Source organism: Astatotilapia calliptera, chromosome 18, assembly GCF_964374335.1.
Source record: "Astatotilapia calliptera chromosome 18, fAstCal68.1, whole genome shotgun sequence".
Lineage (NCBI taxonomy): Eukaryota > Metazoa > Chordata > Actinopteri > Cichliformes > Cichlidae > Astatotilapia > Astatotilapia calliptera.
This window is the reverse complement of record NC_137439.1, coordinates 9,978,994-10,511,493: the sequence shown is the minus strand read 5'-3', so window position 1 is coordinate 10,511,493 and position 532,500 is coordinate 9,978,994. Positions and strand designations below refer to the sequence as shown.

Genomic DNA, 532,500 nt, shown 5'->3' with positions numbered 1-532,500 from the left:
ATTTCTTGACAGAAAAAAATTGAAAAGAAATTTGAATTGTTACTCGCTCACAATTAGTTTGCTGACAAGTGTGGCATTTGAGGCATAATGTACTTAGCTATAGTTGGGAAATATAATAACACAGAACATGCAAGTAGTACTAAAACAATTAGTTAAATATTGTGAGCCTTCTTGAATGACAAATGAGAGAAATACATCAGTCCTTGCTTTTCAGAGATTTAGTATATACAATTTATATATTACTGGACATTTAAAGACCTCACCTTGGGTTCTTGGTGTTCTCTCTAATAATTACAGACAGAGAAGTTGTAAAAAAAACAAACAAACAATAATTTCTTTCTACCATATTTTTAAAAAATAGTCACCATTCTGGGCTAAGGTTGTATTTACTGACATATGTTAAATCCAATATTCCAATCTTATTATTACCAGTGAGTAATGTCAGTCATGTTATATGACTGAAAATATTCAAACAATCATTGAGTGAAATTTTCTTAGTTCCGTATCTGTCACGATTTATATATAGTATGTAATATGCACAGCCACTTTACTGGGTACACCTAATCCAATCAGCCAATCACATGATAGGAATTCATTCTGTTGAGGCATTGACTGCTGAACTTCAAACTGAGAATGAGGAATAAAGGTGATTTAAGTGAACATGGCATGGTTGTTGATGCAAGAACAGGATTTTCCCACAACCATCTTACAGAGAATGGTCTAAAAAAAGAGAAACTATCCAAAAGTATCTAATTGATGCCAGAGGTCAGAGAATAGCCAGACTGCTTCAAGCTGATAGGAGGGCAACAGTAACTCATATAACCACTCATTATAACCAAGAGGAGGATCTGTAAATGCACAACATGTCAAGCCTGGAAGCAAATGGGCCACAGCAGCAGAAAACCGCACCGCGTTCCACTACTGCCAGCCAAGAACAGGAAACTGGGGCTACAATTCACACTAGCTCACCAAAGTTGTACAACAGAAGACTGAAGAAACATTGCAGATTGATGAAAAAACATCTCATAAGGCTTGATTTCTGCTGCAACATTCAGATGGTAGGGGCAGACAAAGCATGGATCCATCCACCTTTTCATGAAACTGTAATGATGTTAGGGAAATTTTCTTAGCATGCTTAATGCCCACAGTGGACCAATCTTCTTACGTCTGCTTCCAGCAGGATAACACACCATGTCACAAAGCTCAAATCATCTCAACCTGTCTTCTTCAACATGACAGTGAGTTCACTGTATTCAAATCTGATCAACAGTCACCAGATCTCGATGCAACAGGGGATATTCACATCTGATAAATCTGCAACTGTGTGACCAAAATCTCTAAAGAATGTTTCCAGTAAATTTTTGACAAAGGGGGTGAGAGGACAGTGCTGGCAAGGTGTAACTGAAAATACATGTAACAGTCTCCGGAGCAACGGTTACAAAATAATATAAAAACAAAATAAACAATAACTAACCAGCATCTTACAGATGGAAACATGACCAAAAAAAACAAAAAAACAAAAACAAACTCATTATATGCTGCTTTCCTTCTGGCAGTCAGTATTCAGTCAAAACTTAAGGAAGTCATGCTCGTCAAAGAGGTATAATGGATGTAATGATGAACATCCAGCTTTCATTTCAGAGATGCTCATTCCTGCTTGCAGACCAATTTGCAGGAAATGAAGTCGCAGCAGAAACGATCATTTCTCTTAAAAGATAAAAGGGATAAACACGTAATATGTGGTGCACCAATCTCCAACTCATTTTTTGTGTATTTTATCAACTAAGTACAGCTGTCCATACTGTGTTAATGAAACTTCACTCATTCCCGATAATGGGCACAGTGACCTTCCTCCTGTACAATAACAAAATGTCCTGATGACGCCCTTGGAGCATGTTACTTCCGTGGTATCACACTTATCGGCGGCGACATATGAAAAGCAAATCCTTAAATCCGGGTCAAATGAACACTAATCTGGTCTACTGGCATGAAACTGGATCGTTTTGGTACAGACCATCATGAACAATCTTAATCTGGACCCCAAAAAATAAATCAGGTTGTTTTTGTGTGGATGAGACTCTGCAGGTGGCAACAATAAGGACTCAACACCCTTTTTTTCTGTATATACTCAAATACCGCAAATCCCAGTCATCAGTAGATGACGTCAATCGCTGCGCACATGTGTTCACCAGCACACGTGTACTTGTATGTGTGCCTGCGACAGGAAAGCACCAAAAGCCCATTTGACTAATGCATATCTGATATCAAATGGAATATAATCCCCACAAGTATGAAGGATTAAACACTCTGCAATATTCACTTCCCCCCCTCTGGATCCAGCAAACTCTTGGGACAAGAGGAAAAGAGCGCCATATGTTCAGAAAAAACAGTCTGGTGATGCTCTATGCTCTGCTGCGTAGGCTGATGCTTGCTCACTTGAGAAAGTGAAGAATTTGTCAAAGTGAAAGGGGGGGCTGCTCTTTGTGGCACTTTGAAAAGCTGAAAACTGGAATATCTGTGCGCTGAGTGAATGAGTCTACCTGTCAGGACGAGAAAAAAAAGCATTCTGAGAATTCATTATTTTTGGCAGTAAGTTATTGTGCTCCATTAAGACTCTCTGCTATGTGACTTTCTTCCCCGCAGCACTTCTGTAAGCCCATTTGTCTCATTTGATGATGTTTTGTCTCAAGGTCACAACACACAACAATGTGAAGCAGAAAGCTTATATTTTCAATTTTATGCTTATTTATTTTTCTGCTTTACTGATTTTTTTTTTTTTAGGATTTACTTTGCAGATTCAGATAAGCAGCTGAGATCCTCAATCTGAAAACTGCCCTGTGTACTGAGGGCAACATCTCCCAGGATGCACAAAGAAGGTGTATCCAGTGTGAATGGGACATAGAACAGTCCTTACTAATGACTGTAATAATACTATCTAACCTAAGACCAACATAACTGTATCACAAAATAATTAAGAGGTACTTTAAATTTATTTTACTATTTATTATACTATAATGAATATGATATTATTTTTAATGATTTAAAGTACAAACCTAGTCAAAGTAATGTTGTTTGCCTTTGCCTGAAAGAGATGCATTCGTTTTACACAGCAAGCGCTACATATTTGATGTGGTTAATGTTATGTGCATCTTTAACTAAATAAACTGATCTTCAGTAACGCTCTCCTGTGTTCTCCTGCTGTGTTTTAAATGGTTCAGGCCCAGATTATACATCGTTTGAATGCACAAAGCCTCACAATTCAAGCTGCTTTAGATCCCAACGGAAGAGCAACAACAGTTCCTTACAGCGCAGAAAGAGTGCACACGTTGCAAAAAGTTAGTTTATGACACTTTCTATCATCTGTATGAGCATATACTTGTTGGATTTCGATCCACTGCTCATAAAACTTCAGCAAACAAAATGCTTCCAAGCTTTTTGCCTTTTTTTTTTCTTTAAGGAAAATAGGGGTGAAAGTCAAGGTGTTAATGTATGTTTGTTGAACCTGGTTCAAGCCAATTAACTGTAAATCAAAAAATCAATAAACCTTAATAGCTCTCAGTGCGAAGCCGAGCAAGCCTGGCTATGAAGATACAGTAACTCCATTTATCAGACCACCTGCTCACTTTTGCTTTATGATGGAAAAATGATGACTAAACGTTCCCTCGTCTATAACATCTATAACTCCTATTGTCAGGGGTTATTTTTGGAGAGAGCCAAAATGCCTCCTGCCATTCAGCCAGGAGCACAAAATGACTTCTGCCGCTCACTTATGACAAGAGTCATTTCAGCTTTATCCTTCTGTCATATCTGAGTTTTTAAGGGCTGGCTCTCATAGCCGCAGATGGCCATTGGGCAGAAGAGATCGCACTGCCGGCCAAGGACAAAGCTACTGTACAGTAATGCATCAGTTGCTCTCCATCCAGCACAAATGTCCCAAATTTGGGCCACAAGTCGTGACTGCAACCACTTTGCAAGACAAACTTTACTGAAACAAAAAGAAAAAGGAGAAAAAACAACATGCATGAGAACGCAGAGGCTGCAAACTTAGCTTTGAAATTCTATGGAGTTCTTTACAGCAGAATACCAATTATTGTCCCTGTCTTTGTGTTTGAAGGGCGAAGGCAGGGGGGGAATCTGGCTGTTGAGAAAAACATCGACCAGAGAAAATCCATTTTAATTTGCCAAATGCCAGAGCAGGATTACTGACATTTAGCAACTGATATTTCCCCTGAAACTCAATAGGATCCCTCCATAACTTCATAATAAAGCCTCATCTCATTGCAAGTGATTATGCACAGCATGACTGCTCACACACAGAAATCTGAGTATATGTATTTATCAAAAGTGCAAACACAGAGACATTTGAGAATGTGGAAAGATTAGAAAGACAGATGCAATGCATCATTTGCAGGACGCAGGAGCAAACAGCGCTGACAGTTTCTTTCAACACTTGACTAAACAGAAGTTCGGCCTCTGCAGAGATTTTTTAAAAAGGTGTTATTTGTTAAAGAAATGCATTTGACAAGAAAATGTCTCCTCGAGGATGCTGGAGATGGGGAAGCAGGAATGTATGTAGAGTTCTAAAGTGGTTCAGCATCAAAAGGGAATTTGTCCTGTTTGAAGTTCAGCCTTCAGAGGGATGACGACTACAATACCTAGAGGTGACAAATGCATTGTTGTAAGAGGCAAAGTGATTTGTTTTGCCTTTGACTTTGAGAGATCCTTTTACTACAATAACTGCACAGTTGGGGGTGCCCCTATAGATCAGTTTATTGAGCAGGAATCCCATATACCAACGGCTATAGTCCTTAATGCAGTGGCCTGGCTTGAGTCTTCCCCAGACAATTTCCTGCATGTCACTCACCCTCTTTCTCTCTCCACATTCGTATCTACTCTACTCTGTGCTGTGTAAGAAAGGTCTAAAATGCTCCAAAATATATAAACATGCAACATATAGAAATATATATTTAGGATATATATATAAAAATAAAGAAAGTGCACAGAAAGCTCAGCTGATACACTAGATACTCATAATGAACACCCTTAGTGTTGCTCAGCATCCTTGCATTTCGCTAACGATTAATGCAGATTCCCAGTACATTAGCCAGAAACATTTTCCACACGTCTGTCAAGATGAAGCTACAAGTTAATGAGCATAAGAAAAGACGGATGTGGAGGAATATCTTTCTGAGCAGTGGAACAAATAGGATATGTTGGATTAGACAGAGCATGTGTTGCATTTAGGACATATTTTTATATTTTTAAGTCATGTCTCACCCTGAGCATGTATAGCTTTTATTGTGGAGGAGAAAATCTGAGTCAGCTGCACCCTCGTTGTTTACAGCGGTAGAAATTTCTGTGAGCTTTCTAACAGCGAATGCACTCAAATGATTTGCAAGCACACCTCTTTGTTTTTCATTAATCCTCTTAGATTGTGAAGGTGCTTTAAGAGCTTCACTGACGGCATTATGAAACTTAAAGTGGAGCAGCTGTTGCACACAATAAACAGCCATGTGAATCGAAGGCCACCAAACGAGCCTGCTATGCGACACACGCAGGTGTTCACTCTGCAAAATAACAATAAAGTTTGCCAAGTCTGTCAAAGCCTCTGTGGATAGCTGCCACCCTGTGTTAGGAGAATGGTGGCATTCAATGTGTGTGAGTGTGTGGGAGAAGGTTTGGGAGGAGGTGGTAGAGGTGTCACAGTCAACAACAAAAAAACAGCACCCGACGCTGCAGTTGTGAGGGAGATCAATAATAAGCCAAAATACAAATCTGGACACAGAAAGCAATCACAGAACGGCCGCTGAACCTCAAACACGACATGGAACGAGAGCAGTGAGCCTCGCTGAGCAGATGCAACATCACCCAGAGTGCACAGTGGCATTTTGAAATGCTGCCCACTCCCTTTTTCCACACTGACCACAACAAAAGTTTGGAGGCACAAGCGAACATAAAAGTACCCGGCGGTTTTTATTTCATGGGGGACAAAAAAAAGACTGGCCTTTATTTAATGCCCTCACTTAAACGCCAGGCTTTATTTGTGTCTGTCAACCTCTTCCGTTTACGCCGGCAATCAGCTTCCCAGCGCTGGTGTCCAGAGCACTGCCGGACTTCCAGTGGGGATAATAACAGAGGCGCTGCAACCTTTTATTAGCCTGGTCAACAGCCCTCAGGAAAGAGCCTATACTATGACCAGACATGTTTCCCACTGAGCACATCACTGAGTTTATAGCTCTACCTGACACTTCAATGAGAGGGGAAACTGAATCAAAGCCAGGATATTCGTCAAGGATATCTGATGCTGTATATGTCATCCACAATTCAGCAGCGGGATGGAAATAAATCCTAACATGTCAGGGCAATAAATTAAGCTAAAAAGCTGGTCTGCCGGGAGCAGGCGTGGCACACAGCTCACAGTTAGACAACACTAATGCAATTACAGGGATTTTCTGCTTGCTCAGAGGCTCGGTTCAAGGGCGGAGCGCAGAGAGCTGAAGGCGAGCTGCACACAATCAGGCGTTTCTCAGGGTAGCAGCCAAGCCTGATCTTGCCACCTCACTCTGTGGAAAGGCCGTTGAGAAAATGCATATAGGATTACAGCAGTATGGTTATGAGATCCAGGGTATTCTGCATGTCTGATGAGCCTAACCTGTGCCAAACTCAGCTTTGCTGGTTTGGGTTATTGAAGGTTATGAAAACAAAATCATTTTTTGAACAGCCACAAGGATGCGAGCTGTGACCTAAAACAGGATTTTAGAAAATTACCCCACTAAATTGATACCCTGAAGAAGGACTTTGCTTGCCCCTTTGCTCCCACTAGCTGTATGGTCAGAGTCAGGTACAAACAAGCCACTGATACTAAAATACCAAGTTTCAGTATTTTGTATATTTCAGCAAAACAACACTTGAACCATTCCTTCATTCCTGCAACCTTCCTACTCAGTCTGACACCTCAAACTATCCCTTTGAGTCTTTTTTTATAATTTGGGCAGTGTTTCTAAGCCGCATCCAAGTCTATGGAGAGCATAACTCCTTACCAAACATGGCCTCTGCTGATCTGTCTCTTCTGGGGCTTTGGATCGCTGCTGTGCCAACAGGCAGTAAGGCCTTGCCAAGAGTACAACAAGCTCTTAGACCTTGCCAAGCGTACAATGTGCGGACGGGGACTTGCCAAATGTAATCCAGCAATAGTGCAACACGCTCAAATGAATCCAACTGGCTGTAGGTTGTAACTCTCTGTAACTCTGTCACTTTATGCTTGGAAATCAACTGAAACTGAAGGAATAAATGCTCCTAAAAGCTGATAATTGTGCAGAAATTTGTGGTTAAGAGTGCTGGAAAGCGTCCAAGGGAAGAAAAGGGTAGCAGAAAACTAAACTGTTTAAATCTAGAAAGGGTGGTTTCCAATACCTGTCTGCATTCCTGGGTGTCTGATCGATTCATGCTGCTCTCCTCCTTTTTGTCAATTCTGGTCTCAAACTCTCTCTAACACTCATTGTCATTTTCATCATCATTACTTTGATCCACTGATCTTCTTGCCTCATTGCTTATCTGTCATCCTGCCTTTCCGAACGTCCTTCCTGCAACACTTCACCTCATCCTGGATGTTCAGAGAGACTCATCTGAAGTCTCCATCAACCATCTGCTAACTCTTTTCCCTTGCCACCATCATCTGTGACTCTGGGGTTCTGTTCTATTTACCACCTAGGTGTAGGACACCGTTCTGCCATATTGCTTCAGAGTATAATCTAATTACTCAAATTACACTCCTTTTTGTTGTCTGACCAACAGTCCAAAACACAAAAAAGGTTCAGATCACATAATGGAAGACAAGACAGAGCACACGTTTTCACATTTTCGAAAACCGTAACACTAAAGTTTAAACATTAGTTCCTTGAAAAACGATAATTACAAAAAACTTTCGTTTTGCTGTAAAATCCAGTGTTTCAACCTTGATTTAAGCTTATTAGCACCTTATAAACACCAGTGTGTGAATGTGTGTGTGAATGGGTGGATGACTGGATGTGTAAAGCGCTTTGGGGTCCTTAGGGACTAGTAAAGCGCTATACGAATACAGGCCATTTACCATTTACCTGAACTCAAACATCTTGAACAGGAGTTTCCAGTGGTTATTCTGCTGTGACAATTCAGTGCAACTGTAAACAGAACCTACAGCAGGTCTAAAAATGAGCTACGCTGGAGTTCATTTCAAATTAAGAATTCATGTGATGTGATGATTAACCGTAAAAGTAATTTTAAAGTAGAAGCACTTTACCAAACATTTGCTGACTATAACATATGACAGGGTAATGTTCATATTGGGGCGACCGTGGCTCAGGGGTTTGGGAAGCGCATCTGTAACCGGAAGGTCACAGATGCGTCCTTGGGCAAGACACTTTACCCTACCGCCTACTGGTGTTGGCCAGAGGGGCCGATGGCGCGATATGGCAGCCTCGCTTCTGTCAGTCTGCCCCAGGGCAGCTGTGACTACAACCGTGGCTTACCTCCACCAGTGTGTGAATGCGAGAGTGAATGAATAGTGGCATTGTAAAGCGCTTTGGGTGCCTTGAAAAGCGCTATATAAATCCAATCCATTATTATGTTCTTTTCATCCTCCCTTCTTTTCTCATTTTTTTTACTTTAGAGGGTTGGTCAGACAAAATGATACATGCTAGAAAGATTACATTTGTGGAGAATGACAATGAGCATTCACATTTTTAATTAATCAGAAATCACAGTGAAAATAATAATGTTTTTTAAAACCTGGCTTGCTGATTCACTTCCCTAGCACTTTTAATTTCTGCTCTGTACTCTACCTGAATATTCACCAAATCACAGACAGGGCCTCTCTCAGCAGGTGTTCACAGCTCAGAGACAAATCTGCCGTCATACATACACAGAATGTCCATCCGGTATTTGCCATTCCCACGCTGCTGTTAGGTTGGCTGGTGGCCGCCTGGATGATTCTCTAACCCAAAAGTCCAAAGCTGGTCCAGGGAACCATCAGGGCCGGATGCTGCCATCTGACCACCAAGGATCTGCCACTTTGGCAGGTTTGTCTCTGACTCACTGACTCAGTGTTATCTACAAGTGGAAGTTAAAATCCCAGTGGACAGTGAATTGTTGAGATGCCAGTCTTAATCCTGAAGTGGCGTGTGACCCTTTAAGCCCCACAGACCTGCTGTCCGAGAGGTCCTGAACGTGTTTGTGTTCAGCATGTGCTGTTACTTATCTATGTAGCTATGTGACACACTGGTAAAATGCTTGCCACACAGCTAATTTGATATGCATTCAAAGAAAAACAGAGGAGGAGGTGCTAAATCCAGATGCAGCCAGCTGCCTCACATTTCCCCGCTACAACTGCTTCTGCTGACTCTTAAATGTGTGCAATGGTAAATGACTGGAGCAATAACTTTAAAAACAGAAGCACTTGATTACTGAAGAAAAACATTGCCAAGTTTGGTACCAACAGTTTTTATGTATTTTCCCCAAATCAAGGGACCATATGGACGTTTGGGTTTTTTTTTTTTTATTGAGATTTAAGCCAAACCCCTGAGAATAACTCCGGTGTTTCTGAAAGTTAGGATTTCTATTCAGTCAAAAACTGAAGCAACCTAAACTTTTCAGATGAAAATACAGCTATAAGAGTGCAGTCGACTGTAATGATTAAAGAAAAACAATGGCAGATTAATAACTGCACTCAAATATTTTCTGCATGAATTGTCACTCTGTCCCCTTGTTTCGGGGTAATTAAAGTTTAAAACTTCAACCTTGACATTACAGCTCCACCGTGAACGCATGTACAGTAATAATAGGGGTTATGGCCCAGAGGTTCTTTGTGAGCGACGTGTAATTTTATGCTGCTGACCGTGACTGCAATTATAGCGGGACTTAATTTGTAGGCTGCCATATCACCTCTTTCATTAAACTGTGTGTCGTTTCTTTGTGTTTAGTCCAGTAAAGGGACTAGAGAAAAAAAAAAAAGGATGGCCAGTGCTGGCAGCTCAACTCGTATCGGAAGAGCTCAAGCAGCCTGAACTGGCAGAGCAGCACATGATTAAACACAACAGGATTAGAGACTGGCTGAACAACACAACCAATGAGAAGGAGTAAGGCAAAATCAGAAGTCTTTCCCAGATGCTGATAAGATCCCTTGTGTAAGTGAGAGGTCACTACTATGACCGCTGCACTGTGGATTAACGCCAGATCTGGAGGGAGGTGATCGCCCTTGGTTACTACTGTGGATAAGCTAACCTTGTACTAGCTTCTGCAGCAGTGTGTGTATGTGCACAACAGATGTAGGTTACATTACCATAATAAAGCAGCCACACGCTTAAATGGTACTCTGTTGGCTCAAAAGGGTTCAGAGGATAGACTGCAACAGCAGAGCAAAAGACAAAGACTTTCTTTGAGGTCTTTGAGTCAGGAAAAGGACTCAGCTAAAGTTTGGGTGAAATCTGATTTCTCCTCACGTTTTATTTCTAAAATATTATGGAACATAGCTGCACCATTTTTTACTGAAACCTTCACGTTCCTGCAATGATGTTACAATATGAAATGTCTTCATGCGTGGCTGAATTTGCTCCTTTTGCAGTGGCTCTTGAAATAAGTTAGAATCAATATTTCTAACAGGGCTGCTGTGTCAACAAACAATGATGACAATGTGACAATATGAACAAGGTTACTGGCATGCTCTGTAAAAAAGACATATAGCTAGAGTAGCTTCACCCACTGGTTTTGATTTTTGATTTTTAAGCGTCAGTGTTGTACTAGCCACCGCCAGAAACGACCACATTTAGACGAGAATGTCGAGAAAAGTTATCAGCTGCCACTAGCAAGCTTGGTTAGCACGCTGCAATGCTCAATTAAAAGCATGGCATCCTGACCTGTTCATTCATTCATTTTGAGGCTGCAAGGTGTCCAACTTTTTAGCGGGGTATCACCCAACCCTAGCTCCTAGCTATTACTACCTATTATTTTAAAACTTTTCACAAATGCAAATTAAACAAATGAAAACACAAAAAGAGGTATAAACTCACAAGCCTCTTTGTTTGGGTAACACAAATATCTAATCAGTTGCATTGCAGTAATTCAGTACATTTCAGCACGTAGTCAGTATGTTGAAGTTCAAAACCAGCTTTAAAATGGGGAAGAAAGGTCATCTTTAGTGACTTTTCAAGTAGCATTGGTGCTGGTGCCACACAGGTTGAGTTTACTCTCCCACAAAATATCCAGTAAGTGACAGTTTTCTGATGTCTGAGATCAGAGGGGAATGGCCAGACTGCTTCGAGCTGACAGGAAGGCAACAGTAACTCAACCACTCATTACAACCCAGGTACGTGCAACATTTCGAATCCTGAAGCATATGGGGTACAGCAGCCGAAGACTACAGCGGCCAAGAACATAAAACTGAGGTTACAGTTTGCATCGGCTCACCAAAAATGTCCACTGCCCTCTGTCCAAGACATCATCATACCTTTATAGCTATGCCATCTGGACAAACCACCTGATAGTCTTCATTATCTTGATAGCTGCCCTCACCTCCTCCTTACTAATCCTCTGGCTACAACCTACCTGAGTATTATTGCTTTCTGACCACAGTGTTGTCATTGCTGCTTCCAGCAGGATAATGCACCACGTCACAAAGCTTAAATAATCTAAAACCGTTTTGTTTTGTTTTTTACAGGACAATGAGTTCACTGTACTCATTGTCCTGTACCCAGTCCCCAGATCTCAATCCAATAGAACTACACCTTTGGGATGTGTGGAACAGCAGATTAACATGATGGATGTGCAGCAGGGAAATTTGCAGCAACTGTATAATCCAAGATGTAACTAAGTAAATGTCCAGTGAGTTTAAATCCTAAAACCTCCCTGATTTTAAGCATTAATTGGATAGCTCGATTTTTACTTTTCAGACAAAAACTAAACAGTTATGGTTTTGGGTTCAGGGTGTATCCGAATTCGGATTCAGCAAACTTCAACTAAACTTCTGCTGAAGTAGTTAAGAACGTGTCACAGTTCCACACACCCTTAATGCGTAAGAACCTATTTAACTGTAAGTAATTGATCTATTCTACTTTAGGACTAAAAAGTTTTTGTCTCCCTGTGCGACCAGGCAACTATAAAACAGTGGATTCTGAGACTTCTCCTGTAAACTTCACACTCAAGAAGTAAAACAGATAAAGGGAAGAATGGTACAAGAGGGAATCTGAGCAGGGATTTGATAACAGTTTGAATACAAACTACAGTATCTGCTTCATTCAACATCCTGCCAGTACCCCGTGCTTTCTCTAAAACTGTGACGGGACACGTTTTATCAGCTCCCTTTCTATAGCAACATAATCACATGGGACAAGAGGGACTCAGAGAAGTGCCATTCATCCCTGAAACTCTTAAGAAATGGGACACTGGCTGCATTCCCCATAGTTGTAAAAGCACCGCTCTACACCCACTAACGACGGTCTGTCTGTGTGTGCACGCATTAATTAATCTAAAATTTCGGCTTGTGTGTTTTGGTTGGTGTGCACCCACATCACCCCATCGGGCGAATTTGCTGCTCTGGCCCTGTTCTGCCATATGTGGTTAGCAATGAAAGCAGAATAGTTGTCTTTTGATGTGATGTGATAGAGGGCTTATTCTGAACTGTTAGCAGAGGACAACAGCGACAGCCTTTCCCAGCTTAAGCACAGCTCTTCACAGATGAGCTCACTCCAATTAAAACAAAAGATGACAAAGGGGGAACTCTGCATGTCACATTTCTTTTTTCAGACCCTACTTGGTAGGAAACTGTGAATAAAACAATGTGTTTGTGTATATTTACATAATCACTATGATAAAACTGGGACAAACACATTAAAATGTCTATCTAAAAATACATTTATTCTTGTTTATGTCATTTTCAGTCTTTGTCCCTTGTTGAGCCAATACATCTGAAAGCATATTGGTCAAACACATAAAATAACCTTCACCTATGGTCACAAGCTTTAGGTTGTGACCAAAAGGATGAGATCGTGGGTACAAGGACTGCAAATGAGCTTCTTCCAAAGGGTGGCAATGCTCTCCTTTGGCGAATGGCTGGAGCTCAGTCATTCATGAGGAGTTCAGAGAAGAGCAGCTACTCCTCCACATCGAAGGGAACCAGTTGAGGTGGTTGAGGTGACTAGGATGCCTTCTGGGCATTCCCTAGGTTAGGTTTTTCACTTCTACCAGAAGGAGGCCCTGGAATAGACCTGAGACACGCTGGAGTGATAACATCTCTGCTGGGGAAATGAAGATATGTGTGTCTCTGTTTAGACTGTTGCTCTCTCGACCTGGACCCAGATAAATGGGAGAAAATTGATGGAACATTATGAAGAAAGTGATGAGTCCATGGAGGATGGATGCAGAAGCAAAGAAATTGTGAAAGACAACAACTGCTCTGAAAGAAAATCTCTGATTTTGGAGGAAAACTTGCTGCACTGACTGGGACCTGTTTGTTCCTGACATGGAAAAGCTTCATGCGTTCATGTGTGAGAGCAATCCAAGGTGTGGAGCTGTAAGAACAAATTAGTGTTTCAGCTCCTCTGAAATCACCTATCACAACAAGAAAACAGTCATTTTGTGTGCTGATATAATTGCTACTCTTACTCCAGCACAAACACACACTAAACAGTGACTATTTGGACAGTTAGGTCAGTCAGTCTACAAGCATTCCCAGAGGGAGATTTCTAACGCAGCTAGCAAAAAAAGCAATTCAATGCGTGTAATTTCTGAGTTTACTCAGATGCAGTTTAATGATACTCTTCATTTCCCAGATCTTTAAAATAGGGGTTGAGAGTGCTGAGCTAGTATGACCCAGAGACCCACAATAGTCACAATAATGGAAAATCCTCTAGGATGCAATAAACCAGAATTACCCAATAAGTTTACAAATGGTGACCAAGATAATGTACACTCTGATAAAAGCACTTCACAAATGAAAAACAATCTTGTCAGTGTTTCCCTGGGCCACGAAAATAACCTTAACAACTTCCTTTTAAAATTCAGCAGCATACATGATGCTGCAATAACCTGATATCTGCTAACATGTCAGACCTCCACATCTGGCTTTAATTCATGGAGTCATTTGTTTACCTAATATTAGTTAGTGGTTAAAATTTTAGTTGGCAGTAAACCTTGAAAATAAAATAATAAATAATAAAGAGATGATGGAAAAACTGGTGTATGGAGAAAAAAAATCATAATATTCCTGAAATATGTAACTTCAACATCCCCCCAGGTTTCCACTTAAGAGAAAACTGCCAGAAAGATTAAAATGTCAGGCATTATTCCTCAATAACAAAAACACAAACGTCACCGTGACTTTCATCACTCTGTGGTTTTATTGGTGCTCTTCTAATTGCACTGAATCAACGGAAAGTTATTTTCTAAAGACTGCTATTATCTATACATATTCAGCAGAAATGGAACACAATCATTTGCATATTTTGTTTGTTTTGGGGGTTGGTTTTTTTTCATTTTGCAGTTTCATTTTTGCAGCACTTAAATTACATCATCTATCCATCCTTTATTGCCTATTTAAGAATGTAAAAAGAAAACAATATGCACAGACATCCAAGAAATCCATGAAAACGCTATACAGCTACTGGACAAATCAACATTTAAACATATTACAAGAACATATGACAGTAAATTGTTGACATTTACCTTAAAACTCGTGCAGAGAGTATATAAATGATATGATAAAGTCAATGTGATGCTGGAGGTCCTCAACTAATAGCTCCTTTAATGGGAATCGTTTCTGTTTATTCCCAGCTCTATATTTATTCTTGGATTCTGCTAGAATAGTTCTGCATGTTTGACAGTTTCCCCTTTACTTACCTTAGCATGCCATACTGAGCCTTGGTCTACACACTTAGTGCATCCTGCCTCAAGCAAACTTTTACCGTCTCTATATTTACGCTAACTTCATTCTGATTGGATCGATTCACAATCAGAACGTTTCTGCACTCACAGCCAGAGTATGCGTCTCATTTGATAATGTTAAGGACATTTACTATTGTGTAGATACATTATTTACTTAGTACTTACAAGTGCATATACTTAGTACTTGTAGACAGACTAATCTCACTATTTAAACTTGCCATGTTTTGTATGATCACTATAGCAGCGTATGTATATCAGAAAAAAAGAAAATTTATTATATGATTGAAGTATTAAAGACACAAACATTTGTATTAGGTGGGTTTGGATTTATGTACCTCATAGCCACTATCTACATCAGAATAATACGGAGCTAATAAGAAACAAGGACACTGGTATCATTTAATTTAAAGTTACAGCTCATTTACTTGCGTCCACTTCTCGTTTACATTTCGTTCAGTCACTCTGAAACTTGTACCGTGTAATTATATTTTCTTTTTTCCCCGTTTTTGATATTACAGTGTCAAATCTAGTGTGAAATTAACTGCTGTCTCCCATAACAAAAACAGCCTAACAGAGCAGATGCGGGTGTGACAGTAAAGTTTTTGAAGTGACATATTGTTTCTTGATGAAGCTGAAGAGGAGGTCGTGGGTGTTTGGATACTGTCAGTCATCTTTCAACTATAGCAAAAAAATAAAAAAGGATAATATATTAAACGTGGCAAAAACACATTATGTTAATGGTGATGAACTGATTTTGTGTATGCTTTTTTTAAGAGAAAGGGAAATGAACATGTAAAATCCTCTTAGAAGGCACAACGCAATATGTTCAACTACTCTTACAGCATCAAAAACCTCACGATCGAGCACAACAGACTAAGAAGTTACCGTATTAAGCTTTAAGCACACAAGTTACAACACAAAACTCATTCACGCCTATTGTTGGGTACCCCATTCAACTGCTCAATAACACAAATGTCTAACCAGCCAATCACATGATCGCAACTCAATCCATTCAGGTAAGATTTCCTGCTGAAGTTCAAACCAGTATCAAAATGTGGAAGACAGATCATTTAAGTGATGGGTTGGGTGTTGGTGCTTAACAGGCTGCTGAGTATTTAATCAACTGTTGATCTGCTGGGATTTTACCACACAATCATGAGTTTACAGAGAATGGTCTGGAAAAAAAATTAAAAATATCCACTGAGTGACTGATCAAAATGCCTGTTTGATGTCAGAGTCAGAGTATGGCCAAACACTTTGAGCTGATAGGACACCACTAGCTACTCAAATAACCACTCATTGCAACTAAGTTATGCAGATGAGCATCTCAAACCTTAAAGGAGATGGGCTACAGCAGCAGAACACCACACCACATTCCACTACTATCAGCTAAGAACAGAAAACTAAGAGTACAATTCACATTGGCTAAGAAAAAACAAGACTTTAAAAATGTTCCCTGGTCTGATAAGCGTCAATTTCTTTTGCAATATTAGGTTGACTGGGTCAGAATTTAGTGTAAACATCAGCAAAGAGTGGATCCACCCTGCCTTGAATCAACAGCTCAGGCCTATGCTGTTGTAATGTTGGAGGGGATATGTTCTTGGTACACTTTGGGCCCTTTATTACCAACTGAGCATTTTTTAAAGTCTGACAATATACCTGAATATTGTTTTTCACCATGTCCATTAATTTATGATCACACTGTACCATCATCCTCCAAACTGGTTTCTTGAACATTAAAATTAGTTCACTGCACTCAAATGGCCTTCTTGGTCTCAGTTAGAGCTCAATCCAGCACCTTTGAGATGCGGTGAAATGGGAAATTTGCATCATAGATGTGTGATGCTAACACATCAAATATGGAACAAAATCTCAGAGGAATGTTACAAGCCCCTTGTTAAATCTGTGCCACAAAGAAATAAGGCAGTTCTGAAGATTAAAGGGGTCCAACCCAGTACTAGCAAGGTGCACCTAATAAAGTGGCCAGTGAATATGTAACGTCAAAATCAACTTCATTCTTGCTTCACAGTTTTAAAGATTTTTGCTTTTTTTTGGTCTTAAGTGATATAATGGTTGGATGGTTGGATGGATGGATGGATGGATGGATGGATGGATGGATGGATGGATGGACTTTCAGACTTCTTTCCTTGAGCAGTCCATTATCTTCTGATCGATTTAAATGAATCCGTCAAAGTAGCAGGATACAGATAGTACCAACCAGGCCTGTCAGTGTCCTTGTATCACCATGACGTGGCTACATTTCAGGTTACACCGTGGGTTACCATGTCGGTTTCAGAAGGGTCTGTGGTTACACGAAATCTATTATGACACATAGCTATAAATCCCTAGTTGAATCAACAGTGTAGGTATGTCATAATCACAAAGCTTTTTTAAATCCTACACTGTAACATGACACAAACTTCACTAAAAATTTAACTACACATCGCTTTGATGACGTCCATGCAGTTATTATGGCTGGGAGCGGCATTGGCCATTTGCAAAGGCTACATCATAAGCTCTCCATGGAATCAACAGAGGTCTAAATTAAGCCCAACAGTGGTCCAGAGACCTGTTCGGCTGTCATGGGGCAAAAGGTTGACCATCCTCACGGCCCTGAATCGGACAAGAAAATGAATGATAGACAGATACTTTGAAAATATCTTTAAGAGTTCAGCAATAACCATTTTAACTAAATATCTGTTGGCTTGACAGGAAAAAAAGCTGCCCATACTATCACTACCTTCACAATTCAAGCCTAAATTATAACTTGGGAAAACAAAACAGTCCAATTAGTTTAGTTTAGTTAGATTCATTAAGCAACATTTTAAAACACTCTTTGCTTCTGAAACTCATAATCCCTAAATTTTCACTGTCAGCTAAGCAAGCTTTAACCTGCTGAGCAGATTTCAGACACTATGTTGTGGTTCCCAACTTTCTCAGGTATACACCACTTCAGAAGTTGAAAAAATGTTATTTCTCCACACGTTACAGTTTTTTACTAATTCCTTTACATCATTAATCATTTATCTTAATTTCACTGTATATTTTCAGCAGACTGTCCATGCCCTGCAGTTTGAACCACTAGACTATGTGTAGAACTCTGGAAAGCGGTGGTCGATATTTTTCATGATATTCCTACATTTCACGAAGAAGTTATTTAAATCATAAAGACAATACCTGCTACTGTCATCCTTTATTAAGAGAAATCAGTGTGTAGTCCCATTAAAGAAGTTTCAAACGAAGTGAAATCTGCTTCCTGTGAAGGACGTCAGAGATTTGTTAACTTTCCCTCAGCTCACGTGATGTGAACACCTGGACATGTCAGGAAGGATGTTGTGTGCACAGCTGGCTGGCCTGCTGATGCTGCCATTTATTTATTTATTTGCTTGTTTGTTAAATAAACACAAACATGGGTTGAAAACTAAACTCAAACACAGGAATCTGCTTCCATCATATTTGCACAAGGCCCCCCCAAAACACACACAAAAAAGCCCAGCAGACAGGAAGCAGAGGAGGGTTAATTACCTCCGCCGAGCATCACCACTGCCAAATGCAGCTGCCCGGATCACGTTTCAGCGCACATCTGCTAAAATGCACACTGGCGGAAAGCCGGCCACGTCTCAGCCTCCTGATGTGCGTTTCTTCCTTTAATGACAGCAGCATATGAGTAAGAGAAACCCCCTCTTACCTTCCACATCCAGGCCATTCTTATTTCCACGCAGACAATGGTGGACCGCCTGTTTTCTTCAGCCCCTAAACGCGCTCACCACCTCCGTCTGCAAGCACGTTTCCTCACGTGCTCATCACAGGAGCAGATGCGGGTGCAGTGCGGTGGTATGCGGGGATCGGCTCCATAAATGTTGGAGTGTACCGTTATTCGTCTCCTCTCTGTTTTTTTTTCCTCCCATGGAGCTGCTGGGACCTGCAACGACGCTGCGTTGCTACTGGCCGGCTGAGACGCGTAGCCCCGCCCCGTGTGCGGCACGTGACCGCCGCTGACGCCCTGGCCCTGGCGTTTTACAACATCAGGAACATGAGGACGAGGGAAACAATAATAACAGAGGGTGCTGTGTGTTGAGTGTAGGCAGAGACGGACTTTAAGGTTATGCAGTACCGCCCCTCATTTCTTCATAATTTGCTTCCAAAGAGCCAGACTCGTTTTTCAAAGTGGTCTTGGATTTTTCCAGACATTCCGATGGTCTTCCAAAGTTTTTTTCTTTTTTTTGGAACATGGGCTGTTTTTTCACTCATTTTTAGTCCAGTCCATCTGATCCTTTTCAGAGGAATGTTTCTTGGTTTTTTTGCGGTTTTTGTTTTTTAATTAAGCCGCTTAGTGAAAGAATCAATTTCAAATTGCATTTCTGCCTCAGTATGGTGTACAGTGTGTACACGTGGGGGATAAAAGAAGAAGTGACAGGCTTAAAAAAATTATCTACTGCAGATAAACAGTATTTGATTGGCATGTCCTTGAGGAGAAAAGGTAAAGACCTGACACAGGACCAGAGAAATGTATCTGGCCCTCCTGTTGACATATAGTGTCCATTGAAGCCTCATCAGAAATGGTCTCAGTGGGAGAGTGGCAGTGGCATCGGGTCTCATGGAGTTTTTAGTTCACATTATTGTTAAAGTATACAGAGGATGTCAGGAGGTTCATCAGTGTATACAGCCATTTGTAAAACAAAGGGAAGGCTCTGTCATGGGTGTGGCTGCGTTTCAGCCAATAGTTTTGGAGATCTTGTCAAAATTGATGGAATTCTGAAAGTAGAAGAGCATCGTTAGATTTTCATCCAATCTGAAAGTCTTCTGATTGACAATGTTTTGGTTTTTCAACATGACAATGAAACACCGAGACACACTGCCAATAAAAGTAAAGCTGGATAGAAAAACACTAAATGAAACTTCATTAGTCATGGATTGGCTTCCCAGGAGCCCAGATCTCAAAATTGTTGAAGCAGTGTGAGATCATTTTGATGGAGAACATAACAGAAAGTAGCCAGCATCCAAAGAAGAGCTTTGAATGTCCTTCAAGAAGCCTGGAAAACTCAAGACTTTTAAACAGTGCTGTGTTTAAACAATGTTACTGCCATAGGTAAAGTGTGAATCTATCTATATGTCACTTACTGTTGCCTGAAATTTGTTCAAATAAGTGTACTGGATGGCGTACACTGTTTGAGTTAAGACATGAGTGCTTTTCCAACCAGAGAAGAGTTGTTTTTGTTTTTATTTAATATCCCTTTCTTGCAACATCTCATTTAACTGTTTGAAACATAATGCAGTGAGGCTCCCAGGTAGTCTGGCATTATTATTATGATTATTATTATCATATTAGAGTCAAATGGTAAATGGTAAATGGCCTGTATTTATATAGCGCTTTACTAGTCCCTAAGGACCCCAAAGCGCTTTACATATCCAGTCATCCACCCATCCACACACACATTCACACACTGGTGATGGCAAGCTACATTGTAGCCACAGCCACCCTGGGGTGCACTGACAGAGGCGAGGCTGCCGGACACTGGCGCCACCGGGCCCTCTGACCACCACCAGTAGGCAACGGGAGAAGTGTCTTGCCCAAGGACACAACGACTGAGACTGTCCAAGCCGGGGCTCAAACCGGCAACCTTCCGATTACAAGGCGAACTCCCAACTCTTGAGCCACGATCGCCCCCATGGTAATGGGGCCTTTATTTGTATAGCGCTTTACTCGTCCCTAAGGACCCCAAAGCGCTTTACACAACCAGTCATCCACCCATTCACACACTGGTGATGGCAAACTACATTGTAGTCACAGCCACCCTGGGGCACACTGACAGAGGCCAGACACTGGCGCCACCTCTGACCACCACCACCAGGTGAAGTGTCTTGCCCAAGGACACAACGACCGAGACTGTCCAAGCCGGGGCTCAAACCGGCAACCTTCCGATTACAAGGCGAACTCCCAACTCTTGAGCCACGATCGCCCTCAAGACAAATAAAGGCATTTTTTAGTCTTCTTTTGAAGACTGAGAGCCAAACGTAACAGCTTAAAATGTCTGGCTAATATCAAGCTTAACCTGATATAACTATGCAGTCAATGAAAAATCCATTTATTTAAATTTACTGCTGGACTTAATAGATCAGATATTTTTCAGCAAGATTTCTGCTCATGTTCAGAACTGTCTGCACAATTACACTTTCACACATGTTTGATCTGTGTTTTGGGATGCTTTTTACCTCAGCTACATCACTGAAGCTAACCAAAATGAGAAGGAAAGGGAACATTATGCAAAGCGTTTATAAGTAACTTTTCTATTAAATATTTATACTTTCATGAACTTGGTGGTATGATGTTGTCCTGAATTATATCTAATCTACAGAAAAAAGTGCTGTCAGTCATATTCACTGATTTTTCATTTTTCTCATCTCTTTCTCTGGTTTCCTCTTCTGAATTCATACAAGTCAAAGTATAGGTGTAGGAACCAAGAGAACAAGTAATCATTACTGTACAAAATCAGAGTAAAATACATATAGACAATTATTTATATTCTGTGTGTTATTAACAGAATGCCAATCTTCATCTTTATTTTTTAACAAAAGAGTTATCTGATACCAATACTGTGTGTTGTTTACCTTTGAGGCACACTGATCTGATCAGACACTATACTCCAGTAGTCCTTGAAATTCAAAAAGTTCTAAACTGGTAAATTGTAAAAATCAACATGTGATTTCACCAGTGCCGAGACGAACAAAGTTAAAATTGAATCATAAGTCAGGCAGAAAGAGGCAGAATGATAACACAGTGCACCGCTGAGAGAATTTGGAACTGGAAAAATCTAATCTGGGATTTTAATGTGAGGATTTATCTTCCTTTTTTTATTTAGCTTGCTCTGTGAACCCAAAGCACAGCTGTTACCTTTGAACTGGCAATACAGGTCAAATGTGCTCGTGGGCCTACAGCTGGACTGCAGCTGATGGGCCCTGGAGCTGAGGGTGGCCCAGTTTAAACTAAAATAATGACAAAGTCAATGTTAATTCAATTCCATTCATATCATTTTGGTTCAGTTTTACTAATATAAATTCACAGTCACAGCCACCTAAAGATACTTTATATTGTAAAGACCCTACAGTATTAGAAAGATGTTTAAAGTCCATTTGTTTCATTAACGGTGGATCTTAGAAGGTTAACCAAAGCGATGGGTAACTGGGCATGCTTTCAATAATTTAAGGATCTCATATGTGTTAATTCACTTGTGGTTTGCTTTCCATATCACAATGGTCTAAGAAGCGTGTGGATGTCAGTGCACAGTGAGGTACATTTTTCTTCTGCCACTCTTTTGTTACCTTGGTTTTGGGTCATTCTTATGCTTGAAGACCCATCTGTGAGTCATCTTCAGTGTTCTGGCTGAGAGAAGGAGGTTCTTGTTCAGGATTTTGAACCCTTAATAGAAAAACAGCTGCAAAGCATGTTTCCTCCTCCGTGCTTAAGTGTGGGGGTGGTGTGATTTTGGTTTCATCTGACCACAGCAGTCTCTGGCAAATTTAAGATCATCCTGTACATGTTCCTTCTTGAGCAGAGGGACCTTGTGGACCTTGCATTGTGTGTTACCTCCCAGTTTGGGGCTGATCCGCCACCTTTCTCATGATCATTCTAACCCCATGAGGCAAGAACTTGCATGGAGCTCCAGACTGAGGGCAATTGGTGGTCATTTTTATTTGTTTCATTTCCAAATAATCACACCAATATTTGTCATTTTCTCACCAAGCTTCTTGCTGGTGGTCTTGTAGTCCATTCCACCCTTGTGCAGGTCAACGGTCTGCTTCTTGATGTCCTTTCACAGCTCTTTGGTCTTTCCCATGATGGTGGATGGGGAAAAATCATTGTGAGGACGTGTGCTTTATACACAAAATAAGCTGCAATCAGTAAGAGTATCTGTAATTGACTAATTGTATGACACACAGCCAATCTGGGAATTCCGGTTGAGTTATTTCACTCAATGACATGCAAAGCGACTTATATCTTTTATGTAATGTATTTTTTTGTGGATTTTTGGTTAATATTCTTTCTCTCTCTCTGCTATAATGAAACTATTATAACAATTAGAGACTGTTCAATACAAATTCAACAGGGGATTCCCCCACTGTCCACACAGAGTCCTCGCTCTTTACATTCAAATAATTATTTCCCTCACTGTACGTACAACTGCTTAAAAATTGAGACAGACCCCATACACTCCCATTTAAAAAAAAAAAAAAGCTTTACCACCCCACCACCACCCCTTTCAACACAGCAGCACAGTGTTTATCTTTTTTCTATTTTTAAACCCATTTAGGAGTCACCACAGCAGATTATCTCCTTCCTTCCCTATCCCTAGCATCTTCTGTCACACAAATCCTCTGCATCCATAAACTTTCTCTGGGTCTTCCTCTTCCCCTCCTGTCTGGCAGCTCCAACTTCATTACACCCGCCATCCCTCCTCTGCACATGTCCAAAACATCTCCGCCTTTCCTCTCTAACTTCTCCAAACGCTCAGTCTGAGCTGTCCCCCTCATGTACTCATTTCCACTCCTATCCATCCTGTAAACTTTCTTTTATAGTTAATAAATTACACATTTAAATTGCATTAGAGGTTCATTCATGAGCACAATTACTCAGTGAGAGGGTTTGTACCGTTTGATCTTATTTAGTGTTCAGTTGTACCGAGACACACAGGTGCACCTTGCTAACCAAGCCAGCTAGCCAGTGCTGATACTTTCCTGGGTCTGCCTTGTCATCCAAATAAAGTCACATAAATTTTTAAAGCAAAGAAAAATGGCAAAAGTCATGCTGGCAATAAGTTTTCAAGCAGCAGAATACAAGCCGACGACACAGCAGCATAAAAATAGATATACTTCTGGGGTGTTCATGTGTGCCCACATGCACATTCATACTGCTCGAGTATAATCCTAACTTTTCCATATTAAGCCAATCAGTGACAAACTATATAAAAAAAAAAAACTATAACATTTTAACCCCTAATGAACTTGTTGACAGATGGCATTTATCAACAGATATTTTATATTGGTGGTTTTTCTTCTACTAATACATAATCAGATGTACTTAAATGTAGTAGAATTTTTTTGCATTTGTATATTTTCAGTACAAATTCCTGATTATACTTGTGTGCCTTTACTCAAATAACATTAAAACACAGTAAAAGTACTGCCACCATAGAGTTAAGGGTTCAATTTACATAGAGGGCAGGTTGGTAACAGTTGGGAAGGTAAAAAGTTAAGGCTATATTTATTTCTTTCACGACATGACATTTATAGATGCAATTTGTGTTGAAATATCCATCAGCCCTACTGTTATATTTTTGGGAGCTTATAATTTTTAAATTAACTGTGGGAAGAAGCTGAAACAAGGGCAATAAACTAGAAAATCTTTTTACGTTTGTTTGCAACATCAAAATACTTCAGAGGAAGCACACTATGGGGAGATGCATGAAAAAAAAAAGTTTCTCTGACTCAAATCAACAAGCTCTTTTCTGGAAGCAGGATACTGAGTCGTACAAAGAGAGTATCAAGTGCAGTATAATGTGGAGAAGAAGTCATGTTGGGAGAAAATCAGTGTGAAAATCAGTGATCTTGTCAGATCAAAATTAACCTCTGGGAACATGTTATCTTGTAAGACACAGCAAGTCCTGCTGGAACACGATCGCCGTTCCAAAGATAGCACATTTTAATCTTGTGAGGATAAGATATTTTTGTGGGAATGCGATCAGGTTGTTGTGAAGTTATTGCAGTGTGAGAAAACAAGAACAGAAGTTGCAGGAGCAGGTCGTTACATTACGGAAACAAGATCGATTTGTGGAAAGAATTATTGAAATGAAAATCATGCAAGTCTAGATAATCTTGCTGTGCTGTTGTGACAGCTCCTTCCATTTGCCACAGATTTGACATTTTCCAGTGTAGTCGTTCTCCCAGTGGGCTCTTTGGGTCAGCGCTGCCTTTTGTAAGGAGTGTCAGGAAAATGTAGAATAATTTAATTTTTCAAGTGTGTCCTCTGACTGTAATAAGTCTTTGGGGATGCAGCCACACTGCTGCCAAGTTTCATTTCACCTCGCTGCATGATGCAGATGTTATTTAGCTCTTTTTTGCTTTGAGAACAGACTAGAGCCAGAGTCAAGGATTGACTCATAAAATCAAATTCACAGCAACGATAAAAATGTAGCAAATAGTTAAAAACTTAAATCACCATTGTGGTTGTTTTCTCTCCCAGTATTTTTACTGGGTGTTGTTTATTAGGCAGTTTCTTGGAGTGGACTTAATTATGTAAGACAGACACACACTTATTGTACGGCTATATCAGTAATGCTGAGAGAAAATAGTTTGTTTTTAAGCTCGCAGCTCTGTTTGATTTGTTTTTCTTTTATAATTACAAAAACTTATGTGAGAACATTTTTGTTGTTTTCTCTGGTGGGTAGATAAAGTCAAACTTGCACTTTTTTTTTCAAGTGCTGATTTCACATGAATGCAAAACTGTGGCATTGAAGAAAATTGATCAATTACCTCCAAGAGCAGTAATCAGTGCTGAAGTTGTGAAAGTTTCTAAATTAAATCCTGAAATATTGAGAAGTGAGCCAAATTAGATTTTTGTCATTTTTCCATTTGTATCTTAGCTTTTTGTTGTTGTCGTGAAATTCCAGCAAACAGATGCCGTTTGAGGTAACACAAGGACTCAAGGCTACCTCAGGATACCTTTAGAGTCTGTTACACAGCAGGAAAATTACAGGTCCGCTGCTGTCAGCGAGAACATGCAAATACCACACAGCATGCACACAGGTGACTGATGAGCTCGAACGAGGTCATGAAGGGATGAGGATAACCACTGAGCCAGTGGACTATCACTGTGTGAGGTCATTAGTGTGTTTGATTACCTTATTTTTAATCATCAATATTCCCATAATATTCATAAAGTCTTACTGTTTTATTAAGCCTTCTTTTTTCTGAGTGTGTGAATGGGTGGATGACTGGATATGTAAAGCGCTTTGGGGTCCTTAGGGACTAGTAAAGCGCTATATAAATACAGGCCATTTACCATTTACCATTCTCTATTAGCCTTTTTACTGTAGTTCTGTGTTATTAGAATTTATTACAGGGCTGCACAAGTTACTCTTTATTTAAACAGTCTAGAGAAAGAAACAACAGAATCATATTATTACCAGTAAAACAGATAGCCAAAACAGAAAACACAATCAAAAACAACCTGTGGCTTTTCTAGGCAGAGTTTCCATGTTCTAGCTCGTCCATGTGTTTGTTATGGATACCCTGGCTTCCCCCGACAGCCCAGAGGCATGCGCTTCAGGTTAACTGGTGATTTTAAATTGGCCGTATAGGTGTGAGTGCGGCCATCTGTCTCTCTGTATTAGCCCAGTAATATATTGGCAGCCTGTCCAGGGCGTAACCCACCTCTCACCCAATGACAGCTGGGATAGGGTGCAGCCTAACTGTGACCCTGTACAGGATTGTGAAAGAGGATGGACGGATGGAATCAGAAAATAAAAAAATAAAAGGTTTTCAAGCTAACCATCAGTTACCAAAACTTTTCTCATTTAGAGTCAACAGCTGTATGTACTGTTGATCCCATTACAGTTTGTGCTTCTTATGGAACAGTTTTTGCTCCAACACAGGGAATTTAATAAAAGTGATTGTGGAGCACCAGTGTGCTACTCACCACTTTTGGATGAATGCAACTTTGTGTGCTTATCCAATTTGAAATGCAAGTTAAAGGGTGGCTCCTTTGACAGTGATATTGCTAACGTGCACCAGCAAGTGATCAGAATGGCACTTCCAGGGAGTCGTGCAAATGTGGCGAGAGCAGTGTATGGCTGCTGAAAGGGAGGACTTCAAAGAAAAAGGCTGAATTTAAATGAGGTTTTTGCTCTTTATAGGTGCAGTGGTGGAAATTTTTGATGGCACCTCATAAATTTATCATGTAACTCCAAAATAGTGGTATTCATGAACATCAATGGATGAAGAGCTTGCCATTTTTACATTTTCTTTCATTATTACACATTGCCAAGAGATCGGTGAATAAGGAATATTTTTGGAATGAGGTTGCTTCTTTGTTGCATTTGATTCATACAAAATCACAGAGATGGACATGGCTGAAGAGTTTAGGTATTTGAAATGCTTTGCTACAGGGAAGAAAGTCACTAAACAGAAATGGCTGCAGCCAAACCCTCTAACAGCGGACCAATCGATGGCAGCTGTCAGCAAAATAAAGTATGGAGAATCTGACCTTTCTCTTTAAGACTGCAATATGATAAATAAATAAAAAAAAATTTAAATGCTAAAAAAAAAGAAATAGCTATATAGAGCAAACATTTGTGGATTTTTTCTCTAGTCACCTTAACTTAAACCTACTTAAGTCTATGAAAGCTAAGCATTGCTGACATCCATAAACTGTATATTAAAGATGGACATTGTGACATCACACACTGGTTAGTGAAGTCCTGTTGTGCAAGCAGATGGTAGGTGTTAAAGGTTAAGATTAGTCTGTGAGTGTGTGTGAATGATAGATAAAATCACTTGTACAAAAAATGTTTGTGTGAATGTGATCATTGATGGGTGAGGAATGCTGTATAAAGTGCTCAAGTAGAGTAGAAAATGTAATTATTTAAGAATCAGTCCGTTTATCCTCTACCATGATTTTCCCACAGACTTCTAATCATCAGATTTTTGCAGTCAAAGAAGTCGCCCCCTGCTGGCCTTTGGGGGCAATACAGGTTTAAGGCAATTCTGCACTGGCTTCTTTCAGAATCTGGAGCTATGTTAATCTTTTTACATACAGACAACTCAAAAAGATCTTCTTTGATGCATTTTAACACCATTCAAAGACATTATGGATGATCAGGTTTGAATCATATGATGCTGCCATCAAAGCCGAAGAGGGTAAAATAAATACAAAGATATTCTGAAATAAAATGTTATAAGATTTTTTTTTTAACTTACCATTCATATTGTTAAGGTGTTATTTATTTTAATAAAAAAGTTTAATTTAACACAATGACCACACTGTGTACATACATGCTGATGAGATACAATAGATCAATCCATATGATGACAGCCTGGTCAGTGTTAACTACCTTCAGAAAATACCGATGTAAATAAAGTTGTCTCCTTTCAAAGAGTTTGCTTAAAGGCGATCTCAAACTGTTACTTGAATGAAATCCTGTCTTGCCAAGGTGTCACATTCCTTTATGAGAGAAGGATTAAATATATTGTAGAAATCTCATTTTAAAAAGCCAAGGACACACAAACACAAGTTGTGGCCACACAACCATCAAATTTCAATTTAACCTTCTTTGACAGCACATATTTGGAGAGCTGATTTGGTTTGAGACATTGATTTTATGTTCTTTCACAGAAACTCTTGGAAATATCAGAGAAAGTGATAGAAACTTGGCAAACATCCTGTCTGTCTTTCCCATCACGCTATTCTGATACTGCCTTTGTGTTCCTCCTGCCTGTATGGAAGGCTGTAATTGAGTTCAGCTGCAGCCTGCCTCCCTGCCAGATGACATGACACCTTGAGTAAACAGAAATTTTCCAAGATGTCAGTCTTGTTTGCAAATGAAAGAAACCAATCTCAGGTTCTCTTTTTTTTTAACAAAAAATATTTGATATACACCAGCTGCAATTACTGAAGCACAAACAAGCATGGATTCACGAGGTACAGACACTTGCTGCTTGAAAAGAAGCACATACCCACACCTATAAAACGCTCTGAGTGGGTAACCACAGCCTGCTGGTACACCTCACTTCTTTTGATTAGGTTCTACAGCATTGATTAAACTTCTCAGTTATTTTCGGCAGGTGTGAAGCAGGTCCTCTCAACAAATCAATAGCTCTATCGGGGATATCACCAAATCTCCTTCTTTCTCGCCGTCTCCATATCTTCTCTTTTAAAGCTTTTCAAACAGAGCATGAAAAAAGTAACCCTCAAACGCTGGAAGTGCAACATCACGGATTAAAATTCTCAGAGTAGCGTGTGCGTGCCACTGAAAGAGAAAGTCAAGGTCATCTGCATCTGAAATTACCTCTGGATGATTAACGGACTACGGATCATACTCTGTCACCTTCATGATGTGATAAGCACCTATCAGTCTCAAGGAAGCAGAGGAAGGTAGCGCTACACCTTCAAGTTAGAAACTGTCTCAGATGGGTGTCTCTGCTTTGTACAGTGGATCAAATGACCGACAGCTTCACCTTCAACTAGCAGCAAGTGAACTTCCAGTTGACTTTCCAATATAGAAACAAAGTGTTTTGTCCCACTTCCACAGGCCTGATGTGTACAAACCAAATGCATGCATGTACATATTTACTTAGTATACTGTGCCATGGCCAAAAGAAAATCCTCATCCTCATCAATCATATTTAAATATCCACCCACAGCAGCAATAAAACTCTAGGGTTTCTCGCTTGTGTACTGATGGGACGGTGTGTTATGTTGGTAGTGTTCCAGCGTGGGCACACAACATGTTAAAATCCTACATGGATTTAAACTGTGGTATGGATTTAGGACACAGCTTAAAGTCTTCCCCCTTGCTAGCAGCTCTAGAAAGCTATAACATGATGCTGACATTAACACTAACAAGTTAGTAAAACCAAAATATTCATCTCCTTAGCATGCCTGCATGTCAACATTTGCTGTTCAAAGATTTTTGCTTTACAGGTACTTGGTTACAGATGTGAACTGCTCCATTGCATTTTTGCCTGATGTAGAAGAAAGCTTTGTGATGACAGAGTTATTGCACTAAACAGGAATATGTGCAAGTTAAACTATCAAACAGCTGTAGAGATTTTCCACTCTGAATGTTTTGGGAAACAAAAATCAGGAGGATTCTTCCTCTGAGGACCATGCATATCAGTACAAAGGTTTGTTCCAGTAAATCTGTTATTTATATTTCTAAAACTCAAGAAAATTCAACCATCCAGATTGTATTTTTTCACTGAAGGCATTACAACAAGAAAACACTAAACATTACTTTTGTTTCAACAGCATGGCATTGTGATAAAAGTCCAGAAGTTGGCCTCCCTGCAGATAAGGGCCACCCTATTAAAAATGTTTGAACCACTGTGAAACAAATAATATGACAAAGGAGATCAACTGAAATCCTATCTCAAGCAAGAATATAGGGGGGAACAGCCAAACTGCATCAATAGATATCAGCTCCCAAACGCTCACAGAGTGCTGTTCAAAGAAGAAACCATGCAGCACAAGCCGCTTGTCTGACATTAGTTATCACTGCGTCCAAATGCTCTTTCAGTTTCCAAAAGCAAACAGCCACCGAGGCATGGTGTTAAAAATGGTTCAAATTTTTTACAACTCTAATAAAATATAAGTGAATTTAGGAGCTTAATGTTGTTAGATTATTAATATTAAGTTAGCTAAATAAATGCCACTACATACCATGTTTTCTCTGAAGACAGAGCAAATGCACAAGCACATGGAAGATGAAGGTTAAAGGTTAAATTGTTCTAAATAAAAGTGCATGTTGAGACTGCCTGATTAGCAGAGACAAATACAACCATATGGTAGGAAGAAGACCAGCCAACACGCTGTCAGTGACTGATATGTTGAAAAAGTTGTGATCCCAGGTTTCAGTTCACACTGGAATAAATCAGAGTCTGAAGTGTTATAATATTTTTCGTCCTAAACACCATAATACACCTGAATATGAATATTCAAAAAAATAAGGAACACAGCACTGGAATAAAATAGAATAGCCCTTTATTTTCATTGTACATGTACAACAAAAAGGGAACGAACCTCATCTAGTGCAGCAGACTCTTGGGCTCAGAAATGGGGTTAAGTCAACCTTTAACAAGCTGACAGTAAACACTCTCCTTTCCTAACTAGGGGGACCAGGTGGGACTGCACAGCACATTTATCCCTTGTCCTCCTGCCCCAAATATTGAAACAATGTCCTACATTTTGATTTGTTCCAGTTTTTGAAAGTCAACACTGAGAAACTTTTATTGAGTGGCTGTGGAAAAAAAACAGCCACTCAAAAGAATTTAATCACGGGTCTTCTGCAGATTAACACTTCACTGTCTTTTGCTCCCTATGCCACCGCTAAAGTGGAAAATTGCAGATTTTTCATAGAAAATAGAAAAACACAAATGAATGGGAATCATACCATAGCAAAGACTGAGAATTACTTCCCACTGGTTTCACCCAACTATTAGAAATGTCATAGAGTTTGTTATGCTTCTATCAGTTATGTGTGAGCTCAAAACAAGATGTACCAGTTGATGGATGAATCCCACTTTAACCCAAATGATTACTAAGCAACTGAAGCAACAGGTAACAACAGTGTGATGGCATTAGCCACGCATCAGTAAAATCAGTCCATACATTCACCTCAGTTTGTTTCGCAGTTAAGTCAAGCAATATAATCAATTAATGTCTTTGCTTAAACCTAACAGTGATATTTTGAAGTGCAGCTATAATAGCATTTAGTGGTTTTACCAAAAGAAAAGTTTTCTGTTACTAATTATGTTTCTCTTTCTTTGAGTTACCTGATTTGGGAAGGTGGCTGTTTCCTGTCTGGGCAAAAGGCGTGGCCAAGAGCTGAGGAGTTGGATGGTCGTGCTTGGCAGGACCAACCAAGTGCTTCTCAGAAACGGGGGATGTTTTAGGTTTACTTATGTAGTTTCGTGCTTAGTTAGTATTGGCGTTTGTTTTTGTTTCCCCTATCGTGTGTAAATGGTTTGGCCAAACCACTGTAAAGGTTACCCTCTTGTGTCTTTGTGTTCAGGTCAGTTTGTGAGTTAAGTTGTGTCCACGTTGTTTGGTTAATTTTCTGGAAGTTACAGTTTGAGTAGAATTATATTTAGTTGACCTCTTTCATGGGCCTGCCAATTATATTTTGAATTTTGTCTGTTTGAACTTTTTGGGGTTGGTTAAAATTAAAAAAGGCCATTTTGAAGACATTTTTCCTGTGTCCTCTATGCCAGGGGTCTCGAACTCCAGGCCTCGAGGGCCACTGTCCTGCAAGTTTTAGATGTGTCCTTGATCCAACACAGCAGATTTAAATGGCTAAGTTACCTCCTCAACATGTCTTGAAGTTCTCCAGAGGCCTGGTAATGAACTAATCATTTGATTCAGGTGTGTTGACCCAGGGTGAGATCTAAAACCTGCAGGACACCGGCCCTCGAGGCCTGGAGTTCGAGACCCCTGCTCTGACAGTTTTAAACATTACTGTTAGAAACATAATGAGGAGAAGCTTCTTCCCCCCAGGCTATTCGGGCCCTGAATCAGGTGTAGGACTGGACTCTCACACACATCACATCACCGCACGCACTCTGTTTATTTGCACACTAATTATAATTTATTATCTCTTTTTTTCTTTCAAAATTTCTTTCATAAATCGTTATTTGCACATTCTTACTACTGTAAATTTCTGAGTTAAAATCTGTAAATTTTGTAGTAATCTGTGAATCTTGCTGTCATTCTTACTGTCATTTAATGGGCGGGCATTGCACAGCAATAAGCATTTCACCACATGTCGTTCTGTGTATGGTTGTGTGTGTGTGTGACAAATAAAATTCGAATTTTAACTAATTTTTTTCCGCTTGTTCCACTTGGGCCTATTCCTGCTGCCGTAGGCTAAGTGACAGGGTGCACCCTGGACAAGTCACCAAGCGTTCAAACCTGTGGGCTATTTGGAATCAACAGTTAATGACCAGTTAGTTAACCCTAACCTAAACAATATCTTTGGACCGTGGGAGAGAAACCCTAATTCCCAATAAAATGCTATAAGAACTTGGACTATATCCACTATTCATCACTAATCTATTCAGTAATCTATTCAGTATTTCACTCAATCAATTAAAAAACAAAAAACAAAAAGTGATCCCCGTAAGTAAAGTCTGTAGTATTCATCCTCGATATGTCATGACAATTCATCTAAAAGCTTTTCACCAATGAGAAATTGTGTGCCTTCAGCACACAGTTAAAACAACCACCTTTTTTAAAAGTGAGAATGTGAGAAAAAATATTTTGAATTTTTTTAATGCTTCAGATTAATGTTTGCTCACATTTCAATAGAATGAGTTGAGACTTGCCATTTTAGACGAGCTTCTCTTGCGTCTGATAACAAAAACTGCCTGCAGAGAGAGAGAAAAGACATTGTGTCTGAAGTGTTCCCACAGAAGCTTGTGATGAAAAGGTGTGGGGAAAAAAGTACCCGAGGACAAAAAGTTAAAATCGTATAAATGTGTAAAAATAGAGGGTAACACAGAGAAAGGCGGACAGCCTAATAGTCATAACAGATTTAGACTGCTTGAAGGAAGCATTGCCCTGAGGTTCATTTAAGTACTTTTCTCTCATCAGCGAGGAAAAGATCTAAAACTGTGAAAAGAAAAGAGAAGCCAGTGCAGTTTTTTCTCCCAGAGCTATTGTCTAAAAATACTGGACACCATGCTGCGAAGTATGGCTCTGATTTCAGTTTCACAGAACCTGCATCCATTTGCTTGATGGGAACAGTTGGCGTTGGTCTGATTCCCAGGCTTCAGTTCGGTGCAGTGAACCCAGTAAGAAGATGCCTGAGTGATGATGCCCTCTCTGCCCCCTGAAACCCTCCTCCTGTGCTGACAGACACAGACACAAAGACTCTGATAGAGGCTCTCAGCTGATGGAGACAAGCCTGTAAGTACTATTGTAGCAATAATAATTGCAGATATAAGTGATGTCAAAGCATACCTCAGCATGTACAGTGGGGGATTCAATTTCTAATAAGGAGGAATTCCTCTGTTTTATATTACATACATACACATAGTCAAGCTGCATGTTCTCCACATTTGTTCAAACCTGAAAATCCATTTTATCCCAGCAGGATCTTGAAATGTTCTGAAAAAACCCCAGAGACGTAATTTCTCTTTCACAGTCTTCCCATGGCTCCAAAATTTTTCAACAGGTTTGTGGTCAGTTACAGGAAAATCTTTGGTCTTAAAGGCTTAAAATAAGTATATAAGAAATTAACATATAGAGAAACCTCAACCTTGCATTCTTTTTAATGGCCAGCGGGGGAAGGGGGGGGGGGGGAATGTCCCGTGGTTGCAAAAAGAAGTCCGGCTGCATAGAAGTCTGTAACAAAATGACTCCACTTCTCACTTGTTTCAACACCTCAGGAGACATTTTTGCAAAAAGAGTATGATTTCAATCTCCTTTTTTCAATCTTTTTTCATATGACATTAGCTCTGGTAAGTGGCTATCATGTAAGCAACCAATGTCCTTGGTTTATCCACCAGTGGGATGTGTCACAGTGACTACATCCATGTTTTATAGTCCATATAGCCTTCAAAGCTGTGTTTGAACTCACTTTTCTGCTGCAGTATGAATCATTCTTCACAAAGATGCAAACCAGAGAGTCGAAGATGCCTCTGAAGAGTAGACTGCTACTCTTTCTTGGTCTAGGAGGAGTGGATTCAAAGCTCAGAGCAGTGACTTCAGACTTCACTATGGGTTCACCCTATTGCCATTCACCTTTGTCTTGGATTCAGCAGTAAACAGGAGTTTTTCCCTCTTTCTCCATGAAATGCTGGCATGTCTTAGCCCAACACGGATGTTTTTTAAGACATCACTTGAGACACTACTTGTAGACAACAGATTTTTTTAACAAGGCTTTTGGTGAAAAGTCTTAGCAAATTCTGTCTGTGATGAAGCTGTTTTTCTGTCTCCCATTCTGTGAATGCAACCTACAAATCTAATTTCAGAGTGGAAAATAATAAACTTACACCAGGGTTCTTTATGTAAGGTTTATAGCATGAAGCCAGAGATCTGAGAGTACACCACAAGTCAAAACAGCCTTGCAATACTAATTGAAAACAACCTGTTAGACAGATGAATTAGTTTAATACAGTGGACACAGATATATTGTTAAAAATGATTCACTGATCATGAAATATTGAATAGCTAGCGTTGGGAAATGGATTTCTCCAGAAAAGCTACCTACTGTGGCTCTGTTCTGGCCATTACTTTGTCTTAAGTCTGGGCTTCTTATAAGAGTGTGGTGAGTTCTGTAGCTCAGCTGCAGGGGAAGGGTTGGCCAACTTGGCTGGTAACGATCGTCTAATCATGCCTCCTCTATTTCAGTAGCACATTGGGACCTGGAAGAGGAAGAGAGCTGAGTTGGAGCAGCAGTGCGAGGAAACTGGGCAAACAAGAGAGAAAGGGACAGCGGCTGCTGCAGCTTGGAAACAGCTCTGTAAATAAAAGTCACAAATATTATAACCACTGTGTGTGTCATGCTTTCTAAAACCCATTTATGCTGAAAGTCTCTTTGAGGAGTATGGGAAAAATGGCATCGGTGTTCAGTGGGTTTCAAATTAACAATATTAGTTAAGTGTGGATGTGAGGTTGGCTCAAACTGATCGAACACCATAAAGAATCAAATAGTTTTAAAAAAGATATGACGTATGGTTGATCTGAGTACAGGAACAGTACAGTACAGTACAGTCTCATTAAGCCATGACTGGGATTTTACTTTGGAGTGGTGTGACCTTAATGAGCCAACAATGTTCAGGATAGTGAAGCAAGTGTTGTTAAAATAATTTAAGATATGCTATGCACAGAGATGAACTGGGAGAGAGTAATGGATCATAAAATGATTAAAACAAATTGGTCGGTGGTAACAGATGTAATATAACATGAGCATCAAATAGAAGCACATCTTTGGACCATTATTTCTGGAAGGCTGACTTTCCTGATGGGGAAAGAAACTGCAATTTCAATTTCACTGGTATGCCCTGATAATCCAAAACATAAAAATAAATCAAACAGATAAAACTACATTGCTCAAATTTTTTTTATCATATTAGAAATTGTGCAGAATTTTTTTTAAATGGGCTTGTTTCTTTTTCTAATATTGACCTCAGCTTCTGTTCACTGCACTTGCCTTGAGCACACAAATCCCACTCGCCAGCTTTTCAAATCATTTTGTTTATGAACAGCATCCAACCAGAAGAAAGCTGGCTTAAAGGTAGAGTAGTATCAAGACCTACTGTAAGATAAATACGTTTTTTTAAAACAGTGGATCATTCAAAGCCATTGTAGCAGAACCAAATAAAAACAAGGACCCTGAAAATGATTGTAATCAGTTGGACCATAAAATGTAAATGTGATTAGGAGATCCTGACAAAATGATAACACTATCAGCAAAATTTAACAGCTGCTGTGGAATCTCACTGTGCTTCAGCAGGTGGATTTTTCCAGGTCGTCACATTTGAAATCTTCATATTTATCTTTTTCTTGGCTGCTTTCTGAGCTCCTTTTATCTAAATCTAATCAGCTGTATTACAAATTTGGTCACACATTACCACACAAGAAATCTCTGTTAGTTTTTTTTTCTCTATTATTGAATACACTGACAACTTTTTATAATTAAAAATGGGCTGAATTATAATTTTGGTGAAATATAATGGAAATTTTAGCTTTAATTCAACATTTAATTCAACATATTTTCACAAAGATTATTTAGAGTATTTTCTCTGGATTGATCTCAAACAACAAACCCTTCTTCAGAAAACTCTTAATTTTCACAGTTGTCTTATGATGAACATTTTAATATTTCATAGTGATCTGGTAGTTGTGGCTTTCCAGAACAGACCTGTGTAAACCACAATTTTCACACATCTGTTTCAGAGGCTATACTCACACTTCGTATCGCCTGCAGCCACAGAAACAGCGGATAATCCGCTGTCCTGTGTTCCTCCGCTTTCAAGACAGCTCACAAGAATGAATCATTTTGACTCACTATGACAAATTTCTCTCAAGCATAAATTGAAATGTAATTACCACAAGTTCTTTTGGACGCTGTGTCATTTTGTTAATGTATGAATGATTCATCTCAGAACACAAGGTTCATTTGTATTAATAAATGAATTGCAGACTAGGAGTCCGTGCCCAAGTAAAAATTTAGTTTCCATTTTCATTTTCCCTTCAGCAGCTTTAAGGACATTTTTATTCTTTCTGAACTCTGATCCATGTCATCATCACAGTCCAAAATTTGTGCTTTACTGCCTCCTAGTGAATACAACAGTAGGTGATAATGGGTTAGAAAGATTTGTCAGATTACCAGTTATCACTGTAGGGCAATAAATATGACATCTGCTGCTTTTCACACACATCATACCAAAGACAAATCTAGCACCCGGTGGTCCATTTACCAGCTGTTATGGAGCTTTTCATCATCTCATTTTTTCTTGTTATTGTGGAAATGTAGCTGCAACCTGTCATTTCAAAAGTTATGGAAGAAGCTGTTCAGGGAAAGATGAACGAGAGGTGTGAAGATCTGCATCATAAAAGCAGATGTCAAAAAGTGCATAACTCATTTAGGTTTTTATTCCAGATTTATTGTAAATTAAAAATAGGGAAGATTTGGATTATAATTTATAAGAAATATTTAATGCTCTGTTCTGGCTATTACTTGATTTCATCAGGCTTAACACTATGACCACCTGCCTAAGATTGCATTTGTCCCCCTTTTGCTGCAAAAAGAACACTGACCTGTCGAAGCATGGATTTCATGGACCCCTGAGGACGTGCAACCAAGATGTTAGCAACAGATCCTCAGCCACATCCATCAGGGAATATCATTTCAATGTAAGCATGTACATGGTCTGTAACAATGCTTAGGAAGGTGCTACAAAGTAACATTCACATGGATGGCAGGACCCAAAGTTTCAAAGCAGAAAATTGCCCAAAGCATCACACTGCCACCACTGACATCCCCAGGTAAGGTACGCATAAGCATCCGACCATCCACATGATGTAAAACAAGGGTAGGCAAGTCCAGGCCTCGAGTGCTGGTGTCCTGCAGGTTTTAGATGTGTCCTTGATCCAACACAGCTGATTTGATGGCTAAATGACCTCCTCAACATGTCCTGAAGTTCTCCTGCTAATGAATTAATCATCTAATTCAGATGTGTTGACCCAGGGTGATATCTAAAACCTGCAGGACACTGGCACTCGAGGCCTGGAGTTGCCTGGGGAACTCGACACTACCCCTGATGTAAAATAAAACATGATTCATCAGACCAGACCGACTTCTTCCAGGGCTTCATGCTCACATGTCCATTATTCGTCCTTTCGGCAGTGGACATTGGTCAGCATCCACACTCTGACTGGTCTGCAAAACCACATTAGCTCATCTGTCAGACCAGACCACACAACTTTTCCTCACCACATGCATCACTGAGCCTTAGCCATTGATGTTTTGGAGATGCTCTGACCCAGTCATCTAGCCATCAGAACTGGAACCTTATCAAATTTCCTCAAATCATCACCCTTCCCCAGTTCCTGCTCCCAACATAAACTTTGAAGATAAAATGATGAAGAGATAATGAGTGTTATTCACTTCACCCCTCAGTGGTCATAATGTTATGCCTGATTAGTGCATACCTCAAAGGTATGTTTTATAAGTTCTTCCTTTTAAAGAGCAGGGTAGTGCTAAATATACTGATAACAAGTGAATTACAATTAAAAATCAGATGTATCTCACAAGTTCTGAATTCCTAACAAAGAAGACTATTAGGTTCTTGCAACCTATGGTTAAGTAGCTTGTAGAACCACCTTTAGCAGCAAGTAATCCTTTTCTGTGTGACTTTATCAGTCTCTCAGTGGGAATTTTGGCCCATTCTTATTTACAGCGTTGCTTCAGTTTATCAAGAGGCAGGCATTAATTTTTGCACAGCTCTCTTAGGTTTCTGCCACAGCATTTTAATCTGGTTGAGGTCTGGGCTTTGACTGGACTGTTGCAGCACAATGATTCTTTACATTTTCAGTCATTCTGTTGTAGATTTGCTGCTGTGCTTGGGTTCACTTTCTAATTGCATGACACAATTTCGGTCAAGTTTTGATGACTGAGAATGCATCAAGACATGTAACTCTAGGGTTTCGTGCTTCATCTTGTCCGAGCACACTCTGACTTTGCGGTGAGTTTGCTGGTACAACCACTCCTGGGAAGACTGGCATTGAGCAAGACTTCATATTAACCATCAGCAGTGAGATTTCAAGCATTTCAATAATCATGCCTTCTACACTTCTCTATCTACTGATGTCTCGTTTCACTACTGTGGGGTTTTTCCTTAGTAACTTCAAGTTGTTAGTTGCTTAGAAAATCAATCCTCATGAGACACAATGAAATATTCTCTTGAAAGTTAAAAGTTCAGCCCAGCGTACATCTCAGAGGTGCCCTGTTGTCATGAAACTGCAGATGCTCCAGAACAGCTTCCAAACAGACCTTGAGTTCAGATTGTTTTGCCTGCTGCTGTTTCTGAGGTCAGGAGTAAACTTTTGTTCATGTTACTCAATAGCACTACCTGTAGGGATGTTCTGTTTTCTTAAGAGTCTGGCTTAGTTCAAACTCTCTTAAAAATATAATGTTTGATGTATGAATAAAATATAAGAAAAAAAAGAAATCTTATCCAGTCTAAGTGGCTGACAGTTCACCATAGAAGAAAATGAGTCATTAAAAAATCATGAAGGATGGTGTTGATGCCTGATCGGAACTTCAGGTCACAGCAAAAAACAAAAAAAGATAAAGTGGAAAGTAATTAAGATGAGAACGAAGTCATGATTTTCTCTCTTGATATTTTGCAAGTCAGTCTCACAGCAAATGTACACCAGCTACAGCTTTCTACAGTGGGAACGGCTCTAAAATTATGAGATACTTTCACTTATTCCTGTTTCTTTCTACTGACCTGCATACAAGTCATGTGAATGTCATATTTTTTTATTTTTTCCATTCCAGGTGGTGTATGACTCAAACACTGGACTTATCCTAGAGACTGGGGTTTAGATTCTGTGTAGGTTCGTTTTTAATATTTAATTTGTATTTTTTAAAATATATATTTTTTGCTGTTTAGGCATGTTATCTTTAGAGTTTGACCCAGGAGACTTGGAGTTTGCGTCCTATGTGGTATCATTAGTTTTTCTGTATTATTTTTTATATTGTTTTTAGTTGTTCTTCTGACAGTGTTTAGTTTTGTTTGGTTTTTGGGTGCAATTATTTTTTCATACTATTTTTAGACATTGTCTTTAGGGCCATCATAGCTGTTACACCTTTTGCTTTGAAACTGTGCAGTTTTTAATCATCTATACATCCACACATTTTCTTAATTGCTTTTCCATTTCAGGGTGATGAGAGAGCTGGAGCCTATTTCACGCTCGTGTTCGTACCAATTTAGAATTGCCAGTTAACTTTAGTGTGGGAGGATTGTAGAGTGCCCAGACAGAACACCCACACAAGCACCAGGAGAGCACAAAAACTCCACACAGAAACGCTCCAGCCAGCCAGCAGATTTGAACCAAGAACCCTCTTGATGTGAGGCAACAGAGCTGACCACTGTACTGCTTTGGTACCCCATGAGGAACTTAATTGTTGAATAAAAACTGGACTTGTCTAAAGAGCAATCCTGACCGCCTACCACCATCCATAAAGCTGAGTATTAGACTTCTTGTTTTCACCAGGAGTCATGGGCCAGTTTTTCTTGGCTGAGCACACAGACTTCTTGACCCTAGTCTTCACTGGATGCCTCAAAATTCACATTGTGAGCAAAAACTTTGTTGAATTTTGGTGTTTGTTAGCGTTGGACCTTTTCCTGCTAAATTATCCATCTCATGGTTTATCATACAGACATGACAGTGGTTTAAAAATTCTTATTAATAAGTAATCCAGGAAAAAGTCAGTTACGTTTGTGAGTTATTTTGTCTTCTTTAGACAGAAGCTTCAAGCAAAATCAGCAAACCTCAGAGATTTTTGAGGCAGTTTTGTTTTTCTTCACCTTCAGACTGAAAATAAGCTCACTGCATAGAGCTGCCTGAGAGATTTTAGACACCTGATATCCTTTCACTTCAGCCAAAGCACTGAAAAACCTATATTTTTGAATGACAACACAGTGAAGCTTTAAGCAAAGCCACAATACCAGCTGCAGCTGCTCTGTCAGTTGATGGGTAACAAACTCACCAGCAACATGAGGTAAATTATAAATTTGTTGGAAACAAACAAGACTGTCCAATTCATGCCAAAGCTGCAAAACCGACCTCTCGCGGAGCTGCTGAGAGGCAATAACAGAAGCAGAATAAAACCAAACTGGGTGAAAAGTTAAAAACAAAACTGCTCCAAACTCATGAGTAATCTCTACACACATAATATTGCTGTGGCTTAATTAAACATTTATTAAGTGATTGTCTGCTGTGCCTGTGGTTTAGCAGCGTTTGGCTGCAGCTGCCTGTCCTGGACTAATCCTCTGTATTTTGTGCTGAGAGATAACGAGAGGGTGACAGGACTGAGAAGAGGAGAGGGAGGAAAAATGGGTTGCGGCTTTCCTTGCAAACAAATACGACAGAGAGGTGAAAGCTGTGATCCATCCATCTGTCTCTCTGCTCCTTTTCTCTCTTTGGTTTCCTCACTCTTCGCCTCTGTCTCTCATTCACACTTTTTTCTTTTTTTTTTTTGCTTCTCTCCCACCTTCTGTCTTCCCTGTCTCTTTCTCACTAATGAGAGCCAGTGGGGTTTCTCAGCAGCCTAACAACCAGCATGTTTGTCTCTGCCCAGACACCAGGGGCCCACAGATTACTGCTCCCCCATGGACTAAATGAATACACAAATAAATACAAGGCTCCCAGTATATTTTCTGCAGCACCACATTGCACTAAGAATATAACACGATGAAAAATGCATGCGACAGGAATGGTGGCAGAGGTGAAGGCAGGGCCAGGGGCACCTTGGGTCTGATTGGCCCCTGCATACCTCACGCCAGAGTCAGAGAAGGATGGCTTGTTAGTATTATGGATGGAATATTGAACAGGTCAGCTGAAGATGTGGGGGACCTCATGATTCCAGGTTTTATTAAACGAGGTGGCACAAGGGCGGCCAAGGAAACTGCTGGGAGGCCAGGGGCAAAATCATAAAAAAATATTTTAAGATATCATCTACAAAAAGACACAAAACAAACTGATGCAAAATGACCACAGGTATATCCAAGAAGGCCAAAACACACTAGAAAAACCCAAATCAGGCTCAAAAGTTCATAAAAAGATTGAAAAGTATTAAAAAATAGACCCAATAAGACCACAAGCAGATTCACAAGGACCACCGACAGCCAAAAAACAGTGAGAAACGTGTCCCTCTGGACTCACAGAGCTTAAAAATGACCATGCAATCATGTTAAATATCTTAACACCTTCACAATGTTCTAATGGCACTTCTCAACAGGAATTAACAGCTCTATGAAATAAGGCTTAGACACAGACACAAAATGACCACTGAAAGACACAAAGCAACAACACATGAAAACAAAACTGAAAATAAATGTAAAAGGACTACAAACAGCTGTAAAATAACCCTGTCACTAACAAGAATCAAAACTTTAAACGCGTCTTATCTAAAGTTACTTCCCAGCATGATGAAGTTCATCAGAATATTAATGTAAAATGTGCTTCACCATCTTCACGATCCTGATGCTCTAATTACTGCCGGGAGATAATAACGTTCTCCATAGTTACTGCAATCATTTTATCATTAGACTGACATTTTATTAAAGCCTTTGTTAGAAAATTGTTTCAGTTAAAGTGTCATTTTCTTATCGCCGTTACATTGCAGGGGGAAATCTTATCTTCATTACATGGAGGAAAACAGGTAGGAGAGAATTACAGAGACGGACTGCATCCATCTTTTTACCCCGGTCCATTACTGCAGTCTGCCACCGCTGTGAAACACAATCTCTCACACAGCATCGGCAGAGTCTGTGGGCTGCCAGCTTCATTACTGCAGCATCAATCTTAATGCTGGAAGTAAAAGAGTTTTATCCTAATCAATGCAATTCATGAAAGTCTTTAACTACAATCTGTTTAAATGCTTAACATTAGATATTAAAGCTAAAATATCTCATGACAGACTGTGGATTTAGTTTATGGATTGCAAAAGGAAAGAATAAAACTCCAGTATGACACCGTCTATAACCTGACTTCAAAAACATGTAAATTTCAATAGCATAACCAAAAACTAAATGTAGAGTATACTGCATGTTATGGCTTGTGTACTGAACTGCATTAATTTAATGCCTAATACAATTTCTATCCAGTCTGTTGGTTTTATATAATTATGACGGACTTAAGAGAGACTTAAAGCAACATATATATATATATATATATATATATATATATATATATATATATACATATATATATATATATATATATATATATATATATATACATATATATATATATATATATATATATATATATATATATATATATATATATATAAAGGTAAGGCTGCCATCTAGTGGCAAAGCTAATTTAGTTCTGCAGAACGAGCTCATACATATGAAAACGACGTCTATACAATATTTAAGATTCTGGTACAAAGTACAAACATGTTAAAAAAATGTTTTCAAATAGTGACTGTTTATGCAGTTCAGAGGCGTTATGACAGGGAATCAACAGACTCTTTATGAATGCTTTCCAGATCAGTTTTAATCCATTAGTAATTAAAACCTCTGGGCTTCCAGACTCTCTAATCAGCCAATCACATGGCAGCAACTCAGTGCATTTGGTCAAGATGACCTGCTGAAGTTCAAGCTGACTATCAAAGTGCAAACGAAAGGTGATTTGAGTGATTTTAAATGTGTCAGAGTTTTTGCCAAACAGGAAGGTCTGAGTGTTTCAGAAACGGTTGGACTATTCTGATTTTCCCACACAATCACCTCACATTCTATCACATGTCAGAGGTCAGACTGCTTTGACTGATAGGAAAGTAACTCAAATAACCACTCGTTACAACCACAGTATGTAGAAGGGAATCTCTGAATACAGCACCGTGAACCTTGAAGCAGCTGAGCCACGGCAGCAGAAGAGTTTTGAAAGGTTTTCCTTTGGTCATGTTGCACTTTTTAGAGTGAAATAACTGCAAAAATGATTCACACAGCTTAAGTTACCGTGCTCACAAGATGAAATGTTTGCATATCACACATGCAAAGATGCTAAAGTAACAGCAGACACAGGTTACAGCTTCAAAAGCAAACCAACAGCAAAAAAAACCCCAATATTTAAAACTAAAATATTAATTGTTGTTTAATTGTCTTTCATTTAAAAATCTCCCACATTTCAGTGCTCCAGCTCACCCAGTGTGAAAAATGCATGTTCCTCTTTTCATTTTTTAAATAGTTTTCCATTTTTAAGTAACATCACAGTGTGAGGGGCTTACTTGGGGTTATGGGTAAACATTAAACCAAAACCTTTAATCAAGAAATCAGCACATTATTCCACAATGAAAAATAATCATCACTCAGTATCACCATAATTAGCCCCATGCGAGCCAAATGAAACAGCCTGTCCATTAGTGATAATCTAGCTGTAATATAGGAGAAAAACAAAGGAGGTATTTTCTCTGCATTATTTACCTCTTTTGATTTTTCTTATATTATATTCATATTTTTACAGCAGTAGGTCTGAATCCTCCTTACCGCTGATCATTACACCTTTTCTTCCACCATGGAGTAATCAGCTTCATCTAAAAACCTGTTAGTATTTTATTGGTAGTCGATTGAAGTTTACCTGAGCATGAGAGGCAGCAGATGGCCTTCCTCTTTTGTTAGCTGAATAAGTAAAATAAACCAAACTGTTACCCTGGTCTGCAAAATGGATTTGTTTACTCTGTGGCTGTTCAAGTTCTGTGTAACTTTTATGTAGTTTGAAGTAAATTGCCACCATGGCACCTTTCTCACTTTGTCTTCTACAGCAGGGTAACAATAGATTCTTCTAAATTGAAGCCCAAATACGTAAATAGACTTGATGTGCATGTTAGAGATGAATTGCTATGGGATTTGAAAATTCAAAGCCCAAGTTTAGTTTAAGTCTTTGTGGGGCATTATTCAAATTTATTCACCAAAACACTATGGAGACTCTAAACTTGTATCACTTACAATTAATGTAAAAGTAGACTTTAACTTACACGTTTACTATTCGGATTTGGGGAAAAGTCTCAATATAGTTGCCTTCTTTTCATTTTCATTAGAGTCAAGTTTCAACTTGTATTTTAAATAAGCTCCAGCTGCTCAGTTAATCACACGGGGTCCAACAGCGACAGAGGCGGCGCCGCGTGTTTGATTTGGCTGATTTTTACATCAGAAGCTCTTCCTGGCCCCAAGGGATTTGTGTTTCCTCCTGGAATCAAATTCATATTAATGACACAAAACGTATATTTTAAACAATCAAACAGAAATAAAGCAAAACAACATCATCATCAATCATATGGTCCTTTTAATGCTTGATCTGAAGATGCTTTTATGGGTTTGAGCGGCCTTTTCATCCCGACAATAAAATCTCGTTTTTGACATCATTTTTGTGTTTGAGCGGCCTTTTCATCCCGACAATAAAATCTCGTTTTTGACATCATTTTTGTCTGTTGCAAGTTTGAATCATATCCAGAATGTACAATTACGGGAAGATAAAACTCTGATGACTGGCATTATTTATCTGCATTATCTTTGTTTGCTGACGAAGTCAATTTGTTTTTTATTTTAATATGTTTAGTGAGCAGAATCCATTGAAAACTGAACTTTAAAACTTATAATAACACAGGGGTCACTCTATGTGACTATTCATTTTGTATAGCAATAACATTTACTCAGTATTAAAAGCCCTTAAAAGGGGAAAACTAATAAGAACGAATGCTTTACCAACTCACTGATAATGTCTCTCTTTATTGACACTTAACAGTTAACAAAGAACAGATAGAAATTTAATTCTGTAAGACGAGAAGAGTGCACAAAGTGAACTTGAAGCTGTCTGAAAAGCCATTTCATTTGACGGTAAGACTGGAAATATTTCATGTTGCACGCACTGTGGAGGCAAATCTAACACAGCTGCACTGAGCAACATACATTTAAATAAATAGTGTAACTAGGATCCTGGATAAGACATTAAACGTACCAATGATAGTGTTTAAGCTCTGGGTGGTTCCAGTCACAAAGAGAACATTTTCTCTTTCCATAAAGCCCGCCAAAATAAGAGTCTGTGTAGGTTTTATTTTAATGCATGGAGAAAGCTGTCCTATGACGCATCTCCACTTCTAAAGCCTACTGAGCAGTGTTGCTCTTCACATGCTCTTATCAAATACATAATAAGCTAAAGGCAGGAAATTGAAAAAGCTCTAGCTTTATGTGTGACAACATACTAAAACAGCAAATCTAACTTTTACCTTTTCTCCCTCAGCCGAATTCATCTGACTCATCGCTTCCATTCTTCACTCTCAAGTTCAAAGCTGATAAGCTATGAATATTCCCAGTCATTCCAGTAACAAACATGATAATAAAGCACGATAGGACAGAATAGAAGGAACTTCTGGCCAAAGAAACTCATAACACTAATAGCTTCTTGGCTAGAGGACAAGCTGGAAGGTGATAACATCAGGAAGATGAAACATTTTAACTGTGAGCAAACTTTCACATTTTCCCCCACAAACTGACATAGTGAGTAAGTTGAGAAGTTGTTGTTGCATGTTGTTGAATGTTTTTGCATGATTTCCAGCCTTCTGCAAAGATGACACGTCAAAGCATCTTTTTAAGCCCCTCCTTTCGTTGCAGTGACACAAGAACACCGACTCGATGAGTAGCAGGAGGATTAAAACAGAGAGGTTCAGAGGAAGTCATGTCCAAACTGTGAGACTCTGTGCACCCGAAATCCAGCCGTGCCATGAGCTTCTGTTTTGTGCGGGTGGAAAAAGTGTCTGTGTGATGCATCAGAGGGTTAGCTGAGGAGGTCAGGCTGCAGGCCAATACGCTGAAGGACATCCTCGGGCATGCACAGCACCGGATTCACCGGTTTGATCTGTTCGTCTCCAAGCAGGGAGAGACCTGCAACCCCGAACAGGGTGTGGAAAGGATCCACCTGCAAAGGAGGATTAATAGGAATCAATAAGACTGATTATAGAGAAAATACTACAAAAGTGGGCCACAGAAATGGACCAAAACACTTCGCACTCAGTGTCTTTGAAACCACCTGCTTTACCTCACATGCAAAGACTTTTTTTCAGTCCAAAACATAAATATTCAAATTTAGATTCTTAAAATTCTTCTCACCATATCTCCTGGTCTATCGGCAAAACCTCCCGTCTCCTCGTCTTGACAGGCCAAAATAAACTTTCGCAGCTTGTCTTTGTCAATCCAGCGGATCCTGCCGATGATTTTCAACGAGGCCAAAACCCACCACGAGTAGCACACATCTGGAAGCTGAATGATACCGAAAGTAAACCACAGCTGTTGCACGTATTTTCTGCCACATGCCGGTTCAGAATATGGAGGCAGCAGTCTGCAGAGACACTGAGAGCTCCCTCTACCCACTCCACCTCCTTTAGCTCCACTTTTCTTGGTAGGATATGTCTGAAACACCTCAACTAGGAGGCGTCAAGTCAGTCAGCCCAGTCAGTCTTAGTCAGATGCCTGACAACCTCAACTGCCTCCTTTTGATGTGGAGGAGTGGCTCTACTTTGAGGCCCAAAGAGGACAGAGAACCCAGCCACCCTTTGGAGGAAGCTGATCTCCTCCTTTCAGACACATTAATATTTTATTTAATCTTAAAAACTGTATTTATTACCAGGTAATCCAATAAATCATCAGCCTGTTCAATCTGCATTATTGCTTCTACAGCTAAAACTCTTCAACTGCGAAGGAGTCTGAACTTCAAACTATAAAACCAGATACTTTCATTAAGTAACTCAATACTTCACAGTGTTTGGCACAAACCTTCTCAGGTCGACCATTCAGGCCTCCAGACGGCAGCTGTCTCTCACACAGCCACCACCCCAGCAGGTCAGCGTTCAACTGGTGTAACTGGCCAGTGAGCGACAGGAAGCCAGTGCAGCAGTAAATCTGACAGACAGGAAGGAAAACACCGGAAATTGATTTAAATAACAACTGATCCTAAAGTGCCAAATTCACCACCATCCAGGTTGAACACGTCATCCTTACACTGCAACTGTCTTGGCCTCATTTATAAGTCAGCTTCATTCAACAAGACTGGTGTGCAGGAGCAAATCAGGCAGGAAGTGTCAACTTAACATATCATTCCTTTATTTTATTTTAGGTTGAAACTTAAAAGAGTTTTGCTGCTTTTGTTCAAAAAGATTGATTTACTGTCTGACAGCAATTCATTAAAAAATGAAATTGTTATGATTATTGAATCTATTGACAAATAATTGCAATTTTGCTCAATTCTATTTTCTATCAAATAGAAACAAAACACTTCTGAGAGTCTCCAAACTTCTCTGTGGGAGTAAATATCAGTATATCAGTGAACTCACCTGACCAGCATGAGACTCAGAACCAGGTCTGCATCCAAAGCCTCCATCAAAGTTCATACATGACAAAACAAACTCTACGGCTTTGTCAACATTGATCGTGTCCATCTTGCCCTGGGAAACAAAAAACATCTTAAAATGAAGTATAATGAGCTTAAATTAACAGTTTATTAAAACATGCTTGTTAAGACTTAAGAATGAAAGAGCTGTTGAGTCAACTGATGAACTTTGTGATATTGTGTAACTTTATTATTTATTTAGCCTCATTTTATCGACACAAAATAAAGTCCGATGCTCCCACATAACACTGCCGAGTAATGGACTTTCTAAAACAGGTTCAACTATAAAAAGTTTTAAGTTAAATAATAAATCATGTAAATAATAATTTACATGGAAAGACTAACATACATACCAGTAATGCGAGTGTAGCAACAGCGCAGAAGGAAAACCGTGTGTCTATTTCTCCTGCAAAGACAAAAAAAAAAAAATTAGAAATATCATTCTTAGCTTTATTTATTTCTTCCCTAACTTAGAAGCACGTGTATTGTGGGATGTGAGAGTAAAACTCACTCACCCCACTTGTCCCCCGCAAAAGAGCCATCTTCCTGCTGCAGCCCTTTGACATATTCCACAACTTTGTCCACATCAATCGCATCTACGCTGTCATACAAGCACAAGATCTGAGGAAGAGAGTTCACAAAATACTAATAAACAAGAGAACATAAAATACACCATGTGCAGACCATTCAAGTTCCTTTACAGACCAGACACTATGGGACACAATTTGAGATGTTTATTTGAGCTAAATATAAGCAGCACTATGAAGAAAAATAAATAAACATCTAGAGGAATAAACACTAGAACTGCTAAAAAATTTTGCTAAAGAGGGGCCAATTCAGAAATATTAAAGCACATATAAATATTTAAAAGTTCAGTGTATCATCTAGAATTAAAGCTGTAGAGAATACGGGAGTAATCTGCTACCTGGACGGCACTGAGGGTGTAGAGCAGGTGGGGGTCATGTCCGATGCTGGCGCTGATGCCTCCACACTCGTGCTGACAAGCTTTGATGAAGTCTACGATCTCCTGCTGGTTCATTCTGGGTAGCTCCCCCATCAGGTCCATCACAGTCAGCCCCCAATAGATGCCGCTCATCCTCAAGTACTCAGACAGCGTGTACTCCTGACAAAACACCAAAGGTCAGCAGCGTTAGTTCAAAAACATTGGCTGCTTTTTAGTGATTGCCCCTCTGAACTCCAAAGTCTACCACAGAAGCTCAACTGGATTGTTATCTGGAGGTTTTGAAGACCACCCATTCAGCGACCCCTTTGAGTCCCACACTTTCTCATCCCATTCAGTAACTCCTCATCTTCTTTGGGTAGGATCATTGTCGGCGGGATGACAACGACCACCCTTTTCTTGCAAGTGGCCAAGCCCTGAATAGAAACACAGATATCAAGGCTCTGATGAGGCCTGTACTCACATAGTCGTCCTTTTTGGAGCCGTAGGCAGCGATGTAGTCTGCGTGTTTCTCCAGCAGCAGCGTGCTGGGAGCGTCGGGCTTTATGATCACATCTTTCACCTGGGTCCCCTGAAATTCAACACACATCAACAACACGTCAGACAGCCTTAAAACTCAATAACCTGAAAAAAATCAAACTTGACTTCTTCCTCTTCGTAATCTAGCGCTGAGTTAACCCCTGTTTAGCAGATAAATGGCTGACTGTTAACATGATTCACGGCTTGTTGACAGGCTGCTACATGCTAACATCTTAGCCACTCTGCTAGCTGCTTTCACTGATTAGCGCGCTTGTGTGGGACTAAGTTTGGATAGACTAGAGGAAAGAGCACACTTACATAATATTTTATTGTAATGTTATCCTAAACTACACTCGTTATCACACTAGAAACAGGTCGCTAGTTACCATTCTGACATGATCCGGCGTTTTCCTTCTTCCTCTTCTACAACAATTCGGGCTGTTGGTTTGAAGCGCGTTATTGCCACCTATTGGTTTGGAAGGAGAACTGCAGCCTAAATCCTCATATTTGAAGTGATATTTGTTACTCGAATATATTTAAGCACAAATGTTCAGGTATCTTACTCAAGTCATTTATTTTTGCAGTGTTGGGGGAAAATTTCCCACTGCAATTATTTTTCCATAACCATCATGTGCAACTTCGAGCAAGGCACCACTGAAAACACTATGACCAGCTACATCACTGTGTGGTTTGGAAACTCCACCTGAATCACATAGTAAATGCAGCAGAAAAGATCACTGGTTGCTTCATTGCCCTCCCACCTCGACAACTGTAACACCTGCCCAGCAATCAGTATTGTGGTGACCTCCTCCATCAGACTGATACACAGCTTCAAAATATTGAACTCCTTCCTTCCTCAACTCACTCCCCACTCTGTCCCCCTAGAAGACTGGATTCTAACAAACCCACACATGAGCAATGTGTCTTACACCTAGCCTTTACATAAAGGACATTAGTGCTGCTGTTGTGTCTTGAAGACTATATGGCTGTTATCTACACAGATTACTTCAATTACAGAACTGAAAATGAAGCAGACTTTTTAAAGTTAAAGAAGTTGTTTTAATAAATATAGTGAATATTTGACAGATTCCTAACAAGTGAAGCTTGCAATAAAAAGAAATTAAAAAAACAACATGGTTGTGAATGCTCTGTCATTAGGTAATGAGCTTTCTCTCAGCACGTGGAGGACTCAGAAGAAATGAAATTTAGAAAAGACTCAAATTGCTTGTTTATTTAGCAAATGGGAGAAAGGAGAAGAAAAATAAATGTTTAGACTGAATGAAATAATTTATTCAGTGACAATTTATGGACACAATTCTCTATGATGTGACAACGGTCTATCGTCAGCTCATCCACATGTGCCTTGTCTGCACAGGTAAGCCGTAAAGCTGACGCTTTACACTGGATATTCATTTGAAATCTAGAAGAGACAGCAGCTAAATGTAAAATCAAACTGTTTTCAGACAGCATGCAATTTTACACTCATCAGTATGTTTATACATTCTGGTAAGAAATTCATTTCTACATTTAAAACCTTTTGTTTTTTTAAAAAAAAACAAAAAAAACAAAAAAAACAAAAAAAACAAGCAAAGATCAGTATGAGAGTCAGAACTGAGAGAAAAGGCTTAGAGTAAGGCATGAAGAAATTAATGACCATTTATCAAACTTCTGATACAAAGAAGAGTGAATGTGATCAAACACCAATCACACTGTTCAAGTACTGCAGCAACAGAGTAAGGCTGAAGGTTAGTGCAAGCCTAGCCCCTTTTTTTCTAACTTTAGTCCCAACAGTTCTGGTTCATCAGCAGAAGCTTCACAGCACAACAGGCAATTGGTAGATCACACTATTAATGCTACACAGTATGCCCCCACCATCATCATTAACAGAAACTGTTCTGTGATCAGGACATAGCTGTGTCATATTCTGCGACTTGATATATTGGTGTAACTTATGGCATCGTGAATTATGAGGCAAAAGGAGGCTGATGAGTCTTGTTGATCTGGATCACTCTTGAAAACCGCAGTAGGATGAAGTGACATTAATGCAAAATTTTGATCGTTATCCTGAGTTCAAGTGGCCAAATAGAACAGAAACAAATACATTATGTATACCAAACACGAAAAGTAAGTTTAAATGATGATGAGCAGACTTCATTTCTTGGCTCTTCCCAGGTGTTCTCGGGCAATAATGAGCCTTTGGATCTGAGCTGTGCCCTCGTAGATCTACAAAAGAAATCAGATTAATTAAAGAAGATGAAGCTGAGATGGTGTAGTAGTGCATAGTTGCACATTATTGTCACCCACCTGGTAGATCTTTGCATCCCTCATGAGCTTCTCTACAGGGTACTCGCTATTGAAGCCGTTGCCTCCAAATATCTGAACAGCATCAGAGGCCACCTGATTGGCGATGTCCCCTGCGAAGGCCTTGGCGATGGAAGCGTAGTAGGTGTTTCTGCGGCCCTGGTCCACCTCCCAGGCAGCACGCTGGTACGCCATCCTAGCCAGCTCTACCTTCATCGCCATCTCAGCCAGGAGGAAGGACACAGCTTGGTGCTGCAAATCAAGAAACAGAAGCACGTTGATCTTTTCTTCATCTGAGTTTAAAACAAAAAGCAGTCCAATTAAGGATACCCAGATTTTAAAGGACAAACAAAATGCATGAACACACCTCAGCAATAACTTTGCCGAAGGTCTTCCTCTCCAGAGCGTAACTGGTGGCTTCGTCGAGTGCCCTCTGTGCCAGGCCGGTAGCTCCTGCTGCCACCTGCATTGGAGCAAATACATGAACAACCGTGCTCAGACAAATCTTCAGCTACAAGTTTAAACTTTTGTCCTTAAATCTGGTGATGTTGCATCCACTGTTGTCCTTGTTTAGTTTCCTGCTGATGTTTTACTACATTTCAAAGTTCCTGTTGTAACAGAGGCAGCTCATAAACTGAAACAAAGCCAGGGTTTTCTTTGGCATTTTGCCTATATAGGATAGAGACAGTGGACTGACAGGAAAGCGGGGAGAGAGGGGGAAAACAGGCCGCAAAGGGCAGGAGGTCAGACTTTAACCTGGACCGCTGCTTTTCTGGCCATGCAATCACATGGTCAACCACTGAGCCAAACTGGCACCCAATTATCGCCATTTAAAATCATGGTTCATATTTGTTAGCACACGTTTGAAAATTTAAGAGCCCACACTAGTGCATCTTTGTACTGCTGAGTCACACTCAAACTACAAGCTCAGAGACAACTTTGATCAATATTAGACAGTGAAAATAATAAGATATTCTCCTTAGCTGCAAGTGTTAATTCTCCAGGAGCACAATATATATCCCTTAAACTGTAGCAAGTTAAATTAGATTCAAATGACAGGGGGGGGGGGACCCACTGCTTAACACCTTTAAAGACCAATAACTTCAGATTTTTGCACTCCAATTTCTAATCCTTTTATTTGCAGATATAATTTGATGCCAAAAGATGAATCATGTCTTTACTTCTTGTAAAGATGAAGCTATGCACAGTTGTTACAGATGTTAGGTTTTGTCACAGCTGGAAAACTTACTGGTGGCCTGGTCATGTCAAAGGCACCCATGGCAATTTTGAATCCAGATCCCTCTCCGATCAGGACATTCTCCTTCGGTATTCTCACATCCTCAAAGGTAATGCCCCTCGTGTCAGAACACCTCTGGCCCATGTTCATTTCCTACAGGCACAAAAACAAAATAAAATTTAAAATGGGATACATTTACAAACTGAACATTTTTCCTCCTTTTATTACATATAATTTTTAACAAACAACAATCATTTGCACTACTCAGTAAATTATCTGACATTACACGTCTAATGTTTATAGAACAGAGCATCAAACTTCTGCAACATTTAAAATATGATTTACTCACTGAAGAATGTGCTTAATGTTTTAAAAGACTCTTTTTCAGCTCACCTTCCTTCCTATTTGAATTCCCGGAGTGTCTGCATCCACAATGAAGCCAGTAAAAGCCTTGCTGGCTGAACACTTGGGATCTGAGTTAGTGCGAGCAAGCAGGAAGTACCTAAAAGTATTAGAGACTAAATTACCAGACAGAAGTTGCTGTAGTAGTCAGAGAGAAAAGTAGTGCAAATTTCAGCATTCAGAGTGGCCTTGAGGACAAATGCCCTTTAAAACTGATCACTACAACTTTGCAATACATCAGCAGCAACTGTGAGCACACACCAGTTAGCTTTCCCTCCGTTGGTGATCCACATCTTCTGCCCATTAACAACATACTCATCGCCCATTTTTACGGCTCGTGTTTTGATGCCAGCCACGTCAGATCCTGCCCCGGGCTCAGTGACACAGTACGCCTGCAGAAACCCACACAGGAGTTAAAATGAGAACAGCAGCACCGTCTTTCATTGCATGTTTGCTGCTGTCAGCACACAGTAGTAAGACAGAGTTTATGGTCCTTTTTACAAGATAAATAAGGCATGACGGTATAACAAGAAGCACTCTGAACTGCCTTGTTGTTCAAAGTCTCCTACACAAACAAACTTTCCTTCATTTGTTACCATTTATTCTATAAAGGGTATTAATAAACAAACTTGAAAGTTAAATGCTCTGTCATTGTGTTTGTTGTTGTTGGGTTGATTATTGACGTCACCTGCGCCCACCATATGTTAAGGTGGTGCTTAAAAAGAGTCACAGCCACAGGTCGTAGAAACTGAAGCCACAGGCTGAAGTGTGTTTGTTTCTACCATATATTAAAGACATTTGTGATGCAACTGCCTGCCAGTGTCCTTCAAAGTTTTAGGTGGGTCATAGCGACTTAAAGATTACAAAAGTTCCTATAAAGAAGAACTTTCTGTGATAAAGCTCAAGAAGCGTCTACAGGAGGTGCTGGATTATACGCATGGAACATCAAACTGGCGATCCCAGTGGATGGAAAGGATGCACAGAGAGCACAAAAGGGTAGGCAACCAGTCATCAGACGGGCTCTCCACTGAAGTAGTGATCCACTTTTTAGCATCACCGAGCAGAACGGTTTGCACCAAAAAAAGTCATCTACAACAAGGTTCACAGAGTGGCAGGAGGTACAGATGGACACGCAAAGAGGACTTCAGGACATCCAGCATAAATCAACTTATCCAAACAGACAGTTAAGTAATCAGGAATTATCTTCTTTTTAAACCATCTTAAAAAATAAAAAATGTCAATTTACAAGCAACACTTAATTGCAATAACACCAAATTATTTCAATGAATGTAAAGACTCTGGACACCACTCCCTCTGTACAAACCATTTACCAAAATGAGGAGCAAACAATTAGTGGATTACAATTAAGAAATTAAAATCTAGGAAATTCTTTATTTGCACCAGAATCTAATGCCTCTGTATCAACTTTGTTGTTTAGTTGAAGAAGAAGTTAAGTTCTTTTTGTTTTTCCTAGAGCAACAAAATGTTCTTTTTAAAATTCTCGCTGCATGAAAGGCTCTAAAAGATCTCTCAGTTATGATTTGTCATTTGCTAATGTTGATAAAGGTCATCCAGTAGTGCTGCTAGATAAGCTCGTGAGTCCACTGAATATTACAGATTTCCACTGAGGTCTACGGAAGTCCGTCCACAGAATTCCTCATTAAATTAGCAGAAACAGTTTAGTAAGAACTCTCCCTTACAGAAACAGGAAGTCTCACTGGGTAGCCCTTTCAGTCCCAATTATGGAAATTCATTCATGGAGAAGTTTGAGCCTGATCATCTCCTGCTTATCCAGGGCCAGGTCTCAGAGGCAGCAGCCCAAGCAGAAGAGCCCAGACCTCCCTCTCCCCAGCCACCTCCTCCAGCTCATGGCACACCGAGGTGTGCCCAGGCCAGCCAAAAGACATAATCTCTGCCTCCTCCTGGTAGGACATGCCCAGAACACCTTACCCAAGAGGCACCAAGAAGGAATCTCAATCAGATCCTCAAACCATATCAGCTTGCTCATTGTGCCATATGGCAACGGCACCTCTGCTCGGACTCCCTCCCAAATGACTGAAATTCTCACCCCATCACCAAGGAAGGGGCCAGCCAGTCCAGAGAAAACCACCACTTGCATCCACATCTTATTTTTTTGGTCACTACCCAGAGCTCATAGCCATAAGTGAGGTTAGTGATTTAGAGGGATAAATCAACAGTCTCCAGCTGACACTGCAGAGGCTCGCACCCAAGTGTGAAACAGCAAGAATGAGAATTAGCACCTAAAAATATGATGCCATCATTCTCCACAAGAAACACCTGAACTGAATGTTTGTAAGTACTTTAATTCTAGATGACAGTTTGGCACATTGACACTTAACTAAAATCAAGAGTAGTAACCATGACAGTTAAAGATCTAATATTTCCCTATCAAATATTACAGAGGAAAGAAATATTCCTTAAAATATATGAGGGCACTCTTATCTGTATGCATGTTCTGCAGTAGATGATTGAACTACTGCAGAACAAGCAATATCACTAGATGCTGCATTCTTCCAAATATCAAATCATGTCATCGTTTCCAATTAAATACTTACACACATGAGAGGCTCCTCAGTCAGCCGTCCCAGGTATTTCTTCTTCTGTGCATCACTGCCAGCAATAATGACAGGCATTTGCTGTGTGGGGGAAAACAGATACAGTTCATTCTAACACAGCTACTCTTCTCCTCTGTGCTCAATATGCATGAAATAAACTTTGGGAAAACATCATTAGCCTTATTTTCTTAACATGAAATACTTTTGTACGTGTGAATCTAAACAGCTGGCTGATGAACAGTCAAAAGCCGGCTCCAGAGAGCCCGTGATGGCTGATTACATAAACCCCCAAGTTTCCCCCCCCGGGTTCAAAATAACCTTTTAATCATCCCTGATATGAGTTCTGTCCTGCTGCCAAACTCTTGTTTATTGGCTTTCGTTTTAAATTGTCTTCTTGGTAAATGGACTGTATTTGTATAGCGCTTTACTTAGTCCGTAAGGACCCCAAAGCGCTTTACACTACATTCAGTCATCCACCCATTCACACACACTGGTGATGGCAAGCTACATTGTAGCCACAGCTGCCCTGGGGCGCACTGACAGAGGTACCTGCTCCGATTCCTGTCCATATGTACTGAAAAATTATGCCTCTCTGGCTAAGACTTCTCCTTTTCCCTTACTTTAGGAGACATTTTCTCCTCTGAATGTGGAATGAGAGTCAGATTCTGATAATATATGGCCCCTTGAAGCAAAATTGTATTTGTAATAATTTGCTAAATAAACAATATGCTTGGCAGCAGTCCATTTTTGGTGGATCAGTTGCAACAACAGGTTCTAAAACATATTTAAACAAGTTACAAAGCCAGTTTAAAGGCTCTAAATCTGGTTCTAGGTTTGTGTCTTGGTGGGCCTTAAATAAATAAATAAATAAATAAATAAATAAATAAATAAATAAATAAATAAATAAATAAGCAAGCTGTGAATAACTTACTCCGAGAGAGTTTGCCTCCATGGCAGTTTGCATCCCTGTGCATCCATAAGCCAGTTCCTCTGTGATGAGGCAGCTGTCAAAGCTCGACAAACCCATTCCACCTGAAAACAAAGAGGAACAAATAAGGTTTTCAAATGCAGTGTTCAGTGTGTCGAGTTTCCTGAAATTAACACATGTCCACTGCCATTTTCCCCCAGGAACAGCAAACATGGTCACACTAGGCAACAACATTACAGCTATCTGTATTATCTCTTTATGTAAAGGCAACATGTATGGTATGATGGAGACTGCACTAATATTTTACCTGTGAATGAATCTCATCCATGCAAAGCAAAGTTTAGAATGAGCCACTAAATTTCAAATAAGAATGCAACACACCATATTCCTGTGGAATGTGACCGTTAACCAGACCAAGCTCCCACGCCTTCTTGATGATGGGGAAAGGATACTGTAAAGGGAGACAACATGTCAGTGTTACCACTTTTAATTTCGTTGTACCTGTAACAATGACAAAGACATTATGTTTCTGATTGTGATTCTACTAAGCCTCTAACAATCATGCCAAAGGAAAAAAAATAGAAAGGTTAAAGACAAGTCTGTGTACACAAGCAAATATCCACACACACACACACACACACACACACACACACACACACACACACACACACACACACACACACACACACACACACACACACACACACACACACACACTTTTTGTCCGCTAGAGTGGGATTTTCACGGCATATTCTGCACCAAAATCTGTGCGTTCATCATTTGTTTGAAGCCAGCTCACCTCCTGCAACCACTTTTCTGAGAATATGCGATTCTTTTGTGGTTCGGACTCCTGACATTTCTTTGTAAGTGGAGGAACACCAAAGTAACTGCTTATAGGAGCTTGCTTCTTCGACATCTTTACGACTTCTAAACAAATGTCTGTCCTCCTCCAGAAAATCTTATGTACGCAAACACGCGTTGCAACTTCTTATCTGATGCGCGTCTTTTATTTTGACAGCGAATGCGCACCTGCGGACCACTTATGTGCACCCCTGACTATAGACCTACTAAGTGATAACCGTAATTGAAAATCTCTACAGACATCAACAGTACAAGCACATCTACATATATGAAGTAAAAAAAATATTTTTTTTTAAAAATTTGACAATCGCTACAGCAGCCCAATCCTCGCTTTACTCACTTCACCACTCTTGTCATAAGCAGGAGCAACAGGTATGATCTCTTCTCGTGCAAACCTCCTCGCCAACTGCTGGAACTCCTTCTGCTGATCGGTCAACTCTGTGGGCCAAAGAAGCAACAAAGCATTTTAGCTTTATTTTAATAGATCCCTATAAACTACATCACTGGAGCGGTTATTTGCTAAACAAGAATTTCATGCATCAGTTACATGAGACCCTACTTTAAAAACAAAATGATATTACCAAGGCCTACAGCCTATTTACCAAATGAGAAGCCAAGGGGTGGAGCAGGGCTGCTGGAAGATGCTGTGGCACTGGCTGTAGCTGTAGAAGAGCTCTGCAGACGGATCCCACACCGCACACCAGCTCTGAGGACCTGTATGTAAAAAATATCGGTATGCATCAGACAGTTTGTGACACCTCACACCTGTTAAATTAAAAACTTAAGAATCATTAATCACCACCCATGAAAATGACACAAAAAGCCTAATGTGAGGGCACTTTCTTAGCACTGCGAGTTTCCTGTTCGTGAATTCTTTACTCATATTCATAAGCCTGTGAGCCGTGGTAATGTTTGGCTGCAACCCAGGAATAGGAGCATTAATGGTTGAGTTATTTGTCTTTTACTGCCGTGTTTGACAGTTGTGTCTTCATATTCCTGTTTACTTCTGTAACAGTGCTTTTCAATCGCTTGTTTGTTTGCTGAGATATAACATTGAGATTTATAAAGGGGTAGAGTCTGTCTCTTAAATTTCTTTGAAAACTCCAATGTTGCCTAGTCCAATTTAAAAAGGTAAACCTTTTGGTGTAACTAATGCGTATTTTGACAATATAAAATTACGTGTAGATTTAGGAGAAACCTTTTTACATGTAGACTAAATGAACATTCCTCTGATAACGTCTCATAACGCTACAGCACTGAGCTAGCTAACGCTAGCGTGTGACGTAGTCGCTAAACGTGCAGAAAATCGGATGAAGATCGATAAACTGTCAATCGGGAGGTGCTCACAGAAAATCTTTAAGGAGTTAACCCACAACAGAGACAGGTAGATCATTGTTAAGATAGAGAATTTTACCTTGTTCAGCAGCATTGTTATTGCACCAGAGGACTCTCTACACTAACCGTGTTCTACCTTTGCCCTACTTCTACATAAGCGTCCTCTCACCCAATCAAAGCAGTGACATTAGTCACGTGTCATTGGTTGGCCGTGACTGTGACTTTTACCCCAGTTAGTTACTTAAAAGCTTCACCTTACAGCAGATATCACTTTAAAATGCGTTAAAGCACAGAAAGATTACTTTAGCCAAATAAAACGAAACTAAACCTAGATGTTTTTCCCCCAAAAAATAATCATTAACTAAAATAAAACACGACCAAGATTAGGCTTTAGTGCACATTTATGGAGAATTTGTACAGGTGGAAAGTAACGAAGTACAAATACTTAGTTACTGTACTTAAGTAGAATTTTCAGGCATCTGTACCTAACTTGAGTAGTTTTGTTTTCTGACAACTTTTTACATTTACTCCCTACATTTTTAAACAAATATCTGTACTATCTACTCCTTACATTTCAAAACAGACTTTACTTTTGACTTAACGCATTTGAGGGAACTTATTATTATTATTTCAAACATCAAACCAATTTCACCATAAACAGTGACGCATGAAAGGCAATCCTGTTCTCTGTGGTATTTAATAAACTGAAAATTTAAAGCTCACTTGTAAGTCCTGTGTTTTTTAATCAGATGTTAGAATCAGATTTTTTTTCATATTGTGAAACCTGCTGCAAAACAAACCATAGCAGACTAACTGTGTTTTTAAAAGGTTGCATTAAAATCCGCTGCTTTTTAGCACAGGGTAAACAGGTTAGCTGGTTGTACTGTGATGGATTTAAAGTTACGGTGTGTGAATGGTGAACAGTGGTTGTGGTGCTCATGGTCAGAGTCAGGTCACATCAAGTGTAGCTGAGATGAATTTGAATTTAAGCTGATGATGCTTAGATTCATTGACTGAATTCCACCTTCATACAAACTGTACTGTCTAATATAAAGGCAGCATAAACAGTGTGCTGTCAGTGCAGAGGATGGAAATCAGCCAGGCCAACATTAAACATCTGCTGACATCTTGTTGAATTTAGGTGTGCAAGAAAATCTACTCATAAGAAATTACTGCGAGTTGTGATTCTTTTCTCCACACTGAGCCACTACAACTAATTTTAGGTTTCCCCCTCCTGCTGAATCCCACTTTAACCTCGTTCCTACTCGTTTTCCTGTTAAGAGGCAAAGTCAGTGTGATCAACTATATTATTATTGTGTATTATTATTATTGAGACAACACAATCAAAGGTTCTGAATATTTTGAAATGATTTAATAATTTAGGTGAGCTTATTGATCCAAATATCAATAGTATCAGTACCACCACTGCTATTGGTACTGGATCAATACTAGCACAATAGTATCAATACTTCATGCTCATTAAAAAAATGTTCAAAAAGCTCTTCCCAGGAGGGTGACACGGTTGCCCCCCTGGTGGTCTTCCTCGGGTCCTCGTACTCTGGGACCTCTGGATGTCTAGGGCCTGGATCTCCTCCATACCTGCTTCATGCTCTGGGGGACGGGGCTATGGCTCCCCACACTCCGTGCTGATCCACACAGGTGTTCACAGACACAAACTACACCTTTGTTGGCTGCTACCTCAAATCACATTGTGCGCTGTCAATCATGCGTACTGCACAGTAACATGTAATATTTAGTATCTACTGTTAGCTACTGTTAGCTACTTTATTGTGATGGTGTTGTATTTATTATGTTGCTCTTTTTTGTTTGTTTTCTCTTCTGTTTTTTCTTATCTCCATACAGGTGATCCAGGTGTTTTGTTTGTTTTTCAATTCTTTCTTTCCCCTTTCTCACCATCTCTTCTCCCCTCTATTTTTCTTTCTCTCCCTCTCTTTCTTTCATTCTTTCTCCCTGTCCTATCCCCCAGTCATGTCTACCCCGTCTGTAACAACCGAAAATCAAGTAAAATAAATACTTAATTATAATAAAGGTCAATCAAATATGACAAGGCCATGATGATCCAATTGGTAAAGTAAATCCGCTTGGCATCTTTCTTGGCCTTCAGACAACAATTCTGATGGCTAAAGATCCAAACGGGACAGGCAAAAAAAAAAAAGAAAGAAGAAGTGGCAGGATGTACTGTGAAGTGTACAGGGCTCTACTCTGCACAGATTCAAAAAGATGCTGCAAAACTGATACTGCAAAAGCAACCTGAGAGTTTCTCAAACTAAAGAAATGAGATATTCTTTAATGGTCAAGTCAACCCAACAGAGCATGCTTTTCAGGCCTGGCAGAGCAGGACAGGACAGGTGATGTCCATGAGTTTTTCAGCTATTGACTACAAAAGGTGTCTATGATACAGTTACTAAATGATTTTGAAGTACTGCATCTGTTTTCTGGACAGGAAACACTCAAACTCTCTATTAAAAGTTGAGTAGTTTTGAATATTTGCAAAACATATTTTAGTCTATCGAACACATTTTAATATTACAGGGAGTGCAGAATTATTAGGCAAGTTGTATTTTTGAGGAATAATTTTATTATTGAACAACAACCATGTTCTCAATGAAACCAAAAAACTCATTAATATCAAAGCTGAATGTTCTTGGAAGTAGTTTTTAGTTTGTTTTTAGTTTTAGCTATTTTAGGGGGATATCTGTGTGTGCAGGTGACTATTACTGTGCATAATTATTAGGCAACTTAACAAAAAACAAATATATACCCATTTCAATTATTTATTTTTACCAGTGAAACCAATATAACATCTCCACATTCACAAATATACATTTCTGACATTCAAAAACAAAACAAAAACAAATCAGCGACCAATATAGCCACCTTTCTTTGCAAGGACACTCAAAAGCCTGCCATCCATGGATTCTGTCAGTGTTTTGATCTGTTCACCATCAACATTGCGTGCAGCAGCAACCACAGCCTCCCAGACACTGTTCAGAGAGGTGTACTGTTTTCCCTCCTTGTAAATCTCACATTTGATGATGGACCGCAGGTTCTCAATGGGGTTCAGATCAGGTGAACAAGGAGGCCATGTCATTAGTTTGTCTTCTTTTATACCCTTTCTTGCCAGCCACGCTGTGGAGTACTTGGACGCGTGTGATGGAGCATTGTCCTGCATGAAAATCCATGTTTTTCTTGAAGCATGCAGACTTCTTCCTGTACCACTGCTTGAAGAAGGTGTCTTCCAGAAACTGGCAGGAGGACTGGGAGTTGAGCTTGACTCCATCCTCAACCCAAAAAGGCCCCACAAGCTCATCTTTGATGATACCAGCCCAAACCAGTACTCCACCTCCACCTTACTGGCGTCTGAGTCGGACTGGAGCTCTCTGCCCTTTACCAATCCAGCCACGGGCCCATCCATCTGGCCCATCAAGACTCACTCTCATTTCATCAGTCCATCAGTGGTCGTCTTTCAGCCTTTCTTACCTTGGCCATGTCTCTGAGTATTGCACACCTTGTGCTTTTGGGCACTCCAGTGATGTTGCAGCTCTGAAATATGGCCGAACTGGTGGCAAGTGGCATCTTGGCAGCTGCACGCTTGACTTTTCTCAGTTCATGGGCAGTTATTTTGCGCCTTGGTTTTTCCACACGCTTCTTGCGACCCTGTTGACTATTTTGAATGAAACGCTTGATTGTTCGATGATCACGCTTCAGAAGCTTTGCAATTTTGAGACTGCTGCATCCCTCTGCAAGATATCTCACTATTTTTGACTTTTCTGAGCCTGTCAAGTCCTTCTTTTGACCCATTTTGCCAAAGGAAAGGACGTTGCCTAATAATTATGCACACCTGATATAGGGTGTTGATGTCATTAGACCACACCCCTTCTCATTACAGAGATGCACATCACCTAATATGCTTAATCGGTAGTAGGCTTTCGAGCCTATACAGCTTGGAGTAAGACAACATGCATGAAGAGGATGATGTGGACAAAATACTCATTTGCCTAATAATTCTGCACTCCCTGTAGACAAGAATAACACAAGTAAATAAAAAAAATTGCAGATTTTAAATGATGATTTCATAACCATGTCTTCTTGGGAAGCTGAGTTAAACTAACTACTGCCAGACTCAAGAAGTTATTTAAATAGAACCTGCCTGACAAAGTGACAAAGACTAAAACAAACACATTGTGTGTCCCATGATCTAAAGAAACAGGTGACAAACAAAGTCATTGACATCTATCAGCCTGGAAAGAGTTACAAAGCAATTTCTCAGGCTTTGGGACTCCAGTGATCCATTGTGAGAGTCATTATCTGCAAATAGAGAAATCCTGGAACAGCAGTGAACCTTCTCAGGAGTCAACGCTTCGACTTCAACTCACCCAAGAGGTCTCAAAAGAACCCAGAAAACCATCTAAAGAACTCAGAGTCTCAGTGAAGGTCGGAGTTCAGTGATAAGAATGAGATTGGGCAAAAATGGCATCCATGGGAGAATTCCAAAGGCTCATCTCACATTTTCTAAAAAAATATCTAATGATCCCCAAGAGAGAAAATGTTCTGTGGACCGAGAAATTCAATTCTCTGGAAGGTTTGATTCCTGTAACCTCTGGCATAAAACTAACACACCATGGAGGGTTACGTGGCCATGTCAAAATCCTGACTTAACCCTGCTTGAAATAATGAAAACCGTCTGCGCTTGCATTAACACAATTTTGCGAAGAAAAGTGGAAAAAAGCTCCTCCACAGTGATACGAAAGACTGACAGTTACTACCAGAGATGGGCAGTAACGCGTTACTGTAATCCAGTTACTTTTTTCAACTAAAGAGTAATGTACGGGATTACTATAGCAAAAAAAGTATTTAGATTACTGATTAGATCAACCATGGATAATAAGGAGTGCAGGAGAGAGTACGAGCATGCAGCATTCAAAGCGTTGACGTACTGACATTACTTTGAGTTTTATTCCGTAAAAAGTGAATGAAACATTAGTGTCCACTGTACACTCTGCGTGGGAATGTGAAATTCACAGAGAAACCCCTGGATCCCCCCACTAACATGACTGCTGTGGCACCAGACAAACCTCCACCCGCCCCACTCCTGCTAAACAGGTGACAATAGATTTAAGAGCAAAAGGACTTAGTGCCGCTGAATCTTTAATTGTAATTATTTTTTGCCGTGTTTTACTTGCATCTATTTGAAAGAGCGAGTGTAAACACAAAACATTATTTTATTTTATATGTTGAAATATGCAGAAAACAGTTTTTTTTATTTTAATTTAAAAAATTTTTGACATTTAGGAGTCACTGTACAGTATCATGTGCATCAGCTTCAATAATTTGTTACAGATATCCATCTAAATGTCTTCTTCTTTTTTTAACAACGAAAACATCCATGCAAAAGAAGAAAAAAGAAGAAGAAACTAAGAAGAAGAAAAACAAAACAAAATGACAAAAACAATTAGTGAGAGAGATTTAATTACCAGTAATATAAATAATAAATCTAAGGTTAACAAAATCTAAATCTGGCCTGCGTGTTATTATATAGTCCATCCATTTCTTACAACATGACACACACAGGTCCCTCTTGTAGTTCACATCCGCTCGTTTTCTCCATCCTGTAAATGTCCATTATGACGTCCATCCACATGTTCATTGTTGGGCTCTGACATGAAAGTCATTTTTTGTGAGGGCTTTTTTGCCTACCACCAACAAAATATTAAACAAATATTTATCGTTCTCTGTCCATCCTTCTGTCATGAGTCCAAAAAATAAAGATTTACTTTCTAGAGGCAAATAACTTCCAAATATCTCTTGTACTGCTACATGTATTCCCTTCCAATAAGTTTTAATAACACGACAGTCCCAGTAATTATATGATAATGATTTGCATTTGTGTTTCCACAATTCTTCCAGCAAATGGGAGGGTTACTTTGATTTTTGGTGAGATGTAATAAAATATGTTATCAGGCTTTTCCAACCAAATTCCCTCCAGCTCTGTGAGCTGCTACATTTCCATTGGTATGTCCTTATTGTTTTCCACTCCTCCTTCATAATATCTATACCTCCCTCCATTTCCCATTGTTTTAATATGTAGGGTTGAGTGTGATTTCATGTTTATTAACCCTTTATACAAGGCAGCGATAAAGCCTCTATCTTTATTTGAGCTGTATGCCCAGTCTAATAGCTGTTTGCTTAATTCAGCCTTAGATTTGATCTTTTTGCCTCATCTGTAGGTATCTACAAAAATCCTGTGTTTCTAACGAGTATTTTTCTTTAACCTTTTCAAAACTAGTAGTCTACCTTTCTCCATTACCATACATAAAGCTGTTAATCCTTTATTTGTCCAATCTTTGAATCTAGAATCCAATTTACTTGGAACAAAATGTGTATCGTATGCACACCACTTAAGAATTGCTACATCTTCTTTTAGTTTATACTATTTTATTACTATTTCCCAAATTTTAAAAGTCAGCTTGATCCATGGATTTAAAATAGTTTTTATTAAATCTTGCAGGCTACTCGCTAATTGTATTCAAGCAATTGTGTTTTACTCACATTAACTTTGTATCCTGATAACAGAAAATAGGTTTAAATGTTAAACAAGTCTCCAAGTCAAAGACAGTTGCATATAACTCAATTTTTGCTTAAAATTGCATAAAATTGAAAGATTAAAACTAATAAAACAACTTTTAGAAAGAGGCTTTTCATTTGATTCAATTTTATATGATGGATTATGCAGAAAAAACTGAATTGGGCTGAAAGTTCTTTTGCTTTATTCTGTAATCAGGTTGTGCATCATGTTTTCGAAAAGTAACTACTTAATGATAAGTAATCATTAAGTAATGGATTACTTTTTTCGAGAAGTAATTAGTAATTACTTTTTTTCAAGTAACTTGACCAACACTGGTTACCACAAATGCTTGATTACAGATTAGTTTTTGCTGCAAAGGGTTTCGTGACTCATTAGGTTTAAGAGGAATTGTTTTTTTCACAAAGGTCCAGACTGAGGTTAGGGTGGTGTTTTTACCCTTAATGAATGGAATTTTCTCAGGTTATCTTTTGGCTGATACTTTTTAACCTAAAACACACCTCATCAAATTGGTTTAAAGACTTAAAACATTTAACCACGTGAGTTTCAGTTAATGCAATCCTTATGTTCTTCTAAGGAACTGATTTTCTCATTTTCTATACACACACACACACACACACACAACACTTTACCTCTCAAATATGTTATCCAATATTTGCAGGCTACATTGGCAGAAATAAAACACCCTCAAGATTTTTTCTGGTTATTTGCATCAAATCCACTGCTAAGTGTTAAAAGTCATACCTCGACTCCAACACAAGCAGTGTTAATGTAACGAACAGACATTAACAAGTATTTGCCTTATATTTACACCAACACCTAAGCAGCAGAGGCCTTTCCTCATTAAAATAGGTGTGGGAATGTCATTCTAAATAGTTGCTTTTACTCAGATCTGAATACTCCTCCAACTCAACAATTCATCTAATGCACTCTTTAACGCATGCAGACCTGAAGGCAGTCAGAAATCTACATTTTTATATTTGTCACTAATTATAAGGTGTGATCTGTTTACCCCCAGTTAGCCTTTGAAAAGAAAATCCAGTTCTGATTGAATGCACAAATAACAGTCACATCCAGTGAAAGAGCAGACACAGTGGACAGTTGTGGGACGTTTGGATTTTATTGACGTATCAAACAGCTGTACATCTATTTGCCTTTCTTGGCCTTGATCTTCCTCAGGTAGAACTCCAGCTCCTTGCCCTCCAGGATGTAGCCGTCTGCTCTGCCGCACTGGCCGGGTCTGGAGGCGATGCAAGCTGCATGAAGGAAGATGGAAGCAGAGTCAGTCACATTATCAAGGTCAGTACATCAAGTTTCAGATGTGTGGGTTTGATGTTGCAGAAATATATTTAAGGCAATGAGAGCATGTTAACGTCAGTCTTTGCATTTCTCCTGTCATTTGACCTTTCAATAAAAATACAAATATTTTATTCCTAGCAAATTTTTAAACAGTCGCTCAAAATTATTTATAATTCTTGTGGAAAGTGAAAACCTTTTTGTTAAATACACCAAAAACACTGCCCTGGTATTTGTATTTTAACACATATGCACAAGATAAACTGCCACACATGATTACACTTTCATACTCCAAAATGAAAACTTTCAAACAGCACTCACCACTTATCCAAGTAAAAATAATTCTGCCACAAATGTTGGACTTACCGAGCAGTTTTCCCTGCTGGAACTGCTCTTCCAGGAGTGAGCTGATCTTGGCGTTCTTCTTGCGCTCATCGTACTTCTTCTGGGTCTTCTTTGACCTCTTCCTGTTCAGGATCTCTTCCTCCTCAGGGCTCTGCATCAGGATGGGAAAGCAAAGCTCTTTAGATGTTGCAAAAAATTACTGCACAAACACCACATGCTTTGAATGTTCTTTTAATGAGCAACTTCAGTTGACAGGTCTTTCTCAGAGTCTTTACTATCACCACTTCCATTCAGTAGCAGAACTGGACAAGTTATCGTCATGGAAAGACACATATCAAATCTGTTATCTTTGTTAATAAAGATAAAAGGCTTGTACTTTGGTTGTTTATGGACAAATAAAGAAGTCTTCCACTGAAGGGAGACGAAAGGCATTAAAAAAAAAAAAAAAACAACTTAAGAGTCTTTGGTATGACAAAGCTGCTGCATATGAAAGCGATGTGCCTCCATTAGCATTTAAAAAGCGTTCACAGTAACACAAGAGAATGCGAAACCTAGTTATAACATGCTTTAACTACAAGCATCAACACTGAGCTTATGACATACCAGCTTGGCGCCCTTCTTGCGTCCCAGTGGAGTGGCGTAGTGAGCCTCATACCACTGCCTGAAGGGAAGACTGTCAACAAGGACGATGCAGTTCTTCACCAGGGTCTTGGTTCTGACCAGCTCGTTGTTGGAGGCATTGTAGACCACATCAATGATCCTGGTCTTCCGTGTGCAGCCTGAATACACAAAACCCAGGCACGATCATTAAACTTCCCATTGAATCTGACTACATAGTTTCATAAATCATTTAACTATGAATAGAGAGAAGGTGTCTTTCTCAGGAGTCTTTGCTGTCACCACTTGCATTCAGTAGCAGAACTGGACAAAGTTATCATCATGGAAAGGTGTGTGGAATATCAAAAGGTATTCCAGGAGAAACTTACACTCAGAGCCCCATGAGAAGTTTCCATTGTCCAACCTCAGAGCTCGGTACTTCTTGTTCCCACCGCGGACCCTCACCGTGTGGATGCGGCGAGCTCCAATCTTTAAAAAAAAAAAAAAAACAACAAGAACACATTGTATTATAGTTTATAAAATGATTTGTGTGAAACCTCCTTTCCTGAGCAGCAGCATGCATATGCTTTGAAGCGTGTCAGTGTAACTATGACAAGTCCTAACATTGGTAAGCCCAAAGCTTTGAACCAAAACGGCTCAAAAAAAAGACCCACCTAAGGTCAAGTTTTCATCACCCACGCTACCACATTATTCAGTCTAATCAGGTAAGAGGTGCCCCCCGCAAAAAAAGTCACCTTTGTGTTTGCAGCAGGTCGCCCGAGCTCATACTTCCTCTTCTTGTGGTAGGGTTTGCGTTTACCGCCGGTCTTGCGGCGTTTATGCCAGTTGTCCCTTGAGATACCTGCAAAAGTAAAATACGGAAAACTAGGAGTCAGTTTACTGGGCCAACAACAAGATGCTAGCAAGAAGATTATTTTTTTGTGCTTGAGCAATCAGTTCTCCAAGGTAAGGGTTGTCCGCAATTTGATTTGGATTCCGCATAAGAGTTTCATCATGTCGCTCAAGCAATCAAATGGTACTTTAAAATGGCAAGATGTAGTTGCTTTTGCAAAAAGTTAAAAATTAACAAAGCCAACTTGTGTTGCATATTAACACAGATTTAAACTATTTTAACAGTAAACAAAAAACTGAGATGAGCCAGCTTCCAGACTCAAAACCACGCAGCAATATTTCAGGACTTGCCAATAATAACACAGCTAACAGCATCTTGACAAAGTGACCAACACCAGTTTGGTTACATGCAATACTCAGATACATGCATTCAGAAGCTCTTACAGACCCACTACATCACATTGGTACCTTAAAATCTCAGTCTTCTAGGCTACAAATACACCCTAGACTGTGCTATCATAGCATTCCTAAAGTCAGGACATAAACATATTTCCACAACTATTATATATATTCGTTTGGGTTTTCAGTAGTAATCCAGGGGCCCTACATCACCAACGTGGACCTAAAGCCACCAAAACATGTGGCTAGTGACATCTCCTGTGTTCCACCCTGCATGCAGGCCTGCTAACTGTCCCACTCAATGAGCATTAGTCTTTATTCTCCAAGTGGCTGGTGCTCCACTACTCCATGTTATGGTTTGAATGTGGACCAGATAATTCAGTCCATCTTCCAAAGCACAACAAGGAACATTTAGAGGTGAAGCCCAAGGTGTCCCACTGGAGAACATGAATGCATCATAGCGCATGCAGGAAGGGAGACACGAGACAGGCCGGGTCTACCTGCGACATAGCTTTCAAAATAAGATGCCTCTAAATAGGACAAAATAAAGCTGAATTAAGCTCGACAACAATAACTAGACAAAATACTTCTCTAAAAAAGCATAAGCATTTACATTATTACGTTAAGCGTCTCAGCCAAGCAGCGTGACAAGATCACGATAGGCATGCTAACTAAGCTAACTTCGACCAGCCTAAACAGTTGAATTTGCGAGCAAAGATGTCCAACACTTCTCGTATAAAGCCAAATTAACGCGAAAACACCGCTACTTCACAATAAAACGTCCCAAACCAGCCACAAGAGAAGTCTTTGGGGACGCTTCAGCCTCAACAGCTAACTACATAGCCATTGAGTGCAGCCATCTTGGATACTCGCTTCAGATAACGACTAGAAAATATTTCTTTAAAACAAATTCAACATACTATAGACAGCAAAGAGTCAACTATTTCTATTTAGATGACAACATTTATCGCTATAGCAAACCATTACTGGAATATTCCTTCGTTAAAACATCAGATGGGTAAGGATTCGGTCTCCGGCGCGAGCATGAAAACACGTACCCATTCTCAGGCGCCGGCTAGAAAGAGGAACCGCAAGGGCTCATGGGGAGGTTTGAACACCCTAGGTCTCGCGAGAACTAACTCTTCAGCGAACGAGATTTCCTTTATTGTCTCAGAAAAGTTTCGAGATATCACTACCAGAGACAGAACAACATTACAGAAAGTACAAAATTGCTTTCATATTCTCTAAGGTTTTCATTTTCTTCTTCTTCATCAGACTGTTTCATTTATGTGTGGACACAGCAGATCATCTGCCTCCATCTCACTCCATCCCTTGCATCCTCTTCAGTTACACCAGCTTTCTGCATGCTCTTCTTCTCCTCTGAGGTCTTCCTCCGTCCAGTATATCCAATTCCCTCCTTTGCACATGTCTAAACCATGGTAGCCTTGAAACTCTAACTTTGCCTCCAAATCGCTCAGCCTGACCGTGTCCCTCTGATGTACTCATTTATAATCTTGCCTATTCTGGTCACTCTCAATTAAGGTCTGAGCATCTCCAGTTCTTCAACCTCCAGCTTTCCCTCCTGTCTTCCTGCAGTGCCGCCATCTTCATACACCATAGCAGGCCCTACTATCATCTTGTAAACCTTCCCTTTCACTCTTGCTGTTATCATTTTTCCAGATATCGCTCAAGGTATCACATACAGGTGCATCTCAAAATCTGAAATATTCTGAAAAAGTTTATTTTTTTCATAATTTTATTCAAAAATGTGAACTTTTTTATATCCCAATAACACATCTCAAGCCTTTTTTGTTTTATTTTAGATGACTGTGGCTTATAAATCATGAAAATCAGAAATTCATTATCTAAAATGATTAGAACATATAGTATATATGTTACTATATGTTAGTTAAGTCATATTTTTTCCAGTTGTGGTCTGAAGTTTACACACTCGTCATGGGCATAAATATCATGGTAATTCTGGGACTTTCATGATTTATTTGCTTATGCAACATACATCTTTCATAACTTTAAAAAAACAAACAAACAAGAATTGGATGTACAAATTTGAACTTTATTTTCCTCTAATCCACACAGGGTCCAAAATATGCATGCACCTCCTCATATATTTGGCTAAAATCTGCTTTAGCAAGATACCAGATACTTGTGGTTCTGCCTTAATTCTGGCAGGATATTTGGCCACTCTTCTTGGCAGAATTGGTAGAATTCATTTAAATTGATTTCCCTGGCATGGACCCACAATCCACACATTTTTAATAAGGTTAAGGCTGAGGCTTCGAAAGCGCCAGTCCACACGCATTATGTTAGCCTGCTTCATCCATTTCAAAACCAGTTCTGTTAGGGTGTTTGGGCTCATTGTCCTCTTGAAACACCCAACTGCCTTCAAGTTTAGTTGTTGATCCAAAGTAAAGTATAAGAATTTGAAGGTACTCCCTCCTCATTATTCTATCCACTTTGTGGAATATACCAGTTCCACTGGCGGCAAAACAGCCCCAGAGCATGATGCAACCACCATCTGGTATAATGTTTTTAGGTCATCTTTACTCCTCCAAACAAACCTCTTGTCACTGCAGCCAAATAACTCAGTTGGTCTTGTCTGACCATAAAACTTTTGTCCAGAATGTATTTAGCTTGTCCATCTGGGCAGCGGCACATTTCAGTCACGCTTGAAGGTATCAACTTTGAAGCAAGGCAGTCTTTCTTGGTCAGCAACCTCTCAGTCCATGGTGATATAAAACTCCCTCCACTGTTCCTGCAGTCTCCAGCTCATGTTAGGTTTAAGTATTTCGCTGTTCCTGAACATCCTAACCAATTTGATCTTATCTATAAGTGACGGTTGAGTTTTTTAACAGACCTTGCCAAAGGGATGGCAGATCCAAACAAAGTATTATTTTTATTTACTTGTCCTTTTATAAATTCCATCTGTGCCTTGTAGCAACTGTCAGACAAATATAACCACAATAACAGAGTTGTTACCATTGCAGACATTAAAGACACTAACAACAAGAAAGTGGTGTAGGAACACAATCACACATCAAATATAAGTAAGGGACATCCATATCACACCACATCATATAATCACCTATATTTGTTGAACAGAGAAAGGTTGAAAAGACCTCTGGGCTCAAGATCTTTTATAGACTGGGCCATTACTGCCATATGAAGTGGCTGGTGAGTGGATAATGACATGTATTTAATTACTGCTGTGACAAAAGGACTTGATGACTGCAGGGAATGGTGCAAATGTTCTGTTTATGTATTTGCATGCACGCGTCTTTCAGCGTGCCTTTGTCTGCTTCTCACTGTGTATCACCATGTTGTTATTTTTGCTTTTGTACTCCAACTCTCCTCCCCGAGTCCAGTCACGCTGCTTAAATAGAGGAGCCACGATTAAACGATGGCTACCTGCTGTTGACCATCCTTCCCTGGCACTGCCCTCTCCCTCTTCAGTGGCTGAGTCACAAACCACACCCCGCAACAACTTCTATTTTGTTTTACAATTTTTAGAGTTAGTAGTGAAAACAGATGTCATTTCAAAATGTATAATAAAAGAATAGACATAATGTTAAAGAACGTGTAACACAGGTACTTTAAATAGGTTGTTTTCAGATACAAATATAATAAAATAAAGATTAAGAATGAGTAAATACATATAATGCGTAAATCTGATGTAAAATTTTATTAACAGTAATTAATTGGACCGTGTGTTATACAGATGACTTTATCTGTTTGATCATTTTTAACAGTTTGGGTTTAGAAACACTGTTTACTCATTTTTATTACCAGCAACATTTAAACATGACATGTCATGATAACTTCTTCCTGTTTTGTCTGGGTTAAATGAGTCTTGAAGAAAAATTTGATCTTTTACTGAGTTGAACACATAAAAAGTTAATAAAAACCATACTGAGTCACGTCCATGTTTCCATATAGTTATTTATTATATACAGCTATTGGTTATTTGGCAGTTGTGAGGGTATGGTGAAAAGTTGGCAAGATATCTTGATTCGACTGAGTTGTGGCGTGTGCAGCGGTCAGTGAAACAGTAGGGAGATCACTCTTCCCAGGGACTCATGTCGGTATCAATGGCCACACAGTTGTACGCAGCATAGCGCAGCTTCTCCTCACAAACTTTCGCACTGCAGGACAAAACAAGGAATAGAGGAAACACAAGACAATAATGTAACAGTGCTGTCAACTTCAAAAACTGCTTAATAATCTTTAAGAGATTTAACTTCTGTTAAATCATCAATGCATCATTAATAACAGTGCACATAAAGCACATGGGGTTGTTATACCTCGGATAGTTGGGTAGATAAAGGGTACTAGAACATGTGGAGGACTGTGGAAGTGCATCAGTCGTTTCAGAGCTGAATCAAGAAAACAAACAACAAAAAACAAATTACAATCAAATCTAAATCTAATTGTAGTCAAATAGTAATAACTACGTACACTTGAACTCACCCTTGTTTGTCAGGAAAGACGTAGATAGGTGCAGGAAGACGACTTCGACCGGTTACAAACCTCAGAAACCTGCTGCGATCCTCTGAAGACAGAAATCAAGAATATCAGTCTGGGTCAAAATCTGCACTTGAATAATGCAGACACAAATACAATTTAGCATCTTTATATAAACCTAGAACCTAGACCATAAATTCACCATGAAAGAGTGAACCGAGCTCATAGACAAAGCACGATAAGGTTTATTTTTCAATCTTATACAACCCGTCTTCTTCTTAACACCAGAGGATCTGCCCCCTGCTGGTCATTACAAAAAATAGCAATTTAAGGGATTTCTCCATTGGCGTCATTTTTCGGACCCAAAAGCTTTATCTGTCTTTTATATTTGGCCATTGGTGCAGAGTTTATGTTGTGAGAGCCATTTACTAATTTTTAAAATGGGGCAAAAATAAACAGTGAACTCACCATTGGTGAAGTTTGTCAGCGCCTCCCATAAGTACTGCACTCTAACATCACTTTGTTCCAGGTCCTCATAACGTGCTGGTGGGGAGAACAAAAGATTACAATGGTTTGGTTACTTGCAGCATTTTGTGACTTAATACAACTTGCATCTTATTACTTCACCTTAACTTGTACCTTAACAGAAACAACATCTCAGACCTCATTTGTGGTCGAGGATTTGAAAGGAACGTGGATAAAACGAAGATGGGAAAAGTCCCACAAGAGGTTAACCTGTTTTGTATTTTTAAAGCTACGCCAAGTCCACTTGTGAAAAAAGGTACCACATGCATACACGGGTGTACTGAAAATGAAATACAATTCATTCGAAAACATAACAGATACCACTGCTAAAATTAGATTTAGTTTAAACTAAGCTAGAATTTTATTTGAATTTATCCACTTCCAGTTGTGTCTTGGATAAATTACTTGCAAATGGTCCCATTTCACTTTCTTAATTACGACAGAAAAATGTCTGCTTATAGTCAAAGTAAGTTTAAATCCAGGCCGGACACTCACTGAGTCGCTTCAGAGCTTCCACAGTGATCTCTGGGTCTCCACATATTTTCTTTTCCACTTCCTGCCAGGTGAGCAGGTCCAGCACTGCCTGAGGAACCACCTTCAGCAGTCCCGTCTGTATGGCAGCAATCTGTAACACACGTGTACAAACCACTAAAACATCACTGGAGTATTTTACAAAGAGTTGGCTTAAAGAGTAAAAGAAATACGGGTAATTCCAATTTATGTGAAGCCCACCTGCTGTTTGCTCTCCTCCATCCGAGCTTTCTGCACCAGGCGGATAAACTCACTGCGGTCCTCATAACGAACTGACACATTACTGCCACCGGGGATCAGTTCCACCATTGAGCCATCCGTCAGCAGAGTGGTGTAGACCAGCTCCTCCCCAAATCGGAACTCAAATGTCTCCTGGTCCATGTTCTCCATGGCCTCCAGAAGGTTTACCTGAACACATGTTCACAGTGAGGCAACCAGGAAAACAACCCATCCAATCTGTTAATTCCTTCTAGATTTCAATTTTAATGCAAAAAGAAAAAAACAAACCCAAAACGCTACATGAAACAAATGTAATCGATCAACAAACTGTAGGAGCAAATTAATAATTATTATAAAATAGTGACAATAAATTCTTGTACTTTTATGAAACACAGTCAGCAGAGACTTTTCTTCTTTCAAAGCTTTGACATTTAAATGACACCACCATGTAAATGTAATGATTTGAATATCCTCACCAGTACAGAGTCTACTGCAGCAAAGTCTTTACTCCAGCTGACAGCTTCCCCAATCAGCTGCTTCCACACAAGCCCCGGAAGAGCCAAAACCTGCAGGAGTGAACACACAGCAAGTCTGAAAAGTCAAATATCTACAACTAATAAATATTTACAATGGTAATTATCTATGTTACAATAATTTAATAAAACCATTACATTTTTGTTAAAACCCAATAAATATTCTTACACTATTTCTAAAATTGCAAACAACCTACAAAAGACTCACCAAGAAATCTTTCCCTCTGAGAGCAGCACCCATCAGCTGACCGATCCACTCGTATTTGTGGAACTCTTTACAGGAAGGGGTGGGAACGTAATAATCTCTAGCCTCAAAGTCACCCTGACAGATGAGCAAAAGACACTTTTAGAACAACAGTGATATCCATTCTGATGATAGGCGGCAATGGGATAGTGACTACCTGATTGGATGTCCGGCTGAAGAACGGGAGAGGCATGGGACACTCGGACGAGCTGGGGCAAAGCTCCTCCGACATGTCTGCGAGGCTATCTCGAAATCCACCTCCTTGGTCGATAATTCCCTCTGCAATGAACTTGCATTCCCACCACTGGTCATAACGAGCGGGCCACCTGAAGGATCAAAAAGGCACACTGGAGATTCAGATTTTAATCCTCGAGTTATAAAAGTCCTAAATATTGGACACAAGAGGCTGATAAAATGCACACCTGTAATCTAAAGTTTTCTCAAACTTGTCTGACGGCTTGAGACCCTCATACACCTGCAAGAGGAAAAATAAAGCATCTGAATTATTGCACATCTTCTCTACACATTGAATTTTAGGCTTCCTTCTGGTCCCTACCTGGTTGAAGACGGCGTTCTTGCAGGTTGGGTCCAGAGATGAGTTGTCCCTGTGCTCCATGGCCAGACGTCGGTTAATGTAGAGTCGAGGCATGAAGTTTGGCTTACTGGTCTCCGAGTCTTTCAGGCACTGAGTGATGAGGGCTGAGCGGCGCTTGGACAGCAGCAAGAACTGCTTTATGCTCTAATGGGCACCAAAAGACACATGTTATAAAGAAACACATAAAAAATGCTTGCTGTTGTGCACAGATCATAAATGACATGTTAAAAGCTTTAGGACGGCTCACTTTGATCTGGTTGAAGGTACCCAGGCTGTAATCCCAGGCTGGCACTAGGTGCGGGAGCGCGCTGTCCAAAAGATTGATAAACCTGCAGACAGAAAGAGACACAAACTGGAAACACCTTCTGTTTACAGATAACATGGACAATCAGAACACTTTATCTTGAGGGTAAAGACCTGAGAAGTTGAAGAAGGATATTTTTTCCAAGCCCGAAGACAAATATTTAGTTCTGTAAAAAGTACATGGGGCACAATGTTCGCTGACCTACCTCTGGATAACTAACGCTCTGCGGTACAGGATATCTGGTGGGGTGCCCTGCAGACGTGGGTAGCGGACGAGGTTAGAGGACTGGAAAACATCAGCGTTCAGACCCAGATCCCTCTCACAGGACGACTTAATCTTCAAGCCTCGGATCCGCACATCTATTCCATCCTCTGTAAAAGCCAAAATGAGGAAAAAAGCGTTGCTTTATGTTCAGTGCAAAAGCTCCTGCAAAAGCATTCAAACAGAAATCAGCTAGTTTGACACAAAAACATAAAAATTCTGACCTCTACATTCCTCGATCCGAATTTCTATAACTGGTAAATGGGAAGTCATATCCTCAAGCACACACACTTCTCCTATCAGATTACTAGAAACATAAAAGTAAAAGTACATAAATGTAGAATATAAACTGTAATCAGTATGCATTCATTTTTGAACTTTTTTTTTTGTTAAATTGCAAACTGTAGCAATAATCTCGTTTGACAAAACTTACTCATCTATGGTGACGTCACTTAGCTTCTTTAGGTTGTCTCCTTCTCCTCCAAACACTGTGACTCTTTTGGGCATGTAGTTATCATCCGTTGAGTCCACAGTCAGTATCAGCTTACTAGTAAACAAAACAGGCAATAAATAAAATATTGAGACCTCAGCAGCTTATCAGTGAAACAAAAAGAGACATAAAGTGCTTCACATTTTTAAATGTCTAATATAGCAACTCTACGTGATGATTACACCATCATAGGGATAGTGCAAAATTTGGGTATAATACCCAGATCAGTTGTTGTCAAACTTCTTACTTTAGAACCCAAAAACATTATATTCATACCATTATATATACTAATATTAATATATACATTACACCACAAGGCAAAAAACTGCATGTGGCACAGTTTACATTACAGTTTATCTTAATGATCTTGTTGTCATAGTCACTGCACTGTCCAAGCCTTTGACTTTATTTTTACTATTCTTTACTATTACTCAATTTTTGTGTTTCCTTACTTGACCACAGTGCCTTTCTTCATGTGCAGGCGGATCCAGTGTTGGCCCTGCATGCCGTCGCTCTCCCAGTAAGTTTCAACATCGCCATCTGTCAGGCAACTCGCCCCCCCGCTGGGATCTTCCTGTAAGCAAATATCAAGGTTTGATGAATGGACTGAATTCATAAACAAACCCATTTTAAATTCATAAATACATACATATTTGTCATACCCACAAATAATTACATGCATGTTATACTAGACTGTCTATCATGATGGTCACTGGGTCAAATTAAAGTCATAAAAACTTCTCAGATCAATCTAGTTTCCTTTCACTGCATTTTTGATGTCATCAGGAAAGAGGTCCAATGTAACTCCACCGAGAACGCCAATCCATGTTTTGCCAACGTTAAAAAGAAAAGAAAACAAACCTTACGGACTAGTTACTAGTATTCTATTTACCTTAACATGACATCACAAACTACAATCCTCATTTTCTTTTTTTTATACTTAGAAAGATTTAGACTGTTTGAAATGAGATTTAAAGTCAGTCGATGCGAGTTTCATTTGTGACGAGGGCTTAATTTTGCTCACCGAGCATGAAGACACATCGATGCTGGTCACACACTGCTTCACACTCCCCAAGTTCTCGTCCTCTTTTCCTATGTGATCGTAGAAGTAATGCACGAGGTCCTCATCACATTCATATGTCCAAGTAGGAGGAACATACCTGAAACAGTTCAACTGAGCATTAATTGCATTCATTTTAAAATCTGCTGCACCAGAAAACTCAACTTTCCATTTTAACTTTGCACAGATGGACTCACCTCAGCTTCTGGATGGCAGCCTCATCACACTCTGCGATTTTGGGTTTCTCGCCAATGTAAAGTGCATTCTCCACATCCACCACTTGTTCCCACCTGTTGCAGGGCTTGTGGTCGTAGCCAAAGAGCTGCTGCTGCCTAGTGACAGTCTCTGGTGACTCCACGGGTACCAGCCTGTCGCCTCCCTCGGTGTGTTTACACACGAGGATCCAGCCTTCCTCCAAATCTTGGCCCGGACGGTGCTCCTCCAGCTGCTCCTGGGGACAGCCACGGATCAACTGGTCAACATTTGCTTTCTTACCAAATTTACAATAATTGAGAACACACAAATCAACCTATAATACCTTTTTCGAGTTCCATATTTTAAATTTTGTGTCACAGCTCATAAAAAATTCTTATTTATCTTGTATACAAAGTTCATCCACTTTCTGAAAAATCCATATTTCACTCCACCCTTGTTACCTTTAAGCCAACTGTTTTCCTGAATGGCTTGCCCTTTTGCAACCAGAGGGTTTAAACAGCAGGTATGAGGAGCTGCATGTCTGAGATGACATTAGGGATATCAGCTTTCTATGACCTCATACAGAGCCAAGAGCTGAAAAACTGTCTGAAATAGTTTTATTTGATGCCAAACACAGGAATATAATTCCTGTGTTTGGCTTACATGAATTATTTGTATGTAACAAAACCCATTATTTCTAACTTTAACCACAATAGACATGTGCACCATTATTGTGCAATATACACTGCAATAATTATAATCAAGATTAATCTATTTTTGCTGTAATAAAATGTGGCAAAAATATATAAACCTCTCTCTTTCTAACTCAGTTGCTCGAGCTTATATTCATGATTCATCATTTTACAGAGCTCTTATTGATAGTGACAAGATCACCTGTTTTTCTGAGATTACCAGTTAAACCTAATGCATATCTTTGGATGAAAATCACTGCAGACATGAGAAGATCCTAATATGATATCACAAACTGAAATCTTCAGTCTTGCCTTTCATTCAGAAAAAACATTTGATATAAGAACTGGAATCAGTTAATGTGAGTTTCATTTGTAAAGATGGTCAAATTTCACTACTATGTACCTAATATGTTACTTTGCAGCTCAATACTTTTATTCTTTGACCCTTTTAGAGCTGTGTTATACTGAGCCTTAGCAAAGCCACTCAGTTCATCCACTGTCTGAAACTGTCTGAGTGCTTTTAGGCTCACTGGATTATTGGACCTCATTATTTAATGTGAGCATCCACCACTGTAACAGTATGTAAAGTGTATGTAAACAAAGGGTTATTGTTGTTTCAAGCAGCACAAAGACTTTTACTGATGTCACTGCATCCAAGGGGAAGTAACAGCGTCTTACCTTATTCATTTTGACCCAAAGGCCCTGGCTATTACAGTACTCCTCCCCTGTTGTCCGGATGCATGTCCCTTTCTTTGGTTCAATGTTGTACTTGCATGCTTTCTTACTGTGGGCAGTCTGATGGGGGCTTTCGAAGACAGAGACTATGGTTTTTCCCACGGTGGAGCCTCCCGCAGAGGCACCGGAGGAGGAAGCGGATGAGCTGGAAGATGAATCCTTGCAGATTTTGTAGCACACTTCTTTGGGGACATAACACAGACACTCGGGCACCGGTTCGCTCCTCCTGAAAGTTTCGATGCACCTGTTCAGGAAGCGGATCCTGCCGAGCAGCAGGTGAGGGTTGTCGCCCATCGTGAAGGTGGCAGTCAGTAGCTCAGCAGTAGCAGGAGCTCATCGGCTGACATTACACCGCTTTTGTTTTCCTGCGTGGCTGCGCAGGGATGCTCCTGTCAAACCAAACAAAACCCAACTTTCTTTAGAAACTTTGGCTTCGTTTAAAATATCGATTAATTAAACTGGCTCCTAGCTCTCCTAATAAAATCTGAACACTGTTTGAAATGCTAGGAATTCGCTAATCAGCAGGCAAAGTTCCCTGACACAAATATCACCTCCTCCCATTAGGTAAAAGTGAGAGCGCTAACATTAGCATGCTACCAGGGTGTTCAGTAAACGAGTCCATCCCTCACCGCAGCTGTCATCAACAACCCTGGCGGCCAGCTAGGCTCATATTTAACAAAACTTCACGGGACATGAACATTTCACGGAGTAAGAAGTGTGGTCAATTCTTAAAAACAGTAGATACCAACGTACCTGCTGACAAGTGTCCCGCACCCTGTTACAGATTCTATGGTTTTCTGACAACACGGAAGAGCAAAGACTCTTCTGATCCTTCCGGCCTTCCGTCGCTGTTTCCTTTACAAAATAAAAGCTTCTCAGTCGAGTATTTAATTTTCTTAACTTTTGAAGGCTGAACTCCGAAAATAATTGCCAGAAAGTTCACATTTTTCGAACCCTGACTGTTTATCCAACCTTCCAACACAACTTTAAAAAAAAAGAAATTAAAAATAAATCTGCATGGATGAGTTTTAATTGGTATTTGCTACAGCCGGGATTTTTGCGAAATTCATTGATTAATATGTTTTTATAAAAACTCATAAAAACTCGTGTCAGATACGATTAAATACATTAGTGTGATCTAAGTGTAAAGAATAAACTGCAACTTTAATATCATTATTGTTAGTGTTGTTGTTGTTAAGGGAAATCACGTGGATTTATGTAAATACAGTTATAGCAAGGGAGGATTACTTACTGAACAAAGGCTTCAGACCTCCAAGGCTTTCACAATCAAAGGTTTACTATGGATTGAGTTAAATACACCTTTTTAATAGCATTAATCACATCTTACAGAGCCTGTGTGGAAGACAAACCTATTTCAGTATATTCAACAATCATAAACATTCATAATTTTCATTATACCGATAAAGTTTTCATTTATGAAAGACTTACAGTCATCAGGGTTTTACAGTGTTTTCAGTCACAGTGTTTTCTGCTTTGAAACACTTTAGCTCCCTCCAAAGAGTTTTTAGCCACTTAAAGTAAATTGCACAATAATGATAATAATAACATATTTTTCATCTGGAATTTTATTTACTCAAGAATATCAGACATTTTTTTCTCATAATACATAGATTTCTGACAGATAGGATAAAATGGGTCTCTGACACAGTACTAAGCAAACAGGAGATCTAATAGTTAATAATTAAATAAATAATTAGTTTTGTGCTTAATTTCCAAAAATGTCTACAAATAAAATCGGAAAAGGATGAAATCTTATTGTAGTTCACAGTTTAAAACAAGCGAGACCTTTCAATGTCACATTTCCACCTCCCCAAAAAATGTTTTCAAACATTTTTTTGTCATGTTTACAATAAACGTTTTCAAAAACATGACAGCAAGTATCAATTAGTTGTGTTCAATTAAAACTTTAATTAGTCCCCTTTCTTGTTCTTTGTGAGTGATCACATCTATTTCCCTTTCATCATCCCCGTCTGCCTCGTTTGGGTTTGACGAGACTTCCTTCAGAGAAGAGAGGCTCCCACTGCGCAGGATGCCTTTACCCCACTGCAGAAGGCTGTTGAGCCCATCACTCACAGAGCCCTGAAGGTGCAAATGCTGTTTGTTCATAGGAGTGCCTCCAGGCTGGTGAATCTCTAGATCTTCAGCACTCATCCTGAAAACATGGAAGATACTTTAAACCCAAAGATGGCAGTGGTTGTGATTTATTTAGGAATGTAAAATCAAGCTATTACAACAAACTGTCCAGAATGGAAGTGTTAAATAAATTTTAAGTATAAAAATATACTTACATTTTCAAAATTGTAACTGAAAATTATGATATATTCCCATTATCATTATGTAATATTATCATTATTATTATATTATATTATCATTATCATATGGATTAAAATTTTTATAAAAAATGAAAAAGATTTTTGACAAGCTACAAAAAAAAAAAGAAAAATCAAGATAATCATAGAAGGATTGATATATAATTCCAGTTCTACTTATAAATAGAGTTCACAAATATTTACATTTTGAATAAAATACACACACACATATATAAAATAACATAACAAGATGAAAGAGGTGGCTTGGGTGAGGGAAGTCTGGGCTTCTCTGCTCAGGCCGCTGCCCCCGCTACCCGAACCCCATAAGGTTCGGGTAGGGTGGATGGATGGATGAATGGATGGATATACTCATATATCTTAAATTCCATCCCTCTCACTTTACCTCATGTCATAAGTGGAGCCTTTGAATGCTGGTCTGAGGCTCTCCGCTGCTGTCGACAGAGTGTAAGGGATGGAGAAGTGTCTCTGCATCCAGTGTTTGTCCTTCACCATTGGAGCCAGATTCTGGTACATGTCGTCCACAGCCAGCATTGACACCTGCGGGAGAAAGAAAGAGATTTAACATCTCATTCTAGGTTTCTAGTAGTCATAATTAGGGGGAATGTCTGAAGGGGAAAACCTGAAAGTTTCTGTCAATCAACTGGTTCGTTTCAAAGTCATCATCATCTTCGCCAAATGGATTGATGATCAGCTCTCCCACCTACAAAACAGAAACAGAAACTGGACAAGCAAACAGTGGGGAAAAAAAACTGCATGCGTCAGTGCTTCAGCATGCCTTTCTCCATGCAGCTGTGATATTCAGTAAACATCTCAGTCTACTGTTCCCAACTGATGGGTCAGGGGCCTCCAATTGGTCACCAGATAACTTAGAGGGTTTATGAGTTGAACAAAGAAAGTTCGCATACATAAGCTTGGCGTAGTTGTATTAGTTATTCAAGTAAAACCAAAAGACAATCTTGATAGGAAATCTCTTTTTAGAACAGCAGCAACAAAGACCTCAGCATCACATCATTGTTATTTTTTTTACTTTTCAACTGCTGTGAACAACCAATTTATGCTCATAAGGTGTATTTTATGAGCTTATTGGATGTCTTTTTTTTTAAAAGTAAAATCATACAAAACCACAATGTTAAAACTGTCACAAAAAATAAAAAGTACATATTTCCCTCTGAAATATGATAAGACTATATTATAGAGCCTGGAATGGAAGTGTGCACTTATACATGATGGTGCTGTGTTACCTTGAGCCAGCCAGTGTAAAAGAAGAACTGCAGCAGGGTAAAAACAGGGACGTACAAGTCCAGTCTGTGGTCCTTGTAACCTTTCTCGGGATTCAGGAATTGTCGGCCAATCACACAGAAGCCAAAAAATGAGTAAACTGCAATAGTTACTACCTACACAGAAAAAAAAAACAATGAGATAGAAAATTAGGGGTTGCTAAGTACAGTTGTGTCTCAGGAGGTAGAATCATCTGGTGATTTATATGAAATTGATGAAATCTGACAAGCACATATGTTGTTGAAAAGAAACAGCAGAAAGGTTTTGTCATGTAAAAAAACACATTTTATGTAATGATCTAGGCAAAAAACCTGAACTGGTCATGAGTTAAAGAAGCATATCCATGTGCACCACTAATATGATTCAGGACAACAGCAACATTACATGCTGATGGTTGGTTTAATCTATAAAAAAATCTAAAAAGAATCCAAGTTTTATTTGATAATTCCTTAATATGTTCTAGATATAAAAATCTTTGAATGTATTTAGTTATGAATCAAGTCTATAGTGATGTACAGCACTTAAATGAATGGCTCATATTTCATTGGCTGATCGTACCTGAGTGTAGACCAGAGGGATGCTTATCCAGTCGTAGTGGAACAGCAGACTGCACTTTGCTCTGTAGTTATTGAGTTCCTGCAGATGTAGTACAGCAGTGGAGTTTACGCACACTTTAGAGCCATAGATTATTTGTAAGTCATAGAAAATGTGTAGGTCTGCTCTTGTTGCATTCTTTAGTAAACTCCTCACATCCATCAGCAGCCTCAGAGCTATGTCGTCCCTCACTCGGCCCTCCTCTCTCGCTCTGGACGCCAGGTTTGAAAACCACGTCAGAGGCATCCAGTACTTGTTGAAGTCAGAGTGCAGTGACTCAAACTTTTTCAGCTCCTCCAAGGTCATAAATCCTGCCCACGTATTAGACACACTTAGTTAACATGATATATGAAACCATTAAATTACTGACAGCAATTAAAGTGACTGCAATAAACTGAACTGCATAACACTGAAATGTTAGTATTAGGATTTTATTCACTTTAAAATACAATGAAGTAAATGTGTTTGAGTTTTGGTCTGTTAGTTAAACTAAACAAGACTGAGAATCATGATGGCTGTTCTTTTTTTTTTCCCATTTTTTCCCCCGTTGTAACTGACAAAATACTTGTATCCCAAAAGCCCCACTGCCCAACTCAATCTTAATCACACATTTTTACTAAATGGACAAACTCCTTATCCCTGTGAGGTGTACAGTGGTATATTGTGACCTATAAAAACAATTCTCTTGGCTGAATTCTTCCCTGTTTTAGTGCTAAAAATATATATTTCTGTGTGTTTATAAGTATTTGATGTGTAGAAAAAACTTATTTCAGCATTATTTTGTAACTTATAACTAAGATTTGGTGAAGTAAAAAGATGCCTGTGAGAAGTACAAAAGGAAGAAGTCTTGAGTAATGAGCCCTTTATTTTTTCCTCAGTATTGTCTATATTGGAAGCACTCTGTCTTTCTTACTGGTACATTCAGCAATTATTATATGGTTGAATATGGTGCAAAAGGTACATTTGAGATTTTTAAAATTAACTCGACTTTTGATTAAGAACTGTTGCTCTCACCAGCCTCCACAATGTGGTCCAAAGTTGGGAACCGCTTGTGAACTCTTGTGCTAATGGAGCGGAGAATAAGGACTGAAGATAAATTGGCATATCTCATGAGGGTTCGTCTCAGCAGACGGCCCTTCTCATCAGTCCCGTGGACGTTCCCAGACACCACCATCATCAGGTTGTCAGGCAGTGGGAAGCTGGTGTACTGACCCCACCACCTATTAAAGGCCAAGGTCACATAGAAACCTAGAATAAAACAAAAAAAAGAGAGAAAGTTCATGCATATGATTTTTTTTTTAGTTCTTTAACTGCTGTATGATTCATTCTTACCAAGCACAAACAAAACAGGGATGTAGTTGGTGTTGGTGAACTGATCACAGTAAAGGGCGATACGCTCAAACAGATCCTGCTGCCTCCGTGTGAGGAGAAACCTGTGGAGCAAATTAAAATTGTCACTGCGAGACAAACAAGCAAAGCTAGGTAAGAGTAAGAGCGGTATGAAAATGTGAATTTACCTGTAAAACAAACTGAAAAACAAATAAACACTACAAAACACCAGTAACTCCTTGTAGAGCAGCCTGTAGATGCTTCCCTTCCACCTGAACAGGAGCCTGGAAAAGCCAGCAAACCTGGCATTGGCCACCTCAAGACTGTAGGAAACTGTCATGTTTAAGCACCAAATCCCTGAAAAGCATTAAAAGGCATTTAAATGTATGTTTAATAATTACATATACATAAAAGACTTTTTAAGACCTGTCCTACCTCCACCTGTGCTGAATCCTGTTGTCCTGAGAAAAAAGTTTCTTCCTCTGGGCCTGAATTTAAAGCTCTCTGTGGCGCTGTCATAAATTAACACCTTAGTTTTATTACTTGGGAACCTGCAGCCTAAGTGAAACACACCTACGGTTACAGACTGCATGAAAACATCTCTTTTTAAGCTCACATAACTGGTTTGAGTGATCAGCAATCAAGTTATTATTCAGTAAAACCTTCCAGTAAAAGTTATAATCTATAAGGTTCTCAGTCAACACAAAAGTGTTAATAATTATTGTGTTAATTCCTCCTGTTAGTGCTGAGCTGACTTAAATATTTTTAAAAAGTTAAATTATTCTTACAGCTGTCATTTATTCTAAAAAAAAAAGATAAATAATAATTAATGATACACAAAAGCAAAAAACAAAACAAAAGACAAAAAAAATCTAGTGTTGTATCACATTAAGCAAACAGAAACACTAAATTATTACATGTCAGAGGCAGTTGGGCTTAAAAAATATATTTTATTTATATACAAATTATACATATACCTGTATAGGGCAGCAAGGTGTCATGGTGTTTAGCACTGTTAGCTCACAACAAGAAAGTCTGAATCCAGCATCTGTCCGAGGCCTTTCTATGTGGAGTTTGCAAGTCCAAAAACGTGAAGTTAGTGGGTTAGGTTAACTGGTGACTCTAAATGGCCCATAGGTGTGACTTTGAGTGTGAATGGTTGTCTGTCTCTCTGTGTTAGCCCTGTGACAGACGGATGACCTGTCCAGGGTGTACCCCGCCTCTCACCCCGTGCCAGCTCCAGTCCCCCCCTGACCCTGAAGTGGAGACGTGAAAGAGGATAGATGGATGGATAAGCTATATAAATTTAGATTTTTAATGAAACTTGTACGCAAACAATTGGACTGCAGCTTCTTCTAAACTATGTATGATTTATCACACTCAGGAATGCATTTTTTATAAGAGCAGACTTTATAATAATCGTGTATAATGTTACATAATGACGTCATTACAGCTCATATTGGATTGTAATCTCTGCAGGGGAATAGCTCTTTATATGACTTCTAAATATTTAGAATTGAGGATTTATTTTATGATCAAGACTGCCATCTGTTTTATAAATGTACCCATTTTATGTGCGTATTTTAGAGGATTATATCAGCTGTGTCAGTTTTACTGTTTGATGATGTATTTATTACTGCTATTGACTTGCTTCGTCTAGTTATCCGTAAGGCTGAATTACGTTTTAAAAAACTTGCATGTTAAATTTTAACATGCAAAAATTTAACATGCAAATGTTGTTGCACAATTGCACAAATCTGCTGTTGTTTTTTAATCACTTGTTCTCACATAATAAAAAATGTGGCGTTTTAAGCTATATGTAATACTATTCTGACTGCTGTATGTGCCTTTTCTTTTCAAATAAGGTTTACTTACATATGTAAAGTAGAAAGCAATATTTAAGTGAAAATGCACTGCACACTTTTTCTGTCGACATGCCTTTTTCTGATGTAACACAAATAAGTACTTTGGACCTGCTATCTCAGCATCCTGCCACAGAAAATCAAACAGAGCGCACACAGATTGATTGCTCAGCAGAGGCCGCTAGGTGCGTAGACTGTGTTATTTACTGGTGACTGTGATAGCAACAGTCTAAACATCAGAGCTGTCAGAGGTGTCCATCCCTCCAGTCTCCGTCCTTTGTAACTGGTTGCTGTGCTTAGCTCACTTGTTTGTTTTTCACATAGTTACAGCTCCTCACTGTAAATCAGACTCTTCTTTTCCAGCCCTGCTTTGGACACTGGTTCTGTTTGCTCACCTCTGAGTGGACATTTATGAGGCCATGTATCCTCCACTGGAGCCTGGATCAGCAATCACTGTGGACTTCCCCATTCCCAGCCTGAATCCGAGTCTCACAGTGTTTACATTTTTATTTGCACTGATTTTTGTTTTACTAGGAGATTTTAAAAATATATATATATATCCACGCTAAAAAAGAACTAATCTCAATTCCTGACACTAGGTGGCATTATTGTAATGTGCAGCATGGCTCTGAGCCTCAGCCCTTAGGCCTGTATTTACTTCATAAACAGAGACACCCAGAGGCTCCTTTATTGACAGAAAACAATCAAAGGAACATCTGACATATTTAACACTTTGTTTGCATTTTATGTCAAAACTCTCTCTTTATTACTGGTTCTAAAAATCTTAAAAGTCTTGCTTTTTACTTTGCTTCCCTCGTGAGTATCAAACTGACACACAATGGTTCGTCTGTGATCTTGATCTATAGATGAAACACACGCCCAGATTAGCATCCATGGATACTCAGACAACTGTTTCAGCCTAGTCATTTCCTGCCTTTGGCTACTGATTGTGGCTAAGATCTCTGAGAATGGCACTTCCATGCCGATCATTTTGGTAACCCAATGCTGTAATTACAACTTCCCACGGTGAGTGAAATTAGAGCTCAAAAGAGGGATTTCAGGTAGCTGGGGTCAGCCTGGGTCATTGCCAGGGCAGAAAGGGGAACAGAAAAAGATTAGGAGTCTGTTTTCAGAGATACTGAACACAAATACTTAAAGACAAGCTTTTATTTCTCTGTCAACAATATTAAAGTGTATACACAATCAACATAGTGCATCTTCCTGTATAAATGTGGTTAAAAAAATCAGTGCTTTTATTACATACAGTATTGCCATTTTACATCTGAATGATTACTAATGATTCAGCGATACTGAAGACGTTACGGAGTGTCAAATATGTAGCTAATGGCACAAAATCTGTCTGCAGCATTTGCAAAGTGTTAACATTACAGAGAATCAGGACACAATTTTGTCTCAGGCAGATATCTGACTCATTGTCAGTTTTACAGCATTTTTACTGAAAAAACAACAACATTACACTTAGCCTGTCACCACAAAAACAAGCCAACGTAGTTTGTTTTTCTTTCCTTTACAACAGTAGCCTTTCTTAATGAAAGTAGACTGACTAATTATAAAAAACAAACAAACAACAAAAAATCCCAAGCCTTGACTTATATTTGACACTTTTAAGACATCTCAGGCTGTTTATCAACTGTTTTATGAATTGATAGTTTATTAGTTTTCTTTTTTCTTTTTTTTTTTAAATCTTTGTTCAAAGACAATAAAACATATACAATGATTTTGCTGGTCCGGACTTAAGATTAAACTAGCCTACATAGCCTATTAACTAAGATGTCTAACAGGCTTTTTAGGCTAACAAACAGTTTGTCAAACAAAGCTCGTTTATGTTAAAATGAAGGAGGGTTATAAAGTTTGATTACTTTTTTAAATATTCGGATTCCATGTATCCTATTATTTAATTTTGGCAATTTTAATTTCCCAGCAGGACTAAATTTAATCAAATTCAAATATATTTAGTCTAAATGTTACGGCCCTAGCAGGGCCTCCTTCTGAAGGTGCCTGTGTGGGCGTGTCCCACCACCTCTTCTGCCTGAGGTGCCACACTTCCCTTTTGTGCAGCTGACTCTCGTCAGTAATCAAGGAGATTTAAGCCCAGGGAAAGGTGATTTCTGGGCCAGAGTGCCATTAGTGTGGTTACAGCTTGTGAGCTGAGTGTTTGTAGCTAGTGAGCTGTGTTTTTGGTGGTTTTCAGCTAGTGAGCTTCATGTCCGTATTTGCAGTTAGTGAGCTGCTCTTTCTTTTTGGCTTACGTTTTACTTTATTGACAAAAGCCTGAGTTTTGTTTTCTTAAATGGTGATAGCGGCTTGTCCGTCTCTTTTAGTTGAGCTACTTTAATAAAACTCTTTAATTTAACCCTCATGCCTTCTTGTCTCCTTTTTCTGACCCGGACACTTTTTGTTACTTCCCCCTCACCGCCTAGACCCCTCAGGGGAACGTAACACTAAAAAAAAAAAAAGTGTGCTTATTGAAATGTATTTGACACTAAGCAATAGCACAACACAAATGTCCAGTAATTTAGAATGTAATTTTAGAAACATGTAAACCTTTGGACTTGTAGGTATTTATACAGTCAAAAGTATAGTTAAGGTAGTGAAGTTTGAAAGTTGGCGCTTTTTTATGCCTCTTCTAAAATTTCAAAAGTTAGCATGTTTGCTAACTAGCAAGAAAATTAACCAAATATATGATTCATTTACAACTTTAGAATGTGGGTTTACAGGTTACAATAAAAAAAAAAAAGGTTAATAGTACATTCACCGTAGCTTTCTACTGTTTTTAAATGCTAATCCTGAATGTTATCAGTGTGGTTTAGCTAAAGTTATCTTATATATATCAAGCTTTGGCTAAACTTTAAACAAAACAAAACTGGAGAGACCACATCATAAGAGACTACTTCATTCATTCTAAATTAAAAACACACTGTTTCATATATGAGGTAATACGAGGTAAGGTTTACTTATTGCTAACTTTACATGTAGCCTTAGCCTCACTCTTTTTATGCATTTTTTGTATACACCAAATACATTTTTTTTAACATTAGTCATTTCAATTAATATTGAGAAACCATAGACAATATTTTATTTTTACCAGTTCATGAAGTAAGTTTATTATTAGCTAAAATTCATTTGAATCTCAGTGTTGCTTCAATGTAATTAGCAAAATAGTCAAAACAAATGTTGTTTTTTATATATATACAAGGACACATAAGAACGACAGTAAGTTAAAAAAAAACTAAAAAAAATGTTTATTAATTGAATCTAAATTATAGAATTTGATTTAAACTTTTAAAATGTGGTGAAATTCAGCAAAACTCTCTGTCACACGGGCTTAGGTGACTTAGGAACTGTACCAAAAACCTCCTTGTGATTGCTTTGGCTACTAGCAGGTTGCTAAAGTTTGCATTGAAGACAGACTTCACTGCAAACCCTTGCTATCCAACTACCAGTTGTTAGTGAAGATTGAAGAAGCGTAATGTAAAATAGGAACTGGAGAATGTTCATCTTCACGGAAAAAGTGTGTCAAACGACTGAAACTAACAGGCTTGAACACACAAAACTTCACTTTGAAAGCAAAATGTCTCAGTTTCCAGTTTGCGTTGCACTCTTCACAGTTCTACAACACTTAGTGAGGAGTTGGCGAATGTTTGCAGACAAGTTAGAATGCTCCATGCAAACTACGGGCAATCACAGCAATCTGTTGGCAATCAAAGTAATCACAGAGGTTTTTGGTGCAGCACTATATACCGCTGTCTGATTAATTTTATCCAACAACACCCAGGAAGCACTTGCCAACTATTCAGGAAGAAAATGTTTTTCCTTAGCAACCTCTTGCTAGGTCCCCAACCAGTCTCCAGGGCTGTGTGACTAGAACTTAGACTCCAGGAAATGTTTTGTCTTTAGTGGTGGGGATAAAGACAAGACATTCATGTAACAGAGTACAACCTGACTCTAACAATATGCTAACTTGTATATAATTTTTGCATGTTTGGCCAGATGAAGGTACCGAAACTACTTGGTTAGTTTTAGGAAAAGACTGTGGAGGAAAAGACTGTGGATTGGGTTAAAATACTACATTTATGACTACCACAGGATAAATGAGGCAAATTGTGTCCATATTTACAAACAAGCAAATCACATTTCATGGCTATTTCACAAATTGTGAAATTAAATTTTGTCAGCAGGTTATTCAGTCAGAAATAAAGTCCAGTACATAACTGCTGCCAATGTAAACCTATGACAAAAATATAAAGCTTGACAGGCACTGAAATAATAACCAGAGAATAACATCTAAAATGCACAGAACTGTACATCAGTGGCATGTAGCTGTATGTCCCTTTTACATTAACATAACAACAAGCTGTTTTGTGAATCAACTGTCTTTGCATTTGTCTTTTGACCGAAGAGCACTTGGCAACCTTACAATGTTGATATATAAAGCTTAAACGGAAAATATGTGAAAACTCATCTGGAAAATACAGATCAGTTTTTTTCAATTGCAGGAAGTTCCACACCCTTTGATGCACCCTCAGTATTTCACTGAACAAAAAAACCAATTAGCCTGCGAAACCAGCAAGTGTGAGAGCGAGACATCCGTCTGTTTTCCACATCTTTGATAAGGATCGAGTGTCCTACACTGTCACAATAACCCTGCTGAGCACTGTTTTCTTTCGTGCAGGTCTCAGCTCCACTTTACCGAACAAGCACTGCTTAGATTTGTATCTTAAACCAGCATTTAGGCCCAACCGCCATGGCCTTTTTCAAACTCTCTGCACATTTCAGTGTGTGACGCAAAGCAAGCGTCGTCATCTTGTCTGTCCTTTTATCCTCCCTTAACAATGAAAGACACATAAAATTAGATTTGTCAGCTTAGCTTTACATTCTACATTTAGCTCTAAATTAACTACGAACATAGCGGTGGGATTAGTCATTGTTAAGCACCTATAGTTCTGGTTGTGCAGCTTAATCAGGAATTCTCTTGTGTTCGGTACAACAAGTCGAACAGGAATGGCCGGAACAACGACAGTTGTGTGAGGTAAAGAAAAAGTAGACACAAAAGGCTGCTGTACTTAGCAGTTAAAAATATATCCTCGTTCCTTGTCTTTAAAATGACATTAAATGCACACTGCACTCGACTCAGTATTAAACAGAATAAATCTATTTCCGCGTTTTTCCATAAGCGAAAAAAAAAAGAAAAAAGGAAAATCAGGCCTCCCTTTTGAGCCGTCACTGCGTTCCTCGGGTCCCACAGGAAAAGCTCCAGATTAAATCACTTCCTCACACATTGTGATACTGTGGAGGCTGGACCACACTGTCCCTGTAACTAGTTAATGCATTGTTTTGATTTGGCTGTTGTTTTTTTACACACTAATAGGAAATTTGGGGAAATACATTTATTTTTTCTACCCAGTTATAGACTGATAAAGCTCCCTGATCTGTGTGTTACGTATGGAGACAGAGGTAAAGGAGCATTGTTCTTCCTAGAACTGAGGGCTTCTGGACTGAGATCTCAGATGTAGTATATCCACCTGATTATCACTAGATATAATTTAACTTAATGTTATTTTTTTATGCTAGAATATAAGAAGTTTTATGAAGGAGCATAAAAGTGATTTACTTGCATTCCTGATCAGAAAATTTAATTTTGCTGTTTGAATGTTATGTTTGATTCATTTCTGGCCTCTCACTGAAGTCCAGTATACTGTCTCAAATTCAAGTATGAAAAATTTAGTTCAGTGAATTCAGTTATTTCAGTTGTAAACAAGTCTTTGAAAGATTTCTGAAATATTTGTGTTTTCTTAGTTTTTTGACAGGTGGTCTAAGAAATTTGTAAGGTACTCTATGTTGGATGCTTGTAGTAAAAGCCAAAGGTCTAAATTGTGTGTATAAAGCCTGCGAGCCAAAAACCCAGGCTTCATTCTGCTTTTAGCATTTGTTTTTCTCTTTTGTTTCTCCTCTAGGTGCTGTATAAATGTCATATAGAGTGGGTAATCGTAATATGGTCTAAGCACACAGCTATAGCTGCGAGCACAAAAGCCTCACTCCTGCTGTTCAAATCTGCTCCTTCTACAGGGCAGCCAATCAGAAGAAACTTGGCTTAAAGGGAGATAAAAAAAAGTCTTGTTTCAGACATAGAAGAGCTGACCAACATAACAGGTCTTCTTTCGATGAAGGGCAAAGAGCTATCTGGCTTTGCCCAGGTTAGACATCAACATACTAGCACCTTAAAAAGGCCCAGTCAAACCAGAATACTGAAAACATTAAATTTGTATACATTTAGTTACCCAAATTTATGCCTCAAAGCAAGCCAACACAGCAGTGCTGGTTTTGAAAGAAACCAAATTAGTGTAAAGTAGATGTTTTTCTGTGGGTTAAGAACAGGCGCATCAGTGTCGGCTGCATTTGACTTACAGGAAGTCCTTCACTGCTAATTTAAACTGCACTGTTATCAATGCTGTGCTTTTCCACCTATGACAAGTCAACATGTCCACTGTAAAAAACAACAACATGTATTTCTGCCTCTGATCACTGACACTAATACATGTATGAATTTATTTCTAAATAAGCTTTGGACTAGCATTAGCATCTTCATGTTAGCGCTTCCCTGTTAGATGCAAAACTGTTATCAAACCTCCAAAACTAATTACAGAAATCTTGGTATTTCCAGGCTTTTAAACTTAAAAACGTAACTTTATTTATTCCAGACACAGAAGCAGAAATAAAAAACTTCTAAAATACCATGGCGTGAGCATGCATCGAAGCCATGACAGATTTGTCATTTATTGAGCTACAGTGTTGTTTCTGCTTAACTTTAGTTTCTGCATTTATCAGATAGGGCAGTACAGACAGAGCAGGCCCTGCTGTATCTTTATGCTATGGGAGGCTAACTTCTAGAAACTTTCTGTGTGTTATGACACAAGTATATGACTATTTTAAGGAAAACTCTTTTCAGATATTTGAGAGAATCAAGTGGATCAGTTGCCAAACCAACTGAGACTAGGTAGTTCTGCTCTGATGAAATAAAAAAGAAGACAGACAAAAACACAAAGAAGGACAGAAACCTGTAGTAACTTTGGCAGGAATATCTTAAGACCTCATCATGCAGGAAGTTGGTTTGAAGGCACCATGTGAATGCCACAAATATTCTAATAAAGATTTTTTAAAGTATTTCCTGTAATGCTGATCTATTCTTTGGTGGAAGATGATGTCGCCACATTCTCGTACTCGCCATGGTCCGAGTCCTCCAGTTCGATACCTGGCACCAGGTTGTAGTACTCGGTTGACTGAGTCATGTAAGCTTTCTCCCTGTCAGCTGAGTCTTTCATCACTTCTGTGACACTCACCGTGTCCAGCTCTGTATTATTGGCCCCATCAGGCTCCTGGGAGCCTTGCCTCTCCTCTGTGGAGCTGGAGCGGCACGAGGTGACTCGCGGAAGAGACTCTACTGAGCCCAGCTTGATCTCCACTTCTTCATAGATGTCCCTGGTGCTGCCCAGGAGGGCGGATGCTGGGCGAAGCAGCAGCTGGTTCTTCAGGATCCCCTCTCCAGCTTTACCCTGCTCAGCCGCTGAAGGCTGCTGTTTGCTGCGATGCTTCTGGCCGTTGGAGCTGGAACTGTGAGGCCTCTTTTTTGAGCTGCTGAAAGTAGGCACTTCTTTTTTCTTCCTCGTCCTCCCACAGCACCAGCAGAGCAGCAAGGTGGACAGGACGAGGAGGGGAAGGACAATGAAGAGCGCTGTGAGGCCGGCTGGCCGACACGCATCGGAAAACTTCACCGACAACACAGTCCTGCCGGCCAGGTGCCAGGGAGAGAAGCAGGTCATGTTCCAAAGCAGATCCTGCAGTTTGATGGTGCGATTAGCCTCCCTTCTTGCCTCCAGGCCTTCCACTAACAAGCAAGAGCAGTCCCAGCGGTTCCCATCCAGCTCCAACTTTTGAAGCCTCGGATTGTCCAATATAGAGCTAGGGAGGAAATTTAGCTGGTTTTCTTGTAGAAACAACTTCTGGAGGTTGTTGGAGTCCTTTAGAAAGTCCCCAGGAAGCTCCTGAAGTAAGTTCCCAGCCAGATCCAGCTCCTTCAGACTGGGCTGTCTCCCCAGAAACCCACTTGGTAACATTTTTAGTCTATTATGACTCAAAAAGACCTTCTGCAATGCAGAGGCCCCAGAAGCCTCTTCGCCACTGATATCGAGAGAGCTGATATTACAGTTGGAGAGATCCAGTGTCACTATGTTTGTTTCATTGGTAAACACAGACCAGTCCACACGGGTGAAAGCAGATCCAGAGTAGTTCAGGCAACACACATCAGCAGGAACCTTGGAGGGAAACTGGGACATAATGGTGGCTCCTGGACAAACACATCCAACAGCAAGTCCTGTCTTCACTAGCAATATGAAAATCAGCCGGAGACTCCACTGGAAAACCATCTCTGAAACAGAAAAGACTGTTAAACCCAGCACAGAAAACATGACTTCATCACTACATATTGGTGCTCTGTCTGTTACTCCACCCTACCTGTTTCCTTGTCTCTAGGAAGGGATCCACTTTATGTTGGCTAACAGAGCTGGAATTATAGTTGTAAACCTAGCAGCTCCTCCTCCAGGTTGCTGTGAGGATCGCAGGAGTTGGCATGGTGACGCGAATCACTGGGGATCAGTTGCTAGCTGTGAGAGAGGAAACAGATGCTTCTATGACTCTCACATGAAAGTAATCTCTTAACTGGCAGATGGGAGTTACACATGCATGAGTGGAGTGAAAAACCGGACTCTAATCTGAGAAGAAGGTTATCTACACAGACTTAGACCCCCTCAAATCTGGATCTATGTCTCACTTTAATGCCAGCATGTCAATAAACTTGCTCTTTGAAACAACCTCCAGCATTTTGGTGTTTATGGTTGAAGTTGATTTAACTGTGTGTTTGTGTAAACCTGCTTGTAAGAATTAACTTTGTAAGGTAAATACAGTAGTACTTAATAGTTCAGTTTAAGCCTGAATTTTTGTTTAAATAATTATAATTAATTATAATGCCAGTCAGAAACACCCAAGCTTACTAGCATGCCTTGTAAAAAGTGATATACAACTAAAGTATAAAACTGTAGTTAGAAAATTGCTTGAAAGAAAGTCTTAAAGACTTCACGTGTGATGCAATTTACCAAATGCACAGTGTACAGGATGTACACGCTTTATACATGGAGATAAAAATGATGCTGAGGTTCATTATGGTCACAAAAATGCAGCAGGGTTTCCCACAGATTCTGAGTCTATTTGTGGAAGTTGGGGCCGAGCATGTGTGTGTGTGCACTCGACGGGGGCACATGCACACTTCTTAAGTAAATAAACTGAAAAGACTACTTGGTGACAAATAAATAACAGATTAATAAAAGCAGCAGTTTGTGAGCATGAACTCTGTGGACATGAGCTGCACTTGCTCAAGGCAGCTTTGATTCACAGTAACTGTACCTGTAACTTGTACCATACAGAGTTTATATAAACCATGCAGATAAATATAAATAGCATCCATAGCAGATTTGAGCTATTCCCAGTTTGTGTTCTTTCTGTTAAATTTGGGGCTTGAAAAGCCCACATATTGTTGCTGTGATGGTTTTTCCAGAATCCTCAGTGACTCTTTGGACCACCGGGATAAAAATATGCCCTCCAATGAAGATAAATGAGATTTAGAACCTGTTTACAACATTTCTTGGAGCGAAAAATCTGTCTGTGCAATCAGCGAGCTGAATATTTTTACTTCCAGATGTAGAAGAGTCTGTGGGGATTCTTCAGAACAACAGTAAGTGCTTTTAAATGACCTTCTGGTGCATTTAAACTTTGCTGGTTAATTTAGTTTTGGAAAAACAAATGGTTACCTCAGTGAATATATGCTCTTAATGTCTGTGTAGGGCACAAACTGGACTTAACTTCAACAGCAAAATACAAATGTGCTATTTTTATCCATAAATATAAACTTTGTTTTGTAGCGTCTGGACAGGTTCATTTTGAAAATGTACGGGAATAAACAATTTCACAGCACGTATAGTAAAAAACGAAGATGACTCAGAGGATGGTACCCAAAATGTCTTATTTCACTGTAATTTCACTCCATCGTAATTACTTTAAACTCAGGTTTCATCCCTGCCGTGTGTCTGGCTGGGAGAACGTGACACGACAATATTTTGGAAAACCTGCACTTGGAGACACAAATAAACTAATTGCTGGTCACTTCCTAAAACTCACATGTGTACTGTGACGCCGCCTGAACATGAAAGCGCATGTGGTCGGCATAAACAAGGCCTTTCTTTTCCAAATGACTTACATGTGAAGCGGGCAGGATGACACCAGCCGGGACGGAGACTGTGTTTGTTTCGCCCGCCAAAAAAAGGAATGCGATAAATTATCAAACAAAAAAGCAAGACCCACCGCGGTCTGCCTGTAGACCTCATGTAACCATGGCAACCAACATTTGAAACCAACTTAAGGTAGGGACGGGCTTATCCCAAATAACCTTCACACAACTAAGTCACATGGTAACAACTGGCAACTAGTTACGGTTTCTTCCTGGGTTCAAACCTGAGCAGGGACCTTCTGGGTAGAGTGTGCATGTTCTCCCCGTGACTTTTATCTTAACTTATTGTTGCTCTTTGCTCACAAGCTCAAAATCTATTAGTTGTTCCTTGTACAAGACCAGGGGGTTAGGGCCTTGCAGTCTGTGACTCCAAGGCTCTGGAACAGATTACGACTCCAACTCTGTTTAGCTGACTGAAACTTTTCTGTTTAATCAGGCTTTTTAATTTGTTTTGTTTTCATTTAACATAGTTCTCGTCTTATATTAATTGTGTTTTAATTCTTGTACGTGCTTTGTGACTTTTATGCCTGTGAAATGTGCTACAGATATAAACTTTACTTACTTTGGATCCCTGGTTTCTCCTACCCCGCCTATCTCAGCTCAGGACACTCTCACCAAAGAGATTCCTAATCTCAGCCAAACTCCAGATGCCAGAATTAAACAAGTGATAGAGAATTTATCTGAAACCTTCTAAAACAGGGGTCCCCAATCCCAGTCCACAAGGGCCGGTGTCCCTGCAGGTTTTAGATCTCACCCTGGGTCAACACACCTGAATCACATGATTAGTTCATTACCAGGCCTCTGGAGAACTTCAAGACATGTTGAGAAAGTAATTTATCCATTTAAATCAGCTGTGATGGATCAAGGACACATCTAAAACCTGCAGGGACACCGGCCCGCGTGGACTGGGATTGGGGACCCCTGTTCTAAAAGAAGAACATTTGCTTTTCTTCTAAGCTGTTCTCTGGATTTTGGACCTTTGTTTGGGGAAAACAAGACACAAATCTTCAAGTCTCAGAAAGCTCAATGTATTTTCACTATTTTGATGTCTTATATCAAAACGGGTTATATATTGAACCCACTCTATATAGCGACAGCACTCCCTGATAGCAGTGCGCTCCCAAGCAGTGAAATGCAAATCATTAAAACTGCTCATGAACAGGTTGCTGTGTTTGCCCGTTTGTTCCTCTTTTCATTTTCTCTTTTCAAATATGGATAACCGTGTTCTGACTGGGAATATTCTGTGTGAATGTGTTCTAAATAATTTTGATTGTTTTGTTTACTGGTTCCATTTATCATACTTTTCTAAATGATTAAATACATTCTGGTAGAAATAAAAAGGGGGGCTAAGGCCTTGAACGGGCCTTTGATGTGTCAGTGGGATGTGTCCCAGCTAAAGAGGCTTGCCTTGAATCGTGCAGTCTCAGAGGCTCTACTGCCAACATCCTGGAGTTGGACAACACAATTCCCAGACCAGAACCAACCAGACATGTCTATAATTCCTGGTTTACTCAAGTGTAGCGTTTTTAATAATTTTCTCAGACTCTTCCAGATCGTGAGTGTGCTCCTCTGTAAAACCAAATGTTCTCCTGGACATAAAAGAGGCACAAATGGCTTTTTTTCAACCTTGACTTAAAATATCAGCACAGCAGCGAGGCTCCTGAACAAATGCAGGAAGTGAGCGTCAGTGGAGAGAAATAATCTGCCTTGAGCTGATATCTGCCGCTTGTAGAGATGATCTAACATTTCTAGTATGAGTATGAGGGAGGATGAGATATGGTCGGTATGAAGGAGGCTGTATATGTTAAAGGGAAAGTCTGTATTAAATGGGATCTTATTGCACTTCTGACAGTGAAAACAGCTTCATAGAGAGTATAACAGCTTTAATTGTGTATTTTAATCGTCACTTTAGACTAAAACTAAATTCTTTAATATTAGCATGAAGTGACTTTGAGTAAAACACATCCTTTACAGGGAATAGCTGATTTTTCCCAGCAGAGCCAAGCTGTTAATGTGAACTAGAAGTTTAGAAACGATACAGCACTGCAGGATCTTTTAATGATATCTGCTACATTAAAAAAAAAGTTTGACCAAGATCCAGACCGAATGACACATTTTACAGTTGAAAAACCGTAAATTAACCTTGTTAATGTTCTCTGTAACAATAAAGTACTATCCCTTAATAAACCTGATCCAGTGTGGCTGCACTGTTATATCTTCTTAATAATTTTCCAACAGATACATCTGCACTCGGCTACTGATATACTGGTCTAGCTTTAGCTGTCATATTGGACGTAATGGCTGGTATGGCAACAGAGCAACAGTCACTGGAGACGAGTTTCTGGACACCTGATAAATGTAAAGTCATTTACATCATTCTTGTTTTGGTTTGGTTTGTGCAAACTCCTGAGACAAATATCTGTCCTCTTTAGCAGCTACGTGCTCCAGTGTGTTCACCAGCTGGTTTCTAACTTTGTGTCTGCAGTTTGGTGCGAAGCCAGCAGTCCACCGACAGTTTACATAGCTTTTTAACACTCAGGAGAACAGTGAGAGTGAACCAACGCTGGCCAGAAAACAAAAGATGAGCTGAAAGACACTAAAAGTGAGGGGTGAAAACAGTTATATCAGTCATTTGCTCCTTCTGCCGCGAGCATTCCTGGGATGACAAACAGGCATGTTTCCACTTCAGAGGAATAAAATCTGAATAAAATATGATCACTTCCATCTCCATATTTTTATTTTCTCATATTTATTCAGGACGAATATGGGAACTTGAAGGTCTCCCTGCTGGAAACTAAACATCTAAATCTGTTGCAGAGTACTGAACATGTGACATTCACTTGTGCTGGGATGCTGATTAGTTGATATATGGAGTAAAGCGTCATTAAAGGGGACTTATCATTCTCTATAATTCTTTCTTTTTTTATTATACCGAGGCTCGATACAGCTCCTTGGTTCTGAAACAAATCATTGCCTTTAAGGCAAATTGCTTCTGATTGGCTGCTCTTCACAAACAGAAGGTTTCACAGCAGGCAGTTGGTGCTTCTGACCTCACAGCCAGATCATTGTTTGGGTGGATGACTATATTATTATTATACAGAGCCAAGAGCAGGAAAAACTGTCTTTAAAAACACTGAGCTTTTTGGCTCACGGGCATAATACTTACACTTACTCTGACATCAGTTTTTAACACTCCGCTCATGTTTAATATTAAAATCCAGTCTTCTAATCGTATATGTATGACAGAAACAGACAGAGAGCACGTTAGGTCCAGATTAAAAAGCAGACATTTATTGATAAATCCTCAAAAAATAAGGAAACAAGACAGCAATCACCAATTTAAGATCTACCAGTGGATGTTCATATGTCATCATTTGAACAGAGCCTGTATAGTGCTCTGTTTATTTATAATATGCACCATTTCATTTGCATGTTGCACAGCCCTGTGAGAAATCTTTGTTCTAACTGATGGCTATCAAGACCCAGGAACATCCCTCTGAACACGGAAAAGGAAAATGCGTGAAGGAAATAATTTGCCTGGAGTTGGACACTTTGGTTCAAATGTTCACACCCGAGCAGGAGCCAAGTCTGGACAGCTCTTGTATATGTTCATGCAGTCGCTCGTTAAGATAACTGCATGTCTGAAATGTCAAACTCCCATCTCGCCCTGATAACAGGGGCAGTGAAAAGGTTATAGGGTCCCTGCTGAGCAGCATCTGACTGACATGCCTTGTTTGAGGTGTCAGTCAGTCTATGTCCAGTATTCAGTGCAAACATTAGCTGATGAGCTGATCTTTGGATTCTGACACTACACACAAACATAAGTCACTTGCTGACCTTTGCAGATCTTCTGAGTTACGCCTTTAAGAAGATTTAAATCTGGAGAACAAGGATGATCTCACTGACCAGCAATGTGAGTTGCTACATCCTCTCTGGGAGCAGAGCTTCCTCTGAAATAACGGTCTCCATTCTCCTTCATTTGAGCAGAAAATATCTGAGCTAAATTAGAGCTGCAGCTGACCACACACTGGGGTGGGGGGGGGGGGGGGGGGGTGATTTGGGGGCTTATTGTGTAAAATTTTAATTCTCCAAACTCAGTACTGTTAAATATTCAAATGTAATTCAATAATTACCAAAATCAAATTAATTAAATATTCTAAACACTTATTTGGTGTATGGTCGACTTTCTGAATGTGATTGGATAGCACTGGGTCACATAGGTCCGTGACCACCTGCAGTGCTTAAATCTGGCCACTGTTCACCATAAAAACACATTAAAAGCATTATTCTACGACTCGGACCAAAACAAAGTGGCTATAATTGAAAAAACAAACAAACAAACAAACAAACACGGGAACACCTCCTAAAAGTTAAGTGAAGGTGCGTTTTGACGCACAAACACGCAGTCCATATTTAAAACACATCACCTTACCTGCGATGTCAGCTACAGGCGTGTTGCGCTGAAACCCTGATGGACGACTCGAACATCACGCACAGCCACGGCAGCAGCTCCTCTCTCCTCTCTGCATCCCATCAAGTGGTCCGTCTGAAGGGCTTCCCCTCTTCCAGCGAATCCGGGGGCGCGTCTTCCTCCGAGAGGAGTGTGGAAACACAGCCTCCTGGTTGTGTGAGGGAGTGTATCTTTGTGTGGGTGTTAAGAAAGTTAATCCTTACACAATGTGATCCTTTATTTGGTTGAAGACGACAGATTGAACCCTCGCTGAGCACCGGGCAAAGTTTAACTGAAGCCACTGAAGGTGTGTGATGTAGCAGGGCGCCACCTCTTGGTTGAAGTCGTTTTCAACATTTCACCGACTCAGGATCGGATGAATCCAGTGTTGGCGTATTTTAAATAATAAAAAGCAGATAAATATAAACTTGAATTCTAGCAAAATTTTGTAAAAATTGAGTGCATATGTTGTATTGGTTATTTCATGCACTAAAAACAGCTGAAAGTGGCTGAGAAAAATGTCTGACTCGTATAATCCACAACCCACAGGATGCTGCTGTTCCAACAGTAAATAATCAGAATCAGAACACTTTATTAATCCCAGAGGGAATTACATAAAGAACTATTAATATCAAAAATTAATTAATGGCACAAGTAAACACACTTGTCACTTTAGCAGGGGTACAGATACTTTGGCAAGAGTTGAATCAACGATTCAACTTTATTACTCAAGTAAAAGTGAAGGAGTATTGCCTCTGAAATATAGGCATTTATTAAAGTCAGACTTATATACTGGAAGATTCAAAAATTCATCTTAGAAACTTCCGATTGTTCCAAGTCCCAGTAATTGTGGCAGTTTGAAAAAGATTTAATAAAGGTTTCATAAAATAACAGTCAAATTTCAGATGAGAGAAGAAGAAAAAAACTAAATGAAAGTGGCTGCAGAGTGCAATTACTGCACTTGTGTTCATTATGGACTGATTTCTGACAGAAACGTTACACACTGCAAATTCATTCCCTCACTCACTTTAAAATAAATAAAATACTGATCATCTCGATGCCCCTTGTATTGTGGCTCTCCTGCTTTGAAAGGGAAACTGCAAATACATGATTGCAACTACAAAGATATGCACGGGCCAGCTTCACTGATGCTCTGCTCCACAGAGTTAGTTTTTTTTAGGACTTCTGCCTCGGCCTAAACCAACACACTCTCAAAATTTGACCAGCTGTTCCTGAGACGTAAAGTTGAAAACTTTCCAGATTTTGTTTTCTCTATTCTGAATATTGACACATTTAACCTGGTTTCCCTTTTAAGTGAAATTTTATAAGACTTGGTACATAAATATTTCAGGTATTGTCAAAATGTTGTGATCTTTGACCACCGAATAATTAACTTGAACACTCAGTTTCAGGCGATCTTCTATACTTTTGGATCTGTATGATGCCAGTGAGAGTGGATATCCCAAATATGATCATCTCAGCCACAAAGAAGCTCCATCCATCTGCTGTTCAAGCCTTATGCTTGTGATAGGCAACCAATCAGAAGAGGTTACATGGAGGCAGAGGAGACCTAAACTCATATGGAACTGTGAACCAAACAAAGCTCCTTTAATAAAGTGCAAAAAAATATGTTGAATTCCCTCTAAACAAGAAATTATAATATAAAGACCAAAATATAATCAATTCAGTGTGGAATACATATGTGTCAGCAAATTTTCTACTGTGTTTTTCTCCACATACTGTCAATGATCCACTGAACAGCCCCCACTGTTGTTCTGAGGCAGCTCAGTCATCCAAGTCTCACATGAATGCCTTTTGGGAAGTCAAAGAGGCCATAAGCTTTACTAACACCTTTGCTTTTACTATGAGATGCAGCTTTAATGTTATCTTTGTATGTGCACCAATAAGTTCTTTTTGTAGAGAACGACGGCGCAGTGAGGGCACTTCACTGACTTTAAATACATCACACGTGAAGAGAGCAGCTCTGTGGCTTCAGACTGTGCCGCCTCGGCAGGTGGTTTACAGGCGTCTGGAGGGGGAGCCGAGTTTGGCTGACAGGATGGCGGAGTGTCAACAGGTGACACAAGTGTGCAACAATGGTCTGACATTACAGAGTCCTCTCCAGCTGATGTGGGAAGGTTACGCTCCAAAGGAGGCTGCGCTGACCTCTGCTGGGGAGCACAGGGAGTGAAAAAGGATGATGACGATGATGCAGGTGCCCTGATTTCTGCCGAAGGTGGCACTGTATCACATGTGTTTCGACATCCAGTTACGTGTAATGTCATATCCTCTTTGCGCATGATTGTTTTCTCACAGTGCGGGCAGTGGTAATGACCCGTGTCTCGGCAAGGCAGGTTGCATCTGCAAATGTTTGTATCTGCAAGGGACAGCCATACATCACAGTTAGGAATTTAGCTGTCCAGCTGTGATTTTACTCAGTGATGCGATGGCATAAATATTTAAAAATCATGTTTCTTTCAAAGTAACTCTAGCTTTCTTCTAAAGCTGATCTACTGACTCCAAATCAGAGTTGGTAAGAGTAAGTAAAACTGTTGACCTTTAAATGTACGGTAAATGCAACGCTGTTAATCAAAAGAAGCCCACATTTATTTCCTCTTGTCATCAGCTTACCTTGGAAATAAACTGCATTTTTGATGTGGGACTCCAGATGTCTGCACATGGTCCTTGCACGTGTGGTGGTGAATTTGGGACACAGAGGGCAGCCCAGCTGTAAACAATTCCCAGTTTTACTCTTTAACTGGCATCCAGTCTTAATTATGGATGGATGCATCCTTCATCATATTTTTATTTACTTTTTCCTTTATACAAAAATAAAACATATGATGATGATGGATGGATGCATCTGGAAAACAGTTTTTTTATTATCATTATTACTTGTTCTATGTGGTTATTTTATAAATTATGAAAGAATAAACTACACAGCCCACATTAGGAGCCGGTTTCCAGGACAGTGACTATAGGTTAAATGCCAACCGTCTCCTTACACGTTGTTAGGCTTGTCAACTGCGAGGGTCACAGTAAGCTCCAAGAGTCACAATCTTAAAAATGAGCTATATGTAAGAATTTATTTTAAAGCTGATTCAAAAAGAAACAATTTTGCTACCAAATGCAGTTTATTATCCAAAATATGTTTTCTGCCTCTCTGACAAATAAAAATCATCATCAGCCACACAACAGACTGAACAATGAACAATAACACACACACACACACACACACACACACACACACACACACTGAACCTTCAAATTCACACTAATATAACAAAACCCCGTCAAACCAGTAAATATTTAAAGTGTCTATCAATTCAGATAAAGTATTGAAGAACCTTTTTCTACACCAATCAGCTGTGACCAATAAAGGACGTTCTGGTCTGCGCATGCGTGATTATCTCAAGCGCTGACAGCTAAAAACAAACACTCGCTTTGACAGGTTTAACACTTTAAGACTGTCACACACTAGATTCTTCGGTATATTCAAGTTTAATGTAACGTAACTTTAGAAAATATTCTTACCGCTGTGAGAAAACAAAAACAGATGCAGACGGACCTCCGCGACAGTTACCTCCACAGGTTGCAGGAAATTACGTGACAGACTGCTCATGGGCAACTTTACTTCCTCGTCTTTAGGTTTACTGTGATTAGACTAAAGGTGCAAGTCGCCCCCTACTGTAGTAGACGGTAACATCGTCATTACAGTATATTTTGAATATTAGACCTGGTTTCTATATATTTAATTGAAGCCTTTTGAGCTATCAGCTTCTCTTCCCGGACCTGCCTCACTCTGTTTCCCTGCATTTGTCTTTTTAATATGAACTTCTCGACTTCCTGACCTCTATGTAACATCGTCTTAACTCTGATGAAGAGCAGCTGAATTGATTACATGGCTAGTGCTGCTAAATCCTGCAGGAAGTGTATTAACAGAGGACTACAAAGGGAGAAGTGCTGAATAATCTGGCCCTGTCATACCTTAAAAGCCTCACAATATCATTTTAGCTAACCTGAGCACTTTGCTCTCAGACTGCAGGCTTGTTGTTGGTTCCTAGAGTTTCTAAAAGTACAATGTTAGAGAAAGGATTCAGGTGTTAGGCCTCTGTCCTATGCAACCAGCTCAGAGACATACACCCTCTCTACTTTTAAGATTAGACTCAAAGCTTTCATTTTTCATGAAGATTCTGGATGATCATTTATGAATCAATCACACTAGAGTAAAAAATGAATGGCTAATTCATTGCAACTAGGAACAATTCGTGGTTGCATTTGGCAACTGATTGCAAATAGTTGCAGCTGGTGGCCCAGAGATTGAATGTGCCACATGCTAAACCACCCTAAACCTTTGGGTGGCCAGTTGTAAAGGTAAGCTGGTGGGAGACAGACAAAGGTTAGCAAATAACTGCTGTCTGACTTATAAATTCAGACCGATTGGTTGCTTTGTTCTAATGTGACTGTGGCATTAGCTGTGCTGCTGTAGGCCCAACCTGCTGGGCGACTTCCCATGATGCACCAATTCTCCTCTTTTCACTCCTAGTGCGTTTATATGGCACTACTGTAACTTTTCTCTGCTCTTGCCTGTAGTTTTGTGTTTTGTCTTATTTGTTGATCCTCCTCCATTCGGTCATGGCATGATTGCCCCTCTTTAAGCTGGTTCAGGGAGTTCTCTTCAATGCACCATCACCAAGTAGTTGGTCATGCAGGAATGCTAATACAATATTAAGCACCTTGAGATGACTGAGATGAACTGGAGGGATGTAGAAATAAATAATTTGATTGAAAATAATCTGAAGTATGTGTACTTGTGTTTTTTGTTTCTAATGCAGCATAATCCAATCATTTCATGTTCTAAAACCATTTTCTTATAACTATTGCTCTAGGAAATGTAGCTAGTAACCTTTCAAAAGTCTTACAATTTAGAGTGGGAATGAACTTGATCCAGCTGGTCCAGTAGATGGCAGCATTACCCAACCAAGATCGTCCACTTCTAAACATGGAAAACCCAAAATAACAAAATTAAGAATTATAATCATTGTTTGTCACATTTCACACTAAAATGCAGTACTGATTCAGTACTTAAAAACAAAACAAAAACAAGCAAATACAAACAGATTCTTTTTATTTTGGTATAAAAGACAGATGCATTTTTATACAGTTCAGTAAGAAAACTCTACAAAATTACTACAAAATCAGTGTAAACATTTTCTGGTTGGTCATTTTCTCAAAGTCTCTAAGCCGAGACAGAAAAGAGTGCAGAGAAGATACTGTAAACACTGAAAATAACACTGATTGAAACTGTACAATAAAAACATAAAAGGCAGCGCGCTGAAGAAACGAGTCACACGATTATACTGCTGTCCTGTTTTTGAGAATAACTTTATTTTAGTGCAGTTTATTGCATAGTTTTGTTTGTTTCATCAACATCAACTCCCCTTTGTGACATTTCTGGAACATTTCTATACAGCAGCCCTCTTTTGGGTATCTGCTGCAGTTTCCCCTCTAGTCACAAGCAGAGTGAGTTTGCTCATTGACACTGCAGATACAAGATAATCTGGTTACTCACAAACACACACTATGACCTTAAAGGAGTAAATTATTATCTTCAGATGATGTCTTTCTTGTTGCGAGCTACTTATGATGACTGTTTAGTGTAAGGCTGCAGCTGGGTTAGGTTAGCTTCACACGAGGACTGGAAATAGCTTCATACAGCTTTAAAATGTTTTCCAAGCTTCCTACTTGAGACAGAATATTGTTGTGCACACCATAAAGCATGCTAAAATTCATCCTTTTGACTTCACACACATATGAACGGGATAAAATGAAACAACTTCCACTGCTCTATTAAAAAGCTACTTTCAGCTGCTCTTTTATTCATAAGGAGTCACCACAGCAGGTAGTTTGATTGTCTGAGATATCTTTAAACACTTGATGCCCTTCATGTTGTGCTTCCCAGTCTCAAACTGGGAGAAGACACTTTCTTTACTTATTAGGAAAATGTGTAAACCACTACACTCCTAGAGGATCTAATTATTGTCAGACCAAATTAACCCTCAGTCATTGCCAAGATACAGAAAAGAATTTACAGTTTTACTGCTGCTCTTTTCCAGTCATTGTGTTTCTGAAAGAAAAAACAAGCTTTTTCACATGATGAATACAGATGTTGTAGTAAAGCAGTTTGGACATTTTGGAAACAGATGTTACGTGTTGTGACACCCCCTTAAGATGTCTGCAGAAAAAGCATTTCTGTTGCACAGTGGCGGTAATGTGCACACTTTAAACACCATCATCAAAAGGTCTGGATTAAATACGTCCATAAAGTAGCTGATTTGAGTCATTTTATGTATGAACACCGATCATTAAAAAGACCATTTTAATGCCCACAGCCTAGAGAAAAGAAAATCTAAAGGTTTACAAATACCTTAATGTCAACATTTTTTTTTTTAAGTGTCCAGGATATTTAATACCAACATTTGTTGATAGGCCTCTGTGTAACTGACTGAGGTGCTACCTGTAGCTACAGGCAAGGACATCATAAACTGCAGCTGTACAGGATGTGGGCTATGTTTATAAAACTATAAATGTCAGAGGTTCCATACATGAATTTGCTTTGAATAAGTGAAAACCCTTCACAGCACATCTAAATGTTAAGACTCCAGTTTATAGATTTCTATTCAGACATTCAACTGAGCATTTTTGTGGTCGACTCATTTGTTTTACATACATACAAAAAAAAAAAAAAATTAAGACTGGGAGGAGACACAAACCCAGCCTCTAGTGACTCAAGCCAGTGTACTCCCTCAGTGCCAGAACCAAGCCTGGATGAATGTGGGAGGGACACTGCATCAGCAAAGCCGAGTGTATATCCTCCTGAGAACTACAGGAAAAAAGTATCTTTCAGTTTAACTTTATTGTGATTTCCTGTCTCTTTGGATCAGAGGCCACACAAATACATGAGATATCATTGGAAACATAAATGAATAGACTGATTATCAGGAGGAAATGGTTGGAACCATTTGCTACGCCTCCCCTTGGAAAGAAGGGAGCAGCTGAAAGCATCTTCTGTGGATGTTTTTTAGGTCCATTTTATTGCTTTTGTTAGACCCATGCTAGCTGTTTCCAGTCTTTATCCCGCACTCAGCTAACCAGCTGGTAGCTGTAACTTCATAGTTAATACAACAACAAGAAAGAGATATCGGTCTTCTTATGTAACCCGGATAAACACACAGCAAGAATCTCTCCCAAACGCTGGACTAAGCTTTGAAATGTTTAAACTGCTGAATGTGTTGAATTAAAAAGCTGAATCTGAGCGTTTTATTTACAACTTTATGTCTTTGAGTTATTCTTGAACCTCCACTGTTTTATCTAAATCACTGTGAGGACTGCAAACATTTAAAAAACATATTTACACACAAACAACAAGAAAATATGAAATTAGAACATTTTGTGAATGTGGATGTTTCGTTTTACTGATGTCTTTGTAATCATCTTCTACATTCCACTTTGTGTACCCACACGAGGTTGGGAAGCATTGCATTATGGATTACTTCTTTGATTATCTCCTACAAACCAAGCCACTGCAGAGGCAGAAGTGTCCTCACTAGCTAAGATCAACATTGGAGACAAAGACAAATAAAATGAAGTCTGCAGCTCCTTCTATCCAGAAAACACAAATGTTGTGGTCATTTTTGAATTTAGAAAAAAAAAAAAAGTCATTGCTACTTTGCTACTGAGAATACTGTGCAGAAATCTTGACCAACTCCTAATTTCATTATACTTTACTTCCAAGCAGCCAAACACTCTTGTAATCTTTAAAGTGCTCTTGAGCAATAGCCCTCCAGGCTTTCTGAAAGTCTTTCAACATTTTTCTTTGGACACTGGTTAGAGCTTGTACCTGAGCATTTTCACAGGAATGTTTTTGTTTATTAAGCCACTTTACACTGACCTCTGAGCAGCATCTTTAAAGAATTTTAGGGAACTGAACAAGCAAGGGACAAACGAAGAAGTGGCAGGCTTATAACGCTATTCTAGTAATAGTATTATCATCTGACAGACATGCCCTTGGGGATCCTGTCAGATCTGATACTGTCAGATTTCGGTCCACCATTCAGTACCGTCTGATAATCATCTTAGTGGCAACGCTCCCAAACACACTGAAGATGCAGTAAAAGCTTACCTGAATAGAAAAACACACAACGGAACAGTATCGGTCATGAACTGGGCTCCCTGTTTCAACATTACTGAAACAGTATGGGATCATGTAGACAGAGCACAGAGCTCAATGCAGCAAACATCCAAAGAAAAGCTTTAAATGTTCTTCAGGAAGTCTGGAGGACATTTCCTAAAGACTACTTAAAGAAATTAAATGAAAGCATCATACCAGATATTGACTTTCAAGCTTTTTAGAAATCTGCAAACACTGTTTCTGCCTTATATCTTTGAACATTTCAACAAATGGCATTGCCTATTTCCCATTTTGCTAGTGAAATATAAAGAAATGTTGGGTGGGTCAAGACTCTTGCACAGTACTGTCTCTCTGTGATTTTCCCTTTTGGCCATTTGTTTGTTTGTCCACAGATCCACAGCTTAACAAGAGTTTTTCAGCCTCTAGTTATTTTTGTACCATTTAAACTCCCACTGGCTTTTTTCTCTTGCCAAAAAAGGAACAATGCTGATAAAATGCTCCTTAGATATATATATACACAAGTGAGTGATTGTCAGCTGTCGCATTCATGCTGCATAGAATATTTCTGGGTGTCCATCACGAGTCCAGATAGACGGAGTAAATCTGACTGAGGCAGCGGTCGACACCACCTGCCTGGAAGAGGAAGCTGTCGTCTGGGCAGGGAGGCAAGGAGTAACCGCCCCCCGCCTGACCCTGCAGGTCCTGCAGCAAGTCAAACCCTGACAGAAGGAAAAAAAAAAAACAACACAGCAAATGAGTTATTTAAATGTGAAAGGTTTTATTATTACATATGGGAAAGAGTTTAGTTGGAGGTTTTAAAAAAAATGGAAACAGATAGTTGCCTTCATAATTGTTTGAGCAACTATAATCAATGTTTTATAATAAATGGCATCAAATAACAGCATGGAAACCATGAGGCAATATTAAAACCTACTACAGCTCACTGTTTATCTGTCTGCTCAGTAAATGTTTAGTCTCAGTTTGCTCCCACTGTTCTTATAGTGTCACTTTCAGTAGCTGCTTTTAGTAAAAAGGCTCTAAAAACCTTTAATTGACCAAATTAACAACAAGCGGATAAAAAGCTATTAGCCTCAGTAAAGTTTTACTCTTTAGTCAGATAATTATCAGCTATATAGATCTTTTTAAAATTGCATTAGAAAGCTTATTTCAGCTCTGAAATAAAACTACAGGTTACCACAGATATAGTTAGCAACAAGCTACATTTGTGTAGTTGACGTCTCACCTGTAGAGTGGGAGGCGGGCTGGTTGGTGAAGTAACTTGCAGGCTCAAAACCTCCATCGCTGGGTGCCTGAGCCATCTTTCCCTCTCCATACAGGCAGCCTAGGAGAATCACAGAGTAGACGAAGATGAAGCATGGCATTGAACACACGCCTCACTCACATTACTTGACTTGATGTTGTCTGTACCGTGTTGCTGCGAGAACACTTGCTGTTGGTGGTTGTAGGTTTTCTGGAAGCCCTGCAGCCGGACATCTACTCTGTCTGAGCAGGGACTCGCTGGGATCACGTCAGCGGACACAAACAAGGAAGCTGGTCTGTTCCTGGAAACGCACAACATAAACATTTATCTAGCATCAAATCACAAAAACAGTTGCCTCAAAGCGCTTTATACTGTAAGGTAAAAACTCTACAGTAATGTGGAGAAAACCCCAACAACCAGACAACCAACCACCAGGCCAATTTTGGATTAAGCCCTGCTGCCACAGATGACCACCTTTTCTGCTTGCTCACCTTCCTTATAAATGGCTTCTTCACAGACATCCAACCAGTGAAATCATTCCTGATTATTCTCAAGTAGACAGATAACAGTAGATGGATCAACTGATGGGCCAGATGCCTTTTTCAGGTCGTGCGTCAGGTCTTTGGTAGATTTTTTAAATATTTCTTAAGGACATGACTTTCAGAAACTGCCGTAGATCATTTTTAGGCCCATCACTTTTCCTTTTGTTTTTTAGGCAAAACTGGACCAGTTTGCTTAACCTTCTAGGACCTGGCGTCCACATATGTGGACATCACATTATGGGTTGTCTAGACCACAATACTAAATTTTACTCTGCAAGGGCCTGATATCCACTTACGAGGACATTATACTGCCACCGTTCTACTGAAATTTAAGACGAATGTCCTCATAAGTGGATCTAATTTTTCAAAGAAACAAAAATCAGGTAAAAAAATAAATAAATCTGGTAATTCTTTGTTTTTATATTCATCAGGTTCCAATCAGCCCAAATAGCAAAGAAAATTAAAAAAAAAAATGCCATGAAAGAGTTCGGGTCTTAGGAGGTTAAGGACACACTCCACACCACATTGAGATAAGTTTTCAGTTAATAGTTCTTTGAAAATTTTTTTTAAAGACCTCCAGAAACTGCAGAACTGTTGCTCAAGAGCACTTTAAATAATTACAAGAAAGTCCAGCTCCTTGGAAGTAAACCATAAAGAAATAAGAGATGACTTAAGATTTCTAAAGTTAGTAACATCAAACTATTCTCCACAAACACGGTTAACTTTAAACTCCAGTACTGATTACTGCGTGTGTTTCAGTGTTAAAATGAATAAACACTGACCACATTCATCATAGTGATGGAGTGCTACGTGTCAACAGGTCCTACTGAAGCCATTTAAAGACCAAATCTAAGTACAAGTTGAAAGTGACAGGTTTGATGGTTTAACTCAAAAATTATTATTTATTTTTTTTAAAGTGGAAATGAAGTTTCCAGAGAATTGATCCTGTATGTGACTGACTCAGCCCGGCCTGTTTCTACACTAATGCTGTTTTTGGCCTGACCTTCACTTCTGCTGAACTGCTGAAAGTTTCTGTCACACTGAGATGTATATCAGCGTTTGTTAAGCACCATAAAATTCAACACAAGTTTTCCAAGCCAATAAATATTATGGTAAAACGATAATGATGTTGTAACTCTCTGATTGATGGAACTTCAATCTTAGTTGTATTAAACTAAATTGTGAAAATTATTTCATAGGAAAGGTTTCAATCAATGTAAGCAACAACACTGACTCTGATACAATGAACCCAGGGCACGAGGTTTTCAGGTAATTAAATCAGATAAACATCAGCTGACCGCTGTATACATCAGAAACATGTAAACACTTCTCTTCTGCAAACAGTGCAGTTTGTATAAGAAAGCGTTTCCACCTCAGGAGGGTAATGTGCTGCAGAGAGCTGTATCCATCTCTTTGCTGCAAGAATGTGCTGACTGTGCACAAACACTCTGACTCAACATGGAAACGAATGAGTCAGTGGAGCCAAGTCGACGAGAAGAAAGAAAGGCAGCTGAATTTCTCTCTAAGGAGATACGCAGCTGAAAAAAAAAACAAAAAAACCCCGTACGGTATTCAAGTGCCCCCCTTCCACCTTCAAAGAGCCCACTCTCAGCATTTCATGTGGCCTGAAGGCTTTCCTGGATGATGTACTGCAGCATATTGGTCCCCAGAGAGCCAAACAGCACTGGTTTCTGCTGGAAGACTTTTAGTGGGCTTCATAAACAAGCCAGGCCTTGTCAGAGATACCGATGGCTGCTGGTCTGAACATCGTATATTTTCGCATCTGATCAGCTATAAAAAGAGGAAATGTTTGGAGATTTCTTTACATATCTCTCATTTATCATCCCCAAGTCTCTTTATTACCCATTTCCCATGTCAGATGCTATTACATTTAAGTTAACAGTCTCTGCTTTCATTGGAGAAATACAATAAAAGCCAAAATTAATCAGAAGGACTTTTTGAAACCCAAACTGATATAACTTACAGATGGCTGTGGCTTCCCGAGGTAATAAAATCCAGGTTTTGTATAGTATTATGTAAACAACGTGGCCTTTGATATAGCGTGGCTGTTGAAATGAATGTGCTGCAATGACTGCAAGGCAAAAGAATTCAACACATCTTTGAATTTCCCCTCACTGGCCCCTGAACCATCAGCGCTGACCTTAACTATAAACAACGCCGTCTGCGCCACGGCTTACATTCTTGTAATGTTGCAACAACATAGTTGAGATGTCTGAGCTGTGCTGGGTCGATCTGTCACTTTGTGGCCGGTGTGCCCAACTGCTCACATGCACGAGCTTACCGAGGGCCCAGGGCTGAGGACGCGGCTGTCAGTAAACCTCAGGAAACTTTTTGTCTGATCATATTTTACCAACTGACCCTCTGCAGGACTCACGTTTTTCTTACTAACTACAGCTGCCATCCTTACTGCTTATGCAGAATGAAAGGAATCCAGCTTGCAGAATTTAAGATCTTCTGCGCATTGTGCTGCATTTAATTGGTGCCAGCTTATGATCACAAACCTGATGTTTCGAATTTGAATTTTGAAAGTATTTCGGTGATATGGATTTAATGGATCACAGGGGATTACGTTAAATCTGTGCAATACAGATGGAGATTTAATGGGATCTAAGTGCTACCACTAAGTGCTTAGGGAAACTACAGCACAAGCATTTCATTTTAGAGCTACAGCAAGTAAAAAAAGTGAAGGATTTCACTTAAAGCGGCTATTTAGGTCCAATGTCACTTGGAGTTTCTGCAAAATAAACTTCATTACATCGCCTTCCTTCAACGTGTATAATAGTGTTTCTGTGTGAGCGCTATCCTGGTTAGTGTGCCTGTATCTGATGGACACGCTGCTGCAAAAAAATGCAAATCCAGCACCACGCTACCTCTCTCTTCCAACCGCACAATATATACAAACACTGTGCATCACAAATACTAAACTGATGGACAAGCCTCACTGCGGGCCTCTGTAAATTATTAAAAGACGTCAAAATGGCTCATTACAGCCAGAGTAAACATTGGCCTCCCTATGAGGTCAGAGCATGATGCTGCCTGCACCATGAAGAAAAGATAATTTACTTTCACGTGTTTAACGTCTCTCGTCTAAGTCATTTTGTGGAAAATCAAGTGCTTGTCTGGTATTAGCTTTGGCAGGTTGTCATATACTGTGGGCACCAGTGGGATTCAATGACATCCTCCGCTGCTATAAAGAGACGTCAATGGACGGATTGTGCATAGCTTCATGGAAGCTCTACTGTAGCTGCACATTTTAGGAAGGCGGAGAGATTCTGAGAGAGGTGAGCAAAGTTCCTAAAAATGCACAAAAGCATCCAAATGTTTGATTTATTAAAATCTGTATTTGTTTTGTAAACTTTAAAGTGGTTTTAGAAGTGAAATATGTGATGAAATCCAGATCAAATAGTACTTACAAATTCTGTGTTTTCTTGTATATATATTGGTTGACCGACACAATACAATCTCCTCAACCCAAGGCCTGTGGCTGGCACACATACATTTATGATGTAGTTTTATCACTACAAATACAATAACTTCTTGAGTAGTTTTCAAAGAGGAACAACTAACCGTAACGTGTAAGAACATCTGAAAAACAGAAGTGGACTTTTTTCATTTGTAATCATAAGAAAAAAAAATAAAGATCTTGCAATAAAAAAAGCTTCTGCGTTGAGACAAATTTCCATTGATACATATTTCTTACATTTTAAAAATCACTAAGCATTTCCATAAACAATCTCAGATATGTGTCTAATCAATACAATGCACTTTGCTTTAGCAGTCAGGGTCAAATCTGAATCCTTTCAAAAAAGATGACACTGACCAAAAAATAAAAAAATAAAAAACCTTCTTCAGCTTCAATTCTAATCAGTGGATTCGCCATCACTTAAACATGCAGACTACTTTTGCAGTTTGCACAATATCACTAAGGGATAGAAGTGAGGTTGGCTTAAATGTCAATATGTATCCCATAAACCAGGGGTGGAGAACTCCAGGCCTCAAGGGCCGGTGTCCTGCAGGTTTTAGATATATTACCCTGGGTCAACAAACCTGAATCAAATGATTAGTTCATTACCAGGCCTCTGGAAAACTTCAAGACACGCTAAGGAGGTAATTTAGCTATTTAAATCAGCTGTATTGTATCACACTCAGGTATTATCAGTGAAGGAGTTCTAGTTAATTGCACTTCTAAGTGGTCTAAGTAAAGTAAGACACACGAGGCTGTCGGCATAAATAAAAGAATAAAAGACAAGTGGCACAAAATCATGGAAGGATATGTTTTTGTCTAGTCCACTTTTCTCGCTGATGAATTGGGCAGCATCTCCTCTGCCTGCCTTTCTGGAAAAGTCACAACTATACATAGTAGACCTTTTGCTACTTTCATTTCAACCCTAAGGGTCAATGATGAACCCTAAAGCTTAAACCTGTTGAAATCAGTGCTCAGAGAAAACAACCAATCTTAACATTTAAGCCAAACACCGAAAGGCCACTTGAAAACAACCCTTGGAAATATTGGAAGAATTTCATATGAAACAATGTGCATTATATGGTAATATTTTATATCATTTATTAAACCACAAAAATGTTATTCTGGCCTTTATTGATGCTATTTTATTAGACAGACTGTTTTTGTTTTTACTATAGTGCCAATAAAAGTTACTTTATGGGCAAACCTTCAATGACCAATAATTTTAGGCCCTATTGTCCAGAAACTGCAGCCCTGGAGGCTTTCAGCTGTATCTTTTTAGTCTCACTTCTACTTTTATACTTGCCTAGAGAAAATTTGTCTCAGCTTACAGTGCACATAAGTTCTGTGGTCTCCAACTACCCAATCAGTGCGACCACAAAGCCATAACTCCATCTCTGGTGATAATGTCTCTGGTTTATTCAAGAATGCACAAGCTCGGATCTCTCTGGCTTTTTCTAGAAATCAGAGATGAGGGAAAGCAAAACAAAATGACTGTGAAATCTTTAGTATCACTTTGAAGCTTCAGTGTTTGATATGGAACAGAGCCGGACTGCTCAGAAGTGTTAAGCAGCTTAGAAACACTTTAATACATGCCAGATATGTTTAAACAATACGTTTAGGACATATAAAAGCAGAGGTTTTGGGGGCGAATCCTTGAAAAGGATACAGAAAGGAGCATAAAATTGAGGTCTGTTAGTTTTCACTATTTTTATCTATAGTAGAAAATAACTCTGAATAAAAACTGCCACATGAGATCTTATTCAGCTCCACTGTAGTGAGTTGGCAGCAGAAATCCCAGCAGCAGATAACTGAAAACCTTGCCAGACACCACGAGGGGTAAGTAGGAAAATATGTCTTTTCTTTATTTTTGTGATTTGGATGAACTGACTATTTTACGTTTGCCTCTTGTTTTATTGTTAAATGTCAGTAAAGTAATCTCCTTCCCAAGAAATAAAAGCAGCCCAATGTTGAAATACATGACAGTGTAGAAATTAAAAATGATAGATGTTTCTTTGCTTTTTATTATATGAAAGAAAATATTCACAATGGTGCAACAAGATGCAACCTTGGGGAAGATAAACTTCCATCAGATTTAACTACTGCCCACTGCTGCCCATAAGCAAGTCACTAAACATCTATTACTCTGCTATAAAAACTAAGTGGACTGTTTCCAGTCCAGCTTCGTTGTATGAATAAATAAATAAATGCTCAGGGGATGCACCGCATTTAACTTGAACTTGCTCTGATCTTACACTCACCCCTCTCTCATGCTCCCCGGGCTTGTTAATGAAGATATTGGGCTATTAGCATCAAAGTTTCCTTCCAGGCCTGGATACCTCGAGTCTGCTGATGGGGGCAGAAACTCTGAATTCCCCCGACTGTGGGCGGTGCTGCTGCTGTTTGAGTACACACCTGAAAGAGAGCCACAGATAACCTCAGTAAATCTGCTCCACCAAACATTTTGAGCATCCACCTCCACATCTGGTCCTACATCTAGTCTGAGGTCTCTGCAGCAAAGGTTGGATGATGTATATAACAGTTACAATAGAGTAGGAGTTAACATTAGAATCATTAGAAACTTCAACTGCAACGTATTTCACTTCAACGCCAAATTACATGTAGCCAAGTTTTCCAAACACCAAAAGTTTAGGAAGTGTTGCAATGCTTTTCATTCTCACATCTTTTGCTGTCAGAGATCGACCGCAAGTAGTTGTGGCAACTAACTGGTTGCCCGGAGGCTGAGTGTGCAATCTCCTCATACACTGGGTAAATGAAAAAATTCATGATGTGATATTATAGTATATAGTATATCAGAAATCTGTTCACTATTTTTATTACAAATTATATCAGTAAGGAAGCTGACTAAATATTCACTGATAATTTATGGGACAGGGGTGGGATTAAATAAGTGTATACTTCTTCCCACTCCCTTTCAACATGTAAATTAATCAGAATGTTTTTTTGTATGTAATTTGTATAGTATATTTTTTTTCTCTCATTTCTTTTCTAAATGTACTTGTATATTGTTCACATGTTGAAATAAATTACCAATCAATCAATCAATCAATCAATCAATCAATCAATCAAAATACTTTCAATTGCACAGCAATTGCACAAACAATCACAGTCAGACAGAACGACTTTGATTAGTTTTAGACAGACTGGTGAATGTTTTAAGATAACTGGCATTTAGAAATGCAGAAAGATTACCAGGGTGTTGCAATAAATCTGTGTCAGCCTGCAACACCTTTCCTGTCAGTCGAGGCTTAACTCAACTAGTTGCTAACTGGCTGTACTCTGGTTATTTTCATATATTTTCATACTCTTGACAGGCACTCGTAAACATGACCATATTTCCCCAGTCTTGGCTTGTTTACACTGGCTTCCAGGACGTTGTAGAATTGATTTTAAAATTTTATTGCTTGTTTTTAAATCTCTAAATGGATTAGCTCTGTCATACCTCTCTGATTTGTTAACTAAAAATACTCCAAATAGAACTCTCAGGTCAGCTGAGAAGCAGGCTGAAAAACTGAGGAGACTGGGCCTTTGCGATAGCTGCGCCCAAACTTTGGAACAGTCTGCCTCTTGAAATTAGGATCTTTCCAACATTTTTAAAACCCATCTGAAAACACATTTTTACTCTCTACCTTTTAATTGTGTTAAAATTGTGTTTTACTTTGTTCTTTGTGTGGGTTTCTTCTACTTTTTTACTATGTACAGCACTTTGGTCAACCTGTGTTGTTTTTAAATGACCTTATAAATAAATGGATTGATTGATTGATATATAAATAAAAGTTGCTGAGCATCTGTGCCGTTAAATCTTCCTACTACATCACTATCACATCACTACCTGTAATGATGATTTTCACTGGGTTCAAGCTGTATTGAATTGTATTATAACAAACACCAATAAAATATAAAGAAATGAAAGGCTGACTCTACTCAGTGTTGCACTTTATTTTTCAGCACAGCCTGAATTCTCTCAAGCTGTCTTGCAATTTCTTTAAGTAGTCTTCAGAAACGGCTCTCCAGGCTTCTGGAAGGACATTCAAAGATCTTTGGATGTTGGCTGCCTCTTGTTCCTTTCTCTGTCAAGATAATGCAACACTGCTTCAACAATGCTGATGTTTGGGCTCTGAGGAAGTCAGTCCATGACTGATAGTGCTCCACTGTTGGCTCTTCTATCCAGGTATGCTTCTACTGTCCGCAATAATTTTCATGGTGAAAAATTGAACTAATATCAGTCAGATGCTTTGCAGATGGTATAACATGGTGGATTAAAATCTGACTGTACTCTTCTGCAATCATTCAATTTTGACAAGCGCCCCAACACCGCTGGCTGAGAAGCAGCCCCAGACCATGACAGAGCCTCCTCCATGTTTTACAGATGGCTGTAGGGATGTTTGTACCGCTCTACTGACCTCCTCCATAAATACTGAAAGGCCAATAAAACTCTAATTCGTATTCATTTCCCAATAACAGCTGTTGCCAGTGATCTTCAGTCCAGTTACTGAGTAATTTGGCATACCTCAGCCTCTCTTCACATTTCTGATGAGGCTTCAGTGAACAGTAGATGGATCACCTGAGGGGTTAGATTTTCCTCTCAAGTCCTGTGTTAGGTATTTCCTAACATTTGGTGGGTGTGTTTGTTAAGTTTGGGAAGAAATTATGTTTTTGCAACAGATTGTTGGTACCAAGGTGCCTGCAGACATAATTTAAAATGGGTTCTTTGCAAAGTTGTCTGTGTAGACACAACACTGATTCAATTAGGTCCCTTTTACAAGGATTGGACTAAAAATGAGTAACAAAAAAAAGCAGCCAATGTTCAAAGAAAAGCTTTGAAAGACCTTTAGAAAGCCTAGAGAATTATTGCTCAAGACCACTTTAAAAAATGGCAAGAAAGTCTGGCTCCTTGTAGGCAAACAAAACTGTCGAAAATATTAAAATACTCAATTTATAGTTAAATGAAACTCTTCCAAATTATCGTGCAGTAGTGACATTTCCCCCCACTGATGAGCAACTCAATGTGCTATAGAAAAACAATTTCTGGTGTAAATACAAGTATATTACACACAGTGTGCACATATGGACAGATGGGGATTAGACTATGTTGCAAGCAGACTTTGAGGAGTTTCCATGGTCAGCGTAATCCATTTTTCTGTAAACCTTTCAGAGCCACATTTCAAGCCTACAGGGGCTGAATGCTCAATATCAAAAATATAGTTTCATGCTGTTCATTTAAATCTGTAACTTGTACCTGCATGCAATCAGTAAGCTGTCAGCACTAGGTTTTAAGCCAAGCTGACAATGATAGTGTGTGTCACCATAAATCCACCTAGTATACCACAACAGAAAGCAGTTTTCAGGCTATAACATTTGGCCATTTGAGATAAGAAAAAGTCCTCCTGGGACTTTTTCAAAATTAAACACTGACATGCTTGTTTCACCCTGACTAAACATAGCTCATAGCGTGCCGCTTGAGGCTTTTCCCTCAAAGTCTTCTGAGTAAAACGGCGAGTAGTCTGAAGTAATAGACATGGACAGCTTTCCTGGACGCTCTCCACTGTCTTTGGCCAACTGAGCCTCAGTGTACCTGACAGCTTCTTGATTCTGGTTCAGCCATTGAAATGGAAAGAAAAAGAGCTTGGCTGGAAAACCCGTTTGGAGAAGCTGAAGGACAAGTGGGGTGAAGGCCAACTTGCCCACAGTCATGGTGCCCAGTAATTGGACAAGGTAAACACTGGCATGATGAGCTATCATCGAAGGAATGAGAGAGGAGGGAAAGGAAAAGGAGCAAATGAGGCCATGGGAGAAAATGAAAGAGACAGCTTAACAGCCCAGGTGTTTTGGGCAATTACTCTTTTCTTTTGGGTTTTGCTCATTTCCAGAGAGGCGCTGGAGGCTAAGCACAGACTTCTGCTACCGTTTCATCTGCACATACCTGTGAAGTCATCTAAAGCCGGTAAAGGTGAGCTGTTTTTTTGGTGCGACGAGGCAGAGCTGTGGAGATGCTGGCGTGCCAGGCAGTCACTTAAGATGTCAGATTCCAGCATCGTGTGCACCTGAACCTGACAACAACACAAAACGCATTACAGCCATATAGATACATGTCATATAACAGCACTGTGTTATCATGCTGGTGACCAAGTGTGGGTGTTTGCCAGCATGCAGGGATGAGAATAATTACGTTAAAGTTGCAGCTTAGTAGTCTTCCAACTATATGCTGTTGGGCAACGCAGCTCCCATGCAAGTTTAAACTAAATGACTTCTCTTTTGATTTCATTCAGTAAAGCAACTGAAAACACAGTGAGCGAGCTGCAGGAGGTTTTCTACTGTTCATTTATCAAAGAAATGAGTTTGCACCAGATGCCTGGTTCTTGTTTCATCTTGCGATCCAGCTTCTTGAGGTACAAAATCCAGAAATCTTATTAGGCAATCGTATTCCAAAAACGTTCTAGCAAAGTTAAGGCTAAACAATTGGCTTTATTTTCCAGCGCTAAACAGAACATCCCCCCGGAACTTTCCAAAACAATTTATTGACAGCTTCGGGATTCAGAAGAAGCTCGCGGCAGACACCCAGGAACCACAAAAGCGGCGTGAATAATCAGCAAGAAATGCTCACCCAAAGTAGCGTTCACGAAGCCAGAAACTTCAATCGCTGTGACACATCAGCTCGAATAAATGTATGCCCGTGAGGAGCTTAAGAAGCTCATCTTTAATATTTCAAAGTTCCAATTAGCCCCACAGGGTTTACTGCAGCACAGGGCGTGTCGACTGTGTCACAACTTACCAACACACGTGGTTCTGTTTAAACCAAACAAGGCATGCGAATACACACACAAAGCCCCAGTGTCACTCACAGGCCATAGAAAACAAACAAGGCCCAGATAAAGCAGAACAATAGGCTCCCTATTCAGACTTCCAGGGAGTGTGTGTAATACTTTGTTTTGTTGTATTTCATCCTACTGAATCATAAACATACCCACTCTCTCCTGCTGCTGCTGTAGTTCTCCAGAAATAAGACCTGCAACCCCCGAGAAGCCCCCTTTCTCTTTGAAAGTTATATAAAGAAGCAGTTCTCTACTATCTATATTTAAGAAAAAAAATTCTGGAAGAACAACATTGTTTTGAACTTTAAGGTTAAACGGGAACAAACATGCATCTCATTTGCTTTTAAACATGAGGTAACAATCAGGAAATAAAATCAAGATGTAGCACCAGAAAAAACCCTGTTTTACTTTCTCTTCCTGAGCTTGTTCATTTTTAGCTACAGATTTTCTATTCAGGGTCTCATGAATGACGGTGTGTGTCTTTATGGAATTTAAAACATAACCTTTTTTGGGGGGCAATTTTTATGTTTTAATAATTATTGAAAAAAGCTGTCTATTTTTAACTGAAATGCCAGATTTGGGGAATGGCACACTCACTGATATTTTTAGGAAAGCAAAGCTTTTATTTGTGTGTCACTTTTACAGAAAGAAAATCCTTGTTCAGAAATTGCATGCTTTTACGGTCACTCATTTCTTCCAAATTGGATCAATTTTAAATGAATTCAAGGTCATTTAAATGATTTGGCACCTGCAGGCAGGACATCTGCCTCCAGATGTTAGGCTTGACCATAAATGCTTCAGTTTGGCTTTTGATTAATATGTCTTTCATTCTTTATTTTATGTAAATGTGTATGCTTATAATGGTGAGTATTGTTCCGTAACCACTGCTGATTAAGCAGCTGTCTATGTTGGCCAGGACTCTGTTGCGAAAGACATTTTAAACCTCAAGGGTCTTGTCACCAGGTTAAAATGAGGTTAAATACAAACATGCAGTCATGTGAATAATAAGGTTTCAAAATCTAAGTTCACCCTATGATCTAGCAGCAATAACCTGAAATAATTGTTTTCTGTATGACTTTATTAATATGTGGAGGAAATTTGGCCCACTCGTCTTTTCAACGTTGCTTCAGTCCATTGAGGTTTGCAGGAATTTGTTTATGTACAGCTCTCTTAAGGTCCCACCACAACATTTCAATCAGCCTGAGGTCCATTGCAACACCTTTTTAACCATTCTGTTGTAGAGTTTTTGCTGTTTTTGGACTCATTGTCCTGTTGCATGACCCAGTATAAGCAAGATATAAATGGCCTTATATTGAATCTAAATATCGGTATACAGAGGTGTTCATGTTTGACTCAGTGGCTGCAAGGTACCCGGGTCCTGTGGCTGCGAAAGAAACCCAAATGATCACCGCTTCATCAATGTGGTTGATAGCGGCTATGTTGTGTTTGTACTGATATGCTTGTTTTTTACCAAATGTGGGACAGTTGCCGACATTGTTTTTAGTTTGTAGAGCCTCTTTGTCATTTGTCATAATAACCTTCAAGTTTTGTGCTGAAATAAAATCAAAAACATGCATGGCTGCTCCTAATAACTTCATCAAATAATGAGTGGAGCCTTCATAGCAGTTTGTATTGTTTTCATTATTATGAGAAGAAACACAACTTAACATGTATTCCAAACAAGAGAAGACAAATATCCATCATAAATACAAACTCCAGATGTGCTGTGTATAATTGCAGACAGTCAAGTATAATAAATTGGGAAGGAAAAAAAAATCTATCAAGTAATATAACTTAAAACATTTCATGTTTTATGATGTTAAGCTGTTGAGAAATAATCAATTGATTCCAGTAAATTTCAGCCCTGTGAAGGTGGCTCAGGAATACAAGGCACTGATGTGATCCTGGTTTAAATTATGTACTTTTGATCCCATCCAATAAAAGCTTAAATATGACCCCACTATTGGACAACCTGATAGGTGAGTGGTTAGGGTGCACACTGCATGTTTTACTCCTGGCTAGACGGACCTTTATTGAATGTCTTTTCCACTATCCACCCAAACCATCCATTAAGGGCAAAAAAAATGCAGCTCAAATTTAAAAAAACGTCCCCAGGTTGCTTTTAAAAATGCTTTGGCCATAATTTTTTATTTCTAACCACACTTTCTGAATCCTCCCTTTGCTTCTGAACGACACACAGTCAAGTTTTAAAAACATAGAAAGGTTTTAATGTTCATTACCTTGACCTCCTTTTCCTGAAGGCCTTTGGCTGAATGAGCTTTGACGTGCTTTCGTAATGAGCTGGGGTCAGTGTAGCGCTTGGTGCATCCCGGTATCTGACAGGCGTATGGTTTCTGTGAATGAACCACAAGAAGGAGAGGTGAGAGAAGTTTGACTGAACATTTAGAAGCACCTTGGTTTAACTTTCTGTTATAAAAAGAAAACAGGTGTGCTGCTATTAAAAAGAGCACAAATTATTTTTTGGTGTTTTGGGGAACACTTTCTCCTGCAACTCTTCTTCTAGCGGATTGCAAAAATTTAGCAATGTTGATTTCAGTACTGAGCTAAGGAGAACAAACCTTTTTTTGTACAGAAAACACAACAAAAATAGCACAACACGCCAAATTAAACCCAGAGCTTGAGAGTTATTATTAGATTTACTGTAAGGTGCAGACTACACCATCTCTTATATATCCTACATTATGTATTGAGAAGGTTACGAATTTTCTACACCAGAACTGAATAATATTCACAACACGATGATGATTTTATAGTCTCATCAGATACAACGATGTCAAACATAAAATGTGTGTACAAATAATGGCACAAGTTCAGATGACTCACATCCACACTGAAGGCATAAACATTTAGGATAAAGATCGTAAATGTGGCTACTTCTTGTGACAACTGGACTAACAGAGGAAGAAAGAAGATGTAGTTCTGTCAACATTTTACATAAAGTGCTCCTCAGCTGAAAGGGAGGATATTTACCTTTCATCTGCAGGCTTAAAAGAGGGGAAGAGAGAAGAGAGTTTAGCCATAAATCATTTCATTCATAAAGTAAACTGTATGAGCTACCTGCAGTCTTTGTATTCATATAAAAGTATTTATTTCTGCACATTATTTCCTGAAGGAATAAACATTTCATAGCAGGCTAAAGCAGCTGGAAGACAAAGTATTTTCTGGTGTAATGATATAAAATACTACAGTTAACTGAGTCCTCCTGAAATAAGTAAAATGAGTAACATCGTGGAATGTGTGTTGAAATGTTTTTTACTGTACAAATAGCTCATTTCTTATATGCAGACAGGTTTTCATCATTTTACTTCGAAGTAGAAAGTTGAGTAAGATGACTGTATTTCACAATTTAGTGAATAAATGAGCTCATTGCCATGAATCTCAGATCTCTTTTTTATTCGCTCTTTTTCATTGCCAAGTATTTAACAGGTGGATTCAATTATACATTCATGAAAACACATGTACAGTGTTTATTTGAGCCTTTTGGGTTTATGTGCTGGGATGTGAGCACTACAAGTCAAAAAAATAATGAGCGTCAGGTTTGATGATCGTATTTTTCAGGACATTTTAGCAGAAAATGTGACGAGAGCTGTGATGTAGTTAACACTGCCCAGTTTCTCATCTTTGTACGTGGGATTACGAAAAAAGTTTGAGATTACAGCAGAGATCACAGCTGTGTGCTAGATGAAAGAGACTATGACGAAGAGTGATTTGTTAAATGAAATCAGATAAACTTGCTGCTGTTACATTAGTAGCGAAATCTGACTAAAACTGATCATTTTGTGTTGTATTATAAACCAGGAGGTGTTGCACAAGTCAGAGCTAAAACAACACATTGTTGATGTTGTAAATAAATAGTTAACTTCACCAGGGCAAGGGTTTTAGAGGTGCATGAAGCTGAACATTGTGAGGCTACCACACAGGTCAGCCTGGACTAAAAAGGGTTTAGGACCTGCTGCACATCCATGATGAGAATCTGGCATTCCAACATATCCAAGAAGTTCTCAGTTGGGGGCATTTGAATACAGTGAATCTGTAAAAAGCTCTGATCTGAGCTTTATGAAGAAGCCAACAGAAGATAGGTACACTGTGGTATTAAAGGGATAGACATAGTCAGCAACAATACTCAGGTAGTGTAGTGTGGTGTTTAAACTACACCAAGGGTGCCAAAAAAAAAGGAAAAAAAGATAAAGAAATTGCTAAGAAAATACCCCTGTACCACCACCACCCTGCTACTGTTGACACGTAGCAGGGTGGATCTATGCTTTCGTGTTGTTTTTATGTTTAAATTCTGATCTTAAAAGAACCAGACAAGGCAATATTGTTTCTCCAATCTCCTCTGGAGGAAATGCAGAGTAAAGCTGAGCTTAGTGAGGTAGGAAAAACAAATCACCATGGGCAACAGTGAGGTGTTTTGGGCATGACTTTTTATCTGCTTCTTAGCGTGGAGCATCCCAGACAACATTTGAAAACCCCTGCTTTTCAAAATGACTTCTTTCTCTGTAATTAGTCATTTGCCTGAAGATCTAATATGGAAACACTGCAAAGAAATATCATTTCTTTTTTCTTTCTAATATGGCAGCTTTCAGCATATTTGTCACACTTATCTTTGTAAAATATAAAAATTTAACTCAGCTTTTAAATGATAATCTCATTTATTAAGGGAGAGAACTATCCAAACTTAACTTGCCCTGTGAGAAAAAGTAATTTCCCCCTTAAATTGATGAATTAATAAAAATAAAAAAAATAGGACCCATCTAATAAAGGGAAGTAGGCTAAAAGATCTCAATAACAACAAATAATGCTACAATCTAAAGAAACAGATGAGAAACTCCTCTGTCATTGACATCTGTCTGTCTGGAAATGAAGACAGATGTATGAAGTCATTTCTAAGGCTTTGGGACTCCAGCGAACCGCAGTGAGAGTCATTATATACAAACGGAGAAAACTCGGAACAGTGGTGATCATTCCCAGGAATGACTGACCCACCAAAATTACTGCAAGAGCAAATTGACGACTCATCCAGGAGGTCACAGAAGAACCCAGAACATTCTAAAGAACTCACTTGCCTCAGTTAAGGTCAGTTTTTGTGATTCAACAATTAAAAAAAGAGACAAACGAAGAAACATCTTGATAATCCTCAAGACTTTTGTGTCTCGACACTGTTGGACTAATGAGTGAAAAGTAGATTGTTTGGAATGTCTGACTCCTGTTACATCTCATGTTAAACTAACACTTTTCATATAAAGAACATCATACCAGCAGTGGCAGTAGTGTGATGGTCTGGATCCAGACAACCATAGTTGAGGAAACCATGAATTTTGCTCTTTACCAGAAAATCCTGAAGCTAAATGTTTAGCTATCAATTCAAGCCCTGAAGCTCAGGCTCAGTTTGGTTATGCAGCAGGACAGTGATCCAAAAAACGTCAGCAAGTCCACCTCTGAATGGCTGAAATGCAAAAAAAAAAAAAAAAAGAGCCTTTGAAGCTTGGCCTTAGTCAAAGTGTGGATTTAAATGAAATTGAGTTGCTTTGGCATGACCATAAACGGTCTGTCCATGCTTGAAAACCCTCCAATGTGGCTGAATTAAAACAATTCTGCAAAGAAGCCAAAATTCCTCCACAGTGATGTTATTATCACAAAAACTTGAAAATTTGATTGCTGTTTGTGTTGCCAAGGCTGGCACAACTAGTTATTAGGTTTAGGAGTCAGCTGCTTTTTCACAAAGGTTCAGGTAGGATTGGATAAGCTTTTTTCCTTTATCATATAAAAAAGAAAAAACAGCATTTTTGCATTTTACCTGGGTTATCTTTGGCTAATGTTAAAAACTGTTTGATGATCTTGGGTTTGACAGTAATGCAAAAAACAAAGTAGTATTGAAAAATCACTTGTATTTTTTAATGATGCCACAAAACAATGAATGAAGCAAATAAGTAAAAATGTTACTGTAAAAAGAATTTTTAGTAGAAATATATCAGGACAGGCTTGACTATAATAATGCTTGTGTCAGTGGGATTGTTATTTTTCTAATGTCTGCTCGATTTTTCTTCTCCAGTATTCCCAATTTTTGTGTAATTCTTAAACAAATACATTTCAAATTATAGACATGCAATACCAACGTAGATCTGGCATCAGAGTAAGTGCTGCTCTACAGTGTCTGGGAAAAAAAAAAAAGGAAAAAAAGGGGGCAATTTCAAAACTATTTCAGGAAAAATATTCCCTGTGAGACCAGCTCAGTTCTCTCTTAGTCTAAACAGATCAGCACCAAATGAAGTGCTGTCTTTCTAATCTTAGCATAAATTCAGGGTAATGACATGCAAAGTGGTTATGGCAAATGACAGCTCTGAGACAGACTGTAAATTCATAAACTGCATATCAGTTTCCAATTATGTGTGCCAAAAAAATTTAGAAATCTTTTTTTCCTGTTGCCAGGGCTCAACCCAAAAAAACCCAAAACAAAACCCTGGCATTATTCAGCACCACATTTCATATCGGATTTGTCACAGTCCATCACCTTTTTGCACTTCACTGCCATCGTAAAATGAAAGCTCTCAATGCTTTTAATACATTTCCAAATTCTCAAAACAAACCACATTTTTATGTTATGTGAGCGTTAACTTAGAAAGGTAATTCCTGCTTGAGCCTGCACTTACTTTAGGACTAAATTCCCCAAAGTGTCATATTAGTAACACAATACAAGCTGTTTAATCAAACTTGAAAAACATTTCTTGGCCTGCCGTTGCACTACTCAGCAGTTATTTACATTCAGACAGGCTTCCACTGGGCCTCCAGGATGGCGCCAGATGTGTCTGATTGTTAATTTGTGACGCAACTTCGAAGCCCCCATTAGCCAGTGTGAAACCACTAAAGGGAGAAAATAACTTGCTGTAATAACAGTGGAGCGAATCGTGAAGCTCCATCTCATCCGTGTAATAAGAGATCTGATTCGCGGGATTACAGCTAAATTCTCATTCCCTTGTCAGCAGGAGTAGAAATAACTATGGTCTGTAGGGTAAATCCACAGCAGGTATGCAGTTTCACAATCCCAAAAATGTCAGACTGTAAAGCAGAGACCACCTCACACCTTATATTACTGAGCAAATATTATTTATCTTAATATTCAGAGCAATTATGTGTAGTCTTGTGTTTTTAAAGTGTATGGTCTCATGCATTGCAGCAATTTTTAAACATAATTTATTGTGTATTTTGTATAAATGTTTCAAGTAAATTCACCCAGACAGACATGAGCAGTGATACTATAGATTCACTCGCCACTTTTTTAGATACACCTGTTTATTTGCTCATTAATGCATTAATCTAATCAGCCAATCACATGGCAGCAACTAGGCTTACTGAGGCATGTAGACATGGCCAAGACAACCTGCTGAAGCTCAAACTGAGCATCAAAATGAGGGAGAAAGGTAATTTAAACATCTTTGAACACGGCATCGTTTTGGTTCCAGACAGGGTGGTCTGAGTTTTTTGGAAACTGCTGATCTACTGGGAATTTTTCCACACAGTCATCTGTAGGGTTTACAGAGAGACAAAATTAAAAATACCTGCTTGATGTCAGTGGTCAGAGGAGAATAGCCGGATTCTTTAACCTGACAACAACTCAAATAACCTGAATGAATAGCACGTTGAACCTTGAATCAGATGGGATACAGCAGCAGAAAACCACAATGAATGCCACAATAGAACAATAGAAGACTGGATTTCTGCTCTAACGTTCGGATGGTAGGGTCAGAATTTGGTATCAACAACATGAAAGCACGGATCTATCCTCCCTTGTTTCAGCGGTTCAGACTGCTGGTGGTGTAATGGTGTAGGGGATATTTTCCCTTAGTACCAGCTGAAGATCATTTAAACATCACGAGGTACCTGAGCACTGCTGTAGTATACCCATCTTCTGATGGCTGCTTCCAGCAGATTCGTAAAGCTCAAATGTTCTCCAACTGATTTCCGAACATAAAAATGAGTTTACTATGCTCAAATGACATTTACAGTCATCAGTTTCACTCCCATAGAGCACATTTCGGATGTGGTGGAATGGCAGTTTGGCATCATGGATGTGCAGCCAACAAATGTGCAGCAACTGTGCAGCATAGTGTTGAATCCAAGCAATGAAGAGATAAGTCAGTTCTGAAAACAAAAGTGGATTTAACCTCCTAAGACCCGAACTCTTCCACGGCATGCATTTTTAATTTCTCTTTGATATTTGGGCTGATTGGGGCCCGATGAATGTAAAAACAAAGAATTACTAGATTTTTTTTTACCTTCTTTTTGTTTTTAAGAAAAATAAGAGCCACATATGAGGATATTCGTTTAAAATTTTGATAGAACAGTAGCAGCAAAATTGAGTATTTTGGTCTAAATAACCCAAAATGTGATGTCCACATATGTGGACGCCAGGTCCTAAGAGGTTAACCCCATACTACGAAAGTGTATCTAACCCAGAGGCTCAAAAGGAAAAGTCAATTTCACTCAGTTATTTTTAGGTAAATACCATCTGCCAAGAAGGTGATGTAACTGACTGCTTTGTTTTGTTTTGTTATTTGTTACCAGGTTTGCTCAAAAAAGTTATACTGTGCATCAAAGGCTTGGAGGTGGACAGAGATTTCCAAATATTAAATTATTTTGAATAACCTTAGACACTAAAATGTTGTTTAAACATAAAAGTTATGACAGGTTCATCTACAAGATTCATCCAAACTGTAGCAAAGCACTCTTACTTTATATTTAAAGTTATTCTAAAACTTATTTTAAATTTTTTAGAATTCAGTACTTTTTTCTACAATATTTTAAATGAGATTAAAAAAAAATAAAGCGCTTTCTGAAAAGACCTCATCATATTATTAAATCCTATTTATTTAAAAAACAGTTCTTCAACAATCTAATAATACAAGTAAATGTCCTCCAATAACATTTTACCCAAGGGACGGAAGTTTTATCAGAAATATCTTGTGAAAGTCTTGATCCAGCTGATTTTTACATCATTATTATAAAATCACTTCATAACATTTTCCATGTTTTGCCAACAAACACTTTGGTCCAAAAAAATGTAACTAATCATTTCAGCCGATAAAAATAAGTGTAATGGTTTAATAACTAATGTTTTTTCCCTAAAATATAGTCAAGCAAAGTTATTATGTAATATTAAAAAAAATATATATATTAAAGTAGATAAATACCATACTAATGCAGCATTTAAATACATCCCCTGGGCATGAGAACACCTTCATGGAAAGAGTGACAATGCTGGCACGACACTTGACACCTGGTACACAAGAGTGGATTACGAGAAAAGGCCTGTTTCTGTTCTTTCTCAGGCTCCATCAGCTGTGGATTTCATAACTTATTTTGCAGTTGTAACCTTAATTTATGATCATCAAGAGCACGGGGGACACTCACTCCCACTAGTTTGAGTCCCCTGATGAATTTAATGTCGTTACTGTAGATGGTGTGTATGAAAATTCCTGGAAATTCACGCTGTCTTCACGGTTGAATGGATTCTATTTTTTCCCTGTTTTGTATAAACTGATCTGACACAAGCAGACTCTGCACAGCAAGTTAAAATTGGCTCACACGCACTAGCAGTTTATCTTCCCGAGTCATTCCCAGAAGGTCCCATAGAAAGCTGAGGGAGAGGCAGTCTGCTGCACTTTAACCCTCTGAGGTCTCAGCCACTGTTTTCAACTGTCTGCTGCCTCTGTTAACATAGCACTACATCTACAACAAAGCACATATAAAATCCTGAATAAATGCAGTACTGTAAAATAATTAATGCGTTTTAAGCACACCTGTGTTGGTATGAAAGTTTAAAAAGTCAATTTAATGTTTATTCATTTTTCAGCACATGTCTAAAAAAGACCAAATTGTGCTATATAAATAAACTTGCCTTGCCTAAAGTTCTCATGTGGCAAACAGAATTATAATATTGTGGTCGGCGATTAGGTGGAACCTTTTTCTCCTTAACCCTAACCTGTACACCGTACCTTTGTATTTAAAACAACCGCTGAAGTTTGGTGGGGGTACTGTCATCACAAAAGTCACAAAAACACAGTCTGTTTTTCAGGATTACTTTGAAACAAATGTACCTCTAAAGAAAGTTTATGTCACTTATGTTGTCCAGACAAATCAGGTACATGTCGCCGTGCCAACCCAAGTAACAGAGCTCTAACATAAGTGGCAACATTGTAGCCCAAACCATGATTTTGTATTATTTTTTTTATAAACTTAACCCAGAGGTTTTAAATATCTAAACCCAATCAGGTAATTTATTTTTAACTAACAACATAGTTAAAAATACTAAAAAAGGAAACATGTATGACTCAAACTTGCATCTCCGGCTGTAATGACTACCTCCACTACGACTCACTACAAAATAAAAATCATGTCCAGAAACACAGTGCACTAGATTAGAGCTGATTAGAGCTGAATTCATTTTCCTACGCCACATTAGCAAGAAGCTTGTTTACCTGAATTTCCCCAATGAGGGACAATAAAGGATATTTCTATTGTACTTCTAGAGATTGTGACCATTTCCCAAGCTGTGTTAAACTTATTAAACTGCATTAGTTTAGAAATACTATGTTGACAAAAAAAAAGTGTAGAAATCTACAGTTTTTCTGTGTGTGCTCTCATTAAAGAGTAATAAAGTTGTTGCTGTGGTATTGGGATCCTACATTGTTTGAATTATCAGCCTTAGTGCATTTACACAATATGCAATTAGGGCAAAGGCAAAATACAGCAACAGAATGGGCATTAATGCCAGTGAGTGTCTTTAATTACAAGAGTTAATATAGCATACAAACATGTCAAGAAAAGCTCGTTTTTTTGTCTCCATTTCAAAAATGGCGCTATTTCCAACATACAGCAGTTCAACCAGGCTGAAAGAGGTTACATGCATGTATGATGAGTTCACTGTCTCTGACCCAAGCCAGAATAATTCTTCATGTTATCTTTAGATTCTTTCTGTACTTGCATATAGCGTGTTTACATGACCTTGACCTCTTTGTGACCTACTGTTATGGTGACGTTTGCTTGGAGAAGCAAAAAGCAACCAGCTATTGAGTCCACTCTAATACTACAAACTGACAGAAAGCTCAAATTAGGAGAACGTGCACTATAATAGAGCACATCCTAAATGGAAGGAGCCCACTGACCGTGTCCAGATGTGTGCGCTGGTGTTTAGCACGATCACTGGAGTTGCTGAAAGCCTTGAGGCAGCCGGGGTGCTGGCAAATGTAAGGTTTCTCCCCCGTGTGGCTCCTCAGGTGGATCTTCAGGTTCTCCAGACGGGAGAACGCCTTGGAGCAGCCCTCAAACTAACAAATAGAAAAGCAGAAGATTTTATATAGAAAAATTATTTAAGAAAATGTGCCTAGATTATCTTAAAAAATTAGTAAAAGTGGCACTTTGCCCATCAGCGTACACTCAACAATGACAAAATGAAACCATGTGTTTAGACATTTTTGCAAATCAATTGCATTTAATACCATCAGTTAGTGGGGAACCATACACGGTGAATATGTGCCATCCTATGTTTTCCAAATATTAAAAAGAATGTTCGTAACAGGACAACGCATTAACCCATTCCACTCCTGAGGCGCCTGTATTAGAAGGAGACCGTGTGATATTTAAACAGAACCTGTTGCTTTTTATAAAGACTAGTAAGCAAGTCTACATTCACTCAACAAGTTGCTTAGTGAAACCATGACTAAGAAGATCCAGCAGGTAACAGGTAATGGAGTAAAAATATTTAAAATTGGTTCAGCAGTATCAGTGTTTACTAATATATTGTCATTAGTCTGCTTCTTTCATAATTAAAGATTAAAGAGGAGTTAAAGGATTTTTTTTTCCATTTATATATTTTAACTGTACTCAGATGCACTGAAAAAGCAGTAGATGAAATAACTTGATAGTGTTGTGCACACTGCTGATAATAGTTGTGTAACAATCTAAAAAGAGGGCTTGAAATTCAAATCCTAGATACTGTCACCTTAGAGAGTTGAATGTCATATCGCCTAAAAGCTACCGCCACCGCTTTAATCCAGTGACAAGCAGTCCCGACTCACTCCGCTGACCCGATACTCGTTTCTCCTGTTCACACTGGCCATGAACACGGGTATAATGTGCTTCATATAAAAGTAATGGGTTTCAAAAACCCCGGTGTGACCAACTTTTTTGTGAAAGTGCATGCAGTGAGCCAAAATAAAGCTTCAGCACTTTGAGAACGTAACAGTTTATTTAAAAATTTGGGAAAAAGAATGTTCATAACTGGACGATTTCTGTCACTTTATTTGAAAAGTTTGGGGGCTTTTAAGTGCAGTTTGCCATCAGTTTATTGCATTTACACAAGAAATCAGTGTCTAGTTCTTGAAAGATTTTAAGATCTACCGATTCAAATCTGTGACGGTAGACTAACAACTACATGAGAATTAAAAAAAAAAAATCATTCTGACATCTCTTTAGGGACTCAAAACAAAATAACAAAACTACAACATAAACTAAGAAATCATTAAATCCCCTTATGTTCCTTTAAAATGCTTAAGTTGTAACTACGTTTGACATAGAACTTAATGTCCTTACAGAAAAAACTAAACCAGAGGCAATGTACCAGTATTTATATCATAAACTTCAGGTAGTGGCTGTTCTCCACTCAGAGAAAAAAAACGTAGCCAAAACCACACAAACACACACGCACCGACTGCGGTAGGTACTGTTTCAATGAGCCTCAGCATGCTTACATACTGCCCGACATACTGCCTATGGTTTATATCTTTACAGAAATTCCAATTTCTACTGATCAGTGTTTCATATTGTATCTTTATGTCAGAACGCCAAATATATGGAAATATTTAAAAAGGAAGTAAGAGACAGCATAGACCAGGGGTGTCCAAGTCCAGGCCTCAAGGACCGGTGTCCTGCAGGTTTTAGATATCACCCTGGATCAACACACTTGAATCAAATGGTTAGTTCATTACCAGCCCTCTGGAGAACTTCAAGACATGTTGAGGAGGTAATTTAGCCATTTAAATCTGCTGTGTTGGATCAAGGTCACATTTAAAACCTGCAGGACACCAGACCTCGAGGCCTGGAGTTGGACACCGCTGGCATAGACACACGCAGAAGATTTACATATAGACCAGGGGTCCCCAATCCCAGTCCACGAGGGCCGGTGTCCCTGCAGGCTTCAGATGTGTCCTTGATCAATCACAGCTGATTTAAATGGATAGATTACCTTCTTAACATGTCTTGAAGTTTTCCAGAGGCCTGGTAATGAACTAATCATGTGATTCAGGTGTGTTGACCCAGCGTGAGATCTAAAACCTGCAGGGACACCGGCCCTTGTGGACTGGGATTGGGGACCCCTGATTTAGACCATTTTCATTTGTCAGTATTTTTTATATTTAGAAAAAGGTTTTGAATCAAAATAAAATAATTTTTTATTCCCATGACACAATTTACTCTATAGATTTAACTGTTCTCTCTTCAAAATGACAAAGAAAAAAAATCAAGACCGATCATCGTGTGTGTGACACTTAAATTTGCATTTAAAAGAAAATAATCCCCTTATAATCTATAGATATTTTATAGATTCTATACAAATATTATATTTATTTCTTAAAACTTTTGATAAAATCTTCAGAAAATTGGTCTCTAGACTCAGTTCTAGTTTAGCACTGAAGGCTTGAATAAAGTAATTCTTTTACATTTTTTTTTAATATCCAGAATTTATTCCACACATTTATTAGCCATCACTAATGAGTCTATAAATGTCACTCACCTCATTAGGTTTAATAAGCCTGTACATAAAAAACACACTACATCATCTTGATTAATTAATCCAAGCTTTGAAAACACCTCGCCACAAAAGCACCTACTTTTTCAAAACAATTTTTCTTCTTATTTTACTAATACACACAACCCTGCCAATGTTCGCACATACAGACACACACACTTATAATTTAAAACTACGTTATCAGGAATAGAGATGGCACGATACCACTTTTTTATGTCCGATACCGATACCGATATCATAAATTTGGATATCTGCCGATACCGATATGAATCCGATATAGTGTTTTTTAATCAACAAAACTGTTTTTTTAAATATCTTGCTGCATTTTGTATAAGTTCATACTAAAGTTTAAAACAACAACTACACTAAAGCTATTCTGTTATACCTGTATACAAAAAAAATATTTCATAGTTCAGCAATACTGATCAATCTAATAAACTTAAACCTACACCATCCTCCCTATTCTGGTATTTTAAAGAGTACTTAGCATAAATATTAAGCAACCTAACTAATAGGGTTCCAACTCCCAGCAACAACAAAAATAAAAAAATAAAAAAATAGGGAACCACCCCTCACGCTCCACCTCATGATGCTTAATCGACGTAATCAACCTTAATTTGATGCAGTGTGAAAAAAATGCACAGAAATCAATTATTTTTCAAGAAATATTAAATAGATTCAACATCTTTCTTCAACAAAATTGCAGACTGCACAGATGGTACCTTCCCAAAGGAAAAAGTACTATAGCTTACTAGGGTATATATTTATATTAGACTTAATAGTCACTATATACAGTAATGGACTTCTATTCATTTTACATCAAATTAAAACTTTGGGTGTCAGATAATTATTTATTAAAAGCTTGACATTTTAAATGAGAATAAGAAAGAAAAGTATGTCTTTGTGCCCCCTTTTCCCTGTTCATGCCCTATCGGCCCCCCTGGCTAAACTTTGCTAGATCCGCCCCTGCACAGTTACCAGCCGTCAGCTGCGTACAAAAAGATCCTCGAGTAGAAAGTAATATTAAATAAATTCTAACAACAGCTTATCAAGCTTAAACGTGCTGCTGTTGTTCAGCCGCTGGTTTCCTCTTTCTGGTGCAAAGTGGGCCAAAAGCAAACTAGAGAGACGGACTCGCGACAGAAAAGCCGATCAGCTGATCATTAAGCAGTTTCATGATTGAAGTAGCAGCAAGAAGAGGCAGTCGCCTGTTAAGCTTAACGCAGGAATGCTTTACAAACATTCAGAGATGGACTTACACACTTGCTTTACTTCTCTCGGGGATAACTTTGTCGGAGATGAAATGCCGGGTTGCTAGCGAAGCTCCAAATGCTCTCCAGAGCACCGACAGGTCCCGCATGCCACAGCCGCTCTATCACGTGATGCATACTGCTCCGACGTGCTAACGTTCTGAGGTGAGTTACGGCGTGTTGCAAGTTTTGTGAGGTGCTTTCGTGATATTTAATGGATCGGATTACTTTTTTTTTTCTCTCCGATATCCGATCCAGTAATTTAGGCCAGTATCGGACCGATACCGATACGTAATATCGGATCGGTCCATCTCTAATCAGGAATGAAAAAGACGATCACTCCACACTATATCAGGTACACCTTGTCAGTACTGGGTTGGACCCTCTTTTGCCTTCACAGGCATCTTACTGTAATTCTTGGTGGTGCAGATTAAACTAGGTGCTGTTTACACCAAATCCTAACCCTACAACCCAAATTTAACATCAGAAATCAATACTCGTCACACCAGGTGATGTTTTCTCTGATATTCTACGGTCCAATTTTGCTGAGGCCATGCAACTTGTATATTCAGGTTCCTGTTATTAGGTAACAGGATTGGCAGATGATGTTCTTCTGCTTCACTGATTGTAAAGAGTTGTTATTGAAGTTCCTGCCGTCTTCTATTAGACCAACAAGGCATTTACGCCCAGAGAACTGCTACCGATGGGATTATTTCATTTATAAACCATTCTCTGTAAACCTTACAGGTGGTTGTGCAGGAAAATCAGCGTAAATTAGAAGTATTGGAAATACTCAGACCCGACCATCTGGTACTAATAATCATGCCACCGTTTGATGCCCAGTTTAAACTTCAGCAGGTTGTCTCGAGAATGTCTTCATCCATGTCTTGGGTTGCCATGATTAGCTGATAGATATCTAATACCTAAAAACAAACAAACAAACAAACAAACAAACAAACAAAACTAGCTAATGGGTAAAGTTTCATAAAAGAAAAAAAAAACAAGCCCTGCAGTTTATACTACAGATGTGATATAATGACGAGTAAAAGAACCATTGACTAATACTTATTATTTATAATTACATATTTGGTACTCTCTTGAGTCTTATAATTCCTGCTAAAAATATTTTGATGGGAAGACATTTTATTCTGCCTTTACAGCTGATAATATTAATTTTTCAGACAATGCTCGTCATTCGAGGGTCACTGGTTTTGGTCTTTTCATGGTTATATGACAGACAGATCATAAATGTACATACATGTGTATTTTATTGAAGCATCATAAATTACACATGATGACTCTCACACAGTGGGTTTAGAGGTGCTTTGAGAACTCGTGTTTACAGCCTGAGGAACACCTGTCCAATCTGGGGCTTGACATTACGAGCTGGTAAATAAAGCTGAATTCATTAACAAACACTGACTGCATTCATGTGAGATATATTCATTTTCCACTGCAGCACCGGGAATGACTTAATTCACATCTTCTGGCATAAGAACTTTATGAAAATGAAATGACGTTATTCACGTAGTTCAAGTTTGACTAATGACTAATTTTTTGTGTTTATGTTGATTTAATATTTATTAGTTGGCAGCAGGCTGGATCACTATAATGAACTAATTCACTTATGAAGGAAGCGTATCCCAGAGTGAGAACTTCTGAATGAATTACTAATCCTTAGGCTGATGACAGCAGGGAATAACGGAGAGAGCTGCTCAGGGATGGGGACTTGGCACCAAACAGCAGGTCATAATGGGGCAGATGTATTCAGGTCATGAATTATTGAGCTTCATGAAGTGACTCATGACAGAAGTGATGCAGGATGACGCATCGCTGGGGCTCAAAGGCCACTGTTGTGATGGTAAATGTAGAAAGGACCGTGTTTTCACACCAGCGTGGTTGTAGATCTGTCTTTATCTTAGTGGCCTGGGTTAAATTTATGGCTCAAATATATGAGCCTCTTTTTTTAATTATTTATTGACATTTAAAGTTTTATCTGCTGAAACTAGCGAGCTATAGAAGCAAACCCATTGGGTGTTTTTTGTTTGTGCAATGAACAAAACAAAGGAAAGATTCTGCATCCATCCACTTCCTGCTGCTTATCTGGGTCTGGGCTGTGGGGCAAGCAGTCAAGGCAGTCAAGGCAGCCCCCCCCCCCCCTCCAGAACCTCCCTGTCTCAAGACCCCCACAGAGGGACACCAAGTCACTTTCCACTGTGAAATAATCAGGTAATCAACCTTTTAATTCTATAAATGAAAAAGGGAAAATCAGATTAAGTTACACATAATGTGACAGGAAAATATATATATATAACAATAGATGCATACACATTTTACTGTGGTTTTCTTCTACTCTTGTGCTGCATTTCTGAAACTGCATAGGTAATAATCCTGGGGACTTGTAGTATTCAAAAACTGCACACAATGGCCACAAATATGAAAAACCATCTTTTTGTCTTTAGGAACATACTTTCCATAAGAGACAATCATTTAGCTGCTGATCTAAGGACAATGCATAATGTCTATGCTAGGCAATAAATTAAATGCATCTGTCAGAAAAGGCTCAGGGTGATCAGCGGTTTTCGTATGCTTAGACACATCCTCCATTCATACATTCATTCATTCCTCCTCTGGCATTCATGAGTCAGGGAAACCTGTTGTGACGAGAGGAAAAGGTTTAAATCATTTCCCTGTCTAACAGATGGTTCATCAGTCTGGCAGAAATCAGTAGAAGACTGTGAGCTCATTAATGCCTTTCAAACCCAGTAAAAGCTCCAAGTGGCCCTGGCCCATGCGATGCTGGAAAGGATGAGATACTGTATGTTTTGACTGACTGTTCTAAGATTTGGCATGTGCTGGATAAATCTCTCCAAGTGAAGGGAATAAACAAACAAACAAAAAACGTTCATTCTCACAAAAAAACACATACACTGTAGCAGCCAGCTTAACTAGACATTAACCAACAGGGATGCACGTGCAGACTGGATCGGACACAAAACAGCCTTTAACCTCTCGGTTTTCTAGTACTGTATTTTTCGGACCATAAGGCGCACGGTCGATGAACGAGTCTTTTTTCATACATACGGCGCACTGGATTATAAGGCGCATTAAGCAAAAAAAAAAAAAAAAAAAGTCAGATAAGTCAAACTTTACTCAACTCGTTCCATTGATTCATTAATGTTGAATTCTCTCGCAGCTACTCTATTCCCATGTTGTCACAGTATATTAATGACTAACCTTATATTTTACAGCACCCTGCCATGCGATTGCATTTGTCCCTAACCATCAGGAACCCTCACGTTAACTTTTGAGTGGAAAAAAGTTAGCGTTCATCCTCCAGCTTCACTGTGTTTATGTTATGCTAACATAGCAGTGTCGCTAGCGATCACGTAGCACATCATTATATACCATGCTAGTCCAACTTCAGTAACCCTACAAAAGTCACTGCTGTTTAGTTTTCTTCTTCTTTATTTATGTTAGAAGTGATAGCAGAGCTGTATGTTTTAATTTATTTAGAAATCCCATACAGAACATGGTATATCATCCTTAGGTAGAAACTAGCAAGCTAACTTCCTGCTAACTTCTAACTCTGTTAAATTTCATAAATTCTGTTTTCATGGATGCCCGGATGTTAAACTTAATTGTTACACCTGGTAAAGCAGCAACACTGATCATTTTATTAAAGATAAAAGAATTTAGACCGTTTCTAACTCTCAGTGATGTCGCAGTGTTTATTGTGTACCACATAAAGTTGGTTCAAGGTCAGTAAGCAAACAGAATTCATACATAAAGTGCATAAGGCTCACTGTCAATTTTTGAGAAAATTAAAGGATTTTAAGTGCGCCTTATAGCCCGAAAAATACGCTGCCTGTACGTCCATTAGTTCTTAGGTGAGAATAAAGCAGCTATCATTTGGGTTTGTTCACAGTTGTGATCCTCTTGTGTCCTGCATCATGTTCCCTTCCTTGATCAACAGGTCCCAACATTCTCGTTATATACCAGGGGAATCAGGAGAAAACAGCCTTCTGGTACGATGGCTGTGCATGCCAGTACTTTATCACAGCCACACATTTAGGGGGACCCATTATGCTTTTCTTCATTTCCTTAGGTAATATATATATGTCTATGTTATAATAGCGGATGCTCATTAAGTTTCACATAATGACATTAGTGTATGTACAATCCTCATTAATTGCAGATGGCTACAAACGCTTGGCTTTAGTTTCCATCTGCACCTGATTCTGTATGAGCTAGAGCAGATATCCCTTATATGGCTGTCTCAGACACACAAGCCCCACCCAATTGCTGTTCAAAATATCTTTTTATTTGGGGCATCAAATCAGAAGAAAGTTAGCTTAAAGGAAGGGAAGGGGAAGAGAACTAAAAGACTTGTTTCAGATAAAGGATGACAAAGAATGGTTATTTTGACCTGGGAATCATGTCAAGTGGGTCTACTAGAAAACATGAAGTTAGAAATAAGTATAACAGGTCCCTTTCAAAGAATTAATGGACACAAAGTGCTGGTTTTATGTTTTGATGCTTAAAACCCCTTCCATTTGACAAGGTACTACTAAGAATATTACTGTTATTGCTAAATTAAATAGTTGCCGCATTGCTCTAATAAACTACTGTTGTATAAATTCCTTAACGGGGAAAACTCTTCCAAGAGATTTCTGTTTTGCAGTTTGAGAAGTAGTTTGTGTCTTCTCTCAGTAACTTCAGATTTATTTATTTATTTATTTATTTATTTATTTATTTATTTATTTATTTATTTTAAACGGTCCGTTCTGACTCGGTTATCCATTTATTCTGTCATTTAACTGTTGACTAAAGCAAACTCACCATGCACTTGTTGGGTTTTTCTCCAGAATGGACCCTCATGTGGATAAGCAGCTTGTAGCGAGCATTGAACGGTTTGTTGCGTCGCACGCAGCCAGTCCAGAAACATGCAAACTCCTCCCCCTTTCTCTGGTCGATGTGCACTTTCTCGATGTGCCTCACTAGCTCCTCCTGGGTGCTATAAGTGGCACTGCAGTCGATCCAATGACACGGTTGCTCCTGCTGGTCAAGCGTGGGGTCCTGTCCCACAGGTACGTTAATCATGGGGGACTGAAGAGAGGACTGTGTGCTGTCCTGATTGCTGTATCCTTGAAAAGCCTGATTTAAATGGTACAGCTCCCCCTGCTGGTTGCTAATTTGAAACTGTTCCCTCTTACATGGCAAGAAATCATCTGCAGGTTCTTGTTTTACGGAGCAATATTCCTCCTGTGGCTTTTGTTGTTGTTGAGACAATTTATTGTTGGCATCAGAAAGAGGCAAGCAAGATGCAAAAAGTAGAGATGAGGAGGCAGAAGACAGTGGGGAAGGTGGCGAGGCGAAAGATGAAGATGTGGCACAGCTGGTGAGCATGTAGGAAATTGGGAAGGAAGGCTGAGGGTAGCAGCTAAACCTCTGAGTGCTGTTTTGGGTGTCTGTGTGAGCTGTGGTTGCAAAGTCCTCCACAGTCTTTTCTACGTGGGATCCGGCTGTCTTACAGTTGAGCAGGGAGGTGAGGTCACGCCCAAGCGAGGAGAGCGACAGTGAGGTCCTGGGAAGACAGCACAGGCCTCCCGATTGGATCGATGGCTGGCAGAAGCCACCAGAAGACAGCGGCGCCTGAAGATCCTCAGCATCCTCAAACACACTCCCAAATCCAGGAAGAGTCACATCTGGAGGCCCGAGATCAGGGGGCCACATGCCAGCCCCCACTCACAGACTCCTACCAAGAGATCCTGTCAGTAAAATCGTTGAAGTCGATTATCTTGGAGCAATTTTAAGACCCCATTGTAGATAAAACCCTCTGCAGCATCTTTTCGCATTCAAAGGTAATCAAATTAGATTCATGTGCAACTTCTGGCACCTTCTGAATGTGTAGACTTCAGTCATTTGTTCCAAAGTGTTGCGTGGTCAGTCATCACTCCAGCACTGTGGGAGACAAAAACCAAACCCAAATGAGTCATCATAAAAAATACATAAATTTAAAAAAGTGCTTGAATCTTTTATGATCGAAAAAACAGTTTAAAACCTGAAGAATTGCATTCAAGTATATGTACCCTAGTTTTCTTGCCTAACTACGACACAAGTCTTGAAAATAAACAAGGTCAGTTAGCTGCAAAAGCTACTGCTGAAGCTAGAGTTAAAGCTGACCTACAGTATGATGCTCTTTGCAGCTCCATAATTTTAATATTGGAATCTAGCAGAACAGCTTTGCATAGGCCACATTTCAATAATAATCCTTATTTATCTTATCCTGGGCCTTGGTGCAGCCCCTTTGTTCATCTAGTGTCTGAAACAAGTTGTTCTAGCCTATCTGCCCTTAACTTTTCTGTCTTCTGACTGGCTGTCTTTTGCAGACAGAGCGCTAAAACAACAGGTGGGTGGGGATTTACTGCTCAAGGGCAGCGCTGACATAAAAAGGGCCTACTATACAGAAATCTATAGTCAAAAGGGCTGTGAACCAGACAGATAAATGTTGTAGAGCAAAAAATAAAATATAATAGCCTGAAATTTAAAAAGATTAGCGTACGATGCAGCATGAAATGGAAAAGCTGCAAAAAGTCACTGCGCTGGAACGAGACACGTGTGATGATCTGTGCATTTGAAAAGAGATATTCCATCTCTTACACTCAAGCCTCACCGCATCTACCATGGAATTCACCCATCAACCACTGGTTCATCACTCGGCCATTGCCTCAGCAGAGTTTCCTTCACAAACAAATTTCCAAAGATGCTTCTCTCATGAGAAGCATTACTCTAAACTTAAGGACTCACAAAACTAAGAAAATCTTGATCAAACTGGGGATTATTTTCACCAAAACGGTCTGTAACACTCTGGAGGTCCTTGGATTTTATGGTGTTTAGTGTCCTGGCTGTTGGGTTTAATGATTTGTTTTTTTACTTTCATTTTAAAAGAAAAACCTGTTTCATTTCTGACCACTACACAACATGCAGAAGACTGTTTAAAAAAAAAAAAAAATGAGGACTGGAACGCTCATATTGTCTAATGAATGTTTCTTATAAAAATTCAATACTTGTATCACCTTGAACTGACAATTCATTAAACATTCATGTGTTGTGTTGATAAAGGATGATGTACCACTCATGCTGCTAAAGAGGACTTGTGAGCTTGTTTCAGTCTGAAACACTAATCAACACAAGAAGTTTTTTTACTTATAGTAATTTATATTGAGCAGCACGGCTCTAGCCTAGGACCTCTCAATCTTTATGCAAACATGGGTGGAAAGGAAAAGGTGGTGAGAGCAGTGACAAGACCCAACAGGCATCAATAAGAGCAGATTTACTTTGATCAAGTCAGATACACCATGAAAAGGAGGAACTGGGGTGGAGGCTGTCTAAAAAGAGGCAGATCTGCACCTAGTATGGGACAGACTAAAGCACAATAAACAGTGTGCCCTTGAAAAGATTTACCAATTGGTTATGTAGAAGGGTATCAGCTGAGCCATCAGCTAATGTGGGCTGGTAATGAGATGAGCTGCTGAGCCCGGAGTGCAGCCGAGCTCGACTTTGAGACCTGCCTGAACTAACGCTGCGCTGTTTGGAGATCAAACAGAAGTTGACTCAAGTAGATTTACCCCAACTCCCTAAAAGGCCTTAAACACAATCTATAAACAGATTTTGATTTGTAAAAATGATGGACTTGCCCTTTTAAAGACAGCACTTAGCACATTTTACCATGTCGGCTGAACTGAGTCAGGATTGATTGTAACTCAGCTGGTGTGACAACTTGCCACGCTGTTCAACAGTATGAAGCATGAAACCCAGACTGTCTCATTCTCTCAATGTTATTCCCTCATTTCCATTTTGTGTCCAATCATTAACAACAAATAGACCACAGTGACCAGAAGGAAAGGTTTTGGATGGAGTAAAAACCAAAACAAACACAGTCCAGCGCTCCTTGTCAGCAGACTTCAGTCAAATATCTTAGAGTGTAATTCTGCAACGAGTGTGTGTTTGCTGCTGCGACACTCAGAGCTGATTCATTACTCCAGGCATTTAGGCCACCCTTGCAGCAAACAGCCAGTTGCTGTGTGGCAGCCGATTGCCTGGAACCTGGTCCAGATGCTTGTTAACAGAGGAAGAGTAATGGACCGCATCTCACCGCTTGCTACTGATGCAATACAGGGAGGCTGGAAAATGGTGGGCCAAACACAAGCACCCCCACCCCTGTCACATATACAGTAGCTCTACTGTGCAGAAGTCCTTGACTGTTTATTGGACTTGACTTGATTTCCACAGTTCTCTACCATCTGCCAGATATCGATGATCTAATTTTCAGTAGGATCGCTGCCACGTGTAATTAGTCATTGGAAAGATTCAAAAGGATTTTATGCTGATGGTTATTTTACGAGCCACAGGCCAACACAGCTAAGAGGATGAGTAAGTTCAGTTCTGTAGTTATATTAGCTGACGAAGGAGTCGCTAAGTGTAGGTTAATGCCCATAGTTTCCTGTTATAGTCTGGTTTACAGTTTTACGATTCTTCCTGTAAATCGCTGGAGTTCCCCCACCATAGTCATGTCATGGGAACTGTGGTTGACTTTTAATTAGAGAGGCTGCGATGTGTCTGTGTGTCGATGAGTTGCAAGGGATTAACGATAGCAGATGTGGTTTGGCATGTTTGAAATGGGATAATTCCAAATTAGATTCTTTTAGCTGTAAGAGCTTATGAATATGAAGATTTGATGTTCACATTTGTAATCTAACTGCTCCTCTTTAGCGTCAAACCAGGACTTGTGTAAAAATCCTCTATGCCATAAATACAGCTGTAAATATAGCACACAGAGGACATTTTTAGCATTGTCTGTTCGCAAACCACTTTGGTCTTGATCCAGAAAGAAGAGTTAGACGGCAATACTAAGAAAAGTGACCCACAAAGCCTCAACTGAACCAGCAAACTCTATGAAATAGCAGCCTCATCTCATGTGGCGTCTTTTAAGGACTCACTCGCTGTGGTTAGCTAAACACAGCTGTGGCATTTCAGGACAAGCAAATGTGTACTTGTCTCAACAATAAGCACTTTGGGTCTTGAATTACAAACTTTTTCAGTGCCTCTTGGTTCAACTCAAACGTGGGAAAGATATCCTTATTAAACTGAGAAATGCGAACACATACAACAGAATTAGGTTTCCCAAATCTTCATAAATAATCCAGAGCTGTGGCAATTAGAGTTCACTGACTTGTGCTAAGACTGAGCACACATTACTAAGTAAATAATATTTATTTCTTGTTTTCCACTCTTATCACCATCTTGCCCAAGGACACTTCAACGTGCAGACTGGAGGAGCCAGGAAATCGAGCCTCTGACCCTCTAATTAGCAGATGACCAACAAAAAAAAAAAAAAAAAAAAAAAAAAAAAACTAAAACAAAATATAAACAAACAAAAAAAACGTGTGCAGATTAAAGATATCATACCACACCAAAAGATGATATTTCCCAGTAAAAACCACATCTGTAAACAACAAAAACCTGACTGGTGGGTCTTAAACCCACAAACTTTGAATCACATCTCAAGTGTTTGACTAGGAATCTAACGTGCTATTGTTTGCACCAAAAAGCCTGTTACAGATCAACTTTATTTACACATAAGAGTAAAGTTTAGTACACACAAATACGCAGGATCTCATTGTTTTGCACTGTCAAAACATGCTGTCAAAACAGCACACAGTTTGAGTTATCACTTCATCAGGTGCATGTGAACTCAGCATTTTGTCAGATTCTTATGAGTAAGACTTAATATGTTTGTCTCTGGGAGCTTTTGACAGAGGAAAAAGGTTCTCCAAGCACATAACGGTCAGACTACCCTCTCCCACCCAGCCCTTAAAGCTGAAGTAATCAATATGTGTTATGCAAGCGTTTAAGAACAAAGATGAGCGTGTCAAAGTGTTTCGGTTTCTTTCAGCTCATTGTTTTGGATGAATGTAAACTTGATGCTCTCATCAATCATGTTTCCAGACACAGCAGGAAGCCGTTTTAGTCAAAGAGCTCTGATAAAACCTCTGTGCACAACTTACTGAGCACCAGACCAAGACAGACGGCATTAGTGACCAGCTGTTGAACATGGCAGAGGAATTAGTCACTCCCTATGGAATTTCTTTTGTGATTACTGTGGCTAAAAAATGCTTTGCAGCAGCTTTTCTCAAAAATTCCAGATTCATGTGGCAAAGATTTATGTCCTTTTACTGCATTAAAATTGTAATTATTGCAAACTGTAGTTATATACACATTGCAATTATAGCAACATTACAAGCATAATGTTCATAAGTGTAACTTTTTTAAAGAAAAACTGCATCAACTTAAAATGAAAAGAATGTATCTGTTTTTACAGTACACACATGTCATGTTAACAACACTTTGTTTGCAACATTTTCCCAAGCTCTTTAACGGCAATTGCCTTAACTATGCACAAAAGGTATGAAATTACAGGATAAATCATGGCCCAAATGTTGTTGTTTTAAAAGCTTTGTGGGTGACTTCACTAATACAAATGTTAAAAAAAATAAAATTGAAAGTTCTTGAGTAATTTTGGTTAATCTCAGAAATAACATAAATTCCAAGATGGACTAAATGGCAAATAAAGAATGGCCTATTTGGTGTTGGTGGAGACCAAAATCAGTGATTAAATGAGGCAACAAGGAAGTTTTTTCCTAACACAACATGTTAGTGATAAATTTAAAACATGGTTTGGTGCCTTCAGGCTAAAACAACAGCAGCAATCAGGAGGATTAGCTAAGACAAGCTTTTGATATGTTTTGGTGCAGCAGTCCCCAACCCCGGACCACCGACAGGTACTGGTCCGTGAGCCGCTTGATACCAGGCCGTGAGAGTTGAGGCTCGGGTTATGGTTTTCGGGGATTTTATCGTTAACTCTGTTTCCCTGGGTCTTTTCCCGTGTTGTAGTTGCGCGTCTTATTTTGAAAGAAATATTTATGCATTACCATAGCGACCAGAGAGCATTAAGAGGAAGATTTTACTCTCGGTGTTGTTGGCGCATTTCAGGAGAAGGCTGCTAATAAAGTTACACAATTACACAGTGAATTTGCGTTGATTGTTGCGTTTACACAACAATATAGTTTTTGTCTTGGTCGTATCATTTTATTTTATTGTATTTATCTGCGACACTGTAAAGGCCGTTCTGCGAAAATATTGTTGACATTAAACCGGTCTGTGGCACAAAAAAGGTTTGGGACCACTGTTTTAGTGAATAAAGTAGAAAGACATGGAGAACACAAACCTCTTTGTGTTTGTGTCCTTTTTAAATGATCAAATAGTAAAAACAACAAAACAAGAGTTTAAAAGGTAAATATTCATTATCTACTATTCTGAATAATATGTGCATATGTGAATGTGCAGTATTTACAATATTTTTCGTGTACATGTATTCATTAGTGATGATTTTCATATTGGCTTACAGAAAGAAGTTGCTATAATATCAAAACAAAGTAGCATTTCTAAGACATATTTGCATCATTCATTTCAAAGTACACCTAAGTTCTGATTTGTAACTCTCCCATTGAGTTATATTAGACTTCTCACATAAATCATGCAAGACTAAAACAAGTGTAAATCTTAGTTCCTGAATTAGAAAGAAAATACATGTAGAATTCCTCAAGGCAGCAGCATATTTCAGGTTAAGACAATATGTTTGCAGGAGAATAAAATCTCATAAATGTGGCTGGCAATGCATTAAAGAAAGCTTTTTAATTACATAACTAGTTTCACAACTGTCACTTGTGTTTTTATAATGAACATGAGAGACCAGTATCCCAGTAACCAAGAAAGTTGGCCGCAGTCTGAGAGTTTACACTTCTCTAAATAATTTGTCTCAGATCCTCCAATTTCAAAACACCTTAATCCTGTGAAAACAATTTTGTGGGATTGTGGTATGCTAATAAATCCTAGTTTACTGCATTTTCAGGTCATTAGCCTATATTTGTCCACAGGAAACTGGAAAGGCAAACTTTTTTCCTAACAGCTTCCTGCTTTATATTCAGTACACATTCACACCTTGCTATATTCATACAAGTGACTGCACTAAAGATTCAAATAAGCTTCCCTACTTTGCTCTTATGTTTTTATAAGTACTACTTGCTCGTGCTACAGTTGGTCAGTAATTTTAGTTCGATGTTAGGTGGTTGCTCGGAAACATGATGACATCACTATATATCATGCATAATGAAAGCTTTGTGGATATAAATTAGATATTACTGTTTTGAAACTGAAATTAAATCCTTAGTGGTTTTATGAGGTGTTAAAAGTGAGTAAATGCTACAAATGGTCAGTGATTTTAGCCTGTTTGTAGGTGCTTGCTAGGCAACATGATTGTATTAATCATAACATCCAATATAGATAAAAATCTTCAGGGGCCAGTGTTGGATGTTCAACTCCTGATGGGGTAAGAGGAATTCGCAAGCAAACAAACACACGGAGATTTCATGTATTAAAGTCAGATTTTCCAGAAAGACAAACCAGTAACCAGTAACCAGTAACTAAGTAAATATTCTCCCATTTATTCCCCTATAGATCTTTCTATATATTGACGCATCTGTTTCTTTCTACTACTGTTCAAAATCTATGAACACCCCCCCCCCCAAAAAAAAAAACAAAACAAAACAAAAAACTTTAATGAATCCCTTTTAATGAGCTAGTGAAAAAGTTCATTTCCTGAAATAAATACTTTTTTTTTGCCGGTCAACTCATAGCCAATTGCAGAAAAAATCTAGACATAAATTTTTATTCCAGGTTTATTCTTGACTGATCTTTTGAATTCTGTATAAGAAAGCATATTAAATGTAATGTTATTAAAAATGTATTGCTACTTTACAATATTGGACCACTTTAAATGGCAAATTACAACAGAAGGAAATTACTGCTGCTCTAACATAATTCAGTCTCAGTTTTACAGTTAAGCACAGAGTTAGCTCAGGCAGTTCAGCTAACCTCGATTGCCAGCTCACATCACCTGAAGGTTCAGCCAATACCCTTTTATTCATCCAGTTTCCTAGCTCCTATAGGGTTCACTGATTAAGCTGCAGACAGTCTTGCAAGCCACTTTGCAACCCACCTCTATCTTTTGTGCTCTGACTTAATCATTGCCAGTTTTGTTGTCAGTGATCTCTGTTCTGTTCCATGCTGGGTCATGGGTAACAGAGCCAAGCTGCTAAATATACATTCGTGCACATTAGTGGAATTTATTGGGTCCTCAAATAAGCACATTTACAGATACCTCACAAAATGTTTATGGTAAACAGTAGCAGAGAAATTGTGACGCTGCTTTTTTGATGCTCAAACGCATGAATCCAGATCCAACAGCAAACACAAGCTTCAATTTACTACTGTAAGCTCATGATTTCACAAACATGAAATGTACTTACTTTGAAATCTGAGTTCTGCAGCTCCACCGAACCTCAGTGTTTATTTGCCGATTTACCCCAGAAGACAGAAAAGAAAACTACCTGCTGTGCTGATATATCTACCGCTAAGAGACCAACTGGCACCTTTTGCATATATATTAACAGTGACAACTGTTCATCATCATCTTCAGCAAGACTCCCATCAGAAGACACATAGAGGGCAGTAATAAATTCCTATAAATGTGCTTTGGATCACAGTCCTGCATGCTGGGGGACAGAGTTTTTGTAAAAGTGAATAAAAATATGAGCACAATCTTCTGCTTCTGTTCTGCACTAAACTCTAAAAATGTCCCATCTGTACAAGCTGTCAAACTGATTCAGCTTCAACAGGAGAACGATTTATTTTCACTGAGGGAAGACGCCTGAGCTGAAGCTGCTGACCTGACACTGCGGGCTGAATACAGAGACACGTTGTTGTGATTAGAGGTGTACGTTACCCTTTTCCAAAACCAAGAACCAAGTACCCAATGCTGAGAAAAGTCTTAAATATTTTTAAACACAATTTGCTGTTGGCCATCACGAGCTATGAACTTAAACACTGACGTAACTAAAAATGTTCAAATGTGAGTTTGAACAAAAATTGTTTGGAGTGTCAAGATAAAGATTCACAGGAACTTGTGTCCTACATTAAAATCCCACTAAACTCTGATGGGATTTTATTCAGAAGTAACTAAATATCAGCACAGAAAAGAGGACAAAAAAAGCAAGATGCCAAAAGTCTAAAACTGTATCAGATTTTTCTAAAAAAAAATCGGAGCGCACACATAAAGATCAGAGTTTGTAAAGAGGGAAAAAAAGAAAAATCAAAAAAAGAGAAACCCTTTAAGAGCAAAGCACTCTTCGTGCTAAGAGTGCCACAACAATCCAGCAACAACTAACTAATCATCAAGTGTGAACACGTGTTTAACAGCTTGGCAGTTTGATGATCTGGAGCATTCAGGTGTGTTAACACAATGACAAAGTAGTCCCAGAAATGGATGTCCCAGCAAATTGACCCCAAAGTCAGACCGCTCAGTGAAATTGCACAGTGCACAGTGGTGGAGGGGCAATAATTGGGGTTTGTTTTATTGCGCGACACGGGAATGTCGCAGTCAGAGTCCACCGTGAACTCTTCTGTATACCAAATTATTCTAGAGTCAAATGTGAAGCCATAAACAAATGCCTGCAAACTTCAATAAAATGAAGCAACGTCGTTAGAAAGAATGGGCAAAAAATGCTCCAAAATGATGTGGAGGAAGTAAAGTCACACAGAAAAACATTCACGGGGCATTTGATCATAATTATGTAAGTGACATGACTGAGATGTGACAAAAGTTTATCTAAACTGCAAAATAAATGAGTATTACAAAAAAAAAAAAGAAATCAGGAAATTACAGAAACAATAAACACAGAATCTTGTGACAGTGTATCTACATGTACAAAAATACGAACAAAACTCTGGTTGTCATTATTTTTAGTGGTTCCACTGCGCTTTATGTTTTTATTGATGACAGACTGGATGCTGGTCACGAACCAATTATAGTTACCATCTTTCAAGACCTGCAATGTTCATTCTTCAGCCTGTTTTTCATTTTCCAATGTTGTGTGAGTAAGAGTGCTTTAAGCTTCAGTTAGTCAATGTGACAGACGTGCTGTGGGAAGTTTCAGTACAAGTGGAGAACAGAATAGAACCAGGCTGCACAAATGATTACTGAAATAGATACTAGTGTCTTTATCGTGACATTACAAGACACCAGAGGTACAACATCAGTTCTTGTAAGTCCATGTGTTTCTGGTAAGATTATTTTCATGCCAATACTGTGTAGTCTGAACCCTTCATTATGGAAATTTTATGTATTAAGCATTGCATCAGTTGCTGACTGAATTTGCCAGTGTTTTTTCAGGTGGAAATTTAAAAAAAGGAAAATAGCCCAGAGCTTGAGAGGTTAACCACAACCACAATTGTTCCCAAACCTAACCAAACCTTAGCCACTGTGTTGTCACACATGAAAACATGTTACAAGAACTGTGTTTTGGAGGTTTGGGAAAGCACAGACTGCTGAGGTTTTCTGCCAAATATGGGCATCATGTCAAGAAAATATCCTGCTGAAGGCCTATGCTGTACTTGGATTTTAACATGAAGACTGAACGACACGTGAACACTTCACAAAAAATTCTACTGCGAATTAAAGAGCTTTGTGTTGACCGAGAGCTCAAATGGAAAGTCAGACATAACTAGAAGATGAAGCAGGTGCAAAAACACCTGTGGATGGTATGGCCATGCCAAAGTTCCAGTCTGGGGACATCAATGCCACTGATGAGGACCACATGGCTGAGAGTTGGCACCTCGTTTCTGAACCTGTCCGCTCTGTGTGCCAGTCAGCTTCTCGCAGCCAGTTCTGTGTGAAAAAGGTGCTGAATACATTTATTCCACGCAAGTATAAATCCCTACGGCATCCGTGTCAGCTCAATAAAAGAGGACAATGTGAAGCTGCAACACTGCCATGACAAAAATCAGTGGTGACGCCAGTTAAGACGCTCAGCCATGTCTATATTTGCAAGCATTGCTGAAAGCAAGGCTAGTTCTGGTAACAAAAAACACCAATGCCTGCAGCACAGCTTGAAACTGAAGGAAAGAATGCAAAGCTGCAATACAAGACCCCAACAGAGGACCCGATTAGTCTTCCATCCCCACAAATATAGACTCTGCAGCTGGAAGGAAAAACAGAGACCATCCATCAAAAAAATAAAGATCCAGGTAAGTGTTATTTAAAACAGATATGCCCTCAAGGCTGGGATTGGTTACAGTGGTCGTGAAAGCTCAACAGCTTAGAACAGACATGCAAAAAGACAAAACAAGTGATGTTTAACAACAATGTAAATAAAATACAGAAATGAGCTGCAAATAACAGACTGAACAATGACAGATGGCATGTGCAACGGATAAGCACTCTGGTTGTTAACCAGGTGACTCGTCAAAGAAGCCTGTGCGTTGTGGTAGAAAATGAACTTTATGTGCATTTATTTTAATGTTCTTATTACATAATACATCTAGAAGATTATGCCTCTAAAAATTAAAAATCATAGTTTACTTATATTTGGTTGCTTTTTCATTCAAGGTTGAGCAATACAGTGCACATTTTTACCATGAAACTTAGTAGAGGAGATGCAGAGACGACCATCTGTTTTACAGTTGATGAGCCCAAAGGCTGTGAAGACAGCATTTTAGATCAGGAAAGCAAGCACGATCATAGTCATTGTTTTTTTTAAACAATCATCCTCATCTTGTTTTTTTTATTGGTTTTCTTGTTTTTTCACACTTGCAGTATCATGCTCTGTTAATTTGTGTCGGAGGTTCGCTTCTGTAACATCCTCAAGCGATCCCTGCAAAACTTTCTCATTACTCACCTTGTCACCACATTTGTCTCTGTCGCCTTTATCTTAACCAAAAATGAATTTTCAAATTGAAGCCTTGCCATATTGACACTCTGACACTGTGGATGATGCACATTTGGACTTCACTAAACACTGGAAGTGGTGTACTTTTGCACAAGAAGATGGCCTTGAAGTGGATTCAAGTCTAATTCAAATCAGACATGTTTATTTTCTCTTTATAGGCGCAGGAACAAAACTTTTTGACCACACCTGGCATGACTATAGATGTGTGCTATGAAATCATTTGGAATAGTTATAGGCCTGCAATTCAAATCAATGTTCCAAATAGAAAATACATATAACTAATCATAAAACTGGCTTTGTTTAGCCCCAAGCACACAAGGCTGGACACTAATCGCCGACATGCATGTGCGAACTACTTACTGAAATGTAGTGAAACTGTTAAAAGTGGGACACAAACCAAAAACAGAGACTGATTGCTTTCAAAGTAAATGTTCCACCTTCTGAAATGTGTTAAATACAACTGTAAGGCACAATTTTTACTCTGAAAGCAAATAATCTCCATATCTGGTTTAACTTGCACTTTTTCAAGTCATTACCACTCAACTAGTAATTGTCAGCTGTTTGCAGACAAGCTGGTGACATCCAACGTTTTTACAGATGTAGGACCTTTAGTTGTTTTGTTTGTTTGTTTGTTTTAAGAGAAATATATACAGAGCCTAAAAACTGATCTTACTTGTGTGGCTAAATCTATCACAAAGCCTCACTGGGTCACCAGTATAGCTTCAATTGTTTTAATAAACTGAGTTTTGATGATGTGAAACAGAGGGAGAGAATATCAACATTTGTTTTCCACTTATTTTGATGCAGTGCTTCTGCTCTAATAATTCTGTTTTTGTTAGTGATTCTTGCTGGTTGTAGACTTTGCAACGGTGCTCTTGTTGAACTTCACATAAAAGCTAAGTAACTAATATCCATCATCTGTGCTGGTAACTCAAACTTAACTATATAATCACCTGCAGCTGGTCTGAAGTTGAGATGCTTTAACGAAGTCTTGGCTGGTTTCCTGCGAGTGTTTCAGCTCAGTGTGCTGTGACCCCGTTTGCCTCGAGTCTCTGACGTGATGACTGTGGCTGGTGAAAATCTGACTCACTGGTAAAATCCCCTCCCTTATTTTGATATATTCAGTCACTTTTATCATTAGTATTTAACACTCCCAATTCCCTAACACCCCAGTCCAGTTAAGTTGTGTGAGCGAAACCAAAAAATTGTTTGATTTCGAGACGCAGTTCGGGTCAAAGTAAGCTCACTGGGAGCAGGTGAATGATTCACTCTGGTATTGCAGAACATGAGGATTTGCTCTTGGGTCACAATTCATGCATGCAATCTTAATAAAAGGTTTAAATTACTGTTGACTTTATTCACAGTAATCCTTCCTCTGCACTGAGACATTTAATAGCCCAGATAGGGATTTTAGAAATGTGCAATTTATTGAAACTCCAAACTAAAGTCTATTTTACTGGATGAGCAGGAGGGATTTTGTTCTTTTGTTTCATTTTGAATTACATATCTGCACATAGAAATGACCTATTTCAGTTTTCTATGAGAAACACACACACACACACACACACACACACACACACACACACACACACACAGGTTGTAATCAAAATCGCTCTGCAGTTCAACAAAAAATTTGCTTCACTAAGTGTTTTTATAATAACGTAGCAGTGAGTGACATTAGAAAAGCTAAAACATGAGAAGAGAACTGCATGTTTGAGGCGTGAAGACGTAAAATCAGCACACTTTCCACTGTTTCCTCTGTGCAGAAGTAGGGGATTCACCAGCAAAGGGGAAAACCAAAGGAGGAGAAAAATTCAAACAAGAAATGATTTTATTTACTTTGTTTATCTAATTTATTTGAAGTTGTTTGTTCTTTCATTGCAGAGCTGCTTTCTGTCATGTGCTGTCGCTGTAGTTTTGCTCCTCTGTTTTGATTTTGTTTTAAGTAGTAAAACCTTTCAAATAAACACTATTTACACATTAAAAAGATTGAGAATTTGTCTTTTGGTGTGTTTTCAAGAACAACAAGAGGGTACATTTTGGTGTTGTAAATGACTCCCAAGTGGCCCGTTACTGGTGGAGACAAGCTTTTCCATGATCTCATTGCATTATACAATTTACTGTAATATCTGTTGCAGATTTAGAAAACACCATGTAGCACTGTTGACTTTGTATGAAAGATGGAAAAAGCTCTAAATCTGCATTCCCACTAATGACCAGCAGTGTGAGACTGGCCTCGTTCACCATTTTCAAGTCTTAAAATTCAACATGAGGTGCAATTTGTACATTATAGTCCTCGACAGACTACAGGAGGAGATGCTGTCCATCGATCATCTAGTGTCAAAAAACCAAGATGATGCTGGCCAAATAGAAGATGGAATTGGCAACAGATGATGCTACATTGACTAAATCCATCTTTTATAAATAGGGTTTGCTTAACACTTGTAATTATTAGTACGTTCAGTTGGTTGTGATTTCACAGATTAACAAAAGCAGATATTACATTTTGTAGTGAGGTGAAGCTGAGTGTAATCAAAGGAACAAAAAAGAATTTGTATCATAGTTTTGAGTAGCTCATAAGAAACTTGCTCATATGTGAGAAATGACTACAATGATATAGGCTTTAGAGTCAAGCTATTACCTGACAATGTAAACTTTAAGTCCAAAAGTACCAAAGTCCAGAGTCCATATAAAATATGCGATGAGCTGAGCCAGGTTAGGTTTTGAAAACCAGACACCATAAGCATAGGATGGATTTGACAGTGAAACTGAGGTAAACTACATACTCCTAAGGCAACAACTTATCAAACACAAAGTAGGCCCAACCCAGCGTCATTCTTTTGTATCCTTCTGGAGATTACACACCAAACATGTTGAAAAAGCAAAACTGACATGAAATTCAGAATGTTTCCACTGCAAACTTGCAGCTTGTAATTAGTGTAACATTATATTCAGAAAAAAATCAGTCACCATCAAACATGAGCTTTATAAATAAAAAGGAAGAAACAAGGATTCTGTGTTCAATTCAATTAAATGCTTAATTGTCCAACAAGGGGAAATTAGTTTAGCAGCAAGAGCAACAATAAGAATAAACAAAACAATAATAAAAAGTTCTTGTTCTTCAAAGTCATGTTACCAAACCAAGCAGTGATACAGAAAGAAATAACAGATTCAATAAAAGGTCTGTAAAACAAAGACAACATTTCAGAAGAGACATTAAAAGATCCCATTTACCTGAAAAAGAATCTGTCTATAGGTTCATCCAGTTATCAAGACTCCAGGAGAGGAAGTTGCATCACGACTGCTGCATGTCAGTGGGGCAGATTGAGTGCTTGTTGGCAGATATGGGAACGCATTTGAGGAAGCAGGTAAATAATTTCAGAGAGTCTAGCAGCGTCTAGCTGCGTGTCTCAGGTAGAATAGCATTGTTTTACTATTTGATCTGAATGGTCAGATCTGTTAGTTCACATTTAAAAATAAAACATAACCCAGCAAAATTATGTGGTTGGTTTGAACAGCTGTGAATGATGAGTGAGAAAAATATTTTTAATGGTAAATGGCCTGTATTTGTATAGCGCTTTTACTAGTCCCCCCTAGGGACCCCAAAGCGCTTTACACACCCAGTCATCCACCCATTCACACACACATTCACACACTGGTGGAGGCAAGCTACAGTTGTAGCCACAGCTGCCCTGGGGCAGACTGACAGAAGCGAGGCTACCATATCGTGCCATCGGCACTTCTGGCCCACACCAGTAGGCGGTAGGTGAAGTCTTGCCCAAGGACACAACGACTGAGACTGTCTGAGCCGGGAACCTTCCGATTACAAGGCGAACTCCCAACTCTTGAGCCACGATCGCCCCATGCATGAAACATTTGCACAAAGTTTTGCACTTGTGTGTAAAGGCCTTAATGGGGTCCATAACTTACTAAAGGAACTTCAATTCAATAAGACTTGAAACAGCAACTGAAACCATAAACTCAATAGGAAAGTGAATACTTAGGTGATCAAAGCAGAGAGCCTAGGGGTCATTTTCCCATAGACTTTAATGCAAACATTTGGCTGCCAGAGGAGTCACCCGCTGCTTTCCATCAAAAATATTTTAAGTTATAAGCACTTTCATAATGACTTTTATGTGCAGGGTATGTTTTTTGGTTTTGAAAAGACTATAGCAATGCTTCTTGCGGCAAAATCCATTTTCCCCACTTGTGAATTGCACTCATGTCAACAAGCAAGACATAATTAAGTGATTTTCCTTAAAGCTGCGATATATCCGACTTGGCGCACAACATATGGAAGTATCGGCAGAAGTAAGCAAACACTAATACTTTATACTTGCAACTCTGCAATAAAAAAAACCCTCAAAGTTATTACACTGGGTTCAAGTTACACTCACACACAGTAGCTATTAATAGCAATTTATTATGGGTCTCCTCTGTGACCAAAACATATCCAAGTGCAACGCGAGAATGTGAAAAGACAGCAGAAATCTGCAGTGATGAGTGAGAATCAGCAGCACAAGTGGACTGGCAGCCAACAATCCAGAGTTTCCTAATGACATGAACACAGCATTATATTATCATGCAATTCCTGTTTGACGCAAGACCTTAAGCAATCTGTAAATTTTTTCTTAGGCAAGTGTTGAGATATGCCATTTCAGCTCTCAGCATCTGCGACACCAATTCACATTTCATTTTTCTTCCTTCGCTTTTAAACTCAAACCATAAAAAAATATGTGGGTCTCTGCCTTTCCCTCCATCACCGCTCACCTATGCTGCTCCGGCCTCCCCTCTTGGCAAACCTAAACCTTTACAAGCAGGTGTGGATCTGTGAGAAACTTTGTTTTAGTGCAGATGGCAGGAAATTCCAGTGAAATGACAGCGGCTCAGTCTAAACCACAAGTTGTTGTGAGCAGCACTCATGGACCAGATAGAGCAGGGCCAGCAGCAGCAGTGCCTATGGACCAAACTTGGACTCCTGGCCTGCCAGCGCCTTGAAATATGAGCAGCTTCACGAGGCGTCTGTTAAAACTCTTCTGCAATGGACTTATTCCTGGTATGGTGGGTACTGACTGACTCCAGTGTGTCTTTCCAAACAAATTTTGGGTGGTATTTGGTCTGAGCAACCCTGTGAAAACAGATTATGTTTTACATCTAGTGGTTTATTGTAGCCGATGTTTGGTGAACCATCAGTATTTCAGCCAGTAGATCAGTCAGGGCAGCATCAAGCAACACTTTCCAGCTTTTCATGCAGGGCTCCTCCACATGATGTCATGGGAGAATTAGCGAGTGAAGAAGCCGCACATCCAACACTACAAAGCCGGGAATTTAAAGTTTGTTTTTATATAAATCTTGTTACATTGACTATATTGTTAATAATGTAATCTATTACAGTTAGCTGAATAAACAGTTTGACAAAGTTATGCGGTCGTGTTTAGGACAGACTCAGTTTCACTGGCATCTTCTTGTCCTTGAACACTTTAGTTTCCCTTTCAGTGGCTTTAACGTTGGTAAAATCAGCCAATTCATCAGTGACTGACAGTGTCAACGTGTTCCAGCTGTTCATTGCACTGATATGATAATTACACAGAGGTTTTCTGGAGTGCCACATTTGCCTCATATGATTTATATTTTTGCATGAGATATCCCACTTGATCCACACCTAATTTTCTGTTTTTTGGGTTGTTTTTTGTTTTTTTAATCCTGTCATCAAGTGGAAATATTCAACATGTTTTCCACAAAGTTTTAGCCCGACAAATTTTGTATCTTTGGAAATGTTGGAATGTGAAGAACAATTTAAAATGTTGTATTTTTTCTGCCTTGGGACAAATTTCACCACAAGCTTCTTATATTGTTAACTCAATGCAATCAGTCATTCAGCACCTCATGTATCAACTGAAGGTGTTCCTGAGATTTATTTTTCTTTGCTGTAGGAATCTGACAAACTTTCCATTAACATGTAAAACGTTCCTTGTGCTGCCATGTAGTTGATATTTTTTTAAAAGCAGCAAAGTACGTGAACTTTAAAATGGGACTTATTATTCTCATTTCCAACTTCACAGTTCAAAATAATCCTTGATTTTTGTATTTTATTGGATGTTGGCACAGCCCCTCAGTTCATCCACTCTCTCAAATAAGTTGTTGTACTGATCAGAAGGTTGGTGGTTTGATCCCCCACCACTCTCCAATGCACCCATTGGACTATAAATGTGTGTGAATGTTAGATAGAAAGCACTTAAGCATTAAAAAAGTGCCTGTGTGTATGAGGTGTAGAGTAGAACAGCAGTATGTAAGATCGAGTCCATTTACCATATCAGTGACAGTAGCCAACAGCACAAATGTTGTTTCCTGCAAGATGTAACCTTTCATAGAAAATTGAGTTTTTTTCCCCCTATATCATCATACATATAATTCGCTCAAATTACCTTAAAATATTGTGATATAATTTTGAAGCTGTATCACCCACCTCTACACTGAATTACAGTTCAAGTTACATTTCACTGTAATTCTGCATGCTTTGTAGCTGTGCATGGCTATTTTATCTAACGTGTGCTATCAAAATTATATTTAAATATACTCTGACACTAGATACTTTTGCCCAGTACATGCTTCTGTGTGTGTGTGTGTGTGTGTGTGTGTGTGTGTGTGTGTGTGTGTGTGTGTGTGTGTGTGTGTGTGTGTGTGTGTGTGTGTGTGTCAAAAACAAATAAAGTGAATACAGAAGTTGTAGGAATAATGAGCAATAAATCGTAGTGTGAGCTAGGAAAACATACACAATCAATAAAAGGAAGGAAGTCAGAAGTGTTTACAGCTGTTTAAAATGGCAACACTAAGACAGAATGAAAAGCCAGCAATCATAAAATGAAGAAAGCCACAATGGAGACATCCAGAGATAATGGTGAATTTTCTGGAAGAGAATCATAGTGTTGCGCTTCATTGTTCGCATTGAAAATGACAGAAATAATTGCGTAACATCTGAAAGAGAGCTGAGAGAGAAGCCGGGTTTATTTCTTAGCTCCGCACAGCTTGCTAATCACAGCGTGATTATCAGCTTCAGAAAATTACAGAAATGGCAGGAAACGAGCAACTTTGATTAGATGTCGGTAAGGTCCATGTGTGCGAAACCATTTGAAACTATACACAGCCTCACTGTGGAGGTAAGGGTTTAATGACCTTCTACCTTTATCAGACCTAACACAGAGGTGATGGTCTTAAGCCTTAGAGTGGAAGCTTCACACAGTAATTACAATATGTGGAGAAAATAGAACTTTCTCAGTTGCATCAAAGAAAGAAATGCATGCATGCGTCTACTTCCACATATGGAAGTGAACGTATTACTGAGTACACTGTTAGAACAACAACAACTTTCCCCAAAGGAGTGAAAGTTTGAGTCATATCTCTCTACCTTATTCACTCTCTTGCACTTGGATGCTGAGGAGTGAATATGGCACAGTCACGCAAGAAAGGGGGGAGAAAAAAAAGCACATCAAAATACTCATTAAAGTAATGCTTTTAACAAGTTCCAGGACACAATCTTAACTGTACTCTGAGTCTTCATTTCAAAACAACTCTCACCAACCCTCTTCTTTGTAAGCATCAGTGAAAACTCATGTTTTACTTCAACATTTCTCCCTGCAGTTCCAGCAGACCCTACGCCACCTTTGAAACACTCCTTTTTTCTTTCTTTAAAAAAATAAAAATAAAAAATAAACACAGAAATGTAAATTGATTTCCTTCTGGGAGTAGATGAAAGCTACATATGTCGCTCTGCAGATTCTTCAAGCCATCATTAATTTTGACAGATCTCTTTAATTTAACTGCTATATTTGTTATGCTTGTATGTTAGTCTTAGGAGGTTCCCAGTAATAATATTTGAACTTTATTGCAACAACTCCCTCTGCATTGAGTCTGTTACTCTCTTTAGTGCACACGTCCCAACACAAACTAATGCAAAAAACAGCACATGATGTTGCTACTGGCAGTGGCTACATGCTCTGTAAGAAGTATACTTTTAATTTAACATAATAATTTTGTCATTTTTCTAGGACAGTTCCTCTTTGTTGCCGAGTTATTTACCAATCTGTTTGCTGGCACATTGTTTATTGCTGCTGCATTGATTTAATCACTTTCTGCTCTGCTCTCTTGCTGCTTCTGCTCCAACCTCCTGCTGAAGACCCCATGGGAAATAAACCAATTAGCTTTATTTTGTTATCCTTTATGAATGTGTGTTCATCTTCAAAACTGTACTGTAACAAAAGACAACAGAGCTTTAAAATATGGGACATGTTCTTAATATACCCTAAACTGCACTTGCTGATATTTTTTTCATATGTAAAAATGGAAGAGGTCTCCCACAGAGGATTACTGCCAGCTCTACCTTTACCCAACAGCTTTGATCAGTTAGATCAATCATTGTTTTGGTTTTACGGCCTACGGATGTATTATTTTGGTTTACTTTGACCACCACGCATGGCTTTTTATTCAGTATGAAGCCCTAAAAATACACTAAACACCACCTGCTAAGGACCAAAAGAGAGCCAGAAATAGATTAGATCTGAACACAGTGGACCATTAACCAGACCAAAGGCCAGACATTTCCCTCAAAGTTGGTGAAGACCAAAAGCGGAGCTAGAAGGAGTTAAAAAGGAACTAACCAGTCACTGTGCTAGGTATGCCAATTTAATTCCTCATTAATTCTATTCATAATTCATTCTAATCAGACAATTAAGCAGCTCAATGCATTTAGGCATGAACACATGCTCAAGACAAACTCCTGAAGTTCAAACTGAGCATCAAACCGAGGAAGAAGGGTGATTTCAGTGAGTTTGAACGTGACAGGATTGTTGGTGGCAGACAGGCTGGTCTGTGCGTTTCAGAAACTGCTGGTCTTTGGGGATTTTCCCCACATAGTCAGCTCTAGGTTTTACAAAGAAGGGTCCAAAAAAGAAAAAAATATCCAGTGAGCAGCAGTTCTGAGTGAGAATGCTTTGTTGATGTCAGAGGAGAATAGGCACAGTCTTTCAGGTTGTTAGAAACGCAACAGTAACTCAAATAAATTCTTTACAACCAAGGTATGCAAAAGATCACCTCTGAATGCACAACATGTCAAACCTGCATATAAGCTGCAGCAGCAGAAGACCACACCAGAGCAAAATTGGACAACAAAAGACTAAAAAACATTCCCTCATCTGATAAGTCTCAATTTCTGAGGCAAAATTCAGATGGTAGGGTCAGAATTAGGTCCCAACAACATGAACGCATGGGTCTATTCCACCTTGTAGCAATAGTGCAGGTTGGTGGTGAGGGTATAATGATGTGGGGGGTATTTTCTGGGGGGCCCTTAGTACCAGCTGAGCATCGTTTAAACACTGCAGCTTAAGGCTGGGTGATATATCGAGTTTTAAATATATCGCTATATTTTTATACGAGATATCAGATGTGACAATATCGTTTATATTGATATAGTCTATGTTACCTTATAATTATACTTGTGGAGCCGCAAGTTTGCCTCTTTTTCGTCCACTTTTGTCTCTACGCAACGTTACTCTGCCTCGCCTCTCCTTCACTGAACACAACTCCCCCTCCCCCATCGCTTCACCTGCAGGCAACGAAAAGATGGACATGGCAGCTATCAAAGAGGAGCTGGTTGGTAAAAAGAAAACATTTGGAGATTACCATTTTAGTGTGGCCAGCGTTATCTTACTGCGGTTAGCTCATTAACGCATTGACGCCGTGCAGCCCCACGCACGGGGCGTTCCGCAGTAACTCGTTAACGGAGATTTGCCGCGTTAATGCAGTTTTGGCGTTAACGTCGTTTTAACAAGATTAATGCTGACAGCACTAATTATTATTACTATTATTTGGAGTGTCAGATGAGCAGCAGAATAATGTATTCTGTTGAGAATGTCGCCTTATGTATAAATTCTGGTTGTGCTTACTGATCGCAAACCGATTTAATGTGCTACACTGCGCTCAGAAATCTGTCAAAAAATGTTTTAGTACGACTTTGGTAAACTACGGAGCTGCACCGCTTGATGGATTGTTGGAGCATTACGGCTACCGTAGTCAGGAGCCTCGCGGAGTGATACGTACTGTGCTTCAACGTAATATTACTGTATTTTGTGTGTATAATGACCAGAAATGGCTCCTGTTAAGAGACATGGTTACAAAGCGGATTTCAAACTCCCGGCTGTCAGTCACGCAGTAGAACTTGGGAACAGAGCAGCTGTGAAATCTGTGTCTTTGTTATTATGCTCAGCGTCTTTTACTTTACATTTTGACTGCACAATTGTGAGCTTTTTGTTATGCACAAAAACAACATTGTTTTATTTTATTTATAGAGCATTATTATTTAATAAATGCTGATAATTTATTTCTGAGTAATTTTTCATGTACATCTACGCTGTATGTTAGTAAAAGTGCCTGTGTGACATCTGGGACACAGCTTTGACTAAGAACTCTCTTTCTGTTCTTACTTTATGGCTTAAAAAAATATATATTGAGATATATATCGTATATCACCATCCAACTAAAGAATATCGAGATATGAATTTTGGACCATATCGCCCAGCCCTACCGCAGCCTACCTGATTATTGCTGCTGACAACGTCCAATCCTTTTAACGAACCCATCTTCTGTTGACTGTTTACATTAGGATAATGCATGACGTCACAAAGTCCAAATCATGTCACAAAGATCATTGTACTAAAAATGCCTCCACAATCCAATAGAGCACCTTAACTAAGTCTGCTCTCAGATTGGGACATGCTAGCTTTTCCTGGCAGGACTTTTTGATGACGTTTCTCCTCAACTTTTTACTGGTTCGACGCCGATGGAAGCTTATTTCCACCACTGAGAAGAGAAAAAAAAAAATAGGCTGCTGCCCCCATGATAATGGGTTTTGATAACGGGCGACCGTGGCTCAGGGGGTTTGGAATCGCATCTGTAACCGGAAGGTCGCCGGTTCGATCCCTGGGCTCTCTGTCCTGGTCGTTGTGTCCTTGGGCAAGACACTTTACTCTACTTGCCTACTGGTGTTGGCCAGAGGGGCCGATGGCGCGATATGGCAGCCTCGCTTCTGTCAGTCTGCCCCAGGGCAGCTGTGGCTACAACTGTAGCTTGCCTCCACCAGTGTGTGAATGTGAGAGTGAATGAATAGTGGTATTGTAAAGCGCTTTGGGTGCCTTGAAAAGCGCTTTATAAATCCAATCCATTATTATTATTATTATTATTTTCTCAGACGTTTGACTTTGTAAGACAAACTTTTCAGATAATTAACTGAAATTTTTACTTCTGGATGGCAAAAAGAAAAACATTTCAGTTTCCACGGAAATATAGCTAGTAATAATTTCTTACTCTACTTGTGTTTTTAAATGGTAGCTTAAAAAGCTACTGGGTGCATTATTGCCACCTTTTAACTTTAGTAATATGTGAAGCCTAGATTATACTCTGTTGTGGACATGGACAGCTGGAGACTCGATGGCACATCAGTCTTTGAAGTCCACTTGAAGTTTGCTGCCTGGGTGCAACCATAGTTGGTGCACTGTGATGTACATTCTGCGCGGACCACCAACCCACCAACTCCAACTATCTCCAAACTCCAAAATTTACATGACTGGGACCCCAGTGGACTATATAGACCACAGCAGACTCATAGATATGGAAAGCATAAACCCTGCTTTACAGCTTACCAGCTGCTGAAGGGGAAAGGGTTGTACCTGTATCAGTATCTCTTGTACGCCACTACATTTACACTATTTGCTTTATAATAAACCATATTTAAATACTGGGGACCAAATGAATAAAAAAAAAAGCTTTAATACACAATCCAGTATAGTGTCGAAAGTGATTAAGGCATCGTTTGAGATCATTCACTGTTGCTTTATCTCTTGTTCAAACATTGACATCTAATGCATTTAAATATTTAAGGTATCCAAGTTTCAATCAAGTCCAACACAAAATCAACAAAGCCCAAGGAAGAGCCTTTCCCTGCAACACAATCTGGATTCATTTCTAAACCAGAGACACTATAGATACATTCATACACTCCCGCTCACATTTAATACATCTGTTTTCATGTGCTGTGAAAATAACCTTGAGCATGAATCTGGGATTTATAATTGTCATTTACAGATAAAGTACCCTCCTTGTATTAACTGGAACTCCTATAATCCCACTAATTCACTGGACTGCGCAAAGAAGAAAAGTTCTGGGAGTTGAAATAATTTCCCAAGTAAACATGATTTAAAAAGACATTAGCCCGCAGTTAAACACCAGAAACAATGTTGAAACAGTTACCTCGGATACTTGAAGCGAGTTGTATTACCCAGCTGTGTCACCCTCGGGTGTTGCAAAAGAGAACGCACCTCTGGCCAGGAATAATATTTCTGAACGAAACCAAAATGACTCTGTGCTTTTAGGGCAATAACTGTTAATGTCCGTGAAAGGTATGCAGGGGTTGGGCAGCTGAGAAAAACAAGTGACGACCCATTTCATCAACATGCTCTGTCATAAAACAACAGCTCGAACTAGCATGAGATCGGATGTGACAAATTCAGACTCCAGGCTGTTTTTTCAAAGATGTGGAAACAAATATTTATGTATGAAAAAGCAAATTAAATTCTTGCCTAACACTAATTCATCCCATATGACCCAGGGTTCGCTGCAGCTTTGAACTCTTAATTAAATACATTAGGTCATCCTTCCCTACGTAATGTAAACACAAGTATTAAGAGGTCTTTCGAAACAAAGCGTATGACTTTGAAAGACCTCTAATGGCCACCAGAGGGAATAGCATTAGCCTTTTTTTTTCCCCAGCCAAAATCTGATCAGATTTTAGACAAATTTGAATCAGCAGGTTTTTCCCATCAGCTGGTTTTACACAAATTTAGAGAAGTGGGTGGAATATTAGATGATCAAAGGAGGAGCAGTAACTGACTGCATTACAACAAACTTATTTCAAGAATTTATTTGCGTTTACAGTTTTGAGGAGATTTTCAAGATCATTTGGGGAAAATGCCACATTAAAAGCAGCTTTGCACAATTTTGGCAACACTCTCCTAGATTGGTTTTCAATTATCTACGTTTTTTTAGCGATTGCCATTTTTCCAGTTGCTGCTTTTAGTTGTTGTGTTTATGTTTAATGTACTTTAGTACTGTTTGTATTAAAATGTTGCATCTTAAAAAGATAAACAAGGACGCATTCTGAATATTAGCTATACATCTTCTGACTTGGCTCAGAAATCAACAGCAGCACATCAGATAAACGAAACGTCAGATAAATAAGTAAACAAACATGCATGAATGCAACTTTTTCCAGTTCTGATACAACACTGACACCTTGACTGAGGGTTCAGTAAGACACACTATGTTACCATAAATGCAATAAAAGCTTCTCTAAAGCGTCAAACCAAACATAGCAATAGTGAAAGTTAGCAAGAGAGCGAAACTAACAAGGAAAGATTTGTCAGTGGAACTTTTCAGTTGTGTCAATTCACTTGACCTTACTTAGCTGACTTAACAGCTTGAGGTTAAATCCCAAAGTGCTGCAAACATACAAATAAAAGCTGTTGCTATAACAAGTGTGAAATAGCTCCAAACTAGCTGCTAGTTTCTACCATGTTGTAGCAGTGGTGTGGGAAGAGTGAAGGAGTAAAACACAGGACGTAATTAAACAGGTCCTGTTTTAAAGCAAGGGATCCGCTAAGTCTATTCTTGTGTTGGAGAACAGACACACAGGACACACAGGACTTAGTGTTTTGAGTTAAGATGGGACTAATGTGAGCTCACCTGGAAATCTACACACCTTTATATAAATAAAGGCTAAAGAACAAGAGTAGATCAACATCGGATCTTAATCCAAAGGCTAGATCGGTGAATCCCCTGTTGGAAAATCTGTCAGTGATGAACTGGCTGAGAACAATAAGGATGTCAAAGACGCAATCTAAAATCGTTAATGCATTTTTGCTTTGGGGAACCTTTTTCTTGCCTTTAACATTTTTTTTTTAAATATAAAAGGTCAGAAAATAGTAAAGATTGCATCAATATTTCCTGAATCCAAGAGCATCAGTTTCATTCTAAATCTAAGGGCAAAAAAAGAAAAGAAAATACAAAACTGATGGTGACAGCATTAATGACATGACATGACATGAAGAATTGCCCAAGACTTCTGAAAATAATGATGTGTTGTAATTAATAAGTTGTTTTTCCAGTGCATTCATCTCTGCTTTAGGTCTAACATTTAAAACAGCAGCATGAAGTCAGATATTATCACTAAAAAAGACAGCGAGCAAAGATAAGAACTCAAGTAATATATTTAAGAGAAAACTGTATTCTTTTTAAAAAAAACAAACCTTGCTGCATTATTAAACATCAAAAACCTGCAAATAAGTAATCTCCCTAACAAACGGAAAAATGAACCGAACCAATTCCATAACCCATTCAGCAGAGGTAATTAATGATGCCGCTAAACAATTCATTAACCAACATATTTTTCCAACTACAAAGCTTGTTGGTCTCTCAGTTCCTAAGGGAAATGATAACATTTCAATATATACTGGGGATCAGAGGGGGCTTCTCAGGAACTGGGTTACAGCCATGTTGTAACCCAACATAGCTGGACTGGCCATCGGGCATACCGGGCATTTGCCCGGCGGGCCGATGGTGATTTTTCGTTTTTTTTCCCGTAACGGTATAAACACTGAAAGGTGGCGGATTGGCCAGATGAAGGGAGATGTGTAAAAATAACTCAGTTGTTTGGTGGTGGCTATTGCGGAGCTTCTACAGATTCAGTAACATTAGCAAGTGGTGGAGGCCAGCAGATACAACACGCTGGCAGGTGGATGACGGAAAGGCAGGAGGAGCAGAGACCCAAGGCGGTGAACTGAACTTTAGGTAAGAAGTTATGACCTGCAGTCTATCTGGGTCAGATATAAACCAAGTTTAGGTGGAGTTTATTTTCGTTATGCTGACTTTTCACAGTCAGTTACAATAGCTCGTACGGCGTACTAGCTAGCATGACGGAGTTTCTATACAGCTGGGCGGGTGCTATGATGTTATTGATGTTGAACTTGTTTTATCTTATTTTATTTATAAGGTTAATTATTAGAGTTTCCAACCGTCCTGTAAAAAACGGAATCGTCTCGTATTCAGAGAAAATATTGCGCGTTTCGTATTGAGGTGAAAAGGAGCACAGTTTGTCCCGGACTTCAGCTACAATGAAAAAGACACAAAGCTGGAGTTATTCTGTCTTTGCTGCACAGCTGCCTCTTCTTCTCTCATTCTCCCCCCTCCCTCTCCTGTTTCTACTTCAATAATGAAACTGATCAATGATCAGCTGATTGGCTTTTCTCTCATTTGTTTATTGCCCACTTTGCGCCAGAAAGAAGAAACCAGCGGATGTCGCACTAAACAACAGCAGCACGTTTAAGCTTGATCAGCTGTTGTTAGAATGTATTTATTATTCATTTCTAGTATCAGCTGATGTTTGCTGGAGCCACAGCTGTAAAAGCTGCTGGTCATGATGTCGGTTTGGTTATCTGGTGAGAGGGAAACATGAAGATGAAACCAGGAGATGTCCTTACTGAATCATCAGAGCTGAACAGGTGATGGAGAAACAGGTTTACCTTTTAGGTGACATGAATGAGTTGAAGGGAAGTTATGAACTGTTTCTGAGAGACAAATAACACCAGGATCCTTTTTATATGTAGCTGACAGCTGGTAACTATGCAGGGGAAAGTTGTATTCTTTCTCACCTGTCTTTCTATCTCCTTTCACTTTTTAAAGGTTGCCATGTTAGAAAAAATATTTTGCCCTGCCATGCTGTTTATTGATGTGGCAAATGAATGGTTTATGAAAATATATCTAAATCTGTCATCAGTAATCAGTAATGTCATGGTCGGCTGTGTGGCAGGCAGGCAGGAGTGGTGGACCCAAAATGCAGGATTCTCAGGACACGAGGTTTAGACAGAAAATGCAGCTTTATTGCTGGAGCAGAACATCAAGATAAAATAAAACTCACAAAAGCAAACAAAACTCTAAACAGAGATGCAGGAGGACTGGAAATCCTAAACACGCAGCAAGTGAGGGTGAACAGACGTTAACGATGCGACACCGAGTAGGGGAAGACACAGACACTAAATACAAGAGGTGAACGGAGCAAAGAGGAAACAGCTGGGAGACACGGCTGACGTTGATTACACTGACGAGACAGGGAGAGCACAAAGCTGAACGCACTGACAAAGGACACAGACCTACAAAATAAGACAGGAAGCACACGCCAGACAGAGACAGACTCGTAAACAGGCATAATGACGTCATGGACAAACAGAGGGACATACGGGCAGAGAAGACTAAGCACAGGCAACCTAAACCAAACATAAGGGCAAGATAACAAAACCTAAACCAGACATAATCATCATCGTCATCAACATCATCATCAGATAACTAAAGAATCAGAATATAATTGTAATCAAAACAGTATCACCAGAGAATAACCAATCCATAATGCAAAAATAAACCAAAACATAAGAAACTCAAAATGCTGGGTCGACCCGACCCAGGACCGTGACAAGTAATGATCATGTCTCACCTCTAGTCTCCTCTGTCTTAATTTCAGGTTTTCACCATGTGTTCTAGATAGTTTAGGAGGTTAACTCGACCAAGCAGTCTACTTTCGGGTACAGTTTAGAATACCAGAATAGGGAGGATGGTGTAGGTTTAAGTTTATTAGACTGATACATATATACCAACAAGACAGTGTACATCACTGTGACAACAGCGTTTGTTTTCATTCAAAGGCTTTATGGTTTTTCCTATAATACCTGGTGGGCCAGTCTCTAGTCAAAATGCCCGGGCCGATTTTTTGTCCCAGTCCAGCCCTGTAACCCAATGACACATTTTGAATCTGCCGTTTACATTTTGAAAGCGGCAATAGTAAAACAATCCACTAAAACTGAAATGTTATTGTTATTTTCTCTCCCCGGTGAGAAGTTGAGGCGAACATACAGCCCAACTGTCAGGCCAAACAAATACTTTAGGTAGAAACAAACCTTGGCTTGCTGCTGATTTCCCGCTCGTAGCACCATGGTCCATGTGAGAACTTGAACAAACAATCTGAGCATCTGGTGAAATAATCTGTGAGTCATCGGTGTTGACCAACAACCTGATCAACCTCCCAAAAGCATATTAAAGTAACTTAGTGGTTTCTGAAAAAGCCAAAAATCTTGTTTATTGCTCCTTTAAGAGTCACATATATAACATTAAATTAAGTTAATAAATTATCAGTGATTCCCCACCTCAATGTACATCTCAAAACCATCAATTCCCAGCACAAGCTGCATGTCAGTGACACCATAAGACTAATGATTAAAACAAGCCTCCTCATCGGTTTGCCTCTCAGTAAGCCAGATTTCCACCCCCTGCGCAGCACTTTTCATTCCAGCTACATTACATAAATCAGCAGACTGCAGAGGAGTGGAAAGGAAAAGTCCCATAAGTAACAGGAGGGAAACTATCACAGGGAACCATTTGGGCATGAGCTCACTATAGCGTATAGCTCTTAATTGCCTTACTCAAATGCTTGTTGCACAATCAGAATAAGTTCTTGTGTAATCCAAGATACGGAGGTAAGATTAGACCTGATAATAACATTTCTTGAGGACAGCGTGGAACTATTTTCTTCCACCCAGCGATGATTTTCCTCACTTATCATAAAACTCCTGACAGGTCACTGTACATTTGCATCCATCATACATCAGCTGGAGTCCATTTACAGAAACTCTTAGTTTTCTGGGGTTTTTTTTTTTTTTTTTTGGGTGGTGGGGGCTTCGTTAGGAGAAAACACATCATATTGTTTCAAACGTGCTAACGCGTTAAACTCCATGACAGCGAAAAAAATCGTGAAAAAAACTTCATAAAAGTGCAGTAAAGTCACATCAGGCCAGCTGTTCTTACCGTGTGGTGTCCCCTCATCAGCTTGTTGTCAGTAGGTCTTTGCCTCGCGCTGACTGCACGCGGATTGTACTTCCCACTGTCACTGCAGAGCTGTCGGCTCAAGAGCTGCAGCTGCCTAGCTGCCCGCGCGCGCACGCACGAACTCTCTCCCCTCGACGTGAGCTAATATACGTTCATCTGTAAGCATCTGTTACTGCTTTTAAAGCTCTTTCATAATGCTGCATATGAAGCGCTCGTTGAGTCTGTAGTGTTTTAACAGTGAGCAACGAAGTAAAAAAAAAAAAAAAAGTTTAAAAAAAACGACTTAGACCAGGGGCGTGTCCAGAGGGGGGGTATGTGGTGAGTCTAAATATGATTGGCCCCCAATCTGAGTTAGAGGGAAAATATTAATAAAACAGAGAAACGTTGAAGTGCTTTCATTTTATGTTGTCCTTGCAGCCAGTATGTATGGAAGCTATGGAAGGACTGATTCTTATATAGCGCTTTTCTACTCTCCCAGAGTACTCAAAGCACTCTATATAACATGCCACATTCACCCAATCACACAAGCACTTTCTCTGTACTTAATGCTTTCTAACTACATTCACACACATTCATACTCCGATGGATGCATCGGAGAGCAACTTGGGCTTGACATGCAGACTAGAGGAGCCAAGGATCAAACCACCAACCTTCCAATCAGTAGGTGACCTGCACTACCTCCTGATGTACAGCCACCCCATGCCCTCTGTAAGTCAGAATTTCAAGTTAGGTATTTCTAAAGAACTTGGATTTTTGTGTTGTTGAGTTGAAACTTTGAGATGATCACTCAAAAATATCAACATCTAACATTCAAGCATTTATTTTTCATCAAAAGAAACAAAAAAGTTGTTTTTATTTAGAATTTTTTTTTCTATTGTTGTTGGTTTAGAAACTAAAATGAAAAAATAGAGATAAATCTTGAAGTACTATTTTGGGATAGTATTTTTGAAAGAAAAGTTGAAATAATATTTCAAGTTTAATCTCGAACAAGGGTGACAATTATTTTAACTTTTTTCTTGAAATGGCACTTTGATATTTATCTACAAAAATAGATTTTAATCTCAAAAAGAATAATATTAATAAAATTTATATTGTGTGTGGGACAAATTTGGGCTACATCATTGTACCATACTGATCTACTTTATCTGCTCCTGTTTTTAGATATATAAGATAAGAAACTTTACACTGATTGGTAAAATCGGTTTGGGAGTTTGTTGGTGTGGTAAGGATGGAGTTCTTGTAAATAAATTGTCCCTTTTGGCTGATCAAGAACAAAAGGACCACCGTTTTATATTACACTCTCAGACTGCTGTAGCCTGTTTACATTATCTTCAGGTAAATTCACCTATATTTGCTCGTGGACAGTGGCTTTACATTTTAAAAGGAAAATACGAGAGCATTTCTTTTTTTTAGGATAAAAAACTGCCCAGGAGTGAGCTGTCTTGGTGGAAGCTTGCACCTTCTACATGTAATATGTTGTATGTGTGAAGTATTGAGTCTTTAGTCATAATTTGGGCATGTATATCACTATAGTCTAGCTATAATATACATAGATTTAAGGCATTTTTTTATATATATAGTCATCGTTTAAATAGAAAGTTTTAACCTTAGTAAACCACACATATGCCGGCTAGTTTCACGTCTGTAGATTTCATGGTTACTATGATTAAAGAAGCTTTAGGTATAATTCATAGTAAACTTACTTCAATCAAATTGGAACATTTGGTAGTTTTAACCAACCTCACAGGGCAAAATCTCTAAACTGCTAATGAGTACTGGGAAAAATGTTTTCCATACATACAAACTGTTTTTATCACTGTATGATTCTGATAGAAGTCCACTTTCTCATTGAAGAATGGCTATTTGATATGTTATCCTCGTGCTAAAGTCAATAGAAGGCATGTTGACTGTAAATCAGTTTATTGATTATTAGCACCTGCAGCACACGGGTCAGAGCAGGACGTTAAATCTAAAGCAGCTCCAGATGTGCTCTAAATAGTTTAAGCCTCTTAAGACAAATGCATCTGTAAAACTATAAGTATGCATAACAGAAAGTTTTATTACGGTTTTTCCCTGTACGGTTTACCACTTTTCCTATATTATAACTGAAAGAGACTTAATATTAAGTTCACATGGCTTCTCTTCACTTTATGATATTTGTATTTCCAGTGGTTTCCCTATAAATTGTGTTGAGTGTGTTTGAGGTGCTTGGTGTTGACCTTACTTTCACCATATTCTGGTTTCTGCTCCGCACAGTTTCCTATATGGTGTCTCTGTCGCTGTCAGGTCTGCATGATTTATACCAGGGTGAAAATTGATGGCACACATTACCATCCCATCACTGCCAGCACTGACATGTAAACTCCCTGCTACTCCAACATTTGTACCAATCACGTCAATACTTGGACACACTGCATAACAGCGTGTCAAACATCTGTCTCGTCCTCACGCTCTTAAGACTTTCATAAATACACAAAAGAGGCAAACAAGCAGAAACCTTTCATCTGTGTACATGATCACACAGTAAAACTGCAAGTCAGAGTATGAGTTCTGATTTCTGAGAAGATGCACAGAGCTGTAAACAAGTCCTCGGGGATGGAGCTGCAAACAAAACCAGATGGGCAAAAACAATTCACAAAAGAACGTATTCTCCATGAAAATTTGGGACACAGGGGCTTCGCTGCTAACTAGATGCAGAAAGCAGCTGGTGTTAATCTCTCTTTTTACCATCCCTTCTCTTTAAAGTCATTCAGAAATCTTTTGAAAATGAGAATTAAAGCATTTATTCAGGGTAAAACACAAGTGTTTTATCTGCAGCTCATTTTCATCTCAGAGCAAACAACAAATCACTGGAGATGATGGACTGATGTTCCAACTTGGAGAATTAAGTAGGTTCTCAAATTCACATGCTTTCAAGGCTTTTTCATTGTGGGATATTTGGTATTTTGCGATGAATATAAAAAGATATGCAGGCATTTTGACACTCTGCAACCAGCAATGACTTTAAAAAAAAAATCAAATTAATGTAATAAGAGCTCATCATTTAACTCAAATTGGTAAGTGTCTGTCCCATAAATTAAATAATCCCAGCATTTTTGGTATTTCAGATATTTGGTTCACTTTTACTATAAAAATATGCCGATATGCTATCACCTCTCAAGCCCTCTGGAGACACATAATGCATAGATTTTATAGAGCGTGTCCTCAGCGATTTTCTTTCCTCTCTGTATTACTTGACTTTCTTTGTGTTGAGGACCTGTTTCTTCTACATCAGTGTTTTATGTTAAGTTTTATATATATATATATATATATATATATATATATATATATATATATATATATATATATATATATATATATATATATATATATATGAAACACTTACTGTTTGCAAGGTATAGCAAGAGGTGTTACTTCCTTTTCAAGACTTACAAGCCAAAAGGGTCTAGCAAAAACAGCATACAAGCTAAAAGATTTGGTTGATACACCTCCTCGGTTTGCCTCTACTTTTTTTCTTTGTTTAACCCTTGTGTGGTGTTCGTATTTTTGTTACTCAGCCAGTGTTCATGGGTCTGGTGGACCCGCTAGAGTTTTGGCTTTCCAAATTAACACTATCAAACAATTTTATGTTAAATTACTCAACAGATGTTTACTTCATCCCAATTACAAGACATATGAACAGCAAACATGGTTAATTTTTTCCCTTTACCTTTGTTAGATCACATTTATGAATTAATGTGCTTCTCGTTTTTCTTTTATATAAAATTTTATAAATAAATCAGTTATAATCAAGTGGAGTGAGTGGAAAGACACAACACATTTACACGTGAAAAAATAATTAATTGTTTAATTTTTCTTTTGAAAAAAACTGAACACGGGTCTCACAGACCCGAACACCATACAAGGGTTAAGACGTTGAAAAAAATTGTTGCACAGCACCTGTACACTAGGTGTCCTCAGTGAGCTTTCTATAACAACGGTGGGCAACTTCAGACCTCGAAGGCTGGTGTCCTGCAGGTTTTAGATGTGCCCTTGAACCAACCCAGCTGATTTAAACTGCTAAATGCCCCCCTCAACATGTCCTGACGTTCTCTAGAGGCTGGTAATGAACTGCTTATGTGATTCAGGTGGGTTGACCCAGGGTGAGATCTAAATCCTGCGGGACACCGGCACTCGGGGCCTGGAGTTGCCCACACCTGGTGTATAACCTGACTTTCTTTGTTTCAGGCCTCGTGTCTACACAGCTGTCGCTTTTCTCCACTCACTCTTGTATATGTAAATAAGAAGAGTGGTCAGGTCAATATAACTAATCTTCCACGTTTCCATTTGGGTGTGTTTTCTTTTAATTAAAAAAAATAAGTCCCTATTAGTCAGTTCAAAAGAGCCTTTTCACTAATCTCCTAAACCTTTTCTTTTCAACTAACATCACTTTATTAGTTGTGTACCTTCTATTAAGCTCTATTAATTAGCACATTTTGTTTTTAATGTCTACACTTTAATGTGCTGGGTTGAAAGGAGTAAAAAGAACATAGGAGCAGATGTACTACACTTTATAACTAAAGAGTTGCAACCTGCTTGTCCGGTTCTTGAAACATCCCAATAATTATAATCAGTTGTGGTGTTTTTCTAAGCTTATCTGTAATTATCTAAATGTACGCAGAGCTTCTTTGTGGTACATTCTTTCTTCTTGGTAGCAGAGCCTTCATCTGATTAAAAAAATGTTCACCCTCTAAACAGGTAAATCTCTTAATCTGTGCCAAATACTTGTTAAACTCACATTCATCTTTTTATAAATAACAACACTGTCATCTCCTGGCCGGCTGTGGTAATAAACCAGAAGCCTATTGCTATTAGATAAATGTAAGTAAACGGCCCGTTAGACAAATGCGAGAGGCTGTTGAATTAGAAAAGAACTTTATTAAGTCAGAGTTAATCACAGTTACAAAGATGATTCATACTGGTCTAATTGTTAGCCAATGTTTAAAAATAAAAACCACTGAATGTGTTTTCACAGCAAGATAAGCAAAAGTTACTAAACACTGTTCTAACATAAATATCTTGTTTAATATATATTTATCAAATATATATTAACCATAAGTTATCAAATATACATTTAATTTATCACATAATCTTTAAAAAGGTGAAAAGAGAAATTAACATAATAAAAATAAACGTTTTAAATAATTCATTTTTTAACTAGAGGAAAAAAACTAGAAAATTTCTTTGTTATTTTGAATTTAAAAAATTTACTCTTTTGGGTCAAAAAGGGTTTCGTTTGTTTTGTTAAAGGAAGAACTAAAGAAAAATAAACGTATTTAAAGAGTCCTAGTTTTTGGAGATTTTATTCTGAAAAGAGTGCGTAGTGATTTCTCCAAGAAAGAGGGTGAGTATGTTTTATATGTTTAGCTGGAGTGAGAGTGGCGGGGTGCTTCAAATGATGTACCAGTTACCGATTCCGGCCTCCTCGAATTGCACCGCAACAAAAAACAAGCGTCTCCGTCAATGACCGCGCCACCACCGCCTCTATGCGTTAGCTCGGCGGCTAGAAGAAAGCTAGCTAAGGGGGCTGAACCGGGTCTGCTCCAAAAGGACAACCTAAGTAACAAATTGACAGGTTTTACCGAAAGCAAGACATTTTGTTCGTAAAGGTCGTGGTGAGTATTTTGTTCCCAGACATTTTTCATTTTTCCTTCCTTTTTCTTTTCTTTTTGGATTTTTTTCTACGATGCTTTTTGGACAGGACGTAATGTGCTGGCTAGCGAGGTAGCTGGCTTAGCGGCCTCGGAGATGCTCATCCCCTCCAAAAAAAAGAGCACAAACGCTGGTTGTGGTTTTTAGAAAACACGACGCTTTGGATGCCTCTTAGCAACAGTCTCGTCCACATTTTTGCAAGTTTGTGTAGCTGTATTTTTTGTAGTGTTTATTGTGAAGACTTTTCTTTTACGGGACTTGCTGGTTTTTGGCACGCTTTTCAGCCAGCTGGCCAGCTAACATTAGCATGTTAATAACCGCGGCAGCAGCAGCATCCTGATGATTGATTACACGTTATCGACTTCAGATTTGTCAGAATTTTGCAGGTTTTGGTTTTTGCAAGACAAAGAGGAACTGGTCTGATGGCTGTATACTTTTTTTCATGCTTTTTAATTGTTGGTTGGCTAACGTTAGCCATGCTAGCCGGCTTTGATCCCGGAGGCCAGTCAGGGCCTGTGTTTCACTCTGAGGCCTGCTGAAGGCGCTGTCGGGGTCCAAGCGGGTGTGTTGTGGATGGTTTAGGTAATTTTTGATTATCCCTAGACTTTGCTTTTTTTGCTTCGGCTTTGGGTTTTTTTTCTGCCCCCTATGGAGTAGTTTTTTTTTTTCCTCGTGTTTTTCCCCCTCCCCCTCCCATGATGAAGAGTGATTTTTATTTTTCTTCTTGAGTTTGAACGGTTTGGAGTGCCATTGGCTTAAGTTTTTACATAACGTTACTAATACACATTTGATTAATTAAACATTTCATCTGAACCAGTATTATGGTTGTGTATATGTGTATCAAAAGCAATCCACGCCCTCACATTCACTCCATTTACCCTTTTTATGAGAAAACACAAAGCTTATGGAAAATAAATTTAAACATCACTATTATACAATACTGCGCACAAGTCTCAAACCGCCACTCATTTCTTTATTTCGTGCCAATAATTTATTGAAATGTGTAAATATATAAATTAAAATATGATGTGTATAAATAAAAAAACAAATACAAAAACGTTTTGTAAATTTCAGTTGTTTGGTATGACCACCCTTACCTTTTAACATGGCCTGAGTTCGCTCATGAAAGTTTTCTTGGAATTTCTTTTAAGGAGCTTTCAGGAATAGTTCTCCGGGCTTCTTTAAGACATTCCCAGAGCCTCTGCAGTGTTTTTATAAATGGCTGTATGCATGCACTGTTGTACCTCCTTTGTGGTTAGATTTAAACCAAAAATTTGAGATTTTGATTAATTACTTCAGAAGACCTGTTGCCCCTGGTTTTCAGTCCAGATTTTGTGTAATTTGGCAAACCTCAGACATTTCCCATCCTTAAACATAGCTTCTCTCTTCTTACACAGACCATTTTTGATAAGGTTTCAGTGAGCACTACATGGATAACCTCTGAGATCCAGTTTCAAGTTTTTGCTGGATTCTCTTTATATATATATCTAATTTAAGGATATGATTTTCAGATACTGTTCATTTGCTGTAGCACTACACACCATACGGAGATAGGTCAGGTTTTCACTTAATAGTTCTTTGGGAATCACCTGATTGGTGCAAAATGAACTACATTATGCTTTACATTTTCCATAGATTTGCTAAGTTTTCTGTTACTTGAGTTAGGTTCCTTTCCTATGCTTTTGATTTATAAGCCTGGGTTAAGTGGTTTCATAAAGACACAAACAAACATACAAAAAATCCTCTGGAAATGAGTGTAAAAGCTGCCAGTGTCCAGGGAACAACTCTGAAAGACCTTCAGAGATCCTGGGGAACTATTGGTCAAGACTTCTTGGAGGCAAAATATAAAGACATCAGGGGTGGCTCGAGACTTTTCCACAGTACTGTTTGTTATGGCAAAAGCACATTTACACTCTTGATTTCATAATCTCTGAATTTGGTGATTATTAGTAATAATAATGAAATCTCTGGTTACCCTTAAAGCTTCTCTAAATATAATTTTCCCTTTAATTTCCCCCTGCTGCTGATGTAATTCCCAGTTCCAGAGTTTTTATTATAACACTACTTGTGTTTAACAGATTATATACTATATATTTTTGGCTGACCTTTGTATTGTGTCCCTTCACATACGCACCCCCGTGAGTACTAATAAATGGATCTGCCCATATTTGGACTAATAACCTTAGCTTAGATAAATTCCAAATTTTAATATTTCACTGATATGTAAATACCCTGCTCTTCTAGTTTTTACAAGCGGTTCCATCTAAGTCATTGTGAACTTTATGTGTCAGTAATCAGCATTAATTTGTGGTTTGTCTAGGAAATGAAAATAAAAGCAAACGTAGCACAGTGTTTTGAAATTCATCCAGCTTTGCTAAACTTGTTGGCATCTCGGCTGCATCTAGAAATGCAAACAAATGTCTAAGCTACTACACCCATATTTCTTCACACACTAGCAAAGCATATGCGGGCTAAGCCAGTGCACTTTCTGTCGATTGATTGCAGTCCCAGGTATCAATTTGTGTCTGGTTCTGTTCTGTATTCTCACACTTCACCCAGCCTTAGACATTGCAGTAGGTATACATGCATTAGGCTCTACTTGTAGTCTCATACTGGCTAGCTGTCTAACTCATCACTGACTCTTGCACACACTCCAAACAGGTAAGGCTTCGTACAAGATAACCCTGCTCAGCTTGACCGAGGTGTGTTTTCTGTCACCTCAGTATAAGTCGCCAGGGGCGAAGGTGAAGGTCGAGACACCAGCCCAAACTGAACCCAGCCCACAGTCTCAAACATCAGGCAGACGACAGCCCTGCACACAGACGCAATGGAGTGAGTGATGATGAATGAAAACCCCCTCTTCTGTCAGCCAGGGGGTTAATGTTAATGCCACGTAACTGTTTTTATGTTTACTGCCCCTCTCCAGACTTTACACACACTGGGCAATGGGCTTCACACACTTGCTTATATAGTTTACTTAAAATGTTGATTACATATATTCAGTGAGGATTGGGCAGCATTACAGTGCTACAAGAAGCTGTATTTGTATCTACAGCTAAAGCTCTACACCTGTACTGCAGGTTATTAGTTCATTGAAATGAGTCTGGCATAGCTGGGGCTCCATTAACAGGTAAATGAATTATATTAATGGCGAGTGATAGTTATTTTTTTTTCTAGTTTCTTTTATTCAAAATCGTGCATTTTAGTTAAATATTTGTTTTACTTTTCTGAAGAAATGCACACCCCTTATTTAATGTATTATGAAAGCACTGACAGGCATACCATAAAATTCAGAAGGAAGAAGGAACAAAGTTGTCATTTTGTTGTTGTTGTCTTTGTGATTATTATGTTTTATTACTCAACCCAGAGCCCCAAGCACTTCAGGCATTAGAATTAGAGATTTCTGGTATGAAACAAATGTCACTACTTCCCACTGGTCTAGCTTTCTGTCATGGGTGTGTGGTTGGAGGTGTTGACTGTAAGCTTTGTGAAGAGGAAGTTTAGTTGCTAAATGTAAATGTTGTTGTGAAAATATTTTGCATTAAACCATACAAGATAAACGATAAGCAAAGTCCTTTTAAATTTGATTATGCAGATTTGCAGTTGTTGTTGTCAGATGTTTGTTTGCATGTTTTACAATTTGCTTTTAAACTTTTATATGAAAATTATACGACAGAACTACGTAAAAGTACTAAAACAAATGCTCCTTTGAAAATGATTTAAATGTCTGCTACAGTTAGATTTAGTCCATTGTGAACTTTTTACTTTATAATTTATTTTAGGTGATAAATAACAGGCTTCTCAGTTAGAATGAGCCTTTAGTCGGCACCTAAGCAGGAGGCATACTGCTTACTTTAAAGGCAAAGAGTGGATTTTGGCTTACTTGACAGAAAACAGGGTTTTCTAGCCATTAGATAACAATGTTGTTTGTTAATAAATTAAACCCAGATATTTTGATCAAGATTTGTCTTTGGCTATGCCTAAAAGCCCTTAAGAGGACAATTTGTTTTATATCCAGGAAATCACAGTTGAAGAATCACGTGGTTCGTGGTCTTAGTGCTTGACTTTGTTTCCATCAGTTTGGATTTCTTTTAGATGAAGAGGAAATGATGCAGCTTTTAAATATTAAGTACATGGAAGCTGGTCGGAATCTAATCAGTTTCAAATTTGTAGAATAAGAAAAATTTTTTAGAAAAATGCAGGTAACCAAACTAAATTTCTCAGGAAATCCTGATGAGTCCTTGACACTTTGCTTTGTGACTCGGCAAAAGCAGGATCCATTCAAAGGGTCAGATATTTCTCATCCTGCTACTAAATCGGCTGCATATGTGTCTGTGTGTCTTCCTGACAGTCGTTCGCCCACCTCCTCCAGCCTGATGAGCGCCAGCAACGTCACCAACAAGACCGACCCACGCTCCCTCAATTCGCGGGTCTTTATTGGCAACCTCAACACGCTGCTGGTCACCAAGGCAGATGTCGAGGCCATCTTCTCTAAATACGGCAAGATCGTAGGCTGCTCTGTCCACAAGGGCTATGCCTTTGTGCAATACGCCAATGAGAGGAATGCCCGAGCCGCTGTCGGCGGGGAGGATGGGAGAATGATTGTTGGACAAGTGCTTGGTGAGGGCTCAGTCTCTGAATTTTCATTTAAAAGGATTTTTCTCTTTATTATAGTCTTATTTAACTAAAATAAACTGAACTTCTGAGCTCATTGTTTGAACCTTCTTAGTTTGTTACCACTTTAAACAGTCACTGTTTGTTTGCTGGGGCTGATAAGTGATAAGTTTTTCCCCCACCCTTCTTGACGCAACCTCAAAGACATTTGTGTCTCCTGAGATCAAAGCAGGGATCTTTTGCTTGTTAGGCTTCCTGGTTAGACCCTGGGAGGAGCTAAGATTTAGTCTCATTTGTTTTTACTCAGAAAACTTATGTTGTTAGGCAGGAATCTTAATATGTCCATCTGCCGCCATAAAATATACACACATTTCCCAGTTTAAAAGTTTAACTGCTGGGTGTAAGAGGTTTCTCACTGAGAAGTGAAAAAGTCTACACGCAGTGCAGACTTTGGTGCGTGAGAGCTGGATCACAATTTGCTTTCAGACTAGTCGTCGGTATGCATCCAGTCATTCTGCTGCTCCACAACACTGCGTAATCAATTTGTTGTTTCGTGTGAACAAGTGTGAATGCTTAGGTATAATTTGCTTATTTTAAACAAATGATTTTCAAACATTTCTGCTTAAATGTGGATGTGAATTCATTTTCTCACTACCTGAGAAGATGAGCTGAAATACAGGTTAATGAGGGTCCCTTGGCTGTGAGAATGAAACTGAGATGACTCGTAAGACTCACTCAGTGACAGTAACAATGAAGTCTGATAGTGATAGATTACAATACTCAAGGGATGCAAGAGTGTAATTGCTTTACACGTTGTCTCACTGCTCTGAAAAGAAATGAAGGAACTAGACAAGTAAAGTACTTTGATGTTTCTAATTGTATTTCTTCATTTAATCTCCTTTTAAAATGTTTTCAGTGGTAACAGCCGTAGGCACGAGCAAGCCTGAAGTACATTTGAGGGAAAATGTAACATAAAATCCATTTTGTGTTAATTTTGACTCATTTTGACTTGTCAAAAGAAACACCAAACTTCTCACTCACAAATGTGTGCCATTATTATTTGTAAAAGAGAAAGCAGGGAAGTATGTAGTGCCAGCAGCACTATTGTTGACTACAGTACAAAAATATTTATAAATATATTTAATGTTTATATAATATTTGATAAAAGTGTATTCACAGCAAACCTCTAGTAAAAAAAAATTTAACCTTCATCAAACCTGCTATTTTCTGAAGAGAGACTCGTGGCATTGTTAAAAACTTCTAAAGCATTGGTTTCAAGTTATTTGTCCTCTCAATGGGTTTGTGCATTAATGTATAATGTAACTGTCTGGCAGACATCAACCTGGCTGGAGAACCCAAACCGCACAGATCAAAAAGCACCAAACGCTCCGCTGGAGACATGTACAGGTAAGTATCAGCTGCAAACCTGAACAGAAAGCCAGAAATGCCCCCATCACTGTTCTTGATGAGGGCATAAGTGACTTTTGATTTGGCACTAAAGGAAAAACTTGATGTAGTTGGAGAAAAGAAAGAATGCAGTGATACCAGCAAGTCTTCATATTTTTCAACACAAGCTTTCTGTTCTTTTGTTCTTCCACAGCAGCAGCAGCAGCTCCTTTGACCTCGATTATGATTTTCAGAGAGATTATTATGACAGGTGAGTAGATCCCTGACGATGGATGAGTGCTTTACACTCACGCACAGTGCCAATCTTTGTTGTTTGTTCATGCTTTGTTGTTTGTTCAGCAGTTCATGCTTGAAGATGTCACTCAAAAATGGGTATGAATGTTATTTGATTAGAAAAAGCAGTAATGCTTCACTTCTACCACTGCTCTGTTCTCACATTCAGCACAGAGTATGTTTATTCATTTTTAAAAAAAAATGTAAAACCTCTTGTTTGATAACAGAATGTACTCGTACCCGTCCCGTGTCCCTGCTCCTCCTCCCCCATTGTCACGGGCTGTGATCCCGTCGAAACGCCCGCGGGTCAGCCTTAGTGGAGGAAGCAGCCGGCGGACCAAAAGCAGCTTTTCCTCTTCATCCAAGAGCAGTCAAAGGACTTCCTCATCCAGAACAAGTGAGTCGGCTACCTGGTCCATGCAGCTGTCTGGAACTTCAGCACAACAGTATATTATCCTAAATTCGATCAGTTTCACTGAATACCAAACTGTTGTTGTTGGTGCTGTTATCATCATCAACATCCTGCATAAATCTGCTTTTGTAAAGATTTACAGAGGGTTATTCAGTCAGGCCTACAGACTGGGCAGTGACTGTATGGCCACACAATAACTAACACATGATGCACCAGCACAACCATAAGTACCGGCAGCAATATCGGCCACTTACAAAGGTCTAAATACATTTAATTAGCATCTGGCTTATCAGACTTATTGCTGGCAATACAAACCAAACCCACTGTGTTGTACATTTTCCTAATTACTTTAAACATTGGGCCAAATAATAATCTTTCAGTAACCTTATACACGTCCTTTGATACGGGGGGCAACTGTCAAAATGTACCCTCGTTGTAGAATAAGGCTTTCTAACTCCCCACCCCCATTCCACAGTGAAAGTGGATGAGCTACAGACAATCAAGAGAGAGTTGACGCAGATCAAAAGCAAAGTGGATGACCTCCTGGAGAGCCTGGAGCGTATGGAGAGGGACCATAGCAAGAAGTCAGGTAGGAGGGACACGGCATGTTTTAATGGGGAGTGCTGAGTGAGGTAAAACTCAGCAATAAATGCCTCCGTGTTTAACCAGATGGCCTGTAAATGAAAACCTACAGTACAGAATGATCTCACACATTCTTTTCTCACAGCTGTAATACAGCCTTAATGGCCTGCTTTTGTTGAAAATGAACTATAACAGCCTCTAAAGATTTCTAGCTTTTATTATATTTTTTCCCAGAGTAGCCTTTAAGTTCATTTAATAGAACAGATAACGGGTCATGAATGTACCTTTGTGTTTGGCAGAAGGTAAGAGTATGAAACCAGAGCCAGGAGAGGTGACTTCACCTCCACACCCAAGCAACAAGAAGGATGACAGTTTGAAGAGGGAGAGGGACAACCAGGATATGAATGACTCTGATGAAGAAGAGGACGACGAGGAAGAGGAGGGAGACCTGCTGGAGGAAGAGGAGGTGAGGTTTGCAAATGGTATTCAGAGGGAAAGGAATAAATGAATATGGGTTTTTTAGGGGGAATTTTTATTCAAATTCAAATTTCAAATCCAGCACTGGACAGACCTGCCTTGTGCATCGTGTGGTATCAAGCATCAGACACGTTTGGGATGGGTGAGGGTGGCTGAGTGCGTATCTGTGTCAGTGTACATGCGTGTGTGTATCCGGTGTCCTTTCAACCAGTTAAGCGAAAGTCAGCAGTCCGCAGCCTACGCAGGTGGCCTTGGAAGGATATGTGCGCAGAGACCCACAACAGTCTGATTATCAGGGAGAAGATTTTGTTGTTTTCAGCCAGCCGGCCTGATGGGCCTTTTAGCGACATGGGGAGCCAAATGAGAGAAATTTTGGTTTAGTGCGAACGAGCTGCCTCCAATGCTACAGCCAGTCTAAATGTCCTTCACTGGTCACCAGGTCTGTCAATTTCCCGCTAAGCTTCTCCAAGATCTTATCCATGTGGCGTTCAATAACAACAGTCTGAGTACTCACAGCCCGCCCCATCGCTTCGATCATAGCAGCCAGCCTTGTGGGGTTTTGAACGGCTCTAACCGCTTTCTTCAGTCTTCGATAAGCCAGCTCCGATCGGCAAGAACCCTGTTATTATGGTTCTGAATAGGTAGAAATCTTCTATGTCCTCGATTGACAGTCCCGGGAATCCCAGGCACACGACACGCCACTTCTAGCACCCATCCAGCATGTATCCAGCAGGTCCCTCCAGGACATATGGGCTCTCCTTAACCCAGGCTTGCGTTCAGGGGCCAGTGGATCAAATCCATATTCTTTAGGTTTTAGAGAACAAGACTGAGAGACTCTCTGGGATAAAGTTAGACAAGATTACACAAGGGCATAAGAAGCCAAGCAGGAAGAGATGCGTCTGCCTCCATCAGAGCCGACAGCAAATTTTATTTGTAAGAAGAAAGAACTTCATGTCTCAGATTTTCTCAAACTGCTGACATGTGAAGTCATTTTCTGAGAAATTTTATGGCATCGGGTTTTATTCATTCATTCCTCATTACCTTAAAACTGGAATTCATGTGATTTAAGTCCGCTAAGCTACAGTGAGTGCTCACTTGATCCAACTCAAGTCTGTCCCCTTCGCCCTCCGAGTTAATGGTTCCATGTGCCATCATGCCTAAGTATCTCTCAAATGGAAGCTTAGAAAAACCAAGTACCAAGTTTTAAATCTCTCTTAATATTCTAAGGAGCTTGGAAAGAAAAGTGACTGGACTTAAGTTGCTTAAAGACATTTTGCCTCTCATCCGAGAAGCGTCTTCAGTTCTAGGGTCAAATAGTGGAGTGTCCCAGATCCACCATTCAACCCTAGAACTGAAGACGCTTCTCAGATGAGAGGCAAAATGTCTTCAAGCAACTTAAGTCCAGTCACTTTTCTTTCCAAGCTCCTTAGACTACGATGACCTGGATGACTGAGCCTTCAGACTCTCTCAATATTAGCGACTGCTACAATATATACTGCTCTTAAAAAGAAATATTAAGAAAATGTCAATAATTTATTGTATTGTGCCTACTGTTTCCGTTTCAGCCAGAAGTTTTCAACATTTCTAAAATGATCCCGATCAATAAGATTTTTCTTCTTTTTCTCACTACAAGTTATAACAAAAATAGTAATTTATGAAGCAACTGTCACCTAGTGCCACATACAAAAGTTTATTTAAATGAGTTTTTTGAAATATCCGAATACGATTTCTTTTTTCATCACTTATTAAATTGTCTGCAGGTGAAAAGTCAAGAGAGGGATGAGGAGGAAGAAGAAGAGGAGGAAGGCGAGCACGTGGAAGCAGATGATGATGGTGACAGCGTGAATGGAGACGAAGACTCGTAGGCACAGATGACAGCCCCGCATGCGGTGTAGTCGCAGCTTCCAGAAGGACATCGGACTCCTATTTTAACTCTAATATTGTAGATATAGGAAAAAAAACAAAACGTACACACACGCACATAAACACACACATAAGCATGGTGCACACACTCTGTCATAATGTCCCTAAAGGAGATTTTTGTTTGCGTATCTTGCCCGTCATCCGGTACCCCCTATTTACAGGAACTAGTTGTAGGTTTGGGTTTGTTTTTTTTGTTTTTTTTACAGCGTCGTTACTTGTCTTCAAGAGAAGGCACGAGTGTGGACTGGTGATGTTCTCAGAGACGACAGCTCGACGGACATGTCTTAATGTGAGGGCGAGAATTTCTGTTTAAAAAACAAAAACAAAAACGTTTTTAGCTTCAGTGTGTTTTGTTTTTCTCATCAGTGAATTAGTTTGGCCTTGTCTGTCTGTATGTTACTGTCAGTTTTTATACTATTCAGTTAAACTGTAAAGGAATAAATTGCAATAAAATATTGAATTTGCTTTTGTGTTTTGTTTGGCTCGACATGGATCTTTTGTATTGACACTACAGAGATGTTCCTTATCTGGCTTCACTTAATTCAGATGTCATGAATTCCATTTACATGGTTATAATAATAATAATAATAATAATAATAATAATAATAATAAACTTTATTTATAAAGCACACTTAAAAACCAAGGGTATGCCAAGGTGCTTAACAAGTAAAATAGAGTATAGGAGGAGGATAATAGAAATAGGACCAAAGCAAGTACTAAATATGCAAACAGATAACTGTCACTAATACATAGGAAAGCAACAGGTACAGAGCAAACAAGAATTTAAATGAGCATAGAAGTGCATGATATAAAATCATAAAAGAAATATTAACTAGAGGGAAAGGCAAGATTGAATAAGTGGGTTTTTAATCGTGATTTGAACAGTGCAATGGAGTCAGATGCGCGGAGGTCGAGAGGAAGGGTATTCCACAGTACCGGGGCAGCCAGAGCAAACGCACGGTCACCCCGGGACTTCAGTCGAGATCTGGGTTGGGTCAGAAGTAGTTGAGTGGCAGATCTGAGTGTTCTAGCAGGAGTATGTGGTTTGAGAAGTTCACTAAGATAACTTGGCGCTAATTTATTAATAGTTTTGAAAGTAAGGAGTAATATTTTAAATTGAATACGGTACTTTATGGGCAGCCAATGCAGGCTAGCTAGGACAGGGGTAATATGGCAAAATTTCCTGGTACCAGTCAAAAGGCGGGCTGCTGCATTTTGGACTGTTTGCAGTTTAAGAAGAAGAGAAGAGGGAAGACCATAGTACAAGGAGTTACAATAATCCAACCTGGAGGTCACAAAAGCGTGAATAAGCTTCTCCAGGTCCTCATGCGGAATATAATGCCTAGCCTTAGAGATAAGGCGCAGTTGGTGGAAGCTAGATCTCACTACAGCAGACACTTGCTTATCGAGTTTGAGCGAGCTATCCAGCAGTACACCCAAGTTACTGACATAGTCACAAGAAAAACTAGCAAAGGAACCCAGGGCAGCACAGAGTTGGGCACGAGGGATTTTACTGTTGAACACCACAATCTCAGTCTTCTTATCATTTAAAACGAGGGAATTACTCAGGAACCATTCTTTGACCTCCCGCATGCATTCTTGAAAGTAGTGCAGGGACACAGCAAGGTCGTCAGTAAGTTCAAAATAGATCTGTATGTCATCGGCATAACAGTGGAAGGCGATATTGTATTTTTCAAAGATTGTGCCTAGAGGGAGCAAATACAATGAGAAGAGAATAGGGCCTAAAACTGATCCTTGAGGCACACCACAACAGACCGGAGCGGAGGAAGAGGAGAAGGTTTCTAAGTGAACTGATAAGGATCTATCAGCGAGGTATGATTTAAACCAGTCGAGGGCAGTGCCTCTAATACCCACAGTGTGCTCAAGTCTTAGTAATAAAATGTTATGGTCTACCATATCAAAGGCCGAAGAGAGGTCCAGTAAAACTAGGACCATAGAGCGTCCAGTATCAGTGATTACAAGAATATCATTAAGAACTCTAACCAACGCTGTTTCAGTGCTATGCAATGGCTTAAAGGCAGATTGAAATTTCTCAGCAATATTGTTCGTGTCCAAGTACGCCTGGAGTTGGGAGAGAACTAGTCTCTCCAGGATCTTGGACAAGAACGAAAGCTTAGAGATCGGTCTATAGTTTGAAAGGTCATAACAGTCAGAATTTCTTTTTTTAAGAATCGGGTGGACTACAGCATGCTTAAAGGACAAAGGAACACAGCCTGAGAGCAAGGAAAAGTTCATAAGAAATAGGATACTAGGTCCGATTACATCAAAACAGTCCTTAGCTAAACGAGATGGAAGAATGTCAAGCACAGTATTGGTGTTATTCATTTGAGCAACTAGCCGCTTAAGAGTCAAAAGTGACACAGGCTCAAACTGGTGGAAAGTTGAAATGCACTCAGGAATGGGGAGAGGATATAAAGCAGGGGGAAGGGAGGACTTAAGAGATGAGACCTTTTTTAAAAAGTGAGTTTGAAATCGCTCACAAAGACCCTGAGAATGAATTAAAGGCATGTCCTGTGTTATCACTTCAGTAAGTAACCCAGGGTTTCCTGGTGTAGTCAGAAGCATTTTCAGCATATTTTCAAAGGGAAGAGGGAACTAAAGTAGAAAAACATGAAGTTGAAAACCATAGTTAAAGCATCAGTGTGAGTGTGGGGGATTGGAAAAAGGTTATACAGTTTTTTAGCTCTCTGAATGCACAATAAGTTGAAGCAGGCATGCTGCAGAAGAACAAATCATGTGCAACTCCTGGAAACTGAGGCTATGATTAAAAACTGATCTGAGAAAACTGGACAACAAGAGATGGGGGGAAACATTGCCAGTTTTGGTTTGGGCTGCTACATTCTGACTATAGGGTCAGAATGTGATTATTCCGGCAGGATAATGTGTGTGTAACAAAGAATGAGATGAGATCAAGTGCTCAAGTTCACAGTATTCAAATGTTTCCAGTGTGATACTCAATTTGTGCCACAAAGACTCGGAGCAAGCCCACAAGCAAAAGTAGTTCCAATGAAATACAACACAAGGTGTGCCTATTAAATTGTGCAATGAGCATCTGTTACTGTGACACGTAGCACAACAGCTGCTTTGTTCTAGCCAACTAAGGTATTTTATGGTTTCTGTCAGATGACCATAAGCGCTTAAGTGTTCAAATCAAAATCAAATGAAGTTGCCATGATGTCATAAGCAGTGCGCCACTCTCGTCATGGTTACCGAAGTGACTTCAGCAAAGGATGCAATGGCAAACCTGCTGTCTCAAGATGCATTTTAGGGAATTTGGACATCCTTCACAACACAGAGTGCATTTGTATTTGATTGTTTATTTATATCTTATAGCTTATTTAAGGCACTGCAGATATAAATTAGCTAGCAGCTACAGGTTGCACAAATCATCTTTTCTCTTATGAGATCAGTGTGTTATGCAGTTATATCATCATGCTGTATATCATGAATGCACTGAGATTCCCACGAACAATCATAAACAGCTGTTAGTCAGCTTGTGCAGAAGGTTACTTGTATGCACTGAACATACAAGTAACAAAATGGGGATGTACCTGATGTTTCTCACAGCCAAAACAGGGCGGTGAGAGGGAAACGAGATGACATTGCAGTGATCAGTTTTGAGAGATTCAGTACCGTGTGTCTCTCGATTTAACCAGATGAGGTTCATTTAGACATCAGTCACACCCTCATCACCACCAGGAAAGATTGTCACACTGTATCTTAGGGGATAGGATTTGTTGATTTCACTGTACCGTGTCCAGAGATGCAGCTCATGAGATAAGACCATAGTTTAACTTTATTATAATTAGCTTCAGTTTCAGTAAGTTTATCTTTTAAAAGATAATCTACAATCAGTACATATATCTGTTAAACAAAACCATCTTGCCATTTGTCTAAGTATGCTTACTTGTAGGTGTGTGTATGTAAGTCACATGCATGAATATAAAAAATAATATATATATATATATTTGGTGACTAAATCCACACAATTACTTTGAAACTGAACAACATAACATCTTCAAATTCAATAGATACAAAAAGTGCAAAGGAAACATAAAACATTTCACTATTAGTTCAGTAAACACGTCATAAATAGCTTGACACTCAGATTTTCTGGCTTTGCAAACCAGTCATCTTCACCGGGTCACAGGTTCTTCCTCTCTGCACTCTTTCAGGCTGTCTTCAGGACGAACAGCATGAGGACAGTTAGCAGGAGTGTCAAAGCTGGCAGGGAGAAAAGACAAAAAAGCAATTATTCAGAAAACATCCGTCAGGGTTTCTGCTGGTTAAAGTTAAGATATCTTTAATACCACATGGTGCAAAGTGTAATTATGCATCATAGTCATTGCTAAAGAAAAATTCAGCCAGGACAATATGGGCTAAAATGACATATTATCCCTGCTCTTTCTGTTGTATAGCAAATTTATTGTCATGCATTTGCTCCATTAAAAGGGCCAGAAGTCCAATAATGGCTCCAGCAGTTTCTAAATGTAGCTGATTTATACATAGTTTTCATTGTCCCCTTAATCTATGGTAAATTATACATTACTTACTTGGAAAACTAATTTTTTTTCTTCACCACTATCTTTTACTTATAACTCTAAAATGTTTCATAGTAGAATGAACTAATTTATTAAACAATATTTAGTAACTAAAGCTTCAGAACTGGGTATTGTGAACTGTGAATCTTCATCACATTGAGCCCTAAATCTACAGTCTGAGAATAAAATGTGAGTGTGGTGTTTACCATGACTGTGAAGAGCGCCACTGGCTGAATTTTTTGTCGTAGAAGGTGATGCGGTGGTGGCGTTGGTGGCGGTGGTGGCGTTGGTGGCGGTGGTGGTTGTGGTGGCGTTTGCAACATTGGCGCTTGGGTTGGCGAGGTTCAGAGGATTGGTGGTTTTGCTAGCTGTGAAGGCCCCAAAATTGCCTGAAGTATAAAACATTGAAAATAGTGATGAGGATTCAATTTAAACTTCATTTACAGCTTCACAAATAATGTAGCATCTAACGTGTGTATTTATGTTGATAAGAGTAGACAACAAGTTACAGTTGAAGGCTGCTTTCACTGGACTTACTTCCAGTCAATGGTCCAGACCCAAGGATGACAACATAAGTGGTAGAATCAGCGCTCCTGGTGTTGGTGGCATTCGAATTGGGGACACTGAACTCACACTGGATCTTTCCATTGACTACCTGGCCTCGTATCTTTGTCACAGTCTGATAAAAACAATTTGACCATCAGGTAAAGTATTACATTTTAAAAAACCCACTTTTTGTTGTGTTTTTTTTAGGGCTTTGATGACTGAATTACAGAGTATGCATTAAATAATTTTTAGGTTAGCAGCTTTTAGGAATGTGTTCTGATCATCTGTCAACCGTTCAACTGTTTCAGCTTGTTTGGTAATGTTTATCTGGATACGTTTTAAAAGTAGTTACAGCCTCACCGAATCAAATGTAGAGAGTGTGTTGTCGATGTTGTTTCTCTGCCGAGCCGCAAAGACGAATGAAGCATTGTTAGAGCTGTTCTGAGCACAGATGTAAAGCGCAGTGGTACCCTGAAAAAGAGCAAGCAGTTTTAAGGGTTATATACTTCCTTAACTCACTGGTCTCACTTTTAACTCATTACTTTGGCCTGGACCAATAAAGACATAAACACATAAGCAGGTCTGTGTGACCTTATAGAAACACAGATGTAATTGATTAACCTTGGTATAGTATTTCCTAGGTGCCTTATCCTTAACTTGGCCTTATCACTTGTACCTTAACAGCAGTATTTACATTTAGTTTGGTGTGAAGGTTTCACATCCTGGTGTGAATATGCAAGGTGGTGGCTTTCATTAAATAAACCTCTCTCGGTTGTCTCTGAGATGACCGAACGTTTGTTGGATTATTAAATCTATATTTAGAACATGATATATTTTAAAGATATTTACTAATGGAAACCAATGCCCATTTCCAAACACAACCCTATTATTTAAGGTTTTTTTTTCATTATGTACCAATGTCAAATATTTCATTAATTCTCTGACAGTGAGTAAACATTTCCTGTCAGAGGATTAATGGCTAGGTAATGGAAAAGTAGTTGAATGAAATTAATTTAAAAAAGAAATTGATAACATAGGAAATCAGTTATAATTATTGAAAAGGTAACATGTAAATAAGTATAACTCTTCAGTAAATAATTGTTTTGGGTTAACATTTTGGTTTAGGTTAAACTTAATCATCGCTCTGGTTTTGTGTGCTGTGGTACCTGGGTTGCACTGGCGGTGAGCCCCAGTGCGATGTACCCAGTGGAGTTCCCACTGAGCTGGAACATCAGCTCGGTGCCGTTAGGAGCTGTAGTGTTGCCTGCAGCCACTGATCCAAAGAAACAGCTGCTGTTCCCAGCAGGGTCACAGTTGTCTGGGGTCTGTATGCACAGCTTACTAATCCCGCAACCTGTCTTTGTAATGTTTACCTAGTAGAGAGACACACAAGCATAATCCAAGTCACAAAACAGCTTAGCAGCTTCAACTTCTGTGTCAACACTTTGACGAATAATAGCATCCCAGCTCATGAACTGGGAACAGCTGCTATTAGTTAACATTAGGTTACTAAAGGCTTTATGGGAAATGAAACTCTACCTTAAAAAAAATTAGAAATGTATAAATCACACAAATCCCATTAATTATATGATTTATAAAAGCCACTGTTTAGCCATATGTGACTGTTAGACTGTATGTAAAAGATGGCAGTAGCCACCACACCCATCTCGATTCTTGTCTCCCATGTTGGAGCCTCATTCTGAACATTTTTGCAACCGCCATTACACAATCTGTAACCTGCTCTTTTACTCTAATGTAGATCTGACCTCATTATGTATTAAATTAGATAACATAAATAGTTAGCATTTTCCAACTATTTATTTATAAGTGACTTATGTATGTATGTATGTATATATATGATTATATTGTACTATTCTTAGTTAGCGTATTGTCTGTCTTGTCTTAATGTTGGTTTAAAATGGAGCACTGTAACAAAAAATAATTTCCCCCAGGGATCAATAAAGTATTCTGATTCTGATTCTGATCTGAGATCGTGAACTCAAAAGAAACGCGCTTACTGAGTTCATCGATGGGGAGACATTTTTCCATAGACTTTTATATAATTAGACTTCTTCACTTCTCCTCCTGCTGGCTATTATTATGGATAAATGCTCAAGGCACTCCCCCTGCTTTTTAGACCCACTAGCATTTTTTTTCTTCTCCCATGATAATAATAATTCTCAGAATGTATAAATATAAATAAAAGTTTAACCAAGCAAACCATGCGCTGTTCTATTTCACACTGTAGATGCTTAACTTAAAAAGACAAAATTAGCAGTAAATTCTGACACTATTTCGTACAGTAAAACTCATTTCAGCTCCTAAATATGTAAAAGTGTATGCTTAACAAATGCACTCCATCCGTGTAAATCACCATGGTCACAGTCGTATTGTGCTGGCAAAGTTAAATATAAACCAACCGTTGCATTAATGGCAAATGTGAAACTGTCTGCTGCTTGGACCCCCGGAGCCACAAAAAGCATCACTGCGGCAATCAGCAGGCTCAGGCCTCGCTCCATTCTTTCCAGGAAAGCAAACAGTGAGAGAGCAAATATGAGAAGAGCAGATAAGAATGAGATTGCAGACTCTTTTTTTTCCAGAACAAACTAAGCTCCTTTACATTCTACCTCAGTTTTATTATAACAACTTGTAAATTTGAAATTTGTGTGTAAAAAATGCAGTTATAATAAAATGTTTTGTTCTAAAATACAGTTAAGTAAAAAGATTGTAAAAAAAAAATGAATTGAAAAGAAAAAATAATAATTTAAGCCATGTCCACAAGGCTGAAAACACATTTATACACAAATGTACTAAGTACAGTCAGTCATTTAAAAGGTAATAAAACACATTATGGTTTATCCAGACTGGAATATTGACAGAATAATTATTCATTTAAAAACAGAGCATCGTTCCTTTTCTTTTCCAGGGTTTGTTTTTTCTTTGTGTAACTAAAAATCGATTGTCAGTTTATCTAAATAGTATTTCTAGAATTCTCATAATTAACCTGATTATGCTTTAAAGGATAATGACAACAAATGAAATAGAAGCAGGCATCCAGGAGAATCCAAATCTAAAATGTAATTAAATAAAGTTTGGAGAGACTTACTCGATGCTGTGAAGTTTAAATGCTGCGTTGAAGGATTGTTTTCTGCTCTCTGTGGGATGATCCGCAGTTCTGGTGATGGAGCAATGTGGAAGTAGCTTTTTGTTAAATAAGGGGCGGGGCTTGATAAGAATACACCTGTGTACCTGCCTGGGTGTGGGTTAGTTGTTTGCATTACTAAAGCAGTTTCTGTAGAGCAAGCCTTGCTAATGTCCTTGGTTTTTTCTTCTTTTACGATTTTCTGTTAGGAGTTGACTCACAAGGTTACTTTGGTTCAAAGTTTACTGCTCATCACTAAATACACTGTGAAATAAAGAAAACACGCATGAGAAGATAGTTTGGCTGAGCTAAATTAAATATAAATAAAAGTCAAATATTAATTAATTAATCGCAATCATTGTATGACTGTTTGTATGATTGTTCTCACACTGGATTCTCCTTAAAATAACAATGTAATATAAATTGGGCTTAGATAAGCAACTTCATAAATATGTAAAACATCATTTTGCATTTCTTTTCTTAGTGTATGGGTTTTCAAACAAAGCAGATTCAAAGTGGTTTTTACTGCCAGTGTCATTGACTGCCAGTAAAGTCAATGACACACAGCAAATACACGTAAACACCGAGAATGAACTTTATAGGGCTTTATTCTGAGAAGTGGAATATTGAGCATTCACTTGCACTGTAAAGGAACATTTCCCCCCAAAGAAAACAACAATTCCCTTTTAAGTCAAGTCAAGTCAACTTTATTTGTCAATTCTGCCACATGTACAGGACATACACAGAATAGAAATTGCGTTACTCTCAAACCCTAGTGATTAGAAAAATGCAAATAAAATAATTAAAAAGTAAAAATTTAAATAAATTTAAATAAATACAATACAATTTTACGTATAACAAAAAAAGCTATGCAATATACAATATACAATATTCAAGTAAGAAGGCATAGTGGTGCAAAATAGGCAAATTTAAGGAGTTAGAGACGATGTCAAACACCCAGATTATTTGGTACCTTTATAAAGAATGTTGTGGCGTAACCACAGTTGCATCGTGATCTGACCTTCCTGTCAGCTTAGTTACACTTTTTGGATTTTTGTGTTCTTTATTTCCTTTTCAAGGAATTTCCTTTTCGTTTCTGGAAGTCTTTGTGTGTCATTACGTCACATGGGGTGTAGCTCAGGAGGGAGGGGAGGTCATCTACTGATTGGAAGGTTGTTGGTTTGATCCCTTAGTTTACATGCCAAATATCCTTGGACAAGAAACTAATCCCAAATTGCTCTCTGATGCATCCATCGTGTGAATGTGAGGTAGCAAGCACTTACAAAGCATAGAAGAAAGTGAAGGTGGCATGTTGTAGAAAGTGCTTTGAGTGGTCTGGGAGAGTAGCAAAGTGTAAGAATGAGTCTGTTTACCATTAGGATGATTTCATCCTGCTTAGTGTGACTTTTAAAAGAAGGAGAAAAATTAAAAAAGTAAATTTGACAAAAGTCCAAGATCTAGAATTAGTACCAGTCCATATGATCTTACATAGGACATCATTTCATATGAGCTTTCTTACTTTTCTCGTCCTAGAGAAATTCCATTTTTACTACAGTTCATTGGTCTTCATATGATTTTGTCCATGTCACAAACTTTTCCCCTGTGAAAGGCTTAGTGAGTTGGATTTTGAAAGGTTTCATAGACCAAATTTGATCATCATATAACATCCTGTTACCGTTAATTGGATAAACAGCTAAGAAAATGGATAGCTGGTTAGATTTTAAAATATTTTATTAATAGGCGCATTTAACTGCTGATATTATCCAGACTAATTTTGCCGAAATCACACTTTTAATACAAAAACCTCATATTTTGTGGTTCCTGAAACCATATTTAGAGGCTTGTGGGAGTGTCTCCTCTGAGAATCAGACCACATTTTGTGGCGCCACACCCTGCATGTGCTGCAAAGTAAAGAGTTAATTCCAGCCAAATGTGCCCCTTTACAAAGAATGAGAAAGGTGTCTTTGTGCCTTAACAATAACCATATGCATTCCTACATTTAGGGTCACATTTCATAAGTTATTATTGTAAGAGAACGAGTGAGTGTTTATCCTGAAACTAAATCTTAGAATGAAGCTTGTGTTATTTACCAAAAACAGCTTCTTTCTTCTTAGCACTTCATCATTCTTACGGAGAATATAAACTATTTCCCACACTGTGGATAGCAGGCTTTTATGGCTGACGTGAAAACCATAAAGGGCACCGATTTGTTCATCTTTGAGGGCAAATTTAGATTGAATTTGTGGAAATTAAATATAACTAAAAATTCTTAGATTGAAAGTCTACTTATAAGCTTTTGGAGTTAGTAGAGGGTTTAAATACAGTGGGAAAAATATTTAATTTGATCTCCCGAAGAGAGAGACAAAGTATGAACCAAAAACCCAGAAAGAAACACATTACATGAAGGTTATAAACTTATTTGCAGTCTTTGAGTCTTTGTAGTTTTTTGTACTGGGTCACCAGGTTTGTACACATCTTGGGAGGGATTTTGGCCCACTCCTCTTTACGGAAGCTCTTTAAATCCATTAAGTTTCCTGGCTGTTATTTGGCTTGGCCCAACAGATTTTTATAGGCTTGAGGTCTGGGCAATTCATAACCTTAGAGTGCTTCTTTAGCCACTCCTTTGTTGCTTTTGCAGTTTAATTCATTATCAGGTTGGATGACACATCCACGAACCATCTGCAATATTCTGGCTGTTCTCATCTAGATTTTACAGAACATGACCCTGCCTGTTGGCATTTCAGTGTGGGGAAGTCGTCTGCATCTTTAGTAGATTCATATATCAATTTATATAGATGTATTATTTAAAATATTTTTTTTACGTAATGTGTAACATAATGTTTTTTTCTGGATTTTTTATTTTTATTTTGCTGTTGTTGATTTTCTGTCTCTCCCCAATATTCATTGTTTTCTTAGTAAGTAAACTTAAACAAATTCGTCAAGGGATCAAATAATATTTTCCTGGATTGCATAACAAGGTCTTAACCTTATCGCTGTTATACAGAATTAGTACTGAAAAAATAAAACTGAATTAATGTAATTTGACTGACAGACTGACAGACAGCCGTTTTTACAGCCTAATACTGGGAATGTACCTGTAGACTGCACAACTGTCAATATCTGCCAGTATTTACCTTGCACCAGGAAATAAGCTACCAGTGGCTGATGTTTATCAGTTTCCAAGTATGAAATTTGAGCCTCTTTTTTTGGTAACTAACAATACTTTGTCCTGTCATTAACTACAGGATAAACTTATTTAAAATACTGGCAGTGGTGCAGAACTACACAGTGAGCGAAACTGATTTATATGACATTTTAAATGTCAATTACAAATCCTTTTCTAAACAATGAAGCTACAGTCCTGTGCAAAGGTTTTAGGCAGGTGTGAAAAATGCTCTAAACAAAGAATGCTTTCAGAAATATAAATAATTGTTTATTGGCCCCGAATGTATTCTGCAGCAGGACAACGACCCCAAACATACAGCCAAAGTCATTAAGAGCCATCCTCAGTGGAAAGAAGAACAAGAAGTACTAGATGTGCTGGTATGGCCCCCACAGAGCCCTGATCTCAATATCATCGAGTGTGTCTGGGATTACACGAAGGGACAGAAGTGTGAGGAAGAATTGATGCTGTTTTAAGGGTAAAGGTTGGTCACACCAAATACTCATTTGATTTAGATTTCTCTTTTGTTCATTCACTGCACTTTGTCGATTAATACCTGCACCTGCCTAAAATGTTTGCACAGTACTGGATGTCAGTCAGGTGATGTATACATCACAAAGTTGATTATAAGGATGAGGTCAGGGCAGGGATGGGAGAATACAATAGTGGACTCTAGCATGGGAGAGGCCCAGTTGTTTTCTAGTCTACTTCAAGCCAAAAGTCAACATTTTTAATTTTACTACTTTTTTTTTTATTGCGTATTTTATTGTAACGACAATAACAAAACTCCTCTAAACTTGACAGGACTTATTTCTTCTTTGTCTAAAAGTAAAGTTGCCCTTTTACATACACTGAGCGAAACCCTTGCCATAGTAATGTCATCCTGTATCTGCTATTTTTCAAATATAATTTTGTTTGCCTCTGTCATAGATTGTATAGAAAAATATATTTTACACAGTTTATGGTCTGTGATGATATAGCACTAAAAAGTCATTCAGGTGTGGTGGTATTGTTCCCTCAAATCTAATCTGCCCACTTTGGCTCCAGGAACACTTGACTTAAGTGGCTAAAGAAATGTCAGAGTACAGATCCATTGGTAATCTTATGTCTTAATGATAAGTTAACTGATAAGCAATCTTTAAGAGAGCTATTCAGAGGCAGGATGGCTGGTATAGGAAGAAAAGGTCAAACCATATCTCCTTTGTAATCTGAGATCTACTTAAGGTTTGAAAGGTAAATTCCCAGCTGCAATTTGACGTCATGTGACTTCATTTTACTAAATACTCTTCTTCACTGTTCTCTTTTCTTTTTTCACATTTAATCATTCATCTAAATTTTTTAAATGTCACCATCTAGGAAAAAGTGCCGAATGATTACAGTAAACTGTTTATATGTACTTGGGCAAAAGAAAGAGTATTATTTCATGTATCATTCTGTTTTAAATATATTTGCTTTCATGCAAGTCAAGTACTAGTCTGCTTTTACTCTGAAGGTCAGGAGGGGAGTGGACCATGAATCCTGAATATGGTCAGAATAAGGAGCTCTTTTGTGAAAAACAAAATCGCTACGGTTGGGGCATCAGAATACGCTTTTTCTTTAGGGGGTTAAGCAAAGTACATTTGGTTAAGACAACTTTAAGTGGCAGTGACCCTTCATCAAACACACTGCAGGGCTGATGGAAGTCTGTGGAATGTTCCAGCTTAAGGAATGCCATTGTTGGTCACGTCACATCTCTGATTCAGCCTGTAGTGTCATAATACTGAAAGGACTGACCTGAAATACTGGACAGATGGCTCCTAAAAATGAGTAATAGATTTTGTTGGTCTGCTTGTTCTTCCTCTAGTTTACTTTTACAAAGTTAAACTCATTTATCTTTTGTTTAAAAAACAATAATGTTTCCATTATATAGTCAATACCACAGATGCACATATCTTACTTAAATAATTTGTGGTTCAAGTCAGGGGGCGTCAAACAAAAGGCCCAGGGACCAAAATGGGTCTAGCAAAGACTCTTATCTGCTCAACTGGACAGCTTTAAAAAATGTGAACTATAGAAACGTCTGTTTTGTTGTTGTTGGGGGTTTTTTGAATCACAGTGGGCTGTCTGTGGCCCACAATGTAAAAGGAGTATGTAAGTAATAAAAGTTTAACATAAACCAAAAACTACATCTTTTATGAGCTTTTTTGTTTTTAATTAACTCCTTTAACCCTTACACATAACAAACCTAACCCTATTGCTTGCTGATCTGCTGGGATTTTCTCAGTCAACCATGGCTTAAGTCTACAGAGAACAGTCTAAAAAAGAAAACATCTCCAATGAGCGGCAGGTCTCTCGGTAAAAAAAACAAAACTTATTGATGCCAAAAGTTGGAGGAAAATGGACAGATGGCTTTAAGTTGAGAAGGTAGGAAGGTAACAGTAACTCAAATAAACACTTGATATAACCAAGCTCTGCAGAGCATCTCTCTGAATGCACATGTCACTCCTTTAAGCAGATGGCGTGCAGCAGCTGAAGATCACACCAGTTGCTAATCCTTTGAGCTAAGAACAGGAAACTGAGGCAACAATTTGCACAGTTTTACCAGAATTTGATGACAAAAGGCTGAAAAAAAAGGTCCCTGGTCGATGAATCTTGATTTCCGGTGTGACCCTCAGATGGTAGGGTTAGAATTTGACACAAACATCATGAAAGCCTAGATCCATTCTGCCTTGTATCAATGGCTCGGGCTGGTAAGCAAGGTGTGATGGTGTAGGGGATATTTTCTTGGCCCCTTTGTACTAACAGGGCATCATTTAAACCCCACAGCCTAAGATGTACCTTACAAAGTGGCTGGTGAGTGTATATACGCCTGAAAAAACGCCCCCAACTTTTATTCTACAATAGAAATAGAAATGAAGGAGATCACATACTACATCCACTTCAGTCACATTATTAGCAACACGTTGATCTTGTCGAGGCTAAAGAAAACATTAACACACACACTCACACTGTATGTTATACAATACTAGCAGCAGAGAAACAATAGGCACATTGTTTACTGTTTTGTCATAAACTCTTTCCATTTGTCATGATGTTGAAACTCTTCCTCATTTTGAGATAATGATCACTTGTTATGTGTAATAACACGAGGTATGAAGCGTAAGAACGTTTAGTCTTTGAGGAAAAATATCACGCTGTTCCCTTTTCTTCATCATGTTTGACCAGTTTTCCTGCAATCAGATCTGTTTTGAGTTAGGCTGCTGCTGTCTTCAGTAAACACACTGGTGCTTTTCCATATGACTAAATATAGCCTTCCTACCTGCTTGACATTTAATTGATTAAAATAATCAGTTCCTCCCAGAGAGGAAGCAGGAATTGCTGTAACACCTTCTGTTTCATTGTAGAGCAGCACACCACGTTTAAAAAAAAAAAAAAAACAACCCCTGAAATGATCCCAAATCCTTTGCGATAATAAAATAAACGACTGAGATAAGAACATACTGGTTTCTCCTTTAGTAAACACAGCCACAATTTACAAGATAGTAAAAAGTTTTACCCTGTTCATATTTAGCCTTCTACTTATTAACTTGACCTCTCAAGGACTCAGCTGGTCTACAGTAACACAAGCAGCTTGATCACTGAGTTGCTTTTAATGTGCCGCAGAAAATAGCTGAGATCATCATGGTGTTAATGCAGGCTTATCACATGGTTACAAACCATGTGATAAGTATTGTGCTTTGTAAACACTTTTCCCTTATGTTTAATTTATGGTTTTATGTCATAATGCGGCTGTGCGCACACGACACAAGAGGTGAGAAAGTGAACTCAAAAGGCAGCTTTATTGCTGACATAAGTGGAAAACAGTACAAAACTAAACTGGGAAAATATAAACTAAACACAAGGAGAGGCACACAAGGAAACACACAGCCGTGGATGCGGAGATTGCGACATTGGCAAAGAGAAACACGGGGCTTAACTACACCGAGGAATAACGAGGGGAATGCGACACAGAAGGAGAGCACAGCTGGGAGTGATTAGGCCGGACGAGACAAGGGAAAGAAAACTAGAAAGACTGATATGAGACACGGACCTTCAAAGTAAAACATGAAAAGCACCGATTGAACTCTAAACACGTAAACTTAACAGAGACTGGGGAGACAGAACAGAGGCCTGAAGCGTGGGACAGAACGGCACAGAGTAGACACGGAACACAGGGAAGCCATAACAAAACCGAAGAACGAAAACTTTAACAGCCATAACTGAACCTAGAGTAATAATAATAACTTAAATAATCAAAACAGCCCAACAAAGGACTCAGAACATAAACCATAATATAAAATACCAAAACACAAGAGACTCAAAATGCTGGGTCACAAAGACCCAGAAGCGTGACACTTTATTAAAGGCTGGTGAACAGATAGTTAATTTAAACTATATATAATTTAACAGTTAACTAACAAATCATTTTTAATTGACCCATCACATTCATCTCACAACATTTTTAGGGGATAGATTGATTTGGCAGATTTTTCTTTTCTTGTTTCAACATCAGATGTCCTTCCTGACACAACCCCAAAAGCATTTGTATCTCCTCCCAGAGCCGAGCCAAGGCTCTTTTCTTTGTTAGGCAAATGTGCAAACCACTGTGATCTGTTTATAACATAAATAATGCAATCTATTAAAAGTGGTGATGTTATAGGATGGCATTTTAAACACCCCCAATAGGTCCCAGTTCCTCCAGTCTACACATTAAATTGTTCAGGTATGAAAGAGTGTGTAAAATTTGTACGGAAATGTAGAGTGCTTTTGGCGGTAACAACACTGCTTTGCATAATGGAAATGTAGCTTTTAAAGACGACAGAGTATCTCTTAATTTGGTTTTGGTAAACTGCAACGACTTCGATCATTTTATTTTGAACCATCTGATCAACACTGTAGCTATGGTATACACCATGAGAGCTCATCGGTGAGCTTAGAAACTCTTGTACTTTAACTGTGGAAGTGAGATCCATGACATCTGCTTCAAGGTTATTAGGTGTAGCAGAAAGGACACAAAACAGACATTTTCTCTTTTTGTTTACTCATGAAAAGCCCAGAGGAGTAGAAAAGACCCATGTAAAAACAATTACAATGACTATACACAGACTGAGACACCAGTGATGAAAACACAGAAACAAAGTACCATCACTAAAATGTAGCGGCATTAAACCTGAGAGCATGGGCATGGAGGAAGCGACACCTGGTTAAAGTGCTCTGTTTGAAAAATCTCTGTAACAGGTGAGCTTTAAGAACACGAACAGGTATCACATGATTATTCTATCAGCCTGGCGCAGTTCCAGGGTGTGTTTTACTTTTGTAATTTAATGACTCAAAGTCAAACTGGCTTTTTTGTCATATAAAAAACAATTTGGAGCATTTCTGTAAGAAAACCTTGTTAAAACATACAAGTCATACAAGTTTTACTTTCATACACGAATAAAAAAAAACACAGACACTGTGTAACATATTTTAAATAAATGTAAAAAAGGTTATATGATGTTAGAAGTCAGTAATAATCATGACTGGTTTTTTTGTCATTTATCCTGTGTTTAATCACCGACTTTGGTTGATTGTGTTCAACAGAGGAAGGAGGGAGCATCTAAACCTAACCCACCTAAATCTGCCTAAACAAATGCTGCAATTACATACTGTCAGGTTTATATGGTTGATTGTCATTTATGCTTAGAAATATTTACTCATATATGCTTAGAGTTTAGAATCGATGTCATATTGATAGGGGTCTGATCCTTAGTAGTCTGCAAAGACTCTGTGTGCCTTCCAGACTGTTCTGGCATTCACACCCACATCCTGAGAGCATGGGAGAGGTCATTAAGAGGTCATACCTTCTTACTGTTTCATGGCAGGATAAACACATCTATATCTGTTTTAGTCTAAGTGCCTTTTGTTTAGATGAACTGCTGGACTCCCAGACCAGCAGGTTTAGGGAAGTCGTTTATGGGGTCACATTCTGACCACACACACACACACACACACACACACACACACACACACACACACAACGCACAGACAAGGTACTCTTTGTTTGTATGCATATGTCATATGTTAATGAACCTATGCATACTCATGTAACCTCAATAAAGAGCAGCGTTACGGGGGGAGCGGACGAGAGCAACTGGGGTCAAGCGAAGGAACGGCGTTTGTCCAGTTCTCTCCCGTGCACGAGAAACATAAAGAACTTTGCCTACTCGTGTCTTGCTTTGCTGTGTAGTTAAATTGTCTTGAACGTTCCAGCGAATAGGTTTAAGCTACAAACCCATCACATACAAATACTGCAATTGCAAAACATACATAAAACATCTAAATGTAGTGTCTCTGAAGCTGTGGAAAATAAAACGGGTAGGTATAGCACGGGCTGCAAATCATCCCGACTCACCAAATTCAGCCATTCACATTCACAATTCGCTTATTATTCAGCTGCAGAAATGTTACAGAGTGACTTCAGCCACATCTTAAATGTATTAACCTCCCCTTACTTATTTTTACTATTATCCATTTTAGTGCATTAGTTAGTCGACTAGAAAGTGCCGATGGCCTGTAGACTACTTTCTGCTAATCATGCCACCATGCCACAACGCACTGAAAGCTTTTGCAAGAGTCATTCTGCAGGTTGACTGTATGGCAGGACCTTAAAACATCTGCCCCTCCAAATGCAATGATTCATAGGAAGTCTTAGTGTCGTGTCTCACAGTGTTTGCAGATAGACCCCCTTACATTTTCCCACTCAAAGGGAGAAGCAAATGAGTGAAACAGAGAGACTAAATTCAGAGTTTGAACCTATTGCAAACATTAGCACGCTAATCGTCACTGTATTATGTAGTGTGTCAGTATGCCAAAGGCTTAGCAGCGGTTGGTTATTATTATTTTTACTGATAACTGTCTAATGATAACTTGGAATTCTAATTTAGCAGATTTACTTGTATTCTCAGGTGTCATAATTGATTTGATTCCATGTGAAGTGATGTTAGTGTTGATTTTATTTATTTATTTATTGTTTTTGCATTTGCCATGTTTTATTGGGGTATTTATATGTTGTATGTCGAGTTATTTTTAGCACTGCACAGTAGCAGAAGGTAAATTTTCCTCTGATACAATAAAGTTTTACCTTTGACCCAACAGTCGTGCTGAAGGCATCAAAGTCATTAGAGTTATCATCTGTGGATCACACAAATCCCATGAAGACACCCGTACTCATCACATTTGTAAGAGGTGTAATCAAGACGTTCTGGGAGTCAAAAATCAAAAACCAAACATGCTAAAAAATTTCAAGACGATATTCTAATGCATCTCTGGACAGCTCACAACACTGCTGCTGGCGTTCCTACATCACTGTCTTATTGTCAAATGACAAAAATCAGCTTCTTTTTCAAACTGTCCTGACTTTCAACTTGAAGCTCCTCACAGAGCATCAGGTCAGAAGTGGGACAACCCCTACCCCCCACCCCAGTAGTGCTACTGTTTCATCCTTGTATCTGCGTCATTAAAAGGAGTTCAGTTAGCCTTCTGCTGCTCCTGTTTGTAATGTACGCCTCCATGTACACACAGCTATCACTGGTTTACTGCAGTACTGTGAGAAACCGTAGATGCAGTGGATTTTCTTGTTGAAGTAACACACTGTATGTTTTTGTTGGTAAGGCGGTAGATGTTAGAATTAAATGTCCAGTCCGTCTCGCAGGAGAGCTTTGGCACGAGCTCGTTGTCCTGGTTGGCTGTGTTCATGCTCTCTCCCTCTTTCACTTCCTCTCCTCTCTCTGTTACTCCTCTGACTCTCTCCATCGTCTTTTCTTTTTGCCTTTGTGTCACCTCCCTCACCTCCTGCCCTCTCAAACTGCCTCCTTGCACTCTCCACCCTGCTCCCATGCTTCTCATCTCCCCTCTCCCTGTGCTCCCTCTTGTGGTGGCTCCTCTTTGAATACTCTCTGCTGCCTCCTAACTCTCTTTCTGACCCTCTCCTCTTCGTTGATGATATTTCGTGATCTTGGTGCGACTCCTTCCTGTTCTCAGTCTCCTGACATTGTCTCTTTTCTTCTCTATTTTTTGCCATTTCAGCTCTCCAGTCCTTCACTCCTCTATCCTCCTCGCTCCCTTTCCTGCTTTGCCTTTCTTCGCCAGTTCCTCTATTTAGATGTTCACCTCCTCTTTCTACCCCTTTCTCACTGCTGCTGCTATGTCTCCTCTTACTGCGGTCCCCTGTTTTTACAGATGTACTTTCAGGTGGCTTCCTTTCTCCTTCATCATCCCTGCTGCTTCTTCTCCTTTCACTTCCTCTCTCAGGTTTCACTCGCTCACTTTTGCTGCCCTCTGATCTGCTCTTCACTTCCTCCTGCTCTTTTCTACTTTTATGTTTCTCTTTCTCTGTTGTTTTATTTGTACCAATATCATCGTTTATCTTGCTGACCTTACCATTACAGTTGTCATTTCCAGCTGTTATTCTGTTTTTGGTGTTTTTGTCTTGTTTGCTTTCTTTCTGAGACTGTTGTTTCAGGACTTCTTTGGCAGTTTTGCCACTTGCCTTGTTTTTCTCCTCTTTTTCCTCATCGGGCATCTTTTCTTTGGACTTGCATTTCTCTTTGTCTTTGTCGTTACTGTCCTCCTGTTTTTTCTCCTTTTCTTCATCTTTTCCTTTCAAGCTCTTCTCCTTTTTCTCCTTCTCATCTTTTTCTTTTATGCTCTTCTCCTCTTTCTTCACCTTTTTAATTTTTGAATTTTCCTTCTCCATTTCTTTACCCTTCTTCTCAACCTCTACAACCTTCTTGTCCACTTTCTCCTCCAGGAGGTCCAGCTCCTGCTCCAGCTCAGCCAGCTTCTTTGGATTAGACACCAAGTCGTCCTCAACCTCTACTTCCACCTCCTCAACCTCCTCAAACTCCTCCACCTCAATGCCGTCCATCGTCTTCTGCAGCTGCGTCTTCACCCTGTTGAGCTCCAGGAGGCCATCTTGAAGGTCTTTACATACCTCTCTGATCTTGGTGGCAAATTTGGTTTTGGCACCCTTGCGAAGCTCATGAGAGTCTTTAGCGAGGAAGAAAACATCCAAAGCCAAAAAGAGTGCCGACATGACGCCTGTGGTGACGCTGATGGCCTGAGCGGCCTTGGCTATGCCACCTGCCCTACCTAAAACCTGCACGGTGCTGACGAGCTGGTTGGTGTTGATCATCAGGGCTTTTCCCGCGCGGCCTCCCTCTTTCATCACGTGTTTAATGTTGTGGTTCATAGCTTTTTTGGCAGCACTTTGAGCGTATTTCTCAAAATCCCACTCCTGCAGGGTGTCAAGACCTTTCTACAGCAGAAAAGAGAGACAATAAAGAGATGGATATATTTGATTTTAAAGTCAAACCTGTTGATAAAATATTATTGAGATATCATTTTTTAACATTTATTAAAAGAATTATTATTTTCTTCTTAAAAGGTCGAGTTCACCAAAGTTAGGTGTTAAAGTTGGGTGTCCACGCTGCCCGCCCTCCTGCCCAACCAGCAGAGTGACGACAATACTCCATCAGCCTTTTACAGCCAAGGGGTATAAAGTACCAACCATACACAATCAGTTAAACATGGACTTAACTGACTGAATCTAGGCTAGATTACATCTCAGAGTGTCTAAATTCAGGGATACAAAACTCTGGATTTACAGTCCTAGGAATTTAAAACACTGCAGTCATTGTTGCAGTGCTGTAATGTAGTATTGTGTCACAGTAAACTGCCATATAAGCACTTGACCAGAGCAGCGCGTACCCATGCACAGGCGTTAACCTTTGAGAAAGAAAGGCTGCCACTTTATCCTCTTTGAAAAAGCCCAAATCAATACTTTTAAGTATATTTTAATACCTTAACAAAACTCGTAAATAATCTTGTGAATAAATAGCACATACAAAATAAGGTTTTCATTGGATGCTTTGCAGTCCTGTGAAATTTAAGTACATGCTTACTGCCTCCATAGAAATAACAGGTGCTGCAAGTCAACACAGCTTGGAGCTGTATGATGCCACCTGCTGAGGGATCTGTGATACTACTGCAAAGCTTAAGAGATTTCAGCTTGGGCAGGCAACATGTTTCTTTGCATTTCAAAACAAAACAAAAAAAATCCATCATATTTTAGTAGGCTCAGGAATGTATTCTGATCTCAGAGAGTGTGCTTTAAATACTTTGTTCTTAACCTTTTAGAAAAAATCCCCTCACCTGCACAAACTCCATGCACTCTCTGAGGACTTTGATCTCCTCCTGGTAGCCCTGGATCATTTTCTCCATCTTCTTACGGTCCATGTTGGAGTGGACCGTATCTGTGATTTTAGCCGTCGCTGACGTGATGCTGCCTGCCGTCGCCACACCGATCCCCACTGCTGTCACAATAATAGAGGCGCCAAAAGTGAAAGGCGCCAGAATGAGGCCTGTGATTGTGGTGACGCTACCCGCGACGCTGGCCACGCCTCCGCCCACAGCGGCCGACACAGTCTTCTTATGGAACTCATCCGCAGCGTCCGCCATAGCCAAAAGCTCCAGGATGCGATGCTGTAAGGACGCCCCGCGCTGGTTGAAAAGACGCACGAAAAGACGGGCTGCCATGTAGACGCGGTCGGCTGCCTGCTCCATCGCCCTGCAGAAACAGACACAAAATGAAACATTATGCTTATCAATCTGACACATAAAGTTGTAATTATTATTATTAAGACTAGATTTACTGCTAAATTTAAGCCTTAAAGTTGTCAACAAATCAAAAAAGAATTATACCCTAAAAACAAATGCAAAAATCTCAAATATTATGTTTACTGGAAACATGAAGGTAAAGTTATTAAAAAACAGAAACTGTATTCACATTTCCTCATCCTCTGCCCGGAAATCAGAAGTCTCATTCCACTCCTTCCAACCTGGCAAACAGCAGCAGAAATAATACAACGAGTAGACAGAAAACATAAAAAATATATAATAGTTCTCCTAAATGTTGAAACTAGGGCTGTGCGATATGACCAAATTCTCATATCCCGACGATATGAGATTTATGAGATGAGACGTTATCGGACGATATTCTATCGTCCGATAACAATATAAATCACAAAAATGTAACATTTTCTGTAAATTCTGTGAATCTCGGGCAGCTTGACTTGCGGGAAGTCTTTCCAGCTGCGCGCCATGTAGCTGGAGTTGAGTGTTTTAACCGATGCATGAAACGACACATTTTTAGACATAAGTTGTAAAGGCCGCCGTTTTCTTTTCTTTTCTGTGCTGCAGGGAAAAGCCTGTTCTAACGTTTGAGTCCAAGGTTTATTTTTTAGCACCTGGCGGCTCTTTTTTAATTCTCATCTGCTCTTTCACGTGACTCAGTTTATTTTGAAAAGTCTCAACGGGATCTTGAGCTTTATTGTGAAAGGTTTGTGGAAAATAAACAAGCGGACACGCGATGCTGTTACCGTTGTTGTTGCTAACCATAACGCATAAAAACAGGCGCTTGTCCGTCTGTAGTGTGGTTATATTAAATATAAGAGAAAGAGAGAACTTTAAGAAATTAATATAGCCACTACAGTGACCATCAAAAACGATGAAAAAAATATTGCCGTAAACAGTTTATTTTGCGACACCGCGAAACAAACGATAGGGTAAAATGAAACGATAGACGTTTTTATATCATCATCCGATATATATCGTTATATCGAACAGCCCTAGTTGAAACCACACTAACCTTTGACTGTGTTCCACCACTCCAAAAGCTCATCCTCTTCCTGAAAACAAGAAGCTTGAATGAAGAGACAACTCATCTGTCAAATACCATAAATGACTAACACTCACAAACTCTGAGGCTCACCGGCTCAGTTTCGACTGGGTTTTCCTCAGTCGGATAAGCAGCCATCTCCACCGGCTGAACCTCCACTGTGCTCTCCTGGAAAACAAATAATAAAACAGCTGTTAGTCGCACTGTTGCGAGTTTCCTGTCAATTTAAGCACCTTGAGACGCTTTTGTTGTGCACTGGCGGTACATAAATAAAACTGAACTGAATTCATGAAGGCGTCTCTTGATTGCAGTCTTTGAAAGTGATGTGTCTACTTCCTTTGATAGTGTTCTCGACTTGGCTCGATGCTATGATATTGGGTTTTTTAAAACCATGAAAAATATTCTGTCATTATGCACTTCAGTTTTCTTCAGTGGTGTTGCTGAGCTGATCATTGTAGTCGAATCCACCAGACTGTTGATTCGGTCACTCCTAATTTTTCCCCCCTCAGTCTCAGTGAGTTAATGCAACACTTTTGTTAAACCCTGTGAATTAAAGCTGATAATCTGAACTCCAGCCACATATTACATTCTGCTTAAAATCTACTGCGGTGGTGTACACATTGTAAATTACGATATACATATAATAACACATACGTGACAGGTCCACATCAAAAGTCAGAGGTTATCCTATACAAACATTTCTTGTGTGAAAATTTAGAAAAATGAAAATTAAAGACAGTTGAAAATCATAGTTCTGGTTGGAGGTTAAATTAAACAATATGAACATCAAGTGGAGAATTTTAAAAATTTCATTCATGAACCACAATGAATATTTTAACTTAAAATCTTTAATGCCATCATGCTGACCTGTGCTGGGCTCATCTCCTGCAACTCAAGAGTTTCCTCAATGCAAGGCATTTCATCTGAAGTCTGTGGAGGAAAAATGATGATGGTTGTCATAGACCACAATAATCTACACTGAAAGACTTTACATTTTACAGACTGACTGCAAGTTAATTATTAATAAATATAACTTTGGAAAATCTGGTGGAAAAAAAAAAACGCCAACAAAACAAAAATAACAACAGACAGATGCAGGTACCTGAGAAGCCAGGCCAAGTTTGGGAATGTTAGGAAGAGTTTTCTTAACTCGGAATGACACAACCTGAAAGAAATAAACAAGAGTAATGTTTTATTTATTTAAGTGGAGCTTTGACATCAAAACTGAGAACTCAAATGATGTAAGAAAACGTCTGGATATGCATTGATTATTGTTGATGAACTCCAACTACAGCAGCTGACACTGGAAGTAAAAAGCATACGTCGCACTGATTGTGCTTATTCCTCCTCGTATGCGCTCTTACTCGTCTTTTCTTTTTGATGGTCCTCTTGCGTCTCAGCCCGCCTCCTGCTGGAGCCTCCATGTCCTCATCTTCCTGCAGCAGACAACAGGAATAATTTATTTTCAAGAGAGATCGGCTAAATTTCCTAAAATGTTACTTGCCCAAATTATTAGCTTAAAAAGCTTAAAAAGTTGGGATTTTTATGTGATTGATGTCATTTCTACCTGTTGCTCCTCAGTTTTGGGCGTCCTTCTGAACATCCCAGTGATCCCGGAGAAGACGACTTTTTTCTCCTGTTAACAAAATAAAACCATGAGGCATTTATTTATTTATTTGCTAAACCTCAGAAACAGTGTTAAAATCAAAAGTCTGACCTTTGGGGTGCTTGAAGCTTCTAAAAGATTGTCATTACTGGCAGACAGCTGACTGTTTGCCAAAGCCGCCTCCTTTAAAAAGACAAATACAGTCTTATATAAACTATTAGCACTTATTTTGTGCACCAAACAGGGACAAAAATGTAAAGATTACACTATAATGTTTAAAACCTTTGATGCAGAGTCTCTCATCTAAACTTATATTTAGATTTGCTGGCATCACATTATTAATACAGAGCAGAATATTATTTCTGTGTGCTGCGTCTTACATGCAGCAGCACAAATAGCCTAAACCAGACACTGCATTTCCACAAGTAGAACTCCACAACACTGAGAAAGGATAACTTCCCGACCTGATTATCCTGACAGTAGTTTCAGTAGTAATCTCACCTTTCCTGCATCTGTGAGGCTGTCACAGCTGGCTGACAGCTGCCTCGAGAGGGGATCCTGGAAAAGAAATGCAGTGAATTCAGGAAAAAAGTCCAAATTATTGTATTAAATGATGAAAACAGTCTTTTGATTGATGGTGCTTTCAAAACTTTGGTCTGGTTGAGCGTGATGACATGACAATAAGATTTTATTAGCTGTGTGACATCTGCTTTTGTTTGTGTGTTTGTTTAAATTTTTCATTATTTGCATCCTTGTTTGAGCTGCTGTGGAATATTTTCAGAAGTGAAATAAATATAAATGACATTTTGATTCTTGTTTTGAAGTAAGAAGTAATGACAAATGCGAAGGAAGAAGTACAGTTTTGGCCTTAAAGAGTCATTTTCTGATAATGTACTACATCTAACTCTGAAAAGCATAAAAATACATGAAAAATCCAAATGTATTTGGCACCTGAGTAGCGACAGAGCGTGGAGCTGGTTTGGGAGACTTTTTGAAGAATCCTGCCAATCCTCCTGTTTTTTCCTGAAATATATGAACAGTAAATAATCAAAGACATAAATGAGGGTGAAACAGGTCATGACTGTGACTGTCCAAATGTTCTGGTCCACATCTGTACCGTTGCTGTGTTTGCTTCTGACAGGTTTTCATCGCTGGTTGATAATTTCTGTTCTTCATCTGCGTTTGTTTCCTGAACAAACACAACATAAAGCATAAAAAAGACCAACACAAGTACAACTGAATATCTTTGAGTGTATTATAGTTATTTAAAGGGCAACACTGCACCTCATCTGCTGGTTTTGGAGCTCTCTTGAACATCTCACTGAAATGTTTTTCCCCCTGAAATCAGACAATTAACAATCTTGCTAACAGACAGTACAGACTACATCAGTTTCATAAGGTCTGTCTGAAAAGTAACATGGCTAACAATGACTTCTTCTTTTTCTTTTTATTAGGATCAATATCTCCAAACATTGATTGGAGATAAAACAGTGTGTTGAACTGAGGAATCCAGAAGAGAGAAAACAAAAACGAAGGGTAACTCAAGCACCAAGACAAAGTTAAAATGTTGATGTGGAAGTGGTTAAAGTGTGACGACATGAAATCCCACAAAGGAAACGATCTGACAAACAAATAAAAAAACAAGACAAGAATGAAGCAACTCAGTATGAGGTCTGCTTTTATACACAGTTTCAAGATTACACGGGATGCCGTGTGTGAAAGAGGAATATTACTGATTTAGCATAAACACTGAACGTAAAAAGCTGAACATGTAATCGCTCTGCGCAGGGCTGACACTGACCTCATCCAACAGGTTGTCAATGCTGCCGGATCTTTTTAAAATTTTAGCCAGGCCTCCTTTTTTCTGCTAAAACAAACACATTTAAGTTACTTTTTAAAATTCATTAAAACATTCAGTAGCAAAAATTGTCTCAGGGAAAATAAAACAGGAACTTGACAACACGCCGACTTTCGATATCAGTAAGCCTCAATGTCACAGTGATTTATTCTAGTACTGTACGGAAGTTTAACCCTCACTGAAGTGTACTTGCATAGTATTTTAATTTCCTCTTATACTTCTACTCCCTTACAGTTATTTGACATCTAAAGTTATTGCTTAATTTTCTTAAAAACACATTTAAGTTAGTAAAATAAAAAATAAAAAAGCACCGTTCACACATTGTGTGCAAAATGTCCTCACCCGAATATTTTACTCCTTGAGTTAAGTTTCACATAAGCGTATACTACAAGCAGGTAGGTGGAGAGTTTGAGAAACTGGCTGCTTAGAAGTGGACTAATATGGATCCACGAGGATGTCAACATGTCAAATCAATTTTTATTTCAATTCAATGTGCAGTTGTCAAGATAAGATGTGATGTGTCCAAAGAATTCTTGCAAAAAGTGTAAAACAAACCAAAGAATTATATGTAAATACAGTATTTAGGACTTACTTTAATATTTAAAAAACACTATAAAATAAAAAGGGACCTTTTCTGCTTAATTACTACTTCAACTGTAAGTACTTTAGAGTCTTTTCTTTGTAAGATTTTACTTGTAATAAAGATTTTGACACATCTGCAGAGGTTTTAATTATGTAGATTATTATATAAGTATCAATATTTCATGACACATATTTGAAAGCAGTAAATGACTCATTGCACTCACTGCATCAGATCTAATGTGTGTGGCCAGGTTTCAGTTCATGTTCACATGACTAACGCAGCTACAGTTGATTTTTGTTTTGTTTTTAAAGGAGAAGAAGGTTTTTTTTGTTTTTTAAATCGAGTACCTTTGTGACGGTTGTGTCATTCACATTCTCACAGCTGGCAGATAACTGAGCCTCAGTATTTACCACCAACTCCTGAATTAAAAGCAAAGAACAATAAAAACCAACGTCTCCTCTGTAGCTTGGTGTTTGATTATAAGACCTGGTTCGTTAGCGGTTTCAGTAAAAGTTGCGGATGAAGAGATTTGCCATAGAAGTTGGGTTTTTTTGTTTGTTTGTTTGTTTGTTTGTTTTTGTTTGAGCCAACAGCTCATCATGAAATCATGAACTCTGTGTGTTGGCTTGGTGACAGACTTGATTTGTCTATGGCACCCTTCCTTTCACCCTGTGACAACCAGGGTAGGCTTCAGCCCCCTACGACTGTAAATTAGATGAGCAATAGAGGACAGACAGAAGGGAGTGTCTGACATGGTGATGCTTAACCAATGTGTGCATTCATCAGAAAGACCAAAGCAAAGCACTTCTGGAAGTTGTAGAGTATTTAGGCAATACCACCACAGTGACAAAACAAAAAAGAAAATCTTCCAAAATATGCATACGTATAACCAGGAAAGTATCACTATGACTGAATATGAAAAATAAGAGAAAAATTGTTTCCTGTACATTTTGCTTTTTTTAGTCTGCCTATGTCAAGTTCTGCTTGTCCCTGAATATAATAAACGCGTCTTTGTCATTTCTGTTTTGCTTTCTCTGGTACGTTTAGCCAATAGCATATCTGTAATGCAGGGAACCAATTCTTAAACTGTAAGGCCTATCTATAGTAGACCTGAGAGGTCAAATGCACTGCAACTTAAGAAAACACCTCCCTTTCAAAGTGTTGACGTTTAGATAGTGATTGTTCTCATTTATCACCTTCCCACCATTACCTTCACTTTGCCTGCTCTCTAATCCTTTAATTTACCTTGAAGCACACTCTCACGATCCAATTTTTTATTCCTGTGCACTGCATTTATACTCTTTTGTAAATATTTATTTGGGGGCTTTTTGCCTTTTTTGACAGGGTGAGAGAGAGCCGGGGAAGGGGACTCGAGCCCAGGTCACTGCATTTCAGCCATCAGGCATATAGGCACCTGCTCAACCAGTGAGCAACACTAGTACCTGAATTTATATTCTTTAGTAATAAATATAAACTTCACTTTAATTTACATTGTTTTCAACCAGTTTATATTCTAAATGTGGGGAGCATCTTTAAATAATCACTAACATTCATAAACCTTTCTTCTGTAAAACCTTTATTTGCTACTCCAATATAACCAGGGGTGCACATAAGTGGTCTGCAGGTGCGCATTCGCTGTCAAAATAAAAGACGCGCACCAGATAAGAAGTTGTAAGGCGCGTTTGCGTACATATAAAAGGCACTGTTTTTGTCCGCTAGAGTGGGATTTTCACAGCATATTTTGCACCACATCTCTGTGCGTTCATCATTTGTTTGAAGCCAGCTCACCTCCTCAAACCACTTTTCTGAGAATACGCGCTTCTTTTGCGGTTCGGACTCCTTCTGACATTTCTTTGGAGGTGGAGGAACACCAAAGTAATTGCTTAAAGGAGCTTCTTCGACATCTTTAAGAGTTCTAAACAAATGTCTGTCCTCCTCCAGAAAATCTTATGTACGCAAACGCGCGTTGCAACTTCTTATCTGATGCGCGTCTTTTATTTTGCCAGCGAATGCGCACCTGCGGACCACTTATGTGCACCCCTGAATATAACCTCCTGCTGGCCTGTGAATCTCTTATCATCCTAACAAACCCCAGCTCCATCATCTTGGATCACAGCTGGTGCTGGTCTGATTAGAGTGGCCCTCCACCTTGCAGCGGTTGTCCAGAGCAGAAAAAAAGACTGCTGTTGTCCGAGATGGTTGAGTGTGACCACAGGATGAGCTCCTCAGCAGTCCTGGTGTGAAATCTTTTATAATCCTTCTAGTTTGCATTATTGGGTGTGTGTCTGCTTTGATTAAAGGTTGGTGCCAACCTTGGCAGATGTAGCTTGTAGCTGTCTGTTAGGCTCCACCTCCTTTCTCCTATACACAGTAGAAAAAGGTTTTCACCACCAACTGGCGTTTTCATCAGTCAGTTAGCAGTGTCTGGTTCAATCACCCTCAGATTTCTGGCTTCAGATATGAATATTATAATAACACAAAGTCCTCCAACGTTTGTTAAAAACTCTTTTTTGTTGACACTTTTGCCTCCATTATCTTCACTGAGCTGTTTACTCTTTTAACTTATCTTAACACATACACTATAAACTCCATTTCCCCCCCATGTTCTCCACTTTACACCTTTTAGTATTTTACTGACCACCACATGAACCCTACCTGAGTTTCCTTCAGCTTAAACCAATATTTGCAGTAGTTCATGTTTTTCCTACAGACGTAAGATTTAAGATGTTTGTGCGTGTGCATGTACCAAAGGTGCAAAAAAAGTATTTCTGCATGTGCATATGAATGGATTTGAGTGCTGCAAAAGACTGACTCTGAAATACATTTTTAAAAAGCCACTTTTAAGTTTCTCCTCTGCAAACATTTTAACTGTTGTGTATTTCATGATGTAGCAGAATGATGTAATTCAGCTGCCTCGCCTGCGAGTCTCATGTCACGTGGGTGAACTTGGACTGCATGGGTGCTGCAGCTCTCAGCGAACATCTAGAGCAGTATGAGGACATGCCGCGTGTCCAAGATGGTCGAACTGGAGTCTATTTAATGGTGGAATGAGGTCCTCTATGGAGAAGAAGCTGAATGATATTTGCACTGCCACAGTAAAAACTAGTCTGGAACATAAGAGATGGGGGTAGGTTGGAAAAGTAAGTAGTGACTGAACTTTTAAAATTAGAGATGGACGACTGTTCCGCACTTTTTATTTTCTAATACAGACTAGAAATAGATAAAAATAAGTCCGCAAATGTATCTGGGTGGCCTCCCCAAATGCACACTAGTTATTGAGAGCCTGTCATTTAATAATTTCAGCGGTTTACACAACCCCTGCCGGGCATCCCTTCTCCAGGAGTTTTGGGAAAAAAAATTATCTTTTCTTGGTGACATCAGAACAATTAATTGGAATTACATCAAGATAATATTAAATGATCCTCACCTTTGACTGGGCTACAGTCAGATCATCATTGGAGTTGGGTAAGTCACCATGCAGGGACTGCTGGTCCTGAAACAAAATTTTTTGTTTAAGTAGTTATGAAAAACATCATGGGAGTCAGGGAATGTTTTATCAGATTTTCTAACTGATCACTTTCAGCTTTGGCTTGTTTCGGCAACTTCTTTAACATCCCAGCGTATCGTAGTTTTTTTTCCCTGAGACAAACAGGAACAGTATGCTCGTGCTCATTTATCACAGATCTCTGTGTGTACATTAAAATTCCACGTGACGTTATCTCTGCTGCCACTACAGCAGCTGCTGGACCTCACCTTGTTTTTAGACAGGCTGTCGCTGCTGGCAGAAAGCTCACTGTGGGCACTCAGATTCTCCTGAAACACCAAAGTCATTTGAGAGGGAAAAAAAATATACCGATAAACTAAAATTAATGTTTCTGTCCACGTATTTCTAAGGCAAATAAGTTCTCCTAAAAGTTAAACCATTATTTTAACAATTTAAATTGTTATTTTGAACAGTTCTGTTGCAAGCTCACCTGCGTTGGCGTCTCAGCGGCTGGTTTTTTTGGCTTTTTAAGGAAACCAAACAAGTAGCTTTCCTTTTCCTAAGATAGATTAGATAAAACATGATGATGACCACACATCTCCATCTTTCCACAAACACAAGAGAATTGATATTGATGATCTAAACGCATGTACAAAATTAGAGCTTCCGAACAAAAACAACTCCATGGCAGCTTGTCTAACTCCCTCCCTCGGCCTCTATCCTCTTGTGCAAGAGAATTTCCTCATTTGCTAAAGATAAGAAAACTTACATGAGACATCTCTGATGTTTTCTCCTCTTCTTCTAGGTCTTCAGAATTACTGTCTGCTTTATTGTCCTGCCCAAAAAATAAGAGCGTGCAATTTGATTATCAGGTGATGGAAGCAGTAACCTAATCATGCGAGCTTATGTCTTTTGTGTGACTAGTTACGCAATACATGTGCATATAATCTGGTATGTTTTATGTGTATTTTTGATGATTCTACCTGATCATTTTGAAGACTTTCTGTTGGTTTCCACCTCTTCTTTAACATCCCACTGTACCATTGTTTTTTTTCCTGAAACAGACACGAACAGCATGCTCATGCTCGGTTATTCTACCCAAAGTCAGACAACTAATTTTGCAGGTAAATATACCACTGAGCTGTATGTGTACACTGTAATTCCAGATAACATTATCTCTGCTGCCACTACAGCAGCTACAGGGCCTCACCTTGTTTTCAGACAGGCTGTCGCTGCTGGCAGAAAGGTCACTGTGAGAACTCAGATTCTCCTGAAACACCAAAATGATTTCAGATTTTAAAAAAGATAATAACACTAATATTATCCAAAAAGTTGATTCTGGACTCAGCATTTTCAGTGGGAGAAACATTTCGCCACTCATCCAAATGACTTCTTCAGTCTCGGCTAACTGCCTGTTTCCCCAGATGAAACAATGGTCTGATTGTTTCATCTGGGGAAACAGTCACTAAAACGTTGGAGGTGGTTCATAGGAGATTACAGGACCCCAACCTCAGCAACAGGACCACTCTCAGGACCGACCAAATGTGTTTGTGTCTTCATTCCACCTATTTCACATGCAAGGGTCAGTACTACAGACAGAAAAATGGGTGTGCCATGGGTTCCCCAGTTTCACCCATTGTGGCCAACTTGTACATGGAAAAAATGGAAAAGAGGGCTTTGTTATCCTACCCTGGAACATCACCAAGTCATTAGTTTAGGTATGTGGATGACACCTGTTCAGTTCAGTTCATTTTTATTTCAAACATATACATTCACCAACATTTCATAATATCATTCCATGCAGTTGTTTGAAAAGGAGTAGGCAGAAGTATGTATTTATTTAGCCCGACCCCCTCAGGTTTACATCTTAATCATTTCCTCGTCATCTAAATTTAAACAAGAAAAACGTATACAATGGTTTCAACTTTTCTCACATTCGACTAAAACTATGTTTAGATTTACTATTTTGCAAAGGAAAATAAACATCACTTTGACTGCTGTCTTGGGTTAATTGCATTTTCTTCATTCTTTTACTTATTTAAAATGTATTTTTTGAGTTTTATTTTAAACTGGTTTATATCACTACTGACTAGAGATGGACCGATCCGATATTACGTATCGGTATCGGTCCGATACGGACCTAAATTACTGGATCGGATATCGGAGAGAAATAAAAAATGTAATCCGATCCGAAGTATCACAAAATCACCTCACAAAACGCGCTACTTGGCGTAACCCAGATCGGCGCATCGGAGCAGTATGTGTCACGTGATAGAGCGGCTGTTTGGCGGTCTGTTGGAGCATTTGGAGCCTCGTACGTGCTTCCTAACTGCGGCATTTCATCTCGGCGAAAACTATCCCAGAGAAGTAAAGCAAGTGTGTAAGTTCATCCCTGAATGTTTGCATAGTATTTCCACGTTAAGCTTAACAACTGATATATTGAGCCACAGCTGGACTGGCCATCGGAGTTCCATATTGAGGTGAAAAGGAAGCGATTTGTCCCATACTTCAGCTAGAATTAAAAAATAGACACAAAGCTGGAGTTATTCTGTCTTTGCTGCGCAGTTGCATCTACTTCTCTCATTCCCTCCCCCTTCCTCTCCTGTTATTACTTCAAACATGAAACTGATCAATCATCAGCTGATCGGCTTTTCTGCCGCAAGTCCCGTCTTTCTTGTTTGTTTATCGCCCACTTTGCGCTAGAAAGAGGAGACCAGCGGCATGTTTAAGCGTGAAAAGCTGTTGTTAGAATGTATTTAACATTACTTTCTAGTATCAGCTGAGGTTTGCTGGGGCCACAGCTGTAAAAGCTGCTGGTCATGATATCTGTTTGGATATGTGGTGAGAGGGAAACATGAAGATGAATCCAGGAGATGTCCTTACTGAATCGTCAGAGCTGAGCAGGTGATGGAGAAACAGGTTTACCTTTTAGGTGACATGAATGAGTTGAAGGGAAGTTATGAACTGTTTCTGAGAGACAAATAACACCAAGATCCTTTTCTAAGTAGCTGACGGCTGGTAACTGTGCAGGGGCGGGTCTAGCAAAGCTTTGTCAGGGGCCAGGTAGGGCACTAACAGGGAGAGGGGGGCACAAAGAAATACTTTTCTTTGTTATGTCATTTAAAAACTTTGAATAAATAATTATCTGAATCTTACAACAAAAGTGGTCATCTGATTAAATGTATAGAAATCCATTATTGTATATAGTAACTAATAAGTCTAATATACACCCTAGTAAGCTATAGTACTTTTTCCTTTGGAAAGGTACCATCTGTGCAGTCTGCAATTCTGTTGAAGCAAGATGTTGAATCTATTTAAATATTGAAGAAAAATAATTGATTTCTGTGCATTTGTTTTACACTTGCATTAAATTAAAGTTGATTACATCGATTAAGGGCGGGGGGTGGTTCCCTAATATTTTTGCTGGGAGTTGGCAACCCTATTAGTTAGGTTGCTTAATATATCCACTAAGTACTCTTTAAAATACCAGAATAGGGAGGATGGTGTAGGTTTAAATTTATTAGATTGATCAGTGTTGCTGAACTATAAAATGGAGTGCATTTTTTGCATACAGGTATAACAGAATAGCTTCAATCTCTTGTTTTTTAAAACTTGAGTATGAACTTATACAAAATGCAGCAATATATTTATAAAAAAACAGTTTTATTGATTACAAAATACGCTATATCGGATTCATATCGGTATCGGCAGATATCCAAATTTATGATATCGGAATCGGTATCGGACATTAAAAAGTGGTATCGTGCCATCTCTACTACTGACCTTCATTTCTTCTTTTAACTCATTCCAGAATTTAACTCCCGCTATTGAAATAGACATCCTTTTAAAAGTTGTTCTTACTCTTTGTATTTTTAAATTCCACTTCCCTCTAAAATTATACCTCCCTTCTCTCTCTAAGAACCATTTACTTATTTCGACTGGGAGCATCCCTTTCCTTGCTTTATATATTATGTGCACTGTTTTAAACTTTACCAGATCCTGGAATTTTATAGCTTGCGTCTTAATAAAGAGTGCATTTGTGTGAGCCCTATACCCCTCCTGATCCTGAGATTTGATTGTCTGGGTGAAAATCAAATCTCAGGATGTACCACAATTCACGGATCACATTGACTCGGTGGACCAACACATCAAATTCACCAGGGAGGATATGAAAAGTGGCAGGTTAGCCTCTTAGACTGTGAGATTTCTATCAGTAATGGGGGACATTTAAAAGTTGACGTATACCGTAAACCTACACATATGGATCAGTATTTAAGGTTTGACTCTCATCATCCACTGGAGCACAAACCTGGTATCATCAGGATGCTAGAACACAGAGCAAACACCATCCCCACAGACACAGTGGCCAGGGAAGCAGAAGAACATTTTTATTTCTACATTTTACATCATTTTATTATTTAAGAAATAGTGCACACTCACTTGTGCTGACATCTCATTTGGTGATTTTTTTTGTTTGTTTTTAAGGATACCAGAGAAGAAACCTCTCTTTCCCTGGAAAGGAATGTTTGTTTGTTTTCTTTTGGCATAAACACAGCAGCAAAATTAATTCAAAGTTACTCCAGACTGCTGCTGTACGGCTTATGAACAGGATCTAAATACATACACAGAATTAGAGCTTTGTGTTTAAATGATGGCATCTTTGCCTCTTTCCTCCTGTGGAGTTTCTCCCCAATGCTAATGCCACTGCAACAAAACTTACATGGGACGTTTCTGATGTTTTCGCCTCTTCTTCTCCTTCTTCAGCATCACTGACGGCTTTACTGACCTGAGAGCAAACAAGAAAAAAAGAGTCAAAAAAAATTATCCAACATTAAGTCTACACACTAATCATATAATGTGTGCGTTTTAAATGGAAAAGCAGAACTTTACTTTTAATATTCTTTTATCAGTTTGTACCTGTTTGGGTTCTGCGGTTTTTTCTTGCTTGATTTTCTCTACAGATTGTTGGTTTTCTGAGGCCACTTCTTCTGTGCTAGAATCTGGACTCTGCTTTCTGCTGGCCTGAAAAAAGAGTCAACAATGTGATTGATAAACAAAAAACAAGACGCAAAAAACCCCCCCCCACAAAAACAAATGTGGCTATACCCTAAAGCACGGGCGCCAACATCTACAATTTCTTTACATATGAAACAAGTTGGTCATTAACCAAAACAAAGTATTGTAACAGGCAAATGCGGCTCTCAACAAAGTTACAAATGAAGTGACGTCATGTGAAAACTTAGTAGGCAGTAAACAAAGTAGACCCCAAAAAACATGTTAAAGACAGGAAGTGTGATTTTATGCACAGTGTTGGGGAGTATACATGTACAACTGTTACGTATTTAAAATACAAAATATGAGTGACTGTATTCCGTTACAGTTACCGTTTAAAAAGGTAGTATTCAGAATACAGTTACTTTGTTGAAATAAATGGATTATTTTCCTGTTTCATATGTTAGGCTGTGCCCTTTTTGGTAATTCCACGCCGGTGGAAACCCGAACAAAACACGCATTAAGAGGCTCTAATGCCTGTGTCTCAATCTCAGGGCCCATGTCACCTCGACTTGCAGCCCGCATAATCACATGAAGAAATATTTTTTAAAATTATTATTTAAAAAATGATTTAATATGAAGGCAATAGGCAGAGTTTTACAGGCATAGCCCTAAAGAATGTAGCCTCATGGGCAGTGTAGTGCTGCAGGGAGAATGGACTGCCATACCCATTATGTGTCTGTGAGCGCGAGGAGGGAGAAAAAGGAGAGTCGAACAGTAAGAGTTGTGACCGACCAGAAACGGGAGATGGGAGCATGTAAATATAATAATAACCACTGCAGCCAAAAAGAGTGCCTGACGAGCCCAGTTGTAAGTAAGCTATTAAGACTCGAAGGTTCCGTTGGAGCAGCCTTTCAACGCCGCTCTTTGTCTCTCGCTAGCAAAGTTGACCCAGACAACAAAGTAAAGCTAGTTTTCGGCTACGAGCCCAACACGGAACCCGACGTATTAGCCAGAGGTCCCTTTACTACGGTTCGGAGCCGCAGACCTGTTTTATATACGCGGGGAATAGTTTTCTATACGAGATCGCTGCTAAAAGTGCAGCCTTACCTAATGTCCACCCTACTGTTACTCATTTTATATTAAGATTTAAAAATCTAGTTAGTATTGGTATGGCGAGCAACCTTCAGTAAAAGTAATAAATCACACAGCAATAGTACATTCATGTAGTTGTAAAAAGCACGATAATATATTAAGTAATCCAAAGTATTCAGAATACCTACGTAACGGAATACGTTACTAAATACATTTTGGGGCATGTATTCTGTAATCTGTAGTGGAATACATTTTAAAAGTAACCTTGCCAACACTGTTCATGCACCAACTTTCACGTGCTTGCACATCTTGGTGGATTGTTAAAATAGGAAAGTGTTTATAAACACCAGAGCTAAATTAAACCAACAAGTTGTTTTCAATTTGTGCAGCCAAAGATATATTTTGTGTTATCGTCTTATTAAATATTCGATCATTTTTGAAAGTAAAGCAACATCAAGGCAAAGTGAAGAAAACCCACACAGTGCAGTTAACACCACCGCGACCATCAGTCAAAGTGTTTGAGAGACAGTAACGCGCAGCAGCCACCACTAACAGAAAGCTCAGGCTGGGCTTCGTACCTTTGGCGATGACTTGAATTGCAACCCTTTCATTACTGCTTTCAGAACGCCCTGCCAACCACAGTCACATGTCACAAAAACAGCTGAGATCACTGACAGTGGAGCGCTTGGTAACACGCATGACACATACCGGTTTGCTGTCGGGAGCCTGTTTGACTGGGACGTCATCAGTCTTTTCCTCTCCATTCGTCATGTAACCCTGAGTAGGAAAAAAAGAAAGCTCAGCACACCAATCCACATTAAAACTAAACTCTGACTACTCAGCTGACCAGAAAGGCTCAGAAAGAGTCACAAACAGCAGCTCTCATATGTGGAGAGACCTGGCAAAATGGGCTGGATTATTATTCTTATTTATTTAAATGCTGCAGAGATCTTTAACTTTTTAATCTCATGATGTGATGTACTTTGTTTATACAGAGACTATGTTTTTATTTTTTGTTAATGCTTCAAATTCTCATATTTTCAAAATTTTCCCAACTTTGATGTGAGCGACTGAAGCGACTACCAATGAGAGTGAAGGACACTGGTGATTCATTTGTGGCAAGGTGGTAAATACACAAGATTGTTACTTAGGCAATTGGCACATTTTCTAGCAAGTGACCATCAACGACAAAGCAATGTGTGACAATGTGCGCTTTTTGTCTGGACGCCGCTTTATGTTTCATTTATACATCTGCGTTGAATCTATGTAGACCTTACAATGTAGCCCACAAGACTATCCAAAGACAGCATTCACACCTGTGCAGGTGGATGAACATTAGTTTGCCCTACTGCACAGGGTTTCGGGAAAGTTTCGATTACAATGTACCTACCACAGATTCAACGCAGAACAAACATCCCTTATTAGTCCTAACACTGATTCCTCTGCTTGAGGGTTTCCAGACTGGCAAGAAGACAGGACGAGGGGCGAGTCAAGATTATTAAAATGGAGGGGAAATTGTTTCTAGGGAGGAACAGGCATCATAATTTAAAAGAAATATTCATTTATATAATGAAAAATAGGATTTCGCCACTTCCACATCCATCATTAACTAATTTTGAAACAACTTGTTGTGCATCACTGCTTACAGAACAGTATAAACAACAAGTAGATACATTAGCCTGAAACAGTGCAAAAGTACACACACACACACACACCCTGATATGCTAACACAAAATGTTAAAGCTTGTCTAAAGCCCTGCTGTGCATTTACACTGAACAGCTGGAGGTGCTTTGCTAATAGTGAAAGTGGGCGCTCTCCCTTTTTGGCTCCACTGAAATATTCCAGTCAGCATTGAGTTATTACCCTACAACAAAGCACACGTGTAGAGAAAGAGCAAGACATTGTATGTACTGTGCATGAACTAAGCCTGAGCTGAGCATTATTGGGTGCAGTTCAAATACCTGTTTGAAGTCTGCATCATCTTTGGGAACCGCAGCAGCTTCAAGTTGCTCAGTTTCTTTGGCACTCTGGAAAGAAAGAGGAAGGTTTTGATCTGGGAGTTTATGAAAAGAAGCGAGGAGGAAGATGGTACTTTGCTGCGTTTGTACCTCTGTGACCTTGGTCTGTGCGCTCGGCCTGCGTTGGCTGTATCTGGTTGGGGCGTTCAGTTCCTGCAAACACAAAATGCCCCACATGGAACAATAACAAAAGACATATGGAACAGGAAAGAAACATGAAACCCTGAGAAGCTCCAAACTCATGTTCATTTCAACATGAAAACAGAAAACAGTAAAACAATAGTTTTACATTGACCCTGAGAAAATGTGCTGTACCTTCTCTGTGGGTCTGGGTGGGACCACGGGCGTCTCAGGTGGTTTATCTTTTGTCTGTTGTTGCTTCACATTTCCATCGTTCTGATAAAGAAAAAAAAAGTTGTAAACTTGTTTTTAAAGGTCACACAAATGAGCGAGATATCTGAAGTAGGAAAATGAAGGAAAGCTGTAATGATGTAAGTGGTAAACAGCAGTAGTGGAGAAGCAACACAATGTGTACACACCCCATTGTATGCTGCTGTGACTTTTTTCAGTCTGTATTGTGTGTGACTCAGTTCCTGTGGAGAAAATACAAATCTGGTTTGAAATAAATGAGTACAGTAGAACAATTTAAAACAGATTTTTAGAAACCACACAGTTTTTTAGACTGAAGAGCCACTTTCACACAAAACTGTAGAGAATCCTGTCAGAACATTATTCAAAGTTCATCTTTCTCACATTCAGGGCAAAGCAGGAGTAACTTTGATTACTGGAAATGCTCTGCGTGCTTTTCACAGGCAGACACTCACTACCTGTGAATTCACCTGACACTTATTTGTTCTAATCTCACACTGGTACAAATCGCTGACATCACAAAGACTCTGCTCAAGCGCTGGCAGGTTACAGACCGGCTGATGAACGATCTGACTGCGTTCTCACATCACTTGTGTCAGTGTTCAAGGCTGGCAGGCATGTGTGAAAACAGCTTAAGAAAAATGTTTAGGCTGAATAAGATAAGATTTCCCAAAAAACAAAAAAATAACATAATAGTTTAAATAAATAAGAATGGCCCATAAAGTAAAACGATATAAGGTAAAAATTAACAATGTACACAAAAAAAAAATTAACACAAAGGAAAAAATATAATAAAATTTAAGATCTTAAAAATGACTAAAACAAATCAGATGTGATCAAATGATCAGTTAGTAAAAGTCTAATTGATACAGGTGACAAATTTTTCTTTTATTACAGAAGAAGCTTTATTGGCTTTTAATAAATGACCAAAATTATAAAGCAGATATTTCTTTTGTACTCAGAGGTCATCCCATTCAAAAACAATCTCACACCTAACGTCCATACGGGAAGAAGCCGTTTTTGAACAGTTCAGCTCCTGTTAGCTTCATCATTTCAATGAAAAATCAAATAAGTCAGCATGTATTATTATCATTAACCATTTGATGTCAATACATTTGAAATCTTTTATTTTCTGTGCACACGCAGGACTTACAGAATCTGTCGGTCTCTGAGGAACAGCAGGAGGGGGTTTCTCAGGTCTCTGTGGTTCATTTCTTTTTATCTGAAAATATGTTTATAATATATTTACAGCATGTGATTATTTTAAACACCAGCTTAATTATTTATTTATGTGTTTATCACTCTACCTCTGTGGGCTTCGGAGGAGGTTTGGGCTATAAATGGAGAAGAGAGAGAAAAAAAGAGAAGCTGTTAGCTATGCTAAGTACTGTTTGGGCTTTGGGCGTTTAAAGGTTTAGCTTGTAATCTATTAGGCAAATATTAACAAGATGTGCGATTAGTCTCTAATATTCTCTGCAGCAGCTCAGACATACAGCATACATAAATAACAATTTGCAGCCATAACAAGAACAAGATATTGTGCAGCTTTTTGTGATGAAGTCAGTCCAGGATTAGAAGACACAGTAAACACTAAGATGACCTGAAAACACAGACAAAATAACTCCTCCAGCATCGTTCCTGCAAAGTGCTTGAAAGATTCTACAGAAAAACTTGTTCAGTGTAAAATGCAGCTTGTACACTGACTAATTTGTGCAAGTACTCTCAATTTACTTCAACACTTAAAACATCTGCACTGCAGGCTGTATATACATTTACAGCACCGTATGGGTGATGTGTTGGGGTTGTGCATTGCTTGTGTTTGTTCTGTGTTAACTGTAAATGTTCTCACCGACTTTGGTTTCTTCTTGACTTCTGGTTTCATCATACACACCTCCATCCTGCCTGCAGAGAGAGATAAAGGGTTTAACTTCTTTGTGATGGCAGCATCACCATTTGTATGCCAACGGGAGCAGCAGCAGCAGTAAGAGACCACCTTCCACCATTCAGCACAGCAAATATCGACTTGTCCACAGTTTATTGCATTCACTAGTTCATGCATTTATTACTTCCAGGCTGAACTACTGTAATTCATTATTATCAGGATGTCCTAAAAACTCCCTGAAAAGCCTTCAGCTAATCCAAAATGCTGCAGCAAGAGTCCTGACAGGGACTAGAAAGAGAGAGCATATTTCTCCTGTTTTGGCTTCCCTTCATTGGCTTCCTGTTAAATCCAGAATTGAATTCAAAATCCTGCTCCTCACATACAAGGTCTTAAATAATCAGGCCCCATCTTATCTTAATGACCTTGTAGTACCATATCACCCTATCAGAACACTTCGCTCTCACACTGGTGCCTTCCTTGTTGTTCCTAGAGTATTTAAAAGTTGAATGGGAGGGAGAGCCTTCAGTTTTCAGGCTCCTCTTCTGTGGAACCAGCTTCCAGCTTGGATTTGGGAGACAGACACTATCTCTACATTCAAGATTAGGCTTAAAACTTTCCTTTTTGCTAAAGCATATAGTTAGGGCTGGACCAGGTGATCCTGAATCCTCCCTTAGTTATGCTGCAATAGATGTAGGCTGCCGGGGGATTCCCATGATGCATTGAGTTTTTCCTTTCCAGTCACCTTCTCACTCACTATGTGTTAATAGACCTCTCTGCATTGAATCATATCTGTTATTAATCTCTGACTCTCTTCCAGAGCATTTGATTTCAGCTATATATAAATTTTAAATAAACACGAAAAGTAATATTTTCAGCCATATGTACATACTGTTACAGTGGTGCATGCTTCTATTAAACATATTTATTTCAAATGATGAGGTCAGCATATGTAGAATCCTCTGAATCAAAAGCTCAGGCTTAAGACTGTTCTCAGTGCTCAATATTAGATAGTGTTTTTAAAAAAATAATATGGCCGTGTTAGCTCTGGCTGTGTGAACAGAAGCCACCCACCTGCTGTTCAAACCTTATGACCATGAAGGGCAGCCAATCAGAAGAAAGAAAGCTCAAAAGGAGAGGAGCTGAAAGAGCTCGTTTCAGATACAGGATGAACCGAGGGTCTGCACCAAGGCTAAAGTAAAGTAAGGCTAAACTGTGAATCACGCAAAGCTACTCTAAAAGGGTTCAAACTAAAAAAAAAATTAACGGTTCATTGAACGCCCGCTCCCCATTTCCTATTGCAGCTTTTAAGTTTAACTTTTCGAGGGTTGACTCACAAACATTTGCTCTTACTGTTTAGTTTTTAGTTGCTCCAGGCGTTGCGATTAAGGAATTAATCACAAATATTCTGACTGAATTGTTTTCACGCTACCGATTACAAATACAACCATGCAATTTATACTCACAGTGCTTCTCAAAACTGAAGAAATGTATTTGAGTCAATAATAAACCGTAAGCTTACAGGACCTGACCAACTACAGTGTCAACACTGGAAACCAAAAATAACGCAGGTTAGCTTCCACTGTGCGTATATTTAACTGTAAATGATAAACAAGAAGCTTGTACACAGACAGAAAGTCCCGTCGATGTCTCACTGAGCAGTTTCACCTACCGGAGGTTTGAAGACGCCGCAGACACTCGTGGACATCTAATTTGTAATAAACAAAATCAGTGCGGAGCAAACCGACGACTCCTTCACGGTCAGGGCATTCTCAGGAGTTTTTAAAACTTCTCCAAATCCGCACATCTGCACACTGGTGCGTTCAGGAGTTCCGCGAAAAGCTGCGAAATCACATCTTCGAGTGGAACGCAGCGGTTTTATTTTGTTTTTGTAATTTTAAGTACAATTCTGAACTGAAATGAACTTTACTTATCCTTACCAGAATGAAAAACAACATGAAAAAGATCTAGCTGCTTCATTTTCCAGTGAGATGTAGCACGTACAGGCAACTACTGACAGACTAATACAGTGGATTAGACAAATAAGACACCTTGTAGAGCAAACTTTTTCTAGATTGCCCCACTGTAGAAGCCCCATTTACTTTATTTCATTTTATTTTATGTAAAGAACTTTTTTTTTATATAATTTTTAGATTATTCTTTTGTTTATCAAAAAAGAATAAAACTGATATCATGTAAAAACATATATGCCTACTGCTGAGCACAAAACAGAACAAATCAAAAAAAATCTAATTCTTTGTCTTGTTTACTTTATTCATTAAACAGGTTACTGTATTTTACAGCTACTTTAACATTTATTTTGCCATGTTTGTCTATTTTACTTTACTGTCTATGTGTGTTATAACATAAAAAGTGTTACAAAACTCTCCTTGATTTCAACAATCTTTGTAATATAATGCTTTATGACTCAAGCATAACACTCTACTTTCACTAAAACTACATTTTTGTTAATGAATTCAAATAAACATCTGTAATTTGGAAACTTGTTCAAAAGATAACATGCTGTTTTTTTTGTAAAACTGTACATTTGAAAACTCATGGTCAAAAATAATAATAATTATGTTTTAGCATTAAAATGAAATTTGGATTTGAGAGCTTGTCCATAGTGGTTCGTTAACTATTGCAAAAACACCAGAAAGCTGATTCTGCTCATCTGCACGTGGAATTTTCAGAATCATCCAAGTAAGGAACTGATTAAGCATAAAAAATATTTTGGTAATTGCCAATGCTGTTAATGTAGTGCAGGTAAACCTTACACTAGGTGTTATTCTAATAAATTTGTTAAGCACTATATATATTTATATATATGTGTGTGTTACATATATATTGTATTTGATATATAAATTAAATATAAAAATTCCCCGCTCACCCCTGCGGGCAGTCTTTATCCTTCAAGCTCAGGTCCCCTACCAGAGGCCTGTGAGTTTGAGGGTCCTGTGCAGTATGTTAGCTGTTCCTAAGACTGCGCTATTCTGGACAGAGATCTCAGATGTTGTTCCCGGGATCTGCTGGAGCCACTCCGCCTAGCTTGAGAGTCACCACCTAGTGCTCTGATTACCACTGGGACCACTGTTACCTTCACCCGCCACATCTTCTTGAGCTCTTCTCTGAGCCCTTGGTATTTCTCAAGCTTTTCGTGTTCCTTCTTCCTGATGTTGCTGTCATTCAGTATCGCTAGGTCTATCACTACTGCAGTCTTCCCCTGCTTGTCCACCACTTACTATGTGCAGTTGGTTAGCCATCACCATTTTGTCTGTCTATATCTGGAAGTCCCACAGGATCTTGCTCGGGCATCTCCCATTTTGACCTCGGGACTTTCAGGTCATACTCAGCACACATTTTTCTGTATTCTGTACCTGGTTATGGCGTTCCATCTATGTCCTGCCTGCGGGCATCTTGCACCCTGCTGTTATGTGCTGGATAGTCTGACAGACATCTTTACACAGCCTGCACCTTGGGTCTTGCCTGGTGCGGTGGATCTAGCCTCAGCTTGTGCTGAGTATGTGCTCATGCATGCTATCTGCCTGTCTCATTCAGTAAGCCCAAGTATTTCGACACCACCCAAAGATAAGATTGTTCGCTGATTGAGAAAAATTTATATATATATAAAACACCCAGCACGCCCCTGCGGGCGGTTTTATCCTTCAAGCTCGGGTCCTCTACCAGAGGCCTGGGAGCTTGAGGGTCCTGCGCAGTATCTTAGCTGTTCCCAGGACTGCGCTCTTCTGGACAGAGATCTCCGATGTTGTTCCCGGGATCTGCTGGAGCCAGCCAGGCCATCCATCCATCCATCCATCCATACATACATCCATACAATAGACTGGTGACCTGTCCAGGGTGTACCCTGGCTCTCACCCGATGGTAGCTGGGATAGGCTCCATCCCTCCCGTGACCCTGACAAGGATAAGCGGAAGAGAATGGATGGACAAACCAAAACACGCCCTAAGCAGCTTCTGTGCTTTAAATCCTCACAGGAAAATAAAACGTTATTCAATCTGGGGAGTTCTTGCAGTCAGTAAATATTTATGAAGTAACTGTTCCTGTATTTCACCTGGTTTTCCCTGTTGTAGATGATGCAATTTTGTCTCCTTTCTGGTTTCAGTGATGTAAAGTCACCTGGAAAGGGGCGTGTTCAGTTAGAGGGTTACCTACCTCTGTGGGAGCCTTGGTCAGTTTCATATGACGTCACTGAAGTCATGTAAGTATTTGAAATCCTAAACGAGATGCAAATTAGAAAATAGTAAAAATCATTGTTTGTGGAAAAACCAAACACTGATACATTAAGAGACAATAATAACAATAAACAGTGGAAATTCACTGGCTGCAGCCTTTGTCCTTTTAGATCATTTAATTAAATTAAAGGTAACTTTCTAGATTTAAAACAGCCACCAGAAAATATGTTTTGGAAGTAATTAAAAGTCAATAATTAGTTTTTAAAAAAATCCAGTAAAGACTTGACACAGGACCTAAGGGATGGATTTATCTGCTCTCCCTCTGTGTCTGTGTCTGTGTGTGTGTGTGTGTGTGTGTTGCAGCCATGACAAATCTGTGATTAATTACAAAAAGCATAAACATCAAGTAACAATTTATTTGAAGGTAACAGAATAATCATTGCCATTGTTGACAGACTGGCGACCTGTCCAGAGTGTACCCTGCCTCTCGCCCAAGACAGCTGGGATAGGCTCCAGCGCCCCCACGACCCTAGAAAGGATAAGCGGAAGCAAATGGATGGATGGACATATATTGAACAGAATATTGCACAAAGAAGGCATCACTAAACGATCAACTTCACCCAGCACAGAAAATATACATTTATTTAACGGTTATAAAACAGCCCACAGAGCTTTTACCATCAGAGCTTCCAGTGCAGACAGCTAATTAACCCTCAACCCTGAAATAATAAAGATAATAAAAACAAATCTTCTCCGGAAAAAGCAACTCAGACTTTGGTTTTTACCCTCATGTTTGTTTTACTCCTGGACAAAATGAAATCATCTGAGAGGAAACATGACTACAAACCAATTAGTTTAATTCAGATTAGTCCTTTTCTGATACTGTTTAAGTGGACAACTGTTAATAAGTTCAAACTTAGCTTGGTTAAAACCTTGAAGTTTACTGACAACCAAATAAAATTACCTGCTAATTAACTATCTAAACTATGTTAATGTTAATATAGTTTTGCATGAAAACATGATTTGAAATATATTATTTACCAATTATGTATACTGGGAAGGAAAACAAAATACAACAACAACAAAAAGCTAAATAGAAAATTAAAATAAAAGTTTTCCATCAGTGCTAAACTCCATAATACCAACTGAAGGAAATGCATTTCTTAATATATGTATACCGTATTTTTTGGACCATAAGGCAGAGCGGATTATAAGGCGCATTAAGCAAACAAAACAGTCAGATAAGTCAAACTTTACTCAACTCATTCTTCTTGCTTCCTCCACTTCCCTACTATTGATTCATTAATGTTGAATTCTCTTGCAGCTGCTCTATTCCCATGTTGTACTGCGTGACTGGTAGCCTTGAGTTTGAAATCCTTATACACACACACACACACACACACACAATACGGCAATATTATGTTGAAGCACAGTACGTATCACTCCGCGAGGCTCCTGACTACGGTAGCCATAATGCTCCGACAATCCATCAAGCGGTGGGGCTTTGTAGCTTAGCAAAGTCGTACCAAAACATTTCTTGACACATTTTTGAGCGTCGTGTACCACATAAATTCGGTTCGAGATCAGTAAGATCAACCAGAATTCATACATAAGGCGCACCAGATTATAAGGCGCATTTTTGAGAAAATTAAAGGATTTTAAGTGCGCCTTATAGTCCGAAAAATACGGTAACTGCAACACATTTACAAAAGGCAGTTAATATAACACCACAACCTCTAAAATTGTTCTCTTTGGAAGTCATGTTATAGATTGTAAGTCCCTGTGTACACGCTCAGTAGCTTCTAGCTCTACAGAGGTTCGACTGTTTTAAAACACTGCGAGCAGCTAAGTCATTCCTGAAGGTAAATGGGGCAGCCATTTTTTATGGAATGACCCACTAGATGGAAACAAGCTATAAACTTAAGCAAAGTCCAAACTAGGGTTTCCAAACAGCTGCTGCAGCAGTACAAAATCCAGTTACCTTTTTTTAAATTTGCTCTTTTCATTAAAATATACAAAACTAATCAGCCATTCTTGATGTTATCTGAAACACACCAATATCATCAAGGCAAATGCATCTTTAAAGAAGTCGGATCCTTTATTTCAGGTTTAGATATTTAACTTAATATTTTAACCTTTAAGGGCTCCTTTTGGACAATTAAAATACGCCTGATTGCAATTTTACTTAAAAAAAAATCTGGCACCAACCACCTCATAGATAGTAAAATACAAAACATTTGCTTGTCTTTTGGGAATCGGACTGAGTTTTCCTTTAACCCTTAACTAGGAAGCAAAGCTGAAAGAACTTCCTAGTTATGTGTCAAACATATTCTCTGTTCTCAAGGTCCTTTTTGATGGCTTTTTTAATGCGGTCGATTTCATCTTCGTCTGAGCTGTCATTGTCCTTCTTTTCACTGTTCAAATCTTTTCCATCCTTCTCCTTCTTTTCTTTGTTGTCTTTCTCTTTTTTTTCACTGTCCAGATCTTTGGTGGTCTTCTCAGAGTCTTTTTCTGGTGAGTTGAACTGCAGCTCTTGATGTATTGAGTTCAGCTCCACCAGACCATCGTGCAGCTGTTGCGCCACCTCCCTGATTTTGGCAGCAAACTCTGATTTTGCCCCTTTCTTGAGTTCTTTTGAGTCTTTGGACACAAAGTAGATATCCATAACTACAAAGAGTCCAGTAAGCACACCGGTTGCCATACTAGCAATCTGGACTGCTCTGGCTGCGGTGCTACCTGCTACATGGGCAAACTGGACAAAACGCATGATCTCATTGGCATTGACAAGGATTGCCTTTCCTGCCATGGCGCCATCTTCATAGAATTTGCTAGTAAGTGAAGGAAAGTCCTGATTGTATGCGCTATTCTTCATCTTGATCAGATCGAACCTGCGCAGGTTCTCAATACCCTGTTTGATGAACGTCAGGCACTTGTTGATGTCTTCCATCTTCTCCTGGTAGTCCTGCACGATCTTCTCCACCTTCTTGCGGTCCATGGTGTTGTTGACCTGGTTGGAGATGCCAGCACCTGCTGATGTCAGACCGCCTGCCGCAGCAATGCCCAGTCCCACTGCAGTCACAATCAAGGAAGTTCCCATGGTGAAGGGAGCCAGGGCGAGGCCAGCAACAGTGGCGACGCCCCCAACGGCGCTGGTGGAGCCGCCTGTGATTTGAGCGATCTTTGTGTTCTTGCTGAACTTGTCGAGCCCATCAGCGATGCCGTTGAGGTCGATGACATGCTGCCAGAGGCTCTCTGCCCGGTCCGTGAACAGTTTGTTGAAGACTCTGATGCCCTTCTGCAGCTTCTCAGCGGTCAAAGCAAAGGCCCTGAGAAAAGAAATTTGAGTCCTATTATACATTTTATAAGTAACTCCATCAAAAAGGCCATTTTGTCTCATTTACACCAACAGAATAAGTGTTAATTAACCAAAATATATATTTGATATTTATTTAACTAGTGATTTTGAGGAAAGCAGAATATCTTGTTTCTCAAAGCATGACAAAACAAACCTTTTTTTAAAGATTATTCACACCACTGTTTTCATTGGAATTGATTATTGATTATCCTTCCTCAGGAGAAAAGTTAAGTGTTGTTGTTTCGGGGTATGAGCTTCTTCAGTTCTCCATGGTGGATGTTTATGATGCAGATATATTATAAATTTTGTGTTGTCCAACGGTGGGCATAGCAATATTTGAGCAGCTCCAGAATAACCTTTTACATTTTATTCACATCACAATATGATAACAATATGGCAACAAAGGAAGATACCAAAGCAATATTTTATATTCAATTCTTGAATCTTAGCCATCAGAGCAGACTAAACCTTCTGGCAAAGATAGCAGGCGACAAGGAATTAGCAGCCTCGATTTAATGGTTAATAAGGAAATCAACATAAAATGCTACCATCTTCTTAAGAGACACAGCAAAGACATTTTAATGTGCTGCCTCCCTAAATTGATGCATTTATTATATTATATTGTAAAAATAAGTACAGCAGAACGGACCCCTGAAAGACCAAAAACAGCATTTAATGAAACATAAACACCTATATTAAAGCATATTAAAGCTTACTTGGCCTCTTCTTTTTCTGTCATGTCTTTATGTTGAGGTGGGTCTTTCCATTCTGAAAAAAAAATGACAAAAGAATGATTTATCATCGTTTTGTGCATCTTAGCAGCCCAAAAGTATGTAAATGCAAAACTATTACACTCATGCATGATATTAATCTGCTGCGATAACAGCATCAACTCTTAAAAAAAAAAAAAAAAAAAAAGGCCTTCTACCTGATTTTAACATCTGGCTGAAAGAATTTGGTTCCATTTCACCACAAGAACATGAGTGAAGTTAGTTTCTAATGCTGAGGGATAAGAATTACTTAAAAAAAAACCAAAAAAAAAAACCCCCCATTTCATTTTCAACTTACGCTCCACAGTTTCCCACCATTCCATAAGATCCACATCCTGAAAGACATCATTAGGTTCCATGTTTGTTATTTTTGCTTTCCAAATAATGACTGAAGACTGCATTAAAATGTCAAAAACCTACATTACTATGTTCAGCTGAGGCAGTGCCAATACGGTAGTCCTCTAGCTGGTCAAACACAGACCTGTTCGCACCTTCACTCTGAGATGAAAGAAATAGTAAATAATAAAATTACATATCAAAACCACCATTTTAATCATAATTACTTCAACAAAAGATTGTGTCTGCAGTGAAACTGAAAAAAAAATACACAGTACTTGAGCATGAATGACATTATCATGCAACACATTTGGTCAGTTTCATTTTTTACATGGCTGTTGCGCATCTAAAGAGGAGGAAGTTTTGGTGAAAGGGATTCTGGGAATAGTGACTTATTTCTGCTGTTTTTGCAGAAGTTAAAGGACTCAACAGGGGAAAAAGGAAGCAGAGAAAGACGTCTGGGCATATTGTAGCCTAATCTCGTCTCATCATCCATGGCATAGACATGCACAAACACTGTGCGGCTGTTGTGTGTGGGTTTCATGTCAGCACTGGAAAGGGGAAAAACATGTAGACCACAACTGAGTCTGTTGGAAGGTGAGCAAACACTCTAGAGACAAGTTCTGCAAAGACTGTAAGTCTTTGTTTTCAGAGTGGAAGGAGGCATTAGGTGACAAAAACAGGCTTTTTGTAATGGTAATTTGTAAGTCCTGAACAACAGTGGTTAAACCAGCAAAATGTGGGCAAATACAGTGAGACTCTGAGATAAAAAAACAAAACAAAAGAGGTTAAAAGTTACTTTTGGTTTTAAAGTTTGATGTGCGAGGGGTGAGAGGGAGAAGGAAAGAAAAAGAAAGTTTCTTGATATATTATTTTGATTATATTGTCTACCTCTGCTTGGGCTGTTTCTTGTGCACGTCTCTGTATCACTTTGGCCTGAAATAAACAAACACAGACACACAGTTCAATCGTTTGTAATACCAACACAGGACTTATCTGAATGTTTTATGATCTTAGACATAAAATAAATAAATAATTTAAATAAGTAATTTTTCTTCAAGGAAAAAAATAGCTGAAGAAGGAAAAAACATACAATTTCTTCCTTTTCACTTTCTTTGGTATTCAGGTTTAAGACTGGGTCAGTGAATTGCTCAAAAAGGCAGGCCATGTAATTCATTTATGTAAGCTTACCTGCCAAAACAACACAGAAATACTGCTTTGCTTAAGAACCACAGAGAAATTTGGAGCTAGTTTGTTTATTCATTTCTCAAATAAATAAATAAACAAATTCTGTTTGTGTAACAGTATATCAGAAGGTCTTTTTACCACCTTAATCAAAATTCTTTATGAGCTCAAACAGAGTTCAGTGCTCAAGATTTTAAGGGAGAAGCAATTTTGGAGACATCGTAGTTAGAGCCAAGTTACACTGTTCTATTTCGGTCTTTGGGTAATTTTTATGCCATTCAAAGCTCATGCAAGATTGAAAGCTTGGGGGAAGCTTCACCATTTGTTAATAGCAGAGGTCACTGGGGTAGTTGAAAAGCTCCCTGATCGGCCACCAGATACAGGCTCTGGACCAGGCATCTCCAACTCCAATCCTACTGGAGTAGCCCAGCTATTGTCCTGCAGCTTTCAGATGTATCCCTACTCCAACACGGTTGAAAATGGTCGCATTACCTCTTCAGCATGCCATCAAGTTTGGCAATAGCCTGGTAACAAGCCATTCATTTGATTCAGGTTTATTGGAACAAGGATGCATCTAAAAGCTGCAGGACAGTAGCTCTCCAGGACTGGAGTTGGAGACCCCTGCTCTGGACAATGTAGGGCTGTCTTGGTTGACATGCTTCTTTAATTTTGTGTCACAGTGCTGTTGTGGTTTTCAAAAAGGGGTTTGGAGGGTATGGTCTATTTATTGGGGTATCACACTGTTCATCCACCATAGGACAGTTGATGTCAGAATGCTACACAGGCTAACTGCCAAACCTTGGATTTAGGAGGAGGAATGCTTATTCTGTCCTGGACATGGAACAGTAGACCAGATCTTTACTATCGGACAACTTCTAGAGGGATTGTGGGAGTTTGACTTAGAGTCTATATGTGCTTTGTAGACCTGGAGAAAGTTTATGGCTGGGTTCGTCTCGGGAACCTGTGGAATTCTTGGCAGTATATGGTTTCAGGTCTGTTGTTACAGCCATTTAGATCTTTGGGAGAGCTGAGAACAGTCAGTCCCTGGCACAAAGTCAAGCATATTTTCAGCCATCTTGATGCATGCTCAATTATCTATTTAAGTAAATCTCAAAAGGTAGCTCTTTCAGTGGGAGAAACGTTTCGTTACTCATCCAAGTGACTTCTTCAGTCTCAACTGACTGCAGGTTTCCCCAACCTTATAAACAGTACATTTGCACAATGACTGCAACTAGCCCACTGAATGAACAATGGGCTGTGAGGACAGTTCCTTGATCATTAATATGCAAATTGTCATGACCATTGATCAACAACCACCAATCATTGATCATTGATCAAAGACCATTGAGCAATGGCCATGAGTATCATTCACAGAGAGTTGGGGAATGGCTGCAATCACAGCAACCACTGGAGCACAAACTTGGTGTCATAAAATAAAAGGAAATTATAAATTGTAAGAAGTGTGCAAAAGGAAAAACCAGAGTGCGTGTGGAGATGAGATGTGTGTGAAAGAGTTCAGTCCTACACCTGGTTCGGTACCCGAATAGCCTGGGAGAAGAAGCTCCTGCTCATTCTCTCTGTTTTGGCCTTAAAGGAGCGGAAGCGCTTCCCAGAACTCAACAGTGAGCAGAGTCCATTGTTGGGATGGGAGAGGTCCATCAAAATCTTCCTGGCTTTGGTCTTGCACGGCTTGGTGTAGATGGACAGCAGGTCAGGAAGCTCTGATCGAATGATGCGTTTGGCCGAATGCACCATTCATTGCAGATCTCGTCTGTCCTGCTTGGTGCTGTTCCTAAACCAGGTGCAGATGTTTCCCGTCAGGACGCTCTCAATGGTGCAGGATTAATAGGTTTTAAGCACCCTCAGTGGCAGATGGAAGTCTCTAAGTCTTGTGAGGAAGAAGAGACGCTGGCGGGCTTTCTTAACCAAGGTGTTAATGTGACAGGACCAGTGATGGGAATAACGGCGTTACAAGTAATGGCGTTACTTTTTTCAGTAACGAGTAATCTAACTAATTACTATTCCTATCGTCCACCTAAGTGGACACGTAAAAAACTCTTTGAAAAGTACATGTTTAAAAAAATGAAGTTCGAAAATCTTTTCTCATGCCTAAAGATGAATAAAAATACTTAAGAAAAAAATCCTGATTGAGGTTGTCATACTTCATGCATGACAGGGTTAAACACCAAAACATGCTGCGCCAAAAAGTGATCCACCCCAAAGATTGCGTCCCTCAACACAGAGCAATATAGTATTCGCTGTTAAGTGCCAGGAGGATTGCCATTCTGATCATTAGACTTCTCTAATGATAATTAGCACAGAATAAATGGGTGGATACGCGTTTCGTAAAAGTGGCATGTAGCATGATGTCAGGTTGGATCTGTCTGCTCAAATTTTGGTTTCTCCAGCTCAGTGTCAGCTCCACAAAAGGTACAGAGCCATTCTTGTGATGACCCCGCCCCCCCAAAAAAAGAAAATCCAACAAAAACTGACTGATTATTTTTATGAGAATGTCGGGGAAAGCTTCGGTTGTGTTGTGTAAACCAAAATGGAAGAGAACGGTTTGTACATGTTGCATGTTTGAATGTTACCTTTACATCAGGCATGAACGGGTTGTGCCTCTTTTTTTTCTTGACGTTGGTCTAAAAGAAAAAAATAAAATAAAAACATAAAAAGATCTCAGAATTATTGTAAAGGTCAAACACTGAAATACTCCTGCAGTAAAATGAATAAATGTTTGTGCCAACTTAAAAAAAAGTTGTTCATGAACAGAAGGAATGTAGCTTAACGACCTCCATTTTTTCCTTAACCTCTTCTTTATTCTTTTCCTCCTTGGATGCAGATTCCTCATCTGCATTCAGCCCCACATCATCCGATGCAGCCTGAAGTAAATAAGAAAAACAAAACAATAAAAAGGTCAACATGAGCATGAAATAATAATCAACACGTCCTGGTTTTTGTTAGTCACAACCCCAGACCTTTCTATTTCTCCACTGATGAGTATAGATATAAAAATAGATATGTGCCATGTGTTTCTTTGTTTTCTTGTCTTTAGTCTAAAAAGAAAACACAAATAAAAAGGTCAAATCATTTTATCCTATAAAAAAATAATCTATCCAAACTATCAAGCAGTTTGGATATATGCAAATAAAGTATAATATCTGAATAAAGTCATGACTCCTGAGTTGGAAACTTAAAGTGCATCTTTTTAGAGGTCCCCCCCACCAAGGCTTAAAATAAAGGAGGGGCTGAGAGGTGCCTCCAGGGTTTTTTGTCCCAACACTATAGCCCCTTTTCCATTAGTACCTACTGGGTTCGACTCTGACTGGTTTTCCATTACAACCCAGTAGCGCCTTAGCTGTGTCTCAATTACTAGGCCGCATCCATCAGAGGCTGCAACTGAAGGCCATTTATGTTACAGCGACGTAATGAAGGCTGTCCCAATTCAAAGGCTGCTCCAAATGCGGCTGTGTCCTTCATTTCCCCGGATTTGAAGGATGGGTCTATAGTATCCTTCGTGGCCCAACCTATCCCAGAATTCAGTTTGGGATAGGTTGGGCCCAACCTATCCCAGTTTCCAACAATGGCAGCAGCTACTTTGTTTTAATATTACTCTACTCCAGCCCACGTAGACCGCAAATGTCGGGTCCTTCGAAGGATGCGGCCTAGGAATTGGGACACCGTTCTTGTTTGCCTGCTTGTTGTCATAGCAACGCGTCTGCGCATGCTGTTGTTTTTCTTACTCATTTTATGTATTTTCAAATGTTTCAATATTGCTACTGTTGTAAATTCTGCCACAGGCGACTTTGTTTTAGGTGGAAAGGTGAAAAAGTAATTAAGTTGCTTTTATTAAATTTGATAAATGATTGACATGACACATCTGGTATAACATGAGCAGGCAATGAAACAGTATTAGTATGAGCATACGACAAGGTAGTGAAGGGGTTAAAACATGAAGACATGAAACACTCGATAAGAAGGAAGCAAGAACTTGAAAAGTTAGGATTAGCCACCACAAATAATTCAGGTTTGTTTTCATCGGCTCTTTTATACCACACAGTATAAAAACAAAAAACAACAACAACCACAGGCTCACGGAAGTCATTCTATTGAGATCGGTCCATCTATATAGATATGTATTATTTTGAAAACCCAAAAAACTGGCATATGCAGAGGGTCTAGTCTGACCCACAATGATGACAAGACAAACGTAACATTTTGCCCTTCGGAGGGTTCTTCTCATCATCGCCATCTTTGGCTACAGCAGATTCATCTCCTTTTACACCTTCTTTACCTGATGGTCTCTGCCGCAAATTAAACTAATCAGTTAATTGCAATGGTTTTTTTGTATTGTGCAGGAACGTACTGAAGTAGCAGATAATGATATTATGAATCAGGTTAGGCAAACATTTGATCAGTTATATCTGATCCCACAGGTTTGCTCACATGCTAAAATGAAATGTAAGGAGAAACTTCAATTCTTCACAAGAATAAAGACGTCCGTCCATCCATCCATCCATTTTCTTCCGCTTATCCAGGAGAGAAGAATAAAGACATTTCTGACTAATTTCATCTAAGTTTTTCATATTTTTTTGTAGCGGCGGTCAGAAAGAACCAGCCGTCATAGTCAACTTCTGATAATCAGTTGATAATCAATACTTGTCTAAAATAACATTAAACCCTTTTTTAGAGTCTAATCGTTGTACTGTATGAAAATGTTAATACCTGTTGGTTGTTCTGTTCTTGTCGACTGTGTCCAATTATTCTGTTCAGCTCCTGAAATTAAACCACAACAGTTTTCTAAACGATAAGGGTTTAAAGTAGTGCTTTAAAGACTTTCAATGGTGGTGAAACTAAACCCAACTTTTAACTGAATGAACAGGAAGCAGCAAGCTTCCTACTAAATAAGACTTCCCCTCAGTGTCTGTCAAACGTAACTTGAATTAAATAAACTGAGAAATGTCAAACAAATGTACTTTAAACAGGGAAAAATATCTATAGCCGTACCTGCTTATGGCCTGATGACTTCTTGTTGCTGACAGTTAAATCTTCTTCTATTGAGCCTGCCTCCTTTTCATTCTGTACAGAACAGACAGAAATCAACGGATGAATGTGGCTGTACAATCCTCAGATTTTTTCCCCCCAAGGGATAATCAAGAGCATCCTTACTTTGTTTGCATATCGAAATGGATTCAGCTTTGTCATTCCCCCAGCCAGTTTATTCTGAATATGAGGTAAAACAGAATTTTAAATGAAGAAGAAGAAGAAGATCCTGCTTCCTGTTCATTCAGTCAAAAGTTGGGTTTAGAAGAAGAAGAAGACCCAAACATTAACACAAACCTGTTTTTGAGTGGGCTGGTTATCTCCATGGTCCACTTTCTTCTCGTCATCGTTGTTGGAGCTTTTCTCCTGTGGATGATGCCAATTTTGATTGAGTTAATGTCACAATACCCCGCTCACTTCGATCTTCTTCTGCTATCCAATTTGCTGTGGCTTCTTTCCACGTCAGCACCATGGGAAGCAGAACTTTTGGCTGCTCTGCTCCCAAGCTGTGGAACTCTCTACCCTCAGATGTAAGAAACATTGGTTCTCTCTCCCAGTTTAAATCTCAACTCAAAACCCATCTGTTCACTGTGAACCCACTGTTTGTTAATTTGATCTTGTTCTTTTGTTTTTATTGTTCTTCATTTTGTCATCTCTATTATGCGTTTTATTCTATTGTTAAGTGTCCTTGGATGTCTTCAATAATCATTTTTAAAATGCTTTTGAGGCATTCGCTCTCTCCGTCCCTCATATATTTTAAGCGACCTCTCACTTGTTTATCACTGCAGAGCGTGCTCTTCATCATTTGACTGAAACCATTATGAGGTAAAACAAAAACAGCTACCATTTAGAGTAAATCATCAAGCCAAACTGTTGTTTTTCTTTCTTCAAAAAAATTAAAACACTGTTATATTCGTGCATCCTCTGATTAAGCACGGGTCATCAATATCATCAATCACTGTGAGGCAAAATCTCCTTTAAAGAGAGCTGAAATTCAGCTTGGTGAAACAACCAACCTCCTTGGTTTTGGGCTTCCCTGTGGCAGAACTGTTCTCCTGTGAGTCTCCTGAGTGGTCAGTCTTTTCCTTATCCTGGTAACATACAAAGTATGTACCGTATATCACAAACCAGAAAGCATAATCACATGTGCATCGCACAGGCAGGTAGAGGACGCGATATTACGTGATATTACTGAAAAAGGAAATAACCTGAGAGGAGGAGGTGAAGGGACTCCTCAAGACCTTTGCAACGCCACCCTGACAGAATTCAGAGCAGTTAAGGTTAGAAACTGATCGTATTTCCTGTATATTGTAACAGTAACCTTATCACTTACTTTTGAAGACTTCTCCACGGCACTGTCATTACCAGCAAGGAGTTCATCATCGACAGACAAATCATCCTTAACAAAAGGGTAATCAAACAAAAAAGTCAGTCAGACAAAAACAGCAGTGTTAACTCCAAAACAACCCAGTATCAAAAAGATTCATTGTTAAAGTCATACAAGCAATGTCCTTACATTTGAGCCCTGCAACAAATCACCAAATCACTTTTGAAAATAAAACAAAAGTGATCAATCTTTTTTTTTATGCCATACTTTGTGTCTGGCATAAAAAAAGAGCATTTGGGGGTCGACTATATATAGTCTTAAACATGACTTTAGTGACAATTAATGACACTTGTGTTACCTTATTTACTTTTGATAGCTGACTTTTGTTTGGTTTTGGTTTTTTCAAACAGGGGAAAAAAACAACTTACCTTTGGGTGGTTCTTGTCATTGCTGCCAGAGAGATCATCTGGTGCAGCAGAATCCTCCTGAAGGTCAGAAAAAACATCAACTACAATACTCATAATAGTCCAGAAAATGGACTGTAACATTGTTATTAATCTCTTACCTGAGGGTGTGGGGATTTTTTAAACATACTGCTAAACATCCCACCTGTCTCCTAAAGAAAAAAATCAAATCACATTAAAATTGGTGTTTGGCAAGGATTTGACGCTGTGCGCTACCTTAACAAGAATCACTCGGAAGGATCACGGCGTGGTATGGCTTACGGCCATACCACCCTGAGCACGCCCGATCTCGTCTGATCTCGGAAGCTAAGCAGGGTTGGGCTTGGTTAGTACTTGAATGGGAGACCGCCTGGGAATACCAGGTGCTGTGAGCTTTGGGGTGGCTGTAGCTCAGGAGGTGGAGTAGGTCATCTACTGATCGGAAGGTTGGTGGTTCGATCCCTAGCTCCTCCAGTTTGCATGTCAAGTATCCTTGGGCAAGATACTAACCCCAAGTTCCTCTCTGATGCATCCATCGGAGTGTGAATGTACTTAGAAAGCACTATGTATACAGAAAGTGCTTGTGAGAATTGTGTGATTGGGTGAATGTGGTACTCTGGGAGAGTAGAAAAGCTCTATATAAGAATCAGTCCATTTACCATCACTATTTTTATTTCTAGCTGCTTATAGGGTGAAAGCGAACTTTAAAACTAGTTGCTGCAGATGGAGGAAGCAGCTTTTAAAAAACTCACCTTAGTGTTGCTGTTCACTGGCAGATTGTCGTTGCTGCCTAAGATCTTAACGGTTGTGGACAAATCCTCCTAACAAGAGAAACAAAACCTTTTGACCACTTGATATGTATTTCAACACGGGTGAAACTAAGAGGAGTCCATTTTGGAGTCCTTTTTTAAAAAAAAAATTAAAATTCTACTTGTCATCCACCTGACTCCTAAAAGTAACAAAAAGAGATGTGCAAAGATACATAAAGAGATGTATAAAAACACCTTTTTTAGTTTTAAATGAATAAAGTAGCAGTTCCTTTGTTTAAACTGGCGCATCAGTCACATGGACAGGGAGGGTTCAGTGCCCCAAACATTTGCCAGCACTTTTTCCAGATAGCTGATGCAGGTTTTTCCCTCTCGTACAAACACACACAACAAAAACCTGTCCACTTAGGCACATTGCTACTGTAGCTCAAAATCACCAACGTATTGTAAGTCACTAATAAAGCACATTTGGATTTTCCAGGGGATGATACTAGAAAAATCACACATAAAGGTTTTAACAGATAACCATTTCATAAATCTCTGAAAAACATGCTTTTGCCCAGTATATTTATCTGTGCTTGAAGTGACATTTATCAGGTCCCCTTTTTTCCTTTGGTGTTTGAAGTTACCATTAAGATTCAATCAAATAAATTCATTCATTCAGTTTGGGTACTTTTTTGTATTATGAAGTGGTAAATGCACTTTTAATAACAAGCGACAGAGGCGGTTAGTTAACTGGAGAAGTAGTCAGTAGAAGGAGGCATTGTCATTCCCTATACTGTTATTTAAATGATAATATTACCATTTTTATTAAGATGTATTTCTTTGTTGCATTTCTTATGTTGTAGAGATTTTGACTAATGCCTTTTGATGTTAGCATGGACCTCTTGTCGATGTTATGTAGTTTTGTTAAGACATAAATGGTAACTTTAAAAGAGAATCTCAAATTGCTGTTTGCTGATTAGACCTACCTTTGCATTGGTGTCCTCAGACAGATTGTCATTACTGGCTGAGATGGCCTTTAGATCCTGAAGCACACAAGAATGCACAGTAAATAACAAATAACATAATAATACACAGTTTAGCCAGTTAGTCATTAGTAGCATTTCCTGCATGAACCTCCAGTGAGTGGAGGACACGTAATAAAAGATTGTGTTTAACCTGCGAAGGCCTCCGCACATGTCTTGGTTTGGGAGATAGTTTCCGTAATCCACCCAGCTCACCTGATTTATCCTGAAGAGAAATGTACAGAAAAGAATTTCAAAACATAACACTAGGTAGGAAATCCACAGCGATTACATGAATTTTGTTTTTCTCTGTGAAGTCCAACTAAAACCAAATCATTTATAGGTATTAAATATTTAACAGTCCAGCTTAATGATTGGCTAAAAGCAAATCATAGCAGCAGCTATTTTAATGAACCACATTGCAATTATTTTTAAATAATGTATTTTTTTTTACTCTGTTGCATTGTAGCTTTGAAGATTTTCCCCAGTTACAAGCATTTAGTGGAGTTTTGTAGTTATAGTTTATACATATATAAGATCTGCAGATAGTTAAATAGGGACAGGATTGAAAACTAGCAATTGCTATAAATTCTGCACATCATCATTTCTATGCTTATGTTAAAATACAAGCAAAATTTGAATTAAAAAATATGTATATCACAGAAAGAGAGCAAATTTACCTTTGACTTGCTGGTTAAACTGTCATTGCTGGCAGACAGTTCAGGATTTTGTAATGTCAAGGCAGCCTGCAAAAACAAAAAAAAGGTGTTTTTGGTTATAGGAAACTAAGGAAATTAAAGCCACAAAGGCAGAAAACTGTTATTCCCTGTTATCTTATAAATATTTAAAAACATGACCAACAAAACAAAACAAAACCTGAAGCAAAAGAGGAAACAAACAGGAAAATATTACTTTTATCAATGCATGTGGTACTGATTATCCAAACTTACTGTTAGGGCTTAATCTTTTTTTTTCATCTGTATACAAACTTAAGAACTACTTTTGGTTTAGAGAAAATTCCTGTGGGATAATTTTCATTACTTGTTTGGGACATTCATAACATAAGGTTTTGACTTGACAGGATTTGCATTTGTAGTATAATGTCATGTCTGATCCTCTTTGGCAGATTTTAGGCATTCCTTTAAGCATTCCAGCATAATTACAACCACAAATATATCATTAATTGGAGATACAAGTATGTAAATTATAAAAAAAAAAAAAGTTGCTTTAAATTTGATTACAAATACATAAATTTGACTGTTTCAAGTTAATTAATTAAAATTAGTTACAGCTAATTGCTGCAATCTGTTGGAAGTCAGTCCTCGATCCAAGCTTTTGAAAAGACAACAAAATTAATAAAATAAACAAAAAAGCATAATAAGGATAATTAAAGCCGCAACATTACCTGTGCAGATGGAAGCAGTTCTTTAGACTTGGAGGATTTTTTGAATATCCCACTGAATAATGAGGCTTTTTGCTGATTGAAAATTAAAAAGAGAGACATTCATTTACTGAAATCCATCTCAAAGAAACATTGCCATTAAAAGATGTAAATCTGCAGTTAAAAAAATGCCTCGCTGATTACAGCTCTGCTCTCAGGACTCAAAACTGAAAAGATTTTAACTAATGCAATTGTTACTAATGCACTTACACATTTTAAAGATCTCACTCCAATCTCATGTTTGAATTTAAAATCTGGAATTGAAGCTGATTTCATGTCTGGACTTGGAAAACATCATGAGTGATTTTTGTATTTACAGCATGTGTACGTACAAGTTAAAAGTGGACCACAATGCTTCTGGCTTCCGACCACTTAAGTGAAGCAAAGTCTTCCTTTGGGCCTCATGGTAAATTTGCCGAGCAGCTCAGACATAATCAGATTGTTTAATATTTATTCCAGTATATTACAGGTGACATGTCAGAGAAAAGTTATTCATTTTCCGTGTTTTGAACTACTTTGTTTAGTACAGAACTTCCTACTGTCCAAGTTGTGCATTACACTAGTAGCACATAAAACCATAAAAGCGTCAAAAATCAAATATACTATAAAGAAGGCTTTGATTTTGAAAGAAAAAAGTAATAATAAACAAAAGAATGAATAATTACTAACAGTTTTTGTTATAAGTTTAATTTATTTTAACTTAAAATCTTTATTAAGTAATTTGTATGTATCTATATCAAATATTATGGACACACATGTGCTAGTATATTAAAGACTAGAATGTGAATGTACTACAACTATATCTCAACCAATCGTGGGAACATGCACAGTCACTGCCCCAACTTGGAGTTTTGAAAAAGTCCGATAAGGAAAATGGGCATTATTTTACACAATAAAACGCTAGAGTCCGAAAACAAATATAGTGCTGGATATGAGCCCAGTGGATCTACTCGAATGTTCTGGCTGAAGAAAACAGCAGGCCTGGAAATATTCTTCTGCGTCACAGGAAAAAAGAAAAAACATGTTTGTTCATTATTGTGAATGTGCTCTTTGTAGATTAGTTGGGGCAAGGTCCTTCTGGGCAAGTCATGCCGTCTTGGTGACACATTCAGGCAGTTATTTATTCCAGAGGGAGGATATTATTCCAAGGTCAGCTGTTGTAAGAAACTCGCTTTATTGGGCATGACGCAGGATCATGTATCATACAAGTGCCACCTTTTGTGATAGTCACCATAGATTTGGACTGCTATTCTTTCAGTTAAACATCACTAGTTTAGTGAATGGTACATACTCACTGGGGTAATGTTAGAGGACATTTAAACCAACGTCTCATAATTGTAGGATCAGGGCAAAGAATTGATTTAGAACAGTATCACGATATCTTGCATGGAGATATGGTATTGACGCAGGGAGACCAAACATCAATATTTTATTAAATATATTAAAATAGTACTCTGCGGATACTACGAACAAGAGGGCTCATTTTGGCTGACAGACAACTGGTTGTATTATGGTCATATTCCCATAGAACAGAAAGGTTGCTGTGTACAAATACGACAATTCACGTGAATTTCTGTTAAATGCAAATTTATGTCCACGTAGCAAGATATGATTTTCAACAAATAGTTTATATCTAAATTATCAGAAACAGATTGTATGCAATTGCCAACTTGACCCTGTTCAGTTGCAGACTGATAGCAGACTACTGCGTCTTGGTGTTGGTGTGCTTAACAATCTCTCATGTAAAAAAGTGAGAAAACTTTTGAATTAAAAAAAAATCATGAGCTTTGAGCAACCTAAGCAGATTTTCTTTTACCATTACTCACTATTTTTAATGAGTTTTATGAGTTTGTCCTAACGGACAAACCTTAAAAGTATGGAAGTTTAACAGTGAAAGGCAGAGTTAACGAGGGACCCGGAGGGTTATTTTCGCCTTCGATCAACCCGAGTAAGTTACAGTCCCTTAAAAATAAACCCTTAAAGTAACCTCGCAGGCGTTACTTTGCGGTGAAGAGCCAACGTGAACTCTCCGCACACTTATGCGTCTGTTTGTGGTCGCAGTTTGTGGTAAAGGTCAGTAAAGTGTTGAACATGCTTACCGAGCTGACTTCAGGAAGAAACAAAACAAACGTCAACAAACTAAAGTTGTACTCACAGAGACAGCTCCTCCGTCACACTCCAGGTCCAAATCAAGGTTACCGTACCGCTCCTGTAACAGACAGGTTACATATTTACTGTATCAACGCTATTTTTATAAAGGCGTTCACCATAAAGGGCGAGACGTGTAACGGCCACCGTACCATTAACGTACAATTACAGGGAACTGCTGTCTCCCTTAGGTGAACTTGTCCCGTTTGTTGTCAGAGGTTAACGGATATAAATATAAAAGTCCCGCTCCTCAGAAGGACTTTGTGTCCTCTGCTTGTTGATACTGTCGGTTGTTTTCACTCAGCGAGCTGCGCAGGTCTGGATTACTGGTGTCAAGCCAGCCTCCAATTCGAGACTTGCAGTCAAGCCAGCCTCCAGTTTGTTTTACGTTCCCTGTGTATTCAAAGTATTACGGGAATGGATGTGGAAACCGGATTTCAAAATAAAAGCCAACTTCGAGTGAATTAACAGATATGTTAAGAACATAATAACATATAATTTAGGCTTCTTTTTTTTTTTAGAAACTCTAATGTTACATCTACATGACACAGCCTTGTACCCTAATTGTGCCCTGTCACTATCAAGGCCATCTTATTTTGGATTTCAAAGTAAAAGCCCTGTGAATCTTCATTTTTGAACTACTCTTTCAATAACCTAATAATGCTCTTAAAAGCAAATGTCGTATTTCCAAATACTATTTGAACTTTATATCAACACTTTCCAACCACAGTCTTTTTACAGTGATACCATATCAATATCAAGTCAGTCTGATTTTGCCTTTCATAGTAATGGCCCTTTGAAATTGTCCATAATTGACTTAATCTTCTAACGATTCAAAATGCTCTAAAATGAAAAATTCTTGTTTCCACAGGGTAATTCCACCTTAGATCAACAGTATACAGCCCCACAGTGATACCATATCAATGTCAAGTCATTCTGATTTTGCCTTCCAAAGTAAAAGCCTTTTCAAATTGTCCACAATTGACCTAACTTTCAGTGATTTCAAAATGCTCTAAAATGGAAAATTCCTGTTTCCACAGGGTAATTCCACCTTAGATCAACAGTATACAGCCCCACAGTGATACCATATCAATATCAAGTCATTCTGATTATGCCTTCCAAAATAAATGCCCTTTCAAATTGAGCATATATACGACCTACTTTTTTAACGATTTCAAAATGTTCTTAAAAAGAATTTTGCTGTTTCCACAGGATAATTCCACTTTAGGTCAACAGTATACAACCTCACGATGTTACCATATCAATATCAAGTCATTCTGATTATGCCTTCCAAAATAAAAGACTTTTCAAATTGCCAAGATACGACCTACTCTTTTAAAGATTTCAAAATGCTCTAAAAGTGAAAATTGCTGTTTCCACAGGATAATTTCACTTTAGATCAACAGTATACAACCTCACGATGTTACCACATCAATATCAAGTCATTCTGATTTTGCTTTCAAAAATAAAAGCATTTTCAAAATGCCCATATCTGACTTGATCCTGGAACAATTTCAAAATGCTCTAAAATGGAAAATTCCTGTTTCCACAGGGTAATTCCACCTTAGATCAACAGTATACAGCCCCACAGTGATACCATATCAATATCAAGTCATTCTGATTATGCCTTCCAAAATAAAAGCCTTTTTAAATTGTCCATAATTGACCTAACTTTCAGTGATTTCAAAATGCTCTAAAATGGAAATTTCCTGTTTCCACAGGGTAATTCCACTTTAGATCAACAGTATACAGCCCCACAGTGATACCATATTAATATCAAGTCATTCTGATTTTGCCTTCCAAAGTAAAAGCCTTTTCAAATTGTCCACAATTGACCTAACTTTCAGTGATTTCAAAATGCTCTAAAATGGAAATTTCGTGTTTCCACAGGATAATTCTACTCCAGATCAACAGTATACAGCCCCACAGTGATACCATATTAATATCAAGTCATTCTGATTATGCCTTCCAAAATAAAAGACTTTTCAAATTGCCAAGATACGACCTACTCTTTTAAAGATTTCAAAATGCTCTAAAAGTGAAAATTGCTGTTTCCACAGGATAATTTCACTTTAGGTCAACAGTATACAACCTCACGATGTTACCATATCAATTTCAAGTAATTCTGATTATGCCTTCCAAAGTAATGGCCTGTTGAAAATGCCCATAATTTATCTAACTTTCAGTGATTTCAGAATGCTCTAAAAAGGAAGATTTCAGTTTCCACAGGGTAATTCCACTTTAGATCAACAGTATACAACCTCACGATGTTACCATGTCAATTTCAAGTCAGTCTGATTTTGCTTTTCAAAATAAAAGCTTTTTCAATTTGCCCATATATGACTTACTCTTGGAGCGAATTCAAAATGCTCTAAGATGGAAAATTGCTGTTTCCACAGCATAATTCCACTTTAGATCAATAGTATCCAACCCCACAGTGATACCATATCAATATCAAATCAGTCTGATGTTGCCTTCCAAAATAAAAGACTTTTCAAATTGCCGATATATGACCTACTCTTTTAAAGAATTCAGAACGCTCTAAAAATGAAACTTGCTCTTTCCACAGGATGAATCCATGTTAGATCAAAAGTGTACATCCACACCATGGTACTACTTCAATTTCAAGTCATTCTGATTTTGCCTTCCAAAATAATGGCCTGTTGAAAATGCCAATAACTTACCTAACTTTCAGTGATTTCGGAATGCTCTAAAAAGGAAATTTTCTGTTTCCACAGAATAATTTCACTTTAAATCAACAGTATACAACCCCACAGAGATACGATGTTAAGATCAAGTCACTCTGATTTTGCCTTCCAAAATAAAAGTATTTTCAAATTGCCCGTAGACGACCTACTCGTTTAACGATTTCAAAATGCTCTTAAATTGAAAGATGCTGTTTCCACAGGATAATTCCACTTTAGATCAACAGTATCCAACCCGACAGTAAAACCATGTAAATTTCATGTTGGTCTGATTTTGCCTTTCAAATTAATGGCCCGTCGAATTTGTCCATATGTGATATACTCTTTCAATTATTTCAGAATGTTTTAAAAATGAAAATTGCTGTTTCAACACATATTGGGTTTTCATTTTGAAAAGCAAAATCAGACTCAATTGATTATGACAGAATTGAATCATAAAGATGATGTAAAAGGAAGCTGAAATTGCCACTAGGTTGTAATTGATAGTACGTTTATATTTTAAGTCTGTGGAAAGATGTCATGGTTGGTTTGCAAGCTGTTTTGTAATTTCTTTATTTAGAATGACATCTTTGTGGACAATTTGAAAAGGCTTTTACTTTGGAAGGCAAAATCAGAATGACTTGATATTAATATGGTATCACTGTGGGGCTGTATACTGTTGATCTAAGGTGGAATTACCCTGTGGAAACAGGAAATTTCCATTTTAGAGCATTTTGAAATCACTGAAAGTTAGGTCAATTGTGGACAATTTGAAAAGGCTTTTACTTTGGAAGGCAAAATCAGAATGACTTGATATTAATATGGTATCACTGTGGGGCTGTATACTGTTGATCTAAAGTGGAATTACCCTGTGGAAACAGGAAATTTCCATTTTAGAGCATTTTGAAATTGTTCCAGGATCAAGTCAGATATGGGCAGTTTGAAAATGCTTTTATTTTTGAAAGCAAAATCAGAATGACTTGATATTGATATGGTAACATCGTGAGGTTGTATACTGTTGACCTAAAGTGAAATTATCCTGTGGAAACAGCAAAATTCTGTTTAAGAACATTTTGAAATCGTCAAAAAAGTAGGCCGTATATGCTCAATTTGAAAGGGCATTTATTTTGGAAGGCATAATCAGAATGACTTGATATTGATATGGTATCACTGTGGGGCTGTATACTGTTGATCTAAGGTGGAATTACCCTGTGGAAACAGGAATTTTCCATTTTAGAGCATTTTGAAATCACTGAAAGTTAGGTCAATTGTGGACAATTTGAAAAGGCTTTTACTTTGGAAGGCAAAATCAGAATGACTTGACATTGATATGGTATCACTGTGGGGCTGTATACTGTTGATCTAAAGTGGAATTACCCTGTGGAAACAGGAAATTTCCATTTTAGAGCATTTTGAAATCACTGAAAGTTTGGTCAATTATGGACAATTTAAAAAGGCTTTTATTTTGGAAGGCATAATCAGAATGACTTGATATTGATATGGTATCACTGTGGGGCTGTATACTGTTGATCTAAGGTGGAATTACCCTGTGGAAACAGGAATTTTCCTTTTTAGAGCATTTTGAAATCACTGAAAGTTAGGTCAATTATGGACAATTTGAAAAGGCTTTTATTTTTGAGAGCAAAATCAGAATGACTTGATATTGATATGGTATCACTGTGGGGCTGTATACTGTTGATCTAAAGTGGAATTACCCTGTGGAAACAGGAATGTGCCATTTTAGAGCATTTTGAAATTGTTCCAGGAGCAACTCAGATATGGGCAGTTTGAAAATGCTTTTATTTTTTAAAGCAATATCAGAATGTTTTGATATTGATATGGTAACATCGTGAGGTTGTATACTGTTGATCTGGAGTGGAATTACCCTGTGGAAACAGGAAATTTCCATTTTAAAACATTTTGAAATCACTGAAAGTTAGGTCAATTATGGACAATTTAAAAAGGCTTTTATTTTGGAAGGCATAATCAGAATGACTTGATATTGATATGGTATCACTGTGGGGCTGTATACTGTTGATCTAAGGTGGAATTACCCTGTGGAAACAAGAATTTTTCATTTTAGAGCATTTTGAATCGTTAGAAGATTAAGTCAATTATGGACAATTTCAAAGGGCCATTACTATGAAAGGCAAAATCAGACTGACTTGATATTGATATGGTATCACTGTAAAAAGACTGTGGTTGGAAAGTGTTGATATAAAGTTCAAATAGTATTTGGAAATACGACTTTTGCTTTTAAGAGCATTATTAAGTCATTGAAAGAGTAGTTCAAAAATGAAGATTCACAGGGCTTTTACTTTGAAATCCAAAATAAGATGGCCTTGATAGTGACAGGGCACAATTAGGGTACAAGGCTGTGTCATATAGATCTAACATTAGAGTTTGTAAAAAAAAAAAAGCCTAAATTATATGTTATTATGTTCTTAACATATCTGTTAATTCACTCGAAGTTGGCTTTTTTTTTGAAATCCGGTTTCCACATCCATTCCCGTAATACTTTGAATACACAGGGAACGTAAAACAAACTGGAGGCTGGCTTGACTGCAAGTCTCGAATTGGAGGCTGGCTTGACACCAGTTCACGACTCTCCCTCCTTTGTAGGAAAAAAAATTACAAAACAGAAGGAAAAAGAAACTGGCTGGGAATACTTCCCCCAGATCTGGGTTATCGCTTGAAACTGGCGGAGGTTGTCCGCTTCACCCCGTGGTCCAGGTGAGTGATCGTCTCATCTGGGAGCGGTCAACCCGATTCTGCTGCATTCGGGAGCAGTTCGGAAATTCCCTTTACAGCCTTAGGGTATAAAAATACAACTAGAAGGATATCAGCAGGTTAAGTACTTAAGTTAATGTCTCTCAAATAATTGTAAAAAATTGTCTGTGTACTAAAAATAAAAGCACCTATTATACTATCATCAGCTGTGGCAAGCACGCTTACTGTACCTTTTAACCTTTTTCTTAATCAATATGTGACATTTAAAGCTACTTCAAACAATGTTTGGCGTTTTAGAATTTGTGTAAATTTACACAAAATATAGCTCATTAAATACGGTGCGTTTTTTCCAAACTTAAAACTTAGATACATTTAGAGAAAATCCCTTCAAAAAGAATAGTCTGTGTTGAAAATCATTAATACCGACACCACTTTTGATCCCTCTATATACTGACTCTTTAAGGAGGTCAAAAGAAGTCACTGTACAAACATTAATTAAAAATATCCGGGGGTCTCTGCTAGAACTTTCATTAAAACGTGAGTAAATAAAATGTGTTTTTTTAAATAGGTAAAACAACTGAAATAACGAGTAATTAAAATCAAAACAAACAACCAATATCTGCTGTCATCTAACGCTTGAAGAACTGTCAAGGGGAAATCATGTAAACACTTGAAAAATATGTAAAAATATTTAATAAAATACACCCAAAATAACACAATGGGAAGAATTTAAAAAAGACACAAACACATTTTTCTCTTCTTCTGCTTGAATTTTTAATTAAAGAGATCTTTCTAACATTTGAAGCTTTTTTTTTTTTTTTTTATTAACCTTGCTTGTCATGTTTGCAAGTTTCTCCATCTAAATTAAAGGTAGGTCAAATGTGGCTAGGTAAACATTTCACTTTCTTTTTTCTTCACATGAATTTATTGTACATACGACACCAAAATGAAAGCATTCCTATTGGACTTTGCTTAGTTTGTAACAAGTCACAACACTATCCTGAATTCCTAAAGCTTAGAGTGTAACGCAGAGAGAATTACTCTCTCCAAGAGAGGAAGTAGAGCTTTCTTTCTCCATCACTGCAGACCAGCTCAGTGGGTCTTTGTGGATTCACCTCCAAGATCAGAACAGGACCTCCACACACAAACAAGCCCACCTGCAGAAAGAAAAGGAGACAGGGTGAAGAAAATCATCCTTGCTTTAAGAGAAGTTAAAATAATTTGACAATTAATCTCACAATTTTTACAATATAAAGCCAGGAATCTTACAACTTTGCTGCTACTCTTGGAAAAACCCAGAAACTATTCTAATGGTTGTCAAACCAGGTCTTAATTCATATATATAATCAAATGTCAAAACGCATCATTGGTATAGGGGAAAATATCAAATGTTGTATTTATAGGGGAAAGCTGAGGCATAAAACAATTTATTCCTATTCAGGAAATTAAGTTAAAAGATTTAACACACCTCACAAGTAGAGACTGTAATTTACTAGTAGAGATAACTGTAAAATGTATTTGCTGCATACTGTTTTCAGCTGCAAAAACACTGTAAACACAGTAAGTTAGCAAGAATGTGATAAGGAGACAAACATAATCTATGACCAGATTGTTTTGTGGAGTTTGTAGAGTACCTGATTCTTGGTGTCTCTGTCCCACAGCTTCACTGTCCGGTCATAGGAGGCTGAGATGATGGTGCTGTCAGTGAGTCTCAGCACACTGATCCTGTCACTGTGAGCCTGCAGATAAAGCATCACAATTACAAGGAGGAAAGTTGTATATCATGTCTGCTGTCTGCTTTCTTTTCTCTGTACATTTAAATCAAGATGACCAAATTTGATTTGTCTATAAATAAATTTTAAAAATTCAGAGGAAAAATTGCCAGATTTGTAATTTTACCTGCTGAAATATGAGAATTTTCAGCTTTTTTTGGGCAGTTTTCTCTCTTTCTGCTTTGTTAAAAGACCTCAGACGTTACTGGGAACTTATTAAGCTTTTTTCTTTTTTTTTCTCTGTCAGACAGGAAGAAAGTAAGAAAACGTTTTTACAATAGTGAAGCTTGATATTAAGTGTATGGTCACCATTTGCCCAAATAATCAATGTGAGCCAAAAACTCAGGTTTCATTCTGCTTGAAATGTTCAGTTTTACATGTTCATGTCAGTCACTCTCTTCTCTCACTCTTGAACTCTTACAGGCTTTCTTTTGCTCCATGAGGACAGCTCTGGTGGGCGATTGAACCACATGTTGCCCTCCGCATCTCCACACACCACAAAATCTAAAACAGACAAACATTTCAGGTGTGACAGAATCTCCATATACACATAGAACATGCTTGATATTGCAATGTTTTCATGTGTAAACAAGTTTCGTTTTGTGCTCTGAACTTTTCAGAGTTTGGAAGTTATATGGATTTTCTAATGATGTCTGACTCCTAATGCACGTGTCCAAGATACTCATTAATCAGATTAACCTCAGTAGTCCTCTGATTGGCTGTTGGGATCATTGGGACATTTTCTATATGTGTATATATGGTATGGGAGAGCAGAGGTGTTGCCTAGTTACCTTATTTGCTTAGTTACCTTATGAATTTAACCAACAGGAAGCAAAACAGTGTGGTGGAATTCTACTTAACAGTCTTCTTATTTACAATATTTGAATACCCTGCATCATCTTGACCATTATTTTAAAGCAAGGGTGCAAAATCTAGGCAGTGATGCATAGGAATACAATGTTTTAGTCATATGCTGCAGAAAAGTGAATATCTTGACTATTTTTCTGAGACCAAATTAGCATGAAAAATCAACTGAAGTAAACATCTTTTACTTCCAGGTCTGATGTTTACCGTTATCCATTATCACAGCTGTTATCAGGGTCCTCTTCTTCTTCCCCTCCTCCTCGTCACATTTCATGTTCAGTTCACTGAAAGCTCTTTGAAGGGATGTTTCCCGACTCATGGGAAACTGAAAATTAAGAGGATATGATTGTCAGCTGTCTTTTCATCGGTGTCTTATTACTCAGTGTTATCACCGGTGCCTCAACGGTCATGTCAGTGGGGGGATCCGGGGTTTTCTCTGTGATTTTCACATTCCTGTGGCAGTGTGCTAGGTGGTTGCTCAGATTTGAAGTTAAAATTTTTGCTGTAGAAAGAAGTTTTCTTCCCACGAAGAGTGCACAATGGATGCTAATGTTTTTGTCACTTTTTATGGAATCAAACTCAAAGTAATGCCTCTGTCAGTGCGCCCCAGGGTGGCTGTGGCTACATGTAGCTTGCCATGACAAGTAGGGCTGCTCGATTATGGCAAAAATGATAATCACGATTATTTTCACTGAAATTGAGATCACGATTATTTGATGATATTTATTTAACCCTTTAAGACCTACTATAGAACCAAGTCCACCAGAGCTTATGTTATTTTTATTTATTTTTTTTTACATGCTGTAGTGCCATTTGTGGGAGCATTTCAAGTTGCTATACATCAATACAACTGTTATAGCCCATATTTTAATAATATGTATGCATTAAGTGCATAGTAATTACATAAATTGCAAAAAAGTGCAATAAACTACAAAAAAAATTGAAAATCGCTTTTGTTTTGTTTACATATATTTCTACTTGGAGAAGTTTAAGAGGTTTATCCCTCAAAACTTTAAATACAATAAAGTTGCAAAAAATAGTTTCCCACCACAGGAAATTTATTTTGAGTGTCTTCATAGTTTTATTTTGGAGATACAGCAATTTTTATATACTGCAGGAAAAACAAAAAACAATCCTATGATGCAAATTTGCAAAGAAAACAGCATGTGCATCATTTCACTGTGGGAAGTGTTACGAACAGCTGATAGGAACGGCAAAGCGTGTTTCTGGAATATTATGCTTTTGTTCCTGCAAGCGCTTTTTATGCAGTTTTTGCAAAGCTATATGTGGAACGAAACCGTGACCGAGGACAAGCTGATGGCATCAGATGTAAGTACAACTCCTCCGGTTTCATATGCAAAACAAATTATTGCGCTAGCTTACACGGTTCAGGTTCTACAGGGATTTAAAAATAGTTACGCAAAACGGAGCGTGCTGCTCTGACCGGCTTTAAAGGGTTAACAATGACTTTAAAAAAATAATATAAAATAGTGTGCAACACCACTGAAGTTTTTTTTTTTTTTTTAACTCTTTTCAACCAACGGCAGTCACTCTCCAAATAACTTCTGCTTAGCTTTCCGAGCTTCCCTCGGGTCCTCTTAATCAGCGGTCTCCAACCTTTTTTGCGCCACGGACGGTTTATGCCCGACAATATTTTCACGGACCGGCCTTTAAGGTGTCGCGGATAAATGAGGGAGGGGCTAATAATCGGCTCAGTCATTTTTAATGATCGTTGAAAGCCCAGATCGTAATCGTGATTAAAATTCGATTAATTGAGCAGCCCTAATGACAAGTGTGTGAATGTGTGCATGAATGGGTGGATGACTGGATGTGTAAAGCGCTTTGGGGTCCTTAGGGACTAGTAAAGCGCTATACAAATACAGGCCATTTACCAATGTCAGTACTTCCATGCTTTAAACGCTGCATGGTCGTACTCTCTCCATTGTTGATATACACACGTCTGTTGCTGCCACGGGTGTTGCACGCGCTTACGTCGTTGTCATGAGACACTCTCACAAACAAAAATCAGGGTTTAGTAACACAGTGTGCCTACGGGAAAGTAACAGTAATCTAATTACATTTTTTTGCAATAGTAATCCCTTACATTACTCAGTACTTTAAAAAAGTAATCGGATTACAGTAACGCGTTACTGCCCATCTCTGCCTATAGACATGTACTAAATCTGTTCACAAGAGATGATGAGTGTCCACAGTTCAAGGGAGGGGATTATTTCCTAAAATACCAATTCTTTTCATCTTCAGAATGGTTTTGATGGTGAATTAACGCTTAATGTGGAGTAATGCTGGTTCGTATACTCACAAGGAAGCCGATGTAAATCTCTCCCTTTGATTCACCCACCAGCCACACGCTTTTCTTATCATTGTGGATCACGCAGTGAAATTCAACTTCATAGTGCCAACTGATAACAAGAGACAACCCACATTTAGAGTTACCAAAAACAAGCAACAAGGAATCCATCAAAGAGCTGTTGAACTGGATTTTGGTCATGCAAATATCAAATAAGCATTTTGATCCAAGGTCTGCTATAGTTTGAGGAAAGAAGCTAAAACAGCTTGTTTTAGAATGTAGTCCAGTATGAGAGGATTATTATGCTGAATGGCTGATTTAAAAAATAAAAAAAAAGCATGAAAAATACATTACTTGTTGACTTTATTGTGCCAGCTGCCCTCATTGTTCTTGGGTGCCACATCAAATACTTCTCCAGTTTTGTTCACCCCAAATAAAGCAGTGCAGTAGAAGAGGCGCACCACTGGTTCACTGACTGTGTAGGTGGTTACCTTCACCAAGCTGGAAGCAAGAGACAAAAATTAAAGAATTAGTTAGTGTGAAGAGTGAAACTCATAATACCTCATGTGATGTCTCCCTCCACTGCTGATGCACTGAAGCTCAGAATCAGTTAAACTTCACAATCTTAATCAACACAAAACAGCTTTCACGTGCCAGTTTACCACAGCGCTTAGACAGTCATATGATTGTTTTTTTATTAAGCAAACTAGGCAAAATTAGTTATTGTCTTTAACTTTATAGGACTAATGCAGATGAGAGTGCTTGGGCATCTTATGTATTAGCTGTTGGTGTTTACCTTGCTGTGTCATGTTTTTTATTCCACACCAGCTTCCAAACACCAATAAGTTTCACACTCGCCACAGCGATCTGACTATCAGGCATGGAGCAGACTGCTGTAATGGGGTCATCAAATACCTGACACACACACACACACACACACACACACACACACACACACACACACACACACACACACACACACACAAAGATGGATGGCATGGTCAAAAAACAAACAAACAAAACAAAACAGATTTAAAAAGAGTTTAAAAAAAAACTATTTTTCTTTGTACACTTCTTCACCTGCTTGTGGCCAACCACTGAGTTGTTTTGCCACAACTCGAGCAAACCAGATTCATACCCAGCGAGGAGCAGGTCATCATTTTGACAGAAGCACAGAGCTGTGACCGAGCCTTTCAGGTTTGGAGGACTTGCTGTGGAAAAAAGAAGAAACACAGTTTTCATAACAAAATGTGTATAAGGACCCTTAATAACACTGTAATTACTTTAAAGATAAGGCTACATAGGGCACCAGTTTAGCTCCCAGCACGTGTTCAGTAGTACTTATTTTATTTTTAGATTTAAAACAAATCTTCTTTGATTAATTCAACACTGAAGAAATTCTAATTGATACTCATATCTCCCAATCTTTTTCACCATCATTCATTTATGTTTTAAAAGGTACAATAAGTTTTTTTGAGGCTTTTTGTTAAATATAAAAAAAGAATATTGTAGTCATAAAGACACATTGATTTGTTGACATTGACAATTGCATCTGAAACCAAAATGATGCACTCTCGTAAACTTTAAATGCAGTCATTATAAGTACATAGATTTGTGTGCTGGATTGTGGGCACACCATTTTGAACACAATGACTGAGATGGACATCGCAGCTAATTGGTTCAAGATTTCCTGAAATGAAGTCTGGGCTCTAACACAAGAAGACGTGCATAAACATAAAAAGGGTTTTTCTTGAAAGGAAATTAAAATTATAAGGAGTTTTAAAGACATTTTAAGTAGCTAATTTTGCACAATATTGGTGAGAAATTTAATGGGAACATGGAAAAATAATTAAAGACATTAATATTTAACATAATACCTCTCTTTTTGCATCTCTCTATATAACGTCCTCCTTATCAGTGCACAAAAGGGGAGCATTTTAAACATCATTACTCATAAGCACTTACAGCTGCAAAAGGCCACATAATAATGCGTCGTTAACCAATTTTCAAATGTTCATTACCTAATTGCAGATGATAAATATTGACTTTTTAATACAGTAAAAAAATAAAATAACGAGAGTTAAATCCATTTTCAAATTTGAGATGTTTCTACTGGCTTACTGTGCCAATTTATGGAACATAAGCTGAAGCCAAACAGTTGGTACTAAAATAAGAAAAATGAGAGATTTGTAGCTCCCTAAAAGTTGATTTTATTCATCTGGACGTAGCGTTTTCAGTGAGAGAAACGTTTCGTCACTCATCCAAGTGACTTCTTCAGTCTCAGCTGACTGCAGGTTTCCCAAATCTTATACACAGTACATTTGCACAGTGACTGAAACTAGCACCACTGAAGGAACAATGGGTTGGGAGATTGGTTCCTTGATCATGCAAATTGTCATGACGATTGGTCAACAACCACTGATCAAAGACCACTGATCAATAGCCATGAGTACCATTCACAGAGAGTTGGGGTTTAAAAGCCACAGAGACACTGTGTTTAACTGTTCCAATACTCCTGACACATACGGGATCACTACGGGTTTTTGCTGAGCTTTCTTTAGGTGCCTTCCCAGCAGATTTGTAGACACTTGTGAGTTGATAATTATGATTTGTATCATTTATATAAATGGTAAAAAAATAAAAGTCTCAATTTAAACCAATTTTTTTTTTACCTCTTGCCCATGTCCAGCATCGCAGCGAGCGGTCTTCAGAAACAGTGAAGAATTGTGGGACCCTTTCCTTGCAAACGACTCCATGAATCGCACCGCTGTGACCGCGAAAGGTGCTAAAGTGCTCCACCTGGAAATAAACCGACATATCTAGTCAGTGAGAAAATACATCTGAAGAAGCAGCAGGGCACTTTAAAAATTCAGAGGATTTTTTTTTATTTGTTTGAGAGACCTGTAAGGGTTTCCAAAATTTCACTGTGCCATCATCAGACGCTGTGAAAACGGACATTTCTTCTGACTTCACTTCCTTCCCTTTGTCTTAAAAACAAAGAGTGGGCTTAGAAATATCAAATATTAATTTCAGAATATGCAGTATTAACTCAATACAGCGTACTGAATGATGGAAAGAGGAGGAGACTATGTGTGTAATCACTTCCCAGCATGTTTTCTCAGGTACCTGTATTTGGGAGGAGAGAGCAGTGGTGTATGCGTCTCATGTGAGCAGAAATATGGCAGATTTCAGTGTTTGTTTCCCACTTCCAGACATGCAGTGCCCCCTCTGCACAGCTGGCTATCACATATTGTCCCTGCCCACAGAAAGCACGACAGAGCAGGTCAACAAAGAAAATAATTTATCAAACCAAAGAAAAAGACAATTTCATGCTATAGTTAAACAGTTCTTTACATTGTACACAATATAGAGAGCTTATTTACTTAAAGCTGCATAAGTGACTCACCAGACAGCAGACAGAGGTAAGTGGACTTGTCCAGGAGATTTCCCTCAGACACTGCCCAACCTGAAGGTCCCACGAACAAAGTCTGCCGTCATTTGAAGAGCTTAACTGGAACAAAAACAAAAAACACATTTTTGAAAGCACTTGTATGTTACTTAGATGTAATTATCAGATATGCGTGTCTGTGCATTGCTTCCAAGCTTGCTAGCCTTAGCTGATAAATTAACACTCCATCTTCTTAGCCAAATGTGGACACTTTAGGCTCCAAAAAAAAAAAAAAAAAGGAAAAACAGAAAATTTGTTTAAAAACAAACAAACACATAGACCCCACCCACCCAAAAAACAACAACAACAAAAACAACCCAAACATGTACAGCAACCCTCTTCGATACACTGTTTATTAACTAAATGAGCCAAATTTTTCCACAAAACCTTTCTACAATATAGCTGTACAGCAATTCTTGACTAAGTTTCTTTATTTTTTATTTTTAAATTGAAAGACTTGACCATAAACAGTTTAACTATCATGAATACAGTACATACGACTAAAGAATTTTTACATGAAATCTTGTGATGCCACCTGTTGCTTTTCCTTAGTTGCCCTGTTGAATTTGATCTTGTTGTACTGTGAGGTAACAGTGCAATATGGAGTCAGGTGTGAGACATTTTAGCACCAATGACACTAAACAGGGGAGAAAATTTTCAAAGCACCACTCATAACCCCGACAAGGATCAGGCAAAGGCCACTATTTGTATTTTTCTTTCCACTGTCCTACAATAACTGTGATTGTAGTAAAGGACAAAGGACGCTTGTTTGGTTGGTCTCGACATGCCTCCATCCCCATTCTAATATAACATCACAGCTTTGTATATATAATTAATTTGATCTCTTGGCTGTGGACCACAGATCCCACTTTCAGAACCACTGCTTTATGACACAAACAAAATATGAAAAGAAAAAAAGAAAAAGAAGACCAACCACACAATCTGGAGTCCAAACGCAGCCTGTGACCCAGTCTCGGTGAGCATGAGGCAGAGTCTTAGAACGAACAGCAGGAGCAGTCACATCCCACACCATCAGAGCCTGAAACAATCAAATGTTTATGATAACAGATGAAGAGAAAACCAATGTAGCTCTCTCCAGAGGTAGAATATAACAAGTGCATTTAATCAGCTACTGTTAGTGTTTATGTTTTATGTGCTTTATTTTTCTGCATTCCACACTGAAACACTACACTTTTAATTACACTACATGAGTTTTAGTTCCCAATTGCCAGTCTTGGTAGCCGGGGATCAGTCCGCCAGGGCCTCCGCTCCTGGCTGTTACCCAGCACACAATGCACCCAACCCCTACGGCACCACCTGCGGGTGGTGGGCCTGCGGGAGGATGGGGCCATGTCCCCTTTTCGGGCTGTGCCCGGCCGGGCCCCATGGACTAAGGCCTGGCCACCACATGCTCGCCCTCGGGCACACTCGCCCTCGGGCACACTCGCCCTCGGGCACCCTCCCCAGGCCTGTCTCCAGGGCGGGGCCCGATAACCCTATCCCGTCAGGCTAAACTGTTCCTTCAATGTTCTCCTCATAAGGGTCTTCTGAATCGCTCTTTGTCTGGTCCCTCACCCAGGACCAATTTGCCATGGGAGACCCTATCGGGGGCAAAAGCCCCCGGACAACATAGCCCATGGGAACCCCTCCACCACGATAAGGTAGCGATTCACGGAGGCCCCAGTCCGTGAGATCTTCAACACACACCTCTGGCAGAGCTTCAACAGCATTCCGAGGGAGAGTGGGGACATTGAGTCCGAATGGACCATGTTCAGCATCTCCATTGCCGAAGCCGCTGCATTGAGCTGCGGCCGCAAAGTGGTTGGTGCCTGTCGTGGTGGTAACCCCCGAACCAAATGGTGGACACCAGGCTGAAGAAGGAGTCCTATCGGGCTTGGCTAGCCTGTGGGACTTTGGAGGCAGCTGACAGGTACCGACAGGCCAAGCGGAATGCGGCTCGGGCAGTGGCTGAAGCAAAAACTCGGGTGGGGGAGGAGTTCGGAGAGGCCATGGAAAAAGACTTTCGGACTGCCTCGAAGAGATTCTGTCAAACAGTCAGGCAACTCAGGAGGCGAAAGTGGTGCTCTACCTGCACTGTGTATAGTGCTGGTGGAGCGCTGCTCACTTCGACTGAGAAAATTGTCGGGCGGTGGAAGGAATACGTCGAGGACCTCCTTAATCCCACTGACATGTCTTACGAGGAGGAAGCAGAGTCTGGGGATGACCCGCCAATTTCCAGGGGAGAGGTCACTTAGGCAGTTAAACAACTCCTTGGTGGCAGAGCCCCTGGTGTGGATTAGGTCCGCCCCGAGTTCCTGAAGGCTCTGGACATTGTAGGGCTGTCCTGGCTGACAAGCCTCTGCAATGTTGCGTGGAGATCAGGGGCAGTACCTCTGGACTGGCAGAACGGGGTGGTGGTCCCCATCTTTAAGAAGGGGGACCGGAGGGTGTGTTCCAACTACAGGGGGATCAGACTCCTCAGCCTCCCTGGGAAAGTCTATGCCAGGGTGCTGGAAAGGAGAGTTTGTCCACTAGTCGAACCTCAGATACAGGAGGAACAATGCAGTTTTTGTCCTGGTCGCGAAACACTGGACCAGCTCTTTATCCCCGGCCCCGGATAAAGCGGAAGAAGATGGATGGATGGATGGATGGATGGAGTTTTAGTTACCTTATAAGGTAATTTAAGTGTACCAAAAAATCTTACATGTTCAGTAGGCAGTATCCCTAATCTGAATCTATGAAGCACTGCAACTACATGATATCATTATTAATATTATTATTATTTTATTTTTTTAAGTAAGAATAACCCAGAATTCATGATTTCACCCTCTCAAATGAGACAACGTTCTCCCCCTCTCATACTGATTTCACAGTTGTAACCTTTTATTGAGGTACTCTCATAAGGTTCATAAGGGGGGGAAGAGTTACAGGTACCTGATCTTTTCCACCAGACAGCAGCTGTGCACCATCTGGACTGAAAGCCAGACACGTGACTCCGCCACTGTGGCCCCTCAGTATTGAATTTGGCTGGATCGGAGGGTCACAGGTCAGATCAGACAATAACCACAGCCCAATGGTGAAGTCATCTAATTCAAAGAGCAACATTGTAAAACATTTTTAGACATAAGTCAAACTGACTGGAACTTGAGAAACTTTTGATAATACCCTGAGAAGAAAGCATAATCACTACCACCAATCACACCTACCTGAAGCTGTCGCCAGGTACGTGGAGTTTTGTGCGAGTGCCTGGATGGTGCCCGATTGCACACCAAACACTCCCACCATTTCCAGGACTTCCGTCATTCCCTCCTCTTCTTGTTTTCTCTTCCACACCCGCAGAAATTTGTCACTTCCTCCAGACACCAGCAGATCGGTGTCAGTCTGCTCTGCTTCTAAAATGACCCACAGCATGCACGGTACAGACACGTCCAGGTCCACGGAGGCCCAAATCTTCTCACCTGAAAAATTAATTTTGGTACAGTTTGTTTCTTTTATAGTGCACACACTTAAAAAGAGCAAGAAAGGAAAAAACCTAGAGGAGATGCTTTGAATTTTAATGCCAGAGATGTCTTTTTTGAGCCACTGGCCCCACTTCATACACACACACACACACACACACACACACACACACACACACACTTTCTTGTAGTGATTCCATCTGGTAAACATTTTTGAAACATTCGTAGCTCACAACACACCTGATCTGAGGCTGAAAAGTTTGATGCCATCAGCGTGGTATCCCACAGCAACATAGTCTCCATTCACAGCCACACACAGAGCAGCAGGCTGAGACGTTACAGCCTTTAGCTTTTTCAGAGGTGGTTCCTGCATCCACTGACGAAGAAGAAGAAGAAGAAGGAAAAAAAAAAAAAAAAAAAAAAAAAACATGAACATGAAGATGCTGAAATTCATGAATATATGAATGAACAGGTTTTTCCATCAATAGAGCCCCACCTTAACACTTAACATCATCAGTACAAGATCCTTGTAAATGTGCAGCATCATTAAAGTTAAAAGGGGTCCAGCAAAATATTAGAACTTACATCATCACATTTTAATTCAGTGACAGAACGTCCAAGTCCTCCAGACCAGAGGTTGAGCTGTTTGAACAGAAAAAACAGAAATGGGAGGTGGTGATGATTAGCTTTATAATCACTGAAATCTTTGTGAGAAGATACTGGTGCCTGTTCCTGCACTGACTTTCTCCTGATAACTGCACTATGACTGCTTCAGAGGTGGTGCTTTTTGAGGTCGTTTTTGAGAAAATAAACAGCAGTGTCATATCAGTCATCTCAGATAAATCAGAAAACAACAAAAGGCTATCTCCGAACGTTGATTCTGTTCATCTGGACGTAGAGTTTTCTGAAAACTCTACATCCAGATGAACAGAATCAACGTTCGGAGATTTACTTACCTGGATGATTGAGAATGCATCAAGACGTTTTAAACCAAAAGTTATTTTATACAAAACCAAATGGTTATTAAAATAAGCAACATTTGAAGGGAAAAGCAGAAGCTTTATTATGTGCTGACTGATGTCTCACCATGTGATCAGAGCCAGCGCTCAGAAGCATGGATCCTTCCTCCAGGAAGGTGAGGGACTCTGTGGCTTCACAGTGAGCCTGGAAACATCCCACACAGGTGGAGGTGGGCACTGACCACACCCTCACCTCCCCAGACACAGAGCCAGAGCAGAGCATGGAGGAGTAGGGAGAAAAAGAGAGGCTGCGCACTGATCGTGTGTGGCCGCACAGGGACTGATGGAGAGAGAGAAAAACAGTGAGTGCATTATCTGAAGTAGTTCTTCTTTCAGCTGTTCTCTAATAATAATAATAATAATAATAATAATAATAATAATAATAATAATAATAATAATACTTTCAAAAAAGCCCTATTCTGCTAAAGAACTGAAATTAAAAATAAATATCTCAGTTTCAATAGACCACACCCCCTTTTGTAGACATGTTTTCATTGGTTCCGATATTCCATACTTCAGTTATATTTATGGTCCTATTTTTTTTCTCCTGTAGATCTTTAGTAGAACTGATTATGTATTTTTAACATACATTCATGGTGAAAATGAAATAACATTGCAACATTCACAGCATTGAGCTCACTGTTAGTTTTTTATTCTTGAGCCAGTTCCACATGATCACATTTCCATTCCAGCAGCCAGCAGCCAGAAGGTGACCCTTAGGGTCAAAGGTCACACAGTTCATAGGGCTTCTGCTGAGCACGGAGGACACTTCAGTACCTTTATCAGAAGACCACACCTGAAGAGAAGAAACAGGTTTGATTAATACAGTCGAGGAACGATGTCAAACCTGGCAGTGCAGCGTCAGGCTGTAAACCATAACAAAGCAGCTGCACAAATGACTAACAACACATCATCACTTAATCATCACTTTCACCCTCAGGGAGACAGACTAGAGCTAGAGAACAATTTCAACTTCCAATGATTATGAAAAAAAGAAAGCAAAGTTACTTTTTTATGCAACTGTAGCTACATAAGGGCTGCTCAACTTTGGCTAAACTCATAATCATAAGTGTTGAACATTATTATACACAGACGCTGGAAAAATAGTGGACATATTCTACCTTTCTGTGAACCTTAATTACAATCTAGCTGATATTGAAGATTATTTCGTTCAATGAACACTCTACAAAACTAAATTACATAACACTGTTTGTTTTTGATCCACATGCGCTGGCATTCCTGAGGTCCTATTTCACATGATACTGAATCAAGACAGAAGTCGAGGCAGAAAAACACAAACATCTTTTTAGTGTTACTTTAATCATGCAGTCGAGGGAAACCGTGGCGAGGTGCTTCTTGTCTGCAGTGACATCACTTCCTGTTATCATATTAGTGTGGCCATCAATAACGTCAGTCCTACAGAAACACAAGTAAAATGACTTTAAAGATTCGGTGCTATATTTGTAAAAAATTAAATCTAAACCAATCTTTTAACCCTTCTCACACCTGCATCCATTTTCAATGTCCCACACTTCTATTCGCCCATCAAAGGAGGTGGTAGCAAGTCGTAAGTCCTTCAGGAAGACACAGCTCGAGATGCCGTCACAGCTGCTGATCAGAGACTTCACCTCCTGCTCACAGCCAGGAGAAAGTGCATATTAGACATTTTAAAGGCTTCTTATTCTCAGCAAGTGTGACAGCACATTATTTATGTATGAATTTATTTTTGTTTAATCAGGGTAGAAAATGTCTCAGCTAGAAATAAAAACAGCAAACGCATAAAGTTCACATTAATGACAATAAATACCAACTGGAAATTAACTACACACAAACATGGTCAATGAATCCAGTCTGCTACTGATCTCACAAATTCAAAGCATGAATACAAGCTGCTGAGTTGATCCACAACGTTATAAAATGTGTTTAAAACAAACACATTTGTACCTGTCCAGTCTGCGTGTGGATGAAATGTAGAGTTCCCTCGCCAGTACCAACCACCATCATCTGGTCATCCTGGCTCACAACCAGAGAGGTGGGCTCCGAGGGGAAGGTTGACAGCAGCTCGCTGAGTTCAGGAGTTCAAACGCACAAGAATATCAACACAATAAAACAATATGGACTATATTATCCAACATACACATATATCTTATTTGTTTTGTACTTCTGCTGGTATTACTGATCCCACAAGTACATTTACCATTTCCTATAATATAAGCATATACAATTTACAGTATACATTGCAGAAAAGATGCAGAAAGATTATTTTATTTTTAGCCCCAAAAATATGTACTCTTGGACAACAGGCAAAAAGCCTTCAGGAAAAAAAAAAAAAAACTTCAGTTGGTGACCTCTAGTGGTCAGGAGATACCATCAAGTTCTGCAAAGCTACTGCAGAAACATGGCGGTACAACACAATGGACTTTCCGTTCTTTTTAGAGGATTAGACCCCAGTTAACACAGAATTATGAACCTTATCTTCATTTTCTGTATAAAATATATCTGAAAATAGCACATCCCTTTAAAGCAGGGGAAGGGGAACTTCAGGCCTCAAGGGCCGGTGTCCTACAGGTTTTAGATGTGTCCTGTATCCAACACAGCTGATTTAAATGGCTAAATTACCTCCTCAACATGTCTTGAAGTTCTTCAGAGGCCTGGTAATGAACTAATGATTTGATTCAGGTGTGTTGACCCAGGGTGAGATCTAAATCCTGCACGACACTGGCCCTCAAGGCCTGGAGTTCCCCATCCCTGCTTTAAAGTATGACTTCTCCGGGTGAAACTTATTGTTATACTTTTAAGTTCATGTTGGTGCTAAAACCTTTGTCTTAATATATTTTTAAAGTGCTGCATGACCACTTTTATTACAGTAAGAGACATCAAGAACTCTTCTACTGACAATAAAAAAAAAAAAAAAAAAATCACCTTGAAGGAGAACCCCTTACCTTTTTTCTTCACCATCACTGTTCCCATCAATGTTCAGACACTCAATTACCCGCACTCCTCCTTTGCCCACCATGCCTTTTCCCCAGGTGTGAGCAGAGGTCTCTTGAGGTTCATTGAGGGCCTGCTGAATGAAAAGAGCTGGCCAGGAGGAGAGTGTGGAGGCGTGACGCCGCAAGAAATTACGGCAATCCTTTAAATCGTCCTGGATGGAAGCTGAGAGGACAAAAAGAAACTGGAATGAATAAAACAAACACCTGGCAAGGATTTGTGGGTAAAGTACTTTTAAGCACTTACATGATGGTGCAGACTCTTGGTTCTTATCTGCAGAAATTACAGGATATAAATATCAGGAATTTTTGAGGAGTGTAATCTCAAAAAAACACATTTTAAAATATACACAGCTGCACACAGAAGAGATGTAAAAGTTTAAAAGGAAACCCACCTAACAGGCTTCAGAAAGTTACTCACCATACCAGCTGTATGTCTCCAGGAGGTGGTGCAGGAAGCCGTGGCGCACATTAGCGTAAAGGAAATAATAGCTGGAAAGCAGGAAAGAAAGTTCCCCCAGTTGTCCACTTTGAATCTAAACAAAGCCAAACAAAAGCAGTGAGAAGTTAAAATCTTCAAGAAATATCAACTGTAGCTATGATTCCCACAAGATTAGGACTTATACAATACAATATATTGTGCTTTATCTGCGGTAATTATAATAAATTACTGTATTGTTTTTTTTGCTGAATTTTATTAATATTCATGTTGCGCAGCATGAATTAATGATGGAAGATTCCTAACCAGGCTAGAAGGCAGGTGCGTGATAGAGTTGGCTTCACAATGAAGGAAGGTATTTTGGCCCCGAGGGTCAGCTTGTGTCCACAGATGAGCTGTGGGAAAAAACCCCAAAAAACTCACCAATACATTTACAGCGGTTTACACTCAGTGTACTAAAAGCTAATTATGAGTACTTTACCTGCCAGTGTGAGGTGAGCTCTGGTTTTGTCACTTTCTGTGGGGAGAAAAAAGTCCTCAAAGGCTTGCTTCACCTCCGGATTGGTTAAAGCCAGCAGGTCGTCAGTATTGTGGCAATGAGATGGACCAATCAGACTGCAGGAAAAGATTCAAGTGTAATGCTTATTTAAAACTTTGTAATATGGCTTAAAACTCTAAACACACTCTGATCGAAACCTGAGACAAAAACTTAAAGGGAAGAAAAGGGAAAATAAAGGATATTGTTTATTCTTATTAATATCTGAGTTGTAAAGAAAGAGAATGCAAATAATTACATAATAACAATACAGTATTATGAATTATTAAAGGAATCTCAAGAAACCACACAGACCACTGCCTCTTTTTCCATGAACACAACGTAATATGTCATAAAACTTAAATAATATGCTTATATGCTCTGGGCTTATACCTTTGTAAACTCTGCACTATGCGGGTGAAGGTTGCCATAGGAATGCGTCCTTTGGGCTCTCTGGACAACTGCAGCACTTCCTGCCATGTGACTTGTCCATCCCGTAAAGACAAATCATTGCATGTGTTCAACACAGAGTATAAATCTCTCTCCTTCAGGCCTGTGGATGAAAAGGAGGAAATGTTGAGGCAGAGTAGGTCACTTTAGTTTACGCTCACTCCTCAAATCAGACTTCTGGTTAGAAGGAGTGTATGAACATTGATTGAGCTATTATACATATAAGATGAGATTTATTAAAGTTATTATTATTAAAAACAACAACAACAGCAACAAGTTTTTAAATAAGGTTTCATCTTATTTGAAGTGTTTTCCAAAAGTCTGAGGCAACAACTATAAAAGGTACACTGCATTCAATGTGTATACAGCCAGGAAAAGATTTGTGTTTCTGTGTGTGGACAGAGCCTGTGAAACAGTTTAAGTGTGGAGTTGACGCTGTATCCAAACATAAATGACCTCAAAAAAAGAGGTTATTAGGCGACTAATAAGATAGAAAGAGGAAAATGGTGAATTTCAATGAATGTCTCTGTTTACTAAGTTACTACTTCATATTTAGTTTACAATTAAATTTCCAAAGGTGGAGGTATTTAACTTTGATGAGTGGAGGTAAAAGTTATGGTGTTGTAAAAACATGATGATACGATAGTAATTTGTATTTTACACCGTGTATGTACTCTGTAGGGGTGCAACAATACTCGTATCGATATTGAACCGTTCGATACAGTGCTTTCGGTTCGGTACCCATATGTATCGAACAATACAAAATAAATTTTATATTTATTTTATCAACTTTCCTTCTGACGATGCTGTCTGTGTTGAGCGCTCAGTGGATCTGCGCTCCACAGTGCAGCCTAGGCGGAGTAGTCGAAAGCAGATTCACTGAGCGCAGGGCAAGCTAGCGAGACAGAAGTTAAGCTCTCCTTGCAACATGGCAAATTGAACCTCCCCCACCCTCATTCAGATTTGGCGTTTGGAACTATTTTGGTTTTCATGTGAGGTATGACCCTGAAGGTAAGCGCATCATGGACTAAAGTAAAACAGTATGTTGGATGTGCCACGCAATGCTCAATTACATGGGTGGGAGCTAGTGTGTTAGCACAGTTAGCTTGTTAAGGTGTTGGCCGTGTTGTGGCGTTAACGTCATTTCAACCAGATTTACGCTGACAGCACTAGTGGGAACACAACAAATATGACTGCACATTTACACCGACATCATCCTAGTGCAAAGACAAGTGGAAGCAGACAAAAACAACAAGCACGCATGCTACAAACTTTACCCGAGTCATTTAGACAGCCGTTAGCACATGATTCTTCTTATGGGGACCTGATATGTTTAATATGCTGCTGAGAATATAGCCCAGAAGAAGCGTATAGTATAGCTTTTATTTTGGAAAGAGCCATTTCTCTGTAATAAACTCTTTTCCAAAGATGAGTGATTCCTCAATCAGATACAGGGTTCGCAAAATCGCCGACATCCCGATTTTTCCAGTCGGGCTACCAAAATCTATCTCTGCCCTGCCCGTCAGGCTATCGTAGGAAGGAAAAATATATGTCAATGGTTTTGCATTCTTTCGGAAATGTAGCTGGGTAATTATGTCATTGGCATTGGTGAGCCACTGTCAATATGTGACATATTGAAATCGCGTTTGAATTTGCGCTTGTTTTTTGCTTTCACTTTGCAATCCTGCGAACTGTGTATAGAGAGCGACAGCACTGATTGGTGAGTGATGATAATTTGCGCACCAATTCCTCTGACATAGTCTTATCAATTGTTAGCTTACTATGCAAACATGACAAGTGAAATCTCCCGCAGCAAGCTTAAACATGTGAGAGGTTGATCGCGCAGAGAATCGCTGAGCGTTATGCGAGTGCGTGTGTAAAAGCAGCAGGATACATAATGTAGCGGGTCAGGGCTGTTCGGGGTTCTGTTTGTACAGTTATGTTTTGTTTATGTTGCCATAGTGACGGGTGACGCCCTCTCGCTGCAACGGTGTGTCCTTCCGGGGTCAGAGGGCGCCCTGTGTGTTGTTGTTGTTGTTGCTGTGCTGTTGCCGCACTGAGCAGTTAGCTAGCGGCAGTGTTCTTCTGCAGATGTCAATAAACGGCTGTGATCCCTGGCTAGCTCACGGGAAGCAAGACCAAACGATACCTCCGTCTCCTCGTTGTCTGAGCTCGCCACATTGGTGTCAGAAGTGGGATGATGGTGGCACCCCATGTTCTGACCCGAGTGACTTTTCCCCCGCCGGTTGTGACCGGCCGGTGTGCCAAAAGAAGGCACCTGGACATTTGCAGGACTTTGTGTGGGGTAATGGGGTCGTCGGGGACGACTGACCCCTTAGGTGGGGGCTATGTAGCGGGTCAGGGCTGTTCGGGGTTCTGTTTGTACAGTTATGTTTTGTTTATGTTGCCATAGTGACGGGTGACGCCCTCTCGCTGCGACGGTGTGTTCTTCCGGGGTCAGAGGGCGCCCTGTGTGTTGTTGTTGCTGTGCTGTTGCCGCGCTGAGCAGTTAGCTAGCGGCAGTGTTCTTCTGCAGATGTCAATAAACGGCTGTGCTCCCTGGCTAGCTCACGGGAAGCAAGACCAAACGATACCTCAGTCTCCTCGTTGTCTGAGCTCACCACAATATTTTAGTTCTGCTGAGCCAAGTAAGACAGGTCAGGGTGAAGAAGTGACAGCCAAAGAAAAGCTTGCCACAAAACGGAAAAGTTATGACAAATCAGACTGTAAGGCAAAAAGAAAGTGCAGCTTTATGGTTTCATGGACAAAATAATTTCTGTGGCTGCAATATGACAAGCGAAATAACCAGGGCTGCACATAAGTGGTCCGCAGGTGCGCATTCGCTGTCAAAATAAAAAAATGGGCACAAGATAAGAAGTTGCAACGCGTGTTTGCATACATAAGATTTTCAGGAGGAGGACAGACATTTGTTTAGAACTCTTAAAGATGTCGAAGAAGCAAGCTCCTTTAAGCAATTACTGTGATGTTCCTCTACCTCCAAAGAAATGTCAGAAGGAGTCCGAACCACAAAAGAAGCACGTATTCTCGGAAAAGTAGTTGCAGGAGGTGAGCTGGCTTCAAACAAATGATGAACGCACAGAGATGTGGTGCGGAATGTGCCGTGAAAATTTAATAAATGACAAATTAAAAAGGCATGAACGTTTTTTTTTAATCGAAAAAATATCGAACCGTGACACCAAAGTATCGAACCAAACCGAACCGTGAATTTTGTGTATTGTTGCACCCCTACTATCTATTCTTATTCAAGAATAAATGTGCAGTTAACATATGATATTGGGACATCAATCATACCTGTGGTGCTGACAGTGAGTGTAGCCAGGGCCCAGCGGAGTCCCAGCATGCCTCTGTACTGTGAGCAGAGTCTCTGCAGGCTGTACTGCACCAGCTGTCTCAGAGACTGCGGCAAGTCCTGCAGGCTCTCCTTCAGCTAGGACGCAAACACAGAAGCCGCTTTCACACATGAACTCCAGACAATGATGTACAAAGATGCCTTTTCTTAAATATAGGATGCAACTAGTGTGTACATAAGAAGCTACCTCTGCACACAGGAGGTGGCAGGATAAAGGGCAAACAGGTAAACAACAAATTCTCCTGGCAGTTGGTTACTCTAATGGACTACTGGACATCACATGGTATAAGGAGCCGGCAAGTTGAAGACCGTTTAATGTGGGAACAGATATGGAGGCTGACAATGAAGTCTAAAGTTTAGAGGAAATATATACCAAGCAAAATAATTTGCACAACAGTTCATTTGCAGTCAAGCAGATCCTGCACTGGTTTATTGTGGAAGAGAGAGCTGAGTGTGAATGTGTCGATTTACTGGTTAAATTACTTTTCTACCCACCTCCATGTTCCTATATGTAAAATTAAATAAATATTCAAGTATTTTAGTAATCTTCCACCAAACACTGTATTAATATTTCAGCATTTCTTTATTACCTTTATTGTAGTTACGTGTTAGATTAAAATTGTCACATAAATTAAAATACCAGAGAGAAGGGGGCTAAAGCAGTGAGTTTGAACCTTGTCAAAAGAAGCAAAATTCCTCAGGTCTTCACAAGCCAGGTGCAAGTAAAGAGGACTGACTGCTCCCTTCTTGGATATTAGTGTCTGGAGCTGGACAAACACACACAAGCATGACATAGTGTAAAGATGGATATAAAAGACAAATTTAACCATCCAGAGAATGTTTTGAATTCAAAGATATCATAAGAAGAACCTGGTTGTTGAAAGCACAGTCGCTGAGTTTCTTGCCAAATGCATCCAGTTCCTTCTGAACGATCTCCTTTCGGTCTGGCAAGGTAAGCTGTCCCAGCGTAAACAGGAGCGTCCCTTTTTTCTTGGTTAGTGTTTGTAACAGAGCTGCTTTAGACGTGATGCTCACCACCAAACAGACACCCTGTTAAGACCAGGATTATTTGAGATTAAGTGCAGTTAAAACTGAAACATACTGTAACGAAAGTAAATAAATGGATGAGCAGCCCTGCACATTACACATATAAAAAAAAGTTTATGAAGACAGGGATGAAAAAATTATGGAGAGTTTATCGCCTGCACATAAGATTTCGTTTTTGCAGGTCATCAACTTTCAAATATTTTAATGCAAAATAAAAGTTGTGCACACCAGAGGATAAAAGGATCTATTTGATTAACATGGGCTGTATCTGAACTTATAATAAGTAAAATTGCAGCAGGTCCCTTGAAATAAATGTATCCGAGTTGCAAATCTTTGCTATTTTTTTATGTGTGATGAAGCACCTTTTCTCCCCAGGTGACCCGTGGAAGCTGCTGTGGGATCCAATCAGAGCTGACCTGACCTCTGCCATCCTGGACAAGATCTGCCCCATCAACTAGCAGCACCAGAGGTTTGTTCCTCTTTATATTACTTAATGTGGAGTGAAACTCTGACAGCAAATCTCTGAGAAAAGGAAAAAAAAAAAAATCGGTCATGAAACAGACAGCTGGAAACCACTGTAAGGGAACAGATTACATGACCAAAAAGTTACTTACTTATACGAGTGAGGAAAAGGCGATTCCTCCTCTGTGCCCTTTATCTTTCTCAGCCACTTAACAAGACACCGAAGGAGTTTTTCCACAGAGTGTGCTGATTGGCTGGCGGCTGTAGAGTAAGAGATTACATCGCAGACGAGGTTTTTCCTGGACTTAACTCCAGTCCTGAGGGCCTCAGCTAGAGCAGCCTGTGTGTGGAAACAATAAATTTACATTTAGGCCAGAATATATTTGACCATATGAGCTCTGAATACCAGCTCAAAAGATAATGAAACAAAATAAAAATATCAAGAAACAAAGTTCGAGTTGAGGGTCGGGTGTGAACTCTATGGTTTTCGGGGGTTTTATGGTTATTTTTTTAATCGTTTTTATCGTTAACTCGGTTTCCTTGGGTCTTTTCCCGTGTGTTATGAATAAATCTTCCTTTTTTGATACCGGTACTGGTTTTATTTTGTTGAATTTATCTGCAACACCTTAAAGGCCGGTCCGTGAAAATATTGTCGGACATAAACCGGTTCTTGGCACAAAAAGGGTTGGGGACCGCTGCTCTAAAAAGCCCGCTTGGAAAATTAGCTGGAAAGTAAAGACTAAGTAAGTACGTGAACTCAAACGCATTTCTTTTCATTTCCGTTCATCTGAAAATCTGAAGATGTTTGGCCTCTTATGATAATTGGGATTGCCTGGTAGAGAGAATGAAACCTTTCCTTACCTAAAAGGTTACAGGTTAAAAATCTAACTATGTGTTTTTAGAGATTTTGAGCTTGAGTCTTTGAGAAGTGCACAAGATAATAAATGACTGTTGGCTTGTTATGCAACTTGGAGAGGAAACTCCCAATCAATTAATCAATTAGTTACAAGCAAAAATGCCAGAAAATCTACCTCGTTCTAAAACATTCAAAAAGTTCAGACGCCATAATCAATTTTGATGCCTTCATGTGGTGTTTCTTTCATTATGTCCACTTCCTACACATGCAGCAGGTTAGAAGTCTTTCAGAAATTTACCATGAAGACAGTTTTTCCTTCTCCAGGTCCTCCCTCCACCACAATCATCCCTCCTTTGGTCTGGGCCTGCTCCACCAAATCCACAGCGTTAGACAGAAGCTTCGACCTGCCAAAAAACTGCCTCTGCATCGCCTCCTGGTGGACCTCCTGCTCCAACACCTCTGATGCAGCCTCAGCCTCCTCAGCCTCCTGTGAGATGTATAATTATGAAGTGTTTATTGAGTCGATTAGTAAGGTGCAGCATTGAAGAAAATCTAAGAATAAAGATACTGAAGTGGATCATATCAGAAGATTCTACCTCTACAAGCAAAATCAGAGCTTATCAGACTCACGTCGACAAACAGCTTTTTGACAGCCATCCAAAGGTCCTCCAGCACAGCGTTGCCAAAGTCCTCCAGGTTTTTCAGATATGGTTTCCCATCCACAACGCCTCCCCACTCACACGAATAACTATACCACAGAGAAATTTAGTGAAATGTGACTTTTTCAGGACTGAAAAGCAGGAACAAAACAAGTTAATTTTCTTATTAAATTTAATTTAAATATTTAATTTATCCAATAGAGATCCGAACAGAAACCTGGACATTTCCAGGCGACTCTGTTCATATAAAAGATGTCCTTTATGACTCTAATTTGACAATAATTAACATCAACACATCAAACTTATTAGTTATTTATTATGGTCTGTGGGGTGAGACACATAAATAAGTAAAATACAACTGGTGCAATTTGCAGACCTTTTCCCTACCTGCTCATCTTTTAAGGCTTTTAACTTTGGTACAAACATAACATTTAAGACCAAAAAACAAAAGCAGAGAGCATACAGTGAAAGAGCATACTTTTAAACTACTTAGATTATGGCTTTAGTGCTATAAGCATGATTGAGACGACTCACTTTTCTGTGACCTTGACATCACCGGACAAGAGTCTTCCCTTCAGAGAGGCCATTTTATGTGCAGCGTCCGTTGATTCAGGCGCAAAATGTGATCTCCAAGCCACAGGAACTGAACTGAACACCAATAGAAATACTGGATAAAGTAATGTGATGCATTTCTGCTATACTGCTGTTGGACTGCTATACTTAAATCAACTCCCAAAAAACAAAAACCCAACATGTATAAAATGTATAAAAACATCAAATTAAAATATTAAAATACATACTTGATGATGTTCGGATCTCTAAAGTAGCAAAGCATTCGCTGGTGTGCTACGTCGGGATAAAGAGCCTGAAACTGACGGATTTCCATCTCTGTGATGGACAGACCTGCTGGGGCTGAGGCCAGCTGCAAAGAATACATTATTCATCTTTCATTTCAACTCAGATTTATAACTTAAAACAAAAGTCATCATTAAATTTAGTTTGTACATCTTAACATGTCAGGTATGTGACACATTTATTGTTATGCTTGATGTTTTTGTCTCTAATGTTATATGTTATGCACTACTACAGCACTTTAGGTTTCTTAACCTTCATGTAATCACTAATATGAATGTTCACGCGTTTCACAATAGTTATATAAAGTTATTAAACACCTATCGAAGTATCTATCATCAATGAAGTTAATTACTGTGCTAATTTATCTCCTTGAGCCTGGTTCTGCTTGAGATTTTTTCCCTGTTAAAAGAGAGTTTTTCCCTCCCACAGTCACTAAGTTTGTCCTTGTAGAGGATCAGGTGCTTGTTGGTCCATCCATCCATTTGCTTCCGCTTATCCCTTTCAGGGTCAGCTGGAGCTTATCTTAGGGCAAGAGGCAGGGTACAGTCTGTCACAGAGCTAACACATAGACAAAGACCTCAATTAACCTAACCCCACTAAGTGCATGTCTTTGGACAGTGGGAGGAAGCCGGAGTACCCAGGGAGAACCCACGCAAACACGGGGAGAACATGCAAACTCCACACAGACTCTACCATTGACTGATGGTAGAATTGAACTCAGGACCTTCTTGCTGTGAGGCAACAGTGCTAACCCCCGTGCCACCGTGCTTGTTGGTGTTTCTTTGTAATATTTTAGGGCCTTTACTTTACAATATAAAGCACTTTGAGGCAAACTGGTTCTCACAGAGACTGCCTTTATAATATGTTGCTCTTGTTATCTAAAATTTAACATCTAATTTTATATGTATATAAATATGGCATAAAGTAAGTTGTTAGTAAGATAGTTGGTACCATTTTCTACAAATGTTATAATTCATGTAGGCAGAAGTCTGGTTGTTTAATGTCTGGAATATAGGATTATAATTTATTCTTGTATTGTTAGACTCAACTGTCATTTCCTTAATTATTACAAAGATTTCTTGTAAAAGATCATAACTTAATCCATTTAAGTTTAGTGTCGGTGTGACAGGTTTGGTCAGAATATTTTTCTGTTTGTTCTGTACTTTCCAGTATTTTCCCGGTCACATTTACAGAGCTTGTCCTGTTACGTCTGTTCCATAAGTCTTACCCAGCTGTACTGTGGGAGGTCTGGTAGGTCAGGTTTGGGGGGCACCTGACCGTATCTCTCCCCGAGGATTCCCACCAGCATCTGGCTGCGACACACCTCTGACAGGCATAACTCTGAGGCCCGCTCAGACTCCTCCTCTGTCACACCCCAACGCAGTTCTACCTCTTGCAAGTAGAGGCAGTGTGATGCAGCGCGCCGGCGTAGCTCTGGGAAGACGCTCCGCACCAAGATGTCGCGTTCAGAGTGCATGTCTCTGAATGTGGAGGAGATGAACACCCGCACACCTTGCCATCTGAGGATGGAGGGAGGAACTACAGTTAAACTAATGAGGAGAAATAGGGAGGAAAAAAAACATCTTAAAATGTAAAACATACCTTAATTTTGGGCTTGTTGGTATTGAGACCAGATTGCTCGTGGTCTGAGAGTGTTGACCCCCCTCTGGTGGAGGAATGTTATATAATTTGTCCAAATGCTCCACGTGATCGAGCAGCCTGGAAGATCCTCTCTCTGCCACAAACCTGGTCAAATAGTGAAAAAAAGGATTGGGGGGGAAATATTTATTGACTTTCTTGATAACTATAAACTTTTGTTGTATCCATACAATAATATGCAGCTGGTCATCTTAGTTTAGCGACAACTAGAAACAAAGGAACACTAAAGGCAGGTTCTGTCTATGGGAGGGGCACACTTTCGGTGTGACCAGCTGCCCCTTCCACTTCATCACTGGACGTTCCAGTGGAAAAACCTTTTTTAAACCTTATATTCTGTCATTACATACAATAAAAATCCTTATAAGCTTTAATCTCATCCAAAACTTATAAGTATCCTTTTAAATTGGTTTAACTGCTGAAAACGTGCAATTTTCACATCAGGATGAAAATAAAAGTTCATTTAACTATGCTTCCTCGAGGTGTTTCCAGATGCCTGTGATGTGGCAAAACCTGCTTCCAGAAGCACATTGACAAACCTCATTGACAAACAAGGCTAGCTCTGTGGTCGGCATGAAGCTGGACACTCTGGTGACAGTGGCAGAGAAAAGGACACTAAAAACAACTGCTGGACATTATGAACAATGCTGGGCATCCTCTGCACACGGCCATTAACAACCAGAAGAGTCTGTTCAGTGACAGGTTGCTTCTCCCCAAGACAAGAACTAACAGACTTAAAAACTCCTTTGTCCCACACGCCATCAAACTGTTTAACTCCTCTCTGGAGGGGAGAGGGAGGGGAAACAGGAGGACAAAGGAGGGGGGAACAACTAAGCTGTAGTGCCTCTTCACCTCACTGTGCAATACCTTTTGTGCAATACTTTTGTTAATAGTCAATGGTGCAATAGACCTCAATACATGAAATGTGCAATTCACTTGTATTTTTATTCCTATTTATTCTATTTATCCCCTTCGTATATTTTATTTATATACGTCTCTGTATTTATATATGTGTGTGTGTATATATATATATATAATATTCTGTAACTGTAACTTCTGTCGGTGCTGTGCTTTTGGAAACCGAATTTCCCAGAGGAACCCACCCGAGGGATTAATAAAGTTTTATCTTATCTCTTATCTTCAACAGTGAGTGCTCAGTACAGGTCCTAGCTGGAGTTTTATGATGTTTCTTCCCATATATTTTGCATCTTTCCACTGTAACTCTAATAATAGTGTTGAGATAATGGCTTAACAGAGTAACCTGCTGCTATTATTATTAGTTTTTCAGGACATTAAACAAATGTGATATTACATTTTACTCAAGAGGCTCTTTTTCTCCAGCTTCGTGTTAAGCTAAGCTAACCAGCTGTTGATTCCAGTTTCACACTCAACCAAAAAAATATAGAAGTGGCATCAATGGTTTCATTGTGGCAAGAAAGTAAATAATCATATTGGCTAAAAGATGAACGATGACTAAACATCAAGTGAAATAAACGCTTGTTGTTATCAATATTATTATAACACCTTACTGTGCCAATGGATGCAACATTTATATCGTTTATATGAATAATAAAAAATTATGCATTTTACCTCAGCACCTGCTCACTGAAGCCTGTCAGCACTATGTGGTTCCTGTCGAGGGTTTTTGAGTTTCCATCACTAAAACCAAACATTGCAAATTATTGCATATTTGAGTTTTATCATCCCAGTGATGACCGTTTTTGCTGTTCCTGACAGAACAGCAAAAATAAATAAAAACAAACAAACAAACAAAAAAACCACCATTACCTATCTGAACAAATGTGCACTACAAGGGAACTGCTGTTTATTTCCGTCCTGTAGTTCCTGATGACAAAGCTGACTTCTGTACTTAGCCAGGACTCAGACAGCACGATGATGTTGCTCACCTGAGGTTTCAAAAGTATTTAAGTGAATTTAAGAAAGAAACTTATGTGAGTGAACCTGAAAAGCAGGCAGAAAAACAGTACTGTGCCACCTTCTTACAGGAGCTGTAGATACTCATCTGTGCCATGTACAGGCACGAAAAATTCTGCAACTGTAAAGCTCATGACCCATCCAGGCAATGAAAACAGTAACTTAAGTCTATTATTAAAGCTGCTGTTTGCGAGTGAAAGGAGTGAAGTTAACAGTAGGGATACAGCAGGATTATTTAAAAACTAATCATATTAAATATTTTTGTTATAAAAATAGCTCAAAACGATATGGCAGAGAGTAAGAAAATACAGTTCAGAGAGATGTTAGTGAAAGCGTGAAACAGAAAACTGAAAGTGTAGGTGAAAACAACTCCTGTGTTACACCTCTGCAGGCAAACGCATCATCACAAACTACACATAAAAAAAACTAACCTTTTTGCTCTTTAATATTCTGTCAAAGTAAGCTGTGTCACATTCTTCAGAGTTGTCTTCATAAATGTTCTGCAAAAGAAAGCAAACTTTATAGCAGTTTGCACAGTTGTCCTCTATCAACAACTATAAGTATAGTTTACCATGCTTGGTTTAAGAACAATACTAATAGCAATAATCTTCATTTCTCAAATCAAAAACAAATAAAGATTAAGATGCTATAACAGAATATGGACCTTTATTTGCTTGAGCACACTTCTGACATTTTCCAACAGGACATCAGACTTCAGCTTTGCTTCTTTCCACTGATTGGAATAAGTTATGCACAACTCACAATCCTCTGTACTGCTGGAGATCATCAGAGCGAGCAAAACTGCAACCTCTATCTTCTGTCAAGATACATGATAAATAAATGGGTGGAGAGGTTAACAGGCTCCGTCATTTTAATATACCAAACTTTTTCCAGACACAAAAAAATAAATAAATAAAAATATAGGGAGTTACACTTGGAGTGAGTTTGTCATGATCCTCGATATTCGTCTTCCTGCGTTTCGGTTTTGGGTTTTCTGCCTCTTTTTCTTCATTTTCTTGTTCCTCTGGGTCAGGAGGCAGGCAGAAGTCCAGTTTCTTGATCGCAGACTGATCGTAATAGATGCCCGGAGAGAGCAGGATAAGTGTCCGTCCAGGGAGCGGAGGCACGTTGTGACGACAGGAGATCTGAACGGCAGTTTCCAGAGCTTTACGGTAACGGTCCAACAGTGCAGCAGTGTAGTTCCTCTGACTGCACACATACAGAAAACTTTAGTCTTACACTCTGTGCAGATTGATTCTTTTTCTCACTACCAAATACATTTTAATCTGAACCGATCTGCAACATAAAAACATTTTCGATGTCATTATAAGCAATTTTGTGGCAGTATATATTTACATTTTCTTCATGTGATGCTTTTGTAACCTGTGCATCACTGCAAAAGCAAATTATATATAGAAAACATCCAAACAATGCAGTGTAAAGATTAGCAAACCAGGAATGTTTTTGTTTTTTTCCAAAATTAACTAAAGCTAAAAGGAAAAGTAATTATCACCAACTCAAAAATAACATTCACATACTTGGCTTTTATGAGCTGGGCCTTCTTCATTCTATACATTCGAGAGATAAACGGCACCCTGAGTGTCAGCCTGATCCTGCTCTTTTTAGTCGTTTCCCACGTCAGCCGCTTTAAGCGCTGGCTTTTGGGAATCTTCTTCAGGATGTCCATCAGGATCTTGTTGGCAGAGGGTAGTTGTTGCTGTACTGCAGAGGCTAAAAGAAAAAAAGATTGAAAGGAGAAGTGCTATGTGTGTTTTTTTGTTTTTCACAGATGTTTACACCTCATCTATGGAGGGTTAAGTTTTGTGTCATTTTGCTGACATATTTTAGTTTAAAACTGGTCACATAAACTTAGCAGAAAAAGTATGAAAATTTGTGTGGCCGATTAATTCTTAGTTGTAACAATGCTCTTGGCAATAAATCTTAAACTGTTGGAAAGCCGGTTTATTTCACTTTAAATGGTCCTATTTTTGTAAGGAAAACGTATTTGTGGGTTGAGCAGCAGAGTTGAGTAACCTCCCAAAATTTCTCTGCTAATCACAAACAGCTTATTCTGCTATTGACTCTTGCTTGGTGTAGTTTATTGGATTGGATGCCTGAAGTTGATTCAGATTGTAAACTCATTACTTACAGTCCACATGTTGCAGACATCAGTACAATTGGGCCTAACAGTAAAGGGCAGACATGGCAGCCCTCTCAGACTAGAGACTGGCTGTTCCCAATTGGCCCCCAAGACTGTAGAAGACTGCCTACAGTTCCTAGTGCTGCCAGGATGAGGAAACTGTCTTCCTGTGTTGTTGTCTTCTTGGGATGCCCTCTTCATGGCCCATCTCTGACATCCACCGTTGAAACTTAGCCTTCAATTTGGAGATGGTCCTAGGGCTCACTTCAAATAATGCTGCAATTTGGTTTTGGGGAGTAAAAGCTTGAAGTTGCCCTATAGCACAGGCCCTAACCAGATCAGAACTGATATGAATTCAGCAATTGCAATTCCATTGTCAATATCAATTATCAATTTGATTTCTTAGTGATTTTCATTGGCTCTGCTTTGAGAGCCACCACCATCTCTAAGCAGTATGTCAAAGACATTGCATTTTTGCAAATAAATTGCATGCTCTGCGGTCAAATGTTTGTGAATGTTGGAGGTATTTGCTGTCTTCGTTGTAAATGGTGTTGTGATCATTATTTAAAAATGTAATGTATTACACATATCACACAGAACACTTTTCTTAAAAGTAATGCAGTGTGTTACCTTCTCCTGTGAGCAATTAAGTAATTCATTATACTACTCGTTCCGTTACTTTCGTGCAACTTTCATGCTGAAACGCACTGTCACATAATAACCAGTTAATAGCATAAACCTTAGCCTAGAGCCCCACATACAAACACAAATCCCTATCCTAATAATGACACACATATGATTTTCTCTTAGTATTTAAATATGAACACAAAGCAATGATGAAAACCAGCAGAGATGACCACAGTAATTCTACTGTAGAAACAAAAACCAATAGAAAAGGAGGCTGAAGCCTTACGGCTTATCAGTGAACTTGTTGAAGTTCAGGGTCAGGCTGCTGGGCCTGTGTTGACATTCACTCAGCTTTAACATCACTGTGGGTTTTTGAATAGCTTAGTGTAAGCATGCTCTCAGCGCAAGTGCTTGAAATAAGTTGAGGTTCTATTAGCAGCATAATGCAGTTTCCACTTTACCATCGTGCTCTCATCCTTTTGTGCAATAAAAATAAAAGCAAGGTCCATATCTACGCTGCAGACTGCGCCAATCTTTTCCTTCTTAGACACATGAACTGAAATCAGCTGATAGCAGGGGAATTGATAGGCAAGCAGACTAACAGTTCCAAGAAATTGGACTACTAGGAACCGGTTCTTTACAAGAGCTGGTTCTTGTTTCCCATCCCTAATATAAGGTGCCAATTAATCACCTGATTGAACAAATTTCAAAACAAATTTCCCACCTGTGGGACTAATAAAGGTCATCTTATCTTATCTTGGCAGAGTCAATAGCAGTCAATTGGCCAAAAAAAAAAAAAAAAAAAAAAAAAAAAAAATCCCAAATATTCCAGCTGTGACTGTAGGGTCACCCCGCCTCCCCTCACATTACACCCAATATTTGATCCAAATTATACATTCCAATGAATCATCTAAATTTTAGCCTATTTGATGTAATATAGACTAATACTGATTTAATAATGAATATGGAACGTTTTTTGCACTATAGTGCATCTCACCCATAGCGTAGAGCTCCATGATGACTTTGTAGGCAGCAAGGAATCTAAAAGGAAACTGTCGGCTCTGAACAACTGCTTTCTGTAAACAAATTACAAACAGTTACAGAGAACCTGATGAGCTAATTTCAACAGCAAAACAATTTCACTCATCTTTTACTCGCTTTTTATATGCTTTAAAATAAAGATTTATAGTGTGTTTCACCTCATTGGTCAGTCTGCTGAGGATCTTGTTGTGATGAGCCTCACTGATGCCCTTAGTAATCATGTTCCTCAGATTTCTCAGCATGGCCATGAATGGAAGAGACTTGGTGTCTGCGAAGGGGAGACATTATCTGTCTGTGTGTGTGTAATCATGTTTATCTTTGAGTATTTGCAGGTTATGTATACACGCATGCTCTGTCTACTTTAAAGTCTGCTGTACTAAATATTAAATAACTAATTTAAACATAAAATTCATTGATGTGTTGTAAAGAGTGATTGAGGGCTTTTAACTTGAAGGAATGAACCTCTGAAACACACTGAACACACAGAGGGAAAGATGATGCTTTTTTTTTTTCCTATCATCATGTGCTTGGTAAAGTGATTCAGTGGTTGCACTGCTGTGGTCAACAAGCCCGTGCACGTTGTTCAGTTCAATAGAAAGCCTAAGCTTTTTGTTTTTCAGACCTATGAGCTTCTCCCAGGTGGCGGCCTTGTTGCCCTCCATACTGAGCAGCCGTTCCCACGTCTGCGGCTCCTTAAGTTTCATTCGCTGCCCAGCTCTCTCCCTGTCCCACACGCCTTTCATTCCACTGTGTGTGAATGCCTTCACATCAGCTGGATACCTGATGACAACAAAAAACACTGCATTTTTATATGCACCTGATTTCTACCTTCATTTCTCTAAAGAATAAATATCAAAGAGGGTCAAAACAGGAACTCCAACAAAAATGTGCTGCATTTTACAAAGAATTGAGTACAAATTCATTTCTCTGAGACATACCAGCTATCTTATAAATTAGAAAGGATAATGCACCTCTAGTGCAAAAAAATGAAAACACTGCATACATTTATATTTTTAGCGAGACTTTAACTTCCTATCTCCAGCATTTATAGCCAGTACAGAAAGATTTTAATAAATGGTTCTCGAACAGATATGATGACAAGCATCTGTAAACATACAACTAAACAGATACAAGGTGTCAATCACCAGAAAAAAATTAGGACTTGTGGACGAAGCATAATTAAACAGCATGAGAATTACATGTTTTTTTTATGTGCTTATGCAACGTGAAAGGAAACAAACTCTGAAGCACAATTCTGCAGGTCTTACTTTTTCCCCAGAATGGCCATAACGTGTTCAGCCGGTTCTTTGATGTGAAGCCTCTTGATCATCTTCTTTATGCTGAACTCGCTCTGCTTCTTATCCACCACCTTTAACTGCAACTGCATCCAATCACAGACACAAATAAAGCAGCCATAGCCGACGTTTAAACAAGAGTAGAAAAATGGCTCTTCAAGAGAACAAAAGCAATATTAAAATGATGAATGAGTCATTCATTTTTTCAGTTGTTTAGCAGGAACTTTTTCAACTCAATCTGCACTAAATGATCTCACAATCTTGTCCTTTCTTTTTATATTTTAGCACTTTTCCCTTTAGGTCAGAAAAGACTTTGCTTAATCTATGAGATCCATTACGTTTATGATTAAGCCCATTGCACAGAAGCTTGCAGCAGCAGGTGCACATCCAACCGTGCTCAGCAAAGACGTGTAGAAAATTGACATAAACAGCAAAATATAATTATTTACACGACAAAACGAAACACACATTTTAGTTTAGTTTTCACTCATAAAATCATAAAGGTGCACACTACTGGAAGGCTAGAAGCTGCAATTTCTTAGTAGTTAGCAGATTTTCATGATAAGAACAACTCATACTCTCTCTGAAACAAGTTGTTTTAGCTCTTCTCATTTTAAGTCAACTTTTTCCTGATTGGTCGTTTGTCAAAAACTGGTTTGAACAGCAGGTGTGTGGAGCTTCTGTGCTCAAGGCAAAAGGCGGTACAACTGCGTGCTAGCAAGCAAGTAATATGCCTATTACAGTAGTTGGTAACATGAATCATTGTGTGATGCTCAAGATGATTTTCACTTTAAAATAACTCCATGGAAATTCTAAAGAGTTACAGCCCACCGTAGTGTTCCTCTCACTGGATTGTGTTTGGGGGGTTTGGTTGAAGCATGACTCATAAGAATGGATAATTGGTTGGTTTAGGAAGGAAGAGTGAGCCACCGGCACAGGAGAGACAGAAATATGGATTAAGTAACTTTTCCCTTGTGCTAGTTTATTTTCCAGTGAATGAATGAATCTGTATTTTGTTTTAATTAATTGTTTTATACACACAAAACTCCATATACATATTTCTATATATACAGTTACTCTTGAAAAAGCAGGATGTTGTCTCCTCAAAAGTGTAGCCTTTTCTGCTAGTCACTGGAGCACAAGCACTATGACTTAAATATAAAACATTAAGAGAAAATAAAGTTCTGGGCCTCACTAATTAGTAAAGCCTGGTTATATCCTTGTATATATGACAGGAAATAAGAACGAGCATAATAGGTCTGTTTTAAGAAAGCACTTCATTAAACAGTAACTAAAAAAAATAGAAAGACAGAAAGGAACTGAAAGGAAGCGCCTTATTTAGTGACACAACAGTAAAGTGTATTGACTTACAAAGTTCTTCAGAATTGATGCATTTGATCTGACCAAGTCCGCCCACTCCTTGATCTGTTTATCGGTTGGCTTCTGGAAGTCACAGATGCCATAATATGTGTGGTCAGATACAGATATTTAAAGCATGTATGTATAAGAAGTGAATTTAGAGTCAGCTACACAAACACAGAAACCACAAGCAGTTTTTTCTGGTTGAGTCAGTGAGGCAGAACAAAAACAAAACAATAAAAGCAAAGTGTTCATCTCTAGTACTAAAGTTTTTTCCCCACTAAAGAGGTGGTGAAATTAGTATTACTTGGTTAGGCCTTAATTTCCACATTGAGACCTTAAAAGTTTAGGAGAGAACATAATCACTGAATGTGTACCTTTGCTTTGCGCTTGTTGCGGTTGTGCTTACAGCGGTGCTTGCGTGTGTTGTATTTGGCCAGCTGATACTCGCTGAACTGCTTGAACTTGTCAGCCATCGCCTTCTTCAGGCACATCGGCAGAGAGCGGCTGAAGCACTGGAAACATCAGATTGTAGTGTGAAGACAGACTTGGTACATCCAGATCGTCCAGACCGTACAACAGATAATCATTATGACTTACTGTACTGTAGATTCTGACTATTTCCAGCCAATCAGACGGCAGCTGTACAGCAGCACAGAAGTATCTGCGGACATGTGGCTTGGTGGGCGGCAGGTTGGCAGCCAGAGCCAATAAGAAGTTCGCAGTGATCCGAATATTTAACTTCTGTCGAGTGTAAAGTGCCACCTAGATTGGAGCAGACAGACCATATAATATATGACATACATGATTATGTGTACCATTCATTAGCTGTGCTTACTCTCATGACGCACCACTTTAAATTGGTTATTTGAGAATACCTGATGTGTGTGCATCAGGGCTGAAAAATTAAGCAAACACCAAAGTGGAAAACCCCCCCAAAACTGCAGTTCCCTCAATGAGCCCTTCAGCCTGGCTCCAGAAGCAATTCACTCTCACTAAAAAAGCTCAACTATTAGCATTAAAAAGTAGGTTCTGGTCTCTATGAGTAATTTCCTTCTTCATAACAACTCTAAGAGGGGTGATATTTTTGTTGCTGTTGTTTTATAACTCGCTCGTTTTGATAGAGTTAGGGACGTGGCTAATTTAATCGACAGGCAGCTAAAACTGATTGTGCTATCCCTGACCTCTGATATGAGTGATTAAACTGGATTTTCTACTGTTTTTACCCTGTTGGACCCTTTGGGAAATTTTTTATGGCTTATCTGATTAAAACACAACATGTGTTCAGTGGGTTCATAGTTCATCTTGAAGATATATTGGTAAGACTTACAGTTAGGTATGCAAACATAGACAGCTATAGCTGACTGCCATCTTCTAAGTCTTATCTCTGCTAACTTAAGCCACTGAACTGGACTGCTCTACCATGTTTTGCTGCTGGAACTTTGAGCATTGTTAATCACATTATCTCACTAATAATACAGCTTGTTCAGCGAAGCTGAAAGGAGAAGAAGTGGTCAAGGTAGATGAGTTTAAATACCTGACTTTAACCATCCAAAGCAATGTACAGTGCACAAGAGAGGTGAAGAAGAGAGTGCAGGCAGTGTGCAGTAGGTGGAGAGATGAGTGTTAGGAGTCGTTTGTGTCAATAGGATAGCAAGATTTATAAGATGGCAGTGAGACCCACTATGATGTATGGTTTGGAGTCTGTGCCACTGACAAAAAGACAGGAGGAGTGCCCGGGATGGACAGGATTAGAGATGAGTATATCAGCTGAGCTGAGCAATTTGGAGACAAAGTTAGAGAAGCAAAGCTGAGATAGTCTGGACGTGAAGAAGAAGGATAGCAGATACAGTGTACCAAGGATGTGCAATAAGCAGCTGCCGTAAGATTTGTGAATGACGTGAAGCAGGACATGGGCTGGTGTGACTGAGGGGGATGCTAGAGACAGGGTGAGATGGAGGCAGATGATCTGGTGTAGGAGGAGGATATTTCTTTTTCAGTTTTGATCAGTCTGATTTTAGCATCTGAATGCTAACAGTATAGTCTTATCTGTACAGTTTTTCGATGCAGTTTGCAAACCAGGTTGTTACCTTTAGTTGGTATTTCAATGCTCTATCCTGTTGTCCAAATGGGATCATTTCTGGCTCTAAATAGTTAGCATGAGTACAGTGAAATAGTCTATGAAAATATTCTGAACATCCAAGAAAGTAAAGCTCTTGTTACATGTTGGGCACACCTTAATGCAAACTGACAATTTGCATGTTGGAAGCTGTGTGACCTTGTGATAAACCATGTTATTTTTTTTTATCTTGGGTTGAACTAAAGACATTCATAAATTCAACCAACAATACAGGCTTGTGGGAATTAATTGGTCTGGAAAGTCTTTGCAGATCTCCTCATGACCTACATGAGGAGACTGTAAAAGAGTTAGCTAATTTGCATGTAGCTACTAATGCACTCATTTATAACAACACATTTGTGCAGGCAATATTTTCCTGAAACAGAGCAACAATTTAATATTGCCTGTGATATATGCAGTCATAGTAGATTTATCCCGTTGTCACATGGTGTTGAGTGTTTATCTGTTTTGTTTTTTTTAATTTGCTTTTCTACCACATTGACATGATAATGGAGTCCTGGTGGAGTTAAAATATTAAAAATTTAGTTCCCATGCATACCTTCAGAAGAAACTGTGGGTCATAGGCAGAAATATCCTTTGCCAGGTTTGTGATTCTGGTCCAAACACTGTCCTCTGAGTCCCAGTCCTTCTGGCCTGGAGCTGTGCTCTCATTGACCAGAGAGCAACATACAATGTTCAAGAGGAAATACTGAAGGACAGACAAAGACAAGGAGTCACTTTAATCAGCACCCAGGAGTTCAACACAAATAAATTATTCTCTATAACCTTTTTGTCTTTCAGCTCCTCTTCGGTCTTCTCGTTTCCTCTTTCGACCTCTCCAAATTCCTCCTGTCTGACAACCTCGGTTTGTTCAAATTCTTGTTCCATCAACTCTGTTTCCAGTACAGGCAAGTCCATAGTTTTCTCAGCATCAATTTCTTCAGCCTCATTATCTTCATCCTCAGAAATCTGCTTGTGCAGAACAAATTAAATTACAAATGACATGCAACAAAAGTTTTAATAAAATTTGATGTGTTATGATTTTATGTTTAAAGAGGAATCTCATGTACCACACTTGTTTCTTCAAAACTGAAAGGCATCACTTCAGATATCTCATATCTTTCATCTGGATCCCCTCCATCATCCCTTTTCTCTTCTTTACTCATGAGATCATGGTGGAAGAATGAAGGAGTTTGAGCAAAGTTAGTGAGTAGAGCACCACTGGCCAGGGATGTGGGGAGCAAAGAGTCATTAGGGACTGAGGAGGTCAAGGAAAAAGAATGATGAGATAAGTTACTGTCTAGGAGCTTGTTCTGGGTGCTTAGGAGGGGAGAAGTGAAGGAGGCTGCAAAGGAAGAAGTGGAGAGAAGGGAGGATGAGGTGGAAGATAGTTTGGAGGGTTGGAGAGAGGAGCAAGAGGAAGGCTGTGCTGCAAAATCTATGAGTGGGGAGGAAAGCTGGGGCATTATTGTGGAGGTTTGAGCTAAGAACTTATTCTCCAGACTTGGGGGAGAATAATTTGAAGTCAAACTTCTCCCACATGTTGCCTGCTGCTGCTTCTGCACTCCTGGGGCCAGGCTTGCTGACTGCAAAGTCAGAGCACTCATCTGCAGAAAAAGAGATCAGAATGTCAAAAGCCACTCCTCTCCTCTCAGTCACAAGCCATATAATCCTAGAGAGCACAGAGTATTGAGTGGCAGGATTCCTTCTACTGTTTGAACAAGCACTGTTTTATTGTATCTAAGGGCGTGAACCATATTACAGGAACAAAGTCTGAAAACATGATGCCCAACAGACTGTAGATAGTGTCATTGGGAAACATACAGAATAATGCATGAATAACATACAGAAATGTGAACAAATATAAATCTGTCAAATATAAATACAAATATAAACGGGCCTTGAAGCAGACCGCAAACGCAGCTCGAAACTAAAGTAAAACTTGCTAAACTGACACATAATTGGGACTACGACGTTTAAACTTGGTGCGGTGATCTCCAGAGTTTGTTTTGGATTAAAAAAAACCAAACAAAACAAAAACAACAACTCATGTTATGTCATCGATTTGACAATTATCCATGTGTAAACAACAAGAATAAGGGCAGTAAAATCAGCCACCAAAGTCAGAAATAAAACAAACACTGATATAAGTTATACGGAAAGAACATTAGCTGCAATGAATGAACTGCCAAATGCAAACACAGCACAACATTTGCAGCTGAATTCAATATGGGAGCAAATGTTTCGTTCTTTGCAGTGACTCAAGTTTTCATAGGCGTGGTTAGCTACAAGGACGATTGCTAGACACAGGAAACTCACCGCAAAACCCACAATTTCAACTCCGTGGGTAGAGAGTTTGATATACAACGTTTCCGTCAGACGTTATTTTCTGTTTCGAAGCCCCTTCAAGTCAAGAGTAACCACTGATTTCCTGTAAACGGCTGTCATACAAACACCTGTCCTGTCAGCCGGCTATCAAAAGACCAGTGATTGGTCAGAATACTGTGTTCGTAATACGATTTTTTTTTTTACCGTAATACCGGACATATGGGTGTCGACCAGAAAAGAACAACTGTCACGCGCAATAAATTCAGATATATTTATTTGAAAAAGATAATAATCTTAGATAAACATATAACACCATAAAACATATCTAAGCTGTTTAATGTTCAAATAATAAAGTCATTATGGATGATGAAGTTACCGTAAATGCCGGACTGAGGCACAAAGAGGAAACGCAAACGCTCTATTTCCGCTGCAGCAGCCAGAACGGGTACATCAAAAAAGAAAGGAAAATGTGGATAGTGAGGACGAACTGAGGCCGGAGGAGACACGTCGAACTTCAACTACTCCTTTCACAAGGCCACGTTACTGGGCAGTTGGGATTATTTAAACTGTCCATCCGAGTATTTTACCATATTACGGGTCGTTTCGAAGTTAATCCGTGCACCTCGTTCTGTGGTAGTTTGTTTTGAGGAAGCAGCGCGGCTAGCCAGCTCAATTAGCCTACCAGAGATGGGGACGAGAACGAGTCGCCTACACGAAGACACGGTTTCCTCAGCTTTCGGGAAAGATGGGACAAAGCGGGATTCCTGTCGGCGACCTCGCTGCACGAGGCCCACCAGCCTCGTTGTCGACTTTTCGGTGAGCTTCGATGACACTGAGGCTAACCGAAGCCGATCGGAGGAGGGTAGTGACTCGGACCCGGGGCAGCTCGGAGCGAGCGCGGACGGCAGCCCTGCTGACCACCACAGCATCCCCTCTAGCATTGGCCAGGCGTCACCCGGGGACGACGACAGCAGCGAGGGGAAACCCGAGGAAGACGGCAATGTTAGCCCAGAGGCTCCCGTCGACGCAGAACACCAGCAGGTTGAGGAGACAGGCCGCACACCACACCGCACCTTTTCCGAGCGGCTGCCCGGGAATCGGCACTCTGCCACCCGTGTTGGCGCAAGGTCCGCCCGTGTTCGAAGCACACACCAGCGGCCGGTGTCAGAGGCTTGGATCGGCCTTTACCGTTTGAACAATCGCCACGGCAGTAAGTTAACATCTAAACAGCACCAGATAGATATGTATATATATTTTTAAAAATACAATCTTTAGCATTTGCGCCACATAAATGACATTTCCTTAGTAACGGGGCTGGTCTGCACCAGTAATTGTGGTTTGGCTTGCATACAGCTAGGCGTTTTTCCACAGAAGCTACATAAAATCCATGGATGTGTTGGAGCTTGAAGATGACGGGAAAAGATTGCGCAATACCTGAGGAGAAGGGGGGGAAATGTGGGGGTTGACTGTGCTTTCATTAGACAGCTGATGTTAATCTGAAGTCAGACAAAATAATAACACAGGGCTATTAAAACCTTGACTAAGAGAAAAATGCAACTGTTGCATCCTTAAGTAAAAGACATGTTTTTTGGATATAACGACATCATAAATGCCACAGTGCAACCCTCAATCAAGCCAGTCTGGAATTAAATGGATTTGCTGAGGAATTTACATTCTTGGACAGATAATCTTTTTTTTCCCCTGCTCGCATGCTGACTAAAATAATCAGAGGACCTATTGTATGAAGCAGACCTGTGGCATAAAACTGGAAGTGATGATATACAAGTCCATTCAGTTCACAAGGCCTGCTGACAGTGGCTGTCCGTGGTAAATCCTGCAGCATGAAAGTCTTAAGCAACAAACTGCCTTTTTTTTTTTTTTTTTAAAGAACTTGCATTAAAATTGGAACATTAGTGTGCAGAGGAAGCCAAAAAAAATTTTGCACTTGTCTCGGCCTGCATTAGATAATCAGATGAATAGAGATGGTGGAGATGTGACGGCAAGCGTGACATTTTGAGCCAACACAGAGCAGTGTGGTGGATTTCCCAGGCCAGCCCTCTAGCAAGTGTAGGGAAATGGGTCACAACTGCACATGCCTGCTCACTGCTGGCAGCGAATCATAGATGGAGGAGGCAAATGTAGGGCAGCGAGGCACTGTTTCTGCCTGGCTCTCCTATCTACGAATGGCTCGAGCAGTGGCCATCCCTCAAGACTGAGTCAGTGTTTTGAGCAGTGAGTACAGTCAAATAACGCTATTTCAGGTCAGTTACACTCAGGGCAACGTCTTTCTCACCATCTCAGGCATGGGAACGCCTCATTTAGCATGTGTGTTTCAGGCTGCTCTTTGGTTTGCGGTTTCAGCTTGTGCAACCTAGATGTCCAAACACAGCACTTGTGCTCAGCGCGCATCATCTATCATTTATATCGTGCTGTGACACACAGTGTTAATCTTGGGTCTGTTGTGTCTGTGCCCTCTACAGATATCCGCTGTCCTTTCTGCTCAAAGCCTTTCCCGGGGGGTCGGATTGAGGATCACCTGTTGAGTTGCCTCACATCTCCTCCTCTACCTTACAACAGTAAGTATTGTGCCACTAAAATACTCCTACAGCTGTGTTTATTAAAAGGCTGGTGACTTAATGTCAGGGTTTTTCCCTATGCATAAAAAAAACACATTCTGGCACTCATCAAAGTGCCCTTTGAACTTTCCAGAAGAGAAGATCACAAAGTCTCTGACAAAAATATGAGCAACACTTTATTTTTAAGTAGGCTTTAATATAATCAAGTCAAAAAACTTTTTTTCATCAAACTTAACATAATAAGAGGAACATTCAGACTTCTGTAGACTCATTGCCTTTGCTATATATGGACTGGTTACATGCATTGCCATTCCCCAGAGGGCCATTTTTAGCCTGGAAAAACCCTGATTGTTGATTTGTGTGTTTGTGCATTTACAGCGGATGTGCTCAGTAAAGACAGTGGAGAGTGTTCCATCTGTTTGGAGGATTTGGTACAGGGAGAGACCATCGCCAGACTGGCCTGCCTCTGCGTCTACCACAAGAGGTATGAATGAAATTAAAATAAAATGTAGGGCAGATAAGCTTGTTTCTTCGCTTGGGACAAAACGTGACATTAAAAGTAAACTCACTGGGCAAATGTGGTGGTTTCCAGAGCTGACATCTATCTGAAACAAGGATGCAAAAGTTGTTCTGTACTAGTGTGTATCGTATGTAGAGCTACACTTTTCTGAGAATTACAGATCGGTTGCTCATGTCCCAGATAGGATGTGCCAGACTCAACTCTGTAATCTTTGCTAAAGTGATGGAATTGGGAAGCCTTGTTTTGAAATTTGAGATAAAATGGATTAAAGCCAAACATGTGTTCACATTATTTTGACTTATTATTATGCTCATTTCCTGCTGTATGTATTTAATTCATTTAAACTTTGGCCACGTTTAATAAGAGCATCCTCCATTATAAATATGTGACAGAAAAAAAGGGAAGACTTTAAATATTTTTTCAGTAAGAGCTTTAACAACTGTGAAAACACATGCAGGATTATTGCATTTTAATTTGACAGATGTGAGCACAGTGTTTTCTAAGTGGCAATGACATTTCTAGGAAAAAACTAAATGACTATCAACTTTCATAATGTGTTTCAGCCCATTTGACATTTTTAAAACGTGCTGTAATGTTCAACGCTTTATTTTTTTGTAACTTCCAAGGAATTAATGACATTTCTAGGAGATTTTTTTTTTTTTTTTTTTTTACTGTGATCCTGTATTTTGTATGTTTCAGCCAATTTATTTAAAAAAAAAAAAAAAAAACCCACATTGACAGTTTAAAACAAACTGTAATGTTCATCACTTGATTTTTGCCCAGCTTCCAAGAAGCCACTGATTTCCCCTTAATCTCAGTACAGCCGATTTACCAAGATTAGGTAATCGATCACTCAAGATCCAGCCTGCTGTATTTTTTATAACTTTTAAAAAAATTACAGATAACATAATTAGTTCTCCAAAAGTTGATTCTGTTCATCTGGACGTAGCGTTTTGAGTGGGATTTGTTTTGCTCCTTAGTAAGGCAGGCCTTTATGCATCACTAAAAGTAGAGTGCAGGACTAAAAACACTGTAAGCACAGTCATGGATGGAGTCTGGTCAGTGCTTTGCGTGTGGCTCATTTGGTGAATAACAAATGTACATTAGTTGTACAGATTGCAAGTTTTGCAGTTTTATGAATGTTTACATGCACTGCTGCTGCCATCTCGGATTGTTAAGTCTGGGTCGGTGAGGCTGCTCCGGCTTTCTACGTTTGAAAATTTCTAACTTCAAACGGAACGCGCTGCTAGAGCCGGTCACAAGCCGGGAGACGAATAGGATCACTAATCGGGTCTGAGGTATATGAGGACAATCTGCCATAATGTTGTTTTGTGCTTTACTAGCTACACTGCTAACAGACCCAAAATCATTGACTATTTCTACTGAATAAAGAAAGTCAGTCGGTTACTTATGTGAATACATTGTGTGTGTCTTATATAAAACTACTTGTATTGATTGAGTTTCTTATCAATCATTTTAAACAGTTTATACAAGACTATACAAGTATTTTATTTTTTACTGTTGATTAATCTTACACCGGTTTTCATTATTCAATGTGTTTACCCAACGCTCAATGCAATTACTTAATTTTGTTTTAGTAGTAGCATCACCCAAAACATTCAGTTTAATTATCCAAAAAAAGGAGAGAGAAAGGAGCACAACCTAAAATCTCCTGCTGGTAAATGCTTTCCCCCCCCCACACCATTTTTTTTCTTTTTTTTTTTTCTCCCATCCAGGCTCATTAAGTATCGACTGCTTGTCTCAGCTCCAGATTAGTGACTTAAAGCCAATAAAAATAAAAGTCATTACCATCTGAAAAACATGAGGTGAGGGCACGAGTTAAAAGTAAAGAGGCCATTAACTTAAGGGGGGAAAAAACTCCTAACAGACTTTTGCAACTCAAAACAAAAAGACAAAGGCAAACAGCCAAAAGAGGCCCCGAGGTCTTCAGGCGTCTTATCTCTGCTCCATTTGTATTCAGGGAGTCAACGAGGCCTTAAAGGATTAACTGCTGAATGTTTACCCTTTTATTTTGGTTTCACACCTCCTGTGAGTGGATTAGGCCTTGTGGGAGACGCTACAACCACAGGCAGACCTTCGAGCTTCTCCCACATTCACATGAGTTGATTCAAGTATATCGTCTTGGTGTCTCCACATTCTCAGTGTGCTCTGTCTCCCTGCAGCTGCATTGATTCCTGGTCAAAGGTGAAGCCTTGCTGCCCTGAACATCCCTTTGATTGACTCATGGGGTCACATGTATCCCACGCCGTGACCAACCTGACTCAGGTACGTGCACTGATGACCTGATAAATGACCAAAACGTGTAGCTAGTACTGCCTGCAGTGAAGAGTAATGGTGACATTATGGTTCAGCAGTGGTAGCGTGTGTGCAATCCGGAGTGCCTACTTGCACAGAGCGCCTGGTTTCAATAGGGGCAGCATGTGATGTATGTGGCACAACCAGTCTGTGGATTTCCCCTGTTTGTGCTACCGTTGGTCCATCAGCGAGCTGTGGAGAAAAGCAAATTTATAACAGACTGTTTCACTTCAGCTCTTTGAATTTGAAGACAATGCCTCTCACTTTCGTGGTTAACTCTGCTGTTGCTCCCTTCCCTGTTCTGGCCCTCTTACCAACCACTCAGCTTTCTACCGATGCACGGCGTCATCCGTGTCCAGCAGCATGCATTTGGGATTTTGGAGGACTGCAGTGGAGAATGTTTGCACCCCCCTAGGGGATGCATACGCAAATTGACACAATTGTGGTACACTAAATTACGCATAACTACAATTATTAAGTGTAATGTATTTAGGTCACACAGTCATTTAAAATGTTGCCAGTACTACAGCCGAGCTGGTGGATTTTTTTGCATCAGCAATTGTGTTTTTGAAGAACCAGACCTTCAAAGCTATGAAAGAACGACATTTATTATGAGTCCTATTAGCACTAAAGGAGGCTTAGGTGTAACTAAACATTGGCTACACTGAGCAGGAAAGTGCTGGTGAGACGGAGAACTACAAGCCCTTCAAACCCCTGACGACACATTAAGCTGTAAATTTAATTTGCAGAAAGTGTGCTCCGATAACCCACGTGTAGGTTACACAATGAAATAAGTCGCTTTGTGCATGCTTGTAATTAACCAAGCTACAGATTAAACTACAGATAAGCACCGCGGTGCGTTGCAACGGGAACAGGAAGTGAGACATTGCCACAACAAAGCCAGCACCAAATAAGAGTGCCAGTATCCACGAGTTGTTGGCAAGTTGTTTTAAAAAATAAAATGTGTGGTTAGATTTGTTTTCTGGAGGGAAACAGGCCCCCACCTTGAGTGTGAAATTGATGCAAGACAAAGAGCTGCGACTGTTAATTATGCCATTATTGACGGATCCAGTGATTGCTTTCTTGATTAGCTATTGTGTGTGATAAATGCCAACAATGTCTGTAAAATGCTAGTCTGGTATGCACATTAATTTCCCAGTGGATGTGTTATAGATTTATTTACTGTTCATCAAAATGTGTTTTTCAAGATGGATTTATTAGTTGTACTTTTCAGAAAAGTAAAGAAATGCAATGTGAATCTTTTAGTTTAGCGTTAGCGTCTGAGCCATAGAGAATATAAAAGATGAAAGGAACAATTTTATTTTTTAAAACATTTTTTTTATGGGTTCTATTTTGAGACCTCAAGATGAGCTCAATAAGTCATCAGACAATGCCCAGCATACCCTGGTTAATCCTGCTTTCTAAAACAGAATAATCAGATTGAAAGAAACAGTTTGTTTTATTCAATTCAATTTTATTTATATAGCGCCAAATCACAACAGCAGTCTCCTCAAGCCGCTTTATATTGTACAGTAGATACAGAGGAAAAACCCAACAATCATATGACCCCCTATGAGCAAGCACTTTGGGAAGGAAAAACTCCCTTTTAACAGGAAGAAACCTCCGGCAGAACCAGGCTCAGGGAGGGGCGGGGCCATCTGCTGTGACCAGTTGGGGTGATGATGAAACGCATGCTGCTTAGATACCATATTTCTAAGAGACAGAGATTAATAACAGATATGATTCAATGCAGAGAGGTCTATTAACACATAGTGAGTGAGAAAGGTGACTGGAAAGGAAAAACTCAATGCATCATGGGAATCCCCCAGCAGCCTACATCTATTGCAGCATAACTAAGGGAGGATTCAGGATCACCTGGTCCAGCCCTAACTATATGCTTTAGCAAAAAGGAAAGTTTTAAGCCTAATCTTGAAAGTAGAGATAGTGTCTGTCTCCCAAATCCAAGCTGGAAGCTGGTTCCACAGAAGAGGAGCCTGAAAACTGAAGGCTCTCCCTCCCATTCAACATTTAAATACTCTAGGAACAACAATAGGCCTGCAGTGCGAGAGCGAAGTGCTCTAATGGGGTGATATGGTACTACAAGGTCATTAAGCTAAGATGGGGCCTGATTATTTAAGACCTTGTATGTGAGGAGCAGGATTTTGAATTCAATTCTGGATTTAACAGGAAGCCAATGAAGGGAAGCCAAAACAGGAGAAATATGCTCTCTCTTTCTAGTCCTTGTCAGTACTCTTGCTGCAGCATTTTGGATTAGCTGAAGGCTTTTCAGTGAGTTTTTAGGACATCCTGATAATAATGAATTACAGTAGTCCAGCCTGGAAGTAATAAATGCATGAACTAGCTTTTCAGCGTCACTCTGAGACAGGATATTTCAAATTTTGGAGATGTTGCGCAAATGGAAGAAAGCAGTCTTACATATTTGTTAAATATGCGCATTGAAGGACATGTCTTGGTCAAAAATAACTCCAAGGTTCCTCACAGCGTTACTGGAGGCCAAGGTAATGCCATCCAGAGTAAGAATCTGGTTAGATACCATATTTCTAGGCTTTTCAGGGCCGAGTACAATAACCTCAGTTTTATCTGAATTAAGAAGCAGAAAGTTAGCGGCCATCCAGGTCTTTATGTCTTTAAGACATTCCTGCAGTTTAACTAATTGGTGTGTGTTATCTGGCTTCATAGATAGATAGAGCTGGGTGTCATCGGCATAGCAGTGAAAATGTATGCTATGTCTTCTAATGATGCTGCCTAGGGGAAGCATGTATAATGTAAACAGAATTGGTCCTAGCACTGAACCCTGTGGAACTCCATAATTAACCTCAGTGTGTGAAGAGGACTCTCCATTTACATGAACAAATTGGAGTCTATTAGATAGATATGATACAAACCACTGCAGCGCAGTACCTGTAATACCTAAAGCGTGCTCTAATCGTGCTAAAAGAATATTATGGTCAACGGTATCGAACGCTGCACTAAGGTCTAGCAGGACAAGCACAGAGATGAGTCCACTGTTAGAGGCCATAAGAAGATCATTTGTAACCTTCACTAAAGCTGTTTCTGTGCTGTGATGATCTCTGAAACCTGACTGAAACTCTTCAAATAAGCCATTCCTCTGCAGATGATCTGTTAGCTGTTTGACAACTACTCTTTCAAGGATTTTTGATATGAAAGGAAGGTTGGAGATTGGCCTATAATTAGGTAAGACTACCTGGGTCTAGAGATGGCTTTTTGAGTAAAGGTTTAACTACAGCCACCTTGAAGGCCTGTGGTACATAGCTGATCATTAGAGATAGGTTGATCATATTTAAGATCAAAGAATTAATTAATGGCAGGACTTCTTTGAGCAGTTTTGTAGGAATGGGGTCTAAAAGACACGTTGATGGTTTGGAGGAAGTAATTATATAAGTTAACTCAGAAAGATCAATTGGAGAAAAAGAGACTAACTTAACATCAATGGTACTAAGAGTAGCTGTAGATAATATTACATCTGTGGGATGGTTATTGGTAATTTTTTCTCTAATGATTAAAATTTTATTTGTGAAGAAGTTCATGAAGTCATTACTAGTTAACGTTAAAGGGATTGTTGGCTCAACAGAGCTCTGACTGTTTGTCAGCCTGGCTACAGTGCTGAAGAGAAACCTGGGGTTGTTCTTATTTTCTTCAATCAGTGATGAATAGTAAGATGTTCTGGCTTTGCGGAGGGCTTTCTTATAAAGCAGCAAACTATTTCTCCAGGCTAAATGATGATCCTCTAAATTTGTGACACGCCATTTCCTCTCCAGCTTACGAGTCATCTGCTTTAGGCTACGTGTTTGAGAATTATACCACGGAGTCAGGTACTTCTGATTAGAGACCTTAGTTTTCACAGGAGCTACAGTATCCAGAGTCGTACGTAGTGAGGAGGTAAAATTATTAACAAGATAATCGACCTCTGTTGGAGCAGCGTTCAGATAGCTGCTCTGCTCTATGTTGGTACAGGGCATTGAAGATGATAGCAGTGGGTGGATTATATTCTTAAACTTAGTTACAGCACTTTTTGAAAGACATCTACTGTGATAAAGTCTACTCTCCACTGCTGTGTAATTAATTATTGTAAATTTAAATGTTATCAGGAAATGATCAGACAGGAGAGGGTTTTCAGGAAACATTGTTAAATGTTCAGTTTCTATACCACATGTTAACACAAGATCTAGAGTGTGATTAAAGTGGTGGGTGGGTTCTTTTACAGTTTGAGAGAAGCCAATTGAGTCTAACAGATTAAATGCCATGTTGAGGCTGTCATTTTTAGCATCTACATGGATGTTTCTGGATTTCTCAGTGTTCACAAAACACTGTGTGTGTGAGTGGGTGCGTGGGGTTGGGAGAAACTGCACCCTCAAAGTTTTTTGCGTCAGTGCTGAACTTAATAGTGTTTGAATAGAAAATAAATGCTGGCAGCACAAAGAACTTCTGCCTGTGGCCACATCGTTTCTGTAAAACACCAAAAACAACAACAAAAAAGATATAGAATTGATATAAATTTTCACATTTTTTCTGTCTTTGCTGCAGTCTGTTTTTCAGCACAGTCCCCACAGCCTGTATTAATGAATCTTTTTTTTTTTTTTTTCTTCTTCTTCTTCTTCTTTCGTGTCTTTTTCTGCCCTCACAGGAGACTACACTGAATCCGAAAAATCCCCAATAAAAAATGTGTAATTGAACAAACGAAAGCCCACTGTCACTCTTGGACACAGACTACAAATACATGAGCGGAGAACAGACGATCCTAAGAGGAAGCTGCACGTGAAGACACCTGATGCTCTCTGCTGGGATCGCTCCCTTTTGAGCTTGACCATTTCAAGCCAAACTCCTCCCGACAGTTCAAAAATCCGTGGTCGAGACATCCCCTCCCGGTTGGAACAGAAACGACAGCGTTTATCCGTCTATCCTGCGCACTTGGCTTTAAACTGCAGAACGTATAAATATTATCATCCTAGAACGAACTTAAACCTGGCTGCGGGGGAAGGGGGGGGGGGGCTAAAAAAGAAAAGAAAAAATGGTCTTAACTGTGACTCTGGATCCTCTCCTGTGTATTTTCTCTCCCTCCCAACAGGATTGTTTATTTTATCAAGTGTTTTTGCAAAAAAAAGACAAAATCCAAAACAGAACGATTATCGTTCCATGTCATACATCGGATGAATGTTTTCTTTTCTCGGCTCACCCCATAAATGAACCAACCTCACACTGAAAGCGCAAACTGTTACTATGTAAACATTGCTTTATTTTGATTGAGCTGGAGGTTGAGGACTTGTATTTGGTGAGTGGGGGCTGCCGTCATTAGGTGTTGGGTTTTTTTGTTTTTTGTTTTTCCTCTCCTGTTACATGTAAACATTTCAGGGGATGTTTGGGGGCCTAACTGTTTGGGGAGTGGAAAAATAAGTCTTTTTTTTTTTTTTGGTAGGTCAGACTTGTAGGTGGTTGAATAGCGGTGGGTTTAATGTGCTGCTACTTGGTGAGCGTTGAGGAGGGTTTGTAGGTATTTTATAGGGCCATAGTAGCGCTGGTGTTTGCACCAACTTGTGCACTTTTGTCCCTCAGGCTTGTTTTAGTTTAAACCATAAGATCCAGGATAAGATTGTTTGTGTGTTTGTATGCGTGTGCACGTTTAGATAACAACCAGGGACAGACTATGTCCTGAGCACGACTGTAAGTGTGTGTGTGTGTGTGTGTGTGTACTGTAAATTGCCCAGAAGTCTGCTTGGTGAACCGGCTTAACTGCATTCAACATCCTTCCTGTTTAATGTTGTATTTGGTACGCAACATGGCGGCTCACATGGTCGAAACTTCTACTTTGAAAGCTGTTTTGAGTTTTTGTCCCCTGCCTCCTCTGTCCTCTGGGGTGTAATTTGGATTCTTTCTCTCTGCTTTTGGACCACGCAACAGTTTCGCCATCTGGTTACACAAATGCCAGATCGAGGGGAGATAAAGGGACAGATGTATTTTTGGAGCAAGTGTACACCATGTGGTATCTGCCTCGATCCATAACACTGGAGGCTACGGACAGCTGATGGTTAATTATTACATAAGCAGCCCCCCCCCCCCCCCCCCCCCCCCAATTCCCCTTGTTTTTTTTGTTTTTTTTTTTTTATTTAGGCTATTTTATTATCACAATGCTCATGTTTGTTGCTAAATGTGTTAAATGGCTATCCTTGGCCTTTCTTTTTGTGTGTGTGTGTTGATTGCCTTTTGCCTGGTGAAGGGGTTCTTGTGCAAAGAGGTATTTGTGGTGTCGTTTTTGGGGGCTGAGCTGAAGTGGAAGCCGAAACAGTAAGGCTGCTCAACAGATGCTGCCTGATACAGGTCGTACGTAGGCCAGTGGAAACTCTAGCAGTAAGAACAAAAAATATATTGTAACTGATTGCTTTTGCTGCCTGCTCTAAAGGTGTTTACCTTTCAGCGCTGCAGTGGTGTGGGGCGGTTTAGAGGTTGGCCAAGAGGTGAGCCATGCTCACAGGTTTGTTCACCCCAGCCTCTGTTGGTCTTTTCTGTCTCCCCCCCACCCCAATGTTCTGCAGTCTGCGGTGCTATAACCTGTCCCGTCATTAGAGGGCAGCCTTGTGCATGTTTCTCTTATTTTGTATTGGAGAAAAGAAAAATAAAGCCAAAAATAGTTTGTTTGTGCATTTAGGTCTGTGTTGTTGTGGGGGACAGGGCAGAAGAGGAGGCGCATTGATCATTTAGATGTTCAGATTACATTTGTCGTGGTGATAAGTTATGATATTGTATACTTTGGCTGGGAGGGTTTTAAGGGTGTGTGTGTGTGTGTGTGTGTGTGTGTGTGTGTGTGTGTTCAGAGGGGTGTTGGTGGCAGTTGGGTTGTCAATAAAGATTACAGACAATCCAAAACCGCCAAGTTACTCTTGATTTACTTCCTTAACCCCCTCTAAGCTGTGCGGTGCAATACCTCAAATTTTTACCAATGCTAGCTAAATGCTCTGTGTGCAAACTAGCCCCTCTCCAACCAAGGATGTATTTTGTATAAATATTCTCAAGTCTTTGGTTTCGAATCACAGGGCGCCATTTCCCTGCCTGCCCTGTGATTACAGACCGATGTTTAAAATGTCACCACAGCGGTATCTGCATCCCCAAGATATGGACAATCTGCCTTTACTCTGGTATAAAACAAACAAATTGAGTTTTATTTATTAAATTGTAAATATGTAATACAATTCAAGAAAATTGCTTGGTCCTTGTCTGTTCAATATACTGTTTCTAAGCTCCGATCTTTTGTATGTCTCAAATTGTTTTTATATGTATTTTTTACAATAAATATGTGTGACAGATGTTTTGTCCGTGTCTGTTTTGTGTATATATATTTTTGTTTTGGTTAAGTTGTCAAAAATGTCTCCTTGTTTGTGGAGCTTGACTGCGGCGCCTGCTTAAGCATATGTGTAGATTTCAGGAGTTACATTGGACATGTCATCTCCATGTGAACAGAAGGAGAGGAATCTCCAAAAGTTGATACTGTTCATGTGGACGTAGCGTTTTCAGTGGGAGAAACACTTCGTCACTCATCCAAGTGACTTCTTCAGTCTCAGCTGACTGCAGGTTTCCTCAATCTTATAAACAGAAGGAGAGGCATTACTTGTTCTTTAATAATTAATGTAAAGTAAGCAGAGGAAGGTGTTTGGTAACTCTTAAGCCATCGTTGGCTGTTCTTGTTTTTTTTCATCCCCCAATAACAAATAATTCCTAAAAATGATGAAAAACATCCACAATGGTGATGTCCTTAAGGTGCAGAAAAATGCATTTTGACCATTTTGAAAATTGCTGCTAAAATGCATCTGAGCTACTGAAGCAGATTTGTAAACGACATCACATTTCAGCAAACAAAATGCATAAAAGTAGCACGATTTCAGATACGCTTCATGGTCCAACTCTCATGACTGAAACCAGGTGTAAACAGAAGATATTTATGTGATTTGAGCTAGCAGGGAAAATACATAAAGGCAATGTCCCCAAAAAAGTCTGTCATTTTACAGTGAGAGATTATTCACAAGTGGGAATACGGTCAAGACATTTACCAATCTTCCCAGTAGTGAAATGTCCCAACGAGGTCCTGCCCAAGGACTGACTCTGCAATGCTCTGAGAAACTTGAAATCTAAGAGACTAGAGGCCTCAGTTAGCATGTTAAATGTTACAGATCATTATGGTCCGATCAGAAAAAGCTGAACAAGTGTGGTTCTTGTTTGGAAGGGTTCCCCAGAGCAAGGTTAATGTAGTTAACTAAAAATAATTAGATGTGAAAAAACATTTTATAGGACACATCTGTAGTTTTAGGATCTGTTACTTTGGCAAAAACTGTATTACAACAAGCCTGCTGAGGCACGCGTTTATTGAGTTTCTAGATGTCTCCAAGACTGTGAGTCATCAGCTTTCAAAAGGTTCTGTGTTCTTACTTTAATACTTGTACTGATGCTCCGAAATCTTACTTCTGACATTTACCCTCCGTAATATAATTAAAAAGAAAAACTTACACGAATAAAACTAAACATTTTGTGACAATAAAAACTAATTTGAAACAGGAAAACTACGCTGGAACTTAAACTGAATTAAAAACAAAGTGAAAATAAAATTAAAAACCAATTAGAAAATACAAAACTATAATAAGTTAAATGAAATTTAAGGCAATTTAAGGCAACCTATGAACCAGAGTGTCTACTCAGCTGTATGGCTTTATCACATTTATATTTAAAGTCCTAAAAGAAACAATAATTGGATTTGTATTACTGTCGTAGGCTGACTTAAAGACTGCCACTAAGTAATGCACTTATTTTACAAAAATCATCAGTAACAAGCCAGCATATCAGTTATTTCAGGCTTATATGCATATGTGGCAGACAGCAAAGTGCACACTGCTGAGCATAGAAGAGGTTTGTGAGAACCAGACAGCACAATGAGGAGCTTTTATAAAGCACAGTACACTGTGTTCAGGTCAGAGACATTATAAGAGCGAGACGTGGCACTCAAACAATCCTGAATTTAAATGCATGAGTAATTCAGCAGCAGTAATAAAAATCAAATCCTTCCAATCCTTATTTCAGATGAAAGTCACCAAACGTTTTAAGCAGTTTTGATCAGATTTGCCTGGAGATTCCATACATGCAATTTTTGTGTCCTGTGACCACCAACATTACAGTTAATTGAAATAATGCTTTAAAATAAATGTCCAAGTATCTAAACTAGCTCTACTGTAGCTCCTGCAGCTGGTACCTGCAAGTCCCAGCACAGCCCAACCATTATGCAATGGTATGGGTCATTGTGCAATGAAGAAAAACATCACACAGTTCCCATTTATGAAATCTGAGCTTTAAGTTTGTGATGTGGTCATTTCCAAGTTCCGAATTTCTGACTTTATTCTGCATTAAATCTAAAAATCAGGGAGGGCACAACATGTTACTGTTGCATTTAAAAGCATGTTTTGTGCCTTAGTTCTTTTTACAGTTGAAACCACAACATCCCCTCAGTATCTGTGAACTGAAGCTCCCAGCTCTACCACATGATGCCCCTCAGCTATTTCCTCTTCTGCACTCGACGTCACAATTGAACTCTAAGCTTGAACTGCTCCAGAAATTGACCTGAAGAAAGTAAAGTAACTTTAAATTTTTAGGAAGTGTCCGGCAGCCAGTGTTACAAGAATCACAGCATTTGTCGGGGAAAGAATGGATTTTCCTAAATATCAACACACACTATAGTTGTTTTGTATAAACACAATGAAAATGAAACTGAAAAGAGGCAGTGATGTAAACAGACCTGAAAATATACCACAACCGTCTTCAAAACTATAAGCTATGTCATAATTTAAAAATAATAAACCTGTGAAATAAAAGCTATCACTTAAATAACAACTCCTCTTAGTGTCTGTTTGTTCATTATGGTTGTGTGTGTATATATACTGTTTTTAATTAAGGACAGCAGACATTAAAAATAACTGAAGTAAACACAAAATATTTTGTGTTGTCCCAAAAGATGAATATTTATCCTAGTACTTTTATTTTCTTGAGGGAAATGTGAGCACTGAATGAGCTGTCTGGAAATAGGTTGCACACTTATTATTGCAATTACAGTCTATGCCTGACAGCAGCAGACAAACTGAATATGTGAATATTTTCAGGACAGCTTTCCAAAGACAAAATATTACCCCAGATTTCTATGAATATTGTATTTAGTTAGCATTTATAAATACTATTTTAAAAAAGAACTATTTGTGTTATACTTTAAGTACTTCCTCATAATTTGAATAAAACCAGACAATTATGAATGTACTCATGTTCAAGCACCTGTTTCTACATTTGCACACATAAGCAATACTTTGAACCACAGACAGACAGGTAAAAAAAAAAAAATCACGTAATTCTTTGTTTTTACATTCATCAGGTCCCAATTAGCCCAAATAGCAAAGAGAAATTAAAAATGCATGCCATGAAAGAGTTCGGGTCTTAGGAGGTTAAAGTGAATGAAAGTTTAACAGATTCAAAATGAAAGCAGAACAGTCAGTAGCTTCTGATCACATGATTCGAGAGGCTGACTGCTGGAGTAAGGACTCAGCAAATTTGCTGCAGAAGGAGAAGCCTGGCCATATTGTCACAAACTGCAGTTTAGGTAGACTGTGAGAAAAAGGATACGGCAGGATGACGGCAACAAATGGCAAACCTTTATTCAGGTTGCAAGCAGTCCAGGAAACAAGTCCAAAAATAGGGGCAAACAGAAGCCAAATCAATGCAGAGAGAAGGCACACAACTGAGCAACTAATGAATGATGCAGCCACTATGTCAAAATCTAAGGGAAAGGAGAGGACTATTTATACATATAAGGTAATCAGGGAAGCAGGAACAGCTGGAGGAATGATACACAGGTACAGACAATCAGGACAATGACACAGGGGAATATGTAAAAATCAATCATTTTTACATTTTTACAGCACTCAATTCTGGAAGTTCAGACTGAGGAGGACCCTGGGAAGTCCTTGGACACTTTAATGGCCAACGATCTGTTAAGAAACAAAGGAGTTTTTAAACCCTGTCAGTCATCAGAAGGTTTCGCCACTTTAAAGTGGAAGGAAGTGAAACTCAATATCACGTAAGTAAAATATACAGCTGCCATCGTCAGCCTGTCCAGGTTTAACGTGTAGCCTTCATCACATTAAGTACTGTGGGATTATCAAGCAACAGAGGTAGGAAGAACAATAATTTACTCTCTATTATAGACCTATACTACAGTATGTAAAAGGTAACGTCCTGTGTACCTGACACCAGTGCTTCTCCTACTGGTAAAAACAACTGTTTGCAAGTTTTATAGTTTACTTAATTTGCACTGTTCTTGTTTCATTTAATTATCTGGACTGCTTTTTCTAAATAAGGCAGCATTATTTCATTCATGGATCTGATCATGTCTAATTTCAGACTCTTACTTTACTGATGTTGTGATCATTATTTAAGTTTTGCTGTGTTTAGACGTTCAGATTCTTGTGGATGTCTGATATGATTTCCACTTGTAGTGTGGCCAAAAACCTGAAAGGTTTAAAAGGCCACCATGACTCTGGGTCAGTTCCCTTTATAGACTTCTAATTCAAGTGTCCATAAAAACAGATTTCATGTAAGATGCAGCAAAAACTGAGCTCTGTCCATTAAACACTTCATTGTCTACAAGTAGTCTTAACTTAAAAAAGATCAAGGATATTCCCAGCAACAGTTCATTTGTAACAAAATGAGCTAAAATAATATTGTGTAATGTGCATTAAACTTAAATGAAGTAAAGTAAGGTCATTTGTGTTCAAGTGTTTAATTTTTAAGTAAAGACAGCATGTCTAATTTTAGTGTGAAAACTGCAATATAGTTTGCAAAATAAGTTCAGTTTAATTGGGTATCATAAATCTTTTAGCCAACATCAGCTGACACAACACCAACTTTCCCACGGTAAATGCTGAAATCAAACATTTTACTTCTCAGTGCCCACATCATTCTTGTGTAACAAGTCAGCAGCAAGCCTGGATTTTTTTAAAAAACAATCTGCATCTGACTTGCAATGCTGTGCATGACCCTTCTGTCCACATTCAGAATTATTGCAGCTATTTGAAACCAAATATATGAGTAGAAATATTATTTTAGTAGCTCGGTTACTGATTTTAATGACGTCCTCGTGTTTTATTGTATTTTTTTAAACCTTGCACTTTCCACTTGTGCTGATATACATGCCACAGCTGATGTTTACTTGAATTTAACTTTTACATTTGGTTCCTCTTTTGTCACTGACTTTCAGTTTTTACCAGAATGTCAGCAGACTCCATCACTTCCAAGGAGACACAGCACGATCCCGGCTCTGATGTCCCCTCAGCATCGATGCATTCCTACCAAGAAGAGCAGCCTCCAGCCTACTCTGAAGCCCCACCAGTGTACAAACCACCTCAAATCTCTCGTTATGAGTCTTTCCATGACATAAACCCACAGATATCATCAGAAACGACTCCGCTGGTGTCCTCATCTTCCTTTGATGACGAGATAGTGAGGAAAGGGTTTATTAGAAAGGTTTGTACGCTACGTTTTGGACGATAACTCTAAGAATCCACCATAAATATTGAAAATCTTTCTGAGACATGTGCGCCAAGTACTCTTTGTATTTGCTGCAACACAACAACACAAAACTGTTTTCTTTTGTTGTCGTTATGATCAGTAATTTTAACTCCATTTAGCTATAAAATAAGTAATATTATGCACCTTAAAAAAATCAGACTAAATTAAATGAGTAAGTCAACTTTCTTGCCCCTGAAAAATGACATATTATTCTATATTCTGAAACTGAAAATAACACAAAAGCTCATAAAAATAAAGCAATTTTTAAAACTAAAAACTAGACTGAAACAATAAAAGAGGAAAAGAATCAAAAAGGAATTAAAACATACAAAACTTAAGTAACCCTGAATTTCACAGCCAGTTACAGGAAGCCGTAATGGCACGTCAACATAGCAGCCAGATGTTTTGGTCGGGTCTACTTTCACACAACAGCCACTTGGAGTGGGAGAAGTTGGGTGTTTCAAATCCTGTTTACTTTTAGGGAGCTGTTTATTTTATGAACTGGTAATTGCAGCACGTGGTAATCACATGTTACAGTTGGCAAAATCAGGAACTATTTTGTGCCTGTATGCGGAAGATTAAGGAGGCTGTTTCTCTCACTTTCTTCCTGAGCACAAATAAGTAGATTTGAGAAAAGAGAGAAGTCAAACTTATTTTCAAGGACCACACAAGCATCCTTGAATTTCCACGCCCTCCCTGAGCCTGCAAGGGTCCTTAACGGGTACTCCAGCTTTCTCCACAGTCCAGAGACCCACACTTTGGTTAACTGTTGATATTGAACAGGCCAAATGTGATCGGCTGCCACTCTGTTAGGATGGCCACAGATTAACAACCTCTCCAGGTTGTATCCTGCCTCTCACCCTATGACAGCTGGGATAGGCTCCAGCTGCTAAGTGACCCTGAACTGGATAAATTGAGGAAAATGAATAGATGATCTACATACAACCCAATTTGAGTGGGACTAGCCAGTAAAGACATTGTATAACAACCCATCTTTATTTTAATATAGAGAACTAAAAGTATGTTTTAAAAACAATAACACTTAATGAACCCTGCTTCTGCAGATGATACACCTTAAAAAAGTGTATTGCTTAAGTTTATTGCTATTATAATTCACAGCGACTGTTGAAAAGCACAAACTCTTCACATTTACAGGTTTCACGCACTAAACATTGATAGTATTTTACTCTGTGATTGAAATAATGTCTCAAGATCTAAAAAATACTCAACTTTTAATATTCTTTGACTCCAGTGTGATGAAGTTGGTGTTACCTCACCAGGTACTGTATGCATTTTACTGAAAAATCAAAGATTTCTTTGGGCCATCCTGGGGGCTGGTCTGGGGTCTTTGGTGAGCCAACTCTGGCTCCAGAACTGCATGTTTGACACCACGTTTATAATATTTCAAAGCAGCCTCTGACTAAGGAAACAGTTGACATTGTTGGACTAGTTCTTCTTTGTTAATGTGAGTTAAATTTAAGGAAAAACATTTGCAGTTTTCTTTTACAGTGTAGTTACTTAGTAATAAAGTTGTACCGGTAATTTAAAAAACAAAACTCAGCCTTTTCTCTTTTCCGGGACAGGTTTTTAGCATCGTGACGCTCCAGCTGCTGTTCACCTTCACTGTAGTGTGCGTGTTCACCTTCTCCAGCGTGGTCAAAGAGGCAGTGCAATCAAACATTTGGGTATATCTCAGTTCCTTCATCGTCTTCGTTGTGGTCGCCATCGCCCTCAGTTGCTGCAAGTCCTTCAGCCAGCATCACCCGTGGAACATTGTGGCACTGGTGGGTCACAAATAACAAAACCATGTATCAAATGGATATGAAACACGGCACAGTCACATTTTTGGAAAGAGAAGTGAAATACTTTGGACATGCAGTCAGGATGGCACCTCAGCTTGTGAACCACTTAACTAAAAACTAGAAGTTAAAGTATAAGTGCTAAGTGCTCAGCAATAACTTTGTTAAAAAAAAGGAAATAAAGGTCAGAATAAGAACAACAGCAACAAAAAAAACCACTGATGACTTTTGTCAAAGATTTAGACTTCCACAAACAGATAGTAAATGTTCTGGCACTTATGTAGCACTTTTCTATTCTAACTGAGAACTCAAAGCTCTAAATGACTTGTGAAAAGTTTGCTTTTTACATTTTCCAAAACAAAACCTCTAAAGTTTTCTCTAAAGGGCAGCAGATTCACTGAGTGATTTCAGGTTTGGTTGGCATGTTAATTTAGGACAGGCTCTTCCTGTTCCTGTTGTTGTTAAATACTGCATGTACAGCAGAGCAAAACGCAAGCAGAAGCTCACTGCTGCACCTTTTCTTTTAAAAGCACTCATTAAGTGCATTCATGTCTGAATGCATGGCAAGTGTATGAATGAGTGTGTGTATAAGAGAAAAAGAAAAAGCCTTAAACCAAACCTGCTCATGTGTTCTGCTTTCTTATCTAGGTCACCTCAACCCGGCAATTCCTGGAAGAGACTGGCAAACACAACAAACTAGAAAAGCAGAGGCCAAAAGGCCACATTGCCCGAATATAAAAGTTTGTTTTTTCAGTGTCGGAAACAAGCATCCATACCTGAAGACCACATTCACACAATTTCTTTCTGGCCTTGCTTCTTGTACATGTTCTGTTCTGTTTTCATTATTTGATATGTTCTTATTTTTTGTTTTGAGTGAAAATAAGTGGAAAATGTGTTTCACGTGTTCTGGAGATGTTTAATGCACTTAATTTTCTACCTCCAGTTTGTTGTCACTGTGAGCATGTCATACATGACGGGGACCATCGCCTCCTTTCACAACACCACTGCTGTGATCCTGGCTATGGGAGTAACGCTGGCCATTTCTATCTCAATCATCGCTTTTTCAGCGCAGGTGAGACCGTCAGGCTGTGCAGAAGCGCTACATTTGAAAAGCTTTCTTCTTCTTCTTCACCAAAGCAGAGTGCAGATTTCTCAGCTGACTTTGAAGTCAAAACTCTGAAAGGTTTCTATAAAGAAAATCCACAGCACATCAGAATAACACAAAATGCATGCAGTGAAAAATGTAACGTGAAAGGGAAGCTGATTAACTATTTGGTCATAGATGATTTTAATTGACTGATATTTGTAAGACTGATATCGAATATTCTGATATTTGATTTTTTTTTCTTTCAGACACATGAAACATAAATAGATTCCCCTAACATTCATTATCTGTATTTATTTATTCACTGCTTTACGTTCTGCCCGACTCTGCTTGGATTAGAGGGTTGTTTTGTTTGTGGCGTTTCCAACATGTGTTGCCAGCAGGGAAGTTGCAGGTTGCCCTCTGGTGGACAAACTATGCAACTTCACCACTCATACCATGGTTGAAGGATTCCATTATTATATTTTTTTTTTAATATTCATTTATAAATACCGATACTGATCAGCCCAACCAATAGTTTTTTTAATCTCCCCTCTATTTTTTAATGATTAAGCAATCTTTCATTTTAAAGAAAATTATAAATCACTGGTCCCGGCTCCTTCAGTGCAAACATTTGCTAATTTTGCAGGGTTTTTTTTATATCACAGTAAATTTAATATTGCTCATATTGTAGATTATTTCTCATTCAAGACATTTAAATACATCAACATAGTCCCTTGGAGAGTATGCAAACACTTTTTCCTTGCATTTGAAAGATCTGAAATGCCTTATTTTATGAGACTCATATGCTTCAAGTTTCAAAAGATTAATATTTCACATGTTCATTTCATATGTCACATGGTTACTGTGCACTACAGAAAAAAAATCTAAATAAGATTAGACACTGATAGATTATTTAATAATGACATTCATGTCTTTATGTCTTTCTGTTATTTGCAGACTCGCTATGATTTTACTTATTGCAACAGTGCTTTGTTGATTCTGGTCGTGGACGTCGCCATGTTTGGGATATTTTGCACATTCTACTACAGCTACATTGCTGAAGTTATCTATGGATGTCTGGGAGCTCTGTTGTTTTCATTGGTAAGAGAAGGAACAAGATCCAGTAAGGTCCACAGGTTTTCGAACGAGGACACTTTTAAAATACAACAACAAAGAGTTTCAGCTTTAATTCAAGGAGTTTAAATAAATCTGCATTAGCTGTATTTTGTTTAATTTAAAATACAGTGTATTTTAATATAATTTGATCGCATTTTTCTCACACTGGTCTAAATCTCCTCCTCCTCTGCCTCTCTTAGTACCTGGTGATCGACTGTCAGCTGGTGATGGGGAGGATGGCCTACAGTGCAGATCCAGAAGATTACATCAACGCTGCTCTCAGAATCTACCTAGATGTAGTCCTAATTTTCCTCTACATCCTGGGGAGGAGGTGAAACTGCATATACAAAACAAACGGACACTTCAGACTGTGGATTAAAATGTCCTCTATCATTATGTGCTGTATATAATCTCCTCGCATCATGTCACACACAAAAAAAAAAAAATCTGTTTGCATAGAATCTTGTCTTTGTCTCAGATTTAAATCCATTAAAAATCAAACAAAAAAACCCCACCACACTTTATGTTGAGTCATTTATTTTTATTCCCACTCTTCAAAATTTAAAAACCTTCATCCTCATAACAGATCCAGAAGAATATTTGTGTTACAACAAACACCTACACTAAAACCATTCTACCCTTAATAATGATAATGAGACCTTCTACTGATCCAAGGACGTTTAGTAATATACATATACAGGGACAAAAAGTAGTGCAAAAGGTTTTGTGTATCCTCTCCATGTTAAAGTATCTAGTATCTAGTATAACAAACCTCTGTCGAACAACAGCTTTTTCTCATACATGATACCAGGATATAAGAGAAACTGTAGAAAATCCAAGAAAAAGTTGAACTCAAAGTTGATGTTTTCCCTCAGTTGGTCCCTCATGGTTTCCTCAGACACTCATTTATATATGGTGATGCAGAACCTTCAGCAAATCCTGCTGCCAGCATCAGTGATTATTTTGAGTTATTTCAACCCAGCAGTCAATTCGATATAACATGTCAAAGAAGTGAAAATGCTGGCACTAATCCCAAGATGGGGGAAAAAAATCAATTCATATGCAAGATTTTCCTTTTTAATATAATTTATTGTATAATGAAACATCCACTAGTCATGCCTTTGATGACGCATCTACAGTTTTTGTCTTGGAAAAAACCCTAAAACAATTCATTATATTATCAAAACAGCTGTAAATGATTTTTCTCAGTTGAGCAATTGCTGCAGCCTTATATGAACGAGTGTTTTCAGGTGTAACATCCAACCCCCACCCATGCCCCGAAACATAGAAGTTAACGCTACATGAAGAATGACTAAAAACGCCTAAACATTCATCCATATTTCACAAAGGCACACAGTTCCCAAGGCTTCACCACAGTGATGAGTAGTTAAACTTTACACGCAGCAGGTACCTCATGCGAGTCTGTGCAGGATTGTAAACAATGAACTCGTTGTAGAGGAGGGAGTAAGCGTTAGATTTACCCACTCCCGTTTTCACGCCAGGCCCCATCGGCACCGTCATACCGTCCCTGAGAAAGAAATCGAGAAACAATAAAATAAATCCGTGGGATTAACACAAATTACCTTTGTTTAAAATTTCTTTTAGGTGATTGTAACAATTTTTTTCCCAAAAAAGGAAAATATTCTGCACTCTTTGGCTTCAATTTCTTTTTTCTTTTTCTTCGGCTATTTTTTAGGACCTTTGATCCATCCTCTTAACTTCTTCTCCAGTTCAGAATCATGGGAAAGCTCAATCGCATCCCAGATATCTTGGAGCGAGAGGCAGGGCACTTCCAATCTATTAAAAGGCCAACACAAGACAGACAACCACTCACATTCTTATTTATCGTTAATTTAGAATTACCAATTAACCTAACAAGCCGAGGAAGCACACATAGGGAGAGCATGCAGACTCCAGCTGGCCAGGAGATTCACACCCAGGACCTTCTCGCTGTGAGACAACAGTGCTAACCACTGCACCACTATGCCATCCATCTCTGGGGATGTTTTGCAAATCACTTAAACTGTAGTGAAACAGTGTGCAGCAGTATACTACAATTAATTTACAAATAGAATACGCTCCGTTATCAAACCTTGGGCTTGTATTGGACAAATGCAGGGCTGCTGTTGTTATGCAAGTGATAAAGATATATTCCAAACCTCCTGCTAATTTTAACAGAATTAGGTACACCATGTGAAGATTAAAGAGTATTTTAAGGCATTAAAAAAACTGCAGTGAAAAGTCGTAAACTAATTTCTTCAGCTTCAGGTAACTTACTAACAGGACAGGTGCAGTTTGTTAATACCAGTCTAAAAGAATGTAATTACTGCTCATGGCATGTAGGTTAAATATAGGCCTAAGGTGAGACTTGTCACTATATATAATGACAGAGTCGTTATAGTGGAAACAGGATTCAGTAATTAACAGGCCTTAATGTAGGACTGTAAACCGTGCGTTAATATCTTGAAATTACTTTCTGTAGCATTCTTGTTTTTAGACAACTCAACAACAACAAATAAATATGGCTCTAAAATGTTCACACTGTTGAATCTTCTCTATCGTTTTTGTAGATTGTGACTATGAATTTGTTCACTGGTAAATGGAGTGCATTTAGGGAGCATCGTTCTAGTCTCACTGACTACTCACAGTGACTTCAACCCAGTGTTTCAAACACATCGATTTTATATGGGGCACAGTTATGTGAACACCTCTTCAATCTTTGGTAATTTATCCAAACTTGGTTTTTTAATCCATCTGAAACAATTCGGATGTTGCTAACCACCTACCCCTGGCCCTTTCCTGCTGGTCTGTTTCTCATCCAGCTACATCTCCAGTGAGTTTGAAATCCAACCATGGGATCACAGTTAGACATTTATACTGCTTATTCTTCACAAAGTGGGTCAATCTATTGATGCATGCATTCATTTTCTCCCACTTATCAGACGAAGGCAGGAGCCTATCCCAGCTGTCATAGAGCAAGATGCACCCTGGACAGGTTACCAATTACATTTAGAAACTATTCGTATTATTTAATAAATTATTTGAGAAAACTTTGTGCACCTATTTTCACGCCTACACACACCACGACCACAACAAACACCGTCACCCACCACATTCATATATGCTACGGTTTTATTGCAGCCTTACAGGCTCCTTACACACCGAAGGGATTTACGAAACTGTGACAAGCAGACTAGAGAAGCTATGAGTGTATAACCCCACAGACTGCAGCAGTTTCAACCATCTAATAAGGTCATAGCAAACCACAAACAAACTGCATTTTCTATCATGGCAGGTCAGACTTCATTTTCACAAATGGAGCTAAACACATTCACTGCTGTGTTTCATGGTCAGCTGACTGGTCTGCAGTGAAAAACAGAATTTGGTGGAAGCTATGGAGGAGAAGCGGCACAGCAGGAAAAACAGCAGAATAAACAAGGGGAAAGCAAGGCCAGTGCATTAACGAATGAGTCATCATGTAGCCAGCAGAGTTCAGCATTCAGCATTTTGACTTTCATTTAAGTGGTCTCACTCCAAATTGCCTTTTTCTGTAACATAAACATCTGACATTTATATGAAGTGCTTGAACATAGCCCTCAGTAGAGAGGTCTAAGTAGATTAGATAAACAGTTTAGGTAATCTATACAAGCACTATGGGTTACAAGGGTCTCTGAACTAAATTTATCACTTTAAATCAGTGCTTCCCACACAAATTGAGCTCTAGACTTTACTTCAGTGGGCTTGAACGGGACATTAAAGCTGCCTAAGTGTATTCTGTGTTGCTTTTTAGCATTTCTTTTATTTATTTTGCCCATCTATTTACAATATTCCCTTCCTTTTGTTTTAAATGATAAGTGATCTCTACACAACTATTCCTGGACCTTCCCATGGTGTTTTCCCACCAGTGGGGTATTGTTGTGCTCTTTGGTGTCATTCAGCTGCTCTCCAGAGAGTCTGTTATCCTGGAGTCGTACAGACTACAACAGCAGCTGGTAATGACAGTTCTTAGACGACTCTGGAAACCTGCTGTAAGCAGCAGGTGGAGAACTGCTTCACTGAACTTAGAGGTTGCATGCATCCTGTCTATACTGTCCTTGAATGAGCAGTGCTAAACAAGATAGGCAGCTGTGTTTTGAGTGAGCTAAAACTTATGAAGGCCTCGTTTTAAAGCAATGGACCAAATACCTGAGCAGTAACTGGCCTGTGTTAAATATATCATTATAATTAGAGAGACTTACAGTGTGACAGCGTTTTTGTGGTCAGGTCCAGTCTGTCCCAGACCCTTGGTGCTGTGTTTTCCAGCAGGCAGATTGTTTGCTTCATAGTCTGCATCCAGCAGCTCATTAGATTCTCCCAGAGCGACCTGTGGGCATGAATATATGAATATTTACCAGTGCTGCATTATATTTAGGCCACTACACTTTGCAGAGGAATTTTTCTGGGTATCAAATTCAGCTTTTTTGGCTTCCTACGGGTCTCTACCTGAGACCTCAGCAGTAAACATCCTCATTGCAGGATCAAAAAAGTATCTGGATACAAATTATAAATATAACTGTTCAACCTGCAAAAACAAAACTTCATTGCAGATTACAGACAAGACATTTCCTTGGCAGCAAATTTAAGACATTTGCAGGCCAGAGCAGCTGCAACAAAACTTCAATAATGAAAATTATTAATGGCAAACAAACAAACAAACAAACAAACAAACAAAAAACCACCCTTACTTCACACAGTAGCAGCAGTCCAACGTTGTTGTTCTGGTTGGAAAAACAGTAGTTGGCACTTTTTGATGACATGTCAGCAAAGTAGATACCTTTACCAAACTGAGTGAAAGAGAAATGAGAAAATGTAATATACCGATGTGAGTTCAATTTCAATGCCTGAGATAATTTCATGTTGAAAATTGATCACGTTTTAGAGACTCCTTAAAATGTAATTATTTAGATCAATTTTATTGATTTTTTCTTAAAAATGTGTTTAACTTCTGTTACATACAAGCTGAGACAAAGTCAAACTGCATATTTTATTTGTCTTTCATTCTCTCACCGAGGTTCCTACACGGTTTTAAAAAATTAAGATCAAGACATTTTAAGATACCAATGAAGAACAATGATGACAACAATAAGTACTGTAAATATTCAATATTCAATAAATATTGAATATTTAATATCCAGGCTTTCCGCTAGTGTACTGCAACCCGTGTTGGACCTAAGACTGGTCTTAAGGACTGGTCTTTTTGAATTTTGATATTCCATCCTACCATGTAACCAGTAACAGGAGCTTCAGGGGGGGCCACTCGAAGTCCCTGACTGAGGATGCCGACCCAGTTAGACAGACGTGAACCGTGCCACAGCAGAGTCCTGGCAGACAGGTAGATGGTTAGCTTGGCTCATTGTGAAAAAAAACCCCATAATTTTCATTGACATCAATGTTGGATTTTTATCAATGCAAACATGCAGCATAATAAATCTGATTTTGAAGTCAGCTTGAAGTCATAAAGCAGTAACAGTATTTCTTCCTACCTGTTACTTAACTGTGACAGGAAGTTTTTGCTCTCCCCGTCTCTGTCCACTGAGAAAATGTCAAGCACGGTCATGGTGTAGTCACAGTGGGTGGGGGCGTGAGTGGTGTGCAGATACTGCTCTATCACCTTCACACAAAGAGGAGGAAAGTTAGCTCAATGCAAAATGCTGAAAGGAATCCAAGATAATACTGAAGACTAACAACTACACAAGTTTTAGTGTGAATGGAAATGTAGTCAGCCAAAGGAAATCTCCATGGTACCTACTCAGTATCAGTCAGTTCACTGTGAGATATATGCACGTTATCTCTGGATTAAATTAAACAAGATTTGACACTGTTTACAGAGCAGTGCCCCACCAGATATTTTAGTCTAAATAAAAATAATAATAATAATAATGATTTTAAAAACCACACATTAAAAAGCTAGTATTTCCAGCATATCAAATATTTTTTTATTTCAGCTGAACAACAGAGCCTGTGCTGTTTTCACATTTGGACATGATAGGAGGTTTCACAAACTCAACAGCAGCTTCTGCTGACAGACTAACTATCTGTGTTTGCAGACAGACCTTTGGAACACTATGTTCCTGACATAGTGTTAGTTAGTTTAGTTAGTGTAAACATAAATTAACTAGCAGTCAGAAGGTCACAAGTAGTCTGTTCATCCTGCTGTCAAAAATAATATATGAGCCCTGACAGGTTTGGCATTAATAAAGTAACACCAGCAATTGCCCTACCAAGGAGAATATGATCAGATGAGAAGATGCACCACAAACTATCAACTAGTCAACGCTGAGGTTGCAGCACTTCAAGTGAAATGACTACAAATGAATAAATTATTCTCTGTGCATAATGATTTAGATGCAGAAAAGTCTTACGCAACTACATCAGCCTATCAAATTGTTTTGAGGCTAAGAACAAGTAACATCAATAATGTGACACGGTTTGGTAAAACTGGTTAGTTAATTATTTAAATCACACTGACCTTGTACTCATTGTTGCTGGAGTCCAGAGGCTGCAGTTTGCACCGGAGGGAGTGATACTGTCTGTCCAGAGGATGTTCATCGCTGTCTTCACTGGACTTGACCATTTTTACTGCTATCTGGATGTCACTCAGTGCCTTTAAAACAGGGATGGGAGACATTGTTCAGTTAAGAAAGGTTTTTTAAGCAAACCGAATAAAATCAAAACATTTTACCTCCAAAAGGGCAATTTTGGCTTTCAGCTCTTCTTCTGTTTGGATAAGTGGGGGAGTTTTCAACCTATAAGGGTTACACCTTTTAGTTACAGCAAGACAGGAATCGGTGGTAACTATCCACACTCTGGTTTTGTCTAAAGTTTCATCCTTTTACCCAAAGTCATGTGGGATGCGGGTGTAAAATTGATTGCATGCTTCTAAAAGGTCACGACTGCTCCCTTTCTTCTTCTTCAAGCAATCCTCGATCTTCTTCAGTGCTGAGTAACCTGCTCGGATCTGCTCTGGGGTCAGCTTGCCTAAAGGTAGAAAGGAAGAAAAATGTCAAGTCTGACACCGTGCATGGAAATACTGGTCACTCTGTCACCAACTTCATCTTCTCATTTAGTCAAATCAACCTGTAATAATGAATTTGAGTCAGACTGACCAAGAGGAGCTTTCTTGGTGTCAAACTTCATCTCCAGCACACACTCCTCCATGGCTTTCAGATCACAGATGAGCTCTAGGAGAGACTGAATCCTTGAATCCAGCTCGGAGGTTTTCTTTTTTGGTACAGTATCCACTGTGGTCTGATTCTCCTCCTGGAATGGTGAAAAACATCCAAGAATACAATCTGACACATCCAACCTTTTAATTCAGTTCAGTTTTATTTATATAGTGCCAAATGACAAGAACAGTCAGCTCAAGGTGCTTTATATTATAAGGTGAAACCCTAAAAAGATACAGAAAAAAATCCAAACAATCAGACAGCCCCCATATAAGGAAACAATTGGTGACAGTGGGAAGAAAAAAATCCCTTTTAACAAGGCTCGGGGAGGGGCGGCTATCTACTGTGATCTTTTATTGAATGTAACATATTTCTGAACATATTTCTCCAGTGCAACTTCTGCTGACAGAAGTTTCGGCATTATAACACTCAAAGACTCCTTAATAGAAATCTATGGTACAATTCTTAAACAACAGAGATGACAGTTATCCAACCCCCAAAGAGCTAATTAGGACCCAGAGATGCTAATCAGCTCAGGCCTCTGGACTGAGGTGTTTATGAAGCAGTAATTTTGCCGCTAGTAGTATGGCTTTTTTCTATTCACTTATATAGGAATTTCAAAGTAAGAACGCCCAGAGGCTTTGCCAACATGGCTGCTAAATGCCAAGAATGACTTTTAGTAAGACTTTTCCTAAACGTACCTTTTCATTCGTGCTGTAGTCCATAAACACCATGTCATATTTTCCAGCTACTTTCTCAAAACTATCTCGATGCTCCCATTCGTTCTTGGTCTTTTCAAAGAACCTGCAGCAAAACAAACAAGTTGGAATTTCACCAAACACACATCCATGAAGGCACCTGGAAAACCTTTCTTTTTCCACTGTCAGTCACAAAATGTAAAGTAAAGTAAAATTTTATTTATATAGCACCTTTCAAGATAAAATCACAAAGTGCTTTACAGAGGCAGAAAACAGACATTAAAATCTCAAACAAAACAAAATCAACCAAAAGCAAGTTTAAACAGATGCGTTTTTAACTGCTTTTTAAAAGACATGACTGAGTCCACAGATCTCAAACTCAAAGGGAGCGAGTTCCAGAGTCTGGGAGTCTGTAAGTTGGAGCTACACCGTGCAGGTCCCTATAAGTCATGATTATGATCTTAAAATGGACCCTGAACTTGACAGGGAGCCAATGCAGTTGAATCAGCAGGGGAGTGGCATCTGAGTATTTGTGATGCTTTATCAGAAGCTTAGCAGCAGCATTTTGAACACCCTGCAGTCGTTCCAGGGAGGCATTACTTAAGCAAGTAAACAAGGAATTACAATAGTCTAAGCGCAATTAAACAAAAACATGAATAATCATTTCCAATTCGGAACGTGACACAATGGGACTCAGCTTAGCGATATTTGTTAAATGGAAAAAACAAGAGCGAACCAAAGATTTAACGTGTGTGTCCAGCGTCAGAGCTGGATCAAGTGTAACACCAAGGTTCCTAATGGAGGATTTAATATAAGAAGCAAGAGGGCCTAGATTTTTAACCACGAGGGGAACAAATTTCTCAGGAGCAAAGACAATGACTTCCGTTTTATCAGCATTTAGTTGAAGGTAATTACCAGCCAGCCGATCTCTAACGGAATCTAAGCAGGACTGCAAGATTTGGAGTTTAGAAACATCAGGTGGCCTAAAAGAGATATATAGCTGAATATCATCTGCATAACAATGATATGAAATATCAGAGAAAGAGCTAAGAAGGTGCAGAAGAGGGAGTAAATACAACAAAAACAATAACGGTCCCAAGACAGAGCCCTGAGGCACCCCACAGGCAAGAGAGCTGACGGAGGATCTGAACTTAGAGGCAGCCACAGAGAAAGATCGATTTGATAAATAGGATTTAAACCATTCCAATGCGGTACCCGATACACCCACCCAGTGGTTTAATCTATCTAACAAAATAAGATGATCAACAGTGTCAAAAGCAGAGGTCAGATCCAGCAACATCAAAACAGTGCACTCTCCAGCATCATAATTCATCAAAATATCATTAGACACTCTAAGAAGTGCAGTTTCGGTAGAGTGAGCCTTACAAAAGCCAGATTGAAATTTATCGAGAATTTTATGTTCATCTAGAACAACTGTGAGTTGCTTGGCCACAACCTTTTCTAAAATCTTGGCAATAAAAGGCAATTTTTAGATAGGTCTGTAACTGGAAAGCAAAGAAGGATCAAGTTTAGGCTTTTTTAAAAGTGGGTGAATGACAGCACTTTTACAGTAACCAGGGACCTGACCAGAGAGTAGAGATGCATTAATAATTTTAAGAACACTAGGACCAATAGACTCAAAAACATTTTTAAACAAAGACCCAGATAAAATATCAAGGGGGCAAGAGGATGATCTAATTGAAGTAACCAGCGTCAACAACTCAGGTAAAGACACTGGTGAAAATCTTTCAAATATGACAGGCTTAAGTAAAATCGGAACAGGCAAATGGTACATGGAGGGAGAGATGTTGCTCCTTACATTGCTAACCTTTTCAACAAAGAAGGAAAGAAAATTTTCCCAGTCTTCGTTCGAAGAAATTGGGACAGCAGCAGAAGCCGGAGCAACTATATCCCTAATAGTGTCAAATAAAACCTTAGGGTTACCTCTGCTCCTAGAGACTAGGTTTGAAAAATAAGCAGCCCTTGCATCACGAATTGAAGCGTTAAAGGAAACTAAAAGGTCTTTTAAATGAAAGAGATGAACCTGTAAATGAGTCTTTCTCCACAAACGCTCAGCTTTACGACAGACACGCTTTAAACAGCGAATGCTGTCGTTTATCCAGGGCGAGGGTTTTGTAACAGGGGCTAGTCTAGTTTTAATAGGGCAAATATTATCGATAATAGAAAGACAGTAATTATTAAAACGATTTGTTAATAAATCAACATCATTAGAAGCAGGCAGAACCAAATTAAAAAGGTCAGAAAAACTCACTTTTTCTTGAAGACATCTTTGGCCTTCAGCAGGTCTCCACCACAGACTGTAAGGCTGTTTTGACCTACTTTACCCACTGCAGAAACAAATGATAAAAATCAACAAAATGCACAAAGGTGGTGCAATTTCTGCAAAATGACAAATATTTTCAAACAAAAACTGTCAGTTGACATTGAACATACCCCTGCCCCATCTCATCCACACACTGTAAACCTTGGAGCTGTCGTCCTCCAGCAGCTGGATCAGGTAATATTTGTTGTTGTTAAACTGAAGATTTGTCTGCAAATTGAAACAAATGATGTTTACTGCAGGCTACAAATTGGAAACTGAAGCTAAAAAACTGAATTTGTGAGATTTAAAGTTTTCACTTTTTCATTATTACCTATAAAGTACTACCTATACTGCTCCAGGATGAAATAATAATAAATGTTATTAAAATGGATCTATCATGCTATCGCATATTTACTGAACAATGAGGTCAGCGTGTGCACAAATAATCCCTGTGAGCCAAAACCTCTGGTCTGCTCCAAACAGTCAGTTTCTGGCAGGTTTTTCAGCTTTTGACTTTAGATGATGTTGTAGACAGGGATAGTCCTAGTATGACCATCTAAGGCAGCGGTCCCCAACCTTTTTTGCGCCACGGACCGGTTTATGCCTGACAATATTTTCACAGACCGGCCTTTAAGGTGTCGCGGAAAAATACAACAAAATAAAACTAGTACCGGTACCGAAAAAAAGAAGATTTATTCATAACACACGTGAAAAGACCCAGGAAAACCGAGTTGACGATAACAAAATAACGCTGAAAACCGATAAAAACCCTGAAAACCATACATTTCACACCTGAGCCTCAACTCTCGCGGCCCAGTACCAAACAACTCACGGACCGGTACCGGTCCGAGGCCCGGGGGTTGGGGACGGCTGATCTAAGTCACACAGCCCTAAAAAAAACTATAAAGATGGAACTGAGCATAATTTATTTCCTTTTAATTGTGTTACCTGATTGAGCATCACATCGTAAACATCATTTCCTTCATTGTAAACATGAGCCTGAAATAGAAATATAAAAATGAGTTATACAAATCAAAAGAATCCCACCATGTCTGCATTCAGGAAATATAAATATTTGTATATAAAATATTTACTTTTTTGTGTTTAAAAAGAACAGATTTGCAATTATGTTAAAAAATAATTTAAACAGAACCAATTACCACGTCTTATATTTTCATGTAACAGTCATATGTAAATCTACTGACAATTAGGTAAGATGAATTCAATTATCTTCTAATTGTAACAATACTTCTCAGATTTATTGCTTATCTGTTTAGTGTGTGGAAAAACACAATCATATATATGGTATTCAGTTGAAAACAACCATTTAGAAAATTTAAGCTTCACTGAAAGATTTATTTGTGTTTAAGCAGACACTGATCAGAATAGTTTGTCACAAGAGGAACTGTAACTGGGGGAAAGCTTTGCCTTATAGCAGCCAGGTGTCAAACCACAAGCATGACTGACATGAATCGTGAGATTTATATATCGTGTGGATGCCAACACTGTACCTTTCCCAGTTTGGCTTTACATTCAGAGTCTACTGGTGCTTTTCCCTTCATGACCACTGTCTTCACAACTTCTGTTCAGAACAGATCAAACACAAAAGAGTAGTGAGGTGAAGAAACATCTACAGTTCAGATGCAATTCCATGCTCACCTGATCCTTAAAAGCTTTAAAAGTTACTGTGCTTTGATAATGACTAATGTTGTCATGGCTGTAAAATTTTGTAAGTATATAAAGAAATTAGATCCATGTTACCTTCACTTTTTACTTCTTCTTTGGCTTTTTTGGGCATTTCTTCAGTTTTTGTCTGGCTCTTGCTTTGTCCTCTTCTCTTCTTAGCTGCAGGCTGCTCTTCTGTGTCCTCCTCTTCCTCTTTAACTTGAGCTGGTTTCTCATTATGAGTAGCAACGTCACCAGCTTCATTCTGACTTTCTTAATAAAACAGGAGAAAAGAGGAAAGACTGTGAGTACCTCCAAGAATTCAGATTTTTCAATTAAATTTAAACTGAAATAAACTATATAAATTTTATGAAATTATGTTTTAGATACCATTTCTACAAAAGACATTTATTTAAAAATGAACTAAACTGCAGTTAAGAAAATATCAAGCAACACAATTTAAAAATGAGGATTTATGAAAACAGAATACAGGGAGCAGGGAGGATGACAGAAAATTCACAGCGAAAAACACACCTGCTTTTACATTCTGACAGCGAACTTTCCGTTTGTACTTTGTGACAGGATTGATCTGAACCATCTTCTTCAGATCAACTTCGTAGGCTGTCCCCGAGCCCAGAGAGAGAGTGACAGATGTTTTCCCAGAAGAGACGGCCGAGTCCAAGACGGCACAGGCTGATGGAGAGTATGGTTCCCACTGTCTTTTATCCCCCATCCACTGCCACACTGATTAGAAATACACACAGAAGAAAATCTAACTCTTACACAGTGGCCTTTTAGAGATCAGAAACAAGTCTTTAAGTTATTAAAACTCTGTGTCTGTAATACCTCTTCCTTAATTTTTGTCCCCTGACAAATACCAATTATATTAAAATAAAAAAAGTATTAATGCTGCTGTTGTTTAAAAAAAATGAAAAAACGTCTGGATAAACTGCAAAATAGTAAAAATAAAAATAAAACCAATACATGCTTCTTTTTTTTTCCTGGAAGGTGTAAATAGCTGTGAAACATTTTAATTTTAACAGAAGCAAAGCAAAGAGTGGCTGCAAAGAAAATCAGCCTTACTTTTAAAGGGAGCTCATTACACTCGAATTCTCCCCTTAGTTCAACAAATGCATCAGAACGATTAGTTATGTCTATAACTTCTGTTCCCTGAAGGAGAGGAACGAGGTACAACACATAAGTATGGGATATCACGCCCTCGCGTGTCCTGGCTGAAGAAACCTTTATTCACGCCTTTACGGCAGATGACGTGTGATGACACGCGCAAGGCCCCGCCCGCACATATAGCCGCTGCCATCACCGTCATCCCTCAGTTCGATAGCCGCTCTTCACCGAGCCAACTGCTCAGTGGGGCCACCCTGTGTTGTACCTCGTTCCTCTCCTTCAGGGAACAGAAGTTATAGACATAACTAATCGTTCCCTTTCAGTCGATTCACTCGGTACAACACATAAGTATGGGACCTATATACACGCCCCGCAGAGCAGCCACCGAACCGGAACGGGACCACCACATCCTTAGTGAGTGGTAGACCCAGCAGAAAGGACAGCATGAGCCACCGAAGGGGCTGTAACGTCCAACCGATAAAACCGCACAAAAGTGTGCGGCGACGCCCAATTAGCCGCTGCACAAATATCAGCCACAGGCACCCCTCTAAAAAGAGCCCATGAGGTCGCCATCCCCCTGGTGGAATGAGCTCCCACCCCGTGGGGCAACGCAAAACCTCCGGTGCTGTATGCCAGCGAGATAGCTTCTACAATCCAGTGGGACAGCCTCTGTCTGGACAGAGCTCTACCTCTATGCGGATTAGCGAAGCAGACAAACAACTGGTCACACAAACGCACATCCCGAGTGCGCTCAATGTAGGTGCGTAGCGCACGCACCGGACAAAGAGAATGCACCCTCCTCTGCTCCTCAGATTCAAAAGGAGGGGAGCAAAAGCTCAGCAACTCAAACTCCATTGAACTATAAGATGCAGGCATGACCTTGGGAAGATAGGCGGCATTCGGACGCAATACGACCTTGCGGCCATCAGGAGAAAACTGTGTGCAGGCAGGATGCACAGACAGCGCATGAAGGTCCCCCACTCGCTTCGCCGAGGCCAAAGCGAGAAGTAATGCGGTCTTATACGAAAGAAGTTTCATATCTACCGACTCAACGGGTTCAAACGGAGGGCCACAAAGGGCCTCCAGCACCAAAGACAAGTCCCAAGCCGGGACACTGGACTTAAGCACGGGCCTCAGCCGGCGAACCCCTTTCAGAAAACGCACGGCGAGGGGATGCGCACCTGGTGTCACCCCGTCAAAACCGATATGACAAGCAGATATAGCCGCTAAATAAACCTTGATCGTCGAAAACAAAAGGCCTTTATCCAACAGCTCCTGCAGGAATGTCAAAACATCCACAATAGAGCACTGAAATGGGAGAGTGTGGCGGTCCTGGCACCATCGCTCGAAGGCTCGCCATTTGTAAGCGTACAAGCCTCTAGTAGACGAGGCCCTGGCGCTCTGAATCGTCGCTACCACACTAGGTGGCAGACCCTTAGCAACCAAGTTTAACCTCTCAGCAGGTAAGCATGAAGGTGCCACAGATCCGGGCGCGGATGAAACACTTCCCCCCCCGCCTGAGAGAGGAGATCCCTGCGGAGAGGAAGCTGCCAAGGACTTGCTGCAAGCAGGCTGATTATTTCTGCATACCACGACTTCGCGGGCCACCAAGGGGCCACCAGGATCAGAGAGAGGGAATGCCGACGCACCCTCTCCAGAATTGGAGATATCATTTCCACTGGGGGAAATGCATACAGGAGCACGTCTGGCCATTGGTGCGCTAGCGCGTCCAAGCCCAAGGGTGCATCGTGGTCGATTATGGAGAAGTACAGGGGGTAGTGAGCATTCACCCTGGAAGCAAAAAGATCTATTTGCGCCTCGCCAAATAGATCCCAAATCTGAGCCACTATTGAAGGGTGTAACCTCCATTCTCTCACCAGAGGACCCCCCCTGGAGAGAAGGTCCGGCCCCAGGTTCAGGTGGCCCGGGACATGGGTGGCTCTTAGAGTCAGAAAATGAACACTGCACCATAACAGCAGAGAGCGAGACAGCTGCAACAGGGGAAGAGAGCGTGTTCCTCCCTGCCTGTTTATATAAGACACCACTGTTGAATTGTCCGTCCTGACTAAGACATGCTGGCCCTGCAGGACTGGACGGAAACGCTTTAGAGCTAAGAACACTGCTAACAGCTCTAAGTGGTTGATGTGCAGCTGGCGCTGAGCCGCGGACCAGATCCCTCTCACTGACGCACCCTCGCACAGCGCTCCCCACCCACTTAGGGAAGCATCTGTGGACACCACCTTGCGAAACAACACCCTCCCAATCCGAGAGCCCTGGTGCAGTAGCCCGGGCTCCCTCCAAGGACGGAGAGCTAGCATGCAAGACGCAGTTACCGGCAGCCTCCTCCGGAGGTGACGCGAAGCACACAAACGGTGAGAGAGAGTCCAGCGTTGAAACGCTCTCATTTTCAACAGCCCAAGCGGCACTACGGCGATCATAGATGCCATCATGCCCAACAAGCGCAATATCGTCTGGAAACGCAGTCTGCGTCCCAGCTGAAATTGAGCGAGGCAGCGATGAAACGCGGCCACTCTGTGCTCTGACAACCGTGCGCGGCTGGAAAGAGAGCATATTTCCAGACCGAGAAAAGCGATCTGTTGACCTGGGATTAGCGAGCTCTTCTGAAAGTTCACAGAGAACCCCAGTGTCTGAATGTGTGACAGAACCCGCGACAGCTGCGTCTCCGCCTGTTCTCTGGAGCAAGCCACGAGAGCCCAGTCGTCCAGGTAGGCCAAGATGCGGATGCCCCTCTTCCTGAGGGGCGCTAGCGCTGCCTCGGCACATTTCGTAAAGGTGCGGGGAGCGAGCGACAGCCCGAACGGCAGCACTAGGTATTCGTAGGCTACGCCCTCGAATGCAAACCTCAGAAACTGCCTGTGTTTCGGGTGTATAGCGACATGAAAATAAGCATCTGTTAGATCGATTGTCGCAAACCAATCTCCCGGGCCGACTGCACTCAGGAGCTGTCTGAGTGTTAGCATCTTGAACCTGTACGTTCGCAGGTACGTGTTCAAGACTCGCAGGTCGAGGATGGGACGAAGCCCTCCCCCTTTCTTCGGAATGACAAAATAACGGCTGTACCAACCTTTGTCCGTCTCCGAAGCGGGGACCACCCGTATTGCTCTCTTCTGTAGTAGCGCCTGTATTTCCTCTCTGAGTACCAAGGCTGCCTCGGGGTTGACAATCGTGTTCACGACTCTTTGGAAACGAGGCGGCTTGACCCGGAACTGCAACCGGTAACCCATGGCAACGGTTTGCAGCACCCACGGAGAGGGGGCGCAAGCGCGCCACTGAGGGAAGTGAGCAGCCAGCCGGCTGGCCTGCAGCACTGACGGCGGGGCGCCGTCGCCCCCCAGTGTGTCCGCAGGGGACTGCATCCCCTGCCTGACCTGGCTCATTTCGCCTGCAGGTTGAGCATTTGAGATTGTTTGAGAGTAAACAACACTCTTTATTGATTGCAACATGGGAACATGTACATTTATACATTTTGTTGGGTGCACCTTTTCCGGGGCATAACAATGAAAAACAGCGGGAACACTCGATGTGGTCGCTTGAACATTCAACACATCTGAACCGTGTGCAGGGGTTATGTGCTTGGGAGACCGCGATAGGGAAGTGCAGCGCCTTCTGGGGCTGACAACCTGAACAGAACTTAAGCGGCACCTCTTGTGCGGCAACAGAGGGGTAAGAGCAGCGTCTCCCTGCTGCCGGATCCCTTCCCCACTCGCAATCACAGCTAGGAGGGCTGAGGCTTCTTCCTCCTGGGCGTCGGGTCCCGTCGGGGGCCCGGGGGAGGGCCTTTGCCCCAGGCCGACTGGCGTGGAGCTCGGGCCGGAGTACGTGCTCTCGCCGGCGGCCCTCCCACTCCAGCAGTGGGCGCCGGTCTCTTGCCAGCTGTCAGAGGAGCGGCGGGCCTGTGAGAGCTAGCAGTGGGCTTGGGCTGGGGCTGGCGTCTGGGGATGATGTCGCGCAGAGCTTCCGTCTGCTTCTTCCTCAGATCGAATCTAGCCTGAATGGCTTCAAGTGAATGTCCGAATAACCCAGCCGCAGACACTGGTGCGTCCAGATACACAGCTCTGTCTCTATCAGGGACGTCGGAGAGGGTCAGCCACAGGTGCCTCTGCGTAATCCGTGGTGACTCTAACCTCGTTAAGAAGAGGTGACAGCGGGCTGTCCTCCGGAACCAGCGATCCAAGCTCCGCCAGGCACATTGCTTGGTACGTCTGGAGCATGGTGACGGAGCTCATGGCTCGAGCGGTGCCGGCCTGAGCCCGATAAATCTTCTCCAGCTGCGAGGCCGAGAATCTGCAGTGCTTGGACGGCAGAGTTGCGGGGCCACCGACACCATGGTTATGGGACGGGGCCAGATAAGCAGCCAGAGACGGCTCCATAGGGGGTGGGTTAGCTAAACCAGCTCCCTCGGCGCCGTCCAATTCCATGTACTGTCCATAGCCGGGCACAGTGACGCGGGTAGACAGAGGTTTGTCCCATGACGCTGTTAGCTCGCAGAGAAAGTCTGGGAACATGGGGAGGCAGTTTTTGGCCGTTGCGGGCTCCGGTGGAAGGAAAAAACCCGCAAACCGCGACGGCTTCCGAGCTGGTGGAGGAGAGGGCCAGTCCACCTGCAGCTTCTCAGCGGCACGGCGAAACAGGGAGAAAAGAGAGGTGTCATCGTGGCCGACCGGCGCAGCAGCGGCGGCATATTGGGTCGACAATGAGCTCTCCTGCTCATCCTCCGACAAACCATGGATGTCCAGGCCGATGTCCAGCACGTCATCGTCTTCCTGGGGAGCGCTGGCGGGCTTCAACCCAGGCTGAAGCCCGTCAGCGCTCCTGCATGGTTCCGGTCCGTCATCGGCTAACCCGTCAACGTATTCCATGTGGTCAGCCCAGCTAATCGCGGGGACATCGACCTGAAAATTTTCGTCTTCGGACTCGGACGAAGCCGGGGCTCCAGACTCGGAAAGAAGAGGGTCATGCCGTGCGACAGCCGAGCGTCCCAGCACTCTTTCCACAAACGTCACCCGTCTTTCCAGGGTCGAGCGTCGGAGCTGGCGACAAAACGCACAAGCTTCGGGCTCCGTCAACGCTCTCCTAGCGTGGACGATCCCCAGGCAGACAGGGCAGGCATCGTGCTGGTCGCTGTCGTGCAAAGAGAAACCACATCCCTGAGGACAGGGGCGAACAGAAGATTTCTGCTTTGCTCGCTTCGGTTTGGAGTCCATTCCCAAAACGCAAAGCGAAACGCTGCACAAGAAAAACTTGAAAATAGCGCTCCGCGGGCAGCCTACGCACCAGCTGGGCGGTGGAGGCTAACACCAACAGGGGCAGTTAAGCTAGGTTCAAGTTGGCAGACAACGGAGCTAACTAGCAGTAGCTAGCTAGCCCAACTCAGCAGAGGTGTTCTCAGCGAGGTGAAGAGCGTAAGAACTGAGGGATGACGGTGATGGCAGCGGCTATATGTGCGGGCGGGGCCTTGCGCGTGTCATCACACGTCATCTGCCGTAAAGGCGTGAATAAAGGTTTCTTCAGCCAGGACACGCGAGGGCGTGATATCCCATACTTATGTGTTGTACCGAGTGAATCGACTGAAAGGGAACAAACTGTTTTTTCTCGCCTTCATTTCAGTGCAAACTTCCTTTATTCCAAGTTTGTTCTGATTGGCTGCTCTAGACAAACAGGTTTAAAAAGTAGCATGATCATGTTTGAGTTAACCCTCTCACTGACATCATCTGGAACAAAAATTTGAGGGAAAATGTCAAAAATTAAATGTTTACAGTAATTTAAAGCATAATCATTTCTACACACATTGGCATCATTATTTTACAATTAAAGTGGTCATATTTAACATAAACATTCCAGAATGTTAGCAGTATATGTTAGACAGTAAGCAGGTCACATTAGAAAAGGCCCCTTCGCTTTTGGTATGCAATAAATGTAGCTCACAACAAATAAATACTTTTTTTATTGGTCGTTTTAACTGCTCACTTAGGAACTTATTTTATTTGAAATTTTAGAAACGCAACCGGATTTATCAGCAAACCGAGCTACAAAAATTGTTTCGTTTGTTTTTTAAGCTGACAATTTTTTATTATTATTTCACACAGACAGTACCGGTGTCTGAATTATGAGTGAAGCTTCATAATATTGATCTTCATGCTGTCTCCTGTCCGAACATGTCCACAGTTCAATGGCGTAGTTACCCTGCAGCAGCTACAATATTATGCTAATACGACACACAGACCTGTTTTTGACTGGGCTTCTCCATTTTCTGGTGCACTCTCACATTTATTTCTGGAACTTCTCGCTCGCCTCATGGTGGGTTATTAAAAATAATTATCTGGCTGCTGTTAAAGGGGAACCTCAGCGATAACACTAAAACACGGCGGGAAACTTTTCCCCACCGTACTACTGTTTCCTGACCGGCAGCCGCACTACAAACGATTGTTTCATATGAAGATGAATCACTCCGCCGCGAAAAGTGAAGCCATTGTTGTTTCCGGTGCGAAGACGGTTAATATGCCAGCGATTTATATTAAACGCAGTTCAAAGTTTAAAATACATTTAGGTTTATATTTGTTTTCATTTAGTCCCAACTTTGTCTATTCCGTGGCCGAGAGGTAAACTTGATGTCGCAGATGCTGGACAGTAGGCGGAGTAGCACTCTTCGTTGTTCTCCTGAGGTGGGAACAGAGATTAGGGGCGAAAGTGTTCCGCCTTAGGTAGTGGTCGGAATTATTTTGTTGAAGGATTAGTGGGATTCTAACGTGACACTTTAGGAAGGCTGGATGAAAGTTGAATTTTAAGCCATTTAAACGTAACGGTTAGAAGCAGATGTTATGGTACCGCGTAGATTTAGCGCCTGTGTTCTCTGTCAGAGAAAACCTTTGGCGATGCTGGTGTGCCGGGTGAGTACGGATTGATATTACCACTGAATGCAGCTTTTTAATCGCAGAGGTCAGACACATAAGCTATAGAGAACAAAATAGTTTCAGTCTGTACATTTACATTTTATTTTTTATTTTTGGCATAATATACACCATTTAGTCGTGAATCTACTCTACCTGTCCCCCAGATGTCAGGGCTGCCAACTCTCACTGGTGTAAAACATGATTTCTACGTTCATTCAAACACTGCCCAAACACATCTCTGAATACTACACTGAGGGGATTTTCTGGGGTTATTATCAGCTCAGCATAAAAAATCTCTTGGCTATGTCTTTCTGACATTATAACTGGAGCCAGTAAGGCTGCTGTCTGGTTCCCAGTTACCTTGGACTCAAACATTTCATTAAATAAACTAAAACTGCACTTACTGGCCACTTCATTATTTACACCTTGCTAGCACTGGATAGGCCCTCCTTTTGCCTTCAGAATACTGTGATCATAAGTAGGTGGACATGGTCAGCAACAATACTCGAGTATATTGTTACACAAACAACCACGTCACGTAACACAAATTACTTTTCATCCAAATTTTGATGCTTGGTTTGAATTTCCATAGGTCTTCTTGTCCATGTTTGCATGCCTAAATGCGTTAAGTCGCTGCTATGTGATTAGCTGATGAAATACCTACGTTAACAAGCACTCAAACAGTACATGTGCCTAATGTAGTGGCCACTGGATCTTTTGAAAAAAATGAAACACAGATTTTGTTTGGTTTCTTTGTTTGTTTGTTTTTTTCTAAAATCTGGCTGTAATTGGATTTCCTGTTTTTTATTTTCCTCATATAATCATATTTTAGTTTAATTCAAAGGTCAGTAAAACAGCATCATTTAAACCTGTTATTTCAGGCAATAAGTGCAGCTACACACCCACAGCCACAGGTAGATTTCCTAAAGGGTGAACCACACAGAAAACACCCAGGTGTGACCAACTTGAAAACTCTACGGCTACCTGAGGAACTCCACGTGGCTGCACAGTCGATTATTCACAGTAAGCTTAGTGTTGGTAAATCAGTTAATATAACAGATCTTTCTGACCAGCTTCATTGGTTGAAACCCTTTGCCTCTCATCCATCTCTGCATCTGTAGGAGCTCAGGTGAATCAGCTTCCTGAGCGCATTCACAAGCTCACGAACTTCCTGTGGAGCAGGAAACGAGCGGTCGAGGATTTAACTCTGAGGCAGAAAGCTGTGAGCCTGGAGAAAGAATTGTGGGAGAAAGCCATGCAAAAGGAAGGAGGTGGGTGACATATGTATAATTTTTTTAAAAGTAATAATACACATGCAACAAGATCATATCATGCAGCAGCTAGAAAAAATAAATATACATTCATTCTGCAGATATAGACGAGCAAGCAATGGAAGACCGCATTAGGAGGAAAGTTCTCTCAGAGCTCCGAAGAACGACATATCACTGGGCACCCACAAAGTAACATGTCATTTAACTACAGTGTTATCCATTATCAGTTTTTCACGTTTCAGTCTGTTCTGAATGCCTCTTTGTTATATTTACTGATTCCTAAAGGAGAAAAAGCCTCTTTTACCCATAATAGGAGAAGCTAAAACTGCGATTTATGACAAATGCTGAACATTTTATACCTTTAACAGACTTAAGATGCTTTCTTTAGATAAACCCAGCGAATGGTTGCGCTCCACCATGATCCATCCTGAAGTTGTAGTTTTGGTCCTTAAATTTGACGTGCAGTAGATTTACAAGCATCTCACTGTGTTTCAGGTACGATGAAGAGCTCGGCGTGGTCTACATGGCAGCTCGACTTGCTGGCGGTTACGCTGCAGTGAGGAGAGCTCTGAATGAGGTAGCAAAGTGCTGTGGAGGCAATCGGCTTACGTGGTGATACAGGGAGCTTCCTTTTTAAGAATCGCTTGAATCCAAGCACAAGTTGTTTTTTGTGGTTAAACTCAGTTATACCTGCAGTTTTTTCCCCTCATCATTTAGATAAAGAAGAGGGATCCCTCCTTTGCTCCTCACACTCTCCTGGATTTTGGTTCTGGGTTAGGAACCGTTGTCTGGTTAGTGTGTAACACTAGTAAAACATGTAAATGCTTTAGTCTGAATAGCTAAACTAAGTTTATAATCTGGCCGTTTCCTCAGGGCATCTCACGCATGCTGGGGTGACTCTTTGAAGGAGATGGTGTGTGTGGACAGCTCAGGGCCAATGAACATTTTGGCAGAACAACTTCTGAAAGGTAGACACACATGTAGACAATTTATTTTTGTTTCTTTATGTGAAATACAGATGTTAATAAGAACTGACTGGATTGTATTATTATTATTATTATTATTTTTTTTTTTTTTTTTTTGAATTGAGCAGGTGATGACGAAAGAGCTGAACCCTGCATCAAACAAGTGTATTTCAGGCAGTTTCTCCCTGTCTCTCCTAAGGTAAAACTCCCTCAGCTTTTATTTAAGTCACAATGTGTTCACTGTCAAGAATTTTAAAAAATCAGTGTGTTATTAAAAATGTATATGCAATATTCTAGACTTCAATTCTGGGTTATACATGGATTTTTAAAATATTTTTAGTTGTTCTAGAAAAGAACACAAACAGACAAAATCAAAAAATAAAGAAAATCCCAATATTTTTGATTTGCTGTCATTAATGTTCCAGATAATCTCAACAACTGGAAATCCTGACCATCCTTTTTCTCCTTTCAGGTGCAGTTTGATTTAGTCACTGCAGCTTTTACCCTCTCAGAGCTGCCAAATGTGAAAGACCGAGAGGAGGCAGCATTCACTCTTTGGAGAAAGACAAGCTCATATCTGGTGAGATCAAAGAAAGATACAACTTAAGAAAATGATTGGTGAGCCTCTGGTGTTTAAAAGGAAACAGAAAAAAAAACTATTAATCGTTGCATTTTATGTTCTAGGTGCTGGTGGAAAATGGGACCAAAGAGGGCCATCAGATACTCATGGAAGCCAGAGATACTTTATTGAAGGTATTTAAACACACTGGATAAGACAGCAGTTCACAATAGTTGTTATTGATCAAACTAAATTGTTGGTTTTCTGACTCCAGAAACAAGAGAAGACCGTTTATGACTCCAGGCCAGCATCAGTGTTTGCTCCAGTAAGTTTAACACCCAGTAGATTTAATTAAAGTCATACTTAGAGCCATTAGTGTCTCAGTCTTATTGCGCGTCTATTCATTCATTTATTTATTTATTTTAGTGTTCACATGAACTGGTGTGTCCCAAACTGGCCCATGAGCCCGTCACACCCTGCAACTTCCAGCAGCATTACCAACCTCTGTCTCTACCCAGGGTAAGACTCAACTGTCTATGTCTGTTTACAGCTTTTCACTTTAAATGGGATCTAATCTGTTAATTACCAGGTCTCTTTCTTTTTATTCTTGGACTCCACCGGAGCAGCATTGCATGAATTTTAAATTATCCTTATTGTCCTAAGACAACACTGGTGAATTAGTGCTTGAGTAGTACCAGCTAATATAGTCAGGCTCACCTCAACGCACAGCTGGTGCTCTGCAACAGGTCTCCTGGAGAGGGGCTGGACTCTCAGTCTAGAGTTGCCCTCAGAGAAAGATGGCAAGCAGTGGTGGGTATACAGTTATGGTCACAAGCTCTAAGTAGTGACAAAAAGATCACAGATAGAAGCAGTAGAAATCAACTACCTCCGCAGGGTGGCTCACTGTTGTCATTTGGGAGTCCTTTCTGAGGGCTTCAGAGTACATCCGCAACTCGAAAGGAGCCAGCTGAGGGTTTTTGAGGATCTGACTAGGATATGACCTGGACATCTCCTTGGTGAGGCATTTTGAGCATATTCTACTTAGAGAATCTCTGGGACAGACCCACGAGATTATGCCTCAGCTGCTTTGGGAACACCTCGGATGAGCTGGAAGGGTGACGGGAGGAGAGGAAGTTCTGAGGCTTTTCTTCTTAGAATGCTGGTCCTGCAAACCAAGCAACAGACCAAATAAGACTAAAACATTTTAGTGTAATCTGCAAAAACAACATATAGTCTTCTGTACCAGGCTCTGCTATTAAAATCAGCTGCACTTCATTCCCTTCTGTGAACGCAGCTGAAGTTTCGTATTATTGTATATTATCAGGAAACTCATATTTATTTAATAGCATGTAAAACATAAAAGACACAAAGTCTTGCGCCAAGATTTTATCTTGGATTGAATTCGTTATTTTTAACTTCATAACTTTTTATTCTTGTTGCCTTTTAAGTATTATTAATTTACACTTGTCTTATATTTGTTGCTGACAGAAGGTGCTATATATGCAAACATGTTTTGTTTTGTGTTTTTTCAGATAAATGCTGAATGAATTCCATATCAACCCTTTTTTTTTCTTTTCCAGCACAATGACCGTCAGATCGAGAAGTTCAGCTACCTAATTTTGAGGCGGACAGAAGCAGTGGAGGAAGGCACAAAGGGTGTGGAGTGGGCCAGGCTGATTGCACCAGTGCTGCGCAGAACGAGGCATGTCCACTGTCGCATGTGTTGCCCGGACGGACAGCTACAGCACATGGTGGTGACAGCCCGTAAACACAGCAGGTAAAAAGAAAAATCAGTGTCACACAAATTCATCAGCTGCAGAATAGGTTTAGTCCTTTTCCTTAAATGCTAGCATAGAGCAGGGGTGGGCAACTCCAGGCCTCAAGGGCTGGTGTCCTGCAGGTTTTAGATATCACCCTGGGTCAACACACCTGAACCAAATGATTAGTTCATTACCAGCCCTCTGGAGAACTTCAAGACATGTTGACCCATTTAGCCATTTAAATCAGCTGTGTGGGCTCAAGGATACATCTAAAACCTGCAGCACATTGGCCCTTGAGGCCTGGAGTTGCCCATCTCTGGCATAGAGAGATGAAGACAAAATGCACTCTGTGGGAGAGAGAAGACAAAAGGTACTGACATTCAGTAGTGACAGGTGAGTGCATTGGGAGGGAAAAGAAGAGAGTGAAGAAGAACTGCTCAGTGCATCATGGGAAGTCCCCCAGCAGTCTGACAAAAGGATTCTTCAGGGTCATCAAATTCTGCTCAGGTTTCATCAAAAAGAAACGTTTGAAGTCTAATTTTATAATCGAGAGGATATCAGTCCTGAATCCAGAGATATTAAGACTCTAGGTCAGATCGGATACCATAGGGTTTTTAGGATATGATGTTAGGGACCAGGTGCATTAAAATAAACTAAGAAGAAATATGTCATTAAAATGCTCATTAGGGCTGCGTACTGTTTGAATTTGATTCAGTGTGGGGCCACGCAGTTCATCAACAACGTTTTCTAAAATTAACAAAACTCCTCGGGTGTTTAAAGATTTCCTAGACACAGGTAGGCACGCAGGAAAGATGCGGGAAATACAGAAAGAGAGAATGAGGGAAGGAAATGCAGCAAAAGATCTGGCTTGCCTGGACTTCAAACTGGGGAATTGCTGATCAAATTTGGCTATAATTTTGAATTATGTGATACGAAAATGTGTCAGAACTAGACCAAATGGAGCAGAAATTCATTGTAAACCTTCTGTATGTCATAATAATCGATACTCTGTGCTACAGGCAGCCTTTGGTTGCTGGATATTCTTATTGCTTTTTGTTGTTTGTTTTATTGTCACTGATGGACTTATTTGACTGTTTTGTTTTGTATTGGATTTTTTCTGTTTAATTGTTCTATTTCAATGTCATTTTAATCAGAGATATGTACCGCTGCGCTCGGAGCAGTGACTGGGGAGATCAAATGCCGATCATTCGGGGTGTAGAGGAAGACGTCAACAGTGATTCAGAGTGACGATTCAGCCGTAAAGACAGACTGTGGAAACATACGATACATCGTGAAACTGATAATACTTTGATTTATAGACAAAGGAGCTGCAAATTACATATACATTTCCTCTCTGCAGTTTTCTTTATTGTGTACCACCTCCAATAAACCATTATATTTTTAAGTGTGATGCTCTTTGGACTGAAATGTCTTTTAAAAAGTATTTTGAAATTGAATTTACCTTGAAGCATTTCATTTTCAATGCGGTCCAAACAAACCTTAAAGTTGTTTATTCAGCAGAACAATACATAACATGAGCTTTATGTTTTTTTTTTGGTAACATAACATTTCACAGCCTTAAAATAAAAAGGGTAAAATTTCTTTTTGCACGTTTCCGTGTTGCAGGTTAATTCAGTGACACTGTGAGACTGTGAGATTTCAGCAACATTTTTAATTTACTGCAGGCCACAAAAAAGATCCAGTAAACTTGATTAACCTAGACTTATGTAAACGACTATTTAAAAAAAAAAAAAAAAAAAGACTCCAGGCTATGACCTGTAGCTCCAATAATTGTTTCGGTGCTTCACCATCTGTAATGTGGTCATGTGGTTATTTATATTACTAACCACTGTGTCACTGACAATTTTTTTTTGCATTAATTAGGAGTTAACAATAAACACGGTCACTAGTTGCAGCATTAATGGCTAGATGTACAACCATCCAAGATTATCTTCTGTAGCTCTGTTCATGAGTTTGAACGAAAGGAGCAAAAGCTGCTAAAGGAGAAAGTTTAGACACATCTGTTATCAAGACTCAACTCTGTCAGATTTATTTTACAGAAACACTTCAGTATCAACAATCATGTCCCAGTGCTTTCTAAATGTAAGCAAAGGCTTAAAGCCGCTTGTTATTGTCCCGAATGCGGAGAAACACTTTAAAGCAAAGCATGACATTTTATTTAAAACAGTTTTTCAAACATGATCCCATAACTGCTCTTTAGCAATATGAGAAACAACAGTTCATCAGTACACAGATCTGATGAATAAGTAATTTACAACAGTCTTTTACTGAGTCATGATCCTGGGATTCATTTTCAATGACTCGTTTAGGCTCATATTTGTTTATTCTTGTAATACAGTAAAAATGAACCGCCGTACTCTCTTGTTAATTAACAATCTCCTTCAAAGCGGAGGTCAAGTCAGGGTAGTTGTACTGAAATCCAGACTCCAAAGTCCTCTTAGGTATGACTTTCTGGCCTTGAGTAAGGATCACGGCCCTCTCCGAACCCAGCAGGGCGTTCATGACAAAGCCAGGTACAGGAAGGATGGTGGGCCGCCTCAAGACCCGACCCAGTTCTTTAGTGAATTCATAGTTTGTGTTGAGAGCCGGCGCGACTCCGTTGAACACTTGTGGTGATGAGGAGGGTGGAGTGTCAGCAGGGGGCTCCAGTGCGCGGACAATGATTCCTGCCAGGTCTGAAACGTGGATCCAGGGAAATGGTTGTCTTCCAGATCCCAGGGTACCCCCGAGGCCGAGCCAGAACGGCAGCAGCATCTGCTTCATGGCCCCACCATCACGACCCAGCACTGCCCCTGGGGAATGCATGGAAAATAAGAAAGCACATGTTTTTCACTGCAGCCATTTTAACTTGTTTAATGATGATTTACTGGGACACTCTTTATAACTGAAAAACCATTAGTTCAAGCTTATGCTGTCCATTCAGTCAATCTAGTCAGATTATCTGCCGTGAAATGGCCCACGAGATAAAATTTTAATTCATGCTATAAAAACTGAAAAAGATAAAAAGTAATACAGAGATAAGATACTTTAAATCTTCACATGTTGTGTATGCATGTACAAAATGCAAAAGTTTAACAGACTGATGGTCTTTTAAAGTTTTTCTTTGGATGGTGGTAGCCTTTTCATTCTTTTTATTCTAGTTCTTGTACCCGATCGTCTTCAAAGGAAAGGTTTTTGCCCCAATTACTTTCTTTAGTTTGTTAAACCAGTTAACACTGACCTGTGAATCATTCAAGCATGAAAAAGGCACCCAATTCAAGAAATGAACCACTGTTTTTAAAAATGTATCCTTAGGCACTTTGTTATTAGAAGCCAGTCATAAAAACAAATTTTTTTCCACATTTCTTTAAGTCGATTTAGTCAATCTCTGAAAAATGCCAAGGATAACATATTTTGACAGGCATAAAAATTATATTTTTGGTGATTCCAAAATAACTATGAGCAGAACACTTAGGCTATGTTCACACTGCAGGCGAACGCGCATCAAATCCGACTTTTTTTGATCCTATCCGATCATGGTATGACAGCTTGAACGGCACAAACCCAATATTTTCAAATCCGACCTAGGTCACTTTCGTATGTGGTACTGAATCCATTACGTATCTGATGTTTTAGAAAGCGACTGCTGTTTGAATGGTCATTTTGCATTTAATCTGTCTTTTACATCACTGACACAAGACGGACGCCAATTATCAGCGCTAGAGAAGACAAACGAGAAAGCATGGCGGCCGTTGTTAAAGCACGGGCTCTCTTTTTTCTCTGTTTCCTTCTTTCTCTATTTAATTTGTCAAAATTCTGTCGGTTACGACTGTGCAGAAATTGATAGACTGCTGCAACAACACCTACTAGCTCTGTAGCCGCCATTTTTACTTCCGCAAACAGAGCGCGTTGTGTGTGACATCTTCTTTTGTGCATGTGGACCACTTTGAGGGCCATGAACCGTTCACACTAGAGCGCATTTGCTGTCACATTTTATTTGTAGTGTGAACAACCAGAAAAGGAAAAAAAAAAAATCGGATTTGATCAAAAAATTGCAATTGAGCATTAACACCTGCAGTGTGAACTACAGGTTACACTTACAAATTATGAAGAAACTAGACGTGAGGACAAAAGAAGTGGCAGGACTAAAGAAACCATCTACAGCAGACGAACAGGATCTGAAAGCCATGTTCTTAAGAAATAGGAAAAAAAATCCAGCAAAGACCTTACATAGGACCAGAAAGATGCATGTGGCCCTTCATCTGATCCATTTAGACCACGGGTAGGCAATTCCAGGCCAGGTTTTAGATCTTACCTTGGGTAACACAACACACCTGAATCACATGATTAGTTTGTTACCAGGCCTCTGGAGAACTTCAGGACATGTTGAGGAGCTAATTTAGCCATTTAAATCAGCTGTGTTGGTTCCAGGACACATCTAAAACCTGCAGGGACACCGGCCCTCGAGGCCTGGAGTTGCCCACCCCTGATTTAGACAGATTCAGAATGGACAATAAACATAAGCATGTGCCGTATACAAACCAGGCCGGATGATGACTTGTTTGGTGGTTTTTGCCACATTTTCAGGAAGTAGTGCTGCTGCTTCCCACTCTTTGACAAGTCTTGAGAGAAGGTCAAACGGAGTCCATTCACTGTCTTCTGTGTATTGAGCTGTTAGACTGGGTTTATAGCAAGCTGTGTCATGAAAACAAACAAACGAACAATAAGCAATAATAGAATTACTATCTATATTATCAATGAGTTCATCTGATCTGCTGTGCTGAGTAGAATCTCACTTATTAAATGCTTACCTACACCTGACACCAGCACCCAAGAGTGAGGAGGACTGGAGGAAGCAGCAATGGCTTGAGAAAGAGCTTTAGTTGTGTCAACGCGACTGGAGAACAAGTCTTTTTTGTAGCTTTCATTCCACCTTCAAAACAGAACCCAAGGGAAGAAACAGTGACAATCCCTGTAAATGCATTGAAATGCTGCAGATATTAGGATGGACTCTTTGATTATTTATTTCTCACCATCGCAGTGGGTTTATGAGATTCTCTCCAGCCAAGTTGACGGCACCCTCACACGGTGGGAGACCCTGAGACTCCAGCTCACCCTGCAGGAGCAGAGAGGAAGAAACATAAAGATGTTTAGAAATGTCACTGGATCTGTAAACTATCCCCCTTCCACATTTATCAGTTTGTACGTCTCTGTCTGTACAGTTTGTACATACTGAATTTCCCGGAGGAACCAACACGAGGGATTAATAAATTTCTTCTCCCTCTCTAATTTCAGTCCTTCAAACCATCAGGCATCAGCTCCAGTATGATGTTTCGTTAACAGTGATGAATCAACAGGTCCTAAAATGAGCTTTAGGTTTGCCCTTTTACTTTGTATTAACTTTAGGTCATACCCATGTTATCTTCCCTGGACCAGGCTGGCGGGATATCAGTGTCACCTCATGACCTTTGTCCCTAAGTAGGCGGGTAAGCTCACGGCCAACGAAGCCAGATCCCCCTCCTACAAGAAACACAACAGACAGAGAAATCATCAAAAGGAACAAACTGAAAAACAAAAGCCGCACACTTCCTTCAACTTAGAAACTGTGATTCGTACAAGTGTGTAAAGAAAGTACTGTATAAAGATTTAAAATCGGATTTATTTTATCATATCGTGCTTTAATTTTTTTTAACGTTTTACGTTAAATTTAAAATTACACTCAGTTTTAACTGCTGTAACAAAGGAAAGTCGCAACTTTCAAAAAACCCTTTTTGCTCATGACGTTAAGGTGGCTTTGGGTCAACTTTATTCTCGTTTTTGCAGTTTAACTTGAAGAGAAATATTTCTATTATTTAACCAAACAACTAAATAAATACATAGAAACGCTTCAAAATTATTAAAAAAAACCCCCTCAAAATTAGGTGAGTCAGGCATGCGTGGTGCGCATGCGTATTGTACATGCTTACAAAACATTGCTTTGTGCATTACCTGAGCAAACTCAACTATGAAACACACCATAAGCACACAGTTTTAGCACGCTTTCTCAAAGCTCCCAGGCTCTGTTCACAATAGTGCTACAGCCCAACATAATGCACAAGTACAAACTCACTAATGGATATAAGGCACTTCATTATTGGCCGCAACGTAAACATTAGCTGTAAGCTATCTGAAAGCGTAATGTCACTCTGACCTTTCCGAGCAACTTTAAAAAACGTGTAACTTTTTAAAAATTGTACATACCTATTAAAATTCTCATGGCCAGAAGCTTGCCCTTTAACCTTGAGTTAAATCTCAAAACGCCACCGTACACGAGTCCCGCCTCTCCTTCTTCTTCCTCTTCTTAAATGTTATTGGCGGTTGGCAAACAACTGATTGGTGCATTACCGCCACCACTAGTATGGAGTGTGAACTGGAATGACCCCCCCCCCCCCCCCCCCCCAAAGAAAAAAACACCTCAAAGCCTTTCAAACACTCTTCCCGCTTTAAAAAACTGAAATAAAGCCTGGTAACTCTTACTTCCAGAATCCTTTTGCAATAGGTCAACCAGATCCAATTTCATTTTCATATTAATAAGGTTTTGGGATAATTGTCTCCTCTCCACCTGATATTTCGGACAGTGCAATATCACAAACTCTATAGTTTCTGTGTCTCCACAGAAGGCACATTTCCCTAATTTCCTTCGGGATTAATAAAGTATTCTGATTCTGATTCTGATTATGTTTCCCAATCAAGAATAATGTAGCATTTAACCCAGTATGTCCAAATCTCAATCTCGATATGACCATCTCCTCTCTCCTGCTCCTTCCAGTGGTCCTCATTTCTCCTACCCCCCTTTGTATTGTACACAACCACCATCCTCTCCTTTCCTCCTCCCACTGCTTTTGCCATCTACCCCTCATTTCTTGCCGTATGATACTCTTCACTTCAGCTTGACCAAAACTAACAGCCAGGTCAACTGTCCCATGTTTTGTGGCTTGCTTCGCCGCTCTGTCTGCCATTTCATTCCCCATTATTCCATAATGGGCTGGAATCCAAAGAAATACAACTGTAAGACCCATCATGTTTATCCTGAACAGTGTTTGCTGAATTTCTGCTAGAATATCTGCTCTCACATCTGAGTGACTACCTTGTAAACTAAGCAATGATGCTCTTGATTCTGAACAAACAATAGCTTTTAATGGCCTCATATCTTCCACCCACTGAACCGCCAACAGAATTGCAAGCAGTTCTATCAGTGATCCTTTTTTCTATTTTAACCATGAACTCTGGGACCACAACTGCTACACCAATTTGACTGGCTGAATCCTTAGATGCATCCGTATATAATTGAACACAACCATAAAACTGGTCAATGTAAGCCTGCACAGTATAGGAGTTTAAAATAAATGCCCCATCCTTAGTCTTCTTATCCAGTAGAGTGAAATCAACTATGGCTTCAGGAAGTATCCAGGGAGATATTGCTGGTAACGAAACTTGTCCAACTGATCCAGTTTAAATTCACTTGCTCTTCCACCCACAATCCACCCAAAGCTCTTTGATTTCCACCTTCCTTTCTCCCAGCAAGGGTTAAGAACTGCTTGTGGTGGGTGATCCTGTCCATGGCCTTGAAGATTTGCCCAATAATTAAGTACAAGTTGTGTTCTTCTCAGTCCTAGAGGCATCTCCCCCATCCCCACCTCCCTCCTCTCCTTCTCCAGCTGCTCTGTTATCAAACTGTAATTTCAGCGAGTTTGGTCCAATCGGCGTTCCGTACTTTAGCCACGCAAACACGTCATTTTGTAGTTCACAGTTGGCTTGACCGAAGTCGGAATTCTTTAGTAACAGCTGACACCTGCTGGTTTTAGTGATGTGATGTCGTTCCTTTTCAAATTTAAAGGAATAATATGAGATATAACCCCAAACTTTTTTAGCTTTAAGTACTAAAAGTTTAACTCACACCGCCTCTGACGTAACTACAGCATCCGAATGAGAAATGTTTACCCTTGATTAGGTAAGAAATTAGGTAATATTAGGCAATAAATTATTAATGTAGAAGATCATAGTTAAAACAAACAAAAGTTGTTTGTTTTTTTTAAGTTTAAAGCGAATATCTTGTAACAGACATTTATCATTGCAGGATTAGCACAGATGCACAGGAATACGAGTGAAATAAAAATGCCATTTATGGTATCATTTTCTGCTAATTAAAGGGTAATACAAAACGTAAATATTACAATAGCGCCATGGGCCACAGTCCAACATCAACAAAAGCTAAACAAAAATCTTAACAACAGTAACAACAATAATAATTTAATTTAATGTTGTTATTTATGTTAGCCACACACACACACACACACACACACACACACACACACACACACACACACACACACACACACACATATATGTGTGTGTAACAATGTGCTGCTTTGGAAAGATGAAACCAAAGTTGAGATGGTTGGTCATAATGCACACCGCCATGTTTGCCAAAAAACCAAACACAGCATATCAACACAAACATCTCATACCAGCTGTTGGTGGTAGAGGGGGGTAACAATTTGAGGACTGTTTTGCGGCCACAGGACATGTGCACCTTGCATTCACTGTGCTAATCAAAAGTATTTTAGGGTCAAATAAGAAGTAATCGGTCCCATAGCTACAGCTTGGCAGCAAATCTGCAACAGAATGGCTAAAAAAAGATGTTGCATTGGCTCAGTCAAAGTCCAGGCTGCAACCTTATTAAAATATTGTAGCAGGACCTTCAGAGAGCTGTGCATAAAAGTTTGCCTGCTAACGTCAATTAGCTGAAGCAACACCGTAAGGACGTGTGGGCCTAAATTCCTCCAAAATGACGTTAGAGATTGATAAAGTCATGTGGAAAATGTACTGTATGCCACTGTATGTATTTTCCTTACTTGTATATTCAGGCTGTGCCTCTATGCTGCTACTTTATGTCATTATGTTTACATTTCGGTAGTAATGTGTTTCAGTAATAAAATGCAGGATGCGTATTAAAGAGAAGATGTCTTGAAAGTATACTGTTAAACGATGTTTTTATTTTTATGCGGCACAGGCAAACCCGGAAGCTGCTTGCTTGACGGCAGAGAGCAGGAGACACGTGGTTTGATAAAGAGATAAATTGCGGCTCGGGCTCATTAACGACCTCTCTTCCTTGTTGCGGTGATGCAGGTCGGACATGAGGTGCTGGAGAGACGAGAACTGACGAGGTGACACCTTGTTTTACTCTAAATGTTCACCTTTAGTGATGATTCTCTTCGTTATTGTCGCAGGTGTCGTGTTTATATTTATGCGTTTGCGCGTTTCTTGACGTTATTTCCGCACATTGTTAGCTCGCAGCTTCAGTAGCGCCAAATGCACCTCGTGGTTTCCGCTGATGAGGAAAATGCAGCTGAATATTAAACGATGCGTACGAGGGACTGATGCAATTTAGGCTTTGATTGGGAGCTCAGTGAACTATAAGGTGCTGGGGCTGTGTTCTGTAATGTTATAACAGTTTAGGTTGATGTGTTTGAGGTTAATGACTCCCATAGGAGGAAGACCTGTGGGTCAGGGTTGGTGTGTACTTCAAACATCACATACAAAACGATCTAAATGAAGCTGGCTTGCTTCACCGAGAACTGAACGAAACTGATTAAAATTGGAAGTTAATTTTAGTTGCGTCAAACGAGACAATACCCGTGCATAAGACCTCCATGCTACTATGTTGGGTCAACTAACGTCCACTATGAACTTCATAAGTAACAAAGTTAAAACTAATATAAAGGTCAAGCACTAAGGCCTTGTTTACAAAGGGTATAATCCGTTTTATTAAGAACTTGAGGAGTCAGCGTGTTCCCTTTGTTTATGCTTGTAAAACAAAGGGTTTCCTGTCTTGTCCTATCTGAGAGTGTAAATTCCTAAATGAGCTAAATAGGTTCTGTAAGTTCTAAACATTGCTGTAATATTTACCAAAATCACAAGCTGAATGTTCAGTTCACACATTTTAAAATGCATCAACTAAACTGTGCATTATATAAAAAATAAGAAATTATTTCTTTACTCTTAGCTTTATCACACTAGGCCCATTAATTGAGTTGTGCCATTTCAGTTCTCATCCTATACCTGCTGCAGATGCAGACTTGCCAGCTTTTAGTCAAACCTTGATGATGAGTTGCATGTGAGTCCGTGTTTCACCTGAAACCTCATGATTATCTTTCACTGCACTGATGGGTTTGACAGTAAGGGCGCAGGTCAGGCACTCTGGTGTGTAAGTGCACAGTTAAGCTAATCTTATGTTCCTTTTCTTTCAGGATTTCAGAACCTGGGTGTGTCCAAGGTAAGGTTTCTTCAGTTTTGTTCGCTGAAATTGCATCACAATATCTGTTGGTTTAAAAGTGTGGAAATTCCAAGCTTTAGATTCAAGGTGTTTAATGTCATGTGTCCAAAGAAAGGCATTTCTCTGTGCAAATGAAATTGTTTCTTTGCTGTCCACCCTCAGATGCTGGTTAAGATATACAATAGAAATAGAGCAGATAAAATACAAATGGTATAAATAAATGAAGACAGAAAAGGAGATAAAATTAAGAAATTTAAGATGCTGAAGTCAGGTGGTCTATAGTCAAAATTTAACTAGGGTCAAATTCTGCTAGGTAATTTCTTTTTTTGACTTTTTGAAATTAAATGGTTAATGCAATCCACTCTGGATATCAAAATCCAGCCCATAATCTGATATTGAATGGCCAATAAGCTTGCATCACAAAGGAACCGTATTATCTAATAGCCAGTTTTCATTAGTCCCTATTCGGGTCAGGACACTTTTTAGGGTTTTCCATTAGGTGATAGTACCTGGTACTTTTTAGTACCAACTCAACCGGGGTACCAAGCAATCGAGGCAGAAATATGAAAATGTGTCGGTAGATGTGGTCACTGATTGGCTAGTCAGTGATGCATGAAGTCAGCAAAGCCATTAAGTTGATGACTTTAAATTAACTTAGGTTAACATTAAAGTGTTACTTAGTCTGTGCAGTATGTTTTTATATTGTGGTGTACTAAAAATGTGTAACCAGAGTTTAGTACAACATAGTTCAACAGCACCCCCACTTTTTTTTTTTTTAAAATTTATTTTAAACTCTAAAGTGATTGTAATGCTGAATTAATGCCTTTGAGGCTCTATTAATATTTTCTTTGTTTGACAGGTGATGGATCCTTCATGAGCTCTGGCTGCTGGGTTTCCTCAGGTGGAAATGTTGTGATTTTAAAGTATTAAATGTAATTTATTTTAATTAAATCTTTGTTTACTGACAAATACAACTCGATCTATATTTCAGTGATAACAATTTGTAGTAGGTACATTTGTGTGTTCAATAAAGCATCTTTTTTGTAAATCAAACTTTTGCAGGTTTTTATTTCAAATGTGTAATTTGAATTGTTTTTGCAGGATGTGTTGGGCTTGGACTGTGCAAAGGACTTCTTTTTAATTATGGTTAATGTGCCGTACATTTGAAGTTGGGGCAAAATGGGTAAATGAATATTAAAATTAGACTAGGAGCATGTCTAAATGGACCAGTCAAAACATGTTTAAAGTGTAGTGGGGAAAATGACTAAATTAAAATTCCTGTTGCCTAATCTGCGAAAAGGCGTTACTGAAAGGTATGAAAAGCATCAGTAAAACTGAGGTCTTGACCTCAGTATACACTCACTGGGCTCTGTCATTGGCTACAGCCTGCTACTATAGCAGATATTTGACAAGATGCTGAAAAGACTACTCAGATTTTGGTCTATTTGGATGTGATGGAATCAGTTGCTTTGGGTTTGGCATCTGATACAACCTTCATTCCACAAACCAAAGGTGCTGTATTTGACTGGAGGCTATTTGAGCAGTGAGCTCGTTTTCAAGTTGAGGAAACCAGTTTGAGATGACCTGAGCCTTGTGCCTTGGCAGCAACAATGGTATGCAAGTGTACTTGTGTTTAACAACGCTCAAACATTGATCACCAGCATCGATGCAAGCCTGGAGAATCCACTGTTGCACAAAACTCTGACTTTGACCATTTTTGGTGAGGAAATTGTAGCATTGGGAATGGCACATTTTCTGCAGCTGTAGCCAATTTTCTTTAATTTAGAGATGCTCTTCTACATTTGTAACAATTAGTTTAAGTTGGTGGTGCCTTTTCTTGGCTCAAAGTCATTCTGGCTTTAACGATGACAAAATAAAAACAGATTATGTAGAAATGTTGGACAAAGAGCAGGTTAAACACGAGTCCTTTGACTTGAGCTTCTATGTAACAAATCTGACAGAAGCTCATGACACTGTCAATTGCAGAAGATTTTAAATGTTTTGTTTTTTTTTCATTGAAAGTAAACTGCATTAAAAATTTGATATTGAATATGCAGTTTTCTTAAAGTGTACTTTAGTAGCAAGCATCAGTTTTCATTCACACCATTTTTATTTTACAAAATCAGTCTTTACATTAAGGAATAAAAACTGTAAATACGTTAAAACTGTAGTTTTAATGTATTTACAGACCTGAGACTTTACAGATATTCAGATGCACGTAGACAAAGGTAAACTGCTTGTGCTTACACTCCTGACTTCCACTTTAATTGTGTTATCACATTTTAAATAAAAAAAAAATGCTGTGCTAATGCTTGTTGTGTGTCGCCTAAAATCTATAAGTCCACATAAAGCTTTACACAATTTTAAGTGCTTTCATTTATATATACAGTCTGTTAGTGTATGAAGTTCATTCAACATTCCTGTTCTCTGGAGTAGAAGCCACTGTACGATTTTGACAATCAACATTACTCTCTCCGACATTGTCATAAGTTGTGAGTCGGGTGCTTTTGGTTCCTGTTTGATCTGATAATGTTCCCTCAAATAGCTTAGCCATGAAGGCAAAACCATTTTTCTTGATGTAGGATTTCCCTGCAAAGGTGTAGAGGACTGGGTTAGCACAACTGCTGATGAAGGCCAAAGCTGAGGTCACTGCACGGCTGGACTGAGAGATGGTATCTAATCTGCAGGGGAAAAGTTTGAAAAGTCATATATATATATATATATTTTTTCCAGCTGTGTTCATTGCACATAGATTTCTCCACATTCTGAATAATTTCATAATATTATGTACTTGAGATGGTAGGATGGTCAATGTCTTAACAACTTCACATTGAGGAACATTACTCTGAAATTGCTGCACATATTTTAGATGTAGTTTTTGCAGATTGGTGACCCTTTACCCATCTTTACTTGTGAAAAACTATACCTCTCTAAGATGCTCTTACTGACCTGTTCCTCTAGCACTTCCACTGCACTTTTTGCATTTAAACATTCAAAGTTTGTACTTGCTCTTGTAAGAATGCCCCCCCACACACACCCACACCCAAAAAAGCTTTTTTTTTTTTTTGGTTTCAGCAGAGTGGATCCCGCCCGAGGGCCCAGACACTTCCACCTTCCTCGCCTGCTCAGGTGTGGTGGGAAGTCGGGGGCCGAGCTGGGGACGTGACCCAAGGATCCACAGAGCTGTAGGTGCCCCAAGTTATTCTCAGGCAGGGGAGGGGGTGGTGGCCTAGCCCGCTGTAGTCTGATCCCAAAGCTGATGAGGGAGTGGATCCCGCCCAAGGGCCTGGACACTCTGCCATTGCCTGTGAGATGTCCACTTTCCTCATCAGTCCTGAGCTAGGGATGTGACCCGAGGGTCTCACTCACTGGCTAACACATTAGCCACAGCTAGCCGCTAGAGACACAGCAGCTACAACTTTGTTGTGGGGATCCGGGCAACAGAATCCTGGGAAGCTACCGAGACAGGCTTCCCACCATAAAGGTAAACGGACACACACTGTCACCACACACTAACCATATATTGATGCCACACAAAAGCACACACATGTACAACCAAGTAAAGAATATGTAACAGAGTGGAGAAAGAGCCTCTACAGAAAACTTAAGTTACTCACCTTTCTCTTATGGGTGAGTTCTTTGGGTACCAAGCAGCTGCCACCTTTGGTAGAAAACAAAACACACTCAGTATTCACTCAAAAGCACAGCTCTCTTAACAGAAATTTTGAGCAGATTTGATGCGAATATTTGTCAAGAACACGCCCTCGCACACCTGTACCATGTTGATGACGTGGTACGGCAGCCAGAACAGACCAAATGTGATGACAATAGCCAGGATGAGTTTCTCGCTGCGGGCATTTCGTTGGAACTTGGTCTCCCTCAAGCGTTTCAGGATGACAACATAGCAGGTTATAATGATTGCATAAGGAATAATGAATCCTGCCACTGTCTCAAATGCGTACTGAAACCTCACCTGAAAACAAGAGCATATAAAGAAAGGCACTTTTCTTCAGACATGAACTGATTTCTCCAAATATGGAAAACAAATAAAGAAGTAAAAGCTAAAATTGTAAAACTGTTTAAGTTGAATTAACTTATTTGCTTTGTTTTTGTCAAATTAGAGGACAAAATCAAACATCTGATGACTTTAAGCCACGTCATGATGTCTTTTGTGTGAAAAAGCACCTTCTGCATAATAAGTATTTTTACTATATACATTCTGAAGGGAATTTGGATGCTACTAGTTTTGAAGCCTTAATTAACAACAACTTTTATTGTTGCCACTTTAGCTTAGTGGGTGAACAAGTGAGCACCTGCCACATGGCTGGAGAGCTATGACCTAGGTTTGAATCTGACCTACAGCACTTTGCTGCATGTCTTCCCTCTCTCCTCCTCTTCAAGTATCATCTTAACTGCTTTGCTATCCAATAAAGGGAAAAATGCCAACAAAACTAGTATTTTAAAAAGAGGACTTTTACCTGTAAAAACAATGTTTTGCATTGATCCTTTATGAAGGATCAACACAAAAGCTTGAAACACATGGAGTCTAGTGTATAAAGAATCTTTTAGTAAAAGTAATCTGCTCAAAGCACTATGGATACTAGTTAAGCTGCAGCTATAAAAGGCCTTAAACACAGTAAAAAAACACATCTGCAACCTCCTGCTAAAATAGACTGTCTACTTGTTCATGAAGTTGTATCTAATAAAAAAATTTTTTATGTAAGTATTACCATTATTTCTTTTATTATTATTTTTTAAGTCAGTGGTTTGTGACATTGAAACAGAATTCATTTTTAAAGAAAAGACTGTTCTCAGTTTTTTTTCTCTTCAGCACCCTATTATAAACTGATGTGAATTAAGAAGGCTGATATCATCCAATGAAGATTTTCAAGTTGTTGATGCATCTTTATTAAAAAACAAAAAACAAAACAAACCTAATTTCAGATAGGTGTGCTGGACCTTTTGCTCAAAGCATGTGATCATGTTCAATACCTCACTCACTATTTTACGGGCTCTCACATGCAGAAGGTTTTTTGAAGGCATTTTATGGATGGAAATATGATTATGAAACTAATCAGATCAGTGGCAGACAAATAACCAACACAAGTGTACTTACATGTCTACGCAGTGTGTGATTGGATGCACACACATATGTTGTTTGATTCATATCATCAGTTTCTTTTTTCACATCTCGAAACACCAATGAGGGGATAGACATGACCATCACTAGCACCCATGTGCCTAGGATCACCCTCCTCACAACCTTCCTGGTGATCAGGCGATACAGTGTGTGTGGAAAGACTATGGCCAACAGCCTGTGCACGCTCATCAGGGTTATCAGAAAGATTGACGCATACATGTTGGAGTTGCACAGGTAGAACAGGATTTTGCACATGGCGTTTCCAAAGACCCACGTCTGCATGACCAGGTAGATGATGAAAAAGATGGTGAGAGCCATGAGGAACCCATCAGCACATGCCAAGTTAAGGATGAGGAGAGTGGTGACTGAGCGTTGTTGGCAGCGGGCCAGGATGCTCCAGACAATGAAGAGATTTCCAGGGACGCCCAGGAGGAAGACCAAGCTGAGGATGAGGGCACCAATGGCTGCGGAATAGTCATTTTTCACAGCATTTTCATCATCAGGGTCAGGGGTGGGGTTTGGTCCAGTCAGAGGTGAGAGACTTGAGTAGCTCATGGCAGAAGAATTTTTGATCCTTTAGATGGGAAAAAACATTAGAACACCAAAAGGAAATTATGTAGCTTACAGCTGCTCCAAGACAATGACAGTAACAGACTAAACTAATTTAATATGACAATGTATTAAAAAGTCTACAAAACATCAGCAATAGCTCTAAAATATATATAACTATAGATCAATTTAAATATCAAGAATATTACAGAGGTGAAATAAATGAGATTGACATTTAACTCTATAAATCAATAAATAAACAAAACTAATGAGGTCCAAAATACTAGAGTAGCCCTTGATAAATGCTAACTTCATGGAAACTGTTTACAGTGGTTATAATTCAGCATGACTGTCAGGTTAGCAGATTGCCCCTTCAGTATTATTTATTATCATTCATTCATTCATTTATCTTTTTAAGATAAGCACCTTTGAACTGCATTTTCGGACTCTCCACGTTGAACAGATGTTTCTTATCAAGAAAGAGCTTCAATACCTTAATCCAGAAATCATGGGAGACCACCCAAAACACGTTTAACCTGCACTGCCAAAGCCTAAATCCTATTTTACTTAATAGATCTAAAAAACTTCTACAAATATGAAAACCAAAATGTTTGACTTTGGTAGTGTTTATTTTTCGACATTTAACCATCAGCTCTGTACAGATAGATTTTAGACACTTCCTAAAACCACAACCTATTTTTTCTCTGTGTTAAGCAAATTAGATATAGTTTTTTACTAGTTTATTTTTTTTTAAAAGAGACAGAAATTACTGAACACAGAGTTTTTGGACGATTTGATTCTTTCAACAAACAACATTCAAACAAACCATAATATTAAGAAGACAGTCATACACAATAACTGAGGACATGTGCTACCCTGACACAGCGTTTAAATATTTGCAACCAAGCCAACGATTCAGCCCAAACTTGTCGAACATTAGCTGCACTGCGTCAAAGAAAAGTATACAGTCTTTGTTTCAAGTTGATTTTTTTTCTCCTTTGTCTCATGTCGAAAACTGATATGCCGAAGTCACAGACAGTCATCCTCTGCGTCAGTTTTGCACCTTGTGGTAAAAAGTATGACGCATCTGTGCACTGATCGCAAAGACAAAATAAATATAAGTGATAGTGACAGAAGTCTAAAGGTTCACAAACTGGTCAACATACGATGATATGATGAGAACAAGACATCAAGTCTTAATTTCTTTTCTCTGGTACCACTAAAACACACTGTTTATTTTCCCCTGTTGGAGTTTTGCAAGTAATTAAAAAAATGAATTACTGCCAGGCTTACATCACCAGTAAGTATTGCAACAAAAATAAGATGCTGTTTGTTATCAAAAAGAGGTCCAAAAGAAAATATGCTAAAATGGCTATTTAGTATATATTATATTGCTCACCTTTTGACGGTTTGTTATTTCTCCGTGATGTGTATGAGCTTAGGATGTCCGCTGTTCCCAAAATTTGATGGTGTTCCTGTGAGCTGAATAAAAACTGAATCCTTTCCTGCCTCGCAGGCTGTAACATGCTGTCGGTGAGGGGATGTCCTTCCTTAAAAGTCATGCTATTTCTTTTTCTGTCTTGCACAACTTTCCTATGTCATGTTTGCTGGGCACACAGGCACAAACATGTATTTAGAGATTACACACACACACATCAGCAAAATGTAATTGTTCACATAAGTCTCTGTCACTGACAGAAATGCTAATTTTCAAAATATAAAACAAAACCAAACAAAAAACCCAAACAGAACAAAAAGAAAAAAAATATTTAAACAGCCTTAAAAATACAGAACAATTGAGAACAACAACCAATTCTAAACTGGGAGCGAAATGAAGTCAGATCTGTTATTCACTGTAATCTCTTCCTGTCTGTCAGATCCAGAAGCCAGTAGCTAAACACATTTTGAATTATTTTTACCAATGGAAATCAGGAAGAAAAAAGATTCAGAAAGAGAAGTACTGATAGATGAATTCATGAATTAAAAAGGCATGCAGAATTCCTGACAATATATCAGTGTTTAAGGCAGAGATGTCAGGTTTATGTTATTGTTTGGCTGCCATGCACTGCATGTGGGTGTCCAGGGCAGTGCGGATGAAGATCAGTTCGCAAAAAGAGTCACTCTTGAGGAAAGAACCGAATGTACATATGTCATAACCATTGAGGAAATGTGTGAAAACAAGGAAAACAGAAAATCTTTCATTCATGAAAGCCATGACAAATACACTTTCCCTCCACAATTAAAAGATATTTTATTGTAACCAGGTTGAAACTTTGTGGTTGTGAGTTAATGATTGAGGTGACTGATTAATAAAGATCCCGATGGAAAGTTTTCAGAATCAGTAGAAGCAGTTTTCAATCTTCACACCATTTAATAGCATGCAGGGATTACATGGGTATCTTATTTTTAGACTGTTGAATACAATACACAGTCCAGCAGAGGGCAGCAACACTTCAGCACTCTGTCTACCTAACATTAGCAGAGATCCCTGAAAAACAGCTGCTCCTAATACATCCAAGTTCTCTGTTTTAATTACATAACCCAGCAATCAGTGACCTTCAGGGAACCATGAAGGAACATTCTTTCTAAGTTCCCTGAAGGTTGTGAGGGCCAAAATGAGGCTATGTGAGACAGTGAAACATTTGAAGCATTTGTGCTGGAATTGCATCGAGGTTTTGGTGCGAGATCGACAGACGGATTGGTGCCGTGTCTGCAGCGATGTACTGTACTGGTTCGTCGTGGTGACGATAGAGCTGAGTATAAAAGCAAAGCTCTCAATTTACCATTTGGTCTATGTCCCTACCTTCACCTACAGTTACGAGCTATGGGTAGTGACCAAAAGAAATAAGTGGAAATAAGCTTCCTCCAAAGACTGGAATCTGCTGCCACATCAAAAGGAGCCAGTTGGTTTGAGCATCTTACTAGGATTTCTCTTGGGCGCCTGCGAGATGTCATTTTTAATATTTGCTGTCTTTGTCATATCATCAGCAGTCTACTGTTTACTATCATAGCCAAGTGGCTAACAAAGGTAAACAGAAGTTTTCCCAATTCCTACTAATGAATGTTATCTTGTTTCAAGATACATAATACCTGCCATTATCCAAAGTCACATCTGCTTTCCTGTATCTTTTGCTTGTTATCGTTTTCTCTTTTTTTTTTTTTTAAGCCTGGTGGCTTTGACCTTTTTTTGTCCATCTTCCATCAGTAATTTTGCTCTCCAGTATCAACACCCAACCCAACAACATAAACTAATAGACTACTAGATCTACACCTTGTTGTGATTTCACACAACCCAGGAAAAATAATTACTACATAATGGGCTTGAATTGACAATATTATGAAAGAAATGTGCACTATTTGGAAGCAGCCCGCCCCCTCCCCTTTCAACAGGTTGTGTGTGAGACTTCAGCACAGCAGCAGCAGCAAGCAGGCGCACCGAGGGCCCTGGCGCACACCTTTCGCTCACTCATGTGTATGATAGAATTTAGAAAACACATCGGTGAAAATTATAAGTCTATATAATAATGTCTTCAGCTTTTGTGTTTCTTGTCTTGTAGAACATGTGCAGGATTAAGTCTATCATCAGAGTAGATCTCCTGCTGACCTCCAAAATCCAAAAGGAAATGTTTTTGGCCCGGTTTAATAACCCTGTACAGCCTGTCATACAGTGGATGCAATGGGTGCCTATGGGCAACAAACAAAATGTCCAGTGTCCTTGGAACAAACATGTACCGGGTCAAAAACACGATGATGCCATGAAAGGGGAACTACCGGGCCTGGGCGGCCAGTGACAACATTACGAAGCAGGCGCGGACAACCGTCCCACACAGCACAAGGCCTGTTTTCATTGACTGAAGGGCAAGGACGTCCGGGTTCTGATCATTGCTGAGTGGCCATGGCAGTGTAGTCTACGCCAATATACACGGGAGAAACCAACACGTAGGAGAGACAGTCAGGGATGTGATTGGACTTTTACCAGCCACATGCTGAATGTCTATCGTAAACTCCGAAATGGACGCCAACTGGCGCTGCTGGCATGCGCTCCATGGGTCAGAGACCTTGGATATTGCAAGGGATCAACATATGTGGTAAAGTTGCAACCCTCGATTAAAATGCATGCACTTCGTGTCATGAGGTGCAGGGCCAGCTACTCCCTGACGAAAACAACACGTTCGGCATCCAGTGTATGACTGAAAAAGGCGAGTGGCTGCCAGACACCGGAAACCCGCTGTTCCAACATGGCACCCTCTGCTACGTCCAATGCGTCAGTGGTTAATGCGATCTCTGCTGAAGGAAACGGGTGGGCCAGCAGGGTGGCATTAGCTAGCGCAGACTTGGCCGTGGATTATTCCTGGATGCATTCTGGGAGCCAGTCAACAAGATCTTTGGCTGTTTTACCTTTCAAGGCAGCGTAGAGCGGCTGTAGCAGGTGGGAAGCTCTGGGGAGAAAGTGGTTGTAAAAATTGATCATCCCCAAGAACTCCTGCAACACTTTAACCGACGTGGGATGCAGAAAAGCCGAAACGGCCTGGACCCCATCTGGCAACGGGACCACACTATCAGCAGAAATGCGGTGCTCCAGGAAATCCAGGACATGCAACCCAAACTGGCACTTGGAAGGGTTGGAAGCAGAGTAAAACATGGTGCAGATGGGACTCGTGCTCGCTCACCGAGCAGCTGGCCACCAATATATCGTCCAGGTACACGAAAACAAAAGGCAGCCCCCGCAAGACAGAGTCCATCAGCCTTTCAGGCCAAACAGCATGCACAAAGACTCTAATAAGCCAAAGAGGGTAATGACAGCGGTTTTAGAAACGTCTTCGGCGTGCACAGGAACCTGGTGATACCGCGGCACCACGTCAATGTCAGAAAAAATTCGAGGTCCCAGTGAGATGGGCGGAAAAATCCTGAATGTGGAGGTGGGGTAACGATCGTTCTCCGTGGCATTATTTAAACGGTGAAAATCTCTGCATGGCCGCCGCCGACCGTCTGCCAACACCCAGGTCTGAGAGGGAGAGAAGCTTTTCGGCTCGCTCCGCATCGGAGAGGGCATAGCGCTGAAGAAGTAGTTCCTTAAGGGCGGCATATTTCCCTTGGGCGGGTGGATCCCGGAGGAGGGTAATTGCACGACAGGTGGCTAGCGGGTTGAGCGAGGCCACCACATGGTGATACTTCGTGTTGTCAGTCGAGATGACACGAAGGGTGAACTGAGCCTCCACGTGCACGAACCACAATGCGGGATCATGGAGCCAAAAGTCCTGCAGCTTCAGCGCCACAGCAAACTTAGCTGCAGCAGGAGGCGGAGGACCTGCAGTCGTTGATGTATCCAGACCAGAGCCGGCGTCATCCTCAACCTGTAACATGTTTGAGTCTGGGGTCACCAATGTGGAGGTAAGCACAGACAACACGGGAGCTCTTAGTTCTCACTCCAGCTTTATTCCTCTCTTCACATCAACTGAATACATCGCCTCAAAACTCAGCAACACATTTCCTCAACACTGGGTGTGAGTGGAGCCCTCTAGTGGTCCACCACAGCATTAAAATTTTAAATCGCGTTAATTGTGATGACAGCACCAACGTTGACAGCTATAGTTTGATGGTTTGTTTTTATTTTGCGAGCTGGTTATTAGGTGCTGCTCCAGCCAGCCAGAGAATCCCCGCTGCCCCGCCCTCTCCTCCCTGGAGTGGAAGCCCATTAAAATTTTATGTTAATCAGACTCTAGCAGGGCTGTGCAGAGAGGTTTAAAGGGGCGGGTGCTCAAAGTTTAAAAGGGGCACATTGAACCAGGTTGAATAACAACAACACACATTCATCAAGAATCTAATATGGGAAGGGCAGGGTTGTGTTGATCTGAGACTGTAGACATTAAAAAGTCCACAGGAGAGATGGTAGCTGATTAAAGTGTCATGAGATAATAACAAAATGCAAAGATTGGTGACAGCGCTTGGAACCATAAGGCAACAAAAACTGTGAGAAATAATTTAGGATCTGCCTGTGAATCACTCTTTGCTTCTCTTCTTCCTTCCATCCCATCATTTCATATATCTCTCTCCACTTGCTGTCTATCTGAGAACAAGGCACAACTTGTTATTGCAATAAACTATAATCTAATTATCCACACCTAACAACTCTTGCACTTAATCTATAATAAAATGATGACAGAAAAATGTTACAGCACTGCCTTTAGTAGCCTCACACAGCTCCTGCTGTTTCCTCCTCATGTCCTTACCAGGCATGTCTGCACAATGTTATATCATGAGTAATATTTTTTTTAAAATCCATCTAAATAAAACACACACATGCACGCACACACAGTGACATTTTAGACCTTCTTCAGAATACTGTATATACTATGGGCATCATGGTGCTGATCCAGAATCCTTACATTATTATTTATTACTAGAGCTACAATAATAAAGCAAAGAGGAGGGGGAAGTAATAAATATGAAATAATGTCATTATGATGATTCCATTTTTTTCACTATCCACTCTGTGCAGGGGCAAAGCTTATTACATTTTAAAACTGTAGAGATACAATCATTTTACTGCTGTAAAATCCAACTTTTGTCTTATTTAAAATATAAATCTAATATAATCTGCTTCTTAATGTATGTTCTTTAAAATACAGCGTGTGTTTTTTTAAATATTATAATAATGCATAATTATGTGGACATGCATATTAGATCGTTTTTAGTGAAATATAATCCCTCCAGAGAGGCAGGAAAAGCCCGGAAACTTACTTTAAAACTAAATATGTTCTAAATACTTTAAAACTAAATATGTTCTCTAAAAGGGTGACAGAGCTACAGACCCATGACAGCCTTACACAGGTAGCCAGCAGCTGTGACCAGCACTATATGTGCAGTTAATAAAAGGACAGGTATTCCATGTTTGGCACTGATCACCACCTGCACTCATGTATATATCTATCTATCTACTTAGCACTTTTAGTTCTTATTCTCATTTTTATTTTCATGTCTATTTAAGCTTAATTTATAACAGTATTTATAACAGTATGTTTGCACTGAAGCACCGCAGCAATTTCCTAATGTTGTAAACCCGCTCAACATTTGGCAATAAAACCCTTTCTGATTCTGATTCTAATGTTTGTCGCGCTGTTGCACGCACAGCACGCTCGTTTGTTTCAGTTCGTCAGTTGCAACAAGACAACTTACCAACGTGTACGTAATAAGCTAATACTCCTGTGTGCTACACACTACAGTGTACGCTGTACACCTACTTACTGGTTGTGTCGCATCAGTCTGTGTCTCTGAGTTAACTTGTGTTTCTCCTACAGCTCCGGACCGCTAAAAATGCGCGTGCTCTTTGTGAGCTCGTTCCCGGCTCGTAACCAGCGCGTTCTGCCGTCAAGGGCGATCATTGGTTAAATGTGATCATGTGACTGGTGCAAGCGAGATCCTTTTATTTAGCAAAACTGTGATTAATAGTTAAATATTATTGTTGAGGGGCACAGACAGGACTCCGCACCCACACACACATAAAAAATAATAATAATTTTTTTTAAAAAGTTGCCTTATCAAAAGCGCACTTTGGGCATCCATCAGGAAAGGGGCGGGTGCTCAAGCCCCTCTAGCCCCCCCCCTCTGCACGTGCCTGGACTCTAGACTTTGTTTATCATTCCAAAAACTACCTCTATAAATCAACTTATATAATGGAAAGGATTTCCATATGCTTTCTATTAGCATTAAGTGTTTTTGTCAAACTAATGTAATTAGTTGTTCATTTTTTGTTGTTGTTGCATTTTTTCAGTGTGAAAATGCATTATATGTACAATGATATTTTTAGATTTTGTTATATTTTTATATCATACCTTTTATTTCTACATGCATTTAACATTTATTGTTCAAAATCATTAAATCACTATCTATTAATTTTCTACAGTTTTACCAATTTCAGTGAATAATCTTAAAAGATATACAACTAATATAACTGTGAAATCTGTGAAATTACCTTATACCTTTTCATAATTGACTAATACTTATAATTAGTAGGGGTGCAACGATACTCGTATCGATATTGAACCGTTTGATACAGTGCTTTCGGTTCGGTACCCATATGTATCGAACAATACAAAATTTTTAATTTATTTGATCAACTTTTCTTCTGACGGTGCTGTCTGTGTTGAGAGCTCAGTGGATCTGCGTTCGACTACTCCGCCTAGGCTGCACTGTCGAGCGCAGATTCACTGAGCGCAGGGCAAGCTAGCAAGACAGAAGTTAAGCTCGTTGCAACATAGCAAATTGAACCTCCCCCACCCTCATTCAGATCTGGCCTTTGGAACCATTTTGGTCTTCATGTGAAGTATGACCCTGAAGGTAAGCACGTCATGGACAAAAGTAAAACAGTATGTTGGATGTGCCACGCAATGCTCAATTACATGGGTGGGAACTACTGCGTTAGCGCAGTTTGCTCGTTAACGTGTTGACACCGTCCAGCCCCACGCACGGGGCAATCTGCGGTAGCTTGTTAACGGAGATTTGCCGTGTTGTGGCGTTAACGTCATTTCAGATTAATGCTGACAGCACTAGTGGGAACACAACAAATATGACTGTGCATTTACGCCGACATCATCCTAGTGCAAAGACAAGTGGAAGCAGACAAAAACAACAAGCACGCATGCTACAAACTTTACCCGAGTCATTTAGACAGCCGTTAGCTCATGATTCTCCTTATGGGGACCTGATATGTTTAATATGCTGCTGAGAGTATACCCCAGAAGAAGTGTATAGTATAGCTTTTATTTTGGAAAGAGCCATTTCTCTGTAATAAACTCTTTTCCAAAGATGAGTGATTTCTCGATCAGATAGATTTATTTTTTTATTACTTTGTTGTTTCAGCAATATTAAATTTAAAAACTGTACTTTTGAGTTAAAATATATATTTATAATTTTAATAAATGACAAATTAAAAAAGCATGAACATTTTTTTGTATCGAAAAAATATCGAACCGTGACACCAAAGGATCGAACCGAACCGTGAATTTTGTGTATCGTTGCACCCCTAATAATTAGATGTCATGCACAAGAAAAAGAAAGATCTAATTTCTTTCACCAGATTTTTTGTGAAAAGTTCCTTAATTGCACAACATATCAGTTATTAACAAATCCATGTAAAAATAACAGAAACTACTTGTTTTTTTTATCATTTCCACTCAATTTATGAAGTTTTGACTATAATCTTTTATAATCATGTTTAGTTTTTAAATGACTTTTTGTGATTTTGTTAGAATTTCATACATTTAGAAATATATTAAACTTTGTATGAAAAGTGAAGAGAATTTGTAGAAATCCAACCCAAATTGTGAAGGTCTGTGACAAAGTGGATGAGCAGTTGCAATGCTCTCCTATTGTCCCATATGTGTTGACCTTTTTTTGCACATTATACACATTATTCTGTTTCTATTTATTTGCTATTTGTTAAGTAACATTGTTGCACTCACTATCCCAGGTTTTGTTTGTGTAAGCGTTCTGTTGCCGGCAAATCAAACATTCTGCAAATTAAGGCAAATACTCAGTTACATGTTTCTTTATATTTTATTATGTTACAGATTAAGTCATTTGTTCATACTTTGTTCTGTCTTTTCAGTCTTCATGAGGGTCAGGTGTGGGGAAACGCCTGCCTAGCATTTTCTCATTTTAAAGTCACACATGATGTCACACATGACATCAGCAGGTCAAACCAAGTGGAGGGGTTTCTTTTTCCATAGAGATGCTTCCTTTTGTTTGTGTTAAGGTTTAAAGGGATTTGTTGAATTTTTTTCCTTTTGTTAATACTGCCATTTAGTTGTGTAAATGTGCATATTAGAAGTGTGAAGATGTTTTGTGTCTTTTTAATCATCTGTGTAGCGTTTTAGATCCCTCAGTTTGAGTGAGTGGTACTGGCTGGGCTAATTGGAGGGAAATTGATGGCCCTGTTTAAAGCCAGTCTCTACCAGGTCAAACTTTGCAAACTTCCAAGTAGAGCTGGGCGATATGAGATTTTTTCATATCACGATATGTTTTTTTCATTTCAGGCGATAACGATATCTATCACGATATAAGCCAAATAACTATATTTGTAAGATTTAAATGTGCCGTTGCTCACAAGTAAAATGTGAAATAATCAGCAGCTTGTTTTTATTTAAATATTTATTTCCCATAATAAGTTCAACAGGGTAGATGTACTTAAGGAACATGAGACTTTTTCAGATAAATAAAGGCAAATATTGCAAACTACACAAAAGGCAGCCGCTAAAGCGTTTAAGTTTCAAAATAGAACAAACGAAACAGATTAAATTGTCAATTCCACTTAGAAACAAAATATTAATTCTAAAAATAAATCTTAGTTTGTTTTACAGAAGAACAGACAAAACTGACTAACTTTTGTCAATATCAAATAAACTGAGAACTAAAAGGAAATTCTCAATCTCTCCTTGTTGTATAGCTGAGCTTTTCAAACAGTTTTAACAGTTACTTTAGTCTGACAAAAGCCGAATGACGAATTAGCGCTTCCAGTCAGAGACTGAGGCTACGAGGCTTCTCACATACACATAATATTATCACAATTTTATTTGATTATTCCAAAAAAATATGTACAGTCCTATACACTTTACAGATATTCAGGTGCATGCAAGCAAAAGTAGCCCGGCTGTGCCTGTGCCTCTTACTTCCACTTAAACTCTGTTATCAGATTCTAAATATACTGTGCTGGTGCTTATCGTCTGTAGCCTCAAATGCTCAAGCTACATGTCTACATGTTCCGTTCAAAGATTTACACAATTTTAAGTGTTCTCATTTAGATACAGTCTGTTAAGTGCATTAAGTTCATTCAACATCGATTTTGTAGAGGAGAAGCCAGTGTATGATTTTCAGAATCAACGTTATTCTTTCCCAGATCGTCTTTTGCTGTGAACTGGGTGCTTTTGGTTCCTGTTTGCTCCGATGATGTTCCCTCAAACAGCTTAGCCATAAAGGCAAAGCCATTATTCTTGATATAGGATTTCCCAGCAAAGGTGTAGAGGACCGGGTTAGCACAGCTGCTGATGAAGGCCAAAGTTGAGGTCACCGCTCGGGTTGACTCAGCCATACCATACAATCTGCAGGAAAGTTAAAGTTGGATATTTCACATTGATGGTGATTGTTTTTATACAGAGTGCCATTATAGCCTTGTCAGACTGACTCAGTACCCCTTAATTATCACCTATTAAGACTTTCTCTGAAAAGATGCTTTCCTCCTCTGCATGCCATCTCAACATTGCCTCTCTAATATTACCTCTGCCGGCTTAACCTGAGCTGACTCTTTGATGTATTCATTTCTAATTTTGTACATCCTAGTCACATATGACTTCTCATTTGTCAGACCTTAAACCTGCAATTTTGGATGGTAAGGTGAACATGGTATTCACAGAGAGATTTCTGGAAGTGGTCCTAAACCCCTGCAGTGATTTTCCACAACAGAATCCTGCCTGCTTTTAGTGCAGTGTCACATGAAGCCCGAATATTGAGATTTCTCCGGATTTTGGAATATTTTGATAATATTATATACTGAAGATGGTGGCACATTCAAACTCTTTACAATTATAGTATATTCAGTTTACTGGATGGTAAAAATTAAATCTAGGTGTGTGTCACTGCATGCACAGAGACAGACTACATATATCAGCTTTGAATTACAGAGTATTGTTATTACTGGACATAATGCATAAAATGACAATATAGTACTTCACTAACTTTAGCACCATGTTTATGAAAATCTTCAGTTACTCACCGTTTTCTTGTTGCTGAGTCTTTTGGGTACCACGCAGCTGCCACCTTGGGTGAAAAATAAAAACCCACTCAGTATTCAATCGAATCCTCAGATAATCGATTTACAAACAGATTTGATGTGGTTATTGGGTTATTGGTAGAGAAGATGCCCTTGCACACCTGTATCATGTTGATGACGTGGTACGGCAACCAGAACAGGCCAAACATTATGACGATAGCCAGGATAAGTTTCTCGCTGCGGACATTTCGTTGAAACCTGGTCTCCCTCAGGCGTTTCAGGATGAGAACGTAGCTGGTTATAATGATTGCATAAGGAATAATGAATCCTGCCACTGTCTCAGTGGTGTACTGAAGCCTCACCTGCATGAGAGGATATAAAGCCATTTCCTTAGAGATTAAATACCTAAGTCATGTCAATGTGGTCTTTGGAGGACTTTTACTTGTAAAGAAGGAATGTTTTACAGAAGAGCATTACTACATTTATGAAGGATCAATGCAAAATGATTTTCAGACTTTTGTGCAGTGCCACTGCTCATGCATCAGTATTTACGGTGTGGGCTGAAGAGCTTAAAAAACATGCAGTCTGGTGTAATCTTAGTTATTTTAACTACATTTTGAACACTAGTTAAGCTGCAGCTTCCAAGGCCTTAAACACAGTAACAAAGCTTTTCTGTCTCTCTCTCTTTCTTTCTTCACCGATTCAGCACTCTATCATGAAATAAACTGATATGAATTAAGAAAGCTGATATCAGCTTGTGCAGATGTTTAAGCTATTAATGCATCTTTATTTCAAAACAAACCAAAAAAGCCTCAATTTCAGTTAGTTGTTATGGACCTTTTACTCAATATATGTTATCATTTTCAGTTGCTTACCCACTATTTCTCGCGCTCTCAAATGTACAGATGATTTTTGAAGGCATTTTATGCATGACAATAAATATAGTAATCAAACTAATCAGATCAGTGGCAGAAAAATAGCCAACACAAGTGTACTTACATGTTCAGACAGTGTGTGATTGGGTGCACACACAACTTTCGTTTTGTTTTGAGCAGTAGCAGCTCGAAACACCAACGAGGGAATGGAAATGACCATCACGAACATCCAGGTGCCTAGGATCACCCTCCTCACAACCTTCCTGGTGATCAGGCGATACAGTGTGTGTGGAAAGACCACGGCCAACAGCCTGTGCACGCTCATCAGGGTTATCAGAAAGATTGACGCATACATGTTGGAGTTGCACAGGTAGAACACAATTTTGCACATGGTGTTACCAAAGACCCACGACTGCATGACCAGGTAGATGATGAAAAAGATGGTGAGAGCCATGAGGAACCCATCAGCACATGCCAAGTTGAGGATGAGGAGGGTGGTGACTGAGCGTTGTCGGCAGCGGGCCAGGATGCTCCAGACAATGAAGAGATTTCCAGGGACACCCAGGAGGAAGACCAAGCTGAGGATGAGGGCACCAATGGCTGTAAAATAGTTATTGCTCACAGCGCTCTCTTCTGCTGGTTCAGTGGGAATTGGATTTGTCAGAGGTGGGAGACTCGTGTTACTCATTGTAGAAGAATTTTTGACCCTGAAGGTGGGAAAAAACATTAGAACCTCAAACACAAACTCAGTCAACAGTTTAGTAAACAAAACTAATGACGTCCAAAACACTAAAGTAGCACAAGTGGTTTGAATGGGTATATGATCGAGAGCTCCACACTGACACATAAGTTATAATTAAAAGTGGTATTTCCATTGAATCAACCCTCTGCATTAAAAAAAGGAATTACCTGAAAAGATAGAAAGGTATGTAAGAGGCAAAAAGTGACAGAAATTACTGAACACAGAGTTCTTTGACAATTTGGTTCATTCAATAAAAACCCCCATAATAACCAGATACGGAAGATTTAAAAAAATGACTAATACTTTTTTAAAGAGGGACGTGTGCTACCCTGACACAGCCTCTAAAATATTTGTATCCAAGTATCTAGCCAACGATTCAGCCCTCAGAGGCAGCGTGCTAAAACACGTTGCACATTGGCAGCACTGCGTCAAAGAACAGTGTTTCAACATAGTCTTTGATTCAACTTGATTTTTTTTCTTTTTCTCACCTCATTTTTTCACATAGAAAACTGAAGTGCAGAAGTCACAGACATTGTCTGAGTCACTTTTGGACACTGTAGTAAAAAGCGTCTGTACACTGATCGCAAAGAAAAAATAAGTGGTGTGATTGTCTTTATCTCATTCAATTTCAAGCATTTCTTTGGGTAGAAAACCTCTCAAAAATGTTGGTTAAAAACTGGGAATCATAAAAGAACTGCAAAGAATGCCAATAACTTTATATGGAAGGGCTCCATAACATGCAGGTTTGTAAACCATTTGGTATGCATTAATTTAAACTTAGAAATTATCAAAAATATCAAAAGGAGGTCCAAAAGAAAATATGCTAAATGTTCATTCATGATATTACTCACCTTTTTATGGTTTGTTATCTCTCTGTGATGTGTTCCCGAAGTCTGAAGGTGTTCTTGTGAGCTCAGACCATAAAAACCAAACTGAACCCTTTCCTGCCTCGCAGGCTATAACATGCTGTCAGTGAGGGGAGGGATGCCGAGAGGCATGCTCTTCCTTAAAAGTCCCGCTTTTCCGTTTTCTTTCTAAAGCTTTGTATTCATGACCATGTATGAGTGTCGTATAGAATTTTTCTGTATCTGTGTATATGTGCTAAAACAGAATATGAACTGTTATTTTTATATCCATTCTTTAAAAACGGATGTCCCAATGTGATGTACCAGAATGCATTTTTCTGTGTCCGTAGGCACTTTTAACTCTAAGCTAAGTGTTGTGCAATGAAAAGCACCCGGGGGGTTAGATGATTCAAAAGACTTTCCTGTGTCATGTATGCTGGGCACACAAGCGCAAACACGCATTTAGAGATCACACACACAACAGCAAAACCTACTTGTTCATACAAGGCTCTGTCACTGACGAAGATGCTACTCTTCACAATATAAAACAAAATGAAACAAGACAAAAAAAACAAAGAAATGTGTTAAAACAAATTTAATAATATTCCAACAGCCGTATAAACATATCGATTTTTTAAATAATTAAAACACAGAAACTTTCTGTACTTTTACATTACAGTAAATCAAAACTTAAAGGAATGTCACTTTACATTTACATAAAATCTTGTGAATTTTTAAAGACTTTTTTTCTTCAATCTCGAAAATATGTACCAGGAGCCTGCTGGAAGTGTTCTCTTTTTCACTTTTGGCTGGGATTTATCTTTAATCTGATGAATTAGATGAATTACAAAAAAACAAACAAACAAACAACCATATGAAAGAGTAATCAATAACTTTGATTCCACTGCAATATACCTTTCCCCCTAAGCACCTGGTGTGCGTTTATTGTCAGCATCTCCCCTGTCCTCTGCCTTACCCTCCCTCCCTCCTCCCCCATTTAATAAACAAATCAATGTAAAATTTGCACATTGAGCACCATCAGGCAAACATCATTATATTAACAGATGGCATAAATCACAGATATTTTAAAATAAGAATAAAATGAAATAACAGAAATACATATGATTCAAATTTTTCAGCGAATTGTCTATTTAAACGTGTAAAATGCATTGAGTGGTGAGTAAGTCTAGTACGCAACATTTAGCAAAAGCCCAAAGTCAGCCTGTGGATCCCACAGAGGCATTTCCCTCTGGACAAGCAAGGCAAGTGCTTGAGCAGGCAAGCTCCATGTTTTAAGTACATAGGTTCATTGAATTGCTTTTAATCATTAGTCTAATTTTTGTAGTGCTGTGTTGTTGCACTTCAAATTGTTGCAGAAAGCTGTTACAGTTTTTTTTAAACCAAAATTAATAAGGCAGCTGATGTATTTATAGTAAATACAATTTTGTTGTTCTATTTTGTTAATTTTAGTTGGCCTATGACATTCAGTATCCTAGTTAATATTATAATGTTCACACATGCTCTCAAGAACCAGACGTTTTGATCTCACCACGGTTTATTGTGTAGGTAGAGAAACACGGGCTGTTAACCCCTAAGACAGACCTCCGGTATAACTCCTCTCCAGCTCCAAACAACAAGAACTCCCTTTCTCTTCCTGCACACACTCACTGACATTTCCTGCTGCGCAACCAAACATGTCTCTTAAAGAAACAACAACAGTGCACACAGGTAGTCAACCTGTCACAGTAGAATAGCCTTTAACAATCATTACAATATTATATCACACTGAATATCAAGTGTAAATCAATCCCAGGCACACTTACAGCTGAACTTACTACCAATTCAGATTAAAGTCATAGATGGGTTAAACTTTCCAGGCTGGCAATAAGATGATGCAAACAACACTGCTGCAACTGTGCAGCTCTTTGAGGTTTTGTATATTGCTTCTCTGTGTGGCCATTAGGGGGAGATGCTGACTTTGCTAAATATTATTTGAATTATGTTTCTGCAAGTGTGCAAATTGTTTTTTTTGATTTTTTGTAATCTACAGTGCTAAAGCTCAATCTAACAACAACAAAAAGTTCTCACATCTAGTTTCACAAGCATATTTATAATGGAACATTAGAAAATGAAATAGGATAATAGTAGGTGTGTGAATGATCACTAAGCAGTATTACTGACAGTAATAGAAGGCCCCAAAAACCTAATTTTGATTAGGCCTGCCTTGAGGAATACTTCACAATGTCTCCTCTGAGCTGAACTTTTTTCTCCTCCCTGCAAGTCATCACTTACACTTGTTTTCTCTCTCATGACCCTCTTAGACTACGTCCTAGGCCCACCTAGGCTACATCACTCTTTGTCAGCTCATTTTATATAGTTATATCATTATAAATCAACCTACTGAGCTTTATTTTGTGAGTCTGCCTTTTGGGTACAGCCATTTACAATTCTTAACCGTTGCATTTAAAACACACACACACACATCACATGAACACATCCCACACAGTGTCATATAAACCATTCAATCTGTGTCTCTGTGTAAGGCCAAACTTCGCAAACTTCCCCAACCGTCCCATCTTCATTCATTCACCTGACTATAAATGAACACACTAAGCATGAAAACACTCAGCTGAGTCTGCTTTCTATGTTAGGTAGCATTCTCACATACACATAATGTGACACACAAAAAAAAGTATGTACAGTCCTATACACTTTACAGATATTCAGGTGCATGCAGGCAAAAGTAGCCCAGCTGTGCCTGTGCCTCTGACTTTCACTTAAACTCTGTTATCAGATTCTAAATATACTGTGCTGGTGCTTATCGTCTGTAGCCTCAAATGCTCAAGCTACATATTCCGTTTAAAGATTTACACAATTTTAAATGTTCTCATTTATATACAGTCTGTTAAGTGCATTAAGTTAATTCAACATCGATTTTGTTGAGTAGAAGCCAGTGTATGATTTTCAGAATCAACGTTATTCTTTCCCAGATCGTCTGTTGCTGTGAACCGGGTGGTTTTGGGTCCTGTTTCCGATGATGTTCCCTCAAACAGCTTAGCCATAAAGGCAAAGCCATTATTCTTGATATAGGATTTACCGGCAAAGGTGTAGAGGACCGGGTTAGCACAGCTGCTGATGAAGGACAAAGCTGAGGTCACCGCTCGGGTTAAGTCGGCAAAATCCTGCAATCTGCACGGAAGAAAGTTAAAGTTGCATTTTTCACATTGATGGTGATTGTTTTTGTACAGAGTGACTCAAGGACCCCTTAATCATCACCTGCAGTATCAAGACATATGGAGACCTTCCATAAAAAGATGCTTTCTGAGTCTTTTTATTATTATTCTTTTGGCTTCTCCCTTCAGGGTTCTGCAACCGCATAATCCCCAGGGATAATTAAAGTATTCTCATTCTGAATTTTCTCTGCGGTCTTTTTCTCCTTCCTGGCAGCTCCTTATTGCATATCTGTAATCCAGTTTACCTACTACTCCTCCTCTGCACATGTCCAGAGGAGGAGTCTCAACTAGGGGTGGGTTTCGATAATTGAATTTCCGATTAAAATCAGTGTAAAGGTCCAGTTTTGTTTATTGATCTAAGCCTGAACAGCTACGCGTAGTGTCCAGTAGAGGGCTCTGTTGTTTAGTTAGCGGCAAGCCGCACTTCCAGCTCAGACCGGTTTTGTGGCGCACATTTCCCAGTAGGCAGCTCTCAATGAAGCGTGAAGCAGCGTGATACCGGACTCTAGCGAAACGAACAATTTGCAGCCCTTGGAATGCGGAGCGAGGTACATGTTTTAAGTTGTATTTCTTTGCTTAATTGATATTTTGTTGTATTTTCTGCTTTATTTGAGTTCATATTTGTAATAAGCGTCTAAGAAAATGTATTTTGTGTTTCTGTTTAGTTTTCATGGTGCATTGGCGCACCTGGCGCACTGTTAGATTCTGAATGAATCTCAAAGTAAAAATTACTGCACCCGTCGAGGCTCTCTCTATTTCTTCCTTGGTCCGGGGGACTGCTACAATCAGAAAATTAAAATTTTAGCTTGAATAAAGTGATATTGATTCATTAAATCCTGAATCAACTTTTAAATATACATGTATTTTGCCAGAAATGCCAGAATCTCAGGTTAAAACTCACAAAACTATTTCAACAACCACCAAACAGCTAAAAAAGCAAGTGAGAGCAGGTAAATGGATTCCACACAAAGATGTAAACACAATGCGCAGAGCCGATGCTTCAGAATCTGTGAGATGTCGGCTTTCTCACCCACTGGGGCTGAAAGCTGAGAGCTCACACCTTCTGAAGCTGCAGGTTTTGTCACTCTCCAAACTAAATTGACTGGCAGCAAAAGAAGATCAAAACTATGCTTCACATTTCATAAACATCGCCATTAATTCGCTCTGACTTTTGCTGTTTTGCTTCCACCACAATAAAATCACAATTCCTGCACAGCTCTCTCTCTCTTGCTCTCTCTCAGTGTACTTCAAGAACAGTTTCCCATTACACACCAGTCTACCATTGTTAACAGCACTGTCGGCCGCTGTTTGTTTTTGTTTTTTTAAGTGTCTCTAATAAACCCTCTGAATGCACAGCTTCACTTCAGCAGCATCAGTAATGTTCATATACTGATTTGTGCTTTTCTTCCATTTTTGATCTACTGCATATATATATATATATATATATATTAGGTTATCTGCTATAAAAAGCCAGGCCAGGAAACTCTCCTTAATCTTTTTCTGTGTTTTACCCTCAGTTACTTTGACACAAAGGCATCTTCTGTGTTGCTTACATCTCTGATGAAGTCTCACAAGTGCCAGTATTGATAAATGATCAGAATTATAATATCTCTGACTGTCTGGGTCAAAATTGAATTGAATTGAATCGAATCATGGATCGAATTGAATCGGGACCTTGTGAATTGGAATCGAATCGAGTCTAGAAATCAGTGACGATACGATACTCTGTCTCTTGTTTGTTAGAGCTTCAACCTTTTGGATGGTAAGGTGAACATGGTATTCACAGAGAGATTTCTGGAAGTGGTCCTGAACCCCTGCAGTGATTTTCCACAACAGAATCCTGCCTGCTTTTAGTGCAGTGTCACATGAAGCCCGGATATTGAGATTTCTCCAGATTTTGGAATATTTTGATAATATTATATACTGAAGATGGTGGCACATTCAAACTCTTTACAATTATAGTATATTCAGTTTACTGGATGGTAAAAATTAAATCTAGGTGTGTGTCACTGCATGCACGGAGACAGACTACATATATCAGCTTTGAATTACAGAGTATTGTTATTACTGGACATAATGCATAAAATGACAATATTGTACTTCACTAACTTTAGCACCATGTTTCTGAAAATCTTCAGTTACTCACCGTTTTCTTGTTGCTGAGTCTTTTGGGTACCACGCAGCTGCCACCTTGGGTGGAAAAAAAAACCCACTCAGTATTCAATCGAATCCTCAGATAATCGATTTACAAACAGATTTGATGTGGTTATTGGGTTATTGGTAGAGAAGATGCCCTTGCACACCTGTATCAGGTTGATGACGTGGTACGGCAACCAGAACAGGCCAAACATTATGACGATAGCCAGGATAAGTTTCTCGCTGCGGATATTTCGTTGAAACCTGGTCTCCCTCAGGCGTTTCAGGATGAGAACGTAGCTGGTTATAATGATTGCATAAGGAATAATGAATCCTGCCACTGTCTGAAAGGCGTACTCAAACCTCACCTGCACATGAGAGGATATAAAGAAAAGCTGTTTCCTTAGATATTAAATGAAAAACAAAGAAATAGAGCCAAAATTATGAAACTGTTTAAACTGATCAACTTCTCTGGGGTTTTTTTGTCAAATGAGAGGACAAAATGAAACATCTGAAGACCTAAAATCAAGTAATGTTGTTATGGTCTTTGATCTGAAAAGGGGCATTCTGCAAAATAAATCATTTTACTTTATGTAGTTTTAGAATATTTTGATTCTAATTTGCCACCTTACTTAAGGAGGACTTTTACTTGTAAAGAAGGAATGTTTTACAGAAGAGCATTACTACATTTATGAAGGATCAATGCAAAATGATTTTCAGACTTTTGTGCAGTGCCACATCAGTATTTACGTTGTGGGCTCAAGGGCTTAAAAAACGTGCAGTCTGGTGTAATTTGAATTATTTTAACTACATTTTGAACACTAGTTAAGCTGCAGCTTCCAAGGCCTTAAACACAGTAACAAACACATCTGCAATATTTCTTTCCTCTCAGTTTCAGATAGTGTGTTCCCGTTAAAATAGGCAAATGTTTTAGCTGTCTAATTGTTCATGAAATCATATCTAATAAAATGTCGAGTATTAAAAGAGTATTTTTTGACACGGTAGTTTTTATCAATAGTTACAGTTTAAACAGAGATATACTACATTTCAGGAGAAATAAACAAACAACCAAAATATCCTCCTTTAATCTGAGAATGTAAGGCATTTTTTCCCCAACAACATTTAACCAGTCTTTTAAAGAACCGTTTTTTCTTTTATTAATTAAGTCATGAATGAAGAATTCTGGCCCTTTTGCTCAAAGCGTGATCATGTTCAATACCTCATTCACTATTTCACTGGCTCTCACATGCAGAAGGTTTTTAGAAGGCATTTTGATAATGGAAACAAATATGGTTATGAATCTAATCAGATCAGTGGCAGACAAATAACCAACACAAGTGTACTTACATGTCTACGCAGTGTGTGATTGGGTGCACACACATATGTTGTTTGATTCATATCATCAGTTTCTTTTTTCACATCTCGAAACACCAACGAAGGAATGGAAATGGCCATCACTAGCACCCATGTGCCTAGGATCACCCTCTTCACAACCTTCCTGGTGATCAGGTGATACAGTGTGTGTGGAAAGACCACGGCCAACAGCCTGTTCACGCTCATCAGGGTTATCAGAAAGACTGATGCATACATGTTGGAGTTGCACAGGTAGAACACAATTTTGCACATGGTGTTACCAAAGACCCACGACTGCATGGCCAGGTAGATGATGAAAAAGATGGAGAGAGCCATGAGGAACCCATCAGCACATGCCAAGTTGAGGATGAGGAGGGTGGTGACTGAGCGTTGTCGGCAGCGGGCCAGGATGCTCCAGACAATGAAGAGATTTCCAGGGACACCCAGGAGGAAGACCAAGCTGAAGATGAGGGCACCAATGGCTGCGGAATAGTCATTTTTCACAGCATTTTCCTCATCAGGGTCAGGAGTAGTCTTTGGGCCAGTCAGGAATGAGACACTTATGTTGTTCATGCTAGGTGAACTTTTGAACCTGAAAGAAAAACCCATTGGTTTTCTTTGACTCTCCAATTGAAACATGAATTACTAGTCAAGAAAGAGCTTCAACATACATACTTAACAGACATATTCCCTACATGCACTTATAAAGCTTGGGTTTTCTCTAATCCACATAGAGTCAGAAGTATATGCAGATTCAAATATATATGTACACCTCCACTAATATTTGTTTAAATATCCCTTAGCAAGTTTCACCTCAACCAAGGCTTTTGCTAGCCATTAACAAGCTTCTAGTATAATTGTGGATAGCTATCTGATCATTCTTCTTGGCATAAATAGTAGAGTTAATTTAAATTGGTGGATTTTTTGGTATAGACACAACTTTTAAGCAGAGATCAAAAAAATTCAGTAGCGTTGTGGTCAGAGATTTGGGGAAACCAGTCCCATCACGCTGTGTTTTCTCCACGCTCCAAGTTCCCTGTGTTCCCAGTAGGGCTGCCACGATTAGTCGACTAGTCACGATCACGTCGACTATCAAAATCGCGACGACAAATTTAATAGTCAATGCGTCGTCTTGTAAGATCCTGAAAGACGCAGGAATAATTACAGTTGAACCCCGACTTACGAAATTAATTTGTTCCCGAGGGTTCTTCGCAGGGCTAACACAGAGAGACAGACAACCATTTGCACTCACACCTATGGGCAATGTAGACTAATCAATTAACCTATCCCCACAAACTGCATGTCTTTGGACAGTGGGAGGAAGCGGGAGTACCTGGAGGGAACCCATGCAAACACGGGGAGAACATGCAAACTCCACACAGAAAAAACACAGCCTGATTGTGGAATTGAACTCAGGACCTTCCTGCTATGCAGCAACAGTGCTAACCACCCTTCCACTGTGCTGCCTCAGTAATTAATGCTGCAATCTTAAATATGATCAACCTATCTCTAATAATTGGTACCACAGGCCTTCAAGCTGTCACTAATTAAACCATTACTTAAAAAGCCATCTCTAGCTGTCTTAGGCCTTCCTTTGATCTAAAAATGTTTTGAAAGAGTAGCTGTTGAACAGCTGACAGATCATCTGCAGAGGAATGGTTTCTTTGAAGAGTTTCACTCATCTCTGTGCCTGTTCTGCTAGACCTCAGTGCAGCATTCGATACTGTAGACCATAATACTTTATTACAGTGATAAGAGCATGGTGTATATATATTAAAGTACTGTGCTGCAGTGGTTTGAATCATATTTATCTAATAGACTCCAAATTGTTCTTGTAAATAAAGAGTTCTCTTCACACACTAAGGTTAATTATGGAGTTCCGCAGGGTTCAGTGCTAGGACCAATTCTGTTTACATTATACACGCGTCCTTTATCCGGTATCATCAGAAAGAATCGCATACAGTTTCACTGCAATGCAGATGACACCTAACTTTCTCTTTCCATGAAGCCAGATGATACACACCAATTAGTTAAACTGCGGGAATGTCTTAAAGATATAAAGACCTGGATGACCTCTAATTTTTTGCTTCTAAATTCAGATAAAACTGAGGTGATGTACTTGGCCCTAAAAATCTTAGATCTAACCAGATTCTTAGAGCTGGATCAGGTGACCCTGAATCCTCCCTTAGTTAGGTTGCAATAGGCGTAGGATGTTGAAGGATTGTCATGATTCATGGGAAGTATTTCTTCTTCAGTCATCTTTTTCTACATCTTTTTGTACAGAAATAACTCAAAAATAAAAACAATTGTTGGCTCACACCTTACTACTGTACTGCAGCCTTTAAATTATTTACATCCAAGGCTCTAGAAAATGATTCAGCATAATCTCATAAACAGCATATTAAAAAGCACCAAACATTGATATTAACAGCAAATACTGCATCGAAGAGCATTATTTCAACAGTCTTTGGTTCATGTTGAAGTTTTTTTCCTTACTTGTGTCACTACAGTCTCTCACTGGAAGTGCAGTACAAGCAGTTGGCTTCTGAGTCAGTTTTGCACACCGTAGTAAAAGCCTTTGTGTATCTGTGCCCACTGACCACAAATAAATAAATACATAAACGTGAGTGATGGAAGTTTATGGGTTCAGAAGTTGGTCATCATACCATGACATGATGAGAAGAAGTAATTTATTTTCAGGCATTTATTTGAGAACGAAATAAACGAGATGAAAAATTATCATCCACTTTAGGAAGTCTGAAAAGTAAAGAACTGCGAAAAAGCCAATAAATGTGCATCTAAGCATTCCGATAATGTGATGGGTTTTAAAAAACATGTTATTTTGTATCAATAACTGACTTCAGAAAAATTATTTTAAGATTTTTTTAGCTTTGAAATAAATTCACTTGTCAAAAAAATTGGGTGGTCCAAAAAAACAGGTGCTAAGTGTTTTTGTTTATAATCCACTCACCTTTTCACGATTTATTTTCTCTTTGTGATATCTATATCGTTCAAATATCCGCTGCTCACCAGCCCTGACAGTGCTCCTGTGAGCTCAAACTATAACATCTCGCCTCGCGGGTTGTAACATGCTGTGGTTTAAGGGAGCGCTTCAGAGAGGCGTGTCCTTCATTAAAACTCTCCCGCTCCCCTTTTCTGTCGAAACCTTTGTATTATCTCGATGTATGATTGTCCTGGGAATTTTTTTCTGTGCTAAAACAGAGTCTTCACTCTGTTATTATTTATAAAAAAGCATGCGTTCTTTAAGATAACGTGTTCCAGTGTGAGGTACCATAATGCATTTCTCTGTTTCCTGAGACGCTTTTCACCCTGAGTCAATTGTTATTAAAAGCACCCGAGGCGTATAGATAAAATTTAAAAGCTTGCATTTTAGAGAATAGGCACGCATAAGCAAAACATTCTTGTTCATACAAGTCTCTGTCACTGACAGGAATGCAGCTTTCCATGAAACGGGGAAGAGAGAAACTTTGGAGAAGCCCAACCCGCGAATGACGCGGTTTTTTTCCCCTTTTCTTTTACTTCCAGGAATTCCAGGTTATGCATGTCTACCTTTAGTGAAGCCATGTTTTTCGTAATCATCTGCTCTAAGCTGTTGAAATGGAGAAACCACATGTGCAAACCACAATCAATCAGTTAACCTCAAATGCAACCACTAAACAAAATAAACAAACAAACAAAAATACTCGTTTTACTTTTCAAAAAGCTGTTCAATTAACGATTTTTCTACACTGCACTTCATCTGACAACCAAAGGAGCTCAACTGAGGGTGGCTATACGTCAACATCCTGTTACTATATCAGTGTTGTCACATCTCCTGAGCTCTCACCGTCAGTATCGATGTTTCAACCGTAACCACTGTGGTGATTACATCTTTCATGTCACACAGGTCTCAAGCACCGAGTTTATCCTGCTTGTGCCGGCTTTGTGGTCTAGTTAGTGCCACCACTGAAGAAACTAGTTTGATCCTGCCTGTCTTGGCTTAAAACAGTTACATTTCCTGGTCAAATAAAGTTTTAAAAATGTGATTTGTGAGAGTGATTCTATGGATTTTTGACGTTTTTTGGATTTTGAAACATGATTTATTTACATTAGCTCAACCTAAATATCAAAAAATGGGTAAATAACACCAAAATAACCTGGACTGGAACTGGCATTCCATCATTTTGATACAAATTGTCTAAATGATGGGTAAAAGACTTTTAAGTGTTCAGGAAGACTAGAAAAGTTCCAGTCCTAAAACTCCAAAAGTCCAAGAAAGACCAAACAATTCATTATTTGGAAACATGTTAAAAATATTTGGAGTGTATATCAATTAAAGGAGGGGGCTCTGATTGTAGCCGTGCAAGGTGGTCTTAAAATAACTGAGAATGGATAAAATGTTTTATAGAAATTGAAATGGTAAATATGCTTGATAGTTTATTTTAAGAGAAAAGTGAGGAAATGGTTCAGTTTCCCAGCGTGCCATTCTTCAAGATGAAATTAGTTCATTCATTATATGTATTTGGTGTATTTAGCGGTTCCCTTATTCAGGTTTGTTTGCACCACTGAATAAAATGAAAAATAGGGGAAAAAACCTGTTTGAGTGAATCAATCCAAATTTTGATAATAACTTGAGAATTTCAACAGCAAACGCCTTGTAATTTATTTGTTTTTCTTTATTTCCGTAGTAGAAACAAGCCTCGATAGCCTCTGCCAGAAAAACTTTAGCATCAAACATTCTTGCCTGGTGAGTTTGATGCTCTAGTTTGATATTATTCTACATCAGTTTACAGTGAAAATGTGTTTATGTAAACAAAAATACTCGTTTTACTTTTCAAAAAGCTGTTCAATTAACGATTTTTCTACACTGCACTTCATCTGACAACCAAAGGAGCTCAACTGAGGGTGGCTATACGTTAACATCCTGTTACTATATCAGTGTTGTCACATCTCCTGAGCTCTCACCGTCAGTATCGATGTTTCAACCGTAACCACTGTGGTGATTACATCTTTCATGTCACACAGGTCTCAAGCACCGAGTTTATCCTGCTTGTGCCGGCTTTGTGGTCTAGTTAGTGCCACCACTGAAGAAACTAGTTTGATCCTGCCTGTCTTGGCTTAAAACAGTTACATTTCCTGGTCAAATAAAGTTTTAAAAATGTGATTTGTGAGAGTGATTCTATGGATTTTTGACGTTTTTTGGATTTTGAAACATGATTTATTTACATTAGCTCAACCTAAATATCAAAAAATGGGTAAATAACACCAAAATAACCTGGACTGGAAACTGGCATTCCATCATTTTGATACAAATTGTCAAAATGATGGGTAAAAGACTTTTAAGTGTTCAGGAAGACTAGAAAAGTTCCAGTCCTAAAACTCCAAAAGTCCAAGAAAGACCAAACAATTCATTATTTGGAAACATGTCAAAAATATTTGGAGTGTATATCAATTAAAGGAGGGGGCTCTGATTGTAGCCGTGCAAGGTGGTCTTAAAATAACTGAGAATGGATAAAATGTTTTATAGAAATTGAAATGGTAAATATGCTTGATAGTTTATTTTAAGAGAAAAGTGAGGAAATGGTTCAGTTTCCCAGCGTGCCATTCTTCAAGATGAAATTAGTTCATTCATTATATGTATTTGGTGTATTTAGCGGTTCCCTTATTCAGGTTTGTTTGCACCACTGAATAAAATGAAAAATAGGGGAAAAAACCTGTTTGAGTGAATCAATCCAAATTTTGATAATAACTTGAGAATTTCAACAGCAAACGCCTTGTAATTTATTTGTTTTTCTGGTAGTATACATTGTCTTTTAAGTGTGTCATGCATTCATGTCAAGAATAAATTAAGGTAAATCTCAAAAACAGTGGACTTTTATAGTGCAGATGTATTTTAGCAAAATCTCTGTCCATGTTTAAAAGCTTTCAACATGTTTAAAACAAGCCAAATGTAATAATTCTAAGGAATTCTCACCTCATCTCAACTCTGTGTTAACGGTAATTTTTTTTTCACTCACTCTTGTCAGACTTTTCACACTTTCATCATGGGCATATGTGAGTAACCACCAGCAGCATGATGAATTAGTGTTTCCTTATACCACAACGCACTTACATCTGAACTCACGCAGGGCTCAAGTGTTGAGTTTATCCTGCTTCTGCCGGTTTTTTCTGGTCCACTTATTCCCACTACTTTTAAAGAGCTACGTTAATACTGCCTATCATGACCTATAGGACATGCTTGCAAAAGAATGTCTAAAGAGTTTTATTTTTAAGATTAAACTCTAAAAGTTGAACTTTTATTTGGGTAAGTAATTTTAAAATAAACTTGAGTGGAAAATAGCTCTACAGACCAAAATAAAAACAGATCATTTTGATTTGAATGTAAACGTGTGCAATGCTTTGAGTCGTCAGTAAAAGTGGAAAAGTGCCGTCCAAACAATTAAGTACTTGGAAATTTGTGTATAATATTTTTAGTTTGTAGTTTTAGTTGAACTAAAAGTGTAAATTAGAAAAAAAGTAAAACAAGGAAGTCATTTAGTTTCTCAGAACCATCTGTCACCCTTCAAGATGAACTCGGTGTGCTCATCCTATACAGTAAACATTTAGTGAAAGATGTGATGGTCCTTTTATTGAAGTTCATTGTCTTTCATTTACAAAATAAACTGAGGGTTTCTTTTTATTAAACATTTTAAATAAACCTGAATTTCAATTCAATTTTATTTATACACCGTCAAATCACACCAACAGTCATGTAATAATATTGTATACTTTATTGATCCCTGTGGGGAAATCACTTTTGTTTTTCTTCGCATTTGACCCATTCACTCAGTGAAGCAGTGGGCAGCCACTAAGCAGGCCCCCGGGGAGCGGTGTGCAGGGACGGTACCTTGCTCAGGGGTACCTCAGGGTAGCCGTTCAGTGGATTCGAACCACTGACCTTCTGATCATGGGGCGACCGCCCCCCTATGAGCAAGCACTTTGGCGACAGTGGGAACGAAAAACTCCCTTTTACCAGGAAGAAACCTCCATCAGAGCCAGGCTCAGGGAACTGCAGTCATCTGCCATGACTGGCTTGGGTGAGGAGAGGAAGGCAGGATGAAAGAGATGCTGTGGAAGAGAGCCAGAGATAGTAATAAATAATGATTAAATACAGAGAGGTCTACACATAGTGACTAGAAATAGTGATTGAAGGAGAACTACTTCCCCCAGCAGCCTACACCTACTGCAGTATAACTAAGAGAGAATTCGGGGTCACCTGATCCAGCCCTAACTACATGCTTTATCAAAAAGGAAACTTTTAAGCCTAATACTAAAAGTAGAGATAGTGTCTGTCTCCCAAATCTAAACGGAATCTGGTTCCACAGAAGAGGAGCCTGAAAGCTGAAGGCTCTGCCTCCCATTCTACTTTTGAATACTCTAGGAACAACAAGTAGGCCCACAGTTTGAAAGCAAAATGCTCTAATGGGGTGATATGGCACTATGAGGTCATTAAGATAAGATGGGGCCTGATTATTCAAGACCTTGTATATGATTTTATGTGATGTACGTGATTCTGTGAAAATGTGTCTGTCTGGGACCAGCAGCCCCCTTAAAAGAAAGTATTAAGATAAGATAAGATAAGATAAGATAGAACTTTATTAATCCCTCGGGTGGGTTCCTCTGGGAAATTCGATTTCCAAAAAAGCACAGCACCGACAGAAGTTACAGAGTTATACACACACACATATATATAAATACAGAGACAATATAAATAAAATATACGAAGGGGATAAATAGAATAAATAGGAATAAAAATAAAAATACAAGTGAATTGCACATTTCAAGTATTGAGTCTATTGCACCGTTGACTATTTACAAAAGTATTGCACAAAAGGTATTGCACAGTGAGGTGAAGAGGCACTACAGCTTAGTTGTTCCCCCCTCCTTTGTCCTCCTGTTTCCCCTCCCTCTCCCCTCCAGAGAGGAGTTAAACAGTTTGATGGCGTGTGGGACAAAGGAGTTTTTAAGTCTGTTAGTTCTTGTCTTTGGGAGAAGCAACCTGTCACTGAACAGACTCTTCTGATTGTTTATGGCCGTGTGCAGAGGATGCCTGGCATTGTCCATAATGTCCATCAGTTTCTTTAATGTCCTTTTCTCTGCCACTGTCACCAGAGTGTCCAGCTTCATGCCGACCACAGAGCTAGCCCTCCTGATCATATTATGTAAACAAATAAGAAGATTATCGACATTCACTGGATAACTTGATAATAGACTTTAACCTGTGGCAGTCTCACCAACCCTTAGCTCAACCCCAACGTCAGCCAAGAAAACTAGTGAAGACTCAGCCTCCAGTAAAAAGGAAAAAGGAGAAATAATTATTTGGGCCTCTGATGAATTTGTAAGTTTTCTCACTTACAACAAAATGAACGAAACGAAATATCAACCATGGTGGTGGAGTGGTTGGGATTGGTTCCTGAGTGGAGTGGTTCCTGTGTCGACAGAGCACAGGAACTTTATCAATCCCAGAGAGACACTGAGTTATAAAAGCAGCATAAAAAAAAGACAGCAAATCTGATGTATAACGGAAATCATGTTGCCAAAATCATTTTACTGATCATTTTTGGTAAATTTCACTTTGAAAATTCACTTCGCTTTGCTTTTTAGGAAAGTTACGGTAAAATTATTCTAGCTTTCACCACACGAGGGCAACACATCCACGGGAATCATTCCTTCTGTGTCTTCTCCTCCCATATACTTGACACTCAGCAGCTCCTCCTGTCTTTTGCACTCATCCATCATACTGCAGTGTTGCTTTAAACAATTTATTAGCCATTCAACTTTACAGTTTCACAGCCCTTTAAATCTTTCCATTTATAGCAGTGTCCTATCTCTGAACTGCTGGAAATGTACAGCACTGCTTACACATAGATTTTTAGGATTCAGTGTTTATAAGAGAGTACTTTTGTCATCTATGCAAAAAAAATAAATAAATAAAAAATCATTCAGAACATACACATGCAGATTACAATACAATAAATGCTTATCCTCTAAGTGACAATGGACAATGCACATTTAGTTTTTTTATTTTATATCTTTATCAAAGTCTTAATCGATCTATCTCGATAACAGAAAGAAAAATAAAGCTGTTTAAAATAAATACCTGTAAACTCGCCTGAAGTGAAAATGATATAGAGGCGGAATGAGAGAGAGCAGACTAAATATATACTTTTTGTTGTTTTCCACACGACAAACAAGAAGAAAAGACTTTCCCCACCCCTCACCTCTTTTCTTGGATTATTTACTGCATGAAAAACACAAACCGTTGCATTAATTTCAGTGACACCGCTGTGTGAACGCAGTCCTGACAGCTCCGGCACTGGATTGACCCAGATACATGCAAATGCACATTGCAAGGAGATTACTATGTAATAAAAACATGTGGTATTTTCATTGTATTGTAAAGCTAGAGGAAGTCATTATAAAAAGGTGCAAAACTCTGTGTTGTTTTGTGGCCAAATGGGGGTTTCAAAAGGCAGGTTTATCTTACACTGTAAAACCCCCTGTACAACCTCAGGTGTATCGAGTAAGTTATAAAGGCATTCCTTTGTGTTTAGAAACTCAGTTGCAGTCAAATATAAGCATCTTTTGTCCAACTTGATATATATTTCCCCTTAAAAAAGTGCTCTCTAGTGGCTCTAATAACTGTGGAGGAGCTCAGGGTCGTTTGATGGGTGGACGTGACCCTGAGAGAGTCCAATATTTATTTAAGATGTTAAATAGAATATCTATCACTGTTATCTAGGGTGGTCACAATGTCAAATTGAAATTTCCCCTTGTGAGACTAATAAAGGTATATCAAATCTAATCAAATTTTTATCCTTGTCAAAAAGGGTCACAACATTTGTTAAAAAAGCAACCTAAAACTAAACTGGATAAACAGCTGATAAAAATATTATAATATGGATTGAAGCTCATCCTGTTATCCTATGCGATTTTGTGCCATGATATTAATGTTTCATTTTTAAATAAGATTATCATCAGTACTCAGTTATAATAGCGCCACTGATTCTAATTATGGGTGCTCCAAACGGGCCGTTTGTTTCATTAGGAGGAAATATTTAGCAACAATTAAGTCCTATGCAAGACCTTTTGGAAAATACTCGTTTCAACAGCTGGAGCAACTGGCTTCACATCTGCTTTTGGAAAGGTACAGGAGGACTTTAAATATTAATCACACTGTCTGAAGCATGCTTTCACTCGTAGTTTGGACATTTTCTTGTCTCTTAGGAAAGCAGGAAACTAAATGGTTGATTAGAAAATTTCAACCACCATGAGGTCACCAATCAAACCTCTATGGGTTTTTTTCTTTACCACAGAGAAAACAATTTCCCTGATTATAACCCAATGGAGTCAGTGGGATTTTTTTCACCGTGGTTGTGTAAAGGTTTATCAAGTCTGAGGCTTGTTAGGGCCTCAGAAATTCTTGTGCCTGCCTTGCTGGTCGCACTTTTTCCTCTCCCCAACCACACTGCAACATCTTGAAATCAGTCCAGCATCCAAGGCCTGCCCACACAACCCCAAGAGGATGACATAGAGAGTGAAACAGGCCCCCAGCTACACACCAGTATAACATACTCCTAATGATTGTGAGAACGAGAGGAGGCCGAGGAAGGAGGACAGAAGAGACAGAGTGGAGGGGAGGGGGCACTGAGAGCTGAACTGAGGCGGAGAGAGCCAGAGAGAGAGTGTTTATTTAAGTTTTTCGTCTCCTGACTCAGACAGAGAGCAGACTACAGAGGATAATGAGAAACAGACCTTTGGTGGAGAGGAAGAGGAGGGAGGCAAGACTCAGGAGAAGGAGGGACAAGGAGGATTCAGTGGGGAGAAGAGGGGAGAAGGAGCTGGGAGGGAAAGGAAAAAAATGCAAGAGAAGAAAAGGGGAGGGGTGACAGCCAAAAAAGGGGGGCTGTTGTGTTCATTGCCACAGGAAATAGGCCCTCTTATGTTCACTAACTGACAGTTAACATCACAGCCCTGGTGGCCGTGCAGGCGGCCTATGGCAGGTTTCAGAGATAATGAACTTCTTGCCATGTGTCCTGCTCATGATTGGAATAATAATCATATTGTTTTGGGCTTAACTATGCGAAAATCTAATTGATGATAAGGATGATGAGGACATGAAGTTGATTTTAAAAGGAAAAACTAAATGAGATGATGCAAATGATGCAAAATGAGACAAGAAAAGAGAAATTTGCATGGGATTGTTATAATAAGTTATATTAAGTGAACGACTTCAAGAGAAACCTTCAGAGTGAGCGAGGCAGGGGGAGAGGAGAGGAGGGGGGCAGGAGGTTGGGCAGAGGGGATTCATGACTGACAGACATGAGGTCCTATGGGGAATGAGTAACGGACCAACTGGAGCTGGGAAACCCACCCAAAGGCAATTAAGGGTAAAGGACGACAAAAATATTTGATAAACTTTTTTTTCCCTCCTCCCAGTCTCTTGAAGAACTAGAAGAAGAAGCTACAGGGATGACGATGGAGCTAGAATGAAAGAGCCGACGGTATTTTGGAAATATGATTCGGAGAAGACTGTAAATTATCCGGAGCGAAAATTTGATTTGGATATCAAGACATCAAGTCTGGAAAAACTTGCAAACAAGGAGGCAAGAAGCAGAATTTTTCGCGTAGAAACTTTCTGAAGCAAAACTTTCCTACATATCCCAGATGAGGAATATTAGCACAATGACGCGCACTTAGGAGAAGAGTTTGGGGAATAAAGTTCCTTTGAATTCTTTTTAAAGGCGCACCAAGGGACGTTAAAATCGCCTGACGCAGGGAGACAAGATTGTATCAGTATATCTGTATCCTGTCCTTGCTGCCGGAGGGCGATGGGGGCCGCGCCGGGCTCGGGCTGGGAGGAGGGAGAGTTCGAGTTCAAGTTGGTTTTTGAGGAGGATCCGCCGTCGCGGCAGAGCCAGGGTCCATCCCCGGTGCGCTCTACCGAGCCGGAGAGCTCCGCTGCCGGGGAGGAAAGTGAAGGCGCCCTGCTGCAACTCGACTCCTCCAGCAGCAGCAGCCTGGGTTAGAGTCACTTCCTGAATAGCTGAATGTGTTAAAAGCAAAGGGACATACTGGATAAAGGGGGTCTGAGCGGCCTGACGGGGTGGCTTCTAAAACTCATGGGAACTTCTGTGCGCGTGCGTGCCGTTGCGTGTAGTCTGATGGGGCTTTCATCTGCATGCCTGTGCTTATGTGATGTGTATGTTTGAACGTACGTCCGATGCTTGCGTGAGAACGAGTATATTTTTACTGTGTGTTTGTTTTTTGTGTGGTATGCATCTGCGTGCATATCTTTGCGCATTGTGAGCTTGTGCATGCGTGCAGCCCCAGACTCAATGTGTTTCTAATCAGCTGTGCGTGTGAGTAGAGTTAACAGCTGCCAGCTGGGAAGGAACCTCAACCTCTGTGTACTGAACACACACACACACACACACACACACACACACACACACACACACACACACACACACACACACACACACACCTCCCTCCCGTCTTCATCCGAGCTCCACCAATACATACACATACCTCACATCCTCACATCTTCTCACTCATTTGTTTCCCGCCCACACTGGCATACATTTGTATTACCACACCCAAGGTATGAACATTAACTACAGGAGAAAAAGGAGAGGGCAAGTCTTCACGTTTTTCTTCGCTTTTTTTTAATGTTTCAGAGTATGTAGGTTTTATTTATTTGGGTATAAATCTCCATGGATATGACCATAAAATGTGTTAAAGTTGGGCTTTTCAAAACGAAGCAATGCAGAAGTTAAATATGAATCCAGTATCTATCAAGGTAAACAGATGCTGCAACAAGATTGTTGTGGTGGTAAAGTTTGTTCACCAATGAGTTGAATAATTTAACTGTCAAAGACTTTTAAAAAATACATTATTGCAAAAATACTTATACTTTAGGTGAATCAGTCTATTATGCTGCTCCAGATCTGTTTTGTGACCTATTGTTTTTACCCCGAACCTCATGCCGGAAACCATCTCATTTAAGATCGAAGTTTGTTAAAGAGCTGGACTCTCGAACTGAGATTCTCTGAAGTATATTAGATCTGTTAGACTGGTATCTCCAAAAGAAACTGATCCAATGATAATTTAAATTATGTTTTTTTTAAAGATTAAGAAGAGAACACGAAGAGATAAATTCCCCATTAAATTGAGGCAAAAAAAAAAAAAAAAGACAACAGTTTAAGCTTAAGAAGAAATCAATCTGAGTGGCACAAATGTATGTTTTTTTTCCATTTCCTTTGAACCCTATAAGGCTTATATATATACATGTATACATACATATATATATGCCATACAAGGGGGCACACAGCAGTATTATGCCATTTTTGCTTTTCTCTTCTCTCAATGTCTCATGACCCCTCTCATGTATTTTTCCACCACTTGTGAGGCCCCACAGACCCCCAGGTTGAGGTAAACATTGCTTTTTTGAGGTTCAGCTCAGGACATGGAAACAAAGATGAAAGTATATTAGATCAGTGAGTCTTTTTTCCCCCCCCTGTTCGATAAGTGTTAGTTAAATTCTAGTGCCTCATAAACTCCTGCTGGTCTACATATAAACCGCTAAATCACTGATTCATGTGAAAAATCCGCCAGCAGAAGAGTTGCCTCAGTACTGTAGCTTTAATCACTTGGAAATACTTTTGTTGCCAGGAAACATTTGAAGAGATTTTTTTTTCACCCAGCTTCTTAATTCGTTGGCAGTTGCTGTTGTGTGTCCGCATTGCCCAAAAATTGCCCGCATGGCCCGCCGCCACTACGGAGCGGCAGCGAGCCTCGTTCATTAGAGAGTAACTACTGTTTGACTCCATGTGAAGCCAGACCACACCACACTGGGAAAATGTTGTGGCAAGGGATGTGGCCTTAAGGAGTCAGTTTGGTGGCTTATGGGCAAAATACAAAGGAGTCATGTTGAGATTATACAATGAAAAAAGTCTATATAAATGTCAAGGTCAGCGGTGGATTTGGGTGTGTGGTTCTTCATGCTGTGAAATGAATCAGTGGGCCAAAAGTAAACTTCATGATTTAGTTAGAATTCCCATTTCACCCTTTATTGCGCAATTTGTAACTATAATACATGGAAAAATGTACGAAATAGTTTAAAAGTAGAACTGAAAGTTTTGGAGGGATTTTGATAAATTGTTGCCATACGACAGAGTGATTATGGATAAAACCAAATCCCACTTTAAGGCAAGATTATCACAGTCTTTTTGGCCCACATTTAGATTCATCTGGACACCTACGTTGATGTTTTTGAACTGAATGTGGAAGCTGGCAGCATTTACCATTCCAAGTTTGGTCCCCTGTTTCCTGTTGCTTTTATTAACAAAATAATAAAGACTAAGACTAAAAAATAGCGTGAAGAATTTTAAAATGAAAACCAACTGGTGTCCAAGAGTCACAAAAAAAACATGGCTAATACCAAACTCATGTCTGCCTTTTAAATGTGAAGCTATAGTTAGCTGCTAATAAGCCTAGCTAGCATAAAGATTTAACAACAGCTTCAGAGATAATAATACATTGATTTTTATGCTTCTGACTAGGTGTTTCCAGTCTTTATGCTATAAAATTAAGCTAGTTGTCTCCAAATAGTGTACCAAGTATATGAGTGTGCAGTGAGGAACAGTGTAGACACCTCAGTGAATGGTCACGTTATGATGGTGCAGCGGTTTGAGTGTCAGAGTGATCCTGGAGGTTATGTTGTTGGGGGCATTTCCTCCAGGTTGGGTCTCCCAAGACAAACTGGTCTGTGACTGAGACTCGGCTCATTCCAAAAAAGCTCTGAACGTGACACATGGTCAGCATTTTTTCCTGTTTTTTGTGGACTGTATAAAACTGTCTGATAAGGTGTCGGAGACAAATTATATCCTAGGATTAAACAGCAATGCTTTTAGTGTTGTGATGGTAAAACCTGTGGGCAGATGTTCACATTGGTTCTTCCATGTAGAGTGGAAGTCTGGTCAGAGCTATAAATATTGATTAGGTTGTGGCAATTGGGAAAGCATATGCATGCATCTTTTTTAAATACATTAGCATTTGACTGAAGTTCACCTATATACACAAACTACTTTTTCTTTTAAATATAATGGCATATACATTTGTCTACATGTAAATTCTGTTTCATTAATTTCATGGACTCTTACATGTCTGGATTATGACATTTGTCACCTTCCTAACCCCAGTGTCTGCATTATAACCCTGTGATGTGACACGAGTCTGGCTCAGGTTGCTCAGTACCATAAGAGACAGAGTTCAAAGCACGAGGTCAGATGTTAGAGGTGTACTCGTGGAGTATGTGTTTCTCGAATTGCTTGCTTTTCGTTTGATTGAGATTTAAGAGGGGCATCCAGCAAACAGCGACTTTCCCAACTCCTAATTTCATTTTTTAAGCAAGGAAATGTATGGTGTGATGCTAGTGGAGCTTTTTACTAAGAACACAAATACCGCTGTAATGCTATGTTCCTTCAGGCGATGTAATCAGAAGAAATTTTAAATGACAGATGTAATAGAGGCTTCCAAATACCACTATTTGCCTTAAGATTTTGGCTGGCTATCAAGTACACCTTGTACACAAAATGTTTTAAAATCACTCAATAATGTTAAGCAGCTGTTTGCCTCAGATTTTCTAAAAATGTCAAACGACTTAATCCTCTGTCAGTGCAGCTAGTTGTTTCTTATCTATTTGCTAAGCTAAGTTACTAAACTGTTTGGAGTAGTTTTGCATTTTCCGAAAATGACTTCTATTTCCTAATTTATATTAAAAGTGACAAAAATGCTGCACTTGCTTTTAAGACATTATTGCGGTAAAATTCCAGCGTGTGCATTTTCCATATGGTAGCAATTACAGTAAAATGAAGCGAAACTGATGTGTAAAGCATGATAGAAGCACACTGATGATAAAAAATGAATCCTTACTCACCACAAATTGTGTTTACAATATTTTGATTTTCATCTAATGAGTCTCTCTCACGCCAGAGGTACAACAGCAGGACAGTTGCAGAGCTAGCTATTATTGTGTGGTTAAGGGGATGAAAAGCAGATGAATAATTATTTATTGTCATGTGGATGAAAAGGTGTAAAGTGAACAGAACAAAGTGCTGTTCTTTGGGAGCATGGGATTATAGTCAGTTTAAGCAAGCAGGCAACTTGCCAACAGAAAGAGATTTTCTAATTCATATAATTTGTGGGTGTGCCCTTCATGTGTCCGGACATTCATCCCAACCTTTATGTATTTTCAGTTCCAGACAAAAACCTGGCTGCCTCTCACGCAGGTCACTCAATCGACATCCCCAGCCCGACACCTGCGTCCAGTCAGCGGGCAGGGATGCATTCCCCACCTCCACGAAGGGATCACTTCAATAAGTTCAGCGGGACCTATGAGAGCCTGCCGGCACGCTCTGTACAGGTGAGACAGCCTATGTCTAAGTATTTCATATAATCTGCAGTTTCAACCTCAACTGAACAAATGACCGTAGAAAGAATCAGCTGCAGCAGCTGCAGCAGCCGTCTGATTGGTTGACCTTAAGTTTGTTCCAAGCGCATATTCAACTTTTGTAGACACGCCATCGATTGCATGTAAGTCAGTCCAAGAAGAAGGAGGCTTCCTCAGCAGATTTCTCTTTGGTTTCCTTCCATTTCCCCTTAAGATTAAGAGGTTTTCCTTACTTGGAGAGTTTTTTTCTGTATCCAAACCAAGGGCCGAAAGACTTAGGGTATATAAGTTAAAGTTTTTTGAGACAAAGCAAACAGACTTTTAAACACTCACACATTTAGTTGAGGAAATATTATGCACTTCTTTACTATGACTTGAGCATTTTGCAGGGCAGCTGCTGAAATATGTTGTAATACTGTCTCAGAATATAACAAGGTGAGAGTACATGTACAGTTTTCACTGAATTCTGTGGTTTACTGGGTAAAAAAGATTGGTCTTTTGTACCTGAAGGACCCAAATTCTGGACTTGCAGACAACACAAGGTAAATGAAAAATAATCCTTGATTAGGTTGAAAGTCCTTTACAAAAGTTGAAAATTCCACAGCTGCACAATACATGAGGGAATAAACACAGAGAGGAAAACAGACTATTAGAATAAAACAGGAAGTAACTGCACAGCGAATCACGTGAAAAAGAAGAAGACTTGACAACGAGAGGGTGGAGAAGCAAGCATGTTCCTCAAAACATAAAAACATCCCACAAATAAAACACATAACCCAAACTGTATTATATTAACTAAAACTCAAAATTATAAAAACCACAGGACGTGACAAACAAGAGGTTTTAAACACAGCCAGACACCCAGCCTACTTTCTCCTACTGTCCTGGAGTCATTTTGAAAAAGTCTGAAGGCAGCTAAATTTCACTGTGGCAGATTTTATATATTAGGTTTCAAATTAAGCTAAAGAGGCTTTCAGGGAGCACATCCTTAAAAGGGGTCAGTGCCAAGAAAAGGATCCAAATCCACACATAAAAAAAGCTTGTTTTCTCATAGTTTATCTCACCACGATGTTAAATGAAACTCTTAGTACATACAAACAAAACGTAGTGATCACTGCCTCAGTGCTCTCTAAATAGAGAAGGGAATAAATAACGTATTTTTGCCTTGCCGTTAACAGATGTCCCCTTTAACTACTTGGTGGAGACCACAAGAATGAACACTTTCTAATATTTTTTCTTTGCTTTTTATACATTATTATTATTATTATTATTACATAATAATAATAATAATAATATAACAACAGACTGTTCTCTCTGTTGAGGTCAGGAAAGCGATTCCGCTCCCTGAAGACCAACACAGAGAGACTGAGGAGGAGCTTCTTCCCGCAGGCGATACGGTCTCTCAATCACACCACCACACAGTACTGACCCACACATATGGTTCTTACACACACACTGGACATTCTGGACTTTGGTTTTGCACAACACTGGTCACTATATTCTTCATTTCCGGTTAATACTTGTACAGCTGCTGTTATTGTGTATATATTTATTTATATTTAGATTTCTTCATACATTCTTATATACTTCTATATTGTGTATTTTGTTGTACAGTTATTTTATTTTCAACTTTAATTTATATATTTATCTTTATCTTATTCTTCCCAGTTAAATTTACCCTTCATTCTAATTTGTGTTGTACAGTTATTTCATTTTTAACCTTAATTTATATTTTATTCCTTCCTAGTTAAATTTACCCTTTTTAATTTTTCATATTTATTTCCTATCTTATTCATAGCCTTTTCCTTTTTTTGTTTTCTTTAGGTCACGAGCAGTTGTCCAAGCATTTCACTACATATCGTACTGTGTATGACTGTGTACGTGACAAATAAAATTTGAATTTGAATTTGAATTTGAATTTTATTATTATTATTATTATTATTATTATTATTATTATTATTATTATTATCATTAACTCCTCCAGTTCTGATAAGACTTGGTAAGGATGTAGAGTGGGGTCATGTCAAAAATCCATTAAAATTTGGTCTGCATCCATCAAGGTCTTCAAGGTCAACTTCATTATTTATTAGTTGAAAATTGTCAAAAAGGCTCATAACTTATAAAAATATGATTCTATGCCGTGTTTGTAGAAAGTACCATAGACAATCTTAAAATATCATGTTGCATTTGACCTTTGACCTCTCCTTAAAGGTCAAAAGATTGATCTGAAGGTCAAAGTAATAACAATGGTTTAAAGAGCTATTTAAAATTGTGCTTCTTACTGCCAGTTTTCTTACTGAGATTTGAATTGTTAATTAGATACAGTGGGGCAAAAAAGTATTTAGTCAGCCACCGATTGTGCAAGTTCCCCCACCTAAAATGATGACAGAGGTCAGTAATTTGCACCAGAGGTACACTTCAACTGTGAGAGACAGAATGTGAAAAAAAAAAAATCCATGAATCCACATGGTAGGATTTGTAAAGAATTTATTCGTAAATCAGGGTGGAAAATAAGTATTTGGTCAATAACAAAAATACAACTCAATACTTTGTAACATAACCTTTGTTGGCAATAACAGAGGTCAAACGTTTACTATAGGTCTTTACCAGGTTTGCACACACAGTAGCTGGTATTTTGGCCCATTCATCCATGCAGATCTTCTCGAGAGCAGTGATGTTTTGGGGCTGTCGCCGAGCAACACGGACTTTCAACTCCCGCCATAGATTTTCTATGGGGTTGAAGTCTGGAGACTGGCTAGGCCACTCCAGGACTTTCAAATGCTTCTTACGGAGCCACTCCTTTGTTGCCCGGGCGGTGTGTTTTGGATCATTGTCATGTTGGAAGACCCAGCCTCGTTTCATCTTCAAAGTTCTCACTGATGGAAGGAGGTTTTGGCTCAAAATCTCACGATACATGGCCCCATTCATTCTGTCCTTAACACGGATCAGTCGTCCTGTCCCCTTGGCAGAAAAACAGCCCCATAGCATGATGTTTCCACCCCCATGCTTCACAGTAGGTATGGTGTTCTTGGGATGCAACTCAGTATTCTTCTTCCTCCAAACACGACGAGTTGAGTTTATACCAAAAAGTTCTACTTTGGTTTCATCTGACCACATGACATTCTCCCAATCCTCTGCTGTATCATCCATGTGCTCTCTGGCAAACTTCAGACGGGCCTGGACATGCACTGGCTTCAGCAGCGGAACACGTCTGGCACTGCGGGATTTGATTCCCTGCCGTTGTAGTGTGTTACTGATGGTGACCTTTGTTACTTTGGTCCCAGCTCTCTGCAGGTCATTCACCAGGTCCCCCCGTGTGGTTCTGGGATCTTTGCTCACCGTTCTCATGATCATTTTGACCCCACGGGATGAGATCTTGCGTGGAGCCCCAGATCGTGGGAGATTATCAGTGGTCTTGTATGTCTTCCATTTTCTGATGATTGCTCCCACAGTTGATTTTTTTCACACCAAGCTGCTTGCCTATTGTAGATTCACTCTTCCCAGTCTGGTGCAGGTCTACAATACTTTTCCTGGTGTCCTTCGAAAGCTCTTTGGTCTTGGCCATGGCGGAGTTTGGAGTCTGACTGTTTGAGGCTGTGGACAGGTGTCTTTTATACAGATGATGAGTTCAAACAGGTGCCATTCATACAGGTAACGAGTGGGGGACAGAAAAGCTTCTTACAGAAGACGTTACAGGTCTGTGAGAGCCAGAGATTTTCCTTGTTTGAGGTGACCAAATACTTATTTTCCACCCTGATTTACGAATAAATTCTTTACAAATCCTACCATGTGGATTCATGGATTTTTTTTTTTTTTTCACATTCTGTCTCTCACAGTTGAAGTGTACCTCTGGTGCAAATTACTGACCTCTGTCATCATTTTAAGTGGGGGAACTTGCACAATCGGTGGCTGACTAAATACTTTTTTGCCCCACTGTATATTTTTTTGTGTGTGTGACAATGTTTGTGACGAGCCTCTTATCTTTTTTCCAGGTTTCTGAATCTCGTGTGGTCGAGTGCCCCAGCATCCAGATAACCACCATCTCGCCTGATGATGACACAACACCCACCATTTCCAGTTACTGGGACATGGGCAACAGCGGCGGTTGGGACAGAGAGCGCCTTTACCTGCCTCTACTGGATCCTTTTACTTATCGTGACAGATGCCCCAGCTCCCTCAGCCCCAGCCCCGCCTCTAGCCCCTCCTCTCGAGGCTGGCTCAGTCCCGCTTCCAGCTGCGACTCTCTGCTGGTGGAGGAGGAGGAGCTGAACGAAGGCAGCATCAATTTTGGGCACTCATCATCCTCAAGGCCCACCTCACCTAGTGGGAAGAAGCGTAGAAACTCCCCGCTGGCGTCTCCCTGTACTTCGCGCAGAGGGAGTTACTCAGAGGAACTGCAGGGGTGCAACCTGGAGGGTGGAGAGTCCACCCCTCACTCTCAAGCTCCGCCCAGCAGCTGTGAGCTCAGCATTCCTCAGAAAACCAGGAAGACATCATTGGAGCAGGTAAAGTGCTGTGTATGATCTATTGCCTTTACTTAGGTGCCGCCCTGCCAAACCTGGAGTAGGCCTCTCAAAGCAGCAGTATAAAATTCTGTTTTCTAACTCGGCTCCTACTCTTAGACCTCAAGCTGCCATCCCTGTCTAGTTTGTTTGTTTGTTTTTAAACTAAAACAGAAATTACAAGAGAGGGTTCAATCTAACTGTCAAGCCAAGGACACTGCACAGTCACACAGTAAAAAACTTGTGGAACTCAAGGTAGCCAAGCCATAATGAATGTCCAGCTTCATGATTTATTTGAGTCTATATGTGACCATCATATATCAAATGAACACCAAGCTGTACTGAAGAAGACTTGAAACCAGTGACTGACCCATTAAACTTATCAGGAAAATGTTCAGTGAGGCAGAAAATCGAGTGAAAACTCAGTGATTTCCTCATTGACTTCTATGTAATGGCGCTCGCAATGAGAGGAGTCGCCCCCTGCTGGCTATCACAAAGAATGCAGGTTCAAAGGACCTTTATTTCAGAGCCATCTATACAGTGTATGCTCATTTTATGTTGCTTTTACTATGCTTCTGTCTAGCATCGACACTAAATATGTATTTTAGCAAATACAAAAACTGAAGCAGTTTAAGTCTTAAAACAGTTTTCAAGAAAGCTAAAAGCTGCAACTTTTGAATGATACAGACACCTACGTTTTGTCTGTGAAGGTTCTCAGTCATCCAGGTCATCGTAGTCAAAGGAGCTTGCAAAGAAAAGCGTCTGGACTTCTATAAGTTGCTTGAAGACGTTTCACCTCTCATCCGAGAAGCTTCTTCGGATGAGCTTGAAGAAGCTTCTCGGATGAGAGGTGAAACGTCTTCAAGCAACTTATAGAAGTCCAGACGCTTTTCTTTGCAAGCTCCTTTGACACCTACGTTTTAGTTCCTGATTGGATGTTTAATTTGCAAAGATTAAACTCTGTTATGTTTTGAGATTTCATTTTTATTGTATGGGTATTTCTTTCCCAATACCTTGGCTTCCTCTGGTGATGGATAATGCTATGTTGCTGTATTTACTGTGCAAAAACTCCCAGTCTGTGTGTTCTGGTGCTGTGGCTGCTTTATACTTGTGTTATTACTGAACCCTGATGTATTCATCAGAGTGTGAGAGTGTGTGTATGCTCAGAAACCATGTAAAGGCATGGAATGTGTGTATGGCTGGGTGAAAAAAAGCTCTCTGGATGCTCAGTTAGAACAGAAAAGTGCTATATCTATATCTAAGTATCAGTCCATTTACTTTCAGCAATAGTTCCACATGATTGGCGGTCCAAACAGTTTTGCCATTACTATACTTCCTCTGTAATTTTTTGTAGAGATAAGCAGGCCCCTCTGTGTAGACGGCCTGCCTATAATCCACGTGCTTGGACATTATTGCATAAATGTTGCTAATATTGCATTAGTGTATTAGTGTAGATACCTCCAAAAGCTGACCATGATGTAATTTTCAGGCTGCATTGGCATGTTTTCTTACTCCTTTATTTTGTGATCTGTTCCTTGCCATAGTTTTGTTGACTTTTCTTTAGAGTACATTAGGGTTCCCTTACACAGAAATAAGGAAAACAACATTTACTTCTTTCTCTAAATCTATAAAACTTTGGTTTTTGGATAATCAAACATGTTGTCATGATTTGAGTAGTGTCAAAGAAAGTCTTTGATTCTAATGTGTAAGGATTTTTAACATTTGATTTTTAATATGTTATATGGGCATTGTAAAGATGCCTGGGTCGTTGACCCAGGGTTTTTGAGTTTATTATTTATTATTTCTAGTCTTTGGTTTCTTTGAGTTCTGTCTTATGGTTTATGTCTCTGTCTTCTCTAGTTGCTATCTCCCCTGTCAGCTGTATCCCCTTGTCTAGTTCGCGTCTCTGTGTATCCTTAGTTGCTATATCCCCGTGTCCAGTCAGTGTCTGTGTCTGCCCTGGTCCCACATCTCTGTTCCCTCTGTTGTAGTGCCTGCATGTGAGTCTGTGTCTTTTGTTCAGTCTGTGTTATGGGTTTCCTGTTTTACTTTGAAAGTCCACGTCTGATTTTAATGTGTCTGGTTTTGCTTCCCCTTGTCTCGTTAGGCCTGATTTGCCCCAGCTGTGTGTCCCTCCTGTTACCCATTCCCCGATTGCTCCCTCTGGTCGTGTCCAAATTCATGGGCTGCATCCTCCTGAGGCTGCATTTGTAGACCGATTACGTCACAGCGACGCGCCGAAGGCTGTCCAAATTCGTAGACTCCTCCGAATGCAGCCGACAAATGCGTCCTCCTTTTCCCTGAATTTGAAGGATGGGTCGGGTGTGTCCTTCGTGGCCTACCATATCCCAGAATTCATAGCGCGGCCCAGCCAAACTCCAGTTTCCAATAATGGCGGCCGCTACTAAGTTTTAAAATTACTCATACTAATCTTTCTGGGTCACAAAATAAACTTTTAACATATTTTCAGGCGAGAAAGTAGCTGTGTAAACATCAAATATCTGCTCGGTTTATCAAGATATCGCATATTTGCAAAAGTGCTTCGACGTTTTCGGAGACGTCTGCTACCCACCAGCTCGATAGCTAGCCGGGAGCTCCAGGGTTACTGATGCGGCTGAGAACGGCACAACTCCCGGCACATCATTTTCAGATCACCGCGGACTTTCGCTGCTCGGGTTAAACGTAATATATAAGTCACTTAGACAACCTAAAAATGTTATTGTTGGGCTTTTTTCAGTGTTTTGTTTGTTCGTGAGTAAATCGGTTTGGCTGAGATTAAAGTTATTAGATTAGATTAGATAAAATAAAACTTTATTAATCCCCTGGGTTAGAGATGGACCGATCCGATATTACGTATCGGTATCGGTCAGATACTGACCTAAATTACTGGATCGGATATTGGAGAAAAATAAAAAATGTAATCGATCCATTAAATATCACGAAAGCACAAAACTTGCAACACGCCGTAACTCACCTCAGAACGTTAGCACGTTGGAGCAGTATGCATCATGTGATAGAGCGGCTGTGGCATGCGGGACCTGTCGGTGGTCTGGATAGCATTTGGAGCTTCGCTAGCAACCCGGCATTTCATCTCCGACAAAGTTATCCCCGAGAGAAATAAAGCAAGTGTGTAAGTCCATCTCTGAATGTTTGTAAAGCATTCCTGCGTTAAGCTTAACAAACGATATATGGAGCGACTGCCTCTTCTTGCTGCTACTTCAATCATGAAACTGCTTAATGATCAGCTGATCGGCTTTTCTGTCGCGAGTCCGTCTCTCTTGTTTGCTTTTGGCCCACTTTGCACCAGAAAGAGGAAACCAGCGGCTGAACAACAGCAGCACGTTTAAGCTTGATCAGCTGTTGTTAGAATGTATTTAATATTACTTTCTACACCAGGATCTTTTTCTACGTAGCTGACGCTGGTAACTGTGCAGGGGCGGATCTAGCAAAGTTTAGCCAGGGGGGCCAATAGGGCATTAACAGGGAAAAGGGGGCACAAAGACATACTTTTCTTTCTTATACTCATTTAAAATGTCTAGCTTTTAATAAATAATTATCTGACACCCAAATTTTTAATTTGATGTAAAATGAATAGAAGTCAATTCCTGTATATAGTAACTATTAAGTCTAATATACCCTAGTAAGCTATAGTACTTTTTCCTTTGGGAAGGTACCATCTGTGCAGTCTGCAATTTTGTTGAAGAAAGATGTTGAATCTATTTAATATTTCTTGAAAAATAATTGATTTCTGTGCATTTTTTTTTCACACTGCATCAAATTAAGGTTGATTACGTCGATTAAGCATCACGAGGTGGAGCGTGAGGGGTGGTTCCCTATTTTTTATTTATTTATTTTTGTTGTTGCTGGGAGTTGGAACCCTATTAGTTAGGTTGCTTAATATTTATGCTAAGTACTCTTTAAAATACCAGAATAGGGAGGATGGTGTAGGTTTAAGTTTATTAGATTGATCAGTATTGCTGAACTATGAAATTTTTTTTTTTGCATACAGGTATAACAGAATAGCTTTAGTGTAGTTGTTGTTTTAAATTTGAGTATGAACTTATACAAAATGCAGCAAGATATTTAAAAAACAGTTTTGTTGATTAAAAAACACTATATCGGATTCATATCGGTATCGGCAGATATCCAAATTTATGATATCGATATCGGTATCGGACATAAAAAAGTGGTATCGTGCCATCTCTACCCCGGGTGGGTTCCTCCTTGGTTTTTACACAGCTGACTAAACGTCAAACAGAAAACTGATTAAACAGAAGTATGAGACAGTCGAGAATTTACGCCAGTGCCCTGTTATATTTTAGATAGCAAGAAGCAGACGGCTGAGTTTATTAAACTCCACCAAGACAGCGGTGACGCTAATCAGAAGGCTAGACCGTCCAATTTCACGGCCGTTTACTTCCGGCCTACCCGACCTTCTGAGGACCCGGCCCACGTAGACCGCGAAGGCCGGGTTCTCAGGAGGATGCAGCCCATGAATTTGGACACGACCTCTGTGTATTTGAGCCCTGTGTTTCTTTGTGTCTGTGTTGCGATCTACCGTTTACCTAGCTGTGTTCTGTCAGTCCTCCGGTGTAAGTTTAGTTTGATTTTTTTCCAGTTATGTTATATTTGAGTTTAACATTAAAGCTGTTTTGAGTTCACATCTGGCTCTGGAGTCTGCACCTTGGGTCCTATTCCTGTCTGCACACAGCCCACACATAACAGGCATGTGTTTATTTTTAGATATGTTTCTCTCTTTTAGCTAGCCTCACATGCCTGTGTATGTGCGGTTTTGTTGGTTAATTTAATATGTTATCAATAGGCAGGGACTACAGAAGAAAATTATCCCGTGCGGCTAAATCTGGCACATTCACATGATGAATTGTTTAAATAAACAAAAACATAAACATACAGAGAAGACTGAAATATAAAAGAAACATAATAGAAATAGCAAAGCAAAAACAAGTCTGTGGAGAACTGAAGAGGTGAGATTTTTGTGTTGCAGTTATCTCCCAGGGAGGTGGACCAGGAGCAGGCTCTGGGCCACAGCTCTCCCTGCCCACTGCCAGAGACCCAGCAGACCAGGAGAGAGCCCCCATCTGTGGGCATGGACTACCTCTCTGTTCCCCCTCCTCTGGCCTGGGGCAGAACCCGAGCCAGCGCCCACAGCCCTCTATTCAGGCAAGGACAGCATCACTTTTCAACATTTCAATCCTGTAAATTTACTTGCTTCTCTCCATGTGGGTCTTTCTATTCTTACTACATCTAAAATTCTCACATCTGATTTATTTCAGGTCTAACGCCCTGCCGCCACTTGATTGGCCTCTGCCATCCCAGTTTGACCAGTATGAGCTGCGTATTGAGGTCCAGCCTCGGCCACACCACAGAGCCCACTACGAGACGGAGGGCAGCAGAGGAGCCGTCAAAGCTGCACCGACTGGACATCCTGTTGTCAAGGTGAAAACGAAATTTCTCAGGGGTTTTTTTTTTTCACCTTTTAACTGAGTTATATGATATCAGATCTAATTTAAGGTTAACATGTCTTTGATCATGTTCACACGACACTGGAACAAATTCTTTGGCCACTGCTGCTGGCCTCATCGCAGTTTGATTTCACACTGCGTCTCTCTCTATCTTCACAGCTGTGTGGTTACACAGAGAGAAAACCGCTCTCTCTTCAGGTTTTCGTTGGAACAGCTGATGACCGATCAATCAGACCACATCCTTTCTATCAGATACACAGGTACTGAGCTGCAGTATTTTTCTATTTAAACACAAATGTTTTCTTCATGCCATGATGTTCAAGGAACACAAAATTCAGGGGACCCATCACGTGACTGTCGTAGCTTTAACCATTGTGCAATAAACCACCAGCTGGTTCTCGTGTTAGTCCAGAAAATATGTTACAACAGTTGTTGTTAGTCCCTTCCCATAATCCAGAGAATATATTTTTGATTATGATATCCTATATCGAGTGAAGTGCAGAAGCAAACTGAGAAAAAAGTCATTAGAAAAAAAGCGAGGGTGATATTAGTGATTATTGATCTCATGTGTTCACAGAACTTGAAGTGACGTGAAAAGGATTATTAATCCTCACATTTTGGAAGCAATTTCACCTTTTTTCGTTCATAAATAACTTGTGTTCTGCTGGGATTTCACTTTATTTTTCTCAGCTGGTAAATTTAAATGTATGTTCCCCTTCAGAGTGACTGGAAAGATGGTGGGCACTGCCAGTCACGAGAGCGTCCAGGTGGGGACCAAACTACTGGACATCCCCCTCAGCCCCGAGAACAACATGACTGCTCTGTAAGTCAGAAGGATGCTCTCACTGTCCTCGTCATGTTTGTAGAAAAAGGATTTTTTTTTTTAACACATATGCTGGAGTTGCTTATTATATATGCTCGGGTGGGCTGCTCATGTTTGACTGCTGTGTCATACCTTTGTAACTGGTCTACTTTAAGTTTTAAATAGCTCTTTCCCTAAAGTTTCAGTTTCAGTGTTGAGTGAAACTTTTCCTACTCAAAATTATGTCATGAGACAAATCTTGTGTTTCACAGCATCGACTGTGCCGGGATTTTGAAACTGAGGAACTCAGACATTGAGCTGAGGAAAGGAGAAACAGATGTTGGAAGGAAAAACACACGTGTTCGTTTGGTGTTTCGTACCCACCTCCCTATAGTGCCCCCTTCAGGACCCCCTGGACGAGTGTTGGCTCTGCAGGTTGCCTCTCTGCCCATCGAATGCTGTGAGTGGCTGCTTTATGGAGAATTCATATTATGATACAGAATCCTTTTACAAAGGAGTCACATTTGAAACATGCAGTGTCACTTGGATTTGTCAAAGGTTGAGATTTTTTACAATTCTGCAAACACTGATCACAAGTGCTTTGCTTTATAAACATTATTTTATTTTGTTTTTCACTTCCAGATCTTATTTGATATATTTGATTTTATTCTACTTTATAATGTCATGTCTTTTTAATCAACCTTATCCTGCATTACTTCTGCTCCACTACTCAAGCTCTTAACTTCACTGATTACTCTTTGTTGCTTTTTTTTTACATTTTATTTTACTTTGTATTTTATGGATTGATGTTTTATTGCATTTTGCTCTGTATTATTAATGGCTTGTCCATAATCTGTAGAGCACTTTGAGATGCACTAACCTTAATGAAAGGTAGTGTATGATTAAAGTCTGACTACATATGCATTTATCGTTTCTCTCCACCACAGCCCAGCGTTCGGCCCAGGAGCTGCCTGTCATCGAGTCGGTCAGCCTCACTTCCTGCTCTGTGGAAGGAGGGGAAGAGCTGCTGCTTAGCGGCACAAACTTCCTGCCAGTCTCCAGAGTCCTTTTCATGGAGAGAGGCACAGGTAAGCGTCCAGAGGAGCCTTGGCGCATTTTAATTTACATAACTGGCAGTAAAAGTTGATTGGGAATATAATAAGACAGAAAATAATTTGAAATCACTTTTTAATATTAGGTAAATGATACTTCAGCTCATTAGATTTAGATTAAAATAGTGCTGCAGGAATTCACAGTTAGAACTTACAATTCTCTAACTGTTAACTTCTCCAACTAGTTAAACATGCATGGGAGAGTTAACAGACCCACTATACATACACAGAGAGGCAAGGAAATAAAATTAAATGCAAGACACTAAACACAAGGAACTTCCAAAATAACATGTGAGAGTCATAACTAAATGGAACAAACACTGAGGGAACAAATAAAAAACGAGTCAACAACTGAGAAAAGCAAAATGTTCAAATAACATAAAGATCGATAAACCAAAATAAAAATACCAAACAACCTAAAACAGTTCAAAAACCACATTAAGTTATAATACACACACAAAAAATGATAATTTTCACTATTTCATAGTGAATAGTTCTCTCATATCAAATCATAAAAACTGTCAAAATGCACATTTCCAGGTTCCCACACATAGTTGACAAGCATTTCAAATGCAGAGCACGAAGGATTTGATGCAATGCTTGTGCAACTAGGTCTAATAAACATTGAAGATGTTGTGGGACAATATTTTTTTATTACAACAAACAATAGGCCCCTTTAAATGGTTGTCTTCACATATTTGAAGTTCATTATATGCTGATAATTTTCACATTCAGGTCTGTGTAATCCAGGTATTAGAAACTTATCTCACATGTATGTCATAATGTGGGGAGAACGTGGACTCAGAGACTCAAGAGTTTAAAAAATCAACAAATCTTTATTCAAGCTGAACATCAAAATTCAACCCAGTATACACACAAAGAAAAAATTATATGATGATTATTTGATGATGAGTTCAGAATCAGAAGGGGGATACTAGAAGTCTAACAGACATTTTAAATGAAGCTTAATTCAGATGCTGCACTTTTATAATTGACTTGTGTTCATTATGTCAAACCTTGCTCTTGTGCTCTTTTGCATTAGATGGCAAATTACAGTGGGAGGAGGAGGCTCATGTTGACCGTGACAACAGCAATGAGGTAAATTTGTGAAATTTCAGCAGACGCATCCAACACAACTGGAGATGCTCTGATAAATGCTCTGTAATCCCCCTGTATGTCGTCTTTATGCCTTCCAGTGTCTGTTATGTGTGAGGGTCCCAGCCTACAGTGACCTATCTGTCAGTCGGCCTGTGTCGGTCAATCTTTATGTTTCTAATGGGAAGAGGAAACGGAGCAGCACTCACTGCTTTAAGTATTTACCCAGTGAGTATCTAATCCCACAAATAATTTTGAAATAAAGAGATTTATAGTTTGAAATCCAATGTAAATACAACACTTATATGTGGCAGCTGGACATGCTTTACATGAACATCAGTTATGTGTGTCAGTTATTCTCGGTTTCTTCCCTCAGTTATGTTCAAAGAAGATGATCCCCTGTTCTCTCGATCCCCTATGCTGCCTCTGGATGGCGGAAACATGTGTCCTGCAGGGGGTCCACCCAGGATAGACAAAGGCTTCCATGTGAGAGGGGACCATATGTCTGATGAGCAAAATCTGAGCTTCCACCTACCCCCCTACCCCTCCACCTATTCCTCTCCGTGCCCACCCATAAACTACAATGAGGAGTACTGCTCTAAACCTGATGCCACGGTGGAAGAGCCCGGCGGGACCAGGCCAGCACTATCCGAGCGTCACCCCAGTTTTGAGAACCTAGAGCTGGGCTTCACCGAGCTCCTTCCCCCTCTGTACCCACGTGGTCCGCAGCCTCCCTCACCTTCACCTTCCCCATGGCTGGACTCACCCTACTTGTCCTCTTCACCCTCTCCTTCCCACTCATCCTCTCTCAGCCCTTTCCCAGCTGGAAGTCCTATCTCAACCTCCCCTCTGCCTCCCATCCCCAACTCCTCTTACCCACAGTACTCTGCTTATGCTCAGGAGGTCTGTCCCTCCCCTCCTACCAACCCAAACCCCTATCAGGATATCTGCCCAGCATCCTACTCCCACTATGAGGGCTGGGACCCCCAGGGAAGAGTGCTGGATACAGGAGATGGGGGAGAGAGGGATCCCAAGATCCAGGAGTGTCCATTGGAGTTTACCAGCTCTGCCTCTATGCACCACATTACCTTTGAAGAAGGTGAGACATAGTTTTTTTCAAAAAAATGTGATATTTGAAAACTGATTTGATAAAAAAAAAATGACATAAGTGGCTACAAACACAGATACAGAAATGTTGGAGGAAGAAATACAAAGAATTTTTAATATTCTGGATAGAAGAAGGAATGGTATCCACTGAATGGACTTTGCATTTTGGCTGCCACTCTCTAGGTATTTTGGGCGTTTTTTTATTTTGTTTTTCTGGCCAGAAGTGACCAGATTTGGAAGAGAATGTGGAGTCCTAAGATATCTGGTAATATCACCAAATTTGCCATACATATCTGTTAATTATTGATAAGAAACATAAAAATAAAAAAAAGAAATTTCACTCCACAAAACTAGATCACAAAGTTCTTGGACAGCTGTACCACACAAACAGCACAACTACACTTAGCAGCCTTTCTAGTATCTAAATGTACAGGTTATAAAATAACTTTTTATTTTGAAAGGGCAAACTTTTCACAGAGACAATTTGTTGTACCAGACTGTAAACACGACTTTAATGCGGTAAAGCTGGCCATTTTAAAGTGAGTATCAGCGGAAGTTGACTCACTTTTGCAGCCAGTCTCCAGTGGCCACTATAGGAACTGCAGTTTTTAGCACTTCAGTGTTCTTGTTTTTCAGCCCCGGGACTATGATTTTTAAAGGCACTTTTTAAAACAAGTTTATTAAATCATGTTTATTAATGCTGAAATATTTTTCTACTCAGTGCATTGTCTTTGATCTACAAACACTGCTTTATGGAGTGAGAATGTGATATGACATGCAACACAGGCTCTCTGATGGCCAGGATAGCTGGTGATCATGTGGTATTTGGTGTAAAGATTTGGCTACCAGGCCGATTCACAACTTTATATGGACATTACCTGCAGGGTCAGTCATAGTAAAAAAGAAAAGAGCTGTATTTTTGTCAAAATTTGAATAATCTGAATTTATGCTCTCCAAATTAGTTTGCCATTTAATTTGGCCCCAAAAATTGTCTTTTTGATGAGAAAGTGAAACCTTGTTGTAGGTAAACTGGTAGCTTGAGAAACAAAGTGGTTAATTCCAACCTACCTCTTGACTAAAATAAAAGAACCCAGAAAGACTAGTTTTCAAACAGGTAACTCCTTATTTGTAGAGTTTCAGTCTCTTCTAAAAACACCATCAAAAGTCTCTTGCCGGGTTCTACTAGGACCTTCTTCCTGCTTCCTGTTACAAAGTGCTTACTCTTAAGGGGTTGCTCGATTGTTTGGGTTTTCCCCAATACTGTAGGGTTTTACGATTATTGATGATTGATTTAACTGCATGGAGTTATTGATGGTGACTTGACTTGATTGAGTTGATAATTGTATAAACTATTTTTGATTTTTGATTGTGACAGATATATAGACAGATATTAGTCAATGTAATGTTTGGTAGCATCTTGTGGTTGCTGGTGTTTTTAGATGTTTACAGTCTTCACTGTAATTTGCATTATAACATTTAAAAAAAGAAACAAAGCATTAACCTTGGTGGTTAAGTTGGGGACTAGATTTTATTTTTACTTGATGCAAGAAGATGTGGTGTGGTGTGCAGTTTTTCTAGATGTTCCAAATACGTAAAAAAAAAAAAAATACAAATCTCTAAAAAGGGGATGTTGAAATACGATTAAAATAAAGCCAATGAATTCTGAAAATATACATACAATTGAAACTGACAGTGCAGTATAGGTTATTTTGTATTTTGCAGCAGCAAATTGCATCAAGTGAATCTGTGATTTTCTTCTCCTTCCACAGTATCAGAGTTCATCGGGGAGGACATCCAGTCTTACCAGCCAAGCTCACAGATGGACAACCAGCCAAACTGAGCTGAGAAGGTCCCCCGTTTGATATTCAGCCTCATTTTAAATTCCTTATGCACGCGGTATCAAGATGTGTCGCTGCAGTTACATGTAATATTGAAAGGGGATTACCAGGACACTGTAATTATGACCACAGGTAACTGTTTTATAAAGGGAAACTAATATTTGTAACATGTTTTCAAAATAAATTATATAAGAAACTGCTTGAGTTTGAAATGTCTGCAAAACATAGACCATAATCTTTTTTCAGGGGCTGTTTTCATTGATGTTTTTCTTTTGGTCCTGAACTGGGCTTAATCCACAACTGGGGAAACCAGCTGCTACTGTTTCTCAGTATATATCGGCTGGTGCAGGGCTGATATTTGACCTCTTGAAAGGATGATAAGGCAGGGACTTTTAAAACAGTTTGAAAGGTTTGTAAGAGATATAGTTTGTTAGAATACCTCAAAGTAGAGCAAGTTTGTTTCAGAATGGTAAAACATGGAGGAGTTGGTGGGTGACTCAGCAGAAGGATGCTTCAGCAGTCTTAAATCAGCAGCTGTTTGAAAGAGTACTCATAGTCCTGCAACCCTTTACAGTGTCCTTTTTTTCTCCTCTTAAAGAACTGTGGCTAGAGGAGAGATGGATGAAAAGTCTTTAAGTCTCGCAAAACATTCAAGGTAATAAAAAGTTTTCAAACAACAAGAAGATCTTAAAGTTGCAGCAGATAGTTTGCTGACACTTTTATGGGTATATATGCTTCGCTGCAACCATACATGGGCATGCTGTGAGCTTGAGACCAAAATCACTAATGGTACAGGATAGTTACAGTATAGCTGCCGTGGAGCTCTGAATGTAGCTCTACTGAAGCCATAACGCCTTCATGACACTGACTTTTCCATTTCCTCGTCCTACTTTTCTCTCTGGCTGCAGCTCAGGAAAGGTTGTTAGTTACACATGGAAAGTTCATGACAAGCAAACGTGCCAAAAATAAATAAATGGAAAGCTGCAAATAGCATTTTAATTATAGCTGAAGAGCACAAAGGGCTGAGTTAAAGGAATCAAATCACAACCAGATAACAGGACAGGTATTGGTATTGATTATTGCAGATGTAGAATTGCGTGGAAGAACTATTTCATACTGGAGTGATTATACACAGATTGGCCCACACCATTAAAACAACCAGCACATGAGGTAAATAACACTGATCATCTTGTTACAGTGTTCGGTCCTGGCACTCGTGCGGAGGTTACTTTGACACATACCACCCATCTGAAACACCCCCCACCCCCCCCACCCCTAACCGCTGCAAAGTCATGCACCAGTGACAGTGGCAGTAAAATGTGGCTCGCCACGCTGCTCAAGAAAATCTTCCAGAACAAGAAAAATAGCTTAAACTGTTAGCCCGACCTCCAAACTCCCCAGATCCCAATCCGGTGAGCAACAGTGGAAAGCACAAGAATCAGACCAAGGAGTCCCCACCCAGCAAACCACAGGAACCAAGGGTCCACTGCCAACATCCCAATGTCAGACACCGCCATTGTATACATGTATGTGTAAGCATGTTCATGGGAATATTTATGTATTTTTTTTAAGATCCACTGTATTTCCAGTCCTCTGATACAAAGTAATGCTTTTGTTAATTGAAAAAATGAAGAAAATGCATAAAAAAGCCTTATGAAACCAAAGAATCAACCTCAGCATCTTCTCATTGCTAACACACCACGTGCTCTCCTACTGGGAAAAAACACTTTGGTCCAAACTATGTGACTGTCTGTCAGTTCAAGGTTTAATAACATCTTCAGTGTGATAAAAGCACGATCTGCAGCCAGATTGTAAATTACGACTTCCACAATCTCTTAATTTTTGAACTTTGTCACTATCTTATCAGTACTGCATAGTTTCTCATCCTATAAATGGATAAACAAGGTCGCCCTGACTTCAAGCTGCTCAACGACCTTGTAAAATTGAATCCATGTAGGTTTTCATTAAGTGTTTTAGTAGGCCAGAAAATAGTGCTTAAATGTTTTTGTGAAGGCAGAAAAAACATGTTTCACTTTTCTGTGCACTAGTGAATTGTTTGTATATGGCACAATCTGTTTACTCACCCTTCCCTTCTTGCCCTTCTGTGTGGTTTTTTTCTCATTTATCTGTTATTTGTATCCTTATCTCTTTCTTCCCATTGACTATGACAGTGGACTTTATCACAGTATGGCATCTTGAAGGATGTTTCCATTTCTAAAGTGCATCAGGAAGGGAGAGAAGTGGAGGAGCTTTAATTTGAGACTCTATGAGGAAGGGTTTTTAACCTGTGAAGTCATATATGTCCTTTTTTGTCACATTGTGTGAAGTTAATTAAAAGTAGGACAAAATATAAAGGTTGTCTAAACACTGTCACATCTGAGATCATAAAAAACAGACAATACAGCTGTTCCAAATGTAATTGATATGGCTTTAAAACGACTTCCGGAAAGGAAGGCTGTGTCATTTTGTTCTGTTGCTTGCATCTATGATGGGAGGGACCAAGATGTGAGGAGAGGGTTTGAGGAAAGGAATGAAAGAAGTGAAAACTGAGAAATGTATATGCTCCACCCGTGTCCTGTTGTCTTCCCCTGTCATCTGCCACATTGTCCTCATTATTGTGCATGCACTGTTTTCCGGTAATCCTCGCCTCGTGTTAGACTTCCTTTTTGTCTCTGACCCAATTTTGTCTCTGTTTTTTTTCTTTGCTTGTTTCTCCTGGGTTTTTTTCACCTGTTTACTGTATACCTGGCTCAGCTTTACTACAGTAAAGGGTTTTTAACTTTCACCCGATCTCCCTGGTCACCACAGATAATATTCATTACAGTGACTCTTGTTTTGTTGTTCTACAGATTAATCTTGTCACATGAAATCACACAGATATTCACCAGGGGGAGGTATAATCTCAAACATAAGAGACTGAGCTCTGGCCAGCCTGACCGACACATGCAGGTTCACATAGCTTTTGTCTTTGTAGAAACCCCTAGCCGAGTTCATCAGTAAACGCAGCTGCAATCCAATTTTAGGATCCTCAAGTATGTGAGAAACAAATATAGCAATCCGCCTGCTGCCTGCTGTTAATGTGACAAAGCAGCCTACAGGCTCTGGTTTTAATGCCAATAATGCTCCACTGACTATATTTATAATCATGCTAGTTCTTGTTAATCTATAACAAGTTCCTGGCAGTGTGCTCACACCGAGACAGCTGATGATTAATCGGTTTAATGTTTACAAGCTTAGCTAATATTTGTGAGTAACTATAATCGTGACTGAGGCTGAACTCTTACTAAAGTATCACAAAAGTCAGATTCAGACTCTGATACACTGTCAACCATAAAAGTTAGCAGAAAACAAAACATGAAGGTAACCGATTAAAGTGGAAAGTTTTGTTCTATAGTCCTTTGCATTTTTTAAAATATTAGTCAAAAGTAGTGTATCGCTATGATTTCGTTACTGTGGACAGGCACAAGTAACAACTATGCAATCTCAGATTAAATACTGCCATTACTGATACGAAAACATGTGTTTAGCACACTAATTTGCTATTTTACTAATGCTGATGCTAATGATAGCCTTTTAGATCGGCGTCTGCACTGGATTGCAACATACAGTGAAGACAAATCACATTAGACCACTGAAGAAAAAGCATTTTGCATCTGAGACAGCCTTATCTTACCCAAGCTTTATTATGGCAGAAAAGTAAAGGAGCAAGCATCCAAAAAAGATCTACCTATTCAGCTAAGCTGCAAAATGTACTATTAAAGGAATGCTCTGTTTTCAATGTAAAATACATTACAATAGATAGAGTTAAAGAGGACCAATTATGCTCATTTTCAGCTTCATATTTTTACACTTAGATTCCACTGGAGTAGCTCTGAATGAGTCACTGTTTAAATATTCTTTGTTTATCTTATGCTGGGCCTTGGTGGAGCCCCTCTCCACTGTTCACTTGCAGTTCATAAACCTTCTGATAACAACAAATGTTAGCTCCTTTTCCTCTCCCTTTACCCGAATTTCCTTCTCATTGGCTGTCCCTTATAAAGAGGTTTCATCAGCAGGGGTGTTTGAAACACACAATATGTTAACTAATCTCCTATAAACTTATAAGGTTTATACTTACATTATAAACCTTATAAGGTTTATAAGGTTTATAATGTAAGTATACATCTAAATGTCTCCAATTACTTTGGACCTTGTGCTATAATCTGTTAAATGCTCTTGAGAAGAACACGGGTGGGTACTTGCTAGGCTGACCTATAAATAAGAGACTGAAGACATCAGTCTCTTTGTTTGGCATAAAAAAAAGTAACAAAGTGAGAAGAGAATATTTCTAAAGCTTTTTGATCACCATCTTCACTTTTTGTTGATCCCCCAATGGAAGTAAAAAGAGATCAAATTGTGGTTTTATGAGGGGGTCTCGTGTTTGACTGTTTCTTGACTGACGTCACATAACCTTTGATAAAAAACACGACTTGGTGCTTTACAGGCTCTATAACACACTGATTTTTATGTGTGGTAAAGTGTTGAAGTTCCCCTTTAAAATAAAAAGATGATATGAGACTGTGCAGCAAGAAGCTAAATTCAACACGGCAGAGGGTCAGTGTAAAGTCAGAGGACACAAACATGTTGAAAGCAAATGAGCATATTGGGAAACTTACTTCTTTAAATTACTTAATTTGTTACACACACACACAGCTTGACCAGCTATTAGCCATTAAAAATCAGGAAGAAATCAGGTTCGGGCCAAGCAGAAGGCTGTGTACAAGCAGTTTCAGGAAGATGAGAATGTATGCATGTCAGCACTGCTGCACATTTCAGGCTCTCAGCACATCTGTGCGTCTCTGTTAATTAGCCACATGTTCTCAGTTAGGTATTGTGCTGTCATTCAAGTGCTTGTTGTTCCACATTTAACTCTTGGCAGTGTTTGGAACAACACGTCTGCTCTTCCAGTGGAAACATGATGCTGCGTAAGAGACAGAGTTCTTTCTATGGCCTCTTTCAGTTGAGATTGTATCAAGCTATTGTAGTGCTGCTGACTTACTCTTTGTTCTTCCTGTGAGTCAGAGTGGGATGGCCAAGAATTAATTTAGTAACGTAGGGTAAGGAAGCTGATCTGCACAGGACTTTTGTCCCTATAAATGAAACTTATACGAGATGGAGTAAAAAATCACACACACACAAACACAATAGAGTTAAGATGTGTAATGTTTAATTATTGCAGATTGCACAATATTTCTTTTATTAAAATGAAAATGTGCAGAAATGAAACGTTTGTTAAATCAAAGTAGTAAGATGGGTCTGATTTGTTTTTATCTGTTGATTCAAAACAGATTTTTAAGACTTTAAAAATCCCTAAACCATTGCAGCAAAGGTGTTTTTAATGCAGAATAGTACAGTTATTCTTTTCTCCTTCATTTAAAATCCAGACACTGATCAGCGTTTAGCAATACTGGCTTTAAGTTACTACATCATGCAGGAAGTTGGACCAGGATTGGCCTCCAGTCAAGTCGTGACTAGACTGGTAAACATCTTGACCTTTCTTTTTTTGCATGAGCTCAGAGTCCTTTTCCTCTATTAGCAGATGACCTAGTAAAGAGTCTTTTTTGTTAAATTCTGTGCAGGTAAAACATCGAAGTGACATGACAGAGAAAATGCAGAACAACATTTTGATGATCACGAATTTCAGTATAATTGAAATCCCAAAGGGGACATTTCTGGTATAAAGATAACATAAAAAGTCTTCTGTGTTCTGTCCACATTAATGACGATATATTGCTCGGGATGATAAACATGGTTAATCACACAAAGCTGTTAATTTAGCTTCATATTATTTATCTACCGACCACTTTTCTCATATATATGCTGTAAACCAAACTTTAAAAACTGTCTAGGCTGGTTGAAGCTGAGTCATCATGTTCATGATTTATGGTAAAGCCCTATTAACTCTGATCTTGCCAGCAGCTACAGCACCACATTCCCAGACCAGATGATCCAACATTTCCTTTAGAAAAATAATGTACAAGTCATTGTGTCTCGATTGGGCGTCACCGCTGTCTTGTTTCCTGACGATAGATTTACAGGCAACTTAAATATTCATAGTTTCCACTCTGCCCCCCTTGTAGCCTCCAGTGGTCAAACATTTACAGTTGGTGTGAATCACAGTTGTCACTGATTCACATCCTGGGGTCCGCACAAAGCTGGAGTCTCTCTGAGAACAGAGGTGGTGTTTTGAGCTGATGCTGATTGACAGTTAGTTTACTTAGTTAATTCATTTATATACTTTGTGAACATTCAGCACAATTAGAGATCAGAGTTTAACAGAAAATCAGGTTTCAGAAGAGTGATTAGGAAAACGTGGTGCTTTGCATCTATTTCAGTGGACAATCATGAATTTGATGAATGAAAATCAGTTTTAACAGTCAATCCTGAGGAATCCTAAACTGCAAGCATACACTCACTGGAAGCTTTATTAGGCATACCTTGCTAGTCCCAGGTTGAATGCCCTTTGTCCTTAAGAACTGCCATAATTTACTTAAATACATATAAAGATAACATCAACAATGTGTTGAAAACATTCCTCAATTTTGGTCCATACTGACACGACAGCATCACATCAGGGTGGCTGTAGCTGAGGAGGTAGAGCAGGTCATGTACTATTCCCTGGCTGCTCCACTCTGCATGCCAAAATTATTCTTGGGTATCCATAGTGCAAAAAATATCTAACAAAAACTCAATGCTATCTTTGTTTTTGTTCCTCTGTCTTATTTCCATGCACACAGCATTTTTTGAGTCTTCTTTTGGAAAATCTGTTGATAGCTTATTACAATCCAAATAATAAGCATTCCTGTATACATGAAAAAATGTATTAAAATGGGAACTGATCTGCCATTAAAAACTCCTACTGTCTGCCTCTATCAAAAGTCAAATTGCTTGCAGCAGTATAACTGAAAGCAGTTCCACAGCCTTGGGCAAACTGGGCAAATTCAGTTTTATTTGGAGCATACTGCTACCCTTACTTCTTGTTTCTCATGCGTTGACAAATATCAGACGGGTGGAGTAGATCAGGTCTGCCAGGTAGAGGATGAAGTTGACACCGGTGAGTACAGCCACTGTCATGCCCTTATCCCATGAACACAACCCCAATTGTGTGTTGCAGTTGTATGGCCTATTTTTATTCCCACCGTGCCTGGGGTCAAAGTTGAAGATAGGCCAGATGATGGTTGCTAACAGGTAGAGAACCACAGCCAGCATGGCGTAGGCTGACAGGAACCGGGGGAATGGGAAAGGCAAGCACCCGGTACACTCGCCTATACAGAGCAGGATGATGGCTGCTGACAGGATGAAGCAGATGCAATAGACAGCCATGCAGTACTTCAGTGCATGGTGATGGTCGTACAACACGGGATCAGTCACAAAGACAAATATGATGCAGGCCACGAAGGTCTCACAGACTTTCAATAGTCCAGGTCCTGTGGCCATGTAGCCGGCCACCTCACCTGGACGCGCCTTGCTGATGCTCACCTCGCTTATGTAAGCAATGGTAGCCAAGCAAGAGAAGACGGCTACTATGATGCTGTAATCGCGGATTGTACTGGGGCCCATAGAACCTTTGAGGAAGTAGAGTGGGAAGATGATAGAGGCGGACAAACAGAGTAGGGCAGCGTAGCAGGCAAAGGTGATAGGGAAGTTCTTCCAGGAAACAGGGACTTTCGTCTGCAGACCGAAGAGCTCCACCAGAATCATGAGCAGAGTGCCGGCAAAGCTGAAGGCCCAGCAGAAGATGCACCAGTCTCCGGTGCCGGGGATGATCCTGGCACCATGCACAGCCACAGAGAATGCCACACAGGAGAAAGCCAGGGCTGCCAGCCGTGTCCACAGCAGAGGGTTGAAGTGGAGGACTATTGCCATGATGAGAGGTGAATTGGGCGATGAGAGAAGCAGAACAGATTCCTCCTATTTGTTGGAGTTTCCTCTGTCAGGCAGAGAAAATTGTAAGAAAAAGAAAATGATTAGTGGTATTCTAGAGTCTGATGCAACTTTTTATGGCTCCAGATGAAATACAAGCTATAACTATGTGAGGCCAGCAGTCTGTGCCCAAAGAGAGTCAGTCCTCCTACATAATAATTTCTGAGTGAAACAATGATGCCTTTGTATTTTCATGAATGGCTAAAACAAATGAAATGGTGAAAACACAAAACTGCAAATATGACATCACTGTGATCAAACACATCACAACCCATTTGCATCTGGTCAAATCAGCTGGTAAACACACCAGCTTTTATTTCTCTGGTAGTTTATGTCATACAAGCTTGTATTAAACCCTGGATGTTTCCATTGTGACAGGTAAATGTGTATATTTATTGACTCATATTACCAATTATTTTCCTATGTGTGTGTGTCACACACTTAACTCATTCACTGCCAGCCATTTGAAAATGGCTGGCAGTGAAACACAACAAGACTTGCACCACATTTTTGTCTCACTGCGCAATCCCTTACGTGCGCAAACCCTGCACCTCCTTGCAGGTCTACTTTTACTGCTGGTGGGCTTCAGTTCAACTTACGTTGACTGCCATTGACGTCTATAGACGTCAATGGCAGTGAATGAGTTAATATTAAATATCTATACCAGATTCTGCAGCTTCTAATAAACTTTGACATATTTCAGTCTTGACTTACAAGGGGATTGACTCACATTGTGACATGACAAAGCTACACCAACAGGGTGGCTAAAAAAAAGTTTAGAGTTAAATAAAATGTTCAAATTGGACCATACAGGAGCTTTAAATAAACCAAAGCATAAAAACATGAAAGTAACACACAAACATCTGTTAATCATGTGGTTTTATTGAAACACTGGAATACATTTTCCTTCAACACCGATGCGGTTTCCACACTTGAAACAGCAGAGTATAAAAAATGTAAAGACTACAATCCTAAGAGCATGTAGACGGAGTGAAACCTTTTTTAATAGATTTCTATGAGCAGTACCACACAAACTGACATAGCATTAGTAGGTTCTTTGATATTTGGAGACACCAGAAATATAAACCCACAATGAAAACATTAATGCGTGCACTTTGACTATATGCTTTCCTTGTTTTTTTCAGATATGTTCTTACAATAGATTGTAGTTCGCAGACACACACATTCCATAACAAGAGCAAAACCTAGGCTACCAATCATCTTTAACATCATGTAAACCAATTCATAACTTCTTTAAATCATTGAAGTGTTGATATCATGAACTTAAAAAAAGACTAATTGCTAGAACCCAAAAACTCAACATTATCGTTGTTTTTATTCCACTCTGTCTTTTCTACATGCACACAGCATTTTTTTGAATCTTCCTTTGGAAAATCTGTTGACAGATTACTACTATCCAAAGCATCCCTGCATACATGAAAACTGTATTTTCTGTATTAAAATGGGAATTGATTTTTGAGTAATATCAGCAGATTCCAGCAATCACATTCAGGTCTCTATATAAAAGATAAGAGTCTATTTGGGTGACTGGAAGCAAATATTTGCCATTTACATGCCCCAACACATAAACAGAAAGTCATATTGTTGTATGTGTAGACACAACCACTAACTTGCTTCCAACTCCTCCCTTCTCTCTCTCTCTCTCTCTCTCTCTCTCTCTCTCTCTCTTCCTCTCTAAGAAATTCAGTCATGCAGTATACTTCACACAAAATTAAATTCGGCAAGGTTTCAGGGCTAATTTTTAAAGTTTCAGGCCAAAAAGAGCGCAAGATCTGTGTTTTGACCAGCCGAATATGTCAATCTTTGCCTATGAAAAGCTTTGTTCATGGCTTGAGCACACTCTCTTTTGAGTTTTTTAAAATGCATTTCCATATTTACTACTGCACAGTTACCTTGGGCCATAGGGCATGCTTTTCTCCTTCTGTCTGGTTCTAGCAAAAGTCAAATCATATCATTTTCAGGGTAAATTTCAAACAACAAATTGAGTCATACAGGATTTGTCTCAGCTGTGCTATCATGCTAAAGTTTGCTCTTTAGCCTCCTATCACGACTTGTCCTCTAGTGATTCCATTAAAGTGACCAGAGTGCTAAACTGAGTATGCTTGCAGCAGTAACAGTGACAGCAGTTCCAAAGCCTTTGTCAAAGTGGGCAAATTCAATTTTATTTGGAGCATACTGCTAGCCTGACTTCCTGTTTTTTAAGCATTGACAAATACTAGACGGGTGGAGTAGATCAGGTCTGCCAGGTAGAGAATGAAGTTGATAGCAGTGAGTAGAGCCACTGCCATGCGCTTATCCCATGAACACAACCCCGATTCTGTGCTGCAGCTGTATGGCCTATCTCTATTCCCACCATGTCTGGGGTCAAAGTTGAAGATAGGCCAGATGATGGTTGCTGACAGGTAGAGGACCACGGCCAGCATGGCGTAGGCTGACAGGAACCGGGGGAATGGGAAAGGCAAGCACCCGGTACACTCGCCTATACAGAGCAGGATGATGGCTGCTGACAGGATGAAGCAGATGCAGTAGACAGCCATGCAGTACTTTGGTGCATCATGACGGTCGTACAACACGGGATCAGTCACAAAGACAAATATGATGCAGGCCACGAAGGTCTCACAGACTTTCAATAGTCCAGGTCCTGTGGCCATGTAGCCGGCCACCTCACCTGGACGTGCCTTGCTGATGCTCACCTCACTTATGTAAGCAATGGTAGCCAAGCAAGAGAAGAAGGCTGCCACAATACGGTAGTCGCGGATCGTACTGGGGCCTGTGGAATGTTTGAGGAAGTAGAGTGGGAAGATGATAGAGGCGGACAAACAGAGTAGGGCAGCGTAGCAGGCAAAGGTGATAGGGAAGTTCTTCCAGGAAACAGGGACTTTCGTCTGCAGACCGAAGAGCTCCACCAGAATCACGAGCAGAGTACCGGCAAAGCTGAAGGCCCAGCAGAAGATGCACCAGTCTCCGATGATGGGGATGGTCCTGGCACCATGCACAGCCACAGAGAATGCCACACAGGAGAAAGCCAGGGCTGCCAGCCGTGTCCACAGCAGAGGGTTGAAGTGGAGGACTATTGCCATGATGAGAGGTGAATTGGGCGATGAGAGAAGCAGAACAGATTCCTCCTATTTGTTGGAGTTTCCTCTGTCAGGCAGAGAAAATTGTAAGAAAAAGAAAATGATTAGTGGTATTCTAGAGTCTGATGCAACTTTTTATGGCTCCAGATGAAATACAAGCTATAACTATGTGAGGCCAGCAGTCTGTGCCCAAAGAGAGTCAGTCCTCCTACATAATAATTTCTGAGTGAAACAATGATGCCTTTGTATTTTCATGAATGGCTAAAACAAATGAAATGGTGAAAACGCAAAACTACAAATAATGAGTTCACTGTGGTCAAACCCATCACAGTCCATTTACATCTCGTCAAATCAGCTGGTGAGCGCGCCATCTTTTATTTCTCTTGTAGTTTATGTCTCATGAAAGCTCCAGACTCGTTCTCATAACAGAATTGCAGCCTCCAGTGGTCAAAAATTTACAGTCGTTGTGACAGTTGTCACTGATTCACACCCTGGGGTTAGCACAAAGCTGAAAGGAATCTCTGAGAAGAGAGGTGATGGGTACATGCATCATATATATATATATATATATATATATATATATATATATATATATATATATATATATATATATATATATATATATATATATATACACACACACACATATATGTATATATATATATATGTGTGTGTGTGTGTGTATATATATATATATGTATGTATGTATGTATGTGTATATATATATATATATATATATATATATATACGTATGATAGCAGTTGGATAGCGTAGTGGTTAGACTACACGCCTTTGGAACAGAGGATCGCAAGTTCGATTCCTGCCTGGGGCGTCTGCATCCAGTAAGGGTCCGAAGGCTAGACCCCCTATGCTAAGCAAGCCTACCGCAGACATGAAATACCAAGGGCTCAGAGAAGAGCTTGAGAGGATATGGAGGGTGAAGGTAACGGTGGTCCCCGTGGTAATTGGAGCACTAGGTGCGGTGACTCCCAAGCTAGGCGAGTGGCTCCAGCAGATCCCGGGAATAACATCGGAGATCTCTGTCCAGAAGAGGACCCTCAATCATCCCAATCATCCACTCACATCCAGCACTGCAAAGGTCCTACCACCACCTGTGAGGTCTTCCACTTCATTCGTTCCACCAAGCTCAACCATTATTGCTGATTGGCTCTGACTACCCACATCTCCTGACTCCAATAGAGCCTGTACATCTGGGTCCATGGGGAGGACCAGCTGCACTCAAGACACAGCTGGGTTGGACTCTGCAGGGTCCAGCCAAGGTTCTTCTACATCAAGCCTCCACTCCTCAGTGTCTACTCACAAGCACCCTGACTCCCAGTGCTGAACTTCTCAGTAATGTAGCCAAGCTCTGGCAGATGGATGTTCTCCCATACCAGAATGAGAAAGTGGCCACACGTTCAAAACAAGATACCATGGCTGTCAAGATGCTAGAGGAGAAGATATGCCGATATGCCGCCCCGTTGCTGTGGAAAGAGGAACCAGTCCTGCTTCATTCCACTAAGGACTCTGTCCTGGGTCACATGCGAGCCACGGAGAAGCGCCTCCTGAAGAAGCCTGTACGAGCAGCCACCTATAACCAGGAAATTCAGAAGCTGGTGGATGCAGGCTATGTGAGTAAACTGACCATCGCGGACATGGATATAGATGGCAACACCTGGTACATACCACACCACATGGTTCATCATATTGGCAAGGATCGCATTGTATTCAACTGTTCTTTTGTGCACAATGGTACCAGCCTGAATCAGCATCTCCTAGCTGGTCCTACCCTGGGCTGGATGCTCCTGGGTGTGTTACTTCGCTTCCGGGAGTATCCCATTGCGGTGAGCAGTGACATCAAGGGGATGTTTCACCAGGTCCACCTCTTGACTCAGGACAAGCCTTTCCTCCGTTTCCTCTGGAGAGATGGATTGCACGAGGCAACCAGATGTCTACGAATGGCAGGTGTTGCCTTTCAGGGCGACATCCCTGCTGTGCCACCAATGCTCTGCAGCAGCACGTTCTGGATCACAGCAGCCCCAGCGAAGATACCCGTTACACAGTAGAGAAATGTTTCTACGTTGACAATCTCCTCCAGAGCTTCGTATCATTTCCTGAAGCCCAGCAACTGGTCAACAAAATCCAGCAGTTGCTGCTCACCAGTGGCTTCGAATTACGACAGTGGGCTTCTAACTACCCAGAACTCATCAGTCATATGCCACCTGGATCAGACTCACAGAGCAGTGAACTGTGGTTTTCCCCCAATGGGACTGATGTACCAAAGCGGACTCTGGGCCTGCAATGGCACTGTCAGTCTGATGAGCTCAGATATCAGATTTGGCACACCGAGCAGTTGGTGGAGCCCACAATGCGCAACATCTATTGGGTTCTGGCCAAGCAGTATGATCCGCTTGGCCTCCTCATTCCTTACACCACTCGGGCCAAAATCCTGATGCAGCATCTCTGGCGGAAAAGGAGAGACTGGGATGATCCGAATCTGCCAATCGACCTGCTGAAGCTGTGGCATGCATGGGAAAGTGAATTGATTCAGCTCCCTGATGTCTCCCTGCCACGTTGTTATGTGCAGCCAGAGACAGACCTATCCCTTTGCAAGCAGAGCATCCACATCTTCTCCAGGTAGCCTTCCTAGCCGCGCTGATCTCGATTTGCTCCCGTCCGTCAACAGTCCATTCTGAGGTTGGAGCTCTGTGCTGCTCATGTGGGAGCCCAGCTTGCTGCCGTTCTCAAGAGGGAACTCACCCTTTGTATCTCAAGCATTGTCTATTGGACAGACTCCACTACAGTCCTGAACTGGCTCCAGTCCCAATCCCAGGCTCCAGATATTCAAGACCTAACTGAAGGGGGCCTGTGGAGATATCCTGCCGACGACATCACTCGGGGATTACTGCTCTCGCAGCTCACCGCTCATCATCAGTCGCGCCGGGGCCCACCTTTTCTCTGGCAGATGGCATCATACTGCCCAGAGCTCCCGAACCACATTTCCCTTGATGATTCATCAGAGCTGCGGAAGGATAGCTTCTGATGTTGCTTCTTTCGGTGGCTTCCAGGACTTGCCTGAAGATTACGTTCGAGCTGTCCACGGGACAGCTGCCAACTCAACACCCACAGCAGAGAATTACTGGCAAGCAGAACTAGCATTCCTCCAGAAGGTACAGGAAGACAGTTTTCCTGAAGATTTTGTTCGGCTGTCATCTCACAAACCGGTAGCTGCCAGCAGTCGCCTACTTGCCTTAGCTCCTTAGTATGACCCAGAGGTTCAACTGATCCGTGGGGGGGGGGGCTTCGCAGATGTGAAACCCTCAGTCAAGACATCTTGCATCCTGTCGTTCTTGACCCTCAGCATTTTATTACAAAGCACATCATCCAGGATTGTGATCGCAGGCTTGTTCACCCAGGCTCCGAGAGGGTCTTTGCTGAGCTCCGGCGCAGGTTCTGGATACTTCGAGGACAAGAGACCATCCGGAAGCACCAGTACAACTGTCCTGAATGCAGGAGGTGGCGCAGTCAGCCGGTCATTCCCAAGATGGTTGACCTTCCCTCATCCAGTTTAAGACTTCATCGCCCAGCCTTCTATTCAACTGGGGTGGACTGCTTTGGTCCATACCTTGTCAAGATGGGGCGGCGTACCGAGAAACGGTGGGGGATCATCTTCAAATGCCTAACCACCCATGCAGTCTACTTTGATCTGCTTGCCAGCATGGACACTGACTCATTCCTGATGGGACTGCGTCGTTTCATCGCGAGACGTGGGAAGCCCTTCGAACTACTGTCGGATCAAGGTACCAACTTCAAAGGTGGTAGCTCTGAACTCCAGGAGACTTTCAACGCCCTCGGCCCAGCTCTGAAGTCACAGTTGGCCAGCCAGCAGATTCATTTTTGTTTCAACCCTCCATAGGCTCCACATTTCGGTGGTTCCTGGGAACGGGAGACTCGTTCCATCAAGTCTGCGCTGCATACCATTCTCGGCTTGCAGCATGTCACTGAGGAAGTCTTTAGGACGATACTCAGCAAGGTAGAGAGCATCATCAACTCTAAGCCGCTAGGTTATGTCTCCTCAGACATAGCAGATGCTGATCCAATCACTCCCAACATGTTGTTGATGGGGCGGCCTGATTCCAGTATGCCACAGGTCGTCTACCCAGAAGCAGAACTCCTGAGTCGTTGTAGGTGGAGGCAGTGTCAAGCCTTGGCAGATCAATTCTGGATCCACTACATCCGGAATTATCTACCTTCACTCCAGATGCGGCATAAATGGCAGCAGGAAAGAGATGAGTTGACTGTTGGCACTATCGTTCTCATTGTGGACCAGCAGCTCCCTCGTGCCATATGGCCAGTTGGTAAGGTCATCCAAGTCATCCCTGGAGCAGATGGCAGGGTTCGGAAAGTTCAGATACAGGTTGGAGACAAGACATACACCCGACCAGTGGCTCGACTCATCAGACTCACAGCTCTTCCACCGGAGTCTACTGCCTGACCTTCCTGAGTGAAGTGCACCTTTGCCCCGCAAAGTTGGGGGCGGCTGTACAAAAGGCCAGCCCATCAGCTGAACCGACGAACAGAGCCACATCTGCCGAGTAAATATATCAGCATACAGCTGTGAGCGGTGAGGCAACCCATCCTCTTCACCAATCAGAAGACACAATTCTACCTCATCATTACGCACACACTTCGACGCAGAGTTCGGTCGGAGCTGCAGGTGGGGAGAGTCAGTAGAGTTTTACTCACCGTGTGGATTTTCGTTCCTTGTGCTGTTAGCAGTGTGCGTCCATGAGACTGTAAGTTTCTGTGTTTATCCTGTTTGTTCTTTGCTGCAGCCATTATCCTCCCTTGTTTAAATCCTTGGCGCACACTTTGTTTACTGAATGTTACTGCCCAAGAAGCCTCTGCCATGCGGTCATTAAGGGACCGTCACTAATTTCTCATGTTGGCTATAGTGTAAAGTGCCTAGTTAGGGTTTATGCAAATAGTAAAATTAGCATTTGTTGATACTCCCTTATTTTGGTTGAACGTTCCACTACCCAGTATTGTTTGTATTGTTGTATTACACATTTAATTCACTCTGTTCACATAATCATGGAAGACTTTTATGTTCTTTCCAACAGAAACCACACCATCACTTCAACACAATGCATATAGCATTTTACAGCCTGTTAAATCCCCTCACTCACATTATGGATGTGTACCTCGGATTCTTGTTAAATAAATGAGTGAACGGCAGATACCTGAGTGGCAGTGGATTTTGTGGATAAGCCATCTGTTCTTATCGGACAACCCTGTTGAGATTGTGGATTCATAGAGTCAGCACCTTATCATCTTCATTATTCATAGTCAGGAGGTCAAGTCCATCCTTCTTAAAGTGACATTCTCCATTACAATGGCGTTTCACCTCAGTTTTAAATAGAAACTCAAGAAACTCAAAGAAGTTCAGTTGCTTTCTTTCCAAGCTCTTTAGACCAACACGCTGTTTTTTTTTGGCTGGAAAGGTGGAGGTATTAACATTAGAGTTGGTTGTGGGACTCACTTTTGGAGCCAGCCCCGTGTTGCCACTGAAGGTATTGATTTTTTTGGGCTCTTGCTTTAAACCCTGGCTGTTTCCATTTGGACAGGTACCTACTTATTTACCAGTTATTTTCCTATGTGTGTGTGTCACACACTTAGTATTAAATATCTATACCAGATTTTGCAGCTTCTAATAGACGTTGGCATTTTTCAGCCTTGACTAAGAAGAGGAGCTACACCAACAGGGTGGCTAAAAAAAAGTTTAGAGTTAAATAAAATGTTCAAATTGGATCATATGGGGACTAAACCAAAGCATAAAAACATGAAAGTAACACACAAACATCTGTTAATCATGTGGATTTATTGAAACACTGGAATACATTTTCCTTCAACACTGATGCGGTTTCCACACTTGGAACAGCAAAGTATAAAAAATGTAAAGACTACAATCCTAAGAACATCTAGACTGAGAGAAACCTTTTTATTAGATTTCTATAAGCAGTACAAAACAAATAGATGTAATGAATATAACCTTAGCTGTGAGGGACCAGCATTAGTAGGTTCTTGGATATTTGGAGACACCAGAAATATAAACACACAATGAAAACATTAATACGTGCACTTTGACTATATGTTTTTCTTGTTTCTTTAAATCCATATATGTTCTTACAATAGATTATAGCTCACAGATATGCACATTCCATAACAAGAGCAAAAGCTAGCCTACCAATCATCTTTAACATCATGTAAACCAATTCATCACTTCTTTAAGTGGTTGAATTGTTGGGATATGAACTTAAAGAAATGACTGACTGATGCAACCCTGTCTGCTGCTTTGTGTACTGCAATGAAGTTTAATGATGCCATTTAAAAAAAAGGCCACAAAAGTCAGTCACATGGCACTGCAATATTTTCTGTAACAGTTAATCTGAAATGTTCACTGATTTTCTTTTTATATATACACTTTTGACATACACTCTGCCAAAAGTATCAAACAAAAACTCAACATTAGCTTTGTTTTTATTTTTCTGTCTTATTTACATGAACACAGCATGTAAATAAGACGTGGCCTTCTTTTGGGAAATCTGTTGGTAGATTACTACTATCCAAAGCATCCCTGCATACATGAAAAATGTATTTTCTGTATAAAAATGGGAACTGATCTACCATTAAAAATTTTGAGTAATATCAGCAGATTCCAGCAATCACATTCAGGTCTCTATATAAAAGATAAGAGTCTATTTGGGTGACTGGAAGCAAATATTTGCCATTTACATGCCCCAATACATGAACAGAAAGTCATATTGTTGTATGTGTAGACACAACCACTAACTTGCTTCCAACTCCTCCCCCCTCTCTCTCTCTCTCTCTCTCTCTCTCTCACTTTCTCTCTAAGAAATTCAGTCATGCAGTATACTTCACACAAAATTAATTCGGCAAGGTTTCAGGGCTAATTTTTAACGTTTCGGGCCAAAAAGAGCGCAAGATCTGTGTTTTGACCAGCCGAATATGTCAATCTCTACCTATGAAAAGCTTCATTCATGGTTTGAGCACACTCTCTTTTGTTTTTTTTGTTTTTTTAAATGCATTTCCATATTTACCACTGCACAGTTAGGGCAGCTTGGGCCATAGGGCATGCTTTTCTCCTTCTGTCTGGTTCTAGCAAAAGTCAAATCATATTATTTTAAGGGCAAATTTAAAACAACAAATTGAGTCACACAGGATTTGTCTCAGCTGTGCTATCATGCTAAAGTTTGTTCTCTAGTCTCCTATCACGGCTTGTCCTCAAGTGATACCATTAAAGTGATCAGAGTGCTAGACTGAGTATGCCACCATTTGCTTGTAGCAATAAAAGAGACAGCAATTCCAAAGCCTTTGTCAAAGTGGGCAAATTAAATTTTATTTGGAGCATACTGCTAGCGTGATTTCCTGTTTTTTAAGCATTGACAAATACTAGACGGGTGGAGTAGATCAGGTCTGCCAGGTAGAGGATGAAGTTGACACCGGTGAGTACAGCCACTGCCATGCGCTTATCCCACAAACACAACCCCGGTTGTGAGCTGCAGTTGTATGGCCTATTTTTATCCCCACCGTGTTTGGGGTCAAAGTTGAAGATAGGCCAGATGATGGTTGCTGACAGGTAGAGGACCACGGCCAGCATGGCGTAGGCTGACAGGAACCGGGGGAATGGGAAAGGCAAGCACCCGGTACACTCGCCTATACAGAGCAGGATGATGGCTGCTGACAGGATGAAGCAGATGCAGTACACGGCCATGCAGTACTTCAGTGCATCGTGACGGTCGTACAACACGGGGTCACTCACAAAGACGAAGATGACGCAGGCCACGAAGGTCTCACAGACTTTCAATAGTCCAGGTCCTGTGGCCATGTAGCCGGCCACCTCACCCGGACGCGCCTTGCTGATGCTCACCTCACTTATGTAAGCAATGGTAGCCAAGCAGGAGAAGACGGTTACCACGATACGGTAGTCGCGGACCGAACTGGAGCCCGATAAACCCTTGAGGAAGTAGAGTGGGAAGATGATAGAGGCGGACAAACAGAGTAGGGCAGCGTAGCAGGCAAAGGTGATAGGGAAGTTCTTCCAGGAAACAGGGGCTTTGGTCTGCAGGCCGAAGAGCTCCACCAGAATCACGAGCAGAGTGCCGGCAAAGCTGAAGGCCCAGCAGAAGATGCACCAGTCTCCGGTGCCGTGCACGAGTTGGGCACCATGCACGGCCACAGAGAATGCCACACAGGAGAAAGCCAGGGCTGCCAGCCGTGTCCACAGCAGAGGGCTGGAGTGGAGGACTATTGCCATAATGAGAGGTGAATTGGGCGATGAGAGAAGCAGAAAAGTTTCCTCTTATTTGTGGGCGTTTCCTCTGTCAAGCAGACAAATCTGTAAGAAGAAAAAGATAATGATTAGTAAGTGGTGTTTTAGAGTCTCATGCAACTTTTTATGGCTCTAGATGAAATATAAGAGACAACTATGCGAGACCAGCAACCTGTGCGCAAACAGGGTTCATCCGACTACATACCAGTTTCTGAGTGGAACAATTCTACCGTTGTATTTTCATGAATGACTTAAACAACAACTCAAATCCTAAAAACCCAATTCGAAACTGCAAATAATGAGTTCACTGTGGTCACAGCCCATTCACATCTGGTCAAATCAGCTGGTGAACACACCATTTTAATTTCTCTGGTAGTTTATGTCTCATACAAGCTCCAGACGTGTTCTCACAACAGAATTAAAGTACCAAGTGCAGCCTCTTCCTTTCAGACATTGCTCAATAGTCATGTCCTCAGAGATGGGTGTTATGCTACAAACTCCCCAGACCCCTGTCTGTCATCGTGTTGCAAATGTGGCCTATTTGTTCCACACCCACTCCCAGTGTCGCAAGTACAGTGCAATTTTGAATTTAAACTATGAATATAGTCTAAGGAAAGCTGAAGTCTTTTTGTCCTCTCCTTTTTTGGGTAGAAAGTTCAGTGTAACATAGCACCAAGCAAAATTATATTGATCCTAATATCTAATATCTTTAAGGTGTTTTAATTAAATTTTATATTTGACTAGAATATTTAATGTAGTTTAAAATATTTTTGTCAGTGGTTAAAAAGTTTATATTTCTAGAAATATTTCTGGAAATGTAAGATTTAGTCCAACAAGTATGTCACTACTTGCCTGTCACTACTTCTTCAGCTGGCTACAGAGCTGCTTTCAGTTAAGTTACACCCACCTGGGGTAAGAGCTGACGTTAGCATTTTACAATGACTAGACAATGAAAAACATTTTTAATGATGAAGAGAATGAATGCACTATTATTTTATTATATATAATCTTACTTTTTTGGGTGACAGTATAAAGTGTGTTTATACTCTTAATTTCTACTTTGAGTCTTCCTCAGATTGGCAAGTGTTCATTTAGTAAATGAAGGTTTGATTTAACCACAGCATCCACATGACCAGAATGCCAAACTTAACGCTTCAACGCAGAAGATTACAAATCCACAGGGGTTGGGGTGTCATACTGTCACAATGGTGGATGCACATGTTAAAGTGGTCAACACTTCAAATAATCAGGTCACCATTTTTAGTGGTAATCCTTTTCAGACGAAAGCTCGAGCTCCAGACAGCTCAGGCTCAGAAGCCCCACCCACTAAATGTTCAAACCTTCTGTTTGCAAGGGAAGAGAGTGGCTCTATGGTAGAAGTCAAACAGCTTTTCTGTTAATTTTACAAAGCTACAGAGCTGGAAATCAGCTAGGCACACTTTAAAATGTCAGAAAACAAAATTGCCATGACAGAGCTGAATGCAACGTTTTCACTCAAAAAGTACTTAACTTGATACAAATTGATACAAAACACAGCATCGCTGTTTTTGCCTTATATCTTTTGGTACACTTATCCCTCATCCTTCTTACCGTTTGCTCAATTTTATTGCTCAGCCTTCCACCCAAAATAATTAGTACTAGTGTTATCTCCAGACTTCATACCAAAAATTACTTACAAAATGCTTTTAGCGATCTGTATGCAAGTATTTTCCAGATAATATAATTTACCTCAAACTGCAACTGGTTGGGCAGCTGCACTGCACTGCAAGGTTGACAAGATTAGTCAACTTACAGAAGAGTTCATATCCTGTCATTGTGCTTGCTAATGCTTTTAGGAAAATTCTATATAGCAGCTGATCTACAGTGGTGTTTTGGGGGGTTGGATTTGTTTCCTTGTTTTTTTTTTTCCACAGCTAACATTTCACAGCTCAGATTCACTCTGGCAACACTGGCTGCCTTTCCTCCCTTTCCTCCCTTCCCCTCATGACACCTATTGCCTGCTTGGCTCCACAAGTGCTCCTCTCCTTACACAGCTTACACAGAGAGACAGTTATAAACATGGAGAAAAGGCCTGTTTACATTAGTCCTATTAAACATCTATGACACAGTCATGGACGAGGAGGTGAAAATCTAAACTGGTGGTGAGGTATCAAGACAAAGAAGTGGACAAAAAGAGAGAAATGGAAAAAAAAGACCATGCAAACTGATTCAGGGTGACTCACTTCACCCTAGGAGGAGGGGAACACGGGGGAAGCCCTGTGCCTTGGCCACAGAAGGACACATAGTTTAAACACAGTGATGGAGTGGAATAGCTGAAGGCTGAGTCACTACAAGGCCCCTTGCTTTCACCACTCCTCGTTTCTCTTTCTACCTCCTCCCCTATTTCTTATAAAAATTTTCCAAGTTACTCATGGGTTCCAGATGTGCTGCAGTCTGGCTGCTGCTGAACAACTGGTAACTTTGTCATGTTTGCCAAGTTTTGTCTTTTCTTCTCTTTTTCTTTCCTTGCTTTCCTCCTCGTGGTCTCATTTGGTGGCTGGCTACTCCCTCTCTTTTCCATCAGTTGTCCTCTTTCTCCCCCCCTGTTCAAAAGTCCCAACCCAGCCTGAGAGTCAGGGTACCGATTATGCTTTGTGTAAACCACTCAAAATAAATGAATATGTTGGGTCGTAATGGAAAAATCAGTCCCGCTACTCCTACTGCCATTGCTTTGCTACTTGTAGAATTGAATCAGGAAAGAATAAAGGAGAGAAAAATAGTCATGATAGAGAAAAAAGCGTGGAAAAAGTGTCGTCGCACAGCACAGCATGGAAATCACAAGGGGGGGGGGCTTCCTTAATTGCAAGAGATGCTGAAAATAGAAAATAGATTATATCAGGATGTGACAGCATCATGCTCCTCTGCACAGTCGTTTTACACATATCACACGCACACACAAATGTTAAGATGTACTATCATGTCAAGATGTTCAGGAAACGAATGTTTCAGTGTCCCAGCAGAGAGGTCATGTGGTGTCCTTGTTTTGTTGCCATGACACAACATTAGTTACTCAATTTCACCTATAATCCACTTACAGAGATGGAGGCACAAGATGAACACTGTTGGCCAACAATTTCAGTATGTGCAAGTCAGAGCATGATGTCAGTGTATTCAAAACTGAGTACTGCGTTTTGAAAGGTTGATAGGATTTTTTCAGCAAATGCCTAAGTAGTCGAGGCACAAAATCCTTCTGATAAAAGGTACAGTGAGGATCACATTTTGCTTCTCTTCTCTTCACTCAACAAAAGCCACATCTCTTAATTAAAATTAAAGGAAAATCTTTAAAAAGAAGAAGAAGAAATATTTAGGCATATCAGGGAATAGGTAAAAGGAGAATGTAACCCCTTTGTAAAGTAAAACATGTAAGTTTGACAGCTCTGTTTTAGTCTCATGCAGTTCATTCATTGACAGTAAAGTGGGAGTGCCACTTGCCACACCCTGCTCCAACCACAGAAACACACCACACTGCAGTCTTTTATATAGTCTCAAAAACATATAACAAACATTTTCTTTTGAAAAATCGAACTACGCGATAATATTTAGTAAAACATCTGGATATTTAAAGTTACTCCTCGTGGTGGAAAATTCTAATTCGTCGAAAGCCTGTAGATTTTCAAAATAAAAGTGTAGACTAAGTAATCAATTCTTCTCAGTAAAGTCTACCACTGTGTGCTGTGAACTTTCCTGTACACTTCTCAAAACGCCTACCTTGATCGCAAAAACACCACAGCGGGAAGTTTCCTTTCTGCTTTTCGTTGCTGCTGCTGCTGCTGCTCTCAGCTCCTGAGAACATGCAAGTGGTAGGAGAGCCGACGATTGCAGGTCCTCAGCCCCCTGGCTGGATCTTCTAGTAGCTCAGACGAGCTGCTCCCCGCCCAAAAAACCAAATTAGGCGTCAAATGTCTGCACCGTTATTCTCGTCTGACTTAAATCATCCTCCTTCTCCTCCTCCTCATCTCCCTCCTCCATGCTACCCAGGCTACTGCTCTGTTACTCTGAGCCCTCGTATCTAATCTTCCTAATTAGTTTAATACTATTTATTGGTGCAAAACTAATGAAAAGCAGGGAATCAAAATAATGAAAAGCTTCTGTGAGTGACTGCAGCTTTCTATGTGAAGTCTGTTAGCATGATATGCTTGTTGGAAATGCAGAGCTACCTGAAAGTTCACTTTTGATTGTGCCAGAATCCTTCTAGAAGCACGACTTGCCACCCATCGTGATATTTAACTATTTTGAACACTGACCTAAATTAATTTCAGTATCACTCAAATACATCTTGGACTGAAGTTTAAGGGAGATTTCACGAACGGCAAAGATGGTGGCAGAACCCAAGAAGCTGATAAGAGAAAATGGCTGGGAAATTAGCAATACCTTGCTATAAGCTATGGAAGCTTGTTTCCAAATCTGATTTGTATGTGCGTGTGTTTGTGTATATGTGTGAGAGAGACTGATTCATTTATTTACTTATTTTTGCCATCTGTAAGTCAGAGTTTCAGGTTATTAATCTCAAAATCTCGATTTAACATCACTTGTTTCCACTTACTTTGAAATTGCATTGCAGCATTTTGAGTTAGGACAGCTCAGATCAACCATAATCCCAGTAGCAGTAAATAAAAATAAACAACAAAAATATAATAAAATAATAATTTAAAAAAAGATTTGATTAAAAAAAATATTTTTTTCCTTTCTCCTTCTAATCAGGTATTTATTCACACGTGGTCATAACTACATAAGTATTACTGAATAATTGTAGTACTGTTAATCATAATGTCACTGGACAAAAGCATAGGGCTGGTGATAGAATATAGTTCTATATTCTATTTTTATTTTACTTGCAAATCTTGTAGGCTGCTGTTTATTTTAAAGCTGTAGTTAATTATTATATTGCATATTTTACTACCAATCAGAAATATATAGCTCAGTAAGTAAAATAATCTCCAGCAGCAAAGTAAAAGTGACGTACAGGCTAATGAATCAATAATTATCATCTAACAACGTGATGTTGATAATAATGGTATCCTAAAACCTTTGTGTTACTTAAGCGGGGACATGACTTTTATATGGGGGCAATTATATAAGTATGTGTTTCGCTCCTTGGAAAATTAGTTGATTAATGAAAACTAATGTTTAAACACTGAAAATCATCCACCTACTTTCTACACTGTATTTATTTGTGATTAAATATTCAGATTTCCCCACAACGTACCATCCTGGACACACCCCTGAGTTGCCTGATATCTGATTAGAAAATTTTAGAAAGCCCCACGTGAACAATCAATGTTGTCATCTCCATCAGCGTTACTATCGCTACGGGCCGGATGTGCTAAACATTTGTCAGCGCTTCCCTCTGAATCTTTACACTCGGAGTATATTTTTTCATGCTGTTGCTTAGCAACGACACCCCGACAACCATATTTATTTGTATGGACTGTAAAACTGAGACGTTTCCTGAAAATAGAAAAAGGAAACCCCCGACCTCTGGTATCACATAGGCATTTATACAAGACTGATTTGACTTATTTAAATCGTTCACATTTCAACAATTAAGGCCTGTGGGGCTACACTGTAAAATCTAATTAATTCCCAGAACTCAAAAAAATTGAGGAAACTCGTTGCCTCAAAAAAACTAAGTAAAGCTTACTTAAGATGACTGTTAGGACAACTTATACATTGCAAGTCTGCAGTATTAAGAATAACTTGATATTTCTGACTGTACAATTTTAATTGTTTACCTACTGACAAACATTTCAAGTTCAACTAAATGAAAAAACAATTTGTGGTAACCTGAATATGATTAAAAATAATTAACAACACTTTTTGTAATGATGTTAAAAATCAGCCCAACTTTTATTTTCAAACACAACAAAGTATAACAGCCAACATACTGGACACTGTTCTGCTGAACAACAAACAATTATATTGCCATCACGGTTATAATCTTACAATGAAACACATTCTCAGATCTAATTATTCTGAAAATAAGTTTAGGCCTACCTCAAGTTTGTTTTGTACTTACTTATATAATCAAAATAAAATATTTGTTGTTCTGTCACAAGTGCAATCTCTAATTTAAACAACACATTTGTTTTTCATTCCAACACAGGAGCTGGAATGTTGTAATGTTTTAAGGATGGCTTGTTTCCAGTCCAGGCATTACTGCCTGAATGACTATCATGGATCGAGGTGATCCAAATGTAGGTGCAGAAGAAAGTCTTTAACTTCCCTTAAGTACAGTGGCAGTGGATGTGTGTTGGAGATGCAATGAGCTTGAACCTGCAGGCGACCATCTTCACTGACCACACCATCTGTGACGGAGGACTCATCTCTCCTGGTGTCCTGCAAGCAAACAATCATATTGGAACAAAAACAAAACAAACATGAACATGAACTTAATTGCTTTCTTAAAACATTTTTTTCTGCATTTGGTATAAAACAGACTCCAATTTACACAATCTCAGGCTCCCTCCCCAGCGGAGAGGTGACATTCAATGTCCCAATTGTCAGTCTGGATAGCCCTGACCCCCACCCAACATACAATAATGTCATGAAAGCATCATTTTAAAAAGGGCTATGCAAACATGGCCAATAACTTTCATTCTAATGATGTGCAAAATGATTTGGGAACAAAACAAATTTTTCTGTTAGAAAACTTGCAGACTTCACTATATACAGTGTAGACCCTCTAAACTAAGTTTGGGGGATGTGATCTTTCAAGAAATGCAGACCAAACTGTTGTTTGTTTACTTACACAGCATGTCTTGTAGAATTAACTGGAGTCACCAGCAACAGCATCGTGCAGCCATATCTCAAGTCTAATAACAGAAGACAGGAAAAGATCAGTAAAGAAACAACTTCCCCAAACCACAGGACAAATAAAACAATAAGTAAAACAGGCTGATCTAAAGTATGATTAAAGTTCAGCCTGATTAATATAAATGTCACTGACAGTTGCTAATATATTGGAAAACCAAAATACTTACTGATGTCTTTCTGTCCAACAACAGGAGTGCTGGTCCCGAGCCTCAAAGACAGTAAGATGCAAGCAGAGGGAGAAAAAACAGAACATTTTTCAGAAACTGATTTGATCCTTAATGGCTGTGCAATTATTGTAACATAGAGTTTGCTTATGTTGTTAAATAAAGGCTAGATTTGACATTAATAGATGTCACAGATGTTCAAAAGCTGCCACAAAGCATGACAAAAAATGGACGTCTCCAAAAACTTCGGAGCATTTTTGCAAATATGTGATGTCTTGATAAATCTTTCTGTCTGGCAGCTCCATCTTCAACACCCTTTGTCAAATGTATGCATATCAGTATATCTACTATCCATCTTCTTTGCATGATCCAGCCATTTCAGCCTTTCCTTACTAACTTTGTCTCCAAGCCATTCAACCTGAGCTGCCCCTCTGATGTAACCATTTCCAGTGATGGCGCCATGATCTCTAAGATGTCATCATAGCAGGTCATCTTGTAAGCCTTAAAATTGTATTTCACTCTGGCTGCTGGCCTTCTATCATACATCACCCCTGATTGGCTGCACCCACTCCTCTCTGCCTGCACTCTCTTCTTCACCTCTCGTGTGCACCATCCATTACTTTTGGATGGTTTACGCAACGTATTTAAAATCAACTACCTTTACTATCACCGCTTCTTGCAGCTTCACTCTTACACCTGTCTCCCTCTCATTCAAACACATGTAATCTATCTTGCCTTTTACGTATTTTCATTCTTCTTCTTTCCATTGCAAACCTCCATCTCTCCAGGCTCTCTTCCACCTGCTGCCTGCTCTCAATATAGATCACAATATGAGCCACCAACGTCGACGTCCACAGAGACTCCAGGCTGACCTCATCTGCCAACCTGTCCACCTTGAACCCATCTATCAATTAAACTGCATACATCACCACTGTCTCACTGTCCTCACACGTGTCCCGCACCGCCCTCACACTTCTCTGCCACTCCTGACTTCATTCTATCACACACTTTGGCTAGATTCACAGTCCAAGTCCTTCTAATCTTCTCTATACTTCTCTATCAGAACTCTCAAATAAAACAACTGTAGTTTAATATGTGCGAGTTTTAAACTGACTAAATGTACAGATCAGTGTGGTTTCTTATCAATGAGTATACATTTACAGATACAGAATTTGTCCATTGTAAGATCAATGGACAAATAAGATCAATGAGGTGAAGATGGGATAATGACAAAAAGGAGGGGAACACAATTAAATAGAAAACATTTAAAAACTCACATAAATTCTAATACAAACACAAATAAAATACAGGAAGTATCATGTAAACATTTGTGCTTTTGTGTGCGTGTTTTCCAGAACACTAAACAACACTTTGCTCCAGAGTAAACTATTTAACCGGCCACGAGGCGGCGCTCACTCGGAGGAGTGACGTAGAGGTGTTTGCGACATTTTTACAGCAGAAGCGGCAGTTTCCGCGCTGGGTTGGTGAAGGCAACATCATGGCGTCAGGACCAGGAGGGTCGTCCGATGGGCACGATGCAGAGCTGGAAGAATTATTGGACAGTAAGAGTCGGCATTAATATTTTATCAGTGTGTGTATTTCTGAACACAGCAGTGGGGTTTTCGTGCAGCTTCGTGGTGTCGCTGTGTCCTTTTTTTGTTGTTGTTGTGCTTTCATCGTGTCAGGGCTTAGCTCAACGTCAGGTGCTCCTGCCGGGGTCTGCAGGAGTAATGTCCAAGAAGAAACGTCAGCACGAATCGCTTAATGTCTCTGCTGTCAGATAACTTTATCCGGGTTCAGTTTGTGCCCTTCATCGTGTATCTGCACAGAACACGGAGTCAGTTTCCTTAACTACATATTTTGTTCAAGGCAAATTTTCAAAACAACCCAGCTTAGGATTTAAACAGTTTTATTTTTCCAAATATGTATAAAGGCTAAATCATCTACAGTTTTACTTTCTCAACAGTAGGTTTTCAATATAAAAGACATTCATAATAATAATAAAACAATCAGAAAAGGGCTAAAAATCTTCAAACCGCTTTATATGTTTTTCCTTCAGTTTAAAGTCATCATTTGTCTTATATAAGACAACATATTATTGTGTTATGTACACCAAATTCTGACCCTTCCATCCAAATGTTCCAGCAGAAATCAAGACTCATCAGACCAGTCAAACCTTTTCTAATCTTCTAATGTTCAAATTAGTTCTTCGTTGGCAGGAATTTCACCTGGCGTTGTCTTATGCCCCTATAGCCCATGTACTTCAAAGTTTGATGTATTTTGCATATTTTGTATGTTGACTGGTTGCATTGAGTGGTTATTTAAGTTAATGTTGCCTTCCTGTCAGCTCGAAGCTTCCTGGCTATTCTCTGACCTCTGACATCAACATGACATTTTCACCCAGAGAACTGCTGCTCACTGGATCTTTTCTCTTTTCACACCATTCTCTGTAAACCCCAGTGATGGTTGTGTGGGAACAGCCCAGTAAATCAGCAGTTTCAGAACAACCATTCCATATTCTAAGTTATTTAAATAACCTGTCTTTGCCACTCTTATGCTCAGTTTAAACTTTAGCAGGTTGTTGTTTTCCTAATTAAAGGCCAGAATTGGTGTTTGAAGAATGAAGTGATTGTTGATTAATTGGTTAGTTTAAAAAAAAAAAAAGTCACTGCTTTCGTGTTTTAAAATGTGAATATATTATGTTTTTGCTCATTTCTTTGATAATGAATTTTTTTTAAATTTTGAACACAGAATGAGTTGATTAAAAACAAGAATGACTATTTTAAAGTTCAGAAAAATTGCTGCAGCATTATATGTTATCCAGTTATCCCATAGCAATAGAATAACTGGATAATTATTTGTCAGTGAGTATGAAACCATTAAAAGCATTTTGAGTGAATTGGTTCTAATATCATCGCTTTCTTTCAGGTGCGTTGGATGATTTTGACAAGGCGCCCGCCCCTCCAGCCCCCGACCCTGCAGCCGCTTCGTCCTCAGCCAGCAGTGGTGCACAAAAGGTGCTTGCGAAATAATTTAGAATATAATATTTAGAATGGAATGGAAGGCCAGCAGCAGCTTCCGGTTCAAATTATTCTGCCTCAGGACACAGAGGAAGTGCTGCCGCTGCTGGGCCTTCTTTACCGGGGCGATGGTGTTGTGGGTCCAGGTGAGATCAGCTGAGATGTGGGTGCCCAGAAACCGGAAGGTGGAGACAGATTCCACTCGTTCTCCATTTCTAATGAGAGGGGAATGGACCTGTCTGTGCCTCCTGAAGTCCATTATGAGTTCTTTTGATTTAAGGACGTTCAGCTTCAGGTTATTTTCTAAGCACCAGAGGGACAAGTTCTCTACATCCGTCCTGTACGCTGTCTCATCTCCATCAGAGTTGAGTCCAACCATGGTGGTGTCACGGTGGCAAATTTTTAAATAAAAGTTTGGCTTATAGTGAATACCAATACATTTTCTTTTTTTTTTTTATTTATTACCCCTAATGTTAGGGAATCTAGGACATGTTGATTTTAAGAAATAACTGACACAATTTGAAGTCTTTTCAGTCCTTCATCACTTTTTTAACATTTCACCACCAAAAAACTGAAGTCACACAACAGATAAACATCGCAACTTTCTTATTTCCTGATATCAGTAAATATCAGTATTTGCAGATGGCAATATTTGACTGATAAAGCAGTGCTTTTGTCTTTTTCTGTTAATTTTCTATCCAAAACTGCAACTAGAAAGTGTCAGTGTTATTTTAGTTTTGAGCTTTCAAATGTTGGTTCTTTTACTATTAGGAAGCAAGACTGCTGCAGGTTTATGTCAAGTTTAAAACATTGTAAGCTAGAGTCGGGTCTAGAATAAAAAAACAAAACTGTTTCAATTCAGATGCGCTGAAAAGAAGAACATCTTCCTCTGTTTTTCCTTATTTCTATATAAGGGATTTTGTTTGTTTTCTCTTCTTTGCCTGTCTCAGCCCCCTTTGCTAGAGGACTGTAAGCTCTTCGAGACTCTCTTTGAAGGGGACATGGCTGCCCAAGCTAAGGAGGAGTGGGAGAAGGCCATGACGGAGCTGGCTCAGGAGGAGCCGGAGCTTCTCCAACACTTTCAAAAGCTATCAGAGGCTGCGGGAAAAGTTGGTAAGATATAGGCTTGTGTTGACTATAGTTTACTTCTAGTCTTCTGCCTATTTTGGCTTGTTAGTTTACAGAAAATACTCTGTTTATTCTGAGCAGGTACTGACACTGCCTCCCAACAAGAATTCACTTGCTGTCTAAAAGAAACCCTTCAGGGGCTGGCCAAAAATGCAGACAACCTGAAGGTGGGTCAAGCTGAAATTGAGCAAATATAATGAAGGTTTTGCAAATGAGAGCAACTTCATAGTCTGATTGTTTTTTTGCAGTCTTCGGGACTAGCTGGAGATGATCTTGTCAAAGCACTAGAAGGCCTAGGGTTGGAGGAGGGTGAAGGAGGTGGTGATGATGGAAACATCCTGCCCATCATGCAGTCTATCATGCAGAATCTTCTCTCTAAGGAGGTTCTTTATCCATCTCTGAAGGAAATCACTACTAAGGTGTGCCTTTGGTTTTATAGCAGACATTATATTCTGCAGTGTCCCATTCAGTATTTGTATTAACTCTACTTCATTCTTGCAGTACCCAGAGTGGCTGGAAACCAACAAACCGAGCCTTAGTCCAGAGGATTACCAGCGCTATGAGCAGCAGGCCAAAATCATGGGAGACATCTGTAAGCTCTTTGAGAGAGAGGGAGAGGGTGCAGCAGATAAAGAGAGCACATTTGAGAGGATCATGGACCTGATGCAAAAGGTGATGCAGCACTATCTCTTATCTCATAAAAAAGCAGTTTATGTGTAGAGTGAAACTGGTAACTTATCCTGTTTCTTTTACCAACAGCTGCAAGACCTTGGACAACCACCTAAAGAGCTAGCAGGTGATGCAGTAAGTAAAAACACCATTGTGTGTTTGACCTCACTAAGATTTCAGGGAAAGAAAATGTGCTGTCATTTGATTGTCCCTTTCATAACAGAACTGCGGTTGATGTTTTAATCTGAATTTTATGTGATTTGAAATGAGCACAAATATTTATAGGCTTCTTCCTCTTTTTTTTTCTTCCTCTCCAGCCTCCTGGCTTTAACTTTGACATGGACTCTCTCAATCTTCCTGGGGGCCCCGGAGCCGGGTCAGCCGAGCAGTGCTCCATCATGTGATGAGGGGAGTGGTGGTGTCCATCTGAAGCACTTGAGCCGAAGGGTCGCTGTGTGTGTCAGCAGCGGGGGAGAGGGACAGAATGAGAAGCAAATGTCAGGCAGGAGTGTGACTAATCCGTCATCACTGCTCTCCCCCCTAAAGAGTAAAGTGTGTGGAAACAGAAGCAACATAAGGAATCACAAACAACAAACACACATTCTTCTCCATAAAAATCACAGAAGGTACAACTAAGAACATTTGGACATCTTTTCATTAGCAGCTGCCACAATTCCTTCACTCTTTAATTTTAGCAGAGTTTCTGTAAGAAGAAAATACCACTGGCCTTCTCAGTGTTGTTTTTACATACTGTTCAACCTTATGGTAATTTACATCAAAGCACTTCACGGGTATAAACGGTGCCTTTTCAAAGTGACTTTAAGTTGTTGTTTTTAGGTTTCATTAGAACGTGAAATTTCATCTATTATTCAGCTACGATCGGCTTTAAAATGGTGTGAATTTGCAATAACATCCCTAGTTGGCACCAAGTGATTGTTTTCTAACATTTCACTTAAGATAAAAGCTTTAATTTAGAAAGTTTATGGTTAACATGCTAGAAAACTATGAAAAATGTGTACATTTGTTAGTTATTTAAAAGACTAAAACAACTAAAGAGGAGTGGAGCTCTCATAAGAGATTTCCTTTACCTCTTAAAACTAAGCCAGCTAATTTAATAAGACCATTCGCTATTCCTCATTCCAAAATATTGATTTGAAGTGATTGATGATTCCTGGATGCCTTTGCTGTGGTTGACGTGATCATTATAGTGTAGAGTTACTGTGCAAAGTGCTTCCCTGTGATTCCCAGTGTTTTCAATGTGCAAAATGGTGTTTTCCTTTGGTATGGGGTCCCCGCTGGGGAACAATAATCACCTGAGGGCATGAAAATAAACCCTATAAAAGTGCGTCATGTTTGTTCCAGAGAAGGCGACAGACAGTGTAGTAAACATCACATTGTGTTACATAAAAGGGAGAGAGAAAGAGGTGACTAAATCATGGAGATGCGCTATTGGGTAAGACATCAACAACCTGATGTAGGCACTTTCTGGCAGTGGCTGTCGGGTTTGTGTAGCGGACAACAGTTGACTTCTGTAACTGTAGAGAGAGATCTAGATATCACACGAGCACCAGCCCATCAGTGACTGTATAATAAAGGGTTCTGTGAAAGGAATCAGTCAGCCATGTGCTGAGAAGAGATGCGATTTACATCAGCTGAGGGGAGTTCTGCTGCAGAGGTTCACAGAGACCTGTGGTTTCATCCCAGTGTGGGGTGGGACTCAACTCTCAGGGCCGATGCAAATGTTTCCCACAGCACCGTTAAAAATAATAAAAAGAATGATGATAATAAAACCTTTTTGACACTATTCTTCTGTAAATATATAAAATAAAACTAATGATATACTGCAATTGTTCCCGGTGTGATTTTTGTCATTTCTTTCATACTGCTTATGGAACATGAGTAGAAATATTGTGTCATAATCAACTGCATTCAGAGACAAGTTTTACTGTAAGCTTACTGCACTTCAGTTCGTGTATGCGGTAGTCATGATCCTAAAGCTGTGGTCCTTTTATAAAATATGCTGCATTACTGGAGAAATTCTGCAGTAAATGAAGTAAAAGGATTTTTCAAATTTAAATCCTCAAGTAATAAATAATTAATAAATAATAAATTCATATACACTCATTTTGAACATGTCACTGTAATTTGGGGCTTTTAATGGCTTCTTTCACAATGTCTTTAACATGACAAAAGTAGTATCATAGTATCATACTCTGGGGCTTTTTGCTGCTAATGGTATGAGTACACTGGACAAAGTGGATGGAAAAATGAAGAAAGAGAATTACTTCTAAATTCTTTAATGTTACCTCAAATCAACAGCTACACATTTGAAACTTGAAACATGGTTGGATCTTCCAACAGGACAGTGGAATGGCCTTCTCAAAGCCCTGACCTCAAAATCTGTAGACTATGATTATGAAACCAGTCACTATAAATGAATTCTACCAAGTCTGACAATAAGAGTTGTCAAATATCCAGTAAGAATTATTCTGACTGTTTTTTAAAGTCATTAAAGATGTATGATGTCCTATCAGCCAAACCTGGAAAAAGAACAGGTCGAAGAAATCACTAAAAGCCCCAAATTATCACGATATTCATGCCTATGAATAAGTGTGTGTAAACTTCTGATCACAACTGTATTTTGAGACGTTTAAAAAGGAAAAAAATGTGTAGAAGTCCACTTTCTTTTCGTAGCAATCCTAGATTATTGATTTTTTTTTTTTTTTTTTTTTTTTGCTTTTTGGGGTTTTTTTTGTAATCCAGTGGAAATGCATTACTTCACACTACAGGCGCCCCCGCGTGCCACGTATCGTGTCTGCAGCAGATGACGTCATCAAATTATTACTTGCAGTCGGTTTTAGAAATAAGGAATTTTATAATTGTTTAGGAAGAAAACAAATCAATGTATTGATCAATACGTATTAAGTTCTTTTAATTGTAAATTTGTCACTTTAATCTCATACAATTTGCGAGTTCATGACATTGACATTTTAAAGAATAACCTCTTTGTCTCTTAGATTTTTACCGCTTTATTAAAGAAGCTAATGACTCTTTATCCGAGTCCGTATACTTATTTCGTACGTCTAGGAAGTGCTTAGCAATTTACAGATTAGATTTTTTATGACGGCATTTAGTCGCGGATGTCTTGTCTATGGGTTACATTTCTACGCGCCGCTGCCGTGGAACTTTCTGCGTCAGATTTTCGTCGCAAAACTTTATTGTTCAAAACCGGAAGACAAAACGGACTACGTGTCAGGAAAAAGGAGAATCAACTAAATGGGCGAAGGTGGTCAGGCTGCTTGATTCAACCAATCTGCAAAGTTTCGTCCTTTTTAATTATTTGCTCTGACTGAGTTTTGTCTCAGCATTAAAAAGAAGAGCTTTGCGGTTCACCAGTAACGATGTTAACAAAATTTGAAACGAAGTCGGCCCGTGTCAAAGGTAAGAGTCTGCTAGCTACTTATTAGCAAAGAAGCTAACGTTAGCTAGTTGACGTTATCGTCCTCGGTTGATTATTCAGCCAGAATTCTCTCGTTATTCTTGTTTTTAAATAGATTTTTTCTCCGACTGTCTGTAACTAATTTGTCTTTATTATGTCTTATTCAGATGTAGCGATAAATGGACAGTAGTTGTACGTGTCCTTAGCTGTCCGGCTAACATCACTTTGCATGTTTAAAAAGCCGCTGTAAATTAGCTGTCCGGCTAACATCACTTTGCATGTTTAAAAAGCCGCTGTAAATTAGGATGATGCTGGTCGTCTGAAGTGTAATAGCCTCTTCTGTAAGAGCTCTGATGAGCTGTTTTACATTTCAGGCCTGAGCTTCCATCCCAAACGGCCGTGGGTTCTTGCAAGTTTGCACAACGGAGTCATCCAGCTGTGGGACTATCGGATGTGTACACTTATTGACAAATTCGATGAGCATGACGGTAAGACGGTGTTTTAGCTGGAGTACGCTGCTTTAGCTTACAAACTGTGTTATTAATGGAAATGAGGTGTGATTTTAATGTGGTATCTCACATCAGGGCCTGTAAGAGGGATTGATTTCCACAAGCAGCAGCCACTGTTTGTGTCTGGAGGAGATGACTACAAAATCAAGGTGGGACTGCTGTGGCATCAAGACTCTCATTAAATGTCATGAAGCTGGATAAATGTTGTTCAAGTGCTTATTTTTGTATTTATTTGGTTTGAGGCAGTATCTCATACTCAGGATTTCTAATATTTTGCCTAAACGTCAAAGGTGCTGCCATGTCTTAATGCACTACTGTAATATGAAACCTAGGTGAGAGCTGAGTAAATATTCTTGTTGTGTACAGGTGTGGAACTACAAGCTGAGGCGCTGTCTCTTCACCCTCCTTGGGCATCTTGACTACATCAGAACCACCTTCTTTCACCATGTGAGTTGTCCTGCCGTTTTAACATAGAAAATGGACAAGTGACAAATTATAGGAAAACCTTGAACCTTTGACTCCCACAGTGACTCTCATATTTTGAACTACTTGTCCAAATCAATGGAGGTATACAAAATTATCACCTTTTATCCTGTGAAGTGCTCTCTTCCAGAATGGCCTCCACCAATCTGGATTAGATTAAATTATGCAACTTGTATGTTATGGCTTTTCCAGTCACCAGATCTTAGCCCATCATTTAAGATATGTTGTCTCCAAGTCCAAGATAGAAATCATTAGTTGTATTTGTGATGGTGGAGCACTGTACAAATGTAAACAACACTAAAGCTGGGATTCAGTACAGTACTACATATTATGGTAAACACTTTGTCTTTAAGGGGTTTTCCTTTATATTGTCACCCCACTGGATTAGTACTTCTTTCTGTTTTTGGGTGTTTTTGTATTTTATGTTAGAACAATTTAGACTTAAGTTATTACATTAATTGTCACCTTGCCTGTAGGAGTACCCCTGGATTCTGAGTGCTTCAGATGATCAGACGATTCGCATTTGGAACTGGCAGTCCAGGACGTGTGTCTGGTAAGACACTGTGTAAAGTTTAAACTGTTGTTTCTCACAACTTGCACATAGTTAGGATGTTTAATTGAGATTTTAAATAAACAGAAGAATGAAAATTGTTAAAATTTACAATAATGAAAATGAGTGGTCTGCCCTGATTTCTTATGTTTCCTATTTCTTTCTTCTCTGCAGTGTGCTGACTGGCCATAATCACTACGTGATGTGTGCCCAGTTCCACCCATCTGAGGACCTGGTGGTGTCGGGCAGTTTGGACCAGACTGTGCGAGTGTGGGATATCTCCGGTGAGGGCCTGGGGATGGCCGACCAGAGGACAGCGGGCTGGGTTTTGGGGGAGGGGTTGGGAGCAGAGTGGTACAGATGAGGAGGAAGAAAACAGGAGCAGGACCGAAGTGAAGTCCTAAACCTCTTCTTCCTCTCTAACTTGTAGAGGATAAAACTCTGTGGGCTGTTTGCAGAAACACCTCTCTTTTGATAGATGGTAAGAGAGTTAGATGCAGTGGAACAAATTTATGGTGTGCTATTTTTTTATTATTTTAATACAACACTGTAAATAAAAGCTCTGAAAGGAGAAAGGCCTTACAGGTTAGATCGGGGTGGGCAATTTCAGGCCCAGAGGGCCGGTGTCCTGCAGGTTTTAGATCTCACCTTGGGTCAACACACCTGTATCACAAGATTAGTTCGTTACCAGGCCTCTGGAGAACTTCAGGACATGGTGAGGAGCTAATTTAGCCATTTAAATCAGCTGTGTTGGTTCAAGGACACATCTAAAACCTGCAGGGACACCGGCCCTCGAGGCCTGGAGTTGCCCACCTCTGGGTTAGATACACAGTGAAAGGATAAAATCCACATGGATGGATAATTGGAGAGGTGTTTCTGTGCCTGTGCATGCTGTAAAAATCTTGTCATTTTTCTTTCTCCTGTTTCTTGTCTTTAGATTAACTGCACTCATTTGCTTTCATTTCCTTTCATGTGAACATGCATAAGTTCTAACATTCACCAATCCTGGGTTTATGTCATTTAACTTGAGCATGGTTGCATCCATTTGTACTTTTTTTTTTTTTCTAACTTGTCTATCACATGACTTAACTGCAGCATGTGTTTTCATTTTTTTATGATAAATACATAGTAAGTTTAAAGTTTAGCTTTAAGGGGGTCACTTTGCACTCATACTCACAATATAGAAAATCCATACTGCTTTTGCATCCAAAAAACATTAATTGGTTAAAAAAGAGTTAATCTTTTTTATACACTTAAACTTTCTGGCTGTCCCATATTTCTATATGGCCTATGACATTTGCACGACTGGCTCTACTATTAAAAAAATAACATGAAATATACTACAGGTTTATATTTCCTGTAGTCATTGCAACTTATTGTTGTCATCCTCATTCCTAACCAGTAATTGTGGCATTTCAGACTATACTAACTGCACGTCATTTAAACATTGTGACTGAAATGTGCATGAGCCTTTAAGAAAGCAAACTCCAAGACTCATAGTCCTGATACTCAACGCCCCATCGAGGCTCACCTTTACAATGCTAGCTACCACCCACTCCACCTCCATCAGCCAAGTCCACGCACTCCCTGTGTCCTCCTTATCCCATGCTCTCCCTGGAAACATCCACACCTGCACATGGGTTCCTAGTGTCATTTCTGTTTCCCATGTCATCTCTCTCTGTGCTGTTGTACTATCTGCTCACCACATTGTTTTAACAGGCAAGAATCATGAATACAAGCTGTGTTTTCTCCATCTTTTTTCATTTCCTGATTTTGCTGAGTCTCTGAAATAATCAGCTACCTTGCTCTGCTATCCATCCAAATCACAAGTTACTCCGGTTTCTTCTGTAATCTGATGATTAATTAAACCAATCAAAGCACTGTTGCAGGAATGATTGTTTCCAGACTCAAGCTGGCAGTCAATGAGAAAGCAGAGGTTGTGTTGGTGTGTTTCAAACCTGTGTGTGTGTTCAGTAGTACAAAAGTGCGCTCTGTTTTTTAAACCCCCCTTTTGTGGCCTCTCTTCTCCAATGATGATTCTCCAAATTTGATATCTAAATAATGTGTATCTTGTTTTTCCCATGTTCCGATCCTCTATTGTGCCCTGTCTAATTTGGTTATGGCTCCCCCCTTTGCACGCGGTGCTCTCTGATGGTTCCAGGTTTGAGGAAGAAGAACCTGTCTCCAGGTGCTGTGGAGACAGAGGTGCGCGGCATCTCTGGTGTTGATTTGTTTGGTGCCTCTGATGCTGTTGTTAAACACGTCCTCGAGGTGAGAAGCAACTTTGTAGCTTTTGTAAACGTTGTGGTCATTTGAGTGAATCAGCCTTTAAAGGTTACCAGTGAGGGAGCCTTCATATGTTCCTGGTATCTCATTACAGGGAAATGTCAGTTTGTAGTCTTCCGCTCACATATTGTTTGGATTTCCTGTTTGTTTGTTTTTTAATGATTAATTAGCATTAATGAGGTTTCTTCAAATCATCAAAAAAGTCCATGATGCAGTTCTGTCTGTGGAAAACACCAGCTTTTAGCCCGAGCTGGCAGTTGAATCTGTGGGTTGTTTGGTTTTTTTTGTTTGTTTTTTTTGTTTTTTTAGGGGTATGTGATTATGACTTAAGGTCAGAAATATTCAGTTATAGGTAATAAAACTACATTGCTTGGGTTTTGTTTTAATGTACTATTTTATGGTTTCTGTGTGATATATTAATTATTTAATGGTACTATAATGGCTTCACGGAGAGTAACACAGTTTAGTTTCATATAGATTGATGCCATGCTATGACAGCTGTCTGTGTGACTTGAGCTTATGTTTATGTTCAGGGTCACGATCGCGGGGTCAACTGGGCAGCCTTCCACCCCACCATGCCTCTCATTGTGTCTGGAGCTGATGACAGGCAGGTGAAGATCTGGAGGATGAATGGTGAGTGACTATACATGAGTGTTAGAAGTTGATGTTCACAGAAGCTAAAACCCCTGACTTTTCTGTTATGTGCCAAGAAGTAGGTATTTCATTAAGCTGACTACTTCACTAATTGTTTCCTGCTGTAAATGTTTCTGCTTCTTTTTTGTCTTTAATTATCTCTCCTTTTTTTTGTTTTTCCCCCCACCTGTGTTCAGAGTCCAAGGCATGGGAGCTCGATACATGCCGTGGGCACTACAACAACGTGTCTTGTGCCATCTTCCACCCACGCCAGGAGCTCATTCTGTCCAACTCTGAGGACAAGAGCATCCGGGTGTGGGACATGTCCAAAAGGACCGGAGTACAGACCTTCCGCCGTGATCACGACCGCTTCTGGGTGCTGGGTGCCCACCCAAACCTCAACCTGTTTGCTGCAGGTAAGTGCTGACAGTGATCTGATCAAAACAGGAACATTAACAGTTCAAACATCAATTTGCAAAGTAGTTGTTTGGTTAGTTTTGAAGCTGATCCTTTGCATATCAGGGAAAATTAAAAAAAAAAAAGAAGATTTTAATGGTTCTCTTAAGTTCACATGGCCTAATAACAGGAAATGTCTAGCATGTATTTCCTGAGGAGGGGAAAAAATACAGTGTGTATGTGTGAAATTTGCACTGACGAATGGTTTGTTTTGTGTCCTTAAGGTCATGACAGTGGTATGATTGTGTTCAAGCTGGAGCGTGAACGTCCAGCCTACGCCGTACATGGCAACATGCTTTACTACGTCAAGGATCGCTTCCTCCGCCAGCTGGACTTCAACAGCAGCAAAGACACGGCTGTTATGCAGCTGCGCAGGTAGGTGTGGTGTGCATGAGATAGCATTTTGAGTGCAATTTCTTAGAATTCCTTTCTTAGACCAAAAAGAAATTGGTCTAAGAAATTATGGGCTAGTGCTTGTTTTTTGTCGTTCGTGGGTTTTTTGTTTTTAAATGAAAATCTGTCTAGTTTAAAATAACAATTTTACCTGTTTTACCTTCTCCTTAACTTAGTGGGTCTAAGTTCCCAGTGTTCAGCATGTCTTATAATCCCGCTGAGAATGCTGTCCTGCTCTGCACTGTAAGTATCTCTCAGTGAAAATGCACTCGCACACATTAATCTCTTACTGCTCAGTTAAGTGTGTTGGTTCGCATCTGTTTATCGAAATGCTCTTTACCTCCTGCAGAGAGCAACCAACCTGGAGAACAGCACCTATGACCTGTACTCAATTCCCAAAGAAAGTGACTCTCAGAACCCCGATGGTAAAAAAACAAACAAACAAAAAACAAAAAAAACCCCAACAGTTTAATTATGTTTTTTCTCACACTCTAAAAACATTTGTTTTTTTTTTCCCTTTACTTATTGAATGTTATATGCCTCCAGTTTGTATCTCCTTGAATGAAGTAACAAGAGGCTGCGTTTTCTTTTTAAATTCCAGCACCGGAGGGGAAAAGGTCTTCTGGTCTGACAGCCGTTTGGGTGGCCAGGAACAGATTTGCTGTGTTGGACCGTATGCACTCTGTAAGTGCATATGAAAGTTTACAAAGCAGTGAAATATATAGGAAATCCCTTTTTAAAAGATTTTTTGAAAAGTTGGTTAATTCTATAAAAAGAACTGAAAGTGTTGATCAGTAAATCATTTGTTCTTTACAAATGATCGATCAAAGGCAGTCTGGCACGTTAATCTCCGAATGAAACAATCAAGAGTCCATTATGTGACTTGTGAAGCCTGCAAATATTTGAAGAAAACTTTTTACTTTGCTTTTTGTCCTAATCTATAATTATTCATCACAGTGCTTTCTTCATTTCTCCATTGCAGCTGCTGATTAAAAATCTGAAGAATGAAATTGTGAAGAAAGTCCAGGTGCCGAGCTGTGAGGAGATCTTCTACGCCGGGACAGGCTCACTGCTGCTGCGTGATGCCGATGGCGTCACGCTGTTTGACGTGCAGCAGAAACGCTCCCTGGCCACCGTGAAAATCTCTAAGGTCAAGTACGTGGTGTGGAGCGCAGACACCAGCCACGTGGCTCTGCTGGCTAAACACGGTGAGTGGATGAGATGTATATCTGCAGATTTGACCAACAAATATTCAAACCTGAAAGTTTTCTCTGCTGGTTCTCAAAGGAAGCTCTAAATCTGATTTTTCTCTTTTTTTTTTCTTCCCTTCCCTTCAGCAATTATGATCTGCAACCGTAAACTGGAAAGTCTGTGCAACATTCACGAGAACATCAGAGTGAAGAGTGGAGCCTGGGATGAGAGCGGAGTCTTTATCTACACCACTTCCAACCACATCAAATACGCCCTCACGTCTGGGTATGTGCTGCTTAGAAAAGGCAGTGTTAATTTATTCCCACAGGCACAAGTCTCTGGGGACAGAAACTTCTTAACACAGACCTGTAGAGCTTCAACAAAATAAGCTGTCACTGAGAAAGTTGTGAGCTAAAATGTTGCCTTAGTGCTTGTTTTCTTTGATAGTGTTGTGCTCCCACATGTCTTTTAAAATAAGCACAGCAGTGACTTAGAATAGTTAGAGATTTGAGCAAAAACAAAGCTCCAACTTTATGTTTTAAAGACAAATACAAATTTGTTTGCTTTAAATTCTCTGGACAGAAAAGCTCAAATCTTTCACAGTTAGAAAGCATCAGTTCAGTGTAAAATGTCTAACTTAGGATATTCTTTGTGTTCCTGTAGTGATCATGGCATCATCAGGACCCTGGACCTGCCCATCTATGTGACCCGCGTGAGAGGCAACAGCGTTTATTGCCTGGACAGGGAGTGCAGGCCCCGTGTGCTCACCATCGACCCCACAGAGTACCGCTTCAAACTGGCCCTGGTCAATCGCAAATATGATGAGGTCGGTTCTTAAGGGTGGTGTCCTTGAAGTGATAATCTGAGTATATTTAAGGAGATTAAACACCAGAACTGTGCAGTGATAATCTGAGTTTCATATTAAACAGCATTACATTTTTGCCAGGAATCATTTGATTCCTAATTCTGAGATCATTCCTGTTACTCTTCAGGTGCTCCACATGGTGCGCAATGCCAAACTGGTAGGTCAGTCCATCATTGCCTATCTGCAGAAGAAGGGCTACCCCGAGGTAGCACTGCACTTCGTCAAAGATGAGAAGACGCGCTTTAGCCTGGCTCTGGAGTGTGGGAACATCGAGGTGAGCTGGCAGCAGTACTCAAAGACTGCTGTACCTATTCTATCATTTTTTTAAGATAAGGATGGAAGTCTTGTGCATGATGAGCTCTAATCAAATCACAGTGAGACCGAGATCTGTGTGCAAAATTAAAAATCTCATCTCTGTACTTCCAGGTGGCTCTGGAAGCAGCCAAAGCCCTGGATGAGCGCAGCTGCTGGGAGCGTCTGGGTGAGGCAGCACTGCTGCAGGGTCACCACCAGGTCGTGGAAATGTGCTATCAGAGGACCAAGAACTTTGACAAGCTCACCTTCCTCTACCTCATCACTGGTAACTTGGCCAAGCTACGCAAGATGATGAAGATTGGTGAGTGAGGATGTCTATTCTTTATGTTACATGTTGCAAAGGTGTGTATGTTCTCTTTCAGTATTTCTAATGGCTGTGTTGTCTGTGTAGCTGAGATCAGAAAGGACATGAGCGGTCACTACCAGGCAGCACTCTACCTGGGAGACGTCAGCGAAAGGGTTAGAATATTGAAGAACTGTGGACAAAGTGAGTTAATTTGTCAACATTCACTCATATTCTGTCGTATTTTGTTTGCCAGCCTTTATGGCAGTAAAATGACAAGTTATCATGCAAAATTGTTTGTGTGCATGCTTGCAGAGTCTCTGGCCTACCTGACTGCAGCCACACACGGGTTGGATGAAGAGGCTGAGGCACTAAAAGAGACGTTTGACCCAGAAAAGGAGACGGTGTGTTCACAAAACATTCTTCCTACACAAATTATGGGAAACAATAACATGCAGAAGCAGTGAACCTAATATGTATTTTTTTTTTAACAATACAGTAATTCATGTTGATAAATAACATAATTATTGCTTAATTTTAATTTAAAAATGGTTTATTATGTAACTTTTAGGTGCCAGAGGTTGATCCTAATGCACAGCTGTTGCAGCCACCTCCACCCATCAACCCTCTAGACACTAACTGGCCTCTGCTCACCGTCTCAAAGGGCTTCTTTGAGGGAGCTATTGCAGCAAAGGGTAAGTCAAGAGCCACGATGGACTGAAAAGGAACATAATACTTTAAAGTTTCATCCATGTTAACTTTGTTCAAATGGAACCAAGAATGGAGACACTTAATACTTAATTCCGAACAAGGTTATGTGATTGGTTGGGTTTTGTCTGTTTGTTAGCAGGTTAGTCAAAAGTTGCATATGGAGCAAAACCTTATTAGAGGTGCAACTTGGCCCAACCTGAAAGTGATCAGCTGATGAATATTTGGAACGATTCTTTAGCATTGCTAGATAGGATAATGTTTGACATATCTTTGCAAATACATACCAGATTTAAATAAGAAAAACTGAGATATCCCTTTGATGATCTCAAGAAAATATCACAATACAATCTGGATCCAGATATCCAAAGACTCACGTCCATGGTCTGAGCTGAGTTTTCTGCCTGGACTTGGATTGCTTTTAAAACAGCTGGTTGTTTGTTTTTTTTTGTTTTTTTGTTTTTTTTTTAAATATCTTTCTAATATGCAACAGTGTTGCTTTTTTTTAAAGGAATTCAAAGATGAAGTAATTGTAGAAACGTGTGGGATTTAATATGGGCACCTGTTGTTCACCTGTTGTAGGGAAAGCTGGTCAGATGGCTGCCGACTTGGACATGGATACTTCAGGAGGCGAGGGCTGGGGAGATGATGCTGAGCTTCAGCTGGATGAAGGTAAATTCCGACTGATTTTAACAAATCATTTTCTATTTTTTTCTTTTCTTTTTTCAAACTTTCAGTGTACTGCTTGAGCCTAAAAATATTAAATGTGTATCTTTCCCTCTCTTCTTCACAGATGGCTTTGTGGATGCTCCGGAAGGATTAGGAGAGGAAGGATTGGGGAAAGAGGAAGGAGGAGGATGGGATGTTGAGGAAGACCTGGATCTTCCTCCAGAGCTGGTGAGAGAGAGAAAAATTCGCATATTAAATGTGAAAAGAACATAAAGCTGAGTACTTTATACTATCTTTACACCAATCAACAGGATGTACCAGTTGGTGCAGGTGGAGGAACAGAGGACGGCTTCTTTGTCCCACCAACCAAGGGCACAAGTCCAACCCAGATGTGGTGCAACAATTCCCAGCTGCCAGTGGATCATATCCTGGCCGGCTCCTTTGAAACTGCAATGAGGGTCCGCTCATAGTGTTTTCCAACACAGTTTATTTATTTTTGGTTCCCTTTGATAACATATATCATCGTTTAAAAAGGAAGGCATAAATGGTTAATTACTGTTGCTTGTTTCTACCATAGCTGCTCCACGACCAGGTTGGAGTTGTGGACTTTGGCCCCTATAAGTCGCTTTTCATGCAGACTCTGTCCAGAGGACGCACATCTTACCTGGGGCTGCCGTCCCTGCCCTGCCTGCGTGGGCACCCACAAAGGAACTGGAAGGTACAGCTGTCTATTTGGTGGATGTATTTTTTATTGATATATCTGCTCCTTTTCTTCATAGTTTCTAATTGAGTCCACAAAATAGAAAATGACTTTTTTTATCTTTGATTTTCTTCTCAGGACTGTGGGGCAAAGCAGGGGCTGCCTGCTGTGGGCCTGCGTCTCTCTGATCTCATCTCCCGCCTGCAGCAGTGCTACCAGCTGACCACAGCTGGACGATTTGAGGACGCCGTTGAGCGCTTCAGAGTCATCCTTCTGTCTGTACCCCTGCTGGTGGTTGATAACAAACAGGAGATTGCAGAGGTAAGCAACAAGCATGCCTTGAACCTGATCTGTTTAATCTCTAAAATCCATTTGTAATGGACCTAATAAGCTTGCCTGTATGATCCTCATGGCTCCTGTGGCTTTCAGATAAACTAATTTTGTTGACATGCTGATACACATTTATATGTGCTCAGATACTTAACTGGGTTGTATGTGTTTTAGGCTCAGCAGCTGATTACAATATGCAGAGAGTACATAGTGGGTCTGACCATGGAGACTGAGAGGAAGAAGCTGCCTAAAGACACTTTGGAACAGCAGAAGAGGTTGTGTGAGGTAAAAAAAAACACAATGAAGCTTTCACTGATTCACACAAAAAAATCACCAAAGCATGATGAAAATGTTCAAAAAAAATGTTTGTTTTCCTTGCAGATGGCTGCTTACTTCACCCACTGTAATCTCCAGCCAGTCCACATGGTGTTAGTGTTGCGCACAGCTTTGAACCTCTTCTTCAAACTGCGTAACTTTAAGACAGCTGCAGGCTTCGCACGACGTCTCCTCGAACTTGGGCCCAAGCCAGATGTTGCACAGCAGGTTAGTTGTTCATCACTCATAACTTATTTTTTTATTTTATAATTGTCTTTATTAGATGGCCTTTATTGTGCTGGTGTCATTCTCTTGCCATCATCTCCTTTGCAAAAATATTTCCTTCTTTAGACTCGCAAGATTTTGGCAGCCTGTGAGAAGAACTTGACAGACGCCCACCAGTTGAACTACGACCCCCACAATCCATTTGACCTGTGCGCTGCCTCTTACGTTCCCCTGTACCGCGGACGCCCCGTTGAGAAGTGCCCTCTGTCTGGAGCCTGCTACTGCCCCCCTTACAAAGGCCAGATCTGCAGGGTCACACAGGTAGACCAAACAAATGTGTATATAAAATTTTAGGGACCATCATTTAGTAAAGGAGAGAACATTTGGTCTGAATGCTCAAGTTTCTTGATCACTCAGATCTGAAACTGTAACCATCTTTAATGAGAACACCTGGTAAATTGTTTATGTTTGAAGGTATTTTCTCTTCAGTCAGGGAATAAGGGCTAATAATAATAACAATAATTATTAATAAATAATATTAATACAGTAATATCTGTTGAAGATTTGCAAGAAAAAAGGCAATACTATCAGTCAAGTTCACTTTCAGCTTAGTGAGTGGAAACCTTTTCAAATCTTCAGATGTGGTTGTCATGACAAAGTAGCAGAAATTTTATTAACCACTTCTAAGCTCTTGCTTCTATTTTTATATCATTAAATATGCTGCCTTCACTCTTCCTTTTTATTTATTTAAATGCCCATCTCTGCTATAACTACCACCCCCCCCCCCCCCCCCCCCACCCACTAATTTTTAATGTTTCCTCTTTTTCTAGGCGACGGAGATCGGCAAGGACGTGATTGGTCTGCGTGTGAGTCCACTTCAGTTCCGCTGAGAGGATAAAAAAAAATGAAAACACTTCCACTCTTACTTTGTTGTAGTAATGATACAATTATTTGCATGAGAAATAGAAGCAGTTATATATGTGTTTGCTCACAGTGCTGTTAAACCTCTTTAAATCCTTTCTCAGCTATCTATTCCTGTTCATCACTGATCCTACTAAAAGCTTTTTGTTGTAAGTACTGCTGCATCAATAACACAGTACTGTGTGCTTTATTAGAGCTGTAAAACCGTACTGTTAACCCGCTCCTGACTTGTATGACGTGAATAATGGAAAATGAACAGCAGTACGCTGTGTATCTGTGGGAAACGATAAAATAAAAAGGTCCTTTTATGAACACAAATGAAGTGTGTGAGTTGGGCCATCTTTGTCGTGTTTTTAATACGCTATGGTGTCTGCAGAAGGAAGTGAAATGGGAACATTTGATGTGCACCTCAAGGATGAGTCATGAGGAATGAAAATGGAAAAGCCTACACAGTGAACTGGCTCCTTAGTTGGCATTACAAGTTGAAAATAAGGGGGTGACATTCACAGTCAAGTTTGTTATATGGTTACCTGTTACACCTGACCCGATTCTTGTTAAATACTGAAAATGTGGTTCCTTTTATAATGTGCAAAGTTCTCATTTTGACAGTCTGCCCTCTACCTGTAAAAGGAAGCACTGTCATTATTACCCAGAACACATTCTGGCAGATGTTAAAAAAAAAAAAAAAAAAAAAAGCGGGGGGAAATATATAATCTCTCTCTTTCATTGAAAGGAAAAGAAGCTCATCCCACAGGATTTTGAACACTTTAATAAAACTAACTAAAATAAAGGCGTTGTTTATTGGTTAAAAGCTTCAGTGGCTTACATTACATTAAATTCATTCAACTACTGATTTATTTTAAATGGATTTCCCCCTTACAAGATGTTTTTGATAACTGTACATTTAGCATCACAAGTCAAGTCAGTTTCTGCTCTGCAGGACTGTATCACTCCCAATGTGTCTGAAAACTGAATTACTCTCTTCTGTCATGTCCAAAACACCAATATAGTTAACAAAATTAAACAATGACATGTTGGTTAAGTCATATCAAATAAAGATAATACTCTAAATACATACATACATACAAAAATTAACTGAAACAATTTTTTGTACTTAAATAACTAAAATTAATATCAAAATATTATGGAAATTCATAGCTTTTAGTCTATGCTAGTATTTCAAACTTGTCAACAAATCAAGCATGAAGCGTTCCACTTTCTATTAAAAAAATGTGTGATCTAATCTAATATCTGATCTTTTAAAACTTTGCCCGTCACAAATTTTATAAAAAGTTTCAAAACAATAAAAACAAACTAACTGAAACATAGCTGAATCAAAATCTACCATTTAAAGAATATATATAATACATAACTTCAGTCCATCTGAGTCCGCCCCTTTTTCTGTAAACCGGACCCAAACAGCAAAACCCGGATGTTTCCCCATGTCAACACTTCCTGTTGTGTTTTCAGCTTTTCAAACCAGGAAGATGGATTTGCTGTCGAATAAATGGATCATTAACTTGATATTTTGTTTGTTTTTCATAGGTGAGTTGTATTCCCCTGTTGCCAAACTTGTGTCTTCGTCTAACTGCTGAAGAACGAAATGTGTTTCGCTTTCGGGCGGTTAGCTTCGAGGACTTCTTTGTGTCCGGTGCTAGCTGAATGCTAGGCTAAATTAGCGTTAGCAGGAGGTTTTCTGTCTGCCTTTAAAATCTATGTCCCGGTTTTAAAATGGGTTTTTCAACTGAGTTCGGTGCTTCGACTGTTCTCTACGCATTTTAAACAAGTGGATGTGCAAAAGAAACACAGCATCTATTGTGTTAATTAAGCCTTTGTGGTGATTTTGTAGTGACAGATTGGGTCAGCCCTCTTCTTAACTCAGCATCAGCGTGACCGCTCGTGATTTCACCGCTGCGGCCGCCCCCGGAGGGATTAAAGGCTGGACCGCTACACCAGATTATATACATTATATACATATTTCTTGTAGTTTACGTGACTCTCTAATGAAATTAAACAGAAGACAAGCCACTTTCAAACATTTAGAATATCCTGGTAAATCGGCACATAGGTGAGCAAACATAGCATCATTTGAGATGAAAAAAAATCTGTTTCTCATTTCCCCTTTCTGTTGCTGTGGGGAGATTAGTTACAAAAAAAACCCCGAACAATTGTGCTTTCTTTTCATTCTAAACGTGACCTTTACTTTAGTGTTGAGTGATTTTTAGTATTTTGATAAAAAGAAATGTCAGACATATTATTATAATAAAGACAACTAACACTAACATTTAAATTACTTAAAAAAATGTTTTTAAACAATAAAAGCTTAAAAACAACTGAGCCTACCCAGTATGGAAAGTGGGAAACGAAACAGAATTGAAATATTTAGAAAATAAGGAACTGTAATAACTCTTGAACTTACTATAGTTTAAGTTTGATAAAAGTGTTGTGTAAAAAGAAAAAACTTGAGCATGCTTTCAGAAATAGTTTGTTGAGTAGTTAAGATGAAGTCAGAATATATATCTGTGGTGCCCATTACCCTTTTTTAAAACCTTAGCTGGTGTTCGCAAACGTCTTTGGATTTAGTCTCAATAACAACTTTGTCCTCACGCTTTTATAGATCATCTGGTTGATGTGTTCCTATTTTTTGTTAGGCAGCAAATTCTTTGGTATGCAGGAACCCTATTTATGTAAAATAATTAATAATAACAATGCTATGAATTATACCGCTTCTTGAAGTGCAAAAACGTACATTTGAAAATGCTGTCCTGGACCATGTTAAAAAGATGAAACCATGAGGTCAGGTTAAAGCGAGGACACTGATCCTTCTCATGTAAAGTTTTTGAACCCAGATACCAAGAATATTTTATGTCTTTATGACTCAAGCATATCAAGATTTAGAAACACATTAAGTATTTTACAACTTCACTGCAAATTTTAAAGCCGACAACCTCCCCGTTGTCTGAATGGGATCCGTTGGCCTGTTTTTAGACTGTTGCTGTATGTTTCTGTTGTTGACTTTCAGCAGTATTAATTCATGAGCGATTAGATGCTGTTATAGTGTAACATTTGAAGGATGACAGTTTGAAACCCCGAAGTATTGTATTGTACACAATACTTAAGCACAGTTTCGTACCATATATTACCTGGGGAATAAAAGCAGCATTGTATTGCTTACATGTCATAAAGAACCTAGTTCTATTATTATCCAAATAAAAGACGTTAAATAAGCGACCTGTGACGCAGGATTTATTTGAAAATTATTTCTACAAAGCATGTTAAAGGAAAAGCTCCTCTAATTTCAATGTGGGTAAACAGGCATCTTAACTCTCAAGGAGGAATCTTTGGATGTATAATAGGAGTAACCCTTGTTTCTCTTTTGTAAACTGAGGGGTGAGCAAAGAAGCAAAATAATAGTGATCGCTGTCTGTACAGCTCAGTAGGCCTATACTTGTAAAAAACCTGCAACCAGATCTTTATTCATATATACTGAGGTGTCAAAACGTGTGAATAAGGGTATTTCCAAAACTGCGGCTTGGTTCTTTCTTTGGTTTTCAGTTCACACCTTGTTTTTGAGCTCATGTTTCAGTGTATGCTTCTGCTTCTGCTATTTTTCTTTTTTTTCTTTTTTCTTTTTTTTAAAGAAAGAGAGAGAATGAACTAACAACACATTTATATATATATATATATATATATATATATATATATATATACAAACTTTATCATCAAAAGATGAACTCCGTTATTGTGCTCCAGTTCACTTGTTTCCCGAACAACCTTTAAACATTACAGTGGGTGTTAGCATCTTCACGTGTACTATGGAAACTGGTGCAACATTTATGCCGTGCTGACTAGGCCTCGGAAAGGACCTCTTTGTGTTGTCTAATAGTCAAAACACAGCTAGTTGTAAGTGCAGGTTATAAAAATGAGAATGAGTGTTGCTGTCATGCTTGGGGAACCTGCCTACTTATAACATTATCACAGGGACCAGGCTCGCGATGGAAACTATAAGAAATGAGAAAATGGAAAATTGGCCTGTTGTGCGCAGACCTCTGTATGGATATTTTTAATGCACTGGGAGCTCAGAGTTCATGGTTTCTTCATGCAGAATGAAGCTTGGAGTAGATTAGGATCTAGCATGTTTCAAAGTGTTTAGAAAGTTTGATTTAAATTATTTCTAAGAAAACAAATCAGGAGACAATAGTATAAGTGGAATAGTAAAGATGAAATTTGTGTGTATGTTCAAATATTTGTTTTTTCTTCTTGCAGGTGTCAGCTGTAATTCAGTGGAAAACAAGATTTATGTGCATCTTAATTACACTATACCGTGTGTGCGACTTCTAAACGCAACACATCAAATAGGCTGTCAGTGTGAGTACATCAGCTTCTATTATATTATATTTTGATATTATTATCCAAGTTGAACCTATTACATAAAAGTATTTGTTGTAGTTTGGAGTATCTTAGATACACAGTGAGCAATAATAAAATGCTTAGTGAGCATTAATCTGCAAACACCTTCCTGTGTTTACTGTGTTTTTGCTTCAGTTGTTCAAATTCACAAACACACATCTGTGTAGCTGTGACAGAAGAGTTCTCACAGATGAAAGCCCACAGTAAAACAAATATTTCCTGTGATAACTACCTGAATATCAAAAAACTGAATATCCATAGAAGTGTGTGCTGGTGTCACACTACAAAAGCCTCACCAGTTTTGCAGTTTTGCTTCTGTTTAATGAAAGTAATGGAGAATGATTGAAAAGCTTTTAAGGATATTTATGTCTTGGACAGCTGTAACACAGATATATTCCTTGTTTCGGATTTCAGCGTCTTTATCAGGTGATGTTGGTGTGCTCCATGTGCTCGAATCAGAAGCAAACCTGGACTGGGTCCTGAAAACTGGTCCCAACCCTCCTTATATGGTGATTCTGGATTCTACGCTCTTTACGAGGTGCGCTCAACATGTCTCACCCTGTAGTGGAAGCCCCCACAGTAGTTTTTAGTGAACATAAACCTCATTTACTCACACTTTAAATCTGTTACTGATTTACTCCATATTTGGTTTTATTTTGAACAATCAATCGACATCAAAACAGAATTGCAGTTTGAAACTATCCAATTAACAAATGTAAAAGCTGCAGTTAGTCCACACTTTGTATACTGTCTATGATCCTGCTAGCCAATCAGACGTGATGCAAGACAGCTACATATACACCCAGCAATAACACGCATGTGGAGTAGTTTTAAATTAATAGGTTAGAAGTAGCTCATATTTCTATCTTTTGATGTCGGCCCATGTGGTAATGCTACATGTCATGTTATAAATTATTGCACTTTGAGTATCAAACTGGAGTTGACTTTAAGAAATTAAAGTAAGACATTTTTCTCTTTCAGACCTATTTTAGATATTTTTTTATACTTAACAAAAAACAAAAACTTTGGTAATAAAAATAAATCAGTGAAGTAATGGGACTGTGGCTCTGTTATGGAGGCCAATCTGCTATAAGTTGTCATTTACTTACATGCATAATAAAATAGATGTGTGTTTAATAGGAGCTGCTAAACTTAAAGAAAGAAACTTGAACCATATTTCAAAAGAATTAACGCACCTATGATCTCTGTGTTTTGTTTTTTTTTAACCTGCATCATCTCCTGTACTGTGTGCCGGCTGTCTGCTCATCAGATCTATCATGATGAAACTTAAGACTGGCTCCAGTAGGGTTGCTGGAGTTGTTGTTGTGGCGCCAAGCTCAAATCCAGCTGAGGGTTTCTCTCCACACACCACCTGCCCCAACGAGAACTCAGGTGGGTGGGGGTTACATGTTAAGGCTTGCTCCACAGTTTTACACAAGCTACAGAAATAAATTATAGTTTGATGATCCTCAGAGAGCATAGCTCATAAAACCACAAGTTGTAACTGGGTCATATTTCATGTTCTGCGCTTGACTTCTAAAACATTGCAGTGTCTGCAAAATGTCTTGTTTACACTCAACAGAGATTTAATTAGAATGGCTTTTATTGTCACTGTACACATGTACAGTAAGATACAAAGCATCTCCTACTCAGTGCAGACATGTGGGAAAAGAAAGGGGGGTGAAGTCCACAGTTCTGCGGCATTATATCAGGAGAAAAAAGGGAATTCACATCCTTTACTGAAGTAAAACATGTAATTTCACAGTTAGAAGATGCTTTGCTAACGCCATATACTATTAAATAGTCCTGGATTCAAACTTTAAGTCTAGTCGGGGTAACATGTAGCACACAGTCAAAATACTCCGGGTCATTTTAGGGAAGTTGGATGCTTGGTAGATGAGGAACAATCCAACTGTATCTTTGGATCAGGGGTCTCTTTAATGTTACTGATGGTAATTTTTGTTTTTCCCCTCTCTGTGCGTCCCCTATAGGCGTGTATTCAGAGAGCTATGACCCAGCCTTAGCCCACTGTAACGTGACCGTGTGGAACCCTCTGGGAAATGGCTTGTCCTACGAGGAGTATGACTTCCCGATGTTCTCCCTGAAAGACGACAACGACACTCAGGCCATAAAACAGGTTATTTGTTTTCCACTTGATGTTGGAGAGTACAAGATTGTGCAGTCACATGATAAGCTACTCACACACTACGAGTCCAAATCTGAACTTGCCTCACCGGTCGTTGAGGTTAGATTAGAAATAATGCTCTAAAGCTGTTTCAGCAGCAAACAAGGTCATCTTCATGTAGATCACATAGTATTGCATTAGTTTAAAACAGAATGGCACACTATTCAAAGAGAAGTTATGTTTCTTCCCTTATAAAATAGACATGTATCGAATTCAGATTACATTCATAGTATGGAGTCTAAGCTGCTTGGTTTGACCTGAACTACAACTTTTTGTTATAATTTCAGTTTACAGGCAACTTTAAGGATTTAAAGTTGCCTGTAAATAGCCACAGTGCTAAGTAAAAGACCAACGAAATGCCGCAATTTCACCTACCAAAATATTCTGAATGTTGTGTACCAAACAAATTCATACTATTTGTAAGGTATTTCCATTACAAAAGGCAGTAGATGCACAACATACAGTACAGCGGTCTGCTTTAATTAGCAAATGTGAAGGCTAGCAGCATTTAGCTACAGCTTTCTGTGTTTATATATACATTATTCAAAGCAGCCATGCTCCTGATTTTAACCCTTACAACTATCCAAATGCACAGATTAAGCTTGTGTTTCTTTTGTGTTATATTTTGAGGTTGGACATTTTAACGTGGGAATCGGTTTTTTGCTTTTAAAGCCAGCCTTAGAAGATTAGAAGATTTGCAGTTTTTGACATTTTCATGTTGATGGGTTTAAACTAGGGATGTGTGCCACTAGTCCAATCATCGACACTGTTGTCACTAGTTAGTGCTAGATGTACTAGGCATTTAATCTAATTATTTTACATTTATTTGATGCCGAATGCTGGCACACTGTTGTATCCCAAATATCATGCAGCTGTCTGCCACCAGATGGAGCATGGTTTTTGAGAAATGCCATAAATCTGTTAATCAGGCCTGATATTTTTGTTAACAACTAGTTAGTTCTTTTAAAGGCAAAAGAGTGAGATTGTGAATACAAATAGTGGAAGATTGGACGGGCTCTCTCTTAGTGATAGGGTGAGGAGTTCAGTTATATGTGAGAGGCTCAGAGCAGAGCCGCTGCTCCTCCACATTGAAAGGAGCCAGTTGAGGTGGTCGCCTCCTGGGTAAGGTGTTCCAGCCGTGTGTGTCCTACCAGGAGGAGGCCCCAGGGCAGACCCAGGACACGCTGGAGAGATTGCGTCTCTCAGCTGGCCTGGGAATGCCTCGATGTGATAGCGAGGTCTAGGCTTCCCCAGAACCTGACTTCAGATAAGTGGAAGAAAATAGCTGGATGATTTATTGTTTTATTATTTCAGATTTTTACATTCATTGAAGTGGTTGGTCTGAATTTGCAGCACACTTTTGAGTTACAATTTCGTAGTTTTTCAGATGTTGATTTGTCATAGTCATTCATTAATGAAGACTAATTAACGGTTTCAGATGCCTTTTGATTTGGGAGTTTCTGACATCCTTGATTAAACACTCCTCAAATTTAACGTGATATTGTCAATATTATTGACTAGTCGGTTAGTCTAATTTTTTGTCCTCATGCAGTCGACTAAGAAATTTGTCCCCAGGAACATTCTTAGTTCAAATCTGTGTATACAGGCGTTTTTCATCTGTGTGCTTTTCTCCATTCACAGTGCTACTACAATCATAACCATGTTGTGAATGGCAGTAGTCCGCAGTACCCACTGTGCGCGATGCAGCTCTACTCACACATGTCTGCCGTCACCGACACGGCCACCTGCATGAGGAGAAATGGCATCAACTTCAGCTTAAACCCAGGTATTTTTCAAGTGTAATTATCTAAACATTACTTAACGTTTTTACAATATGTGGGAAATATTTTCAGAAACATGCTGCAAAAATATTTAAATAAGAGAGTTTTTATCATTGTTATTTTATTATAGTGCTAATCACTGTTTGTTTGGGCCTTGTTCTTTTCACCCTGAAGAAATCGTATGTGACCCACTTGGAGACTTTAATGTTTTGGCCTCGACCAGGCCTCTGAACTACACAGATAAGGGCCACAAGATGGGGGAGAGCGTGGTCATCGCAGCAGCGAGGGTGAGTTCAAGCAAAAGTGGTTTCAAAAGAAAACCACAGTACCACGTGTTACATATTAACATGCTGAGAATGATGTGAGAATTCAGTATTACCCTCAAATAGACTTTATTTGGGTCGACGGCTGAGGTCAAAATTTTATTCATCTTGCTTTTATTTTGAAAGTCGGTCATTGCTAACCCCCTCTACCTGGATTTTCCTGTTTGGCTGAGTGGTGGTTCTGACCTCTAAGTGCAGTTCTTGTATCCATGACATAAAATGAAGATGAATAGTGGCCAACATATCAAAGTGACTGCTCACTTTTGAGTAAAGGATGTACTATAGATGGTAGAAGTGGCTGATCTGCAGTATACAGTGGTAGAGCTTTTGTTTACATTTTGATTAATAAAAATGTTCATAGCTAGTTAAATTGAACAACTTGTGTAGATAAATTCTCTGCTTAATCCCTGTTCGCTCCTGTCCTGTCTGCAGCTGGACAGCCGGTCTTTTTTCTTTGACATTGCTCCAGGCGCCGAGAGTGCAGCCTCGGGGTTTGTCACCTTGCTGGCGGCAGCACACGCTCTGCGCAACGCCACCCAGGAGGCCCAACCCAACCGCACCATCCTCTACGCATTCTTCCAGGGGGTCAGTTCTTTGTTTTTTTTTCTTTTTTTCTGTAGTCAGCACAGTGCTCAACTAACATTTGAGAACTGTTTTCGTTTTGACTGTCCTGCCATTCATCCATTTGTCTGTTGACCACAGGAAACCTTTGACTACATCGGCAGCTCGAGGTTGGTGTACGACATGGAGAATAAACAGTTTCCTTTGGACCTGGACAATGTTCACTCGGTGGTGGAGATTGGACAGGTGTGTATTATATTACTGATAGCTTTACACGTAACTGTCATGTGGCACAAACTCCTGAAGTTTAAGGAAAATTTTGTTTGAATTTGGGTATATTTTTTTTCATACCTGCATTTGTTTATATTTTCAATACTTTTAGATTAAAGGCAAGTTTATTTATATAGCACAATTTAACAACACGGTGATTCAAAGTGCTTTACAGAGACATTAAAGAACAAAAACAAATAAAAAGCATGATTTAAAATCGATTAAAAAAACAGTGGATAAAATCAGAACAGTAGATAAAATCAGTAGTTAAAATGTAAGTTTTGAAATTTAAGCTTAACAGTGCGGATTTGGTGTTTTATTCAAATGCAGCTGAGAATAGGATAGTCTTCAACCTGGATTTAAATAAACTGAGCGTTTCTGGGAGTTTGTTCCAGATATATGGAGCATAAAAGCTGAATGCAGCTTCTCCGTGTCTGGTTCTGACTCTGGGAACTGATAAAAAACCGGATCCAGATGACCTGAGGGATCTGGAAGGTTCATACTGGGTCAGGAGGTCACTGATGTATTTTGGTCCTAAACCATTCAGAGCTTTATAGACCAGCATCAGAACTTTAAAGTCTATCCTCTGATGGACAGGCAGCCAGTGTAAAGACCTCAGAGCTGGACTTAAAGAATAATTCAACTAGAATACCTCTTTACTTGACAATTGAATGGCTTTAAAAAATTCTAATTAAAACTTTTAATGTTTTTTTTTTTTACCATGTGCAGATTTCTTTTGTGTTACTTATTAATAATTATTTAATATTAGTTGTGGGTTATTTTAATGAAAATGTGCAAGTACAATATGATTATGTCGGACTTTCCTGTCCTAGGTGGGACTCCATGGAGAATCAAAGCTCTGGGTTCACACTGATCCCGTGTCTCGGAGGAACAGCAGTGTGAATGAAGAGGTTGGTCTCTCTCCGTACCTATATCCCTCTCACCTCCTAAACACTCATGTCTCTGAGCCTTCATTTCTTACATTCCTCTATGCTTTAGTTTTATGTATTTATATACTTGTTATTCTCGCCCCACAGCAGCTGGGACGGGCTCCTGTGTCCATGTAACTTGTGCGGGAAAACATCATAACTTTCAGATAAACGGAAAAAAACTGAAACCAGAGCTCACAGTGTGTGTTTTACTGTGTGGCTAACATTTGTTCTTACTTCCCTTCACTGATCTGTTTCAGGTGGAAAAGCTCATCAGAAACTTGAACTCGTCTGCCTTAAATCTCAACTTCTCATTGCAAGAGCCCAGTTTCTCTCAGCCGCTGCCTCCGTCATCCTTGCAGCGTTTCCTGCGAGCACGGCCAATCCCTGGTGTTGTCATCCAGAATCATAACTCTGCTTTCACCAACAAGTACTTTGCATTTTCTTCAGTATAAATAATAATCAATCCAGAGCTAGGGATTGTTTTTGGTTTTTTTTGTTTTTTTAAAAATCCATTTCCTGTTCTGTGCACAGGTACTATGAAAGTATGTATGATAATGCGGAGTACCTGAACATGTCTTACCCACCAAACCTGACTCCAGAGGAGCAGCTGGAATACGTAACAGATGCTGCAAAGGTATAGCTGTTGTTAAAACCGTTTAAAAGTGTGTTAACCTACATTTAAAGTGATTTTTATTTATATTTTTTAAATGCATTAAAAGTATTAAGAGCAACATGAGCCCTGGTTACTGATCTTTTCTTCTTATTTTTAGCTTGAAAGAGTTTAAATATATATATTTTTAATTTTAAGATCAGCTTGTTTGAATTATCTTTTCACATTAACAGTTTTCCAAAATATAGCAAGTCTATTTTTATTTAAGCTGCAGAAAGTCACGTTATCGTCTAAACTTTGTTTATCATCTAAACATTGTTGCTCTGTTGTGTTGATTTACTGTGGAGAGCTTCATACAAAGTCTTTTGAGCTCTGAAAAACATTCTTTGTTTCCCTGCATCATCAAGGCTCTGACTGAAGCGGCGACCATTGTGGCTCGAGCTCTGTACACACAGGCAGGAGGATCGGACCCCATCCAGCTGCAAAACATTAACGTGGATAGTCAGATGGTAAGTTTATTTATTTTAATGAATGCTATTTTGTTTACAAGCTCATTTTTCTTATTCCAATTATCTTTAACTCGTCTAAGAAATCTTCAAAAATAAGGAAATTTAAAAACTTTAGTGGCTTCTTCAGTCACTTCATTCATTCATTTTGAACTTGAAATTTATTTCTTTTAAACTGTTCAGCAAAAGTTCAATAATAATCAATTGTAGATTCTTTATAAGTGCTTTTTATTTTCTCCTTGATGCTGCTGTTACCTTGTGGGACTGAACAGAAGTGAATCTGTCCTACTTCCCTCACAGGTGACCCAAATGCTGTACGGTTTCCTTGTTAAGTCAAATAACTCCTGGTTCCAGCAAATGGTACCTTCGGACTTCGCGATTCATCTGCGTAAGTTGATCCTGTTTTGTACTAGACTGTTAAAAATGTTGTAGGAGTAAAAAGTCTTGTTATGTGTCTTCAATATGTTTCATCTTTATTTATAAAGCACTTTAAAACAACCACAGCAAAGTGCTGCATGTTGGAACTAAAAAATAAAATTACATAAGATATAAATAAAATCCAAATAAAAGAAAAAAGTTAAATAATGAATTAATTAGTTAATAACAAATTTAATTAAAAGGAAAAACGAAGTCCTTCTGAGGCCAAAAGCCAAAGAATAAAAATGGGTTTTAAGCCGTGTTCTAAAACCCATTTCTATGGGTTTTGTTGATAAATGTTGCTTCTTAACACCTATTTAGATGCTGTTTACAATATTGTCCTATTGTTGTTTTGAAGTATGAAGCCTTAAATGAAGCTTATCTTTTTATCAAAACTTTATTTCCTCACAAAATACTTTCTTTCTCTCAGGTGAAAGACCCACAAACTTCTACGTGGGGGTGACACAACAGCACAGTGAACCGACTCTTCTGGTCCAATACCTGCTGGCCAACCTGACCGGCACCACCGTCAACATCACCCAGGACAACTGCCAGAACCAGAGAGAGGGCGAGGATGACAAAGAGAGCAAACATGTAAGATTTACAACAGTGTGTATTTTCTTGAAAGTCAACTTGGGTGTAAGTTGCCCTCTGGTAATTTAAGTAAGAACTTTAAAACCTTTGGAACATCATTTATCTAATTCCTCCCTTTAACACATTGTTCTCAACCTGTCCCTCAGATATACAGCTACATGTGGGTTCAAGGTGCAGCACCTCCCAACAGTACGGAACGAGTGGCATTCTGCGTTCGCTCCACAGTTCGTCTCTCCAAAGCGCTGTCCCCGGCCTTCGACCTGGAGGAGTACACCTCCAAAGATTACTCAACGTGGACGGAGTCCAGGTGGAAGAGCATTAAAGGGCGCATATTCCTGGTGGCCAGTCATGAACTGGAGGTAAACTTTTCCTCAAAGACACCACAGATGTGACTGATGCACACACACAGCAGAGAAGTTGTTCTACAACTAAAAAGTTTGATATGTGAATGCAATAACTCGAGACAAGGCAACATAGGATTTTGAAGTTGATACCATTGATAGTTGCTTCTACTAGCAGGCTGAGGGGTAGCACTGTTGGCATCCAGTACTTTTTTGTAAGCAGTGATCTCATTGTTAGTGGAGGGCAGGGATTGTTTTAAGGCACGCGAGTGCTTGTGGGAAAGTCTCATGTTGAAAAAATGGCTTCCAAACAGCAACAAGAGACCAAATTTGCATGGTAATTGTAACAGTGTCCATGATTGGTTGTTATTTTCTCTCTGATCTAGATTTTCTCACAGTAGTGTTTGTGATTTTAGCGGCCGATCCGGCCTAAACCAACAACTCCGGTTTCCAGAACTACAGCAACAAAAGAGCCTAACAACAAAAACAAAACTGGTTAAATCCTGGCAGTGACTGATTGCGTGCGTTGAACAAATTTCAGGTCTCTGCATGTTCATCAACACATTGTGCTAAAACAAATCGAAACTCTTTTATTTCAGTGTTGATACAATCCGATTTTGTTAATGTGGTAACTGCATCTCACTGCTTAAACTGGCGCCTTTGGGTTCACCGTTTGTATCACTGCAGCTTTAAAGTCACATGATAATGTGACTGAGTTATTTTTAATATAACAGCTCATCACATGAGTGCAAAGCCACAGGCAGCTGGAACTCGACTTCCCTCATTCTACAGTTTTACCCCTGTGATAGCTGGAATAATCGCTTCCACAGTAAAGCATTTAGAGGCTTTTTGGTTGAGAGCTACAATCGGAACTACTTGATGTTTAAATGTGACTATAAATAAAGGTGATGTTATCTTGCTGCTGTGTACACCCTGGGGGGTAACAGAAGTTGATACAGTAACTTTGTGGTATGTTTAGAAGTTAAAACTGCGTTTGAAAACCTTCTTGTTGTATCTGTAACGATTGCCCTTTCTCCTCCAGATGTTGACGCTCGGAGTCGGTGTCGCCGTGCTGATAGCATCCTTAATGTTGACGTACATCATCAGCTCAAAGGCCGACATACTCTTCAGCTCAGGGAGGGAGCCCACCGCTGCCACCTACTGATTCACTCAGAAGCGTCTCAGACCCACGACCACTACTTCTACTACTATTGCTACTACTACTACTTTTATCCCAACCAGACATGGACAGTTTTCTTTAAAACACACCACGAGTAGGTACACAGACAGGTTAGTATCAGCTGCATCGAGGTTGGGGGGGGGGTCGGGGGGTTCCTTTTAGACGACAACTCCGTGTTTATGGACTCACTCATGTGAGGCGTGACATGAGGACTGGACCGGACTGGATTTGCCTGGATGGATCTGGACTCATCAGGGTCATAAAACACACTGGTCAGGCACCAGCAGGCCCTGCCAGTGGAAACGATGTTTATATTTTTTGTTTTAGGTTTTTTTTGTTTTGTTTTGTTGGTTTTTTTTCCCTTTTATCCTAAAAGAATGTTTTGTTTACTGTGTCATGGGATAGGCACTAAACATTGAGCATTACTTTGAGCTGTGTGTATGATTTTGAAAATGTGAATGCAGCCGTGTGTGTGTGAACAATTATAAGTGTGCGCACGTCTGTGTGTGTGTGTGTGTGAACTTTGTATGAGGATTGCGATGGTATGTGCAATACTGTAGCTGTCTTCTCTGTCAGTGTAGTTAACTTATCAATCAGTTTTAATGATAAGAAACCACTTTGTGAGTCAATGAGCAAGTAGTAATATTACAAATTTAACATTTTGCAAAATCTGGAAATGTGCAGTGAAAGATTTTGATAATAAATCAGTATCATTCAGTCCAAGTACACATGATGAAACTGTACTTGTAGACCCACTGCAGTTTCACATATTGTGATATTTGAATGGGAATTTTCCAAGAGTCTGGCATGGCTGAAAAAAACACTTTATTTCTCATCAGTCAGCGGCCATAATGTATTAAAAAAGCAGTCAGAAAGATCAGTTTTAGCAGTGAAAAACAACATGCTGGTACTCTGCCTTTGCACTCTTTGGTTTTTTGGTTTTTTTCCCAATGAAGTTTATTTTCTGAAAATTGTATGACACACGAGATTAGTGATGGGTGTTTGTTTTAATAGATGGAATTAAAAGACCGATTGTGATGCCTTGATGAAGAAATAAACATTGCTTCTTTTCCAAACTTGTATTTCACAGTCCTTTGACTTTGGCACAGAAAAGCAGGAAAATGTTGAAAAAGGGATCACAAGGATGGAAATTACTTTGTTCATTTATTTATTTATTTTTTATTAAACACACACAGGAGATGCTAATTTCCACTACTGCAAGACAAATGTACATTTAGAAAGTACATGGAAAGGCACTGGCTTCTAAATTGCCACATTAACAAAGCATCTAAATCACTGAGAGGAAGACCCACTAGACTAGAGCAAGTGCAGCTGACAGCTTCAAGCCTTCATCAGATGCAGGATCCATAAATTAGGCCTCGGTGCAGCTCCTCAGTTCATCAAGCAGTTTTAACTCCCTGCCCCTCCTTTCTTTAAGACCGCTTTTTATTCTGTTTGGTACCCCCCCAACACAGGTGTCACAATGTTACCCACTGCCACTATTGATGCCTGTGAAGCCTCTGGCTGTTTTGAAGTGGATGTGATGAGCAAGGAGTGAATCTATGAAGCAGAATTGATTGACATTTATCCTGGATAATCCTTTTTTTTTTCTGACTCCAGCAGACTTCACGTTCTTTTCCGTATAAACTTAAACTACTAATTGTGCGCAGCAGAAAAGTGTTTACTGAAGTCACAGAGTGAGGGAGCCAATAGTTGTTTTTTGACCTTCATAGAGCTGGATTTGCAACTGGAGGAGTCGCCCCCTGCTGGCCATTAAAGGAATGCATGTTTAAGGCACTTCTACTGGCTCGAGTTCTCTGACCTTCAGGGACTTTCGCACTTTTGTGCGTGTCAGTCCTTTGTGGTTGAGATGACCTTGCTAAGAATATCCCCTCGTCATGATGTCACACAGATCCAAGAGTGGAAAAAACTCTTAAACTGAGTGCTTAAAGCAGTATGAAGCTTTGGCTACCTGCACACATAGTTTGAAACTTTGGTCATGTTTAATATGATCATCCATCCATTATCTTCCTCTTAAGCCAGCTCACAATGACAGCAAACGAAGGTTTTGATAGACTCAAAAGGCGGTTTTTGAGTTGATAATTTTTTAAGAGTCCTTGGGAAAAAAAGCAAGAAAGTAGAGATCCTCCTTAAAAGAAACACAGTGTGACTTAAGTACTGTAAGTAGTTAATGGTAAACCCTAGCCTGCATTTTGTTGGAAGGTAGTTGTAAAACAAATATTGTAATATTTTTAGTAAGACGCAGTACAGAAAAACCTCTGCCAAGGATCCTCTGCCATATCTACAGTGAGATTATTTTGAGCTACAGTACTGTGAAAAATGTTTGAGTCACCCTTAATTTCTTTATATTTTGCTGGGAAAATGTAAAATACGTGCAGCGATTTGCAGAAACAAGTCTCTTAGGTAAGCTCTCTTCTAATTTCTGTAAGTAGTCATCATGAATAGTCCTCCAGGCTTCTTGAAGGACATTTGGCATACCTCAACATTTCCTCCCTGTTTCCCTTTTTAAAGAATGGCTTCTTGATAGCCACCCTTCCATTTCTGACGAGGCTTCAGTGAAAATGGATCAACTGGCAAGGACATGTGCCAGGTCTTTGCTAGAGTCCAACCATTTATTAATATACATTATCCATGTTGTACAAATCCGTGGTATAATACAAAAAATGTTTTCTTCTTACCTCTAAACTATACGACATATTAAAACCTGTTCGTGCTGCATGTCTGGATTCGTAACCTTCTTAGCTGCACGGAGGTCAGGAGGTTTGAAAGCATCTAATGATGATGGCGCTTTTAGAGGACTGTTCCCGTCAGCAGCTCCATAAACCGCCTCTCTGTTTTAAGAGCCACATTACTCTGTCCCGGTCCCTCTCATCGAGCGCACACTCTCAGAGACATCAGCGCGGTGATAGATGCGCCGTGGCTGAACCACACTCTCTCACGGGCCTGGTCCCCCAGGGGGGGAACAGAGGAGGGGCCAGAGTGAAGCGGAGGCGGGGCGCACGGTGCTACGGCTGAGTGGAAGGAGAGTGGAAAGTAAGAAAATACCTGAATGGACGATCCGGAATAAGTAAGTAGTATTTCTTTGCGGAAATGTGTTAAAATGTTGGAAGTGGTGCTGTGGATGCTTGCGCGCTGTTGTAACGCGGAGAGGGGAGCTGGGAGGCTTCGGGGCGCCGGAGATCTCCGGTTTCCCCAAACAATAGTCGAGAGGACGCGATGGTCGCCCTTTTTTTTTTTTTGAATCCGAAGGGAAGTTTAGGACCCTCGTCGGCGCTATTGTTGACCCCACGGAGGCCACGTAGCTCCCTGGATCGATTTTAAACGTGGGAGGAAGAGTTGCCTTTATTAATGTGAACAGAAGCGTGAAAAAAGGAGACTGAGAGTGATGCGCCTGGAAGCAAAGAGCGCGTCCAGTGTGACTGCAGGCCGGAGGGTTTGAATTTTGTCCTCGGCGAAGGGCTGGTGGGAATTTCAGTGCGTCCATTCATTTTACTGCGAGGGCGTCCCATTTGGAGAAAGAAAGGGAGCGGGCGTTGGGATCATTTGGCATCAGGACGCCACCGGTGGGGCCTGGGAGTCTCCCATTGTCCTGCCTTTCTCCAACACCCTCCTTTTTCATCTTGTAGGTCGCACAACTCTTTATACTCGCCCGGTTCTTCGCAGTAAGTTAGCCTTTGGTGGCTCTTTGTGCATGTGGAATATTGTTGAAATATTAATGAACGCAGCTCGACTCTTGAGCCACGCTGCCGTAGCCTGCAGCACGGTGCTAAAATGTCTAAACACAGGCTGTAATTCAAAGTGAAACAGGATAACGTTGCTGCAGCCGAAACAGGCCCTGATTACGCACAGATCCAGTGCTTGAAACGTCTGTTCGCCCTTCAACTTCTAATTTCTAAGATTTGAGTCCTGCTTTTGCGAGATAAAACTACACAATGCTATCACCAGGCTTTAAAAAAATACCACAGAATGGCTGTAAACTGCTTCCAGTGGGGATGTTTTAGTGATAAAACGGGTCGTAAACATAGCAGGGGCTCAGTGGAAATGGACTGAAGAAGGAATTTTACACAGTGATACCACAGAGATTAAGAAATATGAAGCACAGCTGGTTCATTGTAGAAGTATTGGTGCCCATTAATTTAGGAAATCTGAAGTATTAAGAAATGCTGGCAAAAATCAACTAGATTTCTCCCCTTATTGTTAGTTAAAATAAAAACTCCAGTATTTTATGTAGAAACATGTTTGGTCTGACCAGGAGTCTTAAACCCAAATACTACAATATTATCAAACAGAGAAAAACACCAAGACCTTCCATATTCAAGAAGCTGATGGAGAAAACGTTAGTTTTCTTTCTTCAAAAGCAGAAAATGTTAGACTTTACTCCTTTAGAAATAAACTGAGGTTTTACTTAACAATTCAAATTGTCCATTGGCCCTTTTCATCTGTAAATTGACTAATTTACCATTTCAGCTCTTCAGACAGCCTGGCTTTCTGCTTAAAGGGTCTGTCCACACAAACACAGAGAATACAGCTTGTCCTCTGACCCCCTGCGGTGTGCCTTCTACTTTGGTTCAATTAAAGTATAAGAGAAGCATGACAACTAGTAATGTGAGTGCAGAGAGAATTGTGCATGTATTTTCAGGAAACAGACATGGTAGAAGGTTTCTATCATGTCATATTTGTGTTTAATCACATGGAATCACATTTTGTTTTCTTTTTAAGTCAATGTGGTTGCTTCAGGTTGAAAAAATGCACAAAAAAGCTTCCAAATGTCTTGTGATAAAACATAATTTTGGATGTTTAAAGCACTTAAACAAGGAGTCAAATTGATGTTTGTCAGGTGACTCACAAATTAAGTCTTAATTAAGAAATTGCCGCAATATCTACATTAATATTGTCATCATGAAAAGATTTCAGTGCTCAGAAAGTGTTTCCTGAAGGGAATACGAGTGTTTTCTTATTCAAAATAAATGCATCTCTGTTTGACTCATACAGCTCTTTTTGACTGCCTTAAAAAATGCAATAGTTTCTGACTCCAGTCTGATCGCCACATTTGAACTTCTGCTGTTTTTATAGTCTCTGACAGTGAATTATGACACGCCTCTGCATTTTTGGACTTTTTCAAGCAACTCCTGACGTTTTATAACCCAAACAAAGAAAATAATGATGCTCTGACTTATCAGTAACACATAGTTGGCTGCTGTTGTTAGACTCGCCATAGTCATGACTCATGAATCATCTCAGCCGCTTCCTGTCTCTGCAGTACTTTTGTTTGGATATGAAGACAAATCTATACAGAGTCAGAAGACAGGCCTGTTGATTCAAACACACCCTATTAGATTTTCTCACTCGCACACATGCGCACACCTGCTCCCGTTTGCTCGCCGTGTGTGCAGACCTGGACAGAAGCAGTTGTCTTGTTGTTCACTGGTTTTACTGATGTGGGTGGCGGTCTCTGTTCTGTCTGTGTGTGTGTGTGTGTGTGTGTGTGGCCCTTGTTACACTGATGAGCCTCTTCCCCTGTTGGACCCTGGGCGTGTGCATGCTTATTTTCACAGTTGGTGGACTATATCTGGCCTAAAATGGCTATGGAGCGGAGCTGGTCACTTCAGAGGTGTCCCGGCTTGCTTTTCCGCCCTGACAGCTGCCGTCACAGTGCAAGCAGCTCCAAACTTTTTGACGGCAGCTCGATTTCTTTTTGCCATGGGGAAGGTAGCTGTAAAATCTTCCATGTGCTTGTTTTGATTACCGTGTGACTAGATCTGCACGCTTGCAGCAAAATAATTGCACTGTTAATGGTTTGATTTCATTGTTGGAATCATTTTTATTGATGAGCATAACCAAAATGGTCTTCTATGAACGTCTGCACTGTTTTAAGCTGTATAGTTACTTTAAATGATGCATGAAGAAATGCATATGAAATCCAAACTGCAAGCCAAAGATGTTTAAACTATGGATTTGACTCAGGAGCGTTGTTGCTTTGAGCTACATTAATTGATTTTGGATGCACTGAGTCATAAACCAGATTGATTTAAATTGAAAACAAAAGGAGTTGGTACAATAAATTCCACAATAAAAAAAAATAATGAAGTCGATTTTAGCTGTTGAGGATTGGGACCCTGTGTGGAGGCTGTGTTGTGTGCATATGAGATTTGGTTCCTTCACTCAGGCTTGAATGTGTTTGTCTTCTGTTTTCAGAGGAAGCTGTTGTCTTTGCTCTCAGTTGATGGCGCATATTAAATGACTTTACACTCCCTTTGGCCTGAGCCATAAAACCTTTGAGCCGTGGCTCTAGTAGGCCTGAAGCCCAGCATCATAACTGTTTAATCTTAGACCACACACACAGACACACACACACACACAGAGGTTTCTGGACTGGCTTGCAGTGGACAACCCTGGTGAAATCGGTCAGAGCTTTTTTATTTTTTAGAAATTTGACTCTTTTTGCGTAAGACTATATGGAAAAAGTCATACCGGTATTTGGTTAACAATGTCAGGAGGAACAATGGCTTAGCTGGATGAAAAGAAACGAACCTTTTGTGTAAGGTGCTAATCAAAAACTAGAACCAGTGGTAGGTTGTTATTGCTTTACTGAACAGATTTGTGCTCAGATGTACTTTTACACTGTGGGTGTGTGGTTTTCTTTTTTTTTTTTAATACTAATGCTGCTGATTAAAGATGGAAGGCGAGAATCCTCTTGAAGTCCATGAAGTAGGTCATAGAGGACGGTGGGATGAATAGGAAACCTTATCCATCTTAGTACCGGACCACACCTTTGTAGATCAAGTGTTCAGTCATATTCTCACTATCAGGCCAGCACACAGGCAGGTATGGCAACAGGATTATTTCAGACTGTAAAGGTCAGCAGACCATGTGCAATCTAGATTTACTCATATCAAAATTTTCTGGTAGCTTAGTGCTTTAAGCCACTTGAAAGTGATGTAATATTTGCAACTTTCTTTTCATACTTTCTTTAGAGAGGACGGGCCTTTTGCAGGCCTTACTTGCAGAGACGGCCCTGTGCGCTTTACTTTTTTGAAGCATATGTCTCTCATTATACGTATAACAGGCTGAATGTAATGTTTACAAGAAACTGCTTTATCTACCTCAAAGGTCAAATGCTGAAAGATGATGTCAGCGTTTCAGCATAAAAACAGAGTTAATTTTACACTCGACTCCAGTCTTCGTACAGAGAAATCATTCACTGAAGCTGAAAAAAGGCCTTTTTTTTTTCTTTTTTTTTTTTTTAAATTGACAGGAGCCCCAAAAACCCAGAATGCAGTGCTGCTAGGGATCCACCAATTTATCCAAGTTTTACATCATCCAGCAGTTATTTATACTGTACAAGTCAATTTATGTTACGTTATTTAGAACAGGTAAAATGCTTCAGAGAGCTCTAGTCTCCTTACCAGTCGGCAGATATCGTCCAGTCACAAATTTAACATTATTGCTCATGTTTACTTGGATACTGTCAAAACTTTTTTTTAAAGAACATAAAGCAGAAGGACATGTTTGGAGAGTAATTTAGATAACGCATGATCACATAGCTTATCCTAATTGCAAAAGCTGCAGCAAAGTAGCATCACAGCTGAGCAAACGGTGGAGTCAAACAGTGCGTCAGTGCTCACTTGTTTGGGAAGTGCAAAGTTGAAGAGTTGAGAAACATTAACCCCGTGTTTATGTGCCTGTGCATGTAAAACTCAGCAAAACTCTAAAACATCCCCAAATATTAAGTTCAGTCCTTCACAGCCTCTGTGTGCAGCTTCTGTGACAGTTCACATTTTGAGATTCTGAAGTTCCCTTTACAGCTTTGCTACTTAAATACTGATTTTTAAAGGTCAGATAGACTATACCCAGTTCAGTAGTTTGCAGCAGTGATTATGATTGTGAATGCAGTCTTTCATTCTTTGGAGAATACCAAATGTTTATCGATACACCATAGTAAGTGTTATCATGCTAATGTTTTTCATTGTTGCACAGTCTTGGTTTCAGTGTATGTTGTCATAAATGTTGTGGTTAAGGGTAAAAAGTCATTGTGCCATGATGTGAGTGACTGGAATAGAAGGACACTTGGCAGGAAACAGAAAATGCAGGAACTTAATTACAAACATTACCCTGCTATGTTTGCTAGGTGTGTGAGCAAATGTGTGTATTTAGCCGGAGGGCTTTTGTGAACAGTGAGCTCTGCTTGTCTGTGTATTCTACATGTCGTTGATTCAGAGGGTTTCGCAAGAACCATAATTACCAGTTAAATCATCTGCTACATGTTTTTGAAAGTTTATCTTCTGTTTAATCTAAATTAAACTTTCATATCAAATCCTAAGATCCATGTTTTAGATGTAGCCGGTAGGTTTCTCCAGCTAACTTGGCTATCCTAATTTCTGAGACGTTAGTTAGTTAAATGCCTTTTGAATTATTTGTTGTCTTTCATTAAGATGCCATCATCAGGCACGAAATTTCTCATGACCTCTTAAGTCCATCTTTCATTGACTTGTAACTTGAAATCAAGTCTTAACGTTCACAATGAATATTCGCTGTGTTAAATAGTAATACTTTCATTTAATTATCTTACCTCTTTGAGAATATGTCAATATTACCTGAGTGCTTTCACGCTCTGCTGATGATAAATCTTTTTTGTTTTTCCCCCTTTCATGCAACTGTCACCACTCCGCCCACAATGGGAGGAAATGTCAACATATTAAGGTGATAAATATTATGTTTGAATGTCTTTTCTCGTTGCCTTTGTCCAACGTGTTTGTGTTGTATCTCCATACGTCTCTAGGGGGAATTTAGACTCCTATGCTTGGCCTTTTAATTGCTCTCTAAGGCTTTTGGATACATATAACCGTGACACTCTTCACAACATTTGTCTTTACGTGCAAGCAAAAGCACACATTTATGTCAGCAGCATTTTATGTATGGCAAGAGCATCCAAGGAGGGTTTGCTAAGGGCTGTGCTGCAAAATGGGAATTATACCAAGGGCCAGATATACAGGATACAGTTTATAGACGTGCTTTAATTAAATTACCAGAAGAAAATAAGATCATTAGTCTTTATAAAATGTAGTTAAGCAAACTAACTCCACAAAGAAGGCTTTCCTTCAGCCAACTTATAACAACCTGTTCCACAAGCTTGAAGTTGGGGCATTTAATAAAATCTTGTTAAGCTCTAATGTCAAAGCATAAAACCAGTCTTTTGTTTCAGTCTTGCACAGAGTGCGTCGTCAGCTCCTCAGCTCTGGCATTGCCTGTGTCACAGGCCCGAACACGACAGCTCAATATTTGTGCAGGAAGCTAATTTAAGAAAAAAAGAAGAAAATGGAGGCAAAAACTCTTTGATCACCTAGTCTACCTGTACCATAGAGAGCAGCCTCCTGGCACGAAACAAAAATGAAGCTTGCAGCAAACTCTGCAGCTTCAACACTTTGAGATCAGGACTGAAAGAAGAAACATGTTTTGCTTTAGCTGCATACCTGTTTGCAGTATGTATGACTTCACATCTTTGCTGCTGTATATGTTCAAATGGGAACTATGTTCTTTGAAAACAAATTGTTTCATGGTAGGCGTCTGTTAACACTCAGTTAGACATGGACTATGTAGTCTTGTCACGTTCATTGTTTGCAGGCTTGTCAGATTGCCGATGCAGTGGAGGGTTAGTTTGCCATGAGCACAGGGCGGTGCAGACCACAGGCCAAACTTTCTTGAGAATCTAAAATAATTTGTGAGTTGGATTAAAATTGACAAATGGCTAGGTTGTGGGCTTTGATTTTGACACATATTATAAAGAGCACTAATCTGAGTAATGCTTTTGTTTCCTTTTTATCACTCATGCGTTCAAAAAGCTGAGCCATTTTCTTCTGTCTCTGCTGTTAGAGTTTCAGATATAGAGGAGTAAATATGCTGCTGAAATAAGACGTTACTCCTTCATTTTCCTTTGTCGTTGCTTGGAAAGGCAGACCGCATCATTATAATTGCTTAATTGTTATTTATGTGCGTTGGTGGGGCGAGCATTATGGCCAGTGATGATTTCCGATTGTTATTTTGGCCAGCGTTTCTCTGTCTGGGAGAGCAAATACCGGCTAAGCTTCTACAGCCATTAGATTAAACACTTTAGATTTGTGTCTCTTGCCTGTGTAGAGTATTTGGCTTGTCTGGGAATCTCTGAGTCCTCTCCACTTATTGTCCTCGTATTATTTTGCTGAGAAGCTCTACCCATATCTGCTCCTCTGTCTGTCCCCGAATGGCATGTTTAAAAGAACTTGTGAAGAGGAGTTTGTTTAATGTGCTTTTCTTCGGTTTAACTTGATCTAAAATAAGAATCCTCTTGCTTCGCGTGACATTCAGAATGCAGACTCCTGTCTGTTGCAGGGGTCGCATGAAACACAGCTTTTAAGCACTTTATTTGGCCTAAAAGCACAGCACCATTCTGCTAATTCCTCTGCTAAAGCTGAAGATAAAAGCCGATCATGATGCACCAGAAAGCAGCTGTTAGTCATTGGAGTTTTGTGGTTTTGGAATAAGCATGCTGTTGAGGTTTTGCACATGGCTGCAAGGGTCCAAAATCTTCTCTGGTCTGCTAAAAGTTAGTGATTCCGGATAAGGGGAGGTTTCTCATAACGTTGAGCTATTGAATTTTTCATTATTTGCTATCATATTTATGCTGGTGGTAAGTGGTGTTTATTTTAAACAGGAAGAAACTTTCAGAAACTGAGATCAGCGCATGTGTGAATAATCCCTATGAGGGGACTGGCCTGGTTGTGCGCTGATCATACGCAGAGCTTGGTAAACTGTTGTTTGCATGTTATAGCTGTGCACAACCAGGGGCAGTCTAAAGTCTGTGTGCTGCTCTTGTTTCAGCCACTGATGATCTTCAAGATTATTAGAAAAGCCCTGGTTCCAGGGAAATGGAACAGACTTGCTGCCAGGAGTGGGTGATATTGTCACAACATCATTTATATTTCAAGGAAATTTGGGAAAAATGTATCTATTAAAAAGATATAGTGAACAGTGTTTTATCAGTGATTGCAGCCTGCAGGAAGCACTATTTCTTTATTACTACAACACAAAGAAACTGTCAGTAACTCCTGATGACACACTATCGAATTTGAAGTGTGACTCTATAGAAACAAGATGCTAGCAGCAGGATTATAGCACTGCACTATATATGCACTGATAGTGGCAAAGTTAAATCTAAGCATTAAAAGTAACCTAAGTAGCGTTTTCCATGGAAGTTTTAAGTAAAAATATAAAACAAATGCTTAACATTTTAATAATACTACTACTAATAATTAAAGTAGCTTAACCTTAACTTAGACTCACAATATTTTCACATAACACTGAAAAATATTTTCTACCTGGGATCTGGGTATAGCTTTATCAGGAGTTGCTTGAAGCCCTGCATTTCCATCATGTAACTGCACCCATAATTTCCATCCATCTCCCTGTCATACAGACAACTAGCAGTGCTCTGGCGATCCCCGATGGAGTCTCCGTTGTTTACTTTTTCCAAGCATATCATCAGCTCCTAGTATCTCCTCCTCGCATGGCGTCATAGCTTGGTGGTGTCTTTTTTACCACAAGTGTTGAAACAAGTGTAGTGTTTCCACCTTTAGCGGGAACAGCTTTCTCGCATATTTTGCAAAGTGCTGTAATTTTTGTTTGAGGTTGTTGAAGGGACTCCCTGTTACTAAATTATTATTGGAGGCTGCCTCTTGCTGTAACACATGTCTGGGCTTGTCTCATGCGCACTATGAAAGTAAACGTATGGCATCTCTTTATCATTAATATCACGCTCTGACACTCGTGCATTTGTCACATACCATTAGTCTTTTGCTTTCTATAACCAAATGCCTAAGCTAAAAGACACACATGCAGTTTCACTTGGAATAAAGGCTTGGGTGCTCCAAAGGCTCTAAAAGACTCTCTTTCAGTCTTTATGATGTCAGAGTGGAACATTGATGCCCCACCCGACCTATTATTCAAACCCTTTGTTTATGAGGAACAACCAATGAGAAGAAAGATGACTTAAGTTGGAGGGCTTGTTGCAGACAGTGGATGAACTGACACTTTACCGTGTAATAATGATGATGATAATACTGCTGCTGCTACTACTACTACTACTACTAATGATGATAATAATAATGATGATGATAATAATGATGCAAAAAGAGATGGTGAAAATGTGGATAAACTTTGACAGAGAGATTGGATTTCATGCAGGACTTGGATGAAGGGAAGTGGATTTTAAACTCAATGGTCTTGATGGGGCATAAAAGCATCTTTAAGTGGAATCTGTCCGGCATTGATAGCAGCTAGCCTCCCTCTCCATTTCCCAAAGAGGGCCAATCAAAGCCAGTGAGCCACGCCCTCCCTTTATCGATTAACTACCATGTGACAGCCAAACATCCATCACGCCGATACTTTTATTTTGGTGATTTTTTTTTTTTTTTTTTTTCCCTCCCGCGTGGACAGACAGTGTGTCAGAGGGCGGTGTGAGGTCAGGTTTCCACAGTAACTGTCAGCCTCCAATCCCCCTACAGCTGAACACCCTCATTCATTACCATGGCAGCGGAGAGGCCCCGTTTCCCGGGGGACGAGGGGCGTGAGGGACAGAATGTGAGACGGCGAGAGAGGGAGGGAGAGGGCAAACAAGTTTAGTGAAAACACAGTAATCCAATATGGCTGCCATTGTGACACAGCTAACTGTGGCTAATGCTCGCTGCTTGGAGAGAGGAGATATAGTCGTGTGATGATTAACCTCAGCTGAGACCTGGAAGCGATGAAAGCGCTTGAAGTGAAACCGAAGCCTCAGTTTAGAAGGTTAATGTGTTTTATAGTGGATGTGGGTATAAACCACATAAATGGACTCTTAAAGGGTCATTTTACTTTACTTTAAAAAGGGAGGAGTTTTGAGGCTTTCTCTTAAGTGTGAGATTAAGAGAGTTGGTGACCTCCCTTTAAAAAAAACAAAACAAAACAAAAACTTATGTTTTTTTCTGTTTTGTGCCGTTTAGTTACCTGTGCAGCCCACAAAGAAGGATGCCCATATTCCTGTGTGTGCCTGTCAGTTAATGATGGCTTATAGGTCAGACCTTGTATGACTGCCGTAGTGATTTTAATGGAAAATGACCAGGGTGCACATTAAGACATGCAAATGAAGCATGCAGACGCCCTCAGACTAGTGGAAAGGAGTTGACGTCTGAAAGGGGCTTATGATTTTAACCTTCCGTGTGTTCGCAGACGTCTGCGTTGTTACTTCTTTCTAAAGTTAGGCTTCAGGCGCATTCCTCAGACAGCATTTTGAAATGTGCTATGCTTTTCAATGCCTGATATAAAGCCAGTGTTTCCAAAATGATCTTTATCTTGTAAATTGTTCCAAGGCCGTGATGCGTATTATGAAAAGCAGCTTTTGCCCAAGTTTAGAAGTGACACCGGGGACCTTGTTTTGTACCATCTAGATGGTCTGGTGTGACTGCTGTTAGGAGCACAAGGCAGGAAGCTCAGGCAGGAAAAAGGAAAAGATAAATATGAAGCCTGCGGTGTATTTTTAGTGTGTTGTCAGTTCAGTTAAACTGTGCAACTTAGGAGCACAAATAGTAGCTCAGGCAGAGAAATGGCTACATGCGATGCTGAGTTTTAACCAGCGCTCTCTTTTTGTCCTTCTCTTTCAGATCTCAGCAACCTCTGCTCTCCCCTGTTGCAACTCTCCTGCCCATCATCCTCTCCCACCCCTATTCCTTCCTCATCATCTCATCGTTTTAGCCTCCCCTGCCCTCCCATCCTCCCTTCTCTTGCTCCCCCCTCATCGGCCTCCAAGATAGATTCCCTCAGGAGTAAGGTTGACCTACTCAAACTGCCCCTGGCTCTCTCCACCAAGTCCATCTCCGAGCGCAAAAACCAACTGGGAGGCGTCGGCGAGCAGCGCGGCACGGCGGGAGGAGGCGGGGCTCGTAAAGCCCGCTCACCGCCGACCCGAGACATGGACAACGAGTCGCAGTACTCGGGCTACTCATACAAGTCCTCCCATTCCCGAAGCTCCCGAAAGCACAGGTGGGTAAGACCCATTCAAGTAGGCACACTCAGGCTCATAACTTCATGTATTTGTTTCTGGTCTGTTGTTTGGACTGATTCGAATATTGGTTGGTTTAAATATTGGATCTTCAAATACATATTGTGATTTACACAACATAATTAGAATGACAGCAACAACAACTGTATTTCTGTATTTGTATTTTTTTAATCAAATATTTATGCAACTGCAGCAGTAGTCAGTCCAAGAGTGTAGATCAGGGATCTACGGTGTAGGGAAAATAAGTGCAACATGATGTCTCAGTTTTTCAACATGATAACAAAATGCTATTGATAAAGATAACGAAATCGCATCAATCTGCCAGAATGAATGAATGTGTAGGAAAAGCTGTAAAAGTCATGAAAATACAGTTAAGTCTAAAATCTGTGCCGTCCTTTAAATATTCGAAAGCCATCCCAGTGGGCCAGATTGAAGTCTTGGCTGGGCCGATTCTGGCCCCCCGGCCTTATGTTTGACACCCCTGGTCCTAATTATTATTTGAGTTTTTTCTTTTTCTGAAGGAGACTCCCCAGTCACTGAAACTCAGCAGTGAACCAAAATCTGCAGCTGCTGCCTCATAAATCAGCGATTGTGGCACTTATATTAGTTAGAAAATAACAGTTTTTAAAGGTTTTGAGTTTATATACAGGTTTGTACCTGATGTGTATGTGGTTTCTAAACTCCAGACCAACACTAGCCATCTGAAAGGATAATTAATCATCAAATGTTTTATCACTTTGTAACAGGTAGTGACTTGTGAGGTTTCATAACCAAATTCTCCCTATAAGAAGTCGTCAGTAACAGTAGGGTGTCTGGTATGCAGCTCAAAAGCTTTACAGATGCTGTGGATGAAAACCACATGCTGAGATCCACACTAGGAGACATAGTGGCACATATTTTAATACTGAACACTCACACATCATACATCTATATTGAAAATAGGAATAATAAAGTATACTTACTCATACATAACCTCATATAGAGCCAGGAAGACGGCTTTAATTCTAAACACATCCATCAGAGTCGCTACAGTGAACTAAGAAAACAGTTTGCTGATTAACCACTCAAAGAAGCTGAGTGACCCCTGGGCTGCTTTTATACATGTTATCCAGGGAAACCTTAAGGAAGCATTTTCGCTGAATCTGTGCGAACGTCTGTTTGCTTGATTAAACTTCAAATTGTTTAAGCTCCAATCTCAGTTGATAAATTGGAGGTGGTGAGCGATGGCAATGCTTTTAATTTCCTTTCTGGCAGTATCGTTTTGTTATGCTTTAGAAAAACACCACTGTTCACTGGGTAAAGAGGAAAAAAAAGCTATGAGGCAATTAATCATTCTGACTGTTTTTAAATGAGAGGGAAACAGACATAATTCAATTAGTGACTATACCGAGGAATGTAAGACCCATTTCTTTGTTTACGAGGAATTTTAAAAAGTTACAGTTGTGGTCAAAAGTTTCATACACTCATCATGAAGGTCACAGTAATTTGGGGCTTTCAACTTTTTCTTTGAACTGTTTTTTTTCCCCTGGGTGGCACCAAAGTACAGCATGTGTCTTTAATAAGTTGCTGGATGCACAAGTTTGAATTTATTTTGGAGTTTCTGTATTTCTCGCAGGGTCAAAAGTATAAATACGGGCTCGGATATAAACATACGCTGACTTAAATCTTTTAACAAGTGGTGCTGAAGCTTCTACAGTGTCTTTTAACTCGACAAGACCAAGGCCTATTAACCTCTCATTGCTGATCATGATTGTGGGCAACTGTTTTCTTTTTGCCAGCATAAAGAGGAATTGTTTGACACCACTGCTCAAAAGAATGGGGAAACCCAGACTTGCATAAGTTGGGAAGATCCCTTGTAGCCATTTCTAAACAATCCCAAGATCATCCGTTCAAATAATTGTACGTAAGTATAACTTATTCACATGTGTCACGACTTTGATCCAAAAAGATCCAAAACGGTCCCCCCTCAGATAAGAGGAAATTGGTCAGGATGTTCAGAAACAACCCAGGAACCACCAGGGCCCAAGCTTGACATGAACTAGAAACTGCTGGACCACCAGCATCACTGTCCACAGTGAAGCTTGACTGAAATCTGCATCTGACCACAAGGCTATGGACATGATCAGATAAGATGGAGGCTGAAACATTTCTATTTGGCCTCAATGACAAAAGGTACTTTTGGAGGATTAAAGGTGAGGCTTTCAAACCTAAGAACACTGTACCAAATGTCACGCATGGTGGTGGTAGCATCATGCTCTGTGGCTGTTTTGCTGTCAGTGGTGCTGATATACAGGGTGGGCCATTTATATGGATACACCGTAATAAAATGGGAATGGTTGTCACCATTGTTTTTCTTGTGACATTACCAATAAGCTTGATGTGTCACATGGCCCTCTTCCTATTGGAAAAACAAAAGTTGTATCCAAGATGGCCGACTTGTAAATGGCCACCATGGTCACCACCCATCTTGAGGAGTTTGCCCCCTCACATATACTAATGTGCCACAAACAGGACTTTAATATCACCAACCATTCCCATGTTATTATGGTGTATCCATATAAATGGCCCACCCTGTATAATACAAAGTGGAATTACGAACAAGGAAGGCTACTTATAAAATCTTAAACTTCACATTAAATCAACAGCTAGAGGGTTGAAACTTGGACACATCTGGACATCTGGATCTGATTAAGCTTAAAAACTGGGTCCATGCAAAAAAAAAAAAAAGAAGGAAAAAACAACCAATTTAATTGAACTTGATCAGTTTTGTCAAGACGAGTGGTCAAATAACAAACCAGAATTATGGCAGAAGCTTAATTCTGGTTAATGGCTATCAAAAGTGTCTGGTTGAGGTCGAGCTTGCTAAGGGACATTTAACCAAATATTAGTGAGGTGTGTGTGTATATTTGAGTTTGTGTGGATTAGCACAAAAGTCTAAAATAAATTGTTTTCTTAAGCCACTAAAGATGTTTGTTGTATTATGATTCCAGCCTGGAAAAATAACAGTTAAAAAACCCTTTAAAAGCCCAAAATTACCATGACATTCATGCCCACGATGAGTGTATGTAAACTTCTGACCACAACTGTGTGTTCTTCTATCACAAAGATTCACCACAGCAACTTTGACAGAAAATCTGCTAAGACAATAAATAAAAATTGGATAACTAATAGCAGATTGTGTCATGGTGTAACATCATCACATCATTCGATGCGTCTGTGACTAATGTAGCCCTTTATGATATGATACATAATTTCTTTGTCTTCAGGGATCGGCGGGACCGTCACCGCTCCAAGAGCCGAGACAGCAGCAGTCGTGGAGACAAATCGGTCACCATCCAAACACCCGGAGAGCCGCTTCTCGATGCAGAGTCGACCCGCGGAGATGACAGGGTCAGTTACAGTGTTTTCTGCTTTCTTTTTGTTCATGCATCGTCATCTTTGACCTCATTTAATCACCAGTCATTATTCTAATTAATGGTTAACATTGTGCATATCTTATCCCACCAATGTTTCTTAAATCTACAATTTGTTCAAAAAATGTTAGTGACTTTCGGTCCTTTAGCTGCATGTCACTAACATTGACAAAGTTAATAGGCTCAGATTACCCTGGAGCTGTACATGCTAAAATATTATGTTTAATTAAAGTCAAACACTCAGCTGAACTACAAATAGTCCTTTAAACCAAAACTTTGACCTCTCTACTTTATTCAGGTCAAAAAGCTGTTGCTGAATTCCCCATCAGTTTTCCTTTGTTATCCATTCAAAGTGGTCTCTCAGATTCTTTCAACAGCTCAAGTGTGTTTTCTTAGAGCTGTTAATCATATCGTTTCAGTCCTTTTCTGCCTCGTCAGTTAGCGAGGAGAGAGCAGGTGCTGACTTTAAAATAATCTGACTTCACTATTTAAAGTGCAGAGACGTGCTTTCATTAAGGAGCCCGAGGGGACGTATTTGTTCTCAGATGAAGTGAAGAGTCATTCTTAAAATAGTAAAGGGGCACTTGCATTAAAGCTTAACCAACCTGCAATCGCTCTTGGGACAAAGATGTTCAGGGCTTGAGCCCTTAGCTTCTAATTTTAAGTTGAGGGCTTTTTAGCTGCTCAAAGCAAGAACTGTTCATTTGTGCTTACTCTGCCTTCCAACCAACCCTTTCATGTAAACATCTTGTGTTCATGTATGTAGGATAAGCAGCTTCAGATTTTGTCTCACACCCTCCTTTTCTTAGGTATGGCTGAGCAACTCCTGTTCACACATACAATCCCAGCATTCTTAGCCTCTTGAAGAGGTGCAACTTAAGTCAAAGCTGGGGGTGAACTTAATATATTACTCAGCATAGAGATTAAAATGACTAATTGTTTTCTTTGTTGTGCAGGATGACAACTGGGGAGAGACCACCACTGTGGTCACTGGCACCTCAGAGCACAGCATCTCGAACGAGGACCTGACCCGCGTCACCAAAGATTTGGAGGAGTCAACTCCACTGGAGTGCAAGCGTTTTGTGGGTCCGGCGTTGGGAGGCTGCCTGAGCTTCTTTGCTCTGGTCACGCCATTAGCCTTCCTCATCCTGCCGCAGGTCTTGTGGCGTGACGCCCTCGAGCCTTGCGGCACGCCCTGCGAGGGCCTCTACGTCTCCCTGGCCTTCAAGCTCTTGGTCCTGCTCATCTCCTCCTGGGCTCTGTTCCTCCGCCCTCCCCGCGCCACCCTCCCGCGCTTTTTTGTCTTCCGCTGCCTCCTGATGGTGCTGGTGTTCCTGTTTGTGGCGTCGTACTGGTTGTTCTACGGCGTGCGTGTGTTGGAGCCCAGAGAACGGGACTATAGGGGGATTGTGGAGTATGCTGCCTCGCTGGTGGATGCTCTGCTTTTCATCCAGTACCTGGCTCTGGTGCTGCTGGAAGTCCGACACCTTCAGCCAGCCTTCTGCCTTAAGGTGGTGCGGAGCACAGATGGTGCCAGCAAGTTCTACAACGTGGGCCACCTCAGGTTTGTGACACCAGCCATGGCATTTAATTAATATCTTTACAGAATTGTTGTTTGTTACTTGGTTGCCTTCTAGTAACAAAATACGATTAACCTGCTGAGAGGCAGAAGATTAACCTCATGAGTCCCAAACTCTTATTCGCAATGTACCACAGACAGGCCTGTGCTCAGCAGCATGAAGTATAAGCTGCAGAAAAGCTAAATGCTATGTCCTTACATGAGGATGCAGGGTCTCAGTTACTCTATGGAGTGATTTTTGCTGGTATGGATTGGGTCCTTTGTCTTTACAAAGGAAAGAGTCACTGCAAATCAATACAAAGTTGTCTTAAGTGGGTTTAAAATGTCTGAAAGTTGATACTTGGGTGTGTTCACGCTTGTATTTGAGAAGCTTTACAAGCTTTTTTCTCTGCCTGTGCTCTGAAACCACATCCTAGAGCGGGAAAAATGTATTTTTAAGTTGTCAAAATCAATCACACACAGATTGTTTTTTGGAAACAAACTGAAGGGGAAGTGTGCGTGCATGCATATCTCCATCAGGCCATTATTATTATTTTTTTTAAACGTGAGCAGCATGCAGAGACATCACAACTTAAATCTGATTTCATTTTTCCTTTTTTGATGATTCAAGGATGTAATCCATCCCCAGCAGTCACACCTACATCGTGTACACGGGCATTATTTTAAGTAACTTTAGTAAGATTTCAGTGAAATATAAAAAAAGCGTGACACTGGCAGGGACTCCATGGTTTTGGTGATTCTGGTGGTCAAGAACTGTTTAATGGAAATATAATATATGCTCAATTATTCTGATTATCCCAATGGACTGGGTAAAAATGTGCATATATTTCTTAGCATATTGCATGTATTTATTGTTGTTGAAACATTTCTTAGTTTCAACAACAATAAATCTATTAACTTTAAAGCGGAAGTTTCACAAAACCTAGGTAAATATTAAACTACACCAAAAAACAGTTTGGGGGATGTGAGGGGATGCATTTTACTTTGAAGTATTTTACTGTCCAAACATCAGTGTATCTTATTTTAAAGTAATAGTTGAGGTGTGACATTAAACGAGATCACCATCAAAGGCAGAAATGTGAGGGAGGTGCTGAGATATAGTTTACATTTACGTCTGTATTAACTGCAGCCTGTCCGTTGTGCAGTCAGCAGCTGTTGTTTGACCTGTACTTACTGTGACACTGACGACAGATACTGTGTTTTAGCATCCAGCGGGCAGCTGTCTGGGTTTTGGACCGTTATTACAGCGACTTCCCCGTCTATAACCCAGCTCTCCTCAACCTGCCCAAGTCCATCCTGTCCAAGAAGATGACAGGCTTCAAAGTTTACTCTCTGGATGGTAAATATAGTTTCGTCCTGGCTCTGACGTCTGTCTTTAATCCAGTAGTAAATCGTTTTTTCTTTAATTTTCGTTGCCGTTTGTTGGTCTACGTCAGAAGCAGGTGGCTTTACAGCAAGAACGGGAAACATAAAGAACTCCTTAAACTACCTGTCTGAGTTCTAATGTGCAGTCCAATACTCCCTCCTTCGGTCTTACAGAAAACCCCACCAATAACTCCACAGGCCAGTCCCGGGCCATGATAGCAGCTGCTGCTAGACGGAGAGACAACTCCCACAACGAGTATTACTACGAGGAGGCCGAGATGGACCGAAGGATCCGCAAACGGAAGGCCAGGTCAGATACACTCCACGTTCCTCGTCGGCCTCGAGGGCCATTTATCACCCGCAGAACTTTTCGGTTTTTCATCTTTGATCTGTTGGGTATGTCACCACAGTTCTCTTTTACTCTAATAGGTTGGTGGTGGCGGTGGAAGAGGCCTTCACGCATATCAAGCGCCTCCAAGAGGAAGAGGCAACCTCATCTCCCAAACACCCCAGAGAGGTAATGGATCCTCGAGAGGCAGCCCAAGCCATCTTTGCCCCGATGGCCCGGGCCATGCAGAAGTACCTGAGAACCACACGGCAGCAGGCCTTCCACAGTATGGAGAGCATCCTCACACACCTTCAGTTCTGCATCACGCACAACATGACACCCAAGGTGAGTCGTCAATAGTTCCAATACAGCAAACAGCCTAATTGATATTAAAATATTTGTTTGTTTTGTTTTTAAACATGTTTGAGTATTGATGGCTGTTTCTTAGCAGAATTTTCTACTAGAGAATCGAATACATCTCTAACTCGGAGGCGCCTAAGTCCCTGATGATAGCAGCCACTTGATACTGTTTTCAGTCTTGTCCTGTGTGTACAGATACTTTCTATTGATTATCAAAACCCTTCTATATTATTTACCATAAGGATGTTTTTTTTATTTATTTTTTGCTATTTAAACCCAAACAGTCCCTCATTGAGTGCAGATGTACCTACCTTTACTCCTGAATACTCTCTCTTTTTGGGACACTTTCTTTTATTTAAAAAAACAAAACAGCTTCTATCAGTTGCTGTCTTATTCGCAAGAGGTCAACACACTGGATCAATGTGCATATTTGATCTGGTATGGATGCTCCTTCCATCCCAACATGGCCCGTCCAAGGGATTTGTGCTTCCTTTCGGTCTCGAGAGGAGATGCCAGGGATCTAGTGTTAGCCAAATATGTTACCACTGTAGGACAGAGCCACTTTAATTAAATATAAAATAAATACAACACAATAAGGGGATCTTTGCCACTACAGAAAGGCAGAATTATTGTAGGATAGTATTTCTTTTACTTGTTTTAGCGGACAGTGTAGATCGATGAAATGATCTTCAAAGCCGCATCATTAGTGATGTAAATGTAGTTAAGTGCTTCATGAGTGTACTTGGGAACGGCACTTCAGCACTAAGACAGCTGGTGTTTCCTTGGTGATTAAACTCCAACATCCTCCTTTTCAGGCTTTCCTGGAGCGTTACCTCACCGCCGGCCCCACCATGCAGTACCAGCAGCAGAACGGTAGGGGGCGCCAGTGGACTCTGGTGAGCGAGGAGCCGGTGACCTCAGCCCTGCGTCAGGGTTTGGTCTTCTCCCTGCGACGCCTGGACTTCTCCCTTGTTGTCACGGTGACGCCGCTCCCCTTCCTGCGGCTCGGGGAGGAGTTCATCGACCCAAAGAGCCACAAGTTCGTCATGAGGCTGCAGTCTGAGACCTCGGTGTAAAGGCGTCCAGTAAAACGTCTTCTTTTTCCTACACTTTCCTCTCCCCTCGTGCTAACTCCTCCTGGATCACTGATGCGGTGGGACATGCGGAGGCCATGTGGTCTATTCTGGCCCAATCATTTCCCCTCTCATCAACAAACAAACCATTCAGAGAGGAACATCTCTGCGGGCCTCATCCTTCCTGTTTTGTGATCATCACAGATGCTTTGCGTCAGACTGTGATCAGCTCAACGATTGTTCAAACCCTGGAAGTAAACAGATGCCTTGACCTTTTCTTGTCTTGACAATGTCTTTACGGCACACTGTAAAGTTCTTTCTTCCTCTAAACGGGGACTTTTCCTCCTTTTGCCTCTTCTTTTGCTGTAACCACTGGACTAGTTTACTGTGCTGACTCAACACGTAAACACCAGAGGAAGGGGATTACATCACATGTGTCACTTCCTCTTATTTGTGTCTTAAAATCAGTCCAACTGGATTTCAGCTCTGACTGCAACGCTGATGTACCACTGCCCTCTGGTCCCCTGTCAGTGGTTGTGTTTAACATAAGCAGGACTGTTGTTGTTTTTTTACATATATATGTTAGAGGAGTGACTTTTTAACTTTCAGAATGTAGCATTTTGTGCAGTGAGTTAACATGTTCTCTCTTGTGGCCTTGAAGGGCCAGTATGTCCTTTTTTTTTTTTTTTTTTTTTTTTAAATTTATGTGACTATTAAGCAAAATGGAAGTACATTCCTAACTCACTGCAACTCCAAACTGTATGTTCATGATTGTTTAAATATGCAGCTTTAGTTCATTTAACACTGGTACTTTTACTATTGATGTCACAGTTTTAGCAGGACGTGTTACAGAATAAAAATGACATTTTCACCTGGTATTAACTGAGATTCTGAACATTACTTGCGTGAGGATCTTAAAGTGTGAGCTTGACGATGTTCTGAATTTTTCATACTGTCAACAAATCCAGCAAAAAGACCAACAGTGCACTCGTCTCGAGTGTCATTACTTGGAATCTATTCATTGCTGCTACTTCCTAAGAACAACTCATACATGCATTATGCTGTTATTATTATTTTTTAACTCATGGATACTATGTTTTTGGAAATGTTACTCATGCCTAAGTAGTAAGTGGATTTACTCAGTGCCATTTATAGCTGGTTACTTTTAGATACAATTGAGTATTTTTGGCAGCAGGATGGCGTGAGTGGAAAAATAAATTGCACAGCAATGGAAAAACTGGAGCCAGTAACAGGTCGATGCCACTCTTTACAGAGTAAAACATTTCTAATATCACATAATGGTTCATATTTTCAGAATATTACTTAGATTCTTTAGTAAGTTATACTCGCGCTTTATGTTCTGTCTGCTAGTCAGTCTCTCCAATGGGCAAACTAAAAACGTCTTGATATCAGCTCGTATCAGAGCAACGTGTATGCTGATACTGAAATATGTGTATTAGTGGATATTAACCTGATGTATTAGCTGTGCTTTAGAGAAAACAAAACACATCACGTAGTACATTGGTGTTCTGGGTGTAGTTTTTGGATAGACCAGTAAATTAAATCAGGGTCTCAGTACCCATACGAAGCATGTTTTCTTTTTTCTTTTTCTTTTTTTTTTGGGGGGGGGGGGTGTTAATAATTGACTGGGGGTATTTTTGGTCTTTTTATGGCTTTTATTTGACAATATGAAAAACAAGAGTATTACCAGCCTCACTCTTTAATGCAAATGCAATCTGTGCGTCCGATATGTTGAAATGCTGGTAAAATCTTTGCATTTTAAGTGATAAAATCTGCAGCTTTTCTGTGACTGACTGGGGGAAAAAGCATACTCTGTGCTAAATTCTAGTTAACTGTTTGTGTGACCATGTTTCAAGAGTTTCCTTAACAGATACTGACAGAGTTGCTGCATTATTGAGGGTATATTTAGATTCTGCGGAAGAAGTTCCGCCTGCACACTTAACTCTAAGCCACCCTAATAATCAGATAACAGCATTTTGAGTCACTGTGTGCAGGCGCTCATCTGTCATAAAACTTCAGTCCATCGGAAAACGCCCTGATTATTAATATTGGAAGCGAAATAATACAGTGTATCGTTACAGTGTAATACCAGGTGTAAATGTAGTCAGTCTCACACTTCTTACACAATTAAATGAATCCAGATGTGGCAGCTGTAGTTTAACTATGAGCTAGCTTATTGTGGTTTAATGTTTGTTTGTTTTTTCTTACATGCATATCTACAAGAATCCCAAACCAGACATGTGATTGTAACTCCTCTCTGCAGCTCCTCTGCAGCAGTAGCTTATCACCGCCTCGCCTTGTGCCACGAGCTGAAACGGGCACAGTGAACATGCTGCCTATGACCTTTCCTCAGCCTTAGTTTCCAGATGTGCAGGAGCAGCAGACTCTGACTCCCCCACCCCTTCGTCTGCAGGTCCTGATACTTAACCCGATGTTTCCACCCCACATGCTGAGCCACAGAAACAGACAAAAGCAGGCTGACTGTTTTTGTCAAATGCGATTTTAAAAAGTCCTTCACATTTCTGAAAAATGAAACAAACAAACACCAGGTCCGATTTGTTCGATATTTCATCTGATTTTTGTAAAAAAACTAACAAAAAAAACAAACGAACAAAAGAATGCATGCATAGATTTATTTTGGGCTCCAAATCCTTTTTATAATAAGTTGTTTTCTATCATTTTTACGGTGCCTAAGTTATGATGATGCAATTTTCAGAATGTAAAAAAAAAATTGTAGATCTGTGTTGTATTTTGTTCTTTTTGGTAACTGTAGCTTGTATAGTGTGCTAGGCTTTTTCCATTATTAAACCATTTATTACTTACAAGTCTCCTTGTTTCTTAACTTGCAGCATGGGGAACTTTAGTCTGTAAAGTGAAACATGTGACTGAAGCTAAGAAGCAAAAGGAGCTGAGACTTCTCTTTTTAATGTGGTTGAAGAAAATTAATATCTGCATTTGATCATTTGTTTGCTTTAATAAGAATTTGTTCTTGAATGCTGTTACCCAAAGCCGATTTGGGCCTTTGGACGTGAACAATTTTCACCAGTTTTTCACAAGACTTTTAGAGGAACTTCTGTCAAGTTGGGGGATGGCAGTGTGGTAGGCGTGTGGTTTCATAGCTTCAAAACGGACAGAGAGCCACTGACTTCCTGTTCGCTGCTTCTCATCTCTGTGAGTATAAGACATCTCGCTGACACCCTACAAGGGGAAAAACAAAGCAGATCAACCATCTTATCTTCAGCCCACCTGGTAAGAGCACTCATTGCTCTCTTTTTGATCCTGCTCTAGTAGGAGTACTTTTGAGATACCTGTGGCATTGAAAAGGGATGACACGGAGTTAGTGTCTCTTAACATCTTTCTTCTGGCTGTGTCGAGGATCGCGACTAAGTGTGTGTTATGTGTGTACAGACAGCATTGAAGGCATGGATATATGTTTTATCCTGGATGGTATTCTCATCCTATATGGCATCATCCTCACCGTGCTGTACTGCAGACTGAGGGTAAGGCAAACAGGAACCACACACACAGATCGCCATGATGGACTGTAGAAAGTGTACAGCTGTTACTTCTTCCTTCTAGACAGTGCGTGAAGGAAATGCACTTTAATGCAGCAATTTGTTTAAAGTTGCTCTTTATGTTAGGCTGGAAAAAGTATAGCAACTCTTATAAAACTTCCCCAATTTCTTTAGATAACTTTTTTAAAACTTGTGGTTCCTTGTAATAGTGTACGAGCATTCTTTTGAGTCAATTATCTAGAATCATTTTACATCCTCTTCAACATTTCACATGATTAATAAACTACAATGGGAGTCACCCAATCACATGCTTTCTTATTTCTTTTTTGACAGATGCGTCCGTCCAGCAGCTCATCTGGCAGTTACCCAGAGGTAAAATTAAATCTGTGTTATTGCGTAAAATTATAAAGAAATGGGGAATTTAATCTAAACACAAGTGTGTATAGAAAAGGGGTTTTTTAGCGTATCAAAGCTGTTTTTTCTCTGTAACATCATAGTTCAGCTTAAACACCAACCCTTTTTTATAATTTCCTGTAAGCAAGCTGACCACCGACCTATATTATTTATACTCTATGTATGTCGTCACAGTTTCCATCAGTGTTTTTTTCGCACCAAGTAACAGTGTCAGATCCCACTTCCTGTAAAAAGGGTCTAGATTTGCACATTACTCGTATCTCAAAATCTTAGAGTAAATGAAAAAAAAAAAGAGACTGCCAAATGCCAGTCAGTACCCGAAGAAGCATCCAGTTATTTCACGTGTCCAACACTTAGTTGAAAGAATTGCCCCTGAACGCACTCTTGATCATGTCTTTATTTCCATTCACACAGAAACAACCCGCTGGGGGAGGCATCTATGCGGTGAGACTTCTCATTCTAATGCTTAAAAACATATTTAAAATGGCACATGACGGAAAAGTGACAGCACATTGCACAGTAGATGTTTTTCTTTTTTATTCATCTCGCTGGCTGTCACAAAATCACACTTAAGAGTCGGTGCAGGAAATGAACAGTGTCGTTTTAGAGCAGCTTTCACATCAAGTTTGTGCCACTTCACAGTATGTGTGTCTGTCTGCTTGCATCCTGCAGGGTCTGACCACCCAAAGTACTGACACCTACGAGACCATCAGACTGGACAAAAAGCCCATTGTCTAAAACAACACAGATTTGGTTCAATGAGGATGCTGTTCACAAAAACACAGTGTTACACCTGTTGAAGCTTTATACTGTATAATACGTTGTGTTGTCTTGTAGCGGGCCGGGGCATAGACTTCCTATATGCACATTTTTCACATTTACTTTGTAAAAAATGCTTCCTGTATTCTTGAACTTTATAGTGTGCATGCATGAGATATAAAATTACTAAATAATTTAACTGTTTACTAATAAAAGCTGTGTCGATGAGTTTAAACTGTGTGACTCTTTGTGTCTCACAGCTGCTCTTGCTGAAGTTAAAAAGAAAAGAGAAGTTTGAGGTTTCTGTTCAAGTCTTCCCTTTTTTTATTTGAGCTGTCTGGACTAGAACTTCGAGCCGTGTAAACAGAGCTTAACTTCACTAACCGACCTTTAGGAAAAGCTTTATAATCCCATTGCTTTAATCTGTCATTGCTTTAGTTTAATTCTAGCTGATCGATGCTTTGTGTCAGAAAATTCTGATGACTATAAATACTGGTTTCTTAAAAGCTTCTTTTAATGTCTTTAAGAGGCTTTATTTTTAAAGATCTGACTAACAGGTGAAAACACAAAGAAGCTCAGTTTGCAGATGACGTCAAAGAGGTTTATGACGAGAACTGAGAAGCTGGAACCAAATTGTCAATAATGAAACAATTGTTTCTGCATTTCTTCCTTTCTTAATAAAGACTTTATGATTACTGGTTAAAGTCAGGCAACACTTTTAGGGTTTTTAGACTAGTTGCAAAACCAAATGTAACACAGTGACTGATGCAGAAAGATTTTTATTTTTTAATATTGGCCTTTTCCTACTTTGGAAACATCTTATTTCTTTGTGTTAGTTTTTCATAATAGATGTCACCTTTCCATTTCTGAACCAACTATTATATATTGGCATTGCTCATAACTCAAAATGTTTCAAAGAAACTCAACGTATGATGGTATTTCACAAGTAATCCAAATTATGCAAAAAGTCAGTATTTTACAATTTTGATCCTTTTTTAAAATAACTTGTGCTAATCTCTGAGGCCCAGCTTCAGTGATTCATCTTTATCACAGTTTGTATAGCAGAAAATTAATTGATGATACTAAAAACATCCTCAAAGACCAACTTCTTCCAAAGGCCCTGAAAGTTTTTTGTATGATAAAGCACCACATTAAGAACCAAATGTGATAATTAAGTTGTACAGAGATCAGCAAATTAACACTTTGGATCCTATCCCCTGATCTTAAGCCAATCAAGAATCTACTGCCAGGATGTAAATGGCAGGTGGACAAGCAGGACCCCACAAATTGTCATCAGCTTCCAGCAATGCTACAGCAGGAATGGATCGCCATCAAGCTTTGGGCCAAAAGCTGATATCCAGCATGCCACAAAACTGTAGAAGTTACATTAACTAAAATAAAAGCATGCACAAAATGAACAAAAAACCTAAGTAAAAATGTAGGTGTATGAAACAAAACTACTCAACTTCTTTCTTCCTTAAAAAAATATTAGAACACATGTCACACAAATACTTTAGAAAACTGTCAAAAAGGTTAAACTACACTCTTACTTTTTAGGAATTAAAAAAAAAATCATGTTTTTGTACCCAAATTAGAGCTGGAACACTAAACTGGCACACTACACTGACAAATCAATATAATTTGGCATCCTAATAGCGCAAACCATAACGTGCTTTACAGTCAATAACAACAATAACCATATTTTAAAATTTAAAAATATGATTTTGATTTTTTTTAAGTATAAATTAGGAAATAATTGTAATTTTAAAAAAAAGTATGTTACATTTTTTGTAACATCCTCTCTGTTGATTGCAGACGCAGGTAAGACCAGATAATACCACCAACAGAAAATCCTGATATGTGACTGTTCTGTTTAGGTGTCTAGATCTCACAGATAAATGTAACAGCTGCAACAAAGGACGTTTAAAATCTCTTTATTTGTCTCACCTGCCTTTGACATGGAAATATAACTGGAAATGCATTCAAAACAGACTCACAGGAGGCTGTACTTACCGGCTGTGTGCAGTTTTCCCCGAGGCTCCTCGCAATGACAGGACAAACTTGCTCACACTGAAGCGTCACACAAGCATTCTGCTGTTACAACATACCTGCCCCCAGCATTATCTCGTGAATCAAAGGAAGAAGTAAACATCTATGTTTGTGATTCCCACGGCCAGGGCTGGACTGGGACAAAAAATCGGCCCGGGCATTTTGACTAGAGACCGGCCCACCAAAAATGTGACGTCATTCAGGGGTAAAACCGCAAAGGATTCTGGGAACTTGTGGCAAGAGGTACTAGCGCATGCAGGCTTTCGATTGACTATGTGCACGTTAGCATATGCTACTTCCGGTGCGGAAACTCCTGTGGGGAGCTTTGTTTCCGGTGTCCTATTCGCGCCTGGTTTACGGTCCAAAACAAGTTAAGCAAATGAATCAAGTGGCGATTTACATTTCTATAGATGTCTTGGGCATTTACCCAATATATCTGTAAATGATGTTCATCGACTTGTCGATGTTTTTTCCCTGCGCCTCAGGGCAAAAGAGAAAAGGGATTCAAATGTTATATTTCTCAGCTGTCCCTCGTTTATCGCGGGTGTTATGTTCTAAAAATAACCAGCTATAGGTGAAATCAAGTAGCCAAATTTATTTTTTGACGGTGCAAAATGTTTGGTGGACATCGTGGACATACAGTACTGCACTTCAGAGTCACACTGCTAGCGGTCAATGCAGCGATTCTGTACTGTACAGGAGAGACGTCACGGAGGAGATCGTCTGCAGCGATCAGGACGCAGGACACAATGTGACGTAAAAAAAAAGCATGCAAACTTGCACTAAAAAAATCCGTGAAACAGCAGGTGAAAGGTGAACCGCGTTATAGCGAGGGACCGCTGTAATTTTGAAGGTAAGTCACAACATACCCTTCGTAAATACTAATGCATAGAAACCGTTACCAGCAATCATTCATTTTTTGTGTGGCTTTTTTCACGGTTTGTTAACATGCTGTGTAGGTGTGTACTTGACTAGCTGATATCAACATAACAGGGAAACATCTGGTTTGACTATTCTTCACCTGTAGTTTGAATGCTGAACATTTGCCTGTTTAAATCATAAGACCAGTCACTATACAGAGATGTGCTTCTGAGTGTGGACGATGTGTCTTCTGCTGCAGTAATGCAGTTCTGCTTGTGTTGAGTGATGTAAACAACTGATCGATCTAAACGCTTTAAATGTCAAAATTGACCATTAGATTTTTTTATGACACAACAGCGGTGAGTGTTCCCACCTTCTGCGCTTTGTAACTTAACGCAATCTTTCCGTTTTCGAGTTTTGGACATGATTTTGGAGTATATCTTTGCAGTAGCGATTGACCGCAAAGTAAAGCTACCGGAAATGCACAACCCCACATCCGGTCTCAAACCAGGAAGTTAGCATTGTCTCGTGCACATAGTCAATTGAACTCAGTTACACAGCGATAAAAAGAAACACAAAAAATGGCAAGAAGCTGTTGTATTATTAACTGCAATAGCCGGTGTTGTGCCAAAAAGTGATTGTCTGCCAAAAAGTGATTTCCGGTATTTGCCAAAAACTGATTGCTCGTATTTAAATTGCTATAAGTAACTTGTTGGGCTATAATATGTGAAACATATGTCAAATGCATCCCTCATGGATGACATAAAGTCATCTCTCCATCTCTCTCTGCTGCTCTTTTGTCTCCTCTGTCACAGACTTCTCCACTTTTGATGATAAATCAGCCTGGTGCAACATGTAAGGATTGGCACAATTTGTTAAGATTTTGAGGAGTTTGAGAAACTAACCTTAAGCATAAAATAAAATTTACTACCAGTAACTTCATAGCACCCGCCCAGCAGTATATAAACTCCGTCATGCTAGCTAGTACGCAGTACCAGTTATTCTAAGCGACTGTAAAAAGTCAGCACAACGAAAACAAACTCCAACTAAACTTGGCTTATATCTGACACAGAGAGACAGCAGGTCATAACTTCTTACCTGAAGTTCAGTTCCTCTGCCACTATGACCGGCGGCCGCCTCGGGTCTCTCCTCCTCTTGCCTCCCCTTTCCCTTATCCACCTGCTGGCCTCCACCACTTGCTGATGTTGCTAAATCTGTGGAAGCTATGCCATAGCTACCGCCAAACAATTCAGTTATTTTTACACATTTGGCAGCGTCTGCCTGAAGGGCTTGTTTCTTTTTGGCCCTCATTTTTTCTGCACCTCCTTTCCTTTTTTTGTTCTCCATTTTCTTTAGCTCGTCTATAAGATTGCTAAACAAGGGGGAGGGTGCATCCGACCTCCTCGGCTGTAATAGGTCCAGCCCAGAGTCGATCATGACCAATTGGCCAATCCAACACCTTTCATTATTTATACCCTTCCAAAAAAAAAGAAAAAAATCCATCGGCCCATAAAAACAAAAAATCGCTAGCGGCCCACCGGGCAAATGCCCGGTATGCCCGATGGCCAGTCCAGCTATGCCCACGGCTCAATGAGCATATTTTTTCCTTTTAATATGGGGTCCCCCCCCTTTGTACTGCTACGTTTTTTATAGTCTGCAAAATGATAGATGCGTCTTTAAAAGGCAATTTAAAAATATAACAGGAAACGGTTTAAATACAAAGCTGATATGTTTCAGACTGAGTGGATCGAGTGTTAGAAAGTGCAGCAAAGGTCCCGTGTATCAAGTCTTGCTGAAGAAGTGTTGTCAGAAACTGTCCGCAAGTCTAAAGCTTCCTGTTTGCAGTCTGGGTTTGTGGATCAGGCCATCTGAGCTTAAGCCAATAAATAAACCATTGAAAGTAAAAACAAAACCCCTCACAAACTTTCAGGTTATTTTGGAAAAATAGAACAAACTGGCACCGATAATGGTGTTACCTTCAAGTACTCCTGGGGAACTCAGTTCGATGAATGCTGTGAAAACAAACTTCATCCACCCATTTTCTTCCACAGAGAAGAATTGGGGTCACATTCTGAAAAGAAATGGATGTCTCTGGGTTAATTATATATTTTAAAAAACCTTTCACTTTAAATTGCTGGTATAAATGGAAGATGACCATTAGGGGAGGAATTAAAGCATACACGGTTATGTGAGGATCGTTAAAGAAAGGGGGCCAGAACCAGGCCGCCGAAAGGGTTAAATCGAGCCCACTAGCCTTGGATAACGTGAAAACAGCGATGACAGGGGGCATAAATGCTTTCTATCAAACGAGACAGTGTAAGAAAGGAGAAAAATTCATGACATAATGTGTTACTAAAGAATAACATACACATTACCGGTATGTTATGTCTAAAAACAACTTGGTCGTATGCGGTATGCATCCCGCCCACGTAAGACTATGTTGTGGCCCACCGTGTAAGATGAGTTTGAAACCCCTGGTTTACACAAAGAAACATCAACAACACTTGCACTATTGAATCTTCACCGTCTCCCCACAATGAATACTTTTTAATGGCTAATCCTACTTGCGGCTTTTCAGATCCTTTAGATGCTGTCATTAAAAACTTGTAGCATCTAAAATTCTTCCTAACAAACAGTAAAGTAACTATTCTGCACTCATACAAGCATGAAAGCGAGTCATTTAAAACCATGTTTGTGCAGTTCACCTGTTTATTTCACTGGTAAGCCACAGTAGTGAGGGTTTTAACCACACAATAAAAAACTACCGTTTTATTCTTCGTGTTCTTTTCTGTCTTTCACCCTTTTTTCCATTACTTTTTGATCTTGTTTTTCTTCTCTTGTTTTGTTCTAGTTTTTCTTTGTGATCTATTATCTTGAATATAAAAGGTTCTTGATCTTGGTGATTAGCAAAATGGGAAAAAGAAACAAACAAACAAAAAAGAAAATGCAAGTTTAGCTGATAGACAAAATAGATTCATAAATAAAAGTAGCCACCACTAATACAGTCGTTTCAAACAAAGTCTGATAAATACTCTCCAGAGTAAGGATTTTATTTACTTGCGTAATTGTAAGAGGACATTGTTGGATTTGTCCAAGAAGAGTAGGGGTGTTAATTAGTGTTACTTTTATAGCTTATTGATAAAATTGCAGACTACAATCAAATGATCAACAGTTTAACTGTTAATTTGATCCCTAAACATGTGTAGTTAGATATAAGAAGTTAATCTTGTGAAATTGCTTGACATAAAGTATATTTTTGGTTAATTTTCCGACCCTACCACTGCATTTTCATCTTGCGTCACCTGAACGCAGCGCTAGTGGGCGTGTCAGTGGGCGGGGCGGAGGGAAACAGGTGTAGCGACTCAACCCAAACCTGTATTCTGGTGCTTCTGCCTTCGCGTGACAAGCGAGGTTGTTCTTTTATAAACACGAACTTTATTTTTCTGTCGTGCGAAAGCTCAAATGCAGATTTAACATTTTCCGTTTATTTGTTCATTTCACTGGAAATGAAGATAGAGCCTCTATCAGCTATTTGCTAACCATTGTTCTTTTATCAGTGGAAGTGTGATTTTTTTTAAACATTATTTCTCAGTTGAACAGGAAACATCTGCTGCCCCTGGCTCCTTGCTGCGGGGTTTGTGTTTTTTAAACCAACCCTCAATTTCCCAGCTGAATTTGAACATGGAAGCTTAACACGAGATCTGAATTTCCCAGAAGAAGGCTAATAAAGAGAAACTTTTACTTTGGAACCAAACATGAAGTCAGCTGGAAAAAGTGCTTTGCTCCTGGCATTGCTTTCTTTAATCGGTGAGTTTTCTGTTACATTGATTTGCATGTAAATTAACAGTGACACTGCTTCATAAAACACGAATCACCTGTCTAAGCAAGTCATTTGGGGAATTCTGTGTTCTCCTTTCTGTTAACTGGGTCTGTGACGATTAAACATTTGACAGACATGGCATAAAGCTTGGATATAGTGTCTAAAATCTATACATTTTGAACTTCGTGGTAGCTTCTTGTGGTTAATGTTGGTGTAATTAACCCAGCAATCTTCCTATGAGTGTTAAAACAATGTCCTTTAATATAGAAGGGCTCTTTTTTCCCCCCCAAGACACTGAATTATTATTATTGCAGTCTTCATAAGTCTCTATGCCTTTGCTTTACTTGCCATGGTTTTGGTCCAATTGTGCAAATTTTTTTTGTTACAACATGCAATGATTTCTGTCTCCAAATCTTAAGCTCATCATGTCACCAAAGATTTATAAATTTAGAAAACTTTTTAATTTTTGCTTTTTCTAAACAGACATATTGGATTTTTTTTGGCTACTTCTGATCTTTTAATTGCATTAACTCAACTGGAGAAATGAATGAAAACCTGAACTACAGCCACCAAACTCTTTAACTTGTGACAAGCTGTTACAAGCAGGGGCGTTTCTAGGATTTTTTTAATGGGGTGGCTGGGGGCATGGCAAAAAAATCAGTCAGGTGGGGTGGGACGGGGGCAGTTTTGCTAACTTTTTCTAAATGCAGAAAATCATCAACCAACATCTAGATAGACAAAATAAAGCTGATTGCGTCACTAAACGGATATCATATCACTGCAAATCATCTCAGTCTAAGCGGAATAAAGCAAAAAGACTAAATTTCCAGTTTTTGTTGAGCTGCAGTTTAAGGTGCTGGTGAGAAACCATATTAGTTTCACATTGTGTATAGTTCTTTTCCTTTTTTTAATTGCAAAACTATTGACTACAACTCCCTAAGAAATGTAACCCAATAAGTTTTTAGATTGCAGTGAGATTCTAGGGTGTGCCTCATCAAATTACCTTTACATTTTTAATTTGTGCGCACAGATGTACTCGAAAGCAAGAAGGTAATTCCCAGGGTAGGATTTAAACCTGTACAACATGCATAAAAGGAACAATAATTTACAATAATTTAGAAGACAGTCTTTTGTTTCCTTTCTTTCTTTGCATGTGCATTAGCTGCACCATCACATAGCTAGGCTTTTTTTCTGCTGGCTACTAAATATATAAAAAAAAACAACCCTCAAATGAATCAGAGTTCATGGACAGGTGCCACCTCATGCCCTTCTGGACCTGCCCTGGGTTGCAAGTAGCTTTATATGGTACAACAAGCCAATAAAACAAATGTTTGTTTTGGACAACAGCGTCCTTCCAAAATTTTTTGCAATATATTTGGGAATGCCTTTTGCTTTTTTAGATAACCTGTATTGACCTGTGCAACAGATCTAGCTACCCTCAGATAAATGGTTCTCAATTCAATTCATTTCAGCTGAAAAATATAATGCCAAATAACCACACAGTCACCCCAAGGTGCTTTATACTGTAAGGTAAAGGACCTAAAGGAGAGAAATCCCCAACTATAAGATGATATAATATGAGCAAGCACTTGGTGACTGTGGGAAGGACAAATTCCCTTTTAACAGGAAGACGCCTCCAGCAGAACAAGGCCAGTTTGGCGGCGGTGGCGGGGGGTACTCTCTCTGCAGTTTGTAGTTTGAAGCATCTTAACAGAGATAAGTTGATCGTATTTAAAATTGTAGCATTAATGTAGCATTAACAGTCTGCTGTTCTGCTGCACTCGTGAGGCCAGCTGACTATCTCAGAGTTATCAGTAATTCTGCAGCCATGAACATGGGTGAACTGTTCTGGTGTCCACATACTTTTGTCCGTGCAGGTGTGGAGAAAGAAGCAGCAGAACAGAATGCAGCTCCGTCACATTCTTACTCTTACTAAGTGATTTAGAAGTCGTGGCCCAACCTGCGTCTTCCTGGTTTGTTTGTTTGTTTTTGATGACTAATTCTGATAATGTTCGTCTGCTTTTGTTTCCTCATCTAGTGGAGATTAACATCATTTTACATTTAGTTTGGACTGTTCTGCTCCAGATGAAGGAGCAATCAGATGAATGTGACTGTGTTGTTTTTACTCTTGACCACAGCAGTTTGAATGAACAAGAAAAGCTTGTACAACAGCTTTGTGGTGCCCCAGTGTTTGTCTAGAGTGTGTGTGTGTGTGTTTGTATAATTCTTTCTTTCAGTTTATCTCTCGGCTCACATTGTCAACTCGTCTCCTTCCTCCAAAAATCTGAGTCTATGTCTGTCTCGAGCGGTCTCTCTCGGTCTGGTCCTCATTTAGGTCAACCACACTGTAGTTCTTTGTACCTACTTTTGAACTTTCTGTCTGTGTGAAGAGGCATGTCGGCTCTCCTGTCTGTGCCACTGCTTTGTCAGTGTGTCCTTGTACTAACTATATCAGATCTGTGGGAGTCCCTGTCCTATATTGGCTTCTTTGTAATCATTGATTAAGCTTGTGAATCAGTAACCACAGAGCAAGGAAGAAAAAAAACAAACTTTAAACCCAGAAATCAAAGTGCAAATGTTTTGCATCTTCTGTTTGAGTTGTTGATGTGGCTCTCACACCCATTCCTGTTTCTCTCGCGGTTACACGTACGCATTTCACCAGGTGTGATAAATGTTCCAGCCATTAGTCAGTTCCGATTAATGGCTTTTCAACAGTTTTGATAGTGAAACCCGTCACTGAGAGTTGACAAGAACCAGTAGTTGTCTTTTTGTGCTTGAGTTGCTAAAATGTTGGGTAAATCCTGGATTTTCTATAAAATATCATTAAAAATCATCTACTATTGTGCCAGAATGGATTCAGTGTGCAGGCAACGTTTTGCAAAACACTAAAGTTCCTTAAACATACAGCAGTGAGTTAATTAAATGCAATATTTCATTAATCAAATCCACATTTATTCCTCACACAGAAACCTGAGCTCAGGTGATGAAGAATTTGTTTTAGTTTTATTCTGTCGCAAAGCATTCTTTAAAACCAAAAGCAAGTCAAACTTGAAACATGGAGATGGAGAAGGACATTACGAAATGAAACCGAATAAAGCAAACTTTAAACAGCGGGAAGATCATAGGACACAAAATGAAATCAGTCATCGAACAATGAGACAGCAAAACAAAAAAACGAGTTGAGATCCAATAGATAAGATGGAAATATGTTTCTAATGCAATCAATGTGAAATGTAAAACAATAGAAGCGTAAACATGTGTTGGCGGGCAGATGTTCGTAGTCTTCACCCTCTTGGACCCCTACTGGGAGTAAACCTTGTTTCTCTCTCTGGTAGTTCAAGCCTGCTTCGAAAAATTAACGACTGGTTTTTAAGGAAAAAAAAAAGCAAATCCAAGACCTATTCTAATGATGGTCAAACCACGTCTTTATTGATATATACTTAGGTGTCAGATCTCGTCATTAAGGACTCGGTGGAGTCAAATGCTCTTTTTATGTGGGAAAGGGTTAAAAGAAACTACACACGTGGAAACTTTTCCGTGTTTCCTAATATAAAGGCAGTCTGTCTGAATTGTTTACTGTCAACAAGGAAATATGAAGTAATAAAGTTTTTGCTCTGTCGTGAATAGCAAGTTTGTTCACAAACAAGAGGCAATTTCTGCTTTTAAAAGTCACCTGAAACCAGTTTTTAGTGACTTTCTCGGTGTTGGCATGTCAACGGACAAGCTGGTTAGGTGAATGAGCGAATGCCTGTAATTGTAAATGTTTGCCTATACACAAACCTGTATAGGCTATACCCGACCTTCTGCCTGGAGCATTATAGAATAATGTCGAGCTTTTTATGATCATCCTGAACAGGATTGGTCATAAGAGCTGTCTGGAAGGAAGCACAAACACTTTGGATAACAGAAGAGTGGCAAAAACACAAAATAGTAGCAAAATAGTTGTCACAGGTTCCCAGGCCCTAAGGTCATGTCTGTTTTGTATTTCTTCACTTTGAGGAGCTGGAACAACATATTTGGGTGTGTTGGCACTGACGGGTCTCTGTGAAATTATGGAGAGATTACTATGATGAGTAAAAACGACTGCATGCTTCATCACTTGATTTGGAAATTCCATGCGAAATACCATAAATGTAATTTAGTCTTCAAAATGTACAAATGCCAATGATTTGCTGTGTTTCCTAATCCAAAATCACACTCTCCAAATATGCCTTATCTTCCACTGATTAAATCCACATGTTTCTCTTCCCTCCTCAGCCATGCGCGTGGGGGGTGGATTTGTGGAGCCTGCTAACCCCGTCACCACCCTGCGCTCCGTGACAGAGACTCAAACCAGACTCCCCTGTCAGTATCAGGTGGAGGGTGAGCAGAAGGTGGTGCAGGTCACCTGGTACAAGGAGCTTTCAGATGGCAGCAAAGATACGATCATCACAGCTCACTTCTTGGACGGCCATAGAGGTACTTGACTGAAGAAGCTCCTGTAAAGTCCCTGGGGAAAATAAAAATTTCAGTAATAACATCTTGGCAAAGCTTTTTTCTTTTCTCTTTCTTGGGGGGGTAATGAGCGAGGTGCAAGTCAAGCATTGTTTTCCCAGCAGATGCTGCAGTTGTAGCAGTCCTTGGACATGATACTTAGTGCAAGCATTTATTATCAAGACCAAAACAACTATTTGGTGCATCCTTTGGTTCCAAATACACTTACACACACTGCCCTCATCAGGTTATTGTTTATGGATTTGAACCTCAGTTATCAAATGCTACATCTGCTTTATAACTGCTTTATCTTAAAAAATATAGAGATAATGCAACCTAAGCATTAATGACTTGACAAATGCCAACCATACCTACACTTATTATAATATGCTCTATAATAATAATCAGGAACGCTAAGGTTCTTCATTACTGCTGACCAAAGTTCACTCAAAACCATAAGGAGAAAGAAATACTATAAAAGTGGTCAGCTAATAACAAAATATAGGAAAGACTTTGCTCTTTGTAATTTTATTTGCTTTGATACTAATAACTTTAAGAATGTCTGTATTTCATTTAATTGTTCCATTTTTCAGGTTATTAGAAACATGTATTGTTGTCTTACTAAAGTGTACCAGTTAAGCTCACTTTCAGATCTGTATTCTTGTTCTTGGAGCTTTACTTGATTCACAGCTAACACCTCTCAGTTTAAAGATACAATCAGAAATAAAAACAAAACAAAACATTATTTAATAAAAAAAAAATACATTTTACTAATAAATACGCATTAGTGTGTAATTATGTCTTCTAATAACTGATGCATTATGATCAACTCAAAATTAATCAATTAGAAATGCATAGAAGCAGGCGATGGTTTGTCATGTTGGCCTGATATTTTGGATACGGTGGCTGAGATTCACACATAAAATACAATGTCAATAGAGACTGGCCACGTGCACAGTATGCCAAATATGGAAGAGAACAGGGCTCGCAGTTGTTCACATGTTGTGGTGGCAAATTTGAATTTGTATCTAACTCCAATTTCTGTCAGTGTAAAATGTTTAGCTACGCATTCGATCAATGAAATGTCTTAATATAAGACGTGGAAGAGCAATTTCAACAGTATGTCTCAGGTTTTCTACATGGCAAAAAATGCTGCTTTAGTAAGTAAAAGAAATCTGTCCCCAATGATCTAAGATGTAAAATTACAGAAATGTATAATTGAATTATTTTGGCATATTGTGACTGGCCATGAGAGAGGTTTTAAGGGTAGGAAAAGCTGTAAAAAGAAAAAAAAAAGTATGCTGTCTTTCACATTTTCCAAAGCCATCCAGTATTGGAGTCTTTGCTAGGCTAATTGCGGCCCGCGCCCTTATGTTTGACACACCCCTGGTTTAGACGTAATATCATCCTTTTCCTCAAGCCTCATCTCCTGACACATAAAAACGTGCATAAACATGCTTATCTATTCCCAATATTGTCACAGTTACTTTGTGTCAGCAGATTAAACATCAGCATGAACATCACTGACTCATCGACTCATATCAGACTCCTTTCACAAAGTTTTACAGCTCCCTCCCAAATCAACATGGACACGTATTGACAGCTGAGGTAAACAGCGGACTGTCAACCTGTGCTCACTACAGATGAACTTCAGTCACAGTTTGTTTGTCCTGCAGCGAGTATTATGCACTTATGCAGTTGATCTGCAATCTATCGACATCTAGCGAGAGATTTTAGATACTGTAACTTTAAGCAGACTTTCTTCTGATTGGCTGCCCCTCATAAAGTTTTGAACAGAAGGTGGGTGGAGCTTCTGTGCTCATAGCCAGAGCTTTGTGCCTGAAATTATGACATTGGGGATATCCACTTTCAGTAACACCGTATGGAGCTAAGAATAGGAAAAAAATGTCTGAAACTGAGCATAAAGAGCAGTCTGAAGCCACGCTTCAAGGAAAAGCATTTTAACATTTACAGTTTTGACTAATCATAACAGCCTCAGTGCAAGATCTGGAGGTTGGAGATTTGCTTTGTGAATTGGTGGAGAAGTCAGAAGGTTGAGGTACATGTGCTGGTTAATGGAAATGTAATTTGATCCAGAGGCCCACGGCTGGTCCAGTGGGCCATGATTGTATGAATGAATGTGAATCATGCGCTACTTCTACCTTTGTTAATCGTTTAAATACCTTTTTCCTCACTGCTGTTGTTAAAGAGTACTCACTACTATGAGTAGACCTGATTTAAAGGCTGTTACATTACTCTGCTTATAACACACATCATTTCACTTTCAGATTTATTCATGTAAAGATAAATTAGACGCATCATCTTTAATAGCAACTTTATCCATAAATTCAAATTAGAGTCACAAGTTAAAAGTACACACATGAGAAAATAAAACAAAATAATTGTTGCTGTGTCTCTAATTGGCATGTGGTTATTTGAAATGAGATCATCCCAGCAGACCATTGTTTTGTACCTGGATTACTCTTTATTATTTGTCTGTTGTGACGCTGCTTGATAACTGGAGGCTTATTTTAACAATGTCTAACCATTTATTCTCCTTTCCTGGAGCTAATGCTTTTGACAAAGGGTCTGTTTGACGTTTTGTGAGTGTTGAAGATGCTCACCTGAGGTTTTGTTGTTTGACAGAGTTTGGGCGTTACTCTGGTCAGGTGAGGTTCGAGAACAGCAACCCCATCAAGAACTCTGCTCTGATCATCCTGAACACAGAGCAGTCGGACGAGGGCACCTACGCCTGCCATATCTCCACCTTCCCCAGTGGAAATTTTGAGACGAAGATCGCCCTCACCGTCTGGAGTAAGACTCATCATCCTTTCTCTCTCTCTTTTTTTTTTTTTTTTTAAATCTTCTCGCCCACATGTCCCTAATCCTGAGAGAGCTTCTGTAATGATGTTTACACCATCATATCTTCATAGAGGAACTGGTGACTGGGGGAATTCAGGTGTGCCAGCATGGCCACAAGCACTGCCAGCTTACTTTAGGTTTTAGCATGTGAAAAGCCAAAAGGGAAATGCTTTTAATTCTATATTATTCTGTTACTCCAACTAAAAATTAAGAAAAAGTTTAAAATATTCTCAAGTATAAAAAAGCACCACAGAATCTGCGTACACCAAAAATATGTTATGCAGACTCTGATTCTGGTAGGTAGATAGCAGCTCAGCTGTCAAAACATTTGCAAGTTTATTTGGTGTTCCAGAAAGATGGAGAGGGTTTTCCAAGATCCAAGATAAATAGGTTTCCACCACGAGGAGTGATTGAGTTTAAGATAAGTTTGGCATTGATGTAAGTTTCGTATATATCCTTAAATCACAAGTTTACATAAAGAGCTTTACACCCCCATAATCTTTATAATCTTAATTCTTCCTCTAAAGAAGGGAGGATGATAGAGAAACGACTGGGAAAAGCATGTTGTGTATATACAAAGAAAAGCGAAATAAAAAAGTATAATCACTATTAAAAAGTATGATATAATTGTGGAAACAGGGTTATGCTTTAAAGAGCTGCCAACTTCAATTTCCCAGGTCTGTGGCAGAAGAAAAGCTTCCTCTTTAGCCTAAAATCACCTGTTTCCACTCCTTATTTTGTCTTTTGAACAATCTTTGCAGAAGTTTTGCACCCAGCTAAAGCCTGGCACAAGTAATTTCCCACTGAGAAAGGAGCTTAAAATTCTGTCCCCTTTAAAATGTTTCAAAAACTCATTTTGATGTATACAGTTTCTGCGGTGCCGCTGTTGTCCCCAGGCTTCCTCCTTTACAACCATAATAACAGCCGTGGGAACACCTTTGTGAATCCTCTGTGAAGTAAACCCTGGAATGATGCTATCATTTTTAAACAACTTTCCCATTTCACTGCCAGTCATCTGCAGTAACAGACCTGTCTCAACACGCCCCAGATCTGACAAATCAACAGAAAGTTGAGTAGTAAGAGACAACCTGTAGCACTGAATTCCCTCCATGTTGGAACATTCAGCTGTAAAATGTTGATTTGTAAGTGCAGAAACTGATGCAGGCGGCTACCTGCCCACGTGTTACTGTCAAAAACTGTAAACTGAACAAACTGGTCATGTTGTTCTTAATGTGAAAGAATAGGTTTTAGAGAAATGACCCTACTGTGAATGCACTATGCCAAAAAGTCACATTTGGACTTGGAATTTTTGTTAAAAACTGGGTGTTTGGTTTACGGATACATTTATTTTAATTGGATGAAAAATGACCAGGATGGAGGTATCAGCATGTTTCACAACACAGCTTCTCTCATGAAGGCACTTTTCAGATAAGTTTGTCAGGTAAATAATGTGAGAGCTGAAATATTTGGAGGGGAGAACATCTCCCCTGCTCACTTTTTCTTGAATTGGCTGTGAGTCAGAGTCATTTATCACTGTGGAAGCTGGAATCATTCCTTTATTACTGTAAGCCAATGAGTGCAGCATATTTCCCTCGCTGATATGCCGCGCTGTGCTTTAGTGTTTTGTTTTTTTTACTAGTTTCTGTTTTTAAAGGTTTGAGCTTTCCTCAGGTGGTGCCCTTTTCTTTGTCAGTTAATCCGTAATAGTTGTTGTTGTTAATGGTACCGACTTGTTTTGTCTGATGTATTAATAATCCAAACATTAGTGGAAAGAGTTAACCAGCCAGTTACTGTTTACAACAGTCATGACTGCAGAGTGAATCACAATCGTGTTAAACCAGTTGGTGACAGGGCAGCAAAAACAAAATGTAGCTGTGTGAAAACGTCTAAGGTGACCTGTTCTGAGAGAGTTTTGCAACTTGGTGTTCTTACACAATTCCAATGAATTTGATGGTACTTTTAGTTGGAAACCCACAACTGTAATATGTGGGATATTCTCCAAAGTAGAAGTGGGCACATTAAAGCACAAAAAGATCACTCTGTTTATACACTGTATATAAAAGATGGAAGTCGATTTGCATTAGCTGGATAGCTTTTCCCATTTTGATTTTTTTTTTTAACCTTTCTTTTTGGTGTTGCGACCTGCTAACACTTGATGCAAGTTGCATTAATGCACATGGTACAGAAATGGATACCTGCTAATTTATAATAGAAAAATACTATAATTTAATTGTTTCATGTATTACATCAAAAATAGTCAAATTCCACAAATACCATGGAGAGGTCCAGTTCAATGACTCATTATCAGGTGAGGCTGAGCAGACAGCTAGAGCTACACGTGTGTCTGCCCGCACCTGTCAGTCACATAAGCCACACCCACTAACAATGCCCAGTTCCAGCAAGGTGGAATGAATGGGCGACGATGACTGTAAAGTTCAAAACCTTTTCTTTCTTTCTTCTTTGTTTTAAACTAGGTTTTAAACCACTGGGATATGTGGTTTCATGTCCAAGTGGTTATTTGAAGATAGGAATCTAGAGGGATCAATGAAGGTCACCCTGCTGGTGGCACTAAATAGAAAGTCAGCGGATCTGTAGGTGGTTCAGCAACCCGGAAGATTTTACTGCACTCTGTCTGTTTTTTGTTTTTGTTTTTGCTTTGCATTTAAATTTTGTAGATCAAATAACATTTTTACAAAAGGTATGCGGAAAAATGCAAATGTGAATCTGTTGTTGGTACTGCAGGAACATTTTTGAATCATTAGGCAGTTCTGACTTGAAAGTCTGTACAAACTTTCATGCTAATCCCTCAAACAGATTTCATTTGCCAGTCAGGACAAGTGTTGGATCATCTACCCCCTTAGCTCTAAGAGCCAAGAAGTGAAAAATAAACTAACTTGGGAAAGAGACTTTGTAATCTGATGACTGAACTCATTGTGCTTTTTTTTAATTTAGTACTTCAGCAAAGGATCAGATGGAAAGTCCAAACCAGAAGACTTAAATTAACCTCTTTCCTTTTCGTTGTCTAGTTTTACCCATCTCCTCCCTGGATCCAGTAACTCTTGTGGAGGGCCAATCCTTCCGTGTGGCAGCCACCTGCCGGGCTATAGGTCACCCACTTCCCATTCTCTCGTGGGACACGGACATCTCAGGAACGGTCCAGAACCGCACCAGCGAGACTCGGTCAGTGTCCAGCTACTTCTCGCTCCACCCCCTGCGTAGCATGAACGGGAAAAAGCTGGACTGTTTAGTGTGGCATCCTGGCCTGGAGGAGCCACGTAGGATCAGCAACCGCCTGGAGGTTCAATGTGAGTATAGCTGTGGAGCAGAAGTAAAACAGACTGGAGCTGTGGCATTAACATCATATTTTTAAGTGCTGAGTTGCAGAAATAATATTGCTGGTTCAAGGAAGAACAATTGAAGGAACCAGAAAAGTCACAGAGTATGATATGGAAAAATAAGGGAGAGAATGGTACCCCTCACTGGCCCCTTCCCATTCTTGTTATCTGTTTTTACCAAGTTATTTGGTAGAAAATTCTGTCTCCATACAAGATACAGCTCTATAATTTAGCCTTAACATACAGCACAACAAGCTCGAGCACTGATCAGACGTCTTAAATCGCACCAGTAGGATCAGTCGTGGTGGATCGTTGCCAGTGAAGCTGTCACCACCGAGTCGCTCACTGATACTGCGACAGTGACAAAAGCGCTATGGCGGTCACCTTTTTTTCCTTCCCCTTGTCTGAAACAAATGTCTCACTTCAAACTTCATTCATGGGAAAGTGCAGGAATGTGAGCTTTGGTTTTGTATACACTGTCCATCCGTCAGACACATGACTTGCAGAAACCAGAGAGCGAAGGGTGTGGATATTGAAAGCAGTTTTAGTCAATTAACCATGAAAGTTTTAAAACAACATGAAATAATTTATCTTGACATTCGTCAGTAACTAATTTGAACATGTACTACACAAAGGTCATGTGTAGTGGTGGCTGATGCCTAATAAATGCCTGGACCTCCTACTGTTTACTAATTTAATTAGTAGATCATCACGCCCCAATACTGCTTTCTCAGTGCCATCCATATTTTGTTTTGGTGTGTTTTGCAGCTGTAAATAGATACTCTGTAAGCTTGCATTGTATGAAGCAGTGTACGTCACTGCAAAGGGTTTTAAATTACCACACTTGTGCTGTTTAGTGCAAACTATATGGTCCTATAGAATATGTAAAGAACTGGGACACGCCTGGCTTTTTAGTTAATAACAGGAACAAATAAAGGAAAAAATGACATAAGTGTTTTTACTCTCAGATTTCTTAAACACTGTTTTTATAGTCCCACCTTTCTCCTTTCACTTGAAGCTTTGCGCTGATCCTTGACGTATCGCGATTTAATCCTTCTTCCCTCTGCTGTTAAATATTTATAGGTTACTACTTAAACCAGCATACGCTGATGTTTTAAAAGCGGAAATTTGAATGCATAACAGCAGTTATGCCAGTTATAGAAGGTAACATGACAAAAACAAACATTACAATCGTGTTTTTTGCAGATTTCTTATAGTATTGTAGAAACTATGAATACTCCCAAATGACAAAAAAGTATTAGATTAAAAAACAACAACATTTCTTCTACATCTCATCCAAAATAATAATATTCACTTCAAATGGACACTTGTTAAATATTGCGCCCATACCAAGAATATCACGAGGTGACCTAATAAGTTGGTCCCTCCCTTTTTATGTAGGTGTGTTTGCGACGATACGAAACCACTAAGTTAATATTTATGTTTGAACAACTCCGAAGACTAACACCTGCAAAACACAGCTATAACTAACAGTACTAACCACGCCCATGTTTTTCCTCTAATGGTGTCAAAATGTCGGCATTGAAATCAATAAACATATTACATTTTTAAAGGTTTTTATATTTTATACTCGAGAAGTTAGTTCTATAACCATTTTTGATCCTGCCAAATTCTCCCATAAAATTAATACTTGAGTACAGTATGTATACTACCTGTATATATTAATAACATTACATAAATGAAGATATTATGGTGATGTAGTATAAAAGGAGCATTATGTGGATGGTCTGCCAAACATCAGTCTATCACTGATAACTCAACTTCATGCATCTGAGCAAAAGTTACTTTCAAAATATTACATTTATTCCCTATAACCTGGCGGATTCCTGCACTTTCTTCAGCATGTTTTCATTCTTTGTATCTTTGAGTACCACCTTAATGACTCTTTTTTTTTTTTTTTTTTTTGGTGAGTGTGTTGTGGTGGGAAAGACAGAGCTGTATTCAGCATGCAAACTAAATCAGCTCATACTTATCAGCATACTGTATGGAATGACACTGCAGTTGCTCTTTGCTGGGCTATGGGCCAAACTTTAAGCTCTCCCCTTTAATGGGAATGTAAGCCAATTAGATATTTTTGACTCTAGTTGCCCAGCAAATTATATTTATAAGGCTTAACTGTTAGTCTTTGAGATTAAAGAGCTGGGTAAATATTAGCTACTATCGGCAGATTTGATCCTGCGGCGGGAAAGTTTATCAGTAATAGTCTGTCCTTGACTACTGTTACTGTGTAACTGTGCCAAAACTTTAACTGTTCCAACAATTCCTCTTTGTCTGATTTGAAGGACATTTGTTAAAGGTGTGGGTGTGAGCTGTGCCAGCTTGCTTTTAAAATGGGATTAAATACAAGGTTTCAAGCTAAAGTTTTCTGCTAAAATTATGTACTCACTGTTAAAATCACTGAACTGGTGCTCAATACGCTTAGTAATGACTCCAAACCTCCCAGATAACATTTGAAATTTTGAGACTTGCGAAAATCTTTTTGTAGATTTAAGACGAGGAAATAACTTCATCTGTTGTGTTTATGGTGCAAACAAACTTCTTTGTATCTTCTCTGCTGCTCTACAAAGTTCTCTATTTGATCTATTATTCAGCATAGGAGACACTACGTTGTGATGCTGCTTACTTAATATTTGTGTTTCTGTGTCAGACCCCCCAGATGCTACGATCACGACGTCCTCGTCTCGTTGGTATGTGGGTTTGGAGAAAGCTGAGCTGGTGTGCGAAGGCAGGGGACACCCCACACCTCAAAACTTCACCTGGACGTGGTACTTTCTGCATTTTCACATACACATCTGTCACTCTGGCAGTCAACAACACTATGATGATATCATGTTAAATCCCACCTCCCCCCTTTCTAATACTATTTATGCTGCTAATGTTCTCTTTACATGGCACTGGAATGTAACTCAAAACATAGATAAGCCACTGCTAACACGCATACACATGGAGCACACACCTGCAAACAACAAAGGAGTGCGCTCCCATCTAAAGGGGGGGGGGGGTTCCTATCCTCTGCTGGCTCAAATCACTGCTGAATAAAAGGTGCGGTGTCGCGTTGCGAAATTTCAAGTTAGAAGATTGTGTTTCACACGAGGGAGGGAGTGAGCGACACAAGGAAGAGCAGGAGACACATGCTAAGCGTTTAATCATAGTGCCATGCTTTAAATATCACTCTAATGCCTGGTAAAACACTGGGTCTGTACTTTAATTAAAGACGCCAGCCATTACAGTTCTCCCTGTGCACACAGTGATCAAATGTTTTGTGCTGAGTACTTGGGTCATGAGGCAATCTTGAAATATTAAAGTTGTGCTAGTTTCAACCTCTCCACTAAGCCATCCATCACTGAGGCCCCACTGTGAGGAAATCCACTGATTAATTTTAGTTATAATGTCAGTAAACGTTTTGAAATGTTGACTTTTTTTCCCCTTGTTTGCTTTTTAACAATGTAAATATATAAAAATACAACCATTAGTCAATATGAGTGGCTGACTGCTGGTCTCTCCATGTGAGCATTCACAGAACAAATCTGTAGTTTAATCTGCGTTGAAAAGAAGCAAATTTCTCATTTAGTGGGGTTATGTAAAAGATTGTTGACTAAGGAAATGATCCTACACGTAAGCCATGTGTGGAATAAATAAACTATCATTTCAGCTTTAAATATAAGAAGTCATGCTAGCTGTTTCTGTGTGTTGAGCCTTAATGCTAAATTCTTGGTTCCACTTTTATATGAATTGGCAGATAACATTAATTTTATCAGCAACCTGTGCATTTCCCACAATGTCTCACTGACTTTGAGTGTGGAATAGCTGAGGGTGCAAGCCAGACTATTTGAGAAATAGTGGATCTATTTTTCTCAAGAGGCCATCTGTAGAGCTTACAGAGATGGTCATGCAATTCTCTGGGTGAAAATCCCCTGTTGATGTCAGAGGTCAGATGAGAATGGCTAGACTGCTTTGAGCTGATAGGAAGGGAACAGTAACTCAAATAAGCACTTGTTACAATCAGCATATGCAGAAGAGCATCTTTTAATGCACAATACTATTGGACTAGAGCAGCAGAAGACCAGCCTGGGTGCCACTCCTGTACGAATATCCACTCGATCCATCTCTATCCACAAGACAATATTTTAGATGTAGTGGATGTAGGAGAGTCACAGCATGTACAGTACTGTTAAGTTTTAGGCAGAAAAAATGCTGTAAGCAGGCAGCACGGTGGCATGGTGGTTAGCACTGTTGCCGCACAGCAAGAAGGTCCTGAGTTCAATTCCACCATCAGGCCAGCAGGGCCTTTCTGTGTGGAGTTTGCATGTCCTCCCCGTGTTTGCGTGGGTTCTCCCCGGCTTCCTCCCACAGTCCAAAAACATGCACTTTGTGTGGATAGGTTAATTGAAAAATCCAAATTGCCCATAGGTGTGAATGCGGGAGTGAATGTGAGTGTGAATGGTTGTCTGTCCCTGTGTGTTATCCCTGCGACAGACTGGCGTCCTGTCCAGGGTGTACCCTGCCTCTCGCCCCTTGACAGCTGGGATAGGCTCCAGCGCCCCCCGCAACCCTGAAAAAGGATAAGCGGAAGCTAATGGATGGATGGAAATGCTGTAAACAAAGAATGCTTTCAAAGACGGAAGTGTTAATCATTTATTTTCATCAATCAACAAAATGTAGTGAATGAACAAAAATAAAATCTAAATAAAATCAATATTAGGTGTGACCACCCTTTGCCTTCAAAACAGCATCAATTCTTCCAGGTCAGGGGTGGGCAACTCCAGGCCTTGGGTGTTGGTGTCCTGCAGGTTTTAGATGTGTTCTTGATCCAACACAGCAGATTCAAAATGGCTAAATTACCTCCTCAACATGTCTTGAAGTTCTCCAGAGGCCTGGTAATGAACTGATCATTTGATTCAGGTGTGTTGACCCAGGGTGATATCTAAAACCTGCAGGACACCGGCACTTGAGGCCTGGAGTTGCCCACCCTTGTTCTAGGTATACTTGCACACAGTTTTTGAAGGAGTACTTCTTGTTCATTAAGATAGCTCTTAATGACTTTGGCTGTATGTTTGGGGTCGTTGTCCTGCTGCAGAATACATTTGGGGCCAATAAACAATTATGTTTCTGAAAGCATTCTTTGTTTACAGCATTTTTTTTCACACCTACCTACAACTTAGGCATAATACTGTATGTGCAGCCCAAAAATCTGCAGCACCTGTGTGATGCTGTCATGGGAATATGGACCCAAATCTCTGAACAGTGTTTCCAGAATCTTGTTCAGTCTCTTATGAGGAGAAAGGGGCCATCCAACCAGTACTAACAAGGTATACCTAATAAAGTGGCAGATGAGTGCATATTTTATTAATCAGAGCAACCCTAAAAATGTAGAATGTGTATGTACAACAAGTGTATCAAATTCACAAATACCTTTCTTGATCTTCTTATAGCTGCTTTACGTTGCTCCAAAGACAAAGTCATTGTTAAGTGTAACAGATAATACCATAAAACATGTAATTTGCGTTATCTAGTAAACTTTTACTTTTACCTTTGGCACTATCGAGGCCAGCTACTTTAGTTTCACAATATGTTTTTATGTATAACTCATGTAGTGAAACTATATTGTACTACTCTAGTTTCAGTCATTTCACAATAGGTCTTTGCTTCATTGCACTGATACTGTGGTAAGTCACAAAAACAATAAGTCACGGGAGAGATTAGAATCTTTTTGGCCAGTGAAGCTGTATTGCACACCATATCTGTATCATTTCCACCATCCTCGCTGTGTCAGATGCAATCTCCACCTGTGACTCGATTTAGAAAAGGCTGGTCAGAGAAGCTAGGCGGGGTGTTGAGAAAAGAAATCTGACCTGGGGCGACTTTGACGGGGGGGATAAAGCAGTAGGTAAATAGCTGGTGGAGCACAGTGAAACCAGGGGGGAATATGACCCCTCTCAGTGGACCTGATCAGAAACTGCCTCTATTATGTGGCCTGTACAATTTAGGGCTCAGAAGTTGGGCTTGTTTCAATCCCCCAAACCTAGTATTTACCTGGTTTATACAGATGAGCCCTGCATGCTTTGGTTCAGGTGGTTTCACTCTGTGATGAACCTGATCCTTCAGAGTGTTTACTAAGCGGATAACTTCCTTGATTCAAACCAGTTTTTGCATTTTCCTGTTACTTGCAAGCAAACGTCATTAGATATTTGTATATTTCCAGCTCTCTGGTTTGAACTCTGCTCCTTTCATTTTGTTGTTTGCAGCTATGAGTCAAAGCTGCTGTTTCAAACAGTGAGTCACAGACTTCTGCGTAGTTCACCTCTCTGTGACATCTGCAAGTTAATGGTAACATTTTTCTTTTGATTGCTTGCAGGAAAGGGGGAGCTCTGCCTGACGGGGTGTCTGTGGTTGGAGGGAAGCTCCTCTTTCAGCGGCCTGTTCACTTGAGTGACAGTGGGGCCTACGAGTGCATGGTCACAAACAGTGTGGGAAGGGGAAAAACTGAGTATATGCTCAATATAGATGGTAAGTGCAGTAAAGCTAATTTTGCATACATTTTCATGGGATTTGATGGAGAAACTGTTCTGCTGCTGGGAGCTTTGTTGATGTTTTTGCAGGTGGAAATTTAGACTTATTTGCCAAACTCCTTCTGAGTTGGTGTAATTTTGAACATTTGCTGCCCCCTCTTGTTAGATACAAGGCATTAACAGTTGAACTCAGTCTGGATTACAAAAAAAATATTAAAGGAAAGATGTAGCTGTGTTGTTGTTGAATGTATTTATATGCGAGAGAGTCATCGGATCTTTTCATATTTTTATATTTTTTTAGAGATGCAATGGCGCATTGGTGAAACCCCTCCTGATAACCTGCTGCTGATCATAATTTGTGCCTCCACCGGAGGTTTAATCCTCCTCCTGATCATCATCATCTTGGTGGTTCACCGCCATCATCGACGTAGAACGAACAAGCTTAAGAGACAGCTATCTGAAAAATCGTGAGCTAAAGCACATATTGTTAAAGAAGGCTTTTATTAATAACTTCAACTGGGATTTAAACTGATCTATTTTGTGAACATGCAGGTTTTCCATAAAACCTCAAAATGTGTGTGTGGTTTTAATTTTTTTCTCCCAGGGATGAAATTAGGAGTTTCTCTAGGCAAGCCTCTTTCAGGAGAATAAACTCTACCAGCACAGACTTCAGATACCAGGTAGGAATACGCACACAGACACACACACACACACACTCTCGCTGGCAACAATAACCTGCAAGCTTGAAGGAAGCCAGGTTGACACACCTGTCCTGCTCGGGTGGAGCCGCTGGCAGCTCAGGCTGATGATTACAGGCTGCTGCAGCTTCAAACAACACTGAAACGTGCAGCGTTCATAGACAAATATCATTAATATCTAATTTTTGGCGGTTTGTTATATTCCTCTTCGTGTTCAGGTTCACTAATTTTTGGCGACTTTCTATTTTTCTCCAGGGTGAAGACTCCATGCTCAGAATAGACAGCCGAATGAAAAACAGCCAAATGTCTCTGGTGAGTGTCTCACTGTGATGAAATATATCCAGGTAGAATACTGCTGATCTTGGTTCTGCCTGCGCTGTCTCTAAGGAATTGTTCATATAGCTGCTTCTTTCTAATGTTGAAGGTTTTTTCAAAATAAAATGCTTTAAGATCTTGTCTCAGATTTGCACTTTATCATTACATTGAATATCCTCTCCCTGCCTACAGGAGCATACCCATTCCACTCTGGGTGGGAGGTGGGGGCCAGGAGATGTAGAACTGGATGAACTGGGACGTCCGGTCATCTGGTGTGAAGGCAGCGATATTCCAGGAGGAGCTGAGGTTGACGGAGGGAAGGAGGCGCAAAGGAACAGGGTGGAGTCATACGTGAAGAGCAGTAGCAACATGTCGCTGGTATGTGTCAGCGTCTGAGAGATTAAGTTTGAAATGTGTTTAGATTTGTTTGTAATGTATCATATGGTAACGGCATGCTGTATTTATTGCTGAGTTTGTATCGTCACTGAGGGTGACGTGGTAAAACAAAAGGGATTCAAATGACAGGAAACATTTTAGGAAACAACAGCAAGAAACGTCATCTCTGTTTTATTAGTCACTTTATAATTGTTCCTGTCTTCTACAAATGATGACGCTTTATTGGATTTATTTAGAAACAGGATCAGGAATGTAAACATGACTGTTTTGTTAAATCTGGATTACAATCTGATGTCATCACGACCAAAGCTTCACTTAGAGGTTTCATACAAAAGAGATTGAATACCAGTGTGCATTCTCTCCTAGCAATTATTACCACAAAAAAACATCATAAGAAATATTGGATGGTAGGATATGGTCCATGTTGTGTTAGGAGCTTTTTTTCTTCTTTTTTTAAATCTAGACTTCTACCTCAATAAACTGGTTTTCACTGATCCCATAGACAGTTTTGGTAGAAATATAAAGTTTATCTACAGATTATCCAGCTTGAATTTGGATTTTTAGTGCAAGTATCATAAACCCAGTTTTATCCCCTCTGTGCCTTTTTCAGTCCAACTTCAATTTTTTGGTTATATAAAGGGGACCTATGATGCTCATTTCCAACTAAATATGTATTCTTGGACTCCAGTAAAATAGTTTTGCCTGACTCACAGTTTATCCTCTTTATGGGGAAATCCATTTTAGCCATTTTCTTAAGGCCATCATCTCCTAGCCAACTTTCATCTGATTGGCTGATCGTACAGAGCCAAAACTAGAATAAACAGTGTGAAACTAAGTGGTAGAGCAGATTGAACCCTGAGGTTTTGGCTTGCAGGAATTACCTGTTCATCTGCTGAACTCAGTGTTTAAAACTTCAGTTTCAACATTAACTGTTGTAACTGTGTATTTGAGAGAAAATAAGGAAAGGCATAATAGGTCCTCCTTAATATTGGTAACTTTCAGGACAAATCAGGAAAAACAGTATTCTATTTTTATACTGTTTCTACCAGGACTCAGGTCTTCCTTCATCTTTGGTTCCTCTGAAGGCTCAGCAGGATGACGGCAGCGGGCCCAGAGAACCAGACGCCTGCCAGCCCAGGGAGAGAGAGGACTGGGCTCCCACACAGTCTGAAGGACACGACAGTGACGAAGATGGGAGCCCCTACCAGTTATCACAGACTCTCAGGAATTACTTTGACTACAGCAATGGGGCCATCAGGCCCAAGCCAAGTAACAATTCCATTATTCTACACCCCAGAGGACAGCTGATCTAGACAGGACTCTCATCTGTGATATGAAAAGAGAGACTGTCTGTATCTCTGCAGTGACTCTGACTGTGACGTTTGATGTTTGCTTTGAAGGGTAATTCGTCTCAGGTTCTATCCCAATGCTGATTGTTGATTTTTTACTTTAGAGATTCTTCCTTATTTCTGTTAATCAAAAGAAGGTTATGAGTTGTTCTTTTGAGCATTTTATGACTTCATCAGTGAGGTAATAAAAAAGAGATGAGGAATAATTTGGGGGAAGGGGGAAAAAAAAAGAAGAAGTCCTGAGCCAGATACGACTGGTATAGTAGAACTGGAACATTTTGGACCACTAATGTAGAATTAAGTTTATAGAGAGTTTTGCCCTGAAAGGTATGCAAATGAAAAGTATTTTTGTTCTTTAAGGTATTGTATTAAGAATCCTGTTACAAATGTTTACTATGTTTGGTGCAAAGCTGAGTTTTGCATCCAGTGCTTCTTGTTTAAATACATGTGAATAGATACAAAGGACTTGAGAATCCTGCCTCATGCAGGACAATATGTATATATTCCATGTGTTTATATACACTGATCATCCACGACATTAAAACTGTTAAAAGGTGAAGTGAATAACATTGACTCACTTGTTACATCGCTTCGCCCTGTAGAGAAACCTTAGATCTGGCGACTCCACATCACAAAAATTACTTGAGGAACTTGGCAAAGAGTCCAAGGTGCTGATACAAACTATCAGCTCCTCAGATCCAAATTGAATTCAGGTTTTTGAGGCTGATACTCACCCAAAGGATCAAGTAAAGACACCCTCAGCGATCCAGTGCTCTTGCCCCGATGGGTCAGTTATTTCTACATTGTTTCCACATCAACTCTTGCACATTAGGTGTTCTTATGTTAATGTCTGATATATGTGTGTGTGTACATTTGTTTATTAATACATCTTTACAGCCACCTGCTGCTGTCAGCTTAAAAAAAAACCTTGTTAATATGAAGAACAAAAGAGACGATGCTGAAAGTTCTTTGGCCAGCTGGTGTTGAAATGCAGCAAACTGGGTCAGTTTCATCTATATAACTATAACTTTTTAGTGCTGTAAATACCTTTTTGTAAAAAAAGAAACATTGTGATGATACAAATACACTGTAAATTTTTCTATGCTTTTTTTTAAGAAGATCAGAAAGTGATGTGTATATGTTGAAAATCTTTATTTGTAAAAGTGCAGCTTACAAACATTCTTTTAAAAAACACTGGAACATTAAAGCTACTTCGGAAACTTCATAAAACAGCAGAAACTTTATGGGTTATTCTGTTATAGGTTGATGAATTTAAATAAATTTTTTATTGAAGAAAAAGTTAGGATTTTTGAGAAATATTGTTTTTCTTGTTATTTATAGATTCAAACACTGATACTACCTTCATATTTTACTAATAAAGGCATGGAAGACAATTAACTTTGATGCAAATTAAAACATGGTTGTAGTTTTAGCAAGTGTTTACAGGACAGATCTTTGCTTGGCCAGATGCCCTAACTCTGTTATGAGGTTATTAGGGACTAGCAGGTCACTGCATTTGGCTAAGAAATAACCCATGGCATTACTACTGTAAAAAAGATCCTAGAACTAGTACAGGCCACTATATTTGGCATTAATTTTGTACTGGAAATAACACTGTACCTGTAGGGGGAGTCTTAAATGCACTAAGAAGATTGAATAAACATGAAAGTACTGAGACTGTGCTTATTATGGTGACAAATGATACTAAGAACTGCGGATACTGATTAATATTTTGTTCATGTGCTGCTTGATTTAAGTGCAGTTGACACAGTAGACCATAAAACTTTGAGAGGCTCCAGGTCTGGGTTGGTAAAGGTCAGATGGTTTAGGTCATATTTGACAATCCAAAAATTTTTGTTTTCATTGGTGACAAACTGCTCTCCTTACTCTATAATAAGTTGTGGAGTTCCTCAGAGATCCATACTGGGACCTATTTTCCCCCATCATATATGCTACCAATGGAACCTTAGGAATATCCCAAGAATAAACTGAATACTGAGTTTTACTGACTCTCAGACTATTATTCATGCTTTTATTTCCTCTCAGTTGGGTTTTTGTACTGGTTTTTCAAAGGTACCAATCAGAGATAACAATAAATAGACTTCAGATTGTGCAAAATGCAGCTGTAAGACTGCATTTTGCACATGTGAACATATTATCCCAGTTTACCCCTCTACAATTCAATTCAACAGTCGCCACAAGCTGCTTTATATTGTAAGGTACAGATCCTACAGTATTACAGAGAAAACCCAAAGAATCAGATGCTGGATGTCCAATACTTTTACAATTGATTTTAAGATTTAACTTATTACTTGTAAAGGCATTTAGGCTTGGACCGAGATTATATACGTAAGAGGTGGGGAACTCAGGCCTCATGGGCCGGCGTTCTGTAGGTTTTAGATGTGTCCTTGTTCCAACACAGCTGATTTAAATGACTAAATTACCTCCTCAACATGTCTTTAAGTTTTCCAGAGGCCTGGTAATGTAGTAATCATTTTATTCAGGTGTGTTGACCCAGGGTGATATCTAAAACCTGCAGAACACCGGCCCTTCAGGCCTGGAGATCCCCAGACCTGATATATGTGAACAGCTGTTTGCTGTACCGACCAGTGTGCAGCCTGAGATGCTCAGGCAGAAACCTGTTAACTGTTCCCACCTCATGCTTAAACCAAAAAGGTGATCAAGTGTCTGCTTTTAGGACTCCATGGCTGACTCGTTTATATTGTAAGATTATTTTTTTAATACTGGTATTGATAAGTGCTACACAACCAAACATTATCATTTCACTAGACTGCAGCTGCTCTCCAAGGTTGGAGCTGACATGGACAACTGTTGCAAACCTTTGGCTGTCACCCTACAACTATAGCCCAGTTAGAATCTGCCCCCTACTGCTTGATGATTGTAAGTGTACATGTAGTCACTCTTGAGGTTGTTGAAGGGTCTTAATTAAAGTATTGGGTACAAATACAGTTGAAAACTCTGTGATGCCCTTATCTCTGTGATGAAACTTACACTCAGCGTCTTTGATGTTTTACACAGATTGGAATTAAGATGATGCCAATCACTTCAAAATTCTCATTCTCCTTCCATTTTTATTTAAAAAAATCAATAACAAAGATGTTACAGCCCTGGGCCTTGGAGGGAGTGAGACTGCCCTTTTGTGTTCATGCAAATCTAAGTGTGCCAGGACTCGTGGATGATTGGCTGCTGGGAGTCCTGTGCCAGCCCTCTTTTATCCAGATCACAGTGTGCCAAAGGCAAAGCCTTTGCCTTTAGACAATAATTCTGATGGCAAAAGAGTCAAACGGGACAGGCAAAAAAAAAAAAAGATCACAGTGTGCCAGACCTCGTGGACGATTGGCTGCCTGGAGATCTCATGACCACTCCATGACCAATTGACTGGCTGATTGTCTGCACCTGGGAATATAAAAAGCTGAAGAGCCTTCACACTATGGGGAACTGCTGCGCTGAAGTGAACATGCAGTGGCATCCTCGTCTGCTTTGCATGTGAAGCTCGTTTGTTAAACCTGTTTGCTGTGTTGCTCTTTGTTTAAACCTGGTATACAGCTAAACTTAGTTTCATTAGAGTTTTGTGATGCTGGCTTGCCTTGGTTAACCCTTAGCTTTTACTCTTGCCTGTTCTTTTCATTGTGGTCTGTTGAACAGCCCTGTCGGTTTTCAGTTTAATGTTTGTAATAAAACCCCTTATTTACTCAGATTTCGTGAGAGGGCTTGTGTATGTTTCTCCCCTCCTGTCGCCTAGCAGAGGGGGTCGTGACATAAGGCTTTTAAAAAAAGAATATAGAAATCATATCTGTAAGCATGTGGAGTTTGTTCCTAAGGATATATAAAATTTGTGGTATATGTTAAATTCTCTTACATTTGTTTTGAGCCCAAGAGGACACACAAACCCAGCCTCTGAGAATTACAAGCTCGCGTACTCTTTGTGCCAGGGAGTCTTTTGTTGGGATGGCAGTTGTAAACTTGGTGCCAGTTCAAACATGCACTGTGATGACCCCTTGGGAAATAAGTGAGCAGCTGAAAGTACCTGTCCCTCCACATACCAGACAAAAATGTTTTACTGTAAGGAATGGAGTTGATAAAACTGAATTAAGGCTGATGTTACATTAAATGGCATTATTTAATGCTAGGTTTAGAACAACACTGAATGTTTCTGACCCTCCAAGTGAACAAGCAAAGTGTGTACGGGGAAGGGCTTAAGCCTAGGGCTACAAAGTCTACATCTCCTACCATGACTGGCTCTGGATCCTGTGGAAAAACTTTGGAGGAAGTACCTGAATGTTTTGGAAGTTAAAGATTCTTCAGAATGGGAAAATTTTAACTCGACTGACCCATGAACATCTAAGCTGCAGTGCAAGGCTGAACAACATGTTTTTTTCCTCTACAAACAGAACATTGAAATCTTAGTTTATCTTAATTTTTTGCTTAGGCAGCATCACAAACACAATTTAGGCTGTCGTGTGGTGACCAACAAATTCTTTGTCCTTTTTTTTTTACATCCTTAGTGCTCTGTGGTGAACTAATTTATCAAATGTCTTGTGACTTTTCCTCACCATCTTTCCATCAGGGCGAGGAAAACTAAGCGATTAGATGCTGGATTTTTCCTGTCTAGCTTAAACTGAATGTCTTAGAGGTCATATGTTCCTAGTTTGTCATATGTGTGTTAAAAACCTCTTTTCTGGCAGTTCATATGTTCCTGTTTTAGTTCTTAAAAGCCACACTGTGTCAAAATTTTTGTTTATTTCACAAAAAGAGGGCACAGTTAAATCAGTCTGCTACATTATTTTTCCAGAAATATCAAAAAACAAACAGAATTTGTTAATAAATCTAGATCTAAAAGCCACTTAGATATTTCTAGCTTTTCTTCAAAATCTACTGAATTAAACTGCGTTCTGTGCGAGAGCCTCTTTGTGAGTCCTTTGATGAGTGCGAAGGTTACTCCTCTGAGAAAAGCACTTGCCACACGTGTCGCATGTGTACGGTTTCTCTCCTGTGTGAATTCGCTGGTGTATCTCGAGGTGGCTGATGCGATCAAAGCTCTTCCCACAGAACGGGCAGATGTACCACTTCTCCCTAATGCGGCGCCCCGCTATAGTTTTGTGCAACTCTGGGTCGTTTAAATGAAAGAGTCTGTTGTCTGTGTTAAAGGTTGACATGTTTTTAGTCTGTGGTTGCTGTTTTTCTGAGAGGAATCTAATGGACATTCCTCTCTCTGAGTGATTTATTGCTTCTATAGGTTGACTTGGCTGAGACTGGCTGAAAGTCACAGGTGCCCTTGATTTACTTGATGCACCTTGAACCGTTTCATTGTCCCTCATAAACCTGTCCGAGTATGCTCCCTCTGCTGAATTATCGAAAATGTCCAAGGCATTTTGAATGAGCAAGATTTCGGAGTCCAGATTTTGAGACAACTGCTTTGTTTCGAAAAAGCACTCCGAGTCATCCGCAGTGTCGCTGTCTCCCACCGAAACAGTCAGCCACTGCTGTGACTCTTGCTCTTCCACAACCTCAGCAGGCTGGTGGTTCAAATTCATCTCGTGGGGACCTGCTCCACTGTTAACGCTGTGATCAGAGTCCACGACCTGCTCCACGATCTGGACGTCATCCTCGTCTTCTAGTTTGACTACTAAGTCTTCGTCATCTTTGCCCTCACTGTCAGATTTGCGCTGCTCACTGCGTTTCTCTTCTGTTTGAGGAGGTGATGACGTTCCCTGATTTGGTGAAATATCCACCTTATCTCTCACGCTCTGATCCGAAGACAAAGTCTGGACCGACTCTATCGTAGGCCCTGAAAGGACACAGCAGATTGTTTAAATTGTTAAAGGAAAATCAAAGTTCCCTTAAAAAGTCATTTTTTAAAACAGGTTAATTTTATAATTAATCGCCTCAGCAACAGAGGCAGCAAATACTGTGAATTGTAAAGAAAGGTACCCAAATAACATGCACCTGCTTCATTACAGTGCTGTCTGAAAATGTGACATTAAACACTGGGAAACTTTTTGACTTGAGTAAGTAACAAGCAGATACACCAACGCTTTTAATGACTGTTAGCTGCAGGGACAGTCAAGCCAACTACAATGACATATCACTAAGAAAATCATCATATCACAGTGGAAAAGCTGGCAGTAGAAAGTATTTGACAAGTTTTCCTACAAAATGGCAAAAGTCACTTAAAACATTTTCTGCCTGTTGACAAATTAGGTAAATCTAAAGAACACAGACCTGTTTGTTATCTACAAACCCAATTCTGAAACCTTTGGGACACGATGTAAAATGCAAATAAAGAGACTGCAATGATTTCCCAAGCTCATAAACCACTTTTTAAATTCACAGCATAACTTAGAAAACATCAACAGGTAAAACTGAGACATTTTACTAATTCATAAAAATTTTAGTTTATTTTGAATGTGACTGCAGTGATGTGTCTCAAAAAGGTTGGATCTTTTGCCAGTCTTTAGGCACATTTTTTTCTTTCTGATACTTTGACCTTTTTCTTCTTTAGTAACCTGGTGTGTGTAACTTTGGCTCTGTTCTGTGGATCATTACCATGCTGATATACACCTCTTTTACCACTTGTCTTGTTAGTTAATAGTTAATATTTTGGTGGATCCAGTG

At 39.6% G+C, this 532,500-nt stretch overlaps 31 protein-coding genes, 3 long non-coding RNA genes and 4 other non-coding genes across 85 annotated transcripts in view; 12 read left to right on the top strand and 26 right to left on the bottom strand.

Moving 5' to 3' along the window:
• st6galnac3 (ST6 (alpha-N-acetyl-neuraminyl-2,3-beta-galactosyl-1,3)-N-acetylgalactosaminide alpha-2,6-sialyltransferase 3) overlaps positions 1 to 20,106 on the bottom strand; it is a 108,349-nt gene extending 88,243 nt beyond the window's left edge. Inside the window, exon 1 of the mRNA XM_026148581.2 lies at positions 18,599 to 20,106. Within this exon, the coding sequence (XP_026004366.1) occupies positions 18,599 to 18,616 (18 nt within the window). The 5' untranslated portion in view covers positions 18,617 to 20,106. The remainder of the gene's footprint in view (positions 1 to 18,598) is intronic.
• Positions 20,107 to 45,628: 25,522 nt separating this feature from the next.
• On the bottom strand, positions 45,629 to 50,290 carry rabggtb (Rab geranylgeranyltransferase subunit beta). Of its 2 annotated transcripts, none has more exons than XM_026150680.2 (9): positions 50,168 to 50,290; positions 49,726 to 49,833; positions 49,227 to 49,424; positions 48,817 to 48,922; positions 48,655 to 48,707; positions 48,246 to 48,356; positions 47,689 to 47,814; positions 47,026 to 47,175; positions 45,629 to 46,834 (listed from the first exon to the last, which is right to left on the bottom strand). In XM_026150680.2, exons 1-9 carry the CDS (start codon positions 50,168 to 50,170, stop codon positions 46,694 to 46,696), a joined length of 996 nt encoding a protein of 331 aa, XP_026006465.1. In that variant the 5' UTR covers positions 50,171 to 50,290; the 3' UTR covers positions 45,629 to 46,693. The 2 variants fall into 2 exon arrangements, with proteins under 2 accessions (XP_026006465.1, XP_080149328.1); XM_080293202.1 differs by having other exon boundaries at positions 50,100 to 50,170.
• Positions 50,291 to 50,991: 701 nt separating this feature from the next.
• Positions 50,992 to 59,629, bottom strand: acadm (acyl-CoA dehydrogenase medium chain). Its single transcript, XM_026150155.2, has 12 exons — positions 59,501 to 59,629; positions 58,689 to 58,800; positions 58,427 to 58,524; positions 57,607 to 57,676; positions 57,229 to 57,329; positions 56,298 to 56,378; positions 53,983 to 54,113; positions 53,713 to 53,821; positions 53,332 to 53,472; positions 52,450 to 52,545; positions 52,086 to 52,334; positions 50,992 to 52,004 (listed from the first exon to the last, which is right to left on the bottom strand). The coding sequence occupies exons 1-12, from the start codon at positions 59,513 to 59,515 to the stop codon at positions 51,933 to 51,935; spliced, it is 1,275 nt and encodes a 424-aa protein (XP_026005940.1). The 5' UTR covers positions 59,516 to 59,629; the 3' UTR covers positions 50,992 to 51,932.
• A 7,497-nt stretch (positions 59,630 to 67,126) lies between these two features.
• On the bottom strand, positions 67,127 to 70,823 carry rps8a (ribosomal protein S8a). Its single transcript, XM_026150542.2, has 6 exons — positions 70,573 to 70,823; positions 69,019 to 69,125; positions 68,653 to 68,752; positions 68,270 to 68,445; positions 67,688 to 67,817; positions 67,127 to 67,281 (listed from the first exon to the last, which is right to left on the bottom strand). The coding sequence occupies exons 1-6, from the start codon at positions 70,574 to 70,576 to the stop codon at positions 67,172 to 67,174; spliced, it is 627 nt and encodes a 208-aa protein (XP_026006327.1). The 5' UTR covers positions 70,577 to 70,823; the 3' UTR covers positions 67,127 to 67,171.
• Positions 67,925 to 67,992, bottom strand: LOC113011451 (small nucleolar RNA SNORD38). Its single transcript, XR_003270558.1, has one exon. It is a non-coding gene; the product is annotated as a small nucleolar RNA SNORD38 (small nucleolar RNA).
• On the bottom strand, positions 68,543 to 68,612 carry LOC113011450 (small nucleolar RNA SNORD38). The gene has a single exon (XR_003270557.1). It is a non-coding gene; the product is annotated as a small nucleolar RNA SNORD38 (small nucleolar RNA).
• LOC113011452 (small nucleolar RNA SNORD46) lies at positions 68,856 to 68,965 on the bottom strand. Its single transcript, XR_003270559.1, has one exon. It is a non-coding gene; the product is annotated as a small nucleolar RNA SNORD46 (small nucleolar RNA).
• Positions 70,824 to 73,453: 2,630 nt separating the features above from the next.
• hectd3 (HECT domain containing 3) lies at positions 73,454 to 81,236 on the bottom strand. Its single transcript, XM_026150587.2, has 20 exons — positions 81,131 to 81,236; positions 80,321 to 80,766; positions 78,953 to 79,206; positions 78,720 to 78,855; positions 78,148 to 78,269; positions 77,639 to 77,752; positions 77,430 to 77,512; positions 77,150 to 77,315; positions 76,888 to 76,969; positions 76,602 to 76,784; positions 76,468 to 76,520; positions 76,203 to 76,371; positions 76,010 to 76,123; positions 75,745 to 75,834; positions 75,251 to 75,457; positions 75,014 to 75,143; positions 74,462 to 74,536; positions 74,000 to 74,081; positions 73,834 to 73,905; positions 73,454 to 73,674 (listed from the first exon to the last, which is right to left on the bottom strand). The coding sequence occupies exons 2-20, from the start codon at positions 80,669 to 80,671 to the stop codon at positions 73,590 to 73,592; spliced, it is 2,568 nt and encodes an 855-aa protein (XP_026006372.1). The 5' UTR covers positions 80,672 to 80,766; positions 81,131 to 81,236; the 3' UTR covers positions 73,454 to 73,589.
• A 709-nt stretch (positions 81,237 to 81,945) lies between these two features.
• Positions 81,946 to 86,390, bottom strand: best4 (bestrophin 4). The gene is made up of 8 exons (XM_080293201.1): positions 86,118 to 86,390; positions 85,933 to 86,033; positions 85,615 to 85,848; positions 84,565 to 84,911; positions 83,970 to 84,122; positions 83,348 to 83,428; positions 83,111 to 83,265; positions 81,946 to 82,550 (listed from the first exon to the last, which is right to left on the bottom strand). Exons 1-8 carry the CDS (start codon positions 86,267 to 86,269, stop codon positions 82,283 to 82,285), a joined length of 1,491 nt encoding a protein of 496 aa, XP_080149327.1. The 5' UTR covers positions 86,270 to 86,390; the 3' UTR covers positions 81,946 to 82,282.
• Positions 86,391 to 94,475: 8,085 nt separating this feature from the next.
• Positions 94,476 to 102,871, bottom strand: LOC113011184 (uncharacterized). Its single transcript, XM_026150600.2, has 3 exons — positions 102,578 to 102,871; positions 96,321 to 96,469; positions 94,476 to 96,234 (listed from the first exon to the last, which is right to left on the bottom strand). The coding sequence occupies exon 3, from the start codon at positions 96,230 to 96,232 to the stop codon at positions 94,991 to 94,993; it is 1,242 nt and encodes a 413-aa protein (XP_026006385.2). The 5' UTR covers positions 96,233 to 96,234; positions 96,321 to 96,469; positions 102,578 to 102,871; the 3' UTR covers positions 94,476 to 94,990.
• A 1,308-nt stretch (positions 102,872 to 104,179) lies between these two features.
• On the bottom strand, positions 104,180 to 106,270 carry LOC145422023 (uncharacterized). Its single transcript, XR_013903395.1, has 3 exons — positions 106,130 to 106,270; positions 105,227 to 105,323; positions 104,180 to 104,972 (listed from the first exon to the last, which is right to left on the bottom strand). It is a non-coding gene; the product is annotated as an uncharacterized LOC145422023 (long non-coding RNA).
• A 1,436-nt stretch (positions 106,271 to 107,706) lies between these two features.
• On the bottom strand, positions 107,707 to 173,560 carry glis1a (GLIS family zinc finger 1a). Of its 3 annotated transcripts, none has more exons than XM_026150440.2 (10): positions 172,838 to 173,560; positions 143,878 to 143,942; positions 142,821 to 143,749; positions 134,090 to 134,251; positions 125,147 to 125,260; positions 122,018 to 122,144; positions 118,335 to 118,488; positions 112,215 to 112,348; positions 112,030 to 112,128; positions 107,707 to 111,505 (listed from the first exon to the last, which is right to left on the bottom strand). In XM_026150440.2, the coding sequence occupies exons 3-10, from the start codon at positions 143,712 to 143,714 to the stop codon at positions 111,363 to 111,365; spliced, it is 1,827 nt and encodes a 608-aa protein (XP_026006225.2). In that variant the 5' UTR covers positions 143,715 to 143,749; positions 143,878 to 143,942; positions 172,838 to 173,560; the 3' UTR covers positions 107,707 to 111,362. The 3 variants fall into 3 exon arrangements, with proteins under 3 accessions (XP_026006225.2, XP_026006226.2, XP_026006223.2); XM_026150441.2 differs by having other exon boundaries at positions 142,821 to 143,736; XM_026150438.2 differs by having other exon boundaries at positions 142,821 to 143,942.
• Positions 173,561 to 178,271: 4,711 nt separating this feature from the next.
• Positions 178,272 to 188,701, top strand: hnrnpca (heterogeneous nuclear ribonucleoprotein C a). 30 transcript variants are annotated; one of them, XM_080293184.1, is made up of 10 exons: positions 178,272 to 178,512; positions 181,273 to 181,381; positions 182,901 to 183,169; positions 184,498 to 184,570; positions 184,767 to 184,820; positions 184,913 to 184,942; positions 185,071 to 185,240; positions 185,731 to 185,844; positions 186,140 to 186,303; positions 188,075 to 188,701. In XM_080293184.1, exons 2-10 carry the CDS (start codon positions 181,377 to 181,379, stop codon positions 188,177 to 188,179), a joined length of 984 nt encoding a protein of 327 aa, XP_080149310.1. In that variant the 5' UTR covers positions 178,272 to 178,512; positions 181,273 to 181,376; the 3' UTR covers positions 188,180 to 188,701. The 30 variants fall into 30 exon arrangements, with proteins under 30 accessions (XP_080149310.1, XP_080149306.1, XP_080149309.1 ...); XM_080293180.1 differs by having other exon boundaries at positions 186,137 to 186,303; XM_080293183.1 differs by having other exon boundaries at positions 184,910 to 184,942.
• A 3,335-nt stretch (positions 188,702 to 192,036) lies between these two features.
• Positions 192,037 to 196,577, bottom strand: LOC113010907 (ferric reductase 1-like). Its single transcript, XM_026150183.2, has 7 exons — positions 196,452 to 196,577; positions 195,766 to 195,865; positions 194,512 to 194,718; positions 193,706 to 193,816; positions 193,337 to 193,478; positions 193,006 to 193,188; positions 192,037 to 192,482 (listed from the first exon to the last, which is right to left on the bottom strand). Exons 2-7 carry the CDS (start codon positions 195,862 to 195,864, stop codon positions 192,430 to 192,432), a joined length of 795 nt encoding a protein of 264 aa, XP_026005968.1. The 5' UTR covers position 195,865; positions 196,452 to 196,577; the 3' UTR covers positions 192,037 to 192,429.
• Positions 196,578 to 204,688: 8,111 nt separating this feature from the next.
• LOC113010768 (uncharacterized) lies at positions 204,689 to 231,042 on the bottom strand. The gene is made up of 33 exons (XM_080293176.1): positions 230,945 to 231,042; positions 229,243 to 229,295; positions 228,701 to 228,727; positions 228,547 to 228,615; positions 227,564 to 227,617; positions 227,340 to 227,420; positions 227,115 to 227,177; positions 226,968 to 227,033; positions 225,714 to 225,782; positions 225,584 to 225,634; positions 223,836 to 223,940; positions 223,639 to 223,704; positions 220,129 to 220,188; positions 219,902 to 219,973; positions 219,688 to 219,753; positions 219,409 to 219,477; positions 219,188 to 219,247; positions 218,862 to 218,927; positions 214,795 to 214,860; positions 214,278 to 214,331; positions 214,111 to 214,182; positions 213,945 to 214,016; positions 213,495 to 213,551; positions 213,105 to 213,176; positions 212,955 to 213,023; positions 212,752 to 212,823; positions 212,490 to 212,552; positions 212,255 to 212,317; positions 211,481 to 211,555; positions 211,358 to 211,397; positions 210,497 to 210,548; positions 209,863 to 210,277; positions 204,689 to 208,966 (listed from the first exon to the last, which is right to left on the bottom strand). The coding sequence occupies exons 2-33, from the start codon at positions 229,288 to 229,290 to the stop codon at positions 207,338 to 207,340; spliced, it is 3,963 nt and encodes a 1,320-aa protein (XP_080149302.1). The 5' UTR covers positions 229,291 to 229,295; positions 230,945 to 231,042; the 3' UTR covers positions 204,689 to 207,337.
• A 2,819-nt stretch (positions 231,043 to 233,861) lies between these two features.
• Positions 233,862 to 251,664, bottom strand: apol1 (apolipoprotein L, 1). Of its 5 annotated transcripts, none has more exons than XM_026150167.2 (23): positions 251,440 to 251,663; positions 251,295 to 251,348; positions 249,104 to 249,175; positions 248,379 to 248,444; positions 247,853 to 247,924; positions 247,663 to 247,719; positions 246,677 to 246,745; positions 246,047 to 246,097; positions 245,910 to 245,966; positions 245,488 to 245,553; positions 245,363 to 245,410; positions 245,171 to 245,245; positions 244,452 to 244,520; positions 244,281 to 244,334; positions 244,119 to 244,190; positions 243,837 to 243,887; positions 241,904 to 241,993; positions 241,703 to 241,753; positions 238,818 to 238,862; positions 238,011 to 238,088; positions 237,889 to 237,925; positions 237,537 to 237,588; positions 233,862 to 236,791 (listed from the first exon to the last, which is right to left on the bottom strand). In XM_026150167.2, exons 1-23 carry the CDS (start codon positions 251,440 to 251,442, stop codon positions 235,786 to 235,788), a joined length of 2,295 nt encoding a protein of 764 aa, XP_026005952.2. In that variant the 5' UTR covers positions 251,443 to 251,663; the 3' UTR covers positions 233,862 to 235,785. The 5 variants fall into 5 exon arrangements, with proteins under 5 accessions (XP_026005952.2, XP_080149300.1, XP_080149299.1 ...); XM_080293174.1 differs by having other exon boundaries at positions 251,451 to 251,468; XM_080293173.1 differs by lacking the exon at positions 249,104 to 249,175.
• LOC113011434 (5S ribosomal RNA) lies at positions 246,201 to 246,319 on the top strand. The gene has a single exon (XR_003270543.1). It is a non-coding gene; the product is annotated as a 5S ribosomal RNA (ribosomal RNA).
• Positions 251,665 to 257,450: 5,786 nt separating the features above from the next.
• On the bottom strand, positions 257,451 to 296,124 carry tep1 (telomerase-associated protein 1). Of its 2 annotated transcripts, none has more exons than XM_026150034.2 (56): positions 296,110 to 296,124; positions 294,476 to 295,012; positions 294,192 to 294,374; positions 293,965 to 294,114; positions 291,887 to 292,051; positions 291,664 to 291,801; positions 291,299 to 291,370; positions 289,901 to 290,013; positions 289,255 to 289,412; positions 288,791 to 288,900; positions 288,589 to 288,667; positions 286,363 to 286,555; positions 285,757 to 286,033; positions 285,489 to 285,641; positions 285,256 to 285,324; positions 284,678 to 284,796; positions 284,480 to 284,548; positions 282,836 to 282,979; positions 282,462 to 282,753; positions 281,179 to 281,300; positions 280,913 to 281,026; positions 280,350 to 280,467; positions 280,018 to 280,206; positions 279,016 to 279,203; positions 278,764 to 278,923; positions 278,225 to 278,404; positions 278,029 to 278,121; positions 277,297 to 277,432; positions 273,928 to 274,087; positions 273,481 to 273,614; positions 273,306 to 273,394; positions 272,982 to 273,096; positions 272,808 to 272,834; positions 272,513 to 272,726; positions 271,515 to 271,635; positions 271,077 to 271,201; positions 270,887 to 270,986; positions 270,211 to 270,366; positions 269,638 to 269,850; positions 269,137 to 269,193; positions 268,792 to 268,927; positions 268,300 to 268,551; positions 268,028 to 268,179; positions 266,028 to 266,132; positions 265,052 to 265,156; positions 264,772 to 264,901; positions 264,547 to 264,632; positions 264,318 to 264,444; positions 262,726 to 262,856; positions 262,442 to 262,560; positions 262,000 to 262,146; positions 261,658 to 261,757; positions 259,545 to 259,662; positions 258,895 to 258,977; positions 258,336 to 258,440; positions 257,451 to 257,858 (listed from the first exon to the last, which is right to left on the bottom strand). In XM_026150034.2, exons 2-56 carry the CDS (start codon positions 295,010 to 295,012, stop codon positions 257,739 to 257,741), a joined length of 7,848 nt encoding a protein of 2,615 aa, XP_026005819.2. In that variant the 5' UTR covers positions 296,110 to 296,124; the 3' UTR covers positions 257,451 to 257,738. The 2 variants fall into 2 exon arrangements, with proteins under 2 accessions (XP_026005819.2, XP_026005817.2); XM_026150032.2 differs by lacking the exon at positions 296,110 to 296,124 and adding an exon at positions 295,725 to 295,893.
• A 41-nt stretch (positions 296,125 to 296,165) lies between these two features.
• On the top strand, positions 296,166 to 306,033 carry LOC113010819 (uncharacterized). Its single transcript, XM_026150042.2, has 5 exons — positions 296,166 to 296,943; positions 298,214 to 298,309; positions 298,688 to 298,793; positions 301,013 to 301,115; positions 305,812 to 306,033. Exons 1-4 carry the CDS (start codon positions 296,421 to 296,423, stop codon positions 301,068 to 301,070), a joined length of 783 nt encoding a protein of 260 aa, XP_026005827.1. The 5' UTR covers positions 296,166 to 296,420; the 3' UTR covers positions 301,071 to 301,115; positions 305,812 to 306,033.
• A 5,745-nt stretch (positions 306,034 to 311,778) lies between these two features.
• LOC113010817 (protein lifeguard 1) lies at positions 311,779 to 318,194 on the top strand. Of its 3 annotated transcripts, XM_026150039.2 has the most exons (7): positions 311,779 to 312,014; positions 312,122 to 312,279; positions 313,459 to 313,724; positions 315,353 to 315,553; positions 316,512 to 316,640; positions 317,613 to 317,778; positions 317,972 to 318,194. In XM_026150039.2, the coding sequence occupies exons 3-7, from the start codon at positions 313,470 to 313,472 to the stop codon at positions 318,148 to 318,150; spliced, it is 930 nt and encodes a 309-aa protein (XP_026005824.1). In that variant the 5' UTR covers positions 311,779 to 312,014; positions 312,122 to 312,279; positions 313,459 to 313,469; the 3' UTR covers positions 318,151 to 318,194. The 3 variants fall into 3 exon arrangements, with proteins under 3 accessions (XP_026005824.1, XP_080149298.1, XP_026005825.1); XM_080293172.1 differs by lacking the exon at positions 311,779 to 312,014 and having other exon boundaries at positions 312,257 to 312,373; positions 317,613 to 317,756; XM_026150040.2 differs by lacking the exon at positions 311,779 to 312,014 and having other exon boundaries at positions 312,257 to 312,373.
• LOC113010820 (uncharacterized) lies at positions 314,826 to 316,325 on the bottom strand. Its single transcript, XR_003270389.2, has 2 exons — positions 316,188 to 316,325; positions 314,826 to 315,550 (listed from the first exon to the last, which is right to left on the bottom strand). It is a non-coding gene; the product is annotated as an uncharacterized LOC113010820 (long non-coding RNA).
• Positions 318,195 to 318,297: 103 nt separating the features above from the next.
• On the bottom strand, positions 318,298 to 337,478 carry parp2 (poly (ADP-ribose) polymerase 2). Its single transcript, XM_026150035.2, has 17 exons — positions 337,032 to 337,478; positions 330,197 to 330,406; positions 329,759 to 329,935; positions 329,509 to 329,579; positions 328,946 to 328,996; positions 328,129 to 328,225; positions 327,947 to 328,022; positions 325,678 to 325,780; positions 324,917 to 325,070; positions 324,647 to 324,788; positions 324,493 to 324,556; positions 324,280 to 324,414; positions 323,294 to 323,421; positions 323,032 to 323,131; positions 322,496 to 322,594; positions 322,010 to 322,134; positions 318,298 to 319,299 (listed from the first exon to the last, which is right to left on the bottom strand). The coding sequence occupies exons 1-17, from the start codon at positions 337,102 to 337,104 to the stop codon at positions 319,140 to 319,142; spliced, it is 1,965 nt and encodes a 654-aa protein (XP_026005820.1). The 5' UTR covers positions 337,105 to 337,478; the 3' UTR covers positions 318,298 to 319,139.
• Positions 337,479 to 337,502: 24 nt separating this feature from the next.
• Positions 337,503 to 343,664, top strand: mettl17 (methyltransferase like 17). The gene is made up of 14 exons (XM_026150036.2): positions 337,503 to 337,695; positions 338,580 to 338,721; positions 338,820 to 338,969; positions 339,071 to 339,158; positions 339,465 to 339,546; positions 339,687 to 339,760; positions 339,843 to 339,937; positions 340,063 to 340,133; positions 340,407 to 340,514; positions 340,619 to 340,687; positions 340,768 to 340,818; positions 340,920 to 341,012; positions 342,074 to 342,270; positions 343,408 to 343,664. The coding sequence occupies exons 1-14, from the start codon at positions 337,627 to 337,629 to the stop codon at positions 343,499 to 343,501; spliced, it is 1,383 nt and encodes a 460-aa protein (XP_026005821.2). The 5' UTR covers positions 337,503 to 337,626; the 3' UTR covers positions 343,502 to 343,664.
• Positions 343,665 to 344,277: 613 nt separating this feature from the next.
• Positions 344,278 to 348,632, bottom strand: sdr39u1 (short chain dehydrogenase/reductase family 39U, member 1). Of its 2 annotated transcripts, none has more exons than XM_026150038.2 (6): positions 348,494 to 348,632; positions 347,667 to 347,773; positions 347,287 to 347,369; positions 347,065 to 347,186; positions 346,796 to 346,948; positions 344,278 to 345,066 (listed from the first exon to the last, which is right to left on the bottom strand). In XM_026150038.2, the coding sequence occupies exons 1-6, from the start codon at positions 348,507 to 348,509 to the stop codon at positions 344,639 to 344,641; spliced, it is 909 nt and encodes a 302-aa protein (XP_026005823.2). In that variant the 5' UTR covers positions 348,510 to 348,632; the 3' UTR covers positions 344,278 to 344,638. The 2 variants fall into 2 exon arrangements, with proteins under 2 accessions (XP_026005823.2, XP_026005822.2); XM_026150037.2 differs by lacking the exon at positions 348,494 to 348,632 and adding an exon at positions 348,363 to 348,473.
• A 2,694-nt stretch (positions 348,633 to 351,326) lies between these two features.
• Positions 351,327 to 353,621, top strand: LOC113010676 (uncharacterized). The gene is made up of 3 exons (XR_003270376.2): positions 351,327 to 351,459; positions 352,543 to 352,568; positions 353,428 to 353,621. It is a non-coding gene; the product is annotated as an uncharacterized LOC113010676 (long non-coding RNA).
• A 1,038-nt stretch (positions 353,622 to 354,659) lies between these two features.
• Positions 354,660 to 361,713, bottom strand: LOC113011377 (leukotriene B4 receptor 1-like). Of its 3 annotated transcripts, XM_080293170.1 has the most exons (6): positions 359,657 to 360,488; positions 358,684 to 359,351; positions 357,685 to 358,282; positions 356,341 to 356,541; positions 356,186 to 356,229; positions 354,660 to 355,249 (listed from the first exon to the last, which is right to left on the bottom strand). In XM_080293170.1, the coding sequence occupies exons 3-6, from the start codon at positions 358,261 to 358,263 to the stop codon at positions 354,976 to 354,978; spliced, it is 1,098 nt and encodes a 365-aa protein (XP_080149296.1). In that variant the 5' UTR covers positions 358,264 to 358,282; positions 358,684 to 359,351; positions 359,657 to 360,488; the 3' UTR covers positions 354,660 to 354,975. The 3 variants fall into 3 exon arrangements, with proteins under 3 accessions (XP_080149296.1, XP_080149297.1, XP_026006690.1); XM_080293171.1 differs by lacking the exon at positions 358,684 to 359,351 and having other exon boundaries at positions 356,347 to 356,541; positions 359,657 to 361,713; XM_026150905.2 differs by lacking the exon at positions 358,684 to 359,351 and having other exon boundaries at positions 359,657 to 360,418.
• A 6,678-nt stretch (positions 361,714 to 368,391) lies between these two features.
• LOC113011171 (leukotriene B4 receptor 1-like) lies at positions 368,392 to 372,616 on the bottom strand. The gene is made up of 5 exons (XM_026150582.2): positions 372,490 to 372,616; positions 371,021 to 371,603; positions 370,183 to 370,383; positions 370,025 to 370,068; positions 368,392 to 369,353 (listed from the first exon to the last, which is right to left on the bottom strand). Exons 2-5 carry the CDS (start codon positions 371,582 to 371,584, stop codon positions 369,086 to 369,088), a joined length of 1,077 nt encoding a protein of 358 aa, XP_026006367.2. The 5' UTR covers positions 371,585 to 371,603; positions 372,490 to 372,616; the 3' UTR covers positions 368,392 to 369,085.
• Positions 372,617 to 374,868: 2,252 nt separating this feature from the next.
• On the bottom strand, positions 374,869 to 382,309 carry LOC113011170 (leukotriene B4 receptor 1-like). Of its 2 annotated transcripts, XM_080293169.1 has the most exons (6): positions 382,177 to 382,309; positions 381,702 to 381,800; positions 379,200 to 379,797; positions 378,020 to 378,220; positions 377,863 to 377,906; positions 375,109 to 375,672 (listed from the first exon to the last, which is right to left on the bottom strand). In XM_080293169.1, the coding sequence occupies exons 3-6, from the start codon at positions 379,776 to 379,778 to the stop codon at positions 375,408 to 375,410; spliced, it is 1,089 nt and encodes a 362-aa protein (XP_080149295.1). In that variant the 5' UTR covers positions 379,779 to 379,797; positions 381,702 to 381,800; positions 382,177 to 382,309; the 3' UTR covers positions 375,109 to 375,407. The 2 variants fall into 2 exon arrangements, with proteins under 2 accessions (XP_080149294.1, XP_080149295.1); XM_080293168.1 differs by lacking the exon at positions 381,702 to 381,800 and having other exon boundaries at positions 374,869 to 375,672; positions 382,177 to 382,299.
• An 8,321-nt stretch (positions 382,310 to 390,630) lies between these two features.
• Positions 390,631 to 411,835, top strand: nfatc4 (nuclear factor of activated T cells 4). The gene is made up of 13 exons (XM_026150840.2): positions 390,631 to 391,268; positions 395,504 to 395,670; positions 399,690 to 400,202; positions 405,205 to 405,380; positions 405,494 to 405,656; positions 405,842 to 405,942; positions 406,404 to 406,505; positions 406,757 to 406,944; positions 407,432 to 407,572; positions 408,639 to 408,694; positions 408,793 to 408,919; positions 409,068 to 409,790; positions 411,568 to 411,835. The coding sequence occupies exons 1-13, from the start codon at positions 391,076 to 391,078 to the stop codon at positions 411,636 to 411,638; spliced, it is 2,721 nt and encodes a 906-aa protein (XP_026006625.2). The 5' UTR covers positions 390,631 to 391,075; the 3' UTR covers positions 411,639 to 411,835.
• Positions 411,836 to 416,831: 4,996 nt separating this feature from the next.
• LOC113011202 (myeloid-associated differentiation marker homolog) lies at positions 416,832 to 419,975 on the bottom strand. The gene has a single exon (XM_026150636.2). It carries the CDS (start codon positions 419,539 to 419,541, stop codon positions 418,660 to 418,662), a length of 882 nt encoding a protein of 293 aa, XP_026006421.1. The 5' UTR covers positions 419,542 to 419,975; the 3' UTR covers positions 416,832 to 418,659.
• A 484-nt stretch (positions 419,976 to 420,459) lies between these two features.
• LOC113011325 (myeloid-associated differentiation marker homolog) lies at positions 420,460 to 427,593 on the bottom strand. Its single transcript, XM_026150808.2, has 2 exons — positions 427,443 to 427,593; positions 420,460 to 422,763 (listed from the first exon to the last, which is right to left on the bottom strand). The coding sequence occupies exon 2, from the start codon at positions 422,697 to 422,699 to the stop codon at positions 421,818 to 421,820; it is 882 nt and encodes a 293-aa protein (XP_026006593.2). The 5' UTR covers positions 422,700 to 422,763; positions 427,443 to 427,593; the 3' UTR covers positions 420,460 to 421,817.
• A 965-nt stretch (positions 427,594 to 428,558) lies between these two features.
• LOC113011324 (myeloid-associated differentiation marker homolog) lies at positions 428,559 to 434,936 on the bottom strand. Its single transcript, XM_026150807.2, has 2 exons — positions 434,797 to 434,936; positions 428,559 to 431,115 (listed from the first exon to the last, which is right to left on the bottom strand). The coding sequence occupies exon 2, from the start codon at positions 431,032 to 431,034 to the stop codon at positions 430,153 to 430,155; it is 882 nt and encodes a 293-aa protein (XP_026006592.1). The 5' UTR covers positions 431,035 to 431,115; positions 434,797 to 434,936; the 3' UTR covers positions 428,559 to 430,152.
• A 4,535-nt stretch (positions 434,937 to 439,471) lies between these two features.
• On the top strand, positions 439,472 to 444,729 carry pex19 (peroxisomal biogenesis factor 19). Its single transcript, XM_026150637.2, has 8 exons — positions 439,472 to 439,627; positions 440,994 to 441,082; positions 442,036 to 442,198; positions 442,295 to 442,380; positions 442,462 to 442,632; positions 442,715 to 442,885; positions 442,973 to 443,017; positions 443,200 to 444,729. Exons 1-8 carry the CDS (start codon positions 439,564 to 439,566, stop codon positions 443,284 to 443,286), a joined length of 876 nt encoding a protein of 291 aa, XP_026006422.1. The 5' UTR covers positions 439,472 to 439,563; the 3' UTR covers positions 443,287 to 444,729.
• A 1,370-nt stretch (positions 444,730 to 446,099) lies between these two features.
• Positions 446,100 to 458,471, top strand: copa (COPI coat complex subunit alpha). Its single transcript, XM_026149624.2, has 30 exons — positions 446,100 to 446,323; positions 446,696 to 446,809; positions 446,906 to 446,979; positions 447,197 to 447,277; positions 447,790 to 447,866; positions 448,038 to 448,147; positions 450,025 to 450,134; positions 450,683 to 450,782; positions 450,980 to 451,198; positions 451,463 to 451,613; positions 451,808 to 451,874; positions 451,981 to 452,056; positions 452,233 to 452,315; positions 452,614 to 452,839; positions 452,969 to 453,107; positions 453,486 to 453,648; positions 453,815 to 453,961; positions 454,114 to 454,303; positions 454,394 to 454,489; positions 454,601 to 454,689; positions 454,857 to 454,980; positions 455,576 to 455,665; positions 455,787 to 455,890; positions 455,974 to 456,120; positions 456,240 to 456,380; positions 456,501 to 456,683; positions 456,867 to 456,977; positions 457,074 to 457,235; positions 457,359 to 457,553; positions 458,063 to 458,471. The coding sequence occupies exons 1-30, from the start codon at positions 446,284 to 446,286 to the stop codon at positions 458,120 to 458,122; spliced, it is 3,669 nt and encodes a 1,222-aa protein (XP_026005409.1). The 5' UTR covers positions 446,100 to 446,283; the 3' UTR covers positions 458,123 to 458,471.
• Positions 458,472 to 459,544: 1,073 nt separating this feature from the next.
• ncstn (nicastrin) lies at positions 459,545 to 473,339 on the top strand. The gene is made up of 17 exons (XM_026150178.2): positions 459,545 to 459,698; positions 462,420 to 462,521; positions 462,978 to 463,101; positions 463,834 to 463,955; positions 464,555 to 464,700; positions 466,390 to 466,534; positions 466,704 to 466,816; positions 467,285 to 467,437; positions 467,555 to 467,659; positions 468,517 to 468,594; positions 468,873 to 469,042; positions 469,147 to 469,249; positions 469,633 to 469,734; positions 470,032 to 470,119; positions 470,579 to 470,742; positions 470,889 to 471,101; positions 472,126 to 473,339. The coding sequence occupies exons 1-17, from the start codon at positions 459,596 to 459,598 to the stop codon at positions 472,246 to 472,248; spliced, it is 2,154 nt and encodes a 717-aa protein (XP_026005963.2). The 5' UTR covers positions 459,545 to 459,595; the 3' UTR covers positions 472,249 to 473,339.
• Positions 473,340 to 475,211: 1,872 nt separating this feature from the next.
• On the top strand, positions 475,212 to 495,149 carry LOC113010492 (vang-like protein 2). 4 transcript variants are annotated; one of them, XM_080293166.1, is made up of 8 exons: positions 475,212 to 475,351; positions 485,952 to 486,330; positions 489,616 to 489,739; positions 490,719 to 491,326; positions 492,547 to 492,680; positions 492,881 to 493,016; positions 493,136 to 493,379; positions 494,210 to 495,149. In XM_080293166.1, the coding sequence occupies exons 2-8, from the start codon at positions 486,260 to 486,262 to the stop codon at positions 494,468 to 494,470; spliced, it is 1,578 nt and encodes a 525-aa protein (XP_080149292.1). In that variant the 5' UTR covers positions 475,212 to 475,351; positions 485,952 to 486,259; the 3' UTR covers positions 494,471 to 495,149. The 4 variants fall into 4 exon arrangements, with proteins under 4 accessions (XP_080149292.1, XP_080149293.1, XP_026005354.1 ...); XM_080293167.1 differs by lacking the exon at positions 475,212 to 475,351 and adding an exon at positions 475,666 to 475,906; XM_026149569.2 differs by lacking the exon at positions 475,212 to 475,351 and adding an exon at positions 475,801 to 475,946.
• A 10,314-nt stretch (positions 495,150 to 505,463) lies between these two features.
• Positions 505,464 to 527,167, top strand: nectin4b (nectin cell adhesion molecule 4b). Of its 2 annotated transcripts, none has more exons than XM_026149648.2 (11): positions 505,464 to 505,893; positions 510,164 to 510,364; positions 513,026 to 513,193; positions 516,268 to 516,546; positions 519,245 to 519,362; positions 522,953 to 523,104; positions 523,408 to 523,573; positions 523,711 to 523,786; positions 524,060 to 524,116; positions 524,312 to 524,497; positions 525,601 to 527,167. In XM_026149648.2, the coding sequence occupies exons 1-11, from the start codon at positions 505,842 to 505,844 to the stop codon at positions 525,826 to 525,828; spliced, it is 1,683 nt and encodes a 560-aa protein (XP_026005433.2). In that variant the 5' UTR covers positions 505,464 to 505,841; the 3' UTR covers positions 525,829 to 527,167. The 2 variants fall into 2 exon arrangements, with proteins under 2 accessions (XP_026005433.2, XP_080149418.1); XM_080293292.1 differs by having other exon boundaries at positions 525,565 to 527,167.
• Positions 527,168 to 530,605: 3,438 nt separating this feature from the next.
• The window catches only part of LOC113009969 (uncharacterized), a 3,669-nt gene continuing 1,774 nt past the window's right edge, over positions 530,606 to 532,500 (bottom strand). Inside the window, exon 2 of the mRNA XM_026148689.2 lies at positions 530,606 to 531,673. Within this exon, the coding sequence (XP_026004474.1) occupies positions 530,766 to 531,673 (908 nt within the window). The 3' untranslated portion in view covers positions 530,606 to 530,765. The remainder of the gene's footprint in view (positions 531,674 to 532,500) is intronic.

Bases quoted from the DNA above. Each gene is read 5' to 3' on its own strand.
- rabggtb (XM_026150680.2), bottom strand. The intron at 49,425-49,725 runs GTGAGTACAGGC...GTGTTTTGTCAG, and splicing joins GCTCCAAAAAGGACGACTAT to GAGTACACGCTGTCTGAGTA. The intron at 47,815-48,245 runs GTGAGTTCACTG...CCTGTCTGTCAG, and splicing joins CTGAGTCTCATGCTGGTCAG to ATTTACTGCTGCACTGGCTT.
- acadm (XM_026150155.2), bottom strand. The intron at 54,114-56,297 runs GTAAGTATTTAA...GGGTTTCTGCAG, and splicing joins CTGAGGAGCCTCTCATGTGT to GCGTACTGTGTCACTGAGCC. The intron at 52,005-52,085 runs GTGGGTGACAAT...TTTCTTTTGTAG, and splicing joins GGGATGCAAAGATCTACCAG to ATCTACGAGGGCACAGCTCA.
- rps8a (XM_026150542.2), bottom strand. The intron at 67,818-68,269 runs GTATGTCATAAG...ATCCTGATGCAG, and splicing joins GCAAGAAGGGCGCCAAGCTG to AGCCCTGAGGAGGAAGAGAT. The intron at 67,282-67,687 runs GTAAGTCCAACA...TCCTTCATGCAG, and splicing joins CCAGCAGGGAAAACTGCTCG to CTTGCATCGCCTCCAGACCC.
- hectd3 (XM_026150587.2), bottom strand. From the start codon at position 80,671: ATGGGCGACAACCCTCACCTGCTGCTCGGCAGGATCCGCTTCCTGAAC. The intron at 76,785-76,887 runs GTGAGCCGTCCT...GGTGCCCATTAG, and splicing joins GTACCTTCAACCAGATCAAA to AGCATAAAGCAGTTCTTGCT. The intron at 75,458-75,744 runs GTGAGGATATTC...ACATGTGTTCAG, and splicing joins CTGCAGTAGACTCTGTACTG to GTAAACCTTCTGGAGGCCAT.
- best4 (XM_080293201.1), bottom strand. From the start codon at position 86,269: ATGACAGTTTCCTACAGTCTTGAGGTGGCCAATGCCAGGTTTGCTGGC. The intron at 83,429-83,969 runs GTAACACAGCAC...TCTGTTTTGTAG, and splicing joins TTTACACTGGCTGGCTCAAG to GTGGGAGAGCTGATCATCAA. The intron at 83,266-83,347 runs GTTTTCCCCTTC...TTTCTCCCGCAG, and splicing joins TGATTGACAGAAACTTTCAG to GTGTCAATGCTGGCTGTGGA.
- LOC113011184 (XM_026150600.2), bottom strand. From the start codon at position 96,232: ATGGTTTTCCAGTGGAGTCTCCGGCTGATTTTCATATTGCTAGTGAAG.
- glis1a (XM_026150438.2), bottom strand. From the start codon at position 143,714: ATGTGGCCCCCTGATCTCGGGCCTCCAGATGTGACTCTTCCTGGATTT. The intron at 125,261-134,089 runs GTCAGTGGGCTC...GTTCATTCACAG, and splicing joins AGCGCACACATCTGGACACG to AAACCATACGCCTGTCAGAT. The intron at 118,489-122,017 runs GTATGTGCAGAT...GCTCTCTTTCAG, and splicing joins GGCTTTAGATGACTTCACAG to GTGTGTACTCAAACAGCAGC.
- hnrnpca (XM_026150092.2), top strand. The intron at 184,571-184,763 runs GTAAGTATCAGC...GTTCTTCCACAG, and splicing joins TCCGCTGGAGACATGTACAG to CAGCAGCAGCAGCTCCTTTG. The intron at 184,943-185,070 runs GTATGAATGTTA...GTTTGATAACAG, and splicing joins AAGATGTCACTCAAAAATGG to AATGTACTCGTACCCGTCCC.
- LOC113010907 (XM_026150183.2), bottom strand. From the start codon at position 195,864: ATGGAGCGAGGCCTGAGCCTGCTGATTGCCGCAGTGATGCTTTTTGTG. The intron at 193,817-194,511 runs GTACCACAGCAC...GCTCTTTTTCAG, and splicing joins TCACCGCCAGTGCAACCCAG to GGTACCACTGCGCTTTACAT. The intron at 193,189-193,336 runs GTAAGTCCAGTG...TTTATACTTCAG, and splicing joins GTCTGGACCATTGACTGGAA to GCAATTTTGGGGCCTTCACA.
- LOC113010768 (XM_080293176.1), bottom strand. From the start codon at position 229,290: ATGGAGGTGTGTATGATGAAACCAGAAGTCAAGAAGAAACCAAAGTCG. The intron at 227,421-227,563 runs GTGTGTACACAT...TTTCTTTATCAG, and splicing joins TCACAGCAGCATACAATGGG to AACGATGGAAATGTGAAGCA. The intron at 223,941-225,583 runs GTACGAAGCCCA...CTCTTTTTTCAG, and splicing joins AATTCAAGTCATCGCCAAAG to GCCAGCAGAAAGCAGAGTCC.
- apol1 (XM_026150167.2), bottom strand. The intron at 241,994-243,836 runs GTATTAACATTT...TATTTACTTCAG, and splicing joins AAGAACAGAACAACCAACAG to GCTGCATCGGATGATGTGGG. The intron at 237,589-237,888 runs GTAAGTTGAAAA...TTTTTTTTTCAG, and splicing joins ATGGTGGGAAACTGTGGAGC to AATGGAAAGACCCACCTCAA.
- tep1 (XM_026150034.2), bottom strand. From the start codon at position 295,012: ATGAGTGCTCTGACTTTGCAGTCAGCAAGCCTGGCCCCAGGAGTGCAG. The intron at 279,204-280,017 runs GTAAATTTCTGA...TTCCACACACAG, and splicing joins AAGGAAAAACTGTCTTCATG to GCTGCTCTAGCTGAGGCCCT. The intron at 271,636-272,512 runs GTAAGGGGTTCT...TCCTGAACTCAG, and splicing joins AGTGATGGTGAAGAAAAAAG to CGAGCTGCTGTCAACCTTCC.
- LOC113010819 (XM_026150042.2), top strand. From the start codon at position 296,421: ATGGGGACGAGAACGAGTCGCCTACACGAAGACACGGTTTCCTCAGCT. The intron at 296,944-298,213 runs GTAAGTTAACAT...TGCCCTCTACAG, and splicing joins TTTGAACAATCGCCACGGCA to ATATCCGCTGTCCTTTCTGC. The intron at 298,794-301,012 runs GTATGAATGAAA...GTCTCCCTGCAG, and splicing joins CTCTGCGTCTACCACAAGAG to CTGCATTGATTCCTGGTCAA.
- LOC113010817 (XM_026150039.2), top strand. From the start codon at position 313,470: ATGTCAGCAGACTCCATCACTTCCAAGGAGACACAGCACGATCCCGGC. The intron at 313,725-315,352 runs GTTTGTACGCTA...TTTCCGGGACAG, and splicing joins GGAAAGGGTTTATTAGAAAG to GTTTTTAGCATCGTGACGCT. The intron at 317,779-317,971 runs GTAAGGTCCACA...TGCCTCTCTTAG, and splicing joins AAGAGAAGGAACAAGATCCA to TACCTGGTGATCGACTGTCA.
- parp2 (XM_026150035.2), bottom strand. From the start codon at position 337,104: ATGAGGCGAGCGAGAAGTTCCAGAAATAAATGTGAGAGTGCACCAGAA. The intron at 328,997-329,508 runs GTACAGTGTTGG...TTTCTATTTCAG, and splicing joins GTAAAGCCAAACTGGGAAAG to GCTCATGTTTACAATGAAGG. The intron at 324,557-324,646 runs GTAAAAGGATGA...TAACCCTTATAG, and splicing joins CGCATCCCACATGACTTTGG to GTTGAAAACTCCCCCACTTA.
- mettl17 (XM_026150036.2), top strand. From the start codon at position 337,627: ATGGTACCGCGTAGATTTAGCGCCTGTGTTCTCTGTCAGAGAAAACCT. The intron at 339,938-340,062 runs GTAGACACACAT...TGAATTGAGCAG, and splicing joins GGCAGAACAACTTCTGAAAG to GTGATGACGAAAGAGCTGAA. The intron at 340,515-340,618 runs GTGAGATCAAAG...TTTATGTTCTAG, and splicing joins GAAAGACAAGCTCATATCTG to GTGCTGGTGGAAAATGGGAC.
- sdr39u1 (XM_026150037.2), bottom strand. From the start codon at position 348,405: ATGTTTACGTTGCGGCCAATAATGAAGTGCCTTATATCCATTA. The intron at 347,370-347,666 runs GTATGACCTAAA...CTGCTCCTGCAG, and splicing joins GTCCAGGGAAGATAACATGG to GGTGAGCTGGAGTCTCAGGG. The intron at 345,067-346,795 runs GTTTGTATACGG...TGCATTCCCCAG, and splicing joins ACAAGTCATCATCCGGCCTG to GGGCAGTGCTGGGTCGTGAT.
- LOC113011377 (XM_080293170.1), bottom strand. From the start codon at position 358,263: ATGAGCTACTCAAGTCTCTCACCTCTGACTGGACCAAACCCCACCCCT. The intron at 356,542-357,684 runs GTAAGTACACTT...TCTTGTTTTCAG, and splicing joins ATCACACACTGCGTAGACAT to GTGAGGTTTCAGTACGCATT. The intron at 355,250-356,185 runs GTGAGTAACTTA...TTTCCCCTGCAG, and splicing joins AACTCACCCATAAGAGAAAG to ATTAGATACCATCTCTCAGT.
- LOC113011171 (XM_026150582.2), bottom strand. From the start codon at position 371,584: ATGAGTAACACGAGTCTCCCACCTCTGACAAATCCAATTCCCACTGAA. The intron at 370,069-370,182 runs GTGTGCAAGGGC...TTTTCACCCAAG, and splicing joins ACGTCATCAACATGATACAG to GTGGCAGCTGCGTGGTACCC. The intron at 369,354-370,024 runs GTGAGTAACTGA...ACTTTCCTGCAG, and splicing joins GACTCAGCAACAAGAAAACG to ATTGTATGGTATGGCTGAGT.
- LOC113011170 (XM_080293169.1), bottom strand. From the start codon at position 379,778: ATGAACAACATAAGTGTCTCATTCCTGACTGGCCCAAAGACTACTCCT. The intron at 378,221-379,199 runs GTAAGTACACTT...TCTCATGTGCAG, and splicing joins ATCACACACTGCGTAGACAT to GTGAGGTTTGAGTACGCCTT. The intron at 377,907-378,019 runs GTGTGCAAGGGC...TTTCCACCCAAG, and splicing joins ACGTCATCAACCTGATACAG to GTGGCAGCTGCGTGGTACCC.
- nfatc4 (XM_026150840.2), top strand. From the start codon at position 391,076: ATGGGGGCCGCGCCGGGCTCGGGCTGGGAGGAGGGAGAGTTCGAGTTC. The intron at 395,671-399,689 runs GTGAGACAGCCT...TCTTTTTTCCAG, and splicing joins TGCCGGCACGCTCTGTACAG to GTTTCTGAATCTCGTGTGGT. The intron at 409,791-411,567 runs GTGAGACATAGT...CTCCTTCCACAG, and splicing joins CCACATTACCTTTGAAGAAG to TATCAGAGTTCATCGGGGAG.
- LOC113011202 (XM_026150636.2), bottom strand. From the start codon at position 419,541: ATGGCAATAGTCCTCCACTTCAACCCTCTGCTGTGGACACGGCTGGCA.
- LOC113011325 (XM_026150808.2), bottom strand. From the start codon at position 422,699: ATGGCAATAGTCCTCCACTTCAACCCTCTGCTGTGGACACGGCTGGCA.
- LOC113011324 (XM_026150807.2), bottom strand. From the start codon at position 431,034: ATGGCAATAGTCCTCCACTCCAGCCCTCTGCTGTGGACACGGCTGGCA.
- pex19 (XM_026150637.2), top strand. From the start codon at position 439,564: ATGGCGTCAGGACCAGGAGGGTCGTCCGATGGGCACGATGCAGAGCTG. The intron at 441,083-442,035 runs GTGCTTGCGAAA...TGCCTGTCTCAG, and splicing joins CCAGCAGTGGTGCACAAAAG to CCCCCTTTGCTAGAGGACTG. The intron at 442,381-442,461 runs GTGGGTCAAGCT...GTTTTTTTGCAG, and splicing joins AAAATGCAGACAACCTGAAG to TCTTCGGGACTAGCTGGAGA.
- copa (XM_026149624.2), top strand. From the start codon at position 446,284: ATGTTAACAAAATTTGAAACGAAGTCGGCCCGTGTCAAAG. The intron at 446,324-446,695 runs GTAAGAGTCTGC...TTTACATTTCAG, and splicing joins GAAGTCGGCCCGTGTCAAAG to GCCTGAGCTTCCATCCCAAA. The intron at 454,981-455,575 runs GTAAGTCAAGAG...CACCTGTTGTAG, and splicing joins GGGAGCTATTGCAGCAAAGG to GGAAAGCTGGTCAGATGGCT.
- ncstn (XM_026150178.2), top strand. From the start codon at position 459,596: ATGTCAACACTTCCTGTTGTGTTTTCAGCTTTTCAAACCAGGAAGATG. The intron at 467,660-468,516 runs GTGTGTATTATA...TTCCTGTCCTAG, and splicing joins CGGTGGTGGAGATTGGACAG to GTGGGACTCCATGGAGAATC. The intron at 468,595-468,872 runs GTTGGTCTCTCT...GATCTGTTTCAG, and splicing joins ACAGCAGTGTGAATGAAGAG to GTGGAAAAGCTCATCAGAAA.
- LOC113010492 (XM_080293165.1), top strand. From the start codon at position 477,864: ATGGCTATGGAGCGGAGCTGGTCACTTCAGAGGTGTCCCGGCTTGCTT. The intron at 486,331-489,615 runs GTGGGTAAGACC...CTTTGTCTTCAG, and splicing joins CGAAGCTCCCGAAAGCACAG to GGATCGGCGGGACCGTCACC. The intron at 491,327-492,546 runs GTTTGTGACACC...ACTGTGTTTTAG, and splicing joins TACAACGTGGGCCACCTCAG to CATCCAGCGGGCAGCTGTCT.
- nectin4b (XM_080293292.1), top strand. From the start codon at position 505,842: ATGAAGTCAGCTGGAAAAAGTGCTTTGCTCCTGGCATTGCTTTCTTTA. The intron at 519,363-522,952 runs GTACTTTCTGCA...GATTGCTTGCAG, and splicing joins CAAAACTTCACCTGGACGTG to GAAAGGGGGAGCTCTGCCTG. The intron at 523,574-523,710 runs GTGAGCTAAAGC...TTTTTCTCCCAG, and splicing joins AGACAGCTATCTGAAAAATC to GGATGAAATTAGGAGTTTCT.